Here is a 576,716-nt window from a genome sequence, read left to right as displayed (position 1 = left end):
TGAAGTGATTGGATTATGCTACATATATTTCATAGATATTTGGCTTGTCTTGTTTGATTTTGCAGGTTCTAATTATAGTGATCAAATCTAGGATTGAAGCGTACAATATGAGGAAGGAGCGAAGCTTGCGACAGATTCTAGGTAGGCCTCATCCCATCATTCAATTAATTTAAGATGTTGTGCCCTTTGATTTTTGTTGTTCTAGGTCAGTCCACTATGCCTAGGGAAGAAACTTATGTCCACAATCATAGATCTCATATAACAAATTGGTGACTCCAATGGTGATCAATTCAATCCCTTGGTGGTTTTTCTTTGCCCTTGGTATCTATTTTTCCTCTTCTTTTGATATTTATAGTTTCACTCAGTCATGATTAGACCTAGGAAGACCTTTCATTGAGTTTTAATTGCAATTTTTGTGTCAAAACCTTGCATCCGCTAATCAGTGCACCCCTTGGTTTGGAGATATTGCGTTGCAATGCACCCTAGCCTTCTCTGCACTTGTGTTGTGGTGCACCCGATAGCCCTGTCAACATTTTCACTGATCCCTGTTTGATGCAAAAAAATCCTTTTTGGGATTTTCCCTCTAATTAACTTTATTCCAGTGGGTCCTCCTTATGTCCTTAAGTGTGTCTTGGTCTCTCATAAGCCTCCATATTATTTTCTTTTGGTTTTTAGTGCCTTTGATAAGAATTTGTTTATATTTTCCTTTGTTCTTGTCATTAAGTCATTATCAAAATGAATTGTTTGATCATTGAGTGGTTGAAATAATTGGTGTTTTAGTCCTTGTTCTGAATAGTTTTATTTTATCAATGATTAGTCAAATATCTTAGTTTTCATCTGAAGATTAAGTGGAATCCAAAAGGAAAATCTTATGCATCGCAAATTGCATATAGGGCTTTGATTTTGATTGGAATATTGAAGTTTAGGAGATCGATTGTTGCATCACTTGTTTGTTGCATTGTTTATTAATTTCTTCTTCCCCTACTTGGTTAGGCCTTTCATTATTAAAATGGAAATGAAAAGAAGTCTTTTTGTCATATTAGTTGCATCATAGGTTTTTTTAGGTGACATCAAGTTTTAAGCCTTGAAATCAAAACATAATTCAAGATCAACTCTAAAATTCATCTCGATTAACCTAAGGATCATTTTAAACTTAATGACAAACTTAGAGGTCTAGGCTAGAGACGTGTTCCAACGTCTTTGAATGTAGGAGTTGTCATTATTTTCTAGTGTTTCTTTCCGGGGGTGATATCCCGTTCCATGTACATAAATGTATTAGGTTGTTCTCCATGTACCACTGAGTATATTGGATGGTGCTCCACACATGATAAGTATATGGGAATGCTCTCATCAAGCTGTTACGCATTAGACAACACTACTACGGGCTGCACTTCCATGTACCGTTGAGTATTTTGTAAGTCGACCATAGGTTGCTATCCATCCATAGGTAACTAAGTCGGCCACCTTGTACATTGTGATAGACCGAGCACAACATTTGGGGAGATTGTCTACATGTACGTTAAGTTCTTGGTTTGCCAAGGTGTATATTGCATTTCAGAGTTGCTTGGTAAACGCTTTTGCCTAGTTTATCCCTATTTTATTTTTATTTTGTCTCTTTAATTTCTAAAATCAATTATTTGACTGTGGAATAACATCCTCACCATGGAACAACTCCTTAGTGGATCCAAGGTTGAGAATAATGGCAACAGGTCCTGAGTCCACTAGTCAAGGAAACCAATCTAACCGGAATCATGATCCTTTTCCTTCTTTTGGAAATATTGGTGCTCCTAATATGGCAACATTTTCCCTTCTCGAATTTACCAATGGTTTACCAGTTTGGTTATTTTCAACCGCTATGAAAGTGAATGACCAAAATACTCCTCAACCAAGTTCTCCTCCACTTGAACAATATCAACCTTAAGTTGATCCTAAAGTTGACCCTTTTCCCTCTTCACTTGTTGTTTCTTCATCCCTTTCTTCATCCTCACCTGGTGAAAGTCTTGATTCTAGTAAGCAAGAAGCTAAGAAGAAGAAGAAAGGGATGATGAAGAAGAAGCAAAATAAGCAAGGGGAAACCAAGCAACCATTGCTATGAACGCAACTAGTATGGAGGAACCTTCCAATTAGCCCCACAAAGTTAAATTCCCTTTCATTCTTTGTAAGGGTGATCACCTTATTAGAGATTGTCCTGGTATTCCCAAGATACTAGAAGTGTGGTCTACAGGCTCATATTGGCCTTTGTCATCAGCCTTTGGAGATCATCCTGGTGATAAACCATCGACTAGTGATCATAAGGTCCACGTGAAAAATGGTAGAGTCAAATTTTCCTGTATGTTATGTGAAGGGAATCATCATGTTCACCATTTTACTTATATGGATGAAGCCTCAAAAGTGTTGGAAAACCATACAACTTCTCTACCTCATCGTCTAGCTGGTTATCCAAATCTTTGTCCTAATCCTCCACTAGTTGATGAAGTGATTAATTAGAATCTGTATCAAGTCAATCCCACACTCTCTGAATGTAAATCCCATGAGTCTATTCCCGACCATCCATCGGTTGAGAAAATTGTTGACTCGATTCCTCCTTCATTTAATTGTACCTATCCCGAAGAGAGTGGACTTCATACCACTCAGGTTCTTCTCATTTCTTCAGTTTCCAATGAATTGGGGAGAAATCCTCCCATTCCAATGGTACAAAAGGACAATCCTCCCATTCCCACGACATTGGGAGGGAATTATCTCATTAACATAGTACATGGGAGAATTTCTCTCATTCCCATAGCACAATGGGGTAGTTCTCTCGTTCCCATGGCAGCCCCGCCAAGTATTATGGTCACTTCCTTTGATTTGAGTCAACTGGCAGGATATTTTCTTCCTCCTTATGTGCCCTTCCATATCATAGTACATGCTTATAATATGGTTTTACCTAACACATTAATAGATGAAGGTGAGTCTCTTAGTATTTTTTCCTTAGTTTATTTGCAAGCTTTAGGTTCTCCGTAGCTTGTGCCCGTTACCCATAATCTGTTGGTTTTTAATAGAGGAACTGTTCAATCGTTAGGGATCCTTCCTCAGTTACCTATTACTTTGAGAGGAAAGGTTGTCTATAAATATGTGATGCTAGTACAAGGCCCTTTGGATTTTAATTTACTCCTTGGGCATGACTATGTTTATGACATGGGAGCTCTTGTCTCTTCACTCTTTTGTGTGATGTGTTTCACGCATGAAGGAAGAATCATGACCATTGACCATCTTTCACTCATTGGTCCTAATTTGACTCCTAATTAACCACCTTCCCTAAATGGTCCTTATATGAAAGTGATATCTCCCCCACCACAAATTAATTATGTGGCAACCTGTTTCATGCCTGCTTCTACTAATGATCTAGTAGGTGATGTATTGCTTCATTTACTGAGGGCATTAGAGTCTGGTTTGTCCATTTGATCCTTTGATACCTTCGAGAGCATTGTTATCCCTTCTGATGAGAACCTCTTCGAAGCCATGGCCTTCTAAACGTCGTGATCAAGGTTCCCAGAGAAGAGTTCCTTTTCTTGTGTCAACCTCCTTAAAAAATGAAACAAGGTCCCAGGAGCATAGTTCTTTTTCTTGTGTCAAGCTCGTTAAAAAATGAAACAAGTTTCCCAAAGAAGAGTTATTTTTCTTGTGTCAAACTCATTAAAAAATGAAACAAGGTCATGATCATAGTTCTTTTATTGTGTCAATCTCGTTAAAAAATGAAAAATATCCCCTTTCAATTTGAGTCTTTCATTAGATCTCGTAAATTCCTAGTCAAGTATTTCACTTGATCTCGTAAATGAACCTTCATTCCATCCACCTGTTAGTAACTAGTAGTCTACTTAGGTGAATGAAATGAAGCTTGGGGGGAATGTCCTCCAATTGAGTTATTATGATGGGGGCATGCAACTTATGTCAAGCACAATTTTGCTATGTTTCAAGCTTGTGAAAAAATGAAACCATATTCAAGTATTCTCAAGAATAGTTTCTCATGTTTCAAGATTATGTAACAATGAAACCATTCCCATCCTATCCCATGTGATTTCCATTTTTTATCAGCCTATTTTTTCCTGATGAACCTTGGTTTTTTCATTCCAACATCACCATATGCTTGGCCGATCATATGCTTTCACTTGGTTTTTACCCTTTCTAGGGGAACCACTACGATAAGTGGTCTTATTAGCCAGACCCTTGACCTTTATGTTTTTTGAGCAGTTCCATCATGACTAGAACCAATTGCTACCCTTTATACCACTCGTTCCTCAAAGAGGAGTTCTCTTTCAGCTCTTTTCATACTCCCAAAATATAAAAATATTATCGTGTGCCTGTCTTTTCGAACTTGTTAGAGTAAACGAAAATGCTTCTACTCAGTATAAGTTTAACCCTTTTCTGAACTGAGATAGACTACTTACGAAAAATGAATACCTTAGTCGAACATGGCTAAGAGGTTCTCCTGAGTATCATTTTCTGCCTTTTCACACTCAAGAGACTATCTACAAAAAGGAACCTTTGGAGTTTTCTTTTTCACCTATTTTTCAAACTCTCTAAACATGAAAAAGATGTCTAGTTTTCACCTTCGCTCTACTTGTAAAAACATCAAACAAAAATGGACTCATCGATCATGATGATATTGAATCACTCCTTCTCTAGGTTTGTTAAATATACTTAGATAGATTCATCCGAAGGATGAACTTACATATCAAGCATATGTTATCCTCCTCAGGCTTGTCAAAAATAAAGAGGTACTGACCAGTAATGGTTGGGGAAATTTGGAAAATGGGATACTCCACTTGTTAATGATAGCAAGTCACTCTTAAACACGATACTCTTCCACTTCATCTTCATGGATGTTGGGTTGGGAAATGTCTTGTCTTTTGGTTCATCATACCTTTTCGAAGCCTTCATTTTAGTTTTGGGTCAGCGCTTCCAACTCCATTTCAATGTCACCATTGTGTTCAAGAGAATTCTCTTAATCCTTCTTTCCATTTATTCCTTTCCTGATCCAGTTTTGTATTAGCATCATTCTGTCTCAAATCAACATACCTATTTTGTGTTTTTGATGGGGGATACATCAAGGCACTCCTTCGACGAGTCGCTTCCTGTTGACATCATCTCATTATCCAGAAAGTTGACTTAGAAACACCACTTCGATACCTTAGTGCTTGCATAAATCAGTGGCAAGTTTCCTCGCTCTCGGCAACATGTTTACGTCATTGACCTTTGACCAAAAGATTATGTGTGGTGATAGACATCAACTCATTCATTCACACCATATGGATTGTACTAGAGTACCTTGAGATCCATTAACATTATCGGTGGTTCCTTTCACATGTGTTAACGACTTACATCATTGGCCAATAATCAGATGGTTTCTACCATGTTTGACTTCAGCTCATTAATTCACATGGTTAGATTCATACATTGGTTGGTTGTGTGAACGAGGTAGAAGACTCTAGATCTAGTCTCATCGATCTGAGCTGCGATTTTAGGATTAATACAAGATCACAATGTATGATGGCTATGATCATACAAACAGTCATCCAGTCATGGGTCCACCATCAGTCATTCGTGGACATGTCTTTTGATCATCATACATGTAATGTTAGCTTATGCGCTGAGCATGGGTATGCCTCCCTCAACAAAAATAGCATGATGTAAATGTATTGAAAGAGATGATTCTCTCATCAGTAATTCTTGGACCTTACTTGTCATAAGGTAAAGAACCTCAGTCATCAATTGTCATTTCTGACTTTGTGATTTAGGGGGAAATCTATTATAGGCCATTTTGTTGCATCTGGTCAAGAGGCCTTCAAACGGGATCAATTCACATCCTTCTACATATTTTCATCATCCCTACACAAAGCCCTAAGCATGACTTTTTTAAATCCCTAAGTTTATGCTCTTAACTGTTAAATTCCCAAGATTTTAAATCCTAGTGCACCTTGGCCCTTTAGGGACCATCGTTGACTACTAGGTTGACCCTCTTTGCACCTGCATTGATCACCAACAAATTTCTTAGTCTTGCGGGTGTGTTGATTCTAGAAATTCAGAAAAAAATAAAAAAAATCATGAAGCTTCCTCTTCGAAAATCTTCCTGAGGTTGTTTCAACCATTTACCTTGGATAAATATTGTAGTCCTATCTGATTCCACCTTGGATAAATCACTTTCCTATCTCTTGAACTCATCCTCCCATCACTTTTGGATCTCAATCCTAGATTGGTAAATGGATAAGGATTCATGAACTACCTCCCTCATATATATATTTGCAGCCATGCATGGGCAAGGGGTTGGATTTTGGATATTGATTCTACCCTCATGCTATTGCTTTGTGAGTCAGTATTCCATGCATTAGGGTGACATAGAGGCATACTTTGTGGCAAGGAAATGATAGGTCAACTTGGGAAGCTATTCTACAAGATTAACTCCTATTTTTTGTTGTAAATCTCTCCATTTCTATTAATACAAAGAGTAGATTGTTTTACTATATATGATGTTATGATTTCATGTATTTCAATACCATGTTGATCTATTGAATGAAGTGATTGGATTATGCTACATAGATGTTGTAGATGTTTGGATTGTCTTGTTTGAGTGTGCAGGTTCTAATTATAGTGATCTTAGTTAGGATTGGAGCGTACAATCTGAGGAAGGAGAAAGTCTTGTGACAGATTCCAAGTACGCCTTATCCCATCATTTAATTACTTTAAGTAAGGCATTGTTCCATTTTTTTTTTGTTCTAGTTCATTCCACCAAGCCTAGGGAAGACACTTATGTCCGCAGTGGTAGATTGTGTATAAAAAATTGGCAACTCCAATGGTGATCGATCCAATCCATTGGTGGTTTTTATTTTCCCTTAGTGTCTATTTTTCCTCTTGTTTTGATCTTTACAGTTCCACTCAATCCTGATTAGACCTAGGAAGATCTTTCATTGAGTTTCAATGGAAATTTTTGTGTCAAAAAATTGCATCCCATGATCAATGCACCCCTTGGTTTGGAGACAGTGCGTTGCAGTGCAACCTAGACTTCTTTGCACCTATGTTGCAATTCACCATAGCCCTTTCAGCACCTGCACTTATCCCTGTTTGATGCAAACATTTTCCATTTTTGTGATTTTCTCTTTGATTAACTTTGTTCCAGCGGGTCATCCTTGTGTCCTTGAGTGTGTCTTGGTCTCTCATAAGCCTTAATATTGTTTTCTTTTGGTTTTGAGTGCATTTGATAAGAATTTGTTTATATTTCCCTTTGTTCTTTTCATTAGGTCATTAACAAACTGAATTGTTTGATCATTAAGTGATTGAAAGAATTGGTGTTTTATTCATCATTCTGAATAGTTTTCTTTTATCAATGATTAGATAAATATATTAGTTTTCATCTACAAATTAAGTGGAATCCAAAGGGAAAATATTATGCATCATGCATTGCATATAGGGATTTGATTTTAACTGGAATAGTGAAGTTGAGGAGATTGATTGTTGCATCACTTGTTTGTTGCATTGTTGATTGATTTCTTCTTCCCCTACTTTGTTAGGCCTTTCATTATTAAAATGAAAATGAAAGAGTTCATTTTTTCATATTAGTTGCATCGTAGGTGTGTTCAGGTGACATCGAGTTTTGAGCCTTCAAATCGAAACATAATTCAAGATCAACTCTAAAATTAATCTCAATTAACCTAAGGAGCATTTGAAACTTAATGACACACTTAGAGGTCTAGGCTAGACACGCTTTCAAGCATCTTTAGACATAGGAGCTGTCACTTTTTCCAACATCACATTCTGGGGGTGATATCCCATTCCAAGTACGTAAGTGTATTGAGTTGTTCTCCACATACCTTTGGGTATATTGGATGATGCTCCACACATGATAAGTATATAGGAACTCTCTCATCGAACAGTTACGCATTAGAAAGAACTACTACAGACTGTATGTCTATGTACCATCGAGTATATTTTGGAATTCCACGATAGGTTGTTATCCATCCATTGGTAACTGATTCGGCTGCCTTATACACTGTAATACACCAAATACAACATTTGAGGAGATTTCCTGCATGTATGTTAAGTCCTTGGTTCGCCAAAGTGTATATTGCAATTCATAGTTGCTTGGAAAACCATTTTTCCTAGTTTACCCCTTTTTTATTTTTATTTTGTGTCTTTAATTTCTAAAATCAATTATTTGACTTTGGAATAAAATCCTCACCATGGAAAAATTCCTTAGTGGATCTGAGGTTGAGACTATTGGCAACAGTTCTGAGTCCACAAGTCAAGGGAACCACTCTGACGGGAATCTTGGTCCTTTGCCTTCTTTTGGGAATATTGGTGCTCCTTATATGGAAACGTTGTCCCTTATCGGATTTACCATTGGTTTACCAATTTGGTCATTTAGACCCCTGTGGTTACGAATTATGTACAAACTACTGCTCAACCAAGTTATCCTCCACTTGAACAATACTAACCTCAAGTTGATCCTAAAGTTGACCCTTTTCCCTCTTCACCTGTTGTTTATTCATCCCTTTCTTCAACCTCTCCTGGGGAAAGTCTTGATTATAGTAACTAGGAAACTAAGAAGAAGAAGAAGAAAAGGACGAAGAAAAAGAAGCAAAATAAGCAAGGGTGTAACCAAGCAACCATTCATATGAATGAAACTAGTATGGAGGAACTTGGTGAGCACCAGTATTGCAGCAATAATGCTGCAACTCCTGGGCTGTCTACTTTACTCTTATCAACTCGGTAGTTCGTAACAAACTTGGAAGCGTTAATGTTGTATGCACAAGTACTAGTTCTTACTACAGGTTGTCACTTGGTCAGCCGGCGCAAGATCACTAGGAGCTCAAGCCAGCTTCTATGGGTTCTAGAAGAAGCTCTATATGTGATGAAAGGAGAGAAATATTACTCTACAGATGCTACTCTAACTGCAGAAAGGAGAAAGACTGAAATGTAAAGCAAACCTAGTAAACCCTAATTAACCAACTAATCCTACTTTTGTAGAAAGCACTATGAAAACCATGAAAGGAATTCCATTACCTACTCAAGGAAGTAAACAACATCTAACTAAGCTATTTCTAGAAGTAAATAAGAAAAAAACATCTTTTTGGATTTTTATGGGAATTTGACATGCATGTAATTTATTGTGTGAATGTGGCAGGGAATAGGTGGCATTGGAGGGTGGTTTTGGGACTCGAGAGGATGGAGGATGGTGTGGATGGGTCCTAGAAGGTCTCAGGTGTCCTTCTGGAGGATTTTCCCACACTCGGCCTTCAAAAGAAAGCCTACAAGAAAATCTACAGGAGGACACAAGAAATCTACAGGAGGAAAACATGGCCACTACAGGAGGCCTACAGGAGGAGGTCGAGAGCAGTTTCCAATGTTTTGAGGGTGTGAGAGAGGGTGGAAAGGTGGATGAATATTGGAATGAGGTGTTAGGGCACCAAGGGTTTACCAGGAATCACCAGGAGAGAGAAAGATGATTGGGTTTTCTCAAGGAGAGAGGAAGAAGCTCTATGGAAAATGCAGGAAACTAAGGCAGAATTAAGGTGAGACTTGGGCGACCTGTAGGGCATGGATCAGATGGAGGATGTGATGGCCGATAATTTGGACTACTACAAGAAGAGATATGCTACAAAGGAACTGATAGTCAACAAATAAGATCAAGCAAGCAATGAAATGAGTGCTTCTAGAAAAACAGAGTTTTGCATCAAACTAGTCTAAGCTATGATCTATGAAAGGAAATGCTGAGAAATGTTGCAAGAAAGGAAAACATGAAAGAAGACTATTGAAAATAAAGAAGTGAGCATGATGAAGAATATCTAAAGCAAGGCAAAACTGGACTATTAACCTACTAAAAAGTTGCAAACACTAGAAGTTCTATGAATGAGGAAAATCTATGTTTTTGGGGCAGCAAGAGGGTCTTTGCCTCAAATCATGGTCCCAAAGGGAGGAAGTGAGGCCAAGGCACTGTTGCTAGCCTTTTTAATCTTCTATTTATCACTACTTAACCTACTATAGAAAGCACAAATGGAAGCAAACTACTGAATCATCAAAAGCGACCTATTCTTAACCATAAAAGAAATACATCTAACAACAACCTAATCTAAAAACTGAAATAAACATACAAATACAAGTAAAGAGGAACTTGGCTGCTTGGATTGGGACCTAACCCAAGAGCTTCAGCCCTTTGAGGTAACTCAGTGCTAGCTCAAAAGGATTCCATCTTTATTATCAAAACAATAACAAGATTACATGAAACTGTCACAAAATAATAAGCTCGAAGTTGGAGCAGAGTTTACATAAGCAAAAATCCAACAAAAATCTGACCCTAGTGAGGCCCTAGGCCTCTCTACTTATAAAAATGAAGCTACCAACAAATTCCTTAAAATCAGGGAGGCTTGGCTCCCAAAACTCGAGATAATCATCAGTCATCCTCCACTTGCTCGGTTGCCTTCTAGTGCATGATTTGGTTGCTTGTACTTCGAGATGAATGAAGGGGAATTCGAAGTGAGGAGTAATAAATGAGGGGGATTCCCTCCTATAAGTCCTCTCCTTTTTCCACTTTGAGTTATTGCTGCCATTTGTCCACTGGATCCTTGACTTTGACCTCAAAATTCATCAATAATCTGCATTAAACACATGTTAGACCACATGGCATCATAACTAACTCAACTCACTCCATAAGCATAAATATAATCAGAAAATCATACAATAAGCTAAGAGAATGGTTGATTTGACTAGGTTAGGAGGTAAAATGAGCCCATATAATTACCCATTTATGAGGCTCATCATCACCCCCCTACTGAAGGTGTTGCTCATCCTCTGAGCAACTTAGTCCATCTCCTCATATTTTATGGACTTGGTGGCCTCCCTAGCATCCCAAGCTTCTGATGTGGTCTCCTCTTCCTTGTCATAGAATCCTTCCTTCCTTTCTATCTCTTCCCACTGCTCCTCCTCTTCTTCTTCTCTTCTGCCTTCCAGCATGCCTAACAGCAGTGGAGGACTCAGTTTGAGGCCAATCCAGTTGACCTTCAGCCTCTGCATGGAGTGCTTGTACATTGGCACTCTTCTTAATGCCTCCTTCATCCTCATGGGGGAATGATATTCCCTAATCTGCAGACTGTGTGGTAAGGTGTTCCATCTCCTCATGCATGCATGCACACAGTCATCCCCAAGTAGCCTTTGCATATCTTCAAAGTGTGCAATGGCTTGTGCTTGATCACTTATATATATAGGGAAAATCTGAGGATTATTGGCAAGCAGGTTGTGTGTGCTGATGAGTGCCATGGGATCTGATGGCTCAACTCTTACTATTAATGGCTCATTCTACTCTTTTATCATCAATCTTCTTATTTTTGTTGCCCTCAACTCTACATGGTTCATTCATGAGGCCATGGCATTTAGTTGCAGGTCCCCTAGCCTGGCATTTGGGTCCCACACATTCATGTCTGTGAGGGCCATGTTATGTAGGTAGAATTCTTCCATATTTGCCTTATTCTCTGATGTGCTTTGGTCACACAGATCCATAAACTGCATGCAATCTTGGAAAGGCATTGTGCCTCTTTGTGCCAAAGTCTTTATCTGAAATTGTAACCATTGGTCCTTGAGATATAGGCCATAGGATTTTGCTAGTGTTCTACATTGCAATGCCTACATGGATAAGCTGGAGATGCATGCCAGCTGGGTCTCTTTCTCTTCCAGCTGCCTCCTTAGCAATTCATTTTCAGTTTCAAGGTGGCTTCTTGTAATTTCTTCCCTGTGTCTGATAGCACTCAACTCTTTGCCCATTTCTCTGAGCTTGTTTTCCATATGGCCAATATCCTAAACTCCTTTGGATTTGGTTATTTGCATCCACCTATGTGTTCTTATTCTCTCTTTCTCTAATTCAAAGAATAGTGGAATTGCAAATTTTTGTGGAATTATCCTTCTTCCCTCAAGTATATTGTAGTATGAGGCAAGACTAGGCTAGGGATCAGGTTCTTGTAGCTCTATTTCTTCCTCCTTTACTTGTGGCTGTCCTTCCATCCTTTCCTCAAGCTTTTGGGTCTCTTGTAGTTATGACAGTGTCTCCTGTAGAACTGTATGAGCCTCCGGTAGGACTGTTTTTGGGTCCTATAGTTCTACCTTTTCTTTCCATGTGGGAGATCTAGGAGTGCCCCTTTCATATGTGATAGGTGCCTTGGAAAATGATTCTTTTCCTTGGTTGGAGGGTGAATCTTCAATTGTAATTGGCACTTTTGAAGAGGGCTGAGGTTTGCCTATTTTGATTCTTGTGCTCTTCCTAGCCCTAAAATACATGGAGGCCTACATTTTCCTCTTTTGCTTTGGCTTGATTGGTGTACTAAGGGCGGTGAGGGCAGCTGCTACCTCCCTTTCCAGAGTCTTAGGGGACCCTTCTCCTTGTTCTGCCTTTTTTGCCTCTTTTTCTCCTCCTTTTGTCTCCTTTTCTATCTCTGCTTGCTCTGTTTCTTCCTGCTCTGTTTCTTCAGCTTCCTCCTCCTCTATCTTAGTTTCTTCCTCCTTCCTTCCTTGTTCTGCTAAGTCACCAGTAGCTTCACCTTCTCCCCCTTGCTGCTCTTCCTCCTCACTACCAGTAGGACTAATATCATAGGTTAGGGCCTTTATGTCATCCTCAGCTGTCATGTTTCGGAAGACTTCCCATGCTATAGGGAGTGTAAATGTATGGAGGGATTCTTCCACTGGGACTTTGATTAACCCATTGTGAGCTAGCTGCTCTGAATTCCCTGCTTGAAATTTAGTGTTGGATTCAATGAGGGAATGCAAGAGGAATTAGGGGACGCTGAGCTTCTGAGGGGCTGGAGTGTCCATGCCATACCTTAATTCATGAAGGATTCTAAAGTGATAACCATAGACAATGTTGTACCTCCCCTCACAGGAAATGTATTTGATTATTTGGTAGCTGACCTCATCCCAAGGATATGGTATGCTAGCCCTTCTAATTCCATTTTTATCCTCTACAGGGGTTTCATTGTTTTGGAAAAAGTTTTTGTTGGCAGCCTGGTCAATTGGTTTCTCATCCTTACTCCAAGGCAGCCCAAGAGGAAGGGTAGTGACTCTACTGATAAATTTAGGGGTTATCTCCATGGAAAGACATATAAAGGTGACAGTGGCATGAGTTCTTGTGTGGGGTACCAGAGAGAGAAAACTCTTGGGCAATCTCCTCATCGAACGCTCATAATTTCTCGAAGAAATTCATCCAATTTTCCCTTGTGAAGATGTCCACCACTTTTGGATGTGCATGGAGCCTGGTGGAGTTGGTGGGCTCCTTTCTCATAAATCCTCTTGTCATTTTGTTTATACTCTTTTTGGAAACCAAATGTGGAGATGTAGACAACAATTTTTGAGAAAAACAGAGAAACAAAGGAGATTGTGTGTTTTTTTTTTAAATAAGCAGATTTTTTTTTATGTATTTCCTCCTCCTAAAGACTTTATTTCCTCCTCAAATTGAAACCACTGCTTGCATATATTGATATTCAATGGGGGCATGCATGGAACCTACCTCTTCAAATCGAAAATCATGCTAAAACCCGTGTTTTCTCCCTTCAAAACAACTCACTGCCCCTCCTGTAGAAGCCTGCTGTCCCTCTTGTAGAATTCCTGTAGGTGCTCCTGTAGAACCTGTAAGTGCTCCTGTAGAAAATGCCGAGAGCAGGAATATGGGAGAGATCGATGGAGGATGATGGTTACAAGGCTGTGGGGGCACAAGGAGACTGCTGTAGCTGAGTTACGAGGAGAGAATGAAGGAAAAGGTGGTGAGAGTGCTCGAGGAGGAGTACTTATTACCCTTTATGGATATTTTTGGTGATGAGGAGTGAGCTGGAAAAGTATACGTTGGCCATATTTGGACCGTTGGTCCCCACCTACCTTGTCATCATGGCTCCTCCTCGTAATCATCCCTCATGATTGCATCGGAGTTCACACTTCCTCCACTACTTGTCCTTGACATCTTCCTTGAGTTGACTGTGAACACATGTGGGTGACATCTCGGATGAGTGGATTCAACTAGATGAAGGTGGCCAAGTTAACTGGTCACCTTTCTCTCACTCAAACTCAACCATCTCATTGCTTTTGCATGACCTCTAATTACACAAATGCAAACACAGAAGTAGGTTAGTTACTTACCTGTGATCCGAATGTATTTTTTGTGAGGTACTATGGCTCTCTCTCTGTTGCATGCCTTTATTTCTTTTGATGCATGATGTCTGCATGTTGATGTGTGGCTATGTCTTGTGCAGGTTCTTCTCTGGCTAGATTTGAGCTTCAGGTGTCTTCTCAACCTTCAGGTTTTCACTCTCTTGCTGCTGGTGTTGGATTTTAATGGGATCAGCTGCTATAGGAATTCCTACAAAAGCTCCTGTAGCTGCTTCTCCCCTTGAAGCTTCATATTCTTTCTATGCTTGTAGCTTTGAGGATGATGCCAGAGATGTAGATAGAGATGGAGAGGTAATAGGTAGGCTTCAGGTGAGGTAGATGGTGCTGCTTTCTCTCTTTTTTTTTGTTTTTTTTCTTTTCTTGAAAAACTATTTTTTCTGTGTTTTTCTTGGACATGAAGAAGAATGATTCTTGGGGTTGTGATGCAGGCTTGGAAATGATGGCAAGGAGGTTTGAAGACTGTAGGAGGGTTTATAGGTTATTCATGATGCTTCCCTGTCCCTCAAACTTCCTTTTATATTCATTTCTGGCTCTCTATGATTCCTACAGGAGCCTCCTGTAGAAAACACAGAGCTTCCTGTAGAAAGCACAGTTTTTGAAAAAGAAGCACAGTGGGGTGAAAGAAATGCCAAAAATGATGGAGAAAAGTGTGGAGAAGATATGATAGGTGCTAGTGTGGATGTTAGGGTTCCTTTGGCACCTTATTTTGCTTCCTGTAGTCCTCCTGCAAACTTGCAAAGCAAATGAAAATTCATTTTTCTTTTTCCCTTTTTTTTTGAAATCAACTAGGGCACCTCAGGGAGGTTTTCACCCTAATTTCCTGCCTGGGCGCCTCCAAGGGAGGTTTTCACCCAGGGATCTTATTCTTTTTTTTTTTTGACATCGTTGGGCCACCTCAGAAGAGGTTTTCAATCCAATAATGGGACTCAAGCGCCTCATGGAGGTTTTCACTTGAGTCCTTATTTTTTATTTCTCTTTTTCTTTTTATTCAGTGAGTGGGTGAAGTGGAGGCTAAGACAAGCTCTACTACCATCACTGTCTTTCTTAGATCTTCAATGAAATCTCGTTTGGAGAGGGGTTTCGTGTAGACTTTCAACTGGTGTCCATTGACAAGCATGGGGATGGCTTCATCATCAATAGTTCTGATTAGAACTAAACCATTGTCATTGCATTTCTCCACAGTGTAGGGTCCCAACCATCTTGTCCTTAGCTTGCCTTTGAAATATTTGTATCTTGAATCATAGAGTAGTGCCCAATCTCCCTCTTGGAATTGATTCTCCTTGATATTTTTGTCATGCCATATCTTTCTCTGAAGCTGAACTACCTCTGTATGGAGAAGGGCCTGCAATCTGTGTTCATCCAATCCATTGAGCTGGAGTAGTCTTTGTTTCTGTGCATGGATAAGGTCTAGGTCCAGCTGAGATGCCATCCTTAGGGTATTGAATTCAAATTCTATTGATAGCAAAGCTTTCTTCCCATAGACCAGCTCATAGGGTGTGAACCTTGTGGTGTTCTTCCATGTTGTGTTGTAGGCCCAAGTGGCCTCAACTAATCTGTCCGCCCAGTCTTTTCTGCTGCTGCTCACTACATTTGTTAGGATCCCTTCCAATGCTCTATTAGTGACCTCCACCTGCCCATTGGCTTGTGGATGGTAAGGGGTCGAAGTCCTGTGTTTGATTTTATGATGTGTGAGCAGGTTTTCAATCAAATTGGAAGTGAACTGACTACCTTGATCTATGACCAACTCTCTTGGATACCTGAACTTGTAGAATATGTTCTCTCTCAAAAAATCAGGTACTTTTTCCTCTATTGTTTCTTTGATTTCTTTTGTCTCTGCCCACTTTGTCAGGTAATCGGTGCACACAATGATGTATTGTTTCTGCTTTGAAGGAGGGTTGATAGGACCCACAAATTCCATGCCCCACTTCTCAAATGGCTCAAAAGTCACTTGAGGTTGCATGGGCATCTCATCCTTTGGAGTAGGTTTCCCCATCCTATGACACCAATCACACTGGCTGGTATATCTCCTCACATCTTGATGAAGAGTGGGCCAGTAGTAGCTTGCTTGCAATATCTTGAAGGCAGTTCTTTTTGCTGCAAAATGACCTCCATAAGGCCCATCATGATAGGTCAGGAGGATGTCAAAGACTTCCTCCTCCCTGACACATCTTCTCAAGATCTGATTTGGGCCAAGTTTGAATAGATTTCCCCCAATCCAGGTGAAAGGGGTGCTTTTCCTTACTATCTTGCTCTTCTCTTTTGAGGACAGGTGTAGTGGGAACTATGTCGAAACCAAGTAGTTTGCTATATCAGCAAACCATGGGGAGAGTACTGAGATAGAAAACAGGTGTTCATCTGGCATTTGGTCATCCACCATTCCTTCTTCACCTGCAGGCAAATTTACTCTAGACAAAAAGTCAGCAACAACATTTTCTTTACCAGGCATATCAATAATGGTCAAATCAAACTGCTGCAGTAAAAGTAACCATCTAATAATGCAAGCATTTACATTTGGTTTGTTCATTAAATATCTAATTGTAGCATGATCAGTGTGCACAAAGGTTTGATAGCCTGTGATATAATGTCTGAATTTGTTTAGGTAATGCACGACAGCTAGGAGTTCCTTCTCGGTCACTGTATAGTTTAACTCTGCCTTTGATAAGTTTTTGCTTATAAAGTATATGGCATAAGGTAAATTTTGATCAATTTTTCCTAAGGCTGCTCCTATTGCTTTGTTCGAGGCATCTATGTGAATGTGGAAAGGTAGGGCGCAGTTTGGTTCTCTTAGAATTGGGGCAGTCACAAGCTTTCTCTTCAAGGTATCTAGGGCTTCTTAACAGTTTTCCGACCATATGAACTCGACATCTTTGACTAAGAGGCCAAACAAAGGAGAGGCTAGCTTGCTGAAATATTTAATGAATCTCTTGTAATACCCAGCTAAGCCTAGGAAACTTTTGACATCTCTCACCTTTTGAGGAGGTGGGACCCTTTGGATGATGGCAATTTTGTTGGGGTCCACCTGCAGTCCTTGCTGAGATATTGCATGACCTAACACGGTCCCTTCAGTAATAAAAAATTCACATTTCTCTGGACTGAGGGATAGGTTTTTCTCAATACACTTACCTAGAACTTTTCCTAGGTTAGATAAAGCTTCCTAAAAGTCAGAACCATAAGGAGTAAAATCATCCATGTATATTTCCACTGCATCATGAACTAGTTAAGAAAATATACTCAATACTGCTCTTTGGAAAGTGGCTGGAGCATTGCACAAACCAAAAGGAAGAACCCAGTATGCAAAGATACCCCAAGAACAAGTGAAAGTGGTCTTATCTTGGTCTTCCAGGCTGATTTGAATTTGATTGTACTCGCTAAACCCATCTAGGAAAGAGAAAAACTTTTTCCCTGCCAAACCGTCTAACACTTGATCTATGAAAGGTAAAGGAAAATGGTCCTTTTTAGTGGCTTTGTTCAATTCCCGATAGTCGACACATATTCTCCACTTACCATTTTTCTTTGGCACTAGCATCAAAGGAGAGACCCATTCACTGTCAGAGATGGGATAGATGAATCCTGCATCAAGCAATTTCTGTAGTTCTTCCTTAACAATATCTTTAAGTGTTGGATTCATCCTCCTTTGAGGCTACTTGACTGGCTTGCAATCCTCCTTGATGTATATATGATGAGTACATACTGAAGGGTGCACTCCCTTCATCTCCTTATAATTCCAAGTGAAGGCATCTAGGTGTTTTCTTAGCAGGCTACATAGTTCCTTCTCCTGGGAAGTGGATAGGGATGGATTGATTTTCAAGGTTCTTTCTGGGTCGAACTCTATATTATTAACACGGAGAGGAGTGGAGTCAACCGCACAAAGATCAGTTGAGGGGTTGTTTTTGGTTTCTCTTACTATGTCCTCTAATGGTGATACATTGGGAGGTGGATTCTGAATCAGATTTTCAATCATATCATCCTCATCTTGCGGTTTTCCCCCCATGGCAATTTCTAATGCACAAAGCAGTGCAGAATAGAATTCATCCTCATCTTCCTCCTCCAACCAGAGAGGTAGATCATGTTCTAGCAAGGGTTGGGTAGGAGGATATAGGATTAATAGTTTGGACATGTGCCCGTTATTTATGGTCATGTTCCCAGCTCAACAGCTGATGTAGGCATCGGCGGTAGCCAACCAGGGTCTTCCCAGAATGAGAGGATACCCAGTGAGCTTTTCCTTTGGCTGGAGAACTAAGAAATTAGCAAGGTACTCCCAAAAATTAATGGAGACCATCACATCTTCCACAATCCCCTCAAGGGTCACAGTGGAGCGGTCTGCTAGCTATAGCACGGTCGTGGTCTTCCTCAGGGAGTCCTGGAGGTTAAGTTTGAGCATTGTGTCCTTTGTAATCACATTAATGGCAGCTCCTAGATCAATCAAGGTATGTGGGATCATGGTGCCATTGATGTGGACATCAACTACTGGGCTTCCAGGGTCCAGATATTTTGAATAGATTACCTGCCCTAACATTAGGTCAGACAGTTGTCCTATGAAATTGATGGTTGGGGCATCTCTCTTGCGCCTTCCTGGATGCCTAAAGCACTTCTTTTTGATCAACCTATTGTAAATAGGCACATATTTTATGGCTTGGAGAAGTGGTATCTTCACACATAAATGTTTCAATTCTCCCAGGAGTTCAGTTTCTTCTAGGGTAGGCTAGACTGTCACGGATAGTTGCTCAGGAAAGGGTGGATTTGCTTTAGGTTCACTTTCCTCTTTATCTTCCTCAACCTCCCTAGGTGGGGGCTGGCTATCTGGGAGAACTTTCCTAGATCGCAAGTTAATTTCCTGAATCTCCACAGCATAAGTTGGGCATGATGGTTCCCCACTATACACTTGTTGAGCCTGTCTGTTGTTCAGGTTTGGATTTGGCTGGGCAGGCATTTGGGGTTGCTTTGGTGGAGTAAGAGGTATGGTTGTGGTTGGGCAGGTGGTGGAGGCAAAAGAGCGGGAGGATAGTTGTATTGGGGCCTCCACCCCTGATGAGATGCATTCCACTGAGGTTGTGGCTGAGCATAGGATTGAAATGAATGGGTGGTTGGTTGGGCATGATATGGATATGTGAAGGACCAAGGAGGAGGTGTGGACCGGGAAGGATGAGTAGGGGGGCCCCAAGAAGGTATGGAAGTGACTTGGTTGGGGTTGTAGTATGCCTGAGATGTCCCTTGCATCCCCTGCTGATATGGTCTAGGTCCATGCAGCCTCCTTTGGTTTATGTAATAGAGCTGTTTAGTGACTCCCTCAGCCTCTTGATATACAACTTTAAGTTTGGGTAAGGAAGGGAACTTATCTGTAGAATGATTTTTTTCATAGACTGAAGAAACCTCTATAAAGTTCAGTGGGCATTCATTCCTAGGATGCCTCCTGGTGCATCTAGGGCAAAAAATGGCCAAAGCCCTCTCTGTTTCCTTTTGTTTCCTTTTGATATGTAAGGTATCCATTTGCATGGAAAGAGTCTGTAGCATCTCACTCTTGAAGTCTTCCAACATGTTTCCAATTTCTCCTTTAATGGATGAGTTAGAGGAAGAGGTACTGGCTATGGGTTGACTCCCCCTACCTTTATTTCTGGATGTTATAGAATGGTTTCTAAGAACATTCTTTATGTCCTCATAGGATAGTTGGTAGATGTCTCCCCCGGCTAGTAGATGGAGGGTGTCTAAAATATCTTCCCGAATTCCCCTGAGCAGGACCAGCTTCAGAGACTCAGGGTTAAGTGTACACCTAGCCCTTTTGTAATTGAGCTGGAACCTCTCTTCATAGTCTTCTAGCGACTCGTCACTCCCTATGGTCATTCATAAATTTTTTTCTTTAGTATCTTTTGACCTACAATAGTCTTGATACTTGTTGTTAAAGGCTTGCTGCATCTGAGCCCAAGTTATGATGCTATTGCTAGGTAATCCCATGAACTAGCACAGTGTTGCATCCTTGAGAGTAGAAGGGAACAATTTCAACTTTTTCTCATCTTCTGCATAGTCATAGGTTCGATAGATAACAACAAACTCGAACAAAAATGTGTCAGGATCTTCTGTAGTCAGACCATGGAAATGAGGTAGGGTGGAAGGGCTTATATTCTTCATTTTGGTGTCTCCATTGGTCTCCCGAATGGGAAAGGTACCTCTATTCTCTCTCCATTCCCCCTAGCATTTTTGTTTTCAGCCATTGGCTCCAAAGGAATGCTTTCTTCTTCTTCTTCCCCTATAGGTTCTTCAATATGTCTTGTTGTTCACCTAATGGTTCTTCTTGATTGCAGCCGCCAAAGAAGAGAGAAGGCTGGCTGTGTGAAGTAGTGGGGGTGTTGGGCAAAAATTTTCCTGAGTTATCTCTATTCCTATGAGGCATGAAAGGAAATATTTTTGGTTGGTTTTTGTTTCTTTTTCCCCACATTAATAGTACCTACAAAACTAAAATTTATTGAACAAAACAAATTGCAACTAACTGAAATGAACTTGCTGAAACAAAATTTGCAGAATGAAGAGGAAAGTAAGGAAATGCAAAACTAAAAGAAAAGAAAGGACTAGTCTACTTTTGCTGAAATTAAATTTTTAGAATTGAAAAGGAAAGCGAGGAAATGCAGAACTGAAGGAAAGGAAAGGACTAGTCTACTTTTGCTGAAATAAACTATTAGCAGAATGTTGTAATAGAAAATAGAAGAAAGCAGTAATCACAGAATACTCTGACACTTCCCCAGCAACGACGCCAAAAAGTGGTGAGCACCAGTATTGCAGCAATAATGCTGCAACTCCTGGGTTTCCTACTTTACTCTTATCAACCCGGTAGTTCGTAACAAACTTGGAAGCGTTGGTGTTGTATGCACAAGTACTAGTTCTTACTACAGGTTGTCACTTGGTCAGCTGGCGCAAGATCACTAGGAGCTCAAGCCAAATTCTATTAATTCTAGAAGAAGCTCTATATGTGATGAAAGGAGAGAAATATTACTCTACAGATGCTACTCTAACTGCAGAAAGGAGAAAGACTAAAATGTAAAGCAAACCTAGTAAACCCTAATTAACCAAATAATCCTACTTTTGCAAAAAGCACTATGAAAACCATGAAAGGAATTCCATTAACTACTCAAGGAAGTAAACAACATCTAACTAAGCTATTTATGGAAGTAAATAAGCAAAAAACATCTTTTTGGATTTTTATGTATTTTTATGGGAATTTGACATGCATATAATTTATTGTGTGTGAATGTGGCAGCGAATAGGTGGTGTTGGAGGGTGGTTTTGGGACTTGAGTGTTGGCATTATGATTCAGGTGTTGTCCTTGATGGCAAACCCATTCAGGTGATAAATCAAGAAGGACGCAGGAAATATGTTCAGCAAGTGCGTCCCCGCAGGTATACCATACAGAACCCGCGTCCAGGGACGCAGGCCAGCCGTTCAGGAGGTGCGTCCGCCCAGTGCACACATTTCAAGGCAGAGAAAAGCACGTGGGGGTTTCTTGTGTGGTATCTAGCCGACGGTTTTGTGTTTCTATGGTGTCGGCTCGTGGTATTGTTCCATGTTTTGGGGAGAAGCTTGCCTATATAAAGCAGAGGAATTCATTTGGATTTAGCATCATCTTGGTTGAAGATCTTTTGGTGAGATCTAGTCCAGATCTATGAAGGCGAATCTTCTAATGGACTGTGATCTCTATGGCGCATGATCAGATCTGTGGATCTGAGTGTTTGGGTTGGTTCTGAAGTCCTCATATCTTTTATATCTGAAGGGACGCAGGTTCAGTAAAGGGAAAGTGCGCCGGGACGCAGTACAGTAAAGGCTCCGGTGCGTCTCTGAGGCAAAGGACGCGGCGCGACTGTGATATTGGGTGCGTCTCTGAGGCAAAGGACGCGGTGCGACTGTGTTATTGGGTGCGTCTCTGAAGAAAAAGACGCGGCGCGATAGTGTTTCTGGGTGCGCCGGTCGCAGCAAAGCATAGAGGAACAGTGCGTCGGCACACAGAACAGTGGAAGGTAGACTGCGTCCAGTCGCAGGTCACAGAAAGAAAATATGCGTCCCTGTCTTAAGATGATCTGTTGACTGTATATTTCTGTTCATAAGGTGTTCTGGGTTATTTCTGTAATTACTGATCTGATATCTGTAGTGGACTGTATCTGTTGTATACTTGTTGATCATTTGATTCTTCATGAAAAGAAGTAGGGGGTTGTAGCTCCCTTCCAGGAGAGACTGGAAAACGAGAGAGAGTTGTAGCTCTCTGCAGGTTGCAACTTGCGTGCTGGTAAAGGACTGCACCAGTACAAAATCATTGTAAAAATAATTTCTTGAAAGAAGATAGAGACATATTGCAGCAGGTGGTTTTCTCCCGCATTGGGTTTCCACCTTACATCTTGTGTTCTTTGGTGTGACTGTCTATTTTCTTTTTTCATGCTCATTATTTATGGTACTGATATGCAAGAATAATTCAAAAGATCAAATAAGGAAGATTTGGTAAATTGCTTGATAATACTGATTCACCCCCCCTCTCAGTATTATTTCCAACAATTGGTATCAGAGCAGGTCCTTCAGAAAAGCTTGATCGCTTGAAGGTAGATCGTTCATCATGAGCAACTACGAGAGAGAAGCATCAATCAGGCCACCAGTTTTTGATGGGACAAACTTCAATTATTGGAAGGTAAGAGTTACTGCATATCTTCAATCTCTTGGTACTGAAGTTTGGAACATTGTAGAAACAGGCTATGCTTTTCCTTCAGCTACTCCTACAGATCCAGCTGAGAAAAAGAATATGAAACAAATGCAAAAGCAGTCAGTACTCTATTAGGAAGTATATCCCAAACAGAATTCATGAAGGTCATGCACTTCAAATCAGCAAAAGAGATATGGGACAAAATGATCACTAGCTATGAAGGAGATGAACAGGTAAAGGAAGCTAAACTTCAAACTCTCAGGATTCAATATGAGACTCTCAAGATGTATAATGATGAAAGTGTGGCTAATTATTTTCTTCGGGTAGATGAGATTGTTAATTGTATGAAAAATTTGGGTGAAGAAATAAAAGAGACTATAGTAGTTCAAAAGATTCTAAGATCATTATCCCCCAAGTTTGAATCTAAAGTATCTGCAATAGAAGAAAAGGAAAATCTCAAAGTTCTCACTATGTCTCAGCTACATGGAATTCTAACTGCTTATGAAATGAGAAAGGGAGGACCATCAGACAGAAGGGAGGCTGCTTTTAAAGCATCAGGCAAAGAAGATTACTATGAAGCAAGCCATGATCCAGAAGAAGAGGAAGAAGAATCAAATTTTGTCAGAAATCTTCAAAGGGGTTCTGGAAGGTTCAGAGGTAAGCTACCTTTCAAATGCTTTGCTTGTGGAAGAGTAGGTCATTATGCTGCAAAATGCTCTTATAAGGATAAAGGAAAGGAACCAGTTAGATGGAACAAGAAACAAAGCACAAATAAGAAAAGCTACTACACCCATGAAGATAGTGATGGCTTATCAAACAGTGATGAAGATGAACAAGGTAATAAATATAGGTTGTTAATGGCATTTGAAGATGATGATTATGAGGATGCTGTAGATGTGGATAACCTTTATGATGAAATTACTAGACTCAAGAGATGCATAGAAGAAAAGAACATGATTATTGATACTCTACAATTCCAAATTGATGAAAAGGAAAAACATCTTGAAAAATTAGAAGGTGAAATTGTTGGTCTTAGAAAAGAAATTGAGAAAACAAAAACTATTAATCTCAAGTTTGTCAAAGGATCTGAAACTTTGGATGAGATTATCAGTGTGCAGCGGTCTCCACTAAATAAGACAGGTTTGGGCTATAATGGAGAAACTTCTCAAGCATCCACTTCAAAAAGTTATCTTGATGCAGCAAGAAGAAATGAGCAAGAACACAAGGAAGATCATCAGGTAAAGCAGGGACAAATGTCAAACAGAAACTATCAGGGGCAATCCAGCTTAAGGGTGAACAAAAGCCACAACCAGCCACAGGTAAAATCTTCTCAATTTGGTTCAAGAATAGATGAAAATAGAAATTACAATCAGTTGGCTGGTAGATCCAATAATCGCAGAAGCTTCTTCAATGGACAATGCTTTTCTTGCCATAACTTTGGTCACAAAGCAGCTCAATGTGTTGCGTATAAAACAATCATGACTAGGGAAGCTCAAAAACAAAGAAGTATGACAGGGATTACAAAAAGGACCTATAACAACTTTTCAGCTCTTGAAAATGAAGTTGAATGTTCTATTTGCAATAATTTTGGACATAAAGACTTTGAATGCAGAAGCAGGTTTCCGGAAAGAAAGGTACAAGAGCAGAAAAAGGAACAAGCCTCAGGCGCCAAAACATGGAGAATAAAGGAACCTCAAACAGAAAGATGTGGGATAGCATTTTATGCAGAAGGACAAGAAAATCTATGGTACATTGACAGTGGATGTTCGAAGCATATGACAGGTGATAAAGAAAAACTTGAGTCTTATTCTAATTTAGAAAAGGGAAAGAAAGTCTCTTTTGGAAATGATACTCCTGCAACTATAAAAGGAAAAGGTATTGCTCCTTTAAAAGAAGATGTTAAGGCTGGAAATGTTTTGTTTGTTGATGGATTGAAGCATAATCTACTAAGTGTCAGCCAGATGTGTGATCAAAGAACCGAGGTTATATTCAGATCAAATGGATGTCTTGTTCGTGATCTTGATACAGGTAAAACAGTTCTCAAAGGGAAAAGAACTCCAAATAATCTGTACATATTTGAAGAAGGACAACAACAATGCTATCTAAGCAAGGATGAAGAGCACTGGTTATGGCATCGAAGGTTGGGACATCTAAGCTTCTCACAAATAAGGAAAGCATGCAAATATCAGGCAGTTCGCGATCTTCCAGATATCAAAATTCCTGACAACACCATATGCAGATCATGTCAGTTTGGAAAACAAACCAGGACTAACTTTCCAGAGAAAGAAGGATCAGCTAGCATGCCTCTTGAGCTAGTACATACAGATGTATGTGGACCATTCAGGAAAAGAACACCTAGAGGAGAGGAATACTTGATATTATTTATTGACGATTTCTCCAGGTTTGTTTGGTTAGGACTTATGAAGCACAAAGATGAAGCATTCGAAAAATTCAAAACCTTCAAAGCCTTGGCTGAAAATGAATCAGGTCACAAAATTAAGTGCCTCAGATCTGACAGAGGTGGGGAATTTACTTCAAATGAATTTTTCGATTTCTGTGATGAACATGGGATAAGGAGAGAATTCTCTACAGCTAGAACGCCTCAGCAAAATGGAGTTGTTGAAAGAATGAACAGAACAATCCAACAAATGGCTCGTGCTATGCTTGATGAATCAGGAACCCCCGCAACCTTCTGGGGTGAGGCTGCACATACTGCGGTTATTATTCTCAACAAGACAAATGTCCGGGTGAACAGCACTCAAACCCCTCATGAGCTCTGGAGTGGTAAAACTCCTTCGGTAAAGCACTTCAAAATCTTTGGGAGCAAATGCTATATCAAGAATACTGAGGAGCAGCTTGGCAAACTTGATCCTAGAGCAGATGAAGGCATTCTTCTTGGCTATTCTCCACATAGCAAAGCATACAAATGCTACAATAAAAGACTTGGCAGAATTGTTGACAGCATTGATGTAGTGGTTGATGAAAAGGGATATATTCCTAGGCAAATACATCGTGAAGACATCGAAGAAGATGAGAGCTACCCTCAAAGACAGAATGATGAAGAAGAAGAACCTCAAGAAGAATCTCAAGAAGAACCTCACGAAGAAGCAGAAGAACGGACAAGAATAGAAGAAAAGACTCCATCCAGATATGTTCAGAAGAACCATCCAGAATCTCAGATCATGGGACAAAAAGAAGCAGGTATACAAACTAGAAGAACAGTTGCAGAAGCTTCAAGCTATTTGGCATTACTTTCCTCCACCGAACCACAAAATGTGAAAGAGGCATGCAAAGATGAATGTTGGGTGAAAGCAATGGATGAAGAACTTGAGCAAATCGAAAAGAACAACACTTGGGAGCTGGTTCCTAGACCAAATGATAAGAATGTTATTGGAACAAAATGGGTCTTCAAAAATAAATTGAATGAAAATGGAGAAGTAATTAGAAACAAAGCCAGACTCGTTTGTAAAGGGTATGCGCAGCAAGAAGGAATAGACTTTGAAGAAACTTTTGCTCCTGTTGCAAGACTTGAGGCCATCCGAATGTTCCTTGCTCTCTCAAGTTTTCAGAACTTCAAAGTATTTCAAATGGATGTGAAATCAGCCTTTTTGAATGGAGACTTGGAAGAAGAAGTGTACATTGAACAGCCAGATGGGTTCATTCTTGGAAATGATCCAAATCTTGTATGCCGATTGAAAAAGGCTCTCTATGGTCTCAAACAAGCTCCAAGGGCTTGGTACTACCGGTTGGACAAATATCTTCATCAACAAGGTTTCTTAAAAGGTTCAGCAGATAGCAATCTGTATATAAAAGTTGAAAATGACAAATTGCTAATACTTGTTGTGTATGTAGATGACATTATTTTTGGCAGCAATGAAGAAGCTATGAGTCAAAGCTTTGCCTCAGTCATGCAGAAAGAATTTGAAATGTCCTTGCTAGGAGAACTGACATATTTCCTTGGTTTGCAAATCCAACAGAAGGAAGGAGGAATCTTTTTATCTCAAACCAAGTATCTCAAGCAGATTTTGAAGAAATATGGCATGGAAGATGCAAAACCAGTATGTACACCCATGGTCACAGGATGTAGTCTCAGTGCAAATGATGAATCTGCAGCAGTACATCAACCAACCTACAGATCTATGATTGGAAGTTTACTATATTTGACAGGTACCCGACCAGACATCATGCATGCAGTTGGAATAGTTGGAAGATTTCAGGCAAATCCAAAGGAGACTCATCTTCAAGCAGTGAAGAGAATTTTCAAATATCTTCAAGGGACTCAAAATTATGGCTTATGGTATCCTAGAGATACAGATCTCACTCTTCATGCTTATACAGATGCAGATTGGGCCGGAAGCGTGGATGACAGGAAAAGCACAAGTGGCGGTGCATTCTTTATGGGCTCCAGACTGGTATCTTGGTTCAGCAAGAAACAGAGTTCAATTGCCTTGTCTACAGCTGAAGCGGGATATGTTGCTGCTGCATCTTGTTGCACCCAACTTCTTTGGATGATGCAGACTTTGCAGGATTATCAAATCACTTGTACACCTCCTATTCCTATCTTATGTGACAACACAAGTGCAATCAGCATCTCAAAGAATCCGGTTATGCATTCAAAAACCAAGCACATACCAATCAAGTACCATTTTCTCCGGGAACAAGTACTTGAACAGAAGGTCAAGTTGGAGTATGTTCCTTCTAAGGAACAAGTTGCTGATATTTTCACCAAACCGTTGCCCAGGGACACTTTTGAATACCTCAGGCAAAAGCTGGGGGTTGTTGATGCATCATCTTACTGTTGATCATCTTCCTATTGGTGGTATAGGCTCAGGGGGAGCACATAATGCATTGTTGGCATTATGGAGAAGGAGATCTTGGAAATAGCTGCAATATGTCTCTATCTCCTTCATGATGGATTTCTGGTTACAGATCTGGAGATGCATGAGCATAGGGGGAGCATACCCTTTGCCCTTGATGTCAAAGGGGGAGAATGAAGCTGAAGATTATGTGGTTGCCATCAAGTCCAAAGGGGGAGATTGTTGGCATTATGATTCAGGTGTTGTCCTTGATGGCAAACCCATTCAGGTGATAAATCAAGAAGGACGCAGGAAATATGTTCAGCAAGTGCGTCCCCGCAGGTATACCATACAGAACCCGCGTCCAGGGACGCAGGCCAGCCGTTCAGGAGGTGCGTCCGCCCAGTGCACACATTTCAAGGCAGAGAAAAGCACGTGGGGGTTTCTTGTGTGGTATCTAGCCGACGGTTTTGTGTTTCTATGGTGTCGGCTCGTGGTATTGTTCCATGTTTTGGGGAGAAGCTTGCCTATATAAAGCAAAGGAATTCATTTGGATTTAGCATCATCTTGGTTGAAGATCTTTTGGTGAGATCTAGTCCAGATCTATGAAGGCGAATCTTCTAATGGACTGTGATCTCTATGGCGCATGATCAGATCTGTGGATCTGAGTGTTTGGGTTGGTTCTGAAGTCCTCATATCTTTTATATCTGAAGGGACGCAGGTTCAGTAAAGGGAAAGTGCGCCGGGACGCAGTACAGTAAAGGCTCCGGTGCGTCTCTGAGGCAAAGGACGCGGCGCGACTGTGATATTGGGTGCGTCTCTGAGGCAAAGGACGCGGTGCGACTGTGTTATTGGGTGCGTCTCTGAAGAAAAAGACGCGGCGCGATAGTGTTTCTGGGTGCGCCGGTCGCAGCAAAGCATAGAGGAACAGTGCGTCGGCACGCAGAACAGTGGAAGGTAGACTGCGTCCAGTCGCAGGTCACAGAAAGAAAATATGCGTCCCTGTCTTAAGATGATCTGTTGATTGTATATTTCTGTTCATAAGGTGTTCTGGGTTATTTCTGTAATTACTGATCTGATATCTGTAGTGGACTGTATCTGTTGTATACTTGTTGATCATTTGATTCTTCATGAAAAGAAGTAGGGGGTTGTAGCTCCCTTCCAGGAGAGACTGGAAAACGAGAGAGAGTTGTAGCTCTCTGCAGGTTGCAGCCTGCGTGCTGGTAAAGGACTGCACCAGTACAAAATCATTGTAAAAATAATTTCTTGAAAGAAGATAGAGACATATTGCAGCAGGTGGTTTTCTCCCGCATTGGGTTTCCACCTTACATCTTGTGTTCTTTGGTGTGACTGTCTATTTTCTTTTTCATGCTCATTATTTATGGTACTGATATGCAAGAATAATTCAAAAGATCAAATAAGGAAGATTTGGTAAATTGCTTGATAATACTGATTCACCCCCCCTCTCAGTATTATTTCCAACATTGAGAGGATGGAGGATGGTGTGTATGGGTCCTAGAAGGTCTCGGGTGTCCTTCTGGAGGCTTTTCCCACACTCAACCTTCAAAAGAAAGCCTACAGGAAAATCTACAGGACATAGGAAATCTATAGGAGGAAAACAGGGCCACTACAGGAGGCCTACAGGAGGAGGCCAAGAGCATTTTTCACTGTTTTGAGGGTGCGAGAGAGGGTGGAAAAGGTGGATGAATGTTGGAATGAGGTGTTAGGGCACCTAGGGTCTACCAAGAATCACCAAGAGAGAGAAAGATGATTGGGTTTGCTCAAGGAGAGAGGAAGAAGTTCTATGGAAAATGCAGGAAACTAAGGCAGAATTAAGGTGAGACTTGGGCGACCTGTAGGGCATGGATCAGATGGAGGATGTGATGGCTGATAAGCTGGCCTACTGCAAGAAGAAATCTGCTACAAAGGAACTGACAGTCAACCAATAAGATCAAGCAGGCAATGAAATGAGTGCATCTAGAAAAACAAAGTTTTGCATCAAACTAGTCTAAGCTATGATCTATGAAAGGAAATGCTGAGAAATGCTGCAAGAAAGGAAAACATGAAAGAATACTATTGCAAATAAAGAAGTGAGCATGATGAAGAAGATCTGAAGCAAGGCAAAACTGGACTATTAACCTACTAAAAAGTTGCAAACACTAGAAGTCCTATGAATGAGGAAAATTTGTGTTTTTAGGGCAACAAGAGGGTCTTTGCCTCAAATCATGGTCCCAAAGGGACGAAGTGAGGCCAAGGCACTGTTGCTAACCTTTTCAATCTTCTCTTTATCATTGCTTAACCTGCTATAGAAAGCACAAATGGAAGCAAACTACTGAATCATCAAAAGAAACCTATTCTTAACCATAAAAAAATACATCTAACAGCAACCTAATCTACAAACTGAAATAAAACATACAAATACAAATAAAGAGGAGCTTGGCTACTTGGATTGGGCCCTAACCCAAGAGCTTTAGCCCTCTGAGGTAACTCAGTGCTAGCTCGAAAAGGATTCCATCTTTATTATCAAAACAATAACAAGATTACATGAAACTGTCACAAAACAATAAGCTCGAAGTTGGAGCAGGGTTTACATAAGAAAAAATCCAACAAAATTCCGACCCTAGTGAGGCCGTAGGCCTCTCTACTTATACGAATGAAGCTACCAACAACTTCCTTAAAATCAGGGAGGCTTGGCTCCCAAAACTCAAGATAATCATCAGTCATCCTCCACTTGCTCGGACGCCTTCTAGTGCATGATTTGGCTGCTTGTACTTCGAGCTGAATGAAGGGGAATTCAAAGTGAGGAGTAATAAATGAGCGAGATTCCCTCCTATAAGTCCTCTCCTTTGTCCACTTCAAGTTATTGCTGCCATTTATCCACTGGATCCTTGACTTTTACCTCAAAATTCATCAATAATCTGCATTAAACACATGTTAGACCACATGGCATCATAACTAACTCAACTCACTCCATAAGCATAAATATAATCAGAAAATCATACAATAAGCTAAGAGAATGGTTGATTTGACTAGGTTAGGAGGTAAAATGAGCCCATATAATTACCCATTTATGAGGCTCATCACAACCTTCCAATCAACCTCGTAAAGTTAAATTCCCTTGCATGTTTTGGAAGGGTCATCACCTTCTTAGAGATTGTCCTGGTATTCCCATGATAGTATAAATGTGGTCTGCATACTAATATCATCCTTTTTCATTAGCCTATGGAGATCACGTTGGTGATAAACCATTGACTAGTGATCATAAGGTCCATGGGAAAAAGGGTAAAGTCAAATTTCCCTGTAAGTTATGTGAAGGGAATCATCATGTTCACCTTTTTCCTTATATGTATGAAGCCTCAAAAGTGTTGGAAAACCTTACAACTTCTCAGCCTCGTCTTCTGGATGGTTATCAAAGGCTTTCTCCAAATCCTCTACTAGTTGATGAAGTGATTGATAAGAATCTGTCTCTAGTAAATCCCTCTCTCTCTAAACATGAATCACATGAGTCTATTCCAGACCAACCATCGGTTGAGAAAATGGTTGACTTGATTCAACCTTCATTTTATCATACGTGTCATGCACAGAGTGAACTTCATACCACTTAGGTTCTTCTCATTTCTTCATATTCCAATGAATTGAAGGGGAATCCTCCCATTCCAATGGTACACGGGGGAAATCTTCCCAATCCCATGGCACTGGTGGAAATCCTCCCATTTCCACAATATAGGGGAGAAATTCTCTCATTCCCATAGCACAATGGGGTAGTTCTCCCATTTCCATGACACTCCCTCCAAGTAGTATGGTCACTTCCTTTGATTGGAGTCGACTGGCAGGATATCGTCTTCCTCCTTACGTGCCCTTCTAGATCATAATACATGCTTATAATATGGATGTACTTGAAATAATCATATATGAAGGTGCGTATGTTAGTATTCTATCCTCAATTTCTTAGAAAGCTTTAGGATCTCCGCAGCTTGTGCCTGTTACCTAGAATATGTTTCCTTTTAATAGAGGAACCAGTCAATCATTATGGGTCCTTCCTAAGTTACCTATTACTTTGGGAGGAAATATTGCCTATAAATATGTGGTGGTAGTCCAAGTCCCTTTGTATTTTAATTTACTCCTTGGGTGTGACTATGTTTATGACATGGGAGATCTTGTCTCTTAACTCTTTCGTGTGATGTGTTTCACGCATGAAGGAAGAACCGTGACCATTGACCATATTTCATTCATTGGTCCTACTTTGACTCCCAATTAACCACCTTACCTAAATGGTACTTATATGCAAGCGGGATCTCCCCTACCGCAGATTAATTATATGGAAATATGTTCCATGCATGTGTCTACTGATGATCTAGTAGGTGATGTAGTGTATCATTTATAGGGGGAATTAGAGTCTGATATATTCATTTGATGCTTTGATACATTCTAGTGTGTTGTTATCCCTTTAGATGACAACCTCTTAGAAGCCATGGCCTTCTACAAGTCATGGTAAAGGTTCCCAGAGAATATTTCATTTTCTTGTGTCAAGCTCCTTGAAAAATGAAATAAGGTTCCCACAGTAGAGTTCTTTTTCTTTTGTCAAGCTCATTAAAAAATAAACCAAGTTTCCCATAGCATATTTCTTTTTCTTATGTCAATCTTGTTAAAAAATGAAATGAGGTCATGGGAATAATTCTTTTATTGTGTCAATATCATTAAAAAATGAAACATATCCCCTTCTAATTCGATTCTTTAATTACATCTCATAAATTCCCAATCGAATCTTTCACTTGATCTCGTAAATGAAACTTCATTCCATCCACCTGTTAGTAACCAATAGTCTACTTAGGCGAATGAAATTAACCTTGCAGGGGTATGTACCTTGAATTGAGTCATTATGTTGGGGGCATGCAAATAATTTCAATCATATTTTTTCTCTGTCTCAAGCTTGTGTAAAAATGAAACCACTCTCAAGCATATTTTTTCTCATGTTTCAAGCTTGTGAAAAAATGAAACCATATTCAAGTATTCTCTAATATAGTTTCCCATGTTTCAAGCTTGTGTAAAAATGATACCATTCTCATCCTATCCCACGTGATTTCCATTTTTAATCAACCTATTCTTTCCAGATGAGCCTTTGTTTTCTCATCCCATGTTCACCATCTTCTTGGTCGATTATACGCTTTCACTTGATTTTTACCCTTTCCCGGGGAACCAATTCAATGAGTGGTCTTATTAGCCAACCTCTTTACCTTTACATGTTTTGAGCAGTTCCAGCATGACCGAAACCAGTTGTTACCTTTTATACCACTCGTTCTTCCAAGAGGAGTTCTCTTTTAGCTCTTTTTGAACTCCCAAATTATGAAAAGATTGTTGAGTACTTGTGTTTTCAAACTCGTTAAAGTGAATGAAAAGATGTCTACTCAGTATAAGTTTAACCCTTTTCCAGACTGAGATATACTACTTATGAAAAATGAATACCTTAGTCAAACATGGCTAAGAGATTCTCTTGAGTATCATTTTCTGCCTTTTCAGACTCAAGAGACTATCTACAAAAAGGAACCTTTGGAGTTTTCTTTTTCACCTCTTTTTCAAACTCTGTAAACATGAAAAAGATGTCAAGTTTTCACCTTCATTGGACTCATAAAAACATCAAACAATGATGGACTCATCGATCATGACAAGACCGAACCACTACTTCACTGGGTTCGTTAAATATACTTAGAGGGATTCATCCGAAGGATGAACTTACAGATCAAGCATATGTTATCCTCCTCAATCTTGTCAAAAATAAAGAGGTACTAACCAATAATGGTTGGGGAAATTGGGAAAATGGGATACTCCACTTGTTAATGGTAGTGAGTCACTCTTGAACATGACACTCTTCCACTTCATCTCCATGGTTGTTGGGTTGGGAAATTTGCTTGTCTTTTGGTTTATCATACATTTTCAAAGCCTCCATTTTGGTTTTGGGTCAATGCTACCAACTTCATTTCAGTGTCGCCATTGTGTTCAAGAGAAGTCATTCAGTCAATATCTGCTACAATACTCTTAAGCCTTCATTCCATGTCTACCTTTCTCGATCCAATTCCATTCCAGCATCACTATGATTATTCTGTCTCAAATCATCATACTCGTTTTGTGTCTTTGATGTGGGATACGTCAAAGCCCTCTTGCTATGGGTCACTTCCTTTCGAAATCATCTCATATCCAGTAATTTGACTTAGAAACACCCCTTCGATACCTTAGTGTTTGCGTACACCAATGGAAAGTTTCCTCGCTCTTGACAATAGGTTTACATCATTTGCTTTCGATTTGAAAGATTATGTTTGGTGTTCGACATCAACTCATTTATTCGCACCATATAAATTGTACTAGAGTACCTTGAGAGCCATTAACATCATCAATGGTTCCTCTCTCATCTGTTAATGACTTACATTATTGGCCAGTAATTATATGGTTTCTACCATGTTCGAATTTATCTCATTAATTCACATGGTTAGAATCGTACATTGGTTTGCTGTGTGAATGGGATAGAAGACCCTAGATCTAGTTTCATCCATCTATGCTATGATTTTAGGATTAATACAAGATCATAATGTATGATGGCTATGATCATATAGAGAGCCATCCAGTCATGGGCCCACCATCAGTCATTCGTGGACATGTCTTTTGATCATTGTACATGTAATGCTAGCTTATGTGCTGAGCATGGGTATGCCTCCCACAAAAAAGATATCATGATGTGAATGTATTGTAACAGATGATGCTCTTGCCTGTTGTTCTTGATCCTGACTTGTCACAAGGTAAAGCACTTCAGCCATCAATTGTCATTTCTGACTTTTCACTTTAATGAAATTTGTTATAGTCCATTTTGTTGCATCTGGTTAATAGGCCTTCAAACTGGATCAGTTCACATCCTTCAACATATTGTCATCATCCAAACATAAAGCCTGTAGAGTCTCTACTTTACACCTTATCATCCATCATTACCTACTGTTTTCATCACTTTCCTTTCTCTTTTGCCTCATTTTCCACCCAGATCATTACATTAGTTGTCATTAAACATGATCAAGTGAGCTTTGCTAATGGGTAATTGTTTTGTTTAGTTTTTGACATACTTACAGGTATTCCGCAGCTTTCTGCTGATTCCGCAGCCATCTGCTGATTCCGCAGCCATCTGATGATCCCGCAGCCATTTTGTTGATCTCAAGGTTCCACGTGCTATTTTGCAGAACGAGCCACGTGGGCATTTTGGAATATACGTGCTCGAGGTTCCTGTGCCATCAGTTCAGCCGGCCACGTCATTTGTACCTCCGGTCAAAGGGGGTCAAGTTACGGTCAAATAAAGGCAGCTTAACGTTGATACGTAAGCTGTTTGATCACGTTGGTGGAAAAGGTGACCTGTCCGTGTTTTGAAAGCCGTGGGGGACATGATCTAATGCTGGATTCATTGCCCATATCGACCAGGACCTCCAGCTTGACCACGAAGCCTATGACGTGTTAACTGCACTTAATTACGCATGACATTCTGTTGATTTTCTGTTTTATGCTTTACACATTAGGCTATCTTGCAGACGCCTATAAATACTTGCGTCTGCGTACGCTTATGTTAACTTTTTAGCTGTTGTAGTTTATGACTCTGTGAGAATTTTAGCACACTTTTAAAACTCTGTTTTATAGTGCTGTTCCAGCCCTTTGACTATGTATTTCTGCATATAAAGTAATGGAAACAGTGCTGTTTTGAAGTTCTACATCATCTGAGTTTTCTGTGGGTTGTTTGGATGGAGGGCCCCTGTCCATGACTGCCCGTGTATAAGTATTTCATGTTCATACTTCTGCAATTTCTTTATTTTACTTACAACATTTCTTTTTCTTGAAGTTATGTACAGCTTGACTTCTTTTCATTGCTGCAGCCTTTATTTTCACTGATCAGATTTACTTCTTTGCAGGTTTTCACCCGGGATTGAGTGTGTTGTGTTTGCTTTAATACCTAATGGTAGTTGCAGTTGTCTTGTTCATAATGCTGCCCTTTTTACTCTGTTTTCTAGACTAGTTTTTAGCTTAGTTTTACAAGTTGGATGCTAACTAATTTATGTTCTCTTTATCATGAATGGTTTATCTTTCAGAGAACAGAACACTAATTAATTGCAGCTTGTTTTTAAGTAGTCTTGGCTTGTGGCACTAATACTTTTTCCACTTGTTACACATAATCACACATGTAGGAAGCAGTATGATGGAAAAGGCTTAGTAGTGCTATAATTTGTCACTTAGAGTTTTTATCAATTCTTGGATTTGTCTTCAGCTACCTCCTAATCGTGTTTTACGCAGTACTATGTGGTAGAAGCAGGGAGTTAGGAGGAGATAATCATTATCATCAATCCTTGAAGTGATTTTCTTGTTTCTTTTATTTGCAGCAATATGGATAGAGACTAATGCCATTGGAACGTGGTCATTTACTTTCAAGTCATTTCAAGTTATTCATTTCTTTCAAGTTCTTTTCCTTTACAATTCAGCAAGTAATTAGGAATCACTAATCACACACTTTCACTCATATAGAACTCACTTTTCACACACTTACACTCATCTGTCTATAATCATCACTCCATCTTAGGAAGATAAGTTAACCATAAACAACACCCCCAAACGACAAAAGCTCTAAGAAAGTTGCTTAAGTACATATAGTACACCTTCACTTCATCAGCTTACGAGCCCCGGGTTGACAATTAATGACATCAATTTAGGAACACTAAATTGACTAAACATTTTGGCGCCGTTGCCGGGGAAGTGAAATTAAGTAGCCATACTTAGAGGAAAAAAAATATAAAAATTTCGAGGAAGGAAGTTAATAACCTATCCAAGTATGCTCTCCTCTTGCACTTTAAAGTGATCTGGAGGATCAGAAAGGAGAAAGTTATTGATTTAGTAGTCTCTTGAGTATGCTCTCTTCTTGCACCTAGAGTGAACTGGAAGATCAGAAAAAGAACTATTAACTTGACTTGAAGAAAAAATAAAAAAATGACATGCATAGAGCTAGAGATTCTAGAGGACGGTTTTTAGCTAGAGCTCGAAGTTCAATTTTTACAAGTCCATCTGCTTCAAGGGATAGACAAGAGACACCCCCCTTATCTCCAACCGAAACTCCTAGTCCTAGAATTCCTGGAATTCAAGAGCCAAGAGTTGACTCTCCTACACCTTCTATTGAGTTTGAACCAGGAAGAGACTCTTCTCTTTCTCCTACAGGAAGACCAATTGTAATTGAGGAATTGGAATCATCTGAAGAAGAAGGAGAGATCTCTTCTCATTCACCTTTTGTAGAGGAACCAGAAGATTTTGAAATCCCTAGGAGAATCATCATGGCAGAGGAAGAAGGAGGAGGTAGAGGTAGAGGTAGAGGAGGAGGAGGAAATAACAATAACAATAATGGAGGTAGAGGTCCCATTGGAGGAGGAAATAGAAATGGGGATAATTCATTTGGGTTTCCCATTGTTAATGAGGATTCCCGAGCCACTATGAAAAATATATCACCATCTGTCCTCCCTAACTTCCATGGGTTAAGGACTGAGGACCCTGAAACATTCTTATTTGAGTTTGAAGTGGTGTGTCGAACTTATGACTACCTGGATGACTCTCAGAAACTCAAGTTGTTCCCTTCAACATTGAAGGATCAAGCCTTGAAATGGTTCATGGGGTTACTCACTCAATCCATTAGGACTTGGGATGAGATGAAACAGACATTTTTGGATAGGTATTTAGACTATTGCATGCCTACTAATCACAAGGACGAGGTTTTTAAAATGGTACAAAAAGAAGATGAGAGTCTAGAAGATTTACTTGAAAGATTTCAATATAACTTGAAAAGAGCAAAAATGAATACCTTGGATGAAGAGACCTTAAAAGCCCTCTTATTAAAAGCCATCAGGGATGAATGGATAGACATCTTAAACATGATGGGGAAAGGGGATATTTCTCAACTTTCTCTCAATGACATAGCAGAACTTTGTATCCATCTCTCAAGGGGCAAATCAAAAACTCAAAAAGGGCCTAGAGATCCTTCTCTCCTTAGGGTGAATAAATCTGCAACAGGATCAGTGAGTAGGGCTGAAATCGGCAATATGCTTGATGAATTTAAAACTGACATCTTAGGGAGTCTTAGTGAACAACTTGATACCCTTAAGATTCACAATAAACAAAAAGCAGAAGCCGAGGCTTTGGCTATCTTTTGCCCGAAATGTAGAAAGAAACATGCTTTAAGGGAATGTCCCTTAGATGCACACGTTGTAGAAACATGTGTAATTTGCTCAGAAACTCATGAGACCAAGGATTGTCCCTCAATTCCTGGCCTCAAAGCAGTCTTTCAAGAGGATCCAGATACACTTGAATCTCTCTGTTTTATTGCAAGGAGACCTTGGCAAGGACAACAGAATCAAGGGTTTAACAACTCTATGAATTCTCAATCCCAACCAAATTGGAATCCTTGGCAACAACCTTGGCCTCAACCTCAAAATGCTTTCCAAGCATGGATGCAAAGCATGCAAAATCCTTATGTGAGACTTGCTCAATTCTATCAATATCCTCCATCATTTCAGAATCAGCAAGCTCCACAACTTCCAAACCAAGGTCAACAACTATCATTGCCATACCCTCAACAACAACAACCTCCTCCACAAAATCAAAATTCTCAATTAGCACTTCAATCCCAGCAGAAATCTAATCAACTTCCCTCTCAGCCATTACCAAATCCAAATAATAGGAACCCTAAAAATGCTTACATGATGAAAGGTCAACCATTCCCTACCTATATGGTTGTTCCTCTTAATGAAGTACAACTTAGATCAGGTAGAATCCTAGATCAACCTTCCACAAGTGTTCAACAACCAAGCATTTCTGAGGAGGAATCTCTCAAAGTCAATAAAGGTTCTGAAGTATCACTTCAAAACCAAAATATCCAAAAAGAAAAAGAAAAAGAATCAATCTCTGCAACTCCCCTAGTTGAGCAACCTACACCTACAGCTACACCTCCCTTTCCTGAAAGATTGCAAATTGATAAAGGGGTGGAAAAGCAGATATGGGTGCCTGACTATAACTTCCTAGATGAATTGAAAAATGTATGTATCAAGATCCCTTTGTTACAAGCCATTAAGGAAATTCCCATTCTAGCGAAGACAATAAAGGAGTTGAGTTTGAAGAAAACAGTAAAAAGAACCAGAGATACTAAAAGGATACATCTAGTTGGAAAAATTGCAGACATAATGATGGGTAAGATTACCATGCAAAAGTATGTAGATCCCGGTAGTCCTATTGTCAAAACTCATATTAATGGGGTTGAAATCCCAAATACTTTGATTGACTTAGGGGCCGCGATCAACATCATGAGTAGACAGACCATGGATCAGTTAAAGCTTCCTAATCTTCTCTTTACACCTACTTTGCTGCAGCTTGCAGATAGATCAATCATTAAACCTGATGGTGTATTGGAAGATATTCCAGTCTCTCTAGATTCTTGGGAATATCCAGTTGATTTTATGATTTTAACTCCCAAGAGCAATCTAGGAGGACATCCTCTTATTTTAGGAAGACCTTGGCTGGCCACAGCTGATGCTTTCATAAGCTGTAGGTCTGGAGACATGTATATATCAGATGGTAATTCCACCAAGAAGTTCAACTTGTATCCCCCAGCAAAAGCTATAACAGAAATAGGAGAAGATGAATGGGTAGAGGATGAAGATACTATACAACCAGTTCTAACCATCTCTGAGATCAGTGAGGATAGTCAAATTCTAAATACATTAGAAAATTTTGAAGTATCTTTAGAATATGACTCTGTACATTTTCAGATAGATGCAGACATTGAATATCTCTCCTCTAGACAAATGTCTCTCTTCTCAATGGAAGAGTTTGGTAGTTCTACAGCTAAAATCCTCCCCGGAAAAACATTGAACATTAACAAAAACTTGGGAAGACCACAACAAGAAGAATTAACTAAACTGTTGCAAAAACATTCCACTGCCTTTGCATGGGAATACACTGACATGAAAGGAATCGATCCTAAGACTTGTATTCATCACATCTACATTGAAGAGAATAGTAGACCTATTAGGCAACCACAAAGGAGGATGAATCCAAACCTTAGGGAAATCGTGAAAGAAGAACTCCAGAAATTGCTCAAGGTAAACTTCATTTACCCCATCTCAGATAGCCAATGGGTTTCTCCCTTGGTTATAGTGCCCAAAAAGAATGGTAAATGGAGAGTTTGCATTGATTATCGAGAATTGAACAAGGCAACCTTAAAGGATCATTTTCCTTTACCTTTTATTGATCAGGTACTAGACACTTTAGCAGGTAAAAAGTATTTCTCATTCTTGGATGGTTTTAGTGGGTACAATCAAATTCAGGTAGCACCTGAAGATCAAGACAAAACCACATTTACTTGTCCTTGGGGAACTTTTGCCTACCGAGTACTCCCTTTTGGATTGTGCAATGCACCTGCTACATTTCAAAGGGCTGTATTAGGAATTTTTTCAGATCTGATTCATGATTGTGTAGAGGTATACATGGACGATTTCACAGTTTATGGTAATACATTTGAAGAAACTTTGGAAAATTTGGAAAAAGTACTGGTAAGATGTAAGGAAACAAATCTTTCTTTAAGTCATGAAAAGTGTTTTATGATGTTTACTAAAGGGATTGTTTTAGGACATCATATTTCAGGGGATGGGATCAAGGTTGATAAATCCAAAGTTGAAGCCATCTCTAAGTTACCTGTTCCAAATTGCCAAAAGGATGTTAGAAGTTTTCTTGGGTTTACTGGGTATTACAGAAGATTTATTGAAAACTTCACTAGGATAGCATCTCCTCTTTTCAAATTGCTTACCAAGGACTGTGAGTTTAAATGGGATCCTGAGTGTCAATCTGCCTTTGAAGCTTTAAAGTCTAGAATATCTGAAGCACCCATCTTAAGGGGGCCAAATTGGAAACTCCCTTTCCACATCTCTACTGATGCTTCAGATAAAGCTCTAGGAGCTGTTTTGGGACAAAAGGATTTGATCCCTTATGCCATTTATTACACAAGTAAGAATTTGACTCCTACTGAGTTAAATTATACTGTTACAGAAAAAGAGTTCTTAGCTGTGGTACATGCAATCAACAAGTTTAGACACTACATAACCGGCTATGAAACCTTTGTCCATACTGATCACTCTGCCATAAGATACTTAATGAACAAACCTGTCACTAATGGTAGAGTTACAAGATGGCTTTTACTTTTGCAAGAATTCAACATTACTGTGTTAGATAGACCTGGAAAGCAAAACACAGTAGCTGATTTCTTGTCTAGAATCCAAAACACTAATGAAGATTCTCCAGTAGAAGATAAGTTTCCAGATGAATACTTGTTTGCAGTTACTACCAAGACTCCTTGGTATGCAGATATGGCTAATTATCTTGTTACAGGGAAGCTTCCTCTACACTTATTTCCTAATGAGAAAAGGAAAATCATTCGAGAGAGTTCACATTATTCTTGGATTTCTAATGAATTGTTCAAAACAGGGCCAGATTGTATAATCAGAAGATGTGTTCGGGAAGATGAAATGCCTGACATCCTTAAGGAATGTCATGATGAACCATGCGGCGGGCACTTTGCGGACAAGAGGACAGCCTATAAGATCCTTTCTTTAGGATATTATTGGCCTTCTCTCTTTAAAGATGCAAAGCAGTATGTTAGAAGGTGCGACAGCTGCCAAAGAGTTGGGAAATCAACTCCTTCAAATGAAATGCCTCTACAGCCTTAGGTATGCATCGAACCCTTTGAGAAATGGGCTCTAGATTTCGTTGGACCAATTAATCCACCATCAAAGCAAAAGAAGTATATACTGGTTTGTACTGATTATGTTACTAAGTGGATAGAAGCAAAAGAATTGCCTTCTGCCACTGAAAATTCAGTTGTTCAATTTCTTTTTGAGGATATTTTCACTCGTTTTGGTGTCCCAAGAAAAATTGTGACAGATCAAGGCAGCCAGTTTACATCTAATTTGATGGAGAAGCTGATGGAGGAATATAAGATCAAGCACAGAACATCTACTCCCTACCATCCGCAATCCAATGGTCAAGTGGAATCTACCAATAAAGTTCTTGAAGGCATTATCACCAAGACTATTCATCTTCATAGAAGAGATTGGGCGGAAAGGCTCCCTGAAGCCTTATGGGCCTATAGGACCACATGGAAGAACACAACAGGACATTCTCCCTATGAACTTGTTTATGGGAAGGAAGTCCTGCTTCCTATTGAGTTCCAAATCAAGACCTTCAAGATGGCAGTCCAATTGGGAATGAGCCTCTCAGAAGCTCAAAAACACAGAATGGACCAGCTAAATGAGCTAGATGAAATAAGACAAGATGCAATTCTAAGGACCGATCTAGTTCAGCACCAAAGATCTAAATGGCATGATCCTCATATCAAAGAAAGAAAGTTTCAGAAAGGAGATTGGGCTCTATTGTTTGATTCAAAATTCAAAGACTTCAAAGGAAAGTTTCAAACTCATTGGCTTGGGCCATATGAGATTGATGAAGTCTTTAGCAATGGAGCAGTTCGAGTAAAAACTATTGATGAATTTCATACTCCTCTTATTGTGAATGGCCACCGCTTGAAAATCTACCAGAAGCCATTCTCAAAAGAAGAGTTTGTCAAATTGTTCAAAGAAGATTCTGCAATCAGGTTGGTGGAGAAGGATTCTTCTCCTCCATCAGCGTAATCTTTGGTTTTTGAAAGAAAAAAAAGAAAAAAAAGAAAAAAAAAAAAAGAAAAAAAAAAAAAAAAAAAAAGAAAAAAAAAGAAAAGAAAAAAGAATAAATGTATGAGCCTGAAAACCAATCTCTGATTGGCAGTCTCATACAGAAAACCTGAGGTGAAAATCAGGGTCACCTGACACCTCATGTTTTCCAAAAAAAAAAAAAATCTCTCTTTCTTCCCTTATTTCATCTCATTTCATCATCACCACCATATCATCCACCATTTCATTCATTTTCACTCCATTTCATTTTTTCCATTCATCCACCCATCCACTACATTCCATTCCATCAATAAAGTCATTTTTAGATAGTTAAAAGTTGTTTTTTGTGCAGTCGGAGGCTACTACTGCAGATTCCGCAGCTATCTGAAGATTCTGCAGCCATCTAATGATTCCGCAGCTCTCTGTACCTGCATATAAAAAAAACACAGTCTGTTTGAAATTTCTTTGCAGCTCAGTAGTCATCAATAATAAATGAAAAATGGTCATGCAACAGCCATAAATCAGCGAAGGGTTAGTGGCAAGTCATCAAAGGCAAATCTAAGCGGGAATCTGAGGTATGGGTTAAATCCTAAACTTACAGTTATTTCATTATGCAAAGTTTTCTAGGTTATGTTTCTTGCCACTAAGTGTAATGATTACCAGTCATGCGACCATATACCCACGTATCTACCAAGTCTATCAGTCCTTGATTACCACGATTTTGAATTTCACTTGCGGCTGCTTCTTCCATTAAGATCTCGTACTTAGGTGACGTAACCTAATGTACTACGTCTCTATGACATTAACTCACGTAGCCAAGTGTAACTCCGAAACCGAAATCTAAGGACATAGCCGTTCCATTCATTATTCCATAACCCTTCTACCCTCTTACGCTCATATCATTTCACTTCCGCTGTTTCATTTCCACTCACTGTTTCATTCCATTTACGCTGTGCAATACGCTGCTACTATACTCTGTTTTTCCTCTACGCTAATTCTATCACCAGTGAAGGTCTGTTACGGCCGTATCCAAAGCTAAAACCATAATCCACTATGTTGAGGCCGTAAATCCACTGAGTCAAAGCCATTTTGAAGCCGTGTTCCAAAACAGAGCCGTGAATTTACTGTGTAAGGCCGTTTTGAAGCCGTGTTTTAAATAGAACAGAGCCATAAGAGCCAATGGGAAAGCTCTTAAGGGCAGAACCGGAAGGTTCAAAGTTTTTGGAGGGTTATCCTCAGGTCAAAGAGGCATTACAAAAGGCAAACTGGTTACAATGTATACAGAAGTTCAGAGGCTACCATAAGGAGGTTACCAAGGCCTTTGCAAGGTCCTTCAGAGAAAAGGATAATCACGTGGAGATAGGGGACTTACAATTCACAGTCAATGAAAGCAGCATAGCACAAGCTACCTCACTTCCACAGACCGGAGAAAGGTGGTTTAAGAACCGGGCAGTTCAAGATCAGCAGTGGAAACAAATTTTGAAAAACCCAGGTATGGACACAAGTATCTTTACCAAAGGGATTCCTGTTTTTTATGTTAAGGAGGAGTGGACCATTTTACTCTTGTTAGTACAGAAATTTTTCACTTGTGAAGGAAGATTTGGGGTCTTATATGTTTATCATGCAAAGGTTATGATGCATTTTCTAGGAGATGATATTAACCTCCCTTACTTTCTATTTTCAAGTCTTAAGAAAATGTGTGCAATGGTCCAAAAGAACCCTAGAAATATTGAAGCACATTTATGTCATCACGGTCTTGTGAAATTACTGGTTGAGGAACAATTAAAATAAAAAAGAGACACATGGGAGAGGTTTCTCATAAGAAACCATTTTCAAGAATTAGGAGAAACTTCTGGAGGGTCCCCTCAAGTACCAAAAAGAAGTAGAAGAAAAAGAGGAGAGGGGGTTAACCAAGAAACTATTGCCCAAACAGAAACTATTGTTCCTGATACCACTATTCCTGAAACCACTGCCCAAGAGGAAACTGTTCAAGAATAGTTTGATGAGGAAACTGATATACAGCATCCTGAACAGGAAATTGATCCTGGATTTACTGAAGATGATAGCCAAGCAGCCCAAGGAATTATCACTAAAACTCTTTCAGAACTTGCTCAAGAAATTGCTCAGAAAAGAAAAGAAGGGAGGAAGAAACGAAAGCAAGATAAAGGTAAATCTGTAGTCCAAGAAACTCACCTCACTCCTGAGAATACTAGTGAGGAAGACACTCAGCCCTTAGCTCAAAGAATGGCCAAACTTCATAAAACTGCCCTCTCTAAAAAGGTGGAAAAACAGAAGCAAAAAGTACCAAAAGAAAAACAGAGTACCACCTCTGTAAGAAGGAGCAGCAGATTACAAAACAGAAAAGTAGGGGCCACAAAGGGTAAACAGTCATTCTTCATTGACTTAGGCTCACCTCAAAAAGGTGCTACAAGTCCTGACTTAGAGAAAAGTCCTTCACACGCTGAGCATATTGAGACTAGTCCTCCACGTGAGGAAAGTCCGTTTGAACATGAACTTGAGCATGAACATGGATCTGAATTTGATTATGAACCAAGTCCCAAAAAGTCACCTGAGGTTGACCTGGAGCAAGCAGCCGCTGGCCCAAGCAATGTTCAACCTTTAGAACAACAAATCCACTCCTTAAAACAGGAAATTTTTGAGATTGAGGTTCTAAATCGACATATCATGCAAGAAAATGAAAAGTTGAAAGAGCAAGCCAAATTGGATAAGATGATTCATGATAACACCATGTTACATTTGGGCCTGTGGCAAAGAAGTAACAAAAAGTTAAGGAAGAAATGCAAAAGGCTAGACAGAGCCTTGATCAACCTAAAGTTCAGATGCTTAGTAAAGAAGCCAAGGGTCAATGTGTCTACACAGAGAAAGAAGAGGAGATTGGATGTCTTGGCAGAGGCATCACAACAGGTTGATTGATTAGTGTTTTTGCATGAGGACATGCAATGCCCTCGTAGTGGGGGTATGTAGAGTCTCTACTTTACACCTTATCATCCATCATTACCTACTGTTTTCATCACTTTCCTCTCTCTTTTGCCTCATTTTCCACCCAGATCATTACATTAGTTGTCATTAAACATGATCAAGTGAGCTTTGCTAATGGGTAATTGTTTTGTTTAGTTTTTGACATACTTACAGGTATTCCGCAGCTTTCTGCTGATTCCGCAGCCATCTGCTGATTCCGCAGCCATCTGATGATCCCGCAGCCATTTTGTTGATCTCAAGGTTCCACGTGCTATTTTGCAGAACGAGCCACGTGGGCATGTTGGAATATACGTGCTCGAGGTTCCTGTGCCATCAGTTCAGCCGGCCACGTCATTTGTACCTCCGGTCAAAGGGGGTCAAGTTACGGTCAAATAAAGGCAGCTTAACGTTGATATGTAAGCTGTTTGATCACGTCGGTGGAAAAGGTGACTTGTCCGTGTTTTGAAAGCCGTGGGGGACATGATCTAATGCTGGATTCATTGCCCATATCGACCAGGACCTCCAGCTTGACCACGAAGCCTATGACGTGTTAACTGCACTTAATTACGCATGACATTCTGTTGATTTTCTATTTTATGCTTTACGCATTAGGCTATCTTGCAGACGCCTATAAATTCTTGCGTCTGCGTACGCTTATGTTAACTTTTTAGCTGTTGTAGTTTATGACTCTGTGAGAATTTTAGCACACTTTTAAAACTCGGTTTTATAGTGCGGTTCCAGCCCTTTGACTATGTATTTCTGCATATAAAGTAATGGAAACAGTGTTGTTTTGAAGTTCTACATCATCTGAGTTTTCTATGGGTTGTTTGGATGGAGGGCCCCTGTCCATGACTGCCCGTGTATAAGTATTTCATGTTCATACTTCTGCAATTTCTTTATTTTACTTACAGCATTTCTTTTTCTTGAAGTTATGTACAGCTTGACTTCTTTTCATTGCTGCAGCCTTTATTTTCACTGATCAGATTTACTTCTTTGCAGGTTTTCACCCGGGATTGAGTGTGTTGTGTTTGCTTTAATACCTAATGGTAGTTGCAGTTGTCTTGTTCATAATGCTGCCCTTTTTACTCTGTTTTCTAGACTAGTTTTTAGCTTAGTTTTACAAGTTGGATGCTAACTAATTTATGTTCTCTTTATCATGAATGGTTTATTTTTCAGAGAACAGAACACTAATTAATTGCAGCTTGTTTTTAAGTAGTCTTGGCTTGTGGCACTAATACTTTTTCCACTTGTTACACATAATCACACATGTAGGAAGCAGTATGATGGAAAAGGCTTAGTAGTGCTATAATTTGTCACTTAGAGTTTTTATCAATTCTTGGATTTGTCTTCAGCTACCTCCTAATCGTGTTTTACGCAGTACTATGTGGTAGAAGCAGGGAGTTAGGAGGAGATAATCATTATCATCAATCCTTGAAGTGATTTTCTTGTTTCTTTTATTTGCAGCAATATGGATAGAGACTAATGCCATTGGAACGTGGTCATTTACTTTCAAGTCATTTCAAGTTATTCATTTCTTTCAAGTTCTTTTCCTTTACAATTCAGCAAGTAATTAGAATCACCAATCACACACACTTTCACTCATATAGAACTCACTTTTCACACACTTACACTCATCTGTCTATAATCATCACTCCATCTTAGGAAGATAAGTTAACCATAAACAACACCCCCAAACGACAAAAGCTCTAAGAAAGTTGCTTAAGTACATATAGTACACCTTCACTTCATCAGCTTACGAGCCCCGGGTTGACAATTAATGACATCAATTTAGGAACACTAAATTGATTAAACAAAGCCCTAAGAATGACTCTACTAAATCCTTGATTTTCTGATCTTAACTATTGAATTCCCAATCTCTGAAGCCCAGGCGTGCCCTGGCCCATTAGGGACCAGTGTTGACTACCAGGTTGACCCTCTTTACACCTACGCTAATCACCAATAGGTCTCTCAGTATTGGGGGTGTGTTGATTCTAGAAATTTTGGAAAAATAAAAAGAATCTTGAAGATTCCTCTTCCAGAAGATTCCCGAGGCTGTTTATCCTACTTTGAACCATAAGGAAAGGATTACCATGAGACTCTTGAGAGAGTTGAAGGGCTGGTAGGTATATGTTCGAAGGTAGTATGGCTTATTTTTCATACACTAGAAAGTAAGGAGAAGTTTTCAAAGAGGGTTTAAGTGTAACACGGTTATCCCATAGAGCATTCACCAAAGCATTGTGCTAGTTCCTCTGTTCAGAGTAAATGGTTTTCTTGATAATATGGATCCATTTTTTACTGGTTGACTCAGCGAGACCGATACTCTATGGATAATAGTTAAATGAATGTTTCAAAACCATGCCATTCTCTAATACAAAATCATAAAGTTTAAGTGACGAGAATTAAGTTGCATTATTGAAAACAAGTGACGTAGGAATTCCAAACCTGGTAATGATATTTTGTTTGTGGAAATTGATGACTTCCTATTCATACACTTGTTTAAGAGGAACTGATTCTTTCCACCATGTGAAATAGTTTGTAGTAGTTAGGATGTATCGATGTTTGTTCGATGAGTGTGGAAATATTTCACCAATGACATCTAATCCCCATTGTTGAAAATGCTCTTCTACAATAATAGACTGCAATGGGGCAATTGTCTTTCTATTAAAACCAACACATTTCTGACAAACTGGACACTTACAAGCATAAGTGTGAGCATCCTTTAAAAGTGTGGGCCAATATTAATCGGTACGCATAATCTTGTGCACAGTAATATCACCCACATAATCTCCATTGGCTATTCCATCATGGGGATCTTGTTATACCCTTTCTGAATCAGGTGCTTCTAGACATCTGAGTAGGATCCCATTATGGTGCTTTCGAAAAATCACTCCATGTACCAATTGAAATGATAGAGCTTTAAGTCGAATAACCATTTTTTTTCGCATTGATAAGTGTGAGGGAAAGGTACCATCCTCAATATATTGTCTCACATTTTTCATACCAAGAGATGGATGTATCAGTGGGGTTAGATTGTTCAATGTTATACATTTCAATTTCCTACTCCCACCCAGCACACTCTTCTTCTAGTGTGTTTACCGCTTCTGCTCCAAGTTGGCATAAACCATGGCCTTTTATATTGTGAACTAGTTTAAATTCAATATCATACTCTTGCAAGATCATCATCTAATTTTCCATTCTTTCACCTAAATATTGTTGAACAAACAACAATCTGACCATTAGGTGAGGTGCAAAGATGATGACGATATTCTTCAAAAGGTATGGCATGAAATGTTTTACCAGCTTGTATATTGCATACAGTTGTTTATCAATGGCAGGGTAGTTTAACTCATATCCTTGCAAGACAACAATCATGAATGATATGGGATGCTCATTACCTTCATCATCCTTTTGCATGAGAATGACTGTAAGAGAAGTGTCAGAAGCGAAAGTGTACAAAATGAAATTTTTGTTGAAATTTGGACTATATAATGTTGGAGCTTCAGTGATTTATTACTTAATACAAGTGAAGGCTTCCTTTTCCCTTTTATCCCACTTATAAATTGAATCCTTTTTTAATCATGTCTTTTAACGACTTAACTATCTATGCATAATGAGAGATGAACTTATGGAGGAAATTGATTTTCCCTAAGAAGGATTGCGTAACCTTCTTATTCTTTGGGAAGGGAATTTCAGTGATAGCTTTCACCCATTCTGGGTCCACTTTAATCCCACTCTTTGCAATAATATGGCCCAAGATATTTCCCTCGGACACTCCGAAGATGCTCTTCTTAGGATTTAAATATATCCCCTATTTGTGACATTGCTTGAAAACCTGTCTCAAGTGACACAAGTGAAGAAATATTTTGTTTGAAAATATTGTCACACCATCTATTTAAACCACAATAATTTTCCCAATTAAACCATGAAATGTGATGTCCATGGTTCGTTGTAATGTAGCTCCCATGTTGATAAGTCCAAAAGGAATTTGTTTGAACGTGAAAGTACCCCACTTGCTCCTGAAATTGGTCTTGTGTCTGTCAGGTTCTGCTACTAGAACTTGGTTTAGCCAGAAAAATAATCTAACAACAAGAACATCTCTAACCCTAATACTTTTTGTAAAATTTGTTCTATTAGACTATTGACAACAAAACTTAGTTATCCTTGTCTGAAACTAGGTTCAAATTGCGAAAATCAACACACGGACGTATTTCTCTGGACTCCTTTCTTACCAAAACTACGTTAGAGACCCATGTCCAATTATGAACTTTAAATATGATCCGAGCATCCAATAATTTTCTGAGTTCCTTTTGAATGAGGGGTTCAAGCATATGGTAAACTTTTCTCAGTTTTTGCTTAAAAGGCTTTACCCCTTCTTTGATAGGAATCGCATGTTTTATTATTTACATGTCGTAAATTTTTAGATCATTGTACGTCCATGCGAACACATCTTGATACTATTTAAAGAGGTGGATTAAAGTTTTTCACTCTTGAGGTGTGCAACATGTACCGAGATTTACATCCTTCAGATCTTCTTTTGTACCAAGATTCACTTGTTCATGCGAAAGATTGAAACTATGATTCTTTGTATTAACTTGCCCCTTGAAGCGATATTGCAAGTCATATAGATGTTCCAAAGATACCACACCCTTGGGCATGGGGTTTCCTTTATTCACTTGATCTTATCCCTGCAATGCTTTCTCATGCTCATCTTCATCAATAGCTATGCCCTTGAATACATCAACATTCACCATAAAGTCCAGTATCTATTGGTCATCATTAAAAACAAGAAAATTAGTTATATTGTTGGGCATGGATGACCTATAAATAATTTCACCTAAAAATCCATCCTTTAAAGGTGACAACCTAGCAGCAACATTAGGTAATGTATCAATAACATTGTTATGAATTCAAGGAACAAATTATATATTGAAATATTGGAAATGCGAAATCAAAGTACATACCTCTTGTTGATAATTTTTGATATTAGGTGACACATAGCGTATTGTATTTCATACCTAGCATCTAATAATTTCTGAGTCACCAATTTCTTTAAATACTTCAACTTTGACGTCGTTGGCTTTGTTTAAACCTAAAATGATCACTTCATATTCAACAACATTGTCAGTGCACTTGTTGGGTGTGTGTTATATTCTTTCCACGACTGGCCCTAGACGTGAAGTCGGGGGGTTAGAAGGGGGGGGGGGGGGGTAGCCCCCCATATTAGGGGGTTTGAGGGGGGCGGTATCCCCCCTCTACGAGGTCTGGGGCAACACGCCGAGAATTTTATTTGGACCCTATATTAGGTGGGTGGACCTACCTATGGTTTTGTGCATGGGTTTTGCACATGGTTTTGGGCATGATGGTTTTTTTCCCATGGTATCTTGTAGATCCGATCAAGGGAACTACAGTTATGTTCTAATCCAGGGTTAATGGATTGGGGTTTATGGATGCTTCGACATGTATACATATGTATTGTAACATTGAAAGAAATATAATGAAAAATCAATCTGGTATTCCCGGTTTTGGGATATAGGGGAAAATCTCTGTGTATATCTATTTTATGTTTTATGCTCTCACCATTGTTTATTTTATGTTTTTAGGAATTCGTTTGTAGGTAATTTCTGTACAGGGTTAAAACCTACAACACTAAAATTCCAAGTGACAAGAGATCAAATACTTGTTCTGTTGTAGGTCTATTAAAATACAACCAACCCCAAAACTCTCATGCATCTTCGAACCATCAATAAATAATGTCAAAAAGTTAGCAGTACTAGATTTAGTTCCTACATTGATACTATTTACATCTATTGTACAAGAGTAATTTTCACTAGTTGAATTTCGAGGAAGGAGTTCCAACTGTGTATTTGGTGGGACAGGTGAAGGTTATATTAGATAATATCCATGATCTACTTCCAGAAAGAAATTTTGAAAAAGAACATCATCAAATCCAACGGGTTCATTTGTCCCTCAAGTGGCGTCATGGTATATTTCATATAGGGCTCTCTTTCTACTTGAATCTGATTGTTTCTTCCCTTATACAAAAGCCATAAATGTGTCTAGTCAATTGAGAAATACCCTTGTAGCTTATTAGATCAATCTCTACTCAAACATAAACCATAGGCTTTGGGAATGTCTACAATAACAATTTTTATGCATTGGTGAACTCTATGGCCCGATGATAAGAAAATGATGACATTGTTAAGTTTACTGATTTCCTGGACTAATGATCTATCCAGCTGTATGATCCGAGCATCAGTCTTCTAACATTTAGGGTTAATTTTCTTAGCAACAGATAATGGCATGAGATTTGCAGATGCACCAAAATCAGCCAAGCAATTATGGAAATTATAATTAAAGATTTCAAATGTTAAAATAAATGGGGAGAAGAGAGTGTTAGAATTTAAATCGACAACATTTACTATAGACTCGATGATATCATGAGAGTTACCGAGCATAACTTGAGAAGAAAAAAATTCCTCATCCCCAAAGAGTGTGATGAGAGTGCTTGGAGGATCAGTTCTCATTGTCCTGTTATCTTTTTGAGCTCAAATATTGAAATGTTGGCATGAGCTCTCTTCATGTATTCAACAATTTTGTAATCAATACATTCATTCTTAATGGGTTATGTTAACGTATTAGGCGACGTAGATTTATTTGGAGCTTTAGGAGCGGTGAACGTGTTCTTGTTGTTGGCAGAAGTGTTCTTAGAAGGGGGAGCACTTCCAGACTTGTTCTGCGAATTCTGAGTTGAATTAGAAGGTGGTAGAATTATTTTCAGCTACCTTTTAAGCTCTTGCTCAGAGACATGTCCTTTACTCCTCAAATTATAACGACCAAGTGTTTGTCGAGGAGGAGCTTCACTCACTAATGGTTCATCGTCACTTTTCTTTTCAACATTTAATATGACATGAAATGCATTAACTGAGTGCCCAACACCCGAACTTTCCTTTGCCATGGTAGGTTCATTTGGTTCTTCACTCTACCCAAGATTTCCATCTACTAGAAAATTATCTACGAAGTTGGTCATCATAGTAGTCATGATATGATTCCATTAGGGACATGTTTTCTCTGAATTCTTGTCTTGATTTAAAGTGTACTAGTTATCCATTCCCAAACTTTCAACATTAAACACTAAGTTAGATCTCTAAGTAGATTTAGTTGGTTGAGAGTTTTTCTTATTTCTGAAAAAAAAGGCGGCTTATAGAACTTGCTACTGGTGGTTGCCTCACTTGATCTCCTCTTTAATTTAGATATTACATTCATGAGAAAATTCAAATTTTGTTCAAGATTTCCATATCAAAATAATCTTTCTCCTTGTCTTTGGCCAAAGAGGCTTGGGTCTTCTTACTAGTTTCCTTGGATTCTTTAGGATTAGTCATGTCTTCAATGACTCCGATAAAATGCAGACCCTTTTTAGCAACAAGAGCTTTTGCGAAGTTTAAAGATAAAGTCTCCTTTGCAGCTCTTTTAACAAATACATAAATGTTAGTTGGAAAGGAAACTATATAATAAGATTTCATAATTTCATCATGTGGTTACACATCTACGGGGAACTTATTCAATAAACGAGTAAACCTTTAGTTGAAATATTTCACTCTTTCTTTGTCCCCCATTTTCAGATTTCTAAGGTATTTTAATAAAATAGCATGAGTTTTATCATCAACAAATTTTTCCAAAAACAACTTATTAAACTCCCTCCAACTATGGATTGAATTGTTCGGAAATTTTTGATACCATATTGATGCTCTACCTTCTAAAGTGTACAGAAAGAGTCTACAAGAAATATCATCAAAACATACCTCAAGCATTCATAAATGCATGTAGAAATCATCAATATGGTCTTCAACTTTGGTTTTCTTATCGAGATCAAACTTTTACAACAACTTTTCTGGGCGTTTGGGCATACGGTGAAGAATATTTGGAAGAGTGAGTGGCCCTTGGGCCATCCAATCCAAGTATGCATCAACCATGTATTCTTCTCCTCCCTCCTCCTCTTATTTTGAGTCCGTAGAAACTTCTCCCTCATTGTTAAAGTCTTTGTTATAATCAATATGTTCCTCATCACAAAGCTGAAAATTCCTCCCCTTCACTTTCTAAATTCTCCCCAATAGACGGAAGTTCCCCTTGGTGATTTGTTCTTCTCATATGATCAACTAAATCTTCAAGGGTTGTGATAACTAAATCTTCCACCGAAGAAACCAATACACAACAGGGAGTTGTTTTGTTCTTTACATGTTTATGAGGTAGAATGGAAGAAATAGGGAGTAAACCAGGAGCTCTTGCAAACCAAAGAGTAATAGGTCAGATTGTCTAAGGCTGATCATAAGTAACTTCAAAATCTTATCTTGGACTAGGATGAGAAGTCTCCTCTGGCTTAGGAGTATGAGTTGGAGTGAAAATCAAAGTGTTACTGCCTTACACAAAAACTTGTTTTTTAAAATGTTGTGAGTTATCAACCATAAAAAGGTGGCTACCCTCCTAGTGCTAGAATGTTGACGGTGTTGCCCCCCTGCAAACATGCAAGGGGTTCTCCTAGATGTGAAGTCGAAATTATATCTCACACTATTTGATGTAGGAGACCTTCCAGAAATAGGGCCCAACTGCCATTTTCTTAAATATTTTCCTTGGCTGCAATAGTTAGCAAAAGAGAGAAATATACATGTACTTTTGGATGAACAATTGAGTATTCCTTATGAAATTTTCAATTGGAAAATGTATCAAGGTTATTTCACTAGATGGAAATGAAAGTGATCCTTTAATAGAAGAGTAATAGTACCGATATAATAAAGACACACAACCATATATATGGAAGAATCGTTAATAAACTAGTGAAATAGTTTACACAGAAGCAACTAACGTTAAAATAAGTACAACACACATTGAATAAGGTAAGCACTAAAGCCACCGAAATATTTCAATTTCTTTAGTACGAAATAACAACAACACATACCACAAACATTCAAACAATAGTCTTACAACATTTACGATATGCACATGAAAGTGTGTTGGCTCAATGAGATTCAAGTATAAAGTGAAAGTGCCAAGATACGTCGATACAATGAACACCACTATCTCCAATAGTGAAGCAATAGAGCTACCACTTTCTCTCCAAAATAACTATATTCCTCTCTAATGACTAGTTGGAGAAGCCAAGGTGAAAATTCATTTTCTTGAGCTATGAGGGTGTATATATAAACAATGAGGTGACCCTCCACCTCCCCTATGACTCTTGAGCTTCCCTCATGACTCTTGAACTTCCATATGAATTTTTGAATTCTCATGAAACTCTTTGACTTCTACATGAATTTTCACATTCTATAGGTGACTCTTGGACTTCTGCTTTATTTTACACTTCTCGTTTATTGAAATTACATAAACATCCATAAATGATGTGGAACATAATGACTCATATGACTCTTGAGATGACACCTTGACAATATATGACTTGACATTGATGACATAGGATTTCTAATGATGTGTCAGTGTCAAGCTTATTCTCTTGCTACTGCCTTTGTTTCTTCATGAAAGATGTTGCATGATCTTCCTCTTCCTCCTCCAAAAGGCTTGGAGAGAAGGATTCATCACTATGATCTTGACCTTAAGTGTCGCAATCTATTGTCCCTTCATCTTTTGGTTCAATGATCATATTGTCTTCACAAATTCCCAAGTGTCTTCTAGCATAGTATCCTTCTCCTCTGCTTTGAGCATCATCCTATCATGTGAATATGTAACACCTGCAAGTGAAATCCATTCATGACAAGGTGACATCACTCTAGAAATATCCTAGTCTAACTTTCTTCATGAAATTTACTGATTGTCCTGGAACTGAGTACTAGGTCGGGAGGAAGGCTTAGGGATTATGCAAGGTGATGTTCCAAAGGACAGGAGTGAGGGATTGAGGCTTGCAACTATGCAATGTGTAGTTTTGGAGGCATGTGAAGCATGATTGCATAGTTGAGGGTCACAATGAGGTAAGCTTAGCCACTGTAACTATGTGCAGTTCTGGAGGGAGACTGGGTAGTTGGATTGTGCAATACGTAGTCCTTAGAGGTAGTGACTACGTATTGCACAGTTCCAGGAGGCAAGGGATGCAAGTTGAGGCTTGAAAGTGCGCAATTCATAGTTGCAGAGGGGAAAAGTGAGCTCAGATTGGTTGGGCATGAAATCTTCCATAATTTGACTAAGTGTGGGATTAGTAAGGAAAAGATGAAACCAAGTTAGGACTTGAACATGATAACACACTTAGAAACATTGAAAACATAACATAGAACACTCAACACTCAAAAAACAACATGATCCCCTTAATGGTAGGCCACAGATGTGTAACAACCCTAGTTAAAAATCCATGTAACAAAAAAAAATGCAAGAACATGGTGTTGATTTCGGTTATTATGGCTAAAGGAAATTGGAAAAGGCAATGGCAAAGGCTTTGGAAAGGAAAATGGCATATTTAGCATATTATTTATGAAAATAATAGAAATTAGGAGAAAAGGAAGGTGAAAGGTCACAGGCTGTATGTGAGGAGGAAAATGAAGGAAAATAATGGAAAATGAAGAAAATAGTGGCCTCATTGGTAAAAAGGATTTTCAGGATCAATTGCAAAGATTTTGATAGGTTTTTGTGGATCTCTCTTCTATTCTCTCTCTCTCATTCTCTTGGACACTTAGAATTTTCTTGGAGCACTTTGGTATTGGATCAAGAAAGGAAAAGGAGGCAAGAGGAAGGAAGGAGAAAGCAAGGAAGAGCAGGATCAAGCAGCTACAACACGATTCTTTTTAGGTATCGATTTTCATGTGTGATTTCCTTTCTAGATTTGGCATGCATGTTATTGCAAGTGCTTCTTTGTTTTCATGGCATGGGTTTTGCCAGGTGTGATAGTGTTTTCAGCCTAGCCTTTCCATTTTCGAATAGCAATGGTGTGATGGGGTTCTCATGTTTCGATTGCTAGATGGATTCGAAGCTTAGTAAGGTGGATCTTTTAAAGAAAGAACACATGACCTAGTGATCCCTGAACCAGATTGTGGATTGTGGTAAAGCCATTTCCCTAGTGACCCCTGAACCGGATGGTGGTTTACGGTAAAGCCAGGTATTTTATGTCTTGGTAGGCCTAGGAATCCTTGTTAGTGAATGTCGGGATATACGATAAAGCCTAGAGGTGGCTTCCCTTGATTAGGCCTAGGAATACTTGCCGAAAAATGGTGAGATATACGACAAAGACTATAGGGTGGAGTCTCGGTTTTGGCCTAGTGATCCCTGGATCAGACTATGGATTACGGTAAAGACTAAGATACTAAGAGACATGAAAATTCATCACGGTGTAGGTGGAGAAATTTGGTGGCATCCATGCTTGTTTTGGCCTAGCGGTCTAGTGGAGATCATGGTAAAGCCTATTATTACATGTTTATTGTCTTGGCCTAGTGATCTGGGGTGGATTACAGTAAAGCCTAGTTTCGATTGATGAGGGTGAGGTGGTTTAGCCTCGAGATTCCCTAGTTGGTTCTTTTGGTTTGAGTCTCACATTCATGCTTGGAATATGGCACGAGGGTGAATGGCTGAAGAGAGAATTGGCTCAACCATTCGAAGATCAGGTGGAACGTGGTAGTCCCATACCGGATTGGATTTTTCATTCATTAATAAAAGGTTCTCTCCTTGACATATTATGTGTAAATGTACTGGTTTATATGTGGAATTTATGGTTGATGTATCCTTGATATTTCTATTGTTATTATGTTGGTTATAAGCATGTATTCTAACAGTGATGATGTATGCCTTCCCTCATGTTTTGATTGGTAAGTATCTATGACCAAATAGATGATAATGCAACACATGATATAAGGGAACAATGCTTATTAGTGATTCTCAGATAAGTATGAGACCCCTATGCTTAAACTTGTTTTTTACACTTGTAGATTACATATTTGTGATATGTTTGAAGAAATGCTTGTCATGGATAGTAGGGGTCCAGTCAAACCCTTGTTCAAGTAGTTGCATTTGTATCATCATTCCCTTGTTATCCTTATGTTCTGAAGGTGTCATTTAGTTCTGGGAAGTGACCTAGGCTCTGGGCCTGAAAACGTGGCTCAAATCCTGGGGATGCTCACAAAACACTTAGAAAAATGGTCCCTGGATGCAGGCATACAATGTTGTGGGAGTGCCTAGGGCCTTCTGGACACATGCATTCCCATATCATGGGAGCATCTAGGGGTCAATTGGCCTAAAAACTTAGTGGGACAGAGGGGCTAGTTACCTAAGTAGTTGGGATGGTTCTTGGGAGTCATGTAGCTGATGTGGAAGGTTTGTTGAATCCCATCATAGTAGCCTCTCGTCACATGTTTACCCCAGTTGACCAGCTACTAGGGTAGATGAGGGAGGAGGGTGTTACAAAGTGGTATCAGAGCATGGTTCACCCCTTGGACTGGATGGGCAGTGTGTTGATCATGCATTCATGTCAGTTTCATATGTGTTCCTTATGCTTGTAGTCTACGTGCTTGTTGCATTTGCATGGTCTTGATCATGGTTGTAGTGATGTGACCATGTGAAGGTTGATGATGTTGTTGTTAGGATGCTTTAGTCATGAATGCATGTTAGTTGTATATGCATTTTTTATGCATGTCAGTGTCCATATGTTATTATGCATGCATTGTCATGGTTATAGTTATGCAAGTATAGCAGGTCAAACATGCATTGTAAGGTCATTGTATGCAATGAGGTCATCATGGTAATATTAGTATGTTATGATGCTAATGTGTTGGCTAAGATAGAGCAGGAGATGAAGATCATCAAAGTGAAGCTGAAAAATTGGACTTCAGGGTAAGAGAAGATCGTCATACAGGTTTGTATGGTGGGAACGCACGTATGTAGGTTAAGGATCGTTATATGCATTACGATTATGTGTATGCCTTTCATTCTATTAATTTTATGGTTACTCACATGATAAATTCTAGTTGATTAGTGTAGTCATATGCACATGTGTCATATAGTCATGAATGATAGTAACATGTCGTTGTATGCATTATGGTCATATGCATGATGGTTATGTTAATGCATTGAATATCTTGATGTTATATGTATCATACTAAGTTGGATTGGTCTATGAAAATGGTTAGGGTTATGAAATTCAAGTATGAGTTAATATGTTGTGATATTATGTCATACTAATCTAGACTGACTGTACAGGTGTGATTATTATGTACGAATGACAATTATTTATGAGCTTATGATGTGAACATGTTATCTAGTTACTATTATGGATATCATGCCCCTATTTATGTTTGAGTTAATATGTTGTCAATTTATAGCATGCTAATTTGGATTGATTGCGCAAATAAGATAGCCTCCCCTGAGATACATTAAGGTATGAGTTTTCTTATGTCGTATAGTTGGTGCTTGACTGTTTGATTATGTCATTTATCTATTTTTTCAATGTTTGATTACTTGAATTATATGAGTATGTGTCTATAATATTTCTTTCAGAAATGATATTGTTTTAATATGGTTGTATAATACATGTGTTGAGACAACTGATATGTAATTGAGTGTAAGTAGGTGATAGTTGTAGCATTATGTATTATGACTGATGAATGTGGGTTGATTGTTGAGTATGACATGGTTGTTAGACTTAGTGAAGGTTGATTTCCAAGTAATATACATGATGTCTTGACCTTTGGAACATGTGATTGACATGTGTGAACAGTTGTAGTAAACATGCTTGGTATTAGCATGAAAAGGTAATAGTTGATTTGTTTATATAACTATCTAGTTGGGTGATGTGACAATGCATAGTAAGACTCAATTGCAACAAGGAAAAGGTAAAATAAAAGAATTGGGTGAAAATTCCTTTCGATATGTTTGGAAACGACAATTCCCAATGAATGAGTGCTTTGAATACATGAAGTCTTCTTAACCTTGAATTTGTCTGACATTATGAGGATATGTATTATATTTATGAATATGTATTTGAAAAGTATAACAATTGGTTCTATTTGTGGTTAGATTCGTTAAAGGGTTGGAGTCCCTTGAGAGATGGCATTGATGTGTTCAGTTGCAAGCAATGTGATTGGCACAACAAGGTAAGATAACTAGTGTATTCTTATATTTATTTATGCACTGACAGTTACGTATTTATGGCAATATGATGTAGGGGATTGCATGGCAAAGAGACTACCATGGAATTCTGAAGAAAGCTCAGGTTAAGATTTCTTTTGGAAGCACTAGGAACCATGGGGATTGAGCCATGGTGTCTATTGAGAGTCTTGTGATTTTGATTCTTTGTACTTTGTTTGCACTAATTTGGAACTTTGTTTATGTTTAGTGTCTGGAAATACGAATTTGTTCATGGTGTTGTATTGTTATTAGGTTTCATGATTTTCTTCTTGTTTTCAGTTTTTCTTGCCTTTTATGTTTTGAGAGTCTCGGGAATTGGTTGGGGAAGAAGAAATTTGATGGAACTATGGAAGAGTTGTGTGGAACCTAGAAAGTAATGTAAGATCCGAATGAAGCTTAGTGCATGAGTAAGGGAAGTTGAAGGTAAGAATATGACACTCGGTTAGATTGGTTCGATCCATTGGTGTAAATGGACAATGGCAGTACAACCATGACAAAGGTAACATGGAAGGTGAATTAAATGGATCCAAGGCATCATATGCCTTGACTATGTTGGGAACGATTATTCTCAATGTTGTGCATGGTGTGTACAGACAAAGGGAGTTCTCTTAACCTTTACCTTATGGTATATATTAATTATGTTATGATCATGATTATTTTGATGTTTATATACGTATAGTATGTACGTTGTTGTCTGACAGGATCATGATTGTTTTATGCTAATATTTATGTATATGTATGCATGTGTCCATGTATCTATGTCAATGTTCGACAAGGTGTCGAGGATCATTCTTGTGGAGGAATGATTGCTTATGTAGGTGAGTGGCATGATAAGGTTCCTAGTCTTATGGGGAATCAAGTGGGGAGAGTAGTCATGAAAAGTATATGAGGTGAGTATCATGTGGTTATGAACTGATATTGTATGCTTGTAGTATGCCTATGTTTATGTTATGATAGTAAATCTGAGGGATATGTCATCTAAATGAAAGCAGTGTGGTCTGTGACATGTTGGGACAAGCATGGATAAGACACTGGAAGCAAGGTTGCTTGGTAGAAACAGTGTGGTTTTGGATGTGTGGTACTATTGTTGTGCATATGTTGTACATGTTGCATCGTTGTTATGTATATATAGTGTGTGTACATGTTGTTTATGAAATGTTGGGTGCGGAGTGGTACAGACAGTGTTGTGTGAATATTGCAAATGTAGTGTTGGATATAGATGGTGTTATGTACATGTCAGATATGCAGTGTTGTTTACATATTGTACTGAGCGCACGATGGATATGTAGTGTTGTGTGCATATGGTGTTGTGCGCATGCTGGATATGCAGTGTTGTGTACATAGGGTGCTATGTACATGTTGTATGTGCAACACTATGTACATAAGGTGCTGTGTGCATGTTGTACATATGGTGTTGTGTGCATGATTGTACAAGTGGCATTGTGAGCATGTGGTACCATCTACATGTTGTACAAGTGGTGTTGTGTGCAAGTGGAGTTGTGTACATGTCGTGCATATGGTGTTGTGTACATGTGGTTTCATGTACATGTGCATTTGGTGTTGTGTATGTCTGGCGTTGTGTATACATTGTATAGGTAGTATGATGTACATATGGTGTTGTGTACACATTGTGCAGGTGGTGTTGTGTACATGTGATGTTGTACACATATTTTGCAGGTGGTTCTTTGTACAAGTGGTATAGTGTACATGTTGTACGGTACTGGTGTACAATGGTATTGTGTGCATGTCGTACATGCTTGTTGTGGGCATGTGGTACTATGTATGTGCATTGTGTAATTGTGGTATCGTGAAATGTGTGCTCATTTTTTCGTACTCTATGTAGTACATGTATTGTGTTGTGTTGTACGCCAGGTGTAGGTACATGTATTGTGTGGTGTTGTACATCGGGTCTAGATGTATGTGTTGTGTTGTATATCAGGCGTAGGTGTATGGATTGTGTGGTGTTGTATGTGTGTGATGCACACTATGTGTATGTGCACATGGTTGAGGAGAAGGAACTGGGTGTTTGTCGGGTGTGACAACCGATCTGGAGTGCAGACAGAATAAGGACAAAGGTAGAAGCTAAGGATTGATTAAAGGATAAGTTGTTGAGGGAAAAAGTCCCCTAGGGTCTTGGGTCAATACCCTAGCAGAGCGGGGGTTATCTACAATGAAAAACAGGCATTCCATTCAACCATGATACTAATATAAGAAAACTACGCAAAGAGAGGTGTACCTTGGGGTCCTTCGTTTCGGTAGATCCAGCCAAGGTCCAAATCCTCTTGGAGTTATTTTTTATCCTTCAACCTACAAAACAACCAACTCAAAAAAGCATAGCAGTGTATGGACCAAGCATCATAAAGAAATCAACTTCATAGGATATTGAAAGGTAGTTAGTTATACAATTGAAACAACTATTCATATGAAAATCATAACATTAATATCATAAGCATGAAGAAGATCAATATCAGGAACAAGACAAGTGTTTCTTTTATTGTAGATAACTAAAATACAGTAAGGAATGATTTCACTTGAGTCTTCCTTTCACAAGCTCCAAGCGGAACTGTCCTCCGGATTCGTCCATTCTCAAGCCTTCAACAAGCTCCTTCCATGACTCATACCAAAGTATCTCAACTAGTGAAATAACATCAAAGCTCAAGGAAACAAGGGTTTCCTGTAATGGGGGTAAGTGCTCAAAGCACAGGGATCTATAGACCTAATCAGGGATAATCTCAACAGAGTGATTTTCCTCTCTATTCTCTCCTTCCTTAGGCCTTCCCATTGAAGCATTTTTATACTTCTCCCAAAGTAGTTTTTTAGTTGGGAATTTGTTGGGAACAGTTGGGCCACGAGCACTAACATTTAATCAACAGGTAAAACCCGTGATCTCCGTCCGAAATTAAGGAGATTTAAGTTTTTTTAAGTGTTTTAAGACATATACGCGGGTTGGGTATACACAGACCCGCGTCACACGCATTTAGCTCAGGGCAATGTCACGTATAGGGAGTAAAACATTGTTCTTTAAGTATTTGGACCAGGTATGGAAGGAGGGGTTGCCCTAGGCCATGAGTGCAACATCACAAACATCAAGAGTGAGATTTGGAGCTATAACAGATGTCCCCTAATATATGAGGTCAAAAGGGGTACATGATGGCTGAAATGTTAAGTAAGTGCATGGAAAGGAAACCTATCAAAAACTGAGAAGGACTTCACCAGAGTTCAACTTACCAAGCCACAAAAGGAGATTAGAAAGAAACACTGTCTGAGGTGGGCATACCCATGCTCAGAGAAAGTAAAGCATGTCTCCATATCAAGTACAAGCGGATCCACTAAGTATACAAGTATAGAAGACTAGAAAATACATAATGGATCATCTGATCACGATCGAACAAGTACATGTCTGAATATCACATATAAGAATGTCAATGATGCTGAAGGATTGGAACAATGAGTGTCAATGATGCTGAAAGAATGAGTGTCAATGAAACAAATGATCTAGTTCCTAGGAATGGAACAATCCTATGCTCAATGCAGGGAGGCGAAAATTGGTCAAAGACAATCAAAGGTGTGTTCCTTCCACGGATCAGGGTGTGTCAAGTTACAGAAGTCAAGGGGATGAAAGTTTGATTTTGCAGATGTCATGGTCAAAAGTTGGCTTAAACACGAGTCCAAGTGAATCCAACTCAAGGCCAAAAGGTGCAAATGGTCAAAATGCAATGCAGTATTACAACTCAACATAAAGGAGCCTCTAGGGTATAAGGACAGAATGAAGTGAAGAAGCAAATAGGAATGTGTCTTCATCGCATAAGTCATGGGGGGACTACAAAGGACTCCCAAGCCTAGGGATAAAAAAAATCAGCATGAGTGCCAAGTGACAACAAGGTACTAACTAGGGCACCCATGATAGGGTAGGCTCTACCACACAAGTCATGATACTTCTAAGCAATGAGAAGGTTCCGCACCATAACTTGGTGGGGTCAATTCTAAGGCCAAAATGGGAAAGGAAACTGATAAGTGCACAATGCAGGCGGAAAAACCTAACCTATATGCGAGTTTCAAGAACCAATACCTGTCAGAATGGACCAACCATAAAAATTTGCAAAGGAGAAATATTCCAAGTTCTGTAAACATAAATAGGAACACTACACAAGAAATTAATATATCCCACATATAAACTTCATATAAAATCTTGTGTTATAGAATACAAAACTTGAAAATGTGTACCTTATATATACAATATGGTACAACGAACCACGCAATGTTGTGGTTTACGCATAATAGTTCTTTTGGACAAACCACTTGCAGGGCTCAGGCCAAGGACTCCTTTGGTAGTCAAAACTTATGGCTTCAAAGAGTTCCTCCTGTGAAGGCAAATCAAGTTCTGAGAAATCATGAGAACTACAAGGATCAAAAGAGGGAATTAAGGGGTCCCATGTCCCTATAGGAAGAATCTCTTGGTCAATTGCCGGGACCGAGTCCCAAGAAGGAGAATAATAGGTCAAAGGATCCTTCTTAGAAGCGATTGAACATTGAGGGTTCAGTGCCACATAATTCACCTATGGCAGAGTAGAGTCTATTTGAACACTTGGGACAAACACGGGGGTGTTCTGCAGTAAATTCGACTTAGGGTGGTAATTATCAGATGCAAGTTGATCAATAGTGACAATATTCCCTTCATGAGGAAAACACATCACTCGAAAGAGTGAAGACACCACAGCATTCATAGCATAGACATAATCATGCCCAAGTAGCATATTAAATTCTAAAGGGCTATCAACCACCATCATATCAATTAAGACAGTCTTCCCACCTAAAGTAATAGGCAGTTGAGGAAGAACACCCATAGATTCACGAGGTCTTCTATCATAGGCTAACAACTGACTCTAAGCTGTCAACAACTTCGGGGAACCCAAAGCTTTCCAAGTCAAAGAGGGTATAATACTTGCAGAGGATCCTTCATCCACCATACATTGATAGACATTTGTGGAATTAACTATGCCCTTTATTTGGAAAGGTGCAACGGAAGGAAGACGAGGCTCGACGAGACTATCCCAATCAAAGGAGACACTCCTAGAACTTGGAGGGGGAACATTTGAAGAAACCGGAATGCCCCCTATACCATAAGACTTTGTACTAGAGATCAAACAGACTCTTTTGCTAGGCACTTCACCCCCCAAAAGAGGAGTGTAATCAGCCAAATATTGCACTGGCTCTACCACATTATCAACCAATGGTTTATGGGATTGATGAGAAACCATATCAGATCTAGGAGTAGAAGAAATTTCAGACTCAGACCATATCCTTTGTACCTCTGGAATACTAGGGCATAAATGAGTAAGATGGTCTCCCTTAGTCCTGAAAATGACTTGCAAAAGTCAGTGACTCTTTGCTAGTATGACTTGCAGTGACTAGACTTGTGGCCCCAGCATGACTTGCAGCAGCTGAAGGCTCATCTCCAACATGACTAGCAGAGGTTGAAGATGAATGGATAGAATTATTCTTCTTCTTCATCTTCCTCTTTCTCCTCTTTTTAGATTTCTTATTACAAGAAGGAGGAGAAAAAGGAATCCCAGATTTCTCTTTGAAAGAAGATGAACAATTAGCACCCATGTGATGCCCCTGAAATAAAGCATTCATCTGAGAAGCTTCAAGAACATCAGGAATATTCGGAGTGGACCACAGCCAAATGGGTAGTCCAACATTCAATCCAGGAATATTCAAAGTGGCCATCAAGGGAGTACCAACATTTCCAAAGAAAGGAAAAGCACAAGGATCCCCTTTTGGGAGGGTACCTTGGTTGGTTTCTACAGGAATATTGGCCATATCTAACTGATTCACAGACCCTTCCCTTACGGGAATGTAGAAATGACTTTTCAAGGAAGATAGATACACAATCAAAACCTTTTCCCTTGAGGAGGCAACTCCACTACTTCCGAAAGAATGACCAAAAGCCTTTCAAGATCGGCAGAGTGGTAAGTCAGTCACTCAGGATACAAAGTCCAAAAAATGACTAGACAAAAATACCTAAAGCCAACTATATACAAAGAGCAAAGAGCACTCAACTATAAAGTCACTAAAAGAAGTCAGCCAGTCAAACAACTTCTAAGATTTCCTCTCTAGGTGATTAGGACCAGACACCAAAATACAAGAAAGTGAAGTAGGGGCCTTCCGAAGATAGTCTGGGATAATAACAACCTAAGCCTACCAATGAAGGTATCAAAGGAACTTATGCTGACCTCCAAACAACAGCTTGTGCCAGTGCAAGCCCCCGAGCTTTGAAAGGGTGCCCTCTAGAAGTACTGCTAAGAGTGATACAATGTCGACCTCAGGTGCCACAAGATTCCCCTCCGCAACCACCTATGCAAACCCCTAGGATAAGCAACTAAGGTTACCAATTCATGTCAGAAGCCAAGTGGAACAGTCTTGAGGTAACATCCGACAAGTAGGAGAGGGGGTATCTCTCTTCCTTATCTTCAAAAACCCTTGTGCTTAACTCCCAGATCTGGAGCTTTCCTGGTCTCCCTAACGTTATTGGATTTGCACTCTTTATTCAGACTTCTATGTTTGACAATTTAAAGTGGCCTTGGAGAGTTTTCTCTCCACTCACCTAATCCAAGGCCCTAAAATATCCTAAAACTTGTTGGTGTGTCTAAATGACAATATAAAAAAGTTCTAGTATATTTTAATTAGCGCTTGATTTTAGAGGTTGTTCTTTTTAAGTCAAGGGTATGGGAGTGAAACTGATGATGTATGTATGACTCAACCAAAATCAAAGAAAAAGTAACTACATGAATGCAATCATTTTTCTTTCGATGAAAATCAACTTCTACTTGGGTTCTAAGAAACACTTAGAAAGCAAAAAACTTTTTCCTTTTCTTTTTCTTTTCTTGCAACACACTTCACACACACAAAAAATGCTTTAACAATGCAAAATTATCCTAATGCAAGGTATAATGAAGATGCAAGAAACTTAAGATTTCTCTAAAGCAAAGAATGAAAGGAACTTCTTTATTGCTTCTAATTAGCCACTTAAGATGTTTAGATAGAATATAAGTTGCTAATGCTCATTTTCGTCCAAACATTAAAAGAAAATTGCAAGACAAACAAAAATGTACTTTCACTTGCAAAAAGAAACTAAATAAAAACAAGGCCAAAGAAAGCAAAAACCAAGTTTTCAAGAAGTTTTCTTCAAAAGAAAAAACAATTTTTTTTCAAAAGTGCTCCAAATACTATAGAAAACTTTGGGACCAAAGAATAGGCAACAAAAACACTTTGAAAGTTATCAACTCAAAATGGGCGAAAACTCAACAAAATAGGTGTTTCAAGATGCTCTCAACGACCAAAAAGTAGTAAAAATAGCTTGGTGACAATGATCAAAAGATCAAGAAAGAAAACTCTCAAAATCGTCACTCAACAACTTTTAAAACACAAGAAAAGTAAATGGCCACAAGGTGTAGTTCTGACACAAAGCAAGAAGATCACAAAGATAAAGTTTGTCACAAAGATTGAAAACAATCTTTCTGCTCTGGAACACCAGAACAACCATGATTCTCAGAGAGAAATCTCGTGTGCTCAAACACCAATGATGACTCTTGCAACAAAGAAAAACAAGACCAAAACTTTCCACAAATGGAGAGAATTCGAAACCGGAAACTTGCTGTAAAAACAGAGACTGACAACCAAACTTGACTGCTCAGGAAGTACTCAGACCAACAAACAAATTTACTGAACAAGAAAGATTTGCAAAAATCTTGGAAAATTAGGGTATACCCGACTGTGTCAATGCACAACTGCGTGTATACGCTATTCAGCCCAAGGAAACCTGCATATACGCGGGTTCATATGGGGAAACTTGCATACATACGCCTCTATAACTTGGCAAAACTGCGTATATAACAGTTCACAAGAAATAGTAGAAAAGGGGTCTGAAGAAACTGTTCAGACTTAAAGTCTGAGTTCCTATAAGAATAGACAACTCAGTCACAGGAAGGAAATCAAAAGCTGAGCCCTGATTGGCTTAAATTAATCCAAACTAGGAATAACAATATTGTTGTCCCTAGCGGAGTCGCCAATTCTGTTGAGGGACAAAGTCCCCTAGGGTCTTGGGTCAATACCCTAGTAGAGCGGGGCTTATCTACAATGAAAATCAGGCATTGCATACAACCATGATACTAATATAAGCAAACTACGCGAAGAGAGGTGTAACTGGGGGTCCTCCGTTTGGGTAGATCTAGCTAGGGTCCAAACCCTCTTGGAGTTCTTTTCAATCCTTCAACCTACAAAACAACCAACTCAAATAAGCATAGCAGTGTATGGACCAAGCATCATAAAGAAATCAACTTTATAACATATTGAAAGGTTTTTAGTTATATAATTGAAACAACTATTCATATGAAAATCATAACATTAATATCATAAGCATGAAGAAGATCAATATCAGGAACAAGACAAGTGTTTCTTTTATTGTAGATAACTAAAATACAGTAAAGAATGATTTCACCTGAGTCTTCCTTTCACAGGCTCCAAGCGGAACTGTCCTCCAGATTCGTCCAATCTCAAGCCTTCAACAAACTCCTTCCATGACTCATACCAAAGTATCTCAACTAGTGAAATAACATCAAAGCTTGAGGAAACAAGGGTTTCCTGTAATGGGGGGAAGTGTTGAAAGCACAAGGCTCTTCAGACATAATCAGGGATAATCTCAGCAGAGTGATTTTTATCTCTATTCTCTCCTCCCTTAGGCCTTCCGATTGAAGCTTTTTTATACTTCTCCCAAAGTAGTTTTTTAGTTGGGAATTCATTGGGAACAGTTGGGCCACGGGCACTAACAGGTAATCAACAGGTAAAATCCATGATCTCCACCCGAAATTAAGGAGATTTAATTTTTTTAAGTGTTTTAAGACATATACGTGGGTTGGGTATACACAGACCTGCGTAGACACACGTTTAGATCAGGGAAATGTCGTGTATAGGGAGTAAAAAACTGTTTTTAAGTATTTGGACCAGGTCTGGAAGGAGGGGTTTCCCTAGGCCATGAGTGCAGCATCACAAACATCAAGAGTGAGATTTGGAGCTATAACATAAGTACTAGTATTTTATTTCATTTTTATTATGCATGTGATCTATGATTCTGATGGTTACATGTGATTTATGATTATGGTTTATGGTGATTTCATATGATTCATGTTTTTAATTTATGATGGTTGAGTTTGAGCTAACCGGATATGATATGTTTATTCATGATTATTTGATCAAATAGTTAGTTTTACTTGTTGTGACAGGGAGTAAATAGGATTGCAAGTGTACCTTATTGACGAGATACAAATGAGGTATGATGTGAATTTATTTTAATTCATTTTTAAATCTAATGGAAGTTATGTGCTTGGTACAGGAAGCACGGGAATGACTGGCTGGGTGGTTGAAACTGGCTGCAAGAATTGGGAGCAAAAAAAAAGGATTGGAATAGGATCCAGTATGTCGGTAAATTGTTTAGGAGCAGGGCCATTGTGGGGCACTGGTACCCAATAATGTCCATTGATTTCCATGAGTATGCTATGACCAATATGATGGTTAAAACTAGGTATATTTATTAGTTGTTTTACCTTCTGATGTGAGGAAGCCTTTCCAAGGGATGGATTGCTCAGGATAGGGGATGTCGAGGAACTTGGAAGGTGAGTGACTGCACAGAAGGGGTGACCAAGTTTCCCGAGGGACTGTGTAGCTGAAAATGGAAGGTAGGGGATGGATTTGTTTTGGTCAATAGCATTATCAAATGGAATCAAATGCACCTTAGGATTTTGCCCTGGGACAATGAGCTGGTAACCATTCACTGAGAGGAAAAGTGGCACAGGATTATAGCGCTAAACATTGGATGCATATTTTACCTTGCAGTGGATCTTGAACTTCCTGGGAAGGAGGTGAATCCTGGTATTACTTTGAGGGTGGAGGTGTGAGCCTCTAGATTCCCTTTTTGTGGATGCAGACATCGTATTCTTTTATTTGGTGGTTGAAAAAATGTGTATGTGTGTATATGTGGGTTTTATTTTGAATACCGTAATGATTTGTGTTATAAAGCTCTAGTAAATGGTATGTTTGTCATGTTTTAGCAGATGGCCATTGTAAATACTGCAACAAGTTGTGTTATAAAATTCCATGGGCAGTATGTTTTGTTTTCATCGGTCTTGTTTGTTATAGGTGTCATTGAATAGTGAGGACGGTGTTCCCCTAAGGGGGGGGTTCTATAAGAGCCTTGGTTAAAAATCCACGTAAAAAAAATACAAGAACACGGTTATGGGACATGTATTCCAAGATGAATGGTGGGAAAAACATCCTAGTGGGTGTTCATTTTGTTTATTATGGCTAAAGTAAATTGGAAAAGGTAATGGAAAGTGCTTTGGAAAGGAAAATGGAATTTTTGACACATTTATTTATGAAAATAATGGAAATTAGGAGCAAAGGAAGGTGAAAGGTCACAGGTTGCATGTAAGGAGGAAAATGAAGGAAAATAATGGAAAATGAAGAAAATAGAGGCCTCATTGATAAAAAGGCTTATGAGGATCAGTTGGCAATATTTTGACAGGTTTTTGAGGATCTCTCTTCTATTCTCTCTCTCATACTCTTGGACACTTAGAGTTTTCTTGGAGCACTTTGGTATTGGATCAAGAAAGGCAAAGGAGGCAAGAAGAAGGAAGGAGCAAGCAATGAAGAGTAGGATCAAGTAACTACAACATGATTTTTTGCAGGTATCGATTTGCATGTGTGATTTCCTTGTTAGATTTGGCATGCATGGTATTGCATGTGGTTATTTGTTGTCATGGCATGGGTTTTTCCAGGTGTGATAGTGTTTTCAACCTAGACTTTCCATTTTCGAATAGCCATGATGTGATAGGGCTCTCATGTTTTGATTGAGCTGGATTTCTGGATGGATTCGAAGTTGAGTGAGGTAGATGTCTGAAAGAAATAACACATGGCCTAGTGATCCCTAAACTGAATTGTGGATTGCGGTAAAACCACTGGCCTAGTGACCCCGAAACCGAATTGTGGGTTGTGGTAAAGCCAGATATTGTGTGCCACGATAGGTTTAGGAATCCTTGTAGGTAAGTGGTTGGATAAACGGTAAAGTGTAAAGGTGGTTTCCCTTGATTAGGAATAGGAATCCTTGTTGGTTAAGAGCAGGATATACGATAGAGCCTAGATGGCGGAGTCTTGGTTTACAGCCTAGTGATCTCTGGATGAGACTGTGGATTACGGTAAATCCTGAGATACTAGGAGACAGGAAAATTCCTCACGGTGTAGGTGGGGAAATCTAGTGGAATCCATGCTTGTTTTGGCCTAGTAATCTAGTGAAGATCATGGTAAAGCCTCTTATTGCATGTTTATTGTGTTGGCCTAGTGATTTGGCATGGATTGTAGTAAATCTTGGTTTCTATTGATGAGTGTGAAGTGGTTTAGCCTCAGGATGCCCTAGTTGGTTCTTTTGGTTTGAGTCCCACATTCATGTTTGGAATATGACACGAGGGTGAATGGTTGAAGAGAGAATTGGCTCAACCATTCTATGGTCGGGTGGAATGTGGTAGTCCCATACCAGGTTGGATTTTTCATTGATTAATAAGAGGTTCTATCCTTGATATCTTATGTGTAAATGTACTGGTTTATATGTGGAATTTATGGCTGATGTATCCTTGATATTTCTACTATTATTTTGTTGGTTATAATAATGTATTTTGGCAGTGATGATGTATGGATTCCCTCATGTTTTGATTGGTAAATGAATGAACAATGTATCTATGAACTAATAGATGATAATGCAGCTAATGATATAAGGGAACAATGCTTATTAGCGATTCTCAGATAAGTATGAGACCCCTATGCTTAAATCTGTTGTTTACACCTATAGATTACATATTTGTGATATGTTTGATGAAACGCCTGTCATGGCTAGTAGGGGTCCAGTCAATCCCTTGTTCAAATAATTTAATTTGTATCATCATTCCCTTGTTATCTTTGTATTCTGAAGGTGTCATTTAGTTTTGGGAAGTGATCTGGGCTCTGGGCCTAAAAAAGTGGCTCAAATCCCAAGGATGTTGGCACATCACTGAGAAAAATATTCCCTGGATGATTTCATGCCATGTTGTGGGAGCATCCAGAGCCTTCTAGATGCATGCATTCCATTATAATCGGAGCATCTGAGTGTTAATTGGTCTAGAAACTCAGTGGGACCCAAAGGCTAGTTACCTGAGTGGTTGGGATGGTTCCTGGGAGTCCTATAGTTCATGTGGAGGGTTTGTATTTTGTGTTACCTCTATTCTACTTCCTTATGGTCACATATGAGGTTGAATCCCATCATAGTAGCCTCTCATCACATGTTTACCCCAGTTGGCTAGTAGGTCCACACACTAGGAAACATATCCCACCTTCCATAAGGTTATTCCCCATTTCCCATCAAGGTTCCCAATCCCCCCCTTCCCCACCCCCAACCAAATTCTCTATGATTTCCATCCATAACACCAAAATCATTACTTTTATGTGCATGTCATTCCTTTGATACATGGCACCACCTAAAGTCACATGACGAACTTAAAAAAAAAACCATGTGCACTTTATTAATTATAAAGTCATAGAAAGCTTCCTTTTAACACACATGGAATCTTAGCCCCCATACTCTTTTCGTTTGACTTGGACTGCATTAGTAAGATATTTTTGTTAACATGCATGAAACTTCCTGATGAGTGCCATTATTGCAGCAAGAATGCTGCAATTCCTAGGGCTACCAACTTTACTTCATCAACCCGGGCTTCCTACAAACTTGGAGGTGACAATGTTGTGTACACAAATATATCTAATGGTCTACTCTTGTCACTGTTCAAGTAGGGGATAGACCATTAGCGATTCTAAAACCAGTATTCTATTGACTAGAAGAAGTCTAACTACCAATTGGAGAAGGGAAAATTATCCAAAATGAAAGAAAAGAAATGCTGCCTATTTTAAAGAATGAAAGACTGGATTGGAAGATGCTTGTAAATTAACATGAAATCCTCTATCTACTCATTTACACATTTTTCTTGCAAAAGAAATCTATCTTAACCTTATTTATCACATGTGATGATTCAAACTACTAAGCATGGAATATGATCTAGGGAATATTAACTGTTGCATGCATGTGCTAATTAAGAAATAAAAGAACTCTTTTTCTTTATCTTTTCGTTTTATGAATGTAAATGCTAATCTTCACTTGTTCTTTGGCAGGGTAGATGGGTATGGAGGAAGAGGGTTGGAATGGTCTTGATGGCATGGAGGTCAAGTAGAGGCCTAATCCTAGCTTCAGTGATGATTTTTCTCAATTCTGGCTCAAAACAGCTTGCTACAAGATTTCCTACAGGAAAACTACAAGATGTCCTAGTTCTCCTACAGGATGTCCTAGTTCTCCTATCGGATCCCCTATTTTACTATAGGAATAGGCCGAAAGCTTAGGAAGTGGTTTAGAAGGTGGAATGAAGCATGGAAAAGGTAGATAATGGGAGAATAAGGCATGAAGGGGGTGAAAACTACCCAGAGCTCAAATAAGTATTTCAAGATAGTTGGATTTGCTCAATGGAAATTGAAATTTTTTCTTATAAAACAAGAATTTGGATTGAGATTTTAGTGGATTTTGGTGACATGGGTGGATAAGGTTTGGATGAAGAAAACGAGATGGGGTCTCCTTGCAATGTAGAAGCTCCTGCAGAAACACACATTCTTGTTTGCATCTATACACAAATGTAAATCTACATGGGAAAGATTTATTAAATGGAAGAAAATAGAGCTATTACCATCTAATCGCTAAGTGCATGAGTGGAAGTGCTTTGAAACCAATACATACTTAAGAGATTAAAAATTACAATTGCAACTTATCCTAAGAGACTTAAAGACAAAAGGCCTACTCATCAAGAAACCCTAGTTTATGCAACAAAGCAAGAACTATGTTTTTGGATTATATGAAAGTGTCCCTCATGTCATGATCCCAAAACAGAGAGATGAGGTGAAAGCCACTATCACTAGATTTTTTGAAATGCCTTCTATCACTATGATATCACTGTTCTAACTATCCACAAATGGAAGCAAACTAATTAATCATACCAATACTTGCAAATTAACAACACCAAAATCAGTTCAGCAACTAACTATGAATGTAATCTAAGCATACATCTACAAAAAGAGGAACCTCTGCTACTAGGGTTGGGCCCTAATCTAAGAGCTTCAGGCCTATGTGTCAACTCAGTGCTTGATTAAGGGAATTCTTCTCACTTTCATTAAAATATTAAAAATACATAAGAGTGATCAGTCACAATGTTTCAACTTGAAAATGATTCTTGACTACAATGAAAAAAAATATGAATCCTAATGAGGCTCTAGGCCTTCTTATTTATGCAACTGAAGTTACCAACAACTTCCTTAAATTTATGGAGGCTTGGATCCCACTCTCGAGATCAACTGGTCTTCAATTGTCACTGGCTTGGTTGCTAATGATCTTAATGGCCTGGTTGCCTACAACTCCAAGCTGATGAGATTCGATGGAGGAATCTTCGAGTGAGTGAGGAGTTAAGGAGGGAGATCTCGTCTCCTAAAATCCCTCTTACTTGTCTCCTTCAAGTTCTTGCACTTTAATTAGCCAAAATTGTTTCCAAAACTTGCAATCAATGCATATTAGACCACTAGACATGACATCTCATCTTTACCCTTCTCATTAAACAAAATATAACAAAACATGTAAAGAATTATGAGAAACGTTGATTTTAGTAAGATGGAGAGTTGTATTAAGGTCCATATAATTTACCATTTATGAGCCTCATCATCACCCCCCTATTGAAAGTGTTTCTCATCCTCTGGGAAACTCAATCTATGCCCATGTCTTTCATTGCTTTGGTGGCCTCCTTGACATTCCAGGCTTCTGTTGTAGTCTCCTCCTCTTGTGGATAAAACCCTGCATGCTTCTCTATCTCCTCCCTCTTCTTTCTTTCTTCTTCCTCCCTTCTCCCTTCTAACATGTCCAAAAGAAAAGGTGGATTGAGTTTCAAGCCAATCCAGTTGACATTGAGTCTCTGCAATGCTTTCTTATACATTGGGGTCCTTTCAAGTGCATCCCTCATTCTATCAGGAGAATGATACGCTTGATCTTTAGGTGGTAGGGCAAGGTGTTCCACCTCGTTTGGCAGGCTTTCTGCCTTTCATCCCCTAGCAATCTCAACATGTCCTCAAAATGAGTGACTGCTTGCTCTTATGCAGCTAGGTATCTTTGTGTAAGTTGGGTATCATTGGCAATAAGGTTGTGGGTGCTAATGAAATCCATGGAGTTGGGTTGTTCTGCTCTGATGAAAATGGGTTTTTCGTTTCTTCTCTTTCCAATACCCTTTTTACTTGTGTACTCCTGGCCTCCTCATAATTCATCCATGATGCCAAGGCCATCAATTGTAAGTCCCCTATCTTTGGATTAGGGTCCCACACATTCAAATCTGTTAGGGCCAAGTTATGTAGGTATAATTCAGATATCTTGGCCCTATCCTCCAAGGTGCTTTGGTCACAAAGGTCAATGAACTACCTATAGTCTTGGAAAGGCATAGTTCCTCTTTGTGCAAGGGTTTTTATCTGAAACTGCAGCCATTGTTCTTTGAGGTATAAGGCATATGATTTTTCTGGCATCCTGCATTGGAGTGCCTCCATGGAGAGACTTGCCATAGTTTCCAATTGGCTCTCCTTCTCCTATAGTTTCCTCCTTAGCCATGTGTTCTCAACCTCTAGTTGAGATTTCATCACTCTTTCCCTGTCTCTTATTCTACTCAACTCTCTGCCCATTTCTATCAACTTTTCTTCCATATGGCCTACATCCTCTACACTTTTTGATTTATCAATTTGCATCCAATGATGTGTCCTTTCTCTCTCCTTTTCAAGTTCAAAGAATAGAGGGATGGAAAATTTTGTGGTATCACTCTGCCCCCTCAATGAATCTGTATTAGGAGCTGATGTTTGGATGTGGGCTAGGTTCCTTCAGCTCCTAGGACTCTCCCTTTATTTTTTTATTGAGTATTTGCCACATATTTTCCTTCCCTTTGCCCTTGCAGTCCTTCCTTATCTTGTTTCGGTGTTTCCTGTAGTTTTGACAGGGTTTCCGGTAGGACTGTTTTTGCTTCCTGTAGGCATGTTTGTGTTTCCTGTAGGACTGTTTTTTCTTCCTATAGGCTTGTTTTTGTTTCTTGTAGGAGACCTTTCCATTTTTGAAAAGGGTTCAAAGGTTATTTAACTTGTTTTGCTGAGGTTGACCTGGTGATAGGCATCTTAACATAGGTGATTGGTGACCTTGGGGAAGCGTGCTGTGATGTGCCTTCTTCACCTCTCTTTCTTAGAGGGACTAACTTCTCTTGTTCTTTTAGTGAGTCCTCTATGATAATGGGAATCTTGGTAGGGGTTTGAGTTCTCCCCTATTTTATCCTAGTTCTCTTCCTTGTTAAGAAATAAAGGGGAGTTTGCCTCTACTTCTTTCCTCTTGATTTGATAGGTGTACTTAGGGAAGTTAAAGAAGTTGCTTCCTCCTTCTATGTGGGCTCTAAAGACACCCTTGGAGATTCATCTTATTCCCTACCTTATATTTCAGGACTTTGTTCATCCTTTTGTGCTTCACCCTTTGTCTCATCTATTTATGCCTCCTCTTCTTCAGGCTCTTCTTCCTCTTCTTCATGTTCTTCTTCTTCGGGCTCTTCTTCAGGCTCTTCTTCTTCTTTAGTCTCTTGTTCTTCTTCTTCAAGCTCTTGTTATTTTTCTTCAGGCTCTTCTCCCTCTTCTTCCTCAATAGAAGTAGGGTTTCTTTCATATTCAATGGCTTGAATTTCATCTTCTTCGTTCATGTCTGCAAATGTTGACCACATAATAGGGATTCTCAAATTGTTTAGAGCATCCTCTAGGATGAGTTCGACCAACCCATGATGTGCTAGTTGCTGATGTTTCTTGTACCTTGATGCTCATGTCTATCATCAATTGTAAAAAATGTAAGGCACACTAAGTCTTCTATGAGGAGGTATTTCCTCTCTAAATCTAAGCTCATGGAGGATTCTAAACTGGTACCCATAGACTATACTGAGTCTACCCTCATAGGAAATATACTTGATTATGTGATAACTTACTTCATTTGAAGGATATGGAATGCTTTCCCTTCTAACCCCATTTTTGTCTTCAATTGGTTCTTCTCCTTCCAAGAAAAAGCACTTCTTGGCAAGAGTGCTACTAGTTTTGTCCTATTTTCTCCACTGCAACAATAGAGGAAGTGTAGTGATCCTGCTAATGCTCTCAGGGGTAATTGTTACTGACAAACCCATCAATACAATAGTGGCATTGGATCTAGCTATAGGTATGAGTGATATTGCAAATTCCCTAGATACATCATCATCATATGCCCTAAGTAGTTCGAAGAACCCCAACCATTGATGCCTTGTAAAGATTTCTACCACAGGAGGATGTTGGTGTATTTTGGTTGTTCTTATGGGCTCCCTTTTATTGAAACCCCCTGTCATATTTTCTCGCTTTAAACCTATTTGTATGAGGTTTGGGTGTCTATAGCTTAAGAACTTCTCTAGGTGATGAAGGTTTAAAGTTTACCCTACACAATCTTCCACAAAATTCTGTCTATCTCTATGCACACTACAAATACTTAAAAGAAATGACAATTTCTTTCCTTTTTCTCTTTACAAATGAAAACATGGGAGGTATGGCACCTACCTTCCTCTACAATTCTTTGGTGATGAGAATTCTTGAATTGTTGGCCCTAGGCACCCACTTATAGCATTTGTGACAATTATCTATGTTTCCTGTATGTGCTCACTGTTTCCTGTAATTTCTTTGTGTTTCTTGTAGGTGCTCACTACAGGTAGGTTGAGACTAAATTTTCCTTTATATGGCTCCTTGAGGTTATCTTCGTTCTCAAACTCTCAAGATAAACAATAATTTGCATGGAAGTCAGTGAATATTTCTATTTATGGATGGTTCTGTGAGTGATGTGCTGGCTGGCCGAGTACATATTTCTCCTTTTGGACCATTGGTCCCACCACTAGTTAACATGCCACCCTTCCTCATAATCATCACCCAATTTTGTTCGTCGTAACTTGACCACATTTTTTATTTATTCCCCTTGATGTGACCTTGCCATGTGTCTATTTGACTAACACTTCACTTTTCGTTATCGCACTGAGGGTGGCCAAGTTAACTGGCCACCTTCACTTATAAAATCAACTTTCTACATATTTCTATAGTTTAATCATATTCGTACTTATGAGGGAGTATTGATGAGGTGACATACATGTTGGTCCTTTTCCTTGCTGATGCATGCTGGAGAGGTGTTTCTATGTTGTTCATGACCCTGGTACATCTTCTTGACTGCCTTTTTCTTTTTTGTTGATCTTATCTTGCTGATGGGTTGTTTTCTTGATGATGTGCAGGTGTTGGCTTCCTCTATTGCTGCTCAGATCTGGAGGAGTTTCATTGTGCCTGCAGTTATGCTTCTTCTCTTTCAATCATTGTGTTGAAGGTTAAGCCTAGAGTTGTTGTTTCTTCAAAATACGCTGCTACAGGATTTCCTATAGGAAAACTACAAGATGTCTTGTAGCTACCCTCTTTTTTTTTTTGAATTTTTGTGTCCTTTCTCTGCTTGGAGGGTGGATAGGTATTGGAATGAGTGGAAGGTGTGGCTATGGAGTGGTAGGTGAGGTAGGTTGTTGGTGGCATGCCTCTTTGATGTTCTTTTCTCTTCTTTCTTCAATTAAAAAAAGAATCTAACTTGATTTTTTTAATGGGCACAGGGGGTGACATGGTCATGAAGGGGGTTGTCTGAGGTGTGGTGAAGTCAATGGACTTATTTTTATCCCAAAATAGGTCTGCATCATAATTTCTCCATTGAACTGCCTTTCCTGTAGATTTTTAGGACTTCCTATAGTACTACAGGAAACTCCTGTAGTAATTATAAGAAATCCTATAGAAAGCACAAAATTGCCTGAAATTTGAATTTTCCTATTGTTGGAGATGAGTATGGATGAATGAACATGGGAATTATGGAGGAGATGAAATGGATAAAGAAAAACATGGGGTTTTGTAGGGCTTTCCACCCTATGATCTATGTGTCCATTATCTTCTTTGAAAACCTACAAAAACCAAAATTGTTATGAGTGGGCAGGTTTGAGGTCCCTGCCATTATTTTTGTGCTTTTTATCTTTTTATTTTTTTTGGAAGACAACCAGGTTGCCTCAAAGGAGGTTTTCATCCTGGTGGCTTGCCCTGGGCACCTCAAAAGAGGTTTTCACCTAGAGGTCTTTTATTTTCTTTTTTCCTTTTTTTTAAACATTCTTGGGTTGTCTCATGTTAGGGTTCTATAATTTATAGGATCTCAAGGTGATTGAGTATTTTATCTCAAAAATCTCATATTGAAAATAATATTCCATGTTGTAAATTATTTCCAAAAAAGGTCAAAACCTCGAGAAAATAAAAGAATATGCTTGCAAGTCGAAATGCAACAATGGAGAATAATTAAGTGTGTTTAGATTAAATTAATCACATCATTTAAATGTGATTAAACAAAATTGTAATAAGGCCTTGGTACTATAGCTTTGATTTCATTGTAAAATTGATAACGAAAAAAGGATATTTTTCGTATATGGTTAAACTACGCACATCTTTCGCGCCAAATTTTCAGAGCATATATGATCCAATGACACCCGATCTAATTCAGATCCACTCTCCTTATCTCTCTTTATCAGTGGAGTGGGTCTAAAATTAGCGGTTTTACCCCTGGGCCCTACTGCTACATGTTGTAGGAATTTACAGGGTAAGTTCCTCAGAAAGAACACCAAAAGGACACCGCTCACAACCAGATCTCAAATCAATACACCAGTATTTTTGACGTGGTTAAAACCCTCAAAGTGCAAGGAGGGAAACAGTCCACGGCCTGCGCCAACGTGGCTACTACAGGCAATTTATTAATCAAAGAATGAAAATTTACATAAGCTTCTCTCATGCACGGATTACCCGAACAATGACCCTCCATGCGCTTTAAATAGAACTCATGGACCAATCGGGTGTCAAGCCACGGATCAAGTGTCGGTAATACCGAGGTGAGAGTGAACCGTCGGATCACTACATATCGTGACCGTCGGATTGTAAGTTACAAAATGTACAACGGTAAAGAAAGACACTTTACCTAACTCTATACCTAACTCTATACTAGACCAAGTTGAACTTAACTATATCCTATGTGTCGGAATATCCTAACATCCCCCCTTAAGAACAACTTGGGATAGGATTGAAGGATTTACAAATATGACACAATAGGAGAAGGAAGGAGGCACTAGAGCCTATCCCCCCTTAGTGACAACTTCCTGAACTCCAAGCATATATCGAAGTTTAGTGAACTTCGCCTCTGTGAGAGCCTTTGTGAAGATGTCTGCAACCTGATCATCTGTTGAACAATATTGCATTTCAAGAACATGGTCATGAATGAGCTTTCTGATGAAGTGCATGTGTAGTTCAATGTGTTTGCTGCGCTGATGCTGGACTGGATCTTTGCATAGCTGAATGGCACTTTGATTATCACACCAAAGTGTGGTAGGATGCTGCTGCTCAAAGCCAAACTCTGATAGGATCTGACGAAGCCACAAGGCTTCCTTACTAGCTTCCACGGCACCACGATACTCTGCTTCTGCTGACGAAAGAGAAATGGCAGCCTGCTTCTTGCAAGCCCATGTAATAGGTCCTGAACCAAGAGTGAAGACATAACCGGCAGTAGACTTCCGATCATCAGGGTCACCAGCCCAATCAGAATCAGTGAAACCAACTAATAGAGGAGCTGCTTTGGCACTGTAATGAATCCCAAACTGTACTGTACCTCGAACATAACGAAGTATTCTTTTGGCTGCTTTCCAATGACTTTCACGGGGGTTTTGCATAAAACGAGCAACAAGGCCAACAGCAAAGGAAAGATCAGGACGAGTATGGGTTAAATACAAGAGTTTTCCTACAAGTTGACGGTATAATGTAGCATCAACTTCAGGAGAAGTACAAGAGACTGAAAGTTTGACTCCAGACTGAAAGGGAGAAGGGGCTGGCTTACAGTCTTCCATGTGAAAATGACGAAGAATATCACAAGCATACTTGGACTGGGAAAGGGAAATACCCTCCTTGGATTGCAAGACTTGAAGACCGAGAAAATAGTGTAAGTGTCCTAAGTCTGTCATTTCAAATTTCTTTTTAAGGCTGGACTTCACATGGTTGATAAGGTTGGGATCACTACCAGTAAGGATAAGATCATCAACATAAAGAACAAGGATGATAAGAGAGGTGCCCACTTTCTTGGTGTAGACAGTATTGTCAGAATGACACCTAGAAAAGCCAGATTCTAAAAGAAAGCTATCCATTTTGGCATACCAAGCCCGAGGAGCTTGCTTGAGACCATAAAGGGATTTCTTAAGTCGACAAACAAGGCTGGAGTCTGTTTGGATGAAGCCAATGGGTTGTTCCATATAGATTTATTCATGCAAGTCCCCATGCAAGAAGGCAGATTTAACATCCATCTGATGGACTTCCCATTTTAAAGAGGCAGCAAGGGAAAGAACAAGGCGGATAGAGTTCATTTTGGCAACAGGGGAGAAGGTTTCAGTGTAGTCAATGCCTTCAACCTGTGAAAAGCCCTTAGCAACGAGACGAGCTTTATGTTTATCAACTTTCCCATCTGGTCCATACTTGGTTCTGTAAACCCATTTACATCTAACAAGTTTGCGTCCCTTTGGTAGAGGAACAAGATCCCATGTATCATTTGTCATCAATGAATGATATTCTTCATTCATAGCTGCTTCCCAATGTGGATGGCCTGAAGCTTCTGCAAAAGTGTCAGGATCATGATTTACTGGAGCTTGAGCCAGTAAAGAAGAGGCTCTTTCAAACTGAGAACGTGTACGTCGCTGATCTGTAGGATCACCGGCAAGATCACCTGCTGCATCCCGAGTAGCACGGACCCATCTTGGAAGTTGAGGATCCTGAGAAGGTGGGGGAGGATTATCATCCTCGCTTTCATCATCTGAAGAAGAAATGTTTTCAAAAGTAGAAGAGATAGGAAGAGGTGGCACATCCGCCGGACTAGGCTCGCAGGCCGATTTATTTTCATCAAATTTTACATCTTTTCTAATGATAACATTTTTGGACTTAAATGGAATAAGTCTATAACCTTTTACATCTTCAGAATATCCAACAAAAGTACATTTCTCACTCTTAGGTTCTAAAGCTTTATGCTTTTCATCTGGAATATGGGCCCATGCTTCACTTCCAAACACACGAAAGTGACTTACATCTGGTTTAATGGAACTCCAAGCTTCTTCTGGAGTGATATTCTCTAGAACCTTAGTAGGAGTGCGATTGATTATATAATTTGCACAATTAATTGCTTCGGCCCAAAAACTAAGACTGAGTCCTTTAGATTGCAGCATACAATTAGCCATTTCCTTTAAGGTGCGATTTTTCCTTTCAGCTACACCATTTTGTTGTGGAGTGTATGGAACAGTATGTTGCATTTGAATTCCATTTTCGGTGCAAAAGTTGATGAATGTGTTTTTAACATATTCTCCACCATTATCAGTTCTTAGCTTAAGAATTTGATGTCCAGATTGTTTTTCAACAAAGGCTTTGAAGGCCAAAAATGTGTTAAATACTTCGCTCTTGAGTTTTAAGAAGTATACCCAAGTGCGTCTGGAGAAATCATCAATGAAAGTTAAGAAGTACTTGCAGCCAGAGAATGAAGCAACAGGAAGAGGACCACATAAATCACTGTGCACAAGCTGTAAAGGGGCTGAGGCGTGCCAAGAGGCACGTTTGTCAAAACTGTCCCGATGATGTTTTCCGAGTACACATCCGGAACAAACACCATCTCTGCAAGATACCATAGGAAGACCTGTCACCATATTTTCTTTACATAGATGCTGAAGGGAGCGATAGTTTAAGTGACCAAATCGCTCATGCCAAAGTTTGCTCACTTCATCATTATGAGCAACAAATACTGAGGGAAGACTGGATGACCCAAAGTTGTGAAACTTATACAACCTTGTGGAATCATCAGCAAGACCAGTAGCTAGAATCTGTTTAGGATCTTTTAGATCCTTGATTACAACATCATGAGGTGAAAATTCAACAATTTTACCTTCACCTGAATGAGTTATCTGATAGACAGATAGAAGGTTGCAGGATAAGGTTGGAACACATAATACATCATTAAACTGACCATTGTCTAGATGAACAGTTCCAGTCCCTACAACATTAAGAGATCTATCATCACCAACATATATATTTTTGGTGTTACAATCATTTAAAGAAGAAAACATGGCTTGGTTTTTGGCCATGTGATAAGAGGCTCCAGAATCAATGAGCCACTCATGAGAATGAGAAGAAGAAGAAGATACATTTAATGCATAACCAGACTGAGATGATTGACAATGACATGCAGAGAGTGCCATTGCGGAAGTTGAAGTTGAAGTAGGCTCCACATGGATGTTATGTTTCTTCATTGCGGCTTCCAAGGCTTCCATCTTCTTAAAGCATTTAGATTCTAAGTGGCCATCTCGATTACAAAAGTTACAATGTCTATCAGTCTTCTTCCATTTGTTTTTATTGGTCTTATCATTTTGCTGAAATGATCTTTCATTTTGAGGCTGAGTTGGTTTAGGACCATTCTTTTGAGGATATGACTTCTTAGGATTCTTTGAATTTGGTTGCTGCTGGGCGGCTAACGCTTTCGTGGAAGAGTTTCCAAGATTAAGAAGACCAAGGTGTAAGAGTTTTTCTTGTTCTCTTATTAAGGAATCACAAAAGGAGTCAAAGGAAGGGGCCTTGTAGTCTTTTCCTTGACAAATGAAAGCTTCCCTTGTAGAATGGAAAGTGGAAACAAATACAGAGTAGGCTGGTCCCAACTTAGTAAGGATGGAATAAATAAGGTTACCATCTTCTTTCTTAACTTTAACACCTTCCAAGAGATATCTAAGGGTCTTGAATTTGGACAAGAAATCTTCAATGCAAGAAAAATTATTAGGATCCAAAGTAAGCAACTCATTTTCAAGTTGATGGGCTCTAATTTCATTTTTAATCCCAAAAACTTTAGCGAGTTTTTCTAATGCTTCATGAGGAGTCTCAAGTTCTGCAATGTGGAATCTAAGATCAGGAGAAATAGACATCCCTATCAAACCACGTGCTTGATCTTGTCTATTTTCCCATTTTGCAGCCTTGTCTTCATCTTTTGGTTTCTTCTCTTGGTCTGTGGCTATTCTGAAGAGACCTTTACTTCTAAGTAAATCTTCCATGTAGGCTACCCATTGGAAGTAGTTAGTGCTGTCAAGAATGACTTGGCATGGACTTTCCATTTTTTTTTTAAAACTGAAGCTGAAGATGCTGAAAGTAAGTGTTCCAATGGATAGATCTCGAAAAAATAGGCGGTTTTAAAAAAAACGGCTCTGAAAAAGGCTTCCGGATGAAGAAGTTATGGCTTTTTGAAAAAAAATTGTTGACGTTGCCGGCAAAGTGCGCGAATGTGCGGGAATGAAAAAAAATCCGCCCCCACAAAATGGAGACTTGAACCCAAGACCTCTACTCTCTTAAAATAGCTTTGAACCAATTGATCTATACAAAAAATTTGAGAGAGAGAGAGAGAGAGGGGGGGGGGGGGCCTTGGTTTGCGTGCTTGCCTTGAGAAAGCTCTTTTTCCCTACAAAACACAAAACACAAAACCCAACACGAATATGCAAAGAAAAACGAACCTTGCGGCTCGAAGTTAGCTTTAGCCAAAAAAAACTAGAAATTAAAAAAAAAAATCTCAAAGTTAGCTTTAGCCGAAAAACTAAATATTTTTCTCAATGTTTCTGATTTTCCGAGATCACACTAAGGTGCAGGGAAAAGAGCATACGCATGAGAAAAATCCTTCCTTTCTGTTTCTGATTTGCCCAGATCGCACAGAGTCGCAGGGCAAAGAGCATACGCAGAAATGAAAGGTATAGATCCGGTTAAAAAAAAAGGCTAAATAAACCGAAACGAAATAAGCAGAGAGAAAATAACAGTGGACTGCAAAAAAAAAACACTGTATACCTCCCGATCTGAAAAATGACGCAGCTAGGGCTACCGGAAACCTTTTCGCGTGAAACGAAAGGGGTTCCTCACTGGAACAGATGCTCCGAACGCAACAGAGCAGTCCTCTCGGCCCGAAAGCAATCAGAAACAGCAGATCTAGGAAACGACAGCCGCATGCAGTTCTACCGGCTTCAGATTTGGATCACCAACGGACGCGGCCCTCAAATAGCTCTGATACCATGTAGGAATTTACAGGGTAAGTTCCTCAGAAAGAACACCAAAAGGACACCGCTCACAACCAGATCTCAAATCAATACACCAGTATTTTTGACGTGGTTAAAACCCTCAAAGTGCAAGGAGGGAAACAGTCCACGGCCTGCGCCAACGTGGCTACTACAGGCAATTTATTAATCAAAGAATGAAAATTTACATAAGCTTCTCTCATGCACGGATTACCCGAACAATGACCCTCCATGCGCTTTAAATAGAACTCATGGACCAATCGGGTGTCAAGCCACGGATCAAGTGTCGGTAATACCGAGGTGAGAGTGAACCGTCGGATCACTACATATCGTGACCGTCGGATTGTAAGTTACAAAATGTACAACGGTAAAGAAAGACACTTTACCTAACTCTATACCTAACTCTATACTAGACCAAGTTGAACTTAACTATATCCTATGTGTCGGAATATCCTAACACATGTCTGCTCCTCAAAATTTCAAACCCCCCTTCACTAATACCACAATCTGCCTCTACCCCCCTCCGAAAGTGGTATCCGCTCCTTCCCACAAACCGCCTTCCGGTTGCGTCACCCCCCCACTGCCACTCAACCGCCACTTCACTACCACCAAAGTATCCTCTGCCTATTACTCTCGTGCCAACATCCACCCGCCATGTCCCTACTCATCTTCCACTCCTATTCTTCCACCTAATCATGTTTCTTCAACCATGTGCCTCCACATTATCCCCACCTCCATGTCACCTCCCGCCTCCACGTCATATGTTTGTTTCATGGCTAAGTGAAATTATGTTTTTTCCCTATAAAACACAATACTTTCAAACATGGTTTACAAAAAATTGAGAATCAATTTTCAAAATTGGAAAGAGGTTTTTGTTTCTAACATCCTCATGCACAAAAACCTCTCTCAGTTTTGTAACAGCTATTATGGTTTGAGATTTTCGGATGAATCTTTGTAGGTATATTTTCACGAATTTTCCTATTTTCAGCCAGTGATTTCAAATGCAGTTTCCGAGCAGGTGGAAATGAATTTTCAAAAATGAAAGAGTTTTTTGTTTCCAACATTATAAATTACAAAAACCTCTCTCATTTTTCTAACAGCTATTATGGTTTGGGATATACAAATGTATTACAGGACCGTATTTTTTAGAATTTTAGGTGGAAAAAGCTCAAAGACAATTAGTGACTTGGAGGCCACCTCATCAAATAAGAGTTGCTATAAAATTCGAATTTCTCTTCTTTGTCACCAAAAATCCACAAAGATAGTGCCAAGTAGATTTGTTAGTTTTGAATGTCCTATTTAGTTCTATTTGTGTAAGACAGTTTGAGATATTTGTAAACAAATCTTGATATTTTTTCAAGATATTTTAGTTTAGAATTTGTATAAATACTTCATAGTTTGAAGTAATAGATGTTGATTGTTGAATATAATTTTCCTCTGTGAATTGTAATTTCCAAGTTGTTGGAAGCATCAATAATACAAGGAAATTCTTCACAGGATTCATGTGGTGTACGAAATGGTGATGTTTTTCTTCAGTTTATGTGTTTAATCATTGTTTCCTTTCTCTGTTATTTCTGAAAAGCTTAATTACATAACATAAACTGTGATGAATAGGATATGTTATGCAGAACACCCTATTTTGGCTGTTAGTAATTTATATGTTTTCTACTGAAGTCAAATTAAGGAATTATTCATTTCTCCTTAGTTTCTACTGAATCTTACATTTATTTTGTTTCATAATTCATTTAAAATTATGAAAGATCCAACTACTGTAATGTAGCTTGCCCTGTGAAACTTCTTCAAAGTTTGATGTAGATCTATTTAATCTTTAGACTCCATAGCCTAATGGAATTGTAACAATTAAATCAACCAAACAATCTAATAAAAAACAATCAGTATAGTAAGAACTAGCCTAAAGTTCACATAAAACAAAGCTAAATTTTACAGAGAGATCCCTCTCTAAAGCTGGCAGGGCTAGATCCCAGCTTCCAAAGTGGTTTTGATGTTGTCCTATGTGTTTAATCCCTCAACCTCAAAAAAATAAAATGAGAACACCTCAAAGAGGTTTTCAACCTAAGAGTGGGACTCAGGTGCCTCATGGAGGTTTTCACCTAGGCCTCTTTATTTTTCTTTTTTTTTCAAAACTTCAATAGACCTCAAGAGCCTGGTGAGGTGGAAGCTGAGACTCCTTCAATCACCATCACTGCCTTGCTGATGCTACTAATGAACTCCTTCTTTGACAAAGGCTTTTTGTAGACTTTCAACCTGTACCCATTGACAAGCAAAGGGATACCTTCTTCATCGATGGTTCTTATCTGAACAATGCCATTATCATGGAACTTTTATATCACATATGGTCCCAACCATCTTGTCATCAAATTTCCTTTGAAATATTTGTACCGGGAGTCATATAGTAGGGCCCAATCGCCTTCTTGAAACAGTTTGTCTTTGATATTCTTGTCATGCCAAATTTTTCTTTGTACTTGAGTCACTTCTTTGTGCAAGAGGGCCTACATCCTGAATTCATCTAACCCATTTAGCTGGAGAAATATCTCTTGTTGTGCCCTTGTGACATCTAGATCTAATTGTGCTGCCATCCTTAAGGTGTTGTGTTCAAATTCAATGGAAACTAGAGCCTTCTTCCCATAGACCAAATCATAAGCAGTGAAGCTAGTGGTGGTCTTCCAAATTGTATTGTAGGCCCAAGTGGCCTCCACCAGTCTGTTTTCCCAATCCTTTCTGCTGCTGCTAACCACTTTAGTCATAATTCTTTCCAACGCTCTGTTGGTGACTTCTACTTGTCCATTATCCTGAGGGTGGTAAGGAGTGGACTTTCTATGCTTGATATTATGCTGACTTAATAGATTCTCAATCATGTGTGAGGTGAATTGACTGCCTTAATCAGTGACCAACTCTATAGGGTATCCAAACTTATAAAACACATTCTCCTTCAAGAACTCAACCAATTTTTCTTCTGTGGATACCTTGATAGCTTTCATTTCAACCCACTTTGTTAAGTAGTCAGTGCACACAATAATGCACGTTTTCTATCTAGATGGAGGATCAACGGGCCCAATGAAGTCCATGCCCCACTTGTCAAATGGCTTGAAAGTCACTTGAGGTTGTAAATGCATTTCATCCCTGGGAGTAGGTTTCCCCATCCTTTGGCACCGATCACACTGGATGGTATACCTTCTTGCATCCTAGTGGATAGTGGGCCGATAATAGCCAGCTTGTAGTACCTTGAACATTGTCCTTTTGGTTGAAAAGTGATATCCACAAGGCCCATCATGACAATCCAGAAGGATGTCAAAAACTTCCTCCTCCCTGAAACTTCTTCTCAGAATTTGATCTCGGCCCAACTTGAAGAGATTTCCCCCAATCCAAGTGAATGGGGTGAATTTCCTTATAATTCTACTCTTCTCCTTGGAGGATAGATTTGGAGGGAACTGTGCAACTACGAAGTAGTTGGCTATGTCAGCAAACCACAGAGAGAGAACTAAAATGGTGAATAAATGCTCATCTGACAATTGGTCATCAAACCATTCCTTCCTCACCTGCAGGCAAAGTCAATCCAAACAAAAATATGCAACTACATTTTCTCTACTAGGCTTATCAATAATAGTTAGATCAAATTGTTGTAACAAAAGCAACCATCTAATCATTCGAGCATTCACATCAAGTTTGTTCATCAAATATTTAATGGCAGCATGGTTGTTATGTACAAATGTTTGGTAACTAGTAATGTAATGTCTAAATTTATTCGATGAATGGACAATAACTAGGAGCTCTTTTTCTATCATTGTGTAGCTTAACTTGGCTTTGGACAGATTTTTGTTGATGAAGTAAATGGCATAAGGTAGCTTGTCATCTATTTGGCCCATAACTGCTCCTATAGCTTTGTGAGAGGCATCAACATGTATATGAAAAGGAAGAGCCCAATTTGGGCCTCGGAGAATAGGTGCAGTAGTCAACTTGTCCTTTAGGGTTTCTAGGGCCTCTTGGAAGCTTTTTGACCATAAAAATTCAGAGTCCTTGGCCAATAGACCAAACAAGGGCAAGGCTACCTTGCTAAAGTATTTTATGAATCTCCTATAGTATCCAGCCAAGCCTAAGAAACTTCTGACATCCCATTGCTTCTAAGGAGTAGGGACCCTCTTTATGATAGCTATCTTATTTGGGTCTACTTGCAGTCCTTCATGGGATATTGAGTGACCTAGAACAATCCTTGTAAAAATTAAGAATTCACACTTCTCAGGAATAAGGGATAATTTCATTTCAATTCATTTGTTTAATAGCTTTCCTAGGTTAGAGAGAGCCTCCAGGGAATCACACCCATAACAGGTGAAATCATCCATATAAATTTCCACAAAATCATGGACTAGCTCTGCAAATATGCTCAAGACTGCTCTTTGGAAAGTGGCAGAGGCATTGTATAAACCAAAAGAAAGGACCCTATAAGGAAAGGTACCCTAGGGACAGGGTAAGGTGGTTTTGTCCTGGTCCTCTAGGCTGATCTAGATTTGATTATAACCACTTAATCCATCCAGGAAAGAGAAGAACTTATTTCCTTCCAGACCATCTAATACTTGGTTAATGAAAAGTAGAGGGAAATGGTCCTTTTTTGTCACTTTGTTTAGTTCTCACTAATCCACGTTGATCCTCCACTTCCCATTTTTCTTTGGAACCAGAACCAGAGGAGACACCCACTCACTATATGAGATGGGGTAAATGAACCATGCATCCAACAACTTATGTAGTTCTTCTTTGACTATATCCTTGAGGGTTGGGTTCATTCTCCTCTGGGGTTGGCGGATTGGCTTGAAACCTTCCTTGATGTAAATGTGGTGAGTACACATCGAATGTTGCACTCCCTTCATTTCCTTGTAACTCCAAGAAAAAGCATCCAAATGCTTTCTTAGCATGTCACATAACTCCACTTCTTGGTGTAAAGAGAGAGAGGGGTTGATTTTCAATGCTCTTTCAGGGTTGAATTCTATCATCTTGACATGAGTAGGGTTTGATTCAGCTAAGCATAGATTAATATGAGGGTCGTCTTTGGCTTCATTTACTAACTCTTCAAGAGACATAGTGTTGGGGGATTGATTTTGGAGGATGTGTTCAATCAGGTTGTCTTCATCAGATTGCCCCTTTCCTATACTAGCATCTAGGGTATAGATTGGGGAAGAGTAGACTTCATCTTCTTCCTCCTCTTCTAACCATAAAGGTAAGTCATTCTCTAAACATGGTTGAGCAAGAGGGTACAAGACCAATTTCTTGGACAAATGCCCATTTTTAATTGTCATATTCCCAACCCTGCAACTTATGTAAGCATCAACAATGGCTAACCATGGCCTCCCAAGGATGAGAGGATAACCATTGAACTTGGTCTTAGGTTGGAGAACTAAGAAGTCAACAGGGTATTCCCATGAATCAATGGATACCATCACACCCTCAATAATTCCCTCAGGAGCTACTATGGATCTATCTGCAAGATGCAAGACTATTGTGGTCTTTCTTAATGATCCCTGGAGATTCAGTTTAAGCATAGTCTCTTTATTCATCACATTGATGGCAGCCCCAAGGTCGATCAAGGTATGGGGGACAATGGGGCCATCGATGTGTACATCTACTACAGGACTTCTAGGATCTAGATACTTTGGGCAAATCATCCGCCCCAACATTAAGTCGGACAGTTGTCCAATGGAATTAATGGTAGGGGTGTCTTTATTTTTCCTTCCCGGATGTTTGAAACACTTCTCCTTGATTAACTTGTTGTAGATGGGGACATCTTTGATAGCTTGGAGAAGTGGTATTTTGACACACAAATTTTTCAACTCACCCAGAAGTTCAGTCTCTTCTGGTGTGTGTTGGGTAGGATGGGTTAATCTCTTAGGAAAAGGAGGTAGTTTTGCTTGAGGGACACTTTCCTGTTTTTCCTCTTCACTCTCCCCAGGTGGAGATGGAGGTTGGTTATCTGGAAGCATTCTTCTAGAACTGAGGTTAATTTCATGAATTTTCATAATATAGGCAGGGTAGGATGTTTCTCCACTGTAGACCTGTTGTGCTTGTCTGTTGTCCGAGTTCAGATTTGGTTGGGCAGGCATCTGAGGTTGTTTAGGTGGAGCAGGGTTTAGGAGCTATGGTTGAGATGGAGGTGGAGGCAATAGAGTTGGAGATTGGTTGTATGGGGGCCTCCACCTTTGGGATGGTGCATTCCACTGAGGTTGTGGAGGAGAATATGGCTGAACTGGTTAATTGGCATATTGGGAATCGTATCGAGGTGAAAAAAGACCAAGGAGAAGGTGTGGACCATGAAGGATGAATAGGAGGGCAACAAGGGGGAATGGATGTATTCTGATTAGGGTTGTAATATGAATAGGATGCCCCTTGCGTGCCTTTCTAGTATGGTTGAGGTCCTTGAGGCATCCTTTTGATTGATGCAACATAGTCGTTCAGCCACCCCTTCGGTTCCTTAATACACAATTTTAATCCAGGCAAGGAAGGGCACTTGTTTGTGGAGTGGTTTTCCTTACAGACTCAACAAATTTCTATAAGATTCAATGGAAATTCGTTCCTAGGGTGCCTCCTGGTGCATCTAGGGTAGACGATATCTAAGGCTCTCTCTGCTTCCTCTTGCTTCCTCTTGACCTACATGGTGTCCATTTGCGAAGAAAGGGAATGCAACATTTATCTCTTAAATTCTTCCAACATGTTCCCAATTTCACTTTTTATGGATGTGTTGGAAGAGGACGAACTGGCCACGGCTTGACTAGCCCTACCCTTATTTCCAACTGGCCTAGAATGATTCTTGAAAACTATCTTGATATAATCTTAAGGTAACTGGTAGATATCCCCACTTGACAAAAAGCTTAGGGTTTCTAGGAGATCTTCCCTGATCCACCTGAGAAGGACTAACTTAAGCGATTCAAGATCAAGGGTGCACCTGGCCCTTTTGTAGCTGAGTTGGAATCTTTCCTCATAATCTTCTAAAGATCCATCATGTCCCAATGTCATTCTAAAAATTTCCTCTTTGGTATATTTGGACCTGAAGTAGTTCCTATACATGTTGTTGAAGGCTTGTTGCATCTGATCCCAAGTGGTGATACTATCCCCAGGTAAACCTATGAACCAATGCAAGGCTACATCTTTGAGAGTGGATGGGAATAATTTCAACTTCTGATCATCAGAGGTGTAATCATAAGTTTTGCATATGACAACAAACTCGAACAAAAAAGTATTTGGGTCTTCTGAGGTCAGGCCATGGAAGTGAGGAAGAGTAGAGGGGCTTATGTTTTTCATCTTAGCATCCCCATTAGTTTCTCTGATGGGAAAATCACCCTCAGCTCTATCTTTGTCTCCCCTTTCATTTCTATTTTCAACCATGGTGTAAGTTGGTGGAATGGTCTCTTCTTCTTCCCCGATAGGCTCTTCAAAAATCTCTAGTTGTTCACCTAATGGGTCCTCTAGCTCACAGCCACCAAAGAAGAGGGAAGGTTGGCTATTTGATGTGGTGGGGGTATTTGGAATTTTTTTCCCTAAATTGTCTCTACTCCTATGAGGCATCAAAGGTGTTTTTTTTCTTCAAGTTTTTATTTTGTTTTTGAACTTCTTGTATAATGGAAAGAAAACAAAACCAAATTGCAACTACTTGCTGAATGAAACTAATTACAGAATGGAAAGAACGAAACACAAAATTGCAACTACTTGTTGAATGGAACTATTTACAGAATGAGAAAGAAATCAGGAAGGAAAGAAAGAAAGCATAAATTACATCTACTCAAGCACCTCCTCGGCAACGACACCAAAATGTGATGAGCACCAGTATTGTAGCAAGAATGCTGCAACTCCTGGGGCTACCAACTTTACTTCATCAACTTGGGGTTCGTACAAACTTGGAGGTGACAATTTTGTATACAAAAATATATGTAATGGTCTAATCTTGTCACTATTCAACTGGGGAAATAGACCACTAGGGTTTCTCAAACTAATCTTCTACTGACTAGAAGAATTTTGACTACAAATTGGAGAAGGGAAGATTATCCTAAATGAAAGAAAAGAAATGTTGCCTATTTTAAAGAATGAAAGACTGAATTGGGAGATGCTTGTAAAGTAACATGAAATCCTCTATCTACTCATTGACACATTTTTCTTAGAAAAGAAATCTAGCTTAACCCTATTTATCACATGTGATGATTCAAACTACTGAGCATGGAATCTGACCTAGGGAATATCAACTGCTGGATGCATGTGCTAATTAAGAAATAAAAGAATGTTTTTTTCTTTATATTTTCGTTTTATGAATGTAAATGCTAATCTTCACTTTTTCTTTAGAAGGGGAGACGGGTATGGAAGAAGAGGGTTAGAATGGTATTGATGGCATGAAGTCAAGTAGAGGCCTAATCCTAGCTTTAGTGATGATTTTTCTCAATTCGGGTTCAAAATAGACTGCTACAGGATTTCCTAGAGGAAAACTATAGGATGTCCTAGTTCTCCTACATGATCCCCTGTTTTACTATAGGAACAGGTTGAAAGCTTAAGAAGTGGTTTAGAAGGTGGAATGAAGCTTGGGAAAGGTAGATAATGGGAGAATAAGGCATGAAGGGGGTGAGCACTACCCATAGTTCAAACAAGTATTTCAAGATGGTTGGATTTGCTCAATGGAAATGGAATTTTTTTCTTATAAAACAAGAATTCGGATTGAGATTTTAGTGGATTTTGGCGACATGAGTGGATAAGGTTTGGATGAGGCAAACGAGATGAGGTCTCCTTGCAATGTAGATACTCCTGCAAAAACACACATTCTTATCTTCATCTATACACAAATGCCACTATACATGGGAAAGATTTATTAAATGGAAGAGAACAGAGCTATTACCATCTAATCGCTAAGTGCATGAGTGGAAGTGCTTTGAAACCAATACATACTTAAGAGATTAAAAATGACAGTTGCAACTCATCCTAAGAGACTTCAAGACAAAGGCCTACTCATCAAGAAACCCTAGTTTATGCAACAAAGAAAGAACTCTGTTTTTGGACTCTATGAAAGTGTCCCTCAAGTCATGATCCCAAAAGAGAGAGATGAGGTGAAAACCACTATCACTAGCTTTTCTGAAATGCCTTCTGTCACTAGTATACCACTATTCTAACTATCCACAAATGGAAGAAAATTAATTAATCATATCAATACTTACAAATTAACAACACCAAAATCAGTTCAACAGCTAACTATGAATGTAACCTAACTATATGTCTATGAAAATAGGAACCTCTGCTACTAGGGTTGGGCCCTAACCCAAGAGCTTCAACCCTCTGAGTCAACTCAGTGCTGGATCAAGGGAATGCTTCTCATTTTCATTAAAATATAAAAAATACACAAGAGTGATCAGTCACAATGTTTCAACTCGAAAATGCTTCTTGGCTACAATGAACAAAAATATGAATCCTAATGAGGCTCTAAGCCTTCTTATTTATACAATTGAAGTTACCAATAACTTCCTTAAATTTAGGGAGGCTTGGCTTCCAATATCGAGATCAACTGGTCTTCAACTGACACTAGTTTCATTGCCAATGATCTTAATGGCTCGACTGTCTGTAACTCCGAGCTGATGAGATTTGATGGAGGAATCTTCGAGTGAGTGAGGAGTTAGGGAGGGAGATCCCATCTCCTAAAATCCCTCTTGTTTGTCTCCTTCGAGTTCCTGCACTTTAATTAGCCAAAATTTTCTCCAAAACCTAAAATCAATGCACATTAGACCATTAGACATGACATCTCATATTTACCCTTCTCATTAAGTAAAATATAACAAAACATGTAAAGAATTATGATAAAAGTTGATTTTAGTAAGCTAGAGAGTTGTATTACGGTCCATATAATTTACCCATTGTGAGCCTCATCACTTCCTATCTACAAAACTAGGCTCTTCGACCTAAAAACAATAAAAAAATATTCACATGGGCACATTAGCCCCAAAACATATACACACATATGCACATAGGCATGTTGGCCTCGAAAAGTAATCCTCATCTCACCAACCTAATTAATATGTATCATTTCATCAACTTAAGTTTTTCATGTACATGTTATTCACAATCTAGGGGTTGAGTTGGGGTGTTACAAGAAAGATTTGGTTTGCAATGTGCAACCAATATTCAATAAGAAATGTGACATGTAATTTGTGTGATAAAGAAAGGCATTGGAGGAGCAATTTTTATTGATTTCCACCACTCTAAATATCAAGTGTTTCTGGTCCTTGCTTTATTTAGTATTCATTATACAAATCTCCATGAGGGATTGGAGATATCTATGTGGATGTGTGTCCACATGGAAAAATTTGATGCAAATAACAAGAGGCCCTACTTTCTGAATTTTTGTAATGATGTTGACAAAAATAAGATGCAAAGAGCTTGTTGTTTGTGAAGGGTTGCGCTAGAAATTTCCATTCTCCATGAATCTTAGTTGTGAGATTAGTGAGGAGTGTCAGCATATTATGAGGGATTGAGTTGATAGTGTATGTTACTTTTAAACTCAATGGCTCACTCTGAATTACTATACGATGGCTCCATTAATGACCATCAATGGCTTCCTCGATGACTTGTTTCTTGTCTCCCTATGATTTACATAGTATCTCTCTTAATTTGCATAAGAACTGTCATGATAACAAAGTTTCCTGAATTTTTTGAAGATTCTACAAGGGTTATTGAAAGTACTAGTGAGGGTTTCAACTTTGGATGCCACAGAAATGTGGAGAAATTGTAATCCTAGTAGATTCTGACGAGCTTATGATGGATCATAATTAGTAGCTTGAATTTCTATATTTGTTTTAATGGTGTTCTAGGGTTAGCCTTTGATTTGAGAAATTCAGACTTTGTGTATTTTTGACAAATTCAAAAGTTCTAATTCTAGAATCAAAGGTGTCAATATCATATTTTGGGCTGCCAATTTCAGATTTTAGAGTCCTCTTGGCAGTTGTGAGTTGTGATGTTGACTGCATCAAAATGGAATTATTTGTTTGAATCATAATTCATTTGTTTTATTGAGTGATTATGTTGAATTTTCTATTGAGCAACTTGTGATGTATTAGATCTAAAAAATCTATTTCCTTAAGAGAGTTTGGATTCTTTGTGTGTTGAAAATGTAGTAAGAAATGGATTATTTGACTTGTGCCTTAGTCAAAGATGCTAATTTAAATTCAGTCTCGAAGTTTCTTGAGCTAGTTATCAGTTAACATGCGTGATGTGGCCTATCATTGAGTTATTGTAGGTTAATTTGAGTTAGATGGATTTCAGTGACCTGGGGACTAGTTGATGGCTAAATTTAGCTATCTAGTGGAGTTAACTCTAGTGTTTGTTAGTTAACTAGTCTCTAGTTATAGAATAGAGATATTCTTGAGTTTAGTTGAGTAGTTGAATTTCTGTTAACTCAACTTAATCTCAGTTAAGTAGTTGAAGTTGCTAAATTTAGCCCTAGTAGGTCATGCAATTCAAATTTCCTATTGAGATCGAATGAAGGCACAAATCGTATTTATTATGGCACACATATTTTTGTGTGCAAAGCTTGAGAAGCAAGCAGAGGAATTATCTTGGTAATTGTGAAAGGAAATAGGAGAAATTCCTATTTTTTAGGAACATAATTACGCTAGGAAATAGGAGCACCTAACAGGCCTTATTTGCCTAAGTATTATGCAAGCCTTGTAGAGAGCTGATCAATATTGCAGGGAGCTTCAGGATTGAAGCATATTCTATGTAATAGATCATATTTCTCAATTGATTTAGTACAAGCAAGAGGGGTTTTCCCAGTTGGGTTCCCCAAATAAATTTTGTGTTCCATGTGTGATTGTGTTTCTATTCATTGCTTTCTTTCCGCATAATTGTGGTAGAGAAATATTGTGTCTTTTGTAGATCAATTTACTCTCATTAGCAGTTGTAAGGTTTCAAGAATTTTCTACATGGTATCAGAGATGAAAACAAGATAGAGATCAAGTTCCTCGATCAAATTCAATCTACAATGAAGAGGAGATCAGTTGGTGTAGGAATTCTACAATTGAAGGAATCATGTCAGTATATGGTTTGAGGATAGAGCATGCCCTAGAAGGGTATTCAAATTTCTGTGTGTGGAAGGATAGGATGAAGTTTGTGTTAGATGATATGGAGTTTTGGAATACATCAAGATTGATATTCCTAAACCTCATGCATCAAATGCTCAACAACTTACTCAATGGAGGAAGGATACTACCAAAGCTAGGAGGATGATCCTAGAAGGAGTTAGAGACCATATTTTTCCAAATTTGCATGTGAAGGAAACTCCATTCCAGATGTGCAAGGCCCTTACTAATATGTTTAAAAGTAGTAGTGGTGCTGTAAAAATTTCTTTGAAGAACAAATTGAGGAACATTCAAATGGGCTAGGATGAGCCCATTGTTACATATCTATTTAGGTTTTCTCAAGTGAGGGATGAACTTGGAGATGTTGGAGAGCGAGTTCCACCAACAGAGCTTGTGAACCTTGCTCTTCCTGGGCTTCATAAATCTTGACAGAGTTTCCAAGATGTAGTGAATGATAGAGATAAGCTCCCTAATTGGGAGAGATTGTAAAGGGAGAGATTTGAGAGTCTCATCTAGGATATAAGAGAAGGATAACTTTGCTTTAGTTGGTAAAGGGAAGAAATACAAGGGAAAGAAGGCCCAAGGCAAAATTGAATCTAGTCAGAATGGTGGCAAGGAAAAGAAGGATCTTAGAAAGATCAAGTGTTTTCATTGTCATGAGTTTGGACATTATGCTACAAAATGTCCAAACAGGAAATCCAGCTAGCATGTTATAATAGTAGCAAGAGGAGAATCGCTCTCTTCTAAATTTGAATTGGATTTCTCCTTGATAGCTTGCATGGAAAGACTAGTACGAGGTAACATGTGGTACATTGACTCAAGGGTTTCATTCCACATGATAGGGAAAATATATCTCTTCAGTAGTTTGGAGGAGAAAGACATGAAATTCCATATCGAGCTTGGAGATGATGGTAGATAATTGACTAAAGGATTTGGTACAATGATCTTTAAGAGGGATTTTAGTTCCCTTCTCCATATCAAGAATGTGATGTGTGTTCCAGGATTGAAGAAAAAACTTGTCTCAGTAGCACCCACTGAAGACAAATGGTATGATGTTATATTCAGCAAAGGGAAGGCCTACCTCAAGCATTTTGCTTTAGGACAAGTCAAGTAGATTGGGGTTAGGATCGAGAGCCTCTACAAATTGGAAGTTGATGGATCTGTAACCTTGAGCAGCAAGGCATATAGGTACCAGAGTAGAGATGTGGTGGTTGAGTGATACCAGGGTAAATCTCTCAAGATGGATCCTCATCGAGGATCTCAGTTTCAGTCTAAGTTAGTTTGAAATTGGGCTGACTAGAAGGATGATGAGGAGGAGAATGACCATATCCTAGGGTAAGTGGAGGGAGCCACTTAGTTAGAGACTTATAGTATATGTAAATTTGGATCCAAGTGGGCAGAGTATTTGGTTAAGGGAGCTTAGAAGAGAGTTGAGTCTCCCAACGCCAAGAATAAAACACCCAGATACACAGGGTACATGGCTCTTTCTAGTTTAGAGGGAGCAACTACAACAACATAAAACTTGGTAGAGATAAAGACATATCCAGGTGGACGAGGTTCTTCCAAGAAGCCCTTCCTCACTAAGAGGGATTGTTGGAAATGTAGCAAGGAATGGCTTCTATGACTTGTCCCTTAGTCAAATATTCTAATTCGAATTCAATCTCATAGTTGCTTGAGTTAAATGTTAGTTAACATGTGTGATGTGGCCTATCACTAAGCTATTGTTAATTAATTCGGGTTATATGGATTTCAATGAGTTGTGGACTAGTTGATGGCTAAAATTAGCTATATATTGGAGTTAACTCTAGTGCCTATTAGTTAACTGATCTCTAGTTCTATAATAGAGATAGTCTTGACTCTTGAGTTTAGTTGAGTAGGCCACTTTCTATTAACTCGACTTACTCTTATTTAGCTAGTTGTAGCTACTAAATTTATCCCTTGTAGATCATGCAATTTGAATTTCCTATTGAGATTTAATCAATGCATAAATTTTATATATTATGGTACATAGGTTTTTGTATGCAAAGATTGAGAAGCAAGCATAGCAATTATCTTGGGAATTGCACAAGGAAATAGGAGAAATTCCTATTTTTAGGGGAAAAATTGTGCTAAGAAATAAGAGCTCCTAGCAGGCCTTATTTGTTTAAGTGTTGGGCAAGACTTGTAGAGAGTTTATCAATATTGCAAGGAGATTTAGGCTTGAAGTAGATTCTATGTAATAGATCATATTTCTTATTTGATTTAATAAAAGCAAGAGAGGTTTTTCCAGTTGGGTTCCCTGGATAAATTTTGTGTTCCATGTGTGGTTGTGTTTATATTCATTGTTTTCTTTCCGTAGAATTTTGGTAGAGAAACCTTGTGTATTTTGTAGATCAGTTTGCTCTCATTATAAGTTGCAATGTTTCAAGGATTTTCTACATTGTGATGTTCTCATCTCTTCAAGATATCCTCAACCAAAGAAACACAACAACAGAGAGGACAAATCTAAAGGAGCATGAGGTGCCAAAACATTCATTACCTTTGAAGTTCCCTCCAAGAAGAAAACACGTGGAGGGTTTCAGTAGGTCCAACAATGAGATAAATAATTTTGGAGATCCAAATTAGAAGTCAGTGATAGAAGTGTTAGAAGGTAAGAATACTTTAGAGAATATCAATACCTAATCCTACTTCTTGTATTTATTCTTAACAAGTGATAATTTTTCTTTTAAATGGGAAAAGGAAGAAAAATACGTCAAAATGATAATCATGAAGATGACCTACTATAACAAAATCTTGATGATTCTTTACAAGAAATGGAGAGGTTAAAAAGGAAAAATGATTCCATAATGGGAAATGTAGTCGAGTTAATATCATAAGATAATAAACATTATCATGAATTTGTTGGTCTCACTACACAACACATCATCATATTAGAGGAAAGGTTGGAATCAATGAATTAATGGGTAGTTGATCTTTTCAAAATTCAAGATCAAAAGGATAAATTGATAGAGTCATTGCAACAAGAGCTATTAGTAAAGGAAAATGTGTTGTTAGCAATTGAAAGTGAAGTAAAATAGTTAAAACAAGAGAAAGTAAAGTGTGATAAAATTTGTGATACAAGTGACTTGATTCAAAAGATTGATGGTTCCTATGGAGCTTGTCATTTAATTGAAGCCAATTACGTCAATGTGCCTATCTCATGTTTTGAGGAACAAAATGATGGTCATGGCGATATTTCTAAAGATGAATATATTAGTGAAGATAAGGAAATATGGTGCTTTGAAATGCACACAAAAGGAATTGGTTGCAATATTTTGTACAAAATGGATTTTTATGGGAAAGGTTTAGGCATGAATGGTTAAGATATTCAAAAAACCATTTAGATACATGTAAGCCCAAGAATGAAATTCTTTGTTATGAAGGTGAAAGAACTAATGAAGCTATCAAGTTCATGAAAGTAGAGACATTGATAACATTTTCATCATATACAAGTACCAATCCAACAAATCAAGTGAAGAAGCAAGAATAATATTGCAATAATTTTAGAAGAAAAGGGCATGTACAAGCTAAGATTTAGAATAGGAAAATATCAAAATGTCACATTGAAGTACATTATATTAGAGAAGCGCAAAAATGTCAAAGAGTTACCTTTATGCTAAAAATAGTATATAAGGTCAAGTTTTCCAACGTTCATGAGTGATTTCTTTAAGTCATAATGGTTCATGGTAAACCTAAAACCATTTTCTAAAGGTAAATTCAAGTGATTCAAATATGTGGAAATAAGATGAGCTTTTATGATGTAATTATGCAAGGGATGCATGATCGATTGAACGCACCATCCCAAAAGTTTCGGTCCAAGTTGTTCAAGTTGAATTCCCAGGGTGTTTTGTAAGCCTTGTTGATTCATACCTACATGTATTTGTGTGATAGCATATGCAAGCACATAACATGTATTCACTTATGTATAGAGAGGATGGAACATCAACTTGTGGAATCAACCACTCAGATAGTAAGAAGGATGGCAAGTAGACCTGTATCTTAGCTTGATGTGGAATTAAGGGGGATAATGTGAGATAGAGTAATCTCAACAAGTGAGTAATTTGGGACCATGTTGATGAATCGTGTAGGTAAAGATAATTTTTAGAAAATTGTAGAAAATCTGGTGGTAAGTTAACCCGATAATGCAATATAAATCAAAGCAGAATACTATAACCTACTTCTACTATCAATTTGCGGAATATTAAAGATCGAGCTAAACAATATAACCAGAAGAAGAAGAATCAATGGCAGAATACACATGAAAATACTTTTGGGGAAATCCTTATATAAAAACCCCACACTATTGTATTATCATACATGGTGGAAATACATAGGAATTATACAAAGCCTTAGCTCTCACAGCTATCCAGCTCTCAGTACAATCCTTACAGATGCTCACAGGAAATATTGGCTTCTCTCCATCCTTCCTCTCTACCCTCCAAGCTCCTATTTCCTTGCGATGTTCCTCGTGGATCATTAGCCTCTTACCAAGTGGAAAACCAATCCTTCAAAACTGTGCAATCCTCAAGGATAAATCCTTGACTGCATGCATGAATTTTCGTCATGAGAAAACACATTCAACTGATAGTACACTATCCTTGAACATTAATCTCAACTGGGTCTTTCTCATAATAGACATGAATGTGTTTCTGATGAGGGAATCTTCAGTTAACTGGAGTAGCACTAGTTGAGTGCATTAATGCAATCAACTAACTATTAACTCGCTATTAGTTCCTCAAACAGTTTGGAACTAATTCAACTGGACTTAACTCAGTAAACTGAGTTAACTAATTACAACTCAAACATAACCAATCTTATCTCCTGAATTTAAGGGATAACTCTTGCATGACTTCAGAAAGACTTCTAATTTAATTCAAGGACAAATTAAATTGGAATATTCTTGTTGCCATATTTCAACAGTCCTTCTCAACAAGAAAGGGATTATCTGCCACCTCGATCCTATCTCTATGGAACTTGAATTTACACTTTGACAATGCCTTTGTCAAAATGTCAACATATTGCTCCTTTGTCGAAATATACTGCAGCAACATGATCCTCCTCGCTACACAGTCTCTAAGATGATGGTATCAGATGTCGATGTGCTTGGACCTATCATGAAATACTGGATTCTTAGATATTTTGATACAACTCTAATTATCACAAAAGATCATAGTTGGATCCATCCTCTAATCAAACAAACCAACTAGGATTTTCCACACTCAGATGGCCTCACATGTTGCCTGACTTGCAGCCATGTATTCTGCCTTGCTGAGCTGAGTGCAACCGACCTCTGTTTCCTGTTGTACCAAGAAACATCCGTTGACCCAAAGTTGAAAATCCCTCCTGATGTGCTCTTCTAATTTGATGGATTCCCTTCCCAATCTACATCAGTGAAGCCCTGTAGCTTCATTCCCTCTGTCCATCTGTACCATAATCCATACTGAGATGTGCCTTTGAGGTATCTCAATACATTCTTTGCCACCTTCCAAAACATCTTGGTAGGCTGAACCATCGCTTGACTCATCTGGTTCACCGCATAGCACAAATCTAGTCATGTGTTCACTAAGTATATCAGTGAACCCACAAGCTGCCTATACACAGTAGCCTCTACCACTTCTCTTGAAGTAGCAACCTCCTTCCTCCAGTTACCTGCTAGAGGAGTCTTCATGGGCTTTCACTTCTCCATGTGGAATCTCCTGAGTATCTCGTTGGCATACTTGCCCTGAGACATAAACAACTCACCATCTTTCTGCCACACTTCCATGCCAAGGAAGTAATGCATGAGACCCATGTCTTTCATCTCGAATTCTCTTGCAAGGTCCTCCTTACAAGACACGATCAACTGATCATCACCAGTCAATATGAGATCATAAACATAAAGTACAATGATCAACAACTTACCTTTCACCATGATGTGGTACAGGTTCGCATCCGCTTCACTCTTTGTGAAGCCCAACTGGGTGAAGTAGTTGTCTATCCTAGTGTACCAAGCACGAGGTGCTTGCTTCAGTCCGTACAATGCTCTCTTGATTCGGAACACACGCGACTCATGATAGAAGGTCTCAAAACCTTCTGGCTGCTCTATGTACACCTCTTCCTCAGTCTGGCCATTGAGGAATACGGTCTTCACATCCATTTGATGGATCTTCCAACCCATCTGTGCTGATAGCGCCAACATAGATCTGATAGATGAGTACCTTGTGACAAGAGAAAAAGTCTCATCATAGTCAATCCCCTCGACCTGTGAAAAGCCACGGGCAACAAATCTTACCTTATGCTTCTCCACACTACCACCAGCAGCTTGCTTTACCTTGTAAAGCCAACAGGAACTCACAACTAACTTATTCTCTGGTCTCGGAACCACGTCCCAAACACTGTTACGAACTATGGAGTCATACTCCTCCACCATAGCATAAACCCAAATTGGTTGTTGCAATGCTTCCTCAAAGGAATATGGCTCGGTCTCAACACATTCCCCAGCAAGGGCCATGTATCCAATGTACCTCTCAGGTGACCTCCTCTGTCTGCGCTAAGAAGATGGTTCTCCCACATTCTCTCTCGCATCCTCCAACAATCTATCAACTTCTCTTGTGCGCTTCTATCCATCTCTGGAAGACTCTACTTGAGTGGATTTCTCCACTCCTGGAACCTCTGCATGCGGCTGCTCCACATTAGTATGAGGCTCCTCCTCCTTAGGAACCAATAGTTCCTTCACAGCCTGTAGTTGGAGCTCCATCTCAAAGGAAACTCGCATGGCCTTCTGCTCATCAAACTTGAGATCTCTGTGAACCACTGTCCTCCGACTGGTAGGCAAGTACACTCGATAGTTGTGAGGTGTATTAGTGTACCCCACAAATATCCCCAACTCCATTGTCGGCTCAAGCTTCTTCCGTGCATCCTTTGTCACATGGCAATATACTGATGAGCCAAAGATCCTGAAATGACCCACATCTGGTCTCTTACCAAAGAAAGCTTCCTCTAGTATCTTCATCCCATGTATGCGATGCGGGCTTCTATTCTGCAAATAGACCATTGTGTTGCATGCCTCAGCCCACAAGTGAAGTGGTAGGCCTTGGTCATGCAACATTACCCGTGCTGCCCCTACAATAGTTGTGTTCTTCCTCTCAGCCACCCCATTTTGTTGTGGGCTATGAGGTGTTGTCAGCTCTCATTTAATTCCTTCCGTTGCACATAATTCCTTAAACTCTTGAGAGACATATTCTCCATCATTGTCGCTTCTCAAGGCCTTGATATTCTTCCCTGACTCTTTCTCTACCAAAGCTTTGAACTCACAAAACTTTGTGAAAGTTTGGTCCTTCTTCTGCATGAAATAAATTCAGCATTTACGATAATAGTCATCAATGAAAATCACATAATACCTTTTCTTCATTGTGGATGCCGTCGAGAATGATCCACACAAATCAATATGAACTCGCTCTAAGATAGCCTCTGCTTCACTGTCTCAATCATAAAAGGAAGACTTGGTGTACTTTCCCAAGGTACAACCTTTGCATGTGTCAACTTGCTCAAGTTTACCTTTTGGAAGTCCTGTAGATATCTGTTGCATTATCTTCAAAGCCCCATGATGCAAATGGCCCAACCACCTATGCCACAACTCGCCAATGTCTTGGCTTTGCACAAATTCTGCTTTCGTACTCAATGTTGCACAATCATCTACCTCTAGTTTATAGAGATTATTCACCTGAATCCCTATCCTCTTGGTCTGACCCGTGGCCATGTGTCTTAGGAACACCTTTCCTTTACCGAGGACAATATCGTAGCCTTTATCCTCCAACATCGTGACCGATACAAAGTTCTTCTTCAGTCCAAGCACATACATCACATCTGTCAAGGTGAGAGGAGCTCCATGCTCCCTCTGAAAAGAAACCATGCCCACTCCTAAAACACTATACCTTCCGTCATCGCCCATCTCTATGCGCATCTAGAGGTATTTCTCCTCCAAGGCACTGAATAAATTTTTATCATTGGTCATGTGGAATGAGGCTCCACTATCAAGATACGAGACAAAACCCATCATCGATGACACCATGCATGCGATGAGGGTAAAGTCCATTTCGAACTGAGAGGCTAATGCCTCACCTTCCGATCCTTCCGAGGATCCCTTCTTGGACTTCTTCGATGGGAAATTAGTCGCATAATGTCTCATCTTGTGACAATTAAAGCATCTTACTTTAGACATGTCACCCTTCTTCCCTCCATGAGAAGAATTCGATTTGAAATGGGAAGCGTTCCCCTTCCCTTTCCTGCCTTACTTGCTAAGACTAGATTTTATTCATCATCATTCTTGGATGAAGAACCTTCTCGTGTGCTCCTCTTGATCTCCTCCTGCATAAGATCCGACCACAATCATTCCCAATCGAGCAGTTTCTCCCTTCCATTCACAGAGTCCTGGTAGCTATTCCAACTCTTTGGAAGGCCAAGGAGAGTGAGGCTCACCATATCATCATCGGTAGTAGTTATTCTCACACTACCAAGCTCATCTCTGCAGGTGGTGAGCTTGTTCAGATATGTGGAAATAGTATCGCCATTCTCCATCTTGATTCTTCAAAGCTTATCCTTGAGCGCCAATTTCCTCTGGTCGCTACTGTTCTGGTAGAGGTCCTTCAATGTCTTCCATATTGAAAATGGAGTATCCTTCCCATGGAGACTCAAGACAATATGGTCTTGAACTCCCTCAAGGATGATCCGTCTTGCCTTCACCACACACTTCTTCCACTCAGCCAACTCTTGTGCATTAGTTGAAGCTGGCTTTGGGATTTCTTGATCAATGAATTCCTTCAAGCCATTGTCTTCTAATACAGCCTCCATTCTTTCTTTCCATGCTATGTAATTCGATCTACCTTCCAAGGCATACTCGAGTCTCAAGCCATAGAACACCATTGGCCAACCTTGAAGTATGATGTGAATTCGATTTGCACCTGCAACCCCGAACTTCAAACTTCGAATTCTCTTCTCAGTATACTGTTCACAACTCTGATAACCTATAGAAAATCTGGTGGTAGGTTAACTCGATAATGCAATATAAATCAAAGAAAAATACTATAACCTACTTCTACTATTAATTTGTGGAAGCTTAAAGATCGAGCTGAACAATATAACCAGAAGAAGAAGAATCAATGGCACAATACACATGAAAATACTTTTGGGGAAATCCTCAGATAAAACCCCACACTATTGTATTATCATACATGGTGGAAATACATAGGAATTATACAAAGTCTTAGCTCTCACAGCTAGCCAGCTCTTAGTACAATCCTCATAGATGCTCACATGTAATCTTGGCTTCTATCCATCCTTTGTCTCTGCACTCCAAGCTCCTATTTCCTTGCGATGTTCCTTGTGGATGATTAGCCTCTTACCAAGTGGAAAACCAATCCTTCAAAATTGTGCAATCCTCAAGGATAAATCCTTGATTGCATGCATGAGTTTTCTCCATGAGAAAACACATGCAACTGATAGTACACTGTCCTTGAACATTAATCTCAACTGGGTCTTTCTCAGAATAGACATGCATGAGTTTCTAATGAGGGAATCTTTAGTTATTTGGAGTAGCACTAGTTGAGTGCATTAATGCGTCAACTAACTGTTAACTCACTATTAGTTCCTCAAACAGTTTGGAACTAATTCAATTGGACTTAACTCAGTAAACTGAGTTAACTAATTACAATTCAAATATAACTCAATCTTATCTCCTTAATTTAAGGGATAACTCTTGCATGACTTCAGAAAGACTTCTAACTTGAATTTCTCCAACTAATTAATTTAAAATAAATTAATTAATTATTTCCAAGTAGCTGTTAAGACTAAATTCGATTTTAATTCACACATTTATTCAAGGACAAATTAAATTGGAATATTCTTGTTTCCATATTTCAACAAAAACTAGTGAGTACAACGAATGGCACCAATATATCTCGGTAGATGGATTTATTTTTATATGGAAATTATTGATCAATGGTTGTAGGAAGAAGTAGAAATTTCATGGAATAATCAATTTTATGCAAGCACAAGAAAGTGATGCAAAAGAAATTTAAATGGTAAAGAAATCCCAAGTGAAGACATTGAAATGATCCTATATACAACAAAGAAGACAAGTTGGTGATAGTGCACGTGAAAATATTGCAACAACAATGAAGATGGTAGTAGAGGAAAATAAATGATGATGGACAATCAAAGTTGAAAGTTTGTGAGTTGTGAGAGTCACACATTATATTTGTAAACAAGTATATGGTGTCATGTTTGAGTATGTACCTAGTATATCTATGAGTGAAGTATGAGAAATTTATGTACCTAAATCAAATATGACTTCGATGAGGCCAATGTACCCCCATAAAGTTTGTGGTAATCTAAAAACCACATTGATGCAGTTTATAGTTAGTTAGAAACCACCTCATGTGAAGGTTAGTGGTATTCCAAAAACCATTCATGTAGTGTATAGTTCATGGTCAGTCAAAACCACTTCATATTGATGTGATGTTTGTGGTAAATAGAAACCAAAAAAGGTTGATGGTTGATGGTCATCAAAAAAAACCCCAAAGATGTAATGCCAGACTGTGGTTATGTGTAAACCAAGGAAAACCTAGAATAATGATGATGCAAGGGAGTTATAGGTATAGATATAGTCATGAAGACATGTGATGGAAGAATGGTTGAATGATTCATGTATGTGAAGGAAATCCTATTAGACTAGAAGTTGCATTAGTTGTTTACCCATTCATTTCAGTGGATGGTTATTCATTTATATGGATGTCAACATCATATAAGTATGATGAAAATGGCAGGTTGAACCAAACATAAAGATTTTTGATTGGGAGGATCATGTGCTGCAAAGGAAGACAAGTTAGGTGTTGCAAAGAATGCACTTCCCATTAAGGGGGAATGTTAGAGTTAACGATAGAAATGTATTGTTCTAATGCATTCTTCTAGATGATCATAATTTCAATGTAGTCTTCTAGAAAGTTGTTAGTTTCCAATATAAGACCGAGTTGGAACTACATATGCATCATTATCCCCCACGTTGTGTGATTTTTCTAATATATCAATCCTTTAGCTATAAAATGAGACTCTATTATGTGTTATGTGTGTGAAGTTCAATTAATAAAATCTCTCATTGAGATAGTTCTGCCATCTCTCCGTGTTGTCTTTGTTTTTCTAATTCCTATATGGTCTATTGGACCTTAAGAAGGTAAGAGGTTGATTAGAGATGTTTAACATTTTATTTATCTAATAAAAAATAAGTGAGAGAAACATTCCCAGATCACCATAGTTTTGCCGAGTTAAAAGGTCAAGACGGTTGGCAATGTAACAAATATTTTGAAAACTAGATCAAATGCCAGTATAAAATGGACAATCTAAAATAAAACGCTTTCTAGCTTCAACCTTCTTAGCATCGCATAGGTGATAAACCCTTTCATCACATGGCATTTTAGAAATTAGCTGACACCCAAACTCTAAATCTCATAAAATTTGATTCTAATCTTGGCAATGTTCATTTCTTCTTAACACTAATCAAGAAAAAGAAATTAATATTAAATATATTATGTCATAACTTCTTAAAATAAAAACATATAAAATTAGTTTTATTCAAATCAAACACACCTAAAAATGACAATTATCATTTTTTAAATGTAATAAATAAAAATTAAACACTATAAAAATTACTACACAATATTTTAAAGAAATTTCCATGAAATTATTACCTGAAATTATTACCTAGGGAATTCCATATTAAATACTTTTATTTTAAATTACATTGATTTATGTTTTACTAATACTTTTTTGATTAATCAAAAAATACAATAATAATATTTTAAAAAATATTTGTAGTTTTCAAAATATTCGACTTAATAAAATTATTTTTAAAAATATTAATAAATTTTATAATATAAATTAAACTAATGATAAATAATAGAACTTTGACATATAAATAGAAATATGCCTTTACTCATGGAAATTAAATCATCTTTATCACATATCAGGTACAAACTTAACACTTTATAAATTGTAAAAATATCTTATTAATATTCTACTTAAAATGGAATATATCAAATATTATGATCTTTTAAACAATATTGGTTTATTTAATTGTATGTGTACTGTATTCAAAGTAAGATATGTCAAACAATATGATTTTATATATGTGTATGTTACTTTCCCTTTTAAAAGTTTAAAACACACAAATACATGCATTCTCTCCACTACCATTTTTTTTGAAAGGATGTGGGTAGATAAACACACACCTTTTTATTCTTAATGTACTAATTATATATGATTCATAAACTGTTATGGATATTTTATTGGACAGTTTATCACAACAAATTTGATTTTATCATAAAAAATATGAGATTCTACACTATTATAGTTTTATTTAATTTCTAGATCTGTGAAATTAACAGTAATTAGTGCATGCATGTAAAAGTAAATCAAGCAGAAAAGTATAGAACGACAAAATAAGCTCATACACACATAATACACAAGATGTGCTCTTTGGGAAGCCCTTTCGGGAGAAAACCCAACTAGAAGGTGAGGCCGCTTCACTCTCTCTCTGTCTGGAAATATGATTGCAGATACAAAGAAGTAATGGTTGTGGCTCGTGGGCTGCTACAGTGCATAGATCCTCTCTGTGTTCTCTACCTCCTATCTCTCCTGGCTATCTTTACTCAACTATGGAACAAAATTCTCTCGAAAGAATGGAATGCCTCTTCCTCTAAGTGGCCTGGTTATAACACACCTCGATAGTCTACTAGTGGTTAATTTTGACTACATCAACTCTTTACTAGAGTTACAAATATAATCTTATAGAGTCTTTCACATCACAAACACATGGCTAGCCCCTTTTGCATGAATAATGGGGGCTGACACGACATCCTCCCAAACTATAGGTGTGAAAACAAGAAGGTCAACTTCTGAGTGACATAACTTTTGTGTACAGACTCTGATTGACGCGATTCTTGCACCGTTGGAAAGCTTTTTGTGTGTAGCGAAAATTTTATACACTGAAGCAAAAAAAATTTACCCCCCAAAAACGTCGTTTGATGCCTCAAAATGCTCCTGGGAAATTTTAGACCCCATTTCGCCAAACCGGGTCCTGTCGTAAAAACGATCTCGTGAGTTGATTCCTCCACTTTTTCCACTCCAAATGCATTGAGATTGATGAAAAAAATATAATGATCCAATTCATATATATATATATATATAGATTGTTGATTTATGTAGCTTGGGAGGTACTCCAAGCCCTAGGGTTCAGGGTTTGGAGAGAAAAGCACCACAAGGGCAACTTGTGGGCTTGGAACCCAAGTGTGGGGTCTTGAAACCATCATAATTTGGGTCAAAACCATGATGGAAAATTGAAATTTGATGGATGAGGATGATATTGATGATATTGCTTGGCGAGACGATTCCAACGCATCGAGAATCATTTGATTCCGAGTTATCGTTAGAGAAAAATGAATTTTTGTAGTTGACAATGTTTTTATTGGTTGTCAAGTCATGTAGGATTGGTGTAAACAATCCCAATAGATGTGTCTCTTCAAGATTCATTGGATCCCCTCATTTAGGCTATAAATAGAGGGTGAAATATCATTGATTGAGCATCCAAGTGTTGAAATACATTACCAAGGGGAGCTCTAAAATTTCAAGGAAGTTGCAGCCATATTAGGAGGTCGAAGAGCAGCATGAATGAGGCCTAGGACAACATGGGCATTTATGTGTTAGAGAAGGAGAGTTGTAGGAGAGAGCGGGTTGTCTCAAGGACTAGTTGGAGCTATTTAAGGGCCGGATTGAAGGGTTGTTTGGAATGAGGAGATAAGGAGAAGGCCATTTTTTTTGGGTTGTTTGGTGGAGTTTTCAAGGGGGTGAAGGCCTACAATAGTTGTTGTGCTAGGCCCTAGGCCATAGCCAGTAGTAGGGCCATCTCTGGGGTTGTGTTTGGGATTAAACAAGGTAGACAGGGGTAGCATAGGGGTGGAGGCATCTTCCCTTGGTGAGCCGCAACCTTAGAAGGCTTGTATTGTTGATTGTGTGTTGGGTGGAGGGCAGCGTGGTGTGCTCTAACTAGTGATGCGGTGACATCAAGTGCAGAAAGAGAACAACAATCTTTTGGAGAGGTGTATTGGGTCAAGTGTGTGACTGGATTGGATCGTGATTGCAACATCCTGTTGGTACCATGTGGATGACATTTCGTGGTGGTGAAATGCCATCCTAGGAGAAGAATCATCAGTGATTGGATTGGGTGCATAGGTTTGTTGGAGGGCAACATGTTGGCTACCAAAAGTATCCCTAGAGCAACAGACAAGAATGACATTATTGGTGCGTGACTAGGTGAAGGATGGTAGCCTTATGAGTAGTTTTTTGATGGACGAAAGAGGCTGCTAGAAGGTAGTTTGGAGCTTAGGAATTAGGCCTACCCAAAGAGAAGTTTGATGAGCCCGTGTTCATTGTAGTAGAAGCGACCTGCATCATTTTTAGGAGGCAACCCTCTTGGAGTCTCGATGTGTAGTAGCCTTGATAGACTAAGGCACTACTAGTGAGTAGTACGGGAGAGAAGGACTTACAATACAAGATACGACATCGAAGTTGCTTAACGAATTTTGATGATGTATCTTGTATACCATAGACTATTGTATTATTTAGAATTTGATTTAGTATAACGAAGATTGGTGATTGTACATTATTGTAAAATTTTGTTAAAAACCATGTATATTTGTCCATATATGATTTACTGCTTTATATTTCCGTTGTGCAAAGTAGTTTATGGTTGAGATTCTTGGTTTGGTAGCATTAGTGATTTTAAGACTCTAACCTAGACCCAAGGTTGTGGAAATTCAACATGGTACCAAAGCGTGTCTGAGCTACTTTGGAAGTAAGTAAATCAGAGTTGTGCACAATGAAGAATAATGTGAGAGGGAGTTGGTCACATTGTAAGTGAAGGGATCACTACAATGTCGAAGTTGTAGGCAGGTATCCGGTATGAGGATAGGTTGGAGGGGTTATCCAACTATAGTCCTTCGAAAGAAAGGATTAAGTTGGTCTTACAGGTCAACAGGCTCTGGGAGTTCGCCGAAAAAGAGATCAAGAAGCCAACTGACCCTAATGAGATGGAAATATATGAATATTTGGATGCGAGGATGAGATTGATCATCCTAGATGGTGTGAAAGATTCCCTAAGACCTCATTTGTCCAGGAAGAACAATGCACATGAGATGTGGATGGCTCTTCAGAATTTGTTCCAGAATAAGAACGAGAACCATGTACTAGTATTGAAGGATAGACTAAAAACCACCGAGATGATAAAGGGTGAAAGCGTGACCTTGTATCTGAAGATATTGTATCAAGTCAAAGATGAGCTTGTTATCATCTATGTGTCTACCTCAGATGGAGATATGGTAAGGATTGCCTTGAAAGGGTTCATTGAGGATTGGAAGCCCTTCATCAAAGGGATCGTTGCTAGGGAGAAGCTACGAGACTAGGATAGGCTATGGGATGACTTCATTCAGGAAGAGTTGTGAGACGAGGATCTTCATCCGAAGAAGAAGGCTTCAGATGATGACATGGAACTTGCATCGATAATGAAGGGTAAGAAAAAGAAGGACTTGAGTAAAGTCAAGTGTTTCAACTGTGGCGACATGGGTTTTTCGTTGAGATGTTTGATGAAGAAGAAGGGAGATGATGAGAAGAGGAAAGGAAAGAAGGTTGTTGGTGTTTCCACTTTAGCTGAGATAGATGATCTCTCCAGGATATTGGAAGAGGAGGACTTTGCTGTGATTTCTCATTTCTTGCAAGGTCCTGTCAATGAGGATGGATGGTACGTGGAAACTGGTGTGACGAATTTTATGACAGGATCACAAGAGTTTTTTGAGACTCTAGTTGAATGGGACTCGGAGTTTCACATGGCGTTGGGTGACAAGAGTCAGTTGGAGATTCGAGGATCCATTGTTGTGCAATTTAGGATGGAAAAAGGACATATGATGTGGGTCTAGGATAAACTGTTTGTACCAGGACTCAAATATAACATGATTTCCGTCTTGATTATTGAGAGAAAGGGGTTTGAGGTCTTGTTCTAGGATGGAAAGGCAAGACTCAAGCCCATAGGCTCTAGCTCCAATGGGATTGTGCTTGGAGTTAGAGAGCATGGTCTATACAGGTTGACAAGAAACCCTGTGGATCATGGAGAGATGTAGGCAAAGCAGGTGTAGGTTCCAGAGATGTAAGAGAAGGTGAAGGTGTAGGTGCATACTTCAGAGGAGAAAGTACAAGTTCCTGAGAAGGAGGTACACCTTCCTGAGAAAGTCTAGGTTCTAGAGACTGAGAGGGATTCTAGTTCGAGAGGGAGCTTGTAGATTCAGAGGGAGACTCTGCAACCCAAGAAGAGTGCATGGTCAGTAGGGAGCAAGGGTGCTTCTACAAATGGCAAGAAGGAATCATGGAGAGAGTGGAAGATGTTACAGGATAAGAAGAAAAAGTTGGGTGCTTCTAGAAGTGACAACGACACTTCTGAGAAGGGCATAGTTCATCGTATAGGGTTTGTTGTGATTGTGAGTGCCAGGAGTGTTGCGAGTTGTGATGATGATGACGAGAGACTTCCTAGTCTTGGAAGTACCTCCCTTGCTAAGAGGGAGTTTTGATTTATGTAGCTTGGGAGGTACTCCAAGCCCTAGGTTTGAGGGTTTGGAGGGAAAATCACCACAAGGGCAGCTTGTGGGCTTGGAACCCAAGTGTGGGGTTTTGCACCCATCATGATTTGGGTCAAAACTGTGATGAAGAATCGACATGTGATGGACGAGGATGATATTCCTTGGCAAAATGATTCCAACGCATCAAGAATCATCTGATTCCAAGTTTTCGTTAGAGAGAAATGATTTTTGAAGTTGACAAGGTAATTATTGGTTGTCAAGTCATGTCGATTTGGTGTAAACCATCCCAATAGATGTGTCTCTTCAAGATTCATTTGAGCCACTAATTTACGCTATAAATAGAGGGTGAAAGATCATTGATTGAGCATCCAAGTTTGGAAACACATCACCAAGAGGAGTGATCTGAGTTGGCTCAACTCCCAGATTTAACCAAGATCTTTTACTTTCGTGATGTGATTAGAATTGCATTTAAAATAGCATAATTGAACATATATGCATGTTGTAAAGAGGAAGGAAGATGACAATCATCAGCAACATAAAACTCAAGACGTTGATAACGGAGTTCGTCCAGGAGGGACTACATCTCCGGTCCCCGGTGTCAAGATAGTGTAGGCCACTGCATTAAGTGTTGCCAATAATGATGATGTACATAAGAGGTGACGTCGCTATCATACAAGGAAAATTCCATCACGCAGGAGTGGCTCCAAGAGATGTTCTTCTGCAGGAACTCTCATTCAAAAATGACTCTTATCAATATGACCTAAACTCATGCATGATGATAATGAGCATCCCGCCAACATGGCATAAAAGGGATCTCAATGCAAACATACATGGCGACACATGAGTATCCCATCAACATAACGACAAAGGGATCTCAAACAAGACATGACGAATCATGACAACAAGTACATCCCACAAATGATTCTGCATCACATCAAGCAGGAATCATGAAACAAGTAAGAAAACAAGATCCCACATCAAACATCAAACAAGGATCTATGTAGAACAATGCATCTCATAGCAAAAGAAGTACATGAACATACTGCATATACCTCACATCCTGGGGCCATCTGAAGAAAAGGATGTCAAACTGCTGAAGCTGTCTGTACCATCAATCTCGCGGCATCGAATCTCATGGAATGACTGCTCGCACATTGAATGCTGACACCTGCACTCCACTTTGAAAAGTGGCTGAAAAATTAAATGATCAAATGGAAAATCTAAATGCACCATTAGATTTGTGGTGTCAAATAGTGCAAAATCGACTGTCAAATTTTTGAATTCTAAGAAAATGGAAATCTAGGGCTTAAGGAATCTTTTAGATTCCCGCTAGATTCCTCAAAGATTCCCTCCTCCGGGTCATCTGAAAATCTGCTACTCAGATCAGGAAACTAACTGTGCCATCGGGTTTATGTCACTAAGAGGTGTAGGATCGACATAAAGTTTGTCCAATTTGGACACTGCAAAAATTTCACCCTCCTGAGAATTTCGCCTAATCATTGTTCCACCTGCCTTTTTTTCTGGATCATGGTTCCGCCTGCAAAAATTAATTAATTAAAAAAATATCGCCTCAATCCGCATGTGCGCTCCTCCGCCTCTCCATGCTCTTCTGCACTGAACAATGGATAGGGTTATATGTAAAATTTGAGGCGGATAAACCAATGAATGGGTCGTTGGCCCAATGGTAAAAATACAATAGTGGTTAAGGAGGGGTCGGGGGATCAAATTCCACCCCTCCAAAATTTGTTTTTGCATGTAATTTCGACAGAGAAATGTTTTAACAGTGCGATATTTTAGGCCACCATTACATTTTGGTTGTCGTGCAGTTGGCATGCAGCGTGGTTTGCGTATTAATTGGTTGGGTTGGCGTTGTGTACACCACCATATGGCGCCGCCCGGTGGGGGCCGGACCACGTGGGCTGGGTGGGTTCAATCCCTGCTAGCCTCGCTTAATTATTGTTGCGCACATATGGTGGTTTGGGGGTGTAAGTTGGGTCCACCGGAGGTGGCCCGCCCACCCCATAGTTAAATGTGTTATGTGGTTGATCGGGGGGTCCAACGGGGTCATGGCCGCCAGCCCATTTTTAAATATAAACCTTTTTATGCTGTGTGGTTAGGCCAACGGGGATCATGGCCCGCTGGTCCATAATTTTTTTTGATTTTATTATAGTTTGGGGTGGTGGCCAGCCACTTCATTTTATATATATATATATATATATATATTTATTTATTTTTAACACAACTAATAGTCGTTTTTAAATATTTTGAAAATAAGTGATATTGGGCAATTTAGCGAGGCCACAATTTTGCCTGCTTTCAGGAGCTAGATTTCATGCCCCGGGGGTCGGGGTCAGTCAATTTGTAGGACACTTAAACCTGGCCCATGGTCCAACTTGTACCAAAACTTTGATTGGCCCGTTCTCCCTCATACGAGCTCGGATTAACGAACCGTTTGCACTGTTGCGATCAGGACGACAAGATCTACGCTCTGGTCCTAGTTCAAAAGCATTATGATCACTTTGATTTTCGAGATTTCATAAGCCCTCTTTGTCCTATGTGTGTCTTTGGAGCCACCTAGATCAATCCTCCCCACTGAGGAGCTTTTGGTCCTCCAAAAGCATGAAAAATAATCTGCAACTTCTTTGTACCTTGTCTCCATCACAAGCGTCCTGAAGGTCTCACTTCCATCTCCTTCACCTTTGTTCTTCGGAGCCTTAAGCAATGAGCCAACACCTCCAACCTCTAGTACATTGTTTTGCAAATTACATGCTTGACTTTCATGACCAACTAATGATCCTAGCATTCCATACTTGCCACGAGTTTATACCACATACTCGGTGGTCAAGTTTACATCAAGATGGACACAATACCCCAGCTATGAAAACAAGGCCAACATATCATTGTTGCTTCAATAAGTGATGGAAAACACATCATCACTGCAACACATGATTTACAACAATAAGGCCAAGCACTATTTTGTTTTGACAAGTGATGGAAACACGACATCACTTTCAGAGTGTAAAATGCAACACAAAATAAGACTAAACATCATTGTTGATTAACAAGTGATGAGAAACACATCATCACTTTTACATATTAAAATGAAACAAATGATTTACAAAAGAACGAACATGACAAGCTAACATATCTACAAACCATTTTTCACTTATCAAGGTGAATAGGTCACCTCCCTGTGGTGGTTTTACTTGTCGAACAATTGTTTCACCTGGTTCATGCACCGACACTTTGTCTTTAAGGTGTTGCTCTGGATGGAGCCTCCGACATGTGGCTCTTTGATGGCCACTTCTATCACAATGACTTCAATAGGTCTTCTTCCTCCAGATTTACTTAACATGTTTCTTTCCCTACTGTCAAGACGGTCTTTCATGCCTCCTCCTTTTGTGTGCTACTATTCTTTTCCAACACTTAGAAAATGTATGGTTATGTAATCCACAAAAGGTACATGTCTTTTGATGCCATGTTTTACGTTTAACATTAACCATATGATTATAATTGACATGAACATTCGAATACCGAGATTGGTTATACCTTTCCTTGTTGTCTCTAGTGTAATTATGGCGATGAGAGCTTGCCTCATCTCTTTCCCTGCCATGGGATGATGGGGATGTGTTCCCATCATTCTCTTTCCTCGACGATTTCAACGATGTCTTGGAAGAATCTAACACCTTCGAGCATTCTCCCTTGGTGTATCTCAAACCTCCAAAATGAGGTCTCTGCTCAACCTCCAATGGTTGAGTGATGCCTTGGTTACTAACAGCAAGTTCTTCTCCTTCCTTGTATCTCGTCCTGCTAAGGAGCCTCATGTTTGTCCCTGTAATTGGTATCTCCACATATCCAATAGAAATCATATTATGTGAAGACAAAACCAAAAGGAAATCAACATCTTTTACCTCCTCTGTCGTTTTGGAAAGAACCGATGAGGGCTTCTCATCATCTATTGTTGGTGGTTCACTAGTTGTCTCGATGCATTCCCCAACTTCTTTCCTGACATACCCAAGTCCTGCCTGACGGGGTAATTCTTCTACTTTGATGGGGTTGACAATGCCTTGGCCATTAACGCCCAAGCCTTTTCCTTCATACCCCATTTTCTTAAACAGTTTGGAGCCAATTCCTGTGGTATGATTTTCAAAAACAGCGAAACCATCATCAGGACACACATGAATTCAGAGAATTACTTTTTACCTCACATGGGTCACGCTGCAGCTTTTCCAAGGCCTCGTCCTTAGCTTGCAGCTGTTGTAGAAAACTTTGTTTTTCCTCTTTCTCTTCATGTAGAAGCATCTTCAATTCAACGTTCTCTGTTTGAAGATTTTGTTTGTTGTGCTTCAGTTCTTCTAGGGCCTCTTCTGTGGTTTGCAACTGAAGCTGCAATCACTCCTTTTCCTCTGTCTCTTTCTGTAGATTTTCATACATTATTTCCACCCTTTTGGAAATTTTGAGCATGGTCTCGTACATCACTTTTTCATCCTCTGTTGCTACACGTTCCATTTCTCACGCTTGCAATTCACATCTAAGAAAAGACCACTCTGATACCAAACTTGATCCGAGTTGACTCAACTCCCGGATTTAACCAAGATCTTTTACTTTCGTGATGTGATTAGAATTGCATTTAAAATAACATAATTGAACATATATGCATGTTGTAAAGAAGAAGGAACATGACAATCATCAACAACATAAAAATCAAGACGTTGATAACGGAGTTCATCCAGGAGGGACTACGTCTCCGGGCCCGATATCAAGATGGTGTAGATCGTTGCATTAAGTGTTGTTAATAATGATGATGTACATAAGAGGTGACGTCGCTATCATACAAGGAAAATGCCCTCACACAAGAGTGGTTCCAAAAGATGTTCCATTGCAAGAACTCTCATTCAAAAATGACTCCTATCAGTATGACCTAAACTCATGCATGATGATAATGAGCATCCCGCCAACATGGCATAAAAGGGATCTCAATGCAAACATACATGGTGACACATGAGTATCCCATCAACATAACGACAAAGGGATCTCAAATAAGACATGAAGAATCATGACAACAAGTACATCCCACAAATGATCCCGCATCACATCAAGCAGGAATCATGAAACAAGCAAGAAAAAAAGATCCCACATCAAACATCAAACAGGGATCTATGTAGCACAATGCATCTCATAGCAAAAAGAAGTACATGAACATACTGCATATACCTCATATCATGGGGCCATTTGAAGAAAAGGATGTAGTTGTCCGTACCATCAATCTTGCGGCATCGAATCTCATGGAATGACTGCTCGCACGTTGAATGTTGACACTTGCACTCCACATTGAAAAGTGGCTGAAAAATGAAATGATCAGATGGAAAATCTGAACACAACATCAGATTTGTGGCGTCAAATAGTGCAAAATCGACTGTCAAATTTCTGAATTCTGAGAAAATGGAAATTTGGGGCTTAAGGAATCTTTTAGATTCCCCCTAAATTCCTCAAAGATTCCTTCCTCCAGGTCATCTGAAAATCTGTTGCTCAGATCAGGAAACTGACTGTGCCATCGGGTTCGTGTTGCCGAGAGGTGTAGGATCGACATAAAGTTTGTCCAATTTGGACACTGCAAAAATTTCACCCTCCTTAGAATTTCACCTAATCATGGTTCCACCCGTCTTTTCTCCGGATCATGGTTTCGCCTGCAAAAATTAATTAATTAAAAAAATCTCACCTCAATCTGTGTGCGTGCTTCTCCACCTCTCCATGCTCTTTCGCACTGAACAATGGATAGGGTTATATGTAAAATTTGAGGCAGATAAATCAATGAATGGGCCATTGGCCCAATGGTAAAAATACAAAAGTGGTTGAGGAGGGGTTGGGGGATCAAATCCCGCCCCTCCCAAATTTGGTTTTTAATGTAATTTTGGTGGAGAAATGTTTTAACAATGCGTTGTTTGAGGCCACCATTACATTTTGGTTAGCGCGCAGTTGGCATGCAGCATGGTTTGTGTATTAATTGGTTGGGTTGGCGTAGTGTACGCCACCATATGGGGCCACCCGGTGGGGGTCGGCACACGTGGGTCGGGCGGGTTCAATCTCTGCCGGCCTCGCTTAATTATTGTTGCATACATATGTTGGTTTGGGGGTGTGGACCGAGTCCACTGAAGGTGGCCCGCCCACCCCATAGTCAAATGTGTTATGTGGCTGACCGGGGGGTCTACCAGCCCATTTTTAAATATAACCTTTGCTATGCAGTGCGATTGGGCCGGTGCGGGTCATGGCCCGTCGGTCCATATTTTTTTTTATTTTATTATAGTTTGGGGTGGCGAGGGTGGTGACCTGCCACTTCATTTTATATATTTTATTTTTTTATTTTTAACACAACTAATAGTAATTTTTAAATATTTCAAAAATAAGGGATATTGGGCAATTTAACGAGGCCACAATTTTGCCCACTTTTGGGAGCTAGATTTCATGCCCCGTGGTTAGTGAATTTGTAGGACGCTTAAACCTGGCCCACAGTCCAACTTTGACTGGCTCGGTCTCCCTCATATGAGCTCGGGTTGATGAACCGTTCACACCGTTGCGATCAGGACGACAAGATCTACGCTCTAGTCCTGGTTCGAAATCATTTTGATCACTTTGATTTTCGAGCTTTCATATGCCCTCTTTGTCTTGTGTGTGTAGAGCCACCTGGATCAAGGAGCTTTGAAATTTCAAGGAATTCGCAACCATATTATGAGGCCAAGGAGCAGCGTGAAGGAGGCCTAGGACAACGTGGGCATTTCTGTGTTAGAGGTTGATAGCTATAGGATATAGTGGGTTGTATTAAGGGCTAGTTGGTTTTGTTTAAGGGCCAGATTGATGGGTTGTTTGGGCTGAGGAGATAGAAGAAAGTTGTTGTTGTTTTAGGGTTGTTTGGTGGAGTTTTGGAGGGGGATGAAGGCCTACAACAGTTGTTGGGCTAGGCTACAAGACATAGCCAACAGTTGGGCCATCTATAGGGCTGTGTTTGGGGTTAAACAAGGCAGACATGGGAAGTGTAGGAGTGGAGGCATTTCCCTTGGTGAAACACAACCTTAGAAGCCTTGCATTGATGACCGTGTGTTGGGTGGAGGGCAATGTGGTGTGCCCTAACCAGTGATGCAATGGCAACAAGAGGACAAAAACATTTTGGAGAAGTGTATTGGGTCAAGTTTGTGACTGGATTGGATTGTGATTGCATCAACCTGTTGGTGCCATGTGGATGACATTTTGTGGTGATGAAATGTAATCCTAGGAGCATAACCAACAGTGATTGGATTGGGTGCATAGGTTTATTGGCAGGCAGCATGTTGGCTACCCAAAGTAGCCCTAGAGCAACATACAAGAAGTAACTTGTTGGTGTGTGATTGGGTGAAGGATTGCAGCCTTACAAGTAGCTCTTTGACGGACGAAAGAGGCTACTAGAAGGAATTTTGGAGCTTGGGAATTAGGCCTACCCAGAGAGCAGTTTGATGAGCCCATATTCATTGTAGTAGAAGCGACTTGTAGCATTGTTAGGAGGCAACCCTCTTGGAGTCTCAATGTGTAGTAGCCTTGATGGACTAAGGCACTACTAGTTAGCAGTACAGGAGCGAAGGATCGATAGGACAAGATACGACATCGAAGTTGTGCAACAATTTTTTTCATTGTATCTTGTATCCCATAGACTGTTGTATTATTCATAATTTGGTTTAGTATAACGAAGATTGGTGATTTTACATTATTGTACAAATTTGTTAAAAACCGTGTATATTTGTGCATATATGATTTACTACTTTATATTTCCACTATGCAAAGTAGTTTATGGTTGACATTCTTGGTTTGGTATCATTAGTGATTTTAAGACTCTAACCTAGACCCAAGGTCTTGGAAATTCAACATGGTACCAGAGCGTGTCTGAGATACTTTGGAAGTAAGTAAATCAGAGTTGTGTGCAGTGAAGTACATCGTGAGAGGGAGTTAGTCATATTGTAAGTGAAGGCTACAATGTTGAAGTTGCAGGCAGGTCTCCGGTACGAGGACAGGTTTGAGGGTTTGTCCAACTATAGTCCTTGGAAAGAAAGGATCAAGTTGGTTTTACAAGTCAACAGGCTTTGGGAGTTTGCCGAGAAAGAGATCAAGAAGCCAACCAACCCTAAGGAGCTAGAAATATATAAAGATTTGGATGCAAGGACAAGATTGATCATCTTAGATGGTGTGAAGGATGCCCTAATACCTCATTTGTCTGGGAAAGTAATGCACATGAGATGTGGATGGCTCTTCAAAATTTGTTCTAGAATAAGAATGAGAACTAGGTACTAGTATTGGAGGATAAATTGAAATCCACCAAGATGATAAAGGGTGAAAGTGTGACCTTGTATCTGATGAGATTGTCTCAAGTCAAAGATAAGCTTGCTACCATCGGTGTGTCTATCTCAGATGGAGATATGGTAAGGACTGCCTTGAAAGGGTTTACTGAGGATTGGAATCCCTTCATCAAAGGGATCGTTACCAGGGAGACGCTGCGAGACTAGGATAGGCTGTGGGATGACTTCATTCAGGAAGATTTGTGAGATGAGGGTCTTCATCTAAAGAAGAAGGCTTCAGATGATGACATGGCACTTGCATCAAGAATGAAGGGTAAGCAAAAGAAGGACTTGAGTAAAGTCAAGTGTTTCAACTGTGGCGACATGGGTCATTTTTCATCGAGATGTCTGACGAAGAAGAAGGGAGATTATGAGAAGAGGAAAGGAAAGCAGGCTGTTGGTGTTTCCACTTTAGCTGAGATAAGTGATCTCTCTAGGGGATTGGAAGAGGAGGACTTTGCTATGATTTCTCATTTCTCACAAGGTACTGTAAATGAGGATGGATGGTACGTGGATAGTGCTGCAATGAATCATATGAAAATATGACAAGAGGTTTTTGAGACTCTAGATGAATGGGACTCGAAGTTGCACATGGTGTTGGGTGACAAGAGTCAGTTGGAGATCCGAGGATTGGGTGTTGTGCCATTTAGGATGTAAACAGGACGTATGATGTGGGTCCAAGATAAACTGTTTATACCATGACTCAGATGTAGCATGGTTTCCATCCTGATGATTGAGAGAAAGGGGTTTGAGGTCTTGTTCGAGGATGGAAAGGCATCACTCAGGCCCAGATGATCTAGCTCCAATGGGATTATGCTTGGAGTTAGAGAGCATGGTCTCTACAGGTTGACGAGCAAGCCTATAGATCATGGAAAGAAGCACGTGGAGTAGGTGTAGGTTCCAAAGAAGCAGGAGCAGGTGTAGGCTTGAGAGGATAAAGTACAGGTTCCTGAGAAGGAGGTACACCTTCTCGAGAAAGTCCAAGATCCAGACATTGAGAGGGAGTCTAGTTCGAGATGGAGCTTGTAGATTCAGAACGAGGCTGTGCAGCCCAAGAAGAGTGCATGGTCAATAGGGAGCAAGGTTGCTTCTACAACTGGAAAGAAGGAATCATGGAGAGAGTGGAAGAGATAAGAAGAAGAAGTAGGGTGCTTCCAGCAGTGACAACAACACTTCCGAGAAGGGCGTAGTTCACCATACAGGGATTATTGCGATTGTGAGCGCTAGGAGTTGGGAAAGTGTTGCAAGCAGTGATGATGATGACAAGAGACTTCATAGTCTTAGAAGTACATCCCTCGCTAAGATGGAGTGTTGATTTATGTAGCTTGGGAGGTACTCCAAGCCCTAGGGTTTAGGGTTTGGAGGGAAAAGCTCCATAAGGGCAGCTTGTGGGCTTGGAACCCAAATGTGGGGTTTTACACCCATTGTGATTTGGGTCAAAACCATGATGAAAAATCGACATGTGATGGATGAGGATGATATTGTTTGGTGAGACGATTCTAATGCATCAAGAATCATCCGTTTCCAAGTTGTTGTTAGAGAGAAATGAATTTTTGAAGTTGACAAGGTAATTATTTGTTATCAAGTCATGTAGGCTTGGTGTAAACAATCCCAATAGATGTGTCTCTTTAAGATTCATTGGAGCCCCTCATTTAGGCTATAAATAGAGGGTCAAAGATCATTGATTGAGCATCCAAGTGTGGCAATACATCACTAAGAGGAGCTCTAAAATTTCAAGGAAGCCGCAACCATATTAGGAGGCCAAGGAGTAGCATGAAGGAGGCCTAGGACATCGTGGGCATTTATGTTTTAGAGGTTGAGAGTTGTAGGAGATAGTGGGTTGTCTCAAGGGATGGTTAGTGTTGTTTAAGGGTTGGATTGAAGGGTTGTTTGGGCCGAGGATATAAGGAGAAAGTTGTTGTTGTTTTAGGGTTGTTTGATGGAGTTTTGGAGGGGGGCGAAGGCCTACAACAACTATTGTGCTAGGCCATAGGCCATAACGAGTAGTTGGGCCATCTTTAGTGCTTTGTTTGGGGTTAAACAAGGCAGACAGAGGAATTGTAGGAGTGGAGGCATCTTCCCTTGGTGAACCACAGACTTAGAAGGCTTTCATTGTTGACCGTGTATTAGGTGGGGGCCAACATGGAGTGCCCTAACCAGTGATGCAATGACAACAAGAGGAAAACAATGTTTTGGAGAGGTGTATTGGGTCAAGTGTGTGACTAGATTGGATTGTTATTGTGGCAGCCTGTTGGTGCCATGTGGATGACATTCCGTGGTGGTGAAATGTCATCCTAACAGCATAATCAATAGTGATTGGATTGGGTGCCATAGGTCTGTTGGAGGGCAGCGCGTTGGCTACCCAAATTTTCCCTAGAGCAACAAAAGAGGAGGACATTGTTGGTGCATGATTGGGTGAAGGATTGCAACCTTATGAGTGGTTCTTTGATGGACAAAAGAGGCTACTAGAAGGAAGTTTTGAGCTCATGATATAGGCCTACCCAGAGAGCAGTTGGATGAGCCCGTGTTCATTGTAGCAGAAGTGACTTTCAACATTATTAGGAGGCATCCCTCATGGAGTCTCGATGTGTAGTAGCCTTGATGGACTAAGGCACTACTAGTGAGAAGTAAAAGAGCAAAGGACCAACAAGACAAGATACGACATCGAAGTTGTGCAACGAATTTTGTCATTTTATCTTGTATCCAATAGACTGTTGTATTATTCAGAATTTGGTTTAGTATAATGAAGATTGGTGATTGTACATTATTGTACAATTTTGTTAAAACCCGTGTATATTTATGCATATATGATTTACTGATGTATATTTTTGCTATGCAAATTAGTTTATGGTTGAGATTCTTAGTTTGGTAGTGTCAGTGATTTTAAGCCTCTAACCTAGATCCAAGGTCATGGAAATTCACACACACACACACACATATATATAGTGAAGGGTAAGGGTGTGTGTGTGTGTGTTTTTAAACTTTTGAGAGGGTAAGTGACACATAGATACACACATCATCCTCACACCGAGATGGTGGGTAGTGGGAAGTGAGGATGTGTGTGTATCTTGTGTGTTTGTATTTGTTGAGAAATGGCAGCAAGAAATTCGAGTTTAAATTTTTCCTTGAATTTAAATTGTGAATTAAAATAGAATTCTATTCACATAGAAACTTGTAAATAGTTAATTAAGTTTAATGAACTTAAATAGCTTAGGAATTTCAAGTTGGAAGTATTTTTGAAGTCATGTATATGTTCTTCCTAAGTTTTAAGGGTCCAAGACGAGTTTAATTGTAAGTTGTAATTAAATAATTGAGTTTACTGAGTTATGTTCATTTAAAATAGTTCCAAACTATTTGTGGAACTAATAGAGAGTTAACAGTCAGTTGGTGCACTAGTGCATCCACAAGTGTCACTCTAGTTAACTGAAGATTCCATCATCAGAAACTCGTGCATGTCGATTCTGAGAAAGACCCAGTTGAGACTAGAGTGCAGGGACAATGTACTATCAGTTGTATGATTTATTGAGTTGTATAGATCATGCATGCAATCAGGAACTGGACCTAGTTTGGATTGCGCAATTTTGGAAGCACTGCGTTCCCATTAATATGGGCTATTCAACCATAGGAATTGCACAAGGAAATAGGGGTTTGGCAAGCAATGGAAATTGGCTAAGTGTTGGCTAATAGTAGGCTTGTGAGGTAGAGAGTTGAATATACTTGTGTGGAATTGTTCTAGTGAGAACAAGCTTTGTATCTTCACTCATATTTCTGATTAATGCAATACATGTAGCGAGGTTTTGAGTAGTGGCTTTCCCTAGATACATCTTGTGTTATGTTCCATTGATTTATCTTCTTCTTGTTCATATTGTTTTCATCGATCTATTGGCTTCCATCGGTTGAAAGTAGAAGTAGATTCTTGTTATGTGCTTTAGTACATTGCATGATCTTGTGAATCTACAAGATTTTCTACATGGTATCAAAGTTGAAGACAATATACTAGAGGAGATTTTGAAGTTTTGAGTTTTGGGTTACAGGTGAAATTAGAATTTGCAATACATACTTCAGGATCGGCAGATGGTGTTCTACGGTTTGCGGCTTGAGTATGCCTTGGAAGGCAGCTCAAATTTTATAGCCTGGAGGGACAGAATGGAGTTTGTGCTAGAGGATAATGGCTTGAAGGAATTCGTTGATCAAGAAATTCCTAAGCCAACAGTATCATATGCACAGAATTTGGTCGAATGGAAGAAGTGTGTAGCAAAGGCGAGGCGGATAATCCTTGAGGGAGTTCGAGACCACATTCTATCAAGTCTCCATGGCAAGGAAACTCCATCTTCTATGTGGAAAGCATTGATGGACTTGTATCAGAACAATAGTGACCAAAGGAAATTGGCATTGAAGGACAAACTTCGAAAAATGAAAATGGAGAAAGGCTAGACTATTCCAAAATACTTAGCCAAGTTCACTCAGTGTCGTGATGAACTTGGAAGTGTTGGAATCACGGTTGCTAAGGATGATATGGTGAGTATTGCTCTTCTAGGACTCCCAAAGAGTTGGCATAGTTATCATGACTCTATCAATGGTCGGGAGAAGCTGCCAGATTTTGAATGACTGTGGTTGTATTTGATGCAGGAGAAGATCAAGAGGAACACCAGGGATGGCTCTTCATCAAAGACTGATGATGAAGAGAACCGTGCCTTAGTGATTAAGGTGAAGAAGGGGAAAAGGAAATCTTCCCATTCCAAATAGGATTATTATCATGGAGGTAAGAAGAAAGACATGACAAAACTTAAGTGCTTTCACTACCACGAGCTGGGCCATTTTGCTACAAATTGGCCATTTTGTGGGTGAGGATTTGGCCTCTCAATTGGAATTGGACTTTTACCTCATTGCATGCATGGTGTCATCAATGATGGGAAGTGTGTGGTACTTAGACAGTGGAGCTTCATTCCACATGACTAGTGACAAGGAGTTATATAGTGACTTGGAGGAGAAAGATCTCCAGATGCATAACGAGATGGGTGACGATTGGAAGTATAGTGCTACTGGATTGGGCACGGTTACTTTTCAAAGGAAGCATGGGGCTCCACTTGCCTTGAAGAATGTTATGTATGTGCCTACGCTAAAGAAGAACTTGGTATCCATTTCCATGCTTGAGGATAGAGGCTATGATGTGATCTTCTCGAAAGGAAAGGCGTTCCTTTGACACATAGCCACGGGTCAAGTAAAGAAGATAGGGATTCGGGTGAAGAATCTCTATAAGCTAGAGGTAGAGGAGTGTGCTGCTTTGAGCACAAAAGCAGAAAGGGTGCAAAGTTGAGACGTTGGTGAGTTGTGGCACAGGTGATTGGGCCACTTGCATCATGGGGCTTTGAAGATATTGCAACATATCTCTATCGGTCTTCCCAAAGGTACGCTTGAGAAAGTTGATACATGCAAGGGGTGTACTTTGGGAAAATACACCAAGTCTTCCTTTCATGACAGAGATAGTTGAGCATAGGCTATTCTAGAGTGAGTCCATTCAGATGTGTGTGGACTATTCTCGACAACATCCACGGCCAAACACAGGTATTATGTTATATTTGTTGATGACTTTTTCTCAAAAATGTTGGATAGTTTTCATGCAGAAAAAGGATCAAACCTTTACAAAATTTTGTGAGTTTAAAGCATTGGTGGAGAAAGAGTTGGGCAAGAAGGTTAAATCTCTACAGAGTGAAAACGATGGTGAGTATGTGTCAAACAAGTTTAAGAACTTCTATGCAGCGGAATGGATTAAATGGGAGTTGAAGAAACCCCATAACCCTCAACAGAATGGGGTGGACGAGAGGAAGAACATAAGCATAGTAAGGGCAACGAGGGTGATGTTGCATGATTAGGGCCTACCACTACACTAGTGGGCTGAGGCATGCAACACAATGATTTATGTTCAAAACTGTAGCCAACATCAGATACTTGAGATGAAGACACCAAAGGAGGCTTATTCTGGTAAGCGACCAAATGTTGGTCACTTTAGGATTTTTGGGTCATTGGTATATTTCCATGTGACCAAAGATGAATGAAAGAAGCTTGAGTTGACAACAGAGTTGGGGATATTTGTGGGGTACACTGATACCCCTCACAACTATTGGGTGTACTTGTCGACCAACAAGATGACATGGATTCGCAGGGATGTCGGATTCAATGAGGAGAAGGCCATGCGAGTTTCCCTTGAGAGGGAGCTTGAGCTACATGTGGTTGAGGAGATTTTAGCTCCTAAGGTTGAGGAACCTCAAATTGATGTGGAGCAACCACATGCAAAGGATCCGGGAGTGGAGACATCCACTCAGGAGGAGTCATCCAGTAGGGAAGAAAACACACCAAAGAGGTTGATAGATTGTTAGATGTTGTATGGGAGGATGTGGGAGCACCCACTTCTCAGTGCAGGTAGAGGAGATCACCTGAGAGGTACACTGGATACATGGCTCTTATGAGCGAAAGTGTTCTGATAGAGTCATATTCCTTTAAGGAATCAGTGTACCAACCAATTTGTGTTGATGCCATGGTGGAGGAGTATGACTCCATAGTTCGTAATAGTGTTTGGGATGTAGTCCCGAGACTGGAGGATAGGTCAGTGGTGAGCTCTCATTGGCTTTAAAAGGTAAAGCAAGCTGCAGATGGTAGTGTGGAGAAGCATAAGGCTAGAATTGTGGCTCGTGGCTTTTCACAAGTATAGGGGATTGACTATGATGAGACCTTTTCTCCTATTGCAAGGTACTCATCGATCATATCTATATTAGAACTATCAGCATAGATGGGTTGGAAGATACACCAAATGGATGTAAAGACAACCTTCCTTAATGGCATGATTGAGGAAGAGGTGTACATAGAGAATCCTGAAGGTTTTGAGACCTTTGACCGTGATTCGCATGTGTGCCAGCTCAAGAGTTCATTGTATGGGCTGAAGCAAGCATCCTGTGCTTGGTACACCAGGATAGATAACTACTTCACCGGGTTGGGCTTCACGAAGATTGAAGCAGATGCGAACCTATACCACATAGTGGTGGAAGCTAAAATTTTGATCGTTGTACTTTATGTTGATGATCTTATACTTACAGGTGATGATCAACTGATCAAGTCTTGCAAGGAGGACCTTGCAAGAGAGTTTGAGATGAAGGACATGGGGCTCATGTATTACTTGCTTGGCATGGAGGTATGACAGGGTTATGGGGAGTTGTTTTTGTCGCATGGAAAGTATGCTAAGGAGATACTCAGGAGATTCCACATGGAGAGCGGCAAACCCATGGAGACTCCTCTAGTAGGAAACTCGAGGAAGGAGGATGCTACTTCAAGGGAAGTAGTGGAAGCTATTGTTTACAGGTAGCTTGTGGTTTTACTCATGTACTTGGTGAACACATGACCATATATGTGATATGCAGTTACCCAAGTTAGTCAAGCAATGGTTAGGCCTACCAAGATGTATTGGTAGGCGACAAAGAATTTGTTGAGATATCTTAGGGGCACTTCTCAGTATGGATTATGGTACATACAGATAGAGGGAGTAAAGCTTCAAGGCTTCATTGATCTAGATTGGGCAAGGAGTCCATCCAACCGGAAGAGCACATCAGGAGGGATCTTCAATATTGGGTCAACTACAGTTTCTTGGTACAGTAGGAAAAAAAATATTAGTTGCACTCATTTCGGCAGAGGTAGAGTACATGGCTATGAGTCAGGCAGCATGTGAGGCCATCTGGATGAGGAAGATCCTGTTTGGTTTATTTGGTCAGCAGATGGATTCAATTGTGATTTACTGTGATAATCAGAGTTGTATTAATCTCTCTAAAAATCCAGTTTTTCATGATCGGTCCAAGCATATTGATATCTGATATCATCATCTCAGATATTGTGTGTTGAGGCAAATTATGTTGTTAGAGTACCTTCCCATGAAGGAGCAAGATGTTGACATTTTGACAAAGGCATTGTCAATATGTAAATTCGAGTTTCATAGAGACAAGATTGGGGTAGTTGTTAATCCCTTTCTTGTTGAGAGGGAGTGTTGAGAAATGGCAACAAGAAATTCCAGTTTAAATTTGTCCTTGAATTTAAATTGTGAATTAAAATCAAATTCTATTCTCATAGAAACTTGTAAATAGTTAATTAAGTTTAATTAGATTAATTAACTTATGATTTTTGAGTTGGAAGTATTTTTGAAGTCATGTATGTTATCCCTAAGTTTTAGGGGTCCAGGACAAGTTTAATTGTGAGTTGTAATTAAATAACTGAGTTTACTGAGTTATGTTCATTTAAAAGAGTTCCAAACTATTTGTGGAACTAATAGAGAGTTAACAGTCAGTTGGTGCACTAGTGCATCCACAAGTGTCACTCTAGTTAACTGAAGATTCCCTCATCAGAAACTCATGCATGTTGATTCTGAGAAAGACCCAGTTGAGACTAGAGTGCAGGGACAATGTACTATCAGTTGTATGATTTACTGAGTTGTATAGATCATGCATGCAATCAGGAATTGGACCTAGTTTGGATTGTGCAGTTTTGGAAGCACTGGATTCCCATTAATATGGGCTATTCAGCCATAGGAATCGCGCAAGGAAATAGGGGTTTGGCAGGCAGTGGAAATTAGCTGAGTGTTGGCTAATAGCGAGCTTGTGAGGTAGAGAGTTGAATATACTTGTGTGGAATTGTTCTAGTGAGAACACAATTTGTATCTTCACTCATATTTCTGATTAATGTAATACATGTAGCAAGGTTTTGAGCAGTGGCTTTCCCTAGATACATCTTGTGTTATGTGCCATTGGTTTATCTTCTTCTTGTTCATATTGTTTTCATTGATCTATTGGCTTCCGTTGGTTGAAAGTAAAAGTAGATTCTTGTCCTATGCTTTAGTACATTGCATGAGCTTGTGAATCTACATGATTTTCTACAGTATTATGGTGTGAGGTAAGGATATGTGAGTGTGTGTGAGAGAGAGAAAGAGAGAGAGAACACATGCACATCTTTGCCCTACCACTTGACTCTCTGAAGGTCGTGTCTTCTCTTACATCCTCATCCCCACCACTCGACCCTATTCCACACTCCCTCCCAGAGATGTGTATGTGTGTGTGTGTTTTGTTATATCCCCACCCCCACCTGTAGAATTTTGTAGAATTTTCCTACAAATCAGCTAGCTCTGATACCATGTAGAACTTTTTCTACAAATCAGCTAGCTCTAATACCATGTAGAAATTCCCCACTTGTAGATCACCTGGTAATGCAATGTACTAAAGCAAGACACTTGATCTACTTCTACAAACAATTTAGCAGAAGCTTAATCAACCATGAGCAACATCAATAAGAACACATATAACTGATAAGAAGGAATCAATCACACATAACACAAGATATATCCAGGAGAAAGCACCAGCATAAAACCCCAACCATGTATTATCAATCAAGTGGAAATCCTCTTCACAATATAAAAAGAATCAACTCTCAAGTTATCCTGCTCTCTCTGTACTCTTATGATCTTCAATCAAAAGATGAAAATCATGGACTACCTAGGCCTCAATATATAGGCCACAAGTCCACCAAACTCCTATAATAGATCCTTCTCCATGCAAGGAATACTTACTAGAAATATCCAAGCATCTGATAGTACATTATCCCTCATCTGACCTCAACTGGGTCTCTGTTTGAACTGACATGCATCAGTTATCCATGAGTGCATTCTTAATTATCTAAAATAATAGTTGTCACATGCATGCAAGCATTAACAAACTATATTTTATTATTTTAACAACTTGTTAAAATAATCTAACTGGACTTGACTAAGTTAAACTAAGTCAATTGATTCTCTCATTATAGAATTGAACCTTATCTCCTTCAATCAAGGGAGAAAATAATTGCATGATCTCACAAAGACTTCAAGTTTAATTTTCCATAATTAATTAACTCATGGAGATTAATTAATTAATATTTTAAACTGCTATTAAGACCAAATTAATTTTACTTCCTATAGATAGACTAGGGACTACTATAAATAGGAAGGGACCCAGAAATGCTATTTTTAGAACTTTCTATTTTTAGTAGTTTCACCTCTCACCCAATGTGGCCAATGACCTTACTGGCAAAACTGCTATTTTTAGACATGCTATTTTTAGCGGGTCTATTTTTAGCACATTCTAAATTTAGCATTTCTTGTTACACACTTTTCAACACTCCCTCTCAACAAGAAAGGCTTCCTATCAAACCCGATCCTGTAACTCTGGAATGTTCTGCATGCAACACATCTACCTGGTCCACTTGCTCCAACAACACTTGGAACAAAAACACTCCCAACTAACCACTCTATTGGGCTAGGAACATACTCTGATGCTGAAGCCCTACTTGCTGCTAACAAGTGCTCCCTATCTGACATCTGCGCTACTGCAACATCTCCATGCATCTTGCACCATTGCACACCTCTCTGTGCCACTTAGCACTATGCAAAACACTTGTGCCTCTTGCATTGCTGCAGTCTGCTAGCTATGCGCTGTCCTGGGATTCCCTGCACTGTCGCTCTCTCTGCCGCTCCATCTACATCTATCTCTACCAAATCAAGCAGTTCCTGCTACTCCACATCGGGGCTCCCGTAGCAAGGTCTCATCCAAGAGGTTGGGTACCTCAAGGATCCTGCCCCTCCTCCTTGGGACGATCACTCTATATCGCCCCACCTCCTACTTGGAGGTATGGCTGCATGTGATCCCTCAGCCCACTTGGCTCGAAGTTTCCCCCTACTGGAGGTCTCTGCATGAGTAGATGTCTCTGCTCGATCTCCTCTCAGCTTCTCTAGTTGTGGCTTCTCCACAACCTCCTGAAGCTGCTACACCAATCGTGGCTCCTCCACAATTGTCTGAGACTTCTTCTGGCTCTGCATGTTGAGAGGTAATATACCCTCGCTCTCAACCACCAAGTCTCTAACCTTTGTCTTGCTCCTCAAGGCTTTGCATGCATCTTGTACCTCATGTGCATACAGGTTCTTGGCTAGCACACCAATCTATTTCCACGTTTTCGCCGTCACGAAATTTTCTAGAAAAAGAGCCGATTTTAAATCAGCGATATCTCCCTCATCCGAACTCCGATTCAGCCGATTTTTTTATTATTTTGGGTATTTTTCCACAAGGAATCCAAATATGCTATTTATTTCTGAAAATTTTGTACACAAATTTTCAGATCTACTCTGCAAACTCTCGGCCCAAAACTCAAAACTTTGAAATCTCTTCCGAGTATACTATTCTTCTTTGATCACCTATGCTCCGATACCATGTAGAATTTTGTAGAATTTTCCTACAAATCAGCTAGCTCTGATACCATGTAGAACTTTTTCTACAAATCAACTAGCTCTAATACCATGTAGAAATTCCCCACTTGTAGATCACCTGGTAATGCAATGTACTAAAGCAAAACACTTGATCTACTTCTACAAACAATTTAGCGGAAGCTTAATTAACCATGAGCAACATCAATAAGAACACATATAACTGATAAGAAGGAATCAATCACACATAACACAAGATATATCCCGGAGAAAGCACCAGCATAAAACCCCAACCATGTATTATCAATCAAGTGGAAATCCTCTTCACAATACAAAAAGAATCAACTCTCAAGTTATCCTGCTCTCTCTGTACTCTTATGATCTTCAATCAGAAGATGAAAATCATGGACTACCTAGGCCTCAATATATAGGCCACAAGTCCACCAAACTCCTATAATAGATCCTTCTCCATGCAAGGAATACTTACTAGAAATATCCAAGCATCTAATAGTACATTATCCCTCATCTGATCTCAACTGGGTCTCTGTTTGAATTGACATGCATCAGTTATCCATGAGTGAATTCTTAGTTATCTAAAATAATAGTTGTCACATGCATGCAAGCATTAACAAACTATATTTTATTATTTTAACAACTTGATAAAATAATCTAACTGGACTTGACTAAGTTAAACTAAGTCAACTGATTCTCTCATTATAGAATTGAACCTTATCTCCTTCAATCAAGGGATAAATTCTTAAATCAAGGGAGAAAATAAGTGCATGATCTCACAAAGACTTCAAGTTTAATTTTCCATAATTAATTAACTCATGGAGATTAATTAATAAATATTTTAAACTGCTGTTAAGACCAAATTAATTTTACTTCCTATAAATAGACTAGGGACTACTATAAATAGGAAGGGACCCAGAAATGCTATTTTTAGAACTTTCTATTTTTAGTAGTTTCACCTCTCACCCAATGTGGCCAATGACCTTACTGGCCAAACTTCTATTTTTAGACATGCTATTTTTAGCGGGTCTATTTTTAGCACATTCTAAATTTAGCATTTCTTGTTGCACACTTTTCAACACCACCATCCACCCTAAAAATTCGTGCACACATGCTTGTGCATGTACACACACAAAAATCCTCACTCACACCTTCCTCGGCTTGTGCGTGTGTTTTACATCCTCACCCCCCACCTTCTCAGAAGCGAGGACGTGTGTGTGTTTACCCACCCTTCCAAATATCTATATAAGTGTTTGTTTATGTCCTCACTCATCCCCTCACACACCCACACTCTCCATAAGGTGAAGATGTGTATGTATGTGTATTTTATTACATCTTCATCTCCATTTCTTTTGGGAGTAATAATGAGTATGTGTTTTTAACAAAACACATATGTCCTCATACTCACCGTCTTCTTAAAGAAAGTGTATATGTATATCTAATATAAATAAATATTAGATGGGTGACCTCTCGGGAAGTCCTGGTTACCGGGTACAAGCCCCGGAAGTGATGATTGACGCTATGTGATTCATTTCACTAGTTTCAATTCCACTTCTTCACCCCTGTGAGCATCACCCGATGCAATGAGTGCTAAGTGAACTATTCAAAAATCATGAGAAATTAGTTAGTTACAACTAGCTCTCATGGAAATGGTCATAGATGAATGACTTACTTAACGCAATTGAATCCCAAAATGATATCTAATAAATAAATATGTCACAAAGTTATATATATATATATATATATATATAAAATTGTAAAACTACAATTTTTAAATAAATAATTTTATTATAAAACTATATCTTTTAAATATAAATAAGTGTGTTTTTAATTTTTAATTTTTTTTAAGTGTTGATTAAATTTAAAATAAATATATTTATATTAATTATTAATAATGTTAATATAAAAAATATATAATTTACACTCTATAGAAAATTGTATAATATTCACATTTAAATATTAATTTATCTATAAGGAATAGATTAATTGGTTTGAGTGGGGTTACTTCTTACTAGGTCTCAAGTTCAGATTTCATGGGGAGGGATTGAGGCTAGAAGCCACTTTTGGGAAAATTAAACTATCTTAAGGAGTGTCCAAACTAGACAGAACTTCTCACAATCCTAATGATAGCATTCCACTAACATCTCAGTGTAGATTCATAGTTCTTCCATCTAATAAAGAAACTAGCTCCAACTTAAACTCAATCCCCCCTCTCCATATAATATTTAAAAAAAAATTAACAATTCAATATAAATACATTATTCAATAGCATTAATAAAAATATATATCAACAAAAATCTCATTTTAAACTTAATGTTTCATATTTTCCTACAATATAATTATTGAACCATTAAGTTATTATTATCTAAATAATTTTTATATTCAATATTAAATTATTATTATCTAAATAATTATTATTTAAAGCATAAGTAAAATTAAAGCTTAACAATTTAAAATAATAACGAGCTATCCAATCAATTGTTATATTACGGAAGACAACTCCTCGTATAAAAGTCTCAAATACGCTCTGAATGGATAAGTTGATTCCGTTAAAATCTCTATGATTGTGATTTATATTTTTTAATCAGATTGAGTTTAAGGTTATTTATTATTTTAATTAAATTAAATTAGGTTGATATTAGTCTTAATATTAAACACATTTTCAAGATGCTGTTACAGAGATTGCAAAATAAAAAAAATGATTTAGTCACCTGCACAAGCACATTATTCAAATATAATTTTCTTTCATATCTTCAGGGGAAAGGAATAGAATATAGTGATGAGTTAGTGGAATCGTACAACTCATTGAAGTCACAGGCTTGACACTGACAGCTCATGGCTAACATTGCACGCCATTTTGCACCCTTGTCTCATTTTGACTGTCAACACACAAAGGGGATAAAATGGAATTTAATGTCAGACCTGACATAAAATTTCAACTGTGAGCACTTTTCACACTCAAGGTGAGCTCGCAAAACAGTTAGAATAATGTAAAACAGACAGAACAGTTAAAAATATGTCATGGAAAGAGATTGAACGGTTAAAAAATGCCAGGAAGGGAGAGAGAATCCTTGTAGCGGTAGTAGGAAGCAATATAATACTAATCTACGAGATACAATGGAGGCTAGCAGGGTAGGTAGGTTAGATTTAGTGCAGTGACGCATGATTAGTTATTCTAGTAGTACCCATAATCTAATATGCATGATGGGGTAGTACGAGATCCATAAAAGGCCTTATTGAAGCAATACTTTCACTCCTATTGCAAGCTTCTCAGAAGGACTGCAGTACATCCTCTGAAATTATTTATCTGCCGAAGGCTACTAGGTCAGATCTGTGGCGGGCATAAGCCAAATGGGTCATCTGAGATATCTAGCGACTGTGGTGGTTGTTGTTGTGATCTCAATGTTCACAAATGCAGACCCTGATCCTTTGCAAGATTTATGTGTGGGAGACCTCAAATCCGCCAATACCCAGACTGTGCATCTCAATGGATTGATCTGTAAGGACCCTGATAATGTCACTGTTGATGACTTTGTCTATGAAGGAATAAAGAGACCAGGCAATGCATCTGCTACTGGATTTGCTGGGACATCTGTGACTGCCCTGCAATTTGCAGGTCTCAACACTCTGGGCATGTCTCTGGTTAGGGCAGATTTTGAACCTGGTGGTGTGAATGTCCCCCACCTGCATCCCAGAGCCACAGAGATTGGGTATGTTGTGGAGGGGACTCTGTATTCTGGGTTTGTCACCTCACAGAACAAGCTCTATGCCAAGATTCTCAACAAGGGCGATGTGATGGTGTTTCCCAGGGGACTGGTGCACTTTCAGATGAATGTGGGAAAAAGCCCTGCTGTTATTGTGGGGACGTTCAATAGCCAGAATCCCGGAACGGAGAGGCTCCCATTCACTCTGTTTGGATCAGGGATCAGTGATGAGCTTCTGCAGAAGGCTTTTCAGCTCAGTAAAAAGGAAGTGAAGTCCTTGAAAGCCAAGTTTGGCCCTAAGGTCTAGATTGTATCTCTGCAATTGTTTTTCTGTTAAAAAGGTAACTTTTTAAAAAAAGTATGTGTGAATCTTAGCAGATGCTGCATTTTGCTCCAGGATCGCTCCTGATGTTCTATTCGCAAATATTTAATGTATTTTACAAGTATGGCGAGGGAACGAGGCCTTGGTTCAGTGGCTATATGCTTGTATTTCATGAATTGGAATAAGTTATATTATTGGAAACAATGCAGCCAATTATTCATGTTTCTCATTCTTCAGTTTTATTTGAAACAATGTAGCCACTTAATCCTGTCTCTCATTCTTTAATTAAATTCTGTTCTTTATCGTTAATCACAGATGTGCTTCCTTCTTTTCTCTCTACCTTGGCTTGGTCTGGACATAAGTTCAGCGCTCCTGTTTTCTTCACATACATTAAATGCCAACTTACTGTAGTGGTCTTAAAAAAAAAAAATTGCATTACACTTCCTTGGAGCATTGCAAATGACATATATAACCTATAATTTCAGCGTTTTAGCACATTGGTAGGCAATTCCTCTAATTTGATCTTGAATAATGTTGAATAATGCAGAAGATGTCATGGATGATTTCATGGCTGGCCTATTTCTGTGGTAAATTTCCACTATATTTTTCTTATTTTTCTTTTTTTCCGTCATGTTGAAAGACAATGCCCCTATTGAATTATGCGGTGGCAACCATCAAACTCATAATAGGATTCACCTGGAGTTATGGTTGCCCACATAAGTGTTTTCTTGACAATGTTGAAAATTACCAAGCAACTAAATCTCAATATATTGTGCAGAAGTGATAACACGCTGTTGAAAAATTACCAATCAACTAAATCTCAATTATTGTGTAGAACTAATAACTGTTAAAATCTGCAATGCAATTCTTCTAATGTGTGAAGAAAGGATGGCATCACTTTAATAGGGTTGAATGGGGTTTGTATATGCAGCTTTGGATTTTGAAATTATCATTCAATTGATATAGATTGCACATCAGATTGCTGGGTAGCTTGGTTTCCTAGCTTCGGTCCTCTGATTCCGGGAGGTTACACAAGGTGGAAACCCAGCTACAGCAGTTACCTTGTATGCCAGCCAGGGAACTCTGTTCTTTACAACGCAGCAGTAAAAGTGCGAGAAATTTATGGCTGTCCAGACAACAAAAAGTAAAGCAATTGTGAAGGCTGAGAAATTAAACTAAAATAATTGTGAAGGCTAAGAAATTTATGGCTGTCCAGATTACTTAAGCCAAGGCAATTGTGAAGGTTGAATCCCTGTGCATTGAAAAAAAAAAAAGAATTAAACTAAAACAATTAACAATTGTAAAGACTGAATCGCTGTGTATTAAAAAAAGATTAAACTAAGGCAATTAACAATTGTGAAAGCTGAATCAATAGTGAAGGCTGAATTAATTGTAAGGATGTATCCCTGTGCATTTGAAAAAAGTTCGGTCCAGACAAGTTAAACTAAAGCAATTGTGAAGGCTGAGAAACTAACGCAATTAACAATTGTGAAGGCTGAATCAATTGTGAAGGATGTATCCCTGTGCATTTGAAAAAAGTTCTGTCCAGACAAGTAACTAAGCAATTGTGAAGGCTGAGAAATCTATGACTGTCCAGATGACTTTAACTAGAGCAATTGTGAAGGCTGAATCCCTGTGTACTAAAAAAATTAAACTAAAGCAATTGATAAGGCTGAGAAATATATGAATCCCTGTGTACTAAAAAGAATTAGGCTAAAACAGTTGTAAAGGCTGAAAAATCTGTAACTGTCCAGATGACTTAAACTAAAGCAATTGTGAAGGCTGAATCCCGGTATATTAAAAAGAATTAAACTAAAGCAGTTGTGAAGGCTGAGAAATCTATCTGTCCAGATGACTTAAACTATAGCAACTGTGAAGGCTGAAAACTTATGCATTTAAAAAAAAATATGACTATCCAGAGACTTAAACTAAAGCAAATTCTGAAGGCTGAGAAATTTACAACTGTCCAGATGACTTAAACTGAAGCAATTGCGAAGGCTGAATCCCTGTGTATTAAAAAAAATATCAAACTTAAACAAATAACAATTATGAACGCTGAATCCCTGTACACAAAAATAATTTAAACTAAAGCAATTGTGAAGGCTGACAAATTTATGACTGTCCAGCCGACTTAAGTTAAAGAAAGCAGTGAACTATTGTGAAGGCTGAATCCTCGTGCATTTGAAAAAAATTAAACTGCGAGAAATTGTGAAGACTGACAAATTTATAACCGTCCAGATGACTTAATCTAAAACAATTGTGAAGACTGAATCCCTGTGCATTAAACAAAAAAGCTCAATCTAAACAATTATTAAGGCTGAATACCTACGCACTAAAAATATTTGAACTTTAGGAATTCTGACGGCTGAGAAATTTATGACTGTCCAGGCGACTTAAATTAAAACCAATTAACTATTGTGAAGGCTGAATCCCCGTGCATTTGAAAAAAATTAAATTTTAGCAAATTGTGAAGGCTGAGATACGTATGACTGTCCAGACGACTTAATTTAAAGCAATTGTGAAGGTTAAAAACTTTATCAATTATGGAGGCTGAATCTCTGTGCTTTAAAAAAAAAATTAACTATAACAATTGTGGAGGATGAATGCCTGTGCTTTAAACAAAAATAATCCATAGCAATTGTGAAGGCTGATAAATTTATGATTCTCCGGACGACCTAAATTAAAGCAATTGTAAAGGTTGAGAAATTTATGACTGTCCAAACGACTTAAAGCACAGACGTCTGAAACTAAAGCAATTGTAAAGGTTGAATCCATGTGCATTAAGAAAAGTAATTGTGAAGGTTAAATCACTGTGCATTAAAAAATTAGAAAATATGTGAAGGTTCAATCCCTGTGCATTAAAAAAACTGTGAAGGTTGAATCCCTATGCATTAAAAAAACGAAAATCATATTGCTGGTTGCGTTTGTTCGATTTGGGGATTTTTCTTCAGATGCCATGTAAATTGAGAATTGAAGCAACACTTATTTTTCTCATTATTCCTGAAAGTGTGGCGATTGAGGTAGATGTTTTGGGGCTGAAAACTGTGGAGAATCCAAAGTTCCTATCTCTATGGAAGTCTCGACATTGACATGAAATGACATCAATGTGATCCAGGTGTCAGATTTTTTTTTCAGCACTAAAAAAAAGCTATATTTCTATTATAAAATCATATTGAGGAGAATTTGTACATGAAAAGGAAGATAGAGATTTCTATTATAAAATCATATTAGGAGAATTATGGAATTCACATGTTATAGCTATATGGATAAAAATAATGATGATAAAAATGCGTGTCTACATCAGATTGGTCATATTGTTCAGCATCAATATAGGCAAAATATGAGGCAGCTATGAGACAAAAAGCAGGATATAGATTATAGAAGAAAGTCATCCAAAATAGAAATTCTAAATTGTAGGGACCAGATCCAGATGTCAGATTTACCGACAATGGCGTTATTGGACAAAATCGTCAGAGCCAATCCGTGAGTAGGTTAAGTTGTCGATCACATCATCCAAGTACAGCTAAATAGCTGGATCAATGCAATCCGGATCGATCGAGTTTTATAAATTTGATACGCGCACTGCAGGTGAAAGCAGAGTATAAAATAAGTACGAAGCAGAGCGCAGACAGTAGGGCATTTTTCGTGTATATGCTTGCTGTACATGTCCTCATCTTATCCATGTGCAGAATGTTGAGTGCGCCTTGCTTTCTGTGGTGTCTGTCACTCCCACGGAGGGTACGAGTCAGATAAAATTGGTAGGATATGCCATTGAACAAAGACAAAACTCCATTTCAAGGAATGTCTTTGAACATAGACACAACTCCATTTCAATAGAATAAAGATAGGACCACAATAACATTGTATCTGTAATCCAATACAGTATACTACATGGTTCATAGTATTCAAAATTTAATTGAATCAATTAAATTGTTGGTGGTTATCATCAGTTTTAAAATATTTGTCAAAATGTCAGAAAGATCCCTGTGACTGGAAATGCTTACCATTTTCTTTGTAATTCAGAATCATGCTCCTTATCAACCTTGTTCAAAACAACCAAGTAAATCCTTCTGCTAATTCAGAAAACCTCTCCCATCCCCTGACCTTCCAGAACTAATAAGTAAATAAAAATTTCATATAATATCATCTTCACTCTTTTTTGAAATAATATTAATAATATAATAATGATAACACTCACATTGAATTACAAACCTTCAAATAATATTAATGTAATGATAAAAATTAAATTAAACTAAATTTTTCTTTACTAAAATTTTCACTATTATTTTAACTATATATAATTTAAATACATATATAGCTTGAGTGAGCCTAATGATTAATAGTGTGTGTTTTCTCTTAAGAGGTGGAGTAGAGTATGTATGCTTTCATAGACTTAGGAGTGGTGGGTCCCTTGTCCAACAAACAAGAGGGTCTTATAGACCAATTTGTATGTGTGTGAGAGAGATTATGTATATATATTTTAGTAATAGTCAATTTAACGAATATTATCATAGTAATTAATTTAACAAAACTTCTCACATTTATTGGAGAAATATACAATACAAATACCATATATGCATGCAAAATATACATCACTTTGATAAGCCACAACACAATGCAATGCAATACTAAGATGACTATGCACAAATAGCACACTAAAATAATACTCAATCAATCATCTCATAAAGCTACCTAATAAAGACTCTCACTCAAGTTTAACCATTTTAAGGAAAGACATCACACACAAATATAATCTAGTCCATTTGGATTATTTAGATCTAGATGCCTAAGCTTCCTAATGGCATAGAAACTCTTCTTACCCTTGTGAAACTCCTCTATAAGATATAATACAAAGCAGGAGGAGGCCATTATGCTCTTGTGGTCTTTGACAATGATCATAGGGTCTAGCAAATCCTTCAATGGAAATGGACATACTTACATAATCCTATGACCCCAAGGTTGGTGGAGGAATAATAAATGAACTTGGTGGGAGTAGACCTCCATAGCTCTTAGTGATCTTGTCCTAACTTAGATTAGTCCCTATTCAAAATGGATTTCCCTTCAAAGCCCTATAGCCACACTCACCCTAGGTTCTTGTATAATTTTGAATTCACTATCATGGTTGCTTGGGAAATTACATGTATATGACATGACACCATTGCCCAAGGAACTATCAATATATCATATTTATTTGTCAATAAATAAAGAAATAAATAAATAAAACCAATATGTGATCTTGTTATGCAACCAGCTCACAAAATAGAGAAAAGATAGATCAATGACTTGAGAAATAGCCTCTTTGAGGGGGAAACCTCCTTTACATTACATAAATGAATAGTTCTTGGATGATACAAATGATAAGACCTCCTTGGTATATATAGGGGTCTAAAGGGTCACAATATGATTAAAGCCTACATAACAATAATAATGTAAGGGCGCAACAATAACAATAGTGGGCTTCTATGGGGCACAACAATAACAACATGGGCAATACATGGGAAAAATAGTAACAATAAGGGGGCTACACTAACAATAACAATAAGAGGAATACACTAGTATTGCAGGGACCTAACATGCCCCTCTCCTTCAAAAAAGTGTTGTCCTCAATGCTTGAGTTGTTTCGGATGCTTCTATATAAAATTCTCATCCTCTCATGTGGAATCTTCAACGGGTAAGTTCTTCCACTTAATGAGATACTATGAAATTAATTGGTTTTGTCGTTGTCAGGTTCTTGTTTCTGTGATTGCTTTAGGCTCAAATATGATTTTCCCTTCTTCGTCAAGTTTTGACAACACTGTTTGAATTGGGATCTTGTCACCGATAACCTTCTTTAAGCATGAAACATGGAAAATTGGGTGTATTCAGAAAGATGCAGACAACTCCAATTTGTATGCCATATTAACAATATTTTATAACACCTTGTAAGGACCATAGTACTTGAGTGATAATTGATTATCCTTGTTAGCTTGATTGAGGGGAATTTGTATGTATGGTTGTAGCCGTAAAAATACCCATTTGCCTACATAAAAAATTCTTTCACTGTGATGTTGATCTGTCTGTTGTTTCATTTCATTCCGCGCTATAGTGAGGTTATCCTTTAAGAGTTAGAGAACTTGTTGTTGATGCTCGATGTCATCTTCCACTGTTTGAACCTTATTTTTTTTTTTAAAAGATGATGTGATGGATGGTGAATGATATCCATAAAGTGTCATAAATGGGGTCATTTTTTTGCAATATGGAAGGAAGTTTTATACCACCATTCAGCTAGAGGTAACCACTTGACCCATTATGTTTGTTTATCATATACAAATCAATGAAGATATCCTTCCAAACATTTATTCACTATCTTAGTCCGATCGTCAGATTGAGGATGATAAGATGAGCTATGAGCTAATTTAGTACCAAGACAAGAAAATAATTATGTCCAAATTTTTCCATTGAAAATGGGATGTCTATCACTTACAATAATCTTTGGGTTTCCATGTAGCTTTTGAATTGCTTCCATAAATGTAGTAGCGATTGTACTGGTTTTAAAAGGATGAGGTAATGCACAAAAGTGTGCATACTTTGTAAGTTTGTCAACTACCATGATGATGACACTCTTTCCTTTAGACTTGGGTAAACCTGTGATAAAATCCATTAAGACGTCCTCCCAATGCTGACTTGGAATGGCTAAAGGTTGTAATAGATTTGGGGTCTTAATTGTCTCAGCGTTATTTTGTTTGCAAACCAAACATTCTGCCACAAACTTCTAAACATCAGATTTAAGTCCATCCAAGAAAAATTCCTTCTTGACCCTGTGGTAATTTTTTAAAAACCCCGAGTGCCCTCCTAAGCGGGAGGTGTGCAATTCTAAAATAATCTTTTGCTTGAGTTGGGAATTATTACAAAGATATAAGTGATTTTTGTACCATAATGAATCATTTTTCCAGTTAAATGCATCGGATGTACTGGGATCTTGTTTCAACTTTTGAATGAGTGTCCACACATCTTTGTCATTTATCCCTTGCTTCAGTTATATAATCAGGTTGGATAATAGAAATGGAACAAAACAATGCATCTACAACAACATTTTGCTTCTCTTTTTTGTAGATGATTTCAAAGTCATAACCCAACATCTTTGTGACCCATTTTTGCTTCTCTTCTGAAGATAATCTTTGTTACAAAAGTTATTTAAGACTATCATGATATCTTTTTACCTTGAAGTGTCTTCCCATTAGGTCAGGTCTCCATTGCTTTAGTGCACATTGTAGTATTTCCAAAATTTCCTTTTCATAAATAGGTTTGTGTAAATACTTTCCTTTGATTGGATGACTTTTAAAAGCAACGGGTTTTCCTTCTTGCATTAAAACAACACCAATTCCATTTCCTAAGGCATCACATCCACAATAAAGGATTTTGTGAAGTCTAGTGTAGCTAAGACTGGTGCTTGGCACATTACCTTTTTAAGATGTTCGAAGACCTTAGTTGCTTATGGAGTCCAAGAAAATGCATCTTTCTTTAGTAATGTTGTTAGAGGTGCTACTATTATCCCATAATTCTTAACAAACTTGCGATAGTACCCTATCAACCCAAGAAATCCTCAAAGATGTTGTAAGGTTGTGTGGATTTTCCATTCCTTAATGGGTTTAATTTTGTTAGGGTCTACCTTAACATCCTCATGAGATACAATATGACCCAAATGTTCCACCTCATGTACTCCAAAGAAAAATTTGGAGGTTTTTGCATATAATTTTTCTCTCCCAATAATTTGAGCACCCTATCAACATGTTGAACATGATCCTTCCAAGACTTGCTATAGATTAGTATATCATCAAAACATACTAACACAATTTTTCTAAAGAAGGATTTGAAAATGGAATTCATCAAACCTTGAAATGTGGAAGGTGCATTAGTAATGCCAAAATGCATGACCAAAAATTCATAATGACCCTCAAGAGTTTTGAATGTTGTTTTCAGAATGTCTTTAGTCTCCATTCTAATTTGATGATATCCTGAATGAAGATCCAGCTTGGTGAAATAAATTGTTGCACATAATTCATCCAACAATTCATTAATGACAGAAATGGGAAATTTATCTTTAATAGTGAGCTTGTTGAGCTCCCTATAATCAGGACACATACGCCATCATTAGGGGAATTTTGAGGACTAAAATGGGCCTCCTAAGAAAAATGTATAACCAAAATAAATTTTATAAGAACCTATAAAATTCAAAATGATAATGTGAACCATGGGGATGATTCACCATTTTTGGAGTAAAAAAGTTAAAATATTAAAAATAATAAAATAATAAAACTACTTTTTCAACTTATCTCCCTAAGATTTTACTCAAATTTCGAGCGGGAGTACTCGTTGGATGCAAAATTTAATTCCTCATCCAAGGAATACCCATGTTGCATACTTTCGATGGACCCTGTTACAAGAAAAATGAGAAATACATGAAAACACATGATTGCAATAACATTTTTCATGTAGCATGGTCCATCAAAATTATGCAACATGGGTGCTCCTTCGATGAGGAATCAAATTCTGCACTCCAACGAGTGTTTCCACTCAAAATTTGAGTAAACCCAAGGGAGATAAGTTGAAAATATGAGCTGAAAAAATAGTTTTTTCTTTTTCCCCTCTAAAATTTGATGATGTAGTATAATCTTATTTTATGATTTCCACTATTATTTTATAATTTCCTTAGGAGGCTCATTTTAGACCTCAAAACTCCCTTAATGGATCCATTCTTCTTGTGCACCAATACTAATGGAGTAGAGAAAGAACTTTGACTAGGTTGAATTATACCAACCTCTAGCATTTAAGCAACCATGCGTTCACTTTCACTCTTTTGGGAATATGGATATCTGTAAGGTCTGATGTTTGAAGGAAAACTTCCTGGAATCAAATTAATAGAATGATCATGATCAAGAATATGTGGGAGGCCTTTGGAAGTCTCAAATACCTTGGAATGATTTCCTGACACTTTTTGGAGATCAAGAGAAATAGATGGTTTCGATGTTTGAACCTCTAGTGAGCATAATTGCGCAATGACGCCCCATTGTTCTTTCTTCAGAAGCTTTATCATGCCATTAGAGCTAATTATATTTCCTTGTTTCCCTTAAATACCCGTTAATTCAACTTACTTTCCTTCCCAAAAAAAATTCAAGAAAAGTTCTTGAAAATTAAAATCTATCATCCCCAAATATTGTAACCATTGGACTCCTAGTACAACATCAACAACACCCATTGGAATGGAAAGCATTGGACTATTCATTAAATATTCCCTCATGGTTAGCTTGATATTATGGAACTTTCCAGAGAAATTTATAGTTCCTCCATTTGCAACCATCACTTGACAGTCTAGTGCAGGATAGAGGAAGCAATTCAATTCCTTGGCTATCTTACAATGAATGTAATTATGGATACTACCCGAATCAATCATTATTACCTTTTTATTCTTGATATATCCTTCAATCTTAAGAGTTTGAGGAGTGGTAATTTCTTCCAATGCATTACAAGATATGGTCGGATCCATTTCTTCTTTCTCTGGGGTTGGTTCTTGGTGTATATCCTCCTCTTTTGATGTTTCTTGTTCCTTCTCTTTAGAATCTATGCAGAATAATTGCTTCTCAGCACACTTATGACATTTAGTGTATTTAATATCACAACTGTAACAAAGCCTTTTTGCTCCTTTTTCTCCAACATTTTTGGCTTGAACATTGTGGCTTGTGGAAGGCTAGGAGAAGCAACACTTCCATCTTTATAGTTGTGAGTGGTAGACTTCCATGTTGCCATAATTTTTCTTTCTACTTTTCTTGCCACCCTGAATGCCTTCTCCAATGAATCAAGTTCCCAAAGGCAAACCTCATGTTGGATATTATCCTTCAAAGTCCCTATGAATACATCAATCCTATGCTCCTCTAGAATATTAGTTACCCTAATATTCAATTTTTGGAAGTCCTCAATGTGCTCCGCCATTGAACCCTTTTGTTTGAGATTTATCAATTGGCTAAAGAAGGTGTTGCTCTTTGTATCCTCATAATGTGTTATCATTTCCTTTGACCAAGTGACAAGTGGTTACGAGAAAAAAAACCATCAATGACATACAAATTGATTGGGTTCTAAATATAAAGATGCAATGTGTACCTTTTGTGTGTGTTGCACATCATGTAGATCAAAATATTGCTCCATCTGTAGTATCCATGTTAATGGATCCTTTCCATCAAACTTCCACATACCTATATTTGTAATGTGGTGGTTCTTAAACCCCACATTAGAGTCTCTAAAATCATAATTCATATTATTTTTTCCTCATCATTGATGAGTCTCATTATTGCAGCAAGAATGCTGCAACTCCCAAGGCTACCGACTTTAATTATCAACCCGGGGTTCATACAAACTTAAGAGGTATCATCACTATATGTGCAACATACAATGTGTCCTTCCTGTGTTGTCATGATGTAATGGAGTGTGTATATTAAAATCAAATCCTAAACTAATTGCAAAAAATGAACTGCTCGAAATGGAAACCCTAACCTATTGCAAGAAATAAAGTACAAGGAAAGAAACATATTCTAATTGCATAAAGATCATGAAATAAATGTAAAAGAAACATAATTCAACCCTATTTATCACATGTGATTATTTAAACTAACTGAGCATGGAATCTGATCTAGGGAGTATTAATTGTTGCATGCATGTGCTAATTAAGAAATAAAAAATAACTAGTTTTCTTTATCTTTTCATTTTATAAATGCAAATGCTAATCTTTCCTTGTTCTTTGGCAGGGGAGACAAGTGTGGAGGAAGATGGGTACAATGGTTTTTATGGCTTGGAGGTCAAGTAGAGGCCTAATCCTAGCTTAAATGATGATTTTTCTCAATTCGGGCTCAAAACAGGTTGCTACAAGATTTCTTACAAGATGTACTAGTTCCTACAAGATGTCTATAGGATCCCCTGTTTTATTACAAAAAGTAGGCCGAAAGCTTAGGAAGTGGTCTAGAAGGTGGAATGGAGCTTGGGAAAGGTGGATAATGGAAGAATAAGGCATGGAGGTGGTGGAAACTACCCAAAACTCAATGGAGGTGGCTTAAAGATGGGTAGATTTGCTCAATGCAAATGGCAATTTTTACTTATAAAACAAGAATTCGGATTGAGATTTTAGTGGATTTTGATGACATGGGTGGATGAGGATTGGATGAGGTGAACGAGATGAGGTCTCCCTGCAATGTAGAAGATTCTGAAAAAACACACATTATTGTTTGCATCTATCCACAAATTCATCTATACATGGGAAATATTTATTAAATAACATAAAATTACAAGTCTAAAAATAAGAAATTCGAGAACTTGTGAGCTAGTAAATCTATCAAATTCATAACCTAATCAAGTGAAAATGCAATGAGGTAATTTTTTTTATTAAATAAAATGTTTTTGTGATATAATGCAAGTGGAACCAACTTGATTGAAGCTCGTTAGCATGCTCTAAAAAATAGCAGAAATTTGTTTCTATTTGCCACAAAAGAGTTCCAAAAATCTAGATTTGGGAATAAGAAAACTAATCCAAGCAGCTCAATGATTACTATGACCTTCCAAATATTTTCCAATGATGAAATGATGCTTGTGACCCTGCAAAAGAACTTACATTAACCATTTAACCCAATCCTACAACAAGAAATCATTAATACTAAATGTAGAAATAGAAAGAAACAAGCACAACATATGCATGTGAATAAAAAGTGAAAATAATAAAAACAAATGATACAAAAGGGCTCTAAGGTTCCTAGGATGGCCAAGCCCAAGGAAACTCAGAGACTTGTGGAGGAGAACAAGATTTAGATGCTGAACATGACACCAATATTCATTATTTTCATCAGTACAATTACATCCCTGCAAGAAAATACAATGGAGCTGCAAAAATACTAGTTCTCTCCATAAGAATACTAATCAAAATCTATCCCTAGAGGAAAATTCGACTTGGTACTTTAACAAAAATGATTAGGAATAATTCCCCATGAAAGGAGGAAGCTTTCCCCACAAAAATCCCTTAATTAGTGGATCTGGTTCCCAATACTAGGAATCTGCATTAAATGGTAGGGAACACATTCCTAGATTTTCTCAATCATTGGAGTTCCACAATTTGTGCCATAATTCCATAATATCTTGTTTATTTATTATTTAATATTGATCTTCTTATAGTAGGGAGAAAGTCCCTAAATTATCTCCTCCTCAAAATCTTCATAATCTGCCCAATATTCTCATAATATTCCACAAAAATAAATAATATTAGACACAATATGCAATAATTCATAAACCTTCCTAATGAATATATTAAAGTTAAAAATACATTATCTAATGAAAAAAGAGAGGTTTAATGTGTTGAAGGATAGTCAGATGAGCCTTAATTTATGTCTAATTCAAAGGCATGGGCCTTAATTTATGTCTAATTTAGAGACCCATCATACCCCCCTGCTGAAAGTGTTGCTCATACTTTGAGCAACTTAGTGACCTCATTGTGCTTCATTCATGGCCCTGATGGCCTCTCTCTTGTGAATTAAGAATCTTGGTTGTAAGTTCTGTAAGGACAAGCCCAAAAACAAATTTGTGCAAAGAAAAATCATTGTTTCTTGAGACCATTAGCTTGCCTTTTTCTTTTATTTTGTGGCCTAGATGATTGCATAATGACCTTGGAGTTTTCTGTTTTGATTAGATCTCTCTTAGGCAATGCCTTTTTTTTTTAGAACAATTTGTTCATTTCTTCATTCTTGTAGCAACATTTTGCCTTCCTGTAACAGTCATTCCTTTTTCCTTCTGAGTCTTCTAACTGTATAGGAGTGATGAGAAATGATGTAGGTTTGTGAAAATGGAGATGATGCTCTTTTTGTTTTTTTAAAGAAATTTTCAGGGTGAGACATAGTGTACGGTTTGTTCTTGAAATTATGAAATGGGATGGATGAATGATGGATAGATAGTGAATATGAAGTGGATGGGGGGTTTGGAGTGTTGTGGTGACTTGGCCTTTGCAAAAGTTTCTTCTTTTAACTGATGTTCTCATTCCTTGAAATCATCACCCTTCATAATTTGACTTTTCAACATTGCATGAGTGAAGGAGTAAGTTGCAATTAACTAGTTGAAGGCGGCAAAGACTGTTGACCCATCCTTAGCTTATAAAACCTCATTTATCATGCATTGAAAACAAATTTCTAACTATAATATGCTCAAGAGAAGAGGTCAAGAATATTGCATACCTGTACCTACCTGATGATTGTTGGAGAGACATGTATGATGTTGCTGAGTTGATGTTGTTGTGCTGCTCATGACTCGGGTACATCTTCTTGACTGCTTTTTTCTTTTTTGTTGATCTTATTTTGCTGATGGGTTGTCTTCTTGTTGATGTGCAGGTGTTGGCTTCCTTCGTTGCTGCTGAGCTCTGGAGGAGTTTCATTGTTCCTGTATTTATGCTTCTCCTCTTTCAATCATGGTGCTAAAGGTTAGGCCTGGAGCCTGCTATTACTTCAAAATAGGCTGCTATAGGGTTTCTTGTAGTACTACTACAGGAAGTCCTGTAGCTGCCCTTTTTTTTTGAATTTTTGTGTCCTTTCTCTGTTGGAGGGTAAATAGGTATTGGAATGAGTGGAAGGTGTGGCCATAGAGTGACATGGTCATGATGGGTGTTGGCTAAGATGTGGTGAAGTAAATGTCATTTTCTCCTATCCCAAAATAGGCATGTATCATAATTTTTCCATCAGACTGCCTTTCCTATAAATTTTCAAGGCTTCCTCTAGTACTACAAGAAACTCTTGTAGTAATTACAAGAAATCCTATAGAAAGCACAAACTTGCCTAAAATTGGATTTTTTCTATTGCTGGAGATGAATATGGATGAAGGAACATGGGTATTATGGATGAGATGAAATGGATGAAGAAAAAATGGGGCTTTGTATGGCTTGTTGCCCTTTGATCTTTGTGTTTATTATCTTTTTGCCAACCTGCAAAAACCCGAATTGTTATGAGTTGGCAGGTTTGAGGTCCCTGCCATTACTTTTGTGCTTTTTCACTCTCTCTTTTCTTTTTTTTAAAGACAACTAGGTTGTCTCATAGAAGGTTTTCATCATGGTTGTCTTCCTTGGGTGCCTCAAAATAGGTTTTCACCTAGAGGTCTTTTCTTCTTTTCTTTTCTTTTTTTCATGTAAGGCGGAGTGGAATTTGAATATGGATTTTGGTTAGATGGAGTCGATGAGTGATGAAAGTGGTGTTGGGGGACCTATATCAACCTTCCCTAAAGAATACATTACATTTTTACCCATTTCTCCATCATATTGCCTCTTGTAGCTTCTTCTCGGCCTTCCTGTAGAGATCTTGTAGTAATTCAGGAAAACCTCTTGTAGCAGACTTGTTTTGTCCATATCTCACAAATGGTACAATGAATTGGCCTGAAACTTTCTGAGCATGTTGTCATCATAATTATGCACCTCCCCATAAAAAAATATTGGCCAATGGACGCATGAATCTCGAGAAAAATTAAAAATGGATGAAGATGATGGAGGCCTATTTCTTGGAAACCATCCACTGGAATTTTCTGAAATTACTTGAGCATGTTACCATCATCCATATCCATCTCCCCATAAAACATATTTTTAAATGGATGCATGAATATCGAGAAAATTCAAAAATGGCTGTAGGTGATGGAGGTTGATTTCTCGAAAATTGTACACTGGAATTTGCTAAAATTGCTTGAGAATGTTACCATCATCCATATGCATCTCCCCATGAAACAATTTGGAAAATGGATGCATGGTTTGCAAGATATGGCAAGAAAAAAATTGTGCTCTATGTATTTTTGTTTCCTGTAGTAAAATAGAGCCTTCGAATAGTATTTTGGGACCAAGGAAAATGAGCGGTAGAAGTTTGGGAATGACGAGTGGGTGATGGAAATAGATGAGGGTGGTGGATTGGCATGGCCTTGGTCATTTTTGAGCATTTGAGCAAAGGAGGAGAAAGTCAAAATTTGACTACTTTTGACTAGGTTTGACTTAATTTTTTCTTTTTAGTACCAACTTGTTTTTGTTGCTTACAAATGTTGGAGAGTACATACATTCATCAGAGAGATATATGAAGCAAAGATTTTTTATTTTTTCCTTTTTTTTCTTCTAATCCTACTAGCCACCTCAAGGAAGTTTTCAACTAGTAGGTCTACCTAGACGCCTCAGAGGAGGTTTTCACCTAGGATCTTTTTTTCTTTTTTCCCAACCCATTGACTGCCTCATGGAGGTTTTCAATCAATGAGCCAATCTTGGGCGCCTCAAAGGAGGTTTTCACTTGAGATTTTACTTTTTCTCTTATTTTTCATTTTTTTTTCTACCCTACTCTATTTGAAAAACAAAATCACTTTTAAGTATAAGAATACCTCCAATAGAGCCATGTGCACATCAAGATGACAGACAAATTGATGTGTAGGCTTGAAATATATGATTTGACATGTACCTGGATTTTAGAGACCAAATGATTTGACTTTGAAAGAATCAAGCATAGTTGAAGAAGAGAGTGATACTCCATCTTGTTGATTTTCTGGAGCCAAACCTCAATATAACTTTGATGTCCTTGGTTTTCTTGCTTATCTGGATCATTCTTCATGTCTTCTTCTACCATGACCTTCAAATATTCCTCCTTTGGCTGATTGTTGTCTTGAATACATGGAAGATTTGATGGTAACCATGAGGGAGATTTATTGATCTTTGATTTTGTTGTCTGCTCTTCATCAAATGCAGCCCATGATCCTTTGGTATTCTCATTTGAATCTTCTTCTTCTGGATGTGGTCCTTCAATGATATCAAGAGAATCTCTTTTTTGCAATACTCTTCCTGAGCTATGGTGAATACCATTTAGCTCAAGAGGAGATGTTTGGAAGTGTTGTACCTCAACATTGTAAGTGGGTTGAGCTACTTCAATGTGTGGGTTTGGAAATGGTGGTACAGGTAGTTGAGTGGGAGTGGATATTTGAGATGGATGTGATTGGAGTTGTGGTTGTGGTGGATATGAATGGTAGGGATAACATGGAGTTGAGTATGGAGGATATTGAGGATATTGTGGATGGCTCCCATAAGTTATTTGCCAACCCCGTTTCCAAGATTGGTTTTGGGGTTGAGATGGCCAATGTTGCCAAGGAAAGGGTGTGTTCCAATTAATTTGATATGGATCTGCATAAGCTTGAAATTGTGAATTAGGTTCTTGTATCATACTAGGTTGAATAGGCTGCCATGGTCCTCTTGGAGCTACATAACATAACTGCATTGGAAATTGACTTGCTCCATTGTCATCTTGGTAAACTTCAACCTTGGTAATGAGGGGTAATATTTAACATCATGTGATTTTGCATGGATGACACAAATATAAACATCTTATTTTTTCTCATTTTGAATTTTTCACATTTCTACTTGTTCACTTAGATTGCTAAGAATTTATGTTTTAAAGTTATCAAGCAAATTTCCAAGTTTTGTTTAACTTACTGATCTTGATGTTGATTTACTTACTCTTGCCCTTCCTCTTGATATGTGTTTGCATGTTTCACAAATTTCTTCAAATGATAGTTGGTATACATCACCTCCACTCATGAGATCAAGGAGATCAATCCACTCATCCCTAATTGTTCTAAGTAAGAGGATTTTTAATGTGTCGGATCTTAAATGATGTAGTTTTGCCCTCTTAACATTATACATGAGCCTCTCTATTAGATCCTCTAGACTCTCATCTTATCTTTGATTCATTCCAAAGATTTCTTCTCTAAGATCATGATCTTTATATTTTTCTAGAAATATATTTTGCATACCATTCCATGATCTTATTGAATTAGTCCCTAAACTCATGAACCATTTAAGAGCTCTATCCTTCAATGTTGCCAAAAACAATCTTAGTTTTTGAGTTTTTAATAAGTAACCATAAGATCTACAAATGATTTCAAAGTCAAAGAGAAAGGTTTCCAGATCCTCTCACCTTAGACCATGAAATTTTGGAAGAAAAGTTTGAGGGATGTTCTTCATGTGCACACTACCATCAGTATCTTGAATGTGAAATCCAAGAGGATCTTCCTCATTGTCATCATCTCCATCAATTTCTTCTACATTCTTTGCCATCTTCTTCTTCTACCTACAAAAGTGAATGGTGATGTGGCTCTTACTACACCACGTGATGAAATGGGGGGGGTGGGTTGGTGTTGGAGATTTTTTTTGTTTTTATGATTGAATGAGAACACTAATGCAATGCACTTTTCTACTTTTGAAATGAAATATGCCTAATGGAATTATTTCTTGTTTTTGCAAAAAGTAAAAAGAAATGAATCAACTCGGGAAGAAAACAATGCATACTTTGACACCTCCACGACAACGACGCCAAAAAGTGATGAGCCTCGATACTGCAGCGATAATGTTGCAACTCTCAAGGCTACCGACTTTAATTATCAACCCAGGGTTCATACAAACTTAAGAGGTATTGTCACTATATGTGCAACATACAATGTTTCCTTCCTGTGTTGTCATGATGTAATGGAGTCCATGTATTGAAATCAAATCCTAAACTAATTGCAGAAAATGAATTGCTTGAAATGGAAACCCTAACCTATTACAAGAAATAAAGTGCAAGGAGAGAAACATATTCTAATTGCATAAATATCATGAACTAAATGTAAAAGAAACCTAACTCAACCCTATTTATCACATGTGATGATTTAAACTAACTGAGCATGGAATCTGATATAGGGAGTATTAATTGTTGCATGCATGTGCTAATTAAGAAATAAAAAGAACTATTTTTCTTTATCTTTTCATTTTATAAATGCAAATGCTAATCTTTCCTTGTTCTTTGGAAGGGGAGACATGTGTGGAGGAAGGGGGGTATAATGGTTTTGATGTCTTGGAGGTCAAGTAAATGCCTAATCCTAACTTAAATGATGATTTTTCTCAATTCGGACTCAAAACAGGCCACTACAGGATTTCCTACAAGATGTACTAGTTCCTATAGGATATCTACAGGATCCCCTGTTTTGTTACAATAGGCAGGCAGAGAGATTAGGAAGTGGTCTAGAAGGTGGAATGGAGCTTGGGAAAGGTGGATAATGGAAGAATAAGGCATGGAGGTGGTGGACACTACCCATAACTCAAGAAAGGGCTTCAATATGGGTAGATTTTCTCAATGGAAATGACAATTTTTGTTTATAAAACAAGAATTCAGATTGAGATTTTAGTGTATTTTGGTGACATGGGTGGATGAGGTTTGGATGAGGCGAACGAAATGTGGTCTCCTTGAAATGTAGAAGCTTCTACAAAAACACACATTATTTTCTGCATCTATTCACAAATTCATCTATACATGGGAAAAATTTATTAAATAACGGAAAATTACTAATCTAAAAATAAGAAATTTGAAAACTAGTGAGCTAGTAAATCTATCAAATTCCTAACCTAATCAAGTGAAAATGAAGTGGGGTAAATTTTGTTATTAAATAGAATGTTTTTGTGATCTAATACAAGTGGAACCAACTTGATTGAAACTCGTTAGCATGCTCTAAAAATAGTAGAAATTTGCTGCTATTTGCCACAAAGGAGTTCCAGAAATCTAGATTTGGGAATAAGCAAACTAATCCAAGCAGTTCAATGATTACTATGACCTTCCAAATATTTTCCAATGAATAAATAATGCTTGTGACCCTACAAAATAACTTACATTAACCATTTAACCCAATCCTACAACAAGAAATCATTAATACTAAATGCAGAAATAGAAAGAAACAAGAACAAGAGATACATGTGAATAAGAAGTGAAAAGAATAAAAACAAATGATACAAAAGGGATCTGAGGTTCCTAGGATGTCCAAGCCTAAGGAAACTTAGATATCTATGGAGGAGAACAAGATTTAGAAGTTGAACATGACACCAATCTTCATTGTTTTCATCAATACAATTACATCCCTACAAGAAAATACAATGGAGTTGCAAAAATACGGGTTCTATCCACAAGAAGACTATTCAAAATCTATCTCTAGAGGCAAATTCGACTTGGTACTTATAAAAAATGATTAGGAATCGTTCCCCATGAAAGGAAGAAGCCTTCCCCACCAAAATCCCTTGATTAGTGGATATGGTTCCCAATACTAGGAATCTGCATTAAATCACAGGGAACACATTCCTAGATTTTCTCAATCATTGGAGTTCCACAATCTGTGTCATAATTCCATAATATCTTGTTGATTTATTATTTAATACTGATCCTCTTGTAGTAGGGAGCAAGTCCCTAAATTATCTCCTCCCCCAAATCTTCATAATCTGCCCCATATTCTCATAATATTCCATAAAAATAAATAATATTAGGCACAAATATGCAATTATTCATAAATCTTCCTAATGAATATATTAAAATTAAAAATACATTATATAATGCAAAAAGAGAGGTTTAATGTTCTGAAGGATAGTCAGATGGGCCTTAATTTATGTTAATTTAGAGGCATGGGCCTTAATTTATGTCTAATTTAGAGGCCCAACAATCATGATTTTCATGGATTACCTTGTCACCACCGAGAAGTCTTTCTTGCAACAACTTTGTCAAACCTTCCTTCAAACCTTCCATGTTTTCTTTCAAACCATCCATCTTAGCTTCTATTCCATCCTTCAAACCTTTCATGTCTTCTTTTAAACCATCCATGTCATCTTTGGTTGCTCTTTGTGAGAGCGAAATTTGTTGCACTTGGTTCTGTAATTTTGATATGTCATGTTGCAATTATTCCTCTTCATGCGTCATAGTAGAGCTTTATGAGGGATTAATGGGTGTAGAATTATTTTGTTTTGGAGGAATTTTAGAACCAAATATTGATATCTATGCTTGAATATTCCCTTTGAATCACTTCAAACTGATTTTTCAAACAAAAGTTATGCAAAATTTAAAAAATACACACTTTTTTCTTGCGATTTTGGAGCTTAATATTGCAATTGTTGTATCTCTATAATTTCGGATTTCCAAGGTCTAGAATTTGGTCCTATAATAGCTCTCTGAATATTATTTCCAATTCCACAAGTTAAACGAATATTGGGGTTTTCAATATAGAGTTATGCCAAATCTCCCATGATGTCCTGATTATGAACTAGTTCAATAGAGAAGTTGTACGAGATGCCACATGTCACTGTTTCAACATTCTGCCCTAAAATTTCTACAAGAAAAACTACATTCCATTCAATTTCATCCATGTTTTACATAATTCAAATCCAATGCTTGAAATGAAAGTTATGAAAATTTTACCTAGGTCACCTATTTGAGATAGAATTCGGGAGTTTGCAAAAACCCTAACTTCCTCGAATCATATCTCATAAAATATAGCGAACCAAGATCTTAAATTTTTATAGAAACATTATCATGATTTCAACTCCATGTGGTCAAAATTTCATCTTCTGAAGCTGTGTAGAAAAAATGACAAGATGATCTGTTTGAAGAAGCGAAATCCTAGAATCCAAAGCTTTGAAACCGAATGTTATGCAACCAACTCACAAAATAGAGAAAATGTAGATCAACAAATTTAGAAATAGCCTCTTTGAGGGGGCATCCTAATTTACATTACATAAATGAACAATTCTTGGATGATAAAAATGATAATACCTCCTTGGTATATAGGGGTCTAAGGGGTCATAATATGATCAGAGCCTACATAACAATAATAATGTAAGGGCTCAACAACAACAATAATGGAATTCTACGGGGCACAATAATAACAACATGGGGGATACATGGGTAAAATGAAAACAATAGGGGGCTACAATAACAATATAAGGGGAATACACTAGTATTGTAGGGACCTAACAGATCTAGCCAACTCATTGTTGATATTATTATCAACACCAAAATGTTATAGTCTCCTCCCTATCAATATTATAATTTGATTATTTAACGATCCATTATCTAATTATTAGGTTATAGGAACATGTGCACCTTTACCATTATACATGTCTTCACTGGGATCATACACATTGAACATATACAAATTAACCTATATATCAATTAGATATTTGTGCCAGGATTAACTAAACTAAATTATATAAATGCATGCCAGTATAATAATGTAAGATCCCCTAAATGGGATTTAAAACACATAAAAACAACATGTAACACCATTTTCATTTCATCAAAAAAATTAATCATCATAATTAAATTATTAATACTAAATTCTCTCACTAACACCATAAGGTATCTCATAGTGTTATGAAGATAATATGATCATGATCACATATCACACAATCATAAATCCCTAGATAACTTTTTGCTCACAAAAGTCACATTATCTGAAATTCATAAACATGTTTGGTCAAACCTATTCAAAGGTATTTGATTCAGTTCACCCGGCAATCATAAGATCTAAGTTGAGATCAACCAAGGGCTTAGAATTTGGGGCACTAAATACACACATAGCTAAACACAAGCTACAATGATACCACTATTTCATCAACCTTTTTAATGTTGACTAAGATCATGATCATCACATTCGACTATAACCACAGACTTAACACTATACCCTCTTTGGTTTTAGGGCTTTTTCCCACCCATATTAAAGTAATAAAGGAGATTAGGTGCATAGTTAAGCTCACTAGCTAGCTAAAATTTTTAATGAGTAACATGTAAAATCATCCAATTTTAGCAACATTTCATTTCACAACTTAACAATAATTCATTGCCTATCCTTTTCTCTCGTGAACAATTATCTCCATAACGAGTCATGAATCTCTTTACCCACTAATATTTAACACACAAGAATTAAACATGAGGGCAATATGTGGTATCATATTCCAGCTTTATGGCTACCATTTCTTGTAACATACAAATTTTGGTACTAACCATGAAACACCACCCACAATATGGTTATAGGTAATCATGTAACCACGTGATTTCTATGGTAAACCACTCTCCATGTCAATAATTTCACAAATTATTCTTATAGGTCGAAGCACACCCTTGGTTAACTTATAAATCATAAGAATACACAATTTACTCTACCTCTGAGTTCAAGGTGATCTCATTAGAAATTCCAAGGGTATAACATCTTTCTAGACTCATGAATACCATTAACATTTAGGTTATATTTTCTTAGAAAGCATTTCAATGCCTTTGCTTCCAAAAATCCAACTACTCATCTATCTTCATAGAGATAAACATTGGTACATGTATTTTTTCTAGCCACTTGTAATTTGGTTGTCACACCCCTTTATCCAAGTCATGTTCCTCTTGTACCATTATTGTTTATAGATGCCCAAAGTGCCATCTTTTTAGCACCCGCCCAATATTTTTTTTTCCATATTTTTCCCATTTCCTTCTCATCTTAATACCTTTTTAATCCATGAGGATGCATTTGTGGTTGAGGTATTATTATCCTCTTAGTATGCCATTTTATTGCTTATTCTTATGCATTTTTAGGGATTTATCACCTTTTTGTACTAGTAATGGTATACAGGAAAAAAGGACTACAAAGGTACCTTCCAAGCACATGTATTGTAACTCTCTTAATAGCTATTGCAATTCCCTACAAAGACACAAGTGCTACAAATCTTGAGTGTAGTTATTGCAACTTTGCCTAAGCGCATAAGTTGTAGCTCTAAGTTTATGTCATCATTGTTGTAACTTTGCATGTTGTGACTCTTGCCTCACAATGTTATGATTCTTTCCTCACCTATGTTGTGACTCTCACCTTAGTAAATTTTTTGCAACTCTCACCACGACTTTTGCTAAAACTCTCACTTAGGCCCATTGCTGCAAATTTGGAGAAAGGATGTTGTAACTCAACGACAACTGTGTCAATGCACTAGTCAACCAAATTGTTGTCGCCTATAGATCAACCAAGAAGTAAACAACTATATTTTTTCATGTGATAGAGGTATATAGGCACTAATAAAATATGATGACTAAACTACCACTTCTGACACAATAGATTGAGTCAACTATGCCCTATTTTTATTATCTTTTCTAAAATCAATGTAATAGGATGGAACCACCTAATTCTCATGGTTTACAATCAACTTCTACACATTATGTATAAAAATATCTGCTCTCTTTGAACTAAGTAATTATAATTAGAATCAAAATTTGAACTAGTCTATTGTCTAATCAGTGATTTATTGTAATCACATTTGCAGATTTCCTATAATATAAATTTCCTCTCTGTTCTTGTTCAATTGATGGTGTGTTGAGCATCTAGCATTTTATTGCTTTCATAATCAATGTTTCATCTAAGGAGGTATGGAATCCTCCTTATCTAGGTATTTTCTGTAGTCATATCATTGTTGTAGTGATATTTACAGTTTAGTTTATTTATGCAATTACTCTATTTTTCCTATTGTTGTAACTCTGAATTCTAATTGTTGCAACTATGACATTTCATATTGTTGCAACTCTATATCATAGATTGTTGCTACAACCTAGTTATTGATATTGTTATTAACTACAAACTAATCATTTTCATACGATTTATACAATAAATCATGACTTAGATCAATTCTGCAACTCATGTCGATGCAACTTCACTTTAACATCATAATACTTTGTTTTCTAGAATTTTGATTTCTTTGTTTTCAATTTGGTTCAGTTTGATTATTATATCTATAACATCTGATTTGGTCATGTTTCCTTCATAAAAAAAGTGTGCTTGATATATTTTTATCCACTACATTACGTTGCACATGCAACTGCATTTCTGTCACAATAACGAAGATTGTCTTGATACTAGAGTAAGTCATATTTGATGCTTGTGGGATTTATTTTTCGCAGGTGTGAATTTATTTTCCTATAATTTAGACTAAGAATTTTGTTCTTTACATTCCTGCAAAATGTGGATTGGATTACAAGTGTGGTGTATATTTCTCTTGGTGACTTGTGAAAGCATCTCACTATATTTCCCCGTGACATGCATTTAGAATACCACAACTTGATATTGAACTAACATAGATGGTGCATGATAGTTCAAAGGTTCCATATGAACCTTGGTTGATAATTAAATGTACATAATTTTGGTTGTATTTATGAACAATAACAAAGGTGATTGAAAGGCCCATCATGATTGGCATCGTTGCTGGGGAACTATTAATAATGCAATCATTATTTTGTTTCCTGATTATTGTGTACTTTTGATTGTTTTTTTTTATTTAGTAGAGAGGATTTATTTTCCAGTAGTTTATGAAATCAATTTATTTTTACAACAACTAACCTTATATAGAATGAATCTTTAATTTTTCATTCCTAGAGTTAGAGATTAGTAGGGTAGATTTACCAAAATCCCCCATAAAATTAATAACTTAGGCTAGTCTCAAGAGGAAAAAGGGCATAGTCAACCAAACTACTTGAATACCAAAAAAATCCCTTTTTCCTAAATAAGACTAAAATATCTATCCAAAAGCCCAAGGTTGTATAAGTTTCATTCCTTGAACCAATGAAAATTCTCTTTTTTGAAGATCTAATTATTGAGTAGTTCCACTCTAAAGAGATGACTTTTTTTGGCTCTCCTAAAGCACCTTCAGAGGAAGAAGACAAGCCCCAAGAAGAGATGGTCCATGAATTTAAGAAAGAATAAACCAATTTTGAATTCCTAATTCTTGAGTTATATGAGGAAACCAAGATTAAGAACATTCCTCATGTAGGTCTACCAAGCTTTCACAGTCTATCCATGGAAGATCCTGACACATTCCTCTTTGAATTTGACATACTCTATAGAAGTAATGATTATGTGATAGATGTTCATAAGTTGAAATTATTTCCTACCACACTCAACAATGTTACATTATGCTATTTCATGAACCTTGGCAAGGGTAGCATCCACACTTGGAGTCAAATGAAGCAAAAATTCCTAAAGAAGTACCAAGACTACTACAAGGATAAAGAAAGAAGGGAAGAAGTCTTCAATATGACATAGAATGACGATGAAACTCTTATATATTATGTTGAAATGTTCAACTACAATATTCATAAAAAAAATGAAGGGAAACTTGGCTCTTGAGAAACTACATGTCTTGTTATTAAAAGGAATTCGAGATGATTTCATTAAACTCATCAACCTAATTGGAGGAGGAAATTCCCCTAAACAACCCTATGATGTTGTCATATGTAACAACCTTGGTGAAAATTCCATGTAATAAAAGTAATAAAGGCAACAATAATAACCACGGTTGATGGGACACTTATTCCAAGCTAAATGTTGGGCGAGACATCCTAGTGTGGGTGTTCATTTTGGTTAATATGGCTAAGGAAATTGACAAAGGAAATGGCTAAGGATTTGGAAAGGAAAATGGAATTTTTGGCACATTTATTTATGGAAATAATGTAAATCAGGAGAAAAGAGAGGTGAAAGGTCACAGGTTGCGTGTGAGGAGGAAAATGAAGGAAAATAAAGGAAAATGAAGAAAATAGGGGCCTCATTAATAAAAAAACTTTTGAGGATCAGTACATGGAATTTAGTCAGTTCAGTTTTGGAGCTGATCCAGGTGGATGTGGGTGGCCACCCACCTATCCCACTTGGACCCCCACAACTGTCTCTTTCGGTTTTTCAGTTTCCTTCATTGTAGCACAATTTACTATTTTTAGCAATTTTTCGGGTCCTGAACTACCGGAGCCATTTTGAGGCCCTAAACGACGTTTTTTGGGAACTTTGGGAGCAACATGGGCCTATGGTAAAAAAATTTTCTTCCCAAACTTGTATTCCTCGGATAGATCTTTCTAATGAGATATTGTGTGCGTCAAACGGAGATCGTATGGCAAAGTTACGACCCCAGGAAGTTGATGTACTAATTTACCCAAACGGGGCCCACAGTTTGGCGTTTCATCTCCTAGGGTTAGGTTTTTGGATGTTTAGGGTTTTCCATTGTTTCTCAACAATAAATAGGCCTTCGAGCTTCATTGTAAGACAGTTCAGAGGAATGTAGCTGCCACATCTCTTCTCAGAGATAAAGCTACCATCACCCTAGCTGGTTTATTTCCATTTCTGCTTGTAAGCATATTTCAGTATTTTACATTAATGAAATGAAGTATTATTTCTGCTACATATTTTTATTTATGGTTATTTCCGTAATTTGTTGCATTCCTATTTAAATCCAGAACAGTGGTATTAGAGCGGTCTGCTCTTTCTGTGTTTTTCTTTGCATGTCCCCAACGAGGTCGAGATATAAGGAGTTAGGGCTTGAACTGGTCGAACCTTTGCAAGACCAGCCTCGCAAATCTCGACGGCCTCCCATGGCGGATGAAAGGAAAGACGAGGGGGCAAGAGATCCTATCAAAATATTGCTCAAAGAAGCCCTCGAGCGACAAAGGAACACGATGATGGAAAACTTTGCCTAGATCCTTGAGCGGCTACCCATGGGTGACGCATTGGCTTCCAACAGCTACCCTGGAAATGCCACACCCTTTAAGGTACAATTTAACTTTGAAATCCCCATATTTGAGGGTCAAATAGATGCAAAAGCCGTAGATAAATGGTTAAATATGCTAGAAGGGTATTTTTTTGTTCATGATTTTTCCAGTTGGGAAAAGATTATTTTCGCTCTTCTCAAAGCAGCCCCCCACATCAAGGATTGGTGGGAAACCTACTGCGAGTAGAAGGATGAAAGTACGGGCTCACTATTTTCAGTTGCACCCACTTGGAATTCATTCTGGGATGCCATCAAGGAGCAGTACTACCCTGTCAAAAGCTATGAGGACAAATACATAAAATGGACCATGCTGTGGCAGGGAAGGGACCAAGATGTGTCGGAGTTCACAAACATTTTTCATACCCTTCGCACACAGTTGGGTATCAAGGATTCTGAGCTACATTTTGTACCCAAATACTGTGACTGCCTACACAGATACATCCAGGATGAGATGGAGTTCCTAAACATATCCTCGCTTGGCACGGCGTACCGATACGCTGTCAAAATCGAGCAAAAGTTTAAACAAAAGAAGCGAGACTTTGGATTTGCGAATCCAAAGAACAAAGGACAAAGCCAAGGCGGGGTGACCTAAGATAACCCGTCGAAGCCACAAGAAAAGAACAACACCACGAAGTCAAAGAAGGACACAAGAAAGTGGTGTGAGTTCCATAAGAACCACACTCACAACACAAGTGAGTGTCGGACCAAGCAGTTGCTGGTGGTTGAGTTGAAGGCTTCCGAATCAGATGCATGTTTCGACCTTGAGCCAAAACCTGACAAGGGGAATGGCAAAGGGAAGAAAATCATTTATGCAGAGCCCAACTCCACTGTTGCCACTGCCAAGATATAGAAGAAGGAGCTCAAAGATCCAGAGGAGGGGGGAGTGTCTTTTCCACTCACAAATGTGGGTGAAGGGTTCGTCGCTGCAAATTATTGTCAACAATTGCAGCCAAAAAAACATCATTTCAGCAGAGGTCATGAAGCGGTTGGGCCTACTGACTACACCACACCCACAACTATACAATATCAGGTGGCTTCACTAAGGATGAGACCTCTGAGTCCGCTAGTAGTGTCGCCTTCCCTACAACATCAAGCCCTTCACAAATAAGGTATTATGTGATGTTGCACCTCTTGATATTTGTGATGTACTATTAGGCCAACCATACTTATGGAGGCGACATGTTGTGTATGAGTCAAGGCCTCATGCTGTTATTATTTCTTTGGGTAATTCATTATACAGGATACCGGAGGTAGCCCCACCTATCGCCACATCTTTGATCACTGTTAAGAAATGCAGCAAGCTCATCTCCCAGACTAGGAAATTCATTTTCTGTCTGGTTCGCTCCCAAAGTAAGGGGAAGATCGTTGCCACATCCATGACCCCCGTGAAGCGTTCCTCCATGCAGTAGCAGTATTAGATGGATATGGTCATGAAATCAGACATGAACATCTTCTCCTCACCCATAGGGACACCGTTGCACTATCAGGTCAAGCATTCATTCGATTTGACTCCTAGAGCACCTCTACCCAACGGGTCGATATATCGCTACTCCATTATGGAAAATGCTAAGTACAAGCAGCAACATGATCAGCATTAGGTACCACACAAGTTTCAATTGTGCGACAAAGTCTGGTTGAATCTGTAGAAAGAACGCCTTACAAGAGCCCATACCAAGGCTATGGGAAACAATGCTTTGGAGCACAACATTTCCCCATTCCTTTGCTTGCAACGAGTTTTCAATGTGGACCGCCCTTGACCATGCTTCCCACCATTACTGGACAAATCAGAGGTTGTAGAATAGCTCACCAGAAGTTTCCTCATCTCAGGGAGGAACTCAATGCAATGGGGACAATTGCTTCCTAAGGGGGGAGGAATGACCCAGGTGGATGTGGGTGGCCACCCACCTATCCCACTTGGACCCCCACAATTGTCTCTTTCAATTTTTGAGTTTCCCTAATTGTAGCACAATTTACTATTTTTAGTAGTTTTTCGGGTCCTAAACTTCCAGAGCCGTTTTGAGGCCGTAAACGACGTTTTTTGGGAAAACTGGGAGCAACATGGGTGATGAGCGCCAGTATTGCAGCAAGGATGCTACAACTTTTGGGCTACCAGCTTTACTTATCAACCCAGGGTTCGTACAAACTTGGAGGTGACAGTGCTATATGCACAAGTAAGTGAAGGTCTTGCATGTTGTCATTGTTCATCCGGCGAGAGACCCCAGGGGTTCCAAGCCAGACTTTTATAGAGTCAAAAGAACCTTGATTCTTTGATGGAAGAAGAGAAAATATATTCTAAGAGAGCTACACTACTGCAATAATGAAGACAACAACATAAAATGCTAAATCACACCATATCTTGATTAACCATTTAAACAACTATGCTAAGCAGAATTGCTAAATCATCACTAACCTAATATTGCTATCTAAGCTACAAAAGTAAAGAACATCAAACCATACTAATGTGTGAGCAAGAAAACTAAACTAATTCTGTTTTCACTTTTTTGGTTTTTTTAGGCAAAATCAAGTATGTAAATTAATTGTTCTTGTGGATGTGGCAGGTGGATGGAAAGTGATTGAGGATGGCCAAAAGGCTTATGGAGTGGTTGGATGGTGTGGAAGGGTCCTAGGAGGCTTTTTGTGACTTCCTAGAGGTTCCACATCAATTCGGCCTCAAAACAGGCTGTTGTAGTAAAACCTACAGGATGTACTAGAAACATACAGGATGATCTTGTAGGAATTACAGGAAACATACATGATACGACCGAGTGCTAACTGTGAGGTGTTGGAAAGCTTGGAAAAGGTGTTTGATGAGTGGGATGGGGTGTTAGAAGGTCTAGGAACACTCAGGAGTCAATATCCAAGATCAGAGATGGTTGGATTCGCTCAATGTATCTAGGGTAATTTCAATGAAAAATGACAAAGAAACTAGTAAGGGTGATGGTGGAACAAGAGATGGTTAGGGTAGATGAAGTGGAAGGTGGCTGCTAGTGATGAAGTCTAGGTCTCCTCCTAAAGCACCTGTTGTGCTTAAAACATATGTGTTTTCCAAGAACTATGCACCAAGATACATTTTTATAAACTAGAAAAGCATGAATCAATTGCCTATATTGTAAATGAAGAGAGTGCTAAAGGGAATGAAAGCATGAGTGAGATCTTATTGCAGAATTGGAGTAATGGAAAAATATGACAATTAAATGAACCAAATGTTGAATCAAGACAACAAACTCCAAAGCTCATGCAAGAACTAGAAATCTATGTTTTTGGGGCTGCTGAAGGGTCTCTTCCTCAGGTCATGGTCCCGGGGGGGGGGGGAACTGAGACCGAGACACCTGCTGACAACCTTATGGTGATCCTTTTTCTCCTTGCTAACTTGCTAATTAAAAGAAGGCACAAATGGAAGCAAACTAACATATAACCAATCTAATCTACACTGTTGTAATGGAAATGCAGCTACTAAGCAAATGAACAATTAAAATATGAATCTATGCTAACATACATGTACAATAAAGAGGAGCCTTGGCTGCTAGGGTTGGGCCCTAACCCAAGAGCTTCAGCCCTCTAAGTTAACTCAGTGCTGGCTCAAAACAAAACTCATTCTTATTATCAAAACAATGGATTACATCAAAATTGTCACACCTCTTGTAGCTCGAAAAGTAGAGTAGGGTTTTACAATAAAAAATCTGAATCCTATTGAGGTCCTAAGACTCTCTACCTATACATCTGAAGTTTCCAATGACTTCCTTAAAATTAGGGAGGCTCAGCTCCCAAACTCAAGATAAACTGGTGCTTTTTCTTCACTTGCTCGACTACCTTCTAGTCCTCATGATTTGGCTATTTGCACTCCGAGCTGATGGAGGAATATTCGAATGAAGGGGTAGTAAATGAGGAGGATTTTCCTCCTACAATTCCTCTCCCTTGTCCCATTTGAGTTTTGACCAAGGACTTTGCCAAAATTCCTTGCTTTTATCCTTTAATCCTGCATTAAATGCACATTAGACCACAAAACAAAATATCCAACTCTAACTCATCTCATAAACAAAATATAATCAAAAGTATGCAATAAGTTGTGAGAATAGTTGGTTTGACTAAGCTAGGAGGTGAATTAAGGCCCATATAATTACCTAATGATGAGGCTCATCATCACCCCCCTACTAAAAGTGTTGCTCATCCTCTGAGAAACTTAGTCAATGTCCATGTCCTTCATGGCTCTGGTAGCCTCTCTGACATCCCATGCCTCTGTTGTGGTCTCTTCTTCTTGTTCATAGAATCCTGCTCTCTTTTCTACCTCTTCCCACTGCCACTTTTCTTCTTCTTCTTTTCTCCTTCTAGCATCCCTAGGAGTAGTGGTGGAGTAAGTTTTAGGCCTATCCAATTTACCTTCAACCTTTGCATTGATTACTTATACATAGGTGTCTTGTTGAGTGCCTCTCTCAACCTTTAAGGGGAGTGATATTGTCTGATCTTCAAGCTGTGTGGCGGTGTGTTCCATATTCTTAGGCAAGCATGTATACTATCATCTCCTAGCAGCCTAAACATATCCTCAACGTGAAATTTCTTGCTCTTGGGCAGCAAGATATCTAGGTGCCAGTTGAGGGTCATTTGCAATCAAATTATGGGTGGTGATTAGGGCCATGGGATTTGATTGTTCAACTCTGATGAAAAGAGGTTCATTTTTCTCTCTGGCCAATATTCTTTTCATCTCTACAACTCTTGACTCCTCAAGGTTCATCCATGATGCCAAAGCCATTAATTGTATATCTCCTAGCTTGGCATTAGGGTCCCAAACATTCATGTCTGTGAGGGCCATGTTGTGCAAATAAAACTCAGCCATTTTGGCCCTATCCTCTAGTGTACTTTGATCACAAAGATCAATAAACTGCCTGTAGTCCTTAAATGGCATGGTTCCTCTCTGTGCTAATGTTTTAATCTAAAACTACAACCATTTTTCTATGAGGAAAATAGCATATGATTTAGTTCGCATCCTACACTGGATGGCCTCCAAGGAGAGGTTGGTCATACATGCTAGTTGGTTCTCCCTTTCCTGCAATTGTCCCCTCAGCCATGCATTTTCCCTCTCAAGTTGATCTCTCATTATTGCTTCTCTGTCCCTTAAGCCACTTAGATCTTTGCCCATTTCTTTGAGATTCTCTTCCATGTGCCCAATGTATTCCACCCCTTTTGACTTGGCGATTTGCATCCATCGGTGGGTTTTGGCCCTCTCCTTCTCAGGTTCGAAAAATAATGGGATGGAAAATTTTTGAGGTATTACCCGCCTCCTTCAATAAACTGGTAGTAGGAGTCCAGGTTAGGTTGGGGGCTTGGTTCCTTTATCTCTGGGTCTTCTTCTTTTGTTTCTTGCTGCTCCCCTACCTTTCTTTCCAATTTCTGTGCTTCCTGTATTTTTTGCAGAGTATCCTGTAGGACTGTTTTCGCTTCTTGTAGGTTTTGCTATGGATCTTGTAGGATGGCCTTACCCTTTGGGGAAGTTGATCTAGTACTAGGCCTCCTTACATAGGTGATTGGTGACTTAGGGGAAGGCATTTTGTCTCTTTGTGTAGGGGAATCTTCAATCTCAATAGGAATTTTTGTTGATATTTGTGGCTTCCCTTGTTTGATTCTTGTGCTTGTTATGAAACCAGCTCACAAAAAGATAGAAAATAGAGATCAACGCCTTAGAATTCAGCCTCTTCGAGGGGGAAACCTCCTTTGCATTACACAAATGAACAATTATTGGATGATACAAATGAAAAGACCTCCTTTCTATATATAGGAGTCTAAGGGGTCATAACATAATCAGAGCCGACATAACAATAATAATGTAAGGGCACAATAATAAGAATAGTGGGCTTCTATGGGGCACAATAGTAACAATATGGGCACTACGTGGGTATATCAATATAATAAGTGGGTTGTACTAATAACAATAAGGGGTTACACTAGTAGTATAGGGGCCTAACATGCCCCTCTCCTTCAAAAAACGTTGTCCTCAACGCTTGAGTAGTTCTTGATGATTTTGTATAAAATTCTTGTCCTCCCATGTGGAATATTCAGTGGGTAAGTTCTTCCACTTGATAAGATACTCTGAAATTGATCGATTTTGTAGCTATCGGGTTCTTGTTTCTGTGACTGCTCCAGGTTCCAATATGATTTTTCCTTCCTCTTCAATTTCTGGCAATATTGTTTGAATTGGGATCTTTTGCAACTTTTGAATAAGTGGCCATCTTCTTCGTCCTTCTTCCATTCATCCCTTGCTTCGTTTATCCAATCTGGTTGGATAATAGAAATAGCACAAAACAATTCTTCCACATCCTCATCCTTGAAGAGTCTTCCCATTCGGTAAGGTCGCCATTTTTTAAGTGCATGTAGTATTGCCAACATTTCCTTCTCATAAATAGCTTGCTTGAGATGTAGCAGTAAAAATACCCAATCACCTACATCAAAACATTTTTCACTACGATGTTGATCTACCTGTTGTTTCGTTTGATTTTACACTGAAGTGGCATTATCCTTTAAAATTTGGAGAACTTGTTGTTGATGCTCGATGTGATCTTTCACTGCTTGAACCTTTTTATTCTTGATATGTCCTTCTATCTCTAGAGTTTGAGTAGTGGTAATTTCTTCCAATCCTTTACAAGATATAGGCGGATTCATTTTTTGATGCTCGATGTGATCTTTCACTTCTTGAACATTTTTCTTCTTGATATGTCCTTCTATCTTGATAGTTTGAGGAGTGGTAATTTCGACCAATGAATTACAAGATATGGTTGGATTCATTTCTTCTTTCTCGATGTGATCTTTCACTTCTTGCACCTTTTTCTTCTTGATATGTCCTTCTATCTTGAGATTTTGAGGAGTGGTAATTCTTGCCAATGCTTTACAAAATATGGTCTGATTCATTTCTTCTTTCTCTGGGGTGGGGTCCTAGCGTCTATCCTCTTCTTTTGATGTTTCTTGATCCTTTTCCTACTCCTCCTCTGTATTTGAGTTGACTGTAGCCACGTGTGAGAGGACACCCAGTTTTGCATGTGCTGACTGAATAAAGGTGGCCAAGTTAACTGGCCACCTTTCACTTATAAACCAACTATCTCGTAACCCTTACAAATTTTGATTAAATGATGAATATGAGTGAGTGAGCGGGATACTTACCTGTGGTTTCAATGCCATGTTGTAGTTGTCGAAGATCAGAGGTGTTGCATTGTTTATTTGCTGCATGCCATTCTCCTTCCTCCTCTTGCTATCTGCTAATGGTTTCTTGGCTTTTGCAGGTATCTATGACTGAAGATTTGATGCTGCTGTTGTTGTTGAGCTCCTAGATCATCCTAGTGAAGACTTGTAGTTGTTGATTGGCATTCTGTGGGATAGGCTGCTACAGGATTTCCTACAGGATGTCTTGTAGCTGCTTCTCCCTTAGAATTATTTAATCATGTTGCTAGCTGGGGCTGTGAGGATGGTGCAATGAATGGACAGAGGGAGTAGGAGTGTGTGTAGAGCAAAGGAAACTCAGTTAATGCTTTTACTCCTCTCTATTTTTCTCATTTTTTTTGCTCTATGACTGGCAGAAACTGTTGAAACTGATTTTTTTGTTTTGAATGATGAGTGCAGGGATGATGATGGTGGATGAGGTGAGGTGTTAGATCATGCCTAGGATGAATTTTAGGGACCAAAAAAACCTATAATGTGCCCTCGGATTTCTTCCTGTAGGTTTTCCGAGCCATTGTAATTCCTACAGGATCATCCTGTAGGTTTTCAGGGGATCCTATAGGAATACATGGGATCCTGTAGAAAACACAGTCTTCACCTAAATCAAAGCAATGGAGTGGAAAAATGATAGAAATGATGGAGGGATGAATGGTGATGAGTGGAGGAGATGAATATGTGTGAGGTAGGGTTTCCTTTGGATCATCTTTTTGCTCCTTGACTATCTTTCTCGTCTACCTGCAAATAACAATTGTATCTTTTTCTCTCTTCTTTTTTTTTGAAAAACACCTAGGCTACCTCAGAGAGGTTTTCCCCCTCGCTGCTTGCCCTGGGTGCCTCAAGGAAGGTTTTCACTTAGGGATCTTCTTATTCTTCTTTCTATTTTTCTCATCATCGGGCTGCCTCACGAGGTTTTCAACCCAAAGATGGGACTTAGGCGCCTCATGGAGGTTTTCACCTAAGTCCTTATTCTTTTTTCTATTTTTTTTTTAGTGACTTGATGAGGGAGGAGCTGAAACTTGCTCCAGCATCATCATTGTTTTATTGATATTATCAGTGAACTCTTGTTTTGATAAAGGTCTCTTGTACATTTTCAATCGGTGCCCATTAACAAGCAACAGAATGGATTCTTCATCTATAGTTCTGATTTGCACTGAGCCATTATCATGGCATCTTTCCACAACATAAGGTCCGAGCCATCTTGTCCTTAGCTTGCCCTTGAAGTCTTTATACCTAGAATCATATAACAATGCCCAATCTCCCTCCTGAAATTGCTTCTCCTTAATATGTTTATCATTCCATGTATTCCTTTGAAGCTGAACTATCTATGTATGTAGGAGGGCCTGCATTCTGAATTCATCCAAGCCATTCAATTGGAACAATCTCTCTTTCTATGCATGACTGAGATCCAAATCTAGTTGGGCTACCATCCTCAATGTGTTATATTCAAACTCAATGGACAGCAAGGCCTTTTTCCCATAGACCAACTCATAGGGTGTAAATCCAGTGGTGGTCTTCCATGTGGTATTATAGGCCTAGGTGGCCTCAACTAGTCTCTCTACCCAATCCTTCCTGCTGCTACTCACTACCTTGGTTAAGATGCCCTCTAGTGCCCTATTGGTCACCTCCACTTGCCCATTATCTTGTGGATGATAGGGAGTGGAGGTCCTATGCTTGATTTTGTGATGGCTGAGCAGTTCTTCATTCATGTTGGAGGTAAACTGGCTGCCTCGGTCTATGACTAGCTCTCTAGGGTACCCAAATTGTAGAATACATTCTGCCTTAGGTATTCAACCACCTTCTCTTCTGTTGCTGCCTTGATTGCCTTGGTTTCTACCCACTTAGTCAAATAATTAGTGCACACAATAATGTATTGTTTTTTCTTTGAAGTAGGGTTGATAGGCCCAATGAAGTCCATGCCCCACTTGTCAAATGGCTCGAAAGTCACTTGAGGCTGTAGGGGAATTTCATCTCTTGGAGTAGGCTTTCCCATCCTCTGGCACCGATCACACTCACTAGTGTACTTTTTCACATACTAATGGAGAGTGGGCCAATAATAACCTGCTTTGAACACTTTGAATGTTGTCCCCCTTGCTGCAAAGTGACCTCCACAAGGCCCATCATGACAAGTCAGAAGGATGTCAAAAGTTTCTCTTCCCTTACACACCTTCTCAAGATTTGATCTGGGCCAAGTTTGAAAAGATTGTCCCCAATCTAGGTGAAGGGGGCACTTTTCCTGACTATCTTGCTCTTTTCTTTGGAGGGCAAGTTTGGTGGGAACTATGCTTATACCAAATAGTTTGCTATATTAGCAAACCATGGGGAGAGAACTGAAATAACAAACAATTTATCGTCTAGTAATTGGTCATCCACCATTCCATTTTCACCTGCGAGCAGATTCACCCTAGATAAAAAGTATGCAACAACATTTTCCTTGCTAGGCTTATCAACAATGGTTAGATCAAACTCCTGTAATAAAATCAACCATCTTATAATTCGAGCATTCACATCTAGTTTGTTCATTAAATATTTGATTGCAGCATGGTCAGTATGCACAAATGTTTGATAGCCTGTAATGTAATGCCTAAATTTGTTTAATGAATGCACAACAGCCAGGAGTTCCTTTTCAGTCACAGTATAATTTAGCTCATCCTTTGACAAGTTCTTACTGATAAAATAGATGGCATAGGGCAGTTTCTACTCTACCTGTTCTAGGGAATCTCCTATGGCTTTGTGTGAGGCATCAGCATGAATATGAAAGGGGAGGACCCAGTTTGGGCCTCGGAGAATTGATGCAGTGGTTAACTTACCCTTTAGAATGTCTAAGGCCTCTTGACAAATTTTTAACCATATGAACTCAGAATATTTGGCCAATAACCCAAATAAAGGAGAGGCCAACTTGCTGAAGTCCTTTATGAACCTTCGGTAGTATCCATCTAACCCCAAGAAACTCTTAACATCTCTCTGCTTTTATGGAGGTAGGACCCTTTGGATGATGGCTATTTTGCTCAAGTCCACCTGCAGTCCTCGCCGAGATATTGAATGACCTAGCACGGTCCCTTCAGTCATTAAGAATTCACATTTTTCAGGACTGAGAGACAGGTTCATTTCAATGCATTTGTGTAGTACTTCGCCTAGGTTAGTTAGGGCATATTGAAAATCATAGCCATAAGGTGTAAAATCATCCATATAAATTTCCACTGCATTATGTACTAATTCAGCGAAAATACTCAAGACTGCTCTCTGGAAAGTGGTAGGAGAATTGCATAGGCCAAAAGGAAGGACCCTATAGACAAAATTACCCCAAGGATAGGTGTATTTGGTCTTGTCTTGGTCTTCTAGGTAGATTTGGACTTGGTTGTACCCACTGAATCCATCTAGGAAAGAAAAAAACTTTTTCCCTGCCAGGTCGTCTAGCACTTGGTCAATGAAGGGTAGGGGAAAATGATCCTTCTTTGCAGCTTTGTTCAACTCCCTGTAATCGACACAAATCCTCCACTTACCATTTTTCTTGGGAACTAATACTAGAGGGGAGACCCACTCACTGTTGAAGATAGGGTAAATGAATCATGCATCTAGTAGTTTTTGTAGTTCTTCTTTGACTATATCTTTAAGAGCTAGATTCATCCTCCTTTGTGGCTTCCGACTGCCTTGCAACCTTCTTTGATGTATATGTGGTGAGTACACACTGAGGGGTGCACTCCTTTCATTTTCTTGTAACTCCAAGCGAAGGCTTCTAGGTTTTCTTTTAACATGTTGCATAGCTTTTCCTCTTCGAGATCAGAAAGGGATGGATTAATTTTCAAGGTTTTCTCTGGGCCAAATTCTATGGTTTTGACATGGAGCGGGTTGGAATTGGCCAAGCATAAGTTAATTGGATGATTGTTTTAGGTTTCCTTTACTTCTTCTTCTAATCGTAACGAACTAGGAGTTGGAATTTGGAGCAGGTTTTCAATCAAGTCATCCTTGTTGAAAATGCAACAAGATGATGGATCTTAGTGGAAAGGAGTCGCCTTCACTAAATGGGCCCGTAGTCTATTTTTGGCGCAAAGTCTATTTTTAGACTATGTCTATTTTTAGACATATGGATCATGGTCTATGAGTTGCAGGATGCTATTTGTGGATGATTGGTCATGTTGGTAAAAATAGATGGACTTCTATTTTTAGACATGGGCGGATTCTATTTTTAGACTGCCAGGCTAAAAATAGAACAATCGAATATTATTAGCTCATAATAATATTTGGACTATAAACATTATCTTATCCTCTTGGAGCACTTCAGTTTGAGCTACAGATGTGGCACATGCAGCTGTCAGAAGGAAATACGCTTTTCTTGTGGGTCAGTTGAGCTATTGCATGGTGGACTTCAGTTAGAACTCATGTGGTTGAGTTTGGTGGAGTTGATTGTGGAGTTGATGGAGTTGTGTTCAGTTTGACTTGGTTAAACTAGTTGTATTTAGTCTAACTGCAGAATACACTAGTGATGAGTGATGTGAATTAATTATTAATTAATTCTCTAATTATTAACTCATAAAGCAACTAAAGAATACATCAGTTAACTCAGTGCATGGACAGTTTAGTGGAGACGGGTGTTAGAGGTTGAGATTGCTATCAGTTGTGACTACAGTTGTGCATGAGATCTTGCACAATCAATGGGATTGAGTAATGCCAATGAGGATTGTGTGGTTCAGCCAAGGAAATACGAGTTTGGATCAGCCATTCTCATCTATTCTCATGCAGGATTGTGCAGTGGAGGTAGGCAAGCAGTGGAGGAGATTTGAACCTGCGATTGATTAAGATCTGAGCTAGTTTGTGTGTAACAGGTGGAGATAGTACTGAGTACTTGTGAGGAGTATTGTACTATGTATTGTTACGTGTTCTCAATCATTATAATATACAGATAGTGTGGAGTTTTCAGCTGTATGCTTTCCCCGGGTTACATACTGTGTTAATGTGCGCATGCAATTGATGTTTCATTGTTTTTAATTCCGCACAGTTGATGATCAACGTAGAGGAGGTTATGTATTATTCATGCATTCTGCAAATAGTGTATAATCGGGATAATTTATGTGAATAAGTGTTATATTATTCAAAATTTCTACAATCCTCATCTTGTTGTCCTCTTCCTATGGTCGCTTCTAAAGCATAAATTTGGGCAGAACAAACCTCATCTTCTTCCTCCTCCTCCAACCATAAAGGTAAATCATGCTCTAGAGAAGGCTGAGCAGGAGGGTATAGGACTAACTACTTGGACATATGCTTGTTCTTGATGGTCATATTCCCAGCTCTACAGCTGATGTAAGCATTAGCTGTGGCTTACCATGGCTGATCTCAAAATGGGCACTAAAGGCTTCTTGTCAGCTTACAAGAACCTCTCCCACTCCAAAGCTTATATATATTCCCAAGATCTATGCTTATGATTGACAATTTGAGGAATTAAAGGACTTAAAATAAGTGTATGCTTTTAGTTTTCCTTTAACTGTTAAGTGCTTTAAGTTTATTTGCTTGAACTGATATAAAACATATAACAGCAAATACAATGCAGTAATATGCAATCACACATAACAACAATATAATATGGAGTTCACCCAAACCTCTTGGGATACGTCTGCTTGAGCTCTAATCAACTCGATTAGATTCTTTGGCATTATGGCTAAATTATTTTACAAGTTCCACACTCAACTCCAATAGGTTACGACTGAACCATTGGGCTTAGAATACCATTTTTATCCCTCGTTGTTTGGCTCTCTGGCTCTCAGCTCTTGGCTTTGGCTCTTGGCTCTGGCTCTGGCTCTGGCTCTTGGCTCTGGCTTTGGCTCTGGCTCTGGCTTTGGCTCTGGATCTCATTTTGGCTCTGCCTCTTGGCTCTCACTTTGGCTTTGGCTCTCGGCTCTTGGCTCTCGCTCTGGCTTTGGCTCTTGGCTCTCACTCTAGCTCTAGCTCTCAACTCTGACTCTCTCTTTGGCTCTACCTTCCAACCTCTGGTGGCTATGTCAAGCTTCTTTGAGCCTCTTCTTCACTCAGCAGTCTGACTCCTCTGGCATACACTGAGCTTTCCCTTTAGGTTCCTCAGCGTTCCAACAACTCTGGGCTTCTCCGAGCTATCTTTGTGCACACACTCAGCAACCGAACCTTATCTGTGCTCTCTGAGCTTCTCCTATCTCTCTCTCTCTCTCTCTCTCGGCACTTGCACATTCACTGTGCCTTGGCAATGGATTCCCCAGCATCACACGAGTGTCCTCTGTGCATTACTCTGCCTGGGCTTTCTCGCGGCCTCCCCAGCGAATCCCTATCAACTGCGTTCTCTGTGTATTTGTAACCATTTGGTTACAGTCCTCCATCATGGAAAACCATGCATTTTCACAAAAGAATCAGTGTCCCATTGAAATGAACCGGCGGGCACAGGAAACCCAACCGTTCGGCCTTCCTCCTGCAGAAATCCCGCGTTCAAACATGTAACGCAATACATAGGAAAACTGATGAAAACCCATCATGGGGCATTTTGCCGAAACTCAAATAATATAGAATCACCCCTATAAACCTATCGGATCCATGTTCTACATCGCTCATCACAAATCACATTGCCTATGGCCAAACACCAAATACACAGGAATAAAAGAACCTCTCCCACTGCAAAGCTTATATATATTCCTAAGATCTATGTTTATGATTGACAATTTGTGGAATTAAAGGACTTGAAATACGTGTATGCTTTTAGTTTGCCTTTAACTGCTAAGTGCTTTAAGTTTATTTGCTTGAACTGATATAAAACATATAACAGCAAATAGAATGCAATAATAAGCAATCACACATAACAGCAATATAATATGGAGTTCACCCAAACCTCTTGGGCTATGTCTCCTTGAGCTCTAATAAACTCGATTAGACTCTTTGGGATTATGGCTAAATTCTTTTACAAGTTCCACACTCAATTCCATAAGGTTACGACTGAACCATTGGGCTTAGAATACCAATTTTATCCCTGGCCGTTTGGCTCTTTGGCTCTCGGCTCTTGGCTTTGGCTCTCGGCTCTGGCTCTAGCTTTGGCTCTAGCTCTCAGCTCTGGCTTTGGCTCTGGCTTTGGCTATGGCTCTTGGCTCTAGCTCTGGCTCTGGCTCTTGGCTCTTGGCTCTCGCTCTCGCTCTAACTCTTGGCTCTCGCTCTCGTTCTGGCTCTGAGCTCTTGGCTCTGGCTCTCGGGTTTGGCTCTAGCTCTAGCTCTGCCTTCCAACCTCTGGTGGCTATGTTGAGCTTCTCCAAGCCTCTTCTTCACTCGGTAGTCTGACCCCAACGGCATACACTGAGCTTTCCCTTTGGATTCCTCAGCGTTCCAATAGCTCTGGGCTTCTTTGAGTTGTCTCTGCGCACACACTCAGCAATCGAGCCTTCTTTGTGCTCTCTGAGCTTCTCTGATCTCTCTCTCTCTCTCGGCACCTACACATTCACTATGCCTTGGCAATGGATTCCCCAGCATCACACGAGTGTCCTCTGTGCATTACTCTGCCTAGGCTTTCTCGCGGCCTCACCAACGAATCGCTGTCAACTGCGTTCCCTGTGTATTTGTAACCACTTGGTTACAGTCCTCCATCATGGAAAACCACACGTTTTCACAAAAGAATCAGTGTCCCATTGAAATGAACCAACAGGCACAGGAAACCCAACCGTTCGGCCTTCCTCTTGCAGAAATCCCACATTCGAACACATAACGCAATACACAAGAAAACCGATGAAAACCCATCATGGGGCATTTTACTGGAACTCAAATAATATAGAATCGCCCCTATAAACCTATCGGATCTGTTTTCTTCATCACTCATCACAAATCGCATTGCCTATGGCCAAACACCAAACACAAAGGAATACACTGAAAATCTGAAAATCCGGACTTCAAATAATATGCAATCGTGTTTATAATCCTATCGGGTCCAAGCTCTGATCGCATATCACAATCGTGACAAGAAGGAGCTCTGGTTCATGGACTTAACATAATAGAGATGCAATATCCCGTCGTTGATCCTCCACCATCTGATCAAGCTCGCGATCCAGCGGTCTGGATGTGATCACATCATCGCTCATTGCAAGTCGCAATGGCATGGTCCCTTTGCATTGTTGCGATTCCTATCGCCAATCATGCTATCAGCACATCGCAATGGCTCGGGGTCTATACAACTTCCCTTTGACTGTGCCGATCACCGATCCACCGATCTGTCGATCAAAATCGCAAATCGCTTGCCCAGGGTTCTGATATCGCATGAAGGCCTTCTTCCCATGCGATATATCGGAGATTGCTATCGGGCAGTCCTTCCGCCTTTGGTTAAGTCCTCCCTTTGAACCTTTATGATGCAATTTTCTTTAGGGAGCCCTTAAGTCCACTTTTATAATAATTTGCCTCCTTTTCTAAGGATAATGGGAAAATTTCTTTTTACAATAACTTCTTCATCCGAAGTCTATTTTAGACCATTCAAATTATGTTAGATTCAGAATGAAGAGATCTATGCAATGGGACTATTTCCAAGAGCATCCTTTGACTTTCATTTTCCTTTGTGAGGAAGATTTTTACACTTAGAAGTCTATGTTAGATCCATTTTGGATCAATGGCCTCCCAAGGATGAGAGGGTAACCAATAAGCTTAGCCTTAGGTTGGAGAACTAGAAAATCTGTAGGGTACTCCAAGGAGTCAATGGAGACCATCACATCATCCATAATTCCCTCAGGGGTGACTGTGGAACGGTTTGCAAGTTGCAGAACGGTTGTGGTCTTCCTAAATGACCCTTGGAGGTTGAGCTTGAGCATGGTGTCCTTGGTCATCACATTAATGGCAGCCCCAAGATCGATCAGAGTGGACAATGGTACCATTGATGTGAACATATACTACAGGGCTTCTAGGGTCCAAATATTTCGAATATATTACCTGCCCCAGCATTAAGTCGAATAGCTGCCCAATGACATTAATGGTAGGGGCATCCCTTTTTCTTCTTCTTGGATGCTTGAATAATTTCTCCTTGATCAACTTATTGTAAATGGGAAGATATTTTATTGCCTGGAGAAGGGGGATCTTTACACATAGATTTTTCAATTCTCCCAGAATTTCAGTTTCTTCTAGGGTAGGCTGGAGTGGTTGGGCTAATATCTCAGGAAAGGGTGGATTTACTTTAAGGTTTATTTCCTCTGTTTCTTACTCAACCTCCCAATGTGGAGGGGAAGGTTGCTTATCAGGGAGGACTCTCCTAGATCTTAGGTTAATATCCTGGATTTCCATAGCATAAGCTAGATATGATGTCTCTCCACTGTATACTTGCTGAGCCTACCTATTGTTTAGGTTCAGATTTCGCTGGGCAGGCATATGGGGTTGCTTGGGTGGAGCAGAGTGTAGGAGTTGTGGTTGGGCAGGTGGTGGAGGTAATAGAGCTAGAGCATTGTTGTATTGGGGCCTCCACCCTCGGGGTGGTGTATTCCACTGAGGTTGTGGAGGAGCGTAAGGTTGAAATGACCGACTGGCTAGCTAGGAATGATACTGAGATGCATAGGACCAAGGAGGGAGTGTAGACCAAGAAGGATGAGCAAGGGGTCCCCAAGAAGGTATAGTTGTCTTTTGGTTGGGATTGTAATATGCATGGGATGACCCTTCCATGCCCTATTTGTATGGTCTAGGCCTAGGAGGCCTCCTTTGGTTGATGTAGCAAAGCTTCTCAGTGACCCCTTCAACTCCTTGATATTTAGATTTGAGTACTGGTAAAGAAGGGCACTTGTCTGTGGAGTGGTTTTCTTCACAGACTGAGAAAATTTTAATACAGTTCAATAGACATTCGTTCCTAGGATGCCTCCTAGTGCATCTCAGACAAAATATGGCCAAGGCTCTCTCTGCTTCTTCTTGCTTCCTTTTGATGTTCATGGTGTCCAATTGCAAGGCAAGGGTTTTCAACATCTCACTTTTGAAATCTTCTAGCATATTTCCAATTTCACCCTTGATGGATGAGTTAGAAGATGATGTACTAGCCATAGGTTGACTACCCCTACCTTTTTTCCTGGCTGCCCTAGAATTGTTTCTAAAGAAAGTCTTGATATCCTCATAGGCTAATTGGTAGATATCTCCTCCTGCTAACAAATGTAAGGTATCTAGAAGATATTCCCTTACTCCTCTGAGCAGGACCAACTTTAGTGACTCGGGGTCAAGTGTGCACGTGGCCCTTTTGTAACTGAGCTGGAATGTTTCTTCGTAGTCTTCAAAGGATTCATCTTGGCCCATGGTCATCTTGAAAATTTCTTCTTTAGTATCCTTTGACCTACAGTAGTCCTGATATTTGTTGTTAAAATCCTGCTGCAGCTGAGCCCATGTTGTGGTGCTATCTCCAGGTAAACCCATGAACCAACATAATGCTACATCCTTGAGGGTAGATGGAAACAGTTTAACTTTTTCTCATCATCTGTATAGTCATAGGTTCAGCATATAACAACAAACTAAAATAGAAAAGTGTCAGGGTCCTTTGTGGTCAGGCCATGGAAATGAGGTAGGGAAGAGGGGCTTATATTCTTCATCTTAGAGTCGCCATTGGTTTCCCTAGTGGGGAAGGCACCCTCAACTTTCTCTCAGTTCCCTCTCTTATTTTGGTTTTTAGCCATTGGTTCAGTAGGAATGGGTTCCTCTTCTTCTTCTTCCCCTGTAGGTTCTTCAAATATGTCAGGTTGCTCACCTAAAGGTTCCTCCAGTTCATAGCCACCAAAGAAGAGAGAAGGTTGGTTGTTGGATGCAGTGGGGGTATTTGGAAAATATTTCCCTAAATTGTCCCTATTCCTACGAGGCATGAAAGGAAATGCTTTTGGGTTGGTTTTGTAATTTTTTTTTTAAGCTAGAAAGTACTTTGTAGAAATGAAATTTCTGATTGAATAAAAATCACTGACAGATTGAAAAAGCTACTTGTTGAATTGAAATTCTACCTACAGAATGGAAAGGAAAGTAGATAATGACAAATGAAAGAAAGGAAGCTACTAGATTAATTTTACAGAAATAAACTAATGGCCGAAAATTGAAGACAAGAAATAGAAGAAAAAAAAAGCAGTAATCACATTCTACTCAGACACCTCCCCAGAAACAGTGCCAAAAAGTGATGAGCGCCAGCATTGCAGCAAGGATGCTGCAACTCCTGGGCTACCAGCTTTACTTATCAACCTGGGGGTCGTACAAACTTGGAGGTGACAGTACTATATGCACAAGTAAAAGTGAAGGTCTTGCCTGTTGTCACTGTTCATCCGGCGAGAGACGCCAGGGGTTCCAAGCCAAACTTCTATAGAGTCAGAAGAAACTTGATTCTTTGATGGAAGAAGAGAAAATCTATTCTAAGAGAGCTACACTACTGCAGTAATGAAGACAACAACATGAAATGCTAAATCACACCATATCTTGATTAACCATTTAAACAACTATGATAAGCAGAATTGATAAATCATCACTAACCTAATACTGCTATCTAAGCTACAGAAGTAAAGAACATCAAACCATACTAATGTGTGAGGAAGAAAACTAAACTATATCTGTTTTCATGTTTTTGTTTTTTTAAGGCAAAATCAAGTATGCAAATTAATTGTTCTTGTGGATGTGATAGGGGGATGGAAGGTGATTAAGGATGGCTAAAAGGCTTATGGAGTGGTTGGATGGTGTGGAAGGGTCCCAGGAGGATTTTTGTGACTTCCTAGAGGTTCCCCATCAATTCAGCCTCAAAACAGGTTGTTTCAGGAAAACCTATAGGACGTACTAGAAACCTAAAGACGATTCTGTAGGAATTATAGGAAACCTATAGGATACATCTGAGAGATAATTGTGAGGTGTTGGAAAGCTTGGAAAAGGTGTGTGATGAGTGGTATGGGGTGTTAGAAGGTCTAGGAACACTCAGGAGTCAATATCAAATATAAGAGATGGCTAGATTCGCTCAATGTATCTAGGGGAATTTCAATGAAAAATGACAAAGAAACTAGTGAAGGTGTTGGTGGAACCAGAGATGGTTAGGGTGGATGAAGTGGAAGGTGGCTGCTAGTGATGAAGTCTGGGTCTCATCCTGATGTACCTAATGTGCTTAAAACATATGTGTTTTCCAAGAACTATGCACCAAGATACAATTTCATAAACTAGAAAAGCATGGATCAATTTCCTATATTATGCATGAAGAGAGTGCTAAGGGGAACGAAAGCATGAGTGAGATCTTATTGTAGAACTGGAGTAATGGAAAAAGATGACAATGAAATGAATCAAATGCTGAATCAAGGCAACAAACTCTAAAGCTGATGCAAGAACTAGAAATCTGTGTTTTCGGGGCTTCTAAAGGGTCTCTTCCTCAGGTCATGGTACTAGAGGGAGGAAGTGAGGCTGAGACACCTGTTGACAACCTTATGGTGATCCTTTTTCTCCTTGCTAACCTGCTAATTGAAAGAAGGCACAAATGGAAGCAAACTAACATATAACCAATCTAATCTACACCGCTGTAATGGAAATGCAGCTACTAAGCAAATGAACAATTAAACTATGAATCTATGCTAACATACATGTACAATAAAGAGGAGCCTTGGCTGCTAGGGTTGGGCCCTAACCCAAGAGCTTCAGCCCTCTGAGTTAACTCAGTTTTGGCTCAAAAAAAAACTCATTCTTATTATCAAAACAATGGATTACATCAAAACTATCACAAGTCTTGCAGCTCGAAAAGTAGAGTAGATTTTACAATCAAAAATCTGAATCCTACTGAGGTCCTAGGCCTCTCTACTTATACATCTGAAGTCTCCAATAAATTCCTTAAAATTAGGGAGGCTCGGCTTCTAAACTCAAGATAAATTGGTGCTTTGCCTTCACTTGCTTGGTTGCCTTCTAGTCCTCATGATTTGGTTGTTTGCACTCCGAGCTGATGGAGGAATATTCAAATCGAGGGGTAGTAAATGAGGAGGATTTTCCTCCTATAATTCCTCTCCCTTGTCCCATTCAAGTTTTGACCAAGGAATTTTTGAAAATTCCTTGCTTTTATCCTTTAATCCTGCGTTAAATGCACATTAGACCTCAAAGCAAAATATCCAACTCTAACTCATCTCATAAGAAAAATATAATCAAAAGCATGCAATAAGTTGTGAGAATAGTTGGTTTGACTAAGCTAGGAGGTGAATTAAGGCCCATATAATTACCCAATGATGAGGCTCATCAATGGGTCCATGTACTGATGGTGCTCTTCCCAAAGTTGTAGTCCTCGGATAGATATTTCTAACGAGATATTGTGCGCATCAAATGGAGATCGTATGCCAAAGTTACAATCCAGGAAGTTGATGTACCAATTTACCCAAACGAGGCCCACAATTTGGCGTTTCATCTCCTAGGGTTAGGTTTTTGGATGTTTAGGGTTTTCCATTGTTTCTCAACAATAAATAGGCCTACGAGACTCATTGTAAGACAGTTCAGAGGCATGTAGCCACCACATCTCTTCTTAGAGATAAAGCTACCATCGCCCTAGATGGTTTATTTCCATTTCTGTTTGTAAGCATATTTCAGTATTTTAAATTAATGAAATGAAGTATTATTTCCACTGCATCTCTGTATTTATGGTTATTTCTGTAATTTTTTGCATTCTTGTTTACCAAAAATGGCCCACTTGGAGCTCTCGATTCCATGCCATGGCTCAATGGAGCAGTTGCACCCTCTTACCTATTTAATTTTTGAGAATAGAAAATGGCATCAACCCATGGTATTCATCCACCCATGTTATTCATCCACCCATGGAAGTTACCCATGGTATTGTAAGTGGCATCCAGCCATGGTATTTATCCGCCCATGGCATTGTATGTGACATCCACCCATGGTATTTGTTGGACACCTAATCCTCTAAGGGTTGGTGTGGAAGCTGAAAAGCCAAAAGGAGTCCAAGAGACCACTCGGAATATGAATCCAAGGGTCACACCATGTACTATAAATGTATATCATTTATTAATAATAAAATCACTCTCCTGTTTATCATTCATATTCTGTTGCTGCCATGTGTGTGTTTAACATGGTATCAGAGCAACAGGCGTATTCCTGCCCTGCATAATTACTGTGAGCCAAGTTTAGGCCTGGGCATTTTTAGATTTTCCAGAATTTGTCTGTTATTTCTCTATTTGGTTAGTCATCCAGCTATAGAAATGATGTTAATATGCTCCACTTGGGCACTCCTCTGGTTTGAAACCTGACCCATTTGCCCTCTCGTCAGCCTGTGCGTTACATCCCATTTCTGCCCACTATCTGTAACGCTCCATTAATTTACTGTCTGTCAGAAATCTGCTGCCTCTCCTCTGTGTACCTTTTTGCTGGAAACGCTCACCTGCCTTATCTATCTTCCTAAGATATTCATTTCTACATTGAATTTTTCCTTTCCCTGCCAAAAAGACGTTGAGAACCATAACGCTGGTCTCTTCTGCTCATAATTATTATCTATGAGAATTTGTCAGTCAATTATGCTATATAGATCATTTTTACAACAAAGCTTGGTTTTCTATAATTACTCTTCAACCCCAAGAGCACTTCCTCAGAACTCCTTGAAATTGTCGTTAAAAAAAATCCTCTCTGTGTGCCAACCTTTGCGCTGCCGGTATCAGAGGATCTGACACCCTCAATGTTATGTATTCAGATCCATCACTACCTTTAAATTCATTACCAGCAAATTTCGAGTATATAATAGTATTTCCAGTAGTCATTGAATACTGGAGGGATTCTGCATCTTCCCACCCACCGAATATTGGCATCACCATTCTTGGTCCTCCCGTCATAAAAGCGCTACTCCTCCTGCAACTACCCGGCGTTTTCTCTGCTTTACATAAACGTTGCTCCTCCTTTCTCCATCCTCTGTACACATCATTCCAGTCATCCACTTTGCAACGTTGTGTCCATACATGGTTTTCGTAGCCCATTCCACCATACTTACCCATATAATTTCCATACTCATTCCTCCATACGTTGGTCATCCAACACCCACCATTTCAACGTTACATATTCCACCATGGAGTCGCCACCATTTTCTTATCCACTCGACTCTCAATGAGGAAAAATTGAGGCAAAGGAATAACTGCTTGGGACAGAGAAAAAGGCAAAGAAATTTGTGTGTTGGTTTTAGATGAGTGTTTCACTATATTTTTTATGAGCATTTCTCTATATTTCCCAATGCATGTTAGTTGCTCCAAGTGTGTCAGACTGAATTTCTTGGGATCGAACACTGTTTCCATATTGAACGCTGTCTCCATATTGAATGTTGTTGACTCCCACTGTGTAAAAGAGCATCCATAATGCTCTCGACTCCCACTGTGTAAAAGGGCATCCTATATTCTCCAGAACGCACAGGTAGTGTAACAATTGTTGGAGCTATTTCTCCTCCTGGTGGAGACTTTTATGATCTCGCAACTACAGCCACACTTTGATGCGAAGCATTTTGAGATGGTTGAGAATTTTCAAACGTGGTGTTTAGTAGTGAAGCGGAGGATTTCACCTATGAGGTCATATGGGAACTCCCATTGATTAATAGTCTCATTCTCGGTCTCAGGTTCAATTTCTGGTTGACGTTGTGCTAATCTTGTTTTTTATTCTTCCATGGCTACTCAGAATTGAGACACAAATCGCAACACAACCCTGAAAATTTTTGTGGCAATTTATACTCATTTTCATTTAGTTTCACCTCGGTAGTACCAAGATCCATTGGCTATTCTATAATGGTTTTATAATCATGCATCCCTAGCGCTATAGTGCCCACAGATGAGCCTGGATAGCAAAAAATCACATTGTTTCATGACATCTTGCAGTATCTTTCCATTCATGAGATCAATAAACAAACAGAGGTCCAAAAAAAAAAAAATTGTGTCTAAGGAAAGATGAAAGTGTTACTGTGGAGCAGCGTTCAACCTGAAGCAACGTTTATGGGATATATGGTTGGAAGGGAAAGAGGTTCCAAATTTCCAGCGATAAAGAAAAGATTTTTGACATAGTATTGTAAGTGGGTGCTGCTTCTTCATTTGTTCAAAGTTGTGCTCAGTTATCCCACAATTGCAGTTGTTCCACATACTACAAGAATGTATTATGTAGGTTTTAACCCCATATAGAAATTACCTACATACGAATTCTAAAACACAGAAAATAAACAATGCGATAGCATAACACATAAAACACATAGACACAGAGATTTCCCCCGGATCCCAAAATCAGGACTACCAGTTTGATTTTTCATTATGTTCCTTTCAATGTTATAATACATAATTATACATGCTGAAGCATCCAATACCATGGACCAAAAACCATCACGTCCAATACCATGGACCAAAAACCATCATGTCCAAAAAACATGTGCGAAAATCATGCACAAAACCATAGGTGGGTCCGCCCAACCTAACATAGGGTCCAAAACCAAAATTTTCTGGGGCGCTGCCCTAGACCCCATAAAGTGGGGTTATGGGTACACCTCAAACCCCCTGTGACCCCCACCCCCACTACACAATCAACACAACGAAGGGGGGCTCCAACCCCCTACTAACCCCCCGGTTAACCACATGGGCTAGTTGTGGAAAGAATATAACACAACCCAACATTCTCCCACTTGTTGTTTTCTTTCCATAGGGGGCCGCAAGAGAGCTTAGTCATTTTTCCAGCCCTGAAACGCCTATTGTCTCTCTACACCAAGAGAACTTCTCAGAGCTCACAGATTTTGTCAATGCATCTGCAATATTCTTCAAAGTGTCCACCTTTACCAGCAACACCTTTTTGTGTTCTATCATATCCCTCACAAAGTGATACTGAACATCAATGTGCTTTGTCTTTGAATGATATGTGGGGTTCTTTGCCAAGAAAATTGCACTTTGGCTGTCACAGTCTATCCTTATAGCTCCCTGTACTAACCCCATACTTGAACACAATCTCTGCAACCAAACTGCTTCCTTGCTTGCATGAGTGGCTGCCATGTATTCTACCTCTGTAGTTGATAGTGCCACTACAAATTGTTTCTTACTCATTCAACTAACTGCACCTCCAAATAGGTTAAACACATACCCACTTGTAGATCTTCTCTGATCCAGATCTCCAGCCCAGTCTGTATCAACAAAGCCACGAATATCCAACATTTTGTCCAATCCTGATCTTCCTTGGTAGCACAAACCATAATCACTAGTGCCACGCAAATACCTGAAAACTCGCTTCACTATTGTTCAGTGCTCCTTCCCTAGTTCTGACATAAACCTGCTCAATACTACCACTACATGTGCAATGTCTAGTCTAGTACAGACCATTGCATACATCAGGCTAACGACTGCACTTGCATATGCAACACGAGACATGTCCTTTTCCTCTTCTTGTGTCTTGGGACACTGTTGAGCAGATAACCTCACACCTACAGGAATATGAACCTTCACCGGTTTACTATCCTGCATATTAAACCTCTACAGTATTGTCTCAACATACTTCCTCTGGTTTAACCAGAGCTTCCTCTTTGCCTGATCTCTTTTAATTTCCATGCCCAAAATATAGTTTGCAGCACCAAGATCTTTCATGTCGAATTTGGAGGACAATTGGGTCTTCAAATCCTGGATAATTTCTTTGTCATTTCCAACCAACAACATATCATCCACATACAAGACCAGATAAATAACACAGTCACCAATTAATTTAAAATACACACAGTGATCTGCTTTGCTTTTGGTGAAGCCAAGTCCCCGTATAAATGTATCAAATTTCTGATACCACATCCTTGGTGACTGTTTTAACCCATACAGAGACTTCTTTAACTTGCATACCAGCTCTTTCTTACCCTTCACCGTAAAGCCTTCAGGTTGCTTCATGTATATTTCCTCTTCCAGGTCCCTGTGAAGAAATGTTGCCTTCACATCCATCTGTTCTACCTCAAAATCAAAAGCAGTAGCAACAGATAAAAGTAATCTAATAGAAGTTTCCTTGGCAGCAGGAGAAAAAATATCACCAAAATCAATTCCTGGCACCTGGGAATAACCTTTTGCTACCAACCGAGATTTGTATTTCTCCACCTTTCCTTCTGCATTTGTCTTCTTCTTGAACACCCATTTGCTGCCAATGGGTTTCCTTCCAGCCGGCAACTCCACCAGATCCCAAGCCTCATTTTTTTGCAAAGATGCCATTTCATCAACCATGGCCTCTTTCCAGAGTTTTCCATCCTATGAATCTACTGCTTCCTTCACAGTTCTGGGATCATCGTCAGTAATAAATAAAGAAAAATTTGAATAGAAAGCAGATGGACTATACCTTTCTAGCTGCCTTCTTTCTCGAATTGATCTTCTCACACTCGGAGTTTGTGGCTCTTCATCTTCTGATTCCTCCTCTGCTGTAGAGTCTGATTCTTCCTCCTTAAGCTCAAACTCTATCTTCTCAGGTTCCTTTGGTTGGACTTCATGTTTAATAACATCTTTTACCTCTCTGAACACCACATCTCGGTTGTACACAACCTTCCATGTGACTGGGTTCCAAAGCTTATAACCCTTTAAACCATCCTTATACCCAATAAAGATGCACTTTTCAGATTTACTATCCAACTTGGTTTGTTTCTCCTTTGGAACATGTACATATGCATCACATCCAAATACCCTCAGATGTGAAAGAGAGAGTTTCTTACCAGTCCATACCTCTTGTGGAGTCTTATCCTCCAACGCTAATGAAGGTGACTTGTTGACCAGGTAACATGCAGTATCCACCGCCTCTGCCCAGGATTCTTGTTCTAACCCCGCACCACTGAGCATGCTTCTTGCCCTTTCCATCAACGTCTTATTCATTCTTTCTGCAACTCCATTTTGCTGAGGTGTATATGGAGTAGTCTTCTGTCATGCTATACCACATTTCTTACAGAATTCTTCAAATTCCTTGCTGCAAAACTCTCCACCATTATCTGTACTCAGCACCTTTATCTTCTTCTCTGTCTGATTTTCCACGAGAGCCTTAAATTTTTTAAACTTGTTAAAGGCTTCAGATTTCTTCTTAAGGAAATATATCCATGAATTCCTTGAGAAGTCATCTATAAATGATACATAGTACACAGACTTACCCAGTGATGGAACTTTCACAGGTCCAAACACATCACTGTGCACAAGTTCTAATATCTGTTTCGCCCTCTTACTACCAAACAGGAAACTCACCTGATTTTGCTTCCCATATACACAATTTTCACAGAAATGAAAATCCAAAGAGCTATTGCTCATACCTTCTACCATACCTTTACCATGAAGTATTCGAAGGCCCTTCTCTCCAATATGTCCAAGCCTTTGATGCCATAACATGGTCTTCTCTCCAGAGACGACTAGATTTTCTGCTCCACTTTCAGAAACCATAGAACTGTTGCGCCCATCAATAACAGTGCTACCTTGTAGCTTGTACAGAGTTCCAATTCGAACTCCCTACATCAATACCAGTGCTCCCCGAACCATTTTGTAGGTATCCTTCTCGAACACTGTTTTTACACCTGCATCATCCAACTTGCTTACAGAAATTAGATTTCTGGCCAATGCAGGAATATGCAGAACACTCGGAAGTGTTCTAACCCTTCCACCTTCCAACTTCAACTTTACTTTTCCGCGACCAATGATTCTAGCCTTCCTATCATCCTCTAAGAAGACCTCACCACCATCATATTTCTCATACTCACAGAACGACTCTCTATGGGGAGTGAAGTGAAAGGATGCACCTGAGTCAATCAACCATGCCTCATGAGCTACATGTGTACTTGAAGAAGCCAAGTACACATCCCCACCTTAATCTGAGGTGGTTTTTACCTCTGTAGAAGGAGCATCATCAGATCCATTTCCTTTATCAGGAGCTTTAGATTTACAGTCCCTTTTGTAGTGCCCTTCCTTTCTGCATTTCTAGCACACCACCTTTACAGGTTTTCCTGGAGATTTAGATCTCCCTCTAGATTTAAATCTCCCACTTGATGACTTATTTTTGTTTCTGTTCTAGGACCGTCCTTGTACAGACAAGGCATCACCATTCTGGCTCTCCATATTTTTCCATCTCATCTCCTCCGTCAGCAAGGATGAGACTATTTCATCAAACTGTAAGGCAGTTGCATTGCTACCTATTGCAATAACCAGACTATCCCATGAATCTGGTAGAGAACACAACAAATTGATGCACTTATCTTCATCTGAAATTTTAATATCAACAGATGCTAACTGACTTACCACAGTATTAAATGCATTAAGATGCTCTATCACCGAGTCTCCATCTTTTATCCTTAGGTTATACAGTTTTTTCTGCAGGAACAGTTTATTCACTAGAGACTTAGATTGGTACAAAGTCGCTAACTTGTCCCACAAAGCCTTTGTCGTAGCCTCCCCTGATACATTCAATAATACTGAATATGAGACACACAATCGTATTGTGCTCTTTGCCTTCCGATCCAATTTCTTCCATTCTTCATTGGACACTCCTGTTGGTTTAGTACCTGGATCTACCACGATCCACTTATCTTTATCCACCAATAGATCCTCCATCTTGAGTTTCCACAACTCAAAACTCTAACCATTAAATTTCTCGATCTCTATCTTTCCATTGCTCGCCATCTTCTTTTACCACCAGAATCGATCTCGCAGATCTCCCACTGAATAGGGTCTACCACAGACTCAAGCGAAACCCCTCAGCAATAAGGGCATCCCCTTGAAGCCAAAACTACTCTGATACCAAATGTAGGTTTTAACCCCATACATAAATTACTTGCATACGAATTCTAAAACACAGAAAATAAAAAATGCAATAGCATAACACATAAAACACATATATACAGAGATTTCCCCTAGATCCCAAAATCGGGACTACCAGCTTGATTTTTCATTATGTTCCTTTCAATGTTATAATACATATTTATACATGTCGAAGCATCCAATACCATGGACCGAAAACCATCACGTCCAATACCATGGACCAAAAACCATCACGTCCAAAAAACATGTGCAAAAATCATGCACACAACCATAGGTGGGTCCGCCCAACCTAACATAGGGTCCAAAACCAAAATTTTACGGGGCGCTACCCCGAACCCCATAAAGTGGGGTTACGGGTACACCTCAAACCCCCCTATGACCCCCTCGCTACACAATCGGTGCAACTAAGGGGGGCTCCGCCCCCCCTCTAACCCCCCGGTTAACTACGTGGGCTAGTTGTGGAAGGAATATAACACAACCCAACATATTAGCAGTCACTATTGAACTTGACTATTCTTTTCCACTGGCTGAGAAAGTGAAGGAGTATTTGAAGGATCCAAGCAAGTTTGCAATTGCTGTTGCCCTAGTTGTGGCATTTTATTTAAAATTCATTATGGTTTTGTGTTAAGTGTTGAAGTTCCCGTAGAGTATTAAAGTATATAGAAGTTATCCCCTTATTCCAAACGTTGTATGATTTCACCATTAAGCCAAAACTTGGTGCAAATCAAAATTGGAGCAACTTCTAATATCTTTGAAAATAAGTTAAATAAGTGTATTTTTAATTGAAGCTAACACTCCACATTTATAGAGTTTGATTTGTTGACAAAATGGGAAGACTTTATGGAGTATTAGAGTTACTGAATACACTAATACATTCTAGTGTCAAAAACATAGTTGAAATCAACAAAGAATCTCTCTTTGAAATGCAGACCTGTCTACAATATGCACAAGAACAGATTGATTTTTTGCAGCTTGAATCTCAACTACAACAGGAAGAATTACAGCAGTGGAGTCATCATTCTGAACCTATTTCTATTCAGAACATTGAAACAGACTCCCATAAGTAGCAAGTCAATAATGTTACAGTTCATTCAAATTTAGTACCCAATGAAGCAGCAGTTGTACATGCAAATGCAAAAGTTCAGTTTGCACTTCCCAAGCCCATCATCAGACCTTGGGAAGAGCTTGTCCACAACAAGCATAGAACTGGTCTTGGATATGACAAGGATGTGTCCTTTCATATGCCAGACTACTCCAAACCAATCCAATTTCAAAGTGTTGGATTTCCTCATGACATTTCACCTTCAGTTGTTCCAGATTATGCCCTTATTCCATAGCAACAGTAATGGCAACAACAACAAATTGTGAAATGCCAACACTGTGACCGAGTTGGCCATCTGAAAGATCACTGCTTTGATCTTCATCCATGTAAGCACTGTCATAAAACTAGTCATTCTTCAAACAGATGCTTTAGAAACAAACCTCCTACAAGAACAAAGATTCATCTTGGATGGATCGCTTCTTGGCAATGGGCATCAACAGCCAAGAAGATATTCCAGTCACATGTCAGAACTTGTTTTAGAGTATTGAACAGTCTTGCAGTTGATTTTTCTCCTTCATCTCACCTTGTATCTGACAGGGGGAAAAATGATGGTCATCTACAAGCTTCAAAGCCACATCAAGTGAGCCTCAGCCACAACCTGCCATACTAGATTTAGAGTTGTAGCTAGAGACAAAGATGCCCCTGACCATGCCTTCAGTCGGTGATACCTCTTCAAAGAATTGAGGACACTTCCTCTAAAAGAATACTTCAGCTTCTTGCCAGTTTCGGAAGAGTTCCAGGAAATGCATTAAGCATTCCAGAGTTGTTGGTCATCCTTAATCCATCATAGGTTGAGACTTCCCTTTTCAGGTTGAGGTTATCCATTTTATGTGGAGTGAGACCTCCCTTTCATGGTTGAAGGTTTCCCTCTTCAAAACATTAGGAGAACTTCCTCTAGCAGAAGACCTGAGCTTCATGCCAGAATTGGAAGAGTTCCGAGGACTGCACTAAGCATTCCAGTTTTGGTGGTCATCCTTAAACCATCGCCCTTTATACCAACATTTCAGAGAGAACATTCAGCCTAGTGCTGGCATGCATTTTTGTACATTTTGTATTACAACTCTCTTCTTGGACTCATACATAACCCTTTGGATTAGGGGGGGAATGTTGGACACCTAATCCTCTAAGGGTTGGTGTGGACGCTAAACAGCCAAAAGGAGTCCAAGAGACCACTTGGAATATGAATCCAAGGGTCACACCATGTACTATAAATGTATATCATTTGTTAATAATAAAAGCACTCTCCTATTTATCATTCATATTCTATTGCTGCCATGTGTGTGTTTAACAATATTCATTCACCCATGGTATTTGCCCATGGTATTGTGACATCCACCCATGGTATTCATTCACACATGGAATTGACCCGTGATATTGTAACTGAAAAATACTATAAGTAACAAGTCACATTTTGTAAAAGGACAGTTGGTCCACCACAATGTAGCTTTTACAGTTATTCTCTGTTTTAATAAAAAAGTTTCTTTGTGGTTTTGTGGTTTTGTTTATTAGGCATTCTCCTCTTTTTCAATTTGGCATTTTAATTTTTTAAATCTTGGAGGCCTCCCCCCAAGATCTGGATCAATGGTATCACAACAGGTTACGATTCCATGAGAATGAGGGTTTGATGCATATTTTAGTTTCAAATTTTGCATCAATATTCAACAAACTCTAGGCATGTGCTATGTCCTCCACACAACATTTTCTTGGGCCAAGCGGGAAGAATTTTTATTTTTCATTTTTTTTGTAGGAATGTTTTTGGGCAACGAGTTTATAGATCAAATCTGAAATTTTTGATGCAAATCCTTGTGAAAAATACCCCAAAAAAAAAAAAAAAAACCGACTGAATTGGAGTCCGGATGAGGGAGATATCATTAATTTAAAATCAATTATGTTGTAGATTTTTTATTTTTTTACGACAACTGGTGGACGATGACTCTCCTATCATTTTTTGCAGTTTTTTTGTAGAATTTCAGAACAATGATTGTAGATATGAGCTCCTCTAAAAAAATCACCCAATAAGAAAAAAGGGTCAAATCGGAGTCCAAAAGTGGTAGATATTGCTAATTTAAACTCAGCTATTTTTTCAGAACTTTTGTGACGACGGAAAAGTTGCAGTGCGAATCTGAGATTCTAAAGTGTCCAGATAAGGATTTCCAACACATGGGAAGATGCAAAATGGTCTTTATGTTTCCAAAAATAGGTTATAATCAATATTCTGAGTTATATTGACTGAGTTATGTCTACTTTAATTCTGGAGCCGCATTCGGAGCGGGTTCCCTTTGGAGATGTGCCCTCGCACCCTGCTTTTGTAGGCACCTACTTCACATTCATTAGTTTCAGCATAGCAGCATTTGGCTTGGGTTCTTTGGTTTTTGGATGGGTTGATGCCATTTTCTATTCTTGGATACTTAGAGTTTTCTTGGAGCAATATTAGAGGAGTGTGGCATACTTGGAGTTTTAGAGAAAGAAGGCAAAGGAAGAGAAGAAAAGCGCAAGAGGACATCGAGATCAACAACTACAACATATTTTTCTTGCAGATACTGAGTTTTGTGTATCTTTTCCTCGCTAGTTTTGGCATGCATGGCATATGAATGTGGGTTATTGGTCATGATATGTCACTGGCATGGAGGATTTCTTGGATTGTTAGTGGATTTCCTAGCCTTGCCATTTCTTGGATAACCATGGATGTTATGGGTTAATTTCCTTTTTTTTTTGGTTGGTCCTCATGTTTCCTTTAGCTTGGGTTGAATTATTATTTCTTGGAAGCCCTCGTTGAACAAATGCTCTGGAAGCCCTGTAAAAACTTGAGTTGAGTTACTAGTCCTAAAATCCTTGGTTGGAAAAATGCTCTGGAAGCCCTTGGTGGGTTGAGTTACTAGTCCTGGAAGCTGTGGTTGGACAAATGCTCTAGATGTTTGACGATAGTTGTGGGTTGAATTACTAGTTTTTGAAGCCTTGGTTGGAACAAACGCTTTGGAGCCTTGGAAGGCTTGGGTAGAGACCAATTTGATGATGGTTTCATGGTGTCCAACCTTGAGGTGGAATCAGTGTTTGATGGGCTGAGGTGGTTGGCCTCTGGAAGCCCTAGATAGTTTTGGATTGATGTGTTCTATGAGATCCCACATTCATGCTTGGAATACGACACTGAGGTGAATGGATGAAGAGAGATTTGGCTCAGCCATTCTACAGTCGAGTGGAACGTGGAAGTCCCATCCCGGGTTTGGATTTTGCATCATCAATATGAGTTTATTTCTCCTTGTATTTCTATGAGTATTATACTAGTTTATATGTGGACTATATGGTTGTGATTTCCTTGGTATTTCTAGTGGTATTATGCTAGTTAGGTATATGTTTTATGATAGTAGCTGTGTATGTCTCTCATCATGTTTTTACTGGTAAATGAATGAACAATGTATCTATGACCTAATGGATGAAATGGAAGCCTATGTGTTGAGGCTTTAATGCCTCTTAGTGATTCTTAGCTAAGTATGAGACCCCTATGCTTAGTTATGTTATTTACACATGTAGATTACATATTTGTGATATGTTTAACGAAATCCCTATCATGGCTAGTCAGGGTCTAGTCAAGAGCTTGTTCAAGTATTTGCATTTGCCTCATTGTTTCCCTGTTGTCTTATTGTTTTCTAGGTGTCATTTAATTATGGGCAGTGACCTAGGCTCTACGCCTAAAAAAGTGGCTCAAATCCGAGGGATGTTGGCACAACACTTAGCAAAATAGACCCTGGACACTGGCATGCCTTGTCATGAGAGCATCCAGAGCCTCCTGGACACTAGTAGGCCTATAGCATGGGAGTGTCCGAGGGTCAAGTGGTCTAAAATCTCAGTGGGACCTAGGGGTTGATTAACAGAAAGGTTAGCATGGTTTCTAAGGGTCCTAATGCTAAAGTTCAAGGTTTGTATGGCGTGTTTCCGTTGGTTCCACTTCCTTAATGTGACTTAGGAGGTTGAATCATATCATAGTTTCCTATCATCGCATGTTTACCCTAGTTGGATGACTACTTGGGTAGATGTGAGAGGAGGGTGTTAGAGAGTGGTATCAGAGCATGGTTCAACCCTCAGACTGGATGGGATGTGTGTGGGCCATGCATGTATTTCGGTTGCGTGTGTGTGTCTTGTGTTGTGAGACCATGTGCTTGTTGCATTTTCATGGTGTTGATCATGGTTGTAATGATGTTGCCATGTGGAAGTTGATGGTGTTGTTGTGGAGTGCATTGTCATGAGTGTATGAATGGTTACATATTGCTAAATGTTTCTTACAGGTATCATTCTTGTATGTTTGGTTGCATGTTGCTACTTGTTGTTACAAGTGTTGTTCGTTTATGCTTGATTATATGTGTTTATGCGTGTGTGGTCTGTTATGCTTGTGTGTTGCCCGCATATGTGTTGGTGTATATTTACATTTATGGGTGTGCATTATCCATGTACATTGGTAAGGTTGATGTCATCATGCATGAGGTCATGGTATGTGTGGTTGACATGGTCATGCAATGCTGACTAGACTCTAACTAGAATGATGGCTATAGGGTTATATTCTTATGAATTATATTTCTATATGTTGTTGTGACTATGTTATACATGCATTATGTTGATTTGTTGATCTTGCACATGAGATATCCTCCCCGAAATATAATAAGGTACATTGGTTTATTGTGATTTGGTTTAGCTGACATGATATACCTTGCAAGAAGAATATCAAAGATGACTAGAAAGATGGTAGACTACAGTTCCCGAGACTCTCCCTATGGATCAGATGAGCAACATGGTGTTGGGAATTCTTCTGATCTAGCAGACACATTGAGAAGCTTAAAGGAAGAAATAAGGAGTTGTAAGGTAGACAATGACAAAATCATACATGCACAGGAGAAAAAAGCAGAGGTAAATGCATTGATACTTCAGATTTTTTCAGATTTGTAGTGATAGGGGCCATGTCAGATCAGCCATGAGCAGGAGGACAAAAATTATGGGGCATATGGTAGTAGGTCTCATGGTGGTCACTGGTTAGATAGAGATGACACAATGAGAGATGGAAAATTGTTGGACAATCCAGATAGGAGAGGTGATGACAATGGTACTATTCTAGTTTTGGTTCAGATAAGCACTATGATCGTCATCGTTATCATCCTTACAGGAGGAGTAATAGGGGATACTTTCCAAATGAGTTTAAGAAAGAAAAACCACCTACTTTTGATGGAGAGATGAAGAAACCATAGGATGCAGAGGCATGGTTGCTTGGCATAAGGAAGTTCTTTGCTTTGCATAACTATTGAGAGAACATGAAAGCTAAAGTAGCTACATTCGATCTCAAAGTTAAAGCAGAAATTTGGTGGGAAGATGTGAAGAATGTAAGTTGTATTCATGAGGAGGAATTGACTTGGAGGGAGTTTGAGTGGCTATTCAAGAAGAAGTATCTATCGGAGAGAATTTGATGACAAGGAAAAATAATTTTATGAGCTAAATATGGGATCTATGAAAAATGATGAGTACACTAGCAAATTCTTGGAGCTACTAAGGTATGTGCCTTACCTCACGGGGGAGAAGGACAAAATTCATAGGTTCATTAGTGGATTATCGGTTGCATTCAAAGGCAAGATTGAGTTCGATGAGCCTAGATCATTGGAGGTGACCATCCGAAAGCTAAGGCATTGCTATTAGCAATCGAAGCACACATATGAGACTAAGCCTGAATGGAAGGGTAATGCAAAGAAAAAAGGAAAATGGGATAGAAAGCAAGCAAGACCTCAAGGTACAGCTAATAAAGAGAATGTAATGCCATCTAAGAAGTTCAATGCATCAGATAGAGGACAAAGATTTCGATAAGAAGAACAAAATAAGGATGCAGGATGGAAGCCTATAGAGTATTGGACTTGTGGAAAATATACTTGTAGGAGAGATTGTCTACAAAATCAAGGTGGTAGGCCTTAGATATATAGTGCATAGGACACACAAACTATTGGGGATGTTGGTCAGAGTGTTCCTAGTATCTATGCAGCATTGGATAACAAACACGCAGACCATCAGGTATCTATCATTAAGATGAACGATAAGCTTTGTGATCAAGTTATTTCTATATTGATTGACCTTGGATCTAATTATAGCTATGTTAGTCCTAACTTGGTGGATAAATGTGGTTTGAGTAAGGAATTGCGTGCAAAATATTTTATAGTGCAGTTGGCTATAGGTACAAAGAAGCGGGTTCATTACTGGGTAAGAGCTTGTGCATTTGATTTGAATGGTACGCCTATTGTAGCACATTTGAATGTATTATTGTTGGGATCATACAGTATGTTGTTGGGCATGGATTGGTTGTACCTTCATAGAACCAAGGTGGATTGTTATGACAAAGCCATTAAGTGTGTGGATGACAATGGGGAACCAAGAGTCTTACAGGGAAAGAAGAAAGCCACATTAGTTAGGATGGTAACAACTATGCAAGACAAGTGTAGCCGCAAGAAATGATGTGTGTTATTTCTAGTGCACATTCTAGTGATAGAGGTAAGGAAGCTGAAGATGCAGATGTTTTGAGAAGGTACCCAGTTCTACAGTAGTTCCAGGATGTATTTCCTAAGGATATTTCAGAGTTTCCACCTCACAGGGAGGTAGAATTTTCTATTGAGTTGGTGCTAGGGGCAGCTCCAGCATCAAAATCACTTTACAAGATGAGCACACCTGAGTTAGTAGAGTTGAAGCTGCAGTTGAAGGAAATGTTGGAAAAGGGATACATTAGGAAAAGTGTATCACCTTGGGGCACACCGGTATTGTTTTTGAAGAAGAAAGACGGTACTCTCAGATTATGCATTGACTATAGGCAGTTGAACAAAGTGACCATGAAGAAAATATACCTATTATCGAGGATTGATGACTTTTTCAATCTATGGAAGGGAGAAACAATGTTCTCAAAGATTGACTTATGATTGAGACATAACCAGGTACACATCAAAGAGGAAGACATTTACGCGAAAACTTTTTAGACTAGGTATGGGCATTATGAGTTTGTTGTATTTCCATTTGGTTTGATTAATGCTCCAACTATATTTATGTGCTTGATGAATAGTGTGTTGCATCCATATTTGGACAAGTTTGTTATTGTGTTCATTGATGATATATTGGTATATTCTAAAATCGAGGAAGAGCATGTCAAGCATTTAGCAGCAGTGTTGAGGTTGTTGAGAGATAATTAGTTGTATGCTAAGCTCAACAAGTGCAGTTTATTTCAAACTGAGATACATTACTTGGGACATGCTGTCTCCAAGGATGGAATTGCAATAGATACAGAAAATATAAGGGCCATCATGGAGTGGGTAGCTCCTAGGAATGTACACGAGGTGATATATTTCATGGGATTGGTAAGTTATTATAGGAGGTTCATTAGGAACTTTTCACAGATTTCTTATCCTCTCACATCATTGTAGATAAAGGGTAAGAAGTTTGAGTGGACAGAGGAGTGTGAGACCAATTTTGAGCAGCTTAAGCAATCTTTGACACATTCACTGATGTTAAAGATTGTAAATCTGGACAGATGCTTGCAAGAATTAACTTGGTGGAGTCCTTATGTAGGATAGATAGGTGGTATGTTATGAGTTCAATCAAATCATCTTCATCCTGTTGTCCTCCTCCCATGGTTGTTTCTAAGGTATAAAGTTGGGTGGAATAAAATTCATCTTCTTCCTCCTCTTCCAGCCATAAAGGTAAATCATGTCTTAGAGATGGCTGAGCAGGAGGGTACATGACTAGCTTCTTGGACATATGGCCATTCTTGATGGTCATATTCCCAGCTTACAGCTGATGTAAGCATCGGCAGTGGTGAACCAGTGCCTCCCAAGGATGAGAGGGTTACCAGTAATCTTATTCTTAGGCTGGAGAACTAGGAAATCTACAGGGTACTCCCAAGAGTCAATGGAGACCATCACATCCTCCACAATCCCCTCAGGGGTCACTGTGGAGTGGTCTGCAAGTTGCAGAACTGTTGTGGTCTTTCTCAATGAACCTTAGAGGTTGAGCTTGAGCATGGTGTCCTTGGTCATCACATTAATGGCAGCCCCAATATCGATCAAAGTGTGTGGGACAATGGTGCCATTGATGTGCACATCTACTACAGGGCTTCCAGGGTCCAAATACTTTGGACAAATTACCTGCCCTAGCATTAAGTTGGATAGTTGTCCAATGACATTAATGGTAGGGGCATCTCTTCTTCACCTCCCTGGATGCTTGAAGCACTTCTCCTTAATCAACTTGTTGTAAATAGGTACATCTTTCATACCTTGGAGAAGTGGAATCTTGACACATAGGGTTTTCAATTCTCCTAGAAGTTCAGTCTCTTCTGGGGTAGGCTGGAGTGGTTGGGTTAATATCTTATGAAATGGTGGATTTAGTCTAAGCATGCTTTCCTCTCTTTCTTCCTCAACCTCCCTAGGTGGAGGTAGAGTTTGGTTGTCCGGGAGAATTCTCCCAGATCTCAGGTTGATTTCCTAAATCTCCACAACATAAGTTGGATATGACATCTCTCCACTATATACTTGTTGTGCATGTCTGTTGTTTCGGTTAGGATTTGGCTGGGCAAGCATTTGGGGTTGTTTAGGTGGATCAGAGTGTAACAGATGTGGTTGGGTAGGTGGTGAAGGCAATAAATATGGAACATTGTTGTATTGGGGCCTCCACCCTAGGGGTGCTCCATTCCACTGAGGTTGTGGTGGAGCATATGGTTGAAATGACTGGCTGATTGGTTGGGAATGATACTGAGGTGCAAGGGACCAAGGAGGAGGTGTAGACCAGGAAGGATGAGTAGGGGGTCCCCAAGAAGGTATGGATGTGGTCTGGTTGGGGTTGTAATATTCATGGGATGACCCTTGCATGCCCTATTGGTATAGGCTAGGCCCATGAGGTCTCCTTTGGTTTATATAGCAAAGCTGATCAGTGACCCCTTCAGCTCCTTGATATACAACTTTGAGTCTAGGTAAAGAAGGGCAGTTGTCTGTGGAGTGGTTTTCTTCAAAGACTGAGCAAATTTCAATATAATTCAATGAACATTCGTTCCTAAGGTGCCTCCTGGTGCATCTAGGACAAAAAATGGCCAAGGCTCTCTCTGCTTCCTCCTAATTTTCTTAATGTGCATAGTGTCCATCTATAAGGCAAGGGTTTGCAACATCTCACTCTTGAAATCCTCCAGCATGTTTCCAATTTCACCCTTAATAGATGAATTGGAAGAGGATGGACTGACCATAGGTTGACTACCCCTACCCTTTTTACTAGCTGCCCTAGAATTTTTTCTAAAGACCATCTTGATATCCTCATAGGGTAACTGGTAGATATGTCCTCCTACTAACAAGTGTAGGGTATCCAGAATATCTTCCCTTACTCCTCTAAGAAAGACCAACCATAGTGACTCGGGGTCAAGTGTGCACCTGGCCCTTTGGTAACTAAGATGGAATCTTTCTTCATAATCCTCTAGGGATTCATCATTGCCTAAGTTCATTCTAAAAATTTCCTCTTTAGTATCTTTAGACCTAAAATAGTCTCAATACTTGTTGTTGAAGGCTTGCTGCATTTGAGCCCAAGTTGTGATGCTATCCCTAGGTAAACCCATGAACCAATGCAAAGCTGCATCCTTGAGGGTAGATGGAAATAGTTTCAACTTCTGCTCATCATTTGTGTAGTCATAGGTTCAGCATATGACAACAAACTCAAATAGGAAAGTGTCGCGATATTCTGTGGCCAGTCCATGGAAATGAGGAAGGGAAGAGGGGCTTATAATTTTCATCTTAGTGCCCCCATTGGTTTCCCTGATGGGGAAGGCACTCTCAACTCTCTCTCTATTCCCTTTGTCATTTTTGTTTTCAGCCATTGGTTCAGTAGGAATGGGTTCTTCTTCTTCTTCTTCTTCCCCTATAGGTTCTTCAAATATGTATGGTTTCTCACCTAAGGGTTCCACCAGTTCACAACCACCAAAGAAGAGGGAAGGTTGGTTGTTTGATGCAATGGGGGTATTTGGAAAAAATTTCGCTAAGTTATCCCTATTCCTACGAGGCATGAAAATAAATTTTTTTGTTTGGTTTTGTATTCTGTGTTTTGTCAAACTTGGAAAGTACTTTTCAGAATTGAAATTGCATATTGAATGAAGACTAATGGCTGAATGAAAAATTAATTGTTGGATTGAAATATTACTTGCAAAATGGAAGGGAAAGCAAAGAATGTAGAATGAGAAAGGAAACAAACTAAATTACTTTTGCAAAAATAAAACTAATGGCAGATTATTAGAGATAAGAAATAGAAGAAAAAAATCAGTAATCACATATTACTCAGACACCTCCCCGACAACGACTCCAAAAAGTGACGAGCACCAGTATTATAGCAAGAATGCTGCAACTCCTAGGCTAGCAACATTACTTGATCAACCCGGGTTTTGTACAAACTTGGAGGTGATAGTGTTGTATACACAAGTAAAAGTGATGGTTCTGCCTTTTGTCATTGTTCAGCTGGAAAGAGACCACTAGGGTTTTCAAGACAGACTTCTATGGATTTAGAAGAAGCTTGGTTACTTGATGAAAGAAAGAGGAATCTACTCTAGGAGAGATATGATCTACTGCAATAATGAAAAAAACCGAAATTCAATGCTAAGACACACCATTTCCTAATTAACTGCTAAGAAACTATGCTTTGAAACAATGCTAAATTAACATGAACAAAATGCTATTGTCCTAAGCATGGAAGTTAAAAACATAAAACATCACTACTGTGCATGTAAAGGACTGAAATAAATTTGTTTGTCTTTTATTCTTTTCATGAAAAATCAAGTGTGCAAGCTAATCTCTTTTGGTGATGTGGCATGTGGCTTAGGGATGTTGGTGGATGGCTGGAAGGTTTAGGAGATGTTTGGAAGGTTTGGGAGACCTTTCGGTGACCTTGGGTGGTTTCCTAGAGGTTTTCCCTCAATTCGGCCTCAAAACATGCCACTACAGGAAAACCTACAAGATTCCTTGTATTTCTACAGGATACAGCCGAGAGAAAAACGATGGGTGTTGGAGGTGATGGAAGGCTTACGAAACATGGCTGATGGGTGGAATGGAGTGATAAAAGGACTATGATCACTCAGAACCCAAAACTAAGGTTAGGAGATGGTTGGATTTGCTCAACATGCTTGGAAGAATTTCTATGTAAAATGATGAAATTGGTGAAGGTCTTGCTGAAAGCAAGGAATGCGTATGGTTGGATGAAGTTGGAAGGTGGTTGCTTTCTATGGGATCTCTTTCTACTTTTGTAGCACCTACTCTGTATCAAACATGTGTAATTTCCAAAAAGTCATTTAAACAAGAAGAATTCTAATGAATTAGAAAAGCAGAATTTAATGAGCTAGATGTCTACTTCATGCATGATTAAACTTACTGAATAAAATGGAATCATGGGTGATATCTGTTGTAACACTGAAGATGGAAGAGATGGAAATTAAATCCTACACTTGCAAAACTGATCAAATGTTGGTTCAAGTACAGTAAACTCTAAATCTCATGAGAAAACGAAAATATGTCTTTCTAGGGCTGCATAAGGGTATTTTCCTCAAATCATGATCCCTGAAGGAAGAAGTGACACCAAGACACCTACTGAAAAATTTGTTTTGCTATTTTTATCCCTTCTATCCTAATACTAAAGTAAGGCACAAATGGAAGCAAACTAATAAACAACTAATCAAATCTACACTACTTGCAACGAAATACTTCTAAAAACAATTTAACCATGAATCTATGAAACTAAGCTAAGAATACAAATACAAGAAGAGGAGCCTTTGCTGCTAGGGTTGGGCCCTAACACAAGAGCTTCAGCCCTATGAGTTAACTCAGTGTTTAATCAAGAAAAGGCTCATTCTCATTATCAAAACATAAAATTACATCAAAATCTTCCACAAGTCTCGAGCTTGAAAATATCTAGAGTTTTTACAACAAAAATTCGAATCCTAATAAGGCTTTAGGCCTCTCTACTTATACAACTAAAGTCTCCAACAAATTCCTTAAATTTAGGGAGGCTCAGCTCCCAAACTCAAGATGGAATAACTCTTTGTTTATTACTTGCTCGACTGCCTTCTGATATTCATGACTTGGCTGCTTGCATTCCGAGTTGGTGTGATTAAAGGAGGAATATTCGAATGGGGGAGGAGTAAATGAGGAGGATTTACCTCCTACAATCTCTATCCCTTGTCCCATTCGAGTTTCAAACCTTAGTCTTGCCAAAATTCCTTGATTTTATCTTCCAAACCTGCATTCAATGAATATTAGTTCACTAGGCATAATATCTCACTTTAACTCATCTCATTAAACAAAATATAATCAAAATATGTAATAAGTTGTGAGAAGAGTTGATTTGACTAAGCTAGGAGGTGAATTAAGGCCCATATAATTACCCAATGATGAGGCTCATCATCACCCCCCTACTGAAAGTGTTGCTCATCCTTTGAGCAACTCAATCAATATCCATGTCTTTCATAGCTCTAGTGGCCTCCCTGACATCCTATGCCTCTGTTGTGGTTTCCTCTTCTTGTGCATAGAATCCTGCCTTCTTTCCTACTTCCTCCCACTGCCTTCTTCCTTCTTCTTCCTTTATTCCTTCTAGCATCCCTAAGAGCAGTGGTGGACTGAGTCTCAAGCTAATCCAATTGAGTTTGAGCCTTTGAATTGATTGATTGTACATGGGTGTCTTGTTCAATGCTTCTCTCATCCTTTGAGGAGAGTGGTACTCTTTGGTCTTCAAACTATATGGAAATGTGTTCCATCTCCTCAGGCAAGCTTGCATGTTGTCATCCCCCTAACAACTTGAACATGTCATCAAAATGTGTAATTTCTTTCTCTTGGGTAGCAAGGTACCTGGGTTCAAGTTGAGGATCATTTGCAATTACATTATGTGTACTGATGAGGGCTATTGGATTGGATTGCTCAGCTTTAATCATAAGAGGATATGTTTGTTCTCTTGTCAATATATTCTTCATTTCTACAGCCCTTGCTTCCTCATGGTTCATCCATGATTCCAAAGCCATCAACAGTAAATCTCCTAGCTTTGCATTAGGGTCCCATACATTCATGTTTGTTAAGGCCATGTTGTGCAAATAGAACTTAGACATCTTGGCCCTATCTTCCAATGTGCTTTGATCACAAAGATCAATGAACTGTCTATAATCCTGGAATGGCATAGTGCCCCTCTATGCTAGGGTCTTGATTTGGAACTGTGGCCATTATTCCTTAAGGTATAGGGCATAGGATTTTGCTAGCATCCTGCACTAGATTTCTTCCAAAGAGAGACTGGCCATGGATTCCAATTGATTCTCTCTTTCTTGTAGTTGTCCTTTCAACCATGCATTTTCTGTCTCTAACTGATTTTTCATTATGGCCTCTCTGTCTCTCAAGCTACTTAGTTCTTTGCCCATCTCTTTGAGCTTCTCCTCCATGTGACAAATGGCCTCCACCCCCTTGGACTTGGAAATATATATCCATCTATGAGTTCTAGCTCTCTCTTTCTCAAGCTCAAACAATAATGGAATAGAAAAATTTTGTGGAATGACCTTGCCCTCCTTAATAAATTTGTAGTAGGAGTCAAGGTTAGGTTGGGGACTAGGTTCCCTTAGCTCTGGGTCCTCCCTTTTAGTTTCTTGTTGCATGCTTCCTTGCTTATCCAATTTTTGAGTTTCCTGTAGGTTTAGAAGAGTTTCCTGTAGGTCCTGTTGTGTATCTTGTAGGATGTCTTTTCCTTTGGATGAGGTGGATCTAGTTACATGTCTTCTCACATAGGTGATAAGAGGCTTAGGGGAGGTTTGTGTTGAGGATCCTTCTTCCTGAGTTTTCATAGGAGGAGTCATTTTCTCCTGTTGTTTAGGTGAGTCCTCAATAACAATGGGAATTTTGGCTGGAGTTTGGGGTTTCCCCTGCCGTATCCTTGTAATTTTCCTTGTTCTGAAGTATAAGGGGTTTGTCTCTATCTTTTGCCTTTTTATTTGATAGGGTGCTAAGAGCAGTGATGGCAGTTGCTGCCTCTCTCTCAGTGGGTTCTGGAGACACCCTAGGTGACTCCTCCTTGTCTTCAACCCCTTTTTTCCTATTTCTCTTTTGACCTATGTCTTTCCCCTCTTCTTCTCCTTCTAGATCCTCATCTTGTTTATCAGTTTCCTCCTTGACATCTTCCTTTGTTTCTTCATCATCCTCTTTCTCTTTCTCCTCTTCTTCCTCCTCATCTTTCTCCTCTGTCTGCATGTCTCTAAAAATTGACTTTTGGATAAGAATTCTGAGGTTTTGGAGGGCATCTTATTTGGTCATTCTAATTAATCCATGGTGGGCTAAATGTTGGGGGTTTCCCTCTTGCACCTTTATGCTTGTGTCTATCAGTGATTACAAAAGGAAATATGGTATGCTGAGCCTGTGGTGATGAGGTGTTTCTGCTCCAAACCTCAATTCTTGGAGAAGCCTAAAGTTATATCCATAAACCACACTATACCTACCCTCACATGATATGTATTTTATAAGGTGGTAGGTTACCTCATTCTAGGGATAGGGTAGGATTGTTCTTCTTACTCCATTCTTGTCTTCAATGGGCTCCTCTCCCTCTAAAAAGAATTTCTTCTTGGCAGTCTAGCTATCTCCCTTGTCTTCCTTTCTCCAAGGCACTCCTAGGGGGAGTGTGGTAATTTTGCTTATGATTTCAGGGGTGAGATCTATGGAGAGGCCTCTCACCACAACAGTGGCATGGACTCTGGTTAGTGGAATGAGGGAGAGATCAAACTCTCAAGCCACTTCATCATCATACCCCCTTAATTTCTCAAAATACCCCATCCAATTATGCCTTGTGAATATTTCTAACATCAAAGGGTGTTGGCGGATTCTCACAGTGTTAATGGTTCCTTCTATTAAACCCCCCTGTCATTTTGGCTGGTGAATTTTGAGGAGCTGATATGGTTGATACAAATTTTAATGTAGAAGTAAATAACTTTGGAGACAATTCCCTTACATGGCTGCCAAATTCACTCAAACTAGGAGATTTTTCTGTTTAATTCACTTGGAAAAAGGGAATTAATTATAGAGCCTACCTCCTCATGGTGTTTGTTGTAGCCAACCCCCATGTTTTCCCCTCTGAAACTCCTCTCGGCCAATCTTGTAGACTGTCTGTCTGTATCCTGTAGGATTCCTGTGTGATCCTGTAGGATTTCCTGTGTAATCCTGTAGGAAGTCCTACGCAGGAGAAAGATGGAATTTTTCTCTTCTTTAGGTTGCCTTGGTATGAGAGCAACTTTTCTAGAGTGAGCCTTGAGGAGATGAGTGCATGAGTGCATGGGGATCGATGATTATTTCCTCTTATGGTCGAGTTGGGTGAGGTGGTGTGCTGGCAGTCGAGGTACATTTTATATTTTTGGACCGTTGGTCCCCACTACGACCTCATCATTCCCCTCTCCTTGCAATCAACTCCCACTTCATGCATCTATAGGCTTAACTGCTTTCGTCCTTCTCCTTTATTTTTTTGACTTGACCACTGCCATGTGTGGGACGACCGTTTTGTCTTTGTTGACTGAACGAAGGTGGCCAAGTTAACTGGCCACCTTTCGCTTATAAATCAACTTGCTCATAACCTTTATATCTTTTGACTACACTATGCAAATGAGAGAGTGAAGCGAGATACTTACCTGTGGTGCTAATACCTTGTTGTAGTTTGTTGAAGACCTGAGGTGCTTGCTGTGTGTTGGCTGCATGTTATTTCTCCTTCCTTTTTTTATTGTCCTTTGAGGATTCCCTTGATGTGTAGGTACCTGGTGTTGAAGATGATGGTGTTGTTGGTGCTCTGGAGCTTCTTCTACCCTTGGATCTTCATGCTGGAATCTTGCTGCAAATCATGATTTTCATTCTGTGGGATAGGTTGCTACAGGATTTCCTATAGGATGTCCTGTAGTTGCTTCTCCCACAGAGTTCTAATCATTTCCTTTGTTGGGATTTTGAGGATGATGACATGGATTGAGAAGAGGTCTAGGAGTGTGAAGAATGAGAAATACACTCAAGTGTTGTCCCTTCTGCTCTCTGTTTCATTTTCCTCTGTGTTTTCTCTTAAAGACTATGAATTATTTGTTTTTGAAAATTGACTTTTAATGGTGAATGTAGGGGTGATCAAGGTGGAGACAGGTATGGTAATGAAGTTGTGATGAAGGGATGTTATTTTTTTGACATGGAAGGTCATTTTCTCACCCTAGGGTCACTACCTGTAGCATTCCCGAGCCACTGTAATTCCTACAAAATCATCCTGTAGGTTTTTAGGGGATCCTATAGGTTTACAGGTGATCCTGTAGAAAACACAGTCCCCTTGTAACCTGAAGCAAATGATTAAAAAAAATGAAACAAATGATGGAGTGATGAATGACAATGGGTGGAAAAATAAAAATGGGAGTGGAACAGGTCCCTTTTTTATTCTCCTTTGTTCTCTGATCGTCCTCCTTGTTGACCTGCAAATAGAAATTTTGTATGATTTTTCTTTTCTCTTTTTTTTTAATTTATTTATTTATAATTTTTTTGAAAACAACTAGTTTGCCTGTAAGAGGTTTTCATCCTATTTGTTTTCCCTGGGCACCTCAAGAGAGGTTTTCACCCAGAGATCTTTTCATTTCCCCCTTTTTTTTGTTTTCTTTGTTTTTTGACACCATTGGGCCGCCCCAAGAGGTTTTCAACCCAATAGTGGGACTGAGGCGCCTCATGGAGGTTTTCACCTGAGTCTCCTTATTTTCTTTTTTCTCAATGACTTGATGAGGTAGGAGCTGAGACTTGCTCCATTACCATCACTGTTTTATTGATACCATCAATGAACTCTTGCTTTGACAATGGTCTTTTGTAAACTTTCAATCTGTGTCCATTAACAAGTAAAGGAATGGCCTCTGCATCTATGGTTCTGATATGCACTAAACCATTATCATGACAACTTTCTATAACATAAGGCCCTAACCATCTTTTCCTTAACTTTCCCTTAAAGTCTTTATATCTGGAATCATATAACAAAGCCCAATCACCTTCTTGAAATTGCTTATCCTTGATGTTTTTATCATGCTAGATCTTCCTCTGAAGTTGAGTTACCTTTGTGTGTAGGAGGGCCTACATTCTAAACTCATCTAAACCATTCAACTAGAGCAATATCTCTTTTTTGCACTGTTGAGATCTAGATCTAGTTGGGCTGCCATCCTTAATGTGTTATACTCAAACTCAATGGACAACAGGGCCTTTTTCCCATAGACCATCTCATAGGGTGTGAATCCAATGATGGTCTTCCAGGTGTTATTATAGGCCCAGGTGGCCTCAACTAGTCTATTTGCCCAATCTTTCCTATTGTTGTTAACCACTTTGGTCAAGATTCCCTCCAGCACTCTGTTGGTCACCTCCAGTTTCCCATTAGCTCATGGGTGATAGGGAGTGGAGGTCCTATGCTTGATCTTGTGTTGGCTGAGAAAGTCTTCAATCATGTTGGAGGTAAACTGGCTACCTTGATCAGTGACCAACTCTCTAGGGTACCCAAATTTGTAAAATACATTCTCCCTTAAGAACTCAGCTACCTTCTCCTCTGTTGTTGCCTTAATTTCCTTAGTTTCAGCCCACTTAGTCAAATAGTCAGTGCACACAATGATTTACTATATTTGCTTGGAAGGAGGGTCAATAGGTCCAATGAAGTCCATGCCCCACTTGTCAAATGGCTCGAAATTCACTTGAGGCTGCAGAGGCATTTCATCTCTTGGAGTAGGTGTTCTCATCCTTTGGCACCGATCACACTGACTAGTATATCTGTTCACATCGTGATGAAGAGTGGGCCAAGAATAACCCACTTGTAACACTTTGAAAGTTGTCCTCTTTGCTGCAAAGTGACCTCCACAAGGCCCAACATGACAGGTCTAAATGATGTCAAAGACTTCCTCCTCCCTGACACACCTTCTCAGAATTTGATCTAGGCCAAGTTTGAAGAGGTTACCCCCAATCCAAGTGAAGGGGGCACTTTTCCTCACAATCTTGCTTTTCTTTTTAGAGGACAAGTTTGGTGGGAACTGTGTAGATACCAAATAGTTTATTATGTCAGCAAACCATGGAGAGAGAACTGAAATGGAAAATAAGTGATCATCCGGTAACTGATCATCAACCATTCCCTCCTCACCTGTAGGCAAAGTTAATCTGGTCAAAAAGTCTGCAACAACATTTTCCTTGCCAGGATTATCAACAATAGTTAGATCAAACTACTGTAATAAAAGTAACCATCTTATAATCTGAGCATTCACATCATGTTTATTCATTAAATATTTGATTGCAGCATGGTCAGTATGTACAAATGTTTGATATCCTATAATATAATTCCTAAATTTGTTCAATGAATGCACAACAACTAGGAGCTCCTTTTCGGTCACTGTGTAGTTCAGTTTGGCCTTTGACATATTCTTACTGATCAAGTAAATGGCATAAGGAAAGTTCTCATCTATCTGACCTAGGGCTACTCCTATGGCTTTGTATGAGGCATCAACATGAATATGAAAAGGAAGGGCCCAATTTGGGCCTCGGAGAATTGGTGTCGTGGTTAACTTGTTCTTCAGGGTGTCCAAGGCATCTTGACAGCTTTTTGACCATATAAACTCAGAGTCTTTGGCCAACAACCTAAATAAAGGAAAAGCCAACTTGCTGAAGTCCTTTATGAACCTTCGGTAGTATCCAGCTAACCCTAGGAAACTTCTGACATCTTTCTGCTTTTGAGGAGGTGGGACCCTTTGGATGATAGCTATTTTTTTTAGGTCCACGTATAGTCCTTGCTAAGATATTGAATGACCTAGCACGGTCCCTAAAGTCATCAAGAATTCACATTTTTCGGGACTGAGAGACAAGTTCATTTCAATGCATTTCTGCAGCACCTTACCTAGGTTGTACAGAGCCTCTTGGAAATCAAATCCATAAGGTGTAAAATCATCCATGTAAATTTCTACCGCATCATGGACTAACTCAGCAAAGATACTCAGGACTTCTCTCTGGAAAGTGGCAGGAGCATTGCATAGGCCAAAAGGAAGGACCCTATAGGTGAAATTACCCGAAGGACAAGTGAAGGTGGTTTTATCCTAGTCTTTCAGGCTGATCTGGATTTGATTGTACCCATTGAATCCATCTAGGAAAGAGAAAAACTTTTTCCCTGCCAGGCCATCTAGCACTTGGTCGATGAAAGGTAGAGGGAAATGGTCCTTCTTTGTGGCTTTGTTCAACTCCCTGTAATCGACACAAATCCTCCACTTACCATTTTTATTTGGAACTAACACCAAAGTAGATACCCACTCACTGTCGGAGATAGGGTAAATGAATCCTGCATCTAGCAGTTTTTGCAGTTCTTCCTTGACTATATCTTTAAGAGTTGGATTCATCCTCCTTTGGGATTTTTGGACTGGCTTGCAACCTTCTTTGATATAAATGTGGTGAGTACACACCAAGGGGTGCACTCCCTTCATCTCTTTGTAACTCCAAGCGAAGGCATCCAAATGTTCCTTTAGCATGTTTCACAACTTCTCTTCTTGGAGAACAGAAAGAGATGGATTGATTTTCAAGGTTCTCTCAGGGCCAAATTCTATGGTTTTGACATGGAGAGGGTTGGAATCGGCCAAGAATAGATCAATTGGATGGTTTTTATGGGTTTCCTTTACTACTTCTTCTAAGGACAATGTATTGGGAGTTGAACTTTGGAGTAGGTGTTCAATCAAATCATATTCATCCTGCTGTCCTCCTCCCATGGTTGTTTCTAAGGTATAAAGTTGGGCGGAATAAACTTCATATTCTTCCTCCTCTTCTAGCCATAAAGGTCAATCATGTTCTAGAGATGGCTGAGTAGGAGGGTACATGACTAACTGCTTGGACATATGCCCATTCTTGGTATTCATATTCCCAGCTCTACAGCTGATGTAAGCATCGGTAGTGGCCAACAAGGGCCTCCCAAGGATGAAAGGTAACCAGTAAGCTTAGCCTTAGGCTGGAGAACTAGGAAATATGCAAGGTACTCCCAAGAGTCAATGGAGACCATCACATCCTCCACAATCCCCTCAAGGGTCACTGTGGAGTGGTTTGCAAGTTACAGAATTGTTGTGGTCTTTCTCAAAGAACCTTGGAGGTTGAGCTTGAGCATGGTATCCTTGGTCATCACATTAATGGTAGCCCCAAGATCAATCAAAGTGTGTGGGACAATGGTGCCTTTGATGTGCACATCTACTACAAGGCTTTGAGGGTCCAAATACTTTGGACAGATTACTTGCCCCAACATTAAGTCGGACAGTTGTCCAATGACATTAATGGTAGGGGCATCTCTTCTTCGCCTCCCTAGATGCTTGAAGCACTTCCTTAATCAACTTTTTGTAAATAGGTATATCTTTAATAGCTTGGAGAAGTGGAATCTTGACACATAGGTTTTTCAATCTCCCAGAATTTTAGTCTCTTCTGAGGTAGGCTAGAGTGGTTGGGTTAATGTCTTAGGAAAGGGCGGATTTAATCTAAGCATGCTTTCCTCTCTTTCTTCCTCAACCTCCCTAGGTGGAGGTAGAGTTTGGTTGTCCAGGAGAATTCTCCCAGATCTCAGGTTGATTTCTTGAATCTCCACAGCATAAGCTGGATATGATGTCTCCCCACTGTAGACTTATTGTGCATGTTTGTTGTTCGGGTTCAAATTTGGTTGGGTAGGCATCTGGGGTTGTTTAGGTGGGGTAGAGTGTAACAACTATGGTTAGGCAGGTGGTGAAGGAAATAAAGCTGGAACATTGTTGTATTGGGGCCTCCACCCCTGGGGCGATGCATTCCACTGAGGTTGTGGTGGAGCATATGGTTGAAATGACTGGCTAGCTGGCTGGGAATGATACTGAGGTGCAAAGGACCAAGGAGGAGGTGTAGACCAAGAAGGATGAGCAGGGGGTCCCCAAGAAGGTATGGATGTGGTCTGGTTGGGGTTGTAATATGCATGGGATGACCCTTGCATGCCTTGCTGGTATGGCCTAGGCCCATGAGGTCTCCTTTGGTTTATGTAGCAAAGCTGCTCAATGACCCCTTTAGCTCCTTGATATATAGCTTTGAGTCCAGTTAAAGAAGGGCACTTGTCTATGGAGTGGTTTTCTTCACAGACTTAGTAAATTTTGATAAAATTCAATGGACATCTGTTCCTAGGGTGCCTCCTGGTGCATCTAGGACATAAAATGGACAAGGCTCTCTCTGCTTCCTCCTACTTTCTCTTAATGTGTAAAGTGTCCATCTGTAAGTCAAGGGTTTGCAACATCTCACTCTTGAAATCCTCCAACATGTTTCCAATTTCATCCTTAATGGGTGAATTGGAAGAGGATCGACTGACCATAGGTGGACTACCCATACCCTTTTTCCTAGCTGCCCTAGAATGGTTTCTAAAGACAATCTTGATATCCTCATAGGGTAACTGGTAGATATCTCCTCCTACTAACAAGTGTAGGGTATCCAGAATATCTTCCCTTACTCATCGCAGGACCAACTTTAGTGACTCAGGGTCAAGTGTGCACTTGGCACTTTGGTAACTAAGCTAGAATCTTTCTTCATAATCCTCTATGGATTCATCATTGCCTAAGGCCATCCTAAAAATTTCCTCTTTAGTATCTTTAGACCTACAGTAGTCTCGATACTTGTTGTTGAAGGCTTGCTACATCTGCTCATCATTTGTGTAGTCATAGGTTCGGCATATGACAACAAACTCAAATAGGAAAGTTTCAGGATATTCTGTGGTCAGGCCATGGAAATGAGGAAGGGAAGAGGGGCTTATATTTTTCATCTTAGTGTCCCCATTGTTTTCCCTGATGGGGAAGGCACCCTCAAATCTCTCTATTCCCTCTGTCATTTCTGTTTTTAGCGATTGGTTTAGTAAGAATGGGTTCTTCTTCTTCTTCTTCTTCTCGTGTAGGTTCTTCAAATATGTATGGTTGCTCACCTAAGGGTTCCTCCAGTTCACAGCCACTGAAGAAGAGGGAAGGTTGCCTATTTGATGCAATGGGGGTATTTGGGAAAAATTTCCCTAAGTTATCCCTATTCCTAAAGGCATGAAAATAAATGTTTTTGTTTGGTTTTGTGTTTTTTCAAACTTGGAAAGTACTTTGCAGAATTGAAATTGCAGATTGAATGAAGACTACTGATTGAATGAAAAACTAATTGTTGGATTGAAATCTTAATTGCAAAATGGAAAGGAAAGCAAAGAATGTAGAATGAAAAGGAAGCAAACTAAATTACTTTTGCAGAAATGAAACTAATGGTAGAATATTATAGACAAGAAATAGAAGAAAGAAGGAAGTAATCACATATTACTTAGACACCTCCTCGGCAATGGTGCCAAAAAGTGATGAGCACTAGTATTGCAGCAAGAATGTTGCAACTCCTGGGTTACCAAATTTACTTTATCAACTTGGGGTTTGTACAAACTTGGATGTAACAGTGTTGTATACACAAGTAAAACTGATGGCTCTGCCTTTTGTCACTGTTCAGCTGGTGAGAGACCACTAGAGTTTTCAAGCTAGAGTTCTATGGATTCAGAAGAATCTTGGTTACTTGATGAAAGAAAGAGGAATCTACTCTAGGAGAGAGATGATCTACTGCAATAATGAAAAAGACCGAAATTCAATGCTAAGATAAACCATTTCCTAATTAACTGCTAAGAACTATGCTTTGCAAATATGCTAAATTAACATGAAAAAAATGCTATTGTCCTAAGCATGGAAGTTAAAACAATCAAACATCACTACTGTGCATGTAAAGGACTGAAATAATTTTTTTTTTGTCTTTTTATTCTTTTCATGAAAAAACAAGTGTGCAAGTTAATCTCTTTTGGTGATGTGGCAGGTGGCTCAGGGATGCTCGTGGATGGATGGAAGGTTTAGGAGATGGTTGGAAGTTTTGGGAGACCCTTGGGTGACCTTGGGTAGCTTCCTAGAGGATTTCCCTCAATTCAGCCTCAAAACAGGCCACTAGAGGAAAACCTATAGGATGTACTAGAAGCCTACAAGATTCCCTGTATTTCTACAGGCAATCGAGGGAAAAAATATGGGTGTTGGAGGTGATGGAAGGCTTAGGGAAGGTGGTTGATGGGTGGAATGGAGTGAGAAAAGGCTTAGGATCCGTTAGAACCCAAAACCAAGGTTAGGAGATGGCTGGATTTGCTCAACAAGCTTGGAAGAATTTCTATGTAAAATGATGAAATTGGTGAAGGTCTTGGTGAAAGCAAGGAATGACTATGGTTGGATGAATTTGGAAGGTGGTTGCTTGCTATGGGATCTCTTTCTACTTCTGAAGCACCTGCTTTGTATCAAACATGTGTAATTTCCAAAAAGTCATATAAACAAGAAGAATTCTAATGAACTAGAAAAGCATAATTTAATGAGCTAGATGTCTACTTCATGCATGAGGAAACTTGCTGAATAAAATGGAATCATGGGTGAGATCTATTGTAAGACTGAAGATGGAAGAGATGGAAATTAAATCATACACTTGCAAAACTGATCAAATGCTGGTTCAAGTATAGTAAACTCTAAATCTCATGAGAAAATGGAAATCTGTCTTTTTGGGGATGCATAAGGGTATTTTCCTCAAATCATGATCCCTGAAGGAAGAAGTGAGGCCAAGACACCTACTGACAGCTTTGTGGTGCTCCTTTTATCCCTTCTAACCTACTACTGAATTAAGGCACAAATGGAAGCAAACTAATAAACAACTAATCAAATATACACTACTTGCAATGAAATACTTCTAAAAACAATTTAACCATGAATCTATGAAACTAAGCTAAGCATACAGATACAAGAAGAGGATCTTTGCTACTAGGGTTGGGCCCTAAACCAAGAGCTTCATCCCTCTGAGTTAACTTAGTTTTGGATCAAGAAAAAGCTCATTCTTATTATCAAAACAGAAAATTACATAAAAAATCTTCCACAAGTCTGGAGCTCGAAATAACTAGAGTTTCTACAACAAAAATTCAAATCCTAATGAGGCTCTTTGCCTCTCTACTTATATAACTGAAGTCCCCAATGACTTCCTTAAATTTGGGGAGGCTTGGCTCCCAAACTCGAGATGAACTAACTCTTTGTCTATTACTTGCTCGACTGCCTTCTGATCTTCATGACTTGGTTACTTGCATTCCAAGCTGGTGTGATTAAAGGAGGAATATTCAAATGGGGGAGGAGTAAATGAGGAGGATTTACCTCCTACAATCTCTCTCCCTTGTCCCATTCAATTTTCAAACCTTAGTCTTGCCAAAATTCCTTGATTTTCTCTTCCAAACTTGCATTCAATGCATATTAGTTCACTAGGCATAATATCTCACTTTAACTCATCTCATTAAACAAAATATAATCAAAATATGTAATAAGTTGTGAGAAGAGTTGATTTGACTAAGCTAGGAGGTGAATTAAGGCCCATATAATTACCCAATGATGAGTCTCATCAATATGCAAATTAGAATAGGTTTTTCAAGGAGTTCTAGGTTGGGGAACAGGTGTACGTGCACATCAAAGCGAAGAAGAGCTCCTTGTGGATTGGATCATGTGCCAAGTTAGCACCACGCTTTTGTCGACCCTTCAGTATTATTGAGAGGATTGGGTGAGTAGACTATCATCTAGCACTACCTCCGACAGTGAAAGTCCAAGATGTTTTCCATGTGTTATTTCTTAAGAAGTATGCTAAATATGTTTATCATTTGATTGAATGGTTTGTATTGCAGGTGGAAATAGGTGGAGAATTCTAGTCAGAGCCTCAATGTTTAATGCAGAATGAGGTTCTCATGCTCTGGAACTGAGAAATCGAGCAGGTTAAGGTGCAATGGAAGTGCTTTGGGCTCGATGAAGCTACATGGGGGATGCTGGATCAGATGTGGGTTATGTATCCTTCATTGTTTTCTAGTTGAGGCAAAACATTTTTGGTATGGTGTTTTAGTATATGTCTTGGTATATGTTTTGGTACATGTTTTGGTGATGTTTGGTATATGTACATGTGTATATGGATGTAAATACTGCCATGAGCTATGTTATAAAGCTCCAATAATTGGTATGAGTGTCATGTCATTATGATGTTATGTTTGTTATGTTTTCATGTTGGTTTTCTTCTCAACAGGTTGATCATTTCAAATACTGCATCGAGCTAAGTTATAAATCTCCATCGACAGTATGTTTTTCTTACAAAAACCATGTGGTTATAGGTGTTGTTGAACACCGAGGATGGTGTTCCCCCAAGGGGGAGGGTTCTGTAACAACCCTGGGGAAAGTTCCATGTACTAGAAGTAATAAAGGAAAAAATAATAACCATGGTTGATGGGACACTTATTCCAAGCTGAATGTTGGGCGATACATCCTAGTGTGGGTGTTCATTTCAGTTAATATGGCTAAGGAAATTGGAAAAGGCAATGGCTAAGGATTTGCAAATGTAAAATGGTATTTTTGGCACATTTATTTATGGAAATAATGGAAATTGGGAGAAAAGGGAGGTGAAAGGTCACTGGTTAGGAGGATGAAGGAAAACAATGGAAAATGAAGAAAATAAAGGCCTCATTCATAAAAAGGCTTCTAAGGACATATACACAATGTGAGAGCATAACACATAAAACACATATACACAGAGATTTCCCCTAGATCCCAAAACCGGGACTACTAGCTTGATTTTTCATTATGTTCCTTTCAATGTTATAATACATATTTATACATGTTGAAGCATCCAATACGATGGACCGAAAACCATCACATCCAAAACCATGGACCCAAAACCATCGCATCCAAAAACATGTGCGAAAATCATGCACAAAACCATAGGTGGGTCCGCCCATCCTAATATAGGGTCCAAAACCAAAATTTTCTGGGGCAGTGCCCTAGACCCCATAAAGTGGGGTTATGGGTACATATCAAACCCCCTATGACCCCCCCCCCCGGCCTGCTACACAATCGACGCAACGAAGGGGGGCTTCGCCCCCCCTCTAACCCCCCAGTTAACTACGTGGGCTAGTCATGGAAAGAATATAACACAACCCAACATTCTCCCACTTGTTGTTTTATTTCCATAGGGGGCCACAAGAGAGCTTAGTCATTTTTCCAGCCCTGAAATGCCCATTGTCTCTCTACACCAAGAGAACTTCTTAGAGCTCACAGATTTTGTCAATGCATCTGCAGTATTCTTCAAAGTGTCCACCTTTACCAGCAACACCTTTTTGTCTTCTATCATATCCCTCACAAAGTGATACTGAACATCAATGTGCTTTGTCTTTGAATGATATGCGGGGTTCTTTTCCAAGAAAATTGCACTTTGGCTATCACAGTCTATCCCTATAGCTCCTTGTACTAACCCCATACTTGAGCACAATCTCTGCAACCAAACTACTTCCTTGCTTGCATGAGTGGCTGCCATGTATTCTGCCTCTGTAGTTGATAGTGCCACTACAGATTGTTCCTTACTCATCCAACTGACTGCATCTCCAAATAGGTTAAACACATACCCACTTGTAGATCTTCTCTGATCCAGATCTCCAGCCCAATATACATCAACAAAGCCATGAATATCCAACATTCTATCTAATCTTGATCTTCCTTGGTAGCACAAATCATAATCACTAGTGCCACGCAAATACCTGAAAACGCGCTTCACTGCTGTCCAGTGCTCCTTCCCTGGTTTTAACATAAACCCGCTCAATACTCCCACTGCATGTGCAATGTTTGGTCTAGTACAGACCATTGCATACATCAGGCTACCGACTACACTTGCATGTGGAACACGGGACATGTCCTCTCCTCTTCTTGTGTCTTGGGACACTGTTTAGCAGATAACCTCACACCTACAGGAATAGGAACCTTCATTGGTTTACTATCCTGCATATTAAGCCTCTGCAGTATTGTCTCGACATACTTCCTCTGGTTTAACCAAAGCTTCCTCTTTGCCCGATCTATTTTAATTTCCATGCCCAAAATATAGTTTGCAGCACCAAGATCTTTCATGTCGAATTTGGAGGACAATTGGGTCTTCAAATCCTGGATAATTTCTTTGTCATTTCCAACCAGCAACATATCATCCACATACAAGACCAAATAAATAACACGGTCACCAATTAATTTAAATTACACACAGTGATCTGCTTTGCTTCTGGTGAAGCCAAGTCCCCATATAAATGTATCAAATTTCTAATACCACATCCTTGGTGATTGTTTTAACCAATACAGAGACTTCTTTAACTTGCATACTAGTTCTTTCTTACCCTTCACCGCAAAGCCTTCAGGTTGCTTCATGTATATTTCCTCTTCTAGATCCCCGTGAAGAAATGTTGTCTTCACATCCATCTGTTCTACCTCAAAATCAAAAGCAACAACAACAGATAAAATTAATCTAATAGAAGTTACCTTGGCAACAGGAGAAAAAATATCACCAAAATCAATTCCCGACACCTGGGAATAACCTTTTGCTACCAACTGAGCTTTGTATTTCTCCACCTTTCCTTCTGCATTTGTCTTCTTCTTGAACACCCATTTGCTACCAGTGGATTTCCTTCTAGCTGGCAACTCCACCAGATCCCAAGCCTCATTTTTGTGCAAAGATGCCATTTCATCAACCATGGCCTCTTTCCAGAGTTTGCCATCCTATGAATCTACTGCTTCCTTCACAGTTTTGGGATCATCGTCAGTAATAGATAAAGCAAAATTTGAACAGAAAGCAGATGGACTATACCTTTCTGGCTGCCTTCTTTCTTGAACTGATCTTCTCACACCTAGAGTTTGTGGCTCTTCATCTTCTAATTCCTCCTCTGCTATAGAGTCTAATTCTTCCTCCTTAAGCTCAAACTCTATCTTCTCAGGTTCCTTTCGTTGGACTTCATGTTTAATAACATCTTTCACCACTCTGAACACCACATCTCAGATGTACACAAAATTCCTTGTTATTGGGTTCCAAAGCTTATAACCCGTTAAACCATCCTCATACCCAATAAAGATGCACTTTTCAGATTTACTATCCAACTTGGTTTGTTTCTCCTTTAGAACATGTACATATGCATCACATCCAAATACCCTCAGATGTGAAAGAGAGGGTTTCTTATGAGTCCATACCTCTTGTGGAGTCTTATCCTCCAACGCTGATGAGGGTGATCTGTTGACTAGGTAACATGTTGTATCCACTGCCTCTGCCCAGAATTCCTATCCTGACCCGGCACCACTGAGCATGCTTCTTGCCCTTTCCATCAACGTCTTATTCATTCTTTATACAACTCCATTTTTTTGAGATGTATATGGAGTTGTGTTCTGTCGTGCTATACCACACTTCTTACAGAGTTCTTCAAATTCCTTGCTGCAAAACTCTCCACCATTATCTGTCCTCAACACCTTTATCTTCTTCTCTGTCTGATTTTCCACGAGAGCCTTAAATTCTTTAAACATGTCAAAGGCTTCAGATTTATTCTTAAGGAAATATATCCATGTATTCCTTGAGAAGTCATCTATAAATGATACATAGTACATAGACTTACCTAGTGATGGAACCTTCACAGGTCCAAACACATCACTGTGCACAAGTTCTAATATCTGTTTTTCCCTCTTATTACCAGAGGGGAAACTCACCCGATTCCGCTTCCCATATACACAATTTTCACAGAAATCAAAATCCAGAGAGCTATTACTCATACCTTCTACCATACCTATACCATGAAGTATTCGAAGGCCCTTCTCTCCAATATGTCCATGTTAGAAAATTATATATTACGGAGCAATGGAACACATAAAATATTGCAGAAATATAAACACAGAAAATGCATAAACCAAGAGAGACACAAATATACGTGGTTCACCCAGTTTGGGCTACGTCTACCTCGAACAGCCAGTCCTTCCTTTCTATTATCTAGCAAAATGAAGAGACATAACCTATAGAAGATCCGTTGTAATATCCTCTGTTTTCTCTCACAGTCTCACCTCTCTATTTCTCGCTCACCGAATACACATCTATTACATAGCCTCAAATACAATGCCCTCATACAAAGAGAGGGGTTGCCTTCTAGGGAAAAAAACCCTAAACTAAACATAAGTTCTACCGTTAGATCATCCGCCTAACGAATGGCCCAGATTGATTAGAAATTACTATATTTTTACAAGGCAATTTTACATCTGTTTTTAGCTTTGGGGGTGCTGCCCCCGAGCCCCTGCCGGGGGACTGCTAGCCCCCGGACCCCCTAGCCGAGGGGGATCGGCCCCCCCAGACCCCGCGGGGGGGACAAGTCCCCCCCGCAGCCCCCCCCCCCCCCGCGTGGAGGGGTGTACAAACTTCCTGGGGTATACATCTAGCTGAAACAAATACCTCTGAACAATCATGCTCCACACACAACAATCTCCCACTTGGAGAATGATTGTAGCAACTCCACCGCTGCTTCATTTGCTAGACAATGACTCCTCTTTGGACCTGACTATTTCTCATCTTCATCGTCATCCTTGAAAACCAATTGAAACTGAGCATATTCTCAGTTTCTCCCTGGTTACAACTTTTGTTAGCATATCTGCAGGATTCTAGCTAGTGTGTATCTTTTCCAGCTTCAACTCTCCATCTTCCAACACTGATCGTATGAAATGGTACTTGAGCTATATGTGTTTAGTCCTAGAATGAAATTTTGAGTTCTTTGCAAGATGAATGGCACTTTGGCTATCACTATATAACGTGCCCATATCATGCTCCTTACCCAATTCACCCATAAACCTTTGTAACCAAATCATTTCTTTACTAGCCTCTATAGTAGCAACATACTCTGCTTTTGTTGTTGAAAGTGCAACAACACTTTGGATTTTTGAAACCCAACTGACAACTGTTCCACCAACAGTAAATACATATCCTGTAGTGCTCCTCCTGTTATCTCTGTCACCTGCCATATCTGCATCAACATATCCCTGTAGAGAAATGTTTGCACCACCAAAGCATAATGCTTGATTTGTGGTACCTTTCAAATATCTGAGAATCCATTTCACTGCCATCCAATGTTCCTTTCCTGGATTGTTCATGTACCTGCTTACAACTCCCACTGCATGTGCAATATCAGGCCTTGTGCAGACCATTGCATACATTAAGCTTCCAACTGTTGATGCATATGGAACTTTAGACATATAATCCATGTCTTCTTGGGTCTTTGGGCACATTTCCTTAATAAGTTTGAAATGGCTAGAAAAAGATGTACTCACTGGTTTTGCATTGTGCATATTAAATCTTTTCAACACCTTTTGTATGTACTCATTCTGAGACAATTTTAATTTGCGATTTTTCTTGTCTCTAGTGATTCTCATACCAAGGATTTGTTTTGCAGCTCCCAAATCCTTCATTGCAAATGAATTTTCCAATTTTCTTTTGAGCACATTTATTTCTTGCATGTTAGACCCTGCAACAAGCATGTCATCTACATACAATAACAATATAATATAGCTGCCATCATTTTGCCTTTTCAGATAAACACAATGATCAGAGTGGCATCTAGTATAACCTTGTTCAGACATAAACTTGTCAAATTTTAGATACCACTGCCTTGGAGCCTGTTTTAAGCCATACAAGCTCTTCTTCAACCTTTACACCAGTTTCTCTTTCCCTTTTACCTCGTATCCTTGTGGTTGCTGCATATATATCTCTTCCTGCAAATCCCCATGGAGAAAGGTTGTCTTTACATCTAACTGCTCAAGATGCAAATCTTCAGCTGCTACTAGACTTAAAATAGTTCTAATTGAAGTCATTTTAACAACAGGAGAAAATATTTCATCAAAATCAATACCTTTCTTCTGTGAAAACCCCTTCACCACAAGTCTAGCTTTATACCTTTGTTTTCCTCCATCTTCTTCCTTCAACCTGTAAACCCATTTATTCTGCAATGTAGTTTTACCTGCAGGCAACCTGAGTAAGTCCCAAGTCTGGTTATGCATTAAGGAGTCCATCTCTTCTTCCATGGCTACCTCCCACTTCTTCCTGCTTTCAACCTACATTGCTTTTTCATAACATTCGGGTTCACCAGAATCATTCAACAATAAATAATATAATGAAGCAGAGTATCGTTGAGGGGGTCTACTTATCCTGGTAGATCTTCTAACACCACTTTCAGGTGTTTGGGGTGCCTGTTGCTGTTGTTGTGGTTGTTGATTATTATTATTTTCAGGCACCTTTACTTTTTCAGTGATTTCATCAAGAATTACGTATTCCTTGTTTTCTTTTTCCTGTTTCTTATCCTGCAACTGATTTTTATACAAGACCTTTTCATTGAATATTACATCCCTGATCCTATTGATTTTGTGATTTTCGTAATCATATAAGCGATAACCAAAATCATTAACACCATATCCAATAAAGGTACATTTCTTTGACTTTGCCTCAAGTTTTGTTCTATTTTCTTTATCAATATGGACAAAGGCCTCACAACCAAAAGGCTTTAAAAAAGAGTAGTTTACCTTTTTTCCTGTCCATGCTTCCTCTGGAACACCACCATCCAAGGAACTTGAAGGCCCTCTGTTTATTAGATAAACGGAAGTATCTACAGCATCTGCCCAAAATTGTAAAGGCAATCCTGCATGCAATCTCATGCACCTTGCACGCTCCATGATTGTTCTGTTCATCCTTTCTGACACACCATTTTCTTGTGGTGTTCTTGGAACTGTCTTCTCTCTGCGAATTCCATGCTCTGAATAATACCTATCAAACTCTTTGCTGCAATATTCACCTCCATTGTTTGATCTAAGACACTTCAATTTCTTTCCTGTCTCAATCTCAACCAAAGCTTTCCATTTCTTGAAAGTATCAAATACATCAGATTTATTCTTACTACAATAAATCCAAGTTTTCCTAGTTGCATCATCAATAAAAGTAACATAATAACAAGAGCCACCGAGAGATGATACCTGAGCAGGTCCCCATACATTTGTATGCACAAGCTCTAATTTTTCGCTCTTCTTTTCTTTCCCAACTTTGAGAAATCTAACTCTCTTCTGTTTTCCATAAATGCAATTCTCACAGAATTCCAAATCAACATTCTTCAAACCCGGCAACAAATTCCTTGAGTGAAGAATCTTCATCCCCTTTTCACTCATAAGTCTGAGCCTATGATGCCATAATGCTGCATATGCTCCTTTGGAAGTTAAAGCATTAACAGAGTTAGAAATACCATTGCATAAATACAATGTACCAACCTTTTCGCCTTTTGCTATTACCAAGGCTCCTTTGGTGACCTTCCAAGCTTTATCTGTGAAAGTTGTCACACAACCTTCACCGCCTCACTGCCCTATTGAAATCAAATTTTTCTTTAGATATGGAACATGCCTTACCTCCTTTAGTAGCCATTGGTTTCCATTCTGCTGTTTTACAAGAACCTTATCCATTCCAACAATTTTACAGGGTTTATCATCACCCAAACGAACTTGTCCAAAATCTCCTTGAACATAGTCATGAAAGTATTTCTTATTAGGTGTGGCATGGAATGAGGCCCCTGAATCTACCACCCAGGAATCAATAATATTTTCGAAAGAAAGAATCAAAGCATCTTGTAACACCTCGCCTGTCACATTTGCTTCATGATTGTTTTCTTGTTGTGCATCTCCTTCTTTTCCCTTCCGAGATCTACAGTCTTTCTTTAGGTGTCTTTTCTTTCCACATTTCCAGCACACTATCCCCGATCTGGACTTGGATCTGCCTTTCCTTGATTCACTGCGATATCCTTAGCTCTTTCCTCTTTCCATTTTTCTTCCCCTAGACTCTGCACTCAAAGCATTACCCGATGTCTCACCGGAGCTTTTCCATCGCATTTTCTTGCTAAGGATAGCACCGACAACATCATCAAACTTTAAAGTACTAGATCTAGACACAGAATTACTAATGACCATTACTAAACCATTCCAACTTTCTGGTAATGAACACAAGAATAACAGGGCTCTAACTTCATCATCAAAGTTTACCCCTATAGAACATAACTGACTTGTAACAATATTAAAATCATTTAAATGGTCTACAATAGATCCACCTTCCGACATCTTCATATTAAATAACCGTTTCATAAGAAATACCTTGTTTGAGGTTGAGGGTTTTTCATATAGTTTCGACAATGCCTGAATCAAACCCTCTGTTGTTGTTTCCTTCGAAATGTTGAAGGCGACTGACGCAGCGAGGCATAACCGTATTGTTCTGAGTGCCTTTCTATCGAGAATGTTCCATTGTTCATCTGTCATAGCCTTCGGCTTCTTTGTTTTTCCAGTCAATGGTAGGTATAGATCTTTCTGATACAGATAATCTTCCATCTGCATCTTCCATAGTGAGAAGTTTTGGCCGTTAAATTTCTCGACCCTGAACTTACCATCTTCCACCATTGCTCCCACTCAAACGAGGAACCCTTCTTTCCTGCGAGTTTATCAGTCAAATAGACCTTCGGCTCTTATACCATTTGTTAGAAAATTATATATTACGGAGTAATGGAACACATAAAATATTGCAGAAATATAAACACAGAAAATGCATAAAACAAGAGAGACATAGATATACGTAGTTCACCTAGTTTGGGCTACGTCCACCTCGAATAGCCAGTCCTTCCTTTCTATTATCCAACAAAATGAAGAGACACAACCTACAGCAGATCCGCTTTAATATCCTCTGTTTTCTCTCACAGTCTCACCTCTCTGTTTCTCGCTCACCGAATACACATCTATTACATAGCCTCAAATACAATGCCCTCATACAAAGAGAGGGGTTGCCTTCTAGGGAAAAAAACCCTAAACTAAACATAAGTTCTACCGTCAGATCATCTGCCTAATGAACGACCCAAATTGACTAGAAATTACTATCCCTGCACCCCCCCGCCCCCACGTGGAGGGGTGTACAAACTTCGTGGGGTATACATCCAGCTGAAACAAAGACCTCTGAACAATCATGCTCCACACACAACAATCCAAGCCTTTGATGCCACAACATGGTCTTCTCTCCAGAGACAACTAGATTTTCTGCTCCACTTTTAGGAACCACATAACTGTTGCACCCATTAATAACAGTGCTACCTTCCAGCTTGTACAGAGTTCCAATTCGAACTCCCAGCATCAATACCAGTGATCCTTGAACCATTTTGCAGGTATCCTTCTTGAACACTATTTTTACACCTGCATCATCTAGCTTGCTTACATAAATCAGATTTCTGGCCAATGCAGGAATATGCAAAACATCTGGAAGTGTTCTAACCCTTCTACCTTGCAACTTCAAATTTACTTTTCCGCGACCAATGATTCTAGCCTTCCTATCATCTCCTAAGAAGACATCACCATCATCGTATTTCTCATACTTGCAGAACCACTCTCTATGGTGAGTGAAGTGAAAGGATGCACCTGAGTCAATCAACCATGCCTCATGATCTACATGTGTACTTGAAGAAGCCAAGTACACATCCCCACGTTAATTTGAGGTGGTTTTCACCTCTGCAGAGGGAGCATCATCAGATCTCTTTCCCTTATCAAGAGCTTTAGATTTATAGTCCCTTTTGTAGTGCCCTTCCTTTCCACATTTCCAACACACCACCTTTATAGGTTTTCCTAGAGATTTAGATCTCCCTCTAGATTTAGATCTCCCACTCGATGACTTATTTTTGTTTCTGTTCTAGGACCGTCCTCGTACAGACAAGGCATCACCATTCTAGCTCTCCATAATTTTTCATCTCATCTCCTTCGTCAGTAAGGATGAGACTATTTCATCAAACTGCAAGGCAGTTGCATTGCTACCTATTGCAATAACTAGACTATTCCACGAATCTGGTAGAGAACACAACAAACTGATGCACTTATCTTCATCTGAAATTTTAATATCAACAGATGCTAACTGACTTACCACAGTATTAAATGCATTTAGATGTTCTGTCACCGAGTCTCCATATTTCATCCTAAGGTTATACAAATTTTTCCGTAGGAACAGTTTATTCACCAGAGATTTAGATTGGTGCAAAGTCCCTAACTTGTCCCACAAAGCCTTCACTGTAGCTTCCCCTGATACATTCAACAATACTGAATCTGAGACACACAATCGTATTGTTCTCTTTGCCTTCCGATCCAACTTCTTGCATTCTTCATCGGACACTCCTGTTGGTTTAGTACCCGAATCTACCGCGATCCACTGATCTTTATCCACCAACATATGCTCCATCTTGAGTTTCCACAACTCAAAAATCTGACCATTAAATTTCTCGATCTCTATATTTCCACTGCTCGCCATCTTCTTTCACCACCAGAATCAATATCACAGATCTCCCACTGAACAGGGTCTACCATAGGCCCTCAGCAATAAAGGCATCCCCTTGAAGCCAAAACAGCTCTGATACCAAATGTAGGTTTTAACCCCGTACAAAAATTACCAGCATACGAATTCTAAAACACAAAAAATAAACAATGCGAGAGCATAACACATAAAACACATATACACAGAGATTTCCCCTGGATCCCAAAACCGGGACTACCAGCTTGATTTTTCATTATGTTCCTTTCAATGTTATAATACATATTTATACATGCCGAAGCATCCAATACCATGGACCAAAAACTATCGCATCCAATACCATGGACCGAAAACCATCGCGTCCAAAAACATGTGCGAAAATCATGCACAAAACCACAGGTGGGTTCGCCCATCCTAATATAGGGTCCAAAACCAGTGCCCCGGACCCCATAAAGTGGGGTTACGGGTACATCTCAAACCCCCTGTGACCCCCCCCCCCCCCGCTACACAATCGACGCAACGAAGGGGGGCTCCGCCCCCCCTCTAACCCCCCGGTTAACTACGTGGGCTAATCGTGGAAAGAATATAACACAACCCAACACTATCACTGGCATGGAGGATTTCCCGGATTGACATTGGATTGCCTAGCCTTGCCATTTCCTTGATAGTCATGGATATTGTGGATTCATTTCGTTGTTTTTTTGGTTGATTCTCATGTTTCCTTTAGCTTGGGTTGAGTTACTAGTTCCCGAAAGCCCTGGTTGAAAAAATGCTCTGAAAGCCCTGTAACAACTTGGGTTGAGTTACTAGTCCTGAAAGCCTTGGTTGGACAAACACTCTAGAAGCCCTTGGTGGGTTGAGTTACTAGTCTTGGAAGCCCTGGTTGGACAAACACACTGGAATTCTGGTGGTGGTTGTGGGTTGAGTTACTAGTTCTAGAAGTCTTGGTTGGAACAAATGCTTTGGATCCTTGGAAAGCTTGGGTAGAGACCAATCTGATGATGGTTTTGTGATGTTTGAACATGAGGTGGAATCATTGTTTAATAGGTTGAGGTGGGTGGCATCTGGAAGCCCTGGATGGTTTTGGATTTATGTGTTCGATGATATCCCACATTCATGCTTGGAATATGGTACGAGGGTGAATTACTCAAGAGAGATTTGGCTCAACCATTCCACGTTCGGGTGGAACATGGAAGTCCCATCACGGGTTTGGATTTTGCATCATCGATATGAGGTTATTTATCCTTGTATTTCTATGAGTATTATGCTAGCTTATATGTGGATTAAATGGTTGTGATTTCCTTGGTATTTTTGTTGCTATTATCTTGGTTATGTATATGTTTTATGACAATAGCTATGTACGACTCTCATCATGTTTTTACTTGTAAATGAATTAAAAATGTATCTATAACCTAATGGATGAAAAGAAAGCCAATGTGTTGAGGCTTCAATGTTTCTTAGCGATTCTCAACTAAGTATGAGACTCTTATGCTTATATATGTTATTTACACTTATAGATTAATATTCATGATATGTTTGATGAAATGCCTATCATGGCTAGTCGGGGTCCAGTCAAGGGCTTTTTCAAGTATTTCATTTTCCTCATTGTTTCCATGTTATCTTACTTTTCTGAAGGTGTCATTTAATTATGGGTAGTGACTTGGGCTCTCGACTTGAAAAAGTGGCTCAAATCCTGGGGATGTTGGCACAACAATGAGAAAAATAGTCCCTGGACATTGGCATGCCTTGTCATGAGAGCGTCTAGAGCCTCCTGGACACTGGAAGGCCTATAGCATGTGAGCATTTGGGGGTCAAGTGGTCTAAAATCTTAGTGGGACCCAGGCAGTTATTGGCAAAAAAGTTGGTATGGTTCCAAAGGGTCCTAATACTGATGTTGAAGGTGTGTATGGTGTGTTTCCATCAGTTCCACTTCCTTAACGTGACTTAGGAGCTCTAATCGTAACATAGTGGCCTCTCGTTGCATGTTTACCCCGGTTTCCTGGTTACTTGGGTAGATGTGGGAGGAGGGTGTTACATCATCAAACTATGTCAAAGATATTCTAGGGGCACTTCAAAATATGGTAGAGGATCCATAGATGTACTGATGAAATTTGGACTAGATATTGGTAGTTGGGTTACAAAAGAAGATATTGTAAATATGTTGCAAAAATTTAAAATCGAAATCCTTAGTGTAGAAATTCTTACTATAGATTAACCTGATAATGCAATATAACTAAAGCAAAATACTTTAATCTACTTCTACAATCAAACTTGTGGAAGCCTAATATATTTGAGCAAGATCAAGCGGAACACATTTAACTAGAAGAAGAATCAATGCACATGAAACATAGAAGAATACTCAGGGGAAATCCTTAGCTAAAAACCCCACTATCTGTATTATCGTACAAGGTGGAAATATCTCAAAATTACACAAAGCATTAGCTCTCACAACTAGCCAGCTCTTAGTACAATCCTCTTGGATGCTCACAGGAAAACAAGGCTTCTCACAAACCTTCTCCTCAACCCTTCAAGCCTCCTATTTCATTATGTTGTTTCTCCTGGGTGATCCTACTGTTACCAAGTGTAACACTAATCACTCACACTGATCTCACACCCTGTAAAACTACGCAATCCTCAAGGAACCTTGTTCCTTCTGCATGGATGAGTTTCCTTTATAGGAAAACTCATGCAACTGATAATAACCTGTCCTTGACATTTAGCTCAACTGGGTCTTTCTCTGAATAGACATGCATGAGTTTCTGATGAGAGAATCTTCAGTTATCTAGAGTACACTAGTTGGATGCATGCATGCATTAACTGACTGAACTCACAATTAGTTCCTCAAACAATTTGGAACTAATCTAACTGGACTTAACTCAATAAACTGAGCTAACTAATTACAACTAAAATATAACTCAATCTTATCTCCTTAATTAAGGGATAATCTCCTTAATTTAAGGGATAATTGTCGCATGACTTCACAAAGACTTCTAGCTTGAATTTCCCCAACTAATTAACTCATAACGATTTAATTAATTATTTTTCAAGCCGCTGGTGAAACTAAATTCGAATTTTAATTAAAGGACAAATTAAAATTGGAATATTCTGGATTCTATTTTTATCATTTCTTGTTGCTATTTTCAACACTTAGTTCCTTAAGCTCCCAATTAGATACGTTGCATATGAAAAAGAAGAAAGGGGAAGAAGAATTGGCATTGGAAACTTTCTATCCAAAGTGCAGAAGGAAGCACCCACTTAAGGAGTGTTTGTTGGACCATATGGATACATGTATAATATGCAAAAGCGGCCATGCTACTAGCAATTTTCTATCCTTTCGAAGACTAAAATTTGTCTACTAAGAAGTTGAGGAGCCAAAGTAGCTATGTTTTGTTGCTAAAAAACAATTGTGGCAACGAAAGCCTTAAGGTATTTTCCAAGACCAATCTCAATAGTTTAATTCATATTGGACTAATTCTTCTATGCAATATCCTTCTCTTACATAGTGCTTTCTTTCCTAGCCATGGATGGCTCCTCCACCCCCAAATCAACTTTGGAAAAAATGGTGGAGAAATCCCTCTTTTGGAGGCCCTAAACAAGCTATAATAAAACTTCCCATCCAAATTTTTCACTCTCCACAAATGAAGCCATCTACATCAACCCCTCCTCGACCAAAACTGCCTACACAACCCATTCCTAACCCTAAAAATGGTAAGGCTACCCAACCAGCCCAAGATATTAGACTTGCAACATACCTTACTTACCCAACTTATTCCATCTCTTCCTTTGACTACCATGCTCTTATCTTAAGATTAGTGAAGACTCTAAGCAAAGAGCATCCTCCTATAGATAATGAAGATATCAATGAAGAAGTTCCAATTGAAGAACTGGAATTAGTTCAATCTCCAGAAATAAAGAGCCTAGTTTTCAAAAAGGAATTATTGGAAGTGTAGTTCCTTTTTAATGGTACCTGTTAGTTCTAGTCTTCGCAGCCTATCACCAGGGATCAACATGAGCTCTTACTATGTCTGGTTTTGTTAGATGTTTTGCACATGATGTTCAGCACAAAACATGTCAGAAGTGTGTCCATTAGAAGAAGCTCAGAAAAATATTTCCAATGGTATATCACACTCCCGTAACCGGCTCCTGGATTAGAAGATATGATCAAAATGAATGAGTGATTCTTGGTTATGCATGTTTTGAGGTCAGTTATTGCACACAATCACAAGTTTAGTACAAAATCAGTTTCTGAAATAATGGTAAAGAATTTTTCCAAAGTGAAAGAGGTATTTGTTCATCACATACCATATAACAAAAACCTCCTTCAGTTTATGCACAGGTGTTACTATGTGGGAGATATATAGTGATTTTTGGAGCCTACATTAAAACAAAGAAAAATTTTCATATTTTTTACTGTTTTAGTCATTTTAGTGCGGTGCCATTTTACAACAGATGGAAAGTAATTTTGTAAAACCCAAGGATATTTTCGTTAATCACGAGCCATATAACAAAAACCTCTTTCAGTTTATTCACATGTGTCATGAATTGGGATATGTGACTAGATCTTTACAGCTCATTTTCACAAATTTAAATTTTTAATGATTTTTTGTTTTAGAGATGATTTTGTGGCACAGATTACGAGCAACTGGAAACGAATTTCCAAAATTTGAGAGAGATTTTTCTCCAACATGACCTTATCTACAAAAACCGTTTCCAGTTTTGTAACAGGTGCTATGGTTTAGGAGATACGAGTTCATCTTCAACACCTATTTTCAGAAATTTGGTCCAAGTTTAATGTAACTGATTCTATTTTGAAGAAAATGGTTGAGCTCAATTCCCTTAGTACAAGGATGAGAAAATGTATATATTTTATGAATTTAATAGTGTAGGGGTTGGACTTTGGTAGAAGGCTGGACTCTTGTGAATGTTTTGAGCGTTATTGTATATTCATCTCTGCAGTTTGGCAAGGAAATAGACCAGGGTTTGCAGCATTTTGTGGGATTCTTGTGGCAAAGTGACTTAGTATTTTTTCTCCTTCTGTAATGCAAGTTATCATGTGTTTATGTGTGCCATTATCTCTCTCTTTTTCAGCTTAACTAAATGAATCAAGTATAAAGGTGGAATTCATTGATGTTGCAGTGCTCTACCTTAGGGTTTATTTGGTTTTACATGTTTTCAACTGTTTGAAGAGGATTCATGATACTTTCATGCCCTCTCCAACTCCTCACTAGTCTTAAGACTCTCCATTTCACTTAATTCAAAGTACTAAAGCATTTGCCTACCTCGCCCCATAGAAACCTCTGCAAGACTGAGTTCATTCCCCGGACCCAAAACTGCCTTTCACATTTGATCCAGCAAACCAACATAAAACTCAATCAAACTTCTATGAGCACATACCTAGCCTAAAATTAGTCTTTACATAAGTCATCTCAAGCCCGATTTGCTATATTTTCCTGATATTGACAAGGAGAGAGTCCTCTCCCGACCTGGTAGGGCTAGCTACCAGGTTAAGCGTGGTTTGATGTTACCCTAGAGTTGCCTTTCTCAGCCTGAGGTAGATTTAGGCCATAACAGTACCAATCTTGTAAATGTCTTTAACGAGAGCTAAGACAACATGAATTTGATATAGTTATTAATCATTTTGGTGATTGAAGAGCTAGGTGCTCCTGGAGTACTTGTAGAAGTACCATAATAGAATATCACCTGGCATTATATGAATGATTGATATATAATAGTATTTCATTTGATTGTGAATGTTGGGAATACAAATAATGTTGTTGTGATTACTGTAATTATATTAAATTTGTTGAGCATACATTACATGGTTTTTTCTAGGGAGGATGTTAAGCCACTCTAATTTCTTGTTGTAGGATTGTAAAACCACTCTCGAAGTGCTTGCCACAGCTGAGAAACCACCTATAGTAAAAAATAAATTGCAGAAAGTGACCATGATCTCTTTAAGTCACTATAGATATTCTTTTTTGTTTCTTTGAATTTGAATAATCACTAAGCGATGAAAAGTAAAACAATTGCATGATATAACAACTACTGAAACTAGTTTTCTTTAAACGAGAGTTTCTAGTTGAACTTGTACGAATTCTGGATAAAGAGAGTTTGTCCTCTGAAAAAGCACTATCTCTCAAGTAAGAGTTCAATGGAAACATTTTGAACCAGAAGAAGCTACCTGGGAACTAGAATAAAAACATGAGAGAGGCTTTTCCAATGTTGTTCCAAAGAATAAGGGAACTTGGATACACCGAGGATAGTGTCCCTCCTAGGGGGGAGAGATTTAATATCCTAGGTGATTATCCTAGAAATCTATTCTAAGTTGTGAACAATGTTGAATTTGGACAATTTAAATTATATGTGGTTATTAATTGAGGAATGTCTAATTGGAATATAAATAGCACATGCAAAAATATGTTTTGTGAGGATAATAATATATTCTTGAAATGTGACAAAGGCCACTTGGGATTGAAATTTCCTTTTTAGTCAAGAAAATTTAAAGAAAGCTAGTTATGACCCAAGAAATGAGAAATAACAAAATATACTTCATGGGGGTAAAGAAACCCACAATTGCTATGAAAAGAAGAAAAAAGAGGAAAGGACATCCAGAGAATGGCAAGGAGAGAAACATCATTACAAGGAAAAGGAATTAGTGGCGAGACTGGAGATTATTAATGGTTGGAGACAGATGTTGTTAATCTGGTTCTCTCAGTTGGAGTTACTATGGGAGATAAAGGTAGTGACTACCAATCACCACTGGGAGACAAATACTGGTGTAACCATTGAAAGCATATTTATTCCTGGGGCTAGAAGCATAAGCTTCATTTATATGTGAAAGAATTGTTATGGACTAGAAATAACATTAGCTCGAGGGTATTCAAATGTATTTCTAGCTTACTCTTGGGAGGATCATGGAGGCCTTTGATGCATTTAAATCATTTGAGATAAGTTACAAGCTCTATGGTAGAACAAAAATAGTTTATAGACGTGCATTTTGTGTATTTTTGCTTCCAGAAAGATAGAAAAATTGCAGAATAAGGTGTTGGTATATATTATTTATGGTCGTGTTGCAGGTAGACAAGAAAACTGATCAAGTATAGAAAGAAAAGGTACAAAGTCTCAAGAAAAAACAAATATAATTAACATGAGAAATTGAAAATTATAGTATGTGTCTAAGCATAGGAGATAATGGAATGTGCTTATCATAATAATTGTTTTTATTTTCTTAACCCTACAAACTTGTTCTATGAAGGAAATTCCTAAGTGACTAGTGGGAGCGTTAGTGTCTTTCTATTAGACAACAACCCAACACTTCGGCTCAGTCCCTGGAAAACTGGTACATAAAAATTCCACTTCTGGGTTGAGTAAGTTTCATGAAAATGCTTTGTGACGACATATAAGGGTTTGGAGAAAGCCAACCTTAATGAGCCCTTTTGTAACCATTCAAAAAATAAGGAAAAACAATAATTTTGATTGTAACAAAAAGCATTAATTGTTGCTAACTATAAAGAGAATATTATTCCCTTAGCAAATGCTTTACTAATTGACAACCAAACTCAGTATAAACCATTTCCATTGGTATTCTCAGAATAGTAACTATAACAAGTAAATATGTTCAGGTAAACAAGGAACAATCGTAATGTTTGTCATCATTCTTATGCAAGGAAATTCAAATATAAAAAGGTACCATTAGAAACAATATAGAAGAGTACAAAACCATAAAAATTTCAAATTATCAAAATGCATATCAGAATTTAAGTATAATACTATAAAAAGCTCCATTGATGCGAAAGTTTTCCATTTTTAATTTAAAGGAAGTTGGGCCAAAGTGGTTGTAAATATTGTAAAAATTTTATAATTGAAAACATAACCTGTGAGACAACCCTAGTAGTTTATTTCAACACAAAGATTATCTAGGAATCATGATTGTAATAACTAAGTCTCTCTCTCTAAAGAAAATGAAAAATAACCAAAGTGCATGCTGACAACAAAACCCAAGGGTTAGCCCTAAAAGGGCTAAGTTAAAATGGTAAGAGGTGAGTATGCCGCTCCTGAATCCGTGTTTTCATCTAGTGACGGAGTTAGTTTATGGTCAGCTATCCGGAAGGGGTCTGGAAGAAAAAAGATAATGACAAAGTTAATTAAATTGTGGGGCCTAGAACCTAGTGAGAGTTGTTGTTTAGATGTTGACCTAAGAATATGGATTACAGTATGTGAGCTCTTAAAGGGTTGAGGGTTCTGCGATAATGAGAAAAAGCAAACTAGAAAATTGATTATAAGAATATTATAAACCTCGAGAGACTCCTTGTTAGGAAAGGAAATTTCTGGGGAAAAAAAAGAATTAAAAAGAAAGCTTCAACCAAGAGTGAATTTGTACCAGTACAGTGATCGATAAGGTATTTTTTTTGTAAGAGTGCAAAATCTAACCCTGTTATACTTGAAAAAACAAAACCGAAGGAAGAAAAATAGTTCTCTATAAAAAAAACGGGATATAAAAACCACTTACAGGTAAGAAGACGAAATAAGAACCAAGAAACTTAGCATGTCTCCCGTCAGCATCATCCTTAGGGTTGGTATAGTCATGCCTTCACATATCTAATAGATATTGTAACCAAGGACTTTGAAAGTAAGGCAAGGAGTGGAAGAAATGTCAAGGGGAATGAAAATTATGGCATGGAAAGTCAAAATGAAGATAACAATGAAAAATTTAAATACATGTGCATTAAAATGATGGCATAAGTAAGCCCAAGCATCCACGGGGTTACAAATCTTGAAAGGATTAATCCGAAGAGTATCTAGACCGAAGAGTACAAAGTTGTCTCAAACCCAAAAATCCAAATATGAAAGAAACCCTCTAGTGACCCCTCAAGTGGTTACCCTAGCGGTAAGCCAACGAATCTAATTTGTAAATATATGGTAGGGACACGTGTAGGTTCCAGATCAATTCCATTGAAAGACCATTTTAAAGGATACATTGATTTTTCCTAATTGCACACATCGATAAAAGGTTCTAGAGAATTTGTGGAATAATTATGTGTCGTTTGCCACCGCAAAACAAGTCATACATATAATTCTTATATTTCATCTCCTTTATAAGCTATAATGGTAGGTTATCCTCAGAAACTCAAAATGTTCTGTAAGTTATAAGTATTTACATGATACTACAAGAATTTTTTCCAAAATCATGTGTTATCGTTGTGCCCTAAATTTCCATGCTTAAAAAGAATACCTTTTTTGGGAATCAAACTATCAATCAAGGTTTTTTAGTCTTAAAATAATTCATGTGTATTATTCCTATATTATCCATACCTGATTTACTAAAACATTTGTCTTGGAATGTGATTCTCCAATCCAAGGCCTTAAACCTATATTGATGCAAGATAAGCACCTCTTGGTGTTGGTTTACGGGGTCCCGGCCTAGGTTCAAAGTTAGTTGTGCCAACCAACAAAACAATACACTACTAGCCCTTTGGCAACAACCCACATAGCGCAGGCTGCAGTCTCACCTGAAGCAGCATAGGGGGATGCAAGAACCAAGTTTCGGCATCCAAATACTAGAGTGATGTCTTTTAACGCCTTGGATCCACTTCCGTGTAGATCGATCAACCCTTAAGGAATATTACTGCAACTTTGTTAAAACAACCTTTAGACCTTCGCGAAGGTCTACGATTAACCCTTATGGACCTTTAACAGTTGATTTACCTACTTACGTGCATCAGAAAGCAATCCTAGATTGGTATTCATGCGGATCTACTTAAGTTGTTAATAAACATGAGAGGAATCACAAGAGTCTTTGTGAAAGTATTTAAACATGCATTACGTACATTATTAAGACTTATTCAAGAGAATCGCGTAGCATTCAATCAATAATTCATAAAACAAGTCATTCATCAATGGCATATAACATAAATAGATATGAATATACGCAATAATTCTTCAGAAACTTGTCTTTGTTGATCTCAATTCACAAATTACAGACTCAAAGCTGCCATGTGCACATAGCTGCAGGGGTCCGCACACTCAATTGCAGATTCTACATAGGCCTTTTCACACTCAGCTGCAGAGCCTTTCCTTCTATATCTAAGTGTAGGAAGTAGAGCCTTCCTGCCCTAGCTTCTTCAGTTCACCCAATTCTCTATCTTCCTTCTACTTCCCTTTGTTACTTACTACTTCCTTTCGCTAAGACTCACTATTTATAGACTTATTTCATACAATACCATGGTTCGAAAACCATGGGTGAATATTAAGAACCAACTCAAAACTTATCCAAAAAAAGAGGCTAAGCCCCTTTTAACTCCTAATCATCTACGCACTATGCATCCACAAATCGCAGATACTTTACATTATTTACAAAATTGTACCAAAATTTGGGTTATCTTAACCCTAAACTAACCCAAGGGACCCCATCCCAACAGGCCCCCAACACAAAGATCGTGACTCGCCCTCGAGTCACTCTGTTGGCGTCACAATCTTACTATGAAGATCCCCCAGCTCCACCTGGATCACTGCAACTTTAGCAACACTCTGCGTTGTTGCCTGTTGAACCTCCTCGACCAATTTTTCAGTGGTTGGTCCTTCTATTTCCAGCCTCATCATTTGCTACATCTGTTGCAGTCCCTTAAGCTTATCTTGAATGGAGAGCATGATCTGATAAGCCTCATCCAACCAAGGCTGCAACCTGGCCTTTAGCAAGGCCTCTTTCTTCTGTGCTTCCTCTACCTATGCCAATAGCTGCTTTCCTTCCTATAACTTGGCAAGGCGCTATGTTGGAGCTAAGGTGTGTGCAGTTACCTTGACCTCATCATATTGGCACTGCATCTCCCTTACCTCTGTGTTTAATTTTTGTAGGTTCATATCCTCTTGCAGATTGGTCAATAGCTCCATAGCCTGATCAAAAAATGTTGCACAGTTAGTGACTATGGTATCCAAGGTAGCCATGCCTCCCTTAATTGTGATTGTGCATTGCTCCAAGACCTTAGGTGGAGTTGTGGGTTGCAACTTGAACTGCAGCTCTACAATCTTCATGTTGAACTTAAAAGTGACTTGTCCAACTTCTGCTTTAGCCTCACGCACACTAGTGGCTAATTTTCTGATTTTGGCTTTCGGTTGTGCATCCTCTGGGATGTGAAGTTCAAGCACTGTCTTACATGCCTCTGCTACTACTGACTCCAAATGTCAACTATGTGCCTGTAGTGCCTCCTTTTCCTTCAGAGCCTACATCTTTTCAATGAACAGTTGTTGATTGTTGACTTTAAACTCACTAATGGCAGTGAGTGCTCGTTGTTCTCTAATCCTGAGATTTTCCACAACCCCCTGATGTAATGCATGTAGAGGTTCAACTGAAAGTGAGGTAAGGTTCGGTCCCATGTTTTTGACTTTGTGAAGCATCACGCACTATTCATCCGTTTCTGAGTGTACTGACCCCTCAGGCAAAGGGAAGACTCTAACGTCCTGCAGCCAGGCCAACTTTGCGACTATATTCTTTCCTCATGCTATACTAGCTGGCGTTCCACTCGCCTTCCTGACATCTTCCTGGACTCTGGTTGATTGGAGCTGCAACTCACACAGATCCTTCTAGATGCCCCCAAGCGTCTGCATGTATTATTGCTCGAACTGTGCAACACTTCTGTTGTGGTGTCCCTAATTTTATCACCAATCTCATTGAGATAGCCCTCTGTTAATACCATGGGATCAATTCGTGTTCTATCATATTTCTTCTTCTTTCGTGTTTGACCCGGCTACTCCATGCCATGTCTTTTCAAAATAAAGGGGGTGCCTTGCCCTTCATCACCTCCACTGCCTTGGCCTGAAAGCTCCTCTTCTTCTATCTCTGACGAAGGTGAATTATCACCCTTCTATGACTCACGTTGCTCTTTGTCCACTTAGCAACACATTCTTGTTCGATGTGAGCCTTTTCGGCAGCTTCCTTCTTTTTATGTTCTGCCAGAGTACGCGCAGCTTTCTTAGCGACCTCTTTTCTATTCTGCGCAGCAGAACTTTCTACGCCCAAGCTTGTTCCAACATCTAACTTTGATGGAGCACACCACTCTGTAGGCAATAACCCAACGATCTCCTGCACATCCACTTTGGACACCAAATAGGGAAATTGATGCCACTTCTGCTCTGGATCATTTCGTGCTTGGATAGAGACTCTATGGAAGCTAGCCTTGAACACTGCGTAGGCCGACAGTTGTGTGAACAAGGTTGGGGACAACCTTGGATGTTGACTGAGTACCATTTGGATATCCATTTCCATAAGAGTCCAAAATATCTTTGTCTCTGCGATCCGCGCCGCATCATCTATATACCATAAGGAGGTGAATTGCACTACCTCCGGCAGTCCTTCCTCAATAGGAGTAAATTAGCTATCCTCCAGCAATTTCCATGCAACGAGCACAATGGATAACAACAACCAAGTGTAGTGGAACAACTTCGTTTCATCCTAGGCTTCTCAGCAGTTTGCTAGGAACTCCTAACAAAAGTACCTTTCCCAATTAAATTGTACGCCTTATGTGCACTACGTAGCAAGGGAAACTACTGGCACCAGAACTTCGTCCGCGCGAAATTTTCTCATAACCTTCCCTATTAAAGTATAGGCAGTGAATTGAACTACCTAGTTGGTTATGGAGAGAATGGAATACCCACGTGAATTCTTAAGTAGGCCATAATCCTTCTTCATCTTGTCTGCAAGCTCTTTCTCCCAAGTCTTCCCTCCAAAATCCTTGGCTGGGTTTGCACCTTTGTAAGGCATCCATTTGATTCTATGAATCAACATGTACCATAAGGCTCTCCTAGCCATAAGCACCCATCATGTACCAGCATGAGGAGTTGGCACACACAGATTGTATTAATGGGGGTGGAGTGATAATGTGGCACTAATAGAAAATTGAGAAACCACGATTTCTCAACACTGCGAACCCATTCCAGCATCTCCAATGATGTAACTCTTGTTTCTTTGTAATAGACCTTGCACATATATTTGTCCATCGCCAAATGTGGAAATTTAGTGTGGTCTGCGAGGTCCCAATCCTCCATTTTTAGCAATAGGATCCGTGCAAGCCAAGGACCTTCAAAGGGGACCTGCTCAGGTAGTAGGGTCGTGGATACCGTAAACTTTCCAATATTAGGGTCCTTCGTAACCTTCACTTTTCCCTTTCATGGAGGGATATACTTTGGAAGCCTAGTCATGGGTTCCACCCCTTTAGCATTAATATCCTCCATTCCCTGTGATTATTCCTCCTCCAGGTTCACTACTTTTGCAGGCTACTTATCTTTCTTTTGTTTAGTCTGTGTTTCGGTGGGCCTTCTAGGTGATGTGCCCACCGACACCGGATTCTTATTCTTTTTCTTCGTTGTGGGTTTCTTCTCATTCATTGCAGTTTATTTGTCTTTTGTCCTCATCTGCTTCGGTCGAGGCGACCTTGGTGCCATGGGAACTGCAGGCATAGCCTCTACACTTGACACTTCTAGTCCTGGTGCGTCGAACACATCTGCTTCTGAACTTAGGGCTTCGGCGGGGTTAGAGGCAGTCATCCTCTCCATAAACAAATTGCAGGCTATGGGGAAAACATTTGCTTGTGACATAAATTCCCCCCAGAACGCTCGGCTCATAGGCGACAGACAACGAAATTCAACAACAAGTCTTAGAGCACAAAGTTTTCTCTGCTGGACTGACACACATAATTTATAGGGGTTTTTGAATTCAAATCCAACTGTTCCCCCCAAATTCTGATAAAAAATGTTGTTTTGGCAGTAGATCTCCAAATATTTTCGTCATAATTTCCGCCACCCCGCTCCACTTAACCATCTTCTAGCCATCAGGTCAAGAACAATAACTCCAACAATCATTTTCCCACTAGAATATGCAGTACCTTCCCTTTTGGCACAACCTCCTGAGCGCAGCTTCACTGATTGCATCTTTTTCATTCTCCACGTAGCATGCTCGCTACTTTGTCCTTCACACTGGGTAGTGTAGTTTATAGTCCCGTGCTCTCTTGCAACTGCCTGGAGCACTAAGACTATCCTGTTGCCATATAGTCATTTTGTAGGATCCCTTGTATAAAACTTCAATCTGCTCCCATTCACTCTTCCTGGGAATGGTTCCCCATTTAGCTTTGCGAGTTGAACTGTGCCTCCATCTGTAATTTCCTTCACCATATATGGGCCTAACCAATGCATCTGGAATTTACCTAGAAATTTAGTGAATTTACTATCATATAACAGGACAAGATTGTTTACCTTGAACATGTGAAGCTTGATATGGTGATCATGCCATGATTTTTCACGTTCCTTCTGTACTTGTTGATGGAATCCTAGCTAAAAATCGATCTTCTTCGAGCTCCATCAACTGTGTGAGCTGTTCCTCCAAGTCCTTGCAATCTACCATATTTGTTAACGTTGCAATGCATAGACTAGGCACAATATATTCCATCGGCATCATGGATTCGACCCCATATACTAATCTGAACAGCGTTTTCCCTGTCAGCTTCTTACAAGTAGTCCTATAAGCCCAGAATACTGCAGGTATGTGTAGTTCCTAATCGTTTTGTTGCACATTGCAGATATTCGTCAGTGCGCTCTCCAAAATCTTGTTAAAGGCTTCAATAGTTTCATTTTCCTATGGGTAATATGATGTACTCTTCTGATGGTAGACCCAAAACTCCTCAATCAACACGTTGAACGTTTCATTCAGAAAGTGCATACCCCTAGCACTCATCAACACTTTCGGGCATCCAAATCTTGTTAAGACATACTCAAACAAGAATTTTGTTGTCATAGCCCATTTACAATCCTTAACCAGTTGTGCCTCCACCCATTTGTGCCTCCGCCCATTTGGTTATATATTATGTCGCAGTGATAATATAACATGCACCCTTTTTCTTCCCAGGGGGCTGAATTGGCCCAACAAAATCAATCGCCCACTTCTCAAATGCCTGCAAGGACACCTGAGGATGTAGTGGTAACTCATCCTTGTGAAATGGTCTGCTAGTTCTTTGACATGCATCACACGCCTTACAGTATGCCTTGGAATCCTTCTGTAACGTTGGACACCATATACCTACCCGCAATATCTTTTGCATAGTTTCCTTGCCTGCATAATGGCCCCTTGTAGCTCCCCCATGAGCTTCAACGAGAATGTTTTCCCTCTCAAAGTACGACACATATCTTCACAATATTTCATCTGCACCCATTTTCTATAAATGCCCCATAATGAATGAAAAATTGGTCATGTGTACTACTAATTCCTTCTTCTGTTGACTTGTATATCCTTCTGATGTCATCCCCATAGTTAAGAAGTGAATAATGTCTGCAAAATGGTCATCCACTACGTGCACCGCAAAGAGTTGCGCATCTAGAAACCCTTCCTCCAAATTATTAGGTTCTTCTCCTGTTTCAATTCACGACATATGGTTAGGTCCGACATTTAACCTCCCCAGCTTCACAATGACTTCAAAGTCATACTCCTGAAATAATAGCAACCATCTGTAGATCTTCCCCCCCAACACAGGCTTGTTGACCAGGTATTTCAAGGCAGAATGATCTATGTACATCTTGAAATGTCCTCCTAATAGATAATGCCTGAATTTTTGTAGCACATACACCATGGCCAACCCTTCATGCTTAGTCGTTGAATAATTTTTCTCGGCCTTTGATAACTTCCTACTTGCGAAGGCTATAGGATGGTCCATTTCTCCTTCACTGGCCTGTGTTAGCACTGCACCCAACGCAATGCAAGAGGCATCCACATGTACATGAAACTCCTTTTTCCAATCGGGAAATACTAAGATCTATGCAATGACCATCTTTTCTTTCGACGCGTCTAAGTTGCGCTGACATTCTTCATCCCAATAGAATGTTGTGTCCTTATTTAGCAGTTTCTCCATGGGGGCAGTAATTTGAGCGTAGGCTTTAATAAGTTCTCTATAGTATCCTATATGTCCCAACATTGTGGGCAACTATTTAACGTTCTTAGGGGCTTCGAAGTTCACAATTACCACAATCTTTGCAAGGTCCATGATCAATCCTTGCTTGCATACAACATGACCCAGCAAGATCCCAAAAGGAACACGGAATATAGATTTTTTCAAATTCAACATGATCTAGTATCTGCAACATGTATCCAACATCAGGCACAAACTTGCCTACATGGTGCTTCACTAATCCAAACATTGTCCAGACATCAAAGTATACCTCCAGAAACTTATGAATGAACTCCTTGAACACTCCGTTGACTACGTGGGAAAATATCACAGGCGCATTCTTTATTCCAAGTGGCATCACAGTGTACTGGAAACAACCCCACTCCATTGCGAAGGTCATTTTGCTTCTATCCTCTGGCGAAATCTTGATTTGATGATACCCTGAAAATCCGTTAGCAAAGGAATAGGCCTCCTACCCTCCAACATTTTCTAGTATTTCGTCTATCAACAACATCGAAAATGGATCATGGACACATGCATCATTAAGCTTCTACAAGTCTACACAGATCCTTATTTCACCCTTTTGCTTCTTTTCTTTAACCACCATTGAGCTCACCTAATCAGATTCTTCAACAAGTTCTATGATGTCTACCGCCAGCGTCTTATCCAATTCCTCACTAACCTTTTCCTTATACTTAGGATTAAGGTGATAAGGCCTCTTTTTAATAGGCTTCGCGTCTGGTTTCAGTGTGATCTTCATGATGCCCAAATCACTGATTATGCCCTTTAGGTCTAAAAAATTAGTTGGAAAGAGATCTTGGTATTCGCAGAGTAATTCAGCAACTTTATCGACTATGGCATCATCCCAGTAATCTCCAATTTTTGCAAACTTCGATTCTTCCTCAGTGCCAATGTTTACTTGCTTTGTTTTCAAATGTGTGGAGATGTCTGGGTTTTCTATTTGTGGCCCCTCAACTTCGCGATGCCCTTCCGCCTCTAAAATATTGATGTTCCTGGGGTCTTATTCTTCTTCTTCGGCAGTCACATTATAGCATTCTAGTGCGTGGTGCAACTGGGTGCTCTAGTCTAGTTGGGTCCATTCCATAGGTTCCGTCGACATTCTAAACATGACCAATTTAATTTTCTGCAGTGCTTAATTGATGCTTGCAAACCCGTCCTCAAAACTAAAAGTCAATAAAAACCCCTCCTTCAATACATCGCATTCCTCGGTGCCATGACGGAGCTCCATTTCAAGATACCAGTTCATGGGGATGGTATCTAAGGTATGAAAAAATATGTGTACCCACTCTAGCATTGGTTATGTTCCCCATTCTTTTGTCCACTTTTCTAGGTGATCGTGCCTATCGTCTATTCCATTATAATTCTCATTCATTCTGGTGTTAACTCACCCGAACTATAGCTTCATCATTCTTCTATAACCTCACCATCTAGCAAAATTATCCTTATGCATACCCCACCATCATGTAGGTGTAGCGTGCAATGCCAATTCTAATGCTTGGAAGCGGTGGTCCTTAGGGACTTCATTCTCAAATTCATCCAAAAATAGATCTAAGTCAATTAAACCATCATAATAAGGTAATTTTCTTACCTCCAATGAAACACAATGCAACGACTTCATCATCATGTGGCATCACAATGTGGATACTTCGTGCAAGCAATTCTGCCAATTTTATAACTCCTCATCTAAATCAGAGGTGCAGGAACTCTCTCGGTCCCATGCAATCCATCCATCTATTGTTGGATTGATCCAGTCTTGATATCATGTTGTTATTTTGTAAATTTGATCTAGTTCATCATCACTTTCTTTGTAATCGCGGACTGGTTCTGTATAGTGCGCCCCTTCTGTAGGGTCCAGAGGCACTATAACCCTAAGCGACTTTCTTTCAAATGACATCGTCCTTTTCTTCAAATTGATGACCCCATTCATATAAATAGCCCAGTCAATTCCCAGGAGCGTGGGGTAGGAATTACTATCGTCAATGATTTCTATAAATTCAAAGTCTGCCATCATGTTCGCACCTTTGATATCAACTGTTATGCCATATAGTCATCCCATGGGGATGATTTTCTGCTGGTTCACCATCTTGAGTTGAATTGGAGACCATTGCTACACATGTCTCCCCATCCTTTCCCATGTCTATTTCGGTAATACATTCGCATCGGATCCTAGGTCCAGAATGACCTGATCCATTTCATAATCACCTATATGCGTGGTTAGCCTCATCTCTCACCTGGTTCTTGCCTTATGCTTGCTAATCTTTCTGATCGTGCGGTGTGCACTAGGGGCCTTTTCCTTGCTAGCACATTTATTTATTATCTTATGCAAGCCTTCCACATCCTTGCTATCGTGCAGTAGTTTCATGTAGGTCTCCAAAAAAATAGTGAGTACAGAAGGATCAACATCTGTAGGCACATTTACTTCTTGCATCTTGCCTTGGATTCGTAAGGTGGAGGCCTCAGCGAAGCTCTTCTTGGCTTCCATAAAAGTTTCGTTAGCGTGATCCAAATCAAAGCCAACTTCTTTTTCTGGCACTTTGCAAACCCATACTTCTTCTTCAGGAGGTTTACCTTTATCAGTGCCAGTCTTCATTCCGCTTCTTAGCACAATATTAACACTTTGTTCTTCTTCGCGGGGCTTAGCCCTCCTCATTTAGAAGTTTTGCGTAGGCTACTGATGTTCTGTTTTCTTCTCTTGCATTTTGGCTATTAGCACCAGGGATTCTTCTATAGTATGGTCAAATTGTCTACAATATTGACATGATGGGTGTGTAGGATTTTGGCACTCTCATGCATAGTGCCTCAGTTGTCCGTAGTTGTAGCATATATTCTGACTGTGACCTCTACCAGATCCTCCTCCTCCTGAGCCCCGTCTTTGACCCTCATAACCTCTGCGTGCTCCTCCGTTGCCTTGATCTGGAGGCTAATTTTATGATTGCATCCTGTACGTAGGTTTTCTTTCCATAATCAACTTGTAGCTTCGACAGTGGCGCTCATTGTGGCCCATAGATTTGTAGAAATTATATAAAAATTGTTGGGGTGTCTGAATGAACTTTTGAAGTAAATGGAAATTAGTTGTCACATGTTGCCTAGTAACTTGACAAATAATGCACCACAACGCATCCCCCATACTCAGCATTGTTGGGGCTTATGGATTCAGGGGAATTGGCCCCCCTCCTGTAATATAATTCACGTACATTGGACAGTGATCTTTATCATGCCCATGGCCCTTGCACTTCAAACACCAGACTTTTGCGTGCACTTCTGGTTTAGTTTCCTTGTCTTTCTTCAAACTCTGTAATTCTAGGTGCAAGCTTGCTAATTGTGAGTGGATCTGCTGTACTCCTAGGTTCGTATCTTGAATAGGTGATGCCTGCAACCTCATTGTGATCTCCAAGGCCTCTGCCTGTGTTTCTATCTTCTGTTGTGACAGAGAAATTCTCAAGTGGGGCAAAAGCGATGCTATAAACCATTCACGATGCTGGCTATCTATGATTTGCATGTTAGCCTCTCTGATTTGACACTTCAACCTCTGATCAAATTCCTAAGACATTTCATTGACCCTCATCATGATCGCTTTAAGTCCAATTACTGACTGGAAGTCAGATTTAGGTTTACTAAACTCTTTGTTGAAAGCCGTCTTAGTCTCTGTTAGCGATGCAAGAGGATTATCAGAGCAATACTTAATATACCAAGTTAGCGCACGTTCTTGTAGAGTGGTAACCAACTATGCCTTCTTTATATTATCATCAGTAATCTGCTACACTCTCCATAAAATGTTCGCAACCAACCGGAACTGCTCTAGATCTTCACTTCCTATGCCCTTGAAGATCGACATTTTCATTGTGTTTTCCATGTTGAAAGGTGGAGATGTGGGCAAAGGTGTATGCGATGGAGGTGGAGGTGGAGGTGGAGTGGATGGGTGGTTTGTTTTAGGAATCCCATGAATGATTAGCTGAACTGTGTTGCATGGTGTAGTCTGCCTCACCCCTTCATCTTCACTTGAAGGGGGTCCAATCAAGGGACTATACTCTGGTCCTGATCCTTCACAGTTTCTAAAGAATCTCCCACTTCACGTAGCTCCGAACATCAAGGTAATGGCATCACCCATTTTTCACATAAGAATATCTTAATCCAAGTATCCAATGATCTTAAATGCTTACCTCGTGGTCCCTTGAAGAATCCTTGCTCCACTTCACTATAGCTAATTGAGATATCAACTCCAAATTCCATAAGAAATCCTCCTAGAATTCGGTTGAGCCAATGATCGACAACCCGCGCGATCTTGTTTTCAGAGGCTTCTAGTTGTCGCACCAATTCTAGAGTCCACACTATAGGATTATTCAGCTTCCTTGACTGTCTGTTAACTTAGCCAACCACTCATACATTTCAATAGGGAAGGTGCAAAAGAAAATGTTGGAGAGGTAAATCCCCTCTACGGATAGAGGCGATCCCTACTAGCCCAGAACGGGTCTAGCAACAATCAGTCAATGCTACTGTGCAAGTTCCTAATTGCAATTAAAATATAGGCAATGAACACCTACTTGGTTTCCAACGCTATTGTTTGATGAAGAGATGTCGTTCTCGCTCCTTCGCTTTGGCCGGTCACGATCTTCCACGATCTCTGTAGATAGATACCTGCACACACGAAGAGAAAGACAAACACAAGCGTGAAATCTAATAAAAGCAATTATACATCAGTCAGAAAGGATGTAATTCACATTAACCATTACAAAGACAAATGAGAATGGAACCATAATAGTAGTCATCTATTATTAATCAATAACAGAGAAGAGTACAACCAAATGTTCTGACGTCGAATCCTTCTCAAGAGGGTCCAGCCAGCAAGTCTCTTAAGCATTCACCCTTAGAGATAGATCTCCCAAGACAAGAACTCTCTCTCACACAAGCAACACTCCACAACCTTCCTTAACCTATCTAGAAATTCCACACTTATCACACCAACTACCTAGAGTAGCAGCAATCTGAGCACTATAAACTCCACACAATCCAAACTAGCTGCTCATGGCAATGGTAGAGGTTTAAATAGGAGAAGGAGTCTCCATGAAAGGTGGGAGGATGAGCTTATCTCCAAGGAAGGTGGCTCAAATGATGAACAGACATGCCAGAGAAGGTAGGGCGACATTTGCAAGGCTAACAACCAGGTCTGGAGTCATCTGGAAGGCCGACTGTTGGAACAAATTCGCCCAAACTGGATCAGCGCGGGTCCATAACTGCATTGGAGCGCTGACATCGCAGCTGAATAACAAAGAAGGTCATGTCAGCGCGATCAGATATGAATAACAAACGCGCTGGCTCATGAAATTCGATCAGCACGGGAAACACGTGTGCTTCCGTGCTGGCAGCGCATTCGATCTGTTATGGAGCGCCCATCAGCGCGGTTATTTTGACAAAAGTCGCGATGATGGAAAAAACTTTGGCAAAGTGGGTCATTTGGCCAGTTTAGAGAGCATGAGCATGATTAATTTGAATTCATGACACAGTAGAGAGACTGACAGGGAGACAGTGACAAATTACTGTGTAACAGATGCCCCCTAAAGCATGAAGCACGAGAGAGTGGGAGCGGTGAAATGCTTTACAAAAATCGCTGAACTGGAACACCACCAGGAAGAATCTGCACGTATGTACAACTGATATCTCGATTACATGTAGTCTAGGCATGGGCACAACCATCCAAAAGACATACGAAGAAGGTCTGTGGTATGGACGGAGCCACCCAGCTGAAGAGACCATGATGATAAAAAAGGTATGGTCGCAACCATCCTAAAAGACTCAGGTATGGGCACAGCCATCCATCAATGAGTCATGTAATAATAATCCACAAAATCGCAGCCTGGTTTGCAACAGACAAAAAACCAGGGTCTTGCACTCCATCCCAACACGAACAAAGTACAAGTCCAAGCATGTGAATACATGAGCTGAAGTCGAACATGCATGAACATCGTCTGATTACCAGCCAATAATGAAAATTGTTAACAGACACAAGAGGTACCACCAATAATGACAATGGTCCTCAAGGTACTTATAGGTACTGTTGGATAGTTAAATCCCCTCTGCGGACAGAGGCGATCCCACTAGCCTAAAACAGAACTAGCCACAATCAATTCACGCTGCCACGCAAGTTCCTAGTTGTACATTAAAGGTGAATTAAGAAGACCAACCTGGAATCCAACGCTATAGTTGAAGCAGAGTTGGTATTCCCGCTCCCTCGCTCCGGCAGGTCACAATCCTTGCAATCCTTGCAAACGGACACCTGCACATGCAAAGGAAGAAACAGATACAAGCATAAAATCCACCAAGGCACAACTATATTTCAGTCAGAAAGGAAATAAATCAAACATCACTATAATAGAGAATGAGATTGGAACTATAATAGCAGTCGTTCATTAATGAATAATAGACAGGAAAAGTTACAACCAAGGTTCTGACATTGAACCTCTCCTCTGGCTGGGCGAGCAACTATATGTGTCTTGCAATGTACCTCCTCTCCGACAGCATAACCTCTCTATGCTTCACTATCACTCACGACAAGCGTAACCACAACTAGCATTCCTTCAAAACTTTAGAACTCAACAACTAGCTTGTCTAATGCATGAGGACAAATATTTATAGATGGACAAGGGAGAAAGACTCGATGAACCAGGACACTCATTGTGGATTGGCATTATCTCTGAAAAAGCCACTGCGGAAAGATGTCAAGGATAGATGATGACTCTCGACCTCTATCAAATGGATTTTACCCTCAAAAGACTTCGTGATCTGAAAGGAAAAAGCAGATGGGCGTGCGTTTGTCAAAAATCATTACCAAACTGGGCTGGCGCGGGTGTTGTTCTGTGACAGAGCGCCAATGGTCGCGCCCTCTTTTGAGGATCTCAGTGATTGGCGTGGGTAAGATACTGTGGACCTGCGCCAATGGAAAAAGAGTACTTTCCAGGGATAATTTGCAGAAGGTGTCTTCAGGGAACATGAAGTACATACTCAGGGGAACATAATGCAAGTGTTTTTGGGTTATGTCACTGCTCACAGGTCCCGGAATGCGTCCTCCAATGTATGGAAACGGGGCGATAGGGACGGTGACCAATGGTGACAAATTACTGTGTAACAGATGCCCCCTAAAGCATGAAGTCCGAGAGGGAGAGAGGGGTGAAATGCTTTATAGGAACACACAAGAACACACATATAGCTGCCGCCGAGGATCTGCATTGAGAGACACGACTGATAGTTCAATTACATGATGTAAGTGGTATGGTCGCAGCCATCCATAAGAGAGTACATAAATAATCGAGATCCATAGTATGGACGCAGCCATCTAGTTAGGATCAATGACTAGACTCAGGCATGGTCGCAGCCATCCAGTGAATGAGTCATGTATCAAGAATCACGCCTGGATTACAACAGACACAATCCAGGGTCTTGCGCTCCATCTCGGCCCGAACAAGAGTACAAGTTCAAGCATGCGAATATATGAGCTGAAGTCGAACATGCATGAACATCGTCTGATTACCAGTCAATAGTGGAAACTGTTAACAGACGCGAGAGGTACCACCAATAATGACAATGGCCCTCAAGGTACTATAGGTACAATCTACGGCGTGTGAATTAGTGATTTGAAGTCAAACACCCGTAGAATCATTCGATCGGAGGCCAATGATGAAAACCTCACGTCGAACACGAAGAACCTGCCATTAAGGCATGCAAGCTCTAAGGCACTGGAAGGGAGTCTCTAGATCAGCTTCCTGGATAATGAGCTGAAGTCGACAGGAAGTGGCCTTGATCGAAGGTGGGCCATAATGTTTCCCACATCATCGACACGAGACAGAGAGATAATGTTGTGAATCAAGATTATGTGAACTATCAGATGGAGGTTGTTTCTTTTCAGAGGTCAACTTCTCTTGAACATAACGGCGGCACATTAATGGAATTGGCAGTATTTGACATCAATGTATCAAAGGTCATGATGACGAGGCAATGAGTAGATGAAAGGTCAAATAGGATTACCCAATCCACGGAGGCCAGTGAAAAATGAGATGAGATATCCCCACCCAAACATGAAAGCAAACAAGTGCCATGTTCAAGAGCGACATATTGCCGACACGATAATAATTATGGTTCCAAAATTTTCTTTTCCCCCACCATTTCTGGCGAGTACCCCAGTTATTTTTAACAAGCTTGATGGGGATAGCATATGCTTGTGGTGCATCATTTCGACAAAATCCGATGTCATCAGGTTTTAACGAGTCTGACAAAGGAAGAACTCGGCGTCTTTTCATGTTTAGAGGGTTTGAAAAGACAGCAGAAAAGGAAACTCCAGGGGTGTCATTTTTCGTAAAGTTGTGTCTCTCGGGCCCGAAAAAGTATAAAATAATGCTCGAAAGAACCGCCCGACCATTACAATCAAGGAGTACTTTTCATAAATAGTAATTTTGACCTGAAAAAGTAAAAAAGCGATCAAAATCACGTCGTTCAGTAACCATTAACGAGTTTGAAACGACAAAAACCCGGTAATCTTTTTATGTTTTAATGGTCGACAAAAAGAACTTAAAATGACCGCCCCTTATTAACTTTTAACGAGTCAAGAGGAGCGACTCGGCAATCTTTTCCTCTTTAAATGGTCAGAAAAAGTGCTGAAAGCGGACCTCCATTTTTATCCTCTTTAACGAGTCAAAAAGGAAAAAATACTCGGCAATCTTTTCATATTTTACGAGTTAGAAAAGAGCTTAAAGGTGACTCGTCCTAGAGGAACGAGTGGTAGCAACTAGTTCCGATAATGGTGGAACTGCTCAAAACACGTAATGGTCAAGAGGCTGGCTAATACAAACCACTCATCGCTGCGGTTCCTCAGGAAAGGATAAACAACCAAGTGAAAGCATATGATCGGCCAAAGAGATGGTGGCGATGGAATGAAACAACCAAGGCTCATCTAGCAGAATTTAGCAGATAAAAGGCAATCACGGGATGTAAATCAGGTATGGGTTCATTTTTACACAAGCTTGAACCATGAAGAACTTTGCTTGGATTCGGTTTCATGTTTACACAAGCTTGAAATGAAAAATTATGCTTGCTATAAATTTGCATGCCCCCAGCATGATAATGCAAATTGAGGTACATGCCCCCCAAGCTTCATGGCATTCACGGAGTGGATGGAATGAAGGTTCACTCTCGAGATCTGTGAAAGACTCGACTTGTATTTTACGAGATCTTAATCAAAAGACTTGATTTGGAAAGGGAGTTGTTTCATTTTTTAATGAGTTTGACACAGTAAAATAATTATCCTCATAAACCTTGTTTCATTTGGTAACGAGCTTGACACAAGATCAGGAACTATGCTCCAACCAGTACCAGTTTCATTTTTTAAGGAGCTTGACACGGGAAAGGAACTATGCTCCGTCCCGACTTCATCATAATGAATGGGAAGTGGAGGCTCCCAAGAGGGCCGCTCCGGAGGGAAGGCCAACATCTTGGAAATCAGCGCCCAATGCCCCCAGGACACTATGCACGACAGCGGCATCGCTGGTTACAGGCACGGGATGGGTGCCCACATAGTTGACCTGCGGTGGGGCAGATGCAACTGGTGGATGTAAACCAAGAGGGGATGACGACTGCGCAGGGGGGACCCGTGGACGAACGAATGATAATTGATCGATAGTCACAATTCTTCCATCGTGTGGAAAGCAAACCACACGGAAAAGTGAAGAAATAAGGGCCCCCATGGCATAAACATAGTCGCGGCCAAGGAGAAGACTGAAATCTAAAGCACCTTGGGTAACCATTACGTCTATATAAACGGTTTTACCTCCCAAAGTAACAGGTAACTTTGGAAGGATCCCTAATGGTTGGCTAGTTCCTCCGTCAAAAGCTGTCAGATTCGATGTGAGTGGCACAAGCTGTGGGGAACCCAAAGATTGCCAAGTAGTGGCAGACATAAGACTAACAGATGCACCTTCATCCAAAACAGTGCCAGGTATTGCCTTGTCATAGGCGTGTACCGTGACCCAGAAAGGCACATAGGATGGGAGACGGAAGGTAGTCAAACGTCTCCAGTCGAAGGAAACGACTGAACTACTTGGTGGGGGAATCGTATGATTGCCCCCCTGCTCGAAAGAGATCGAAGTAGGACTCTCGGAAAGAGCTGGGATAGGAGAGTCATTTCCAGACTCAAGAGAATCTGAGGAGACGAGAAGAACATGATGCTCCTCCGAAATAGAGTGATCGGGTGGTGAACTCGAATCAACACTCTTTCCGACCAATGGTTGGTCGAGAACAGGCTTAGCAGAGCCAGGTTTAGGAAGAGGAGGCTGGACAAGAGAGGAATCTTGGTTGATTTCTTTGTCAGCAGGGGAATGTTCTGCGGGTGCAGAAAGACGTTGATAACCAACGGGAAACTGGGGTGAGGGAGCTGTAAGACTTCCCAAGACAATGGAGGCTCTATCCATGAATGGACAAAGGTGAAGGGGATGATTGCCTTCACAAAGTTTACAGGGGATTCGAATCTTCCCTTTTCCCTTAGCATTTTTAGGTGATAAGGTAACATCGCCATGATCTCCAGAGGACGATGCAGGGCGGTCTGGATCGTGAGACCATACTTCTAAAACCCTGGGAATGCCAGGATAGTCAGTAAGAAAATGATCCTCCTTGCATAATCGACAAGGAAACTTAGCCTTCCGCGGAGGAGCAGAGGGTGGCTCTACTTGAGTTATACTTTTAACCTCTCGCTGAGGAGTCTTCTTCTTCTTTGTCTTCTTCTTCTTCTTCTTAGCCACCTGGTTACTTGAAACCAGACTTTCGCCAGGCGAAGTAGAAGATGAGGACGCAGAAACAGGCGAAGAAGGGGAGGGGTCCACCTTGGAATCAACATGATGTCGTTCGGGTGGAGGAGGTGGTGGTGGAACAGGAGTTATCACACTCGAGACCACCGAGTTTGAAAACAACCATACGGGCAAACCGATGGTTAACCCAGGCAAAGACAAAGTTGCGATATATTGAACACCGACATTTCCAACAGAAGGAAATGGACTAGGGTTTCCATCAGGGGGCACACCTTGGCCGGTGGATGCAGGGAAGGATGCCATTGAGCGAGAAAGAATCCTACTCAAGCTAACGCAAACAAAATCTAATTGGGTAAATGTTATCGTAGCCAAATAAATTTTAAGACGCAAAGACACAACTTGACCTTTTCATGTTTTAAGAGTCGAGAAAAGGACAAAAGATGACTCTAGTCTCCTTCGAATGTTTAATGAGCACGAAGTGACAAGACGCTCACAGGCACCTTTTCTTTTAGAGAGTCCGAAAAGGATCAAAAGTGACTACTCTGGAGACTCTAGGCAAAAAGGTTTACCAAACAATCCGTAAAACTGCTTATACACCTTGGCAATGAGATGAAAACCAAGGACTTCCCGTACTGCAGTCAATCTTCCCGAATGCTGTGTTCAGTGCATTACGACTTGTAAGGCGGCAGACTCGGCTTCCTATGGATAAAGGATGATAGCCTAGTGGGGTCTCCCGTATATACGCGACGGTACATGGGAGCTCAGTCCGTATTGGCACCTATCGTTTCACCGTGGAGGAATCACCCAACCACTCGACGATAATCTACCAGTTTTAAAGACGCCGGAACACGTCTCTAACCTAGACCTCTAGAATGTTTGCGTTATGTTCCAATGCGTTGTTATGTTCATTGAGTTTATTTTAAAGTTTATCTTCAATTATGTTTCAGTTTTTTGGTCCTACCATATGTGATATCTCAAAAACTTCTTAAATGCGAACTACATGCCAAAACTATATCATTTCATTCAATGAATTCTATCTACAGGAGGGTTGAGATCTTTACACAAACAAAATGATCACTCAGCAAACAACAAAGATCCTAATGCAGCTAATAACAAGAAATGAAATTTTTCTTTTTCTTTTTAATAGCAACAAATAACAATAAACGCTAACTAATATGATGCAAAAAATATTTTGTTTTTCTTTCCTTTAAGATGGTATGATGTATTTAAACAAATTTTAAGAGATATTCACAAGTATAAACAAACCAAGTTCACTCAATGAAATGGAACCAATTCTGAAACACCAAGATGAACTATCCAAGCAAGGAGAAACACAAAGACTTTCTATGAACCATGTAATCTAAGTTCAAATGAAGTCGAGCAAAATCCAAAGAAGCTAGAAGTGAATCACCCAAAGCATAGAAGACCAAGCTTTAACAAACCACTAGATAGGTGCGGAACACAACCAACAAGTTGACTGGAAAATCAAAAGACCGAAACTTCCCACAGAAGGCTAGACATGCGAAGCCACTAGATGCTCTAGGGCTGAGACGAAAATCAATAGAAATAAGCAAACAACTGAAGGATAAAGGCAAAACCAGTCAAACAGAGGTTCAACACACTTCCAGAGGCTGTAAGAGATATAAAAAAGATAAAAATCTGAGTTGAAAGAGCTACCAACCAACACACAGGCAAAATTCACAGGGCTGGCGCGACTGTCAGCCTGCAACTTGCGCTACCAAAGGATTGGCGCGAGTTGCTGTTAAGCAACATGCGCCAACTGGCGCGACTGTCAGAGTAAAAACCGCGCCAACTAAGCTTGCCGGCTAAAACCGACCCTAGGTCGGGCCGACAGTGTTTAGATGGATCAAACAGTAAATAACAATCTCGAAACTGACCCAGAAAGCTCATTCACTCAAGCAAGCAAGAGAAAATTGACATGCAAGACAAACTCCAAATAGCTTCTCCCCAGTGGAGTCGCCAAATTGTTGGATAGGTAAATCCCCTCTGCGGACAGAGGCGATCCCACTAGCCTAAAACAGAACTAGCCACAATCAATTCACGCTGCCACGCAAGTTCCTAGTTGTACATTAAAGGTGAATTAAGAAGACCAACCTGGAATCCAACGCTATAGTTGAAGCAAAGTTGGTATTCCCGCTCCCTCGCTCCGGCAGGTCACAATCCTTGCAATCCTTGCAAACGGACACCTGCACATGCAAAGGAAGAAACAGATACAAGCATAAAATCCACCAAGGCACAACTATATTTCAGTCAGAAAGGAAATAAATCAAACATCACTATAATAGAGAATGAGATTGGAACTATAATAGCAATCGTTCATTAATGAATAATAGACAGGAAAAGTTACAACCAAGGTTCTGACGTTGAACCTCTCCTCTGGCTGGGCGAGCAACTATATGTGTCTTGCAATGTACCTCCTCTCCGGCAGCATAACCTCTCTATGCTTCACTATCACTCACTAGCATTCCTTCAAAACTTTAGAACTCAACAACTAGCTTGTCTAATGCATGAGGACAGATATTTATAGATGGACAAGGGAGAAAGATTCGATGAACCAGGACACTCATTGTGGATTGGCATTATCTCTGAAAAAGCCACTGCGGATAGATGTCAAGGATAGATGATGACTCTCGACCTCTATCAGATGGATTTTACCCTCAAAAGACTTCGTGATCTGAAAGGAAAAAGCAGATGGGCGTGCGTTTGTCAAAAATCATTACCAAACTGGGCTGGCGCGGGTGTTGTTCTATGACAGAGCGCCAATGGTCGCGCCCTCTTTTGAGGATCTCAGTGATTGGCGCAGGTAAGATACTGTGGACCTACGCCAATGGAAAAAGAGTACTTTCCAGGGATAATTTGCAGAAGGTGTCTTCAGGGAACATGAAGTACATACTCAGGGGAACATAATGCAAGTGTTTTTGGGTTATGTCACTGCTCACAGGTCCCAGAATGCGTCCTCCAATGTATGGAAACGGGGCGATAGGGACGGTGACCAATGGTGACAAATTACTGTGTAACAGGTACAATCCGCGGCATGTGAATCAATGAGCTGGTGTCGAACACCCGCAGAATTATCCGATCGGAGGCCAATGATGAAAACCTCACGTCGAACACGAAGAACCTGCCATTGAGGCATGCAGGCTCTAAGGCACCTGAAGGGAGTCTCTAGGTCACTTTCCTGGATAATGAGCTGAAGTCGATAGGAAGTAACCTTGATCGAAGGTGGGCCATAATGTTTCCCACATCATCGACACGAGACAGAGGAAAAGAGTTTTGTGTGAGGTATCAGAGGGAGGTTGTAATTTTGCAGAGGTCAACTTCTCTTGAAGATATCGACGGCACGACAGCGGATTTGGCAGTATTTGACATCAAATGAGCAGAGGTCATGGTGACGAGGCAATGAGCAAATGAGAGGTCAAAATAGGGTAACCCAAACCCGCGGAGGCTAGTGTAAGACAAGATGAGAAATCCCCACCCAGACACGAATGCAGACAAGTGCCATGTTCAAGAGCGACATACTGCCGACATGACTATTATTGCAGTTCCATTTTCCCCACCATTTCTGGCAGGTACCCCGATTATTTTTGGATGACAAGGTTGACAGGGATAGCATATGCTTGGAAAGTGTCATTTCAACGGTGTCCAATGTCATGAGGTTTTAACGAGCCTGACAAAGGAAGAACTCGGCGTCTTTTCCTGTTTAGAGAGTCTGAAAAGACAGCGGAAAAGAAAACTCCAGGGGGGTCCTTTTTCGTAAAGTTGGTTCTCCCGGGCCCGAAAAAGTATAAAACAATGCCCGAAAGAACCACCCGACCGGTATGATCGAGGAGTACTTTTCGTAAGTAGTAACTTCGACCCGAAAAAGTAAAAAAACGGTCATAAGTACGTCGTTTTGGAGCCAATAACGAGTGCGAAACGACAAACACCCGGCAATCTTTTCAGTTTAAACAGTCGAAAAAAAAAGCTTTAAAGGCGACCGCCTCTCGTTCTTTTTAACGAGTTGAGAGGGAGACTCGGCTATCTTTTCGTCTTTAAACGGTCGGAAAAGAGCTGAAAGCAGACCTCCATTTTTATTCTCTTTAACGAGTCAAAAAGGGAAAAATACTCGGCAATCTTTTCACATTTTACGAGTCAGAAAAGAGCTTAAAAGTGACTCGTCCTAGAGGAACGAGTGGTATAAAAGGTAGCAACTGGTTCCGGCAATGGTGGAGCTACTCAAAACATGTAATGGTCAAGAGGCTGGCTAATAAACCACTCATCGCTGCGGTTCCTCAGGAAAGGATAAACAACCAAGTGAGAGCATATGATCGGCCAAAGAGATGGTAGCAATGGAATGAAACAACCAAGGCTCATCTAGCAGAATTCAACGGATAAAAATGGCAATCACGAGATGTAAATCAAGTATGGGTTCATTTTTACACAAGCTTGAACCATGGAGAACTCTGCTTGGATTCGATTTCATGTTTACACAAGCTTGAAACGAAAAACTATGCTTGTTATAAGCTCGCATGCCCCCAGCATAATAACGCAAAACGAGGTACATGCCCCCCAAGCTTCATTGCATTCAACAAAGTGGATGGAATGAAGATTCACTCTCGAGATCTATGAAAGACTCGACTTGTATTTTACGAGATCTTAATCAACAGACTCGATTTGGAAAGGGAGGTGTTTCATTTTTTAATGAGGTTAACACAGTAAAAGAACTATCCTCATAACCCTTGTTTCATTTTTTAACGAGCTTGACACAAGATTAGGAACTATGCTCGAATACCTAGTTTCATTTTTTAAGGAGCTTGACACCGGAAAGGAACTATGCTCCACCCGAACTTCATCATAATGAATAGAAAGTCGAGGCTTCCAAGATTGTCACTCCCGGTGGAAGGGAAACATCTTGGAAGTCGGGGCCCAATGCCCCCAGGACACTATGCACGACGGTGTCATCACTGGATACAGGCACGGGGTAGGTGGCCACGTAGTTGATCTGCGGTGGGGCAGATACAACTGGTGGATAAAAACTAGGAGGGGACGACAACTGCGCAGGAGGCATTGGGGGACTAACGAACGACAATTGATCGATAGTCACAATTCTTCCATCGTGTGGAAAACAAACCACACGGAAAAGCGAAGAAACGAGGGCCCCCATGGCGTAAACATAGTCGCGACCAAGGAGAAGACTAAAGTCTAAAACACCTTGGGTAACCAAGACGTCTATATAGACGGTTTTGCCTCCCAAAGTAATAGGGAACTTCGGGAGAACTCCTAGAGATGGACAGGCTCCTCCGTCGAAGGCCAACAGATTCTGCGTGACCGGCCCGAGCTGCGGGGAACCTAAAGCTTGCCAAGTAGTGTACGGCATAAGACTGACCGACGCACCTTCATCCAGAACAGTGCCAGGTACTACCTTATCATAGGCAAGTACTATAATCTGGAAAGGCACATGGGATGGAAGGCGGCCGGCGATCAGGCGATTCCAATCAAAGGAAGCGACCAGACTACTTGGTGGGGGAATCATATGATTGCCCCCATGTGCTAAAGGAACTGAAGGAGAACCTTCAGGAGCAGCTGGGTTAGGAGAGTCATTTCGGGACTCCGAAGAATCTGAAGAGACGAGAAGAACATGGGCGTGATTCTCTTCCGAAACAGAGTGAGCGAGCGGCGAACTTGAGTCGACACTCTTTCTGACCAATGGTTGGTCTGGAACAGGCTGGACACAGCCGGGTTCGGGAAGAGGGGCCTGGACAAGAGAAGAATGTGAACCAATCTCATTGTTGGGAGGCGGATGATCTGCAGCTGCAGAAAGACATTGATATCCAACGGGTAGTTGGGGTGCGGGAGCTGGGAGACTTTCCAAGACACTGGATGCTTTATCCATGAGTGGACAAAGGTGAAGGGGATGATTGCCTTCACAAAGTCTACAAGGGATTCGAATCTTCCCTTTTCCCTTACCATTCCCAACTAATAAGGTAGCATCGCTGTGAGCTTCAGAGGACGATGAGGGGTGGGCCGGATTGCGAGACCATATTTCTAGTACCCTGGGAATGCCAGGACAATCGCGAAGAAGATGGTCCTCCTTGCATAATCGACAAGGAAACTTAACCTTCCGCGAAAGAGTGGAAGGGGGCCCGACTTCAGGTGTACTCGAGGGAGTAATAATTATACTTGTAGCCTCTCCTTTAGGAGACTTCTTCTTCTTGGTCTTCTTCTTCTTCTTCTTAGCCACCTGGTTACTCGAAACGAGGCCTTCACCAGGTGAAGTAGAAGATGAGGACGTAGAAGTAGGCGTCGAAGGGGAGAGGTCCACCCTAGGATCAACATGATGTTGCTCAGGTGGAGGGACTGATGGACTAGCAGCCGATACGGCAGGGACCAAAGAGGTTGAAAACAACCAAACCAACAACCCGACAGTTAACCCCGGAAGGGATAACGTTGCCATATAAGGAGCACCAACATTCCCGAGAGGAGGGAAATGACTAGGATTCCCGTCAGGAGGGGGACTTGGGTTGGTGAACCCCGGAAAAGTTGCCATGGTAAACAAAACGAAACCTACTCAAGCTAACGCACACAAGATCTAACCAGGTAACGTTAATCGTGGCCGAATAAATTTTTAAGACACAGGATCTAAACTTGACCTTTTCATGTTTTAAGAGTCGAGAAAAGGACGAAAAAATGACTCTAGTCTCCTTCGAATGTTTAATAAGCATGAAGTGACAAGACGCTCACTGGCACCTTTTCTTTTAAGGAGTCCGAAAAGGATCAAAAGTGACTACTCTGGAGATTCTAGGCAAAGGGTTTACCAAGCAATCCGTAAAACTGCTTATACACCTTGGCTATGTTCGGTGCGTTACGGTTCACAAGGCGGCAGACTCGGCTTCCTATGGATCAAGGATAAAAGCCTAGTGGGGTCTCCCTATATACGCGACGGTACGTGGGAGCACAGTTCGTGTTAGACCACTATCGAGTCACAGAAGGAGGAATCACCCAACCGTAATGTGAAACAATAGTGACTATGTTTAAAGACGCCGGAACACGTCTCTAACCTAGACCTCTAGATGTTTGCGTTAAGTTCCAATGCGTTTTTAGGTTTATTCAGTTTATTTTATGGTTGATCTTGAATTTAATTTTCAGTTTCAGGCCTTATCATGTGATCTCTCACAATTACCTAGATGCAAACTATATGCCAAAGAACACCATTTCGTTCGATGAATTTTAACTATGAGAGGGTTAAGAGTTTTCAATCAAACAAAATGAACTCAAACAATCAAACAATCTAATGCAGCTAATGGCAAAGAAATGAGACTTTTCTTTTGAGAACACAAATCAATAAAATGCTCTTCCTTTCATTAACTATTGAATGCAAAAGATATTAGTTCGATTTCTTTTTCAATGGCACAATGCACTTAAAATGAATTTTGAGAGACAGCAACACTGAGTAAAGGGAAACAAAATCACTCAATGAAAAACACAACAAGCGTGAAAAGAGCCGATTGAACCCAAGCAACTGTGATCTGTGTCTGGGTAGTGAAACAATCCGAGGACTGGTTCAACGACAATCACCTCAAACAATCAAGCAAAGAAAGCAAAAAGAGGAAGGTTTCCGCAATAGCAAAGGCAAGCAGCAACGAATCTTTGTGAACGAGTGATAAAACAAGGTCAATCCAGTAAAAACGGGATGATGGCACTAGGTCACGGGACACAAAACAAGATCCGTTCGACAAGACTTCACAAGCAAGTGTTTCACAATTCAATCAATAAAAATCAAGTCATAAACCAAGTAGAAAGAGCAGGGGATAGTCAAACCAAAAGGCTCAGGAGGCAAAATTGAAAAAAAATTCAATTCTACAGGATCAGCGCAAATTTTACATAGACAACCCGAGATGATCACTATATCAGCGCAAATTTTACACAGACAACCCGAGATGTCAGCGCAATTTTTACACAGACCACCCGCGCTGATCCGATTTCAGGAGTCGTCGCGGGAATTAAGCTAGCAACCCAGGGTCAGTGCGAGTAAAAAGCATACCAAGTGGCGCTGACATCGCGACTATACACGTCTTTTCCGCGCTGATCTGATTTCCAGGATCGTCGCGACTATTAGGCGTAATTACGCGATGACCACGAAGTCAAAGAAACAGCTATGCGCTGTCAGCGCGACTGTTTTGATATAAACCGCGCTGAGGCCAAAAAACAGGCAGAATCAAGCCAAAAGCTCCCAAACCAAGGCAATAACTCTTTAAACAATTTAGACACCTCCCAGACTGAACCAGGAAGTCTAAAAGCAGAGAACTAATCCCCAATCTTTGAAAAGAGAGTAACAATCAAACTCAAAAACAAGAATGAACAAAAAGAGGCAAAGGCCAGCTCCCCAGCGGAGTCGCCAAATTGTTGGAGAGGTAAATCCCCTCTACGGATAGAGGCGATCCCTACTAGCCCAGAACGGGTCTAGCAACAATCAGTCAATGCTACTGTGCAAGTTCCTAATTGCAATTAAAAGATAGGCAATCAACACCTACTTGGTTTCCAACGCTATTGTTTGATGAAGAGATGTCATTCTCGCTCCTTCGCTTTGGCCGGTCACGATCTTCCACGATCTCCGTAGATAGATACCTGCACACACGAAGAGAAAGACAAACACAAGCGTGAAATCTAATAAAAGCAATTATACATCAGTTAGAAAGGATGTAATTCACATTAACCATTACAAAGACAAATGAGAATGGAACCATAATAGTAGTCATCTATTATTAATCAATAACAGAGAAGAGTACAACCAAATGTTCTGACGTCGAATCCTTCTCAAGAGGGTCCAGCCAGCAAGTCTCTTAAGCATTCACCCTTAGAGATAGATCTCCCAAGACAAGAACTCTCTCTCACACAAGCAACACTCCACAACCTTCCTTAAGCTATCTAGCAATTCCACACTTATCACACCAACTACCTATAGTAGCAGCAATCTGAGCACTATAAACTCCACACAATCCAAACTAGCTGCTCATGGCAATGGTAGAGGTTTAAATAGGAGAAGGAGTCTCCATGAAAGGTGGGAGGATGAGCTTATCTCCAAGGAAGGTGGCTCAAATGACGAACAGACATGCCAGAGAAGGTAGGGCGACATTTGCAAGGCTAACAACCAGGTCTGGAGTCATCTGGAAGGCCGACTGTTGGAACAAATTCGCCCAAACTGGATCAGCGTGGGTCCATAACTGCACTGGAGCGCTGACATCGCAGCTGAATAACAAAGAAGGTCATGTCAGCGCGATCAGATATGAATAACAAACGCGCTGGCTCATGAAATTCGATCAGCACGTGAAACACGTGTGCTTCCGCGCTGGCAGCGCATTCGGTCTGTTATGGAGCGCCCATCAGCACGGTTATTTTAACAAAAGTCGCGATGATGGAAAAAACTTTGGCAAAGTGGGTCATTTGGCCAGTTTAGAGAGCATGAGCATGATTAATTTGAATTCATGACATAGTAGGGAGACTGACAGGGAGACAGTGACAAATTACTATGTAACAGAAAATATCGTGTATCTCTATATACAGATACATGTTCAACCACTCTTCCTTCAACAAGCATGGATTCCTATTTTCTTGCTCCGCAAACTTGTGAATCTTTTGATCCAACCACTTTTCAATTTATTTCTTGGTCAGATTCCAATGATGCGACATCACACATCTCTTTCAAGCAGATCTCAATCCCGGCAACAAAATCATTTGTTGGCTTAGGGGGTTCTAACCCAAGTTCAAAGTTAGTTGTGCCAACCAACAAAACCCTACACTACTAGCCCTTTTAACAACAACCTGCATAGTGCAAGCTGCAGTCTCACCCGAAGCAGTATGGGGGGAATACACAAACCAAGTTTCTACATCCAGAGATTAGTGTGATGTCTTTCAGTGCCTTGGATACACTTCCGAGCAAACCGATAAACCCTTAGGGCATATTATAGAAACTTTGTTAAAACAACCTTCAGACCTTTGCGAAGGTCTATGATTAGCCCTTGCGAACCTTTAACAATCAATTTACCTACTTACATGAATCAAAAAGAAATCCTAGATTGGTGTTCACGTGGATCTACTTAAGTCATTAATAAACATGAGAGGAATCACTAGAGTCTTCACAAAAGTGTTTAAACATTCATTGCATTCATTATTAAGACTTCTTCAAGATAATCGTGTAACATTCAATCAATAATTTATAAAACAAGTCATTCATCAATGACATATAACATAAATAGATATGAATAGAAATACGCAATAATTCTTCAGAAACTTGTCTTTATTGATCTCAATTCACATATTACAGACTCAAAGCTGCCCTGCGCACACAACTGTAGGGGTCCACGCACTCAGCTCCAGATTCTACCTAGGCATCCGCGCCCTCAGCTACAGAGCCTTTCCTTCTTTATCTAAGCGCAGGAAGTAGAGCCTTCCTGCCCTAACTTCTTTAGGTCACCCAATTCTCTATCTTCCTTCTACTTCCCTTCATTACTTACTACTTTCTTTCGCTAAGACTCATTATTTATAGACTTCTTTCATACAATGCCATGGTCCGCGGACCATGGGTGAATCTTAAGAACTAACTCAGAACTTCTCCAAAACAAGGGGCTAAGCTCCTTTTGGCTCCTAATCATCTACAATCCTAATCATCTACGCACTCTGCATCCACAAATTGCATAGACTTTACATTATTTACAAAATTGTGCCAAAATTCGGGTTATCTTAACCCAAGACTAACCCACAGGATCCCATCCCAACACTTGGCTATCACTAGTAAATATTTTTGGGACAAAAAAATAGGTAACTCTATGATCCAGTGGATATTAGTGGCCACCCAACTATTTCACTGCTCCATGACATGATTTTCCTATTTTGGTAGTTTTTATTTTTGGCAGCTTTTAGGTCTTAAACTTATAGAGCCGTTTTGAGGCCCTAAATGGTGTTTTTTTGGGGAAATGGTAAAACATGAGTTAAGAATTGACTCATGTTTGCAATCAAAATATGTTATCCTCGGATAAACCTTTCTAACGGTTATCCTGTGCCCCAAACAGAAATCGTATGCCAAAATTATGACCTTGGGAATTTGACATTCTAACTTACCCCATCAAGGCCCATAAGCCTTTGGTGCTTCATCTCCTAGGGTTAGGGTTTTGGATGTTTCGAGTTTCTCATTTTTTTCCATGATAAAAAATGTCTTTGAGCCTCATTGTAACACAATTCAAGAAGGGTGAGTAGCTATCACATCTCTTCTCAGAGATAAGCTACCACCACTTAAGCTAGTTTTCTTTCATTATGCATGTAAATAGTTTCAACATTTGCTATTTATAAAGTAAGTTCAATTTCACTACATCTCTATGTTTATATTTTAAGTATGTATTTCATTTCATTCCTTCATAAATCCATATCAGTGTTATCAGAGTGGCCTACTCCTTGTTTGTTCTTTTGTGCATGTTCCCATTGAGATTGGGGTATAAGGAGTTTGGACTTGAACTACTAAAGCCCTTATAAGACAATCCTCACCGAACTCGACAACCTCCCATGGAAAAATAAAAGAAAGAAAAGGGAGTCGGAGATATTATGAAATTGTTGCTTGAAGAATCCCTCGAGCGACAAAGGAATGAAATGATAAACAATTTTCCCAAATCTTTCAACAGATGCCAATAGGTGATGCATCTTCATCTAACAACCACTTTGGATGTGCTACCCCTTTTAAGGTACAAATTAAGTATTACTATAATCAAAGGCTAGATAGATGTAGATGCTCTAGATAAATGGTTAAATCTACAAAAAGGATATTTTTGGTCCATAATTTTTCTGATAGAGAAAAGAATACTTTTAGACTACTCAACGCCACCCCCCACGTCAAGAACTGGTGGGAAACTTACTATGAGAAAAGGGCCACAAAGGAGTCTGCACTAGTTTTAATCATAGCCTCTTGGAACTTTTTTAGGAATGTTTTTAAGGAACAATATTACCATATTAGAAGCTATCAAGACAAATATATAAAATGGACCACACCACGGCAGGAAAGGGCTAAGAAGTGCTAGAGTTCACAAATGTCTTTAATACCTTGTGCACGAAGTTGGGTATCAAGGACTTTGAGAAACATTGGTGCTAAAGTATCATGACTCTCTACACAAATACATCCAATCATAAATGGATTTTATGGACATCTCCTTACTTGGAACAATATATCGATATGCTACTAAACTCAAGTAGAAATTTAAATAGAATAGGTGAGACTTTGGATCTGTAAATCCAAAGCAGGGGAAGAGCACCCCGATAACATAGAACAAAGGAATGAGCTAAGGTTGAATATCCCAAGATAACCCATTGAAGCCACAAACAAATAATAGAAATGGTAAGATGAAGAAAGACATGGGAAAGGGGTGTGTGTTCCACAAGATCCCCACTCATAACACAAATGAGTGTTCTGCAAACCAATTACCAGTTGTCAAGATGAAAGCTTAATATTTAAATGCAGGTTCTAACTTTGAACCATACCCCAAAAAGGGGAAATAGATCATTGATGTAGAACCTTATTCCATAATTTCTACCACTAAGGTCCAACAAAGTGAGACTGAAGATCGGGAGGAAGGTGAATGTCTCTTCCACTCACAAATGTGGGTAAAGGGAACTCTGTTGTATTTCATTGTTAATAGTAGGAGTCAAAATAGTGTCATCTCAGCAAAGGTCATTAAGTGGTTGGGCCTGCCAACAACACCACACCCACAACAATACACCATCAGGTGGCTCCACCAAGGGTGCAATCTCTGCATTAGCCAACATTGCCACCTACCTTACAACATCAAGCCATTCATGGACAAGGTATTGTGTGATGTTGCTCCCCTTAAATTTTGTGATGTTTTGTTGGGCCAATCATACTTATGAAAGTTTCATGTTGTGTATGAGCCTAGACCTCATACTACTATTATTGATTTGGGCAGAAAAATTTATAGGATACTAGAGGTAGCCCCACCGACTGTCATTTCTCGGATCTATACTAAGTGATGTAGTAAGATCATCTCTTGGACTAGGAAATTTGTCTTCCTCCTTATTCACTCTCAAAGTAAGGGGAAGATCATGGCCTCCACACAGGGCTCCTCTATATGAAAAAATGAAAGTGGATAAGGTCGTGGAAGAGTATAGAGATATCTTCTCCTCACCCACAAGGGTACCTTTGCACTGTCAGTTCAAGAATTAAATTGATCTAACCCCTAACGCACCTCTACCAAATGGCCCAATCATGGGCCAATCTACCACCACTCTCTTCTAGAAAATGAGGAAATCAAGTAGAAGATCAAGGAGCTACTACAAAAAGGGCACATCTGACCAATTTTCTCACCTTTTCAGAGACCAATCATACTCGTGCAGAAGAAGGATGGGACCTGGAGACTCTATATTGATTATTAAGCTCTAAAAAAAATCACAGTCAGGAAGAACTACTCGATTCCACGGATTGATAACCTTCTTGAGTAGCTCAAGGGGGCAAAATACTTTAGCAATATTGATTTGAGTTCTATCTGTCACCAAGTTCCAATAGAACCCACATCTATGGAAGACTACTTCCAAGTCGAAGGAGGTTATTTTTGAGTAGTTGGTCATGCCCTTTGGTTTAACGATCATGAGTTTGATGGATGACATTGTATGTCCTTTCACCACTCGTTCATGGTTGTATATCTCGATGATATCCTCATCTTCAACAAGGGTTTGGAAAAGAACTTGCAACATATTTAGTAGGTCCTGCATACTCTACAGGAACACAAGTTATGTGCTAACTTGGAAAAATTCTCCTTTGTCATGGACAAGGTCCAATTTCTAGGCTACATTATTTATGAGAAAGGTGTGCATGTGGATCCAGCTAAGATCCAGTTCATTTTGGATTTCCCAGCCTTGATGAGTCTCATAGAGCTTTGTAGCTTCTTAGGCCTTGCTAATTTCCATCAAAGATTCATGTTGTGGTTCTCTCATGTCACTTGACCCTTAAGTCAAGCTACCAAGGGTGGAGAAAAAGAAAATCTTTTTTGGTCTAAGTAACAACAGAAGGCATTGGTTGAAATGAAACAATACCTTTCCTCTACACTAATCCTCTGTAACAACCATTTGAGATTGAGAAAAATGCCTCAAAATATGTTATTGGCTTAGTCCTCACTCAGTAAGGGAATTTGGTGACCTATCACAATGATACACTCTTTGATACTATTCATAGGTGACACACCTATGATAAGGAGATCAATTCCATCATTCAGGCTTGTTGGCAGTGCAAACATTACATTTTTTGGAAGGAGACAATCATCCCCACATATCACTGACCTCTTCAATTTATGCAGACATAGGAGAAGTTATAGAATTATCACCATCATAAATTGTCCACATATCTACAAAAATTCCATTTTAACATGAAATACAAGAAGGGTAACACCAATCATGTTGCATATTGCCTTAGCCACCCCCTAGTTGTGGCACTGACAATTGTTCTCAACTCTTGTGGGCATGAGACCTTTCGATGGCCGCAACTATACAAAAATGATACATAATTTACCACCACATACGATATGATGATGGAAGGCAAGAAAGTTCCAAACTTCCATCCCTAGGATGCACTGTTGTGCTATCTAGGACACATTTTTGTTCCTTCAAGAAAGCATGCCAAGCTGAATTGGGAGGTGCATTACAGTTTGGTAGCAGGAAAATTTGGCATGGAAAAGATAATGGAGGTACTACAAAAGTATTTTTATTGGCCTAAACCCCAATAGAATTTTTGTAAATATACACCCCTCTACCTACTCCTAGTCATCCCTAGGAATCCATGTCCATGGACTATATGTCTAACCTTCTTTATACCCAGCATGGTAATGATTATATGTTTGTGATTGTTTATATATTTTCTAAGATGGTCATATTGGATGTCTGTAAGAAGACTATTACAACAAAAGCCACTACCAAGATCTTCTTTGAACGTGTGTGGGTACATTTTGGGATCATGTAAGCCATTATATTTTATTTATATAGAAGATTCCTAAGTGCATTCTAGTTGCACCTCTGGTCATTGTTGGACACCAAGCTCACCAAGTTGACTGCCTTCCACTCCAAGATTGATGGCCAAACAGAGGCTGCCAATAGGATGATTGTGCACATATTACGCATGTACAACTCTAGGAATCCACGAACATGGGATCAAAGTCTCCCTTATGCTCAACACAAATACAAGACAAATCTCCATAGCTCAGATGGCCACAACCCCTTTCAGCTGGGCCTGGGATTTCAACCATTACGTCCCATTGATGTTGCAATGGCCCTTGCAAATACATAGGAAGAATTTGCACATGTTCAATCTGAAGCTGATAAAGCCACCAATTTTATTAATTTCATTCAAAACATCCACTAGAATATTCATGATTTATTTCATAAATCCAAATACTAAGTACAAGAAATGTCATGATCAACATCGGGTCCCACACAAGTTTCATGTGGGAGATAAGGTTTGGTTGCATTTGCAAAAGGAGCGCCTTGCAGGGGCCCTTCAAAAGCTTTAACCGCTCTATTATGGACCTTACACCATCACCAAAGTAGCGAGTGATAACACTTTTAAGCTCAATATCCCCCCATTCCTTGGCTTGCACCCATTGTTCAAAGTGGACTTCCTTTAGCCATACTTTCCACCATTGTTGAACACATAGAAAATAATAGAATAGCTAACACTTATAAAGCTCAACCCATATTGCATTGAAAAATCCACAGGCAATTAGATCATGGACAAACAAATTAAGAACACTCATCTACAATATATTCACATATATTGGGTTACCAAAGCAAGCCAACTCCTACACTAAGGCAATTGGCTCATTAGGGACCAATTTAGCAAAAGTTTCCTCTTCTCATGCAAACACTTAATGCAATGGGGACCATTTCTTCCCAAGGTGAGGATTGATATAGGTTGATATTGGTGGCCACCCACCTGATCCACTGGCTCACACACATGATTTTTCTATTTTGGCAATTTTATATTTTTGGCAGTTTTCAGGTCTTGAACTTTCGAAGTTGTTTTAAGGTGTTAAACAATTTTTTTATGGGGAAATGAGAGAATGTGAGTCTTTGGTTGATATTTTCAATAAAAAATTGTTCTCCTTGGATAGAAGTTTCTAACAGGCTATCATGCACCCCAAACAAAGATTGTATGCCAAAGTTACAACCTCAGGAAGTTAACGTTCCAACCTACCCCATTAAGGCCCATAATCATTTGGCGCTTCATCTCATTGTTTCTTCATGATAAAAATTCCATTGAGCCTCATTTGAATATATTTTAGGAAGGGTGAGTAACCATCACATATCTTCTTAGAGATATCTACCACTACTCAAGCTAGTTTTCTTTCATTCTACATGTAAATAGTTTTAGCATTTGCTATTTATTAATTGAAGTTAAGTTTCATTGTATCTTCGTGTTTTTATCTTAAATCTATATTTAATTTCATTCCTTCATAAATCTAGATCACTCTACCTATGAGAAGAATATTATGTCCATCCTTGATGTTGTCAGTGCTTGATGACCACAACTAGGAGGTTGGCCTTCAGTAGAGAAATACAAGAGGGTCACTAATATGCTTGTGCATGATTATGAGATCTTATATAAGAAAATAAAAGAGAATGTGGCACGGAAAATGATTTTTCTTATAAATGTGAGAAGGTTCTTTATTTTCCTTATTTGTACTGATGCTTTATTCACTCATCAAATCCCAAGAAAATAGGAACAACAACTCCATGGTTCAACTTATCCATAGGATTCAAGAGGACCCTAATCTCACCTACGAACTACACTTTTGATCAATATACTTTGTTGTGTAAAGGGAACATTTTCCTCTTCTATAATTTAAATTTGAAACCCTAGATGACAAAGGAATTGAAATCATCTCCTCTCACGGGTCACTTTGTATTTCAAAGTTATGAATCCATTAAGTTCTCTTTCATTTGGTAATGAATGTAAATAGACATCTAGATTTTTGTGGTGAACCAAGTGGATATTGGTGGCCACCCACCTATTCCACTTAGACCCCCACCATTATTTTTTTCATTTTTCCAGTTTCCTTATTTGTAGCACAATTTACTAGTTTTGGCAGTTTTTTGGGTCCTGAACTTCCGGAGCCATTTTGAGGCCCTAAACGACGTGTTTTTGGAAAACCAGGATCAACATGGATCATTGTCTAATGTTTCTCACTCAAAAGTTGTAGTCCTCAGATAGATCTTTCTAACGAGGTATTGTGTGCATCAAATGGAGATCGTATTCCAAAGTTACGACCCCAGGAAATTGATGTACCAATTTACCCAAACGAGGCCCATAGTTTGGCGCTTCATCTCCTAGGGTTAAGTTTTTTGATGTTTAGGGTTTTCTATTGTTTCTCAATAATAAATAGGCCTTGGAGCCTCATTTTAACCCAGTTCAGAGGCATGTAGCCGCCACATCTCTTCTCAGATATAAGCTACCATCGCCCAAGCTAGTCTTATTTCCATTCTGTTTGTAAGCATATTTCAGTATTTGATATTAATGAAATGAAGTGTTATTTCTACTGCATCCTTGTATTTATGGTTATATATGTAATTTGTTGTGTTCCTGTTTAAATCCGGATCATGTGGCCTTATGTGATGCTTATAAATGAAACAAAGGGTATACATTTCATACTCTTGGAGAACTATGACCATGAACAACATTGGCCTTTATCTAGATTGACATATGTATGGAATTTATGATGGCCCTTTAGGAAAAAAGAAACAAATTAGTCATAAGAGTGGTAGTTGATCATCTTTCCAAATATCCACACTTTGTTTTCTAACATACCCATTTACACCCTCCATAGTTTCCCAACCTTTCATGAATCATATTTTAAGTTAATCAGTATTCCCACATTCATTGTGTCAAATCATGACCCCTCATTTACCAAATTTTTTTGGTCAGAGCTATTTAAACTCTAAGGTATGTAGTTGAACATGAAACATGTTATCCTTATATTAATGGTAAAATATAAGTGGTCAATGAATTCTTATATTTAAGATGCTTTTCCTTAGATAGGTAACACTAGTGGGCACAATAGTTACTCCTTGCATAAGGATGGTATAATGTGAATTGTCATGGCATTACCAAAAATACAACATATGAGGTGGTCTATGGCAAAAAACACTCTTTCGTGGCTTAATTTTTACCAATAATGTCAAAGTATCAAGCAACAAATTGCATGCTTCACATTAGAGATGTTATCATTCAGACACTAAGGACAATATGATGGTTGCTCGAAATCACAAGAAGTGACAAGCTAACTATCATTGCTCTAAGTTTTTTGTATAAAGGTATCAAGTGTTTCTTCACCTTCACCTTATAAGCAAGCCTCTCTCAAGGATAAAGTCCACTAAACTCTCAAAAAAATATTTGTGCAACTTATTAGATCCTCTCCTACATTAGACAAGTTTCCTATAGAACAATTGTTTATCCCTACTCCGAGATCTATCTAGTCTTTCATGTGTTTTGTTTGAATAAGGGGAAGGAAATATAATATCCCATTTTTTGCAATCTTGGAAATATCGAGTATATGTTAAAATACTTTACTTCACACTATGAGGAATGTTGATTTTAATATTTTGAATATCACTAACATTTTTTTTATTTTTTTAATAAAATAGCCATGACTAACTTAAAAAGGAACATCTATAAGGGTATGATATCACAAGTCGGGAAAATTAAGGGAGTCTAAGGGAATTATTTATGCCCAATTACTTATGTTTCATATCCACTTTTCTATTGATCTAACCATACATCTTTTGTTGTGTTTATGTGAGATTAATTTGTATTCTATATAAGTATAAGGGGTGGGTGTAACTTTTCTCTAAACCTATGAAACCAATTTTGAAACCTTCAAGTCATCACTTCCTACTTTCTTGGAAGCTTGTCCCCTGCATTCTTGGAAGTATAAATAAGTTGGGATAAGGTCCTTGTTATTCATATTTCACTCATAAAGTGGGGAGGAATTCGAATATGGGGAAGAAAGTAAATTCTTGGAGAGAATAGATAAGAGAAAAAGATAGTTTATAATTAAAAAAGAACGTTGGAATACTATGTGATGGAATAGCTATGAAAGGAAGTCAATAGAGCTCTAAGAAAAGATAAGAACCAATAAACTCCTACTAAACTTTAAGGTACATCATTTTATACCTTTTTTTATGCACACACTAAATAGAAATGGAGGGAGAATATTTCTAAGAGGTTGTTGAGAAAGAAAACAATGACATCTTTCTGTTGGGTGGAGTAGGTATTCTTTGTGCTAAAAAGTTACTTTATCTTCAGAAAACTAATCAGTGAGATAATTGGTTAATAATATTCTTTCCTTAAATATAGAGGTTGTCCTAAGTTTTCTTATTCACCCTTGTGGTACCATAGCTTGCTTAGGGGGTGACTTATTGTAGAATGACCAAGTGCATCACTATGTTTAATTGGGTGGAAAATATCTCTATATCAATAAGATGGTTAGTTTGAAATATTCAAATAGATAAGTTTCTCATTTGTACTTTGAAAATTATTATAGATAAACATATAAAATTTGTATATATTTTGAAGAACTCAAGATGTTTTTTGTCTCTATGTTTTGCAAGTTATGTGAACTTCATGTGTGATTTCAAAAAATAATATGGATTAAAAAATCATATTGATATATTATATATTTCTTGTCCAATTCAAAAATTAATCTTGTTTCAATAATATTCTTGTTATCTTTCTCCACTTCTTATGTTATTGATAATATATGTTGAAAAGAGTTTATATTGATGCCTATGCCTGGCCATATTAATACATACCCTCCCTTTCAAGGCTATTGCATGTGGAAATTTGTTTCAAGTAGGGAGTTAATACATCATTATATCTTAAATGCATGTGTATGAAGGAAAATATAATGTTATTATAGTGTGAATGACCTCTTCTTTGAGAAACCCACTCACAAGCTATATTTGAAATATGCTAGCTATTTGTAACTTCATTACTCTTTGGTCTTTATTCCCTAGAAACACTATGGATACCAAGCATTCATTGCTAAAATGTTTGACAAATGTTCACTTAATGATTGACCACATATTGGCACTCCACAAAGAAATACTTACTTTCCTTGTGCTAAAACTCCTTGGGTTGCTAAATCTTAGGTAGCAACATTATAATAAATGTTGGAAACTTGGATAACTTTGAATTACAATAAATAGTATAGGTTGAAAATTATTTCTAATAAAGTTGATTTTTTAAAATAATTATGGTGTTGAAAATTTCTAATGGATTATAACTCTAATTTAGTAAGATTTAATTCATTTCTCACATGATCAACCTCGTGTTGTCCCCATAAGACTACATAAATATGACATGGTAGAAGAAAATTAGTTGATGGAGGTTAACATGCATGTTCAAATTGTCCTGATCACTTTCGCTATAAGTTATATAATAAACTAATAATACTCCTTAAACATTCTTTAAGATACTTAAACCTAATAACTACAATTTTTACTATAAAATATATAACATACAAAGATACATGTATAGAAATATCACAATACTTATTGTATATTTGTTTCATAGATCAACATCTTTTTAATCACTAATATCTCTTTAATACCTAACTTAGACTTTGTATGAAAGGTGCGTGCTTTAACTACAATATTTGGGTTTCTATGTTAGTTATTAATGTGATAGGTAATTATGTAATTGGGTTGCTATGCCAATTATAACTAGCACAACCACATTAAAAGTATTAATGTGATTGATATAAGTCGAAGGTTCATTTGTATCTATCATTGATAAATACACCATTTGTATTTACGAAAAAAACACTATTGCAATAAAATATTATTATTGTCATTATATTTACCATTATTATTTAATATTAAATGTTATTTATTATTATTTAATTTAAAATTATCTAATATAAATATGAACCCTAGGAATCTGAACCCTTAGATTAATAAACTCTATGGATTGATATTATAACCCAAGAGAATAATAAACCCAAGGGGTTAATAGTAAAACCCCAAGGGATTATAAACCTAAGGAAATATTACTAAAAACCCTAGGGTTTATATTCCCTTGGGTTTATAGTATTAATCCCTTGGGTTTATTATTCCCTTGGATATATAATATCAATCCCTTGGGTATATTAATATAAGTGTTCATATTCCTAGGGTATAATATTATTCATAGGTTTATAATATTAATCCCTTAGGTTCAATATAAATCATGGTCAACCAAGGGTTTATATACCTTAAATTTATAATATTAGTCCCTTCAGTTTAATAATATTAGTCCCTTCAGTTTATAATACCTTGAGTTTTTAGTATTAACCCTTGTGTTTATTATTGCCTTGGGTTTATAATATCAATCCCTTCGGTTTACTAATGTAAGGGTTCATATTCCTAGGGTTTAATACTAAAACCCCAAGGGATTATGAACCAAAGGCAATAATATTAACCCAAGGGATTAATACTAAAAACCCAAGGAATTATTAACCCAAGGGAATAATATTAAACCCTAGGGATTAATATTATAAACTCAAGGTATATAAACCCTAAGAAAAATATTATAAACCCTAAAATAAACATGGTTGACCATGGTTGACAATGGTTGATTTTCATTTTGAGACAATCCTTGTCACAATGCAACATTGGACCATGGTCAACCATTTCCAACCATGGTCAAACTTTATATTAATATACCCAAGGGATTGATATTATAAACCCAAGGGATTAATACTATAAACCCAAGGGAATATAAACCCTAGGGTTTTTAGTAATAATCCCTTATGCTTATTATCCCTTAGGTTAATATTATTCCCTTGGGTTTATAATCCCTTGGGGTTTTATTATTAACCCCTTGCATTTATTATTAACCCGTTTCATTTACAATATCAATCCGTTGGGTTTATAATATAAATATTATAAACCCTTGGACCATGGTTGACCATGATTGATTTCAAATCGAGAGAATCTTTGTCACAATGCGACAATGGACCATGGTTGATTCTCATATTAAGACAATATTTGTCACAATGCATCTTTGGACCATTGTTGACCATGATTGTATTTATAAAACATGGTAGACAATGGTTGACCATGTTTGTCCATAGTTGATCATGATTGATATTATAAATCCAAAGGAATAATAAACCCTAGAGATTAATACTAAACCCAAGGGATTAATATTAAAACCCAAGCAAATAATAAAACCAAGGGGTTAATACTAAAACCCCAATGGATTATGAACCCAACGGAATAATATTAAACCCAAGGGACAAATATTATAAACCCAAGGTATATAAACCCTAAGATAAATATTATAAACACTAAAATAAACATGCTTGAACATGGTTGATTTTCATATTGAGACAATCCTTATCACAATGCAACATTGGAACATGGTTGACCATGGTTGATTTATATATCAAGAAAATATTTGTCACAATGCGACATTGGACCATGGTTGACCATGGTTGATTTTCATATCGAGACAATATTTGTCACAATGCGATGTTCGACCATGGTTGACCATAGTTGACCATGGTTGATTTTCATATTGAGACAATATTTGTCACAATGCAACATTCGACCATGGTTAACCATGATTATCCATGATTTTCATATGGAGACATTTTTTGTCACAATGCGACATTCGTCCATGGTTGACCATGGCTAGCTATGATTGACCATTATTAACCATGATTTATATTATAAACCCAAGGGGTAGATAGTATAAACCCAAGGGATTAATTCTAAAACCCAAAGGGAATAATATTAAACCCAAGGGACAAATATTAAAATTCCAAGACATATAAACCCTAAGATAAATATTATAAACACATGGTTAGCAATGGTTGATTTTCATATTGAAACAATTCTTATCACAATGTGACGTTAGACCATGGTTGACCATGGTTGATTTACATATCGAGAAAATCTTTGTCACAATGGGACGTTAGACCATGGTTGATTTTCATATCAAGACAATCTTTATCACAGTGCAACTTTTGACGATGGAAACCCTAGTATATTTTCATATCGATAATTTTTTTCTCACAATGCGACATTCGAAACCATGGTTGATTTACATATCAAGAAAACATTTGTCACAATGTGACGTTGGACCATGGTTGACCATGATTATTTTCATATCAAGACAATCTTTTTCACAATGTGACAGTCAACCATGGTTGGCCATGTTTCATTCTATAAAACATGGTTGACCATGGTCAACCATCTCTAACCATGGTTGACCATGATTTTCCATGATTGTCCATGATTTTCATATGGAGAAAATATTTGTCATAATGCGATATTCGACCATGGTTGACCATGAATGACTATGATTGACCATGATTGTCCATGATTTATACTATAAACCAAAATGAATAATAAACCCAATTCATTACTATTATAAACCCAAGAGATTAATACTAAAACCCCAAGGGATTGTGAACCCAAGGGTATAACATTAAACCCAAGGGACAAATATTATAAACCCAAGGTATATAAACCCTAAGATAAATATTATAAACACATGGTTGACCATGGTTGATTTTCATATTGAGACAATTCTTATCATAGTGCAACGTTAGAGCATGGTTGACCATGGTTGATTTACATATCGAGACAATATTTGTCACAATGCGACGTTAGACCATGTTTGACCATGGTTGATTTTCATATCAAGACAATATTTGTCACAATGCGACGTTATACCATGGTTGAACATCGTTGATTTACATATCGAGACAATCTTTGTCGCAATGTGATGTTTGACCATGGTTTACCATGATTGATTTTCATATCGAGACAATCTTTGCAACAATGCGACATTCGACCATGGTTGACCAAGATTGACCATGGTTGGCCATGTTTCATTCTATAAAATATGATTGACCATGATTACCCATGATTGATATTATAAATCCAAGGGAATAATAAACCGAAGGGATCGATATTATAAACTCAAGAGAATAATAAACCCAAGGGATTAATACTAAAACCCAAAGAGATTATGAATCAAAGGGAATAATATTAAACCCAAGGGACAAATATTAAAAATCCAAGGCATATTAACCATGGTTGAACATGGTTGATTTTCATATCGAGACAATCTTTTTCACAATGCAACATTAGACCATGGTTGAAGATGGTTGATTTTCATATCGAGACAATATTTATCACAATGCGACATTGGACAATGGTTGAACATGGTTGATTTTCATATCGAGACAATATTTGTCACAATGCGATGTTGGACTATGGTTAACCATTGTTGATTTTCATATTGAGACAATCTTTGTTGCAATGCGATGTTCAAGCATGGTTGACCATGATTGTGCATGATTTTCATATGGAGGCAAATTTTATCACAACACAACATTAGACCATGGTTTACCATGGCTTGCTATGATTGACCATGATTAACAATGATTGATATTATAAACCCAAGGGATTGATATTGTAAACACTAAAATAAACATGGTTGACCCTGATTGTCCATGATTGTCCATTATTTTCATATGGAGACAATTTTTGTCACAATGCAACATTCGAGACCATGGTTGATTTACATATCAAGACAATCTTTGTCACAATGCGACGTTGAACCATGGATGACCATGATTGATTTTCATATCAAGACAACCTTTGTCACAATACGACATTCGACCATGTTTGACGAATATTGACCATGGTTGACCATGTTTCATTCTATAAAACATGCTTGACCATGATCAACCATGGTTGACCATGATTTTCCATGATTTTCATATGGAGACAATTTTTGTCATAATGTGATATTCGACCATGGTTGACCATGATTGGCTATGATTGACCATGATTAATATTATAAACCCAAGAGAATAATATTATAAACCCAAGGGATTAATACTAAAACCCCAAGGGATTATGAACCCAAGGGGATAATATTAAACCCAAGGGACAAATATTATAAACCCAAGGTATATAAACCCTAAGATAAATATTATAAACACATGGTTGACCATGGTTGATTTTCATATTGAGACAATTCTTATCACAATGCGACGTTAGACCATCGTTGATTTACATATTGAGACAATCTTTGTCACAATGCAACGTTAGACCATGATTGATTTTCATATCGAGACAATATTTGTCACAATGAAACATTATACCATGGTTGACCGTGGTTGATTTTCATATCGAGACCATCTTTGTCACAATGTGATGTTGGACCATGGTTTTCCATGGTTGACCATGGTTGATTTTCATATTGAGATAACCTTTGTCACAATGCGACATTTGACCATGGTTGACCATGATTGTCCATGATTTCCATATGGAGATGATTTTTGTCACAATGTGACATTTGACCATGGTTGACCATGGCTGGCTATGATAAACCTCAAAAATTATAAACCATTTTATAAATTCCCCTTGCAAATATAGGCGAAATATTCTTAAGAAGACATCATCATAATGAATTTAAAACTAATATTTGAAGTTTTGAAGAGCTCCCATGTGATTTCCTACTTAAACAACATCAAGTTTGGAAAAAAACAAAAAAGTGAATCTTAAATAACAAAATCAAATCAAAAGAAAAACAAGAAAATGACATTTATTATTAAACATAATCTTATAAATTAGATTGCATGTTTAAAATAATTTGGCAATAATAATATTATTTTAAATTATTTAATTATTTATAATTAAATTAATTAATAATAATAATTTATAATTAACATTCCATATTATATTAAACAGTTAAAAATATTATTTAAATATTGTAATAATGTTATATATTTATTTCATTAATAAAACAAATTAAAAAAGTTCTTTATATTAATTAACATAGCCAAAGCACATCAAAACACCAAAAACAATTCAAACTAACTACTTCAAACTTCACCACTATAACACTACTATTATTACCCCTGGCTAAAACACATTACTCTAACTCTCCATTCTTCCTCTTATAAATGTACCACTACTACTATGTTAAATTTTCAATATAAAGTGATAGACTTTTAAGAACGATATAATGTTATAACATGTTAAATTTTCAATATAAAGTGATAGACTTTTAAGAACGATATAATGTTATAACATTTTTCTGCTTGAGAATGGTAAAAATTTTAGTAATTTGGAAGTCTAATCCATTTTTCATGATATCGATTAATTTAAAAAATGACAAAAGAAAATTAAAACATTACTTTAGTACATTATGTTGAAATTTTAGTCATATGTCAAAATAGTACTTAATTAATTTTAATTTTTAGAAAATAGTTGTTTTTAGTGTGATTTTTTTAATTTTTTGGTGTCAGAATCCGCTGGAAAAATTTGAGATTAAACTAGTTTTTTGATTGTATATATGGATTCAACACCCTGGAAAACCCTTAGGGCACTTCAATTGCACAGGATTACCTATTAAACTTGTGATTTCAATCAATTCCGACCAGATTTTAGAGAAATTTGACCAAAAAACCTACCATAAAAATTTCCAAAAAATCACCCTAAAAACAACTCTTTTTAGAAACGTTAAAGACATGTGACAAAGGAGAAATTAAAGTGCAGAGGATTTCAATTATAGTAACGAAATATATTAAACTATAAAATCAAGTCCAGAGGCGTAGAATCGAAATCGGATAGAAGGTGTGCCATCAGCCACGCTTGCTCTGTCTTTCCTCGACACGTTTATAAATTGGTCATAGACACTAACGCAATGATTGTAATGAGAAATCCACTGCACCCATTTTACCCAACAATTTATGATTACCTGCACGTGTACCAAACTCGTGTAACAAACTCATTTAAATTTTTAATTAAAACCATATTTTTTATTTAATTTAAACACTTCAATCGATTTAAAATCAAATCCAAATACATAAATTTATACAACCTAGTTTTTTGTTTTTTTTTACAAATTTAACCTATTTTTACTTTATTATTTAATTATATTTTAAAACTTATGAATTATATTAAACTAACAACACTATCCTTTAAATCATATCCAAAAACCTGTAAATTATATTAAACTGACTGCACCGTTCTTTAAATCTTATCCAAACCCAATTATTTAAATTATATTTAAAAATCTATAGATTAAATTATATTTACAAATTTAACCTCCTCCTACCTTAGTTACTACACTATTCTTAAATTTACATCCAAAACCTACCTTTGTAATTGCCCTATCCTTTAAATTATATCCACCTAAACAACATATACTAGTGAATTCAATGAAGAGATACTGTCACGTGACAATTTTTACATTTGAGATTTTATTTATAATTTCATTATTAGTCGGTTAATACTTTATCCATTATTATTCACATGAGACCCTAATGATTTCATTTGTTATTCTTTATAAGTGACAGTTTAAGTGTTGCTGTTCATATTATTAAGCATTATGTAAATCAAAAATTCAAATTTCAAAAAACTCCCTTTATTATCAATTATTTTCGATCATGGAAAAAAAAAAAAGTCAATAATGAGTAATTTTTAAAATCATTTAAACTTTTTAATTTTTCAATGATATAATTTTCCATTTTAAACTATGTTCAAAAATTCAAAAATTCAAATTTCGAAAAACTCCATTTATTATCAATTATTTTCCATCATGAAAAAAATAAATCAATAATGAGTAGTTTTTAAAATTATTTAAACTTTTTAATTTTTCAATGATATAATTTTCCATTTTAAACCATGCTCAAAAATTCAAAAATTCAAATTTCAAAAAACTCCATTTACTATCAATTATTTTCCATCAGCAAAAAATAAGTCAATAATGAGTAGTTTTTAAAATCATTTAAACTTTTTAATTTTTCAATGATATAATTTTCCATTTTAAACCATGCTCAAAAATTCAAAAATTCAAATTTCAAAAAACTCCATTTATTATCAGTTATTTTCCATCATGAAAAAATAAGTCAATAATGAGTAGTTTTTAAAATCATTTAAACTTTTTAATTTTTCAATGACATAATTTTCCATTCTAAACCATGCTCTAAAATACAGTTCTTTTTATTTCCTTCTGACTTAGCACAAAAATTATCCTTAATAATTTAAATTCAAGAAGCTTTGACAGCTTTGTCTAAGTTTTCAATTACATGTATTTCTAATTATTATATATTAGTCTTTATTATATAGGTTTAAAAATATAATATAGTTTTTGGTTGTTTAAATTGTATTTTCGGAAATTTTTAATTAAATTTCTAATTATATGTATTTTATATATTTTATTTTATTTTCTAATAAATAAATGTTGGTACATTTTTTATTTATTTAAATTTTATTTTTAAATATATAAATAAATTTAGTAATTTTGAATATTTGAAATACATAAATTACACTACTGAATAATAAACAAAATTATATTTAAAAAAAAAAATCATAACAAATAAACTTAGCTTGACACATTTCTTAACTATTTTCAATAAATCCTTTCTCTTGGTATAATTTTGGTGGAGATGAAGAAGAAGTTATTTTAACGTCTACGAGGCTAAAGATAACCTATGGGACACATTTTTTCTCTATCTGGCTCTTGTATTCTGCCATTTTCTTGTGAATTTTCACAATAAATGCTCTAAGCTTCTCAACAAGCCCCTTCGTTGAATAGATTATCCCAAGAGCTACCTGCCAAAACATCTGCATAATTTTCCTTGTTGTCTTTGAAGGCCTCACATTCTAAAATGAAACGTTTTTTTGTTTCCACTTTTCCAGAAGAGCAAAAAATACATACTCTTTCCTCCCACACTTCTTGGCCTTTTCCATTGTCTTGTTTCACAATGGAGTTGATGAGAATTAGTCCTTAATTGATGAATAAGAATTTTGGCTCTCCATGAAATAATGGCCCCTATGTATGCTTTTTGTTGATGATTGTGAGTGAGATTAAACTCTTCAATATACTATTTTTTCTTTCTCCCTAGCTCCTTCTCCCAAGTACGTTTGTGGAACTTATCCATAACAAATGTTTTTATCTCTTTACTATTTGTGGGACACATGCTCAAGCAAATACCCCATTTACTAAACCATTTGTTACTTTTCCGCATCCAATTCTTCTTTCTTTTGCACAATATGTCATTAAACACAACCTTAAGCCATCTTCCCTCTTCCATTTTCTCAATTTTTTTTAAATACCTTATGACCTGCACCATAGAAATTGCTTCAATAGGAGCAGCCCCTGTTTCACTTAACAAGATAGCATAAGGAACTGCACTTTTAATTTTGAATTTGTTTGTAATCAAATGCTTCTAAATTTTCTCAATTTGTTTCCACTGCATGTCGGATGTACTGCTGACCAATAGTTCACAACCGTAGAGAATCACTAGAATCACTAAAAGCCCAAAAAGTGTTAGAGCAGTTTTCCAATCCCATAACTCTACCTCTCTACAGCTATTTTGAAAAGCATAAAATGCTTTCCAATCCCCCAAAGTTATTTTCTTTCTACATCCATCCCAGCCTAGATTTTTGTTGAAGTCAATTCTGAGGTATTTGTAATCCACAAATCATTCCAGAATGTTGCCTTCAAAGTAGAACTTATGCCGATTATGTTTCCTTTTAGAGAAAACCACTACTTCCATTTTGCTAATATTGACTTGCATCTCCAATCTTCTATAAGAATGTTCAAGGGAAAGTAAGTGCTCTTGCAAACAAAGAGCAGATTTAGCAATCAAAATAAGGTCATCTGCGTATAAAAGCTTATCACAAACTTGCCCAAATGGATACCATCACCCCCTTGCGAATTTAGCTACTCTTCAAGCTTGTCGATATATAAACCAAAGAGGGTAGGAGACAATGGGAAACCTTGTTTGACCCCGATATCGCTTCTAAAACTTTCAGAAATGTCTACTGAAGTTTTAATTTTGACTTTCACCTCTTCATATAGCCTATGCACAGCTGCTCTCAAATGTCTGGAAACCCAAGTTCCTTCATTCTATGCCAAAGCTTATCTCTAGCAACCGTGTCAAAGGCTTTTTTGAAATCAATAAAGCAACAAAAGAGTTTTTCCTTTTTCTCCCAAAATTTTTCAATGATGTGCCTTAAAGTTATACCCATGATCAACTGTAAAATGTTTAGCTCTAAAACTTGCTTGCCATGTAGCACGTTTATCTCTTTCTTTAGCCCACTTGTTGATTTTATTTTCTATCATGCTTCCAAATAAATTTGCAAACAAGGGGTTTATCATTATAGTCCTATAATTGGAGGGATTATTGACGTCACCACTCTTGAAAAGAGGTATTGCTAGACTAGTTATCTAATTTGTGGGGAACCCCTATTGTATGATGTTGTTGAAAAATTTTGTAATGTGAGGTGCAAGAATTTTTAAGCCCCACTTTAGAAACTCTACTTGGAGTTCAGCTAAGTCTTTCATTTTTCCAACACCCAACTTCTTGATACCCATCTCTACCTCTTGCACTGTGAAGAGTTTTATCTTGGCGTTGACCAAGGGAGGGGGGTCAACTTTAGGATCCTGCTCATAAATTTGTCTTACATAGTCAAACCATTTAGAAGTTGTAATATTGTTTTCAGTTTGCATCTTTCTCAGCTGGAGCTCCTTCCAAAATAATTTGGGGTTATTTTCCCCAAGGCAGATTAGTTCTTCTCTCCTTGAAACCATGAAATCAACGTTTTTCTTTCTCAATATATGCTTGTAAGCTTTGAGCTTTATGTTATCTTTGTTTGACTCTTACCACATTCTCCTTGCATTTTTTTCATTCCTTGTCAAACCAAGCATTAACTGGAAATCAATTTGCTTTAGACTTCTTAATTTTTTCTCTTTTGCACTCTACAAGTGCCATTTGAATTAAATGTGTTAATCCATGACTATGAAGATTGTGAAATGGGATTTTCTCCTTCTCGAAGAGCCTCTCTAACACTATTTTGAAGGTATTACAATTTTATGGAGTCAAAAGAATTCTTCCCTTTGGGAGATTTTGTTGAACACACTGAGTTTTTGACCCTAACTGCTTTTTTCCGATTCAAGAGAAACTTGAATAAATTGGTTTGTGATATGATTTGAAGTCCCAAAGTTAATATCCAATAAAAACTTCCTCCATTTTCTCACACAAACTATGTGAGCAAACTACATTGTCTACTACACTTGCTCTATTGTAAGTATTGCAAGTGAAATTACAGGAGTTTTCCCATCTAGTCAATCTATTACAATTGACTAAATTGAAAGCCCCACATAGAGTAAGCAATTGTTCACCAAAGAGATTGCAACCCTTGTCCTCGGAAATTCTTTCCCACTGCTGATTACACTCTTATGTAATCCAGATAGAATCGTAGCCTTCTTTACAACAAATAATGCTAGCTTGCTCACTTCCATTCCTAACATTGAAATCACCCACTATAATGACTTCACCTAGATGAAAATATGTTGCAATATTTGCCTTTAAGGCTGCAAAGTGATCTTTGTGGTCAAGCCCTCTACTCTTGTAGAGTTTTGAAACTTTCCACGCAAAATAGCATGCTGCAATTCTGATGTGATTTCCATTTTTTTATATTTTAAACCAACGAATTGTTTATTCTAGTCTTCTTTTTTTAGCTAAATGAAACGACCTTCTTTTTATCTCACTAATACCATGATACCCCCATGTCCTTTTCCATTCCCTGATGCCTTGTTCCACACTACCATCTTCCAGTGCCCTTCAAACAAAGATGTCTTGCACCCTTCATGCTCATGTGTTTCTATGAGGCAAATTATGTATCTATCTTCTGCAATAGGACTTAACCCAGGTCCTTGTCTCCATGGTTAACCTCTGAGTTCCAACAAACTAATCTGAAGAAAACCTAGGTATGACTTGATTGCTATTTGTTTTGACATACAAATCTATTCACAGTTGAATTAGAATATCATATTAATTAACTATCTGCACCAAAATTATCATGTCATAGAGAAAAGAAGGATTTATTGAAAATAGTTAGGAATCAACATGAATTTGTACTTTTAACTTTTAACTTTTGTGATAGGCCAAACACTGTGGTCCAACAACTACGTCAGAAAATGTTTAGTCCTCACCAGTCCCGATAGGTTTTAGTCCTCACTAGTCCTGATGTGCCTGTAATTTGTTCCAGGCACTTTAAAGAATAAACAACCTTGCGATATTTATAAAAAAATACAAAATAAAAGTGAGTATGATCAAGCATTTGTCACCTATTTGGAATATCGTTAACAGAGTGAATGTTCAATATAATTTTCCACTATCTTCTATTGGGAAATGTTGAGTACAAAATAAAAAGCGATGCTCTTCTCATACAATTGTCCTCCAATCTTGTATTGGAAAATAACGTATTCACAGTGAATGTTGAGTACAAAGAAGTGCATCTTTTATTGGAAAATGGTGGTCGTATAAATAAAAGCGAGATTGAGCCTGTGATTACACTAACACTGGAGTAATGGAATTTTCTAATTTCCTTTGTGATCCTAGGACGAAAACCCCATGGTGATATTATGGTCATATTATGGAAGGTCGAACGAAAACTAGTTCCTATTAATGATTAAAGTGGGTCTATCCAGGGTTCACAAGTGAGCTTCATTGTTCTAGTGATAATTGTGTAGAAGTCGTGCAAGCTATTGCAACGAGAAGCTTCATTGTATTATTTTGTAATTGGATGAAGTTTTATTTTTTTGTCATAATGATAAAATAATCGACTACATTTTTTCAGCAATATTTGGTTTTGGATGGTTTTTTTTCTATTGTTGGCAATAATTTTGTTAGATGCCATTAATTTATAATATTTTTGGTTACATAATTTTGTTAGATGCCATTAATTTATAATATTTTTGGTTACATGCAATCTATTTACTTCAGTGAATGGTAAAATTGTTATTTAAATATTTTTATCGTGAATACATGTTATTGAGATTCTATGAGTAAGGTTTGGAAATAATTATTGAGTTTCTAGTGAAATTCGTATTTGCAATAGGTGTCTTATTTTGGATCATTTATTGCATCTGAAATATTTTCTTTTAATTCTTGTCAAGGGTTTATTGCAATAAATTATTTTCATCGAATAGTATTATAGAATTTTGTGCAAAAAATATTTACAACATTTCTGAAATAGTTCCATCTATTAAAAAAGGCTTTGTTGCGTAAATTATTTCTTGCAAGTTTCAAATTTTAATTTCTTATTATTTGACAACTACAAGATAGTAAACTCTGACAATTTTCCTATTGTGATATTCACTATGAAAGGTTTAAATTTTAAATTTTCATATTAACGGTAAAATTTCCAACTAGAATACTACAGTGATATTAAAGTTATGCATCAAAGTTGTGCATCCTGCCAACTTGATAGTGCTTGAGAATAGATCAAATTTTATTTACAGGATTGAAAATTATTACCCTAACTTCATTGGGATTTCTTTCCACCCTAGCTGAAATTTTCCCTTCAGTGGTACTCGATATCATCCTAATTGGTTTCTTTATTTTCCAATTATTTTTTTTTTTTGAAGTTTTCCTGCAACTAGTTCAAGGGTTTATTATTCTTGCATGCATTATTATATTGATTCAAATCATCATTTGAAAATAGATGTTATCCTTGGTAAGAAGCCAAATGATACATTTAAAGAGTGGGAAATTAGTGAACAGATTTGCTTCACACTCTGTATCGAATTGACCATCTTCAGGACTAGATCTATATTCGTGGGGCCGAATTATTATCAAAATATCAAAGCCAATTCATCTAGTTTGTTGTGCTCGAGATTTATGAGAAAAATCATTAATTCTCCCTTTATTGCATAAATTATTTATTAGGAAGATTTGTATTTTTATTTTTCCACTTATTTTCCAGGGTTCATTATTTTATTGTGGGAAATTTTCTTCCAACTATTATTTGTAGATCAACCATATATATATTGGATTTAAGACCTCTGTGGTTTGTTATTTCATATATATATTATTATTTTTCCTTCCCAGATAAAAGGATTTATTATTATTTCCACAAAATATTCCACACCGCCTATTGCACAAGAATCGATTTTGCAGAGATTGTATCTTTAGGTATTATTGCAAAAGAATATTACTATTGGATAGGTTTAGTGCCAGAAATCATTATTCCCAAGAGGACAATTTAAGGATTTATTATCTGTGGAAAATATTATTATTTCCAACCCTTATTGCAAGAGCTCGATTTTGAGGCTTTAATTATTTGCAGGAGAATTGTCACATTAGGTTATTATTTTTATTGCAGCACATTGTTTCTCTGCTATTATTTGTAAGTGTTCAATTTTATTAGGAAGGCTAAAGATTTATCATTTGTTTTTACTGGGGTTTAATTCCCCATAGGCTTAAGGGTTTAATTATTTTCATGGGTGGGAGAGTTCAAGGGTTTATAATGGGAAGGACTTTGCATGTGTTTAATATTTCTTCAAAGTTTTATTGTTACATCATTGATCAAGGGTTCATTATTTTTGTTGCAGGGAAATTCAAGCCTAGTATAAATTGAAATCGATTCTATTGGAAAAAGACAAAGAGAGATGAGGAAGGCTAAGTATTGTGATCCATTAATGCCAAGTCATTATGTCATAACTTTCCTTTTGGAAATTCCATAGGAATCGGCATAGTTATACATTACACTACAAGGAAAAGACCCTCTAGCAGAGGTTTTTGCAAAAACCTCTTATAAAATAGCCCAAAAATCCATTTGTAGTGGGGGTCACTAGCAGAGTTGGGCGGGTGAATGTTTTAGCGGATGTTTTTTAAAAATGTGTCTATCATATACTAACACACTGATGTGTTACTATACCAATACACACTGGTGCTTAATAGCATATGTTGCATCGTGGTAGAGTTATTTTTTATAAAAATAAAAATATATTGGTGCACTAAGTATCTAATGTGATCTGGTGCGTATAATACTTGATAGAACTAAAAAATGGCTAAATTTAAAAAATGTCGACCATAAAAATAATTTTTCCACTCTGGTGTTATACTCTCACGACGTCTCGGTGCATATACTATTTGATAGCACTAGATAAGGGTTAAATTTAAAAAAAAAATGTTGGCCGTAAAATTCATTTTCACCATTTCGGTGCTATACTTACATAAAGCATCGATGCTTTCCCTTTTTAAGAAAGCTTCGGTGTGTAAAAACATGGTGCACTGAGGCAAGGTTTTTAATTTTTTTTTAGTGTGCGCTATTCATATAATAAGCCACTATTCCATTAATAGAATTGTATGTCCCGATGCTTAATATACAATGGTGCATCGTTCAAGGGTTATTTTTTTAAATAAAAATAATAGTGTTCTAAGTAACTTTGGAGCGCCGGTGAGTATACTACTCGATAGCACCAGACTAGTGTAAATTTAAAAAAATGTCGGTCATAAAATTTATTTTCACCAATCTGGTGCTTTGACATTTTCGGAATGCCCTGATGCGTATATGACATGGTGCACCATTGCAGGGATCTTAATTTAAAAATAACGATGTGCTAGGTGAAACTAGAGCACCAGTGCATACACTTCTCGATAGTACTGACCAAAGCTTAGATTTAAAAAATGTCAGTCGTAAAATTCATTTTCACCATTTTGGTGCTATACTCCCAAGTAGCACTCATGTTATTACTATTTTTATACACCTCGGTGCGTAAATCACATGGTGAACCGAGGTAGGGTTTTTAATTTTAAAATCCCATAGTGTGCTTCATAAATGATCTTCACCAGTGTGGGTAGTCAAGTGCACCGGAACAACAATAAATGAAAAAAACTTACCATCAGCAAAATTCATTTTCACCATTTGCAATGTTGTAGAGATCTCAAGCATCGGTGCAACTTTTTCCTTTGTGAAGCACTTTTCTATCAATGATTCCCTTGTTTGCCATCCTATCATTTGTTACTCACTGCATGCATTTCGAATTTTTTCAAACGATGGTCAAATTTGTTTTCTTTTTGTTTATGTGGCAACCATGGCTCTCCGACAAGCAAATTTCCAGGTAATGTCTATGTTTCTCCCTAACTTAATTTTTTAGCAAAGTAGAATTCAAAATTAAGTTAAAAATGCATTATTATTTTTTTACCCTAAGCAGTACATTCGAGACATTCAACGCACACCATTCACAGTGCACCCTGTAAATCTATAGGGTACACTGCAATTTAGTGCGTAACGTTAATGCACTATTAGTGGTTCGACACATTTGGTAAACAGAAACACACCAAGCCGTGAAGTTCCACAATGCACCAATTTAAAAATTATAATTTTTATGGCGGTGCATCTGGTAAAAGTAACTTCTCGATGTGTTTTTTTTTTCTAAATGCACCGCTTAATATTAAAAAATTATAGCTCAGTATGTTCATTAATCTAAACATTCTAGTGTGGTTTATAAACGTAAAAACTAATGCACCGGTGTGAAATGTTGATCGATGCACCGCATTGAAAAATAAAAATAAATATTGTTATGTATGTATGTGAACTAAAAGAGTTGTGTCAAGTTGATGTACACACCGTTTTTAGTGCATTTGTATTTTTTGTGGCGCACCATGTCCGGTGCATTCCTATTATTTTGGAGCGCTGAGGTTGAATTTTTTTTTTAGTTGAAAGTTATATAGCCATATTTATAAACACATTTTTCATTTAATAAAAAAATTATGTTTTATGTATGAGGCTAATGTATTTTATATGTCAATCAATCAGATACGTAAGAGGAGAGAGGAGCAACAACAACCAGAGAAAAGAGTTGACAAGTACAATATGGTATGAGGGTGGGAGGCACGAGAAAGGGAGAGGGATTTGTACCCTCACCATATTATCACAGTGACCTAAGGCCTATTGAGGAATGTAGGCCTACAAAGTTCTATGAGGAGGCTACATCTTTGAAGGGAACTCTTGGTTGTTAGCACAGTTGATTCATCGGTGAGATTTCCATCGACAAGCTTTTTGTGTTAGCCCTAACATGTGGTTTTAACCCACTGAGGAGGACATTTATTTTATCACTACCCTATCCATGAGAGGGGAGGATTTTTCGCAATTCCTTGATGTCCCCCGTGGTGTTGCAGTAGAGAGTCATCTTGTCTACTCTCATAGATATGTTGGGGATCATGTACTTTCTCCAACAAATTTTTAGGCGTCTGGCAGGCAACTACAGATCTCTTCTTTTGGTGTAGAGGAGGTTAGGTGTCTTTCACTATAAGTGAGTACCATTTCACACTATACTAGTGATGGGAATCGCATTAGTTTCCCTCTTTTGTTTTATGTTGATTCTTTGGTGCGGTGGAGGTTAGGTGTCTTTCTCTATAAGTGAGTACCATTTCACACTATACTAGTGACGGTAATCGCATTAGTTTCCCTCTTTTGTTTTATGTTGATTCTTTGGTGCAGAGGCCATGATGTATCAAATAGCCTACCATTTTTTTGCAACAGTTTTGTATAGGTTTAAATAGATGTCGTGCTATGTTACATGGAAGGGCGAACTTCCCCTTTTCTTCAAATCCTTTATTTTTTTTATTTTATGAGAGGTTTCCGGAGGGGATGCCTACTTTTGACTGTCACACTCCTAGGCTGATGATTGAGGCGCGGATGCGCATGTGGGGCAAGATGATGCCCAAGAGGGACTAGTCGGAGTATCTAGCTACGATTCCATCGATGCACTAGGGTTGCTAGGGAGTGAGGTCGACCACATGTTCGTCTTGGCGTCGTGTCCTTATGCAGGGATGGAATGGTGACAGTGTCCCAACATCCTCTTCATACATGATGAGTCAGCAAATGATAGAGGTAATATTAATGTTTTCTTTACATTAATCTAGGTTCATTTTATTTTCTTAATTAATTAGAATAAAATTTATTTTAACACATTCTTTAACTTATTTTATTAAATTACTTAATGAAATTGTCTAATTATTGTTGTGTACTATATATTTTTTAGACATCAGCACATTAGTTGGGGATATAACTCCTCACCCACCGAATGGAGATGTGAAGATGGCTAAGGTCGCAAAGGGTGAGGGGTGTCCTGATTGGATACATGCAAACATGTGGCTGTGTCATATGCCTGATATTAGATTCAATATGGAGTTAGGCGATCAACTATCTATACTTTTGATTAATGTGGGAGTCTACCCTCTTACAAATCGAGACATCAGGGCACATCCTAGGTTCTTGGAGCTCTAGACAGACTTGTCACATGATATTATGAGTCTTATGCATCATATTATTGGAGCTAGTAGTTTTATACTAGCATTGAGGAGGGATCTCCTCCATGCAATAGGTACAAAGTCTTGACACAGTACTACCCCATCATATCATGATGATTAGGGTGTTGATCCTTCTGGTAGTACTCCACCTCCTCGTGATGGCCATGCATCAGATACACAGTCTTCACCTAGATGTACTACCCCATTGAATTATGGTCGGGGTATCAATTATCCTTTTGGTAGTACTCGAACACCTCCTCCTCATTCACCTCATGATCACCCATTGCCTTGTGTTTCTCCTTAGAGAGCAGACTAGCCACCTCCTCTTCCACCTCATAGTTCAACTCTTGATCAGGTAGTTGACCATCCATCGTCTTTTGCTACATACTAGGCTACCACTACTACTATTGTATCAGATATTTTATAGCAGTTATTGGACTTGTTTGTATATATATATATATATATGGTGCTTTTTTTGTGCATGTTGATGTACTTACCTTAAAGGTTGGTGTTGATGTGTATATTGTTAGGTCATTTTATATATGTTCATTTAATGTGCTTGCAAAGATATGTGTATGTTATAGCAGTTATTTGAAAATATGAGATGTATATTTGAGGATGTGTGTGGTGATGATGTTAGACAATGCTTGTGTTTTGTTAGATGTGATCACGATGATGATGCCTTGTTAGATTATTAGATTTGTGTGCTAGCTAATGACGTTTATATGTGCTAGAGGTGTATATAATTAGATGATGTTAGTGAATTTGAATGTGTATTTTAGATGATGTTTATGTTTGTTAGATGGTTATCATCATGATTTTTATTTTTATGAAATGATATTTATTATAGATTATGTATTGGTGAACTTATATCAAAATTTTATATATGAAATTACATGCAAAACAACTTACTTTAAATAAAAAATGAAAATATATTTTTATAAATTACAAAGTTTAATATGGTTGAAACTATAATTGTAAAATTATCATAAATATTTTTCTATTGCATAGATAGTTCATACATATTCATTCTAATTAAACTTCTATTCAAACAAGGGTTGCGAGCAACATAGTCCTTGCTTATAAAAAAAATAGAAATAAAAAATAATATTTATAAAACATGTCTAAAAAATAGTCACTAAAAAACAAAATCAATTTTACAGACAATTAAACTGTAAAAACCTCTAAACAAAATTACCTTTCTAGTAATAGTCCAGTGTAGAAATCAGAAAATTATGACATATACTTATAATACAAGAGTTAGACAATATCTAATTAATCTTTAAAATTAATTTTCATAACATATATTGTAACATGTAATCATTAAATAAAGGTTTCAAAATATTTATAATAAAATTAAAATATATAACGGATTGATCTATAAAATCAACTATAATTAAAAAAAGGTTCATGAAATTTTGGATTATAAAAATAGCATTACAATTAATTTGATTTTATAAATTTAATAAATTAAATTTTATTTATTATTAATAATTAGGAATGAAACATCATTTGAAAATATATTTATTAATTATAATTATTATTTAAAATATAACTTTTAAATTAATATGTATTTTTAAATTTAAATTATAATTATTTTTTTAATTTCTAACATTTAAATTAATAAATAAGAAAATGCAATCAAAAAACATTTGTCAATAATATAGATTTTTTTACATATAAAAATAATATTTTAAGTTTATTTATAAAATTCAATCTATTGTGAAATTAAAAAAACTTAAGTCATAAAAATTTAACAAAACTTAAGTCATAATTTTTTATAGTTATTTTATATTTAATATAACTTAAAATTTATATTTTAATAAAATTTAATATTTATAGAAACTCTTACCAATTTAAATTTAAATTTAATATATTACCAGATTAAATTTAATATCTTACTAATTATAATAAAAAAGGATAACAAGACAAAGAGAAAACAATATAACTAGCATGGGATATTGTTAGATGTGATCACGATGATGATGTCTTATTAAATTATTAGATTTGTGTGCTCGGTAATGACATTTATATGTTCTAGAGGTGTATATAATTAGATAATGTTAGTGAATTTGAATGTGTATTTTAGATTATGTTTATGTTTGTTAGATGGTTATCATCATGACGTTTATTTTTATGAAATGATATATATTTTATTATAGATTATATTGGTGAACTTATATCAAATTTTAATATATGAAATTACATGCAAAAATACTTACTTCAAATAAAAAACGCAAAGATATTTTTATAAATTACAAAGTTTAATATGGTTGAAACTATAATTGTAAGGTTACCATAAATATTTTTCTATTGTATAGATAGTTCGTACATATTCATTCTAACTAAATTCTTTTTCAAGAAACAATTACATATGAATAAATTTTATTTTCCATTGCACTATTTACTCTTTTTAAATAGCCTCTTCTACCCTAAAACTGGTTATTATAAAAAAGTTATGATCTCCAAATATAAGCATTCTATTGGCCCTAAAATTTTATGGATGAGAATCTTCTTATATTTGTTGCTTTTTCATTATTTCGTAAGCTAATTGCTATCAAAATTTTAAATTACTTCATTAATTATGGTTTTAATCAATACTGGGGGCATAATTTAAATATTTCCAAAAGCAAAAATAAAATTATGTAAATTAACAAAAAGATAAGTTGAAAACCAAATTATCACAAAATCCAAATTAAACTTATTACAAACTTAGAATTAAACAAATATGTTAAAATTTTAATTTTTAAATTATAAATTACACAATTGGAAATACTTAGCTTTAAGTATAAAAATGTTTCCAATAGAAAGAAAAAAAAAAAAAAAAAAGACAAAAACATGTAAAAATGTTTGTGAATCTTACTAATTATATCAAAATTCCAAGACAACAAATAAAAAGAATATAATTACCGAAATAAAGAAAACAAAAATATATAACAATAGTATAAATTATGAAATAACATAAGTACATGTCACTCTCTGTTGTCATCACCTTGATTACCTTCTTCGCTTGGCATGATAACAATGTTTTTCTCAAAAAATATGTTTTGATCTACAGTCATGTCTTAATATGAACCACTGATCCTTATCTAATACATTTGGGTAAAAAAACACCTCGTTGCAATGTTTGTGGAAAACATAAGGCTCCCTAACTTCATGCCACATATTTCTAGAGTCAATACATATCAACCCACTATCGTGATCTTCCTTTACATTATTTTGATCAAAGGTGTCCCACCACTTGCACCTAAAAATAACACATTGGATTGAAGAGAAGTCCACGTCAATGATATCTTATGTCTTTACGATGTAACCTAACATCCCCTGTATTAGGTAACGACCAGTGGCTAGCAAGACTAGATTGCTGAAATTGACTTCCACTCCACAATCTTGTGTCATGTGTCCATCATCAGCATCCTCCATGCGAAAATGATGTCTATATGCCCACATAGATGGGAAAAAATGCACCTATAAAAAAAGTGAAAAAAAAACATAGTGTCATGTGTCTAATAACCCAAACATAATTAAAATATAAAATATAGATGTTACAATTCAAAGGTACATTATGAAGTTAAAAATGAATAGAAATATTATTACTGAGTTGCAACACCCAAACCCTATGTTTAACGCATCCTCTTCAACATGTGGGTAACGACCAGATGGACCATATTTCTCTATGACTTGGCTAGAAACCTAACTATTGGGGCATATAATTGTCATATTTTCTTTTAAATGGTTAGGATAAAGCACACTTCTACCATTCAACCGTATAATTCTTTCTTGTCACTATCCCATTTCCTCCTCTTTTGTTCGTACAATGCGACTCTCGACTGTGTTGCTTCCCAATTGTAAAGAATGAATTTGATGATGGCTTACATTTCTGAATTCATTGATGAAATCAAATCGACATATATAGTACATATGAGATAAAAATATACATTATGAAGTTCAGCGTGAATAGTTACTGTGTAGAAATTTGACAAATGATAAGTCACTTACTCTTTATCATGCGAATTTTTCCTTTTTTTTAGAAGCTCCCTTTCATCGTCCCAAATCACTACACTTGGTGTGTTTTTTATATGCTTAATGTACACAGTGGAATAACAGAAGACTCATATGATATGTACCCCTCTACCATATACCCCTTGGGTTTTTCCTTTGTCGAACAAAACCTTTCAATTTCTTCATGTACCTTTGTAAGAAGAACATCTAATGACAAGAAACGACCCCAACTAATCAAACCTCATCTACTAGGTGAATCAAAAGATGAACGTGTAAGTCCATGAAACTCGTCGGAAGTTCCTTCTCAAGCATACGAACAATATCAGCTATCTCTTGATGCTACCATGGAATTCTAGCCATATGAATCTCCTTTTATATGTTCCAACATACAAATATAGATAATTTAGACATGGCACATCATAGGTCTTGGGGGAATTCATGGTTCACACACCCACTAACGAGCAAAGGATAATGACACTGCAAAGTAAACACATACAAAAACTAATTATATTTTATCCCATGGCATAAAAATAATAACAAATAATAAAATCATGTTTTTGACATACATACTCTTAGAAGGTTAAAATGGCCATGCGATTTCAACCCTTAAAAATGGTCTTCCGTAGTGAAGCAGTGTCATAGTAAAGACCCATATAAACAAGGAAACCTCACACCCATTATAACTTCCTTTTCCAAATAAATAACATATTTCTTTAAAATCCATGGGACATCACCTTCTTTGAAAGACCAAGAGGGACCAGCCTCTTCGCTACTTTCTTGTCTTGGCCAATGTTTCCTTTTAGTTTTTGAAGAAATAAAATCTCTCCTAATATTCAATTTTTAATTTTATTTCGATGATATGTGACTCCATAAAGAAGATGAAAGACTTTTAAATATATGCATTGGATCTAGTACCTTGGAAATCTTAAGATTCTCCCAATATGGGAGCTCATAAAATACAGATTTCCTTTTCATCCCAATGGGAAATTTCTCAACATATGTGTAGAATAATTATGGATTGTCGAACATAGGCTCACCATTTGAATCGAACATTTTTGTAATCTCCTTCTTCTCTCTCTCATATGCTCTAATACATTCATTTGGTATGATTATTGCGGGCCTTTGGGTTCTCTTTGTTTTACCATTGAAAGCGGACATTGTTCTTTTTTAACGGTGTTTTTCGGGAGGAATAACCTAGAGTGGCCATACACTGGCTCTCATAGGTAATTGGACCACCTAGCCTTTTAGAGAAGGTCCACAACATTTACATCCATCATACCCTTTTATTATAAGACCTGCAAAATTATTGTATAAAGGACACGTTAGTGATTATGATGATCAAAATAATTGCAATGAATTAAATTAATATGCGAAACAATACTTTTATGTATATAAATAAATCAATAAACATGTAATTTACCAAAGTAAAATCCTAAGCCTGGATAATCATGTGTGGTGTAAGCACATGTGCCATACAACGTAAAACTTCTCTCTATTATGATGGGTCTTGATACATCATATACATGTATCCCTTCCCATAATTCCTTCAATTCATCTACCTATGGTTGTAAGTAAACATCCATTTTCTTCACTTGTCTTCTACCAGGGATTATGAGAGCCAACATAAGATGTTCATTTTTAATGGACGACTATGGGGGGATATTGTTATTGATCACTATTATAGGCCAAATAGAATATTTGGTGTTTTGGAGGGAATGTGGGTTGACGCCATCCATGGCTATGCTGAGTCATAGAGTTCATACCTCATCCTTGAATTTTCCATGCCATGTATCATCTATATGCTTCATGGCTATTGAAGCTATTGGGATTCGCATAACTCTCAACTCACTTATGTGTGAGTCATGCCATCCCTGCAACATAGATAATTCTTTGTAAAGAAATATCCTTTGAATGGTACCCTTCTTTTTTGTATGGTACCTGTCATGCCACATTTTGGACATATCTCTTTGTCTATATATTCTCCTCTATATAGAATACAATCATTCAGACATGCATGATATGATATGTACTCAACACCCAACATTTTCAACAAATGTTTTTCCTCTTCATAGCTACCATGTAAGACATTATCAGTCAGAAGAACCTTATTAGTTGGAATAACCTGCAACTGGTGGAAAATATAAATTTAATTGTCAATATTTAATGTTCATGAAATTGACCATTTTTAATGTTTACTGTGGGAAAAGATTTCTCAAAATATAAGGGACTTGATCATGGTCAATTACCTCAATATTGTTGAGAAACTTTCATTCAACATTCCAAACTTTCCTTTCAATTTGTACAGTAACATCATGTTGTAGTCCCTGCAACAACCCCTCCAAAAAATTTCAAATCCTTGAAATTTTCGGAGCCAATGTATCACGCGAGAACTTTTTTCACCTTAAGAATCTGATCATAAGCTCACTAGACCAGAAAAGCATCATGAGAAAATAAAGTTTCATTCTAAGTCAAGTCGTAAATCCAGTTCAATCAAGTCAATTGTAGCTTCGGGATGCGACTCTTTCCATCAATTACGACTAGTACGACCAATGCGACCCGAGCAGCCTAAGTCGCTTCAGTCGCATAGGTCGAATCTTGAACATTTGTGACCCTTGCGACCCTTACGACCAACCGGCCGCTAAGTTGCAAAGGTTGCAAGTGATACCTATATCAACCCTTCCGACCTCGCCACCAACAGGTCCATGAGTCACAAAGGTCACAAAGGTTGCAAGTGATACTTATCGCGACCTCACGACCAACAGGTCACAAAGTCACGTAGGTCACAAGATCTCACTTGCGACCCTCGCACGTGTGACCAAAATTATAAATAGTATATCACCCTAATTAATTTGTAACGGCTCCTTTGGTCACACGAGAGACGAAGGAGGCTTGCGACTTGGGTGCATGCACAATTTCTCCACGTTGGTGACCTTTCACCTTCCCAATAATTAGTTTCTAGTCCAAGTGTCATTTTCTTCCATCTTGACCCTCTGCATTCCACCCTAGGGTGTTTTTATCTCCATTTTGGCCTAGGTTTTCACCTCAAACCCAAAATTAATTACTATGGCCCCATACAATTTCTCTTGCCTCCCTCATAGCCATTCCTTGAACTTAACCATCCCTGTTTTCGCCAGTGATCTTGGCCATCTAGTCATGAAGAATTCCATACCTCCCCCAAGCCTCAAGTTTTCCTTATTAGCCCACCTAAAGCCTAGGTCACACGGCCCACAGCCGTGATACCATAATTTCTGCGACCTCGCGACTTACGACTCAGACACTTAGTCGCTAAGTCTCACTCTTTTCCTTGCAACCCACGCGACCAATCTTCCAGTGTAACCTGTGAAAAGGCCTCATAACATCTTTTGAAATTAATTTTATTTAAGTAGTTTATGTTTAATTTTCATGTTGTCACTCTCATCATGGGATTGTCTATTCAACATGCCAGGTGACATAGACCTCGAGTGCATCTCCATCTCCTCCTTCGAAGACGAGATTCCACCCCCAACTACGAAGGTCGCTCGTAGAAGCTCGAGAAGCAGTTCGTTGGAGATCTATTAGTACGAGGAACCACCCATCTATGGGGACATGGCTTGCAATATTAATAAAACTACAAGACTCTCTTGGTATAACATCTACAAAGAGTTCACGAGGCTGGACATACCGGAAACCCAAGAGGATTTCCCAATATACCTGAATGTCAAGAGGTCTAAACTGCACAAGATAGTGTCACATCCTCTAATCTTTCCGTGCGCAGAAACTATTGACTGGGTCTTGCAAAATACATATATAGATTCATGGATGGTCAGAGACCACATTGGAGCACCCTTGGTTGTAATCTCCCCTACAAATATTTCCACCTACTACAAACTCCTTGAAAGACAGGAGACCTTCAATACCCGGTGGCTCTCTATTTTTGTAACTCTGGTTAAAGATATCTTGAGGGAATGGTGGCAAGACCCATCAAAATTTCGGGTTAGAGCAGATCAGGAAGACAGGGCGGAGGGGCTAAGGAAAGTATATCAACTGATTTTCACTATGATGTGTCATTTGTATGGTAAAGCAGACTATGATGTATTCTACAGCACTTGGGCTCCTCTCATGCACGTTGTCATCACCTGGGGAACAATTTTCAATTGGCGAGAATTTTGGCATCATCCCTAAAGACAAAAATAACTGTAGCCAAGAATCCAAAGCCAAAGCAGCCACCAGAATTCTACATGGCTTCATACCTCCTAGATGTCGCATATGCAAGATGTCAATTTGAGAACTGAAGCTATAATTTGGATACATCAACGACCAGCCCCGTGCACCACCACTATAGGGTTTTCTCGGACACTACATATAAAGGTATGATAGATGTTATTTTCGAATATTTTATCGCCTTGCTATACCAGCAGTTATTTGTTGAAGAACCACCATGCATGTCAAGGAGAGTTATGGAGACCGTGGTCAAGGTATCACATTGGTTTCCCATCCAGGAGGGAAGGTTCATCAAAGTATTTGGTACCCATAAGGTCCCCCATGCTCTACTTGGGTTTGTCACAAACAAAACACTCCTTCGAGAAGTCTGCTACCAGATGATGTAGGGTTTTTCAAAGGTACTAAGCAAAGGAAATAAGAAACCATGGTCGGCCTTCCCGCTCGTCATCGGAGCATATATAGTTGATAACTTCAAACAAGTGGAGGCAGAAGCTGAAGCATTGAAAGGTAACCAATTTGTAAATCTCAACTATCGGATGTATGATCCTGAGAAAGTCGTGGCTGCCCACTACAAAAAAGCAAAATTCAGCTGGTCATATTCACATGAAGATGGGGTAAAGAATTGGTATAATTCCACTAGGGAACTTAGCCATAGTGAGAAATGTTAGGGAGATGAGGAGCTCCTCGAGCACTCCCAAGAAAATGTGAGTCTTCAAGAGAAAGCCTCCACCATGAAGAAGAAACAACGAGAGACGCAAAAGGCCACCGAGAAATATGAGAAGTAGAAAGAAAAGGAGGTCGAAGATATTTTGAGCGACCTGGAAGAGGAAGACAATAATGAAACACTGGAACAAAGGAACAATGCCCTGGAAAGGAAGAAGCAAGAGCTCAAGAGGAAAAGGGAACAACATCTCAGGCATTTGCAAGATTCCAATGACTAAGGCTAGCTCAACAACAAGAGTCAACAAGAGGAGGCATAAAGAGAGAAACATCTAGAAGAAAAGTTGCAGGAGAAGTGAAGGGCCGAGGAAGAATTAGAGAGGAAAATACAACAAGAGGAGCTATAGGCCAAAGAGGAGGAAGAGAAAATGAGGTAATAACAAGAGAAAAAATATAAAGAATAAAACCTTAAGCAGGATGAGGAGCTTGAGAGGCAACATGCACTAGCAGAGCAAGAGATAAAGCAACAGGAGGAAGAACTGAGGAGGAGTAAAGAAGAGGAAACCAGGAGAGTCGAACGAGGAGAGACCAGTAAAACATCTGAGCTGGACACAGAACAAGGTGAGCTACCCCCATTAGATGTTCCTCCTGCTACTCCCCTCACTGGAGGGAACCTACCCTTATAAGATTTGGGTTTCTGAGAACGACAAGAAGAGGAGGTCCTAGACCTCACTAAGCTCACCTTCGACGAGGTCAGCCTCAAAATTGTGCAGGAAAGGAAAAATTATTATGCCAAGAATCCAGTAGAGCCCTTGTCGATCACCACGACCAAGGAGATTGTGCCCAACATCACTTTGAATCCATAGATGATCACCTCAGCCAGGGCAACTTTCGTAACCGCCACAGAATATAATGTGGCCTGGATGAGAAAATAGATCACAAACCTTCAAAATAGGCTTTACGCATCTGAAAAAAGGGCCACTGGTGTAGAGTAGGAGAGAAGGAGAGCAGAAGAAGAGAATGCAACCCTCCATTTAATTCACTCAAGTACAACGAAATTCCAGGCAACGATCAAAGGAGAGGAAGATAGCCTCAGGGGAGTCATGGCGATGTCAAAACTACACCAAACAATGGCCCCTATCTTGGCAATACAAGCTCACACAAAAGAAAGAAATGCAATGTTGAAGGAAGTTGTAATAACTCTAGACATCATGCATGAGTGGTTCGTTAAGTACCCAGGAGCACCAGCGATAGTTCCTAAGAAGGATTGGATCACCATGCAAAATTCCATGGTTCAATTCTACATCAAGATCCAATAAAAATACAAACTAACCAAGGATGTGGATAGGGTGTTGGCTTCCTACAGACACCTTTTTAGTGGCCTAGAGTCTATGATCCAAATCCATGGAGTTTTGTCTATCGGAGAAGTCAGACAGGTAAGGAAGCAGGATGATATCTCAAAGGAGGTGCAGGCTTTTATTGGTACATATAAACAGGTAGCCCATGTAGAAGATCTACCCATCATCAAAGAGAATATTATGCACTATCTGGTGGAACTAGTAAGAATTTACACCAAGCTGGTAACCTTGAATAACCAGGTGAACACCAAATAGACCACCCTCATTCCAGATGCACTTGAATTCCTGCATAGACACGATGAAGAGCAGCCCCATATCACCCCCATTGCAGCCGAGTACGAACTATGTCACATATACTTAACGAAGAAGCTCAACCTCGACTTCCCTGAACTTTCTATTATTAAATTGATAGATTAGATTAGTATATTATTTTGTGATGTTGTAATTTGATGAAATAATACATTTTAGAATATGAAAAGCCATGAGGAAGTCCAAGAGTCGTCAGGTAGGTTAAAGGTCATGAGGAAGTTCAAGAGTCAAGGGTAGGCCAAGAGTCACCCTCACTCTATAAATACACCCTCATGACACATTGTAATGGCTTTTGGCTAAGGAACTTTTGAGACATATTGCTTAAGAGAACTTTTGCTCTTCTAATTGATGCAAGGAGTGATTGTAATATTCCACTATTGGATTCCTCAAATATTTTATGTCGTAATTCCATGAGTATTTTCGCTTGATGGATCGAATGTTCCTGAGAGTTCTTTGATGTATGGTCTGTTCATGTGTTGTCTCATACTACAAACTTTGTGTTGCTACGCATGGATGGTATATGATTCGCTAACTCTATGCTTGTACTAGTGAACTATTTCATTGGTATTGGTATAATCTATTCTTGATTGTATGTTCACCTATGCTTATAGATGTTTCATTTCTATGAACTAATTTACATTTTTTAAGCACTCTATCTCATAAAACATGAGTCTTATTTGAATTTTGCTGACAGTTACCTTACGTAAGGCTTATGTTGTTAATAGTCTGGCTATTCATGGTGTGCATGTTATAAGATATTTTTCAATTATTTCCTTGTGTTTATTGAAGTTCATGCTTTCAATTGAGCCCACATCTCACTTTCATCCAAAGCAAGCTCAACATACTTGAATGACAGCCCGACCTATATAGCAAATGGCATCCCTAAAGAAAACGGTGTAGGGTCTAGTTGGGGATCTACACCGGGGAGATCCCCTTTGCTATTGGCGGAGGATTCCAGCCCGTCAACAAAATTGGAGTTAGAAGGAGGGTCGTGGCAAGTACTAATCCATGCCCTCACACTGAAACTTCTCATCAAGCTAGTAACCAACCTCATCCCCCAACGCCTCCTGAAATACCATATATTCCCCCTTACATTCCAGCTTTCACGAGCCCACTACAAGAATTTTCCCAACCTCCCCCTCTTGAAAATGTCCCATGAGGAGAGGAACTTCCCCTTTTTGAAGTCACCAAGAAACAGCTCAAGGCAATGCGCCCTATTACTAGACAGATCACTAGGGGCTTGAAATGCATTCCTGCAACTAACTCCCTATCCAACCTTCACACATCAACGCCTCATCATATGCATCAAGGCATCCTAGTTAACTTCATATCACAGTTAATCGGGCTAGTGCTCGATGATTATGCTGACGTCATTGAAAGGCTCTCCATCGAGGGGTTGGACAGTCCTCCCGAAGATGAAGGAGGAGACACTAAGATAACCTTCACCAGGGATAAAAGTAGGTCACATCGAGGAGAGATGCAGGGAAATAATCAACGGGCCCCAGAAGATACCCTTGTCAACAACAACCAACCTTTGAGAGAGAATATTGAGGGAACCCTAGGACAGGGGATCGGGGAGTACCTTAGAAACCATATTAACTTTTACAACAATCAACGCCTCCTAAGGAACTTGAGAAACACCAAGAATGTGAGAAACACTAGAGACCTAGGACACCTTAGAGTGCCTCGAAGGGAAGGCATGAAACCTCCTCACACCAGCAGGGGATCAAGCACCGGTAGTGAATCAGAGGGAAATGACAACTACCTCATGTTTCCTCCCCCACCAAGAGGAAATCACCACCAATGGTCGTTGGCTTGGATGGCTCAATCCCCATTAGGCATTAGGGGCCAACTTCATGACATGCCCCACCATCCTGAGAAACACCTCCTAAAGTTCGACCCTGAGAAGGGAACCTCGGTTGATGACCATATTAGCAATTTCTACCTAGCATTGCAAATGATGAGGGTGCAATATGACGACATGGCTTTTCACCTGTTCCCTCACACTTTCGAAAATAAGGCTACCACCTAGTATCATTCACTGCCTGTTGCCTCCATCCAAACTTGGGATGAATTCTGGAAAACCTTTCTGGATAAGTTTTCAAAAGACAAGACACATTCTATGCTCCTCACTGAGCTTAGCATGTTGAAGTGCCACAAGAAGGAGAAGGTGAAAGATTTCAACCAACGATTCACCACCATTTTGAATAAGTTCCCGACTGACGTGGCCCTTGATGATTCCATCACGATTGATTATTACACCAAGGTCCTACCGTGGGAGATTTTCGTGTACATTAAATGTGAAGCAAAAATCACCCTAGTGGAGAAATTTCTATAGGTCTATAGGTTGAAAAGGATCTCCTTTCTATCATCACCCTAGAGCACGATTTGTGAGAAGAGGAAAAACCATCCACTAAGAAGAATCAAGGCTCATCTAGTAAACCCATAGATAATGACAAATATTCCTTCGATTTTGAAGGACTGGCCAAATCCTTGAAGCAACTGACTAATGAGGTGTCTGAATTAAAGAGAAAGATCAGTGACATTTTAAAGGGAGGAAAACCCGCTAAACCCTTTTTCCAAAAAACTAACAATACTCCCCCCCCAAAATGTCTCAGGAATCCAGTACGAACTTCAATTTGGAAGAGATAGGAAAGGACAACTTTTGTACTTTCCATCAGGCCTCTCATTCCTAGAAAACCTACCCTGAATGGCTCCATAGCATGACCACCATTATAACCTAGATTTTAGAAGACCAGGCCACAAGAGAGGGTGAACAAGAAATTAATAACCCTGAAGAGGAAGACTCCCCTCCCAACGATGATGCTCCATCCACCATATTAGCCTTCGAAGTCATCCGTGGGGGAGAAGCGTTGACCACTCAAGAGGCCATCATGGGAGACACTCCTCCCCCAACGCCCCCCAAAATCTACAGTCTTAAGAGTAAGGGACCCGCATCGTATGCTACGTTGGAAGATAAGAAAAGGGCTCTGTTAAGAAATATTCTTCCACCCACTAACACCATCCAGTCATCCACCCAATTCCCGAAAGGGACGAATGACCTAAGCTCTAAAGAGTCCCTGGCCATTGGGAAAGGGGACACATCCACACCCAAATTTTTTTGCAAAGGGGTGACAACTAAAACCACCTCATTAACGCAACACTCATCGGAAGACACTTCGATGATAGGCTTCGATTACAATATTATCAAGGACATCAATAAAACTCGAGCTAACATCTCATTGTATGAGCTATGAAAATTGGCCTGTCAACATGAGTTGATCGTCAAAACCATCGCCACCTCTCCCACCCCTTCAAAATCTACCTTGTCATTCAAGGCCAACTTCTCAAGTTGATCCCATGTCATGATCAACCTACAAGCCATAGTAAATTCCACAAACACAAACTCGAGAGGTTCGACCCCTCCTTTCCTCTTGACATTTGAATTGTTCAAATACAACATGCACAACTACCTCATTGACTCTAGTGCATCAATAAACGTCATTCCCTAGTCAGTCTGCAAGAATCTAAATACCCAGCCCAGAAAAATAGACGCTAAAATCATCCAGCTGGATAGGTCCCAAGTCCTAGTCATTGGAGAGTTGAATAACGTTATTATTTAGTTGTCTCCTTATTCTTAGGTGCATCAGTGCATTGACATAATTGTCATAGACATCCCAGAAGCCTACAGGTTACTCCTTAGCAGAGATTGGTCCTGCAAGCTTCAAGGCTACTTTGCCACAGACTGGTCCCACTTGTGGCTACCCTACAAAGGAAAGAATAATCAGATTAGAGTCAACAATGAGCCTTGCATGAAGCACACCATAACCAAACTTGAAGGCTCTAACAAACTAATCAGCTACGCCCAAGAGGAGTTGTGGGTGTGTCTTCTCGAGACATTATTTGGTTGCTATCAATCCCAAACATTGACTATCCCTCTGAATACCCAGTTGGAACTCCCATTGCAAACCCTAGGTCATAATAATGAAATCTGTGCATTGAACCTGCACACTCCAGACCCACCCATCCTCAATGTTGGGATCTGGATGTTATATTATGACGGATCCAAGACTCATGATGGAGCTAGAGCAAGTTGTGTCCTGGTAGATCCCAAAGGAAACAAATTCTTGATTTCTTGCAGGTTAGAGTTCCAATGCACCAACAACACTGCAGAGTATGAGGCATTAATCCTTGGCCTCAAAAAATCCATAGACCTAAAGGAAGATTGTTTGAAGGTAATTGGAGATTCTGAAATCATTACAAGACAAGTACGCAACACAATTCACTGTTTGTCCCCTCACCTCAAGAATTACCAGCAAGAGGTATGGTGTTTGATAAACTCGTTTAAAGCTTTCAATATTATTTATGTTCCTAGATTTAATAATGTCATCGCTGACACTTTGGCTAATGTAGCAGCTAGATTCATGCCCCTTAGGGATGGATTTTCTATTGAAATTGTTTATAAACTAGATGTGCCAGATAACATAACCAAATTACGCGTTTTCAATGATGATCAACAAATATTGGAGTTCATGGCAAGTGCAGAAGTGTTTAAATATGCAGCCATCGAAGAAGAGGAACATGAAAGGTCCCTATAGGAAGAAGCAGACTCATGAAAAGGAAACCTTATACCTAAAGGAGTGGTCACGTTAGAGAAATTGTTTGACCTACAAAACTGATTCTGAGGCCCACCGAACACCAAAACCCAAATTTCCACCCTCTTGCACAAACAAATCAACCTCGGGATTGAATATGATCCCAAATGTGTCAACATAGGACTGGGATGCTCCCTCGAAGAAAGACAAGCCCTTATCATCCTATTCAAGAGGTATCGCGACATTTTCACTTGGACATATGATGACCTGAAGACATACGATACATGAATTATCCAGCATGTCATTCCTACAAAAGAAGGGGCTAAACCATTTCAGCAAAAAATGAGGAAGGTGCATCCCGCGTTAGAACCCCTTATCTAGAAGGAACTCAAAAAGTTGTTGGATGCTTGCATTATCTTCAAGGTTAGACACTCTACTTGGGTATCCAATCTGGTTCCAGTACGTAAGAAATCTGGAGAAATCCGTTTATGTGTCGATTTCTGGAACCTCAATCGGGCATCAAATAAAGACAACTACTTGATCCCCTCCATGGAGAATATTCACCAAACTGTCTCGAGATCGGAAATTTTGTCCTTGTTAGATGGATTCTCTAGCTACAATAAATTCCTAGTAGCCAAACCCGACCGGATCAAAACGACCTTTAGAACAAAGTGGGGAATGTTTGAATTTCGTTGTATGCCTTTTGGACTGATTAATGTCAGGGAAATGTTCCAAAGAGCAATGGATATCACATTCTCAGGTTTAATGGGTTAGATCATAGTGGTCTACCTTGACGATGTCACTGTTTTCTCGAAGAAGAGAGTTGACCACCTTCACCATTTGAAGCAGATTTTTGAATGGTGTTGGAAATATGGAATCTCTCTCAACCCCAAAAATAGCATATTCATGGTTTCCGAGGGAAACATTCTCGTACATATCATCACCAAATACGGAATCAATATTGACCCTGATTGCATGAAAGGTATAGCACAGATTCCCCAACCGAGCACCAAAAAATGTATGCAATCTTTCCTTGGTAAAATCAATTTTCTTCACAAATTTATTTCAGATTTTGTGAAAATTGTCAAACCTTTGCACAATATGATAAATAAATATTCGGTGTTCAAATGGAATCAAGAAGAAGAGGAGTCTTTTGATCGCATCAAAATAGAGATCGCTAAGGCCCCTTCTCTTTTCAGCTTGGATTTTAGTAAGGACTTGATCTTATACACTTTTGCCTTAGACTTGTCCTTGGCTGCAGTCCTCACGCAAAAGGATTGCAACCACAATGAACATCCTATATCCTTCATGAGCATAGGGCTACAAGGCATAGAACTCAATTACCCAAACATCGATAAGAAGGCATATGCTGTCTACAAAGTGGTGAAACATTTTAGACCATACATTCTAAAAAACCACGTCACAGTAATGGTCCCGCACCCGGTAGTCAGATCACTCTTCGTCCAACAGGAGCTGGGTGAGAGGAGAGCCAACTAGATGACCTCCCTCCAAGAGTATGATTTGGATTTCAAACCTTCACGCACAGTGAAAGGACACAGGCTCTGTAAACTAACTGTCGAGGCAACAAATCAACAGGTTTCAGAAGCAGATCAACTAGTTTCGGAGGCAGAAAGCTGGGAACATGAGATCAAAATGTACCAGAATGAGATACTCATCTCACATGACCCCTCTTCATGGTACTCTGACCTGAAGCAATACCTAGTGCAAGGGTCTCTACTGGATACCTTTTCCGCCAAGCAGAAGAGAGTCATCAGGCTCAAGGTTGCCTCATATCAAATAGTTCAGGGAAATCTATTCAGAAAGCACCACCTCGGCGTACTACTAAGATGTTTGGAATATGACAAAGCTCAGCAAGTGCTGAAAGAAATACATGATGGAACCATGGGAGGTCACTATGTGGGCAACACCACTGCCCACAAGATCATGTGGGCGGGTTTCTACTGCCCATGCTCTTTAAGGATGCACATGCCTATGCTTGAAAATGTCCCATCTGTCAGAAGCAAGTAGGAAGGTAGGCTAGATCATTTGCTTCGCTCCAACCCATAGCAGTAGAAGAGCCTTTCCAACAATGGGGGTTGGATGTCATCAGAGAGATCATGTCGAACTCATCAAAACAACACAGGTATATACTCACGACCATCGACTATTTCACCAGGTGGGTGGAGGCAATCCCGTTACGAAAAATCAATGACGATGAGGTAATATATTTCATCAATTAGTACATCATAGCCAGGTTTGGTGTCCCAACCTCACTTGTCTTTGATAATGCTACGTATTTTTCATCTTTAAAATTGTATGATTTTTCTTTGGAAAACAGTATTGTTTTAAAACATTCAACCAACTACTACCCACAGGGGAATGGCCTAGCAGAATCTACCAATAAAAACCTCATCTGCATCCTCAAGAAAACCCTGCTCTCTCACCAAAGAAACTGGCACAATGCACTCAGCAACGCCCTATGGGCTGACCAGGTTACTCCCAAACCATCCATTGGCACATCCCCCTACTTCCTGGTTTATGGGAAAGAATCCATATTGTCGCCTAACCTTTATCTCCTGGCCCTCAAACTAGCTCAAGAGTCACAAGGCTCCCCTTGCCCTACCATTCAAATTCATATTGACATGCTCCTTAGATTGGAAGAGGAGAGACTAAAGACCAAGGAGAAATTTGTTGTCCACCAAAGTTGGATTAAAAGGTGGTTTGACAAGAAGTCTGCAGGAACCTATGAATTTAGTGTGGGAAATCTGGTTCTTAAATGGGATCGGGCCCATGAGGACAAGGGAAAACACACCAAGTTCCAAGCTTTGTGGATTGGTCCTTTCCAAATCAAAGAGAAAATCGGCCAACACACCTATAAGTTGCAAACCCTAGGAGGGTGGGTTGAACCCCTTCCTGTGAATGGCCAAGACCTCAAGTTCTACTTCACCTAGCATCCCTCAAGGTTTCTAGTCCCATCTTGTACCATAGTTCCCTTTCATTTTCCTTGCTAGTCGATTTGTTTTGTTTTCAGTACAGTTTGATGTTCTTTTGCTTTGAAATAAAAGTTTGGGATGATAGGTAGAGGTTAAAATGGCCCTGCATTTTGGCCCCCACAGATGCTCTACAGAATCGTTTGCTAACTGAACCTTAAGACACAACCAATATAGAGTGTGAAAAATTGGTAGTAGTGGGGAACTCGATGGCACACACGGCCTCCCTTTTTCACTCACATCGGCCTATCCCAGCTGCTTACACGGCCGAAAGTTTTCATTGTTCTATCTCACTCATTGTTTTGGGAATGAAGGGGAAGTGAATAAACCTTTTGGGCATACATACATTTCAGGAAAACAATAAGGTCTCTGAAAAACTAGAAACAACATCTTTGCAAGTTAAATAAGTCGGGATCCCTCATCTGCTTAGGCTTTTAAAGCCACCATCAAATAATTGCAAATAAGCACAAACAAATAAGTGAAAATGAGCACATCCAATCATTAATAATAATGGCTAAAGGAATGAGAAAGGATTCCTACACAAAGAGGTGAGGCAACAACTTCGTCAGGGTACTGACCAGGCTCGTTGAAGTTGGAGAAACATTCACGATTTCTAGGTAGTGACTCTGTCGGGGTAATGTTCAGGCTCGCTAGCAGCGAAGCAACACCAAAGTATTATGACTACTATACCGAAAAAACTTAAATCTCATATTTTTACTTTAGTTTCCCTTTTCTTTCCTAGAATAGCAGGAATTTACATCCTATCCCATGTGTTAAACGTCGGGTTTTTCGTAAATTGGGATAACCAACCGGTGCGAAGGAGAGACCCAAGTACCATCACCGGGACCCGTAGATCTATGGAAGAAACACTCATTTAGGTTCCCCTTAAGCTAGGCTATAACATGTCATAGATCTTGGAGTTCTCTCAGTGAATTGACAATTGTTGTAGTCACTACAACAAACCCTCCAAAAAATTTCAAATCCTTAAAATTTTGGAGCCCCTGTATCGCGCAAGAACTTTCTACTTCTTAAGAATCTGCTCATAAGCTCACTAGACCAGAAAAGCCTTGTAAGAAACTAAAGTTTCCTGCTAAGTCACAAATCCAGTTTAAGCAAGTTAGTCACAACTTTGAGATGTGACTCTTTCCATCACTTGCGACCAGTGCGACCTATGCGACCCAAGCAGCCTAAGTCGCTTGAGCCGCATAGGTCGTATCTTGAACATTTGTGACCCTTGTGACCAACCAGTCGCTAAGTTGCAAAGGTCCCAAAGGTCGCAAGTGATACCTATCACGACCATGCAATCCTTGCGACCTCGAGACCAACATGTCCCTGAGTCGTAAAGGTCGCAAGTGATACCTATCGCGACCCTTGTGACCTCGCGACCAATAGGTCGCAAGATCACATATGTCGCAAGGTCGCACTTGTGACCCATGCGACCCTCACACATGCAACCAAAACTATAAATAGTAGGTCGCCCTGATTCATTTGTAATGGCTCCTTTGGTTGCACAAAAGACGAAGGAGGCTTGTGACTTGGGCATGCACGCAATTTCTTTAGGTATGCAACCTTTCACCTTCTCGGTAATCATTTTCTGGTCCAAGTGTCATTTTCTTCCATCCTGACCCTACGCATTCCACCCTAGGTGGTTTTTATCTCCATTTTGGCCTAGGTTTTCACCTCAACCCCTAAATCAATTGTTGGGAAAAATACTGAGAGGGGGGTGAATCAGTATTTATAAATCAAGAAACTTTTTATATTTCATATTCAAATTTCTATACGCGACTTTACTGAATCAAACCTATGTGTGCACGCGATTGTTCTTTAGACAATTAGCATATATCTAGTTAACTTATAATTCAGTTAATCCATCACATGTTTGTGTTCAGCTAGTGCATTAGTACTTTATTAACCATTAGATAAACATTAACCATGTTATGTAATAAATAAACCATCACACATAAGCAACACACATGAACACCAAGATTTAAGGCGGAAACCCAATGTGGGAGAAAAGCACCTCCTGTTATTGTCTATGTCTACTTTTTAATATAAAAAGGTTGTTTACAATCTTGTACTGGCACAAAAGCATACCAATACCCAGGCACCCACCTGCAGAAGGCTACAACCTTCTCTCGTTCTCCAGATTCTACTAGAAGGGAGCTCCAACCCCCTAGCTCTTGTACTAGCTGATATGTTTACCAGTACGTAAGCACTGGCCTACAGAAGGCTACAACCTTCACTCATTCTCCAGCTGCTACTGGAAGGGAGCTCCAACCCCCTAGCTCTTGTACTAGCTGATAGTACGTAGGCACCAACCTACGAAAGGCTACCACCTTCACTCTTCCTCTAGGGACCACCTTTCAAAATTTTTCAGACTGGATACTCCTGGTACACAACAACACAATATGTAGGCCATGTTTCATCAAATTTTCATACTGGACCCATCAGTAACATTGAAGCTAAAAATCAATCACCACTGCAATACAACCATCATATACATCTACATCAACCAATCATTGAAACCCAATCATCAATCTCTGATATAATTGAAACCCAATCATCAATCTCTGAATCAAGCACAACTGATTTAATCAATAACTAAAAACTCAATCAAATGACACTTAATCAAAATTTAACCAATCAACTGGAATAGACATATCATTGTACCTAGTACACATATATGAACCCAGAACACTGCATCAACAACCAGAACCAACTACAACCTCAAAAATCATATGTCATAATGTATACGCTACTTCAATGAAGCCAACCTGCATGTATACACTACTTTCTGTAACCCAACCTATGTATACCTCTAAAGATACTGAATCATAAAACTTCTGAACCATAAATTGTACTACCCAAACACATTTTGAAGATCTACTGTCAGATTATAGAGTTATAAACAAATGGCAACAAAGATCACCCTTCTAACTCAATTAATCATAAACCAAACTCAATCTCCTTATACAATCATTTTTAACTTCAGATCCAAAGATTACATCATTGAAAAATAGCAGTAAAACAATGGAACTGATAAGATAGATCAGTCATCTTTGAACAACAAACTTTTCTTCTGCATACGCTACTTGGAAGAGTTGAACCAGCGTGTATACGTGCCTTCACCAAGGCAAACCAGTGTATAGATCTGCAAATAATAACTTATAACTTCACAGCTATTCCAGACTTCATATATACCCATATCATAGCATATAAAGGATAAAACATGAATTAGCAATCAGATCTAGACTATCCATTATCATATCATACAATGATAAGTCATTTCAGGTCTCATGATCCTGATCCAACATTGTATCCAAGGGTGCACAAGATATTTCAGATCTATATCATAACCATAGCCCTTACAACCCAAAATATACTTCAGATAGAAGTATTCATGAAAAACCCTTTCACTTGCACACTTAGCCCTTTGATCTTCTCCTCCTTATATACTTAGAGCCTTTTTCAATACCTCAGACCAAAACAACACTTAGAACCTGTGGTATTCTTAGACGGGATCAAGTAACCATTATTTCACTCAATATTGTGGGCTAATACCATGGTATGGACCCTTGGTATTATTTAACCTTAATTTTCCATCCCATACACGCTTTTTTCTTGTGAAAGTGCGTGCATATGTATACTCTCCTTTTTTTATGTTTACTCGCTTGTATATGCTACTTCAACTAGGTGAAACCGTGTATACAACTTAATACAACTTAAAACTTTCTCTTTCTTCAATTTCTTGATTCTGATCTATAATCCTTTGTTACATCATCTTATTATTCTGAGCCATTACCTTTTTACCTCTGAATAGACCTGTTACAATGTGAGTTATCATCATTATATCATTTCTGAACTGCCCTGCATTTTGTCACATATGTAAACACAATTGTCTTGCATTATGTCACATCTTGTTTATATCTTTATCAAGTAGTCCATTCATCAAATAGGTTGTCTATCAAGGACAACACTAACACAATCTTCCTATATCAAACCTTTGACCATTATTATGTTTCATCATTTTGTCACCTTTGATCTTTGTGTTCCATCATTTTGTCACCTATGATATCTATGTGTTCCATCATTCTATCACCTCTTGATCAATCATGTAGATTCATCTAGTTACCATATACAAGTGAGTTTCCATCAAGGACAACACATGCATCATAATGCCAACAATCTCCCCCTTTGGACTTGATGGCAACCACTTTGGTGTTTGATCACCACAACCTATAAATAACATCAAGACAAGCACCAAGCTTTTCAAAACATCAAGCTACTCTCGAAACACCAAGCTATCAAGCTAATCTCCCCCTTTGACATAAAGTGAAAAGTGATGACCATTGTTAAATGAAGACTTCCATATCTGAACTGCCAAATATGAACACTGATCATGCTCCCCTTAGGCACATGTTGAATTTTCTAAGCAAACTCCCCCTTAGTACATGTTGAAATGCACTATACTGTCCATGCTCCCCCTGAGCATATGCAGAGTCTGCAGAAATATTTTTGAAAGAATAACATGACTCTATAACTCAACTATGTGAGTATGACCTTCCTATCACCAATGACTCATACATAAATCAATCACCCAGCCAAGTGGGATACACCAAATTTGACTCATCCACCCAACCAAGTGGGTTTAATTATTTAACATGATCTTAAAAGTCCATACATGACTAAATATGACAATTATTACATCATAGGTCTTTACATGACCTTTACATCAAATGATATACATGACATTTATAACAAAGACCAAATACCTAAAAAAGATCATGATAGTTATCAACAACTATCATTCATCATATATAATATGTACCATAAGCATCTGTCAATAGCATCAAGAGAAACAACCTATATAAGTCCATCATCAGTTCACAAGATAAGACAATGTACCTTTAATATCATCAACCTATGACAAAGTTTGTCACATATAGATATAAACTCATCCTCTTGATCTTATCAAGGTCAACTTGCTCTGTTTCTTTAGTAGAAAAATCCTTATCATAGCCTTCCATGAATCAACTAAGCATATGTCATATCTCCAAGCAGTAACACAAAACCATTCACATCATATCATATGTATGTGAAAACACCATAGTCATCATCCATGACTATACCATCATCATCGTACCAAGAACTGCATGATCTTTCCATAACAACCCTCAATATATCAACCATGTATCTTCACTAGGGATTTTTCCAACATCCCACATCTGATAAGCATCAACCATGATAATCAACATATGTGAGAATCAAACCTATCATCATAAAGTAAGAAGTCATCATCATTATGTGACTAAGTAAGCCATGTCTCCAAATAACCATGTCTTCAAATAGATATGTCTTCATGAAACCTGCAATAACACCATTCTCTTGGCCAACCAACAATATTTACCAATATGCAACTTAAGTAATCATCCATGTATCCAACATAATGTGTATCTAGCTTCTCATCAATGAGAAAAGAAAATCATGACCTCACAATCAAACTTTCTTGATATCTTCAAGATCAATAATCCTCAACCAATATACCATGTGAGATCCAAGAACTATAGGAATCCTCATCCATAATTGCACCATATGAAATTTATGCATCTTTGAAGGCATGATGACAACAACATAAAAGAAATGAGTGACACTTATCATCATCAAATAATGAAGATATGCACTCAAGCTTTGTTCTTCTCCTTGAACTTATGAAGATCACCTATGTAAGAAACATGACACATGTACTATATGCATCATCAAAAGAATCATCCGAATCATCCATAAATCTGATATGAATAACAACTATGTGGCCCAAGCAATATAAGTATCATCTGAGATTTCATCATAGGAAACCATGACTGTAGCATAGCATGATGCATCATTTAAACACTTCAAAAACATAAGCATTATCACCATCATTATGTACCAAATACTTCTAAACATAATGCCAACAATGCATTATTAGAAGTATAGCATATTCTCCCCCTGAACCTATGCCAACTATTCACTGTCAGATCTGATCATTGCAAATATTAGTAAGAATCATCAAGGCATCATCATCAACTAGTTATACATCAAGTCATCAACAACTTATGAGGGTCAAAATCACTTCTAAATAACATCCACAGACTATAGTCATCAAACATCAAACCAGAAAAGAAAATTGATAATTGTTTGAACCATATCAAACCCTTTTTCTAAGTCTGTCCCACTGCTTCTTCATCAAACCAACATATACACGACTGTGCAGTTTCAAACTAGCATATATACACTACTTGTCTTCATAATATCTACATATGAGAATTAGAACACTGAAATTTCATACTTTCAATTCCTCCTGAGTTTATTCTGATTGTACCTGGTCCTAGAACTTTTGTTGAAGCATCAGTTCCAAGAATATCATTATCATGATGGTTCTTTATCAGAGAATCCATTTTTCTCTTGTCTCCAGTCATGTGATGAGCACATCCACTATCATCTTTGTCTTCGAATGAGCAGAGAGAAATATCACACCTTATCTAATCTTCCTTTTCTTGATTCTCGATGGATTCATCTTTTTCATATTTTTTGATATAAATCTTCTTATTTGATTGCTTACCATATTGTCTACGATGATCCATAGACTTGTCCCTGCATTCTTTTGCTATATTCCCAAACTTGTTACAAGCATAACATCTTATATGTTTCATATTCCTTCTATAGCAATCAATGGCTTTGTGACCAAACATATTGCAAGAAAAACAATATCCCTTAAAGTACCTGGAAGCTGATGATCTTTCTGTGAGATGGTTATTAGCTTGAAACATTCTACTTCTGCATCTAGCTGCAACATGTCCAAAATTATGACATCTAAAACATTCAACATTATTCATCAAAGGAAAGAATTGATTAACACTTCCATAGTTAGGAGTAAATGATTTTATTTGAAGACTTCCTTTCCTTTGTTGTTGATGGGGTTGACCTTTTATCTCCTTGTTGAGCATTTCAGATTTTTCATTAGAGTTCCTTGCTTCAGTGTGCGAGTTAGATTTACCTTTAACAGTTTCATGAAATCCAAGACTAGATTTGATGGTAGGAGACCTTTGACTACTAAGAATATTATCCATAATCTTAGTACTATCTTGAAATCGTAACAATTTATCCTTTTCTTCTAATTTACCTTTTAAGATATTTACCTCAACCTGAAATTGCTCTTCCTTTTCCAGATACTGCTTCTTCATGATTTCTTCAACTTTTCTTCCTTCTTCCACTTGTTGTCTTAATTTGAGAATCTCATTTTCTTGTTCTTCAAATGCTTGAAGTAGTTCTTCATTCTGCTTATTTGATTTTTCAAGATCTTCTTTTAGAGAGACAACCTCAGCTTCAATACCTTCACAGTAACTAGTTCTTTCTTTAAGTTCCTTGGTTTTTGTATCCTTTTCATTCACTTCATTTATCAATGATGTTACTTCATCCTGTAGCCTTTGACATTGATCTTCCTTTTCCTTGTACTGCTTCCTTATTTTGTTTCCTTCCTCCAACTGATTTTTTAACCTGGTAATCTCTTCTTTGTAGGAACATTCCCTTTTATCAAACAGATCTTGTTGATCTCTAACTTTATCTGTGAGCCTTTTAACTTTTGCCTTCATTAGATTTCTCACACATTCACTATCTTCAATATAACAGAGAAAGGGATCACCAAAGGACAAAGAATCAGTACCTGATAATTCTTTTGCTTGTTCATCTTCATTCTGAGGTGATTCTGAATCTGAATATTTGCTTCCACCACTATCACTATTTCTTTGAATTGTCTTCTTCTTTTGAGTTTCTTTCTTATTTTGCTTCTTTCCCATTGTCTCGACGAATCTCCTCCAAGCGATCAAGCTTCTGCCAAAGGACCTGCTCCGATACCAATTGTTGGGAAAAATACTGAGAGAGGGGGGGGGAGGGGGTGAATCAATATTTATTCATCAATAAACTTTTTATATTTAATATTCAGATTTCTATACGCAACTTTACTTAATCGAACTTGTGTGTGCACGCGACTATTCTTAAGACAATTAGTGTATATCCAGTGAACTTACAATTCAGTTAATCCATCACATGTTTGTCTTCAGCTAGTGCATTAGTACTTTATTAACCATTAGATAAACATTAACCATGTGTTGTAATAAATAAACCATCACACATAAGCAACACACATGAACACCAAGATTTAAGGTGGAAACCCAATGCGGGAGAAAACCACTTGTTGTTGTTGTCTCTATCTTCTTTTAATATAAAAAGGTTGTTTACAATATTGTACTAGCACAGACTCATACCAGTATGCAGGAACCCACCTGCAAAAGGCTACAACCTTCTCTCTTTCTCCAACTTCTACTGGAAGGGAGCTCCAACCACCTAGCTCTTGTATTGGCTGATATGTTTACCAGTACATAAGCGTCGACCTACAGAAGGCTACAACCTTCACTCATTCTCCAACTGCTACTGGAAGGGAGATCCAACCCCCTAGCTCTTGTACTGGATATTATATTTACCAATACGTAGGTGCTGGCCTACAGAAGGCTACCACCTTCACTCTTCCTCTACGAACCATGTTTCATAATTTTCTAACTGGATACTCCTGGTACACATCAACACAATATGTAGGCCGCATTTCATCAAATTTTCATACTGAACCCACCAGTAACATTGAAGCTCAAGATCAATCACCACTACAATAAAACCATCATATACATCTGTATCAACCAATCATTGAAACCCAATAATCAATCTATGATATAATGGAAACACAATCATCAATCTATGAATCAACCACAACTGATTCAATCAATCACTAAAAACTCAATCAACCGACACTTAATCAAAATTCAACCAATCAACTGGAACAGATAGATCACTGTAACTAGTACATAGATCTGAACCCAAAACATTGCATCAACAACCAGAACCAACTGCAACCTCAAAAATCATATGTCAGAATGCATATGCTACTTCAATGAAGCCAACCTACATGTATACGCTACTTTCTATAACCCAACCTGCGTATACCTCTAAAGATACTGAATCATAAAACTTCTGAACCATAAATTGTACTGCCCAAAGACATTTTGAATATCTATTTTCATATTACAGAGTTATAAACAGATGGCAACAAATATCACCCTTCTTACTCAATCAATCAATCAAATAGACTCAATCTCCTTATACAATCAGTTTTACTTTCAGATCCAAAGAAGACATCATTGATAGAAAGTAGTAAAACAACAACACTGATTAGATAGATGAGTCATCTCTGAACAACAAACTTTTCTTCTGCATACGCTACTTGGAAGAGTTGAACCAACGTGTATACGCACCTTCACCAAGGTGAACCAGCATATAGATCTGCAAATAATAACTTATTACTTCACAGCTATTCTAGACTTCATATATACCTAGATCATAACATATAAAGGATAAAACATGAATTAGCAATCAGATATAGACGATCCATTATCAGATCATGCAATGATAAGTCATTTTAGGTCTCGTAATCCTGATCCAACATTGTATACCAAGGGTGCACAAGATATTTCAGATCTATACCGTAACCATAGCCATTACAACCCAAAATATACTTCAGATAGAAGTATTCATGAAAAACCCTTTCACTTGCACACTTAGCCCTTTGATCTTCTCCTTCTTATATACTTAGAGCCTTTTTCAATACCTTAGACCAAAAAAACACTTAAAACCTGTGGTATTTTTAGACGGGATTAGGTAACTATTATTCCGCTCAATATTGTGGGCTAATACCATGGTATAGACCCTTGGTATTATTTAACCTTAATTTTCCATCCCATACGCGCTTTTATTCTTGTGAAAGTGTGTGCATATGTATATGCTCCTTTTTTTGTGTACCTGCTTGCATACACTACTTGGACTAGGTGAAACAGTGTATGCAACTTAATACAACTTAAAACTTTATTTTTCTTCAATTGCTTGATTCTGATCTGTAATATTTTGTTCCATCATCCTGTTCTTTTGTGCCATTACTTTGTTACCTCTGAATAGACCTAGTACAATGTGAGTTTTCATCATTATATCATTTGTCAACTACCCTTCATTTTGTCACATCTGTAAACACAACTGCCATGCATTCTGTCACATCCTGTTTATATCTTTATTAAGTAGTCCATTCATTAAATAGGTTTCCTATCAAGGACAACACTAACACAATCTTCTTGTATCAAACATTTGACCATTATTCTATATCATCATTTTGTCACCACTGATATCTTTATGTTCCATCATTCTGTCACCTCTGAAATCTTTGTGTTCCATCTTTTTGTCACCTTTGATCTGCCCTGTAGATTCAGCTAGTTACCATATACAAGTGAGTTTCCATCAAGGACAACACATGCATCATAATGCCAACATCAATTACTCTGGCCCCATACAGTCTCTCTTGCCTCCCTCATAGCCATTCCTCGACCTTAACCATCCCCATTTTCGCCAGTGAGCCTGGCCATCTAGCTGTGAAGAATTCCAGACCTCCCCTGAGCCTCAAGTTTTCCTTCTTAACCCTCCTAAAACCTACGTTGCAAGGCCTGCAGCCGCGATAACATAATTTATATGACCTCGCGACTTAATGACCTTGCAACCTATGACTCAAAAACTTAATTGCTAAGTCGCATGCTTTTTCTTACGATCCACACGACCAATCTTCCAGTGTGACCTACCAAAATTCTTGTTGACATCTTTTCTCTCATCGTGGGATTGTTTGTTCAACATGCCAGGTGATGTATACCTTGATTGCATCTCCATCTCCTCCTTTGAAGACGAGATGATACCCCCAACAACGAAGGCTGCTCGTAGAAGCTCGGGAAGTAGTTCATTGGAAATCTACCAGTACGAGGAACTACCCATCTATGGGGACATGGCCTGCAATATCAATAAAACTACAAGACTCCCTTGGTATGACATCTACGAAGAGTTCATGAGACCAAACATACCAGAAACCCAGGAGGATTTCCCGATATATCTGAAAGTTAAGAGTTCTAAATTGCACAATATAGTATCACATCCTCCGATCTTTCTGTGCGTAGAAACTATTTTTTGTGTCTTGCATAATACAGATATAGATTCGTGGACGTCAGAGACCACACTAGAGCACCCTTGGCTGCAATATCCCCTACAGATATTACCACCAAATACAGACTCCCTGAAAGACAAAAGACCTTCAATACTTGATGGCTCACTGGTTTTGTAACTCCGGTTAAAGATATCCTGAGGGAATGGTGGCAGGACCCATCAAAATTTCAGGTTAGAGCAGATCAGGCATACAGGACAGAGGGGCTAAGGAAAGTGTATCAACTGATTACTACTATGATGTTCCATTTGTATGGTAAAGCATACTGTGATGTATTCTACGGCACCTAGGTTCCTCTCATGCACGTTATCGCCACTCGGGGAACAATTTTCAATTGGGCGAGCATTCTAGCATCATCCCTAAAGACAAACATAACTGCAACCAAGCATCCAGAGCTAGAGAAGCCACCAGAATTCTACATGGCTTCATACCTCCTAGATTTTGTCTACACAAGATGCCAATTTGAGAACTGGAGCTATAATTGGGATACATCAGTGACCAGCCCTGTGCACCACCACTATAGGGTTTTCTGGGACACAACATATAAAGGTATGATGGATGTTAATTCTGAATCTTTATCACCCCGCTATACCAACATTTGTTTGGTGAGGAACCACCATTCATGTCAAGGAGGGTTATGGAGACTATGGTCAAGGTAGCACATTGGTTTCCCATCTAGGAGGGCATGTTCATCAAAGTCTTTGGTACCCATAAGGCCCCCCATGCTCTACCCAGGTTTGTCACAGACAAAACACTCCTACGATAAGTCTACTACTAGATGATGCAAGGTTTTTCAAAGGTACTAAACAAAGGAAAGAAGAAACCATGGTCTGCCTTCCTTCTTGTCATCAGAGCATATATAGTTGAGAACTTCAAACAGGTGGAGGCAGAAGCTGAAGCATTGAAAGGTAACCACTTTGTAAATCTCAACTATCAGATGTACGATCTTGAGAAATTCATGGTTGCCCACTGCAAGAAAGCAAAATTCAGCTGGTCATATTCACACGCCAGACAAGATCATGAAGACGGGGTAAAGAATTGGTATAATGCCACTAGGGAACTCAGCCCTAGTGAGCAATGGGCCAGAGAGGAGGAGCTCCTTGAGCACTCCCAGGAAAATGTGAGTCTTCAAGAGAGAGCCTCCACCATGAAGAAGAAACAACAGGAGATGTAGAAGGCCACTGGGAAATCTGACAAGCAGAAAGAAAAGGAGGTCAAATATATTTTGAGTGACCTGGAAGAGGAAGACAATAATGAAACATTGGAACAAAGGAACGCCACTCTGGTAAGGAAGAAGTAAGAGCTCAAGAGGAAAATGGAACAAGATCTCGAGCATTCGCAAGATTCTAGTGACCAAGTCTAGCTCGAAAAGAAGAGTCAACAAGAGGAGAAAGAAAGGGAGAAATAGCTAGAAGAAAAGTTACAGGAGGAGCGAAGGGCCCAGGAAGAAGTAGAGAGGAAAAGACAACAAGAGGAGCAACAGGCCAAAGAGGAGGAAGAGAAAAGGAGGCAAGAACAAGAGCAAAAGGAGAAAGAAGAAAATCTTAAGCAGGATGAGGAGCTTGAGAGGCAACAAGCACTAGCAGAGCAAGAGAGAAAGCGGCAAGAGGAAGAACTGAGGAGGAGTAAAGAAGAGGAAACCAGGAGAGTCGAATGAGGAGAGACCAGTAAAACATCTGAGCTGGACATGGAACAAGGTGAGCTACCCCCATTAGATGTTCCTCCTTCTACTCCCCTCACTGGAGGGCACCTTCCCTTACAAGAGTTGGGTTTCTCAGAAGGACAAGAAGAGGAGGTCCTAGATCTCACTAAGCTCACCTTTGATGAGGTTAGCCTCAAAATTGTGTAGGAAAGGAAAAATTATTATGTCAAGAATCCAACAAAGCCCTTATTAGTCACCATAGCTACGGAGATTGTGCCCAACATCACTGTGAATCCAGATATGATCGTGTCAGCTGGGAAATCTTTTGTAACCGCCACGAAACATAATGTGGCCCGGATGAGAAAAAAGATCACAGACCTTCAGAATAGGATTTACGCTTATGAACAAAGTGTTTCCAATGTAGAGCAGGAGAGAAGGAGAGCAGGAAAAGAGAATGAAGCCCTTTGTTTAGTTCACTCAAGTACAACGGAATTCTAGGTAGCGATCAAAGGAGAGGCAGAGACCCTCGGGGGAGCCATGGCGATGGTTTACGAAGAGATGTCAAAACTACACCACACAGTGGCCCCTATCTTGGCGATACAAGCTCACACAAAAGAAAGAACTGCAATGTTGAAGGAAGTTGTAATCGCTCTAGACAACATGCATGAGTGGTCCATTAAGTACCCAGGAGCACCAGTGGTAGTCCCTAAGAAGGATTGGATCACCATGCAAAACGCCAAGGTTCAACTCTACATCAAGATCCAATCAAAAGACAAATTAACCAAGGATGTGGATAGGGTGTTGGCTTCCTATAGACACCTTTTCAGCAGAGTAAAGTCTATGATCGAGATCTATGGAGTTTCATCTATCGGAGAAGTCGGACAGGTAATATCTCAAAGGAGGTGTAGGATTTTGTTGATACATATAAACAGGCAGCCCATGCAGAAGATCTACTTGTCACCAAAGAAAATATTACATGCTATGTGGTGGAACCAGTAAGAATTTACACCAAACTGGTAACCTTGAATAACCAGGTGAACGCCAAATAGACCACCCTCATTCCAGATGCACTCGAATGCCTGCATAGACATGATGAAGAGCAGCCCCAGATCACCCCCATCGCAGCTGAGTACAAACTATGGCGCACATACTTAACGGAGAAGATCAACCTGGACGTCCCTAAACTTGCTATTGTTAAATTGATAGATTAGATCAGTAGCTTATTTTGTGATGTTGTAATTTGATAGAATAATACATTTTGGAATATGAAAGGCCATGAGGAAGTCCAAGAGTCATCAGGTAGGTGAAAGGTCATGAGGAAGTTCAAGAGTCAAGGGTAGGCCAAGAGTCACCCTCACTCTATAAATACACCCTCATGACACATTGTAATGGCTTTTGGCTGAGGACCTTTTGAGACATATTGCTTAAGAGAACTTATTCTCTTCTAATTGATGCAAGGAGTGATTGTAATATTCCAATATTGGATTCCTCAAATCTTTTATGTCGTAATGGCATGAGTATTTTCGCTTGATGGATCGAATGTTCCTGAGAGTTCTTTGATGTACAGTTTTTCCATGTGATGTCTCATACTACAAACTTTGTGTTGCTACGCGTGGATGGTATATGATTCACTAACTCTATGCTTGTACTGGTGAACTGTTTTGTTGGTATTGGTATAATCTATTCTTGATTGTATGTTTACTTATGGTTATATATGTTTGACTTTTGTGAACTACTTTACAATTTTTAAGCACTCTATCTCATAAAACATGAGTCTTATTTGATGTTTGATAACAGTTACTTTACATAAGGTTTATGTTGTTAATAGTTTGTCTATTCATGGTGTGCATGTTATAAGATATTTGTCAATTATCCTTGTTTTTATTGAAGCTCATGCTTTTAACTGAGCCTGCATATCACTTTCGTCCAAAGAAAGATCAACACACCTGAACAATAGTAAGGCCTACATACCAGACGGGATCCCTAAAGAAAACGATGTAGGGTCTATTTTGGGACCTACACAGGGGAGATCCCCTTTACTGTTGGCGGAGAATTCCAGCGCATCAACACATCATTATCCCTAGCTAGGTAGAATTTTTCTAGCTGCTAGGTGCAAAGAGAGGGGTGGTGCAAGCATATTTCAGGCTTTCAAAAAATGTATCAGTGATATGAGAATCATCCCCTAGCTCATCATTTTGGAATTCATCTAACAACATTGTCTCCATGGAAGTTGTATCACGTAAGTAATCATCCATACCCACCTCTATTTGATTGCCTCAATTGTCAACCTCTGATGAAGAATTACTATTGTTGTAACAATTCCTAATTGGTGAATCTAGACGTAGTGGGAATTGAATAGGTGGTTGATTCAACCATTGTTGGTATGCTTCTTCTCTAATTTTTTCTCTTAATGCATCCTTCTCTCGATTTGACATTTTAGTGGGGTGCATCGGAAGAGTGTAGGTAGGTTTCTCATCATCGCTAGAATCCTAATTTCAAAAAATATTGAACATTAGTACATCAATGATATTAGTAAGCACAATGCAATTGGTTTGGTGAAATTATGTTATGCCAAAAAATTATTACCATCATTGACCTAGGATTGTAGCTGGAAGATGGCATGTTACAACTGGTTTGGTGAAATTAGGTTATGCCAAACAATTATTACCATCGTTGACCCAGGATTGTAGCTGGAAGATGGCATGTTACAATTGGTTTGGTGAAATTACATTATGCTAAACAATTATTACCATCATTGACACAGGATTATAGTTTGAAGATGGCATGTTACTATTGGTAGGGTAAAGTGGTTGTCCCTTTTCATCTACCAATTGGTTGCAGTATGCTGCTCCTGATAAGAGTTTTCAACATTTTTGAAATGATGGAATTTTTTTATATATGAACTCAATTCTGAATCAGGATCCTGCAAATTTGGATGCATTTATTCAAATTGACATGGATAAAATAAAATTTTCAATTAGATAATCAAAATGTAAACAAAATATGAATTTACTGGAGATGAAAAAGGAGAACTTTGTCAAGGACATTGAGCAATATGGAACGCGCTAGAATTTGAAGAATTGATCATTTCATATTATGACATTTTCTCCTTGCATTTGACCAAAATCAACAATATTTTGTTGTGTACATACCTAAAATTAATTTCAAAAACCATATGACCATAATATGAATTTTAATATAGTTTTCAAACCATTTTTCAAGAATAGGGTGACTTTAAGGCAAAAATGTGTAATACAAACTACTGTAACTCATGTGGATGCATCCTAAAGGATAATTTGAGATGAATATGTCATTTTATGTGAAAATAAAAATTAAGATAACTTTTAAAGCATATCAGTGCTCTTATAAAACTAATTGCACTAATGTGTTTAAATAATAACCATACTGAAGCATTAAAATAATAATTGAACTGATGTGTTAAAATAATAACAAAACTAGTTTCATGGATTTTGAAAATATATATATATATATATATATATATTGGTGCATTAAAAAAAAGTAGTGCACTGATAATCTATCATAATCAATACATGTCACTCTTAAATGCATTGGTGCTTTTTACTATGAAATGCACCGATGTTCCAAAAATAATAATAACAATAATGGGGCACAATTTTATTTTTTTCAATTTGAAAAATGAGCGGTAATATATTTTTTGAAATCTAATTTCATAAATTTTTATAAATAGTGAGAATTTATTCACTATTTCATAAAGTTTTATAAACAGTGAGAGATTTGCAAGAGAGACATACTGGGAGCATTGTGGAGCAGTAGAATACTTTGGAATAGTAGAACTATTCAAAAGATTATAATTTGAAAGGTATGGTGATTCACTTGAAACCTTGCATGGTAAAAATTTAAATTTTTACTGTGTATTTTACTAATAAAAAAATTTACAATTTCTGTTAGATTTAATTAAAATTCAATAGAAAAAAAAATAAAAACTCTACATAGTATAATTTTTACTATTTATTTTACTAATAAAAAAATTGACAATCTTTGTTCTTATTTAGATTTAATTTAAATTCAAAAAAATAAAAAAATACTTACCTTAAACCCTTGCTTCTTCTTGCTTATGTGACTGCAAAATTTCACCTTAGGGTTTAACTCTCTCTACCACTTCACAATTAGGGTTTTTTATTTTAGCCTTTTTAGATTTAACGGGTTTGTGTTACTATATATAAGGCATTTCACGTGCAAAGTAGGGGGGCACTTATCGAATCGGATCCAAACCTTGTCAGCGTTGTCTATTTTCTTAAAAATGACTTTTGCTTATCGATGCACTATTATGTCTAAAAGATTGGTGTTTAATTTTTATGTCTTCAGTTTTCACTGTGATGGCCATGTTTTTATCGTTACATATAACACTGTCATAATTTAAAGTTATTTAAAAAAAAAAAATCATTGTCGGTGCTCAAAATTAAATGCACCAGTGTGTTTACTAAATTAAACAAACCAGTACATTTATGCACATAACCACACTAATTACCAAACCTCTTTTTGGCTAAAAATTAAGTGATTTATTTATAAAATATAGTTAATGGCTTCTGTGTTAACTGCTACAAGTTTTATATTAATAAAAAAATGTCTAAGAAGTTGTCAAGTAACAAAAATATTGATCGACGCAATGATAGCACATCAAAAAAAGCAAAAAAGGCAAGTCCTTTGAAAATTCTTTCCAAAATTAATATGTTTGAACTATATGTAAATTTAACTAATATGTATTAGTTAATGTCCATCATGCATAACCACAAAATGAGGAAGCTCAATAAGATTATTTCTGATCTAAGTGCAAAAGAGTGTAAAATCCTAATAGAAAAATTGCAAAAGGATGAATTAGGTGAATGAAAAAATACTATTCAATATGAATTTTTTTTTTGAATTTTCATTCACAATATATTTAAGAATATTAGATAACATATTTCAAACAATCTATTAATTCACATATGTTTAATGTTCTACAGGGACCAACAATGAAGGAAAAGAATGTCATTATAAGAAAAAAATAGTATAGAGCATGTAAATGACGATGAATCGGTCCTTATCCCATCTAGAGTGGTGTTGGAGATTAATGAAGGTGGGGGAGCTTTTACAAAGCTATGAGGGTTATAGTGTAATGAATATATAGATGTACTTTCCACTTACAATATAGAAATCAATCCAATGATTCCAAAAACAAAGTTATATTTAAACTACAGGAAGTGTTTCCATATCAATGGTCAATGAGCCTTGTCAAACTTGCAATAGAAAAAACATACAACAACAACAAAAAATCATTCAAAAAATAATATTCCTAATTAAAATTGTTTTCTAGAATTATATTTATATATTACTACAAAGCATTCATTTATTAATATCAATTTTGTTATATTTAGTTTTCATATATCAATATAAAATTAGTTTACTTTTTCAGGAAGATTATGAAAATCCCAAAGAATCAATGACCTTATATTTGAAACATGACAGTAGGAATGTCCAAAAAAATATAAAAGGAGATGGTCAAAGAAATCGACATAATTTCATCACGGGAGGAGACATCTCAACAACAACGTTCTTCAAATGTATGTAATCATTGATTTTTTCTATTAGGTACATATAAACAAATAATTTAGCATTAAATATTAATTTTCAAGTATTTTCTTGTAGAAAAGAAAACAAAATGGAACTCATTCAGCACATAAAATAGGACATGGAAGAAAAGGGTTGATATCAAATTTTGTGAGTAATTGTTAATATTTCATTATAAAACTTAAGATTTCATTTTTGTATATTTTAATTTGTTTTAAAGAAACCATTTTTGAATTTCTTCAAATAGGTGCTAACATACAAAGAAGATCCATTAGAAGAATTGATTGACATTGAATTAAATATGGGTTGTGAGTATATGTTGGCATATCAAAAATTAACTGTGGAATTTGTAAGTATTTATGTTGTTTTACTTCCCTGAGTTTATAATTAATAGAACAAAAATTCCCTTTATATTAAATCTATGATTTATTATGGGGTATAAAACTTGCAGGAAACAAAGTATGGAACTATGCCAACAAAAGAGTTATTGAAAGAAGGCATGAGATTTGGTTTTGAAAGAATGTGTATAATTCAGGACTCACTTCTTGCTATGGTACATTGTTTTTCAATTTACATTGATGTATATTATTTATTTCAATTTTCATTATTCTCACCAATGTAGATACACTCATTACACTTTATTTTTATGTTTGTAGATGGAAATTGAAGAAGACGAAAACAATTGATTCAATCAACAAAACATTCGTCCAAATAACTCAAATCATGGAAGTAGCTCGAATATTGTCAACAATTTCAATGAAAAATGATGATCTATTTAGTTATCAATGCAAGATATTCTATTTTTTCAAATAATTTTATGTGAAATTCATACATTTTGTTTAATGTAATGGACATGGTATCCCAATTGAAAGAAAAGTGGTTACCAATAACTATCCCATTATGTAAGACAAAGAGCTTCTTATTCATATATAATAAAATACATTTTAATGTATTCTATTACGTCATCCAATGTTGTTGTGTAATGCTACACCATTGATAAATATTATAATGAAGAGATGTGAAATATGATGATATAACAAATTAATCCAAACATCATATACAAATGCATTAAGAAAAAATAAATTTATATGAATAGTATTATAAGTTATATGTCGATTTTTTGATAAATAACGGATTTTAAAAATCACAATAATTGCACTGTCACAAATCGATGTTTCCAAAAAAAGAGAAAATGGATACTGGGACATTGTATATTAATGTGCACCACTTTGAATATGAGTTTTTCAACAACCATATTTACAATAATAAAAAATGGTATCCTGGTGTGTTTGTAAAATAAATATGCACCAGGAAGATATGCATTTCATGCATCAGTGTGGTTCACCTTAAACACGCTGATGCATTGTTTCCTTTAACGTATCGGTGTGTTAGATTATGTAAAAGCAACGATACCCCAAGATTTGTTTGCTTGCGCTGATGCCTTTTGTGAAAAGTACAACACCGGGGATTTTGCAAACACATAAGCACCAAGGAGTATTTGATGAAATTTTTCCTCAAATTTTTTCCTTATGTTGTTAAAGAAAAAAAAATATGCATTCTTGCTTTACTACTACTTATGTATTTTAGGACTACTCTTTCATAGGGATGACTGGTTAGGTGATATTTTTCATAGAAGTTGAATTGAATATTAATTCCAAACTATTTTATTGATAGCTGATAATTTTTTTTCATGTGATTATTCATTTTCTGCTTTGGGATTTCATTTTTATTATTCATATAGATATTTTATTATCAATACAAAACAATTTCTCAAAATATAGTTATCAAAACATACTATGGGGATTAAAACAAATTTAAAAGGTCCATATAATGACACCAATGAAAAAAACTTGAATATCATAACCAAAACACCAAAGCATGATATCCAAGCATCACTATTAGGATGTGCCAAAGAGTTAATGAAGTCTCTTCTCATGGTGGAACACTACTTTAAAAGCAAAAACATACATGAAAACAATGATTGGTAGGACTCTAGGTATATTTTGGTTATTCTTTGGTTAGCCTCATCCATCTCACATTAAAAATGGCTCATTCATGCTATGTCCTATGAGTACCTATAGGTACCTTATGTGTCCAAGATATTATATAGGTAATCAAAGTCACTCTGAAGGGTATCATCCTACACCTAAAAGGTTTTTTTTTTTTTTTTGAAGCTAGTCCCCCATCTGTCAATTATATATATATATATATATATATATATATATATATATATATAATGGTAGGAAATATGAGACTAAATCCTTTAGTGTAAAATGTTTTTAAGAGGATAACTCGTCGAGCCAATAGACAACTGCGGGCAGCAAGTACCGAATTGTGATACAACTAGGAAAACCCATCAGGGTTATGGACACTCATGTGAAATGGAGAGTTCTTCCTAGAGAAGTGTTAATCGAACCAAGGCTTTTTTCTACACATATGATTCATGAAAATGGGTTACACTTTTGGGCCAAATGTGGCAATGAAATTTCAAAATTTTACTCTTCTATCGAATTGAAGCCCTCAAAATTCATATAAGCATTGTGAATTTTGATTCGGAGTAAAATTACAATTTGTGGAGAATTATGTTGTTGTCCTAATGAAATTTTTGCAAAAAAAAATTGTTTCGCATAATCTGTAAATTTTCCATTAAATGAAATGTTTTTCCTTGCAAACTATTGCATGTCTTAAGAGGTATGTGTGTGTTCGCATAACATAATTTAGTATAAAATGTAATTTTAAAAAAATATATATATGAGCATGATACACATGGAGAGAAATAATTTATTCATATTAAAAATTTATTTGTTTATCAAAATTTATATTTTTTATTATTTTTTGAAGTTGACAAAGTAATATTTCAATAGCATTTTGCAAATACATGTGTTCCCGTAAGTTTGTTTTTAGTTATTTAAATAAATTGAAAAACCAAGACTACCTTTTGAAGAGGACTCACATGGGGGCTTGATCCGGATTTAAACAGGAACGCAATAGATTACAGAGATAACCATAAATACAGAGATGCAATAACCATAAACACATAGATGCAGCGGAAATAATGCTTCATTTCATTAATGGAAAATACTGAAATCTGCTTACAACCAGAAATGGAAAGAAACTAGCTAGGGCGATGGTAGCTTATCTCTGAGAAGAGATGTGCGGCTACATGCCTCTGAACTGTTCCAAACTGTGTTACAATGAGGCTCGAAGGCCTTTTTATTGTTGAGAAACAATGGAAAACCCTTCACATCCTGAAACCTAACCCTAGAAGATGAAACGCCAAATTGTGGGCCCCGTTTGGGTAAATTGGTACATCAATTTCCCGGGGTCGTAACTTTGGCATACGATCTCTGTTTGACGCGTACAATAGCTCGTTAGAAAGATCTATCCGAGCACTACCACTTTGGGAAGGGCAACATCGGTCTATAGACCCATGTTGCCCCCAGATTCCCAAAAAAACGTCGTTTAGGGCCTCAAAACGGCTCCAGAAGATCAGGACCCGAAAAACTGCTAAAAATAGTAAACTGTGCTACAATTTAGGAAACTGAAAAGACTGAAAGAGACAGTTGTGGGGGTCCAAATGGGTTGGTGGGTGGCCACCAACATCCACCTGGATCATTCCTCCCCCCTTAGGAAGCAATGGTCCCCATTGCGTTGAGTTCCTCCATCTGCTGAACTTGTCCTGCAATCTCTGATGTGTCCAGTGATGGTGGGAAACATGGTCGATGATGGTCCACATTGAATACTCGGTGCAAGCGAAGGAATGGAGGAATGCTGTGCTTCAAAGCATTGTTGCCCATAGCCTTGGTACTGTTGCGAGGACCATGTCGGAGTGGTCGGAGCTTCTGATGGGCTCTTGTAAGGCGTTCTTTCTGTAGATGTAACCAGAATTTGTTGCCCACCTGAAACTTATGTGGTATCCCTGGGGGTGAGGAGAAGTTGTTCCTGTGTTCCGTCATGACTGTATTCCTTTGTTGCTGTTGCTGCATAGAGGAATCCTTTGCAGGGATCATGGATGTAGCAACGATCTTCCCCTTATTTTGGGAGTGCACCAGACAAATGAATTTCCTGGTCTGTGATATGAGCTTGCTGCCTTTCTTGGTAGTAATCAAAGATGTGGCGGTAGGTAGGGCTACCTCCGGTATCCTGTATAATGAATTATTCAAAGAAATAATGACAGCACGAGGCCTGGACTCATACACAGCATGTCGCCTCCACAAGTATGGCTGGCCTAGTAATACATCACAAACATCCAGAGGTGTAACATCACACAATACCTCGTCTGTGAAGGGTTTGATGCTATAGAGAAGGCGGCACTGCTGGCGAACTTTCAGATCTCGTCCTTCGTGAAGCCACTTGATACTGTACGGCTGTGGGTGCGGTGTAGTCGGTAGGCCCAACCGCTTCACGACCTCTGCTGAAATCAGGTTCTTTTGGCTACCACTGTCGACAATGAATCGCAGCGGTGAACCCTTCACCCACATCTGTGAGTGGAAAAGACACTCCCCTTCCTCTGGATTTTCGGGCTCATCTTTCTGGATCTTGGCAATGGCAACAATGGCGCTGGGATCTGCATCAATGATCTGCTTCCCTTTGCCATTCCCCTTGTCGAGTTCTGGCTCAGGGTCGGAACATGCATCTGATTCGGAAGCCTTCAACTCAGCCACCAACGACTGCTTGGTCCGACACTCACTTGTGTTATGAGTGGGACTCTTGTGGAACTCACACCACTTTCCTGTGTCCTTCTTCGGCTTCATGGTGTTGTTCTTTTCTTGCGGCTTCGACGGGTTGTCTTGGGTCACCCCGCCTTGGCTTTGTCCTTTGGGTTTCGGATTTGCAGATCCAAAGTCTTGCTTCTTCTGTTTGAACTTTTGCTCGATTTTGACAGCGTATCGGTATGCTGTGCCGAGTGAGGAGATGTTCAAGAACACCATCTCTTCCTGGATGTATCTGTGCAGGCAGCCACGGTATTTGAGTACTAGATGCAGCTCAGAATCTTTGATACCCAACTGTGTGCGAAGGGTATGAAAAATGTTTGTGAACTCTGTCACATCTTGGTCTCGTCCCTGCCGCAGTGTGGTCCATTTGATGTATTTGTCCTCATAGCTTCCGACAGGGTAGTACTGCTCTTTGATGGCATCCCGGAAGTCATTCCAAGTGGGTGCAGCTGAAAATAGTGAGCCTGTACTTTCATCCTTCTGCTCGCAGTAGGTTTCCCACCAGTCCTTGACGTGGGGGGCTGCTTTGAGAAGAGCGAAAACAATCTTTTCCCGACTTGAAAATTCATTAACAGAAAAATACCCATCTAGCAGATTTAACCATTTATCTACAGCATCTGCGTCTATTTGACCCTCGAAGATGGGGATTTCAAAATTAACTTGTACCTTAAACGGTGTGGCGTTTCCAGAGTTGCTGCTGGAAGCCGATGCGTCGCTTCTGGGTAGTCGCTGAAGGATCTGCGCAAAGCTATCCATCATCGCGTTCCGTTGTCGCTCGAGGGCTTCTTCGAGCAAGATTTTGATAGGATCTCCTGCCCCCTCGTCTTTCTTCTCATCCGCCATGGGAGGCCGTCGGGATTTCCGAGGCTGGTCTTGCAAAGGTTCGACCAATTCAAGCCCTAACTCCTTATATCCCGACCTCGTTGGGGACATGCAAAGAAAAACAGAGAAAAAGCAGACCGCTCTGATACCACTGATCCGGATTTAAACAGGAACGCAATAGATTACAGAGATAACCATAAATACAGAGATGCAATAACCATAAACACATAGATGCAGCGGAAATAATGCTTCATTTCATTAATGGAAAATACTGAAATCTGCTTACAACCAGAAATGGAAAGAAACTAGCTAGGGCGATGGTAGCTTATCTCTGAGAAGAGATGTGCGGCTACATGCCTCTGAACTGTTCCAAACTGTGTTACAATGAGGCTCGAAGGCCTTTTTATTGTTGAGAAACAATGGAAAACCCTTCACATCCTGAAACCTAACCCTAGAAGATGAAACGCCAAATTGTGGGCCCCGTTTGGGTAAATTGGTACATCAATTTCCCGGGGTCGTAACTTTGGCATACGATCTCTGTTTGACGCGTACAATAGCTCGTTAGAAAGATCTATCCGAGCACTACCACTTTGGGAAGGGCAACATCGGTCTATAGACCCATGTTGCCCCCAGATTCCCAAAAAAACGTCGTTTAGGGCCTCAAAACGGCTCCGGAAGTTCAGGACCCGAAAAACTGCTAAAAATAGTAAACTGTGCTACAATTTAGGAAACTGAAAAGACTGAAAGAGACAGTTGTGGGGGTCCAAATGGGTTGGTGGGTGGCCACCAACATCCACCTGGATCAGGGCTTCACTGGGGGAGCGATATCATACCACGTGGGTTCATATTGGGGGATATATAGGGGGTAAAGGGTATTTATATTGGCAAATATAAAAAATGGAGCTTAAAGTTAATGAAAAATATAAAGGGGTATAAAAAATGTTAATGAAAAATGGATACCTACAATATCTAGTGAAAGTAAGGGTTTTTTAAATTTGGAAGTTGTATTGGGTTCATATTGGTAGGGGGTTAAATAATGTGATTTTTAGAGGGATTTTTCAATATGTAGTCAAATTAAGGGTATTGTTTAATACGCCACAAATGCACGTGATATGTAAGAGGTTCATTGAGTGAATCCCCCATGAGGACTCTGAAACAACGACAGTGGTACTTTTGAAAAAAAATCGATGTGAAAATTTTATGTTATTGATTTTTTATTCATCCTCTTTGAAACTATCCAAAAACAATTCAAGCATTATTTTTAAAAGAAATGATATGAAAAATATCATAGGAATTCGAAAATGTCAAACTCATATGCCATTGGATAGAGGATTCCTTCACGAATCCAACATGATCAACTCCACCACTTAAGGACAAATTATGCTCTGATTCCACTAGAGTACAAAATGGTGTTGCAGAGAAATCTGTAGAAGGGATGTTAAAATAGTGGTTTTTAGGACCTCAGAAGCTCTATTAAGCGCTTAAAATGATCGTTCGAGCACTTTAATTATAAATTCAAATAGCTTGATCAAGGGTTTAAGAAACCCTCGATTGAGCCATTTACATGGTTAACCAGGGGCTCGATCGAGCTATTGAGATCGATCTAGCCTTTCTAAAAATAAAGTTTTCCAAATTTCAAGGAGGTTTTATTTTTAACGATAGGATCCTTATGTGAACCCCATAGATTTAGAATCAAGAAAAATCTAAAATTTAATTCATTAATAATTTAACTAAGTTGATATAATATTATTTTACTTAAAATGGAAATTCAACTTGATCCGGATCTTGGGGGGACAATATCTTAGAGACATGAGTGTCGAGAGGGAAGAAGAAAAAGAAAAAAACACAAATAAACATTTTTTTAAAATAGCATAAATGTGTTATGCAACCAGCTCACAAAATAGAAGAAAATATAGATCAACGACTTAAAAATTAGCCTCTTCAAGGGGAAAACCTCCTTTACATTACATAAATAAACAATTCTTGGATGATACAAATGATAAGACCTCCTTGGTGTGTATAGGAGTCTAAGGGGTCACAATATAGTCAAATCCTACATAACAATAATAATGTAAGAGCACAACAATAACAATAATGGGCTTCTATGGGGCACAACAATAACAAGATGGGGGATATATGGGCACAACAATAACAATAGGGGGTTACATAACAATCACAACATGGGGAATATATGGCCACAACAATAACAATAGGGGGATACACTAACAATAACAATAAGGGGAATAAAGTAGTATTATAGGGACCTAACATGCCCCCCTGGGCCTTCAAAAAAGTGTTTTCCTCAACGCTTAAGTAGTTCTGGATGCTTTTGTATAAAATTCTCATCCTCTCATGTGCAATCTTCAGCATGTAAGTTCTTTCACTTAATGAGATACTCTGAAATTAATCAATTTTTTAGTTGTCTGGTTCTTGTTTCCATAACTACTTCAGGCTCAAATATGTTTTTTTCCTTCTTCTTCAAGTTCTGGAAACACTATTTGAACTAGAAGCTTGTCACTAATAAACTTCTTTAAGCATTAAACATGGAAAACTAGGTGTCCTCAAGAAGATGCAATCAGCACCAATTTGTATGCCATAGTACCAATATTTTACAACACCTTGTAAGGACCATAATACTTGGGTGATAATTTATTATCCTTCTTAGCTTGCTTGAGGGACATTTGTTTGTATGTCTGTAATCGTAAAAATACCCAGTCACCTACATCAAAACTTTTTTCACTGCAATGTTGATATGTTGTTGTTTCATTCGATTCTGCACTAGAGTGATCTTATCCTTTAAGAGTTGGAGAACTTGTTGTTGTTGCTCGATTTCATCTTCCACGGATTGAACCTTAGAATTTTCTCTTAGAGATGATGTGATGGATGGTGGATGATATCCATAAAGTTCCATAAATGGGGTCATTTTCATCGTAGTATGGAAGGAAGTGTTATACAAACATTCAGCTAGACATAACCACTTGACCCATTGCATTTCTTTATCAAATACAAATTAATAAAGATATCCTTCCAAACATGTGTTAAATATCTCAGTTTTTTCATCATATCGAGGATGATAAGATGAGTTATGAGCTAATTGAGTACTAAGACAAGAAAATAATTCCGTTCAAAAAATTCCAATGAAAATGGGATCTTTGTCACTTACAATAATCTTTGGGTTTCCATGTAGATTTTGAAGTTTTTCCATGAAGTAGCAACTGTATTGGCCTTAAAAGGATGAGATAATGCACAAAAGTGTGCATACTTGATAATTCTATCAACTACCACCATGATGACACTCTTTCCTTCATACTTGGGTAAACTTGTTATAAAATCCATCGAGACCTCCTCCCAATGCTGACTTAGAATGGCTAAAGGTTGTAACAGTCTGGGGGTCTTAATTGTCTCAACTTTATTTTGTTGGCAAACCAAAAATTGTGCCACAAACTTCTGAATACTAGATTTAAGGCCATCCCAAAAAAATTCCTTCTTGACCCTGTGGTAAGTTTTTAAAAATCCTGAGTGCCCTCCTAAGGGGGAGGTGTGCAATTCCAAAAGAATATTTTTCTTGAGTTGGGAATTCTTACAAACATATAAGTGATATTTGTACTTGAATCATTTTTCCAGCTAAATGTATCATATGTATTGGGATCTTGCTGAAACTTTTGAATGAGTGTCCACACCTCTTAGTCATTCTTTCATTCATCCTTTGCTTCGGTTATCCAATCAGGTTGGATAATAAAAATGGCACAAAGAAATGCTTCCACATCATCATCCTTTCTTAAGAGTGTATCTACAACAACATTTTGCTTTCCTTTTTTCTAGATGATTTCAAAGTCATAACCCAACATACTTGTGACCCATTTTTACTTCTCTTCTAAAGATAATCTTTGTTCCAAGAAGTATTTAAGACTATCATGATCTGTTTTTACCTTGAAGTGTCTTCCCATTAGGTAAGGTCTCCATTGATTTAGTGCATGTAGTTGTCGAGAAGTAAAAAGGGTATTTTTCACTTCTATTTACCCTACATTAACTTATCAATCCAGGAACAATTTGTTATCTCAAAGAGTGTACTTAGTTTGAGGTGGTCATTTTTCAGAGTAACGCTAGCAGTATAGTGCTCTAAATACAAGAGTAAACGGATGCTTGAAATAAGATCTACTTACAGAAAATAACCTTAAAACTCAAATCATACACTCAACAATTTATCAGTCAAGGGTACAGTAATGGTAACTCATCCCTCTGTAAACTGATGTAATTAAAGACAATCAAGGAAAAGATCATCAATCTTGGAACTAGACAACAAAGTTTAATGTTCACTACAGTCTCAGATCGTTCTGCACACCAAAGCAATGATAACACAAATGACAGGAAATGGAACAGCGACTAGTCTTATGAACAAGATTGAACAGCAAAACCTTAGTCTACGGAAATAAATGCAGTAATCGTATCCTACAAGAATTAGATAACATTCTTTGCTCTAAAGATAAATCAGACAGTAATGGAAATGGAACGATAATGAACAAAGATGAAATACAGAACAGCAATTAGAGTTAAACATAAATGTACAGTGAACCAAAACAAATATCATGCATGGCACACTTAGTATTTAGAAGAAACAATAATATGACTTTGATACAACAAGTATAAATCTCAGTCATAAAGAATAACGATTGTAATTCGCAATGGAACAGCAACGCCAGTTGAGCAACAATCATGATTAAGTGTAAACCATAGATAAATACAGTAATACCAACTTATGAATGTTATAGCGCAGTTACTTGGTAATTGAATAGAAATAGCATTCTGTAAGGAACAACAATGTTATATCAATGGTTAAAGGAACATCAATGTGTTACAAAGTCAGAATGAGCAACACAGCATTCCTGTTACAGAGAACAACATTACTCAGTTGAGCATAAACGAAATATAGCAGAACTGTGATGTAAAATAGCAAAACACATTAGATTACCGAACATAGCTAATAATGAAAACCACACACGAATTAGAGATAATGGTACAGGACCAAGTGTTCCACCAGGGCCGAGTCCTTAGCCTCCAAGGACACACTGCTTGAGATTACTCCAGAATCAAAGATGGAATGACAACTAGATTTATATTAAAACATTACAACAGAGTTACAGTGGATCACTCTTCACGAGAGTCGATGATCAAAGTTTCAAATACAAGGGAGAATTACATAAAAATAACAACAAGTCGTCCCCTGGGCTAGCAGTGTTGCCCCTTCTTATAACTCCCGAGCAGAGATATCAATGATGCAAAAATCGTTAAGATAGTGATCCCTCAGGATCAAAGGATCCTGAGGGATTCACCAGACTGTTAATTTTCAGCTATCCTCTTATTCTCTTGCGCCGATTTGATATCTCCTTTTCCCTTTCCTGGCTGATATGTTCTAATTTGGATCGCCTTGTTTGCACGCAGTTCCCTGCCAAAGGGACAGCAGTTAACTTTGTCTTGTCTTTTCCTTTGGGATGGCAATCTTTTGTTTTCTCCTTTTCCTACATAAGAAAAGGGCAATTATTAGTTGTTTTTCATTTCATACAAATCCCATAGATTTTGTCATAATTTCTTATTATCTACCTAGTTCATGATGCAAAGAGGTTATGAGTTTTAAAGAAAAGATGACAAAATAAACGATAAAAACATACCTTCTTCAGTACTTCACACACCCCCCTGCTTACCCTTTTTCATGCCCTCATGAAAACATTGTAGTTGACATGCAAGGCAATGAGAGAGTAGGCCGGAGATGGGATCTCATGAGGTGGTCTACAACCATGATGCCTAGCACGGTGTTCAAAAAGATGTCCTGTCTAACCCTCAAGCATTTCATACAAGGCTTGGTATCCAGGTGCAGGGTGCCAAATAACCGGACTGCAGAACCTACAGCCTAACCAAGATTGTCCTTCTCTCAAAATAAGGTCACCATAAAGACTCAAGCAATCAGTAGCTAGCTTAAATTTCTCATAGTTAAATGGTTCCCTGAGTTGGATGTTCGGATTAGAAGTCCGATATCGAAATTTGGCAGCTGCAATGGCAAGGTCCTTAATGGTAAAGAAATATTCTATCCCTTGCTGATTGATTGTTGTATGAATGGGTCCTAATGCTTCAATCACGCCCGGAGTCCTCATGAGGTTCCTATGCTTATTCCATAACTTCAATGGATCTCTAGGCTCAGCTCTTACCCATAGGTCTAATCCGTTTTCTTGTCTTTGGAAGGCATTATAGGCTTTAATCCAGTTTATTTGATTAACTCCAAATGAAATAAATAACTCCAGTTGGATATCCCCAACGAAAGGGCCGGGGTTCTGCTCTGTTTCTTGGTCTAACACAAGGTTGTGCAAATAGAACTCGCATAACAATCTCTAAACCTTTACCCCATAGTGCTTACAACAATTTATGAAATCGTCAATAGTATTTATTTCTATCGGGGCTCCTGCTTTGACAGCTTTAATTCTCAATTGAAAATATTGTTCCATTAAAAACAAAGCATAATTATTAACAAGCGCTCTACATGCTAGGACATCAGTGTACAAAGAGCATAAGGTATCCATTTGTTTGATAACTACATCTAGTCTATGAGTTACCTTTTTGACCCTTTCTTCTTCCTTTCGCCATCCTTCAAAGGCTTGGCTCTCGGATAAGTTGACATTCCTCAACTGCTGTTGTAATTTTTCATACTTTTCTCGAGAGACAGTCTGTTTTGTCAATTTCTCTACTGCTTGCTGGGCTTGCATCAAACCCTCTCGTAGGGTTGCTGTCCTCGGATCACTGTCCCACATAGTAGTTGTAAGCGGAAGGTTTAATTGAATCTTCTTATTGCATTGTCTCATGTTTACGGTTCGCATTCCTTTAGAGGACTGTGCCTTTGTCTGAACTTCTTTGTCACAGGCTGATATATCATCTATTTGTACTTCAACATGGGCAACAGCTAAATGTTGTTCCTTTTGGTTTTGAACGGCAGGTTGGACTTGAGTCCTCCTAATCTTTTTCTTGAGGGGTTTTGCCGGGGTGGCTACATGTCTTACCCCTGAGGTCCGTTTTGCTCTCTTTCCCATTTTTAAAACCCTGATTTGTTGTCGAAGTCGTGCTATCACATTCAACAGTCTTTGTTGTTTTGTTCGTAATTTTTTAATTTCTTTTGTTTTCTTAGAAAGAACAACTGTCTATTTGCTTGGGCCCGGACTGTTATCTTAGCCAATTTCCTAGTTCTCTTCTTGGGGTGCTCCTTCGTTGTTCTGATCAGGTTGTTTAGGAGTAAAAACCCTAGCTTGTTCTGTTATTTCCTGGGTGACTTCTTCTTCCACCCCTTCTCCTTCGTGAAATTCTTCTGGTGTAGTCTGGCTGGGAACAGATTGTTCCTCCTCTGTGTCTTCATCACTTTTCTCTCCAGATGTACTTTCATCATGAACAGAGTGATTCTCTTCTTCTTCTTCCTCGTCGCACAATTCTTCGGATGCATCTTTGTCATGAGCAGAATGCTCCTTTGGTTCTTCTTCGGTGTGGAGGTTTAGCAGGCTAAGAGGTTGAGCATATTTGCCCATATTGGCCAGAATTTGGGCCAATTCGTCCTCCTGCAATGGATTTTGTAATGGGATCTCTTCGCGTTGCTCTATCTCTTCCTCTGCCTGCCTCGACTGCTCGGTCTCTATTTCTCCTTCCTCATTTTCCTCCAACTCTTTTTCATTCTCCTCTCCTTCCAATTACGGGGGTTTCTCATCCCCTGAATCATCTATCTCCACTGGTTGGCTGGTATTTGCTTGGGAATTTTCCAGCCTCCCTCTAATCCATGCCAATCTAACTGATTTCCTTCATTTCAATGGTCTATTCGGTGTACTGGTAGCATGTTTTCGTTTTGGGGCTGGCAGAGCCAGTCCCCCGTCTATCGTGACAATTAGTTCTTCCCAACTGCTTTGCTACTGAGTAAGACTGTAGCTAACTATTAATCGTATCAGCCCATGGTGACTTACTACCGATTCTACGTGTCGTGATTTTTTCATGCTTCGGGAAACATCATGTAGTAAAGAATTTAAAAATGCAGGAAACTTCACAGAGCATTTCTGTTTTAATATGGCTAAAAGTTTAAGGTGTCGTGGTCTTACCACGTCTTTCCTGCCTTCACAGGTGATGTATCTCTAGATGACTCTTGCCAATTCTTCCCACATCTCTCCTAATGCTCTTAGTAGAACTTCCTTTCCTCTTACAGTCAAGTTATGGCCTTCATCTTGGAATATTTTTATGATTTTTCGCAGTCTCTCCTTCTTTAGAGTCCACACAAGTCCAGTGGTTGGTAGTCCCGAGACCTTTGCAATTATGTCATCGGTGATTGCTATGTGTCTCCCTCTTACCATGGAGTGATATTCTTGCAAGTTTTGCAAGAATTCTATTGCTACGGTCTCGTTGGATTCTTGTAAATGATTGAGATAAACTATCCATCCTACCCTTGTTAGGATTTCCCGTGCAGCATCAGCAACTATCAATACCTATGGGTCTCTCCAAATTGATCTTCCTTCCATGCTTTATCACACTGTAAAAAAGCAGAGACGACAATGGAACAGTAGGCTATTCAAACTATTAGAAAATATAGAGAAAATAACGAAACAGCAAGCTCGTTCAAAATCCGAGTCACTTACTAATTGTTGCAGAGCATAATACGGAAATGGCTTAGGAACAGCAAGCCATGCAAATTGGAAAACAATATACTGTTAAGCCTTGTTATTCCCGAGTGAAAATTCTCCGAATAATAGTCTGACACATATACCATCAAATTATGATGTCACTTGCTTCCCCCTGCAATGTGATAGGCCATCCTTAGCCGTCAAATGAGGGAGCAACGTGTTGAACTGCCATGGTACAGAGTCATAAAGGAACACCGTATACCAAGATGCCACGTTTACAAAAGGAGCAAGTTGCCGAAATCGAGGTGTATAATAGAATCACTTAATAAATAAAAGAATGTCATGATATGATGCGAGGTTGGGAGGATAGGATAGCTGACGTGCACAAAAATTCTGGTGCAATCATTATCAACTTTTTCTGTCATGATTGGTTGTAATAGATTTTCATGTGTTTAAAGGTTTGGGGAAGTTATATACATAATCTCATTTGACTTATTACAAAGGTAGAAGGTAGAGAAGGGTCTTAATTATTGATATTGGTGTATAAAGAATGTGACTTCAATACCATTAACAGAGCTCTGTTCCCCACGGGTGTCCATAACCTTGACAGAGTTTTTTGTTTCACCCATGGAACCATGATCCTTTGTGTATGCTTAGGAAGTGTTGTGCAATGTCAAAATGGAGGTCATTATGCTGGCTTGATGACCAGATAAGCCATAATTCCATTCACTAGGAAGGATTGAAAGGTGGGTAGGCCGGCTCGTGATGAGACCTCCTGTTCCAAGGACTCTTTATTTTTTTGATGTGCCTCTTGGATCATATCCCTAGTGTGGTGGCCATAGCAGGAATGCCACTTCACTTTCTTCCTTATGATCATGGTAGGCTAGCTCTTGATGAGACCCCCTATCCTTCATTTGGCAACCCATATTAGTAGATCATATAAACATTTTTCTATTTTTTCTCTTTTATAAAGTACTTTTCTATTTATACACAAAGGGTGGTTCAGCACTCCTTAAGAGTAGGAATGGTGGAAGAAGTCTTAACATCTCAATAGAAAAATATACCCTTTGTTCTTATTCCTTACTAATGATCAAAGAAGATTATGGGAAATTAAAAATAACCACCATGATAAAGATAACCAATCATATCAGTATTAGTAGAATAATGATAGCAAAGCGATGAATAATTGTGCTCTTTCCTCTTTCCTCCTATCAATTCAAAGCAATTTCTTGTAAAAAATAGTGATTTTATGTAATTTGTTGATTTCAGTATGCTCTAGTTTTGTATCCATTGCATAAGTGTATACTTGTGTTCCAAAAAGACTCGAAACTATTATATATTGAGATGAATAGCAGCTATCCTTTAATTGGAACAACAAGGAGAACTAGCGTAAGTGAAAGGAATATGAAAATGTTGTCCTTTCAAAAAGGATCTGTTAGAGTCTAGATTTGCCTCAAGCTAAAAAGACAAGGTTCTAGGTCCACATCAAACCATGCTCAGCCTCGCAGCTAGCCCTACGAGGACAGGAGAGGGCTCTCTCTGGGTCAATCTTGGCAAAAGACAAGTGATGGGGCTCGAGATGACAGAAATAAAAGCTAATTTTAGGCTAGGTATGAAGTACAAGGGTTTGTTGTGAGTTTTTTGGAGGTTTTATGTTGGAAACAGGGAAAGGAAAATTGGGCTCGAGGATGAGGCACAGTTTCTACAGAGTTCTGATTGGGGCAAGGAAGGCAATCATTTTGATGCTTTAAATTGAGTGAATGGATAGATTGGACTAGTGAGGAGCTAAGGAGAGCAAGAAAGTCTCAAGAATTCTCCTTAAATAGATGAAAACATGGAAATTTAAACAAACTCAAAGGCAGAGCATAACAGTTAATGGATTCCACCTTAATCACTCATTTGCTCAAATTCAGAAGAAGAAATAGGAAAATGATACACATAACACTAATGAACTTACAATTACTTAGAGAAGAACACCATCAAAACATAAAGCCACATGGATCCCAAACAGTGCTGCAAAACCCTGGTCTTTCCTTAGCCAAAAATGAAGAGATAGAATGTACAATGATATGCCAAAGCAATCCCAAGTGTCCAACCTTGAAAATGACTTAGGAATTGCATGATATAGACTAGCCCAACCCATTCCCTTGCCTCTAGGGGTCGAGCTCATCATTCTAGGAGCTGTTTCAACCAATTCTAAACAAAGCATTAAAATCTAGGCAATCAAAACAACTTGCCTCTATAAGGTAGGAAACTGATTCATTCATTAAATTTTCACTTTTTGGTGAATGAATCCTCTAGAACAAGTAAATAAGTGCCAAAATTACATCATGTTTATCTAATTACATCAAGATAGATCAAAAATTACATCACAAAGTAAAACTAGTCAAACTGGCCGAATTTTTGAGTTGGAAGGTGAAAAATTGAGCAAAAATCCTCTGTCTGCCGCGCCAATTTCTCTATGCGTCACGCCACTTTGAGGCTAAGTTTGAGGCACTTCTTGAAGTCCAAATTGAGCCCAAGTGTGATTTTTGGAAATCCCTACCTGTCTACTTTCCAACCCAAGTCGAATTTCTGAATTTGGATGTCATTTGCCCCTCCAAAACTTCAATCTCCCAAGACTGCTTTCTGTGTGTCAAAATAGGGGCAGAGAGGTCATTTTTTGAGTGTTTTTTACCTCCTGGGGACTCAAAACTTGCCCAAACTTCTTGGCCATGCACCAGAAGTCATGATTTTTCATGCCAAATCCAAAAATATAAACTTTTTTCAGTTTGGATCTCCCTAACAAAAGCACGCGCCAGGTGGCGCGTCGCACAGGGAGAAAAACCCTGTTTTTTGTACCAAAATTTTCCAAAATGCCAAAATTGCCCCAAATTTCTTGAAATTTGGGCTGGATCTTCTTCATTAAGTGTTATGCTGGGCTAAAGAGGCTTTGGCCAATATCTAAAGACGATCAAGCTCCCTTTGCCTCTTTTGCTTCCTTATTGCCTTTCTCAATTTTGCCTTTAAATTCCTGATTCGTGCCTTGCAGACCTTGTTTCGTGCCATGTAGTGGAAAGCCATGTGTCTCAGAAATGCATGGTCTTTATCAGCCTTGTCCAATAGCCTCTCTAAGTGCATGTTAACTCTCTCAAGATTAGCCTCCCAATCCTCATTAATCTCTTGCTCCAATGACGTGAGCTCAATTCTTCTCCTTTGTGTAGCCTGGCGATTCTCGCGGATGTTCTGTAGCTCCATGATTGCTTGCTGATCTTCAAGTTGTTTGTTCCTCTGCTCCAAATATTTCATGGTCCACTTAGCTCTCTCCAAGTCAAGGGATAAGGCTTGGATCTCTATTTGCTGCTCCTGGATGATCTCCCTAAGCTTGGCACTTTGTGGGCCCGTATCTGTATCATCATCATGAATAAGAATGAAGTCGATCTCTCTTTCACCTGAAGGCCCCTCATCCTGCATTGGCCTCTTACCTTTTTCCTGTACCTATGATGCTTATGGAGGAAGCAAGGCCCCTTCCACCCCAGGTGGAGATAACACTCACTTTGCTACTGCAAACAAATGTCTGGTACCTCTCTGATATGTGATGAATACCGGCACACTAGCAGTCTCATGGCACTCATACTAATGAGAAGGTCCACCTTCATGCTTAACCTCTGATAATCCCTGTGAAGCTCTGAAGAAGTCACGAGAGATGAAATCATCCCAAGTGATGCCCTGTAATCCAAGCTGATGAACCACCAAAACCTTAATAAGAGCAAAATGATAGACACTGTTAAGTTGTTGCTGAGGGGTTTTATGCTGCACAAGTGTGGTCATCCTCTCTATTTTCCAGCAAATGAAATACGGAATGTTCATCATCCGTACCCTGGTGAAATGCACAAGAAACCTGATGTGATAAGCATAGAGACGAGAGAACCGTCCCTCATAGCTGAAATATTTCATGATCACTTTCATTAGTGGAGCATACTCATCTTTCAGATATCGAAATGGGAACACTCCCTTGAGCTGCCTCAAGAAACCAGTTTTAATGTATGGCTCATAATGCTGCCGGTCAATCTTCTACTTCTTGTTCCATGGTTCACCAATGTTCGGTATGTCGGTTGCTAATGAGACAGATTCTGGTGTAAGTGTGAAGGTGACACCAGCTAAAATAGATTGATCTCCATGTAAGTGCAGCACAAAAAGACAAGCCAGCTCATGATGAAATTGAACACTAGCAACCTTTCGACAAAACTCATAGCATGATTGATGCTAAAAACCAAACATGGCAAGAGAGCAGGCCTGCAATTCTGTAAGGGTGGTCGGTTCTTCTCTAACATGTCTGCCACCTTTATGAGGCCTTCGAGGTGCCTGCTCTTCCAAGGGTGAGTCACTTTGGGTTTCCACTTCATAGTCAGATGAATTTTCATATGCCATGACTGTTGTTTTTCAAACTACCTTGGAGAAAAAGATGTTGGTATATTAAAACTGTTTAGAATGCTCTTTTGTGGGCAAAGTCTGCCACCAAAGGGAAAAAACAAATGAAACAGGGACTGTTAGGAAAGGGAGATAATATCAAGGGATTAGGAATTATTGGGAGAGATTTTTGTTTTGGGAAATATGGGAGGGGGTTTAGGAATTAGGTGTGGGGATAGGGTTTTAGGGTTTTTCACATTTGACAGTTTTGGGAAAGGGAATTTAGGAGAGGGGTTTAATAACTTTAGGGGATGGGGAACAATGGGGTCAAGGAACAAAGGGAATTAAGGACAAAATAAATAATGGAAAAGAGTAACCTTGGTGGCAAACATGTTTTGAAACCCTAGGCAGCAGTTTAGATGTGAGGAATTCAAAATGATAAGGTTTGAATTTTTATTCCAATCATTAGCATCCATAAACCACCATCCCTTATCACAAAAATGGATGAAACATCAATATGTCGACCCTACCTGGCAAATCCACGCATATAAATGGCAATTTGGAGAGATTTGGAGCAAATTCGGGCTTTCAGGCATATGCATCGTGCCGCATACCCAACGCGCTGCGCCGTGCCAGTGCACCGCGCCCTTTCAGATTTACACTGGAAATTTTCTCCCAGTGCGCCGCGCCTCCCCAATGCGCCGCGCCTCCCCAATGCGCCACGCCACCTGCTCTGTGCGCCGCACCGGCCAAATTTCCTTCAACTTCACCCAAAACGCACACTAACTCTACAAATTTGCTTTGAATGGCTTCTCTTTGGTCTTGGCATACAAATGACCTTGATCTTCATGAAAAAATCTTTATAAAGACATGGGTTTGATTTTTAACTCTCCAATACCCATCTTTATAATGTTTTGACATTGGCATTTTTTCTATTTTAATAAAACTCTATTTTTCTTTTTAATTTCCTTTTGAATTTTTTGATTGAAATGATGAAATTCTTGCCAAATTCTTGCAGGGATAGATGACATGGAATTTGGCAAAGGAGACCAGGGCTGCGCTTGAAGATTTCAAAAACTGAAAACTTTTGAAAACTATTACAAAAGACAAAATGTTGACTTTCCTTCAAAACAGAGTTTTGAAGAACAGTCATAATCCATCGATATAAGGATGAAATTCAAGAAATAGAAAACATGTGTAGAACCTCCCTCTGGCCTGCTGGCATTTGAACACTTTAACGGCTCAATTTTTGAAACCCTAAACCTATGATTGACATGACTCGTTGCATCTAGAGATCAAACATTGACTGTCATGGACTTTAATAAACATCGATGAAAAAACCTAAGCCAGCAGGTATAAGACATGAGGGGAATGAATGACAAAGCCCTTCCGTCAGATTTATGGCATGCTCCTAGCGGAATGCAAGTGATCGAGCAGGATGGGACACCTAAAAATGAAATGCAAAAAGAGTTTTGATCTCTGACGGAGGGATGACCAGACCGACTCTAACATTGGCTCCAATGGGGATGGTAGCTCCTTGGAGGTGCCAAGAACGGCAGACCTCTGGGAGAGCTAGACAGTGCCTTCGTCCATTGGGCTATGGAGTCATTATTTCGACAAACAACACAAGACTCTAACTCAATTTATGTGACTGAAACTTGACGCAAAACGACTCGATTATGAAACTGAAATGACTGAAAAACTGACTCGACAAACTGAAATCTTTCTTCAGAATTATAGCCTTCACTTCGGGCCCCAGACTGAAGAAAAGATCACAGCACACACTTGCAATGAAACTGAAATAAAATGGTATTTACAATGACAATGATAACAACAGAAATAACTCAGAAAAGGTACCACTTGAGCAGTCAACCATTGACCGGCCCTCCGAGACAATCTTCCCCGTTCATCTCCTTCAGAAGAAAGGCATTCTGACCGCGATATGCTACAATCTTAAAAGTACCTTTCCAGAGATTTTCAAACTTACCGTGCTTGCCCTTTTCCTCATTCCTTGCATCCCACTTTAACACCACATCATCCAACTGAAATGTTTCTGCCTTTGCTTTTCTATCATAAATCTTTTTAATTCTCTCCTGCAACTTGAATGTGTTTTGAAAAACATCTTCCCATATCTGCTGCATGTGGATCATTTGATTTAGTCTTCTCTGCATTGGGTCATCTTCACTACCAGACTCCTGAATAAGTTTGACTACGGGAGCTGCAAGAGAGGTAGGGAACACTGTATCAACTCCATAAACTAGCTCAAAGGGGGACATACCAATGTATTTCTTCTGACTCACTCAATCTACCCAAAGTGCATGAACCAACTTCTTATGCCAACTCTTCTTGTTTATTTCCAGCATCTTGTTAATGATATTAACCAAAGATTTGTTGGAAGACTCCGTCAATCCATTGCCTTATGGATGATAGGCGGTTGAGTGCCCCAAAGTAATGTGATATTTATTACAAAACTCAACCATCCTTTTTGACTTGAAAGCTGCTGCATTATCAGTGATTAACTTACTCGGGCAACCAAAACGAGACAAAATATTATTCTCAAGGAATGAAATTATTACCGCATCCATAGCTTGCCTAGTGGTAATTGCTTTGATCCACTTCGTGAAATAATCTGTCGCCATGAGGATCCATCGATGTTGACCTGAAGAAGAAGGATGAATTTCACCAATGAAATCCAACCCCCACTGCTGAAAATGAGCACTCACCTCAATGGGCTTAAGCGGCAAGGGCTGTAATTTCTGCTTTCCTTCAAAATCTGATAGTTATGATAGCTCTTGACAGTTTTGAATACATCAGCAAACAATGTCGGCCAATAGTATTGATGCAGGAGCATTGGCATTAGCCAGCAATGTGGAGGAATGTCCACATGTTGTGGCTAATCACAGTAAAATTCATTAACTGTTTCGTCGAATTCGGGATTACTGAGAAGGATAAAACTTCTCAAACAGTTTGTTATTGAAATAAGTATGAGATTGCCTTATTTTAAATTAGAGATAAGATTTGTTAAATAAGTGTGCACGAGAACTAGTAAATAGGGAATTATGTTAGAGTTTTAAAAATAGAAGATTATGTATCAATTTGTTAGCAGAATTACTGGAAGGATTAATGAGAGGAAATTGTAATAAGCGAGGAGATCTTTGCAGTGTTGGGGGTGTTATTGCGTGGAGCGAAAGCTCAAATTTGCAGAGAGTGAGTGTGGGGTTTTTTTGTATGGAGCGAAAGCTCAGAAGTTGTTGTGTGTGAACTGTGTTTTATTTGACAGAGGATTTTTCTTATGTAATTGAGACAATGCGAGACTCTGTTTTTTTTTCTGTTCGTTAAGAATGAAAAAATAAATATTGTGTCTCTTTGTATAGTGCGCCGTGGAGTTCGAATACTGGTCTTTTGTTTAAAATCGCTTGAATTGTTGATGGTCTGTGTATTTGTATATTATATTGTAGAAATTCCTGTGTTTAAAGTGATCCTGGCATCATTGAATCTGCGAGCAGGAAGAAATCTGTTAACACAGAGAATGGGCACAAGAAAATCATTTAGTGTAACCTTTGAGCAGACTTAAATTACATTCAGTTGATTTGTATGATATATCAGGTCCAATAATCCATGGGAACGGATTGACTGTGTTTAAAAAAAATCGCATTATATGACAATGGAATGGATGTGGAAGGTTTATTAAGTTTATGGGAAATCGGTTCCAACAGATATCGCATTTCTCACAAAGAAATGACACCGAACCCAGCGATTGGCGATTTCCAATTATGTCACATCTGAACTGTGGGTGTTGTTAACAGTTTTGGCTTCCAAAACGTGGTGACTTGTGAGTGTCGATTGTAATTGCATCGGAGTATAGAGATTTGGATCGGATCGCAAGCTTGGAACGCGTAGAACAGTGATTGATATTATATCAGTGTTTGACGGAGTTGGAGTACCTTAAAAACAACGATTGATATCTCATCAAATCCTGGGGAAACACCAAATTCCTGTGGTTTATTACAATTCAACTAATTGTGAATTGATTTGAGCATTGGTTGAATAGATCTGGGTTGCAGTGAATGTTTTGATATAACAATATTTATGAAACTGTTATGAACAGTATTTAGCACTGTTTTAAATGGTTATATATGAATTCGTTAGCTGGAGATTTAAATGCGTGGCAACTTCAGGACCGATGAGATCTGGGTTTATTTGAAGGGCATAAACAAGTGTCACAGCTTGAGATGAATGTATGTTGTAGGAGCGTTGGAATTAAAACAAGCGAGTTCGAGGTTGAAGCAGATTTCAATTCCAAAACTAGAGAGAGCAATATTAATTGAAATAGAATGCTGAAGGACCAAAGGCCTAACTCTAGAAATCGATTGAAGATGGAGATTCTATATGAGTGAAGGCGCAGTGCACAAATGGGATAAAAAGTGTATTTCTGGTGATCGATTTGGTAAGTTCTAATTAGCAACAGAGGTTTTGCAATCGACTTCAGTTAATGTCAATTTCTTAAGTCTGTATATGTATTGATCCTTTAAAGAGAAAGGATTGAATCGAAATTTTGATTAGAATCAGTGTTAGAACATTAGCATGATGAGTCGATCTTATGGAGGGCGCGATTGTTTTAAGGAGAATATGACTGAACTAGTGTGTAAAAGTGTTTGTGAAATTGCCAGGATTTGAGATTTTAAGAGCTAATTTTTGAGATGCATTTTATATGCATCAATTGAAGTATGATTCTGGGTTTGCAGGTTTATCCTGCGTCATTTTTGGTATCAGAGCTTGGCTCTGTTGAAATTGAATATGTTTGTTTTCTGAATAAAGTTTAGTACCAGATTACAGCAGAGAGGAAATTCGTTCAAAATACAGGTGACAGCTTAAGAAAGAATGAAGACTGCAGCAATCTAGACTAAGAGAAGTTGTGAGAGAAGAACCAGATGTGTTCTTAAAAGCAGAATAAGGGAAGTCCTTAGAAGTGGTAGTGAACCTGTAGAATTCAACAAGAGATTGGACAGAGGACAATTGAAGTGTTCTCAAAAGAGAAAGTGAGAGATTGCAGAAGCCTAGAGGGAGCAAAGGTGTTGCTCAAGAGAAGATTCCAGATAGGGGATCGTGCTTACCAAAAGACTGAGTGAGGAGAGCTTAGTGAGGTAAGATTGTAGTAAGGAGGACTTACTATTGCAGAGGTTTGTTGCAGAGGTGCGAGGAGCTCATGGAAAGAGAGGAGCAGAAAATGACTACAGATAGTCATAGCGGAAGTTCACAAAGAAGCCACAACAGAAGGGAAGATGCCAAAGCAAATGGCATGAGGATGAGTCAAGAAGAGTTTGACCGAGAGAAAGCTGAGATAGATTTCCAGATTGGAATATTGATGAAGATGTTGCAGAAAAGTGTTTGGACCATGAGGAAAAGAGTAAAATGGCAAAGACTACGAGAAAGGAGAAATTAGCAAGTGAAGTTAGAGATAGTAGAAGAATGGAGAAAGATTGAGCAGATATTGAGTGCTCAAGAGGAATCAGAGAAACTCAGAGAAGCAAAGGTAGAATTGGAAGTCTCCATTTGCAAACCGGAACAAGGTGAAGTGTTGGGGGAAGAAGATAATGAGAGGTCAGTTGAAGATCTTCTGGACTACTGGCAGAATTCAGAACAATTCGAAGATATGTTGACAAAGGAAGAAGATGAGGCAATGAAACCTTGTGATTTTGATTCTTATAGTTTGTGTATGTTTGTAGGATATGCAGAGGATGATGGACAGCCTGATGAAATTTTCACAACCAGGAATGAAGATCTTGAGGTAAAGTATGATGGTGAATCCCTTTTAGAGGAAGAAGGCATTGATCTATTGAAACAGAAGGAGTTCATAGATGAAATCATGTTTGGTGTAAAACAGTCAGATGAGGTTGATATAAGCCAGAAGTCTAATGACAATTCTGTAGTGGGACTACAAAAAGGTAAACCAATGAATTTTTTTAATGGAATTGATGAAAGATGCTTGCAATATGATGATGTGGAAAACAGGTCAACTCAAGAGGATTGTCAGGAAAAAAATGAAGCTAAGAATGTAAATTATGATGAACTGCTGGAGAGATTTCACAAGGAAATAAAATTCTTGGAAAGATTACTCAAGGAACCCAAAGGAGAAACGAAGCTTACAAAACCTGATGGAGGAAAAGGTGTCGAAGACAGCATTAATAAATATGATGCTGAAATCAGAGAAATCGAGCAACGATTATTTGAAGGTGAGATGAAAGATCAGGAGCAACAAAGGAGTTATGTCCTCAGACACATGAAGGAGACAGAAATATTAACTCAGCAAGATGAATATGGAAGTAACCAGAAATTTGGAAAGAATGATCAGCTACATGAGAATGAATTTGAGGAAAGCATTAAATTGCAGAAGTATAGAAGCTGGCAGCAGAATGAAGAACCAGAAATTGGTCTGGCAGTACAAATAAAGATAAGTGAAGACCGAAGATACAGATGGAGACTGAAGAAAAGGGTGAAATGGAAGCTATTGCAACGGAGGTTGAATGGCAAACTGATGAACGAGTTCAGGAAACTAGAACAAATTCATATTGATTTGAAGTCACCGCAAGAAGGATCCGCTGAAATCCAAAAGATCTATGATGGAGGATTGGTGCTTGAAGCATCAAAAGAAAATGGAAGGTATTGTATTTTGGAAACTGAAGGTTGTTGTGTGTTTGCAGGTCACATTGACTTGAGGAAAGACAAACAGTTATTGAAGACTGTTGAAGAAATGACTACTCATAGTCATATGCAGAATAAGGAGGATGGCAAAATAATTTTTGAATTCAAAGGATACACTGACTCATTGAATATCCTTGATCTTGAAGCAAGCCAGAGTGAAGGAGGATTAAAGACAAATATTGCAGACAATGTAGTTAGTAAAGATGGTACAGAACTTTTGAGAGAACTTCCAGATGAGATGGCAGATTTGTATAAGTCGAGCCTTTTGGTGAGGAAGCCAAGTAAAGAATTTGTGTTTATTGAGTTGATTAATTTTGATGAAGATTTATATGCAGGAAAAGGGCAGTGTGAAGTCAATCTGAACCAAGAAGAACAGATCGGATTAATGGAAGGTATGCTAGAATTTGAAGCAAGGAATGATAAAGTCATGAATGAGAAACCAGAAGAAGAACTTGGGAAAAGGCATTTGTACATTTCAGAAATGTATTGGCACAAAGATTATGATGTTCTAATTCAAGAACACAATCAGTTGCAGCGGAAAAGTATTCAACACACGAGGAGTGAAATCGACAATGAATTGGATGAGTTGTGGAAACTCATACTACAGCATTCTAGTAAAACAAATGCAGGACAAAAGAAGAAAGGAAGATTATCTGGAAGAAATGGTATAGGTGAAGGGAATGGAAAATTGCAAATTAAAGTGAGCAAAGTAGCAGCAAAATATGTGAAAAGGACAGTAGCAGATAGTGAGGAATTACAACACAAATGTGGAAGACTTGAGGGACAAACCACAACAGCAGTAACCAAGGATAGACTATCAAACCAAGTATGGGATCCAGGAGGACATAGAACAGAATTGCATGATCAAGAGATCATGGTTAGTTAAACTTCGGGAGTCTGATGCAAGAGCATCGCCATTAGCCAGCAATGTGGAGGATTGTCCACATGTTGTGGCTAATCACAGTAAAATTCATTAACTGTTTGGTCGAATTCGGGATTACTGAGAAGGATAAAACTTCTCAAACAGTTTGTTATTGAAATAAATATGAGATTACCTTATTTTAAATTAGAGATAAGATTTGTTAAATAAGTGTGCACAAGAACTAGTAAATAGGGAATTCTGTTAGAGTTTTAAAAATAGAAGATTATGTATCAATTTGTTAGCAGAATTACTGGAAGGATTAATGAGAGGAAATTGTAATAAGCGAGGAGATCTTTGCAGTGTTGGGGGTGTTATTGTGTGGAGCAAAATCTCAAATTTGTAGAGAGTGAGTGTGGGGTTTTTTTGTATGGAGCGAAAGCTCAGAAGTTGTTGTGTGTGAACTGTGTTTTATTTGACAGAGGATTTTTCTTATGTAATTGAGACAATGTGAGACTCTGTTTTTTTCTGTTCGTTAAGAATGAAAAAATAAATATTGTGTCTCTTTGTATAGTGCGCTGTGGAGTTCGAATACTAGTCTTCTGTTTAAAATCGCTTGAATTGTTGATGGTCTGTGTATTTGTATATTATATTGTAGAAATTCCTGTGTTTAAAGTGATCCTGGCATCGTTGAATCTGCGAGCAGGAAGAAATCTGTTAACACAGAGAATGGGCGCAAGAAAATCATTTAGTGTAACCTTTGAGCAGACTTAAACTACATTCAGTTGATTTGTATGATATATCAGGTCCAATAATCCATGGGAACGGATTGACTGGTTTAAAAAAAAATCGCATTATATGACAATGGAATGGATGTGGAAGGTTTATTAAGTTTATGGGAAATCGAATCCAATAGATATCGCATTTCTCACAAAGAAATGACACCAAACCCAGCAATTGGCGATTTCCAATTATGTCACATCTGAACTGTGGGTGTTATTAACAGTTCTGGCTTGCAAAACGTGGTGACTTGCAAGTGTCGATTGTAATTGCATCGGAGTATAGAGATTTGGATCGGATCGCAAGCTTGGAGCGCGTAGAACAGTGATTGATATTATATCAGTGTTTGACGGAGTTGGAGTACCTTAAAAACAACGATTGATATCTCATCAAATCGTGGGGAAACACCAAATTCCTGTGGTTTATTACAATTCAGCTAATTGTGAATTGATACGAGCATTGGTTGAATAGATCTGGGTTGCAGTGAATGTTTTGATATAACAATATTTATGAAACTGTTATGAACAGTATTTAGCACTGTTTTAAATGGTTATATATGAATTCGTTAGCTGGAGATTTAAATGCGTGGCAACTTCAGGACCGATGAGATCTGGGTTTATTTGAAGGGCATAAACAAGTGTCACATCTTGAGATGAATGTATGTTGTAGGAGCGTTGGAATTAAAACAAGCGAGTTCGAGGTTGAAGCAGATTTCAATTCCAAAAACTAGAGAGAGCAATATTAATTGAAATAGAATGCTGAAGGACCAGAGGCCTAACTCTAGAAATCGATTGAAGATGGAGATTCTGTATGAGTGAAGGCGCAGTGCACAAATGGGAGAAAAAGTGTATTTCTGGTGATCGATTTGGTAAGTTCTAATTAGCAACAGAGGTTTTGCAATCGACTTCAGTTAATGTCAATTTCTGAAGTCTGTATATGTATCGATCCTTTAAAGAGAAAGGATTGAATCGAAAGTTCGATTAGAATCAGTGTTAGAACATTAGCATGATGAGTCGATCTTATGGAGGGCGCGATTGTTTTAAGGAGAATCTGACTGAACTAGTGTGTAAAAGTGTTTGTGAAATTGCCAGGATTTGAGATTTTAAGAGCTAATTTTTGAGATGCATTTTATATGCATCAATTGAAGTATGATTCTGGGTTTGCAGGTTTATCCTACGTCAAGTATCCGGCTCTCAGAATTTTATTTGTCGTTGTTTTCCAAAAAAGGTGACTGCCACAATCTCCTTTATGGAAATACTCCATGACCTGCTTCGCTTCTTCTTCCACCAAACAAGTTAACAAAACGCCACCGGGATCTTTCCAATAAAGTGCAGAATTCAAAATACAACTTAGCAGCCTTTAACTTAAGAGTTCTAGCTTTGTTTCTAGACATACCAGGCGGCACAGACAAATTCTGAAGTACATATATGATATCTGAATACCATGGAGAAAGAACAAATATTTCAGCTACCTGAATGTACGAACTTTCCTCATTCTCATCGGACATAACAGCAATCAGATTTATGTCTAAGACGTGCAGATTCGATTCAGCCATTAACTTTGCCATTCCCTGTCCTTTAACAAGCTTCGTGGGCCTTATATCCACATCATACTCTAGCAAAGCTGCAATCCGCTTGCCACGTCTTCCTTCAGGATATGTTTGGACCAAAACATCTTTGACAGCAGCGTTAGGAACATAAGCTAAAATATGGGAATGCAGAATATACACATGGAATTCCTTCAGTGATTTTACAAGTGCTAGAGCATGCTTCTCAATAATGTTGTATTTCAAAGCAACATCTCTTATAGTACGGCTGAAGAAAGAAATGGGTCTTTCATGCTCATCTTTTTTCTGCATTAATACAGCTACCATAGTATGCTCCGAAGCAAATGAAAACAATATAAAATCCTGAGTATAATCCGGGTTGATTAGAACAGGGGCTGAAGAAAGTGCCAATTTTACTAAATTGAAAGATTTTACAGCCTCTTTTGTCCATGTCACTTGACTGTCCTTCTTAAGCATGTTTGTAATCTCCCTTAGATGTTCAGCAAGATTAGGAACAAAACGGCGCAGAAAATTCATCTTACCATTAAACGATTGAATCTCCTTCTTATTCCGGGGCAGGTCAATTTGCTGAATCGCTTCCACACGTGCTGGATCAATATGAATGCCATCGTTTGAGATAATGTGCCCAAGTAATTTGCCTTCATCCATGGAAAACAAGCTCTTCTTAGGATTCAGCGACACACCATATTTTCTGCACTTTTGAAAGACAATTTTTAAATGATACAAGTGTTCTTCATCTGATTTGGAAAACACGGTCAAATCATCAAGGTACACAACCAAGAAGACATCCTTCTCATTTGCGAAAGCCAAGTCCATTGCCCGCTAAAAAGTGGCACCCTCGTTCTTCAAATCGAAAGGCATTTTAGCATAGTGAAAGGTCCCCCACGGAGTGGTGAACGCTGTTTTGTCACGGTCATCTTCATGGACTAAAATTTGGTTATATCCAGAATAACCATCGAGTAGTGACATGTGAGATGCTCCAACTACTCGCTGAAGTATGTGATCCATTTTTGGCAGCGGATAATTATCCTTCAATGAAACTTTTTTGAGATTTCGAAAATCAATGCACAAACGAATCCCACCTGTCTTCTTTTGTACGGGCACCAAATTAGATATCCAATCTGAAAATCAGATGGGAACAATGATTCCTGATTTGTACAACCGATTGATCTCCTTCTCAATTGATGGCAGCAATTTTGGATTAAGCCTCCTTAACTTCTGTCTGAAAGGTTTCTGATTAGGCTTAATAGGAATTGTGTGCTGAATTATATTGGTGTCATATGTCTTTAGATCAGAATAGTCTCAAGCAAACACATCGGCAAAGGATGACAACAACTGATATATTTGGATTTTACCTTTGGTGGCAATGTTTTGGACAGCTTTACCATCTTCGGATGTTCATCTGTTCCAATGTTCACCTCTTAGACTCCCTTCTTTGTTGGCTACAATGTTGGTTTGCGGGCTACGTCATCATGATCAAAGAGTTCTTCCAAAGGTATCAAGCCTTTAGGAATCACATTATCCTTGAGCTGCAACACTTCCATTTGATTGATCTGCACATCATCCTTTCTGTCATCATGTTGTACATCAATTGAGGTATCTTTGAACTTACCTTTGTTTTGCAGAAAATCATCAATCTCCTCATCATCTTGGAAAACTTGCCAATATCTCTGATTGTCCAGGACAGTCGGACGATGTTTCACATGGATTTCAAATTTATTACTTGAATTCATAGGAATCTTCAAATTACTTGCTGCCTTAGCAAGTGCATCAGCAATACTATTTTGAATACGAGGCACACACGTCAAGGTGTAATCTGAAAACAGCTTCAAAATGTCTAGAACAGCATTCCGGTATGCCCACATCCGAGGATGCTTTTCTTGATATTCACCTTTAACTTGCTTAATCACCAATTCGGAGTCGCCATATACAACAATCCTCTTAGCATTCAGCTTTCTTAGGATCTTTAGGCCAGCGATCAAAGCCTCATACTCAGCTTCATTGTTTGAGCAATCAAAAGCAAGTTTGTAAGAACATACCCGCACATTACTTGGCACTTTATTTGGAGCAGAAAAAGGACTGCGTACCCAAATTCCAATTCCAGCACCATCATTTCCCACTGCTCCATCGAAATCCATAGTCCACAGGCCATCTTCCTCTTCTTCTAAGTGTTGAAACTCTATTTGCTGTATTTTTTCTGCTTGCTGTCCATTACCCTTTTCTGATCGCTGAATGGTATTGCCCTATTCTTGACTTTCTTTCTTCAAAACTTCTCTGAAATTCTCTGCTATTTCTGGAATATCATCTGCTGCAACTAACTAACTATCAATCTCATTGAAACTATCTGAATACAAAACAAAAGACTCTAAATCTGTATGTACATAATTAATCGGATGATTAATTGGTTTCTCCTTGCTTGTAATCATGTATTTCATTTTCTGCTCCCAATAAAGTTTTCTCATTTGACCAAACACAGGAATCGTTGCATAGGAGAAATCAAGCTGCATAGTTCCTTTAATCTTTGCTCCCCAAGATCGGGAAAGGAGCATTCCAAATCTAGGAGGTATATCCGCCACCACCACATCCATCAAAACGTTCTTTGCCGGAATCTGATCCAAACTGACCACCAAGTCTTTAATAAGCCCAATACATCTCACCCTGCTGGAATCAAACGAATAGAGATCATGGTACTTCCTGGTGATTTCAAAACCCAATTTTTCCATGATAGCCTTCGACATAAGATTGTGGGAGGCGTTGGAATCAAACATAGCATTATGCAACACAAACTCATGCACTCTCAAACTGATATAAAAAGGAGGCACATCACTGTCTGGAGACTCACCATTCAATGCTGGTCCAAAAATCAGTTCAGGTTGATCATCTTCCACACTCACCATATCATACATTGGATCAAAATTCAAAATTTTGGAAACCTGACCTCTATAACTGTTGTTCCTCATCAGCTCTGTCAAAGGAATGGATACCTTCAATTTAGAAATTTCATTTTCTAAACTAAAAGCAGAAGTCTTCTCTACCTCTTTGGTTGGAACCTCTTTCTTCTCAGCTTTATCTTTTGATACAATTGGCTGATTGACTCTTTCATTTGCTGATGGAGATTTGCTAGGAGTTGGATCAGCAACTTCTTTTCCTTTATTTGGTGCAACAGGTGGCTCATTCTTAGATGTTGGACCTTCCTTTCTCTTTTGGATTGGATTGATGGGGACATTTCTGTTTCTTAATGAATACTGACGCTGCTGGGCGGACAAGGCATGCATATACCCTCTTTGATACTCATCCGACTCCTCTTCAAGAGTTGTGTCATTTGCTAAGATAAAATCTGCATCCTGCTGTACAGCTGAACTTTCTGCATACTCATCATCTTCAGTGATAAAAGTGGGCATATCATCAGGGGTAAAGAAGTGATTTTCTTCCCCTATTACATGGTCTTCATCATCAGATTCGGGACCAACAAAATTCTGCTGAAGAGGTGTCTTTACTTGCTGCTGTTGTGATGTCGGTTCTTGTGCTCGCTGCTCACGTTGTTTGATCCTGAATTGAGGTTGCTGCTGTCCACGGAAATTAGGATTCCGGATCTGTGGTTCAGGCTTATCAAGTGTCAACCTTTCAATCATCTTTTCTACCTTGTGGAGCACCTGATCTGAGGTAGAAGCTTCTTCCTTTATTGAAACTCTCTTCTCGGTTTTCAATCTAGCTCTTTTATCATTCAAATTTGCCTCAACACTAAAGGCGATTTTCTGCATTGCTTCTAAGGTAGCTGGACCTCTCTCTCTTAATTGATAAGCCATGTCTGGGTCAAAACCATCCGGGAATTTAAGCAAAGCTGACTTTCTAGTTGGCCTCAAATCATCAGGAATTGCATTATAAACTGCATTGAATCTAGTACAATAGTCTTGCACGGACTCACCAGCATTCCGCTTGATCTTGGTATATTCAGAAGTGATCTAAAGAGGATCTTTCTTGACTTCCCAGTGATCCAAAAATTGTCTTTGAAGCTCTTCTAATGTGGGAATACTTCTGACTATCAAAGCTCTGAACCATTTTCTCACCTCACCTGCGAAAGTCTGCACAAATAATCTCATGGTCACGTTTTCTGCATCAATCTCATGAAGCTCAAAGAAATCCGTCATCTTATCCACATGTTGTTGTGCCATGGTACTTTGAGGAGTGCTATCAAACAAAGGAATTTTACTCTGATAATCTGCGGGCATGTCACCCAAAACTTGAGGCAACGTGAGAGGTGCAAACTGAGCAGCCATTGCTCTTGGTGGATTTGCAATTGGCCTTGGAGATGTTTGGGGAGAAGGTGCAGCTGATGTGTGAGGTGAATCAGGAGGTGTATGCGGAAGTGAAACAATTTTGGATGTAGAAGGAGTAGATGGAGGTGAATTTACAACAGACTTTTGATCAACAATAGTAGGTTGCGGGGGAAGGGTGGGAATGAAAGGCAGCTCCATGGGAACCCTTGAGCTAGATGGAGTTGTGGTAGCTCCAAGAGTTGCAGATGCAGCTTCTAGGAAATCAATGATATTTGCAGCCTCAATGTCAGTTTGGAGTTGTCTTAGAATAAAATTTTCAATGGACTTATTATATTTTTCAATTTCTAGAGCAGCAAGAAAGTCTGGATTCGGGACAATAGACTCGAGCGTTTTCGGATTTGGTCTTAAACAATGACAATTCAAACTTTTCATCAAAATCAAGCTCTTCAAGATATTTGAAACTTGCAGGGCAAAAACGGGATTTGAACATGGGAATCACAGAGCTCTCTTAACGAACAATTCTTGAAATCAGATTGGGATTTTCGTAATAAGGGGGAGGATTTGGATCTGGATTAGCTCTGGTATATCTCTTTGAAGCCATTGTGTTAATTTCAAGAAATCAAAGGAACACAAACAACTTGTTCAGCCTTTCAAAGTCTAAACTTATCATCCAAAAGCTTAGAATTTTTAAAGGTACTGGGGCGATTTACAAGTCGAGTGTCACGATTACAAACAAATGTCTGGTACCTCTCTGATATGTGATGAATACCGGCACACTAGAGGTCTCATGGTGCTCATACTGATGAGAAGGTCCACCTTCATGCTTAACCTCTGATAATCCCTGTGAAGCTCTGAAGAAGTCACGAGAGATGAAATCATCCCAAGTGATGCCCTGTAATCCAAGCTGATGAACCACCAAAACCTTAATAAGAGCAAAATGATAGACACTGTTAAGTTGCTGCTGAGGGGTTTTATGCTGCACAAGTGTGGTCATCCTCTCTATGTTTCGGAAAATGAAATACGGAATGTTCATCATCCGTACCCTGATGAAATGCACGAGCAACCTGATGTGATAAGCATAGAGACGAGAGAACCACCCCTCACAGCTGAAATATTTCATGATCAGTTTCATTAGTGGAGCATACTTATCTTTTAGATATCGGAATGGGAACACTCTCTTGAGCTGCCTCAAGAAACCGGTTTTAATGTATGGCTCATAATGTTGTCGGTCAATCTTCTGCTTCTTGTTCCATGGTTCACCAATGTTCGGTATGTTGTTTGCTAATGAGACAGATTCTGGTGTAAGTGTGAAGGTGACACCAGTTAAGATAGCTTGATCTCCATGTAAGTGCAGCACAAAAAGACGAGCCAGCTCATGATGAAATTGAACACTAGCCACCTTTTGACAAAACTCATAGCATGACTGATGCTGAAAACAAAACATGGCAAGAGGGCAGGCCTGCAATTCTGTAAGGGTGGTCGGTTCTTCTCTAACATGTCTGCCACCTTTATGAGGCCTTCGGGGTGCCTGCTCTTCCAAGGGTGAGTCACTTTGGGTTTCCAATTCATATTCAGATGAATGTTTAGATGCCATGACTATTGTTTTTCAAACTACCTTGGAGAAAAAGATGCTGGTATATGAAAACTGTTTAGACTGCTCTTTTGTGTGCAAAGTCTGCCACCAAAGGGAAAAAACAAATGAAACAGGGACTGTTAGGAAAGGGAGATAATATCAAGGGATTAGGAATTATTGGGAGAGATTTTTGTTTTGGGAAATATGGGAGGGGGTTTAGGAATTAGGTGTGGGAATAGGGTTTTAGGGTTTTTCACATTTGACAGTTTTGGGAAAGGGAATTTAGGATAGGGGTTTAATAACTTTAGGGGATGGGGAACAATGGGGTCAAGGAACAAAGGGAATTAAGGACAAAATAAATAATTAAAAAGAGTAACCTTGGTGGCAAACATGTTTTGAAACCCTAGGCAGCAGTTTAGATGTGAGGAATTCAAAATGATAGGGTTTGAATTTTTATTCCAATCATTAGCATCCATAAACCACCATCCCTTATCACAAAAATGGATGAAACATCAATATGTCGACCCTACCTGGAAAATCCATGCATATAAATGGAAATTTGGAGAGATTTGGAGCAAATTCGGGCTTTCAGGTGTATGCGCAGTGCTGCATACCCAACGCGTCGCGCCGTGCCAGTGCGTCACGCCATCGCGCCTCCCTAGTGCGCCGCACCACCTGCTCTGTGCGCCGCGCCGGCCAAATTTCCTTCAACTTCACCCAAAACGCACACTAACTATACAAATTTGCTTTGAATGGCTTCTCTTTGGTCTTGGCATACAAATGACCTTGATCTTCATGAAAAAATATTTATAAAGACATGGGTTTGATTTTTAACTCTCCAAGACCCATCTTTATAATGTTTTGACATTGGCACTTTTTCCATTTTAATACAACTCTGTTTTTTTTTTTAATTTCCTTTTGAATTTTTTGACTGAAACAATGAAATTCTTGGCAAATTCTTGCAGGGATAGCTGACATGGAATTTGGCAAAGGAGACCAAGGCTGCGCTTGAAGATTTCAAAAACTGAAAACTTCTAAAAATTATTACAAAGGACAAAATGTTGACTTTCCTTCAAAATAGAGTTTTGAAGAACAGTCATAATCCATCAATATAATGATGAAATTCGCGAAATAGAAAACAAGTGTCGAACCTCCCTCTGGCCTGCTGGCATTTGAACACTTTAACGACTCAATTTTTGAAACCCTAAACCTATGATTGACATGACTCGTTGCATCTAGAGATCAAACATTGACTGTCATGGACTTTAATAAACATCGATGAAAAAAACCTAAGCCAGCAGGTATAAGACATGAGGGGAATGAATGACAAAGCCCTTCCGTCAGATTTATGGCATGCTCCTAGCGGAATGCAAGTGATTGAGCAGGATGGGACACCTAAAAATGAAATGCAAAAATAGTTTTGATCTCTGACGGAGGGATGACCAAACCGACTCTAACAGGATCAGCAAAGAATGCAAGTGTTGTTCCTTCGGAAAAGGAACAACAGAAAATGCAAGTGTTGTTCCTTCATAAAAAGGAACGGCAGAAACCAAAAGTGCTATTCCTTTGGAAAAGGAACAGCAAAAATGAACGTGTTGTTCCTTCGAAAAAAGGAACAGTAGAAAAACAAAAGTGTTATTCCTTCAGAAAAGGAACAGCAAAACGAAAGTGTTGTTCCTTCGGAAAAAGGAACTGCAGAAAAACAAAAGTGTTGTTCCTTCAGAAAAGGAACATCAAAAACAAAAGTGTTTTTCCTTCGGAAAAAGGAATAGCAGAAAACAAAAGTGTTGTTCCTTCGGAAAAGGAACATCAAAACGAAAGTGTTGCACCTTTGGAAAAAGGAAGAGAAAAACAAAAGTGATGTTCCTTCAGAAAAGGAACAGCAGAAAACATAAGTGTTGTTCCTTCGGGAAAAGGAACAACAAAACAAAAGTGTTGTTCCTTTGGAAAAGGAACAGCATAAAATGCAAGTGAAAAAAAGATCAGCAGAAACCAAAAGTGATGTTCCTTTAGAAAAGGAACAGCGAAACGAAAGTGTTGTTCCTTTGAAAAAGGAACAGCAGAAAAACAAAAGTGCACACACATGTTGTTCCTTTGGAAAAGGAATAGCAAAATGGTGAAACTGTTGTTCCTTCGAAAAGGAATAGCAATTATGCGATTTGTTGTTCCTTGAAAAAGGAACAACAAGTCGGCAAAAATGCTGTCATTTCCTAAAAGGAACAGAAAAGTGCAAATGCAAAAAAATATGTACAAAGGACAATTTTACGCTAACAAAAGAAAAGAATTATGTACAAAACGTAAGAACAGTTGAATCACTTAATGAACCAGAGGTGAGGAAGATTCCTCTTCCTCCACTAAAATTTGCATGTCGGAGTCTTCGCGGAGTTGTTGGTAGAAGGATTCCCGAGTAAGTGGTTTGCGGTATAGTCGAACTTGGTGACCATTTGCTTTGAAGGTATGTCTAGATCCGTCAATGGTGGTTAGAGTAAGTGTGCCATTATCATGTACCTTCTGCATTTCATATGGCCCCAGCCAACGAGTCTGAAGCTTCCCGGGAAAATCCTGAAACCTAGAGTCGTATGGGAGCGCCCAATCTCCTTCGCGGAAGACTTTATTTTTAATGAGAGCATCATGCCATTTATCTTGCTGTTGTTGGATTAATGTAGTGTGTTGAAGGGCAGAGAGCCTGATTTCATCTAGCTCATTGATCTGCTGTAATCTATTAATCTGTGCCTCGTTTAGATCTAGACTGACTTCTTGAATTTTTCGCAGTGTTTGTATCTCGAATTCTATCGAAAAGATGGGTTCCTTTCCAAATACTAGTTGGTATGGTGAATAGCCGTTAGTGCTTCTCCATGTTGTTCTATAAGCCCACAAGGCTTCTGGCAATCTTGCAGCCCAATCGCATCCATGTGACGTAATGGTTTTTGTTAGGATTGCTTCTATTATTTTATTGCTTCTTTCTACTTGACCATTTGCCTGTGGGTGGTATCGAGTAGTAATTTTATGCTGGATATGATAGTTTTTAAGTGTTGCAGCAATCTTGTTACCAGCAAACTGTGGTCCACCATCTATAATTATATCTCTTGGGAGCCCATATCGCACAAATATATGGAACAGGAATTGTATGACGGAATCCTCTGTAGCTCTCGGCAATGCCTCTGCTTCAACCCATTTGGTGACATATTCTGTTGCTACTAAAATATATGTTTTGTGGTTCGATGATGGGTTAATTAGACCAACAAAATCGAGGGCCCATCGCTCGAATGGTTCAATAACTAGCTGAGGGCTCAGGGGCATTTCATCGGACTTTCCAGGGCATCCTGCTCTTTGGCAGTTGTCACAAGCTTGAGCGAACTTCTTTGCATCTTTGAAGATCGTGGGCCAATAATACCCTGTTTACAGTACCTTGTGACTAGTTCTTCGACCAGTGAAATGTCCGCCACACAGTCCGTCGTGACAAGCTTTCAAAATGTCAAAAATTTCATCTTCACGGACGCATCTCCTAATGTGCATATCTGCCCCTGTATGGAACAGGTAGCCCCCAATCCAAGAAAATCGAGTACTTCACTGGACAATCTGTTTTCGTTCATTGGGGGTCAGATGTTTCGGTAATTTGCCTACTGCTAAATAATTTGCAACATCAGCATACCAGGGTGTTTTAACAGTGATAGCAAACAAATGCTCATCTGGAAATTGATCTTCAACTGCTACTGCGTCCACTGGTTTTGGCATTCGTGAGAGAAAGTCAGCTACAGGATTTTCTTTTCCAGGTCGGTCCTTTATTGTGATATCGAATTCCTACAATAAAATCAGCCATCTGGTTACTCTACCATTGGTTATTGGTTTATTTGCTAAGTATTTTATGGCAGAGTGATCTGTATACAAGATAACAAGATATCTAGTAATATAATGCCTGAATTTATTGACAGCATGTATTACAACTAAAAATTCCTTTTGAGTAACAGTATAGTTCAATTCAGCAGGAGATAAATTCTTGTTAATATGATAAATTGCATATGGCTTTTTATCTTCTTCCTGCCCAAAGACTGCTCCAATAGTTGTATCCGAAGCGTCTGATGAAATTTGAAATGGCAAGTCCCAATTTGGACCTCTAAGGACTGGGGCTGTTGACACAAGCTTTTTCAGATCCTGGAAAGCACGGTCAAATTTTTCTGTCCAAAGAAATTCAACATTACTCGTTAGTGCATATATGGGTGCAGCAATATGAGAAAAATGTTCTATAAATCTTCTATAATAACCAGAAAATCCAAGGACACTACGTATCTCTGTCTGAGTGGTAGGAGTGGGAATTAGCAAAATTATTTGGATTTTGGCAGGATCTACCTGTATTCCAGCTGCTGAGATATAATGGCCTAAAATAAGTCCTTCAGTCATCATCATATAGCATTTTTCATGGCTCAAACAAAGCCTAGTGGCAATGCAGCGCTGCAGCACTTTTTCCAGTGTGTCCAATGTTGGGCCAAAATCATCTCCGTATGGTGTAAAATCATCCATGTATACTTTGAGCCCTTCATTTATTAAGTCTGGAAAGATGCTGAGGATAGGCCTTTGAAATGTGGCAGGGACATTGCATAGGCCAAAAGGTAGAACTCTGTAGGCAAATGTTCCCCAAGGACAAGTAAAAGTAGTTTTGTCTTGGTCTTCAGGGGAAATCTGAATCTGATTGTATCCACTGAAGCCATCTAAGAAAGAAAATAATTTCTTTCCTGCCAAAGTGTCTAATACTTGGTCAATGAATGGAAGGGGAAAGTGGTATTTTTGTGTTGGTTTATTTAGCTCTCTATAATCTACACAAATCCTCCACTTTCCATTCTTCTTTGGCACCACAACAAGTGGAAAGACCCATTTACTATCGGAGATAGGATAGATGAAGTTCACATCTAAAAGTTTTTGAAGTTTGGCTTTTACAATGTCTTTTAGATGGGGGTTAAGTCTCCTTTGTGGTTGGCGAACGGGTCTTGCATCCTTCTCTATGTAAATGTGGTGTGTACATAACTAGGGATAAATTCCTTTCATGTCAAGGTAGTCCCATGAAAATGCTTCTTTGTATTTCCTCAGTACTTGGGTCAGCTTCTCTTCTTGTTCAGAAGTCAGGTTGGCATTAATGTTTAAAGTCTTTCCTGGCTCAATTTCTACAATTTTGCTATTTGAGACAGAGGTAGTAGGTATTGTTTGGTCATGAGTATCTTTAAGAGGATCTTCTTCTAATTCATTATCAAATGCTGCTTCTATCATGTGACATTGTATGTGGGATCTGGATTCAGCTTGGCTAATGAAATTGTTAATGGCATCATCTTCTGTTTGATCTTTGAAATCGAGGGCATATTCTATGGTTAATGGAGATCTAATATTTTTGATGAGGGATGATACAGGATGTTTGTTAGTTTTTACTATTGTGACACTTGGCTGGGCTGGAGGATATAAAGCTAGATTGTTGATATTAGCACCCCTAGTTATGGTCATACTGCCTTTTCGGCAGCCAATATAAGCGTCAGCATTTGCAAGCCAAGGTCTGCCTAAAATTGACGGATGTCCATCAAGTCGGTTTTTGGGGTTTATTATCAGAAAATCGGTAGGATATTCCCAGGAATCAACAGATGTCATGACATCATGTAGTGTGCCCTCTGGCCTAACCACAGATCGGTCAACCAGTTCTAATAAAGTGGAAGTCGGTTCTACTAATGTAATGCCCAGTTTTTGACAAGTGGTGGTTGTTAAGATATTGATTGCAGCTCCTAGATCAACTAAGGCATTTGAGAAGGTTTGTCCATTGATTTGTACTATTACTATTGGATTTCCTAGGTCTTCATATTTAATGGGTGCTTCTTTTCTTGATAATAGATTGGATAAGGTACCAACTACTTGGACTTTTGGGTTATTTGTTATTTTCCTCCTTGGTTTTTTTATACATAGCTCTTTGATGGTCTTTACATATATTGGGATGTCTTGGATGGCTTGGAGGAGTGGGATTTATGTACAAATTTTTTAGTTCTCCCAGAATTTCAAAATCAAGATGTTGTATAGGTCGAGGTATAATTAATTGTTCTGGGAATGGGGGAGAAGATGTGGTTGCTTGAACATGAATTTGTTGTCTGGTCACATCCTCTTCTTGTGGCGGTTGTTCTATAGGTAACTGATTTTCAATTTGAGTGGTTTTATTTCCCTCTGTTTCTATAATGCACCCAGACCTTAATTGAAGATCATTACACTCCCTTAGATCAGTTTCTAGTTCTAGTGTTTCAATTATTTGGATGGATTGGACCGATCTATTATTTGGATTAGGGTTGGGTTGGGCAGGGAGTTGGGGTCTTAAATTAGACTGAGGGTTTTGTTGTAATGCTGGCAGTGTAGGTTGAGAGAGCGGAATGGTTCCTACTAGCTGATTCATCGATCTTTGCCAGTTTGTCTGCCAGGCTTGACTATGTGAAGTAGGAGGGGACCATTGTGCTAGATATACGTTGTTTTGCCAATATGGTGGAGTATAGGCAAAATTTGGCCAACTGGGCTGACTTGTTTGGTTTGGAGATGGCGATGATGAAGGAAATGGTTGTTGTGACCAATTCGAGAAGGGAGGTTGATTTTGCCACATTGTATTATATTGTTGAGCATGATATTGTGGAGGCTGAAAAGAAGAAGATGAATCTAGGAACATACCTGATTGTCGCGACTGCCATTGACGGCGCTGATTGAGTAGGTACACCGGTTCTGGCTCTTCTTTTGCTTCCTTGTATACTTCTTTCAATCCAGGAAGTGAGGGATAGCTCTCTATAGAGTGGTCTTTTGTACAAATGGCGCAAAATTGGACTACATCTAATGGACACTCCTTGTGGCTGTGTTTCTTTCTGCATCTGGGACAGAAGATTACCAAATTTTGTTCTGCCTCTGCTTGCTTTTGTTTGGCCTGCATAATATCAAGTTGTGTTGTTAGTGTCCCCAATATGTCAATTTTAAAATTTTCTAATAAATTTCCAATTTTTGCGCGAGTTACTCCCTCTGTAGGGATCTTGTTGTCTCTGGTAAACCTGTCATGTTCCGTTGGTTTTAGTCTTGTGCTGCCTCTCAAGCTCCTGATACATAAATCAATAATGTCAGCTAAATTTTCCTGATAGATGTCTCCTTTTCCCATAATATTTAGTGTTTCAATCCATTGTTCCTTCATTCCCCTGATTAATGTTGTTTTTAATACATTATCAGGTAAGGGTAATGATGCATAAGGAGATCTTTGAAGATTATATTGGAAACGTTCAACATATTCTTCTAATGTTTCATTTGGCCTAGCTAACATCTGAAATATTTCATCTTTTAATTCTCTAGACCTACAATAGTCTTGACATTTCTTTAGAAAGGCATCTTTCATTTGATCCCAATTGTTTATAACACCACCACCCAATCCCATAACCCATCTTAAAGCAGCCACTTTTAATGTAGAGGGGAATAATTTTAGTTTCTTGGGATCGGTGGTATAGTCATATCCTCTACACAGCACGTCAAATTCAAATAAGAATGCATCTGGATCTTCTGATGTAAGGCCATGAAATGTAGGGATATGTTGGAGAGGAATTGCTTTCATAGGTGCATTAGCTGTAGTATCCACAATGGCGTATTGTAGTGTATAGGTTTAGGTGTTTGGCTGGTTCTGGGCCATTTGGTCAAATATGTGCCAATAACCTTTTGGTATATCTAGGAGGGTATTCTTAGGTTGAGGGGGAATGGCTTTAACAGGAATGGCCTTAACAGCACTTCCTTTATCTGGGATGATGAGAGTGCCTAATGTCTGGGTGGATTCTGGTTCTTGAGGTTCTTCAACTTTGTTATAAATGATTTTTGCAGCTCTTCCCTTATCTAGGCTACTTATTTGCTGAATTATCCCAAGAGAAGATCTTGGTTCTTCAATTTCTCCTGTTTGTCCTCTTCCTTCACAAAGGTTACTAAGGTTCCCTTCTTGCAATGATTTTGGGCTAGAATTCTCAATTTCTTGAAAATCTTGCTCTTCGGTTTGACTATGCACCTCAGCAAAGGCTACATATGGTGATCCTGTGGCCTAAAGGGAACTAGCAGGTTGTCTAGAAGCAACTTTTCTAGGTCTTACTGAAGGCTTAGATTCTGCTTTCTTAAGGATTTCATCTATAAAGGTTGATCGGCCAAGGGTCACCAACCCCTTAGCTTTGTCAGATTTGGGTAGGGGTTTAGGATTATTTTCAGGCTTTTTCTGCTTAGTCATGCACACAAATCAAGTGCTAATTTATACCCAAAAAATCAAATCTGCAAGAAAGCGGGCAAGGGAGTAGGGCTATTACATGCTCCGTACGCAGGTTCTTACCTTCCATTTTTAAAACCCAATTATCTCCTAGCAGGTTCTTACATCACTCTGGAAAAGAAACAAATGGTTACACTCTTCCCCAACAATGGCACCAAAATCTCGAGCAGTAAAAAGGGTCTTTTTCACCTCTATTTACCCTATCAATCCAAGAACGATTTGTTATCTCAAAGAGTGTACTCAGTTTGAGGTGGTCATTTGTTAGAGTAATGCTAGTAGTATAGTGCTCTAAATACAAGAGTAAACGGATGCTTGAAATAAGATCTACTTACAGAAAAGAACCATAAAACTCAAATCATACACTCAACAATTTATTAGTCAAGGGTACAGTAATGGTAAGTCATCCCTTTGTAAATTGATGTAATTAAAGACAATCAAGGAAAAGATCATCAATCTGGGAACTAGACAACAAATGTCAATGTTCACTACTGTCTCAGATCGTTTTGCACACCAAAGCAATGATAACACAAATGATAGGAAATGGAACAACAACTAGTCTTATGAACAAGATTGAACAGCAAAACCTTAGTCTACGGAAATAAATGCAGTAATCATATCCTACAAGAATTAGATAACAATCTTTCCTCTAAAGATAAATCAGGCAGCAACGGAAATGGAATGGCTATGAACAGAGATGAAATACAGAACAGCAATTAGAGTTAAACATAAATGTACAGTGAACCAAAAAAATATCACACACGGCACACTTATTATTTAGAAGAAACAATAATCTGACTTTGATACGACAAGTATAAATCTCAGTCATAAAGAATAACGATTGTAATTCGTAATGGAACAGCAACGCCAGTTGAGCAACAATCGTGATTAAGTGTAAACTGTAGATAAATACAGTAATACCAACTTATGAATGTTACAGCACGGTTACTTGGTAATTGAACAGCAATAGCATTCTGTAAGGAATAGCAATGTTATATCAATGGTTAAAGGAACATCAATGTGTTAGAAAGTCAAAATTAGCAATAGAGCATTCCTGTTACAGAGAACAACATTACTCAGTTGAGCATAAACGAAATATAGTAGAACTGTGATGTAAAATAGCAAAACACATCAGATTACCGAACAAAACTAATAATGAAAACCACACACGAATTAGGGATAATGGTACAGGAGCAAGTGTTCCACCAGGGCCAGGCCCTTAGCCTCCAGGGACACACTGCTTGAGATTACTCCAGAATCAGAGATGGAATGGAAACCGGATTTATATTAAAACATCAAAACAGAGTTATAGTGGATCACTCTTCATGAGAGTCAATGATCAAAGTTTCAAATACAAGGGAGAATTACATAAAAATAACAACAAGTCGTCCCCCGGGCTAGCAGTGCTACCCCTTCTTATAATAGCCGAGCGGAGATATAAATGATGCAAAAATCGTTAAGATAGTGATTCCTCAGGATCAAAGGATCCTGAGGGATTCGCCAGACTGTTAATTTTCAGTTATCCTCTTATTCTCTTGCATCGATTTGATATCTCCTTTTCCCTTTCCTAGTTGATATGCTCCAATTTGGATTGCCTTGTTTGCATGCGGTTCCCTGCTAAAGGGATAGCAGTTAATTTTGTCATGTCTTTTCCTTTGCGACAGCAATCTTCCGTTTTCTCCTTTTCTTGCATAAGAAAAGGGCAATTATTAGTTTTTTTTGCGTTGCATACAAATCCCGTAGATTTTGTCATAATTTCTTATTATCTACCTAGTTCATGATGCAAAGAGGTTATGAGTTTTAAAGAAAAGATGACAAAATAAACAATAAAAACATACCTTCTTCAGTACTCCACAGTAGTATTTCCAACATTTCCTTCTCATAAATAGGTTTTTGTAAATACTTTCCTTTGATTGGAAAACTTTCAAAAGAAATGGGCCTTGCTTCTTGCATTCAAACAGCACCAATTCCATTTCTTGAGGCATCACATTCCACAATAAATGTTTTTGTGAAGTTTGGCGTAGCTAAGACTGGCGCTTGGCACATTGCCTCTTTAAGATGTTCAAAGTCCTTAGTTGCTTTTAGAGTCCAATAAAATGCATATTTATTCAGTGATGTTGTTAGTGGTGTTATTCTCCCATAATTATTAACATACTTGCGATAATACCCTGTCAACCTGAGAAATCCTAGAATATGCTTTATGATTGTGTGGATTTTCCATTCATTAATGGCTTTAATTTTGTTAGGGTCTACCTTAACACCCTCATGAGATACAAAATGACCCAAACTTTCCACCTCTTGTACTCCAAAGAAACATTTGGAGGATTTTGCATATAATTGTTTCTCCTCCAATAGTTTGAGCACAATGTCAACATGTTGAACATGATTCTTTCAAGACTTGTTGTAGATTAGTATATCATCAAAAAATACTAACACAAATTTTCTAAGGAAGGGTTCGAAAATGGAATTCATCACACCTTGAAATATGGAAGGTGCATTAGTAAGGCCAAAAGACATGACCAAAAAATTGTAATGACCCTCATGAATTATGAATGTTGTTTTCATAATGTCTTCATTCTTCATTCTATTTTGATGATATCCTGAACAAAGATCTAGCTTGGTGAAGTAAATTTCTCCATGTAATTCATCAGTGATAGGAATGAGAAATTTATCTTTAATAGTGAGCTTGTTGATATCCCTATAATCCTAACATATATGCCATGATCCATCCTTATTGTGCACAAATACTACTGGAGCAAAGAAAGAACTTTTACTAGGTTAAATTATACCAGCCTCTAGCATTTCTAGAACTATACGTTCAATTTCACTCTTTTGGGAATAGGGATATCTGTAAGGTCTGATGTTTGGAGGAACACTTACCGGAATCAAATTAATAGCATGATCATGATCATGAATAGGTGGGAGGCCTTTGGGAGTCTCAGATACCTTGGAATGATTGTCCAAGACTATTTGGAGATTTGTAGAAAATAGATGATTTCGATGTTTAAACCTCTAGTGAGCATAATTATGTAATTACGCCATGTTGTTCTTTCTTAAGAATATTTATCATGCTATTAGAGTTTATTATCCTTCCTAGTTTCCCTCTGATATCCCTTAATTCAACTTCCTTTCCTTCCAAAAAAAATCAATAAAAGTTCTTGAAAATAAACATTTATTGTCCCAAAAGATCGTAACCATTGGACTCCTAGTACAACATCAGCACCACCCATTGGAATGGAAAGCTTTGGACTATTCAATACATATTCCCCCATGATTAGATTTATACTATGGCACTTTCCATAGAAATTTATAGTTCCTCCATTTGAAACCATAACTTGACACTCTAGTGTTGGATATAGGAAGAAATTCAATTCCTTGGCTATCTTACAATGAATAAAATTATGGGCACTACCTAAATAAATCATCACTATTACCTTTTTCTTGTTGATATATCATTCTATAATGAGAGTTTTAGGAGTGGTAATTCCTGCCAATGCATTACAATATATGCTTGGATTAATTTATTATTTCTATGGGGTTGGTTCCTGGTGTATATCCACCTTTTTTTATGTGTCTTGCTCCTTTTATTCCTCCCCTTCATAATCTATGTAGAATAATTTTTTCTTAACACACTTATGACCTTTAGTGTATTTGTTATCACAATTGTAACAAAGCATGTTTTCTCTTTCTTCCTCCATTTTTTGTGGTGTCAACTTTATAGGTTTTGGAATTCTAGGCGAAACAACACTTCCATCTGTATAGTTGTGAGTAGTATACTTTCTTGTTGAAATAAGTTTTCTTTCATTTTTTCTTTCCACCCTGAATGCCTTCTCCAATGAATTAGGTTCCCAAAGGAAAACCTCATGTTTGATGTTATCCTTCAAAGTCCATATGAACACATTAATCCTATGCTCCTTTGGAATATCAGTTACCCTTATATTCAATTTTTGGAAGTCCTCATTGTGTTCCACCATTGAACCCTTTTGTTTGAGATTTATCAATTGGCTAAAGAAAGTGTTGCTCTTTGTATCCTCGTAATGTGTTATCATTTCTTTCGTAAAAATTGACTAAGTGACAAGTGGTTTACGAGAACAAATCCATCGATACCATACAACCTAATTGACTTCTAAATATATAAAGATGTAATGCATACCTTTTGTGTGTGTTGTACATCATGGAGATCAAAATATTCTCCATATGTAGTATCCATGTTACCAGATCCTTACTATCAAACCTCCTCATATCTATCCTTGGAATGTGGTGGGTCTTAAACCCAACATTAGTTATCTAAAATCATAATTCATATTCCTTTTGTTCTCCTCATGAGTTTCATGGAATACATTTTTTCCATTAGGAAGCATTTCTTAACTTTTTCAAATCTTCCTTCAAACCTTCCATACCTGCCTTCAAACCTTCCATATTAACATTCATGCCATCCTTAAAATATTATATGTCTTATTTTAAACCATTCTTCAAAGCTTCCATTTCATTTTTTGTTACTCTTTGTAAGAGCGAAATTTGTTGCACTTGGTCTTCTAATTTTGATATATCATGTTGCATTTCTTCCACTTCTTCATGTGTCATAGTAGAGCTTTCTGGTTGCTTACTAGGTCTGTCCAATTTTTTATTTGTGGAATTTTGGAATCAAACAACAATATCTATACTTCACTATGCCCTTTAAATCACTTCAAACTTATTTTTCAAACAAATGTTATGCAAAATTTTAAAAATACACACCTTTTTCTTCCTTTTTAGGAGCTCAATATTGAAGTTGTTGTGTATTTGTAATTTTATATCTCCAAGCTATGAAATTCATTTTGTGGTAGCCCTCTGAGTTGTCTTTCCAACTCTAGAAGTCAGACTGATATTTTATTCTTCAATAAAGAGTTATGCCCAATATCCCATGATGACTTGATTATAGGTTGGTTTAGTAGAGCTAACTTCTACGGAGTTCCAAGTGTCATTGTTTCGACCTTCAACCCTAAAAATGATACACAAAACGCTGCAGTTTGTGCACTTTCAGTTCATTTTTATGAAATTCAAATCTAATTCTCGAAGATAAAGTTATGATGATTTTCCCTAGGTCACATGTTTGATATGGAATTCTAGAGCATGCAAAAACCTTAACTTTCTTGAATCATATCTCTAACATTATAGTGAAACAAGATCTTAAATTCGTACATGAGGTTCATAAATATTTTGGCTCCATGTGATTTCAAATTCGGCTTCTTAAGCCTCGTAGAAAAAAATATATAGCAAAAATTCCAAGATTACATGTTTGAAGAAGCAAAACCCTAGAATCCAAAGCTCTGATACCAAATGTTATACAACCAGCTCAAAAAATGGAAGAAAAGATAGACCAACGACTTAATAATTAGCCTCTTTAATGGTGAAACCTCCTTTACATCACATGAATGAATAATTATTGGATTATACAAATCATAATACCCCCTTGGTATATATAGGAGTCTGAGGGATCACAATATAATCAAATTCTACATAACAATAATAATGTAAGGGAACAAAAATAACAATAGTGGGCTTCTACGGGGCACAAAAAAAAATAACATGGGGGATATATGAACACAAAAATAACAATAAGGGGCTACACTAACAGTAACAATAAGGGGAATACTCTAGTAGTATAGGGACCTAACAAAATGATCTCCAACTACATTGTGGAGAATGAATCTGTCCTATTACAAAATGAGTCTTGTTATTTACAACCTTTTCTAAGTTACAATACCATGAGTATATATCATAGGTGGATACCATGGGTCAATACCATAGGTCAGTGTCACTGTCCATTCGGATCAACCCCGGCCACCCTCCCCCACACCCACCCTAGGAAGCAATGGTCCCCATTGTGTGAAAGTTCCCTGTTGAAAATATTTTGTTGAAAATGAGTTGTGGGTTTGTGGGTGCCCAAAAACTATGTTTTCTTGAAGACAAGGGTTTTTCCTGGTGGACCCATAACCATAATGCACAAAGATCCGAGGATAGAGATACCATGTAATTCTTGTGAGCCAACAGTCATATGGATAGTGTGTGGCCTGATGAGCCCCAGTATTACAGCAAGGATACTGAAACTCCTAGGACGACCAATTTTACTTTATCAACCTCGGGTTCATACAAATTTGGAGGTGACAGTGTTATATGCACAACAGATGCAACAATCTACACTTGTCACTTCTCAACTGAATGATATACCACTAGCATTTTTCAAACCAATCTTCTATTAACTAGAAGGAGGTTGACTACTGATAGTGAATGTAAAGCTATCTTTGATGCAGAAAGTAAATGCTTGCGTATTTTAAGGAAATGAAAGTGTTGAATAGAAAGTGCTACGAAATGACATGAAATTACCTAGCTAATAATTAACACATTAATTTGCAGAAGAGACCTAATTTAACCTTGCATTCTATCATCTAGCTATATGGACTAAGTAGACATGGAAATTATCCTAACATTTCTATGACTAATGTAAGCATGCACAAGCTAAATATTGCAAAAAAGAGTCTTTTGGTTTTCAATTTAGAAATGTAAATTCTAGGCTAAACAAGTTGATATTTTGCAAGGGAGGAAGGTATGGAAAAATTCGTCCAAAATGGCATTGAGAGTTATGAATGTCAATTTGAAGGCCTACCCTAGGCTCTGATCATCATTTTTGCCCCCAAAATAGTCTAAAACAGGCTGCTACAAGGTTTCCTGTAGTTGCTACAGCATTTCCTGTAGTTACTACTGCATGTCCTGGTTTACTACATGAAACTTAGCTTAAAGTTTAGGAAGGTAGGGAAGGTGAAAGGAAGTGTTGGGAAGATGTATGATGGTGGAATCGGGTATGGGGAAGGTGCACACTACCCAAGGATCAACCCAACTCTTTCATGTGGTTGGATTTTCTCAAGGTGGTTGTCCACGATGGCTACAAAATAGAAATATGAATTAGTGGTTCGTAGGGTTAGGCGAGAGGTGGAGAAGACTTAGACGAGGCTGGTGGAATGAGTTCCTCCCTGCAAATCAACAGCTCCTGCAACAACACATATTCTTTTCTTCATTCATGCACAACTTTATGTAAATGTGGAAAAGATGAGTTGAATTTGAGAAACTGATTTATTGATGGCTAATGGCTTAAATCTATGGAATGGAATGCTTTCTAATCTACAACAAACTCAAGAAACCAAAATGACAATTGTAGGTGCTTCTAAGAAATCATCAACAATGATCTACTCAATAAGAAATCATAACCTATGTAATAACCAAAAGATAAATATGTTTTTAGGGCTGTGAGAGTGGGCCCCTCAAACCATGATCCCATGAGGGAGATGAGGATGAGGCCATTGTCACAAGATTTTCTAAATTATTTTCTTTCACTATTGTAACATTGATCTACTTCTTCAACTAATGGAAGAAAAAATAACTAATCATTCAAATAATTGTAAATTAAACAAAGCAAAGATGACTCTGGCAGCTAATCTATGATTCTAATCTAATAATACATGTACAAAAAAAGGAACCTCTACTACTAGGGTTGGGCCCTAATCCAAGAGCTTCATCTCTCCGAGTCAACCCAGTGTTGGATCAATGAAAACATTTTCATTATCATCAAAATGTCAAAAATAACATGTAAATAACAGTCACAATATTTTAGCTCGAAATTGCCTCTTGTCTACAATAAAAAGTTGAATCCTAATGAGGCCCTAAGCCTTCTTATTTATAAAACCGAAGCTACCAATAGATTCCTTAAAATTAGGGAGACTTGGCTCCCAAACTCGAGATTGACTTGTCTTCAACTATCACTGGCTTGGCTACCAATGAACTCGGTGGGCTTGGTTGCTTGTAACTCTGAGCTGATGAGATCTGGTGGAGGAATCTTCGAGTGATTGAGGAGTTAAGGAGGGAGACCCAATCTCCTAAAATTCCTCTTTCTTGTCTACTTCGAGTTCCTGCACTTAAATTAGCCCAAAATTACTCCAAATCCTGCAATTAATGCACATTAGGCCACATGACATAACATCTCACCTTTACCCTTATCACTAAGAAAAATATAATAAAATATGTAAAGAAATGTGAGAAAAGTTGATTTTAATAAGTTGGAGAGTGGCATTAAGGCCCATATAATTTACCTATTGATGAGCCTCATCATCACCCCCTACTGAAAGTGTTTCTCATCCTCTAAGAAACTTAGTCTATGTCCATATCTTTCATAGCTTGTGGCCTCTCTAACATCACAGGCCTAATCTGTTGATGGAGTTTCCTCTTGTGGATAAAACCCTACATGTTTATATATTTCCTCCCGCTACTTTCTTTCCTCTTCCTCCTTTATACCTTCTAGCATACCCAATAGCAAGGGTGGATTGAGTTTCAAACCAATCCAATTGATTTTGAGTCTCTGCAGTGCATTCTTATATAGTGGGGTCCATTCTAGTGCATCTCTCATCCTTTCATGGGAATGATATTCCCTAATCCTTAGGTTGTATGGTAGGGTGCTCCATCTCCTTTGGCATGCTTGCTGACTTTCATTCCCTAGCAATTTCAAGGTGTTCTCAAAATGTGATTACTTGCACTTGTGTAGCTAGGTATCTTGATGCAAGTTGGGGATCATTGGCAATGGTGTTGTGGGTGCTAATGATAGCCATTGAATTTATTTGTTTTGCTATGATGTAAAGGGGCTCCCTTTCTTCTCTTTCCAACACCCTCTTCACCTCCTTAGCCCTGGACTCCTCATGACTCATCCATGATGCAAGGGCCATTAGTTTTAAGTCCCACAACTTTGTATTTAAGTCCCACAATTCAAGTTTGTTAAGTCCAAATTGTGCAAGTAGAATTCAAATATCTTAGCCTTATCCTCTAGGGTACTCGTATCACATAGTTTAATGAACTGGCTATAGTCTTGGAAAGGCATAGTTCCGTGTTGTGCTAGTGTCATGAAATGAAATCTCAGCCATTGATCTTTGAGGTAAAAGGCATATGATTTTAGTGGCAACCTACACTGGAGCGCCTCCATGGAGAGTCTTGCCATGGTGTCCAATTGGCTCTCTTTTTCTTGTAACCGCCTCCTTACCCATGTGTTTTCTGCCTCTGGTTGAGATCTCATAATTTTTTCCCTATCTCTTACCTTACTCAACTATTTTCCCATCTCTAGTAGTTTCTCTTCCATATGGCCCACATCCTCTACCTTCTTTGATTTGGAAATTTGCATTCATCCATGTGTCCTCCCTCTCTCTTTCTCAAGCTCAAAGAAGAGAGGGATGGCAAATTCTTATGGTATTACTCTACCTCCCTCAATGAATATGTAATAAGAGCTTACATTGGGTTGTGGGCTAGGCTCCTGCAACTCTTGGAACTCTCCCTCAGATGTCTTTGGAGAATTTTCCCCCTCCTGCACTTGTGTTTCTGCTTCCTTCCCTTCCCTCTGTACCTGTTATCCTCCATGTAGCTTTTTCTATGTTTCCTGTAGTGTTAACAAAGTTTCCTGTAAGACTGTCTAATGATATTCTAGAAGGATTTTTCCTTTTTGAAATGGGGTAAAAGGTTCCTTTTCTTGATTTATTGATTTTGACCTGGTGATTGGAGACTTTTTGGAAGCTTGTTTTGATGTGCCCTCTTCACCTTTTATTTCTAGGGAAAGTAGTTTTTCTTGCTCTTTTCGTGACTCCTCAATTATGATTGGAGTCTTGGTGGGTGTTTGTGGTTTCCCTTGTTTGATCCTAGTGCTCCTCCTTGTTTTGAAATAAAGGGGAGTCTGCCTCTGTCTTTTCCCTTTTGACTTGACAGGTGTGCTTGGGGTAGTCAAGGTAGTAGCTGCTTCCTTCTCAATGGGTTCAGTAGACAACCTTGGAGATTCCTCCCTTTCCTTGGTATGTTCCTTGGGGATTGTTTCTTCCTTTTGTTCTTCCTCTTCACTTTTATCCTCTTCTCCTTCTTATTTTCCTTCTTCTTCCTCTATTTTATTTTTTCTGCCTCTCTTCCTCCTTTGGTTCTTCTTCTTCCCCTTCAGGTTCTTCTTCATCTTCTTCTTCCTCCTCTTCACCGCTAGAGGTATTATCCCTATCATATTCAAGGGCTTGTATTTCAATCGCAGCCTCTCTGTCCATGTCTCTAAATGTGGACCATTGAATAAGGATTCTTAGCTGGCTCAAGGCATCCTCTAGTATTAGCTTAATAAGTCCATGGTGTGCCAATTGCGGATTTTTTTCCCTCTTGGACCTTCAGGATCATGTCTATTATTGATTGCAGCAAGAAATAGGGTACATTGAGTCTTTTGTCAATGGGTATCTCCTCTCCAAATCTCAACTCATGGAGGAGTCTAAATTGGTAGCCATAGATTATACTGAGCCTCCCCTCACAAGAGATATATTTGAGAATATGATAGCTCACCTCATTCCAAGGATAGGGGAGGCTTTCCCTTATTATCCCATTTTTGTCCTCAATTGGCTCTTCATCCCTTAAGAAAAAGTTTTTCTTTTCAAAAGTTCTTGCAGCCTTATCCTCCTTTCTCCATGGCATCCCTTGAGGAAGTGTAGTGATTTTGCTAATTACCTCAGGAGTAATTGTAATTGACAGTCCTCTTACCACAGTAGTAGCATTGGTTCTAGCCTGAGGGTTAAGTGCCATGGAAAATTCTTGAGCTACATCACCATCAATATCTTTGAGTAGCTCAAATAATCCCAACCAGTTATGCCTTTTAAATATTTCTACCACGGGGGGATGCAAGTGTCTCTTAGATGTCTTTGTGGGTTCCCTTCTGTTAAATACTCCTGTCATGTCTCTTCTATGGCTAGCTGGTTGTAGGGAGTTTGGTAGGTTAGCCTTATTGTTTCTAAGGTTACTTAGAGTTTAGAATATTGGTGGATGGCTACAATTTCTTTCTATCTCCACACAACTTTTAAATTTCACACAATTTTGTCTGAAACCCCAGGCCCACCGTAATCACTTAGAAAACTCAGTTTTTTTTTTTTTAGCTATCAATTCATAACACAGGAGATATGGGCAACCTACCTATCACTGTGATGTTGTGGATGAGGAGAATTTATGAGAAGTTGGACCCTAGGCACCCCTTTTCAACATTCTCTGTGAATTTCCAAGGATTCCTGTAGCTCCATGTGTTTCATGTAGTTGTTAATGTAGTTTTGTTTCCTGTAGGGTGGTTGAAATAGGTTTTCTTCCTTGATGCATCTCCAAGGTGGTGTCGATATTCTCTGATCTAAAAATGAACAAATGGTGCATGAGATTTTGGAATATTTTCTATTTATGGTCGTTTCCTTGGAGCGTTGTATTGGCTGGCAGTGTACGGGATTTCCTCTTTGGGACCGTTGGCCCAACGTTAGTTATCATGTAGCCTCCCCTCGTAATCATCACCCACTCTCACACAAATTAAATTGACCACCTTTTCAACTCATTCTCCTTGATGTGATATTACAACGTGTCATGTTGACTAGGAGTTCACTTTTTGTTTTCAAGTTGAGGGTGGTCAAGTTAACTGGCCACCTCCAGCTTACAAAATCAAACTTTTTCATATTCCTACACTCTTATGATATCATACTTAGGGAAGAATTCAGATGAGGTTCCATACGTATGCCTTCCTTTGCTTGGTTGATGCATGTTTCATGGTGGCTCTGTTGTGCTTCTTTTTGTTCAAGTAAGTGTTTTTTCTTGGCCACTTTTCTATATATTTCTTCATGTTGATGTGGTTATCTTTCTTATTGTTGTGTGAAGGTGCTTGGTCTTTGTTTCTATTGTTGAGCTCTATATAGGAGTCATAGTATTTTTAGGGGTGCTAGAGCTCTTTACTTGCATGGATGTTGAAGGAGAATGCATGCAGAAATTGTTGTTGTGAGAACATAAGCTACTACAAGGTTTCCTGTAGTTACTAAAGGGAATCCTGTAGCTTCCTTTTTTCATCATTTTTTGCTTTTTTCACTTGGAGGAGGAATGGGTGGTGATGTAGGAGAGGAAGGATGGAAATGGAGGAGATGGAGTGGTAGTTGAGTGAGGCCAATGATGGCATGACCCTTGGACTCTATTTTTCCTTTTTCTTTTTTTTTGTTTATTTTTTCATTTTTCTGTGGTTTTTGATGAACACAGAGGTTGGTATGGTCATGATTTGGTGTTGGGTGAGAGGTGGTGAGGTGTATGGTACCCTATTTCAACATATAATAGGCCTTCATCATCATTTTCCAATTGGACTTCCAAACCTGTAGTGTTTCAGGACATCCTGTAGTACTATAGGAAACCCTGTAGAAGTCAAAAAACTGCATAAAATTTGGTTTTTGATGCCTGGAAGTGAGGATGGATGATGGAGACATATTAGGCATGGGAGATATGAAGTGAATGGAGGAAGAATGGGGTGATGTTTTCTTGTTTTCCCTTGAACCCTGAGTCCTTTGTTTCCTTTAAAAACCTACAAAAATAAAAGAATTTTATTAGTGGGCAGTTTTGAGGTCCCTACCATGGCATTTTTCTTTTTTTTTTTCTTTTCTCTCTTTCTTCCTTTTTTTTTGAAAGACACAGGTCACCTCAAAGGAGGTTTTCAACTTGTTTTCCTGCCCTAGGTGCCTCAAGGGAGGTTTTCACCCAGGGATCTTTTTATTTTCCTTTTTTCACTCTTGGGATACCTCAAGGAGGTTTTCAACCCAAAAGTTGGCCTCGGGTGCCTCATAGATGTTTTCACCTAGGTCCTTTATTTTTTTTTCTTTTTTTTTCTTTTTTTTATTTTTTTTCATTTTTCATTTTTTTTCAAAAATAAAAACAATCTTCAAGAATTTGGTGAGTTGGAAGCTAAGACACTTCCAAGCACATTCACTTCCTTACTGATGGTATTGATGAACTCTTCCCTTGACAAAGGTATTTTATAGGCTTTCAATATGTATCCATTGACAAGAAAGGGGATAACTTCTTCATTAATGGTCCTTATTTGCACAGCCCCATTGTCATGGAACTTTTCTATCAGATATGGGCCCAGCCACCTAGTCATCAATTTTCCTTTGAAGTATTTGAACCCAAAGTCATATAGCAGAGCCCAATCACCTTCTTGAAAAAATTTGTCTTTGATATTTTTTTCATGCCAAACCTTTCTTTGTACTTGAATAACGTCTGTGTGTAGGAGGGCCTGCATCCCAAATTCATCTAAACCATTGAGTTGGAGCAGCCTCTCTTGTTGTGCCTTTGTAACATCCAAATCCAATTGTGCTGCCATTCTCAAAGTGTTGTACTCAAACTCAATGGAGAGCAAAGCCTTCTTCCCATAGACCAAGTCATAAGGGGTGAAGCCAATGGTTGTCTTCCAGGTTGTATTATAGGCCCAAGTGGCCTCCACTAGTTTGTCAGCCCAATATTTTCTACTGCTACTCACAACCTTGGTGAGAATTCCTTCCAATGCTCTATTAGTAACCTCTACTTTTCCATTGGCCTAAGGATGATAAGAAATTGACTTCTGGTGTTTGATCTTATGCTGCCTAAACAAATTTCCAATCAGGTGTGAGGTGAATTGAGCTCCCTGATTAGTGACCAGCTCTATAGGGTACCCAAACTTGTAAAATACATTCTCCCTTAAGAATCCAACCACTTTCTCTTCTGTTTCTACCTTGACAGCCTTGGTTTCAACTCATTTTTTCAAATAATTAGTGCATACAATTATTTACTTTTTCTTCCTCAATGATGGGTCAATGGGCCCAATGAAATCCATGCCCCACTTGTCAAATGGCTCAAGAGTCACTTGAGGTTGCAAAGGAATTTCATCCCCGGGAGTAGGCTTCCCCATTCTTTGGCATTGGTCACATTGACTAGTGTATGTTCTTGCATCTTGGTGGAGAGTGCGCCAGTAATAGCCAGCTTGCAGTACCTTGAAGGTTGTCCTCTTGGTTGCAAAGTGACCTCCACAAGGCCCATCATGAGACGCTGGGAGGATGTCAAATACTTCCTCCTCCCTGACAAATCTCCTCAAAATTTGATCTGGGCCTAGCTTAAAGAGATTGCCCCCAATCCAAGTGAATGGGGCTATCTTCTTATAATTATGTTTTTTCCTTGGAGGACAGATTTGGAGGGAACTGTGTAGCCACTAAGTATTTGGCTATGTCAGCAAACCATCGAGAGAGAATTGAAATAGAAAATAAATTCTCATCCAACAGTTGATCATCAATCATTCCTTCCTCACCTACAGGTAAAGCAAGTCTAGAGAAAAAATCAGTAACTACATTTTATCTACCAGGCTTATCAATGATAGTTAGATCAAATTGTTGTAATAAAAGAAACCATATAATAATTTTGGCATTCGCATCAAGCTTGTTCATCAAATATTCAATAGTAGCATGGTCAGTATGTACAAAGATCTGATAACCAATGATGTAGTGTCTAAATTTATTCAAGGAATGGACAACATCTAGGAGTTCTTTTTCAGTCACAATATAGTTCAATTCAGCCTTGGACATATTTTTGCTAATGAAATAAATTGCATAAGGAAAATTGTCATCTATCTGGCCCAAAGTTGTTCCTATAGCTTTGTCAGAGGCATTAGCATGGATTTGGAAAGGAAGAGCCCAATTTGGGCCTCGGAGTATGGGTGTAGTAGTCAACTTGTCCTTTAAGGTTTCTAGGGCCTCTTGGCAACTTTCTAACCAAAAAAATTCAGAGTCCTTGGCCAATAGTCCAAACAAAGGTGAGGCTACTTTGTTGAATTCCTTTATGAATCTCCTATAGTATCCAGCTAAGCCCAAGAAACTTCTGACATCCCTCTGCTTTTGAGGAGTAGGGACCCTCTTTATGATAGCAATTTTATTTGGGTCCACTTGTAGTCCTTCCTGGGATATTGATTGACCAAGAACGATCCCTGTATTCATCAAGAACTCACACCTTCCAGGACTAAGGGATAGGTTCATTTCAATGCACTTATTTAATACTTTCCCCAAGTTAGAGAGAGCCTCTAGGAAATCACACCCATAGGGAGTGAAATCATCCATATAGATTTCTACAGAGTCATGGACTAGCTCTGCAAATATGCTTAGAACTTCCCTCTGAAAAGTGGTAGGGGCATTACATAATCCAAAAGGAAGGACCCTATAAGAAAAGGTACCCCAAGGACAAGTGAAGGTGGTTTTATCTTGGTCCTTTGGGCTGATCTAGATCTGATTGTAACCACTGAATCCATCTAGGAAAGAGAAGAACTTCTTTCTTGCAAGACCATCCAAGACTTGATCAATGAAAGGTAGAGGGAAATGGTATTTTTTGGTGGCTTTGTTTAAATCTCTATATTCCACACAGATCCTCCATTTTCCATTATTCTTTGGGACCAGAACTAGAGGAGACACCCACTCACTATCTGAGATGGGGTAAATGAACCTTGCATCCAACAACTTTTGCATTTCTTATTTAATTATGTCTTTGAGGACTAAGCTCATTCTACTCTGAGGTTGGAACACTGGCTTGCATCCTTCCTTGATGTAAATGTGGTGAGTACACACCGAAGGATGCACTTTCTTCATTTCCTTATAACTCCAAGCAAAGGAATCCAGATGCTCTCTTAGCATGTCACATAACTCCTTTACCTGATGTGTAGAGAGAGAAGGGTTGATTTTCAATGTATTAGTTGGACCAGATTCTATCATATTAACATAGTAGGACTTGTGTCACCTAGGGACAAATTAGTCCAAGGGTTATCTTAAGCTTTCTTTACTAACTCATGAAGAGACATGGTGTTGGGGGGTTGATTCTGGAGGATTTGATTAATCAGGTCACCTTCATCAGGTTGCCCCCCTCCTATAGTAGCATCTACGGTACATATTGGGTAAGATATGGAAAATTAGACTTCAGCTTCCTCCTCCTCTTCCAACCATAAAGTTAAGTCATTCTCTAGAGATGGTTGAGCAGGAGGGTACAAGATCAATTGTTTGGACAAATGCCCATTTTTAATGGTCATATTCCAAGCCCTCCAACTTATGTAAGCATCAGCAGTGGTGAGTCATGGCCTTCCAAGGATGAGAGGATAACCATTGAACTTGGTCTTAGGTTGGAGAACTAAGAATTCAGTAGGGTATTCCCAAGAATTAATGGAGACCATCAGATCCTCAACAACTCCCTCAGGAGTTACTGTGGATCTATTTGCAAGCTGCAATATTATTGTGGTCTTCCTTAATGATCCTTGGAGATTCAGTTTAAGCATAGTCTCCTTAGTAATCACATTTATTGAAGCCCCAAGATCAATAAAGGTATGGGGGACAATGATACCCTCAATGTGCACATCTACCACAGGACTTCTAGGGTCTAGATACTTTGGGAAAATTACTCTCCCCAACATTAATTCAGACAATTGTCCAATGACATTAATGATGGGGGTATCTTTCTTTATCCTCCGAGGATTTTTGAAGCATTTCTCCTTCATTAACTTATTTTAGATGGGGACATCCTTGATAGCTTGGAGGAGTGGTATTTTAACACAAGTTTTTCAATTCACCCAGAAGTTCAGTCTCTTTTGGGGTGTGTTGGCTAGGATTGATTAGTCTCTCAAGAAAATGAGGTGGATTGGATTGGGGAACACCCTCTTCCTTTTCCTCTTCAAGCTCCTTAGGTGGAGATGGAGGTTGGTTATCTGGAAGCACTCTTCCAGACCTGAGGTTGATTTCTTAAATTTCCATAGCGTAGGAAGGGTAGGATGTCTCTCCACTATAGACTTGTTGTGCCTGCTTGTTATTCAAGTTCGGATTTCGCTGAGCAGGCATATGAGGTTGCTTAGGTGGAGCAAGGTGAAGGGGTTGTGGTTGAGATGGAGGTGGAGGCAGTAAGGTTGGAGATTAGTTGTATTGGGGCCTCCACCCCTGTGATGGTGTATTCCACTGAGGTTGTGGGGGAGCATATGGATGAAATGATTAAGTGGCAGGTTGGGAATGGTATTTAGGTGCAAAAGACCAGGGAGGAGGTGTGGTCCATGAAGGATGAGTAGGAGGAAAACAAGGGGGAATGGATGCATTTTGGTTAGGGTTTTAATATGAATAGGATGCCTCTTGCATGCCCTGCTAGTATGGTTGAGGTCCTTGAGGCCTCCTTTGGTTGATATAGCAGAGTTGTTCAGTCACACCTTTAGTTCCTTGATACAAAAATTTCAATCCAGGCAGAGAAGGGAACTTTTATGTGGAGTGGTTCTCCTCACAGAACAAGAAGATCTCTATAAGATTCAATTGACATTCATTTCTAGGGTGCCTCCTGGTGCATCTAGGGAAAAAGACAGCTAAGGCTCTTTATGCTCCCTCTTTCTTCCTCTTGACCTGTATGGTGTCCATTTGCAAAGCAAGGATATGCAGCATTTCACTCTTAAAGTCTTCCAACATGTTCCCAATTTCACTTTTGATGGATGTGTTGGAGGAGGATGAACTGGCCAAAGATTGACTAGCCCTACCCTTCTTTCTAGCTGCCCTAGAATTATTTTTGAAAATTGTCTTGATATCTTCTTAAGACAACTAGTAGATGTCCCCTCCCAATGACATGTTTAGGGTTTCTAGGAGATCTTCCCTGGTCCCTCTAAGAAGGACTAACTTGAGTGATTCAGGATCGAGGGTGCATTTGGCCCTTTCGTAACTGAGTTGGAACCTTTCCTCATAATCTTCGAAAGATTCATCATGTCCCACGGTCATTCTAAAGATTTTGTCTTTGGTGTCTTTGGACCTACAATAATCGCTATACTTGTTATTGAAGGCTTGTTTCATTTGAGCCCAGGTAGTGATGTTTTCCCCAGGTAAACCCATGAACCAGCGCAATGCTGCATTCTTAAGGGTGGATGAGAACAACTTCAACTTTTGGTCGTCAAAGGTATAATCATGAGTTCTACAAATGACAGCAAACTCAAACAAAAAGGTATCAGGGTCCTCTGAGGTTAAGCCATGGAAGTGAGGAATGGAAGAGGGGCTTATGTTTTTCATCCTAACATTTCCATTTGTTTCTCTAATGGGAAAAGCACCCTCAGTTCTTTTTTCAACTCCATTTCTATTTTGAATCCCATTTCTATTTTCAACCATGGAGTAGGTTGGTGGAATGGTTTCTTCTTCGTCTTCCCCAATAGGCTCTTCAAAGATCTCTGGTCATTCGCCTAATGGGTCCTCTAGCTCACAGCCACCGAATAAGAGGGAAGGTTTGTTGTTTGATGGTGTAGGGGTATTTGGCAAAAAAATTCCTACGTTGTCTCTACTCCTATGAGGCATGAAAGAAATTTGTTTTTTTTTTTTTCTTTTAGGTTTTTTTTCGAACTACTTTCAGAATGGAAAGAAAGAAGAAATTGAAACTATCTATTGAATGAAAAAAAAATGAAAGTAGGAATTGTATCTATTTACTAAATGTCAAATAAAAAGGAAAGCAGAAATTACATCTACCTATATACCTCCCTAGAAATGGTGCCAAAAAGTGATGAGCCCCAATGTTGTAGCAAGGATGCTGCAACTCCTAGGGTGACCAACTTTACTTTATCAACCTGGGGTTCATACAAACTTAGAGGTGACAGTGCTATATGCACAGCAAATGCAATAGTCTACTTTTGTCACTTCTCAAATCGGCGATAGACTACTAGGGTTGTTCGAACCATTCTTCTATTGACTAGAAGGAGAATGACTACTGACAGTGAATGTAAAGCTATCTTTGATGCAAAAAGTAAATGCTTGCCTATTTTAAGGAAATGAAAGTGTTGAATAGAAAATGCTATGAAATGACATGAAATTACCTAGCTAAGAATTAACACACATTAATTTGCAGAAGAGACCTAATTTAATCTTGCATTCTATCATCTAGCTATCTAGACTAAGTAGAAATGGAAATTATCCTAGCATTGTTCTAACTAATGTATGCGTGCACTAGCTAAATATTGAAGAAAATAGTCTTTTGGTTTTCAATTTAAAAATGTAAATTCTAAGCTAAACAAGTTGATCTTTCACAGGGCAAGAAGGTATGGAAAAACTAGTCCAAAAGGGCTATGGAGTTCAAGTTGAAGGCCTACCCTAGGCTCTGATCATCATTTCTACCCAAAAACAGTCTAAAACGGGCTGCTACAAGGTTTCTTGTAGTTGCTACAAGATTTCATGTAGTTGCTACAGGATTTCCTGTAGTTACTACAGGATGTCCTTATTTACTACAAGAAACTTAGCTTAAAGTTGTAGGAAGGTAGGGAAGGTGAAAGGAAGTGTTGGGAAGATGTATGATGGTGGAATAAGGTATGGGGAAGGTGCACACTACCCAAGGAACATCCCAACTCTTCAGGATGGTTGGATTTTCTCAATATGGTTGTCCACGGTGGCTACAAAACACAAATATGAATTAGTAGTTAGTAGGGTTGGGCGAGAGGTGGAGAAGACTTAGATGAGGCTAGTGGAATGAGTTCCTTACTGCATATCAGAAACTCCTGCAACAACACATATTCTTTTCTTCATTCATGCACAACTTTATGTAAATGTGGAAAAGATGAGTTGAATTTGAGAAATTGATTTATTGATGGCTAATGGCTTAAATCTATGGAATGGAATGCTTTCTAATCTACAGCAAACTCAAGAAACCAAAATGACAATTGCAGGTGCTTCTAAGAAATCATCAACAATGATCTACTCAACAAGAAATCCTAAGCTATGTAATAACCAAAAGATAAATTTGTTTTTGGGGTTGTGAGAGTGGGGCCCTCAAACCATGATCCCATGAGGGAGATGAGGATGAGGCCACTGTCACAAGATTTTCTGAAGTCTTTTCTTTCACTACTGTAACATTGATCTACTTCTCCAACTAATTGAATCAAAAATAACCAATCATTCAAAGACTTGTAAATTAAACAAAGCAGAGATAACTTCAGCAACTAATCTATGATTCTAATCTAAGAATACATGTACAAAAATAGGAACATCTATTGCTAGGGTTGGGCCCTAACCCAAGAGCTTCAACCCTCTGAGTCAACTCAGTGTTGGATCAAAGAAACCATTTTCATTATCATCAAAATTTCAAAAATAACATGAGAATAACAATCACAATATCTTAGCTCGAAATTGCCTCTTGGATAAAATAAAAAGTCGAATCCTAATGAGGCCCTAGGAATTCTTATTTATACAACTGAAGCTACAAACAGGTTCCTTTAAATTAGGGAGGCTTGGATCCCAAACATAAGATTGACTTGTCTTCAACTATCACTAGCTTAGCTGTCAATGAACTCGGTGAGCTTGGTTGCTTGTAACTCTGAGCTGATGAGATATGGTGGAGAAATATTCGAGTGATTGAGGAGTTAAGGAGGGAGACCCAATCTCCTAAAATCCCTCTTTCTTGTCTACTTTGATTTCCTGCACTTAAATTAGCCCAAAATTTCTCCAACTCCTACAATTAATGTGCATTAGGCCACATGACATAACATCTCACTTTTACCCTTCTCACTAAGAAAAATATAATAAAATATGTAAAGAAATGTGAGAAAAGTTGATTTTAATAAGCTAGAGAGTGGCATTAAGGCCCATATAATTTACATATTGAGGAGCCTCATCATGGCCTAGCAAATGGACTTCGATGGCAAGGGTTTTGTGTGGTTAACCCATAACTATGATGAACGAAGAGTCGAGGATAGAGATACCTATAATGCTTGTGAGAAAACTGCTATGTTGATAGTGTGCAACCTAGAAAATGGTCCTTAGTAGCAAGGTATTTGTGTGGTTGACCCATAACTGTGATGAACGAATATCCAAGGATATAAATACCATGTAATGCTTGTGGCCAACTGTGATGTTGATAGTGTGCGGCCTAGAAAATGGACTTCAGTGGCAAGGGTTTTGTGTGGTTTAACCATAACCATGATGAAATAGTTTTCTTGTCGATCTGCCTCATATAAATCTGGTGGCTTATCTATGTAAATTTTCACTATCCAATGAGATGTTGTAAAGGCTTCCTCCAAGTATTCAAGTTTCACATTTGTGATTCCCATCGTGTGATTCAATATTCCTACCATGACATTACCTTAGCACCAAGAGGGGTGTTTTTTCATAGTCATAAGTATGCTTCAAGATAGTTAACAAAGATATCCCAATCACCATGGGCACCCCTAGTTGCCAAATGCATATCTGGAAACATAGAACACCAAGCTCCAACATACTTGATCTGGATTGCAAATAGATAATGTATTGAGAAGTTTGATTCTTGAAGAATAATTACTAGATTTACCACAAAGACCAACGGCACAAAAATTCCAAACCATAAAAGGACCAAAGAAAACATAGTCCCAAAAGGAATTGTATCAGATGATTTCTTAGTGCATTGAAAATAAAGAAAATTTAGAAAAATAATGCCTTGAAATAGGATTCTTGTCTTTAGCATGTTTTCCCCCATTCCATGAACTTAAACATCTTATATAGATATGATTATGCATACTTATCAAACAAGCCCATAAACCATAATAGCAATATAACTATCATTAAACCTCCACAATTCAAAGGAGAAGGGAAACCAAGGACCAAAAATATCATTGTCACTAGTTTCATGGAAAAAATTGAACTCCAAATCCCACATACACACAAAGGAAGCTTGCATTGGTTAGGGCCCCAAACACATAAACATGGACAAACTTCCATATTGTATCCTCCTGAGCCTTATCTTGTGTTTCTAATTGTTTGTATTTTGAGATATCCTAACACAATGTTCGCAACCTGATTATTGCATCCATTCCAAAAAAAAAAAACAATCATCAATGAGTTGACGATGGAGAACCAATGAAGGTAAGTATCCCAATGTGATGCCCATTTCATAGGGATATCCTGAAAAATGACATCATAAGTGAATATAATTTCTTTGACTTTCACAACTTCTTGGGGCATCTTAGAACTTGACAATGTATGCTTGGTATTTGGATCGCAAGTTTTCAAATCAGGTTTGTCATTATCCCATGGTTGTTCACACTCATTCTTCACACTGTATGATGTGACTTTAAATCCAACTATGCATGCAAGGTCAATTTCAACATCCTTATGACACATCACAATAAAATCCAAATGATTGTGGTTGAATTGCTTCTCTTCTGAGCTCCATGTGTAGCTTGTTTTGAACGTAACCCGAAATCCATGCTTTTATGTAGTAAGACTACTTCCATTAGACCTATATTGATGGAAAATGGTTTTTTATGCTAAATAAGTAGAATCTGGGGTAGGATATAGGGAACTAGTCACAATTATCCTCTTTTATTTTAGAGAACGATAATGCATAATAGGTGGTCCCATGTTCAAATCCTTCCATAGTCATGAATTAATACTTACAGAAGGTTGTGGGATCAGAGGAGACAGTCTCATCCCATCGACTATACACAAACTCTGTTTATTTTCTAGAAATTCAGTAACAATAGTACGAAAAGGAGAATCTGCATGATTTGTAGAATATGAAACAGCCTCAAACCCATTTAACTTTTGGGGTAAATCTTCACATCCATTAGATTCTAAAACATAATCATTCCATGCAATTTATTTCAGAGAAAAATCTCCAAAGTTTTTATTTGATTCGAAGAGGCTATTGATGTTAAAACCATTTTCATTTATGTTTTTCTCTTGGACATTTCGTTTTCCCCACCCCAAAATCCAAAAAATATGATGAAGATCACCATAAGAATACTAACAACATATCATGACCTTGCAACCGTGGCAAGATGGGAATATCGGGCGAATGTTGTGAAGTGTGAAGACATGATACATTGGAATCCAAGGGAGATGATAAGTAGCAACGCTTTGTAGACATGGAAGTCAGTTTTTTCACAAACTTTTGGGTCTGGTCGCACTTGTGAAGATAGCATAAGTGTAACATCTTCATTTCTTGTTCGACTTGGTGGTGATCGTGTTCATCCGTGGATATGTACTATGCAATAAGAAACGTATATAGAATGAGCTCTAATGCAGTGGTAGGCTATGGGTGCTCCATTATCCATTACAAGCTAGTCATAACCACATGACGCTTCCAATCCTCCTTGAATGAAACTAGAGGGATTTGGTCATGGATATGCACCACCTAACATGTTGACACTACCCAAGCCAAGATAGTGATAAGGTGATCTAGTGGCCGAGTTTCTTGAACTTTGTCAAGATGCTAAACATGGAATTGTTGAAAATGGCACAATGCATATGTCCAGCTAGTGGAGGTGGATGAGAAACAAAATGGCACCACCTAGTGACTTAGTGTATTGGAAGGCTGATGACAAAAAATTCCAAGACTGGAGGTGCCGAAGCAATGGATGCATTCATTGTCAATGGAGTAGGTGTGAGTAGATCTTGTTGAAGAAGTTGTGGCCTCGGTATTCAAGGGTGTAAATACAAAACCCTTTCTTGGTGATGTTAATGGTCATCAACTGGACAAGCCACCCACTCTCCCTCGTGAATCCATGCATGATAACCACCAAGCCCCTTTTGTTCTTGCAGAAATTACATATGCATGTCACAAGCACCGTCGTGTTCATCTAGGTGGTGTTGCTACCTCCCATGCACAAAAATATGCACATTTACATGTAGGGAATGGGTCGAACCTTATCGTAGATCACAATCCATTATGCACCATAACCCATAAACCCTTTAAGAGAATTGATGAGAAAAATGGTCCAAACGGGTAAATAATTAGAAGTAATCCCTATTACAACATTAAAGGCCTCCCTAACACCCTTGGTGATGTTGATCTTATTCAACTAAGCCTATTTTACAAGAAGAATCGATTTAAGTGCCACAAAATATTTAGAGAAGGTGTAATTGTTCCCAGCAATAGCATGTACCTAGATGGTCGTCACATACCTAACCTGTTGTAATACCACTAATCCAGATCTTTGGGGGGGAAGATCTAAGAGATTTGAATGCCGGGAGGGAAGAAGAAAACGAAAAAAAAAACACAAATAAACATTTTTTTTTAAATAACAAAAATTAGTTCCAACTACATTCTGGAGGACGAAATTGTGCTTTTACAAAATGAGGCTTGTTATTTATAGCATTTTTTAAGTTACAATACCATGGGCCAATATCATGGATCGATGCCACTTTCCATTCAGATTACAACTAGATCTAGGTTATGAACAACGTTAAATTATTTTTATGTTAAATTAATTAATGCCATGTGTTAGTTTGATGTAAAACATGGAAAGAGTTACACACATGCTTCATATTGGATTGTAAAAAGTGCAACAAATAGTGTGTGTGTGTGTGTGTGTGTGTGTGTGTGTGTGTGTGTGTATAAAATGTTATGACAAAGCTCTTGTAGATAACCTCAAAAGAAATGAAATCGAATAAAACTTATTTCAATCATAAGGAATTGATTGAAATATTTGGATAGCTAAGTAAATTTAGGAAAGTTGATAACATTATATAAAATTATAGAAATGTTATCCTATATTGTTTTTTGACCTATGTTAAATTCCAATATGATTAACTTATATCATGTTATGAATAAGGTCTTGTAGATAATCTCAAAAGAAATAATATTGAATAAAACTTATTTGTTGTTTACACTTGACATATTTTAAAATGAATAAAACTTAATTCAATCCTATTTGTGTTTTTTAACTAAACCTTGAGATACGAAATTGATTGAAATACTTAAAAAAGTTGACTATGCAATGGTATATGGGTGGGTCACAAAATTTTCCATATATAGATTTTTCATTATAACATGGATGACTTTAGAAATCAAATAATGTATTTTTAAAATTGAATTATAATAACATAAATGTTTATTGCATTAAAAGACACTTTCTACAAGCCATTATGAAGCATATTTATAATTCTTTCTATTCTCAATATTAAATTGATACATGCTATATTTTAATTCATTTGAAGTATCAAAGTGACTTGCATCATAGTAAGATTGTACTTATATCGTGTTATGACTAAGCTCATGTAGATGACCTCAAAAGAAATAAAATTGAATAAAACTTATTTGTCGTTTACAAGACATCTTTTAAAATTGAATAAAATTTATTTCAATCCTATATGTGTCTTTTTAATTCAATCTTGACATAAGGAATTGATTGAAATATACTTAAAAGAGTGGGCCATGCAATAGTATATGGGTGGGTCAAAAAATCTTCCACATATATATTTTTAAAATTATAATATGAATGACTTTAGAATTCAAATAATTTATTTTTAAAATCATTGCAATAACATACATGTTGATTGAACTAAAAGCTATTTTCTACAAGTCAATATGAAGCATATTTGTAATTATTTCCATGCTCAATATTGAATTGATACATGATATATTTTAGTTCATTTTAAGTATCAAAGTGACTTGCATCATATTGATATTTTTCTTATATCATGGTATGACTAATCTCTTGTAGGACCTCAAAAGAAATAAAATTGAATAAAATATATTTGTTGTTTACAATACATCTTTTAAAATTGAATAAAAATTGTTTCAATTTCATTTGTGCTTTTTAATTGAACCTTGAGATAGCCAAGTAAATTTAGGAAAGTTCACAAAATTATATATAAATTTATAAAAATGTATATCATTAATTGTTTTTTTGGTATATTAAATTCAAACACATATGACTTAAATATCATGTTATGACTAAGCTCTTGTAGATAACCCCAAAAGAAATAAAATTGAATAAAACTTATTTGTTGTTTACCAAACATCTTTTAAAATTGAATTAATACTTATTTCAATCCTATTTGTGTTTTTTAATTCAACCATGATATATTTTAGTTCATTTTAAGTATCAAAGTGAAGATTGTACTTATTTTCGTAGTCTATGAAACTAGAAATCAAAATTGTTATATTTTTTAATAAAAGTTGTATTATAGAGGAAAAAATAAATAAATAAATAAACTAGAAAAAAAATTAACAGTCCCATAAAATGAAATTTAATGAACAACCATAAACAATATCAATAAGCATCTGTTAACTGAAATAATGAATGTATCAATAAACTGTCCATATGAAAATATATAAAAATTACAAATGTTACATGAACATCCATAAACTGAAATAATAAGCATCCATAAACTAAAATAATTTTCATGTCCATCCATAAATTGTCCATGTATGAAAATATACAAAGCTTATATCACATGTGAATGTGCCCTATGGAATGGGCCTGAAAATATTCAAACTATCCACTCTAAGTACCGCCATAACTCCTATGTGAGTTCCGCTGCACAAAGCAATCGTCCATAATCCAATACTGCAATGTAATGCATTCAAATTAAAACTAATTATATCATTATTTGTACAAAATAAAAAAATATGGAAATAAATTATTTTGAACCACATTTAATTTAGTGTGTTTCTATATATATATATATATATATATATATATATATATATATATATATACATACTAACCTCGCTCGTGTCAACCTTCAATCCATGTAGGATGGTGGTCTGATGAATCTAGGTTTGGTGCTCTCCTGCCTATGGCTCAAACATTGGGGCATGCATCGCCAATTCCTCTATACCCAACATCGCACTCTGCATATGGACCTATGTAAATAATGGAAAAGACAAATTATAATTAGTTTATGAATTAATTAACACACGTGTAACTTAAAAAAAAATTATTGAAATGTTAGGAATAAAAAAATTTACCTCAACTACTGGATGTGGTTGTACATAGTGACTCTCCTCAACATGAATTTTATGAGGTAGAGGTGGAAGTGGAGGTGGAGGATAATCCATGGAACATACACTGGTAGAGGCTACTCTGGCTAATCAACTGAACCTTAAGATGACCTAAGAAGCTCATCCATGTAGTTGTGTTGTTTCTACAAGTTATCATTAACTTATTAATATAAATTAAATTTATGTATAATTTGACGATAAGAGTCAAAAAAATTGTATATCTGTACATGGTTTGTGTCATGAGGTCCATGCACCCTCCTAGTGTCATGGATGGCATCACGACACATACATGCATATAACTAAAGCTGGTTAATGGGTAGACTCGCGAGATATGAATCATCATATAATGGAACTATCAAGTCATGAGGAAATCGTGGTGGTTTTCTCATCTCTCCTCGCAATGTGGCATGCACACTAGCCAATGCCATCTGCATGCTATATGCAAGCGTATGCAGCTTGGTCTCAATGCCGAGTTCTGATGGCTCCTCTAGCTTTGTCAGAAATACCACACTTTGAGATGGTACTAGAAACAATATCAGAGGTTTTGGTATATGCCTAGGCTCCTTACGAACCCCATCACAATCATTGGTACATCTCAAGCCAGGTTCATAAAATTTAGATCCGGTGTTGGTGTAATATGACCTTGTATGTAGCATGAACTTTGCATCTATATAATTTGTAAAGTAAAGGGTGATCTAGTCATGGTGGGGGAACTAGCCCAAGCTCCAATGAATCGATCATAAACAAAATGGGTTGCATCAAAATTTTGTTTGCAGTGTTGGATGCCTCCAACATGTAATAGGATCTCCTCGATGTGAAGTCCCAATTAGACCTCACACTATTTGGTGTAGGAGTCCCATCGCATCACACGGTATGGCCACCATTAGAAAGGTTTCAAAGATATGCCTTGGTTACAATCACACACAAGAGAACGCAACACCTCTTTGGCGCAGCGAGTATGTAAGCTTTGTGAGACACCCAATGTAAGGTTTACAAGGGGGACTTCCACGGCTAGTAAGGAAAATGAGCCACTGATTAGAAAATTAATAGTGTTATTCTAAAGGGGGACCAGGAAGGAAGAGAAAGGCTCGTTGATTACTTTCATATTACTCCACATAATAAACAACAATAACTAAAGCATAACAACTCTCATTCAGTAATAGCCATAGTTAATCAATGAATTAGTTCATTAACTTAGTATGTAATTAAAGAAACATTTACCATAAACATAACAAGAATAGTCCTACTATATCTATGACACATGTATGAAGAAGTGTTAGTTCACTGAGCTTCTGATTAAGAATGAAATATCCCAAGTATACTATTACATAGATGAAACACTATATCTGGTTGTGGAACATGAAGCCACAACTTGCTTCTCCAAAGAATGATCTATCTCATATGCATTACAAGATAAGCCAAGGCAAGACTCCAAGAATCCCAACCTTTAGCTTGAGTTATGAGGAGCTATTTATAACAAATAAAAATGACCTTTTGAACTTCCTCATGACTCTCCAACTTCTATGACTTCTCATATTCTATACATGACTTATTACATTCCATATGTGGCCTTTCATATTCCACATGTGTCTCCTAGAATTAATTACATACCATTTATTACATAAGACAAATTACATATGAGACACTGGCTATACAAGATAAAACTGATAATGGGACAAAGTCTCATCAAATTGATAAGTCATTTTCTTCCTCACGGATCTCATTTTTGATGTTTGTCTTTCATGCCATGAACTCTACCAAGATAGAATTTTGACCTGAACTAGAAAGTCCCCTATGTAACACATCTTCACCACCAGTGCCTCCGTCAAAATGGTCTTGGAGTTTGATTGTACATTATTCCATAGTCATTAAAGTTTCATATGATATTTGACTGGTGCAATTGCATCATGTAGAATAATGTCTTTGGTGACCTCCAAGGCTTCCTATTATTTTTCTTGCTTGATTTGTTCAATGTATTGCCTGATCTCTTGGAAAATGACTTCTCTACCTCTGATTGCTTCAAGTGTTTGTATTGAACGCATCCCATGTTTCTATGCAAGAGACTCAAAACCATTATGAAATTGATTATAAGAAACAATAGTTCTAATCGACTTTCACTAAGACACATGTAGTTCTGATCGTGGAGTCCCAAATGACTCTATTTATCTCGGTGGAAATCTTGTCTTTCCTTTCCAAATTTTGTAGAGAATCTAGGTACTTGGAATCCCACTCCTGAAGATGGTAAACTTCTCTATTTTCCACTTTCAGGAGTTTTACCACTGCCTATACTTTCTTCTGAATGCCAATGAGAGGAGCCACCACTTGTTGTAGAAGTATCATCTCATCATAAAGTCATGACATGGTGTCCTCCATTGGCCCTAGTTCCTCTAGCATGGATGACTACCAATATGTGATGTTGAGGCTCTGTGATAATAATTTTTAATTCTTCGCCGCAAGATGTTTTGCTTTTTGCTTCACCGCAGCAAGTTCTCTCCTCAGTCTAGCATTCTCATTCAACAAGTATTCATAATTATATTGTGTTGTTGCAGCAAAATCAACATTTGCCTCCATGATTTCTCTAGGGTTCCTTATAGTGTTGGCAGTTATCACCTTCTCTGTAGAAACCAAGACTGGATTTTAAGGATCATTCAGGATGTATCTATGCCTCTATTTCACAATCCTAGTCTTGAGTTGATCAAATGTTACACTCAACACATCCATGACTCTATCTATGGGTGGAGGTGTATTTCCCATTTATATGAATGGAAGATGACCACCTTAGAGGAGAGGTTCTTCTGGATAGTCTAGTTCATCATCAATGGGTTGGATGGTATACTCTTCCTCCAACTCTTCTTCTATCTCGTGACTCAATTGTTCTTATTCTAGTCTCTATGGGCCCGAGCATCTTCTAGTATGTCTTCATATCTTCTCCAAAATAGGTGGCAAGATTACCGCCACTCTCACTATGAAGCACAAGATGAGTGTCATCCATGTGTGTGACAATTCAATCACCTGTACACAAGGGATGACTAGGAATATGCATGTGATCCTATGCATTCTGGACCTCTTAATATTGATATATTCTTGCATGTCTTCCAAGTTCTCAGCAAGCTTCTTTTGCATAAATGTTTCTTTTATATTTCCCCATGTGACCTCAATAGACTTATCAATGAAACATTGTGTGTCTACATAAATGAGGATGGTTGAATTTGTTACTTCAACTACTTCCTTAGTTTTTTCCTCTAAAGTTTCTTTGGAGGCAACTATGCTTTTAGAGGGACACATGGTTCCAACAAATGATGAAAGGGTGACAATACTTGTAGCTCGAATTCTTGTTTGTGGCGGCACACTCATCATGATAAGATTAGCTTATGAAACTAACTATGCAGCAACATATTGGAAAATTATGCACAAAGAGACATCAAATGAAACTGAACATGTAAATCTATCAATGTTAGTAAACAATCACTTGCATGTGTGAGAAAATAGGCATGCAAAATACAAGGGTGCATCTTCAAAGCACAAAGGGAGGTCAAGAATCATTTAGGGCTTTGCAGTGCACTCATACACTTAAGCAATAGAAGAAAACCATCAAGGGCACACTAGCACACTCAGAAGGGACGAAGGAGTGGGATGTATGGCCTCCAGGCCTTCACAGTGCACTCATGTGCTCAAGGAAAGAGGGAGGTCACATTGGCACACTCTGAAGGGATGAAGGAACATGTATTTGGGCCTTCAATGTGCGCTCATGCACTCAAAGGCTAGGAGGGTGCACTAGCGCATGTTGAAGAGTTTAAGGGAGATCATTCAAGTCTTTGAGGTTCGCTCATGTGCTCAAGGGAGGTTGCATTAATTTTTGATGAAGGAGTGTGCTCAAGAGGGAAACCTAGCCATTCTGGGTGCATTTTTCAAGGATGACAGGACTTTGAGTTCTAGAAGTGCACTCTGCCTAAGGATAGCTCAAGAACAAGTTTGACAACAATATTTCATAGTAGAAATGAGGAGAAGAAGGATCTACAAGCTTTTATGGATGCTGTCGCAATCTTGGTCGAATGTGAAAGGTTAAGGAATGTGCAGATTTTCTGCATGTGACAAGAAATTAACACTTACATAAAAAATATTGAATAGAAACTCCAGTAAATAAACATAAAAACAAAGAAACACTAGCAAGAAGATCGACAATGAATTCATGAAAGGAAATGAATGGATTCAACATGCAAAACTTACTTGTAACGCAGCTTGATGAAAATTTTCTTGGTCCATAGTTGTGTGTCCAACCCACATGAGAATGATTATGAAACTGAATGATTAGCTAGGTTAATTTAAAAGGGTTTACTTCCAAAATTGTTTCATGCATGATTGCCACTTGTCGACAAGTGAAAGGATTAGTTAAGGGAAGTTTAGTGGGCTCCTATTTTGTAGGATTTCACCCACATGCAACAAAGAATCTCATGCATACATCTAGGAAGAGCGCATGTCTTCAACATGAAGGAGTGCACTCAAGGAGGGTGCAATTGATTAACATGGAGTACACTCAAGGAGGGCACACTTCTTCAGCCTCAAGGAGTGCACTCAACACAATCACATGTCTTCGTCAACTTGAAGTGTGATTTTTCCTTAAAGGGCGCTTGTCTTGATTTTGTTTTTGCTTTTTTTTTTGTTTTTATGTGCTTTTGAGTGCTTTTCAAGTATGTGCATGGCGAAAAGGCTAGTTTCTAAGTCAAGAAATCTCATGAGTCCACCTAACCATGGGCTAGATAACATAAGAGCTTCTAAAGGTTAGGTGATGAAACTTAGGAAACATTGACTTAGGAGGATGTGAAACTATGAGAAAACACACAAATAACAAATCAAAAATCATGACAACATTAGGGGACTTGAAACAACAGTTCATGTAGGCTCCAAAATTGACTTAGGCAAAAAATTTGGAGGGTCGTTGTCGTAGCGACAACACTTGGTGACACACTAGGAGAACCCCAGCTTCTCTTAAATGGTTTTATTTAGTACAAAGCCTCAATTCTTCAATACGTGTTGATTCAATCAATGAGTTATCTTTGATCCCACTCTTAACCAATTAAGATACAGTCTTCCCAACTTCACTACTCGGTTTAACACAACATTAAGCAAGAAATATCATTATCATGTTGATGTAAGTAAGGGTAATATAGTATGGCAACTTAAAGCAAATAGAGTGTTAGTTTTACATCTTTGGCATTGTTCCGTTTCCAGCAGGCCTGGACAGTACCCTGGTGGAGTCGCTTCAAGAACACAAACGTTGCTTTGCTACTAGTGAGCTTGGACAGTACCCTGGTGAAGTCGCTTGCTTCACCTCCCTGCGCAGGAATAATTTCTCTTATTTCACCCTTTATTTTCTTTCTTTTGCATAAGAATGTGCATAGGCACTTATTATTTTTCAACGAGTAGAAGAACGATCTTGACTTATTGAGAGAAAAAGAGGTTGTTTGTGATATTCCCACATAGCAATATTGCTAAGGGGAAATATCTATTTTGCCAATTTTGTTGTATTTTGAACTTACACTTAGAAAAAGTGGGTTGTGGGACCCCACTTGAGTTTTTGGAGCTAAGGCAAGGGCCCAACTTAGGAGAAAAGGGAAAATCAAATCGTTAGTGGATGGTGGGGACCACTCCAAGGAGGAAATACGGACTCCTCTTGGAAATACGCATTCCTTGGAGTTAAAAGATGAGGGATTCGATGGTTGGGACCCACATGGGAAATTATGAGGGACAAGGACAAAATAGGAGGAACTTATTTTGGGCATATTTTGATCATTTGAACACTCACCTTGACTAGCATGCTTGAGCTAGAAGCCAAGTCTTTATGTGTTGTTGAGCACAAGGGATTTTTAGGCGAGAATATCACCCTTGCTTCGGTGGACCCCAAGTACCAACCCTAGCATGGATTATCCATCAGCTTCACATCGATTCGGGATCATTACAGTTTGCTTTTGGAGAAGGTTCAACAGAGATTGTGTGCGCCTATGCAGTCTTACTTTGTGCCACACGTGGGACACAAGGAGGACAAGGAATTTGGGGCTAATTTTGGGAGAGAATCATGGGGGGGAGGGGTTTTGTTGAGCCATTTTGGGGGCATTTAGCAGCATCGTTTACAGGTGGGTCGAAATACCCTGCAGCTGGAGGAGCTAGGGGAAATTGGGACAAAATTCAGAGGTCAACATTTGGAAAATTCCTTTGTGGTTTTTTGTGGGTTATTCGAGGAGAGCCTGGGTTTAATTTCCCATAATTTCCTGAGCATCGAAGGAGGCCCTAGCAATCATTTACTGTATCCAGCAGCATAGTTTCCTTGGAAGACTGCTGCAGAGCCATAAATGGATTAGCCAGCAGCACTTGGGGACTTGTTTTCATCACTTGGACTTTTCTATCTTACCTTGAGCAAGCCCAAGTGCACACTTTCCAAACACTAAATTTTAACCCCGTGATTTTATAATAAAATGGCTCAGGGCAACGTATTTTTTCGCTTAATTCATGGTGTATGATCTTTGTACAAATTTCATGTGTGTTTTGGCTATGTTTTATTTGTTTATCATTGTAAATTTCCTTTAGTAATATTACAGTGGTATCAGAGCTCATAGTCTTGGCTCAGCCTGTGGGAGCAGTATCAATCTATGACACCAAAAAATCAGTAGAACGTGACTTACCGAAGGCAGAGGTACAGGAACAGAGAAAGGCAGTTGCAAATTACCCGAGATCCAGTGACAGTTGAATCAGAGGTTGAAAGGCCAAACATGGGGGATAGTAAGGGAGACAAAAGGAGTAAAGAGGAGGATTTTTTCCAACCCCTTCTAAAGGTCATTCAAGATTTGTCTAAGGGTATTGAGGAGTTGAGGCAACAAACTTGTAGCAACAACAAGGGAAAAGGAATTCAAGGGGAGTTCCAATTTAGTGAAGGCTCTAGCACTTCGGAGCACTATGGGGCCCATGGCCCCAACGGACCACTCATTCCTAGTACAACACCCAGATCCACTATCCCCGCGTTTTTAGTATCATGTGCTGGAGGGTCACAAGGGAAATAGGAGATGCCCATGGGGGACTTTTTTGTGGAGTATTAGTCTTATGGGCCTGACTTTAGAGAGGTTATTACCTTCAAGTACTTTTTCCAGCTGAAGGGTAACAATAGGGGAAGGGGCAAGGTGGAGGAAGCTACGCACATGGTATCGAATTGTAGCACACCATGGTGAGATTGTTCCTCTCAACTTTTGATGGTTCATCCCAAAGCTTAGTGAAAGCATGGGTTGAGAACTTGGATGTCTACTTCCAACTCAATCAGATGATAGAAGAGGAGGAAATTAAAATTTCCACGTTTCATTTAGAAGGGGAAGCCCATGACTGGTGGTTCCATGGGCTAACCATGATGGGGCATGCAGGAGTGACAGCCTATGAGGAATTCACTAGGTGGTTGTTGGAGCATTTTGAGAGGATACACCCGGAGGAGAACTTTGGGGAGTTGATAAGGCTCAAACAAATAGGGAGTGTTGAGACCTACATCTCTAAGTTTCTAGGGTTGTTAGTGATGGTTCCTGATCTATCAGAGGCCAGGAGGGTTTTCATCTTCATAAATGGGTTAGCAGAGCCGTTGAGGGGATTAGTGAGGTCCAACAAACCCACCACCTTGCAGGACACAGTGGGTAGAGTTCGAGACTTAGAGGATGCTCTACCCAGGTCCAGAGCACTGATATCACCTAGATAGGGTTTCCAGCAGAGGGGGAGAGACACTAGGGCCCCACCACCAAGGGCCAACCAGGGGTGTGGACAATTGGATGAGGAGACCTAGAGAAACCTCCGAAGGAGGAAGATATGCTTCACTTGTCAGGAACCATGGGAACTAGGCCATAGATGCATAGCGGGCAAGGCCCGTTACATTGAGGTATTTTCTAACAGTGACCAGGAGGACGATGTAGAGCTAGAGGCAGGTGGAGATGACAGCATGGCACATGTGGAGAGGGAACCACCCCCACCACCATCATAAGGGTGAGATCCCTTCATACCATCAGTAGGTGTCCTTGCATCTTTACGTGGGGTACCCAAATTTTTTACTTTGAGGATCAGGGGCATTGTCCATGGGTAACATGTGCCATTTTTGGTAGATAGTGGGGCCACCCATAATTTCATTGATGCCCAGATGGTTCAGAGGAGGGGAATCACAACCGAGGAGTTTCACAGATACTCAGTTCTTGTATCGAGAGACAGAACCATGCATTGCACGTATTATGTTCCCTCTTTGACAATGACCATGCGGAACTATTCAATGGAGGATCACTTTTTTGTGGTGGATGTGCTAGACACTAATGTGGTGATGGGTGTTTAGTGGCTCTATTTTCTTAGTCGAGTCACTATGGATTGGAGGAAGTTGGAGATGGAGTTTACAGGGTCAGATGGAAAATTAGTTGTTCTTAGGGGTATGCATTCTTACCCTCCACAGACCATCTCAACACATAGGATGGAGGTTGATTTGAGGCAAGGTGACGTTGAGTGGGTGGTGGATTTGAGGAATTTTGAGGTTGTGGGTCAGCCCTTGCCACCACATCCTGACGTATATTCCATATTAGATTGGTACCCGTTAGTGTTTGGAGACATACCACGGGGGCAAACACCTAACCAAGGATTTGAGCACATGATTAAGTTAGAGCTGAGGGTACAAGCTATGATTACCACCCCATGAAGACATCCCAAGGCTTATAGGGATGATATTGAGTGAGCCATTCATGATTTGCTGGTACTTGGGCATATTAGGCCTAGCTCTAGCCTTTTTGCTTCATCACTTGTCCTGATGAAGAAGAAGGAAAAGGCATTATGCATGTGCATAGATTATTGGGCCCTCAATAAGAAGACCCTAAAGAATCGCTACCCCATCCCATGCATAGATGAGTAGAATAATGAGTTGAGAGGGGCCAAGTTCTTCTCCAAGATAGACTTGCATTGGGGTACCACCAGATCATATTGAGGGACCAGGACATCCCCAAGACGGATTTTAGGTGTCACTATCGGCACTTCGAGTTCCTGATTATGCCCTTCGGACTAACCAACACACCTCTCACTTTCCAATCTTGTATGAACCACATATTTCGTAGGCAGTTGCGGAAATTTGTATTAGTGTTTTTCAATGATATTTTGATCTATAGCAGGACCTAGGAGGAGAACTTGCAACACTTGGAGGTGGAGTTGTGTATTTTGGAGGAGTAATAGTTTTACGCCAAATTGTCCAAGTGTTAGTTCAGATTCACGAAGATGCTCTATCTAGGGAATATCATTGGGGAGGACAATGTGAAAGTGCATGAGGAGAAGATCAGGGCCATCCAGGACTAACCAGTACCGTAGAATGTGATAAAGTTGAGGGGTTTTGTGGGTATATGTACCTACTACAGGAATTTCATGGAGGACTTATCCCAGTTGGCAGCTCCCCTCACCGATTTGACAAATAAGGGGGTGTTTGAATGGCCATCTCTTCTTGAACAAACTTATGTTCTTTATGCCAAGTTTTTTTAGTAGGTTTCAGATGATCAATTGATCATTAAGGAGATTAAATTGTGACGACAACTGATCTTCAAAAGACTAGTTTCATGAAAAATTCTAAAGAACAAGACCACGATCATAAGAATGACATTTCCAGAAACTTACAAGTTCTTGTAACTTCCTGTAAGGGTTTAATGGTTTGATATGCTGCATGACAGATTACCAAATTCGAAGAGCTGGGGTTTGTTCCTAAATGTACAAGGATGGTGAAATACCTATCCACACTTGAATTCAACTTCTATAACTGGCTGGTCAACGCTGGTCAAACTCAACTATTTTAGCAAAAAGTCCATAATTAAGGAACATATTTGCCATTTTTGAGATTTTGCATGCCATAATTCACTTTTTCCTAGCAAGATTCATTATCCATTCCTCACAATCCGCATACACTTCATTACATTTTCATCAATCCTAACCCACCAATAAAAGCAACGAAGCTCATTTACAAGCCTTTTTTTCCACTTTAAATAATCATTGTTAGTTTCCTTTTTCCTACCCTTGCAAATAAAACCTTGCTTCCATACACCATTGAGTCCATAGTCCTTGAGTTTAAATATTATTCTAGAAACACCTTGAAGCTTGCATGCTTTAAGGGCAAGCTATCATGTCGATAAACAAGGGAATACATCAATGTCCCTTGTTCATCGGATCTTCTAAGTATTTGACAACAACAAATTCACTCGTACTTAGAAAGATGTGTTCGAGGCATCTTGACTCTCATCCACATCAAAGATGGGAGATCTCATGTTGACTAGTAGCATCCATCAATGGCCACTAAGTTAACAATTTCTTGTTATGTTTGACACTGAAACATTTATTCACATGACAAGGATTGTGCCAAAGAGCGTTGAAGACTTGAAGACCAATGATTTTGTAGCAGAGGAAGCAGATTTACTTTCATTACTTTTCAGTTTTTGATGTAAATGACTTGAGGACAAGTCAATAAATAAGGTTGGGGGGAAGTGTAAATTCTAAATTTTGTATACCTTCCAAGCCTTATAAATTTTCAGCCGCATTCAGCAGCAAATTCCGAACATTCAACAGAAGATCCAACAGCAGATGTAGCAACAATAAAAGATTCACTTTTTCGACTTCATCCACCATTTTCATAGCCAAGTGAAGAAGATTGATCAGAATTTTGTAGCCACACATGCACAACTCTCATCCATTTTTGAAAGGGTAATTTGAGGTATGAGATTTTCTAACTTTTAACCATTTAATTCCTTGAAAGCTAGAATGATAATTTTTGGAAAATGTTAGGTCCCTATAATACTAGTGATTACCCCATTACTATTGTAGTTGTATCCCTTATTAATATTGTTGTGCCCCTATTGTCCCCATATTGTTATTACTGTGCCCCTTAGAATCCCTCTATTGTTATTTTTGCGCCTTTATATTATTATTGTTAGGTCAGTTGGGTTATATTGTGACTCCTTAAACTCCTATATATAGAAAGGAGATTTTTTCATTTGAAACATCAAAGAATCATTCATTTGTGTAATGTAAAGGAGGTTGCCCCTTCGAAGAGGCTGAATTCTAAGGCATTGATCTATCTTTTCTATCTTTTTGTGAGCTGGTTTCATAACATTTGATATCAGAGGTTTTGATTCTAGGGTTTTGCTGCTCCAAATAGGTCATCGTGGCATTTTCGCTATAACTTTTTTCTACGACGTTTTAGAAGCGAAAAAAAAAAAAAAAAAACAAAAAAACAAAAAAACAAAAAAACAAAACAAAACAAAACAAAACAAAAAACAAAAAAAAACAAAACAAAAAACAAAAAACAAAAAGCCATTTGAGACGAAATTGCACTAAAGCTTGGGTCCGATTGCGGACATATGATCTAAGGAAGTTGGTCTTTTTGCATACTTTTGAATTAAATTCCAAACAGGTGACCTGGGAAAATCGCCATAACTTTCTCTCTGAGCATTGGATTGAAATTTCGTAAGAAGGTACAGAAAGAGAACGGACTATAGTTTCTTGTATGTATTTTTTAGAGCCAAAGGTCGAAACAAGGACATGTGGGACGTTGTACAAGTTCGCTCTACTGAACTAGTCTATAATTAGGTCACTATGGGATATTTGGCATAACTCTTCCTTGTAGAATCCAATTGGGATCAGTCTGGTGGCATTGGAAAGAAGACACAGAGGGCTACTGCAGGTCGCAATTTCAGAACTGGATGATCCAAAATTACAGAGATACATCAGAGGCAATATCGAGCTCCTACAAAGTGAAAAAAGGTGTGTAGATTTTTTTTAAATTTTAGCTTAAGCTTGGTTTGAAAAATTATTTTGAAGGAATTCAAAGGGCATAGTAGAGAACTATATCAGTAACTGATGCCCCGAGGAAAGAAAATGCAAACACCTAGTAAGCAACCTGAAAGCTCTAGCATGACTCATGAAGAAGAGGAAGAAATGCCAGATGATATATCAAAATTACAAGACCAAGTGCAACAAATTTCACTGTCACAAAAGCTAACAGAAACTAAGATAGATGGCATGGAATCTAAGATAAAGGGCGTGGAAGCTAAGATGAATGGCGTGGAAGCTAAGATTGACTATTTGAAGATAGATTTGACAAATTTTCTACAAGAAATACTTACTAATGGTGAAAGGGTAGTAAAGAAAACTCATGGTGCGAACAAAAGAAATGTTAATCATGATTTCATAGACTCTAATGTTGGATCGAAGACCCACCATATTCCAAAAATCGATATGAGGAAGTTTGATGGCAAGGATCCCGCAACATGGGTATTACAGATGGAGCAATTTTTCGATCTCAATAATGTGCAAAACACACAAAAGTTACGTATTGCAACTTTATATTTAGAACCAAATCAGTTTGTATGGTATCAATGACTTTTCTCTCATAAACAAATTATCACTTGGGAAATTTTTACGAAAGAATTGACAGCACATTATGAGGATACAAAAAGCAACACTTTTTTTAGCCAATTGATAAGTCTCAAACAAAAGGGTTCAATAATGGAGCACATTGAGGAGTTCCAAAAATTGAACATAAGGGTAAAAAATATTCCAGAGGAGCATAGGATTGATGTGTTCATAGGGACTTTAAAGGATAATATCCAACATGATGTTCGCCTTTGGGAACCCGATTCATTAGAGAAGGCATTCAGGTTAGCAAGAAAAATGGAAAGCAAAATTATGGAAACCAAGAAGTATACCACTCACAACTATAAAGATGGAAGTATTGTTGCCCCTAGTCTTCCACAACCTATAAGTTTGACCCCACAACAATTGGAAGAAAAAAGAGCAAAAGGGCTTTGTTACAGTTGTGATAGAAAATACACTGAAGGTCATAAGTGTGCTGAGAAGAAATTATTCTACATAGATTGTGAAAAGGAAGAAGAAAAGGAGCAAGAAAGGTCAAAAGAAGAGGATATACTCCAGGAACAAAGCCTAGATAAAGAAGAAATGAATCCGACCATATCTTGTAACAAATTGGCTAGAATTACCACACCTCAAACCATCAAGATAGAAGGACAAATTAAGAAGAAAAAGGTAATAGTGTTGATTGATTCAGGAAGTACCCACAATTTTTTTCATTGTAAGGTAGCAAAAGAATTGAATTGCTTCTCATATCCAGCACCAGAGTGTCAAGTGATGGAGGCAAAAGGAGGAACAATAAATTGCTCTGGAAAGTGCCATAATATCAAACTATCCATGGGAGAATGTATTGACTAGCCCAATGCTTTCCATTCCAATGGGAGGTGTTGATGTTGTACTAGGAGTCCAATGGCTACAATCCTTGGGTACAATAGCTTTTAATTTTCAAGAACTTTTCATGAAATTTTATGCGCAAGGAAAGGAAGTTGAATTAAGGGGTATTGCAGGGAAACCATGAAAGATAATCAGCTCTAACAGTATGACAAAGCTTCTAAAAAAGGAACAAAGAGGTGGAATATCTGGGTCATATTATATCTCATGAAGGAGTTAAGGTAGACCCTATCAAAATTAAGGCCATTAGGGAATGTAAAATCCCCACATCCATAAAGCATCTGCAAGGATTTCTCGGGTTGACAGGGTATTATCGCAAGTTTGTTAAGAATTATGGGAGAATAGCAGCACCTCTAGCAACATTATTGACGAAAGATGCATTTTCATGGACTCCAAAAGCAACAAGGGCCTTTGAACAACTTAAAGAGGCAATTTGCCAAGCACCGGTCTTAGCTACACCGGACTTCACAAAAACCTTTATTGCGGAATGTGATGCTTCAGGAAATGGAATTGGTATTGTTTTAATGCAAGATGAAAGACCCATTGCTTTTGAAAGTCGTCCAATCAAGGGAAAGTTTTTACACAAAGCTATTTATGAGAAGGAAATGTTGGGAATACTACATGCACTTAATAAATGGCGACCCTACCTAATGGGAAGACACTTCAAGGTAAAAATGGATCATGATAGCCTTAAATACTTTTTAGAACAAAGATTATCCTCTAAAGAGCAACAAAAGTGGGTCACAAAGATGTTGGGTTATGACTTTGAAATCATCTACAAAAAAGGGAAGCAAAATGTGGTGGCAAATGCACTCTCAAGAAAGGATGAGGATGTGGAAGCATTGTTGTGCGCCATTTCTATTATCCAACCGGATTGGATAAACGAAGCAAGGGAGGAATGGAAGAATGATGAAGAAGTGTGGGCACTTATTCGAAAGTTGCAACAAGATTCCAGTACATCTGATACATTTAGCTGGAAAAATGATTCGTTATGGTACAAAGATCACTTATACCTCTGTAAGAATCCCCAACTCAAACAAAAGATTCTTATGGAATTTCACACTTCTCCCTTAGGAGGGCACTCAGGATTTTTAAAAACTTACCACAGGGTTATGAAGGAATTTTTTTGGGATGGCCTTAAATCAGATATTCAAACGTTTGTGGTGGAATGTTTGGTTTGCCAACAAAATAAAGTTGAAACAATTAAGACCCCGGGTCTATTATAACCTTTATCCATTCCAAACCAACGTTGGGAGGAGGTTTCAATGGATTTTAGCACAGGTTTACCCAAGTCTGAGGGAAAGAGTGTCATCATGGTGGTAGTTGACAGACTTACCAAGTATGCACACTTTTGTGCATTATCACATCCATTTAAAGCTAGTACAGTTTCTACTGCATTTATGGAAACAATTCAAAAGCTACATGGAAACCCAAAGATTATTCTAAGTGACAGGGATCCCATTTTCACTGGAAATTTTTGGACAGAATTATTTTCTTGTCTCAGTACTCAGTTAGCTCATAGCTCATCTTATCATCCTCAATCTTATGGGAAAACTGAGACAGTAAACAAATGTTTGGAAGGATATCTTTGTTGCTTTGTATTTGATAAACAAACACAATGGGTCAAATGGTTGCCTCTGGCTGAATGGTGGTATAACACTTCTTTCCATACAGCGACAAAAATGACCCCATTTATGGCACTTTATGGATATCAGCCACCATCCATCACATCATATTTAAGAGAAAATTCTAAGGTTCAAGCAGTGGAACATCACATCAAGCATCAACAACAAGTCCTCCAACTCTTAAAGGATAACCTCATGCTAGCGCAGAATAGAATGAAACAACAAGCAGACCAACATCACAGCAAAAGAAGTTTTGATGTAGGTGATTGGGTATTCCTACGACTAAAACCATATAAACAAATGTCCCTCAAGCAAGCTAAGAAGGATAATAAATTATCACCAAATTATTATGGTCCGTACAAGGTGTTGCAAAAGATTGGTACTATGGCATACAAATTGGAGCTTCCTGCAGCTTCTTGAGTGCACCCGGTTTTCCATGTTTCATGTTTAAAGAACGTTATAGGCGACAAGCTCCCAGTTCAAACAATATTGCCAGAACTTGACGAGGAAGGAAAAATTATATTGGAACTGGAAGCAGTCAGAGAAACAAGAACTCGAGAGCTACGAAATCGATCAATTTTGGAGTATCTCATCAAGTGGAAGAACTTATCTGCTGAAGATTCCACATGGGGGGATGATAATTTTATGCAGAAGCATCCAGAACTACTCAAGCATTGAGGACAACACTTTTTTGAAGGAAAGGAGCATGTTAGGTCCCTATAATACTAGTGATTACCCCATTACTATTGTAGTTGTATCCCTTATTAATAGTGTTGTGCCCCTATTGTCCCCATATTGTCATTACTGTGCCCCTTAGAATCCCTCTATTGTTATTTTTGTGTCTTTATATTATTATTGTTAGGTCGGCTAGGTTATATTGTGACTCCTTAGACTCCTATATATAGAAAGGAGGTTTTGTCATTTGAATCATCAAAGAATCATTCGTTTGTGTAATGTAAAGGAGGTTGCCCCCTCGAAGAGGCTGAATTCTAAGGCGTTGATCTATCTTTTCTATCTTTTGTGAGCTGGTTTCATAACAGAAAAACTTCCTTTTCTCATTCCATAAAACTACCAAAACCATCAGTTTGGGGGGAGGATACATTTACAATCATACTTTGTCACATTCATATTTTTCCATATTCATATATCACATTCTAAAACCCACATACCTTCAAAATATATTCACTATTACATGAGCATATAAATGGCTTTGTAAAAAGTACTTAAAAGTTAATTGGATGCCAACACAATCATGGTTGTCACATAAGAACCAACCATGATGCATTCCAACAAAAATACTTTGCAATAAAAATCACATTATCATTATGCAAAGATCATACATTGAATGCAACAAACCAAATATGGTTGAAACACAAGAACCAACACACTTTGAACACACTTTGCAAACATTAGTGAATGGTATCATGCAAAGCTTAAGCCAAAAAGCTCAAGTATCAAAAGTAATGTAATAGATTGCATGAGGACATGCAATACCTTCAGTTTGGAGGTATGTTGGGCCTAAGAATTATCTTTAAAATACATCCACTTTCACTCCATTCACACATTTTCTCACCTCTATTCCACCACCATGTCACCATGTTGGGTCCCTATAATACTAGTGATTACCCCATTACTATTGTATTTATACCCCTTATTTATATTTTTGTGCCCCTATTACCCCCATATTGTTATTTCTGTGCCCCATAGAATCCCTCTATTGTTATTTTTGTGGCTTTATATTATTATTGTTAGGTCGGCTGGATTATATTGTGACTCCTTAGACTCCTATATATAGAAAGGAGGTTTTGTCATTTGTATCATCGAAGAATTGTTCATTTATGTAATGTAAAGGAGGTTTCCCCCTCAAAGAGGCTGAATTCTAAGGCGTTGATCTATCTTTTCTATCTTTTCTTGAGCTGGTTTCATAACATTTGGTATCAGAGCTTTGGATTCTAGGGTTTCGCTGCTCCAAACAGGTCATCGTGGCATTTTCGCTATAACCTTTTTTCTGCGACGTTTCAGAAGTCGCAAAAAAAACCCATTTGAGAAGAAATCGCGTTGAACCTTGGGTCCGAATTTCAGAGCTTTTCGCGTGATATTTGCGGAGATATGATCTGAGGAAGTTGGTCTTTTTGCAGACTCCTGAATTACATTCAAAACATGTGACCTGGGGAAAATCGTCATAACTTTCTCTCTGGGAATCAAATTGAAATTTCGTAAGAAGGTACAGAAAGAGGATGGACTGTAGTTTCTTGTATATCTTTTTTAGAACCAAAGATCGAAAATTGTACACGTGGCACTTCATACAATTTCGCTCTTCTGGAAAGGTCTATAATCAGGTCATCTTGGGAGATTGTGCATAACTCTTTCTTGGAGAATCCAATTTGGATCAGACTGGTGGCATTGGAAAGAGGACACAGAGAGCTACTACAGATCACAAATTCAGAACTAGATGATTGGAAAGTACAGAGATACATCAGAGGCAATATCAAGCTCCTACAAAGTGAAAAAAGGTGTGTAGATTTTTTAAATTTTTGCTTAAGCTTGGTTTGAAAATTTATTTTGAAGGAATTCAAAGGGCATAGTAGAGCATTATTATCGGTAACTGATGCCCCGAGGAAAGAAAATGCAAACACCTAGTAAGGAACCTGAAAGCTCTAGCATGACTCATGAAGAAGAGGAAGAAATGCTACATGATATATCAAAATTACAAGAACAAGTGCAACAAATGTCACGCTCACAAAAGTTAACAAAAGCTAAGAAAAATTGCGTGGAAGCTAAGATGAATGGCATGGAAGCTAAGATGGACAATTTGAAGATAGATTTGAACACAAATTTGAAGACAGGCATGGCAAATTTGAAGACAGATTTGACAAATTTTCTACAAGAAATACTTACTAATGGTGAAAAGGTAGTAAAGGAAACTCATGATGAGAACAAAAGAAATGTTAATCATGATTCCATAGACGCTAATGTTGGATCGAAGAATCACCATATTCCAAAAATCGATATGAGGAAGTTTGATGGCAAGGATCCCGCCACATGGATATTACAGATGGAGCAATTCTTCGATCTCAATAATGTGCAAAACGCACAAAAGGTACGTATGGCAACTGTATATTTGGAACCAAATCAGTTTGTATGGTATCAATGGCTTTGTTCTCGTAAACAATTTATCACTTGGGCAATTTTTACGGAAGAATTGATAGCACATTATGAGGATACAAAAAGCAACACTTTTTTTAGCCAATTGATAAGTCTCAAACAAAAGGGTTCAATAATGGAGCACATTGAGGAGTTCCAAAAATTGAACATAAGGGTAAAAGATATTCCAGAGGAGCATAGGATTGATGTGTTCATAGGGTCTTTAAAGGATAATATCCAACATGATGTTCGCCTTTGGGAACCTGATTCATTAGAGAAGGCATTCAGGTTAGCAAGAAAAATGGAAAGCAAAATTATGGCAACTAGGAAGCATACCATTCACAACTATAAAGACGGAAGTGTTATTGCCCCAAGTCTTCCACAACATAGAAGGTTGACACCACAACAATTGGAAGAAAAAAGAGCAAAAGGGCTTTGTTACAATTGTGATATAAAATACACAAAAGGTCATAAGTGTGCTGAGAAGAAATTATTCTACATAGATTGTGAAGAGGAAGAAGAAAAGGAGCAAGAAAGGTCAAAAGAAGAGGATATACTCCAGGAACAAAGCCTAGATGAAGAACAAATAAATCCGACCATATCTTGTAATGCATTGGCGGGAATTACCACTCCTCAAACCATCAAGATAGAAGGACAAATCAAGAAGAAAAAGGTAATAGTGTTGATTGATTCAGGAAGCACCCACAATTTTATTCATTGTAGGGTAGCAAAAGAATTGAATTGCTTCCTATATCCAGCACCAGAGTGTCAAGTGATGATTGCAAATGGAGGAACAATAAATTGCTCTGGAAAGTGCCATAATATCAAGCTATCCATGGGAGAATATGTATTGACTAGCCCAATGCTTTCCATTCCAATGGGAGGTGCTGATGTTGTACTAGGAGTCCAATGGCTACAATCCTTGGGTACAATAGCTTTTAATTTTCAAGAACTTTTCATGAAATTTTCTATGGAAGGAAAGGAAGTTGAATTAAGGGGTATTGCAGGGAAACCAGGAAAGATAATCAGCTCTAATGGCATGACAAAGCTTCTAAAAAAGGAGCAAAGAGGTGTAATTGCACAATTATGTTCGCTAGATGTTTCCACATTGGAATCATCTATTTCTCCAGATCTCCAAAAAGTCCTGGACAATCATTCCAAGGTATTTGAGACTCCCAAAGGTCTCCCACCTATGCGTGATCATGATCATGCTATTCATCTGATTCCAGGAAGTGTTCCTCCAAACATCAGGCCGTACAGATATCCCTATGTCCAAAAAAGTGAAATTGAACGTATGGTTGCAGAAATGCTAGAGGCTGGTATAATTCAACCGAGTCAAAGTTCTTTCTCAGCTCCAGTAGTATTGGTGCACAAGAAGGATGGATCATGGCGCATGTGTCCGGATTATAGGGAGCTCAACAAGCTCACTATTAAAGATAAGTTCCCCATTCCTGTCATTGATGAATTACTGGATGAATTGCATGGATCAATTTACTTCACCAAGTTGGATCTTCGTTCGGGATATCATCAAATCAGAATGAAGATTGAAGACATTCCGAAAACAGCATTTAGAACTCATGAGGGTCATTATGAATTTTTGGTCATGCCTTTTGGCCTTACCAATGCACCTTCAACATTTCAAGGTTTGATGAATTCAATTTTCAAACCATTCCTTAGAAAATTTGTGTTAGTATTTTTTGATGATATACTAATCTACAGCAAGTCTTGGAAGGATCATGTTGAACATGTTGACAGGGTGCTACAACTATTGGAGGAGAAACAATTATATGCAAAAAGATCCAAATGTTTCTTTGGAGTCCAGGAGGTGGAATATTTGGGTCATATTGTATCTCATGAAGGAGTTAAGGTAGACCCTAGCAAAATTAAAGCCATTAAGGAATGGAAAATCCCCACATCCATAAAGCATCTGCGAGGATTTCTTGGGTTGACAGGGTATTATCGCAAGTTTGTTAAGAATTATGGGAGAATAGCAGCACCTCTAACAACATTATTGAAGAAAGATTCATTTTCATGGACTCCGAAAGCAACAAAGGCCTTTGAACATCTTAAAGAGGCAATGTGCCAAGCACCGGTCTTAGCTACACCGGACTTCACAAAAACCTTTATTGTGGAATGTGATGCTTCAGGAAATGGAATTGGTGTTGTTCTAATGCAAGATGAAAGACCCATTGCTTTTGAAAGTCGTCCAATCAAGGGAAAGTTTTTAAGCAAAGCTATTTATGAGAAGGAAATGTTGGCAATACTCCATGCACTTAAGAAATGGCGACCCTACCTAATGGGAAGACACTTCAAGGTAAAAACGGATCATGATAGCCTTAAATACTTTTTAGAACAAAGATTATCCTCTGAAGAGCAACAAAAGTGGGTCACAAAGATGTTGGGTTATGACTTTGAAATCATCTACAAAAAAGGGAAGCAAAATGTGGTGGCAGATGCACTCTCAAGAAAGGATGAGGATGTGGAAGCATTGTTGTGTGCCATTTCTATTATCCAACCAGATTGGATAAACGAAGCAAGGGAGAAATGGAAGAATGACGAAGAAGTGTGGGCACTTATTCGAAAGCTACAACAAGATTCCAGTACTTCTGATACATTTAGCTGGCAAAATGATTCGTTATGGTACAAAGATCGCTTATACCTCTGTAAGAATTCCCAGCTAAAACAAAAGATTCTTATGGAATTGCACACTTCTCCCTTAGGAGGGCACTCAGGATTTTTAAAAACTTACCACAGGGTTAAGAAGGAATTTTTTTGGGATGGCCTTAAATCAGATATTCAAAAGTTTGTGGCGAAATGTTTGGTTTGCCAACAAAATAAAGTTGAAACAATTAAGACACCGGGTCTATTACAACCTTTATCCATTCCAAGCCAACGTTGGGAGGAGGTTTCAATGGATTTTATCACAGGTTTACCCAAGTCTGAGGGAAAGAGTGTCATCATGGTGGTAGTTGACAGACTTACCAAGTATGCACACTTTTGTGCATTATCACATCCATTTAAAGCCAGTACAGTTTCTACTGCATTTATGGAAACAGTTCAAAAGCTACATGGAAACCCAAAGATTATTGTAAGTGACAGAGATCCCATTTTCACTGGAAATTTTTGGACAGAATTATTTTCTTGTCTTGGTACTCAGTTAGCTCATAGCTCATCTTATCATCCTCAATCTGATGGGAAAACTGAGATAGTAAACAAATGTTTGGAAGGATATCTTCGTTGCTTTGTATCTGATAAACAGACACAATGGGTCAAATGGTTGCCTCTGGCTGAATGGTGGTATAACACTTCCTTCCATACAGCAACAAAAATGACCCCATTTATGGTACTTTATGGGTATCAACCACCATCCATCACATCATATTTAAGAGAAAATTCTAAGGTTCAGGCAGTGGAACATCACATCGAACATCAACAACAAGTCCTCCAACTCTTAAAGGATAACCTCGTGTTGGCACAAAATAGAATGAAACAACAGGCAGATCAACATCACAGTGAAAGAAGTTTTGATGTAGGTGATTGGGTATTCCTACGGCTACAACCATATAAGCAAATGTCCCTAAAGCAAGCTAAGAAGGATAATAAATTATCACCAAAGTATTATGGTCCGTACAAGGTGTTGCAAAAGATTGGTACTATGGCATACAAATTGGAGCTTCCTGCAGCTTCTCAATTGCACCCAGTTTTCCATGTTTCATGTTTAAAGAAGGTTATAGATGACAAGCTCCCAATTCAAACAATATTTCCAGAACTTGACGAGGAAGGAAAAATTATATTGGAACCGGAAGTAGTCACAGAAACAAGAACTCGACAGCTACGAAATCGATCAATTTCAGAGTATCTTATCAAGTGGAAGAACTTGTCCGCTGAAGATTCCACATGGGAGGATGAGAATTTTATGCAGAAGTATCCAGAACTACTCAAGCGTTGAGGACAACACTTTTTTGAAGGAGAGGGGCATGGTGGGTCCCTATAATACTAGTGATTACCCCATTACTATTGTAGTTATAACCCTTATTTATATTGTTGTGCCCCTATTACCCCCATATTGTTATTTCTGTGCCCCATAGAATCCCTCTATTGTTATTTTTGTGGCTTTATATTATTATTTTTAGGTCGGCTGGATTATATTGTGACTCCTTAGACTCCTATATATAGAAATGAGGTTTTGTCATTTGTATCATCGAAGAATTGTTCATTTATGTAATGTAAAGGAGGTTGCCCCCTCGAAGAGGCTGAATTCTAAGGCATTGATATATCTTTTCTATCTTTTCTTGAGCTGGTTTCATAACACACCACATCAGCTTCACTTTCATCATTAAATGGGTTACCATTGTTTTTTCCAAAACATTATTAATTCTTAGTATTTTAAAGTGAATTTGTGGTTAAACTTTAGAAAATAATATCCATATACGTATACCTAACAATTAGAATGAGTTTGTTGACATGTGCACGTACAAAGGAAGCTTCCAAGGCATCTTTATGTGGCACCCTATGTTCAAATTCGAATTTGAGGAGATCATGGACCTCATGGAGAAGATCATGGACCTCATGGAGGAGATCATGGAGGATAGGGTTATGTGTCACCATTAGTTGAGAAATATGTGGATCAAAGGAGGGAATAGTGGATTTACATTTATGAGTTTGTTATCATAGCTTTTGTATAAATAGGAGTGTTATCTCCTTCATTTGTAATCTTCATTTTGTAATCTTAATTTTAGAATTTTAGAACCTAGTCCTTCATTTGTAATTTAGAATCTTAGTATCTTATAGGTTGGTAATGAGAAGTTAGATTTGGAGAATCATTGTAATGGTTGTAATTGAAATTTGCAATTAATGATGAATAAAACAGAGCTTCTTTGATCCTCTACATTTGACTTCTCTTTTGGTGTGCTTGTGAATCCTTGGAAGGATCCCCTTTGCCTAGCAAGTACACTTTTATTTTGGTAGGCTTTTATTTTATGTTTGTTTGTGAATTTAATTAGATTAAATTATTAGGTTCATATGTTTGAAATATTAACGAATGACCTTTCGTGAGAAATTATTTATGTTTCCTTCAATGAATCTGATTTGTTATTTAATGTTTGATATCATTAGTTTAAGTTTCTGATTTATATGCTTGAGATATAAATGAATAGTCTCTTGTAAGAGAGCTTTAATATTTCATGCAATTAATCAGAATTAGGTTTTGTTGATTAAGATGATTAGAAATATTAATGAGTAGTCTCCTGTAAGGGAGATTTAATATTTCTTACACTTATCACAATGTCTTTTAATTTTTAGATTTAATTTTGTTAAATGACTAAATAGATGTTGGAGATCCAAATGAAAAACCTCCTGTAAAGGAGCTTTGGCATTTATTCACCTAGCATAGTTTTGTTTGTCTCTAAGTCCACATATATTGGACGATCCTCGAAGTTTACCTACCCGAATTGATAGTAAATGAAACTCTAATTTGCATCCGCATTTTAGACCCAACAGTGAGTAACAAGTTCCAGGTGAAGACAGACCACAATAGCCTTAGATTCTTTTTGGAGTAGAAACAACTACATGAGAGGAAACAAAAGTGGGTGAGAAAGCTTCAGGCATACAAATTTGACATTGACTATGTCATAGGTAGGCACAATGTTGTATTCCATGTGTTGTACAGGAGGTCAACCACCATTTCATTGATGAGCATTGTGCCAGATTGGAGGGCACAGTTGCTAGTGTAGTATTCCAAGGACTGATTTCCATGTGAGGTCCTTGATGGTGCAGTGACGGATGACTGGTACAGGGTGATGAATGAGGTGATTTACTATCGGGACCATATTTATTTAGTTCCCAACTCCCAGTTAAGGAAGAATATCATGCAGGTTTCCCATGACTCACCGTTAGTAGTGCCTCAGGGGTTCAACAAGATGTACAGGGCTGTCAGGGAGCACTTTGCATGGAGGGTCTTTAAGGATAATATTCGGAGGCACATCTGGGAGTGTGATACATGCCAAAGGAACAAGGGTGAATAGACACGCCCTGATGGGTTGGTATAGCCTGTTATGAAACCAGCTCAAGAAAAGATAGAAAAGAAAGATCAACGCCTTAGAATTCAGCCTCTTCGAGGGGGCAACCTCCTTTACATTACATAAATGAACAATTCTTGGATGATACAAATGACAAAACCTCCTTTCTATATATAGGAGTCTAAAGAGTCACCATATAATCCAGCCGACCTAACAATAATAATATAAAGCCACAAAAATAACAATAGAGGGATTCTATGAGGCACAGAAATAACAATATGGGGGTAATAGGGGCACAACAATATAAATAAGGGGTATAACTACAATAGTAATGGGGTAATCACTAGTATTATAGGGACCCAACATGCCCCTCTCCTTCAAAAAAGTGTTGTCCTCAACGCTTGAGCAGTTCTGGATACTTCTGCATAAAATTCTCATCCTCCCATGTGGAATCTTCAGCGGATAAGTTCTTCCACTTGATAAGATACTCTGAAATTGATCGATTTCGTAGCTGTCGAGTTCTTGTTTCTGTGACTGCTTCTGGTTCCAATATAATTTTTCCTTCCTCGTCAAGTTCTGGCAATATTGTTTGAACTGGGAGCTTGTCGCCTATAACCTTCTTTAAACATGAAACATGGAAAACTGGGTGCAATCGAGAAGCTGCAGGAAGCTCCAATTTGTATGCCATAGTACCAATCTTTTGCAACACCTTGTACGGACCATAATACTTTGGTGATAATTTATTATCCTTCTTAGCTTGCTTTAGGGACATTTTCTTATATGGTTGTAGCCGTAGGAATACCCAATCACCTACATCAAAACTTCTTTCACTGCGATGTTGATTTGCCTGTTGTTTCATTCTATTTTGTGCCAACACGAGGTTATCCTTTAAGAGTTGGAGGACTTGTTGTTGATGTTCGATGTGATGTTCCACTGCCTGAACCTTAGAATTTTCTCTTAAATATGATGTGATTGATGGTGGTTGGTACCCATAAAGTGCCATAAATGGGGTCATTTTTGTTGCTGTATGGAAGGAAGTGTTATACCACCATTCAGCCAGAGGCAACCATTTGACCCATTGTGTCTGTTTATCAGATACAAAGCAACGAAGATATCCTTCCAAACATTTGTTTACTATCTCAGTTTGCCCATCAGATTGAGGATGATAAGATGAGCTATGAGCTAACTGAGTACCAAGACAAGAAAATAATTCTGTCCAAAAATTTCCAGTGAAAATGGGATCTCTGTCACTTACAATAATCTTTGGGTTTCCATGTAGCTTTTGAATTGTTTCCATAAATGCAGTAGAAACTGTACTGGCTTTAAATGGATGTGATAATGCACAAAAGTGTGCATACTTGGTAAGTCTGTCAACTACCACCATGATGACACTCTTTCCCTCAGACTTGGGTAAACCTGTGATAAAATCCATTGAAACCTCCTCCCAACGTTGGCTTGGAATGGATAAAGGTTGTAATAGACCCGGTGTCTTAATTGTTTCAACTTTATTTTGTTGGCAAACCAAACATTCCGCCACAAACTTTTGAATATCTGATTTAAGGCCATCCCAAAAAAATTCCTTCTTAACCCTGTGGTAAGTTTTTAAAAATCCTGAGTGCCCTCCTAAGGGAGAAGTGTGCAATTCCATAAGAATCTTTTGTTTTAGCTGGGAATTCTTACAGAGGTATAAGCGATCTTTGTACCATAACGAATCATTTTTCCAGCTAAATGTATCAGAAGTACTGGAATCTTGTTGTAGCTTTCGAATAAGTGCCCACACTTCTTCGTCATTCTTCCATTCCTCCTTTGCTTCGTTTATCCAATCTGGTTGGATAATAGAAATGGCACACAACAATGCTTCCACATCCTCATCCTTTCTTGAGAGTGCATCTGCCACCACATTTTGCTTCCCTTTTTTGTAGATGATTTCAAAGTCATAACCCAACATCTTTGTGACCCACTTTTGTTGCTCTTCAGAGGATAATCTTTGTTCTAAAAAGTATTTAAGGCTATCATGATCCGTTTTTACCTTGAAGTGTCTTCCCATTAGGTAGGGTCGCCATTTCTTAAGTGCATGGAGTATTGCCAACATTTCCTTCTCATAAATAGCTTTGCTTAAAAACTTTCCCTTGATTGGACGACTTTCAAAAGCAATGGGTCTTTCATCTTGCATTAGAACAGCACCAATTCCATTTCCTGAAGCATCACATTCCACAATAAAGGTTTTTGTGAAGTCCGGTGTAGCTAAGACCGGTGCTTGGCACATTGCCTCTTTAAGATGTTTAAAGGCCTTTGTTGCTTCCTGAGTCCATGAAAATGAATCTTTCTTCAATAATGTTGTTAGAGGTGCTGCTATTCTCCCATAATTCTTAACAAACTTGCGATAATACCCTGTCAACCCAAGAAATCCTCGCAGATGCTTTATGGATGTGGGGATTTTCCATTCCTTAATGGCTTTAATTTTGCTAGGGTCTACCTTAACTCCTTCATGAGATACAATATGACCCAAATATTCCACCTCCTGGACTCCAAAGAAACATTTGGATCTTTTTGCATATAATTGTTTCTCCTCCAATAGTTGTAGCACCTTGTCAACATGTTCAACATGATCCTTCCAAGACTTGCTGTAGATTAGTATATCATCAAAAAATACTAACACAAATTTTCTAAGGAATGGTTTGAAAATTGAATTCATCAAACCTTGAAATGTTGAAGGTGCATTGGTAAGGCCAAAAGGCATGACCAAAAATTCATGACCCTCATGAGTTCTAAATTCCGTTTTCGGAATGTCTTTAATCTTCATTCTGATTTGATGATATCCCGAACGAAGATCCAACTTGGTGAAGTAAATTGATCCATGCAATTCATCCAGTAATTCATCAATGACAGGAATGGGGAACTTATCTTTAATAGTGATCTTGTTGAGCTCCCTATAATCTGGACACATGCGCCATGATCCATCCTTCTTGTGCACCAATACTACTGGAGCTGAGAAAGAACTTTGACTTGGTTGAATTATACCAGCCTCTAGCATTTCTGCAACCATACGTTCAATTTCACTTTTTTGGACATATGGATATCTGTACGGCCTGATGTTTGGAGGAACACTTCCTGGAATCAGATGAATAGCATGATCATGATCACGCATAGGGGGAGACCTTTTTTAGTCTCAAATACCTTGGAATGATTGTCCAGGACGTTTTGGAGATCTGGAGAAATAGATGATTCCAATGTGGAAACATCTAGCGAACATAATTGTGCAATTACACCTCTTTGCTCCTTTTTTAGAAGCTTTGTCATGCCATTAGAGCTGATTATCTTTCCTGGTTTCCCTGCAATACCCCTTAATTCAACTTCCTTTCCTTCCACAGAAAATTTCATGAAAAGTTCTTGAAAATTAAAAGCTATTGTACCCAAGGATTGTAGCCATTGGACTCCTAGTACAACATCAGCACCTCCCATTGGAATGGAAAGCATTGGGCTAGTCAATACATATTCTCCCATGGATAGCTTGATATTATGGCACTTTCCAGAACAATTTATTGTTCCTCCATTTGCAATCATCACTTGACACTCTGGTGCTGGATATAGGAAGCAATTCAATTCTTTTGCTACCCTACAATGAATAAAATTGTGGGTGCTTCCTGAATCAATCAACACTATTACCTTTTTCTTCTTGATTTGTCCTTCTATCTTGATGGTTTGAGGAGTGGTAATTCCCGCCAATGCATTACAAGATATGGTCGGATTTATTTGTTCTTCATCTAGGCTTTGTTCCTGGAATATATCCTCTTCTTTTGACCTTTCTTGCTCCTTTTCTTCTTCCTCTTCACAATCTATGTAGAATAATTTCTTCTCAGCACACTTATGACCTTTTGTGTATTTGCTATCACAATTGTAACAAAGCCCTTTTGCTCTTTTTTCTTCCAATTGTTGTGGTGTCAACCTTGTAGGTTGTGGAAGACTATGGGCAACAACACTTCCGTCTTTATAGTTGTGAATGGTATGCTTCCTAGTTGCCATAATTTTGCTTTCCATTTTTCTTGCTAACCTGAATGCCTTCTCTAATGAATCAGGTTCCCAAAGGCGCACATCATGTTGGATATTATCCTTTAAAGACCCTATGAACACATCAATCCTATGCTCCTCTGGAATATCTTTTACCCTTATGTTCAATTTTTGGAACTCCTCAATGTGCTCCATTATTGAACCCTTTTGTTTGAGACTTATCAATTGGCTAAAAAAAGTGTTGCTTTTTGTATCCTCATAATGTGCTATCAATTCTTCCGTAAAAATTGCCCAAGTGATAAATTGTTTACGAGAACAAAGCCATTGATACCATACAAACTGATTTGGTTCCAAATATAAAGTTGCCATACGTACCTTTTGTGTGTTTTGCACATTATTGAGATCGAAGAATTGCTCCATCTGTAATATCCATGTGGCGGGATCCTTGCCATCAAACTTCCTCATATCGATTTTTGGAACATGGTGAGTCTTCGATCCAACATTAGAGTCTATGGAATCATGATTAACATTTCTTTTGTTCTCATCATGAGTTTCCTTTAGTACTCTTTCACCCTTAGTGACCATTTCTTGTAGCAACTTATTCATATTTATCTTCAATTTGTCCATGTCTGTCTTCAAATCTATCTTCAAATCATCCATCTTAGCTTCCACGTCAATCATCTTAGCTTCTACGCCTTTCTTTAAACATCCATCTTAGCTTCTACACCTTTCTTTAAACCATCCATCTTAGCTTCTACATCTTTCTTTAAACCATCCATCTTAGATTCTGTTCCTTTTTGTGCAAGGGACAGTTGTTGCACTTGGTCTTGTAATTTTGATATATCATGTTGCATTTCTTCCTCTTCTTCATGAGTCATGCTAGAGCTTTCAGGTTCCTTACTAGGTGTTTGCATTTTCTTTCCTCGGGGCATCAGTTACCGATAATAATGCTCTACTATGCCCTTTGAATTCCTTCAAAATAAATTTTCAAACCAAGCTTAAGCAAAAATTTAAGAAAATCTACACACCTTTTTTCACTTTGTAGGAGCTCGATATTGCCTCTGATGTATCTCTGTACTTTCCAATCATCTAGTTCTAAATTTGTAAGATGTAGTAGCCCTCTCTATCCTCTTTCCAATGCCACAAGTCTGACCCAAATTGGATTCTTCAAGGAAGAGTTATGCGAAATCTCCCACAGTGACTTGATTATATACTAGTTCAGTAGAGCGAACTTGTACGACGTGCCACGAGTCACTGTTTCGACCTTTGGATCTGAAAAATGCATACAAGAAACTACAGTCCGTCCTCTTTCTGTACCTTTTTACGAAATTTCAATCCGATCCTCAGAGAGAAAGTTATGACGATTTTCCCCAGGTCACCTGTTTTGAATGTAATTCAGGAGTCTGCAAAAAGACCAACTTCCTCAGATCATATCTCCGAAAATATCGCGCGAAAAGCTCTGAAATTTGGACCCAAGGTTCAGTGCCAATTCCTCTCAAATGGGTTTTTTTTGCGACTTCTGAAACCTCACAGAAAAAAGTTATAGCGAAAATTCCACGATGACCTGTTTGGAGCAGCGAAACCCTAGAATCCAAAGCTCTGATACCAAATGTTATGAAACCAGCTCAAGAAAAGATAGAAAAGAAAGATCAACACCTTAGAATTCAGCCTCTTCGAGGGGGCAACCTCCTTTACATTACATAAATGAACAATTCTTGGATGATACAAATGACAAAACCTCCTTTCTATATATAGGAGTCTAAGGAGTCACCATATAATCCAGCCGACCTAACAATAATAATGTAAAGCCACAAAAATAAAAATAGAGGGATTCTATGGGGCACAGAAATAACAATATGGGGGTAATAGGGGCACAACAATATAAATTATGGGTATAACTACAATAGTAATGGGGTAATCACTAGTATTATAGGGACCCAACATAGCCTCTTCCTATCCCTGAGGGGAAATGGGAGAGCATCTCGATGGATTTTATCACCGGGTTGCCTACAGTCTAAGGAAAAGACTTCATTTATGTGGTCGTAGACAGATTGATGAAATTTTCCCACTTATTTTCTATTTCATCTCGGTCCCCAGCCTCACGGGTGGCTGAACTATTTTTCAGGGAGGTGTTTCAACTTCATGGCCTTCCGAAGACCATTTTTAGTGACAGGGACAGCAAGTTCATGGGGGGATTTTGGCAGGAGTTGTTCCGACTAGTGGGCACAGAGCTCACCCCAAGTACTAGTTACCAACCCCAAACTGATGGGAAGACGGAGATTGTAGACAAGTGGTTGGAGGGCTATCTACGCAACTATGTGACTGTTATGAAACTAGCTCACAAAAGGATAGAAAAGAAAGATAAACGCCTTAGAATTCAGCCTCTTCGAGGGGGGAAACCTCCTTTACATTACACAAATGAACAATTCTTGGATGATACAAATGAAAAGACCTCCTTTCTATATATATGAGTCTAAAGGGTCATGATACAATCATATCCAACATAACAATAATAATGTAACTACCCAATAATAACAATAGTGGGCTTCTATGGGGCATAATAATAACAATAAGGGGACTACATGGGCATAAAAATATAATAAGGGGGTTGCACTAATAACAATAAGGGGTTACACTAGTAGTATAGGGACCTAACATGCCCCTCTCCTTCAAAAAGTGTTGTCCTAAATGCTTGAGTAGTTCTGGAAGCTTCTGTATAAAATTCTTGTCCTCCCATGTGGAATCTTCAACTGGTAAGTTCTTCCACTTGATGAGATACTCTGAAATTGATTGATTTCGTAGTTGTCGGGTTCTTGTTTCTGTGACTGCTCCAGGTTCCAATATGAATTTTCCTTCCTCGTCAAGTTCTGGCAATATTGTTTGAACTGGGATCTTCTACAACTTTTGAATGAGTTCCCACCCTGCTTCGTCATTCTTCCATTCATCACTTGCTTTTTTCATCAAATTTGGTTGGATAATTATACCAACCTCTAGCATTTCTGCAACCATATGTTCAATTTCACTCTTTTGGGCATATGAATATATGTAACGCCTCATGTTTGGAGGAACACTTCCTGGAATCAAATGAATAGCATGATCATGATCACGAATAGGTGGGAGGCCTTTGGGAGTCTCAAATACCTTGGAATGATTGTCCAAGACTTTTTGGAGATTTGGAGAAATAGATGATTTCGATGTGGGAACCTCTAGAGAACATAATTGTGCAATTACACCTCGTTGTTCTTTCTTTAGAAGCTTTGTCATTCTGTTAGAGCTGATTATGTTTCCCAATTTCCCTATGATACCCCTTAATTCAACTTCCTTTCCTTCTGAAGAAAATTTCATGAAAATTAAAAATTATTATACCCAAGGATTGTAGCCATTGGACTTCTAGTACAACATCAACACCACCCATTGGACTGGAGAGCATTGGGCTATTCAATACATATTCTCCCATGAATAGCTTGATATTATGGCACTTTCCAGAGAATTTATGGTTCATCCATTTGAAACCATCACTTGACACTCTATAGCTGGATCTAGGAAGCAATTCACTTCCTTGGCTATTTTACAATGAATAAAATTATGGGTACTACCCGAGTCAATCAACACTATTACCTTTTTCTTCTTGATATGTCCTTCTATCTTGAGAGTTTGATGAGTTATGATTTCGGTCAATGCATTACAAGATGTGGTCAGATTCATTTCTTCTTTCTCCAGGGTTTGTTCCTTGTAGGTGGTGAAAGGCTAGTAGCAACAACAGTTCCATATTTATAGTTATGAGTGGTAGGCTTCCTTGTTTCCATAATTTTGCTTTCAATTTTTCTTGCCAACCTGTATGCTGTATCCAATGAATCAAGTTCCCAAAGGTGAACCTCATGTTGGATATTATCATTTAAATTCCCTATCAAGACTTCAATCCTACGCTTCTCTGGAATATCATTTACCCTTATATTCAATTTTTGGAAGTCCTCAATGTGCTCCATCATTGAACCCTTTTGTTTGAGATTTATCAATTGGCTAAAAAAGGTATTGCTTTTTGTATCCTCATAATGTGCTATCATTTCTTCCATAAAAATTGCCCAAGTGACAATTTTTTTACGAGAGCAAAGCCATCAATACCATACAAACTGATTTGGTTCCAAATATAAATTTGCAATACCTACCTTTTGTGTGTTTTGCACATTATGGAGATCGAAAAATTGTTCCATCTCTAGTATCCATGTTCTAGGATCCTTGCCATCAAACTTCCTCATATTGATTTTTGGAACATGGTGGGTCTTCAATCCAACATTAGAGTCTATGAAATCATGATTAACATTTCTTTTGTTCTCATCATGAGTTTCCTTTACTACCCTTTCACCATTAGTAACCATTTCTTGTAGCAACTTATTCAAATTTATCTTCAATTCTTCCATGTTAGCATCCATGCCATTCATCTTAGCATCCATGCCATTCACCTTAGCTTCTATGCCATCCATCTTAGCTTCCACGACATCCATCTTAACTTGCACGCCATTCATATTATATTCCACACCATTCATATTATCTTCCACACCATTCATCTTAGCTTCTGTTACCTTTTGTGAGAGTGAAATTTGTTGTACTTGGTCTTGTAATTTTGATATATCATGTTGCATTTCTTCCTCTTCTTCATGATTCATGCTAGAGATTTCAAGTTTCTTACTAGGTGTTTCCATTTTCTCTCTTTGAGGCATCAATTAATGCTAACAATTCTTCACTATTCCCTTTGAATTCCTTCAATTAATGCTAACAATTCTTGGATGATATAAATGAAAATACCTCCTTTCTATATATAGGAGTTTAAGGGGTCATAATACAATCAGAGCCGACATAACAATAATAATGTAACTTCACAATAATAACAATAGTGGGATTCTATGGGGCATAATAATAACAATATGGGGACTACATGGGCACAACAATATAATAAGGGGGTTGCACTAATAACAATAAGGGGTTACACTAGTAGTATAGGGACCTAACAGTGATGGGAAAACACCTTGCATGGATACGGTGGTTGCATTTTGGTGAGTATTGCTACAACACAATGTACCACATGTCCATAGGTATGTCCTCATTCATAGCTTTGTACAGTTATGATGTGTTATCTTTCACTGATGTGATGTTTGGAGACAGCAAGGCCCCAAGGGCCAAGGATTGGATTGAGGAGAGCCAAGATATTTTGTAGGCTCTCAAAGATAACCTACAAACTGTGCAGAACCAGCGAAATCTCTACGTTGATAGAGGCTGAGTAGAAAGGAAAATTGAGGTTGGGGATTTGGTTTTCCTAAGACTTTAGCTATATAGACATTCCACACTCAAATAGAAGGGGGGAGAGAAGCTCAAGCCCTGCTTTTATGGGTCATACAGAGTCACCAGGAGAGTTGGGGAGGTGGCGTATGAGCTGGAGCTACCCTCAAGGAGCCGAGTTCACAACATTTTCCATGTGTCTTGCCTGAAAAAGGAACTGGGGCAGTGTGTGACAGTAGCTACAAAGTTACTGCCCATGGATGATGAGGGGCATTTAGTTCTAGATCCAAAGGCCATTTTGGACACCTGTGAGAGACACTTGTGGAACAGGGTCATTAGGGAATTTTTTATCATATGGAGGAATCTTCTAGATGAGGATGCCACTTGGGAGGGAGAGAAGATACTTCAACATCCATCATTGCAGTTGGTTGAGAACAAGCAACAATTTTGTGGGTAGGACTGTGATATTGCCACTTAGCAATATTGCTAAGTGGAAATATTGATTTTACCAATTTTGTCATATTTTGCACTTAGACTTAGGAAAAGTGGGTTGCATGACCCCACTTGAGTTTTTGGAGCTAAGGCAAGGGCCCAACTTAGGAGAAAAGAGAAAATCAAATGGTTAGTGGATGGTGGGGACCACTCCAAGAAGGTAATATGCCCCCCTCTTAGAAATATGCATTCCTTGGAGAGAAAAGATGGGGATTTGATGGTTGGGCCCCACATGGGAAATTGGGATGCACAATGATAAAATAGGAGGAGGCACTCATTTTGGGCATATTTTAATAAATTGAACACTCACCTTGACTAGCATGCTTGAGCTAGAAGCCAAGTCTGCATGTGTTGTTGAGAACAAGGGATTTTCACATGAGAATCTCACCCTTGCTTCAGTGGACCTTGAGTGTCAGCCCTAGGAGGGAGTATCCATCATATTCTAATCAATTCGGGAGAATTCCAGTGTTTCTTTAGCAGGTTCAGCAGAGACTACGTGGACCTGTGAAGTCCTACTTCGTACCACACGTGGGACACAAAGAGGAGGAGGAATTTGGGGCTGAGTATGGGGGAGAAGCCCGAGAGGGATTTTTTCAAAATATCTCAGCCATCTTGGAGGCATTTAATAGCATCATTTATAGGTGGGTCAAAATACCCAGTAGCTCGAGGATATAGGGGAAATTAGGCCAAAATTCTGAGATCAACATTTGGAAAATTCCTTCATGTGTTTTTGTGGGTTATTGGACGAGAGCCCAAGGTTAATTTCCTTGAATTTCATGTATCCAGAGGAGGCCCTAAAATCCATTTCTTGTAGCCAGCGGTGTAGTTTCCTTGAAATACCACCGTAGATCCATAGAGGGATCATCCAGTAGCATGTGGGGAATTTATTTCATCACTTTGGCTTTGCTAGCTTGCCTTGAGAAAGAAAAGGTGCACACTTTCCACATACAAAATTGTAACCCCATTATTTTATAATAAATGGCTCATAGAAGTGCATTTTTTGGCTTAATTCATGGTGTCAGATCTGTGTGCAAATTTCATGTGTTTTTTTTCTATGTTTTCTTTATTTATCATTGTAAATTTCCTTTAGGAATATTACATTGTTCCTTCAGAGATATGTTTAATACGTCTGATGCTTTGTTCACTAAAAGTTTTCCCATTACCTTACTTTACTCAAATAGATAAGAAATAATACACTATTGATAAATAAGACCGAGTGTAGGAAAGATAGTCCCTAATAGATACGAGCATTTTGGTTTGCTTACAACTTCTCGGCTGAAGTATCGTATTTTCCATTGAAAAATCATTGACTTGAAGATGTACACCAAATTGAAGAAGAGGGTAACTAATAAGCCAAGGGTTGCATGTTACCACAACTTTCCTTTCGCAAAATATTAGCCACATCATCTTGAAGCTCAAAACCAGCTTTATTCAAGGATTAATTAAAACCAAAAGAATCAAAACGGGAGGAGAAAACAAAACGAGAATGTGATGCATCTATCTAAATGAAACCTATCTTAACCTAAACTAAATAGTATAGGTTCAGGTCATATAAAATGCAACTTACAATGTAGCCATAAAAAAATTTCCCAAACTTCGGATCGAAGGGTGTGATTGTGAAAAAATAGGATAAAATGCAATGCAGTGAAAAGGATAAACCACAGAAACATTCACACTGAAAAATAAGAACAAGGAGTGCAATTGCAATGGTGTAACACACTCGACTACTTTATCGAATAAAATATTCCACAATAGCAATAATTACCAGGTCGATGACCATACAAGACTCGATGAAGCGCATGCAAGTACAAGCCATGAGACATGGGTTCGGACTGATAATATTATTCTAAGGACTCTACAATAGGATCATGGAAACAACCTTTAGGAAAAAATTGACAAGAAAGGTTGATCAAAGAGAGATCCATATTGTAAGTGGCATTAACAGGCTAACCACAATCCATGTTGTGATGTGAATGAGATTTTTTTACTTCCACATTACAGATTAAAGATTTGCTTGAGGTGGGATGTAGCGGTGGAAGTTCAATAGTAAAATTAAACTTTCTTCCCTGAGGGTTGAAATATTTTATGTGAAGGAAGTGAGAATCCCTCAAGAGAGATTCAACATCCCACGTGATGACATTAACAAGGAAATCATGCAAATGAATCATGAATTGATTGAAATCACAAATACCGTTAAGGTGACAAGATCTTGACATAAACATCAACATAGTCTGAAGTGTCATACCCAGATGACTTAACTTTGAATTCTAAGAAAACAAGGTCAATTTCTTATCGAAACAAGAGTCATCATTCAAATGAAGAGACTTATAAGAAACTTGAGGTTGATCAGATAGATTTTCAAGATTATCACAAAAATCCTCGAATATAAGCATGCCATCTTCTTGATCGAAAGGAGATATACCTGAAAGAAAATCTTTGATAATTTCATCAGAGTCCATTTGAAAATTTTGCAAATCTAAATCCTCTTTTAGGAACAAATATTCATCCATGTTACTTGAACAATCCTTACCATATAATTCAAAGAAAAGGAAATCATTAGGATCATGGTTGTCCAAGGATTCAATTTGATTAACGGGTAAAAGTTGGACCAATGAGATATGAAGATTTGAGGATGGTTGATTGATAAGATCAGGTGAATCACCACCTGGGGAAAGATGTGAAAGAAAAATTAATTCTTCATTGGTGAATTGATCCTCCAATTTAGTGATCGGTTGAGGTTCAAAACATGGAACATCAAAAGGAGGGGGGCATGGAACAAAAGGAATATATGATCCTTCCTTAGGATGCTAAAATTCCTTTTGATGGGGAGGACATAAAAAATCATATTCAAAATATTTTGTTGACATATTGACTAAGAAACAAAACTTTTCATTTAAGAACTTCCAGTCCACATCCTCATCCATAAATTCATGACAAATATGGAGGAATCGATCAACAAAATGTTCGAGAAATTCGTTTGATTCCATTCTAAGTTGATCAATTTCATTAAGAACATCTTGATATTCATATTTGTCTAAAACACAACGAATTTCTCTAACCAATTGCTTAAAAGATTAGATAGAAGCATTGGGTAGAGAATAACACCATTGCTTCACATGACCATGCAATGTCAGGGTAAACAACCATGCGAGGATATCTTCAGAATAAACTTCACTTGAAAAAAAAATTGAAGAAACTCAATTATGTAATCAAGGAAGGTTGTTGTACCCTTAGCATCGAATTTTAAATGTGACGAGTTATGTAAAACGTTTGCATGGATTTTGAGATATAAAGTTTGAAAAAAATGCCTCAAGATTATGATCTGGGATGAATCCATTAAATGTAATAGATTCAAACAAACTTCACAAGCTCAGCTCGTCATCTGGCCCTCCTTCTAGCACCAAAAATGTTGACAGTGTTGGATGTCACCAACATGTAAGGGGATCTCCCCAATGTGAAGTCCAAATTATACCTCGCGTTGTTTGGTGTAGGAGTCTCATCCAGTCATACGGTTTATCAATTGTTGGAAAGGTTTCAAATATATGCCTTGGCTCTAATTACACATAAGAGAATGCAACACCTTTTTGGGGCAGAAACTATGTAATATTTGTGAGACACCCAATGTAAGGTGTACGAGGGGGACTTCCATGGTTGGTAAGGAAAACAAGATATCATTAGAAAATTAATAGTTTTATCCTAAAGGGGGACCCGGAAATGAAGAGAAAGGCTTGTTGATTTCCTGCATATTAGTCCACGTAATAAACAACAATCATTAGAGCATAAAATAACTCATTCAATAATAACCATAGCTAAGAAATGAATTAGTTCATTAACTTAGTATGTAATTAAAGAAACATATACCATAAACATAACAAGAATTGTCCTACTATATCTATGACACATGTATGAAGAAGTGTCGACTCATAAAGTTTCTGATTAAGAATGAAATGTCCCAAGTACATTGCTACATAGATGAAACATTATATTCAGTAGTGGAACATTAAGCCACAATTTGCTTCTCCAAAGAATGATCTATCTCCTATACACTAAAAGAGAAGTCAAGAAAGACTCCAAGAATGTCATCCTTTAGCTTGATTTATGAGGAGATATTTATAGCAAATAGCAATGACCTTTGATCTTCCTCATGACTCTCCAACTCCTATGATTTTTCATATTATATACATGACTTATTACATTCCATATGCGGCCTTTCATATTATACATGTGTATCTTGGAATTCATTACATACCATTTATTACATGAGACAAATTACATATGAGACAGTGGTTATATAAGATAAAACTGGTAATGGGACAAAGTCTCATCAAATTGATAAGTCATTTGATTCCTCATGGAGCTTATTTCTTATGAACATGTGCCATGCTCTGAACTCTATTGAGATAGATTTAACTCAAACTAGAAAGTCCCCTATGTAACGCATCTTCACCTCTAGCACCTTCGTCAATAGGGTCTTGGGTTTGATTGTACATTATTCAATAGCCATGAAAGTTTCATATGCTCTTTGAGTGTTGTGATGGTGTATTGTAGAATTTCTTTGGTGACCTCCAATCTTTCATTTTTTGTTTCTTACTTGATCTATTCAATGTATTGCTTGATATCTTAGAATATGACTTATTTGCCTCTAATTGCTTCAAGTGTCCTTATTGAAGGCATCCCATGTTTTCGTGCTAGAGACTCAAAACCAATATGTAGTTAGTTATAAGCAACAATAATACTAATCAACTGTTCACCAAGACGCATGTAATTCTCATGATGGAGTCTCAAATGAACTCTATCTATCTCGGTGGAAATCATATCTTTCCTTTCCAAATGTTGTAGAGAATCTGGGTACTTGGTAGCCCACTCTTGAATATGGTTGAATGCTTTGTTTTCAACTTTCAGTAGTTTTACCACTTCCTGTGCTTTCTTATGAAATCCAATGAGAGGAGCCACCACTTGTTGTAGAAATAGCATTTCATCATAAAGTCATGCCATGGTGTCCTCCACTGGCCCTAGTTCCTCCTGCATGGTTGACTACCATTTTACAGTGTTGAAGCTCTATGATGATAACTATTGATTCTCCAACGTAAGATGTTTCCCTTGTTTCTTCACTGCAGTAAGTTCTCTCCTCAATCTAGCATTCTCATTCAACAAGTATTCAGAATTATCTTGTGTCATTGTAGTAAAAGAAAAATTTACCATCATGATTGCTCCAAGATTCGTTCTAGTGTTAGCAGTTATCACCTTCTATGTAGAAGCCAAGATTGGATTTTGAGGATAATTCAAGAAGTATATATGCCTTTGTTGCATGATATTCTTCTTAATTTGATCAAATATTACACTACACACATTCGTGACTCTATCTGGAGGTGGAGGTGTAATTCCCATTTCCCTGAATGGAGGATGACCACGTGTGAGGGGAGTTTATTTTGGAGATATTGGTTCATCATCTACGGGTTGGATGGTATCCTTTTCCTCCAACTCTTCTTCTTCTATCTCCTTACTCAACTTTTCTTCTTCCGATCTACGGGCTACTTCTTCCTCCTAGTACTACTTATTTTGTTCCTCTTGTATTATTCTCCTATCAACTTATTCTTCTTATTGCTTATTAAGAAACTCATCATGCTTCCTCTTCTCATATTCATCTACTTCTCTCCTCTCCCATTCTGCTCGAGTAGCTCTTTTCTTCAAAGGATCAACTTTCCATTTCATGTTGCTTTCTTCTATCGAATCATACCTGATCCTATTCCTAGGAGCACTATTTTCTTGAGGGGTCATATGTTCTTCCACCTGTGCCTGCATGTCTTATGCTAGTGGATCTTGGGGTGAGTTGGTCTCCATCCATGGATGTGCCTTTGTTTTTTCATTGTACTAGTTCTTCACCTTCGTATCTTCTTTTGTAGATATTGATGAATAACCACAATTGAAATTGGTCCTCTCACAATGTTTCATGCACACTCTCTTGGGATCATATGCATGAAATTATTTAGTCACACAGTGAAAGAAATCCAAATCTTGTATTTCTTCCGCTATTGCCTTATGTCTCTTTAACTCATATAATCCAATCCTCAAAGGGAAGGTGGGCCAAAGGGATTTCTTCCTCCTATGAAGAACTCTTGACAATCCATTTTCCAACTGATTTTCTACTTCCTATATGACCACCTTATTGATCACATATCGCGACATGAGGTGGGGGGATATCTAACAACCAAAACATCTAATGTGTGTACCCTCGGGAGCTGCAAACCAATCCACGATATCCCTTAATGACTCCTTCACCTTTTCGTGAGGGGTCTAGTTCTAGTACAATGTTTGGAAAGAATATTACACACAAATTCCATCTAAAAGAAACACAAACATATAGAATTGTGGTTGTTGGTTCGCACTCAAATATTTTTTCGCCTGCCCCACATGAAGTTTCAACTCAAATGACAATATATATTCCCAATTGAAAACCTTACCATGAGTTACCACCATATTGAGCATATATATCCAATTTTCCTCAAACACCTCAGCATTCATGCGCCCATGTAACCAAAAACACATAACTATCAAATACCAATATACACCTCTAAGAATCTTAGTTACATAAACAGAGGATGGGAAATGGTGTAACTTAACAGGCTCTCGACACCATGATTTTATGATGTCACTTGTGCCAAGGTCGGGCCATCTGGTGTAAAAGTCTATGTTTGCATATTTTTTGGGCCTAATCATCTTGTATTAGGTCTACATATAGTCTCCAAAATAAGTGGCGAGTTGACCGCCACTCTCACTACGAAGCACAAAATGAGAGTCATCCATGTGTGTGATAATCCACTCCATCACCTCTGCAAAAGGGATGACTAAGAATCTACATTCAATCTTATGCATTTTGGACCTCTTAATATTGATGTATGCTTACACTTCTTCCAAGTTCTCAGCAAACTTCTTCTGCATGAATGAGCTTTTTATACTTCCCCTTGTGACCTTAATGGACTTCTAAAAATTATGAAATGAGACACATTAGGCTTTCTCCTAGAGAAAGCTTCCTCCACTATTATCAATGAAGCGTTGTGTGTATACATAAATGGGAATGGTTGGCTTTGTTACTTCAACTGCTTCCTCAGTTCTTGCCTCTGAAGTTTCTTTGGAGGCCACTTTGTGTGTAGAGGGAGGCATGGCTCCAACATATGATGAAAGGGTGATAATACTTGTAGCACGAACACCTTTTTGTGGCAGCACACTCATGATGACAAGATTAGCTTATGAAACAAACTATGCAACAACATCTTACAAAATTATGTACAAAGAACCATCAAATGCAACTGAACATGTAATTTATCAACAAAAGCACACAATCACTTGCATGCATGAGAAAATAGGCATTCATACTAGGAGGGTGAAATTTCAAAGCACAAAGGGAGGTCAAGGATCATTTAGGTCTTTGTAGTTTTCTCATGCACTCAAGAAAGACAAGAAAACCATCAAGGGTGGACTGGTGCACTCCAAAGGGATGAAGGAGTGAGTTTTTTAGCCTTCAGGCCTTCACAGTGCACTCGTGCACTCAAGGAGAGAGATAGGGCATACTGTCACACTCTGAAGGAATGAAGGAACACATATTTGAGCCTTTAGACCTTCAAGGTGTGCTCATGCACTCAAAGGCTATGAGGGTACACTGGTGCATGTCAAAGGGTCAAAGGGACATCATTCAAGTCTTCGAGGTGTGCTCATGCACTCAAGGGAGGGTGAGGTTTTTCATGATGAAGGAGTGTGATCAAGAGGGAAACTTGGTCATTCTAGGTGTAGTTTTCAAGGTTGATCTGGCTTCGAGTTCCAGAAGTGTGCTCTGCCTAAGGATAGCTCAAGAATAAGTTTGACAACATGATTTCATGACAGAAATGAGGAGAAGAAGGATCTGCAAGCTTTTATGGATGTTGTCCCAATCATGGTGGAATGTGAAATGTTGAGGAATGTGTAGACTTTCTGCATGCAACAACAAACTAACACATGCAGAAATAAGATTGAACAAAAATTCCAGTAAATAAACTAAAAAAAAAAAAAACGCTAGCAAGAAAAGCAAGATTGACAGTGAAATCATGAAAGGCAATGAATGGATTTTGTTATCACTCAGATTTTCCTTAGAAGTTATGGGAAGAAGGAAAGGGGTCCGAGGTAACCACAAACCAATATTTTAAGTACAGAATCTAGCCAATCTGTACTCAAAGAGGGCTCTCTCTTTATGATTTAGCTATATTTGAAAAGATTTTAGGCTAGTTATAAATGTTCAGGGTTGTTTTGTTTGAGAGTGGTGGAATTATGAAACAAATGGGCAAACTAGGCTTTAGGCCATTGGGCTATGGAGTCAATCAGGGATAATTCACTGGATTAAGTCAAATTGTTGAGGTATGAGTCCAACAGGCAGGATAACAGAGTAAAAACAAATTCAGGGCTTGAATGGATGATATTTCTGTTCAAAACAAGAGGGCAATTAAGAATCCTCAAGTTAGGATTAGAAAGAAGAAAGGAAGATAGGTCAACCAGCATAAGGCAATTAAGAATCCTATACCAGGGACTTATTAAAGAAAACTATAGGGATAGAGGAGCAATTAATAATTCCTTTACTGAAATAGTTTATAAGAAAACATGTAAATGGCATATTGTTGATAGCAGAGAGCAATGAAGCTAATTCTGATATACTTTGACTATTTTAGCATTTAGTTTTAAGATGCCTGAAACATTGAAACATGTAGAAAACACATAAATCACAAGGATAGAATACTTATTTGCAATTAGATTTCTCATGAATCTGATGAAATGTCCTTGTTTAGTCAATTTAGTGTTATCTAAATTGCTAGTATTTATTGTCAACCCGGGGCTCGTAAGCTGATGAAGTGAGGGTGTACTATATGTACTTAAGTAACCTCTTAGAGTTTTTTCTTATCGTTGGGGGTGTTGTTGTGGTTAATTATGTTCCTAAGATGGAGTGAGAATTTATAAACAAGTGAGTGATGGTGTGTGTGTAGAGTGAATCCTAAATGAGTGAAAGTGTGTGTTGAGTGATCTCTAACTATTTGCTTGAAAGGAAATGCTTGGAAAGAATAAATGAATTGAAATGACTTGAAATAAACTTGAAAGCAAATGACCACTACCAATGGCACTAGACACCGTTCAAGTTGCTGCTAATAAAAGAAAAGAGAGTCACTTTTAAAACCCAAAAATAAAGATTATCTCTCTCTAACTCGATGCTTCAAAGCACATGTACTGTGTAAAGCACGGAAAGAAAGTAGCTTAAGTGGAATTAGAAAAGTGAGAAAAATATGCTTGAAAGACTAATGATAATGATTTGCTATTTCTAATTCTCTACTTCAGCCATATGTACTATGGAAAGCATGATTAGAAAGTAGTGAGGAAATAGTCTAGGAAGCACTTTAAAATCAAAACTTCTACTTTAAAGACTAGTGGTAATGATTTACTCTTTCTAACTCAATGCTTCAAAGCACATGTACTGTGTAAAGCACGGAAAGAAAGTAGTGAAAGAACAGTCCAAAAAGCACCCAAACAAGCTGCAGGTTAGTGATATTTTGATCTTAAAAGATAATAGTTTATGATGAAGATCATTCATGTATGTTAACAGCTCTTTGAGAAATAAGATTAAAAATCAACTATAAAGACAAAGGCAGCACTTGAATTGTCAACTTCAAATACCATTAGCTTGTAAAGCAAACACACACATATAAAAATAAATCCCGGGCTAAAAGAAACCTGCAAAGAAATAACACTGATCAGCTTGAAAGAAAAGAAAACAAGTAAATGAAACTATACATGCTTAAGGAAATAAATGAGAAAATAACGAAATACTGCACATAAAATACTTTACAAAGGCTGAGATGAGCAGGGGCCCTCTATTCATTCAGCCACAAGAGAACTCAAAGATCTGGAAACTTCAAAACGGTGCTATGTCTATTCCTCCATTTGCAAAAAGTATACAAAACAGAGTGCTGGAATAGCACTAGAAAACAGAGTTCACAATGCTTCTAAATTCAACACAAGTGCAGAAAATTACAACTAATCCAAAAGTTCTTTGAGCGTACGCAGACGCAGCAATTTATAGGAGTTTCTAAGATAGCCTACTCGTACAGCTAATTAACAGAAAAACAATAAACAGTCATGCGTATTTATGGTCCCTTGACACATCACGGCTGCGTGGACGAGTTTAGTGGTTCTGTCGTCATGGATAATAAATCCCATGTTGGATTGCGTCCCCTGCCACCTGTAGATCATGGACAAATCACCGTTTAAGATGACGTGACCAAGCAGCTCACAATCACCGTTTAAACCACCTTGAGTTGACCGTAGCTTAACCAGCTTTGACCATGGGTGAAGATGACGTGGACGGCTGGAACAATGGGACAGGAACCTCGAGCACGTTGATACCTGAGTGCCCATGTGGCTCGTCTAGCAAACCGACACGTGGATCATAGTGTTTAACAAAAAGGCTGCAGGATCTTCAGATAGCTGCAGGATCATCAGATAGCTGCGGGATTCCTGCAAGTAAGTCAAAATCTAAACAAATAGTCATCCATTAGCAAAACTTGCTTGATCATGCTTATTGACACCTAATGTAATGATCTGAGAGGTTTTATGGTGAAAATGAGGCAAAAGTGAAGGAAAGATAAGGAAGAACTGAGGAAAATGGTAGACAAGTAGGTGTAGAATAGAGGCTCTACAGTCCTCAACTTTTATTCCTTTTCCAGCAAAAAAATTCCAAACTTGAGTACAAAGCTTTCTTTGCTTGATAGTATAGAGTTACATAAATGTTATAGAATCCACACCTAATACTTCGAATGGAGAAGTATTTATACAAAAATTTACATAAAAAATATCTCATAACTATATGAGATTTATTCTAGGAGTACAAAATATATTTTACAAAAATATAGAGACAGATGGTCTCAAATATAGAAACAGATAGTAAACTGATTGTTGTTGTCCCCCTTTTTGTTGAAGGAGCTAGAGGCTTTTATACGGATTTGTTTCTTGTTGTTGCTTTAGTAAATCTGTGCTGGACTTTGATTTACTTTTTCTCTACTGATACTCTTTCACCTGTGTTATCACTTAGGTTGTTCCCTAGCTCCTAAGGGAATACGGCCGAGGTAACCACTAACCAATATTTTAGCTGCAAGTCCTAGCCTACTTGCAACCAAAGAGGGCTCTCTCTTTATATTTTAGCTTTGTTGTGGAGTAATTTTAGGCTAGTTATGATGTACAGAGTTTTGTTTTAAATTTGGTTGGATGATAATTTCAGGCAGAACTGGGATGCAATTTTAGAACAGTCTAGACTATTGGGCAATGGAGTCAATGATGGGATACTGCTGTAAGTGTTTCTTGTGGAAAGGGTAATGCTACAGAGCCAGACAGGCACCTATGGAACAATTCTTCAAATCTGGGAATCGATGGCATGAAATCAGGGAATGAAAGGCAGTCAAGGATCTTTCACTATGCTGATAGAGGGAAAGTGTGAGAATATTATCTAGGAGCAGTTAAGAATTCCTAAACAGCATCCATAATGAGAGAATCAGTTCAAACATGAGCAATTAAGAATTCATATTTATGACTAATTCTGAAGAAAACACAATTAGAAATAGAGATTGAGCAGAGGGTGTATTTAAACAAATCCTGAGCTATTCTTTCTTCTCTATTACTAGGATCATGAAACATATGTGAAATTTGCAAACACAGAAAGACAAAACATGGTTTAGAATTACTTATTGTTCCATTAAATGACACAGGAATTCTATAGCAGAACGTAGTTCATTTCACATCCAGACAGCACAGAGAGCATCAACTTCACCAGCAATTTGTATTAAAAGTCTGAAAATTTACAGCGTAGCTCTTAGAGAGAGTAACCAACCAACCCCAAATACGTTCTATGGGGAGGTATATATACAAAAATATCTAGATGTTGAGTCTTCATGTAATAAATTACATCACCAACTCTTCCAAGGGAGTAAATGAAGAATTAAACACTGCAGTTAATATTGGCTTGCTAGCTGTCTATTTTGTCAGAAAATTTTGACTTTCTGGGCTGAATGAGTCGGCTGCCTGCTGCGCATTTATTCTGCGTGTGCTTTTCTGATGCTGGTACGCTGCCTGTTGTTGTCTTGGTCTTCATCCTTGGTGCTAGGTTTCTTTACATTTAATGAGTTGTAGTTAACATTCCAATTCTGCTTTATGCTGCTTTGATCCTTTGATAGGTGGACCGTGCCATCTGTATATGCTGAACTGTAGTTTACAAAAAGAATTAATAACCAAACTCACCTGAGCAATGTCTCCATCATTCCTCTCCACCAATCTTTTGTAGGTAGCTGATGCCTTTGTATCTTTATCAGTGTTTCATCAGCTTCTGTGTATCTGTAAAATTTTGGCTGGTCTTCAAAGAGATGGTTTATCTCATGTGCAATGTAGAATAGATTTTCTAATTTATCAAAGACACTCTGTCCAGATGGAGGCCCTGTCTCTTCTGATGTGCTTGAGGAAGTTGTGATTTGATTGGTAGCATAATTGTTCACCCTATTGGCATAATGTTCATGTGACAGCAGTCTTCCAGCACTGGTTACTAGGCTAGGTAGCCCTCTGCTCTGTAATGTTATGATCTTTATTCTGAACTCATCCACCTCTGCTTGCATCTCTTGGAATTTTCTTTCAAATGTCTGCACAAAATTCCTAAGGGTTAGCACCCTTTTTATTCGCAAGATAGTTTCAGTCCTGTTCCTGATTCCTAATGCCGCCAACTGCCCCTTGGTGTGAGTATTCAAAAATTGGATCATTCTATTAGCTTGCCCGGGCATATTTCCTAAAGATGTTCTAGCCTTTTGGTTTTCAAACTGAGCCAAGCTTGTCAAATCCATTTGCTCATGAATGGTTTCAATGGATTTCCATTGGTTTGTAATGGATTGGCCAATCTTGGCCCACAGAATCTTCTTGATATCTGCTAGAGTCTTATCAAAAGTAAGCTCTTTCTCCAACTCCTTTATTCTTTTTTCCAGGGCTTTCACTTCCCTTGTCTTTTCAGCTACTTCCTGCTTTGACTTGTCATATTTTTCCTCAATTCTAGCCAGCTTTTCCTTGGTTTCTTTCAATTCTGCCATTTGCAATTCCAAGGCTTCTATTTCTTTCATCATATTGTCCATTCTCAAGCTGGTGCCTTGCTCTGTAGGTGCTGAAGTAGTTGCTGAAATTGGTGTTGAGCTTGAGGCACCTGCTTCTGATGTTGTAACAGTGGGAGGGACTGTTGTGGTGGCCATAGGAGGAGCAGCTGTAAGAATCTGAGCTGTTTGAATTGGCTGAGAGGCCAACTCTCCCTGTCTTCCCTGTAATGATGCCTCCAAGGCACTTTCTGTCTCTACCAACCTTTTATGTAAGGTTGTAAGCAAAGCTACGACATCCTGCTCTTCCTTTTGTTGTGCCACCTCTGTAGTTTGAGGATGCAATGTGGGTGACAACTTGATTTGTCTTCTAAGGGCAGCTATGTCTTCATCTTTCTTTTTTATCAAAGCTTGCACACCCTTGGGATCATGTCCCAGCTCTATGATGATCTCCTCCAAGGACTTGATTCTATTGTCCTTGGCCTATGATGAAGCTTTCTCCAACTATAGTTGGGCAGCAGTATTGTGCAAAGAGTTTTTCAATCTGTGAACTAACAATGTTTTATCTGCTAAAGTAGAATATACCATCTCCCCAGTCTGCTTGTGCAAATCAATCTGGTCCATCGGATGGATGTCTTTGGCGAACACTTCCAGATTGGTTCTAATATAGTCAGCCGCTAATTGGGGTTGCTGAGTTGTAGGTCTGAAGTGACCGAGGGTCATTCTCCCTTCCTGGATGTCATAGGCTGCCATTAGCCTTTGCTGATTGGTAGGGGCCATCCTTATTAGCTGGTTGTATAGCTGTAATCTCACTAGCTCATTCCTAGCTTTAATATCAATGGATGCTTTTTTAATATCAGAGCCCTGTCGGCCCTGTTACCTGGTGGATGTTACTTCCACCCCCTGTTGTCTCTCTTGCTCCTGCTGAAAGGCGCTGGCCGATGTCTCCATGTTTGGGCCAATTTGCTGTTCTGTGGGCCCCTCTTGCATTTCTTCCTCCGAAAAAGGATTTAACCTTTGTCTCTTTTCTCCTTGCTGCTCTGTGGATGTCCCTGGAGGGGTTTCTTCCTGTCTATCCCTCTTCTTTTCTCTCTCTTCATTGGCAAGAGTCTGCAACATAGGAATTTCAGTCACTTTTGCTTGAGTTAAAGGGTCTTGCCCTTGACTCTGTCCATTTGTAGAAACTGGCCGATCTGCCATTGTTTCTTGTTGTCCCAAATTGTGCACTTGTTCTACTGAATGCTACACCTCTTTACCTTTATTTGTGGCTGCAGATGGGGCACTCTTGGGGGGTCGTGGCAGATGAGGTGCCTTCTCCAAGGTGCCGAGGAGCTGTAAAGAAGACCTGTCCAAAAGATTCCAAGTCAACAGATTTTTCCAGATTCTTGATTGCTTTTTCTGTTATTTCTTCTTCAGTGAGCTCTTCCATTAGGGTGCCTTCTACCCATTCTTGTTGATTGGCATATTGTTCAATTTGAGGGATATTGTAATGTACATATCCTGCAAGCCTATATTTGATTCTTCTAAGGCTTATAAAGTGATTGGGATCATATGGTGACCAAATGAAACTTAGTTTGAGCTTAAGTTTCTCTCCCAAAATCTAGTCAGCATCCTTCCATGCTTCTTCTCTCTTATTGAAAATAAAGGGGCCCAATTGATGTCTGATTTTCAGTTGTGCCTTTTTGCTTTTACCATGAAAATGAATCATATCTGCATTACCAAATTGCCGAAAGTATTCTAAGGCAAAGAGTCTCATAGGGACATATTTTGGCAGTTGGTAGGGGGCTAATTCACAGCCATAAACCCTGATTACTGTGTGGTTTTGGTAAAAATACCAGTCACCAATGTTGTAGCTTTTGGAAAGCTGTAGAATCTTTTGCATCTCATCAGTGAGTCTAGGAGGAGGATCTGTTGATAATAAGCAGGTAGCTGGATAGACAAAATGGTCAATGAATTCACAATATGTGTATGGGGAGTAACTAAAAATGATGGAATACTGATGACCAAAATATGACTGACCTCCTCTCCCCCCTAGCATCCAATTTTCTGAGGACGACTGGGAAACTTTCAGACTGATAATATAGCAGCAAATGATAGATATATGAGGTGTATTTGAATACCCTTTCCCTTTCTAGGTTCATGAATTTCTCATGAATCTTATCAGCTATGAAGGTAGCATAATCATACTGGACAGCAGGGGGCTATCCTGGAGTGAAGATAGACATCAAGGCAAAGACAGTGTTGTCCACAATTTCACTTGTTCTAAATCCCAGGATGTAGGAGATCATATCTATGAGCATTTTTCCCTCCTCAGTAAATGCAACATGGAGATAGGGGATTGTAAATCTGGAGTAACAGTTTGGTGGCATAAACAACTTAGCAATTCGATCAATCTCTGCAGAGGGCAACTTTGAGGCTTGATCTAGCAGATGCTTCATGGAAAGGGGGACCAAAGGTTGATTTGGTTTGAATTGAAACATCTCATTGATAGACTGGGGAGTAATGTAAAAGAGGACTCTACCAGCAGGGCCCATCACTGCCCTTTGAGAAGGATCATAATTGGAACGGCATTGATGGATGAGGTCAGGAAAGACATTTACTGAGGGCAAGTAGTACATGGGAATGTTGGACTCCCATATTCTCAATGGATCAGTTTTGTTTCTGAACTTATTCTGTTATGAAACCAGCTCACAAAAAGATAGAAAAGAGAGATCCACGCCTTAGAATTCAGCCTCTTCGAGGGGGCAACCTCCTTTACATTACATAAATGAACAATTCTTGGATGATACAAATGAAAATACCTCCTTTCTATATATAGGAGTCTAAGTGGTCCCAATACAATCAAAGCCTACATAACAATAATATTGTAGGGCACAACAATAACAATTGTGGGCTTCTATGTGGCACAATAGTAACAATATGGGCACTACATGGGTACATCAATATAAATAAGGGGTATAACTACAATAGTAATGGGGTAATCACTAGTATTATAGGGACCCAACATGCCCCTCTCCTTCAAAAAAGTGTTGTCCTCAACGCTTGAGTAGTTCAGGATACTTCTGCATAAAATTCTCGTCCTCCCATGTGGAATCTTCAGCGGATAAGTTCTTCCACTTGATAAGGTACTCTGAAATTGATCGATTTTGTAGCTGTCGAGTTCTTGTTTCTATAACTGCTTCCGGTTCCAATATAATTTTTCCTTCTTCGTCAAGTTCTGGCAATATTGTTTGAACTGGGAGCTTGTCGCCTATAACCTTCTTTAAGCATGAAACATGGAAAACTGGGTGCAATCGAGAAGCTGCAGGAAGCTCCAATTTGTATGCCATAGTACCAATCTTTTGCAACACCTTGTACGGACCATAATACTTTGGTGATAATTTATTATCCTTCTTAGCTTGCTTGAGGGACATTTGCTTATATGGTTGTAGCCGTAGGAATACCCAATCACCTACATCAAAACTTCTTTCACTGCGATGTTGATCTGCCTGTTGTTTCATTCTATTATGTGCCAACACAAGGTTATCCTTTAAGAGTTGGAGGACTTGTTGTTGATGTTCGATGTGATGTTCCACTGCCTGAACCTTAGAATTTTCTCTTAAATATGATGTGATGGATGGTGGTTGATACCCATAAAGTGCCATAAATGGGGTCATTTTTGTTGCTGTATGAAAGGAAGTGTTATACCACCATTCAGCCAGAGGCAACCATTTGACCCATTGTGTCTGTTTATCAGATACAAAGCAACGAAGATATCCTTCCAAACATTTGTTTACTATCTCAGTTTGCCCATCAGATTGAGGATGATAAGATGAGCTATGAGCTAACTGAGTACCAAGACAAGAAAATAATTCTGTCCAAAAATTTCCAGTGAAAATGGGATCTCTGTCACTTACAATAATCTTTGGGTTTCCATGTAGCTTTTGAATTGTTTCCATAAATGCAGTAGAAACTGTACTGGCTTTAAATGGATGTGATAATGCACAAAAGTGTGCATACTTGGTAAGTCTGTCAACTACCACCATGATGACACTCTTTCCCTCAGACTTGGGTAAACCTGTGATAAAATCCATTGATACCTCCTCCCAACGTTGGCTTGGAATGGATAAAGGTTGTAATAGACCCGGTGTCTTAATTGTTTCAACTTTATTTTGCTGGCAAACCAAACATTCTACCACAAACTTTTGAATATCTGATTTAAGGCCATCCCAAAAAAATTCCTTCTTAACCCTGTGGTAAGTTTTTAAAAATCCTGAGTGCCCTCCTAAGGGAGAAGTGTGCAATTCCATAAGAATCTTTTGTTTTAGCTGGGAATTCTTACAGAGGTATAAGCGATCTTTGTACCATAACGAATCATTTTTCCAGCTAAATGTATCAGATGTACTGGAATCTTGTTGTAGCTTTCGAATAAGTGCCCACACTTCTTCGTCATTCTTCCATTCCTCCCTTGCTTCATTTATCCAATCTGGTTGGATAATAGAAATGGCGCACAACAATGCTTCCACATCCTCATCCTTTCTTGAGAGTGCATCTGCCACCACATTTTGCTTCCCCTTTTTGTAGATGATTTCAAAGTCATAACCCAACATCTTTGTGACCCACTTTTGTTGCTCTTCAGAGGATAATCTTTGTTCTAAAAAGTATTTAAGGCTATCATGATCTGTTTTTACCTTGAAGTGTCTTCCCATTAGGTAGGGTCGCCATTTCTTAAGTGCATGGAGTATTGCCAACATTTCCTTCTCATAAATAGCTTTTCTTAAAAACTTTCCCTTGATTGGACGACTTTCAAAAGCAATGGGTCTTTCATCTTGCATTAGAACAGCACCAATTCCATTTCCTGAAGCATCACATTCCACAATAAAGGTTTTTGTGAAGTCCGGTGTAGCTAAGACCGGTGCTTGGCACATTGCCTCTTTAAGATGTTCAAAGGCCTTTGTTGCTTCCGGAGTCCATGAAAATGCATCTTTCTTCAATAATGTTGTTAGAGGTGCTGCTATTCTCCCATAATTCTTAACAAACTTGCGATAATACCCTGTCAACCCAAGAAATCCTCGCAGATGCTTTATGGATGTGGGGATTTTCCATTCCTTAATGGCTTTAATTTTGCTAGGGTCTACCTTAACTCCTTCATGAGATACAATATGACCCAAATATTCCACCTCCTGGACTCCAAAGAAACATTTGGATCTTTTTGCATATAATTGTTTCTCCTCCAATAGTTGTAGCACCCTGTCAACATGTTCAACATGATCCTTCCAAGACTTGCTGTAGATTAGTATATCATCAAAAAATACTAACACAAATTTTCTAAGGAATGGTTTGAAAATTGAATTCATCAAACCTTGAAATGTTGAAGGTGCATTGGTAAGGCCAAAAGGCATGACCAAAAATTCATAATGACCCTCATGAGTTCTAAATGCCGTTTTCGGAATGTCTTCAATCTTCATTCTGATTTGATGATATCCTGAACGAAGATCCAACTTGGTGAAGTAAATTGATCCATGCAATTCATCCAGTAATTCATCAATGACAGGAATGGGGAACTTATCTTTAATAGTGAGCTTGTTGAGCTCCCTATAATCCGGACACATGCGCCATGATCCATCCTTCTTGTGCACCAATACTACTGGAGCAGAGAAAGAACTTTGACTCGGTTGAATTATACCAGCCTCTAGCATTTCTGCAACCATACGTTCAATTTCACTTTTTTGGACATAGGGATATCTGTACGGCCTGATGTTTGGAGGAACACTTCCTGGAATCAGATGAATAGCATGATCATGATCACGCATAGGTGGGAGACCTTTGGGAGTCTCAAATACCTTGGAATGATTGTCCAGGACTTTTTGGAGATCTGGAGAAATAGATGATTCCAATGTGGAAACATCTAGCGAACATAATTGTGCAATTACACCTCTTTGCTCCTTTTTTAGAAGCTTTGTCATACCATTAGAGCTGATTATCTTTCCTGGTTTCCCTGCAATACCCCTTAATTCAACTTCCTTTCCTTCCACAGAAAATTTCATGAAAAGTTCTTGAAAATTAAAAGCTATTGTACCCAAGGATTGTAGCCATTGGACTCCTAGTACAACATCAGCACCTCCCATTGGAATGGAAAGCATTGGGCTAGTCAATACATATTCTCCCATGGATAGCTTGATATTATGGCACTTTCCAGAGCAATTTATTGTTCCTCCATTTGCAATCATCACTTGACACTCTGGTGCTGGATATAGGAAGCAATTCAATTCTTTTGCTACCCTACAATGAATAAAATTGTGGGTGCTTCCTGAATCAATCAACACTATTACCTTTTTCTTCTTGATTTGTCCTTCTATCTTGATGGTTTGAGGAGTGGTAATTCCCGCCAATGCATTACAAGATATGGTCGGATTTATTTGTTCTTCATCTAGGCTTTGTTCCTGGAATATATCCTCTTCTTTTGACCTTTCTTGCTCCTTTTCTTCTTCCTCTTCACAATCTATGTAGAATAATTTCTTCTCAGCACACTTATGACCTTTTGTGTATTTGCTATCACAATTGTAACAAAGCCCTTTTGCTCTTTTTTCTTCCAATTGTTGTGGTGTCAACCTTGTAGGTTGTGGAAGACTATGGGCAACAACACTTCCATCTTTATAGTTGTGAATGGTATGCTTCCTAGTTGCCATAATTTTGCTTTCCATTTTTCTTGCTAACCTGAATGCCTTCTCTAATGAATCAGGTTCCCAAAGGCGCACATCATGTTGGATATTATCCTTTAAAGACCCTATGAACACATCAATCCTATGCTCCTCTGGAATATCTTTTATCCTTATGTTCAATTTTTGGAACTCCTCAATGTGCTCCATTATTGAACCCTTTTGTTTGAGATTCATCAATTGGCTAAAAAAAGTGTTTCTTTTTGTATCCTCATAATGTGCTATCAATTCTTCTGTAAAAATTGCCCAAGTGATAAATTTTTTACGAGAACAAAGCCATTGATACCATACAAACTGATTTGGTTCCAAATATAAAGTTGCCATACGTACCTTTTGTGTGTTTTGCACATTATTGAGATCGAAGAATTGCTCCATCTGTAATATCCATGTGGCGGGATCCTTGCCATCAAACTTCCTCACATCGATTTTTGGAACATGGTGAGTCTTCGATCCAACATTAGAGTCTATGGAATCATGATTAACATTTCTTTTATTCTCATCATGAGTTTCCTTTACTACCTTTTCACCATTAGTGACCCTTTCTTGTAGCAACTTCTTCAATTCATCCATCTTATCATCCATGCCATCAATTTTAGCGTCCATGCCATCAATTTTAGCGTCAATCTTAGCTTCCATGCCATCCATCTTAGCTTCCATTCCCTTTATCTTAGATTCCACGCCATTTACCTTAGCTTCTGTTAGCTTTTGTGAGCGTGACATTTGTTGCACTTGTTCTTGTAATTTTGATATATCATGTAGCATTTCTTCCTCTTCTTCATGAGTCATGCTAGAGCTTTCAGGTTCCTTACTAGGTGTTTGCATTTTCTTTCCTCGGGGCATCAGTTACCGATAATAAAGTTTTACTATGCCCTTTGAATTCCGTTAAAGCAAGCTTACACAAAAATTAAAAAAAAACTACACACCTTTTTTCACTTTATAGAAGCCTGATATTGAATCTGATGTATCTCTGTAATTTCGGATCCTCCAATTCTGAAATTGCTACCTGTAGTAGCCTTCTGCGTCCTCTTTCTGATGCCACAAGTCTGAGCCAAATTGGATTCTCCAAGGAAGAGTTATGTGAAATCTCCCACAGTGACTTGCTTTTAGACTGGTTCAGTAGAGCGAACTTGTACGACGTGCCACGAGTCACTGTTTCAACCTTTGAATCTGAAACACACACACAAGAAACTACAGTCCGTCTTCTTTCTGTACCTTTTTACGAAATTTCAATCCGATCCTCAGAGAGAGAGTTATGACGATTTTCCCCAGGTCACCTGTTTTGAATGTAATTCAGGAGTCTGCAAAAAGGCCAACTTCCTCAGATCATATCTCCGAAAATATCATGGGAAAAGCTCTGAAATTCGGACCCAAGATTCAGCGCCGATTCTTCTCAAATGGGTTTTTTTTGCGACTTCTGAAACGTCACAGAAAAAAAGTTATAGCGAAAATGCCACGATGACCTGTTTGGAGCAGCGAAACCCTAGAATCCAAAGCTCTGATACCAAATGTTATGAAACCAGCTCACAAAAAGATAGAAAAGAGAGATCCGCGCCTTAGAATTCAGCCTCTTCGAGGGGGAAACCTCCTTTACATTACATAAATGAACAATTCTTGGATGATACAAATGAAAATACCTCCTTTCTATATATAGGAGTCTAAGTGGTCCCAATACAATCAAAGCCTACATAACAATAATATTGTAGGGCACAACAATAACAATAGTGGGCTTCTATGTGGCACAATAGTAACAATATGGGCACTACATGGGTACATCAATATAAATAAGGGGTATAACTACAATAGTAATGGGGTAATCACTAGTATTATAGGGACCCAACATATTCCTTATCTCACAGAAAGCCTGAAGATGAGGCTTGTCTCCTTCCATATCAGCAATTTGATAGTCTCTATCTGCCAGTGGAATCCATTCTAACTGTCTATGGGGTGCATTTAGTGGTGCAATATTGAGGGCAACTGGGGCCTCCATGTTTTGACTGTGATTACAGTTGGATTAGGCCTGTATTTTAGCAAAAAGCAGAGTTCTGACAATGGTTTTCTGGGCAAGGAACTTACAGTTTTAAGTTCTGTGCAGAGATGTTATTTCTGAGTAAAGCTTAAGGGGAATGAAGAGTATGGAGGGCTCTGCAATAAGTACACTGGAAAGGGAGAAAAATAAAGGGCTTTAGCAAACTGTCTTTAGTGGTTCCGCGGGCAAATTGGAGCTGGAATTCAAGCTAGAAATGGCAATTTTATCAGAGGGGACAGAGATGTCGGGTTTTGGCCACAAATCAAGTTATATAATGGGGCAGAGAGGAGAAGCTCGCGAGTTCCGACGTCTTTCAAGTGAATTTTTAGGTGTATTGGCAAATTTTGCAGAGAATTTATGAAAAACAGGGTTACGGGCATTTTTTCAGGTAAATACCTGTTACTTTGAGAGGTTGTTGTGGTGAATAGCTGCAGGCGGAGGCCGAAGAGGTCAGGTTGCAGGTTGAGTAGGCCTGGGTGGCTGACGGGCACGTCGAATGCAAACTGGACGTGAGTTGCATGCAAGAGCTTGCACCGTTTGTTTGCATAAAAAACAAACAAAAACGCCACTTTCACGAGTTTTAACGCAAATTTGTGTTTTTGCGGCATTTTAGCACTTTTGGCGCTTTTTTGCGATGACGTCAGCATGACATCATCGGCGGGTCCTAGGTACGGAAAGGTGACGTGGCAGTTGACTGGGGCGACGACGTGGCACAGGACACGGTGGTAGGGTAGGGCAGGCAGATGCGGTGGCAATGACACGAAGCAGCGGCGGGTTGACGCGGAGGTGACGTCACGAGGACGTGGCACCCAGACAGAAGGCGGTAAGTGGTTTTTATCAGACCGCCTTTGGTACGGGGGTCGTAAGTGGTTTTTATCGGACCGCCTTTGGTACGGGGGTGGTAAGTGTCAGTGCGGGCCCAATGCAATCAGAACGGGCCACGCGTCCCCGCGTACGGCGGCAAAACCACCCTCCATCGGATGCTAACTCCCGTACGTCGGGGGCGCTCCGATATCAACGAGAGCCGTCGGATGGGGAGGGCCCGATCCGACGGTGGACGGAACAGCGATCTGATAGGATGTTAACGTACGGGACCCACCCGAATATTTAAATCTTTATATAGTGCTGCGGGGGTTTAGACTTTGGGTTATATGGGTTTTATGGGTATGCGCCGGGGTAAAGTTTAGTGTTTAGTTTAAACATTTAAATAGAAACCCAGAAATATATATGAGCGCAGAGGGGTTAATGAACTATGGTTTAGGAAGGGGTATTATGGTTGTTAATTTAACCAAAGGTTAAACTAATTCCAGATTTAGGACACGAAAGGGTTCATAATAGTCCCAAATGGACTATTATTTCCCAAGATTGAATTATATGGCTATAGTGCCATGGGTTGGGTTATGTAATATTTTGGAATTTTTGTATAGTTTTTTGTATAATAGGGGTAATGAAGTGATCTAGGGAGCTAGATAATAGAGTTAGAAGTTAATATGACCTTGTGAAGTGAAAGTGTAGGGGCATGAAGCTAAGTTTATGAAGGAAAACTTAGATATAAGAAGTGAATGGAATTTGGAATGAGGATTTTACAAAAGAAATGTGGCTTCTTTTCCTTAAGAAAACCCAAAACTTGACTTAGTATTTGACAAATATGAAGTGAGAGCAGGACTTATTGGGCAGATCCCAAGGTCCTTAAGGGGTGTTAGTAAGAAACTTTGAGTGGGGGGTGGAAGGGAGTTAGACATGCTTCCATAGTTATGTCATTAGATAACTGCTTTGACCTTTCTGTCCTTGATGAGATGAGCTCTGATTGACATTACATGAGGTGATCAAAACCTTGCTTCTGCAACCTCAAACTACTTACCCGGCCTAATACACCTAACATTTTTTCTTCCTGTTGAATGGGTGCACTTAGGATTGCAGGCCCTAATTATCCTCTTTTCTTTTGACTGCCCTCCTATCTAAATCTACCCTTATTTCTTCCAAGGGCCCAGATTAAGCAGTTGGGCTCCTTAATTTCTCTACCTAGCTAGTGATCTGCCAAGCTTGAACTGTTTGGACATATATTCATTCTCTAATCTAGAACAAGCAATTTAGAACATGGCATGGTCCAAATTGAACTGTTGGGCCATCCATCAAGCTAGGAGTGGCATCTTGGCTAGCCACTTTCCTGGTCTTTCTTTGGGGTTCATTTTTATCATTTTTTCTTACCAATTGATTTTTCTTTCCCTTTGATTTTTCTTTTAGGGCATACCCTCTTTACATTTTTTAACTCTCTCTAATTCTTTTACAAAATATGGAACCTTTGCAGCGTGAAAAGATGAACATATTTGGCACTTCCCAGGTCAATCATGAAAAATGAAACCTATTGGTATAGGAACCTAACAACCTGTTTCTGATACACTTTACCTATCCACCAGCTTTCATCCTTTTTACCAAACTTTACTGTGGTAAATATTTCTATTTACCTTGTTGTTACCATAGTAATTTAAAGGATGTCTGTCATGTTAGTCCACCATTATTCCTTTGGTATTTTCATCCTTATCAACTTCCTGTGAATTTCATCAGCCTCAGTATATTTCACAAAATTAGGCTGGACTGTGAATAAGTTCTTTACTTCATGTTAAATGAAGAATAAGTTCTCTAAACCATCATAAAGCACTTTTCCTGTGGTTAGTACCTTTGTTGAGGATGAACTGGCTTGACTTTCAGCTTGCTAATGTAGTTTGTTGATGTAGTCTATCTAAACCATTAACTTATCATTGATGACTAAGGCGCTTGGGAGTCCTTTACACCTTAAGATGTCAAACTTTCTCGTGAACTCATCTATGTCTTCCTGCATACTTTGACATATTCGCTCCAGGCCTTGCATTAAGTTCCTTTTTGTCATAACTTTCTTCAGTTCGAGGATAGTAGTAGTCCTATCCTCAATGTCCAATTGCTCCAAGTGTTGCCTGTTTTTACTGTTTAGAAAATTTATTAACTGGACTGCCTCTTCAGGTTTTCCACCGAGTTCTTCTCTGGTCTTCTGGATTGCCTCAAGAGCAAGCTTAACCATATCAATTTGTTCAAAAATAATTTGAATGGATGACAAAATATCATTGATGGAATCAATGATATTGGTCCACAACATTTTCCTGATCTCTGCTAAAGGCCTGTCAAATGTCAGGTCCTTCTCTAATGTCTTGATTTGCTTAGCCATGCCTTTGTTTTTTCTTTTCTCCTCTGCATAATTGATCTTTGAAAGATCATACTTTTGCTCCAAGGTAGTAAATTTTTCTTTTACCTTCTGTACCTTTGTTACTTGGAGCTTCATTTCTTCCATTGACTTAATTAAGTCCTTTGTGCTCTGTGTTGATGTACTTGCCTGTGTTGTACCTGTTGCTTCCACTGGTGTTGTTGTTGCCAAAGGAATGCTTGGCGCTAAAACAGTTGCCATAGTGGAAGGACTGTTGTGGAAAATATTGGCACTACAGTTTGAGGCTGGGAGGTTTATTCACTTTTCCCGGACTGTAACGCTTTCTCTAATTCCTGCTCAGTTTCCTTTAATTTCTCATTCAACTTAAGGACCAAGTCCATAAGTTCCTCATCATTCTTTTTCTCAATAACCTCAGTAGTTTGAGGGTGTATGAGGGGTGGAAATTTTAGTTGTTTTCTAAGTGCAGCTATATCTTCATTTTTCTTCTTGATTAAGCTTTCTGCTGCCTTAACATCCTTTGGGTCATGGTCCAACTCAATTACTAATTCTTCCAATGATTTTATTCTACTATCTTTAGCTTGTGATGAGGCTTTTTCCAACTGCAATTGAGTTGTAGTGTTACTCAACGAATTTTGCAACCTATGAGCCATCATTGCTTTACTGGTCAGTGTTGAGTAGACCATCTCACCCGTTTGCTTATGAAGCTCAATCTAGTCGATTGGGTTGATTTCCTTAGCTAAAACTTCAAAATCCGTTTTAAGATAATCAACCAAGGATTTTGGCTATTGCACTGTGGGCTTCAGGAAACTCATCTGCATTTTACCCTCTTTGATGTCAAAGGCTGACATCAGTCTGGTCTGGTTTGTGGGGGCCATTTTTAAGTATTGAGCATAGGCTTGGGCCTTCAGTTTCTCATTCTTTGTTTTGATCTCCTTGTATTTCCCCTTTACATCTATGATCTTCTCTGAAGAAGACTTGAAAGATGATACTTCTGTGCTGGGTTGCCTTTCCAGTACCTGCCTGTGTGAACTAGAGGGTGTCCCACCTGTTGGGAAAGTTTGTAAGTTGTCTGTTGCTTCCCTCCTTATGCTCTCTGTAGTCTCTCCAATGAATTCTTCCTCCGAATAAGGATTCAACCTTAGCAAAGGGTTGATTTGTGGGTCTGCTAGAAGGGGTAGCTACTTCCATTTCTATTTTCAAGTTCCTTTCCTCATTTAGAGGAGTCTGTAGCACTGGAGGATTACCCATGTTTGTTTGAGCTGGTAGTGGTTGTGGTGGAGCCAATTCTTCCAAGATTTCAGGTTGCTCTGATTCCTCTGGTTGTTCTGTTGTTTCTGGTTGTTCTGATGTAGGGGCACTTGGTTCCTGAGTTTGCCTGTGCGAAGGCTCTGCAGTGGGAGAACTATGTTCCGGTGTTGGCCTTTGGGGAGACTCTACAGGAACCTGTACAAAGGAGTCCAAGTCAAGTCTCTTCTCCAAATATTTCATCACATTTTCAACTTCAACCTCATCACTATCTTGTTCTATCAATGTCCCTTCCCTCCATTCATTTAAATTGGCATATTGTTCTATTTTAGGAATTCTGTGATGGATGTAGGGTGACAACTTGTGTTTTATCCTTCTATCACAGATGAAACTGTGAGGATCATATGGTCAGATAAAACTCTTTTTCAATCTCATTCTCTCAAGGATTTCTTCTGCTTCTTTCCCTGCTTTTCTGTTCTGGCACACAAATGGGCCTAAGTGGTATTTGATCCTTAGCTGGGCTTTCTTTTTTGCTTTCATGAAGTGGATTTGATTATAGTTTATTATTTATCTGTAGTACTCCATGGCAAATAATCTCATGGGGACATACTTGGGCAATTTGTAGGGAGGTAGTTCACACCCATAAACTCTAATCTTAGTATGGTTCTTGTATAAATACTAGTCACCAATCTTGTATTGCTTGGACAATTGAAGGATTCTATTGATATCACCATTGATTCTAGGAGGGGGATTTCCTATCAACATGGTAGTTACAGGATGGACAAACTGATCAATAAAATCTATATAAGAATAAGGAGAAGAAGCTGAATAGTGGAAAATTGAAGTCCAAAAGACAACAGACCTGGGATTCCTTCTGGTATCAAGTTTTTGGATAGAGAAAGGGAATTTATCAGACTGGTAGTAAAGAAAAAGATGATACAAGACTGTGGAATATTTAAACACTCTCTCATTCTCCAATCTCATGAATTGGTCATGTATCTTGTCTGCAATGAATGTGGCATAATCAAATTTAGCTGTAGGAGGTTGACAAGGGGTAAAAATAGTCATGAAGGTAAGGTCAATTCATCTACATACTCACTAGTAGTAAAACCCAAAATGCAAGCAATCATGGTGATGATATCTTGGCCCAGATTTGTAAAGAAGCTTGACATATAAGGAGGGGGTTCTTTGGGCCTGTATTTTTCCTCCATGAAAGTCTGACAGACTTGGTTGACTTCAGAACTGGACAGCTTGGTATATTTCTCAAGTAATTCTGCAATGGAAAGAGGAGTGAGGTTTTGGCCAGGCTATAATTGCAACGTTTCGTTTATGGACTCAGCTGTAATGGTGAAAAGGATTTCTTGGTTAGGGGACATTAAAGCTCTCAGAGTAGGGTTGTAATTCGCATGGCATTGGTGAACAATGTCTGGGAAGATATGGATAGTGGGGCACTGATATTTGGGGAGGTTGGACTCCCAAAGACCTATTTTATCAAAGTGGTTCAGGTAATTGTCTCGGTACCTGTAGTAGAATTTCAAGGGGCTGTCATCAAAAGTAAGGTCTTTGATTTGGAAATCCTTATCAGCTAAGGGAAGGTAGTCCAAATCCCTGTGAGGATTAGTGATTGGAGCAATGTTTAGGGAAACTAGGGTTTCCATCCCTGGTTCTTGTGTGTTCAGGGAAGAAAATGGGAATTTCCAATAAATTGCTGACATAGAGGTGCCGGGAAGTATTGGGACTAAGCTACCGACTCAATTGCACTGAAAAATTTGGGTTTTTTAAAGCAATTTAGAGCAAGTTCAGTTCAAAACAAGGTTTCCCGGAAGAAAGTAAGGTAAATACCTATTTTCAGATGGTCAAAGGGACAATTGGCTATGGTGACGGCTCTGTGGGTGTGCACAGTAGACTGGAGCAATTTTGGAGTTCAGCAATTGTTGGCAGTTGATGGTTGAAAGTCAGTTTCTAGACTAGGATGTACTCTATGCATGCATGGGAGGTAGAGGTCGTTTTCTCAGACAAAAAGGGAAAACAATGAACATTTTTGTTTTTATGCATAAGTCAATATTTTGGTGGGTTAATGACAGTGACAGTTGGTTTCAATTGAATGATGGGACATTTTGTCGTTTATGGGAGGCGGTAAGCAGGTTTCATCGCACCACTTCTGGGAGGCGAGTGGTTTTGGAGGAGGGTCACACGATTCCATTGATCGATTGACACGTTGCATCGGCGAGTTTTGGAAAACCGCCCATATCGCGCGCTTAACGTTCGACCGAAGGGCCCGCGCGATATGAGCGATAACCATCAGATCTAGGAGATCTGATCGGACGGTAGTCGGTGTTGGAAAGAGGCGGGGAGTTAACTAGAGGGGCCCGACCATAATTAAATTCCTTAATCATATCAGGGGTGATGTGATTGGACGATAAGTTATTAATTAATCTAGATGATTAATTAATCCTTTATTAGGATGGTGGGGGGTTTGGCTCCTAATTAATCGCAAGTCAATTAATTAATCCCATTTATCAAACTTTATTATGGTTATTTTTCAAACCAATAGGGCTGGATACATATTTTTGGGATTTTTTAATAGTAGTACAGGAAAGGGGTGATTTATTTTCTTGGGAGTTAAATAATAATACGAGTTAAAGTTAATATGACCTTGTAGGATATGAAATGCGCTAAGTTAAATGTTTCCAAAATCATTTTCATCATATAACATTTATGACTTAGGCTAAATGAATATGAGGGTTTTTTATATACAGAATGTTTTAATTTTCCTAAGTAAAATAGGGATTTTACTTAGGAAAAACCTTATAAAGGGGATGAATGAATTTATGAAGGGGAAATATTGATGAAGGGGGCTTAAGTACTTTAGACATTTCAAATTATTGGGCCGAGGGTCTGGTCCCTCCAAAATTCAGAGAAATGCTCTGAGCCCCTCTAACTTGTTGTAGGTGCCTTTAGTACTTAGGGGAAATTAGTAAAAATTAGGGGAAAATGAGTGAGGAAGTTAATTAATTTGACTTTGAATTCTTGATATGTTGTCTTTATTGTGCTCCATGCTTTGTCTAAGTGATGAAAGAAGAAAGATTAAAGCATTAAACTTAACCATTCATCACACCTTTGTTCTGCAACCAATCATCTACTTACCCTACCTACTTAACCTAGCATTTTTACTTCTTTATTAGGGTGCACTTAAACTGGCAAACCCTTATCACACTTTCTTTTCTTTTACATATAGATATCTATCTAAGTCTAGACTTATTACATCCAAGGGCTCAGATTAAACTGTTGAGCTCCTTTTATTCACTCTACCTATCTACTTATCTACCAAGATTAAACAGTTTGGTCAAATTTTATTCTCTATCTCTATAAACATGAAATTGAAAACATGGAATAACCAAGATTAAACTATTTGGTTACCATGGATTGTGGCATAAGTAACAAGTTGCACACAATCTTTATTATACAAAAAGTAAAATAGCAATGGCATTTGGATTTTCTCACTTTCATGGTATTTTCCTTTTTCTTGGGGTTCATTTTCTTTCATTTTTTTGACCTTTTATTTATTCTTTTTGCCCTTTGATTTTTCTTTTAGGGCATACCCTCTTTACATTTTTTAATTTTTTGAATTTTTACAAATATGGAAAACATTTGCAACAAGCAAATGTATGAACATATTTCAGAGTTAAACCAAGTCAATCATGATATATGACACCTATTGGTATAGGAACATAACAGATTCAACATACAAAACTTACTTGTAATGCAGGTTGATGAGGAGTTTCTTGGTCCACAGTTGTGCACCCAACGTTATGAAAATGAATGATTAGCTGGGTTAATTTAAAAGGGCTTACATGTAAAATTATTTCATGCATGATTGCCACTTGTCGACAAGTGAAAGGATTATTTAAGGGAAGTTAAGTGGGCTCCTATTTTCTAGGAGTTCACCCACACGCAACAAATAAGCTCATGCATGCATCCAGGAAGAGCGCATCTCTTCAACATGAAGGAGTGTGCTCAAGGAGGGCACACTTATTCAGCCCGAAGGAGTCCACTCAACACAAGTGCATGTCTTTGTCAACTTGAAGTGTGATCTTACCTTAAAGGGTGCTTTTCTTGCTTTTGTTTGCTTTTTACGTGCTTTTGAGTGCTTTTCAAGTATGTTCATGGTGAAAAAGGCTAGTTTTGAAGTCAAGAAAACTCATGAGTCCACCTAATCATGGGTAAGATAGTGACAACCACTTCTAAAGGTTAGGTGACAACACTTAGGAAACATTGACTTCGGAGGATGCGGCACTAAGAGAAAACACACAAATAAGAAATCAAACACCATGACAACATTAGGGGGATTGAAAACACAATTCATATAGGCTCCAAAATATACTTCGGAAAAAATTTTGAAGGGTCGTTGTCGTATTGACAACACATTCTTAAAACATCTTATTGGAATTAAACCTCGATGTCTAGCTCAATTCTCCAAAGGGATGTCGAACAACTCCCTTCGAACATCTTTGCCCTTCATGGCATCTTTCATCAACTCCCAGGTATGTGGTTAGCTAACCTCCTGCCTCCTAATCCTTTGTATGGAACAGAGTAAGCGCCTTTGTGGGCCCGCCCTCTAGTATGTCTCGATTAACTTATCAATGTTTTCCAACATCAAATATAAACCATGCCTAGTAGGCGAACTGGTAAAAAATTTACCCAGCTCTCGTGTGATCCATGTATGCTAGGCTTTAACAACCTCTAGTGCGATATTAGTTGCAACATCATCCCACGAAGGGATTGATGTTGCACTTTAATCCTCAAATTTTCCCTACTAAGGGTCTGAAAATCATAAACATAATTTAGCATATATATAACAAACTACAATCATAATAACATATAAATTAAATTCAAACACAACAATTGAAGACGATTTCAAGACATAAACACTTAAAGTTTATAGAGGACTTTAAAATGAACCTATAGTAGGTGAATATGGTCCATAATTTGTAACATGATCGTCAAAAGAGATAGAAACAGTGCCTTTGACACTCTGATTGGTGTCGAAGCCAGGATCTACGAGTGGAACATGCACTCTAGTTGGGCTACGTGATCTATCACGAGCCCAAACATGTATAGCAGACCCCCCCACACTCTTACGGCCTACGGTTGGGGGAAATATAGGAGATAGCTCTACATATTATATATAATACATATAAACTAATCCAAAATAAATTGTTAACTAAACTATTCATATAATACAAAACTATTACATATGATACATATAAACTAATCTAAGAAAAAAATGAGTTAGGAAAAATGTTGACAAGAAAACCATTTCTAAACTCAGGTAGAATAATCTAGCCTAAAGTCCTAAACTTTAGAGTCTATTTTTTGATAGTTTATCAACCATAGTATTGAGTTATATTTAAACACAATCGAAAGAAGTGATCAAATCTACCTTCACACTTTTTCTCATTTCTAAAGAATGCATTTTATTCATAGAGCATATATATGTAAAAATTTGAAATTAACCTATTTGCAAAACTAATAAAATTTCATGTCAACCAAATACTCCATTAGATTGTAAGTTATTATATGTTTGACTTTGACACATGACATGTTCTAAGTGCAACCACATGAAGACAATGTTTCTAGTACAACACACTACATAATGAAACAATATGATACAAATTAGAAAAGAGTCAAAATATTTTTGTTCACTTTAAATGCACTTTTCATCATGGATTTAATTTATGTATTAATTAATTATGACATGATATAGTTATAATATTATGTTATACATTTATAGTTATTTATAATTATGTTACATAGTTAAAAATATAATTATATATTTAACATTATGCACTTTCTATATATATATGTTAAATAGTTATAGAAATATGTTATGTTATATGTCATATATAGTTATGTGATATTATAGTTATGATAATTAAATATATATATATATATATAACAAATTTTCTCTTTTAGACTTTGAACTTAGATAATGTTTATTTAAGTAATTGATTTTTTAAAACTAATTGTACTATATTTATTATTAAAAAATATTTAAAATATAAATTAATTTATATTTAAAATAAAATAAAGATGAAATAAAATTTTGCATTTGATAAATAGAGGTTCTCTACGAGTAACCATATTCATTATGTCAATTTTAAGTTCATAATTTGTTTATTTATTGGTTGTACTTTGGTTGTTTTATGTTTTGGAATTTTTTTTTGCATATTTTTTCTCAAATTTGTTTGAAATTTAAAATGCATTTTAAATAACAAAAGATCAAAATATTTTGAAATTTTATTTCACTAAATAAAAAATAAATAAAATAAATAAACAAACAAACAAACAACAATAACAACTTTAAAACATAAAATAATTACAAAATAAATTTTTTACCATTCAAAAAAAAAAATCATAATAAACATTCTCCATTGCAATTATTGAAAAATTATACAAAGAAAAAAAAAAATCTTAAACTATCTAATTTTTTGGTGTTTTTCAAGGGCTTTCTTGATGGTTTTGTGTGGTTTTCTAGGTTTTTTTTTTGTATTCAAGGGTTTTGGTGGTATTTTTTGTGGTTTTTGTATGGTGGTTTTCATTTCAAATTAATTTAATTTTTTTTGCAAGAAAAAATAATTCAAATAGAGAAAAAGTGATAGGAAATCTATCTTGGCCTTCAGTGAGTGGTTGGTTTGATCTTCGAGGACATTGGTGTGGTTGTGTAACCATATCAAGCTCCTCCATCTCCCAAATCCTTTGTCAAGCTCCAAAACCCTCAGTCGAGTAGTTAAAACCCTCAGACGATCCATTTTCTTCCTCGCAATCTACACAAAATGACTTGTGTAGAATGCAGGTGAAACTTTTAATGACAAATAGAGGCTCAATTGAACTCATAGATCGATTTATCTCTTATGTTAACTCGAGTCACCAAAGATATTGATCGATCTAGGTCGAAGCCCTTAAGAAACTCAATCTAGCACTTAAAAGTTCCTCGATCGAGCTCCATTTTTTCACCAAAACGCACCCTCGCTTTGCCCAAAAATGTAACCCAAATCCATGCATAGACCATAGTGTTATAATCAAAATGAGGCATGTTTGGATTGAAGTAAAGGGAAAATCGAATTCTCTAAATTCTCTACTAAAGATTGGCCCTAAGGCAACCTTAAGACCTCTATTATTGGTTTTTTATATTGTACCTAATATTTAATTATCTTAGAAGTGGAACAATGATCACATAGAATTAATAAATCTCAATGGTAAATATTATCTATAATATTTGGATAATTGTAAGACTTTGAGATTTTGATAGTGATAATTAGTTTTTCCATTGGTTCATCATTTGTTGTGATCATAAAGATCCTCCTACTTTTTTGTTTACGAAGAAAGAGAACCCTTAAATTGAGAAAAAAAAAAAAAAAATTGAGAATAATTTGTTACGGGTTGATGAAATCATAAGTCATAAGTGATTTGGAATGTCTTTTCTACTTGGTATTAGTTTTTCATCATTTAAAATAAACAATGGATGATTTATTTCTTAATTGACTTTTGGCACTTTTTCTTGAATTTTGCTTTTGTAGGAATGTATAAAATCTAGTTATAGTTAGTTTTGTTAAGCATTCATATCATTAGTTCCATTGGTTCATTTTCCAAGTTCTTGTACCTTTATTTAGTACTAGAAGTATGAGGAAATATTTTCATACCTTTGATAGTATTTCCATTTTTGTAGCAATATGTATTATTCCAATAATCTTACCATCTAGTTCCAAATAGCAGTAGTTTGTTGGAAGCCATATTAGCAACCTTCCTTACTTATTGAATACCTCACATCCTTGGCGTGAGGACACACAAAACCTCTAGCATGGAGAAGTGGTTGTTGGGACCTTTAGATTATTTCCAGCATCTTCAGTTCATTCTCCTCATTTTAGCTTCCTTTAGCATAATTCATCAACTCTGGATCTTCCATATTATTCTAGACTCTCAACCTTACTTTGCATCGTCTCCAGCATTATCCATGGCATATACCATGTTCCACACAACTTCCATTGCATCCTGCAGTACATATGAAAATTTAAAAAATAGAAATGATCTAAAACAGGTTTAAGACTCTTTAACTCATTAAAAAATTAAGGAAACTTGACGATTAACCACTTCCTATTCCATAAAACTTTACCTTTCATAAACCACCATTAAAACTCACCATTTCCAAATGCATCATAAAACTCGTATTTGGGTAAGACCTTAAGAATGAAAAGTAAAATATTGTGGTACATGAATACAAATCAACATCTATAGGTATTATCCCTATACATCATAAAACATTCGCAAAATCATCATACAAATGCTCTAAATAATAGGATGAAGTCATTGCTTCTTATCTAACAAAATAACCTCAAAGTGAGCAATGGTCTTACAAGGTTTTGAGGTCCACATTTATACAATCATTATCTCCATCATCCCATCCCAGTGCATATCTTCCTTATCCTCAATTTGTATTTCTCTGTTGTAAAATATATCAAGGCTATGTCTGTATGACAGTTCACCTTTAAACTTTAGCAATGTTGCTCCATAAGAACCCACACCTGCACAAAGAAACAATGTCATAGAAGTTTGTACAAAAGTACGGATTTTGTTTGCATGAGGACATGCAAAATCTTAGGCATGGAGTAATGTTGGGTTCCAAATATGTTTTATTTTATATGGCATAAAGCCACCATTCATAAGCCATATTCCTACACATTCCATACCATTCTACCATCAAATCACCATTTAAGCCTAAACATGACCATGTGTTTAATTATTATGGATTTCTTACATTTATAATGATTAAATGTGTTGTTAACATGGTTTTATCGATGATAGTTTAATAATGTGTTTATGTGATCAAGCAATATTTTCCTCTACCATTTTGGTACCAGTGCAAGCCATTTTTGTACCAATTTTGGTACCATACAAATTTCCAACTTTCACCAACAACAACTTGCATATTTTTAGAGTCAAAATCATATTTTTAGCATATAGTCAACTTATACCTCAATTTTCATGCATATGAATGAAAATATCGAAATTATGGGACATGGGTTTTTTCAAGAATGGTCTTATTTGGTTTCCAAGTAGTTGGTTTTCCAAAATTTGAAGTGAGTTGAGAGATATATATGGATATCTAAAACATTTTTTTCAGATGCTCTATTATGGGCGATTTCCTAAACTTGTAAAATTTGTTTCGAGGTATCCTGAGTTTGGGTATTTGGTTTTATCCTTTCCCATGTGATTTTATGTATAAAAAATTCCTCAATAATAGAATAGGTGTGGAATTACATTGTAATAGAGGTATAGTTTATGAGTGCCAGGTTGTAATCTGAGATTGATGTGATGTATGTGAAGATTATTTATTTTGGTGGTACATTGTTTCCAACTTTATCTAATTTCTATTGGCAGCAATTACCAGGTTGAGAAGGGCCCCTCAATCTTGATAATATGCTGCTCATTGTGTCATTAGTTTAGATTGTAACTGTACATTTAATTTCATTCATTTTTTAATCATTTTCATTTGCAGATCTTTCAATGTCATTGTAATTGTATATTAATCATTGATCCCAATTTAGTTTACCATATTCATATTTGTACCCCATCATTTTTTCTTTTGTGCATGATAATTTTAAAGTTTATACACTTCAATAGTCGTGTGTTATAATTCCATTGTTGTATTATAATTCTATCCTAACTTTGTTTTACAACTATTACAGGTATCACTTTCATGTGTCAGTCTATCATACGAATGCTCTAATAACTACATATTCTCATTGTTATTCAATTACACCTCATTCATTCCCAATAGTCTACAACCCATTCTTCTATAATGCGTTGATTCCCTTGCACCCTGCCACATATAAATATTATCCATATGAATTTGAGGAAACAATAGAACATAGTTTTCATATATTTTACATATTCACTGCATAAACAAATTTCTTCCATCCTTGGTTTCAAATTAGAGATATTCCATTCTTTTCGTGAAGATGAAGGCAAATATCGAAATTCTAGGACATGAGTTTTGTGCAAAATGGTCTCATCTGATCGGCTTAAGAGTTGTTTTCCAAAATTCGAAGTGAAATAAGAGATATAGATGGATCTCTAAAACCTTTTTTAATATGTTTTGCTATGGGCGATTACCTAACCTTGCAAACTTTTTTTGGATAGTGTAACACCCTCCTGCCACATTTACCCAAGTTAACTGGTTCGTTGGGGTAAACATGTGACAAGAGGCTACTATGATCTTATTCAACTCCCCTTGTATAGTTAAGGAAGTGGAACTAACAAAGCAAAACCAATATGACCTTCTACACATGTTACGAAACCTTCAAGAGCCAACCAACCCTTCCAGGTGACCAACTCATGAGGCAACTTGACATTTTACTGATGTAAAGCCTAAGTCACTCCCGTGACATGGGAATGCATGCAGCTAGGACCCTCCAGTCACTCCCACAGCAAGGGCATGCCAGCAACTAGGGAATTTTTCAGCTAAATCTGAGCCTACAACCCTGAGATTATGTGCCACTTTTTCAAGGCCAAGACTTAGGCCACTACCAAAAACTTCATGAAACTTTGAGAAATGAAAAGTAAAATCAAAACAATGATACTAATGCAAATATGTGACTGGCATTTCATCAAACATGTCACAAATATGCATCCTACAGGTCATAACAACATATTTGAGCATAAGGGTCTCATACTATCTGAGAATCGCTAAGAAGCATTGATGCCTTATCACATTAGATACAGTATCATCTATGAGGTCATATATTCATTTTTTATTCAATTACAAATGAAAACATGATGAGATCCATACATCATCACTGTCATAAAACATACTCATAACCAGCATATAAAAAATAGAAATAATAAGGATACAATAGCCATAAAACCCACATATAAACTAGTTCATTTACACATTAAATACCAAGGAGAAGGAACTCTTATTAATGAATGCATAAGTCAACCAGGTATGGGACTTTCGCGAACCACCCGACCATAGATTAGTTGAACCAAATCTTTCTTTCAGCCAATCACCCTCGTTCCATATTCCAAGCATGAAATTGGGACTCATAACAAAAATCAACCAGGGCTTCTCAAGGCTACACCACCTCACCCTCATCAATATAACTGGGCTTTACCGCAATCCCCACCAAATGACTAGGCTCTAAACAAGCATGGATGCCACCGGATTTCTCCACCTACACTGTGAGGAATTTTCTTGCCTCCTAGTCTCTAGGATTTACCATACATCCCTCCATACAATAGTCAAGGATCTCTAGGCCTAATCGAGACTCCACCCTCTAGGATTTACCATATATCCTGCCATTCACTAGCCAAGGATTCCTAGGCCTGACCGAGGGCACCCGCCTCTATGATTTACGATATATCCTGTCATTCACTGGTCAAGGATTCTTAGGCCCACCGAGGTAACACAAAATCTAGTTTTACCGCAATCCACAGTCTGGTTCAGGGGTTACTAGGCCAAGGCTTTACCACAATCCACAATCTGATTCAAGGAGCACTAGGCCATGTGTTCTTTCTTTCAGACACCACCTCACTCATTTTTTAATCCACCCGGTAATCCATCTCAACTAAAACATGAGAACCCCATCAAACCATGGCCATCTAGAAATGGAAAGGCAAGGCTAAAGAACATTGTCACACCTAGAAAATCCCATGTAAGTGACAGCAAGAGAACCAAAAACACACATGCATAACCATGCATGCCAAAACTAGCAACAAAATCATACATGCAACTCAATACCTGTAAATAACCCCACGGTAGTCACTTGATCCTGCTCTTCCTTGCTTGATCTTTGCTTCTTCTTGCCTTCTTTGTTTTTCTTGATCTAATGTTGAAGTGCTCCAAGAATGCTCTAAGTGTCCAAGAGTGTGACAGAGAGAGAATAGAGAGAGAGCTCCAAAACTGAACTGACAAAAGGTACCCATTGATCCTCAGAAGCCTTTTTATTAATGAGGCTTCTATTTTCTTCATTTTACATTATTTTTCCTTCATTTTCCTCCTTACATGGAACCTGTGACCTTTCACCTTGCTTTTTCCAATTTCCTTAGCCATAAAAAATCAAATGAACACCCACACTAGGATGTTTTGCCCAACATTCAACTTGGAATACGTGTCCCATGATAATGGTTATTATTTTTCCTTTATTAACTTTATTACATGGAATTTTTACAAGGGTTGTTACAAAACCCTCCCCCTTGGGGCAACACCATCATCGATGTTCAATGACACCTACAACCACAAGATTGTTGTAAGCAAACAATAATTCCTATGGAGATTTATAACTTAGCTCGACGTAGTATTTACAATGATCAACTTGCTGAGAATAAAACCAACATAGCAACAAGACAACCATAATGACATGACACCCATATCACTTATTGGAGCTTTATAACACAACTCATGGCGGTATTTACATCTATATACATATATACATATACCAAAACATATGCCAAAAACATTCACTCAACCAGCGAATAGAGAAGGATACATAGATCTAATCTGTCATCTCCCATGTAGCTTCATCAGACCCAAAGTGCTTCCATTGCACTTTAACCTACTCAATTGCTCGGTTCTGGAGCATGAGCATCATTCTTTGAAATATACATTGAGGTTCCAACTGGAATTCTCCATTTGGCTCCACCTACAATACAGACCAGTCAATCACATGATCAGCATATTTAACATACTTCTTAAGTAATGACACATGGAAAACATCATGGACTTTCATTGTTGGAGGCATTGCAATTCGATATGCTACTAGTCCAATCCTTTCAAGAATATTGAAAGGTCCACAAAACTGAGGTGTTAGTTTGGCACATGATCCAATCTACAAGGAGATATTCTTGGGCTTGATGCTGAAGAAAACCTATTCCCAAACTTGAAACTCCTTAAACAACATGTTCCAATCTACATAACTTTTCTTCCTGTCTCATGTTGCCTTTAGATTCTTCTTTATTACCTTATTTCCTATTCCATTTCTTCCAACATGTCTAGTCCAATCAATACCTTATTCACCGGATCACTCCAAATAATGGGAGTATTGCAACTCTGCCCATATAGTGCCTCAAATGGACTCATCCTCAGTGACTCTTGGTAACCATTATTGTAAGCGAACTCGACCAACGCAAGGTACTCCCCCCATCTCCTATGTTGATGCATCACATACATCCTCAACATGACCTCAAATATCATGTTGAGCGTCTATGGCTATCCAACTATATGTGGATGATAAGTTGTGCTGAAGGCCAACGTTGTCCCCAAACCTATAAACAGTTCCTTCCAAAACTTTGAAGTGAACTTAGCATCCTTATCTTACCCAATATTCTTTGGAACACCATGCAATCTGACCACATCCCTGATGAAGACTTGTCCTACATCACTAGATGAATAAGTAGACTTCACTAGAATGAAGTGTGCAACCTTTGTCAACTTGTCCACAACAACCATGATGGAATCATGTTGTATAGATGTCCTTGGAAAAATTGTAATGAAATCCATGGAAATGACCTCCCATTTCCACTCTAGAATCAGAATCGGCTGTAGTAATTCACACGGATTCTTACACTCTTATTTTATCTGCTGATAGTCCAAGAATCTAGCCACAAATTCAACCATGTCCTTTTTTAGATTCGGCCAATGATAAAACTTCTTCATTGTTGTCAATGTCTTCTGGTATCCTGGGTGACCTGAATACAGTTTTTCATGAAATTATCGCAAGATCATCTTCTTGAGATCACTACTATCTGGCACATATATCTTGTCCCTAAACGTAATCAACCCATATGTTGTGAGATGATAGTCCTATTAGCTTTGCTATGTAGTGCTGACGTTCTAAGTGCAGAAAGGAGCATGGTCTATTTGGTCGTGTCCAAAAGAGGGCCTACATTGGCCATTTTCCCTTATCCTCCTACCCCTCTTACTCTCCACCACCCCCGTTTCCATATTTACCTCCTAAACCCAATAAAGTAACCCACTTTGACCTTAGCCCCTAGTGCCAATACCCCAAACCAACCATAAAACCCTACCATATGTCTTCGCGCATTTGTAACCCGCCACACTACATCCTCGCCATTGGTCACCCCCGTCGATCCAACGGCTCCTATCACTCCCGATAAAGGTGACCCGCTCGACCCTTTTCCACCGTCAAATGCATCTCCACTCGAGCCAATGGTCTTCGCATTCATCGCACTGGCAACTTGGTCGATTGATAGCGCACGATGAGAGTGGTTTTTCTCTCTCATCCGCCGCTATTTGTCGATCGTTGAGTGGAATCGCTCGGTCCCGGGCATTTACTGCCTAGCACCCGAAAGCAGTGCGATGAATAGCGTTATCGCTCGATCAAACCGCCCTCACCCGTTAAATGCTCGCGCAGCGCCATCACCCAATGACCATCCGATCTATCTGCTGAAGATCCAATGGCCCTAACACACCCTGCTCCTACTTCGGCCGATAGCCTCTGTCGAGCCATCTCCGCCATTCATTTCCCCGATCTGACGGTCATCCTCCTCTCTCATCTCAACTATCCGTGTACCCATACATCCCATGTCCTTGACCATCCTATTGCTCGAAGAAGGAGATGACCAGCTCTACCAGCAACAGTTACAGTAATATCTCTAACAACCACATTTAACCGAAATCATGGCCAAAGGGAAAAAGGACGCAGCACGACCATGTAACTGAATTTATCAGTCATGGACTCCACTAGTACGAGCACTCCAACTGCTTAAAGGATAGCACAACCCCACTGAAACAATCCACCTTGTTCAAAGACTCCATCAGGTGGTTAAATGCAGTTGGTGGTCGATTATGACCCCTCCATACCTAAGCAGCCAAGTGCCATAGTTTTGTAAACTTATAAATATCCAGAAGAAAGATGTAATCAGGGTTGGCATTTGATGTAAGGTTAAAATTCTGGAGATTGTAGACACTTTGTCACTTGCAGCATCTCATCTTCATTTTCGGCTAATACAAGCTTCTTTTGTTGTTAATTGCTCACTGTCCATTTTTCTCTGTTCTAAGCTTGTGCCTGATATGTCGTGTTTTTGATCTTTTAATGTTTAACGCTAGATAACTATCATCTTATCTCTGTGTTAGAATATCGAATGTTTCACTGAATAGGTTACTCAGGTTTCTTTCTATCTAATGCAGGAGAGCTATCATCTTGTCTCTGCATTAATAGATTACATTCGCAAGTTTCTGTACTAGTTGCAGCTGGCCATCACATGGTTTTGTGTATCTGCTGGTGTGGTTAGTATTCTCCATATTCACCTAATATCTAAACTGTGAGCATTGGTGGTCTAAAGCCTTGTAGTCTGAGAGTGTTCATGCATGTTTGGAGTGAAACAAAGTAGAAGTAGTTATCTGGCTTGGACCAAACCATCATTGCTTCCATTAAACCTGCAACAATAGTTGAATTTATATGTTACCAGGCATCTCCAAGCTACAAGCTAGGAGAGTTTCTTGGAACCCTAACATAATTGGCGCCATTTCCGAGGAGAGGCGATTGAAGCTCAGCTTCCCTGGGAGAACGACACAGATCTAGATTTGATGACAAACAAAGTCTAGACACATCTCTGGTTGTAATCATCTATATGGCGACTCTACTGGAGGACCAACCTTTTGGCGACTCCACATCACAGTTCTGGCTCAGTTTGTGAGACACACTCGGAGAAATCCTCAGAAATCACCAGCTGACCCAGTTCCTGACCCTGAGAAGATTGTCAAGCAAAGCAAGATATCACGAAAGGGAGCATCAAGATCAGGTAAGCCTAAACAATCTTATGTATCTCTGCCAGAAAGGCTTGTAACTGAGCATCTACATGTCAAAAATATAGCCTCTAGTACTAGCAGCGAAGAAATATTTTCAGAGATTCATAAAGCTCCCTATTCAATAAGTTCCCCTTTGGATCTTAGTCCAAAGAAAACCTCCTTTCCAGTCCATCATATTCCTTTAGCCCTGTCAGTCATTTCTCAGCTCCCTATCATTCAAGCTGCCAGCGCCCTTCCATCTACCCCAATCATGGCAAGTCCACAAGCACCCACTAAAATGGAAAGAATCATAGCTGCTAGGTATGGACCCTTGGTCCTTCCTATTCCTCTGAATGCCATGCCTGCAGGAGAATATCAAAAATACATGCCTAAGTTTACTGGTACAGAGGGAGTAACAGCTGAGGAACACCTTGAGTCTTTTTATAGCTATGCTGATAACCTAGATATCAGTGAAGATGATGTGTCGATGAGAGTATTTGTCCAAAGCCTTGATGGAGAGGCTAGAAAGTGGTTCAGAGAGCTGACCCCTAGGTCTATAGCAGACATTGAAGCATTAGATGATGTTTTTTTAAAGCATTGGGGAGATAAGAAAGACCTACTATATTACCATACTGAGTTTGGCAACCTGAAAAGGGAAAATGGGGAGTCATTGTCTGACTTTAATAAAAGATTCAATCATATCTATAGAAAGATACCAAACGAAGTGAATCATACCCCCACCTCTGACAATATCACCTATGCCAATTCCTTTGAATCTGATTTATGCCTGCTATTAAGAGAAAGAAGATGTGCTTCTCTAACTAAAATGCAAGATGCAGCCTTGGAGGTGGAATCCAATATCATGGCTGCAGAGAAACTCAAAAGACATGCTAATAGAAGGATGCAGAGAAGTGAGTCTTCTTCTTCTTCTTCATCTTCAGAACCAAAAATAGACAAAATGACTAAAATTCTAGAGTCATTGGCTGCCAAAATATCCAAACTGAAGGTTGAGCAGAGTTCTGCGAAAGCAAGGCTTCCTAATACATTTGCTCCTAGAAATCCAAATCCATTCAGAATAGCAAATGAACAATTGCAGATCATTCTAAGGGGCAAAGGGGCCAATGAAGAACAAAGAGTTAAGGCTCCCTTCCAGAACGTAGTCATGGAGGAAGAGCAGTGTGATGAAGAGGATGAGATTCACTGCATGGAAGACAAGGGTAGTGCTGCCTTTTTGACATTAGCTGCTTACAAGGAGTCATTACTCAGGGACCAGACCAATCAAGAGTGGGACAGAGAAGCTGTTCTACAGACTGAAGACCATCAGAGATATAACCTGAGGTCAAGAACGAGTAATGTCAAAGAAAATCCTGCTCAAAGAGCTGCAATCCCTACAGAGCATCAGATCAGCAAGCAGAAGTGACCGACAACTGATCCCACCATCCTGAAAGCACCGGCTCAAGAGGTAAGAGGCCCTGAAAAGTACCCTTCCCCTTTCAGTTTCGAATCAGAAGTCCAGAAGTTAAAAATATATGTGCCTCTAATAGAACTTGTAAAGAGTGAGGTCTTTAAGAAGCCCATCCTTGATGCCCTTGAGCCGAAAGCCACACAAGCATCTAATAACTATGTGAATTTACAAGATGATAAACCTGCAGTGGTGCTTAGCCCCATGACTGAACCTGCTGATGAAAATTCCCCATCATTTTATGTCTCCTTGACCATTCATGACAAAATCCTCCACAATTTTCTGTTGGACACAAGTGCCAGCCATAATCTGATGCCCAAAGCTGTCATGGAAAAGTTAGGCCTTGATATTACCCGACCTTATCATGACTTGTTCTCCTTTGATTCGAGGAAGGTGAAATGTCTAGGGTTAATCAAAGACTTAGCCATCACCTTAACTCAGCTGCCCATGAAAAGCATGATGATGGATATTGTGGTAGCAGATGTCCCCCCTAAGTTTGGTATGCTACTTTCCAGAGGGTGGATTAAGAGGTTGGGTGGGACCTTGCAAAATAACTTGTCCTATGCCACTGTCCCAGTTTTTGGAGGAGAAAGCAGAAGACTATACAGGAAGCTCAGTTGGCCTATATCATCAGTGATGAGAAGAATCCCACTATTCATCCCATTTACGCTATGGACACTTATTTTGGAGCATGTATTCTCTAGATTGAAGAATCCCATAGGGCCTCGATGCAGCTCAAGAAACCAGTATGCCAGGACATGGAAAAGGAAAGGACACAAGCTTGGGATATGTTCTTTGATGGAGCTTGTTCAAAGGAAACTGCAGGAGCAGGAGTGGTGCTAGTGTCTCCAAAACAAGAAAGCACACATCTGTCTTTTAAAATAACTTTACAGGTCACCAACAATATAGCAGAGTATGAGGCTCTGATATTGGGCTTACACGTTGCCAAAGACATAGGAATCAGAGACATAAAGGTGTTTGGAGATGCTGATCTCATCATTCAGCAAGTGAACAAAACATTCCAAGCGAGACACCCAAGGTTGAAAGAATACAGAGATGAGGTATGGAGACTCAAAGACTCTTTTGATAGCTTTTTTATCTCATATATTCCTAGAGTTAAAAATTAGCTTGTTGATTCCCTTGTTGTGTCCGCTAGCATGTTCATCCCTCCCATGCCCCCTAGATTGGCTTATGAGGTCCAAATAAAATACAGACCATCCTTGCCTGATAATGTCCAGCATTGGAAAGTCTTTGAGGATGATGACGAAGTAGATAGTTTTCTGCAAGTCATTGATGAATTCTCTGAAATGAAAATTGATCAAGAGAATGTAACCTTAGAGGAATGTCCCCAGCCCCAGCTAAAGAAAAAATTTGACCAGGACAGTATTGTTCAGTTGCCTAGCAATCATATACCTAAAGGGCTAGTGCCTCTAGAGAAGTTGTTTGACCATAACAATGTGCCTCATAAGATTGCCCAAAAAGAAAGTCAGTATGCAGTCCATAGGCATAATATAGGGAGTCCAAATCATCCAAAGTATATAAATCTGTCCACCCATTTGTCTGCTGCCCAAAGTTCTGAGTACTGCGCCTTAATGAATCAGTTTACTGATGTCTTTGCCTGGGAATACAGTGACCTTAAAACTTATGATAAAAATATCATCCAACATAAGATCCCATTGGAGAAAGACACCATTCCTTTCAAGCAGAAGCTGAGACCCATTAATCCTTTGCTCCTCCCTCTGATTGAAAAAGAAATCAAGAAGTTGTTGGCTGCCAAAATCATAGTTCCTCTGAGATATTCAAAGTGGGTAGCCAACTTGGTAGTGGTGAGGAAGAAAAGCGGAGAAATCAGGTTGTGTGTTGATTTCAGGAACTTAAACAAATGCTCTAAGAAAGACAACTATCCCCTACCAAATATGGAACATTTGCTACAAAAAGTCTCAGGGGCCAAAGTTATGTCTTTCCTGGATGGATTTTCGGGGTATAACCAAGTTGTTGTACATCCAAATGACCAAGAAAAGACTACTTTCACCACTCCTTGGGGCACTTTTATGTACTCTAAGATGCCCTTTGGACTAATGAATGTTGGGGCTACCTTTCAGAGAGCCATGGATATAGTGTTTGTAGGAGAGAAGGATAAGTTTGTCCTTGTCTACCTGGATGATATAACAGTATACTCCAATAACCATCAAGATCATTTGCAGCATTTGAAGAAGGTGTTTCTGAAGTGCAGAAGGTTCGGGATATCAGTGAATCCTAAGAAGTCACAATTTGCTTTAGAAGAAGGCAAGCTTCTAGGGCACATTGTTTCTGCTGCAGGTGTCAAGATTGACCCAGAAAGAGTGAAAGCGATACAGACCTTGTCTGTCCCAAGATCAAAAAAGGACATCCAATCCTTTCTGGGAAAAATAAATTTTGTAAGGAGGTTTATTCCTAATTTTGCAGAATTGGTAAAACACATCACCTCTATGCTAAAAAAGGGATCAGAGATCAAATGGACTGATGCAGCAAGAAGATCTTTTGAAGCCATCAAAAGAGCTATTATGGAAGCTCCCACTTTAATCAGCCCAGACTATAGCAAGGAGTTCCATATCTTCTCCTTTGCTTCCGGTGACACCCTTGCAGCAGTCTTATTGCAGAAAGATGATGGGGATTCAGAGCATCCAGTGGCATTTTTCAGCAAAACCTTAAGGGATGCTGAACTAAGGTATGATATTATCGAAAAACAAGCTTATGTTGTTATCAAATCTTTAAAAGCTTTCCAAATCTACATTCCGCACTCCCGGGTAATTGCATATGTGCCCTGCTTCAGTAAAGGATGTCCTAACGCAACCAGATGTTGATGGAAGAAGGGTTAAATGGATTGCAAAGCTTATCGAATTCAACATAGAACTGAAGCCCACCAAGCTTGTCAAGGGCCAGGGCCTTGCTCAGCTGATGGCTGAAGAAAACTACAAAATGCTTGACATAAACTGCATGGGTACAAATTCAGAGGATGTGCAGATAGAAGAAGCAATAGTTGAACAAGGACAAAATCAGTCTTTGGTCAAAAATCTGGCCTCTTGTGAATGGTATGATAAAATAGCTCACTTTCTGTTGAAGCTAGAAGTTCCTCCAGGCCTTAGTTCCAGCCAAGATAGGACTATTAAGCTCAGAGCAGCCAAGTTCTGTATTCATGAAAACCTGCTTTATTGGAGGGATCCATCTGGGATCCTTTTAAGATGTCTGGACAAAGAGCAATCTGTGGAGGTCATGCATCAGTTTCATTCCAGCACCTGTGGAGGACATCACTATTGGAAAACTACAGCCCACAAGATCCTCAGAGCTAGGTATTATTGGCCCACTCTGTTTTCTAATGTATTTTAATTTGTAAAATCCTGTGACAAATGCCAAAGGTTTGAAAGAAAACAGAAGTTGAAGTCTTTACCCTCGAAGCCAATACATGTCAATGGCCCTTTCTAGTAGTGGGGCTTGGATTTCATAGGGGAAATCAATCCACATTCTAGTGGCCAGCACAGATGGATCTTAGTAGCCATTGAATACTTCACTAAGTGGATTGAGGCCATTCTACTAGGAAAGTTTATCACCATGTTGTCATGAAGTTCTTGACATAAAACATTTTCACCAGGTTTGGTTGTCCACACAAATTAATCACAAACAATGTAGCAGCCTTCGGGGCAAAAGAGTTGGTGTACATGTGTGAATCAATGGGCATTAAGCTAGTGCATTCCACCTCATATTATCCTCAAGGTAATGGTCTAGCAAAATCATCCAATAAGAGCCTGATAAGGATAATCAAAAAGCTATTGGAAGACAACAAAAGGAACTAGGATTCCAAACTGAAGTTTGCATTGTGGGCTGATAGGGTGACCACCAAGAAATCCACAGGGAATCCTCCATTCAAACTGGTATATGGCACTGAGGTTGTATTCCCAATCCAGTTGACCCTCCCCGTGGCCAAGTTCTTGCAGGAAGAATAGAATGAGGAAAATGACATGGCAAAGAGGATTAGTGACTTGGCTGAGGTACATCAAATCAGAGATCAATTGATTGAAAAGTCTGCAGCACATCAAAAGAGAATCAAGGAAGCCTTTGACAGAAAGGCAAAGATGGACAATTTTCAAATTGGAGACTTGGTTCTTAAGTGGGATGCACTGAAGGAAAAGAAAGGCAATCATGGGAAGTTCGATGCTCTGTGGACTGGACCTTTTGTCATTACTCAGGTTCAGGGGAACAACACTTTCATGCTACAAAGTATGGAAGGAGAAGCAGTTTTTGATGGCCCAGTTAATGGGCAGTTTTTGAAAGTTTATGTTAATTAAGGCCTTTAGGCCTCAGCATTGTAAATATGTTCTTTTTACAAGTTTTAGTGTAGGCTTAATTAGACTCCATGCCCAATGGAACACTAGCAAATATTGTTGATCTTGTTTTTTAAATGAAAGGCAATGGTCTACGGTTCTTGAAACCTCACAGGGAGGATTTCATCCCCAGAAGGAGCCAGTGTTAGCTCTGCTATGTAGCGCTGACATTCTAAGTGCAGAAAGGAGCATGGTCTATTTGGTCGTGTCCAAAAGAGGGCCTACATTGGCCATTTTCCCTTCTCCTCGTACCCTGCTTACTCTCCACCACCCCTGTTTCCCTATTTGCCTATTAAACCCGACAAAGTAACCCCCTTTGACCTTAGCCCCCGGCGCCTAAACCCAAAACCAACCATAAAACCCTACCATATGTCTTCGCGCATTCGTAACCTGCCACGCCGCATCCCCACCATTGGTCACACCCACTGATCCAACGGCTCTCGTCACTCCCGATAAAGGTGACCCGCTTGACCCTTTTTCCACCGTCAGATGCATCTCCGCCCGATCCAACAATCTTCGCATTCATCGTGCTGGCAACTTGGTCGAGCGATAGCGCACGATGAGAGCGGTTTTTCTCTCTCATTTGCCGCTACATGTCAATCGTTGAGTGGAATCACTCGGTCCTAGGCATTTACTGCCTAGCGCCCGAAAGTGGTGCGATGAATACCGTTACCGCTCGATCAAATCACCCTCGCCCGTTAAATGCTCGCACAGCTCCATCGCCCGATGACCGTCCGATCTGTTTGCTGAAGATCCAATGGCCCTAACACACCTCACTCCCACTTCAGCCGATAGCCTCCGCCGAGCCATCTCCGTCGTTCATTTCCTTGATCCGACGATCATCCTCCTCTCTCATCCCAACCATCCGTGTACCCATGCATCCCACGTCCTTGACCATCCTGTTACCCAAAGAAGGAGATGACCAGCTCTACCAGCATCAGTTACAGTAATATCTCCAACAGCCACATTTAATCGAAAGCATGGCCAAAGGGAAAACGGATGCAGCACGACCATGTAACTGAATTTATCAGTCATGGACTCCACCAGTACAAGCACTCCAACTACTTAAAGGACAACACAGCACCCAAACAAATTGAATTCACCCACTGAAACAAACCACCTTGTTCAGAGACTCCATCAAGCGGTTAAATGCAGTTGGTGGTCTATTATGACCCCTCCATACCTAAGCGGCCAAGTGCCATAATTTTGTAAACTTATAAATATCCAGAAGAAAGATGTAATCAGGGTTGGCATTTGATGTAAGGTTCAACTTCTGAAGACTATAGACACTTTGTCACTTGCAGTGTCTCATCTATATTTTCAGCTAATACAAGCTTCTTTTGTTGTTAACTACTCACTATCCATTTTCCTCTGTTCTAAGCTTGTGCCTTATACGCCGTGTTTTTTATCTTTTGATGTTTAACGCTAGATAACTGTCATCTTATCTCTGTGTTAGAATATCGAATGTTTCATTGAATAGGTTACTCAGGTTTGTTTCTATCTAATGCAAGAGAGTTGTCATCCTATCTCTGCATTAATAGATTAGATTCGCAAGTTTCTGTACTAGTTGCAGTCGGCCATAACATGGTTTTTTGTATTTGCTGGTGTGGTTAGTATTTTCCATATTCACCCAATATCTAAACTGTGAGCATTGGTGTTCTAAAGCCTTGTAGTCTGAGGGTGTTCATGCATGTCTGGAGTGAAACAAAGTAGAAGTGGTTATCTGGCTTGGACCAAACCATCATTCCTTCCATTAAACCTGCAACAATAGTTGAATTTATATGTTACCAGGCATCTTCGAGCTACAGCCTAGGAGAGTTTCTTGGAACCCTAACAAGTCCACATCTTGATCATCTGTACCCTGTTGTAATTTGTGCATAAGCTCCATGTACCTGTCATCCTGCTAACCTACCTATAAGATCTGATCATGTAATTTTGTCCCATAAGAACTCATAGTTTCTTATGATTCACTTATATCCTCCCGCTAAGAGCATCTGCAACCCTATTCTCTTTACCCTTGATGTACCTGATCTCAAATTCGAGCTCACTCATCGTGGCCAACCATCTAGCTTCCCTGGTATTTAGATTCAGCTGATCAAACAAGTATCTAAACCCATTGTGATCACTTATCAATACAAACCTTCTACCAAGAAGATAGTGCCTCCACACCTTCAACACATGGATGATCGCTGCTAGCTCAAGATCATGTGTCGGGTAACTTTTCTCATGCTCATTTATTTTTTGTGTCACATAGCACACTACCTATCCTTTTTGCATAAGGACTCCACCAAGTTCTCTCTTACAAGCATTTGTGCACACCACACTGAATTATTTGTCTAGATATGCAATCTTTAACACTAGAGCATTTTTAAACAACTTCTCAAAACTTTTGACACATTCCTCTCTCCATTCAAATTTCTTACCTTGCCTCTACAATGATGTAATAGTATATGTAATGTGAGAGAAGTTCTTAGTGAACCTCCTATAGTAACCTGCTAACCCCATTAATGATTTTACCTCATCCACATTTCTAGGAGATTCCCACTCCATGATAGCTCTTATATTCTTTGGATCCATTGTTATTCCTTCAATGGAAACAACATATCCCAAGTAATGTACCTATGTCCGAAAGAAATTTCATTTGCTAAGCTTAGAATACAACTGATGCTCTCTCATTAATATCAACGCTGTTGCTAAGTGCTCGACATGTTCTTCCTCATTTTTAGAATATATCAAGATGTCATCAATGAATACAATAACAAACTTGTCCAAATAAGGAACAAGCACATAAAGGTAGTTGGAGCATTAGTCAAACCAAATGGAGCTACAAAAAATTCATAATTCCATACCTGGTCCGGAAAGTTGTCTTATAGATGTCCTCTTCTTTAATGTGTACATGATGATATTTGGATCTCAAGTCAATCTTTGACAACACTACTACTCCCTTCAGCTCATAAAACAAGTCATCAATCCTCGGCAACGGATATCTGTTCTTGATGGTCACCTTGTTCAAATTCCTGTAATCGATGCATAACCTAAGAGTACCATCTTTCTTCTTCATAAACAACATTGGCGCACCCAAGACAACACACTTGGCCTAATGTATCCCTTTCCAAGCATTTCCTTCAGTTGTAACTTCAGCTCTACTAACTCTGGAGTGCTCATCCTGTATGGTGCCTTTGATGTTGGTGCTACCCCCACTACCAACTCAATGGAAAATTCCACTAGTCTATGAGGTGGTAACTCTAAAATATCTACTAGAAACACATCCTAAAAGTGTTTCAAGATCGAGTACCTGATCAATACCTCTACATCCTCAACATCCTTACCTTTATCACTGGAAATATGCACTTCATATAACACACACCCTTTTCTGTGACTGGGCTTCACCTACATAGTTGTCACCATCTTAACTGATGTTGCTTTCTTCTTACCCTTCAAGATCCTTCATCCTCCATTGTCATCCAAACACTCAATGGCCTTGTCATTACAATCCACTTTGGTCTTATGAAGATACAACCAGTTCATGCCCAAAATCATAATATATGATCCCAATGGAAATACATTAAAATGTGCTGAGGTAGGCATACCATTCAACTCAAATGCACAAGCTCTTATCTAGTGATACACTCTCTTCTTTGTACATGTATCCAACTGCACTAACCAGGATTTTGCATGCACTTATTTATTCAAGCCACACCTATCCACTAGGTCAGGACTAACATAACTATAATTAGATCTGGGGTCAATCAAAATGGAAACAAGTTGATCACAAACCTTATCGTCCATCTCGATAACAATTTCCTGGTGCTCTTCCTGCTTGTTATCCAACACTGCATAAATTTGTGGAATGCTCTGGCCAACATCCCCAACTTTCTGCGCCTTCTATGCACTATAAATTTGAGGCCTACCACCCTGATTCTGCATAAAATCCCTCTTAATATGTTCCTTACCACATGTCCAACACTCAAACCGTCCTATACCATCACCTCTATTATGTTGTTGTGACCCATGTCCCTATCTAGCTACATTGAAATTCTTGTATGGTGCAACATTCTCTTTCACTTATGCATTTTGAGGCCTTGTTATTTTCAGCTGCCATTTACCTTTAGCTTTATCTTTCCCTTTCCAATATTTCTAAGATTTTTTCTTTCGCTTTGATTATTCATAGCAATGCTTCAATTTCCCAATAACTTCCTCAAGCAACTGAAGTCGATCATACTCAATCCGGTATCTAAATGCTAATGGAAATCCACAAACAAATCTTTGAACTTTAGCCTTCTCATCCTTAATATGCGGTACATACCTCAATAGCTCCAGGAACTTAGTCATATACTCATCATCTGTCATCAATCCCATCTTTAGCTCGTAAAATTCTTTGGCCTTACTTTTGTGGTACCTTTCTAACAAGTACTTCTTCCTGAAAAGTCTTTTGAATTCATTCCAACTCAACTCTTTTGTCCTAATGTCTCTGACCCATTTTACATCTTCCCAACATATGTTTACTTTCCCTTTGAGGCTGAAGATAGTTATTTGGGCCTTCATTTTCTCTGTGTACTCATGCAGTTCAAAGAACTTCTTCATCCCAAGTAACCAATCCTTTTCATCCTTCGGCTTCTTCCAATCCCCATCAAAGGTAGGTGGCTTATCTTTCTTGAACTCATATGTAAGGTATCCCCTGTCACTCCTCATGTGAGGGTGATAACGATGACGATCATAGTGCTTGTCAAAACCAGAACTAGAATAAAACTTATGTTCATCACCTCTCCTATATGGAGTGTCCAAGAACCTGTCATATTTGATTGTTTCATCCATATACAACCTACGCCCACTATGATACCTACTGCCATATTCTCCATTCCTATCCTCTTGCCCATGGTTGATCCAGAGTGGTCCTTATCTCTGCAATTCAAACAAACTCTAAAGGATTACGACATTAAATTCTACTTGCTTCTCCTATGCCTGAATGATTCTATCATTATCTATCTTGAAACAACTTATTTCTTCCTTCAAACTTATCAATGTAACTTCTAAGTCAGAAGAGTGCCCAACACCATGTTTCTCATCTAATCCATAAGGAGAGTCTCGGGAACCGTAGTCTACCATCTTGCTAGTCATCTTTGATCTCTTTTTGACATGTACACCATGTCGTCTAAAACCAAAACATAACATAATCAACATACCTCAATATAATTCATGGGAGGATATCCCATCTGTAAGATCAACCAGATTAGCATGATACATGTATAAACATAATCATAACAATAGATAAAGATAATTTCAACCATTATCAATGCATGACCATACTAACCACAAACCATGACCTCATTCACGACAATTATAACCATGTCAATATATTCATAATCAACATATGTACGACATGCATGCATACACAATGCATACAAACACTGACATGCATAATCAATGCATAACCAACGTATACGGATGCTAAACATATCCAACATCAGCTTTCACATGGCAATAAAAATGCAACCATGACCAACACCATGCATACACAACGAGTACATAGACCACAATCATAAATAACACATATACAACTGACATGAATGCATGACCAAGACGCCGCCAATCCAGTCCAAGGGTTGAACCATGCTCTAATACCACTTTGTAACATCCTCCTCCCATATTTACCCAGGTTTACCGGTCTATTGGGGTGAACATGTGACAAGAGGCTACTATGATCTTATTCAACTCCCCATTTGTAGTTAAGGAAGTGGAACCAACAAAACACCAACCAATCTGACCTTCTACACATGTTACAGAAACTTCAGGATCAACCAACCCTTCCAAGTGACCAACCCCTTAGGTAACTTGACATTTTATTGACATAGAGCCTAATTCACTCCCATGACATGGGCATGCATGCGATTAGGACCCTCCAGTCACTCCCACTGTAAGGGAATGCCAGCAACTAGGGAATTTTTCAGCTAGTTTTGAGCCTGCAACCCTGTATTATGTGCCACTTTTTCAGGACCGGGACTCAGGCCACTACCCAGAACTTCATGAAACTTCGAGAAATGAAAATTAAAATCAAAAAGATTATACTGATGCAAATACTTGACTGAACCCCTACTAGCCATGATAGGAATTTCGTCAAACATGTCACAAATATGCATTCTACAGGTCATAATAACATATATGAGCATAGGGGTCTCATACTTATTTGAGAATCACTAAGAAGCATTGATGCCTTATCACATTAATTGCATTTTCATCTATTAGGTCATATATTCATTGTTCATTCATTTACAAATCAAAACATGATGAGAGACATACATTATCATTGTCATAAAACATACTCATAACCATCATATAAAAAACAAAAATAATAAGGATACAACAGCCATAAAATCCACATACAAACCAGTACATTTACACATGAAATACCAAGGATGATGAAATCTTATTAAAGAATGCATAAGCCAACCAGGTATGGGACTTCCACAAACCACCTGACCATATATTGGTTGAACCAAATATTTATTTCAGTCAATCACCCTCATGCCATATTCCAAGCATGAATGTGGGAATCATAACCAAAATCAATCAGGGCTTCCCTACGCTGCACCACCTCACCCTCATCAATAGAACCAGGATTTACCGCAATCCACATCAGATCACTAGGCCCTAAATAAGAATGGATGCCACCGGATTTCTCCACCTACACCGTAGGGAATTTTCCTTTCTCCTAGTCTCTAGGATTTACTGTACATTCTACCATACAATGGTCAAGGATCCCTAGGCCTAATTGAGACTCCACCCTCTAGGATTTACCATATATCCTTCCATTCACTAGCCAAGGATTCCTAGGCATTACCGATGGCACCCACCTCTAGGATTTACCATATATCCTGCCATTCTCCAGTCGAGGATTCCTAGGTCCACCGAGGTAACACAAAATCTAGCTTTACCGCAACCCATAGTCCATTTCAAGGGCTACTAGGCCAATTCTTTACCACAATCCGCAATTTGATTCAGGGATCACTAGCCATGTGTTCTTTCTGTCAGAGACCACCTCACTCAGTTTTGAATCCATCTGGTAGTCTAGCTCAACCAAAACTTGAGAACCTCATCACACCATGGCTATCCATAAATGGAAAGGCAAGGTTGAAGAACACTTCCATGCCTAGAAAAGCCCATGCTAATGACAACAAGAGAACCAAGAACACACATGCATAACCATGCATGCCAAAACTATCAAGGAAATCATACATGCAAATCGATACCTGTAAATAATCCTGATGTAGCTGCTTGATCTTTCTCTTCCTTGCTTGATCTTTTCTTCCTCTTGCCTTGTTTTCTTTTCTTGATCCAATGTTGAAGTTCTCCAAGAATGCTCTAAGTTTCCAAGAGTGTGAAAGAGAGAGAATAGACAGAGAGATCCAAAATTGAGCTGAAAAAAAGTACCCATTGATCCTCAGAATCCTTTTTATTAATGAGGCCTTTCCAAAGCCTTTTCCATTTCCTTTTCCAATTTCCTTAGCCATAATAAACCAAATGAACACCCACACTAGGATGTTTTTCCCAAGATTCATCTTGGAATATGTGTCCGATGACCTTGGTTATTATTTTACCTTTATTAACTTTATTACATAGAATTTTGACCAAGGTTGTTACGAATAGATCCTCATTTTGGGTATATGGTTCTATCCTTTCCCATGTGATTTTATGTATGAATAATTCCTCAAGGAATAGAATAGGTGTTGAATTTCATCGAAATAGAGGCTGATTTTATGAGCATGAGATTTCAATATGAGCTCGATATGGAATACATGAAGATTGTTCATTTATGTGATACATCGTTTCTATCTTGATCTAATCGTTCTTAGCAGAAATTACTTGGTCAAGAAGGTCCCCGCAATCTCGGTAATATGTTGCTCATTGTATCTTTAGTTTAGATTGAAATTGTACATTTAATTTCAATTACTTTTGTTTTTAATAATCTTTATTTGTGGCTCTTTCAAATTGTCACTATAATTATATATTGTTTGTTGATTCCAATTTAATTTACCATCTTCCAATTGGTACACCAAAATATTTTCTATGCATGGTAATTTTAAATTTTATACACTTCAATAGTCATGTTTTATAATTACATTAGTGTATTATAATTCTTGTTGAGAAATCTAGGGCAACTAAATTAGGTGATTTCTCTTCTTTGATAATTGCTTGTGGTGTGTTTTTACTTAATTTGATTTTCTTTTTCTTTCACTTTATTATAAATAGTGTTCTCTACCATGAAACAACTACCAAACAATAAATAACAGTGAGACAGGAGGAAACAAGAGATAGGCTATCCTCCAGGGCCAAAACCTCTCCTTTTGAGAGGAAAACCCACAAGAACTCTTCTATTCTTATAGAACATCAAATGATGAATTCCAACACCTATGACACTTGAACAAGACCCCTCCAAGACCAAGTCAACCTTCCTTCTTGGTGATCAAGCTTCCAACATGAAACTTCGATCTTCTAGCAAATTCTTTATCAGCTTCAATCCCCAAAAACAATTTTTGCAACTTCAATCTAGTAGCTTCCACAACTTTAACCTTGATGCAGCTTCACAGCTTCGACTTTGATGCAACTGCCCAGCTTCAACCTTCATGTAGCTTCCCAGCTTCGACCTTGAAGTAACTTTTCAACTTCACATCTTTGATATTGATGTAGCTTCAAAGCTTTAGTTTCACGGCTTTGTTACATTTTTAGAGGGAGAGAGAGAGATAAAAACCCAAAAAATTTAATTCCAACTTTCTCCTTGAACTTTGCTTGCTTTTTAAACTTCTTCTCCTTAATATCAAACCACTTCTCTTGCTTGAATTAATGTCTTGTTGTGTCTTTCAAATGAGGTTGAATGCCTCTTATATATAGGCTTCCCAGGGGTTTGCATTGCATTCATGAGGATTACTTGATCTCTTGTAGTTCGACTTGATCTTGGGGATTCTTATGACACAATTTTGATTGATTTAAATTTTTCTTTACAATATGTAACATACCCAAAAGTGTATTCCATACATGAAAATGACTCTTATGACATGCTGACTCAAAGACTAGCCCTAGAAGCACTCAAAGGGTGCTTGACCTATAAATCAAATAACCTTGAGCGTGAAGCTCATGCCCCAAGAATGACAATAATAATAATAATAATAAATATTTACATCAAATATATAAAATCATGATAAGATATGTCATTATGAAGACCAGGCCTAGTTACATATTTCAACACTCCCTCTTAACTAGGGAGGTATTCATAATCCATACAAGGTACTAGGACATTTTCAAACTAAATAATTATCATAAGAAGAGTTGGATTGGTAAGCCATCTCATAAGCTACTTCCTTAGCCTATGCCATAGCATCTCTTCATTCCAATCAGAATTGTCACATAGCAAGGCCTTGACTAATGACTCTATCTCTCCACAAGATCAGAGCACAATTTTGGCGAGACCAATGATTGATAGACACCATCATCATTTACTCTCAAGGCATATACCCCACCCGAGTGTTCATAGGGTATGTCCTTTTAGGAAAATTCTTATCTTGGAATAACACATTTTCAAGGAATTTCCTCTTCGACTACTCTTTCCTATTGGATTCCCTACCACATCCTCAAAGAGTATCGGAATAAATCTCAAATTATTATCCAATACTCCATTCTTTCTTCACAATATGAAGACAAGAATGATGTGTCTATCTCTCCCTCTTAACTAAGGAGAATATACTCATTGCTATAAAAGGAATATACTCAAGCTCCCTATTAACCAGGGACTTGCCCAAGCTCCCTCTTGACTAGGGAATTGTTTCCAACAGTAGCTCTCTGCTCTTTGGTGGAGATCATGGTAGTATCAGTTGCTTGTAGGGCTCCTCCTTTTGATGTCATGAACTTCAATTTCTTCATCATGGATCCTTCGTCTTCTTAGATATTCTTCGTAGGGCATTGAACATTCGATTACTTTCCTTCAATTAATCATAGGGTTGAACCAGTGGTCATGTCATCCTTATTTTTCATCAGAAATTGATCTTCTAGTCCACATCTAGCTTTCCTTCATACAGATACCTCTTCCAAGTCATGCTTCTCTCAGGATCTTCCATACAATCTCATGAGTACTAGTTGTAGGTGACATCTACAAATCTCTTTCAGTAACCCTTTATTAACCCTACCAGATGTTGTTTAAAAATCAAAATGAACATCAAATCAAAATTACCTTTTATGATGGCCTTTCATCATGAAATTTTCTTGCTTGCAACATCAATATCATGTACATTCATAAACACATCTCCAAGGCTTGAAATGTCAAGGGTCTCCTTCCTTTATAGACTTTATCAAGGTCTTCAGGTCGTCTCTATGGAGATGTCATAGCCAATTCTTCTAGTTATCAGATGTTGATCACTTATCTTATCCTATGTGACTATATTTTCATTTTTCATGAACTCTTATTCCTTTCTTCACATATTTCTCCCCAGAAACGTTTATACATAGTTCCTTCATCTTGTCCACTACCTCATATTCCATATCAGGTCATATTATGATGATTTCATCTTATCAATATGTCAACTTAATTCAAGGTATATGCCTTCATGCATACTTTCTAAAGGAAGAGATCTTTATTCTTTAATAATTCTCTACAACTATATGATGACATGACTTTATCTATATATTTCCAAATATATACATACGTATTCCTTCACATGGTGATCTAGACTTCCTTCGGCGACTTCCTTTGAAGTTACTTCAACCCTCTTGACATGTTGCACTCCTTTGTCACCATACCATCATCTTACTAAACAATGGATCCCACACAAGGTGGAATGTAGCGAGACACTTGCTTCTTCCAAGTAGAGGTGAACCTTCTAATGAAAATTCCAATGTAGGATCTTGATTATCCTCATCCAATAAATGCTCCTTTCTAATAATGATGATGTATGATGATATTTCTCTATCTTTTATCATGTTAGATGACTTTTTTCCAACCATATATACTACTATTTCAGTTGACCTTTTCATGCTTTCAGTGAGGTTATCATGAGCTACCGCATTTCCATCATAATTACTACAACCATGTAGACTTCTACTTTAGCTATCCTTTCAAGCTTATACAATTATGCCATGAGCTATTTTTTGCTTTAATCATATGTTTCTAATATGATGCAATCTTCTAATAAGACACATCTTATCATACCTACAATGTTTCTCATATTGACAGTGATACTTTAACCATAGTAGAGGTATTTTCACCTCCTACTTCTCCTTTCTATGTACCTATGAGAGACCTTAATAGTGAAGATCGATTCCTTCCTTCCTCGATTTCTTCTCATCGGGTTCTTCTACTTTTTCGGTGATATGGGCTTCATTCCTATCTTTCCTTTTCTTGTTGTCCTTCTTCATTTTTGGACAATCTCTCTTGAAATGCCCATATTCCTGACATCCATGGCATTGGATCTTTGACATATCAATCTTCTTCTTTTTCTAAGGACTAAACTTCCAAAACTTTCCTTTTCTCCTAGCCATGGCAGCAAATGCCTGAACTTGTTCATTTGATCCCACATCACTTTTTTCCTTTAACCTTGTTTCTTCTATATTACATAATGACCAAAGTTCATTGAATGGGGTGGCTTCCTTCTTTCCATAGATGCTTGATACAAAGTTTCCCCATTCATCAGGTAGTGCATTGAGCACCACGGTGGTCATTTATTTGTTGGATATTATTTCCCTGAAGTATTGCAGTTGGTCTCTTATTTGTGACACCCTCATAAGATATGAGGCTATCCCTTCTTCCTTTGATACCTTCATCTTGTATATATTAGTTCTCATATATATAACTTCTCTTGCAATGTGTACGGAGAACAATTCTACTAACTTATCATGGATTTCTTTTGAATTTTCCAACTTTGCTACATAAGGGATGAGGGAATCCTTGATTTATTCTATAAGGATTATTTGAGTCCTTATTTCCCCTTTCATATATGTTTCTAGAGCCTAAGTTTATTCTTTTGGTGGTTTGAAGATTGAACACTTAACATGTTTAATAACTTCATTCTCTATGAGGATCAAATCTGTCCTCTTCTTCCATACAAGGAAATTTGATGACCCAACCAATTTAGTGCTTTCCTTGTAGAATGAAGTCATTTTGATAGTAGATTCTGACATAGATATAAAGTTACTTACTTTTCAAGTGAATATACTCAATTTATGGTTATATCTTCAACTTGATGCCTTATTGATGATGATAGATGGTGTTTGTTTCCTTGAAGATGACAATACTTCTTCTTCTAGAGATGCCTTTCCTCAAATTTGAGATGTGATCCTTTCTTCAAAGAGAGCGCGATCACCTTGATTTCTTTGATGATGATGGAAATGCTTCTTCTAGGTTCCTTGGGATGTACAAGTGTAGAATATGGAGACTTCAATATGCTTCTAATACATAGTCCTCCTTAAAAGTAGAGCCTCCATGGTATTCTTCTTGATGTTTCTTCTAGATGGTATGATCCTTGAGATGAGATAGGTATTCTTCCTTCATGCTCCTTAGATCCTTCCTTCAAAATATGTGAAGACTAGTCCTTCTTGATGAATTGATGTCCTCTTTGATGTCTTGACTTTCTTGATATTACTTTTGATGATCCTTCTTCAAGATGCCTTCCCTTGTTTTGTCACCTTTGCTCTAATTCCATGTTAAGAAATCTAGGGAAGCTAAATTAGGTGATTTCTCTTCTTTGATAACTGCTTGTGGTGTGTTGTTACTTAATTTTATTTGCTTCTTCTTTCACTTGACTATAATTTGTGTTCTCTACCATCGAATAACTACCAAATAATAAAGAGCAATGTGACAAGAGGACACAAGATATAATTTATCACCCAGGGCCAAAACCTCTCCTTTTGAGAGGAAAACCCACAAGAACTCTTCTCTTATTATAGAACTTCAAATAATAAATTCCAAGGCTTGTGACCCTTGACCAAGACCCCTCCAAGACCAAGTCAACCTTCCTTCTTGATGATCACAGTTTCCAACATCAAACTTTGATCTTCTAGCAACTTTGATCCCGAGCAACAATTTCTGCAACTTTGACCTAACAGCTTCCACAACTTTGACCTTAATGCAACTTCAACCTTCACAGCTTTAACTTTGATGCATCTTCCCATATTCGACCTTGATGCAGCTTCCCCGCTTCGACCTTGATGTAGATTTGAAGCGTCGACCTTGATGCAACTTCACAGCTTCGATCTTGATGCAGATTCACAGCTTCATTACACTTTTACACAGAGAGAGAGGAAAAAATAACCCAAAAACTTTAATTCCAGCTTTCTCGTTGAACTTTGCTTTCCTTTTAGACTTCTTTTCCTTAAGATCGAATTGCTTCTCTTGCTTGAACGAATGTCTTGTTGTGTCCTTCAAATGAGGTCGAATGCCTCTTATATATAGGCTTCCCAGGGGTTCGAATTGCATTCATGAGGCCGACTTCATCTTCGAGGGTCTTATGACACAATTTTGACTCAAATAGATTTTTATTTACAATATGTAACATGCCCATAATGGTCTTCCATACATGGCAATGACTCTTACGACTTGTTTACTCAAGGACAATCCGTAGAAGCACTCAATGGGTGCTTGACCTATAAATCAAATAACCTTGAGCATGAAACCCATGCCTTACGAATGACAATAGTAATTTTATTTTTCTCTTGACATCAAATAATAAAATCATGATTACATGTGTCATTATGAAGACCAAACCTAGTTACATATTTTAACAATTTCATCCTAATTTCATTATACAACTATTACAAGTATCAATTTCATGTGCCAAACTACCTTACGAATGCTCCAACAACTACATATTATCATTTCTATTCGATTTCACCTTGATTCATTCCCAAGAGTCTACAATCTATTCTTCTCTAGTGCATGGATTCCCCTACATCCTACCACATCTAAATGCTTCCCATATGCATTTCAGAAAATAGTAAAACATAGTGTTTATATATTTTACATATTTATTATGTAAATGCATTTCTTCCATCCTTGGTTTCAAATTATAAGGTTTCCAATATTTTCTTGCATATGAAGGCAAATCTCAAAATTCGGGGACATGGGTTTTGTGCATAATGGTCTTATTTGGTTTCCACTCTAGTAGTTTTCCAAAATTCAAAGTGAATTGAAAGATATAAATGGATCTCGAAAACATATTTTTCAAATGTTTTGTTATGGGCGATTTCCTAAACTTGTAAAATTTGTTTGGATGAATCTTGAGTTTATGGAATTGGTTCTAACCTTTCCCATGTGATTTTATGTATAAATAATTCCTCAAGGAATAGAATAGGTGTATAATTTCACTACAATAGAGGTAGAGTTTATGAGCGCAACATTATAATTTGAGCTTGATATGGAATACATGAAGGTTGTTCATTTGTGTGGTACACTTTTGTTGAATTGATTTGATTGTTCTTGGTAGCAATTACCGAGTTGGGAAGATCCCCTCGACATCAATAATATGTTGTTCATTCCGTTATTAGTTTAGAGTGCAATTGTACATTTAATTTCATGTATTTATTTTTTTAATCATTTCCATTTGAAGCTCTTTCAAATTGTCATTGTAATTAAATATTGATCATTAATTCCAAATTAGATTACCAAATTTAGATTCGTACACCATCATTTTTTTCTTCTATGCATGGTAATTTTTAAGTTTATACACTTCAATATTCATGTGTTATATTTCCATTATTGTATTATAATTTTATCGTAACTTTGTTGTATAACTATTATAGGCATCAATTTCATGTATCATTCTATCCTACGAATTCTCCAACAACTACATATTACCATTGTTATTCAATTTCACCTTGATTCATTGCCAATAGTCTACAAGCCATTCTTCTCCAATACATTGATTCCCTTGCATCCTGCCACATCTAAATGTTTCCCATATGCATTTTAGAAAATAGTGAAAAATTATTTATATATTTATATATTCAGCCCACAAACACATTTCTTCCATCCCTAGTTTCAAATTAGAGGGTTTCCATTCTTTTCAAGCTTCATCATTTATTTACAATCCCTTGAAAATAGAAAAACAATATACCCTTTCCTCCATTCATTCATTTGTATAAGTGTTCATTGAATAAATTCTTACATATACTTATAATTTCAAATTTCATAAGCACATTCATATATTGAATTCCATTTTCTTCAGCCATATCCATTATTTATTTGATTCGCATTCGCATTGTGTTTGGTGTACATAGATTGAAGATTGATTTATTGAGTTGGAAGCTTATTCTATTTTTGAGTTTTCATATTGCTTTAAATGTCTTTCATTACTTTATTTTAATTTCCCATCGTGTTGTATTGTTTAACAACCCTCCCATTTATTATATAGTTAGTATTGTATTAATAAATGGGGACCCTTCAAAAAAAAACTCAAAAAACTTAACAAATAAAAGCTTCCCTTTTGAAACCATTCAGAATAAAACCTTAGAAAAATTTAAGATATTAAGTCAAGTCACTTAATGATTGGGCATTCTCACTTTATCACAAATCGCATGATCCGAAGTAACAAAGATTAGTCATGAGTCGGAGTCTGTGAAACGCGATAAAATAACCCCTAAAAAACCGAAGGCAGAGTTGAATTTTTTTATAAAACTTAAGGCTTAGAATATTCCTTATAAAATAAAGTATTTATCACAATCGCATCACATCTTTTACAAAGGCGCAAACATGCAAACCATAAAAACTGTGAATTGCGATGTGGTCCAAACCCAATGGAATAATAAAGATTGTTATAACTTGAATTAAGTCCGACCTATCGCGAAATAGTTGTTTCAATGGAATAATCATCCGTTTAAGGAAACACACTCGAAAAAGTAAAAAGTATGCCACTCATCGCAAATCGCAAAATACCAAAGCAACTTTGAATTGGTCTATTCCCGATATCACCGATATTGTGATTTGCGATATTGTGATATTGTCATTCATCACAATCGCATGATCAGTATCGCACATAACACACACCAATTTGAAATATCATTTAGAAACTTGTGATGCAATATTTTGATGAGTCATAAAGGAAATCACATGAAGGCCTTAATGAGTAGTTAATAAAGTTTAATCGCATTTACTCTTTTAACTGCTCTAGAAGATTGATATCTTTTTACTCGTATTTGAAATAAAAGCTTCATGCTTACGTTCTTTCAAAATTTACTATGTTATTTTGTTTTCGCTTTCATTGTCACTCTACATTTCATTCTATTTTCTCCATTGCCCAAATTTCAGGAAATTTCCGAAGAAAACAGTGCTTGGAAAAATGGTTAAGAAAGGAAAGAAGACTGCAAAGGCTACTGTGTCTAAGGATTCAGACATGCTTCCACTCTTCTCTGATACTACATGCAACAAGGATGGCGGGACTACATCATGGGAGGCAATGTATAATTTACTGGAGGAAGAAAACCCAAGGGTCTTGGAAACTAAAGCAACAGCAGATGCCGAGGACTCATCCGAGGCTTCTTATTTTGAAGCAGCATGTTCTTTCCTACATAGAATAGCTACAAGGCCTAAAATCTTTCCATACACTGATATGGTAAAATGGATCATTGACAATGTGGACATTTCAGATAGAACATTCAGGAATTCCAAGCATGAAGTCATGGGGTCATTTAAACCAGACAATTTACGCCGAATGTACCATCTGCCAGAACCATAGAAGCTCTATGATAAAGCCTTTATTGAGAATTTTGCGAAAGAAAATGAAGACCCGATGGACGTCATGCAGAATTGGAGGTCTGGCTCCAACAAGTTCAAGCAGGAGAAAACTGGTATGTACCCAATTGCACCTCTGTCAGCCCCGCATAATTTTGCAGCCACAATGTTGTGTAGGCTATTTGGAAAGGCTAACACTACCAAGTTTTCTATTGAATGGGTTCCATTGATTGATGCGGTTGTTAATGCTATAATTATGAACTAGAGCAATATTTTGTCAAACAATTTGGCTATGTCCATTAAAGAATACAGACACAATATAATTATCTCCTCTCGGGTTATCCCTCCTTTTATATGAGTGTGTATGTGATGGACGCTATATGTTTTTGTTAGAATTTTCCAAATATGGGATGGAAATGGACTCTACAAGACCCTACTCCTATCCATATTTATCATAAGATTTTGTGGGAATCACAATTTAGCTCCCACTTTTAAAAAAATTGTCATGGCGTTATGTTGCCAATTTACCAAACCATTTTTTATAAGAAAGCCCTCAGGCTATTAAAGGAAGCTAAAACGGACATCTTGCTGGTGGAAAAATGGTTTGGCGAGGAATTATTTACTTAAATCATAGTTTTTGGGAGTATTACAGCTCTGCATGTTCTTCCATTTTATGTTCCTGATAAATTATTGGCAAGAGAGATTGCATATCAAACGGTGGTGGATGGTATTACCAAAACCCTCAAAGAAATGAAGAAATTCATCAGGACGACCTTCCCGGTGCAATGTGGTGCTTTCGCATTACATGATTTTGGACACACGGAAAAAGAGATACAAAACATCACATCCCTAAATCTGGCTACTATGTTAGGCAGACAGTATGACCCTAACCAAGTCGCCAGGAACTTCACTACTATGGTCAAAATCAGACAATTTATTCATGAAGACGATGAGTTTGATGATCTCTTTGAGGCAGCTGAGACATTTTCACAGGTCTTACATTTAGCATCAATAAAACTAAGCCCAACGGACCTCAACCGCTTCCACATATACAGGAATAAAAGACTAACAAAGGTCCCTTTGGACCTATTGCAGATTGAATAAATAAGAGAACCCACTCCCAGTGTAAGCATGGAGCAAAGTTCCAAGAATAATTTTGATGAGGAACCTCAAGAGAAGTCAATTCAAGGTTTAGAAGACTCTGAACACCAATCTCATAATAAGGAAGAAAGCCCCGAGAAAGACCCTAAGAAGGATATAGAGGAAAGTGTTGAAGAAACGGCTAAAAAGGCCTCGGCTGAGGAACACATGGAGACTAACTCCACACAGGTTCAAACAAAAAAGATCAGTGTCATTGATTTGGATAAAGAAAGAGAGCAATTTAATAAAAATCTCCAAGTGCAGCAGACAGAGACAAGTATTGAAGGAACGTCTGGATTTCAGACTCCACAACATATTCAGCAGGTTATAAACCCAAAAACAAAAATACAAGGAGTTACAACTACTCAAGATATTGAAATCATCCTGGCCTACCCAACTTCAGAGATTGTTTTAAAGATTGATGAAATTACCCCATTGGACATATTCTACAGCCCAACACATAAGGTTGTAGTAAAGAGGCAAAGGAAGAAAAGGAAATTGGATGCATCAGCAGCAGCAACTCTTGAAAATGAATCAATGGAGGTAGTATGGAAAGACACCCCCATCGATCCATCAGAAAATCTTACAAAGCTATCACAATTTGCAGGCGCCTATGCAACTGCAACAATTGATAAGGTAGCTAAAGTTCAGCTTTTGCTTAAAGAAAAAGAAGAAAGAGTTCAGTTGTTGGAACAAAAACTTGAGTTGGAAAGACAGAGCACCAACAGGCAAGCAAAGATGTAGATGGCACAGCTTCAAAAATATTTTGAGCAAATGAGATTACAGCATCAAGCAGACATCGCAGAGAAGAATTCACATATTCATCAAATGCACGCTATAATGGATAAACTCAAAGACATCCCTCAAACAGAAGAATTCATTAAAGAATCACTTGAACTAAACTCTCTATTGTCACAGCAACAAGAAGTATTCTACCAAAAAATCTCATTGATCAATCCATATTGTGAAACAAGTGATGCATTAACCAATCAAGTGGTTGATCAAAGATTAGAATATGAAGAGGTCAATAAGAGGATTTCAAAGTTTATTTCTTGGCAGGAATCTGAAGAAGGTAGAAAAGTCGATCTACCAAATATCGAGGAGTCCCACAAGGATATTTTATTCACAGATTGGGACATACAGTTGAAGCAAGAAGAAAGGGCAGTAGCTAGTACAACAAACAATATAATTGAAGTTGTGAACAAAAACCTTCATAGTGTCAATCTCATTAAAGAATACAGGCCGGAGGTTCTCCCAAACATCAAACAGTTAGAGAAACAATGGAAAGAGACCGCCAAAACACAAGTTAAGGCAATCAAAAAACTGTCTAAGCTTGACTACGAAACTTATTGGCAGTTTCTGGTGAAACCACACAGTCAATGGATGACTCTGCGCTATCTAAAAAATTCCACTCAAAATATGGTGCCACCACTCTCTGATGTTGTATTTACGGGACAATTAAGATCTAGAATTGGCCAGCCACCCCAGGTGAAGCCAATGATAGATATCTGCGAAATGAAGGACCGAATGGCTGACTAAGGCCATTCAATTTGAAGAAGCTCGTCATCATTTTTATTTCTATTTTAGTTTTTATTTTACTTATTCTGAGGAAGGTTGTTTGAAATCTCCTCATCTTTTTATGTAATAACCTAATTTTTGATACATAACTTGTATTATTTTAACCCCTCTCATGCATTTAGAAAGGGGTCCAGAATTTTATCAAAAAACTCTTTGCAAAGGCTTGCACTTCTGTACTTTTGTGACTGTCTTGATGAGATAATTGGAACAAGATCTTGATTTTCTTAGAAATTGAAGCATACTCTACTGAATTTGCACTTTTTTACTCTTAGAGTATATTTAGTTGAAAAGAAGCAGATCAATATTGTTGACTTCATGAGTAGAACCTCTCATATTTGGTACTTCTATCTTTATTGTTATGTTTTGTTTACGAATTAGTAGTAATATTTTCTTATATTGTGTTATGTATGAGATCTGAGCTACAGTTTGACATTATAGCGCTTTTGTAAAATGTTTTAGCTGTAATTCCTTATTAAATACATGAGCAATTGATATATGTGATACAGTTTTCACAATTATTTTGCCTAACTATTTAGTCAAAATAATTATCATTAACGATTTCATCTCTTATAGCAATTGAATGATCTTTATTACCTGTTGCTCTAAGATATTTTTCTAGATCCAATGATTTAAGTTATTCCCGAGTATATATTAAGATAAGTGTTAGAATAGATAGTTGCATGTGTTTGTTGTCTAATTAGGTCATTTTAGTTAATTCATTTCCCATTATACCTTATTTCAAACCACAATCATGATCATATCAATTCTTGCTGGGAAACTAGTCACATTATCCCCAGTTAGAGCCACCATACCAAACGGAAAAGGAGTTGCTTACAAGGTTTGGACCGGGTGGTTATCCCCCATGTTGCTGCAACAGAATTCTGAGGCTTCAACACACCGCTACAAAGAAATAATCATTAAAGGACTGAAACATTAATGAATTGTTATATAGTTACATGAACATTCATATATGAAAGGTTTTATCTCTAAGACTTGATAGGATTTATTGCTTATATCCCAGTGATACATTTTTTGTTCTTGCTTTCTCATAGTGTTTCACTTTGTTTTCCTTACTTACTTTTCATGATTTAGTTTATTGTTGCCGGCATTATTTATTAGTTATTAGCATAGGCTAAAATAGGCTTTGATTCTACATATACAAAAATTGCATCTCACAAGGTTGACATTAAAGAGTTGGTGACATTTTTTTCCAACAAGAAATACAATTGGCATCACTTGGTTGGACACCTTTGTAACCTTTTATTGGTACCATTTTGAGTAGTATTGCATTACACAACACCTTCATATGGTTTTGTCTTCCACATACCCTTAGGCATATCAAAATCCCCATAGGTCCACCTAAAATGAACCTTGCTTAATCCTTTTGGTTTTCTTGTTCCTACAGTACACTAAGAAAAATTCTCTCTAGTATTTGACAATTGGGTAGTATGGCTAAGTTCCCTAAGAAATTAAATATTATATTGGAAACATGTATTTATATCAGATAGTTACAACACCTAACATTCTTTATCCATAGAAATCAGTAAAGCCTATATTATGTAGTGTAAACCTAACTTGAAAGACTCATTGTGAGGAGTTGACCATTATATTGATATACCTCTATAATAACATTTTTTATATCGACCTAGGATTGCATAATGGAAACAAAATCCTCATAAATGGATGATAGAGCTTCATCACTAGAAACTTTAGTTGAACATATTAATTAATAGTAACAAACACAAAATGATGAACTCCATAAACAATTAGTGGCACAAAGGATGAAGTCGTGGACTCTACCTTACCGTAAATAATATATTTGAGCATCTATCTAAGCAAAAATGGAAGATACAACATCAAATCCATCTCTATTAATAACAAAATTGGTGGGGGTGGGGGGGAGTGGGCTTGTAATAGAACACCCTTTCCTTATATAAATCACTTGTTATTCTTTCACAAGGTGAGCATATGAATAGTTTCGATGGGACTAACCCTTTAGTTTGGGTTACCTAGATGGATAACTATTTAATCCTCCATAGAATTATAATTAACAAGATGAAACTTCAAGTGGGGTATTTTACATGGATCCAAAATGACATCATTGTTGGCAATCGCATAGGAAATCATATGGAGGTTACATTTATTGGATCTACTTTGTAAAATTCATCAATGTTCAATATGAAAGATGTTTTTATTATTTGCGTAGGTTGACCAAGTTAATCCAAATTGACATAATTGAATATTTTATAACATATTTTGGGTCATTTGCAATTTGCATAAGAGATATCAATATCTCTTTTTATTAGTGGCCTCAGTGAGTAAATCAAAGAGAAAGTATTGATGTGGTTCCTATTAGTTACAAAGTTTCGAGGCATTTTAATGAGATCTCAAGGAACAAATGGTGGTAAATTCACAAGTCAAAAGGCCCCCTTTTCCTTCTTTCCCTTTTTCTCATATGGTGTCTATTACCAATTCCACCTCGTATTAGCAGTTGAGGATCCACATGTTATTTGAAAAAATAAATGGTTGAGCACTAACACCTCCAACTTTGATATATTTGTGATGAAAATGTTTTCACTAGAAAGAATAGAAAATTTTCAAATGTGTGTGTCCCAACCTAACTTCCTTTAGGACATTCTTAAGAAATACCCTTCCATGATTGAAGGTAAGGACACAAAATATCCTCTTTATGATGACACCATTCTGGATCACCTCAAGAGAAACCCATAATTTCGCTCCATGATTTATTAGGTTTTTTAGCTCTTCCAACCATGAAGTTAATTAGCTACATTAGAAACATAAGGTGATTTCCTTAGTTGATAGTGACACTAGACATAACTTTATTCATATGTGAGTAGTAGAGGAAACCATTTTTACTTCCATATAATGCATCATTTTGATTTTTTGATAGTTAATGGAGGCATGATGAAGTGTGGTAGAAAATGTGAGAAGGTGAAACTTCATCTCATCTAACATCACTTAACTCCAACAAGTTTTCTATTGAAATGGATAGTTGTGAAGGAGTATCTAGAGTAGAATGCTTATAGACATTGGGCTTGGTCACCATGGACTTTTAATAATTGTACATGAAATTTACTAAAGATGGTTAGAAGCATATCCCCATGGGATTCAATTCAAACTGCTTCAAAATTATCATCACTCGTTGTGTGGAGAAACTATTGAAAAACCACTCGATCATTGTTGCCCAATTCAATACCATACAAGTGATGGACAACCTGTAGAGGAAGTACACCCTGATTTACACTTGGTCTAACTAAACATCAATAAACTCTTTGTATCTTACCCCTATCATGTGGTGAGCATGGCCATGGTATTTCGTTGATTCCAACTATTCAACCACATAACATGGATGAATATGAGAATTTTTTCCCATAAGAATGAAATTCAAAAAATTATTTAGGAACTATTGGAGGCGGGAGTCATTAGACCCAAGTATGAGCCCTCACACATCAACTATGGTCATGTTCTTCAAGAAAGAGAGAATTTTGTACATGTGTTCTTTTTTTCCTCTAAATAAGTTTACCATCAAACAAAAACATTATTTTCGTTTATTAATGATCTCTTGGATAAACTTCATGGTACCAAGTTCTTCACTAAGATAGATCCTTGTTCAAGATACCACCAAATACAAATGAATTAGGTGGAAATCCCTAATACAACCTTCCATATATATTATGCCTATTATTAGTTTTTAAAGATGTTATTTTTCCCTTGCAATGCTCCATCCACCTTTCAAAGACTAATTAACAAGGATTTTTAATTCTTCCTACACAATTTGCACTTGCATTCTTTGATTATATCATAGTCTATAGAAAATATTGAAAGGTACATATGGTGCATGTTGATAATTCCCTCCATCTTCTTCAAGACCACCATTTGTTCCTCAATTATTCCATTTTTTTGTTCTTTTTTTGCTTCAGAGATTGAATTTTTGGGTCATATTGTTTTTAAATATAAGGTGTTATTACATCTCAAGAAAACTAAGATCATACAATATTGATCATTCCCTAAGAACCTCAAAATGTTTTGTAAGTTATAAGTATTTACAAGCCACAACAAGAATTTTCCCAAAATCATGTGTTATTGTTGTGCCCTTAATTGCCATTCTTAAATAGAATACTTTTATTTGGAATGAAACTATCAAGCAAGTTTTTTAGTCTTAAAATAAGTTATGTGTATTATTCATATACTATCCATACCTTATTTACTAAAACATTTTTCCTAGAATATGATTCTTCAAGCAAGGGCCTTAAAGTTATATTAATGCAAGATAAGCACCTCTTAGCTATCACTAGTAAATAGTTGTGGGACAAAATGTAGGTAACTCTACCCTATGAGAAGAAGATCAAGTCCATACTCCATGTTGGTAATACTTGATGACCATGTATCACTAGGATGCTTGTCTTCACTAGAGAAATACAAGTGGGTCACTAAGATGCTTGTGTATGATTATGATATCATCTATAAGAAAAGAAAAGATAATGTGGTGGCAAATTATTTTTCTTATAAATGTGAGAAGTTTCTTTATTTTTCTTATCTGTATCAATGCTTAATTCACTCATCGAAACCCATCAAGAAAGGAGGAACAACAACGCTATGGTTCAGCTTATCCATAGGATTCAAGAGGACCCTAATCCCACCTACGAACTACACTTTGTAGCAAGATACTTCAATGTATAAAGGGAACATTTTCCTCCTCTATAATTTAAAGTTGAAACCCTAGATGATATAGGAATTGAAATCACCTCCTTTTATGGGTCACTTGGTATTTCAAAGTTATGAATACATCAAGTGCTCTTTCATTTAGTAAGGCATGGAAATAGACATCTATTTTTTTGTGGCCTCGTGTGATGCTTATCAATGGATCAAAGGGGAGGCATTTCATACACTTGGAGAACTACAATCACTAACAACATTGGCCTTTATCTAGATTGACATATGTATGGAATTTATGATGGCCCTTCAGGAAAAAGGAAACAAATTCGTCATCGTGGTGGTAGTTGATCATATTTCCAAACATGCACACTTTTGTCTTCTACAATACCCATTTACACTCTCCATAGTTTCCCAATTTTTCATGTCATATTTTAAGTTATATAGTATTCCCACATTCATCATGTCAAATCATGACCCCTCATTTACCAACAATTTTTTGTTGCAACTATTTAATAATTGAAGATGAGCACAACTTATTATCCTTAAATCAATGGTCTATTAGAAGTGGGCAAAAAATTCTTAGAAATATATTTGAGATGTTTTGCCTTAGATAGGTAACACTGGTGGGCACAATGGCTACTCCTTGCATAATGATGGTCTAATAGACTTAACATGGAAATTCCGAAATGACACCATATGAAGTGATCTATGGCCAAAACCACTCTTTAGTGGATATCCAAGTCTCAAGTAATCGATTGCATGCTTCACATTAGATATTTTATCCTTCAGACACTAAGGACAATATGATGGTTCCTCAAAATCACAAGAAGTAACAACGTAACTAACTTCGCTCTAAGTGTTCTTTTCTAGAAAGGGATCAAGTGTGTTTTCACATTCACCTTATAAGTAGGTCTTTCTCAAGGATAAAGTCCACTAAAATATCAAAAAAAAATGTGGATCTTATTAGATCCTTTACTACATTAGACAAGTTTATTGTAGATCAAGTCATTTAGCCTACTCAAAGACCTATCTAGTCTTTCATGTGTCTTGTTTGAACAAGGGGAAGGAGATATAATGTCTTAGTTTTGCAACCTTTGAAATATTGAGTATATGTTAAAATACCACCTATCTAGTCTTTCATGTGTCTTATTTGAACAAGGGGAAGGAGATATAATGTCTTAGTTTTGAAACCTTCGAATTGAGTATATGTTAAAATACCTTACTTCCCACAATGAGGAATGGTGATTTGAATATTTTGAATATCATTATATATTTTATTTTAAGGTTAATGGAATAGCCATGACTAACTTAGAAAGGAGCACCTACAAGGATATGATATCACAAGTTGGGAAAGGTAAGGGAGGCTAAGGGAATTATATATGCCTAATTACCTATGTTTCATATCCACTTTTCCATTGATGTAACCATAAATCTTTTGTGGTGTTGATGTGAGCTTAATTCATAGTCTATGAGTATGAGAGGTGGATGTAACTTTTCACTAAACCTATGAAACCAATTTTGAAATCTTTAAGTTGTCACTTCCTACATTCTTGGAAGCTTGTCCCCTACATTCTTGGAAGTACAAAGAAGTTATGATTAGGTCCTTTTTATTCATATTTCACTCATAATGTGGGGAGGAATTCAAATATGGGGAAGAATGAACTCTTAGAGAGAATAGAAAAGAAAAAAATAGTTTATAATTTGAAAAAGAATGTTACAACACTATGTGATGGAATAGTTGCAAAAGGAAGTCATTATAGATCTAAGAAAAGCTAAGAACCAATAAAATCCTACTAAAATTTAAGGGACATCATATTAGACCTTTTTATGCACACACTAAATAGAAATGGAGGGAGAATAGTTCTAAGGGGTTGTTTGAGAAAAAAAGGAAGACATCCTCATATTATGTGGAGTAGGTAGTGTGTGTTAAAGAGTTGCTTTATCTTTAGAAAACTAATCATTGAGAACTTGGTTAATAATATTTTTTCCTTGGATAGAGAGGTTGTCCTAAGTTTATGTATTGCTTCTTCACCCTTGTCGTATCATATCTTGCATAGGGGATGACTTATTGTAGAATTACTAAGTGCAACGATACATGTAATTGGGTGGAAAATAGCTCTACCTCAATAAGACGGCTAGTTTGCAATATGCAAATAGATAAGTTTCTCATTTGTGATTTGAAAATGGTTATATATAAATTTATAAACATAAAATTTGTATATATTGTGGAGAAACTAAGATGTGTTTAATCTCTATATTTTGCAAACTACATGTACTTCGTGTGATTTCAAAAATAATGTGGATTAAAAAATCATATTGATATCTTGTCTATTTCTTGTGTGATTCAAAATATAATCTTGTTTCAATAATCTTCTTGTTATCTTTTTGTGTTTCTTGTGTTATGGATCATATATGCTGAGAGTTTATTTTTATGCCTATGCCTTGCCATGTCACTACACACCCTCCCTTTCAAGGTATTGCATCATTATATCTTAAATGCATGCATATGAAGGAAAAGATAATGTTATTATAGTATGAATGACCTATTCTTTGACAAACCCACTCATAAGCTATATTTGCAATTTGCTAGTTATTTGAGAGAATTAATGTTTTTTGTTTGATAGTAAACTTATTTAGAGGAAAAAAGAACACGTGTACAAAATTCTCTCTTTCTTGAAGAACAATACATATTATCCTTATAACAACAAAAACACGCCTTAAGATCCATCTTTCAAAGAACTAAACTTAACACACTTGGTAAGCTATGGCAAATTTGTGAAGTTCAAATTTTACATTAATATTCCTCTCCCTTAGCTATAAGTTTGCCTCCACCAATATTTTAAGGGAGTGAAACAGATCTAAAGAACATATTGTCTCTACATAGCAATAACTCCAGCTTCATTCGGTGAAATCCAACTGACCCACATAGAAATTCGGGACATGAAGTTAGGAATGCGCGCTTCTGTACAGCAAACGCTGAAGATAAATAGTAATGGATTCGATAACCTCAGGTAAAAAACAAATCACCAAAATGGCACAGACAATGACCAATTACTTACGTATTTTATAGTACTTACTAACTGATTTCGAAATTGATACAATCTCAAGACAAACTGGGGAATTCAATTCCCTGGCCAGTTTAAATCAAGAGAAATTTTACGACTGTCACCAAAATGGCACACAAAATGACCAATTACTTACGTATTTTATAGTACTTACTGATAGTACTTACGTATTTTATACAATCTCAAGGTACACAACATGAGTACTTACTGATTTCGAAATTGATACAATCTCAAGGTACACAAAATGACCAATTAATTGCATATTTTATAGTACTTACTAACTGATTTCGAAATTGATACAATCTCAAGGCACACAAAATGACCAATTACATACGTATTTTAAAGTACTTACGAACTGATTTCGAAATTGATACAATCTCAAGCCAAACTGGGCAATTCAATTCCCTAGCCAGTTTAAATCAAGAGAACAAACTGGGGAATTCAATTCCCTGGCCAGTTTAAATCAAGAGAAAGTTTATGACTGCGATAATTCTCAGAACCATAAGAGAAATTTATAACTGATAATTTTCAAAACCATAGGATTGTGGGTTTAAAAAACGGAGTTGTTTTTAGTGCGATTTTTTGGATTTTCGAGTGTCAGAATTCGATGGAAAAATTGAGGTGAAAGCTTGCTTTGTGTTATTTAAACTGGTTTTTTGACTATATATATATGGATTCAGCACCCTTAAAAACCTCAAGGGTACTTTGATTGTGCAGGGATCACCCATCAAGCTTGTGATTTCAATAAATTCCTCCCTGATTTTAGAGATATTAAACCAGAAAAACCATCTGCAAAAACTTCCAAAAAGTCTCACTAAAAACAACTCGTTAAAAAACAGCAAAATCTATAGCATTACAATTGCAATCTACAAAAAGGCCAGAAGATACAAATTTGCATCAATCATCAACAATAGCCTTACAATTGCAATCTGCCTCAAGGACCGGAGGATACAAATTTTCATCAATCATCAACAACGATGTATTTTTTTTTCAGTAAACATTAACTATATTTCAATCAAAATTCCAGAAAGTGATTACTACATAAAATTCCCAAAATACATTTTATCATCACCTTTTGCATTTTGGACCTACAGATTTCACTGACAACAAGTACACCATTTCTGAACATGTTCACCATTTCTGAACATGTTCAGCTGCTACTGTAGATTCTATTCATATAAAGCGTCCCTTTTCGGACAGTTACGTTTGCAAGAAATGACTTTTGAAAAGATGAGGGTTGGACCTAAGCGCTGTGAAAACATTTTTCCACTGTCACCAACTACAAATCTTCTTTGTGGAATTCTCCTTTGCTACCTACGTCATTATAACCATCAATTCGATTCCCAATCACTGAAAGGTCACCAGTGTTATATAATTGCTTTCCCCTTCAGCCAAGAGACCTTTTAAAAAGTTCTTGGTCGGTTCAACACAAAAAGTAAGGTTTTCAAGTTATCGTTTCAGCGTCTTTAGCTACAAACTTCTCCTCTGATGCATAATTTTCTGATCCTGTCATAGGCATGTGTTCAGGTGTAACCTTGGCTTCCATTCCGCTAAAACGGTTGTTTGCTTGTGCAGTTGCCTCTCCATCAGACACAGGAGCAGGTCTTGTAGGAGAAGGAGGCTGCACCTCCACATCTGGATAGGCAGCTTTGAACCTTGCTCTCAATCCTTCATCAACTAATCTCACCCCATTTAATTGGTTACCAAGTGACATCCACCCTGCATGAGTGTTATGCATCCGTGCAAACAGTTCAAGTTTTCGGGTACGAGGACTTATCCTTTCTAGCATCGCATACATTTCATCTGGTTTTCGGCTTGTCGCTCGAACTTCAGAAACAAGGACATCTGTGTCAATGTTACGGTTCACTTCTGGATCACCCTTAATACCAACAAGACAATGTTCTTTACTGTGATTCAACCAGTGGCCTGTTCTCCCTGTTCTAATAATTCGCTGAAGCTGATTAGTCTTCACCCAGATAAGCTCTTCAATGCGACGATAACCCCATAGTTCCAGACATTCTCGTCCAAGTTCCATTGCACGTCCAGTAACCCAAAGGAAAATGAGACCATCAGTCTGCAGAGTTGGCACATTCAAATTCCTCATCTCATCATCAGCCATTGTTCCATATGGCAATTCCATGTGAATATCCCAGGGTGGGTCTGCCATAATAACACCAAACTGACCCAAAATATCCATTCTGAAATTGCGTATATCACAATTGATCCATTGTGGCTCCCCAAGCTCAATTTCTGAGCAATATTCTGCACGTAAAGGTTTTGGTGGTGGAAGGCCAACCATCCCTGGCATAGGTAGATCAGGAGTTGGATCCAGCTCATAGTGCACGTATTTGCATGTCTTCATATGCCGGCAAGTGTCCAGAAAAGAACAATCACCCAGGCTAATATCAGTATGTAAAGCAATTATTCGCCTGAAGTGAACCTTCTCACATGCAATATAGGAGCATCTTTGACGTCGGCAATCTTCTTTTGTTAAAGCTTTACAATACTCTTTCAACTGGGTACCTCCTTTTGTTTTAAACTTTGCAGCAAGAGCAGTTTCTCTTGCAGTAGGACGATGAATTAGATCATAAAGTTCTTCACTTGTCTTGGATTTCTGCAACTCCCTAAATGATTTTTTCTTAAGCAATGCTTCAATATCTTTGATGTCATCTTCCTCTGTCCTTGGTTTGGAAGATAGAGGAGGTGGAACTAGACCAGGAGATGGTCCTATTGGTGGCCTTTGCATAGCAGGATGACCATTAAATCCCATCCCCTGTCCAGGAACCCCACCAGGTCCAGGCATTCCCATAAAACCCATGGGTCTATGGACAGCTCTCGGGCCCATCATTTGTGGAGGTTTGCTTCCTGGAAACATTGGAGGTCCTGCCACTGGCATGCCATGAACACCTTGCGGATGAGGTCCACTGGATCCAGCCCACATATCTGGCCTCGGAATGCCGGAGTTCATACCAGCTGGGGCTCTACTTAAATCCATTCCACCAGCAGTTCCCATTACTGGAACAGCACCCATTCCATTTGAATTATCTGTATTTTTAGTATTTAGTTGCTGTGCTGTTTCAGGAAGCACCTTTGCCAATCGGGTTCGGTCAATATTCAGTACCATTATCCTATTTTTACCACTCACTGCATATTCTTCCAAGTCTACACCTGCATTTTCATCTGCAAATGCTTTCAACGCCATTTCTACAGCTGCAATAGCCCCGACTTCTCCCCCAAGTTCAACGAGAGTGTTCTTATCTGCAGGTGTGCAGTAACCATTTTCCAATTTCCTAAGAATCGCAGCAGAATCAATGGGCGGAAAACATGTGTGATCCGGACAGCGATCGAGCAAAACATCAGCAACCATAACTTTGACAGTACTAAGAGCCTTAGGATGAGATCCACTGGCATCATACTCGTGTTTGTCATCCAACCGAAGCAGACGAGACCTAATATCTGCTTCTTCGCTACCATTTACATAGTCCAATCTTGAAACACCATTTCTATCTTCGGAATTCACGACACCACCTGTTGCACCCACACCACTGCCTGAAACTTTGGCACACAAAGCATCTCTTGTGAGCGAATCAGAACCACCATGATAGCGCTTATGTGGCCTTACCCTTCTATTCGGATCTCCTCCATTGAATGCAGAAATTACCCTCTGAGAAAGGTCCAGAGAGCTCACAAGGTTAGGTACAACCTTTTCAAGCGTGTATATAAGCTCATCCTGGACAATACACCTATCCTCAATGCGCTCCACCAACTTCTGCCTCTTCTCCTTGAGGTAGATCAATTCGTCATTTCCCTCAATGTGCATATCTGCTCACCAACAACGGTGTATACCCAACTTGGATCCCGAAGTCGTTTATCAACTCTGCACAAAAGGGGCATGGCAATCAATTCAATAATAATAATAATAATAAAATCACCACATATTCTACAATACTTCAAACCTAACCCATTTGACAACCGATGCAATCTCAGACCAAACTCGGGAATTTAAAACCCTTGGCCACAATCAATCAAGGGAGATTTGACCCATTTGACAACCGATGCAATCTCAGACCAAACTCGGGAATTTAAAACCCTTGGCCACAATCAATCAAGGGAGATTTGATGCATGAAAATTTGAAGCCATTCATCCCCATATGGATGTGGGTACAAGCATCAAATTCTATAAGCTTGCAATTGTAATATATGCCTCGCGGGCCAGAGGATGTAAATGTGCGTCAAATGTCAACCAAGGTGTACAGGTGTATACCCAACATGGAGACCAAAGTCATAACCAATTCTTCTGCCAAGGATTATTCCTACCATTTCAAACCTTCATGGAAAACGTTATTGTTTTTCTTTTATTGATCTCCCCAACTTTTGCCCCTTTGAATAACATATATGGTTAGTGCTAACAATTTACAAAACGCTTAGCGAAGCCTACAATTCTCTAATTTTAATCAGAAATCATGCACAAACCAAAATAGAACATCCTTACATAATCAGAAATCATGCACAGGCCAAAATAGAACATCCTTACATAATCAGAAATCATGCACAGACCAAAATAGAACATCCTTACATAATCAGAAATCATGCACAGACCAAAATAGAACATCCTTACATAACAGGCAGAGGGGCAAAAACCCCATGAAAAAACCTCTGTATCATATATCCAACTCCAAGGATCCCTCTTCGCTGATAGAGCCATTCTGTGGCATTTCAAAAAACATCTTACCAGAACAGAGGGGCACCTCGCATTTAGAGAGGGCATCCGCCTCCTTATTTTGTTCCCTATACACATGAACAAAAGAGATATCGCCAAAGGAAGAAATGATCTGCAAAATGTAGTCCATCCAATAGTGAAAAAGATCCCAAAAGAGATTTTGAGGGAGTTTTGACCCAACACCCATTCAACGATCGATTTAGATCTTGAGGGAGTTTTGACCCAACACCCATTCAACGATCGATTTAAAGTCCCCAGCAATCATAATGTTTGGACTATTGGTTGGAAGTAAGGAAAGTGATCTCATACTTGAAAACTGATTATAGTAGCAGATTCTCTTTCTCAATGCAAATCCCAGAACTTTAACAGACAATGAAACCCAGAACTCTTGGGTACTTAGATTAAGTACATATGCACATAAATATATTAAAAAGATCCAGATGCTATAAGGAAGAAGTGCTTCCTAAACAAATGCTTGCCAGTTTATCTTCTAAATATTAGATACGTACATAAATATATTAAAAAACAGTATAGTTGCTATAATGAAGAATTGCTTCCCAGACGAATGTTTGGCATTTTATCTTGTTATTACAAATGAGAAGTATGAAGTGTTAACCTTACAGTTTTTATATAGGTGAAGTTCTGAATTTATGTCAATTGCAAATTTTGAAAATATTCTGAAATTGAAGCTAAGGAAATAGGCCAATTGTTTGACCCCTCTCTCCACCATCAGATTTCAGGATATTCTCAAAATCTACAATTAACATAAAGATACCCCAAGTGAAAGGGCCTTTTTGTAATGATTGAACACTGGATCTCCCACTTAAAACAGTACAAACACACACGATAAAACAGCTTCCCTAAATTCAATTACTTCGGAGATGGGGGACTACAGTACTATAGGACTGTGTGCCAAAAGGAGAATAAAGGGTTTCCTACAGGTTCTGCTCGATTCCTTTCTTTTCAGTTCTACCCATTCCACACAATTCTTCGACTTTCTCAGTTGCATGATCTTTGCCACCATTCCTTGTATGTGATATATACACATATAGAGATCAGAGGTTACTGGATTAGCTCGGGTGTTTCAAGGCAGAGTTAGTTCCCCTAACAAGCATATATATATATACTTCAAATCAGTGCCTGTTCCTTATAAGAAATTAGAGTAACTTACCTTGAATTGCCATGGATTTCTGATATGATTCGAGTAGCTTTCCGAGAATCAGGATGGGAAGCGGAGGTGGTTACAAAGATTCACAGAATGAGGGCGGGATAGATTTATGGACTGTAATTGGTATGCAAAGGTGACTGAACATTTCACAACATGAGAGTGGGTGGGATGCAGATTCAGCCTCTATAGTTGTAAACGAAGATCAGAACCCATATGAAATCATAATTTAAACATGGCGTTTAAGGGAGTTATCATTATTTTAATCTAAGTTTCATTTTATAGTTTAGGCATATATGTTATTATAGTTAAATTAATTTCCACAAATGAGATTATACTCACTTGCAACTGCATATATTCAAGTGGTAAGAGTACAAAATAAAAGTGAGTGTGATCACACAGTTGTTACCTATTTGGAATGGAGTTGTTTTTAGTGTGACTTTTTGGACTTTCTGGACTTTCCGATGCCGAAATCCGGCATAAAAATTTGAGGTGAAATCTTGATTTGTGTTATTTAAATTGGTTTTTTGATTGTATATATGGATTCAGCACCCTTAAAAACCCCTAGGGCACTTCGATTGTGCAGGGTTATCCATCGGGCTTGTAGTTTCACTAAATTCCTGCTGGATTTTAGAGAAATTACACTAGAAAAACCCACCGGAAAAGCTTCCAAAGAGTCACACTAAAAACAACTCCATTTGGAATAGCATCTACAGAGTGAATGTTCAGTACAGTTGTCCGCTATCTTCTATTGGGAAACGCTGTGTGCAAAATAAAGGCGATGCTCTGCTCATACAATTGGCCTCCATCTTCTATTGGAAAATAACGTATTCGGAGTAAATGTTGAGTACAAAGAGCTTAGAAGTGCATATTTTATTGTATTTATGTCTATTAAATTTAAGAAATTACCTATTTTAGTTGCTTCGAGAGACGTGTATGGTGGAAGAGATGTTGTGATGTCGTAAAATAAAAAACTAAAGTTAATAATTAAAATAAAATTGAGGTAAAATAGTCGATTTACCTTTTTCAACTCTAGATTTTGAGAACTCATGGTTTTTCCCATAGTTTTTACCATGATACTCTTCTCTAATGTAGTCTATTTAAAGGCATAAAATTCCAACGAAATCCTTCTTTTGCAAAGCGAAATCTTTGATTGGGGCTTTGAGTGTTATTTACTAATCCAGGGACAAAAAACCAGGTGATCAAGGAGGCCTATGGCATTGAAGGTTTCTATAATACCCAATAACTTTGTAAATAATTTATTTACTTTTCCTGTTGAAATTATTTTTACAAACTATGGGGCCCATGTTGAGGGTCAAGTATGAATACAATATGTACATAAATGTTCTTTTTGCTTTAATATTAATTATAAAATTTTGTATATAGCCAACCATGTAAAATTATGATGGGAAAAAAGTGCTAACATCCCATAGAGTTCCGGGACAGTTAGGAAAGGCCCAAGAAGGGCTATGGGCATGTTGACACCTAATCCTTGTAATTGGGTAAATATATGTAAATAAATAAATGAGAAATGTGAACAGTGATCGGGAGATGAACTGAACAGTCTCTCCCTCATGTATATAACAGACCTACCTGATGGAATAGATAACACGAATCAGTTTTTACTTAATGGAGTTACTGCCTGGCCTGACATGGTATCAGAGCCAACTCCTTTTTTAGCTCTTGTGCCTTGTAACTCCCTTATCTGCTTCTCTGCTCTCCATATAATTCAGTGACTGAGTGCCTGAATGCCTGTCCGACACTACCTGCGTTCTGTCTGCCATACCTGCGCTCTCTGTCCATAAACGTTTCATAAATTCGCTGCCCATATAATTGTTGGTGTCAGTTGTCTGACTTTTTCTGTCAAGCCTACACCATCTGTCAAGCCTGCTACTGTTACGCTGCTCGCCTTGAATGCTGTTGCCATTCTCCTAAACAAACCCTACGTTGCAACGTTCCTCTACGTCTGGAATCCCTTTCACAGCAAAGACTATAGTTTTCATTTTTTAACGCTCTACGCACATCTATGTTACGTGCAGTGAGAGGAACCTCGGCTCATTCATTCTAAATATCCATTAGCCGTAAATAATCGAAATTTTTTGTGGACCGAGGCAGCATTTCCATCTGTGTCAAGTGAAATTCGATTTCAAACCATGGTGATTTGTTGTATTTTGGGTGAATTTTTTTGATAGTCAAATGTGATGTTGTGTGTTTCGGAAAAAAAAATCGAGTCTGCTGTAAGTTTTGGCGTAAATTACAAAAGCGGAGAGGTATTCTCTTCGAAAATCTGTCCAAATCAGCACTCGAACTTCAGTTTGACATGCAGTTGAGTATATGTTTGAAGTTGTTAAATATGGTAATACGCATATAGTGTTCTCAATAAGAGATTTGCCCGAAAGCTTCCATATGTTCTGCCGCTCCTGCGCGTGAATATTTGGGGATTCCAGCTTCATAACAACTATCACGGCAGCGCTGACATGTGAGCCATCTCCTACGAAGGAACGCAAGCGTTTTGTCTCTTCACTTGTTTGAATCTAAAGATCGGCTCGATTTCTCTTTCTCTGCAACGATACCAGAAATTTTGGCAGAATGGCGCTGATATGTTAATTGAGTTTTGAAAAAATCGAAAGGGTATCGAGATCGTGGAATGATGTCGTTGCTGCTCCAACTTTGTAGAGCTCGCGGTTGATGTCGTTGCTGCTCCAACTTTGTAGAGCTCGCGGTTGATGCCGTTGACTGTGATATGAATTAAACAACCAAAATCGTTTCCCACAGACAGCGTCGCAGTGTTTTCTTTGGTATATTTAATATCATTTTTCTTTGGTATATCTATATATATATATATATATATATATATATATATATAACACTGATATATATATAAAGGATTCCAAGCCACTATTTTTTGGTATATAAAATCACTGACATTTATATGAGGTGGATTTATAGAATGATGGATTTATGTGGGTCACATGGTGGATTTGAAATCTTTTGGTAATGCCCTTTTGAGTACAATTTTACTGTATATTGGCAGAAATATTTTTCTATCAGCAGAAATAATTTTTTTTTACAGAATGCATTCAATCATATCCATGGTGGGAATAGTTCTCACTGGCAAGGAGAACTATCCTGAATGGTCATGGATGATAAAACACACCCTCATCTTCAATGAGTTGTGGAAAGGAGTGTGTGTCGGAGAAGGAGACAATGACCCAGTACAGCCTACCTCAGACAAAGAGCTCGTCATTTGGGAAAACAAGAACAGCAAAGCTTATGCATTAATCGCAGCATCTGTAAATGAAGAGGTGAGTTGCCATATTTCATCATATTCAACTACCTTTGAAGCCTTACAAAAGGTGAAAGAACTCTATGACTCACATTCTGCACTTGAAGTTGTCCAACTCATGATTAAACTCTTCACTCTTGAACTGCAAAATAATGATCCTCTTGCTCTTGCATCTGAAGTAAAGTCTATAATGCATGATATAAAATCCACTAAGGTTGAATTGGATATTCCTCTTATTGCTTTTCTCAAGGCACTTTATCCTACTTACTCCAATTATCTTGAGTCATTGCAAGCAAATGGAAATCTCAAAGATATAACCTTTGACTCTCTTGTGAAAAATTTTGCTGAAAGAGAGAAAGTTTTTGGAAAGAAGACAGCCCCTGAATCTTCTGAAGAGGCGGTGTGCCTTGCTCATAAAGAAAAGCATCCTACTCAAGATTCTACAAGAGGAAGAGGTGGACGAAGAGGAAGAGGAAGATATTTCAGAGGCAGGGGGGCAGACATTCTCAAGGAGAAAAGGCAGATTTGCACTGTATTCGCTGCAAAAGAAATGGATCACATGATGCCTCTACATGCAAGCTACCATGGGACAAAATTGAGCAGAAAATAAACCAACAGAAAGGTAAAGCTAATGATACAAACAAAGGTAAAGCACCTGAATCCGCTCACTATGTTGTGGCACAATGTAACATTGGAGTAAATGAAGATCTATTTAATGCTTCACTTGATTCTTGGAAAAATGATTGGTTGCTTGATTCAGGAGCAACCTGCCACATGACTCATAGAAAAGATTTTTTTGAAGATTTCACTGACAATGTTGATGGAGCAGTATACTTTGCAGATCAATCAAAAATCAAGCCATCAGGGCTTGGCACAATCAGGCTTAAACTCTAAGTTACCGGATCCGGCACAGGCAAGAGGAGTATTGCCGGATCCACAGATCTGAACCGGATCCGGATCCGGATACTCCAAAAATACGGTTAAAATACGTATTTTTTAAATAGACGGTTTTTGGAAACGGACAACCTTTACAGGATACGGATCCCGCACGGGATTTTTTGTTGCGGGCTTACCACTGCACGCAGCACGCACACCTTGCTGGGCCCCCTGCATGCAACACGCACACCTTGCTGGGCCCCCTGCACGCAGCATGCAGTGTTATTCACGCCCGCACACAGTATTATTCACGGCAGCACTATTCACGCCCGCAAAAAATTTAAAAACGGCAAGGGTTTAACTGTTCACAAGGTAATTAAATTTTTAACATTCATTTATTGTTATCAATTATATAGCCGCATAGCGTAGGGTAATATATGTTATATATAAATATAACAATGATATTCATATATTTATATATATATGTTACATAATAATAACAGTTATATTAATATATTTATATATTAATGTTTAATACATCATAATATATGTTATATAACAGTTATATTCAACGAAAGTTATATATTACCCTCACTGGTAGCTAACTGAAATGTAAAAAAATATATACCCTCCACCAAAGTATAAGTATGTGGTTTTTTTATAAATGTCTAGTCACATAAATTAATGTGGTTATTAAAATTTAAAAAATATTATTATATTTTTTTGTACTTGACGTATTAAAATTTAAAATATATTATTATATTTTTTGTACTTGACGTATTAAAATTTAAAATATATTATTATATTTTTTGTACTTGACGTATCCTTGCCGTATCCGGATCCTAGATTTTCAAAAAACTAGCGAATCCGAATCCGAATCCGTATCCGTATCCAGATCCGTATCCGAATCCTGGTAACTTAGCTTAAACTGCTTGGTCTTCCAGACTTTCTTCTACATCATGTTCTATATCTCCCACAACTGAAGAGAAACTTGTTGTACCTGGTCCACATCCGCCAGCAAGGTCACTCCATTCATATGTTTGATGGCAAGCTTGAGGTAAGAAAAGCATCTAACCACTCACTTGTCACGAGGGGAATAGAAGAAGAAAGGCTTATCAAGCTGCAAGGAACCTCTGCTCATGCACAACATTTATCATACAATTCTCATCATGAAGAAGGTACACTTCCATCAAGTTTATTAAGGCATGCTAGATTTGGACATTTGAACTATGACAGTCTCCGCTTGTTGAAGAAAAATGGTGTTGCTGGTTTGCCTACAATTCCTAGGAAACTTAAGCAATGTGATGCTTGCATTCTAGGAAAGCATAGCAAACAATCTTTTCATGATTCACATTCAAGAGCACATAGGAAGCCTGAACTCATTCATTCAGATTTATGTAGTCCAATGCCTATTCCTTCTGCAAATGGAAATAAATATATCATGACATTTATTGATGACTACACCAGAATGTGTTGGGTTTATTTATTGAAGAACAAATCTGATGCTTTTCAAACATTCAAGAATTTTCATAAATAGATTGAAAATGATACACAATCTCATATTGGGTCTATTCGCACTGATAATGGAAAAGAATACACATCAAATGAATTTGAAAACTATCTTCGCCAACATGGGATCAAACATCAAACAACTGTGCCTTATAATCCCCAACAGAATGGTGTAGTTGACAGAATGAATAAGACAATCTTAAATATGGTACGATCCATGCTCTTCTTCAAAAATGTAAAGATAATGTTTTGGGTTGATGTTGTTCTATGTGTTGCATATATAAAGAATAGATGTCCATCTAATGCTATAAGAAACAAGACTCCATATGAAATGTGGTATGGACATGTTCCTTCGGTAAAGCATCTCAGGGTCTTTGGTTCCACCTGTTATGCTTTGATACCAAAGGTACATAGAAACAAACTTGGTGCTAGAAGTCGTAAGTGTATCTTCCTGGGATATTCAAACACCTCCAAAGCATACCGTCTCTATGATGAAGTAAATAAGAAGTTTGTTGTATCTAGAGATGTAATTTTTCTTGAATCATCCAAAACTGACAATGTTGTTGAGCGGCAACTTGATCGCTTGGATAGATTCGCAAAAACAAAATCATTTCAAGAATTTGATAATCAGATTCCACATCTTGAAGGGGAGATTCCTATACTAAATCAACATGTTCTTCTGAAGAACACTCTCCCCCGCATGAAACTCCAACAACGGATGATGCTTTAAGTGATGTAATTGATAGAATTGGGAGACTCAATCTTGATTCAGTCCCAACTCAATCAACGGAGCAGCCTGGACCATCTAAAAAAGGTCCCCAAAGTGGGTGACAAAGACACTTGAAAGTGTTCATCTTGATGAAGTTGGAAAGACAGGAACCAGAAATTCAAACTGGCAAAATGGAGGTGATGTAGATGACTCTAATTCACCTGTTGATATGGATGTTTCTTATGATTGTGAATTGAATTTGTCTACAGATTTTGAACCAACTTCCTTCAAAGAAGTTGCTTCTCATGATGAATGGAAAGAAGCGATGCAAAAGGAGTATGATGCCCTCATCAAGAACGGCACTTGGAAGCATGTTGATCTTCCATTTGGAACCAAACCAATTGGCTGCAAGTGGGTCTACAAGAACAAGTATAAAGCTGATGGCTCACTTGACAAGCACAAAGCTAGGCTTGTGGCAAAAGGTTTTGCACAGAAGGAAGGGGTCGATTATGAGGAGACTTTTGCCCCCACAGCGAAATGGGCTACCCATCCGGACACTCTTTGCACTAACAGCTCAGAACGGTTGGAAGTCCATCAAATGGATGGAAAAATTGCTTTCTTGAATGAAGATCTAAAAGAGAATGTTTTTATGTCCCAGCCTGAAGGATTTGCTGTGAAAGGACATGAACATAAAGTATGAAAACTTGTGAAGTCCTTGTATGGCCTCAAACAAGCATCGCGAGCCTGGTATGAAAAACTAACTGAGCATCTTCTGAAACTCAATTTCAAACATTTTGATCTTGATAATACAACTTTATTTGTCAAGAAAGTTGGCAAAACCGTTGTATATCTTGTGGTATATGTAGATGATCTTTTGATGACAGGGAACAATGAAAGCTACATTGCATACATAAAGAAGGAATTGGGGAAAAGTTTTGAAATAACTGATTTGGGCTATGTTCATTACTATCTTGGCATTGAAGTAACCCAACATCCAAAGTCCATATTTCTTTCTCAAAAAAAATACATTGGAGATTTGTTGAACAGGGTTGGCATGACATAGTGCAATCCTCTTACTACTCCAATGGAACAAAGCTTAAAGCTCACATCTATTGAAAGAAAAGAATTTGAGGATGCAACAAAGTATAGACAGCTTGTAGGAAGTCTCAACTACCTAACTACTACCAGACCAGACATTTCGTTTGCTGTTGGAATCCTCTCCAGGTTTATGCAAAAGCCTTGTGAGGGACATTGGTCTGCTGCAAAAAAGGTTCTAAGGTACTTGAAGGGAACTCAAGACTTTGGAATCAAGTATACACAGGTAGACGACTTCAGCTTGATTGGATACTCTGATTCAGACTTCGATGGAGACAAGGAAACTGGAGTATCAACTTCAGGATATGCTATGAGTCTTGGATCAGGAGCTGTCTCCTGGAGATCACACAAACAATCAGTTCCAGCAGATTCCACAACAGAAGCAGAATACGTGGTAGCAATTGAAGCAACAAAAGAAATTGTGTGGCTCAGGAAAATTCTTGAAGATTTGCAGGTAAAACAAGTACAATCAACTCCACTCATGATTGACAATACCTCTGCAATAAAGTTGGCCAAGAACCCAAAGTTCCATGATCGAACAAAGGACATCAATACTAAATATCATCTGATTCGACATCATGTTAAGGCCAAAACAATCCATCTCTGTCATTGTTCCACAAATGAGCAAATTGCAGACATCTTCACCAAAGCGCTTGGAAGAGAAAAGCTTGAACGATTCAGAACGATGCTTGGACTCACCAACATCCCTTCAGATTAAGGGGGGGAATGTTGACACCTAATCCTTGTGATTGGGTAAATATATGTAAATAAATAAATGAGAAATGTGAACAGTCATCGGGAGATGAACTGAACAGTCTCTCCCTCATGTATATAACAGACCTACCTGATGGAATAGATAACACGAATCAGTTTTTGCTTAATGGAGTTACTGCCTGGCCTGACAGGGCAGAGGTTCCAAATTCTTAGAGATAGATCATCTCAGAAAGGAAAGAAGGTTCGCTGAGAGAGGGAAAAGGTTGAGGCAACCTTGTTGGTTTTGGAGCCCGTTTGGAGGAGGCCCAAAAGATTAGTTGTTGAGCTATAAATTCTTCAAACATGACTCTGTCAGAGGAAGGCAGGACGCTGCCAAGAGGAATCCTGTGATGGACCAAGTGTGGTTGTGGTCAGGGAATTGTTATGGATGTGAAATTGGCTTGGGGAAGCCTAGTTCGCAGAAATCAGTTCTCATTGTTTGGGAGTAGCATTCTTTTACCCACTGTGGGGTGGCAGACTGTGGTGTCTTAAGTGAAGTGTAGTGTTAGACTGAAACTGTTATGTGTTTGTGAAAGAAGGAAATTCTTGTTTTTGTTTTTGTAGCTACAGAATTATGAAATTAACTACTAAGGTTTGAGTTAGGTTAGTTATCAAAGTAATTAACAGATAATTTCGAATCTCATTAATCTAAAATGATAACAATCCTGAACTCTAAAATATAGGTCTGGAGAATCTCATTAATCTAAAATGATAAACAATCCTGAACTCTAAAATATAGGTCTGGAGAGAAGATGGAGAGAAGATGGCAGGCCTGCCCTGTCTTCCATACTAGAAATATAAACACACACATACATAAATATTCATTTACTAAAGTTAATTTGAATGACATACTGAAAAACTCACTATTGTCTTGTATATTTTCTGATACAGTTTAACATTTAAGATCTAATAAAAGAAGACCAGAAGTAAAGAATAGAAACTCAATGTAATGCTACAGCACACAAACAGAGAACTATAATACAACTGAGAGAACCCACTCACTTATATCATTTAAGCCAAAATATATAGCAGTAACAGAGGAATACAAACCCTCAGAAGGGGTAACTCTCTTCAAAAGTAAAACAAAAGAACAGTGATGCCAAGTGTATACATTTAGACAGAGTAACTAAATTATGCAACCAAAAAAAATACCATTCTGACTGCCTGAAAAACTGTGAGCCAAGAAGTATGGCTTAATTACAATATATCTTGACAATATGCAGGGCATGAATTGCCTGAATATAAGAAAAATACAACCAAATGCAATGTTAAGACGATCCCTTGATGCCTAGTCCTTGGAATAGAATCTTTTAAAGTGGCAAGCTGGCATGACCATGCATAACATACAAAACATTTTATTAACAAGAATCTGGATGAAGATCTTGAAAATTATGCTCCCAGGTAAGGGTACAACCCTTCGTTGAATCACTCCAAGTTGGTTTAAAGCCTCATGATCAAAACCATGGGGCATGCAAGAAACATAAACAAAAATATTCAATAAGAACCTGGAATATTCAGTTGCACCGAAAACCAGCGATAGCTAACCCCAACCAGGTCGTTGTACACCAGTAAGAGAAGTTTAACCTGCAATGACCAAAGAGGGTATATTAGTGATGTAATTTAGCTTTAAAAGGAAACAAAGCCAGGATCAAACTTTAAGGACTAGTAAGAAAACAGAAGGGAAGGGGTCCTTTACCTGGTCGAGAGATACATGGCTCAATGTTCGACCCTATAGCCAAAAAGAAAAGACTATTGTTTTCTAGAGTGATAGAGACTTTCCTTGAAAGCGGAGAAAATATGTAGGATTCAGAGAGAAATTTGTAAATGATACATTACCTATTATGAGTGTGAAATTCGTGTGCGCTCAGCTGAGCCAAAAGGATTCACTGTTGAAGTCCCGACCTTTCGGAATTATGAGACTCTGGTCGGGTACCTGGATGCCAAAATTCAAAAGGACAATTAATACTAAAGACCACAGTATCAACAAGTATAAAAATAAATAAAAAGTTATGTAGGCTATGGACTGCTAAGATGACTACATTACGAAATTTGGTAACTCTGACCTGAGAAATAGAAGAAGTGTCGAGAACTGATACTGCCATGTAGCGGAAGCACAATGGCCAAATGAATTTGGCTGGTAACAAAGACTCGTCAATTGTATAATGATCTGTGTGTATCAGGAGTTGCAAAGCTCGCTCCGGAAGTCAGAAAGCGTGAATGGGGTCGATGCCGAGTGATTGGGTAGCGGTAGTTACCCCATAACTAAACTGGTAAAGCTAACGCTGTCGATTCCAACCCTAGATCGGACAAGTCGTTGATCTATTGCCACCTCACTAGCACAGAGCATCATGATATGATTACCATCGTGTCGCCAAGAGAAGAGGTTCTTTTGCGTTACAACTTGAAACCCTCTGCCTTCGGAAGAAGCATAGATACCATAACTATAACTATAATTCACAACATTAAACCAAAATATCATATGGTGTATGACCCTTTATGCCCCAACTTGAAATTAAACATAGTTACCATTTTAAAATCTGCAGCTAAATAGCTAGGTCAAATTACCATGGGGTATAAAGATTAAAAAATATTTGTTCTTATGTTTCTAACGCTTCAAAATAGTTTAACTTAGAATTTTTTGCAGAGGAGAAATGAGCATATGATGATGAGAAGGAAATAAGTCTTGGAGACTAATTGAAATTAAAGTTGTCATATTCACCTGGAAAACTATGAATGGTAAATATGCAGGTGGGCAAAAGAAATTAGGACCTCGTAGTAATGTTAAGATTTTATTTTTTTTTTTTTTTTTTTTTTTTTTTTTGACAATATACGGGGTATAAATTTAAATTTTATTGTTAAAAGAAATTGGATTCGTAAGTAATTTAAAAAAAAAATTGCATTAATTGCATTTATGTTGATGAGTGTTAGAAGTATGTTACACTTTGGAATTATTGATTTGTAATTTTAATTTATGATTAGATTATTTGCCAGAATTTATCAATATTATCTAAAATTTACCACCGTCATCTTTAAACTATTATGTGCGGGAAGTTGAAAGCTCTCAGTGATGAACACCTTGTCAACCAAAAACTCTTCTCCATTGGTAAATAGTCTTCGCCTGGGGATCTTCTCCAAGTAAGAATTCTTCATGTGAAACCCTAATTCAATTAGAGTTTCTCAGTTAGTGCAATTTTAACACTGAGTATATATATATATATATATATATATATATATATATATATATATATATATATGTGGTATGATGAAATCTCCTAAACTATTCTATTTAGCCTACGCCAAAAATCTAGGTTTCAAATATTTTATAAAATGGTGCCACAATTTCATATTGAAGGCTTGTGTGAGAAGAGTTATTATATTCAAGCATTTATAAATTACTCATATCAGACATTTTGATTATCGACATTTTGAGCCTACAAGTGTGGCTCATAAAATAAAATAATTTTAATTTTACAATTTTTTATTAAAAAGACTAATTTGTACATAACATTTACTAAAGATGGTTAGAAATTGTAATGCCTCGGGTCATGATTCTAAAACTCTAAGTTAAGTTGTGAATAATGTTGAATTTGGACAATTTAAATTATATGTGGTTATTAATCGAGGAATGTATAATTGGAATATAAATAGAATATGTAAAAAAAAAAATGTGAGGATAATAAATATTCTTGAAATGTGACAAAGGCCACTCGGGAGTGAAATTTCCTTTTTAGTCAAGGACAGTTAAAGAAAGCTAGTTATGACCCAAGAAATTGGAAATAGCAAAATATAGTTCCTGGGGGAAGAAACCCACGGTTGCTCTTAAAAAAAAGAAAAAAGAGGAAAGGACATCTAGAGAATGGCAGTGAGAGAAATGTCATTGCAAGGAAATGGAACTAGTGGAGAGACTAGAGATTATTAATGGCTAGAGACAGGCGTTGTTAATCTAGTTCTCTTAGTTTGAGTTATTGTGGGAGATAAAGAGAGTGATTGCCAATCACCGGTGGGAGACGAATAGTGGTGTAACCCTTAAAAGCAAGTTTTGTAGAAATTCCTTATAGATTCAAACTGTTAATTGTAATATGCTAAAATAATAGGCTTGAATCTATTCTACTCATCAACGGAAACGATTTAAATGATTGTGAAATCATGAAGCATACAAGATAAATAATTCAATCAACACATTACACAATGATTTCCTAGGGAAAGCCATTGCTAAAAACCCTTGTTATATGTATATTGCATTAGTCAAAAAATATGAGAAGATTACAATGCTTTGCTCAAGCTCGAGCAACCTCTGCACTATCTCTTCCTGTCTCACTGCTTCCTAAACAAGCTCAAGATAATACTTAACCAATTTTCTGCTTTCCCAAGTCCCTATTTCCTTGCGTTGCTTCCTTGGGAGTTAGCCCCATATTAATTGGGGAAATTCTTCAATTGGAATTGTGCAATACTCATAATGCATGCACCACTTGTACAATTTGGATGATTATACAATTGATAGTACATTGTCCCTAAACTCCAATCTCAACTATGTAACTCTTAGATCTTACATGCATGAGTTATCTATGAGTGAATCGTCAGTTTACTAGTTGATCGCTGCAGGCAACACCACACTACTAGACCTCCCACTAGTTCCTCCAACAATTGGAACTAGTTTAACTGACTCTAACTCAGTTAAACTGAATTAATTAATTACAACTCAAAATAAACTCAACCAGGGCTCCTATAAAGCAGGAGACACTCTACATGACTCAAGTTAGACCCTCAACTCGAATTAACTCAGCCAACTAAGTCAAATTAACTTAGTTAACTAATACAAGTTATCATTGTAGAAATTCCCACTGTAGATCAACAGATTATGCAATATACTAAAACAAAATACAAGATCTACTTCTACAACACTTTGCATAAGCTTAATCAAATTGAGCAAGATCAATGAGAACACATATAACTGAGAATGAGAAATCAATCACACATAACACAGAAGAAATAACCCGGGGAAAGCCTCAGCCTAAAACCCCAATATATGTATTATCATACAAGTGGAATCTTGTTCAAGTTACAAAAAGAATCAGCTCTCAAGCTATCCTACTCTCTCTGCAATCAAACAATGTTGCTCATAGACAGTCAAAGGCTCTCACAACCTTCTCCTCTGCCCTCCAAGCCTCCTATTTCCTTGCGCAGTTTTTCCTGGTGTCCAGTGCTTCCACTTGTGTGAATTCCCACCTCAGACTGCTCACTTGGCTCAAAAATAACTGCACAAACCTGAAGGAGATAAATCCTTCTGCATAGATGAGTTTCTTTATAGGAAAAATCCATCCAACTGATAGTACATTGTCCCTCCTCTGATCTCAACCGGGTCTCTGTCTGAACTAACATGCATGAGTTATTTATGAGAGAATATTCAATTATCTGGAGAGCAGCAGTTACATGCATGCAAGCATTAACTAACTGAACTCACAATTAATTCAACAAACTGTTTGAACAAATCTAACTGGACTTGACTCAGTTAACTAAGTCAACTAATTACAACTCAATATTACAACTCATCCTTATCTCTTTAACTGATGGATAAATCCCTCAATTAATGGAGAAACTGTTGCATGCCCCCCATAGACTTCATGTTTGATTTTGCTTAACTAATTAACTCAAGATGAATTAATTAATTATTTTACAAACATCTGCTAAGATCAAATTTGAATTTTGCTTCACTATTTTACTAACTAAAATAGGAATCTATCCCGAACTACTAAAAATAGCAATGTTATTTTTAGCACTTCCATTTTTCATTCCTTGTTGCTTAGTCCAGTACTGGTACCTGAACTGTTATTTATAGCAGTGCTATTTTTAGCACTTCTATTTTTAGCATTTCTTGTTGCCATTTTCAACACTCCCTCTCAACAAGAAAGGCTTCAACTCGAACCCGATCCTGAACCTTTGGAATGTTCTGCATGCAACACTTCTTCCAAGTGTGGATGCTCCAGCAACTCTAGAAACAAAAAAACTCCCAACTAACCTCTCTCTTGGGCTAGAAACATACTCTGATGCTGAAGCTCCCTCTGCCGCTGACAAGTGCTCCCTCTCTGACCTCTGAGCTGCTGCAACATCTCCATGCATCTCGCACTGTTACACACCTCTCTGTGACATCATGCACTAGTGCAACACTCCTGTGCCTCTCGCATTGTTGCAGCTTGCTAGCTCTACACAGTCTTGGGACTCCTACACGCTCTCTCTGTCGCTCCATAAGCATCTGATTCTACCCAATCAGCCAGTCCTACTACTCCTCATCGGGGCTCCCGTAGCAAAGTCTAATCAAAGAGGTTGGGTACCTCAATGATCCTGCCCCTATTCTAACCTTCTTGGCACTGTCACTCCACATCGCCCTACCTCCGACCTAGAGGTATGGATGCATGTGATCCCTCTGCCCACTTGGCTCGAAATTTCCCCCTACTAGAGGTCTCTGCATGAGTGGATGCCTCCACTCGGTCTCCTCTTGGCTTTCCCAGTTGTGGCTGCTCCACAACCCCCTGAAGCTGCTTCACCAATCGTGGCTCCTCCACAATTGTCTGAGACTTCTCCTGTGGCTGCATGTTGAGAGGTAATGTACTCTCCCTCTCAACCACCAAGTCTCCATCAGTTTCCTTGCTCCTCAAAGCTTTGCATGTATCTTGAACCTCAAGAGCATACAGGTTCTTGACTCGTGAACCGATTCGCTTCAACTGTCTCGTGGTGATGTGTCGAAGGAAAACCTTTCCCTTACTGAAAACTACATCATAGCCCTTATCTTCCTGCATGGCGATCAACACCAAATTTTTCCTCAGTCCTGGTACATACTTGACATTGGTCAAGGTAATGCGAGCTCCATGCTCCCTCTGAAAAACAACTGTGCCTACACCTGAGACACTATACTTTTCATCATTACCCATCGCGATCCACATCTGGAGATCCTTCTCCTCCAAGGTATTGAACAAACTCTTGTCGTCGGTCATGTGGAAAGAAGCCCCACTGTCAAGAAACCAACCACTTCCCACCATGGATGAAACCATGCATGCTAAAAGTGTGAAATCCAACTCGAAAGGTGAGGCCAATGCCTCACCTTCTGATCCTTCCACGGATCCATTCTTGGATTTCCTCAGTGGATAATTTGTAGCAAAATGGCCCACTTCATGACAACGAAAGCATCGCACTTTCAATTTGTCAACCTTCTTCCCATCATAGGAAGAACTCGATTTGGGATGAGAATCCTTCTCCTTCCATTTCTTTGCCTTACTCGCTAAGGCACAATTTTCTTCATCCTCCTTGGATGAAGAAGATCCATCTCTGGTGCTTCTTCTTATCTCCTCCTGCATCAGATCCGACCAAAGTCGTTCCCAATATGGCAATTTTTCTCTTCTATTAACCGAGTCTTGGTAGCTATGCCAACTCTTAGGAAGACCGAGGAGTACAAGACTCACCATGTCATCATCAATGGTCGTGATCCCTACACTTCCAAGCTCATCTCTGCAGGTGGTGAGCTTGTTCAAATATGTAGAGATCGTGTCGCCCTTTTCACACTTGATCTTACGAAGCTTGTTTTTCAGCGCCAGCTTCCTCTGATTGCTGCTATTCTGATATAGATCTTTCAATGTTTTCCACATCGAAAATGGTGTCTCTTTCCCATGGAGGTTCGAGACAATGTGGTCTCGAACTCCCTCTAGGAGGATTCTCCTTGCTCTAGCCACACATTTCTTCCATTCCACCAGTTGAGTAGCATCAGTCGGCTTGGAGACTTCTTGATCAATGAAGTCCTTTAGACCCTTATCCTCTAATACTACCTCCATGTGATCCTTCCAGGCTATATAATTTGAGTTTCCATCAAGGGCATACTCGAGTCTTAAACCACTGAATGCCATTGGTGAAATTGAGATGTGATAAGAACTCAATTTCTATATTCAGGAACCACAAACTTCGAACTTCTCCTTCTTGTATACAGTTCTTCGCCTTGATCACCTTTGCTCTAATACCATGTAGAATTTTTCTACAAATCAGCTAGCTCTGATACAATGTAGAAATTCCCACTGTAGATCAACAGATTATGCAATATACTAAAACAAAATACAAGATCTACTTCTACAACACTTTGCGGAAGCTTAATCAAATTGAGCAAGATCAATGAGAACACATATAACTGAGAATGAGAAATCAATCACACATAACATAGAAGAATAACTCGGGGAAAGCCTCAGCCTAAAACCCCAATCTTTGTATTATCATACAAGTGGAAATCTTGTTCAAGTTACAAAAAGAATCAGCACTCAAGCTATCCTGCTCTCTCTGCAATCAAACAATGTTGCTCATAGACAGTCAAAGGCTCTCACAACCTTCTCCTCTGCTCTCCAAGCCTCCTATTTCCGTGCGCAGTTTTTCCTGGGGTCCAGTGCTTCCACTTGTGTGAATTCCCACCTCACACTGCTCACTTGGCTCAGAAATAACTGCACAAACCTGAAGGAGATAAATCCTTCTACATAGATGAGTTTCCTTTATAAGAAAAATCCATCCAACTGATAGTACATTGTCCCTCCTCTGATCTCAACTAGGTATCTGTCTGAACTGACATGCATGAGTTATTTATGAGAGAATATTCAATTATATGGAGAGCAACAGTTACATGCATGCAAGTATTAACTAACTGAACTCACAATTAATTCAACAAACTGTTTGAACAAATCTAACTGGACTTGACTCAGTTAACTAAGTCAACTAATTACAACTCAATATTACAACTCATCCTTATCTCTTTAACTGATGGATAAATCCCTCAATTAATGGATAAATTGTTGCATGTCCCCACATAGACTTCATGTTTGATTTTGCTTAACTAATTAACTCAATATGAATTAATTAATTATTTTACAAACAGCTGCTAAGATCAAATTCGAATTTTACTTCACTATTTTAGTTCAGGGACTAACTAAAATAGGAATCTATCCCGAACTGCTAAAAATAACAATGTTATTTTTAGCAATTCCATTTTTCATTCCTTGTTGCTCAGTCCAGTACTGGTACCTGAACTGCTATTTATAGCAGTGCTACTTTTAGCACTTCTATTTTTAGCATTTCTTGTTGCCATTTTCAACAGTCATGAGATGTGGAATTACAATTTTATTCCCAATTTAATTCAAGGACAAAATTAAATTAGGATTTTCTTGTTGCATTTTCAACACTCCCTCTCAACAAGAAAGGGATTATCTGCTACCTCGATCTAGCCTTTATGAAAATCGAATTTGCATCTTGACAATTGCTTTGTCGAAATATTTGCATCATGTTCCTTTGTAGGAATGTACTCCTTCAACATGATTCTCCTCTACACATAATCTCGTAGATGGTGATACTGGATGTCGATATGCTTGGACCAATCATGCAAAACTGGATTCTCAAAAAGTTTGATACAACTCTGATTGTCATAGTAAATCATTGTAGGATCCATCTACAGAATAAATAACCCAACAAGGATCTTCCTCATCCAAATAGCCTCGCAAGTTGCTTGACTAGTAACCATGTATTCTGCTTCTGCCAAACTAAGTGCAATTGATCTTTGATTCTTGTTGTACCAAGAAATTGTTGTTGATCCAATATTGAAGATCCCCCCTGATGTTATCTTCATGTCGGATGGACTCCCTACCCAATCTGCATCTATGAAGCCTTTAAACTTCACTCCCTCTATCCATCCGTACTAAAGACCAAACTGAGTGGTTCCTCTGAGGTATCTCAACACATGTTTAGTTGCCTTCCAATAGAATTTGGTTGGCTTAACCATTGCTTAACTAAGTTGTTTAACTGCAAAACATATGTTCGGTTGTGTGTTCACAAAATACATAAGTGAACCCACAATCTGCCTGTAAATAGTAGCCTCCACTACTTCACCTGAAGTAGCATCTTCTTTCCTCCAATTCCCTGCTAGAGGGGTCTCCATGGATTTGTTGCTCTCCATGTGGAACTTCATAAGTATCTCGTTGCCATACTTTCCCTGAGAGACAAACAGTTCCTCATATCCTTGCCATACTTCCATACCAAGGAAATAATCATGGGCCCTAGGTCCTTCATCTCGAATTTTCTTGCAAGATCCTTTTCGCAAGACTTTACCAACTTCTCATCACATGTTAGAATTAAACCATCGACATATAATATTATAATAAAAAATTTACCTTCAACCACAATATGGTAAAGGTTAGCATCTGCTTCACTTTTGGTGACACCCAACCTGGTGAAATATTTGTCAATCCTAATGTACCAAGCACGAGGTGCTTGTTTCAATCCATACAATGCTCACTTGAGTCTTCACACATGTGACTCTCTGTTGAAGGTCTCAAATCCTTCTGGTTGCTCAATGTACACTTCTTCCTTAATCACACCATTGAGGAATGTTGTCTTCACATCCATCTGATGTATCTTCCATCCCATCTATGTTGAAAGTGCTAGAATTGATCTTATTGAAGAGTACCTTACTACTGGAGCAAAGGTCTCATCATAATCAATTCCCTCCACCTAAGAGAACACTCTGGCCACAAATCTGGCCTTTTGTTTCTCCACACTCACATTTTTTGCTTGCTTTACCTTGTAAAGCCATCTGGAACTCACCATTGACTTGTTTGTTGGTCATGGTACCACTTCCCAAACACTTTTTTCTGATAATGAAGTCATACTCCTCAACCATGGCATCAACCCATACTAGTTTTTGCATTGCTTCCTCGAATGAGGATGGCTCAATCTCTACACTCTCTCTCATCGGAGCCATGTAGCGAGTGTACTAATATGGTGACCTCCTCTACCTGTGCTATGATGTGGGTGCTCCCACATTCTCTCTAGCATCATGCATCAATATGTCAACCTCTTTGGTGTGCTTCCTTCCATCTCTAGAAGTACCTGCATGAGTGGGTGCTTCCAGTCTCTGCTCCTCTGCATGTGGTTGCTCCACATCAACCTGAGGTTCTTCCTTTGGAGCTAAAAGCTCCTCTTCTCCATGCAATTTAAGCTCCCTCTCAAGGGAACATATCATGGCCTTCTCTTCATCTAAATTCACATCTCTACGAACCACTGTCATCTTGTGAGATGCCAGGTACACCTGATAGTTGTGAGGTGTATCAATGTACCCCACAAGTATGCCCAATTCAGCTATTGGTTCTAGCTTTTTCCTTGTATCCTTGGTAACATGACAGTAGACTGATGAACCAAAGATCCTAAAGTGTGCCACATCTGGTTTCTTACCTGAAAAATCTTCTTCTAGTGTACTCATCTCGAGAATCCGATGAGGACGACTATTTTTCACATATATAGTTGTGTTGCATGCTTCATCCCACAAGTACAATGGTAGGTCGTGATCATGTAACATCGCCCGTGCAGCTCCCACAATACGTTTTTTCTTCCTTTTAGCCACCCCATTCTATTATGGGTTATGGGGTGCTATTAACTCCCGTCAAATTCCTTCTGATGCACATAAGTTCTTGAATTAATTCAACACATATTCTCCATCATTATCGCTCCTACGAGCTTTAACTTTCCTGCCAGCGTCTTTCTCAACAAGCGTTTTAAATTCACAAAATTTGGCGAACGTCTAATCTTTCTTTTGCATGAATAAAATCCAACACTTACGAGAAAAATCATCTACAAATATTGCATAATACTTTTGCTTGGCCATGGAGGCTGTCGAGAATGGTCCACGCACATCTAAGTGAACTCTTTCAAGGATCACTTGCGCTTGACTACCCTTATCATGAAAGGTAGATTTGGTGTACTTCCCCAATGTACACCCCTTGCATGTGTCTCTTTGCTCTAGTGTACCCTTGGTAAGTCCTGTATAAATTTATTGCATGATCTTCAAAGCTCCATGGTGCAAGTGACCTAATCTTCTATGCCACAACTCACCGATGTATTGACTCTACACTTTCTCTGCTTTTGTGCTCAAAGAAGCATAGTCTTCTACATCCCATTTGTAGAGGTTCTTCACTCGAACCCTGATTCGCTTCACTTGTCCTGAGGCTATGTGACGAAGGCAAGCCTTTTTTTTGCTAAATATCACATCGTAACCATGATCCTCCAACATGGCAACTGGAACCAAATTCTTTTTCAAACCTGAAACATACATGACATATTTTAATGTCAGAGGAGAACCAGACTCCCTTTGAAAGGTAACAGTATCAATGTCGGTTGTGCTATACCTCCCATCATCTCCCATTTTGATGTGCATCTGGAGGTCCTTCTCCTCCAAGTAACTGAAGAATTCTTTGTTGCCAGTCATATGGAATGATCCAAATACCACACACTGCCCATCACTGATGTCACCATGCAAGCGATGAGGCTGAAATCCAGCTCGAATAGTGAAGCAAGAGCTTCACTTGTTGCTCCTCTTTAGGGCTTCTTATTGGCCTTCTTGTGTGGACACTTCATGGCATAGTGTCCCAGCTCGTGACGGTGAAAACATTTAATCTTCGACGTGTCCTTCTTCTTCCGTGATCCAGGTGGATATTGGTGTCCACTCACCTATTCCACTTGGACCCTCACCATTGATTCTTTCAGTTTTTCAGTTTCCTTAATTGTAGCAAAGTTTACTATTTTTGGCAGTTTTTCGGGTCCTAAACTTCCAAATCCGTTTTGAGGCCCTAAATGACGTTTTTTTGGCATAAATTATTTTAGCAATTACAAAAGTAATAATGTCGGTGGTTGTAGTCCTCAGAGAGATCTTTCCAACGAGGTATCATATGCATCAAACAAAGATAACATGACCAAGTTGGGAAGTTGGTTGCCGAACTAACCCCAACGAGGCCCATAAACTCTTGGTGTTACATCTCCTCGGGTTAGGGTTTTGGTTGTTTAGGGTTTTCTCTTATTGTTCAATAATAAAAAGGCCCTTAAGCCTCATTGTAACTCAGTTCAGAGGCAAGTAGCCACCACATCTCTTCTTAGAGATAAGTTATCATCGCCCAAGCTATCTTATTTCCATTCAGTTTGTAAGCATAGTTCAGTATTTTTCTATTAATGAAATGAAGTGTTTTTCTATTGCATATTTGTGTTTATGAGTATATCTGTAAGTTGTTGCGTTCCTGTTTAAGTTCGGATCAGTGGTATCAGAGCGGTCTACTCTTTCTTTTTTTTCTTTGCATGTCGCCAACAAGGTCAGGGTATAAGGAGTTAGGGCTCGATCTAGTTGAACCATTACAGGATCAGCCTCGCAAAACCCAATGACCTCCCATGGTAGAAGAAAATAAAGATGAGGGGGCAGGAGATCCTTTCAAAATGTTGCTCGAAGAAGCCCTCGAGTGACAAAGGGGCAGATGATGTATAATTTTTCCCAGATCCTTCGACGGCTACCCACAAGCAATGCATCTTCATTGAGTAGCCACTCTGGAGGCGCCAATCCTTTTGCGATACAAGTTAACTTCAATATTCCCATATTCGAAGGCCTCATAGATGCAAATGTCGTAGATAAATGGTCAAATCTATTGCAAGGATATTTTTCAATTCATGACTTTTCCAATCGGGAAAAGATTACATTTGCACTTCTCAAAGCCGCCCCACACGTCAAGGACTAGTGGGAAACCTAATGTTAACAAAAGGACGAGACTGAACCCTCATTGTTTTCAGCTGCACCCACTTGGAATTCTTTCCGAGATGCCATCAAGGAACAATATTACCTTGTTGGGAGTTATGAAGGTAAATACATAAAGTTGACTGCGCTACGACAGGGAAGGGACCAAGATGTGTCGAAGTTCACAAATACTTTCCATACCCTTTGCATGAAGTTGGGTATCAAGGATATTGAGCGACATTTGGTGTTCAAGTACTGCGGCTATCTACACAAGTAGATCCAGGACGAGTGGAGTTCCTAGACACTTCCTCACCTAGCACGACGTATCGATACGCTGTAAAGATTGAGTAGAAGTTTAAACAGAAGAAGCGGGACTTTGGATTTGTGAATCTAAAGCAAGGAAAAGTTGCCCCCAAACCACATAAAAAGGGACCAAGCCAAGGCAGGGCTACCCAAGACAACCCGCCGAAGCCACAAGTAAAGAAAAACACCACGAAAATGAAGAAGGATATGGGAAAATGGTGTGAGTTCCATAAGAACTCCACTCACAATACAAGTGAGTGTCGGGCCAAGTAGTCACTGGTGGCCGAGCTGAAGGCTTCCGAATCAGACGCAGGTTCCAAATCTGAATTAGAACACAATAAGGGGACTGACAAAGGAAGCAAATCATTGATGTGAAGCCCAGTGCCACCATGGCCACCACAAAGATACGGAAAATTGAGCCTGAAGATCCAGAGGAGGGGTAATGCCTCTTCCACTCATAGATGTGGGTGAAGGGTTCACCAGTGCAGTTCATTTTCGATAGCAGGAGCCAAAAGAACCTCATTTCAGCAGAAGTCATGAAGCAGTTGGGCCTAAATACTACAACACATCCACAACTGTACACCATCGGGTGGCTTCACCAAGGACGAGATCTTTGCGTCAGCCAACAGCGTCGCTTCCCTATAGCATCAAGCCCTTCACGAATGAGGTATTGTGTGATGTTGCTCCTCTTGAAGTTTCCAATGTATTGTTAGGACAACCATACTTGTGCAAGCAACATGTTGTATATGAGTCTAGACCTCGCTCTATGATTATTACTTTGGCTAATAAGTTGTACAGGGTACTGGAGGTAGCCCAACCTACTGCCATCTCTTTGATCATTGCAAAGCAATGCAGTAAGATCATTTCCCAGACCAAGAAATTCATTTGCCTTATGATTCACCCCCAAGACAAGAAGAAGGTTGTGGCCACGGCTTCCAGGTAGGGCTCCTCTACACAATAGCAATAGATGGACAAGGTCGTGGAGGAGTATAGGGACATTTTCGACTCACCCACAAGGGTACCTCTGCACTGTCAGGTCAAGCACTCCATCGATCTGACCCTGGGTGCACCGCTGCCCAATGGACCGATCTATCGATGCTTTGTTTTGGAGAATGATGAGATCAAGAGGCAGATTCAGGAACTGCTGCAGAAAGGGCACATCAGGCCAAGCTCATCACCCTGTGGGAGCCTGATTGTATTGGTACATAAAAAGGATGGGACCTAAAAGCTATGTATTGACTATTGGGTGCTAAACAAGATCACTGTCCAGAATAGGTACCCAATCCCATAGATTGATGACCTTCTGGACCAGCTCAAGGGGGCCAAATATTTCAGCAAGATTAACTTGACATTAGGTTATCACTAGGTGCCTATCAAACCCTCCGATGTGTGGAGGACTGCCTTCAAATCCAAGGAGGGACTTTTTGAATGGTTGCTCATACCGTTCGGATTGACGAATGCCCCTGCATCCTTCATGAGACTGATGGACAACATCTTGCAACCCTTCACCAATGCATTCGTGGTGGTGTATTTAGATGACATCTTGATCTTCAGCCAGAGTTGGGAAGAGAACCTCCACCATATTCGACAGGTCCTTCAAACTCCTCGACAACACAAGTTGTGTGCTAACTTGGAGAAATGTACCTTTGGCCTGACCCAGGTTCAATATCTGGGGTACATCATTGATGATCAGGTGTACATGTGGACCCATCCAAGATACAAGTCATTCGAGATTGGCCAGCCCCAACCACTCTAACAGAGCTCCGCAGCTTTTTGGGTCTTGCCAATTTCTACTGTAGGTTCATGTTGGGGTTCTCTCATATTGCTTGGCCTTTAAGTCAAGTCACCAAGGGCAGAGTGAAAGTCAATTCTTTTGGTCGGAAACCCAGCAGTGGGCATTCTCTGAGTTGAAGAATCGCCTCTGTTCTACACCAGTGCTCACATTACCAAATTTGCAACAACCATTTGAGATTGAGACAGATGCCTCCAACTATGCTATTGGTGGAATTTGGCATCCAATGGCTTACCACAGTGAGACACTTTTAGACATAGTTTGAAAGTACCCCACTTACGACAAAGAAATGTATTCCATTGTGTAGGTTTGTCGTCAATGGAAGCATTACATTATGGGGAAGGAAACGGTCATCCACACAGACCACCAACCTCTACAGTTCATACAGACACAAGGGAAGTTGCAGAACGATCGTCATTAGAAATGGTCCACCTATCTGCAACAGTTCCATTTGAACATTAAGTATAAGAAGGGTAGCACCAATAATGTCGTTGATTGCCTCAGCCGACCACCGGTCATGGCGCTAATCACTGTGCTCGACTCTTGTGGGCACAAGACATTAGGGTGGCCGCATCTTTACAAGAGTGATCCAAAATTTGGTAGCATATACCAGACACTCCTGGAAGGGAAGCAAGTTCCAAATTTTCACCTTCAGGATGCACTGTTATGCCACTTGGGACACATATGTGTTCCTTCAAGTGAGCATGCCAAGATGATTTGGGAGGCACACTACAGTCAGGTCGTTAGACATTTCAGAGTAGAGAAAACCATGGCGGTATTGCAGAAGTATTTTTATTGGTCGAAACTTCGTCAGGATGTTGGGAAGTACATTAGATCCTACACCACCTACGCCATTGCCAAACCAACCATCAAGAAGCAAGGCCTGTATACTCCTCTACCTACTCGTAGTCAAGCTTAGGAATCTGTCTCCATGGATTATATGTCGGACCTTCCTTCTACTAAGCACGACAAACGATTGTGTTTTCATGGTTGTCGATAGATTCTCTAAGATGGCCATCATGGCGGCCCACAAGAAGAGTATCACAGCAGAGGCCACTGCTAAGCTCTTCTTTGAGCGAGTGTGGATACACTTTGGGATCCCGCAGTCCATTATCTCAGATCGAGACAACAAATTCTTGAGTGCATTTTGGTCAAGTCCCTGGTCGATGTTGGATACAAAACTCACTAAGTCCACGACTTTCCATTCCCAAACTGATGGCCAAACAGAGGTCGTCAACAGGGTGATCGAACACATTCTACGCATATACAACTCAAATCATCCACGCACATGGGATGAAAGTCTCCCCTACGTCCAACACAACTACAACAGAGGTTTCCACAACTCAACAGGCCACAACCCCTTTCAGGTAGCGTTGGGATTTCATCCAGTATGCCCCATTGATGTGGCCATACCCTTTTCAACCACTTAGGTAGATGTAGAATTTTCTGCAAATTCTCTACAAATCTACCTCTGAGATCTATGTAGAAAATCTGACTATAGATTAACTCGATAATGCAATATACCAAAGCAAAATACTATAATCTACTTCTACTAGCAAACTTGCAGAAGCTTAAAGATAGAGCAAGAATCGAGCTGAACACATATAACCAAAAGAAGAAGAATCAATGCACATGAAACACAGAAAATACTCAGGGGAAAGCCTCAACTAAAAACCCCACTATCTGTATTATCATACAAGGTGGAAATACATCAAAATTATACAAAGCCTTAGCTCTCATAGCTATCCAACTCTCAATACAATCCTCCTAGATGCTCACATGCAACCAAAGCTTCTCACAAGCCTTCTCCTCTGCCCTCCAAGCTCCTATTTCCTTGCGTTGTTTTTCTTGGGTGATCCTCATGTTACCAAGTGGAAGACTGATCTCTCACACTGATCCTACACCCTTTCAGAACTGCGCAATCCTCCAAGGAACCTTACCTTAACTACATGGATGAGTTTCCTTTGTAGGAAAGCACATGCAACTGATAGTAACATGTCCTTGACATTTAGCTCAACTGGGTCTTTCTCAGAATAGACATGCATGAGTTACTGATGAGAGAATCTTTAGTTATCTGGAGTACACTTGTTGAGTGCATGCATGCATCAACTGACTGATAACTCACAATTAGTTCCTCAAACAATTTGGAACTAATTTAACTGGACTTAACTCAGTAAACTGAGCTAACTAATTACAACTCAAATATGACTCAATATTATCTCCTTAATTAAGGGATAATCTCCTTAATTTAAGGGATAATTGTTGCATGACTTGAGAAAGACTTCATGTGATCCCACCTCACACCTGGACGTATGGCTGCATGTGGTCCCTCTGCCCACTTCTCCAATTGTGGCTCCTCCACAATTGTCTGAGACTTCTTATGGGACTACATGTTGAGAGGTAATTTACTCTCCCTCTCAACCACCAAGTCTTTAACATTTGCCTTGCTCCTCAAGGCTTTGCATGCATCTTAAACCTCAAGAGCATACAGGTTCTTAACTCATGCATCGAGTTGTTTCACCTATCTCGTGGTGATGTGTCTAAGGAAAACCTTTCCCTTATTGAAGACAACATCGTAGCCTTTGTCCTCCAACATCGCAATCAATACCAAGTTCTTCTTCAATCCAAGCACATACTTCACATCGGTCAAGGTGATAGGAGCTCCATGCTCCCTCTGAAAAGCAACCATGCCCACTCCTGAAACACTAAACCTTTCGTCGTCACCCATCTCTATGCACGTCTTGAGGTCTTTCTCCTCCAAGGCACTGAATAAACTTTTATCGCCAATCATGTGGAATGAGGCTCCACTGTCAAGATACCAACCGCAATCCATCATCGATGACACCATGCATGCGATGAGGGTGAATTCCATTTTGAACTAAGAGGCTAATGCCTCACCTTCCGATCCTTCTGAGGATCCCTTCTTAGATTTCTTCGATGGCCAATTAGTCGCATAATGACCCATCTCGTGAAAATTAAAGCATCTCACTTTAGACTTGTCACCCTTCTTCCCTCCATGAGAAGAATTCGATTCAGAATCGGACGCCTTCCCCTTCCCTTTCCTTGCCTTACTTGCTAAGGTCAGATTTTCTTCATCATCATCCTTGGATGAAGAACCATCTTGAGTGCTCCTCCTGATCTCCTTCTGCATGAGATCCGACCACAGTCGTTCCCAATCCGGCAATTTCTCCCTTCCATTCACAAAGTCCTGGTAGCTATTCCAACTCTTTTGAAGGCCAAGGAGAGCGAGGCTCAACATATCATCATCGCCCAAAGAGAGCGAGGCTCACCATATCATCATCGGCAGTAGTTATTCCCACACTTCCAAGCTCATCTCTACAAGTGGTGAGCTTGTTCAGATATGTGGAAATAGTATCGTTGTTCTCCATCTTGATTCTTCGAAACTTATCCTTGAGCACCAATTTCCTCTGGTTGCTACTGTTCTAGTAGAGGTCCTCCAATGTTTTCCACATTGAATATGGAGTATCCTTCCCATGGAGACTCGAGACAATATGGTCTCAAACTCCCTCAAGGATGATCTGTCTCGCCCTCGCCACACACTTCTTCCACTCAGCCAACTCTTGTGCATTAGTTGAACCTGGCTTTGGGATTTCTTGATCAATGAAATACTTCAAGTCGTTGTCTTCTAATACAGCCTCCATGCGATCTTTCCATGCTATGTAATTTGAGCTGCCTTCCAAGGCATACTCGAGTCTCAAGCCATAGAATGCCATTGGCCAAACTTGAAGTATGATATGAATTTGATTTGCACTTGCAACCCCGAACTTGAAACTTCAAATTCTCTTCTTTGTATACTATTCACTGCTCCAATAAAGTAGGCTCTGATACCATGTAGAGTTTCCTGCAAATTCTCTACAAATCTACCTCTGAGATCTATGTAGAAAATCTGACTATAGATTAAATCGATAATGCAATATACCAAAGCAAAATACTATAATCTACTTCTACTATCAAACTTGCGGAAGCTTAAAGATAGAGCAAGAATCGAGCTGAACACATATAACCAGAAGAAGAAAATCAATGCACATGAAACATAGAAAATACTTAGGGGAAAGCCTCAACTAAAAACCCCACTATTTGTATTATCATACAAGGTGGAAATACATCAGAATTATACAAAGCCTTAGCGCTCACAGCTAACCAGCTCTCAGTACAATCCTCCTGGATGTTCACAGGCAACCAAAGCTTCTCACAAGCCTTCTCCTCTACCCTCCAAGCTCCTATTTCCTTGCGTTGTTTCTCCTGGGTGATCCTCCTGTTACCAAGTGGAAGACTGATCTCTCACACTGATCCTACACCCTATCAGAACTGCACAATCCTCCAAGGAACCTTACCTTGATTGCATGGATGAGTTCCCTTTATAGGAAAACACATGCAACTGATAGTAACCTGTCCTCGACATTTAGCTCAACTGGGTCTTTCTCAGAATAGACATGATGAGTTACTGATGAGAGAATCTTCAGTTATCTGGAGTACACTTGTTGAGTGCATGCGTGCATCAACTGACTGATAACTCACAATTAGTTCCTCAAATAGTTTGGAACTAATTTAATTGGACTTAACTCAATAAACTGAGCTAACTAATTACAACTCAAATATAACTCAATCTTATCTCCTTAATTTAACGGATAACTGTTGCATGGCTTCAGAAAGACTTCTAACTTGAATTTCTCTAACTAATTAATCCATAATGAATTAATTAATTATTTCCAAGCAACTGGTGAGACTAAATTCGAATTTTAATTCAAGGACAAATTAAAATTGGAATATTTTGGATTCTATTTTTATAATTTCTTGTTGCTATTTTCAACAGTAGATTCGGATCACGTGCAGTACGAAACTCAAAGGGCTAATAGCTTCATTGAGTGCATTCAACACATCCACTAATAGGTCCATGATATATTGGACAAATCCAATGCTAAGTACAAGCAACGCCATGATCAACATTGAGTGCCGCAAAAATTCCAAGTGGGCAACAAAGTTTGGCTACATTTGTAGAAGGAGTGCCTTGTTGAACCCCGCCGCAAGCTTCGCCTACTCCGATATGGGCCATACACCATCACCAAGGCTGTTAGGGACAATGCCTTCGAGCTCAACATCCCACCGTTCCTTGGTCTGCACCCAGTGTTCACTGTAGATCGTTTTTTGCCATACTTTCCCCCATTGTTGGACACATCTGACATTGCAAAACAACTCACACCAACAGAGTTCAACCTGAACTGCATGGAACAAACCACAACTGATCAGATCATGGACACACAGATAAAAAATACTCGGCAACAGAGGATACAGCTATATCAAGTTGACAAAGCAGGCCAACTCCTTCACCAAGGCAAATGGCTAACCAGGGACCAAGTTCAACAAAAGTTTCCTCATCTCATGGAGGAACTCAACACAATGGGGACCATTGCTTCCTAAGGGGGGAGGATTGATCCAGGTGGATATTGGTGGACACTCGCCTATTCCACTTGGACCCTCACCATTGTTTCTTTCAGTTTTTCAGTTTCCTTAATTGTAGCACAGTTTACTATTTTTGGCAGTTTTTTCAGGTACTAAACTTCCGGAGCCATTTTGAGGCCCTAAATGACGTTTTTTTTGGCAAAATTCTTTTGTTAATTTCATAAGTAATTGCATCGGTAGTTGTAGTCCTTAGAGAGATCTTTCCAACGAGGTATCATACGCATCAAACAAAGATAATATGACCAAGTTACAACCCCGGGAAGTTGGCTGCCCAACTAACCCCAACGAGGCCCATAAACTCTTGGTGTTACATCTCCTCAGGTTAGGGTTTGGTTGTTTATGGTTTTCTCTTATTGTTCAATAATAAAAAGGCCCTTGAGCCTCATTGTAACTCAGTTCAGAGGCATGTAGCCGCCACATCTCTTCTCAGAGATAAGCTACCATCGCCCAAGCTATCTTATTTCCATTCTATTTGTAAGCATAGTTTAGTATTTTTCTATTAATGAAATGAAGTGTTTTTCTGTTGCATCTCTGTGTTTATGAGTATATATGTAAGTTGTTGCGTTCCTGTTTAAGTTCAGATCATTTCCACCCTAACTGGACTCTAATTTGAAATGGGATGACTTCCCTTTCCCTTTCTTTTCCTTTCCAGCTAAGGCACAATTCTCCTCATCATCATGCTTGGATGCGGATCCATCTCTAGTGTTCCATCTAATCTCTTCTTGCGCCAAGTTGGATCACAAATGTTCCCACTATGGTAGCTTCTCCCTCCCATTTACTGAGTCTTGGTAGTTGTGCCATCTCTTGGGAAGGCCTAGAAGTGCTATGCTGACTAGATTATCTTTATTAACTGTAACACCAACACTTCCAAGTTCATCCCGACATTGGGTGAACTTGGTCAAGTACTTTGGTATTATGTCACCCTTCTCCATCTTGATTTTCCTAAGCTTGTACTTTAGTGCCAGCTTCCTGAGGTCACCGATGTTTTGAAATAGGTCTGTCAAGGCCTTCAACATCGCATATGGAGTCTCCTTACCGTGGAGGTTCGAGACAATCTGATCTCGAACTCCTTCTAGGATAATCTTGCTCACCTTGCAACACATTTTTTCCACTCTGCCATATCTTGAGTATCAGTTGTTGGAGGCTTAGGAATATCTTTATCTATGAATTCCTTAAGCTCATTGTCTTCCAACATTGCCTCCATCCTGTCTTTCCAGGAAATATAGTTTGAACTACCCTCAAGGGCATATTCGAGTCTCAATATGTAGAACGACATCTTGTTGGCTCTGAAGTATGATACTGCAAATTTGATTTCACCTATAAAAGACAAACTTGTATTCTCCTCTTCTAGAGTGATTTATACTCTGATACCATGTAGAAATTCTTTGTAGATTCAAACTACTAATTGTAATATGCTAAAACAATAGACTTGAATCTACTCTACTCATCAGTGGAAACAATTAAACGATCACGAAATCATGAAGCATACAAGAGAAAGAATTCAATCAACACATTACACAATGATTTCCTAGGGAAATCCACAACTAAAAACCCTTACTATCTGTATATTTCATTAGTAAGAAAATATGAGAAGATTACAATGCTTTGCTCAAGCTCGAGCAACCTCTGCATTATCTCTATCTGTCTCACTGCTTCCTAGACAAGCCCATGCCAATACTAACCAATTTTCTGCTTACCGAAGTCCCTATTTCCTTGCATTGTTTCCTTGGGAATTAGCCCCCTATTAATTAGGAAAATTCCTCAATTGGAATTGTGCAATCCTCATAGGCCTTCCTTTGACTACATGCACCACCTGTACAATTCGAATGATTATACAACTGACAGTACATTTGTTGTGGGGAAAAATGCCTATGCAGGACGATCCTATCCACCTAAGGTGTGACAGTGCCTTAGCAACAAACAGAGACAGCTATTCTGGTTTCTTCCTTTATGAAATGGGAAAGAAGAGAGATCAATGGACTTACCGGTGTCTTCCGTTTGTCCCTCGATCTAGATCCTCTTCTCCTTTGGATGTTCACAGCTACTTGCCTCCTCGCAAAACCACAAGAGAACAGCTACTTGCCTTCCTGCAAGATCACAAGAGAACAGCTACTTGCGACAAGAGAAGAACATAACACAAAGGCAGATATTCATATTCATAAACGATTCAGGATTAGAAATAAATCAAATACACTAATGCAATCATACATCAAAGATACATCAGTATATAGGAGAAAACCAAGATAGCTTTATTGATAAATAACAAGGTTCAGGAAGAGATACAACCCAGAGGGCTCCAATCCAGCATCTCCTTCCCAGCAGAATGGAATTCCTATCTTCACCTCCCTTCAAAGCATTAAGCACCCAATGATTCCAGGCTCAAACCAACAACAATTCTTTGCAATAACAAAATTCCAGCCCCCTCTTCCCATGGAGGAGAGATCTATATATAGATCTTTTGGAGAGAGGATGAGTCAGCTTGAGGCTGGTACGAAACTGACTAGTGTCCTCTCCCTCTCTCAGTTCTTGAGTCCACTTGGAGGTTCTTGCTTCCACTTGGAGATTTGGAACCTCTTACTCATCACCAGTCGAATTCCTTGATGCAAGTGTCATTTTGGAAACTTCCTGGGCATTGACACATTGAGAAATGAGCCTGCCACTTGTCCAGTTACGCTCAGCGCAGGTAGCCTTTGTTGCAGTTGACATTCAACGCAGGTAGACAGTGGAGCAGTTGACATTCAACGCAGATACTCAGTGGAGCAGTTGACATGATCCAGAATTGGCTTGTTTTTGAGTGTTTTCAGGTGGATAACTTCTGTGAATTGCTGTGGTTTGTTGGCCTTGTTCCTCTAGGGGTAGGAACAACATGTTTAGGGACTTTGGATCCCTTGATTATGGACATTTCATGCTCAATGCTGTAAGGCACAAAAATGTCTATAACAGTTGCCCCCTAAAGTATGAGGCCGTTTATCGGGTGAAATGCTTTATCCAGGAGGGTCCGAAGTTCATCCATTTGCTGGGAGGAGACCTGTAATAAGATACAATACAATACATTATGATTCATACTGCTTTCATGATCTAGCTGAGGCGGACATTCCCATGCTCAGCTTTATAAATTCATTTTTGTACATAGCACAGATAATCGTCTGATGCTAGACTGATAATTTTGGTGAAATTATCATCCTTTGAGTAGGATGATTATCTGCTGCAATGATGTACATGTCAAATGTATTTATTTTTCCTGAATATATATCGCAGCCCGGATGGATGAAACTAGATCCGGGGTCTTCAAACTCGTTCGATCTTCACTCTAAGTACAAGTTGATCCATGTGAGAATTGCGCTGAAGTCGAACATGGAAAGACATCGCTTGATTACTGGTCAATGATGTAAACCGTTAACAAGCGCGAGAGGAATCACCGATAATGATAATGACCCTCAAGGTACTGTAGTACAATTCACGTGGTGTGAATAAAGGACTTGGCATCGAACACCACGCAAAATCTTCTGGTCGAAGGTCATTGATGTATACCTGTCGCCGGAAGTGAGAAACTTGCCATTGAGGCATGCAAGCTTCAAAGTACTGAGGGGGTGTTCCTAGATCAACTTCTTGGATAATGAGCTGATGTCGACAAGAAGCGATCCGTCAAAGGAAGGCCTTAATGAATCCCACATCAGTGACACGGAACGGAGCTAATGATTTTAGTGGAGGTGAAAACGATCTGTGACATATGATTCAGGGTGGCGGTCATAAATGGATGAAGGATAATGTATGGCAGTGGATGGGACCCGGTTGACTCTTTCTGAACGACTTCTCTTGAACATATGGCGACACTGATGCGATGGATCGGTAGCATTACCCCAAATATGGATGGTATGGCGAGACCATGGTGATGTGACCGGTGAATGAAACAACCCAACCCGATTGTGGTACGGAGGAAAAGTGTCATGTTCAAGAGCGACTTGCTACCATCAAAGTTCTCTTTAGTTTTCTCCCAATTTTCCCCAGTCATTGCTGACCAGTACCTCTTTATTTTTGTCAAGCTTGAGGAGGATAACATATTCTTGTTCTATAACCTGCCCTTCGGGCAAGCCCATCGCTATGTTTTAACGAGCCTAGCGATAGTGAAACTCGTTCTCGTCTAAAGACAAGTTTGTCGCTATTTAGTGGTTTAACGACTCTAACGACAAAGACAACTCGGTCCCTTTTCATTTTTAGAGAGTCTGAAAAGGTACATAAAGTTAACTCCAAAATTCTTTTTCGTCATCTAATCCCTTAAGTCCGAAAAAGTATAAAACAATACAGAAGGGATGAGTTTTCGATCGTTTTAACGAGCCGAACAAAACAAGCGCTCGATCTTTTTCTGCAATAATCCCTCAGGTCCAAAAAGATTAAAATCTAGAGGAGGGATAGCACTTCCGGTCGCTTTAACGAGCTGGAAGGCCAAAACTTGGCAATCTTTTCACATTTTACAAGTCAATTGAAAAGAGCTTAAAGAAGACTCGTCTTTTGAGGAACGAGTGATGAACAGGGTTAGCAGCAGATTCCAGGTACAGGTTGGAATTCTCCAATCACGGCAGTGTCACAAGGATGGCTAGGTGAAATCACTCTTCGCAGCTGTTCCTCAAAATGGGTAAACAATCAAATGGAGGTAAACGATCGGCCAAATGAACAGTGGAGGTGACGGTGCACAAAACACGACCAAGGCTTTTATGGTTGATTAGGTTACATACTCAATGGTTATTTACCGGGATGGGTTCATTTTTTAACGAGCTTGAATGCGCCAAAACACTGCTCAATATCGCTTTTCTATTTTTTAACGAGCATAAATTCCGCGTTAAAACTGCTCGACATCGCTTTTCTATTTTTTAACGAGCATAAATTCCGCGTTAAAACTGCTCGACATCGCTTTTCTATTTTTTAACGAGCATAAATTCCGCGTTAAAACTGCTCGATTATACCAGTCATATGATAAGAGTGTCTCATTGGAGATCGCTATTTTTTATGGAGCTTCATCTCACTACGCTTTGCTCCGCATCCTTTCTTTATGCAAGTTCGGAAACGACTAATCCTACGAGTTTAAAGGGTTAGAGGTCCTAAAAATTTTAAAAATAAATAGTCGCCCCTTGCTTGCACTCCAAAAGGTTTGCATGCCCCCAGGTATAAAACAGAATTTCAAGGTTACCTCTACTTCTCTTCCGCCAAAACATTTGTTTTAACGAGAGAGGCTTACCTCTTTCAGGTTACCCAAAGATTGTTTCGTTTTTTCTTCAAACAAAACACTTCCTCAGCAATGTCTACCGAAATAGACAAAGGTGAGCGACGGGTTCCGTCCTCTCACATAACTTTGACAAAAGAATCTTATTCTAGAACAACCCCTCTTCCGTGCCGGACGGGGTATGGACTAGTCATATTCTCCTGCGGAAACCTGCCCTATACCCAAAGTTTTCCTGCCGAAGCAGACCAGGACGCATGCCCCCTAGATTCCAGTCATATCCTCCCGGATTACTCGCGCTCATCAGGAGGACGGACCGTGGGTTGAGACACTTCTTGCGTGAATAGACCATTTAGGGATGGTTCATGACTATTTGCGATGCGTGATCCGGGGAATGAAAGTTGGTCCACGAGCTTGACCATTCTTCCTTCATGCGGAAAACACATTACTCTAAAGAGTGATGAGACAATGGCTCCCATGCAATATATATAGTCTCGTCCAAGGAGTAGGTTATAATCCAAGGGTCCTTGAACGACCATCACGTTCATTTGAATGGTCTTCCCTTTCAATGTTATTGGCACATTGGGGAGGATCCCTAAAGGGCGACTGGTTCCCTTATCAAAGCCTGATAGATTTCTCATTTCAGGCAAAAGCGCAGGCGAACCAAGCGCTTTCCAAGCAATAGAGGAAAGGATACTCACAGATGCCCCTTCATCAATAACTGTACCAGCCATTACCATTCTGTATATTTGGACAATAATTCTGAATGGTATGCTAGCTGGCAAGCGGGGTCTGCCTAGTTGGTTCCAGTCAAAGGACACAACCAGGTTGCTTGGTGGTGGGACCGAGTAAATGGCCGGATATCGCTCTGATGAACTTCCTTCCTGCGATAAAGGAATGGTGGCATTGCCCCCTTGATCATCAGAGTCAGTGCTGATGAAGAGAATTTGGACGGTGTCGTCTTTATTCTCCTCTGTGATGATGTCATTCGAAGATAGAGCCTCTGAAGGCAAAACCGGGTCAACTGCCGTTTCAACCTTTAGACTTTCGTCAGGTATGGATTCAGACGGTTCATCTTCAATGACAGGTGCTTCGGCTGACCACCTGGGCGGGTCAGCCGGGTTTTCAACTAGCGAGGGACTTGGCAAGAGTTTTTGATATCCAGGAGGAAGATGCGCTCGTAAAATCGGGCGATCTTCCAGAACTCTTTTTGCCTCGTCTAAGAAGGGACAACGGTGGATGGCGTGATCGCCTTCACACAGTCTGCAGGGAAATTTAGCTTTCCCACTCTGTCCTGGGGCTTCACTCCCACTAGTTGACGGTGAGCAGTCGACATGGTTATCAGAGGTCGATGCTACCGAATTGTGCAAACGGGGGGACCAGTCTCTTAGTATCCGAGGGATACAGGGACAATCTCGGTGGAAGTGGTCTCCCTTGCATATGACGCATGGCGATTTAGGCCTTACGAGTGCTGTGTGTGGATTCTTGTCAGACGACACTTGTTTGCCCCCAGACGCCTTTGGCTCCTTCTTCTTCTTCTCTTTCTTCTTCTTCTCCTTCTTCTCCTTAGGAATTCGGTTTTTTGATTTACCGGTTCCGTCAAGCGAAGAGGAAGGAGGAGAGGAAGATGAAGTTGAAGGCTGGTGGGTAACTCTTGTCTGGTCTAACTGTTGACTCGACTGTTCAGGAATTGTGGTATTCTAAACGACATTGGTTGAAAAGAGCCAGACTGGTAGGCCAATTGTCAATCCTGGAAGCGACAATGTGGCCATGTGGGGCACACCAACGTCTCCCCAAGAGGAGAAGGGACTAGGATTTCCACCAAGGGGAATTCCTTGGTTGGTGTGCTCCATCTTTTCAACCTAAAGATCAACGCGGGAATAATGGGTGATTGTTCCGTTTAAAATAAATTGTTAACGACGCTTTAGACACAACTTGCTTTTTCACTTTTAAAGAGTCGAGAAAAAGCTAAAGATGACTCTAGTCTCCTTCGATGTTTTAACGAGCCCGAAGTGACAAATGCTCGAATGGACTTTTTCTGTTATAGAGTCTGAAAAAGGCCAAAAGAAACTGCTCTGGAGATCTAGGCAGAGGGTGTGCCAAACTTTTCGCAAAACCGCAGAATACTTTTTAGGGTACGGGCGGTCGATCTTCGTGAATGCTGTGTTCACTGCATTGCGATCAGTAGGGCGGCTGACACGGCTTCCTAAGGATAAAGGATCTCCCAATATATACGCGACGGTACGTGGGAGCACAATCCGTACTAGTGCTATCGTCCCTCAGGAGGAATCACCCACCTTCTACGAGATCGACAGTCACTAGGCTTAACGACGCCGGAACACGTCTCTAGCCTAGACCTCTATGTTGTGCGTTATGTTGCAAAGCGTTGTTAGGTTCATTCAGTTTATTTTAAGTTGATCTTTTTAGAAGTTTTCCTTTCAAGGTTCACCACGAGATGTATGATACAAATTCCTAAATGCAGTCTAAAGATGATAAGCAAGCTTTATAATCTTTTCAACTTTGAAAATCCTAGCTACTAAGGGAAAAGAAAGACACCATCTTTTCTCAAAGAGCAATCAGCACACTCTAATGCACTCTTCCTAAATCAAGCATGCAAACTTATCAAAATGCAAATGCACAATGCAGGTGTTTGTTTTCCGCTTTCTTAGTATTGATGCCTACAAAGAAAGCTTTTTGTACAACTTTGAATTTGCTTTTAAATGACAGATACAAACAAGTTTGCTTTTTCGAAATCAATCAAGGGTAGAAGAGATTACAATCACTTTGCGACTTTCAAAATGAATATTTGTTTCGACACTTAAAAGAGACAAACTCAAACCAATAAGCAAAAGCAAATGTATAATCAACTGTAAATAGCCAATGAACTCTCTCCTAAGATCACAGTCAATCAGATCTGAATCAAGGGCTACGAGATGATTATTTCACTCATGCAAAGGAAAACTGTAAATGACGTAAAAACACATAAAAACACTCACAGTCTTTTGTACAAAATGAGGCGGAATCTAAGCAAAGAAAAGGAGTTATCAGACTGGTACCTATGCTGGTTAAAGGCTGCAAAAAACAGAGATCAAAACAGGGCAACAGACAGCAGAGAACCCCAGCTGCACAAGGCTAAAATGGTTCAACGCAAGTCCAACACTGTGGGTTTGACATTCAATGCAGGTAGCCTTCACGGGACCTGCGTTGAAATGCAGACTGCCTTCACAGCAGTTGCGCTGAAGAAGAAACTCTCGTTTCCTCTGGGTTCTGGGTCATAAAATGCTCAAAAATCAACTGTTTCAGGCCAAATCAGAAACACAAGCAAGGTATAATCAGAGGGATGCTTTGAGAGGGTACTAAGATCTATCACAAAGGATCATCAAGTCATTTGTGAGTCCATTGTTCAGATCATAGACAAAATCCAGTGAAGGATCAAGGCAGCAACAGTCTACTTTGCAGAAGCAGTTCGATTGTTGCTGTTAAGTCTATGAGGTAAACAATGATGTAAACACAAATAAAATGACTAAAACAAATCTCCCCAGCGGAGTCGCCAATTTGTTGTGGGGAAAAATGCCTATGCAGGACGATCCTATCCACCTAAGGTGTGACAGTGCCTTAGCAACAAACAGAGACAACTATTCTGGTTTCTTCCTTTATGAAATGGGAAAGAAGAGAGATCAATGGACTTACCGGTGTCTTCCGTTTGTCCCTCGATCTAGATCCTCTTCTCCTTTGGATGTTCACAGCTACTTGCCTCCTCGCAAAACCACAAGAGAACAGCTACTTGCCTTCCTGCAAGATCACAAGAGAACAGCTACTTGCGACAAGAGAAGAACATAACACAAAGGCAGATATTCATATTCATAAACGATTCAGGATTAGAAATAAATCAAATACACTAATGCAATCATACATCAAAGATACATCAATATATAGGAGAAAACCAAGATAGCTTTATTGATAAATAACAAGGTTCAGGAAGAGATACAACCCAGAGGGCTCCAATCCAGCATCTCCTTCCCAGCAGAATGGAATTCCTTTCTTCACCTCCCTTCAAAGCATTAAGCACCCAATGATTCCAGTCTCAAACCAACAACAATTCTTTGCAATAACAAAATTCCAGCCCCCTCTTCCCATGGAGGAGAGATCTATATATAGATCTTTTGGAGAGAGGATGAGTCAGCTTGAGGCTGGTATGAAACTGACTAGTGTCCTCTCCCTCTCTCAGTTCTTGAGTCCACTTGGAGGTTCTTGCTTCCACTTGGAGATTTGGAACCTCTTACTCATCACCAGTCGAATTCCTTGATGCAAGTGTCATTTTGGAAACTTCCTGGGCATTGACACATTGAGAAATGAGCCTGCCACTTGTCCAGTTACGCTCAGCGCAGGTAGCCTTTGTTGCAGTTGACATTCAATGCAGGTAGACAGTGGAGCAGTTGACATTCAGCGCAGATGCTCAGTGGAGCAGTTGACATGATCCAGAATTGGCTTGTTTTTGAGTGTTTTCAGGTGGAGAACTTCTGTGAATTACTGTGGTTTGTTGGCCTTGTTCCTCTAGGGGTAGGAACAACATGTTTAGGGACTTTGGATCCCTTGATTATGGACATTTCATGCTCAATGCTGTAAGGCACAAAAATGTTTATAACAACATTGTCCCTGAACTCCAATCCCAACTAGTTAACTCTCAGATCTGACATGCATGAGTTATTTATGAGTGAATCATCAGTTTATTGGTTGATCACTGCATGCAACACCACACTACACTGGAAGAAACAACACACTACTAGACCTCCCACTAGTTCCTCCAACAGTTGGAACTAGTTTAACTAACTTTAACTCAGTTAAACTAAATTAATTAATTACAACTCAAAATAAACTCAACCAAGGCTCTTATAATGTATGATACATTCTACATGACTCAAGTTAGACCCACAAATCGAATTAATTGAGCCAACTAAGTGAAATTAACTTAGTTAACTAATACAAGTTGTCATGAGATGTGGAATTATAATTTTATTCCCAATTTAATTCAAGGAAAAAATTAAATTAGGATTTTCTTGTTGCAATTTCAACAGATTTATGCTTAGGGTTAGAATCAGAAGCTTCGTTGATATGTGAAAGAGCTATTGTTAACTAGAAAGGAACATTAGCTCATAGGTAGTTATATGTATTTCTAACTTACGGTTAGGAGGTTCGTGGAGGTCTTTGACGCATTTCAGTCATTTGAGATTAGTTCCAAACTATGTGATAGAAAATAAATAGTTTATAGACATGTATTTTGTGTATTGTTGTTTCTAGAAAGATAGCAAAATTGTAAAATAAGGTGTTCACAAATATTACTTATGTTTGTGTTGCAAGTAGGCAAGAAAATTGATGGAGTATAGAAAGAAAAAGTACAAAGTCTCTGGAAAAAAAAAAGTATTATTAACTTGAGAAATTGAAAGTTACAGAATGTGTCTGAGCATAGGAGATAATGGAATGTGCTTATCATAATAATTGTTTCTCTTTTCTTAACCCTACAAAATTGTCGTATGAAGGAAAATACTAAGTGACTAGTGGGAAGGTTAGTGCCTTTCTGTCAGGCAGCATCCCAATAGTTAAGCTTAGTCCCTAGAAAAATGGCACATAACAATTCTACTTCTGGGTCGAGAAAGTTCTATGAAAACTCTTTATAAGGACATATAAGGGTTTGGAGAAAGCTAACCTTAATGAACCCTTTCATAACCATTCATAAAATAAGGAAAAACAATAATTTCTATTGTAACAGAAAGCATTGACTGTTTCTAACTACAAAGAGAATATTATTCCTTTAACAATCACTTTACTAATCAACAAACAAACTCAGTATAAAGCATTTCCTTTGGTATTGTCAGAACAATAATTGTAACATGTGAATACAGTCAAGCAAACAAGGAACAATCGTAATGTCTGTCATCATTCTTACGCAAGGAAATTCAGATATAAAAATGTACCATTAGACACAATACATAAGAGTACAAAACCAAAATAATGTCAAATTATCAATATGCATATCATAATTTAAGGATAAGACTGTACAAAACTCTGTTGATGTGGAATTTTTCAATCTTTAACTTAAAGAAAGTTTGGCCAGAGTGGTCATAAATCTTGTAAAATTTTTACAGTGAAAACAAAAACTGTGACACAACCCTACTAGTTGCTCTTAGCACAAAGATTAACTATAGGAGTCATGATTGTAATGGCTAAGTCTCTCTCTTTAAAGAAAATGAAAATTGACCAGAGTACATGTTGACAACAAAACCCTAAGGGTTAGCCCTAAAAGGGCTAAGTTAAAACGGTAAGAGGTGAGTATGTTGCTCCTAAATCTGTGTTTTCTTCTGGTGACAGAGTGATTTGAACTTAAACAAGAATGCAAAAAATTACAGATATAATCATAAACACATAGATGCAGCAGAAAATCACTTCATTTCATTAATAGAAAAGTAATGAACTACGCTTACAAGCAGAATGGAAATAAGATAGCTCAGGCGATGGTAGCTTATCTCTGAGAAGATATGTGGTGGCTACATGCCTCTGAACTGTGTTACAATGAGGCTCAAGGGTCTATTTATTATTGGAAAACATAAGAAAACCCTAAACAACTAAAACCCTAACCCAGGAGATGTAATACCAAGAGTTTGTGGGTCCCGTTGGGGTTAGTTGGGCAACCAAATTCCTGGGGTTGTAACTTGGTCATATTATCTCCGTTTGGCACGTACGATACCTTGTTGGAAAGGTCTCTCTATGTACTATAGGTTTCACCACTAACCCTTGCCTATGGCTATGGGTCTACTGCGGACCCCAAAAAACGTCATTTGGGGGGTCAAAACTACTTCGAAGGTTCAGGTCCCAAAAAACTGCTAAAAATAATAAATGTTGAAATGAACAAGGAAACAGATGAAAATAAGTAGGGGGTCTAGGTGGAATAGGCAGGTGGCCACCAATATCTACCTGGATCATTCCTCCCCCGTTAGGAAGCAATGGTCCCCATTGCATGCAAAGCCTCCATGAAGTGAGGAAATTTCTGTTGAACCTAGTTCCTGGTGAAGGAGTTGGCCTGCTTTGACAACTCAATATAGTTGTATCCTCTATTGGTGAGTGTTCTTGATCTATGTGTCCATGATTTGATCATTTGTGGCATGTTCCATGCAGTCCGGGTTGAGCTCTGTCGGTGTGAGTTGTTCTACAATGTCAGAGGTGTCCAACAATGGTGGAAAGTATGGTTGAAGGTGATCTACATTAAACATTGGGTGCAAACCAAGGAGCGGTGGGATTCTGAGCTCGAATGCATTGTCACCGACGACCTTGGTGATGGTGTATGTCTCATATCGAAGTAGGCGAAGCTTGCGGTAGGGTCCAACAAGGTGCTCCTTCTGCAAATGTAGCCAAACTTTGTCGCCCACCTAGAAATTTTGCGGCACTCGATGTTGACCATGGCGATGCTTGTACTTAGCATTGGCTCTGTCCAATATATGATGGACCTACTAGCAGATGTGTTGAATGCACTCAATGAAGTTGTTAGCCCTTTCAGCTTCGGACTGAACGTGAGACGAATCTACCTGAGTGGCTGCAAATGGTATGGCCACATCAATAGGGCATAATGGTTGAAATCCCACCCCTACCTGAAAGGGGCTGTCGCTTGTTGAGTTGTGGAGAGCTCTATTGTAGCTGTGTTGGACATAGGGGAGACTTTCATCCCACATGCGTGGACGCTTCGAGTTGTACATGCATAGAATGTGTATGATCATCCTGTTGACAACCTCTATTTGGCCATCAGTTTGGGGATGGAAGGCCATGGACTTAGTAAGTTTTGTATCTAGCATCGATCAAAGACTTGTCCAAAATGCACTCAGAAATCTGTTGTCCTGATCTGAGACAATGGACTATGGGATCCCAAAGTGTACCCATACTGGCTCAAAGAAGAGCTTAGAAGTGGCCTCTGTTGTGATACTCTTCTTATAGGCCGCCATGAGGGTCATCTTAGAGAATATGTCGATGACCACGAAAATGAAATCGTTGTCATGCTTAGTAGAAGGAAAGCTTGACATGTAATCCATGGACACAGATTCCCAAGGTCGGCGAGGAGTAGGTAGAGGAGTATATAGGCCTTACTTCTTGATGGTCGGTTTGGAAATGGCATAGGCGGTGCAAGACCTAATGTAATTCCCAACATCTTGATGAAGTTTCGACCAATAAAAAGACTTTTTTAGTACCGCCACTGTTTTCTCTACTCTGAAATGTCCAGTGACCTGACTGTAGTGCGCCTCCCAAATCATCTTGGCACACTCACTTGAAGGAACATAGATGTGTCCCAAGTAGCATAACAGTGCATCCTGAAGGTGAAAATTTGGAACTTGCTTCCCTTCCAAGAGTGTTTGGTATATGCTGCCGAATTTTGGATCGCTCTTGTAAATATGCGGCCACCCCGATGTCTCGTGCCCATAGGAGTCGAGCATAGTGATCAGCGCCATGACCGGTGGTCGGCTAAGGCAATCAATAACATTATTGGTGCTGCCCTTCTTATACTTAATGTTCAAATGGAACTGTTGCAAATAGGTGGACCATTTCTGATGGCGATTGTTCTACAACTTCCCTTGTGTCTGTATGAACTGTAGAGGTTGGTGGTCTATGTGGATGACCGTTTCCTTCCCCATAATGTAATGCTTCCATTGATGGTAGGCTTGCACAATGGAATACATTTCTTTGTCATAAGTGGGTTACTTTCAGATTGCGTCTAAAAGTGTCTCACTGTGGTAAGCCATTGGATGCCCATGCTAAGCAAGAACCACACCAATAGCATAGTCAGAGGCATCTGTCTCAATCTAAAATGGTTGTTGTAGGTCTGGTAATGTGAGAAATGGTGTAGAAAAAAGGTGATTCTTCAACTCAGAGAATGCTTTTTGTTGGGTTTCCTAACAAAAAAACTTTGCTTTCACTCCACCCTTGGTGACTTGACTTAAAAGACAAGTTATATGAGAGAACCCCAACATGAACCTACGGTAGAAATTGGCAAGACCTAAAAAGCTGCGGAGCTCTGTTAGAGTGGTTGGGGTTGGCCAATCCCAAATGACTTGTATCTTGGATGGGTCCACATGTACAACCTGCTCATCAATTATTGGACCTGGTGTCATGCCAAAGGTGCATTTCTCCAAGTTAGCACACAACTTTTGTTGGCGCAGGGTTTGAAGGACCTGTCGAATATGGTGGAGGTGGTCTTCCCAACTCTGGCTGAAGATCAAAATGTCATCTAAATACACCACCACGAATGCATTGGTGAAGGGTCGCAAGATGTCTTCCATCAGTCTCATGAAGGTTGTAGAGGCATTCGTCAATTCAAACGACATGACCAACCATTCGAAAAGGCCCTCCTTGGATTTGAAGGAATTATTCCACACATCGGAGGGTTCGATAGGCACCTAGTGATAAGCTGACTTCAAGTCAATCTTGCTGAAATATTTGGCCCCCTTGAGCTAGTCCAAAAGGTCATCAATCTGCGGGATTAGGTACCTATTCTAGACAGTGATCTTGTTCAGCGCCCGATAGTCAATACAGAGCCTCCAGGTCCCATCCTTCTTCTGTACCAATACAATCGTGCTCCCACAAGGTGACGAGCTTGGCATGATATGACTGTTTTGCAATAGTTCCTAAATTTGTCTCTTGATCTCATTGTTCTCCAGAACCGAGTGACGATAGATCGGTCCATTGGGCAGTGGTGCGCCCGGGGTCAGATCGATGGAGTGCTTGACCTAACAATGCAGAGGTACCCCTATGGGTGAGGTGAAAATATCCCTGTACTCCTCCATGACCTTGTCCATCTGTTGCTGTTGTGCAGAGGAGCCTTGCTTGGAAGCTATGGCCACAACCTTCTTCTTGCCCTGGGGACGAATCATAAGGAAAACAAATTTCCTAGTCTGGGAAATGATCTTACTACATTTCTTTGTAGTGATCAAAGAGATGGCGGTAGGTGGGGCTACCTTTGGTATCATGTACAACTTATTAGCCAAAGTAATAATCACATAGCGAGGTCTAGACTCATATACAACATGTCGCTTCCACAAGTATGGTTGTCCTAACAATACATCACAAAATTCAAGAGGAGAAATGTCACACAATACCTCATCCATGAAGGGCTTGATGTTGTAAGGAAGGTGACACTGCTGGCTGACATGAAGATCTCGTCCTTGGTGAAGCCACCCGATGGTGTACAACTGTGGATGTGTTATAGTATTTAGGCCTAGCTGCTTCACGACCTCTGCTAAAATGAGGTTCTTTTGGCTCTCATTGTCGATAATGAACTGCAGTGGAGAACCCTTCACCCACATCTATGAGTGGAAGAGGCATTCCCCCTCCTCTAGATCTTCATGCTCAATCTTCTGGATCTTGGTGGTGGCCACGATGGCACTGGGCTCCGCATCAATGATCTGCTTCCCTTTGTCAGTTCCCTTATCAGGTTTTGATTCAGAGTTGGAACCTGCGTCTGATTCGAAAGCCTTCAACTCGGCCACCAGTGACTGCTTGGCCCAACACTCACTTGTATTGTGAGTGGAGCTCTTATGGAACTCACACCATTTTCCCATGTCCTTCTTCATCTTCAGGGTGTTGTTCTTTTCTTGCGGCTTCGGTGGGCTATCCTGGTAGCACCACCTTGGATTGGTCCTTTGTTCTATGGTTTGGGGGCGCATTGTCCATGATTTGGATTCGCAAATTCAAAGTCTCACTTCTTCTGTTTAAAATTATGCTCAATCTTGACAGTGTATCGATATGCCATGCCGAGCGAGGAAATGTCCAGGAACTCCATCTCGTCCTGGATGTACTTGTGTAGACAGTTGCGGTACTTGAGCACCAAATGTCGCTTAGTATCCTTGATACCCAACTTCGTGCGAAGGGTATGGAAAGTATTTGTGAACTCTGGCACATCTTGGTCCCTTCCCTGCTGTAGCATGGTCCACTTTATGTATTTGTCTTCATAGCTCCCGACAGGGTAATATTGTTCCTTGATGGCATCTCGGAAAGAATTCCAAGTGGGTGTGGCTAAAAACAACGAGGGTTCACTCTCATCCTTTTGTTCACAGTAGGTTTCCCACCAATCCTTGATGTGTGGGGTGGCTTTAAGAAGTGAAAAATTAATCTTTTCCTGATTGGAAAAGTCATGAACTGAAAAATATTCTTCCAATATATTTAACTATTTATCTACGACATATGCATCTATCAGGCCTTCAAATATGGGAATATCAAAGTTAACTTGTACCTTAAAAGGAGTGGCGCCTCCAGAGTGGCTGCTAGATGAAGATGCATTGTTTATGGGAAGTCGTTGAAGGATCTGGGCAAAGTTATCCATCATCGTGTCCCTCTGTCACTCGAGGGCTTCCTCGAGCAACATTTTGAAAGAATCTCCTAGCCCCCTTGTCTTTCTTTTATTCCACCATGGGAGGTTGTCAGGTTTTACGAGGCTGATCTTGCAATGGTTCAACCAAATCAAGCTCTAACTCCTTATACCCTGACCTTGTTGGGGACATGCAAAGAAAAACAAAGAAAGAGTAGACGCTTTGATACCACTGGTCCGAACTTAAACATGAATGCAACAACTTACATATATAATCATAAACATAGAGATGCAACAGAAAAAAAAAAACTTCATTTCATTAATAGAAAAATACTGAACTATGCTTACAAACAAAATGGAAATAAGATAACTTGGACGATGGTAGCTTATCTCTGAGAAGATATGTGGCGGCTACATGCCTCTGAACTATGTTACAATGAGGCTCAAGGGCCTATTTATTATTGGAAAACATGAGAAAACTCTAAACAACTAAAACCCTAACCGCAGGAGATGTAACACCAAGGGTTTGTGGGCCCCGCTGGAGTTAGTTGGGTAGCCAACTTCTCGGGGTCGTAACTTGGTCATATAAAAACCAAAACCTTAACCGCAGGAGATGTAAGACCAAGGGTTTGTGGGCCCCACTGGGGTTAGTTGGGTAGCCAACTTCCCGGGGTCGTAACTTGGTCATATTATCTTCGCTTGGTGCATACGATACCTTGTTGGAAAGGTCTCTCTGAGTACTACAGGTTTCGCTATAGGCCCTTGCCTATGATTATGTGCCAGGCGAACCCCAAAAAACGTCGTTTAGGGGGTCAAAACTGCTCCGGAAGAACTGCTAAAAATAGTAAATGTTGAAATGAACAAGGAAATAGAAGAAACTGACCAGAGGGTCTAGGTGGAATAGGCTGGTGGCCACCAATATCCACCTGGATCACATAGACAACTTATGGCCAACAATTTGGAAGGGACCCGAGAAAAAAAAAGATAACGACAAAGTTAATTAAATCACAGGACCGAGAACCTAGTAAGAGTCATTTTTGAGATGTTAACCCAAGAATATGGTTTACAGTGTGTGAGATCTAGAAGGGTTGAGGGTGATGTGACAACAAGAAAACTAGAACAATAAAAATTACCATAAGAAGATTACAAACCTCGAGAGATTCCTTGTTAGGTAAGGGGATTTATGAGAAAACAAGGGAAAAATAAAATAAAAGACAACTTCAACCAATAATGAATGTGTACTTGTAAGATAAGCATCAAGTACTCTCTCTATAAGAGTGCAAAATTTTACCCTGTTATACTTGAAAAAACAAAACCAAAGGCAAAAAATTCAGTTCTCTGTAAAAAGAAATGGATATAAAAATCATTTAGAGGTAATAAGATGAAAGAAGAACCAAGAAACTTACCATGTCTTTTGTCAGCATGAGCCTTAGGGTTGGTATATTTGCACCTTTGCCTGTCTAATAAATACCATAACCAATGTTGAAGAAAGTGTAACTATGTTCGGTCTTCATAATGACATGTAATTATGACTCATGTAAATGATGTTATAAAGTGAACAAAATTATTATTGTAAACTTGCTTCATGGGTTTCATGAGCAAGTGATTTTAGAATAATAGGATTTGTCATTTAGAGTCTAGAATTAATGTCATGTATGAAGATCTCTTCTTGAGCCTATTTTTAATGTATAAAGTCTATAGAAATGCCTGGAAGCCCTCCAAAGACAAGCACAATCCCTCTTCTTGATGTCAGCCTCAAAATGTATAAAAATGACAAGTTGGTTCACATATGGAGACACACCCTTTCTAATGGTCATGTCTACTCAAATGTAGGGGCAAACAACTATATATAGGAGCTTATACCCCTCACATTTCCACAGTGAGAAATCTTCACATATCTCTGTAATTTCAGATGGCAGAAGCAGAAGACAAGTTCAAACTTCTTCTAAGGTTTTGGTAATGGAGTATGGACATACAGAAGTTTGGATTCTCTGAATTTTGGATGATGAATCATAGAGAGAATCTCGCAGATCTCTCTAGTCTCATACAACGTATCTCTCTATGGTATCGAATGGGAAATATGCAAGTCAAGTTTGGATCTTTGTATTTGGTGAGAAATCACAATCAATTTGGATGGGTACCATAGAGAATAAGTCTCGGCCTCCTCACAGTCTCAGTAATCACTATCTTGGCATACATTCTAGACGTAGTCACAGTCTCAACATATTTGTGATGAGGAGGATCTCGATGATCCCACAGTGACACACTCTGTCTCGGCATACATTCTAGACGCAGTCATGATCTCGGCATAGATGTAATCATGGTCTCGGTATAGATACAATCATGATCTTGATGGAGACATAGTTACAAGGTCATGATCTTAGTGAATCTAGGTGCAACTCTCATTTATATATATACATATCTCAGTATAGAGATCTCATTGTTATGGTGAAGATCTCGGTGAAGGTACAACAATGGTGCAACAGTAATGATCTCGGTGGTGCAGTAGTGATGGCCTCGGTGTTGCAATAGAGATGACTTTAGTGGAAATGATGAAGATCTCAGTAATGACAAAGAAGAGGATTGGTGTCTTGGTCTTGGAGTGGCCAAATAGGTCAAGGGTCATGGTCTTGGTATTCGTCAATTGGAATCTCTATAAGAAGAATTTGTGTGGGTTTTCCTCTCAAAGAGTGAGAGGTTTTGGCCTTGGAAGAAAGCCAACATCTTGTGTTCTTGTCTCTTTTGTTTTGGTAACTATTTGATGAAGTAAGAAAACACACTCTAATAATAACAAGAGAATATTGTGCTAATAAGAAAAAGTAAAAAATACCTCACAAATAGTTATCATCGTGAGAAGAATCATATTAACCTGATTGCCCTAGATTCATCAACAACCAAGGACCTTGAAATCAAGGAAAGCAATGGAAGAAATGTCAAGGGGAATGAAACTTCTGGCATGGAAAGTTAAACTGAAGACAATGTTGAAAAATTTAATTACATCTGCACCAAGATGATGGGAAAAAGTAAGCACAAGAATCCACGGGGCTCGATGCCTTAACGCAGTTAGGGTTATAAATATTGCAAGCATTAATTGAAAGAGTATTTATACAGAAGATTACAGAGCTCTATCTCAAACCCAAAAATCCAAAAATGACAGAAACCCTCTAGCGACCCTAGGGTGCTTACCCTAGCGGTAAGTCGATGAATCTAAGTTGTAGATCTCTAGCAAGGACACATGTAGGTTCCAGATCATTTCCATTGAAAGACCATTTTAAATAATACAACGGTTTTTCCTAATTGCACACATCAAGAAAAGGTTCCAGATAATTCGTGGAATAATTTTGTGTTGGTCACCATTGCAAAACAAACCATGCATACAATTCTTATATTTCAAATCCTTCGTAAGTTATAATTCTAGGTTTATCACAGGTGTCGATAAGTTAGAATAAAAAGAAAAGAAAAGGAAATGTATATCCCATATGCTTACCATTGATGCAACTCATTGACACTTAATTCGAAAGGCCCTTCTATTGCAAGTAACAATCATAAGTTGGGTATCACAAGGTGGTAGCATGGTAATTTTATTTAATAGTTTAAACCTTATTATAGAAAGGGTAGTGTGTAGGATGTCAATTGTAAGTAAGTGAAGGCATCACAACCCCTTTTCAAAATAGTAATGAAGGTAATGAAATATTTTTAAAGTTGTATTAAAAACAAATCCCGTGTCTAGTAATTAATGGTGAAGGGGAGTTAAAACAAAAAAATGCTTCATCTGATAGATAATTGTATATGTGTGTATGGTAAATATTAAACTGTAAATATAAACAAAGAGGAGACTAATGTTAGGACTCTTACCCTAAAAGGGTTCATGGCAATGTATGTTGTACACTGAGGAAATGAATGTTTATTTCTTTAGTTTTTCTTTGGTAGTTGCAAGATGAAAAAAAATATTGTTGTGTTTGATATTTGGAGGCATGGCAAAGTGGTATCAGAGCTATCGGTTCAACTCTGAGGCCTAAGGGCCAATCCAAAGTTGAAAGCTTAACAAAATTATTGCTGATATGCTACAAGATTAAGAGGTAAGAAAAATAGTAAAGGCAACAATACTCGCTATATCTTTCAAGGTGGAAGAGCAGACGTGGATGCATTTAGGATATAAAGTGTCACCTCCTGCAATATAATTTTTGGGATTAGTAAAACACTAGAAAATTGAAAGTAATCAGCTCTTAATATATATATATATATATATATATATATATATAGATAGAGAGAGAGAGAGAGAGAGAGAGAGAGAGAGAGAGAGAGAGAGCCCTTTGGGTCAAGCACAAGTCCTTTAATATAGAAATTCGAGTATTGGTTACTTTGTGCATACCTAGAACCTATTAAAGTAGACATTTCTAGCCAAGATTATTGAATGAATAGGGTATATACTTTAATGGTGGTATGGTTAAGCCCTTTCCACTGACTATGTATGGAACTACGTTGAAGGTTTCCATTGGACTGATTATCATGTTCATCTTGAACATATTTGTCTTCAATATATGTTGTTAATGATTATTATGACAAGGAAGCCTTTATTTTTGACCTTGAATGTAATCATAGTAATAGTATTAGTATAGTAGAACAACATTTTTCCTTGTAGTGGAATCCATGATAATAAAAAAAGGAGAAGGGGTTGAAGCTAAGTTGGAAATTTACATAATTGAAAGATTTAATTAACTAGAGAATAGGGTACCAATTTATGTGTAATGCATAAGGTATTTCTATACTTATCAAAGAAAATAAAACATTGTTGCCTTGGTTGTATATACCTAAACATCGTACATATATAATTTGGGTGATGAAAACAGTTAGTTGTAAGAGTATAGAGTACCCTCATTAAGATTCAAGCTCATAAAGGGAGATATGGGCAATAAGTAGAGCCATATGGATGTAAGGGTAGTGGGATATCTTTCGAAAATCGGAGTGGAATCACTCTATGGCGTTACACCAATATTGTTGTAAGACTGAAACAAGAGATTATATGCATTGTAAGGAAAGAAGAAGAATTTACCTGAGCAGTGTGGCCCCTCTAACATTAAGTTCCAAGCCTATGCATAGAAATGAATATTATCAGTAAAGTAAAGTTATGTGAATATGAATGTGCAAAAATGAGTATGCTTAAAAACAATATTATTAAAATTAGATGTGAAAATGGACTAAGTAATTATATACAATGGATCGAGTAAATGGCATGGAAATTGTGCTGTGGGGATAAAAATTGTAGACAGACATAGAGGAAGGATGTTGTTGGTAATCTAAAAATGGCTCACTTAAGTCAAAGTTAATCCATGCAAAAAAACATGAAGGTTGGAAATTAAACTTATCATATAAAAATTTTATATGGAAGAAAATATGTAACACTCGGTGTTATTATTTTTATAGTCCTAGAAGAACCAAAAGGGTATTGTATTGTTTGGTTAGGAAAGTATTGTGATTCCTGAGATAGACATTGATGTATGGTATGCAAGTAATTATGTATTACAAGAATCCATGCTTATATTTCCAAGAGCCTAGTTGAAAGCATTAGTGCCCATAAAGACTATGAAGGTATGCAAACCTTCGCTATGAATATTTTGGCATGAGAATATAAATACATAATAAAAGGTATGTAAGATTCTCAATAGGGGTGCAAAGACCTATGAAGGTGGATAACTCTATATTATGTAGAATAAAGTCTAGTGCAAACATGTAAGATACCCAATATTAACTTGTGTTACAATTGAGTTAGACATACAAAATATCTAAAATCGCAGCATCACTCAAGTATGAACATACTAAATATTGTAACCTATGATTGTGAGTACGACCCCATGGTTATAATGAGAAAATTGGCCTTCGGGACTGATAAAATTGTGGAAAATTAGTCATATGCTTATATAGAAAGAGATAAAATTTCTAGAAATTTTCCAAAAAAAATTGTGTGACATCCTATTTAAATAAAGTCGAGAATTAACTTACTTGTAGTCTAAATTTTCGATTTTAGATATCAGAACAACTTAAATAATGATGGCACAAGGTATGGCTAGTGAAAATTTTCAAAGAAAAAGGACTGCGTGGAAGCAAGTAATTATGCAATACAATAGAAATTCCAAGCTATCAGCTTTCACAAAGTGTTGGTAATGGGATAGAATATCACGATAATCCAGTAAGATAACAAAATTAAAGGAACATTTTAAGACTCTCCAATCAAAACTGAGTGTGATAACAATATGTTGGTTATGCCCATAGACAAAAAAGAAGGCACATAGATATGATGTTGAAAGCGATTTATAAAATTGTAGCTTTCTACAAATATGGGCAAAGATGAAACTGATTACGGATAAAATTTGGGAGTGTACACAATACTATGACAACCAAATAGGTTGATCAAGTCCTTGGAAATGATGTAAAAGGGAGTCCCTTAACCTTTGTTTTAATTGTACATGTCTTTACATATTGCAGACATGATAATAATGAACATATATAAATATATGGATGAACATGTCATTATATTTTACATGGTTGTCAAGGGTCATTGGAATAGGAAGGTTACTACTTATAAAAGACAAAAAAAATACACTAACAAAAGACATTCAATGTCAATCATGGTCAACCATGGTCCAACGTCACATTTTGACAAAGATGACATCTCAATATGAAAATAATCCATGAAATTTGTCTCAATATGAAAATCAACCATGGTCAACTATGCTTGTTTTAGGGTTCATAATATTTATCTTAGGGTTTTTATACCTTGGATTTCCAATATTAATCCCTTCGATTTAATATCATTCCCTTGGGTTTTTAGTATTAATCCTTTGGGTTTATTAGTTCCTTTGTTTTATAATATCAATCCCTTGGGTTTATTAATGTAAGGGTTCATATTCCTAGGGTATAATATGTAGATTTTTACTGTAGATTCAACAACTTATGTGATATGCTAAAACAAAAGATAACTCATCAGTGGAAACCAAAATTGATCGATGAAAACACTAAGCAGAAAAGGAAGAATTTCAATCACACATAACACAATATTTTTCTGGGGAAAGCAACTACTCAAAACCCCGACTATCTATATTGCATTAACTAGAAGATCTGAGAAGAAAATACAATGCTTGTTCAACTTGAACAATTCCTGCACAAGTACAATCTATCTCTCTGCTTCCTAGGCAAGCCTTGGATGAATACAATATGCTATGCTCAACCTTGAGCTCAACCTGCACAAGTATTTTCTATCCTCTACCTGACTAACTGCCTTTGGCCAATACTTAGCCAAATTCCTAGCCTTCCAAGCCCCTACTTCCTTGCGCAATCCCTAAGGGAATTAGCCCATATTTAATTGGGAAAATTCCTCACCACAACTACGCAATCCATCATAAGCATTCTATTGATTGCATGCACCATCTGTACAACTTGGAAAATTATACAACTGATAGTACACTGTCCCTGAACTCTAATCTCAACTGGGTCTTCATCTGAACTAACATGCATGAGCTATTTTGAGTGAATTATCAGTTATCTGATTGATCACTGCATGTGAATTAAATCCAATTTAATTCACTTGACCACTCACTAGTTCCTCCAACAGTTAGAACTAGTTTAACTGAATTTAACTCAGTTAAACTAAATTAAATAATTACAACTCAATAATAACTCAACCTGGGCCCCTAAAATTTAGGGATCACTCTACATGACTCTAGATAGACTCCCAATTTACTGAGCCAACTAAGTCAACTTAACTTAGTTAACTGCTACAAGTTGTTATGAGAATAGAATTACAATTTAATTCATAATTTAATTCAAGGACAAATTAAATTAGGATTTTTCTTGATGTTATTTTTAACATTTCTTGTTGCTATTTTCAACATAATATTATTGATAGGGTTTATAATATTAATCCTATGGTTTAATATAAATCCCTTGGGTTTGTATTATTAATAATCCCTTTGGTTAATAATATCAATATTCATTATATTATTGATAATATCAATAATATTATCATATTTTTATAATATAATAATAATTATTATAATTGTCATTATAGTTTTTATAATTATTATCATATTTATAATATAATAATAATGATATTTTATAATATAATTATTTGTTTTTTCCCCTGGAAAAAAGTCGTAATTTCCATTAAAGTTTGAAAATTACATTTTGTAGATGCCTTAGCATATGCATATGTGAGGCATTATAGCCTGTCAGTATGTAGATGTACAAAAAACAACTAACATGTGTTCCACGCAGGGAGCACTGATATATCAGCATAATATCAACATAAAAACTGTCTCTACGCAGAGAGAACGATCATAGTACTATTTGAATGAAAGATCATTAAAACTTAGACATATAATAAAAAATTTCTACCGGGCTCATGAGCCCATTAAACTACATGTAAATCTATGAATGGCCTGTGATAGTGCTGGTAGAAAACACCATCCTTCTCTTCTTGAATTAACCAATTGTCATCCTGCCTGTGCGCTGCCTCCTTTGATAGGAAGTCTGCCCCTGTGTTGCGCTCCCTGAAAATGTGATGACATACAAAAGTGTCAAATAATGATATAAGCCTGTGAGCCTCAGCCAATATGTGCCTCAATGAGTATGCATTGCAGTTAGTTGATTTATTTAACCAATTGCATACAATTTTAGAATCCCCAAAGAGTTGTAGATGTCTGCATTGTTTTTCTAAGGCAAATTGTATGAGGTATTTGGCAGAGTAGAGTTCAGCAAAATTGTTGGTTCCCCTTCCCAGGCCCATTTGAATTTTAAAGTAGTGTACTTCAGATAAATATAGAATTTCCCCACCCTCACATCCCAAATCTTGGGCTAATCCATCAAAATAGGCCCACGGGATGGACTTATTGATGATTTTAGGTTGTATGACTCTAGTGGGGTGAGCCGAATCTTCTTTAGGTAACATGTTGTAATCTACAATGATCCTGGGCAGTATTGTGTTCCAGTGAGGTGCTTTGTGATTAAAAATAGCCTAATTTTGAGCTATCCAGATAGCCCAGCACATGATTAAGGGCATGTTCCTTTCCTTCCCACTATGAGTCATCCACCATAAGCTCCAAGCCTCTGAGATATTCCTTCCTTGCCAAGATTTTAGGGAGGGGTAGTGTGATGTTATAAGTCTCCATTGCTCTCTAATTACAGGGCAATCCATAAATAGATGTTCCGTGTCCTCAGAATTTTCTTTGCATAAGTGACACCAAAACGGTCCATGGAAAGCTCTTTTCATCAAGTTTGAGCCTATTGGGATCTTGTTGAAGAGGATTGTCCATATGAGGACACGTGTTCTGGGCACAACTTTAAGTTTCCATAAGGCTTTCCACCATATCTCAATGGGATGTGGCTTCTCTGATTCCATCAAGATCAAATACCCTTCCTTTGGAGTGTATCGACCATGCTTGGCATGAGCCCAAATGATCTCGTCTTCTCCTTCAGTGATCCGAATATGAGACTCAGTCAATGCCTCAGTATAAAGAAGCCAACACTGATGCCATTGTGCAGGTATGTTGAGGTCAAGTGTAGATTTCCAGGCTTGTTGAAACATAGAGGAGTGCGCCGCATCCACTATGTGACTGATATTCGTTATTCCTTGTCCCGCAAGATAATGCTTCAACTCTGCGGGCAGTCGATGTGCATTGCCACATCCTATCCAGGGGTCAGCCCCGATTCGAACAGAGGTTCCTGATTGAATTCTCCATGTAAGTCCATCTCGAATGAGGTTGATGGAATTTATGACAGCCTTCCAGATGATCGATATGTTAGAGCTAATTCTCTGTTCGTGTTGGATCCAGTCCATAATATAGGAGGGACTAATGTATTTGGTAGTAGCAACTTTTGTCCATAGACTGTTTGTGTAGATAAGTTGCCAACCTAGTTTTGCCCCCAGAGCTTTGGAGAAAATGTCCAGCTGCTTTATACCCCACCCTCCCCATCTTTTAGGTCTGGCGATGGTATCCCATTTTACCCAGGCAAAAATTCTTCCTTGATGGTTCCCTTTCCATAAGAAATGATAGCAGATGTTTTGGATTCTGGCTAGGATACCTCTGGGTATCCAAGCTAGTGTCATCCAATATACAGGTGTAGCTTCCAGAACTGCTTTGATGAGGACCAGTCGACCAGCCCTTGAAAGGTACTTGTGATACCAGATGTTGAGGCGTTTTTCAATCTTGGTGATGAGCCATATCCAATCAGAAATTTTGTATCCATGCGGCTTTAGTCTATATCCAAGGTATCTCAGCCCTTCTTCAATGGATAGAAGTGTAAAGGGAAAACGCCTGAGAGAAAATTGAATCTCATGTTGTGTACAACCAGAGGCTGTCAGAGTGGATTTGCTGACATTAATTTCCATACCAGTAGCTTGCTGGAATAGCCCAAAAGCATTCTGAAGTGCTGTGATATCCCCAATGCTCCCATTCAAGAAGATGAGCACATCATCCACAAATAAAAGATGTGTGAGGATGCAGGAGTCCGTAATTTTAATGCCTTCTATCCTGCCCCTTCTATGTTCAGCACCGATGATCTTGCTCAATCCTTCCATGATGAGAAGAAATAGAAGTGGGGAGAGTGGGCATCCTTGTCTGAGCCCATGCTCAGCATGAAAAAATGGGGTAGCTGCTCCATTGATTAGAACACTGAAAGATACATTAGTGATACAACACATGATCCATTTGATATAATCATAGGGGAAGCCCAAGTGAGTTAATAACATCCTGATGTAGAGCCAGTTAACTCTGTCAAAAGCTTTTGATAAATCAACTTTTAAAATCATGCCTTTCAATTTCCTCAGATGAACAGAATGAAGCAATTCCTGGGCTGTTCCAACCGCTTCATGTATTTGACAATTTTGGAGGAAAGAAAATTGCTCAGGGGAAATATGGGAAGATAGTATGGGTTTGAGACGGTTAGCAATGATCTTGGAAATAATCTTATAGATGCAGTTACATAGAGATATAGGCTAGAAGTCATTGAAAGTGGAGGGGTTATCCGATTTGGGAATAAGGGCTATAAATGTAGAGTTGATGGCCGCAGACATCTTGCCATTCCTGCGGCATTCCTCAATGACATTAAGTAAGTCCATGCCTAGAATATCAAAAAAAGCGATATAGAACTCAATAGACCAGCCATCCGGTCCTGGGCTCTTATCTTTCTTGAACCATTTTAATGTGGCCTCAAGTTCTCCCATAGTGACCTCCCTTGTAAGTTCCAGTGCCTCTTCCTGATCCATGAACCTAGGGAAAAGCTCAGCAGTGCGCATAATTTCCACCAAGTTAACAATATGGGGAGCCTTGTAAATGTATTTAAAGTGTGAAGTGGCTAGGTTAGCCAGATCGTAGGCTGATTGAATTGAATGCCCCTGATCATTCTATAGTTCCCATATTGTATTTATGGCCTTCCGTCCATTAGCAAATCTATGGTAGAATCTGGTGTTATCGTCTCCCTCCTTTAACCAAATTGCCCTACTTCTAAGTCTCCAACCTTCTTCCCTGTCCTTTAGTATTTGTGTCCTCTGCTGTATGAGGGAAGTGATCATATCTTTGCGGTCCTGGGAGCAAAATGTGCCATCAGTATTTTCCTCATATGTGGTGATTTCCTGTTCAGCCTTCCATAGTATATGATCATCCTGTATCCTCTTCTTATGGGCCCAAACTTTGGATAAGGATTTCAATTCCTTTAGGTTGCGCACAAACCCAGCTGCAATATCCCCTCCTTCCCCAATCGGGTGATTAATCCAGTAATCAGATACTAGTTTGGTATATGAGGGGTCTCGTAACCAAGTAGAGTTAAACTTGAAGGGGGCCTTAATATAGTGCTTATCACCTTCCAGTTCAAGAAATATAGGTCTGTGATCAGATATGCCTCCTGATCCTACCCATTGATGAACCCGTGGAACCTCATTGTATAAGGCCTCCTTGATGAGAAATCTATCTAGTCTCCTGGCTAAACTGTGCTCCCCAATTCTATTGTTCCTCCAGGTGTGTTGTATCTTTGCAGAGGGGATGTCTATCCAGTTGTGGTCCTCCAAGAGATTTGAAAAAAAATCTGACAGCCCATCTACCTGAGCCTGCTGACCCCACGATTCCATGAAACCAATAGAGAAATTTAGGTCCCCTCCCAGAATGATATTGTGTTGCTGGTTAATAGAGGAGCTAAACAGTTTCCTCCAATAATCAGCCCTGTCTTGGCAAGGGCCATATACATTGATAATTATGTATTCTGCCTCTAAGGAGGTTGAATATATGTTAGCCCCCAAATGACCAATGTCCCCCCAAACCCTCTTTAATTCAGTGGTGCGATTCTTGACGCCTAGGGCTATGCCACCAGAACGACCTGAAACGTCCAGTGCATGGAATGACCAGCCAGGCAACCATGATTCCAAGAGAGGGATAATAGTGTGGACATGCCTAGGGTTTCTTGTAGAAATATGATATCAACAGTAACAGAAGCAAATAGTCTACTCAAAGCTAGCATTTTACCAGGGCTAGCTAACCCTTGATAGTTGAATGATAGGATCTTCATGGGGGGGGGTGGGTGCTAGGTTATTTCTTGCGCTAAGAACCCTATCAAGTGTCTGCTGTCTACCTAGCACTACTTCTTCGCCAGCAAGGTGCTTGGCTTTGGAGAGGGATGATGGTCGACCCCTGGGAAGTTTAAGGGGTGTAGGGGTGACCTCCAGATCAAGACCAACGACATCCGGTTCTTGGATTTTTCCTTTTGAATGCAGAGGATATCGGGAGTTGGAGGCTACCGAAAGGGGAGGTGGATGGTGTAAGGATGCAGAGGTGATGGAAGGCTGGGTGAATGAGAAAATCAGAGGGGGGGCTTGAATGGTACAAGCCACATTGGTGGGATGAGCCAGCTTGGTTCCATGGTAAATGAAGTGACCCACAGAGGGGGAGCTACAGAGAGATGAATGCGAATTGTGTGCAGATGTGATTGATGCAGATGAGATCGATGAGAGGTATGCATTTTTAGAACCATTTGTAACAACAATTGATGAGGTGTGAGGGAGAGAGAAAGTAGACATACCAGTGGAGAAGACATCTCCCTGAGCCGCTCGAGATCTTGTCCAAGGAGGGGAGGGTGGTTGATAAGGTGTCTTCCCACGCTTCTTCTTTGTTCCGTTTGCCAAGTCTGCCTTCACCACCTTGTTTGCCATCTGCTGTCCCTCTGTATCATCCTCCTCGGTCGGCTGTTGTGAATGGGGTACCAGTATTCCAAAATCCTTATTCTGTGCCTCTTTCTTGTCCTTACGATTCAACGGAAAATTTCTGAATAGATGTCCAACCTTATGACATCTCTGGCACCGGTAAGGGACACCTTCATAATCCAGTAACTACTTTCGAGAGAAGGATCTCCATTGTATGGTAATGTGCTCCTGCAGTCCGCCTCTGGTGTCTAAGTGCACCAAAATCCTCGCATAAGCCATCATCCCCGTGGTCTGGAATGATTTATCATATTCCATGTAGGTGCCGAGCGAGTTCCCGATCCTTCTGAATATATCTTCTGACCAAAACTGCAGCGGCAAGCCAGGGAGCCTGATCCAAATAGGTCCAACCCCAATCTGTTCTATCTCAGGTCAAATAAGGGCGTCCATCACTTCAATAGTACAGGGGCATGCTCGAAATGCCAAAAGGAAGACAAAACCCAGTTCGTGTGGTCGGGCCTGGCAAATCTCAGTGCGAACCATCCGCGCACGAATGTTTGAACAAAAGGAATATCGACCAAGTGGTGTCCCCAAATCTCCGATGCCCAGGTCTTCAAGCGTGCCGCAGTGTAATTCCTGCCCCTGATTCTACCAACAAGAACTCTATCTGCAAAATCCATAGTGTCACCCCACTGTATATCCTCCCCAAGCCTCAATATTATGTCCTCAGCCCTGGTCTTAAAGCATTTATACTTCTTCAGGGGTCGAGGCTCACCTACAGATGGGTGATGTTCCGAGCCTCTTTCGGTATCCTCTGTAGCTTCCACCGTAGGGTTAGGGTTTGCAGGGATGGCATCCGAGAGTGGCGGAATGGTCGTAAAACATCCTGATGGGGGGTTAGAAGTGGTATGAGGGTTTAGGGGAGCCTGTTCCGAAGCAGTGATGGTAGTGGCGAGAGAAGTGAGGGTAACCGAGAACGACGAGGGTTCAAAAACAGGGCCAGCGTCAACGGGGCTAGGGTTAAGACAACTCGAAATAAACCCCAAGGTAGATGGCGACGGGGGAGGTGAGGAGAGAGCCGACCAGGTTGGCGGGTCATCCGGTAGGATAACCGCAGGGTTGGAAGGACCAGAAGCCTGAGGTAGCTCAACAGTAGTGCCGGTAAGGACGTCGCTGTAGGGTATCATTCCCTCCGATGCTGAATGCGTGGACATCCAAATGGATCCCTCCTCCAGTGGGTCTTCCAAGTAGTCCACTAGGTCTAAGTCCATCGCGCCAGCTGCCAGTGGAGTAGGAGTGAAACGAGCAGTGAGTCCGACAGCAAGGGTGGTAACCGAGAGAGAACACGGGAACGGTGGAGAAACAATGTTGTCGGGGGAGCAGAACCGGCAAGAAGGTAGCAGGTAGCGGGTAAACAGGGAGGTATCGCATTGGTAGCCAGCAAGGATAAGTGAAACATGAAAAAAACCCTCGGTTGAAAACAGAAAACAAATAAAACACCCCTAAACTTCATGTTTCGAGAATGCGTGTACAGAAGCGAAATGGGACACGACGAAAACGGTGTCGCTGTTTGCAGTAGTGTCCCATACTGCAGACCAATACCCTTCTCATCGTGCCCATTTACCATGGATATTATTAACTTCTAAATAGGTTTTTTGACAATACCATGAGCCATACCCAGAAGAGAAAGATAGAGAAAGGGAAGGAGAGAGGGAGAGGAGGGAAGAAAATCATAATACCATGGTTTATCAATATCATGGGCCATCTAGGCTTTTGATTATTATGTTATGGATCTAGGCTTTTAATTATTCTTTACACTAGTACAACCACATTAAAAATATTAATCTAATATAATTATTATTATTGTATTATTATTATATTTATATACTTGTTAATATCAATATTATTATTAATATTAAATCTATATCGATTGAAGATTATCGGCATATATCTACCACATTTATTATTATCAATAATGTGGTTGTGCTAGTTGTACATGTATTTACATATTCCAGGCATGATAATACTAAAAATATATAAATATATGGATGAACATGTCATTATGTTTGACATGGTTTTCAGGGGTCATTGGAATAGGAAGGTTACTGCTTACAAATGACAAAAAAGAAATACACTAACAAAAGACATATTGCATGAGTTTGGAACTATGGGAATGATAACGATTAAAGCATTTTTCCCTTAACTGTTGTTTTGGAAAAACAACTTTATGAAAACTTCATTTTAACATGTGGAGGATGTATCCTTACTCGTTATATTACTTTTAATACATATAAATGGTTTATGAAAAGTAACATGAAATATCTTTTTACATTGTTAGAATATTGAAAACATAAGAGCATGTGAAAGTGAGATGCATCCTGAATGCATTTGATAAATGACTTGGATATAACAATATTTTGTAGAAAGTATGGTTTTACTAAAAACGGTTGTGACTAATGATGTTGATGTGATTAAGCAGGGGTAGCTTAGTGGTAGCATAAGAACCTATGAAAGGTAAAACATTTCAATATGAATTGCAACTCCACACGAGAAGGTATAATGTTTAATGTTATGATATGCAAAATATGGTAAATGGTTTTCCAAATTGCATGATGGTTATTATATGGAAAACAAAAAAAAAATTGAAAATGAAAATCACCTGTATAATGTGAGGTGTTAGTTATGAATTTTTGTCAAATCTACTTTTACATATTATGAGACCCATGTTGATGGTCAAGTATGAATGCTTTGCAATAATGATAATGTGCATATGGTTAGTTATGTAAATTATAGTGGTAAAATGTGCTAAAGAGAATCTCACATGCCAGAAAGTTGTGGACAATTGTGAAAGGCCAAAGAGGCCAAAAAATGAGTTGTTGAGCTCTAAATTCCTCACGGATTAGAGAAAAATGGCTGGAGATAAATGTCATGAGTCTGGATCTAGTTGAAATTACCGTGGGAGATAAATACAATAAATTCCAAACAACACCAATGAGAGAGAAAGACTCGTGGGACCCTTCAATAAAAGACATAATGTTGTTTGGGAGGGGATAGGCAGGACACTGCAAAGAGAAATCTTGTATTAGACCAAGTGTGGTCACTATCATAGAACTATCTTGGATGTGAAAATGGCTCAATTTGGTTGTAGAAACCAATTTCCAATGGTTGGAAGGAGCATTATTTTGGCCATTGTGGTTTTCATAGCATAACAAGTTGACTAATTAGATAAATGATGTGTTAAAAATGAACTTTCTATATGCTTGTATAAGAAATTTATGTACATGTTGACTAGAAAAGAGCCTAGTGCTCGAAAAGGAAATACTGGAAGTCTAGTTCCTTTATTATGGTACTAATTTTGTGAATGTCTTTAGCGGGGGCTAAGATAGTATGCATTTGATGCACTTTTTTATATTTTGATGATTGAAGAGCTAGGTGCTCCCAGAGTACTTGTAAAAGTATTATATTAGAATATCACTTGGAATTATATGAATGATTGATATAAAAAAGTATTTCATTTGATTGTGAATGCTAGGAATAAAAGTAATGTGGTTGTGATTACTATGATTATATTAAATTTATTGATCATACATTACAGGGTGTTTTCCAGGGAGGTTGTTAAACCACTCTAAGTGCTTGTTGTAGGGTTGTCAAATCACTCTTACAATGCTTGCCACAATTAAGAAACCACCTATAGTAAAAAAAATGTAGAAAGTGACCATGATCTCTTTAAGTTGGTATAGATATTTTGTTTTATTTCTATGAATTTGAATAATGACTAAGTGATGAAAAGTAAAAAAATTGTAGGATAGAATAGCTATTGAAACTAGTTTTCTTTAAAGAAAAGTTCTTGGTTGAACATGTACGAATTATGGATAGAGAGAGGTTGTCCTTTGAAAAAGCACTATCCCTCAAGTAAAAGTTCAGTGGAAACATTTTGAACTAGAAGAAGCTACTTGGGAACTAGAAGAAAAACATGAGAGAGGCTTTTGCAATTTTGTTCCAAATAAGAAGGGAACTTAGATACACCAAGGACAATGTCCCTCCTAGGGGGGCATAGATTTAATGTCCTAGGTGATGATCCTAGAACTCTAAGCTAAGTTATGGTTATTAATTCAAGAATGTCTAATTGGAATATAAATAACATATGCAAAAAAATGTTTTGTGATGATAATAAATATTCTTGAAATGTGACAAAGGCCACTCGGGAGTGAAATTTCCTTTTCAGTCAAGAACAGTTAAAGAAAGTTAGTTATGACCCAAGAAATGGGAAATAACAAAATATAGTTCTTGGGGGAGAGAAACCCACGATCGCTCTAAAAAGAAGAAAATGACAAAAGGACATCCAGAGAAGGGCAGGGAGAGAAATGCCATTGCAAGGAAAAGGAACTAGTGGAGAGAATGGAGATTATTAATTGCTAGA

General features: G+C 38.5%; 3 protein-coding genes across 4 annotated transcripts; 1 reads left to right on the top strand and 2 right to left on the bottom strand.

Annotated features, from left to right (window-relative positions):
• Positions 1-136,260: 136,260 nt before the first annotated feature.
• On the top strand, positions 136,261-137,494 carry LOC149219540 (germin-like protein subfamily 3 member 2). The gene has a single exon (XM_089382616.1). The coding sequence runs from the start codon at positions 136,578-136,580 to the stop codon at positions 137,235-137,237; it is 660 nt and encodes a 219-aa protein (XP_089238742.1). The 5' UTR covers positions 136,261-136,577; the 3' UTR covers positions 137,238-137,494.
• A 371,005-nt stretch (positions 137,495-508,499) lies between these two features.
• On the bottom strand, positions 508,500-523,828 carry LOC149219539 (N(6)-adenosine-methyltransferase MT-A70-like). Of its 2 annotated transcripts, XM_089384398.1 has the most exons (5): positions 523,487-523,828; positions 523,260-523,356; positions 523,120-523,152; positions 522,929-523,007; positions 508,500-511,187 (listed from the first exon to the last, which is right to left on the bottom strand). In XM_089384398.1, the coding sequence occupies exon 5, from the start codon at positions 511,128-511,130 to the stop codon at positions 508,755-508,757; it is 2,376 nt and encodes a 791-aa protein (XP_089240524.1). In that variant the 5' UTR covers positions 511,131-511,187; positions 522,929-523,007; positions 523,120-523,152; positions 523,260-523,356; positions 523,487-523,828; the 3' UTR covers positions 508,500-508,754. The 2 variants fall into 2 exon arrangements, with proteins under 2 accessions (XP_089240524.1, XP_089240523.1); XM_089384397.1 differs by lacking the exon at positions 523,120-523,152.
• Positions 523,829-567,523: 43,695 nt separating this feature from the next.
• Positions 567,524-569,689, bottom strand: LOC149219538 (uncharacterized). Its single transcript, XM_089386850.1, has 2 exons — positions 568,524-569,689; positions 567,524-567,662 (listed from the first exon to the last, which is right to left on the bottom strand). Exons 1-2 carry the CDS (start codon positions 569,687-569,689, stop codon positions 567,524-567,526), a joined length of 1,305 nt encoding a protein of 434 aa, XP_089242976.1.
• Positions 569,690-576,716: the final 7,027 nt, after the last annotated feature.

This window comes from Pinus tabuliformis, chromosome Q (genome assembly GCF_031772625.1).
Source record: "Pinus tabuliformis cultivar Carrire ecotype Pingquan chromosome Q, CPIR1, whole genome shotgun sequence".
Classification (NCBI taxonomy): domain Eukaryota; kingdom Viridiplantae; phylum Streptophyta; class Pinopsida; order Pinales; family Pinaceae; genus Pinus; species Pinus tabuliformis.
The sequence above is the reverse complement of the archived record's forward strand: the minus strand, read 5'-3'. Positions and strand labels throughout refer to the sequence as shown.

Excerpts from the sequence above, each read along its gene's own strand:
- LOC149219540 (XM_089382616.1), top strand. The coding sequence starts at position 136,578 with ATGGGTCATCTGAGATATCTAGCGACTGTGGTGGTTGTTGTTGTGATC.
- LOC149219539 (XM_089384398.1), bottom strand. The coding sequence starts at position 511,130 with ATGCACATTGAGGGAAATGACGAATTGATCTACCTCAAGGAGAAGAGG.
- LOC149219538 (XM_089386850.1), bottom strand. The coding sequence starts at position 569,689 with ATGGAAGGATTGAGCAAGATCATCGGTGCTGAACATAGAAGGGGCAGG. Across the intron at positions 567,663-568,523 it reads CGATACACTCCAAAGGAAGG|GGAGCGCAACACAGGGGCAG; the intron begins GTATTTGATCTT and ends TCACATTTTCAG.